This window comes from Diceros bicornis (genome assembly GCF_020826845.1).
Source record: "Diceros bicornis minor isolate mBicDic1 chromosome 35 unlocalized genomic scaffold, mDicBic1.mat.cur SUPER_35_unloc_2, whole genome shotgun sequence".
Taxonomy (NCBI): domain Eukaryota; kingdom Metazoa; phylum Chordata; class Mammalia; order Perissodactyla; family Rhinocerotidae; genus Diceros; species Diceros bicornis.
Window position 1 is genome coordinate 180,311 of NW_026690913.1, and position 576,716 is coordinate 757,026.

Consider the following 576,716-nt stretch of genomic DNA (forward strand, 5'->3'; position numbering starts at 1 on the left):
GATCAGCAACTTTAATTCTATCTTCAAATTTAATTCACCTTTGCCAAGTAAACTAATGTATTCCCAAGTTCAGGGATTAGGACATCTTTGTGGGCCGTGACTTTGCTACCACAAACAGTTTTTAAAGTAAAGTTAAACATACACATACCATATGACCCAGCAATTCCACTTCTATGTGCTTACCCACGAGAAGAAGACTTATGTTCACACAAAAACTTGTTTGCAAAGATTTATAACAGCTTTGTTCATAGTCAAAATGACAAAACTGAAAATAACTCAAATGTCCTTCAACTGGTAAATGGCTAAACCTTGGTACATTCATACAATGGATACTACACTCAGCAATAAAACAGAAGGAACTGCTGATACAGTCAACAACATGGATGAACACTCAAATAAATGTATTGCGCTAAATGAAAGAATACAGACTCGAAAGACCAAATACTGTAGGATTCCATTTATAGGATATTCTAGAAAAGACAAACCATAGGGAGGGACAACAGATCATTAGTCACCAGGGGTTAAGAGTAGGGGAAGAGTTGACTACAAAAGAGCAGCTCAAGGGAGTTCTGGGTGCTGGAACTGTTCTGTATCTCAATTTTGGTAGTTGCATAGCTCTATGCGTTTGTCAAAACAGTTGTACAAAGAGGAAAACAAATACTTCATTTCTCACCCATCAGATTGGCAAAAATTTAAAAATCTGACAATGCCAATCTGACAATTCCCAGGGCAAGGATGACTCAAACACTGGTGGAGGGAATGGAAATTGTTAAAACTTCAGAGGATGATTTGGCTGCAGCTCGTCAAGATGCAGATTCACATCAGCCTCTGGCCCAGCAATCCACTCACAAGAAGGTGTCCATTCTAGGGAGTCCACACGTGTGCTCGAGGAGACACACACAAAGATAGTCATTAAATGTGGTAGAGGAATGAATTAATTGTGGTTAGTAGTTATTTAAAAAAGAAAGGAAAGAAATGCATATGGGAAAGAATCAACCCTGCTGGCTACATATATGATTTGAGAAGGTAACTCATTGGTTTGTCTACTTAATAGTACGTAGCACAGAGAGCACTGTACTAGGGATCTGGAGACAAACATCTGAGCATTTAGTTCCAACTCTGCCACTAAAGTAACAGTCAGTCTATGGACGACTTAACTTGAGAAACCTCACTTTCCATTTCCTGGAAAATGAAGATGTTAGCCTCTACAACCACTAAAATTATTTCCAACTCAACAATTCTATGATTCAATAAATCAACAATAAAAAATTATAATCCCAAGTACCTATGTTGAGAAACTATTTTTCCCAGACACCCTGAAATCAGAAACTATCAGAGAAATAAGACATCTTAATATATTGATACATAAAATGGTCCAAATTTCTTGGAATGTCTATGACCAGCTTTTTTTTTTTTATTGATGTTTTAATGGTTTCTAACATTGTGAAATTTTGGGTTGTACATTTTTGTTTGTCCATCACCCCATATATGACTCCCTTCACCCCTTGTGCCCACCCCCCACCCCCACTGCCCGGGTAACCACAGTCCAGTTTTCTCTGTCCATGTGTTGGTTTATATTCCACATATGAGTGAGATCATACAGTGTTTGTCTTTCTCTTTCTGGCTTATTTCACTTAACATAATACGCTCCAGGCCCATCCATGTTGTTGCAAAGGGGACGATTTTGTCTTTTTTTATGGCTGAGTAGTATTCCATTGTATATATATACCACATTTTCTTAATCCAATCGTCAGTCGAGGGACACTTAGGTTGCTTCCACTTCTGGGCTATGGTGAATAATGCTGCAATGAACATAGGGGTGCATAAGCCTCTTGGGATTGTTGATTTCAGGTGCGTTGGATAGATTCCCAGTAGTGGGATGGCTGGATCATAGGGCATCTCTATTTTTAATTCTTTGAGGAATCTCCATACCGTTTTCCATAGAGGCTGCACCAATTTGCATTCCCACCAGCTGTGTATGAGGGTTCCTGTTTCTCCACATCCTCTCCAACATTTGTTGTTTTTTGTCTTGGTGATTATAGCCATTCTAACGGGCGTGAGGTGGTATCTTAGTGTTGTTTTGATTTGCATTTCCCTGATGATTAGTGATGTTGAGCATCTTTTCATGTGCCTATTGGCCATCTGTATATCTTCCTTGGAGAATTGTCTATGACCAGCTTTTTAATCAAGATCATAACTCAGAGTGTATAAGCAGCTAAACCCACCATATTGACTTGGGTCACCCTCAGGTAAAAATTATATATCCTCTCCCACTTTAACATTCCAAAACAAGTTCACCATACTAATGAGTCCATTTTGTCAAGTTCAGGTCTGTCTAGCCAAAAGTCATTCATCATGTGTATGGTAAGATTTACTTGATTTTTTGACAAAGATAAAATGATGAATGGCTTTTTGTATTTTTCCCTGTTTCATCTATAAAGATCTTACATTATAATTCAATAGCTTCGGCCTGCTGCAATAATTTAAAGAGCGTTTTGAAACTTGTAACATGCCATGTCCAACAGGATCTAGTAAAAAAATCAGTAGTTCAGAATCCAAAAATAGTTATTTAAAAATTTCATTACCACCAATACTTAAACTTCAAAAACACCAATAACCAACATGTCATTTCTTCCTACTGCAGAATTTAATAGGTTATTAACTTCTAGTATCATCCAAAAGCATAATTAGGATGCTATCATTAAAATGTATTTTTAATAAGAAATATTAAAACTAATGATTAAACTATTAAAGTAAATGATTAACTAAATATGAATACTAATGACAACTAACGTCAACTAACGACCTGTTGTCTTTCCCTATGGTTTATCTTTTCTAGAATATCATACAAATGAAATCCTACTGTATTTGGCCTTTTGACCTTTCACTTTCTCAGTTGAATCAAAATTTCAAAATTCTTATTCTATGGGCTTTCCAAATCTAAATTCTTACAATTCTAAAAGAGTATGGAGATAAAACACACACTGCATACTACTTCTAAAATCCTCCTCCTTATCCGATTTTAATTTTAGCACCAACTGCCAAGAAAATCTTTTCAACTGAAGCCAAAATTCCATACACATTATGTCAATCAACAATTGATCAGTCATCAATCTATGTTAACAGAAGGTGAGTTATTATTAGGAAGCTACATAATTTGCACCAAAGATTGTTTAAAGCTCCTTTAATTAAATACACTTTACAACAATTCAAAGTTTGCCTTGCAAATATAGAGTCAATTATCAGAAACTATTAATACGATTAGGCTTTTCTATAAAGGTGGTCCCAAGGAAGTAGGAACCGTTCATTTGTTTAAAGAACGTAATGAAGAGCCCAATAGCCTGAGCGGAGTCAGGCAGAGGAGCGCTGACCACAGTGCCTCTTGTGAAGGAAAGCGTTCACCCAGAGATGTCGCGACGTGGCCTAGACGGGATCCAGGATGGCGCGAACTCAGGGGCGTGCGCAGAGGGTAGGCGACTCCCTGCCGCCCCCTGCACCTCGGATGGGTGGGCAGGAGGCCCCGCCGAGGTGAGGCCCCGCTGAGCTGGGGCCCCGCCAAGGCACAGGGACAGGCTGGCCAAGCGGCGCTCTTTGCTCCTCCAAGGGACAGCGGTTGGGCTCCCCCGCCTGGAGCAGCCCGCCAGCAGCCCCGGCCCCCGAGCCCATCCGCCGCCCCGGACACCGCGCTCCCGCCATATGCGGCAGAGAACTCCACGCTGAGCCCGCTGCCCACCGCCTACCTCAGCGCCGCTCCTGCCCAGCGCTCCTCCACACTGCAGAAAGGAGAGATCCCCAGCACTGAAAATCTTGGAGGAAGGATCCAGAAACTGCTCGAGCCCCCTCCACAAACCCCAGTGGCCACCACTTCCGCATCAGGGACTCCGCCCCCAGTGCATGCGCCCTGGGGCTCTCCAGCTCGGCGGCCCCTCTGCCACTCTGAGCACCGGTCCTGCACTTGTGCGGGCCTCCGAGGATACAATGGGAACCCCTGGGGGGGCGCCGGGAGGGGTGTCGGGGATTGGGGACCAAGGTGTCCCTGAGATGGAGAGCAAGGGCGGGCTGGCGCTGTGCAGCCCTTGACTCTGCTTTCCCTGGATGACCGTCAGCTCCTGGAGAAGTTCTGCCTTTCCTTGCGGCGACTTCTCCTGTCCTGAGAAGTCCATCACACGATCTAACATCTGTTTATAAAAGAACGATGACATCCTTAACCCAATGTGTTGTGTCTCCAGAAGAATTCTCTGCTTCCCCAGAAGATGAGACAGGGAGCAGCTGGGACCGGGTTCTTACCAAGGAAGGAAGGATGCTGAGGGCACAGCTGACTCCCCTACACTGGCTCCTTCCCCTGATCCATGGCCCTGATAGGGCAACAGTGCTGGGGACTACTGCAAGAGACAACGCTCAAGTGTTTGCCCACAGTATTACATTTCTTATGGTTTAGTGGTTAAAACAGGGGGCTAGCTGTCAGTTTTTCAGATGATTTCATTTGCAGAAATGTCTTTGGACAAAGAAGTTTGTTTTCTTCTTCTCTGATTTTTAAAATCAATAACAGTAATTAAAATACTTATTTTCTTAATCTCATTGTCATGCAAAAAGAAAAAAGTCACTTAGATTTCACCAAATTGGCCACATTTTCATTAAAACTTTGGAAGTATTGCTGATTGAGTTAAAGAAAGCATTTGGGAAGAACAATTACCTTCATATAATATCTTCCCAGATAAATGTACAAACAGAGTTATGAGCCGTTTTGAGGGGCCTGGCAAATCCAGTTTGTGTTTTACAATGGATCTTCCAAAGTACAGATTAAATTAGTAATTTTCTGAGGAGTTTTTGAGTAAATGTTCATGTCGCCTTCATCAAATAGGTCTGTTGATTTAAATGAAGGTTGAGCTAAAGATAAAAGTTTTCGAGACTGAGACATATTAGGTAAATCACAGTAAAGACATATATTTCAGGGTGGCCAAATCGTGATCTCCCACAACGTGTTCAAACACTCTATAAGAACTAACCATTACCACCCACATACAAGATTATATAGGAATGGAAGAATTTTGGCTGACCTTTTATACAATGGTTCAGCCAAAGCAGATTTCAGACTCTACCACTTACAATGATTTAAGGATTTGAAGCAGTATTTTTAAATACAAATAATCTCAAAATTGGTAATATATAAAGTATATTACTTACAGTGTTAACTAACCAAAATAGTTAAATTTGTTATGTTTCCTCTGTGGGGAGAGAGAGAGAATTTCCCTCTGCCCTTTTCCTTAAGGTTCTTATGGCTGGCCAAATAATTAACAAGACAGGTTAGCAGGAGAAAATAATACCAAGTTTAATAACATGTATACATGGGAGAAACTCAGAAATGAGCAACTCGTCCCTCTGTCTAAGCTGGCCCCTTAAGTATTGCAGTTAAAGGCAAGGAAGGTGTTGGGGGTGGGTAGTGGTCTTGAACCTCAGAAGGCAAGACACAACTCACATGGAGATAGAAATGCAAATGTTTGCCTGATAACTCTTCTCAGGGTCATCTATAGAAATTGTGGTCAGGGAGAGATAAAGTTTTTGATAAAAGGGGCTTGGTGCCTTTCCTGTTGCAACCGCTATCCTACATTATCTTTACAGCCATCATGATAATAACTCCTTCTTGAAACAGATGCTTTGTTTTAAATTCTTTAGGCAGTTTGGGAGGGGAAACTCAAATATTCTTCCTGAGTTCTCTGAGTCCTTATTGTCTTCAGCTCGAAATAATCTGCATACCAGAGTGGTGCCCCCTGGGGTAGCTTGCCCTGAGCACCATCAGTTCCCTCCTCTGAAACTTCCCTAGAAGTTTCACAGTCCTTTTGAAAATTAAAGTAGTTTCATAGTCCAGAAGCTGAATTGGTAGATTGTTTCATCTCACTGAACACATTTCTTAGTCCTGATAATAGATCAGTTCAATTAAGTTCATTTTAGAAGGTGGTGATGCAGGTGGGCTCTCAAGGTTATGCCTATATTGTGGAAGCAAGCAATCAAGTATTTAATGGAAGCATTTCTATGTAAACAAAAGAAAAACAAGGTTAATGGTTGGAGCAAGTTGTAAAGCAGTTTCTGAGTATAAGGGACAGCCTGTTAAGATTTTTAGAAGTCAGCTTCAAAGCATCTTTGGCAGTTTAAAATGTCTCTGATGATGTCATCGAGTAATCTCTTAAATTTATATCAAGTCCATCAGCTTCAGTTTGTAAGGCTTCAGGAAAAAAGGCAGGTTCAGTTTTTAGTGATTCCAAATGAAAATGATGGAAAAAATGAAAAACGTTAGTTTGGACATCTGTAGCCAGATATTTTAGGAGACTAGAAGAAATCAGGATCCAGTCCAGTCAACAGATATAAAACAAAAACCTTAAAAGACAATTAACAAAACTAGGATCTAATATCCGCAAATGTACACTATAGTTTTTACTGAAATATAATTTTTCTAAGATCACCCTCATTTTTATCAAAGATAGACAAATTAAAACTGACTAGTTTGCAAAATAAGTCTACTTCCAATAGTGTTGGCCCAATTATTTGCATAAGTACAGCAAGAATAGCAATTGATCACATAGGCTCTTTTAAATCTGCTTTGCTGGAACTTTTTAAAGGAATCTCACATTGAACTTTGAAGGCCTCTCCAGGCCAGAAAAGCCAAGCCAAGGATTTTGTCATCAGACTTTGCCTGTAATACCTACAAATTTGGGTGAATTCCTCTCTTCCGAGGTTCCCCCAAAATATTTCGAGGTTTCTTGTGCTTGCCAGATAAGACATTCTTTACTTATCCTGGTAAGTGCTGCTTGGAACATAAGGTACCAGGCCAATATGTCCACGTGGCTTTATTCCATAAAGTCCAATCTTCATTCCTCAAAAGCTGTATGGTTATATCGCAAATATGATGTTCCAGTCACAGCCTTGGTAATATAACCAGTGTTTCCAATTGTGTCCTGTTATAAGGAGAACAGATTCTTATTGAACTTATGCAAATAACTATATTGCCATGAAAACAACAATACTCACTTACTAAGGGTTTCCATATTCCAGGGATCAGATAGAGAGAAAAAGAGAAATATTTCAATTTTACTTACAAAAATATCATTTACCAAATTGTTATAAGTCATAGCTAGCTCAGGAGAAAAGAGAAAAAGTTTTCCTTAACTCTGAAAAAGCAAAACATTAAAAATTCAGCAATACATCAAATGAAAAATCATAAAAATTATAATTATCCCTATCACTTCATTCATTCCTGTGTAATCCATTTTTGATCCCAATCTTTCTGTTAGCAGCTTCATGAAGTTATCAGTCTTTCCATCAGGTTTCTGTAATTTCTTACCAATTCAGTTTTATGATCAGAAAGTTTGTCAGAAACCTGTACTCCAGTGTAAATGTCAGAGTCTTTTCCATGAATTTTTCTGAAGTTGAAATATTTTGCAAAAGCATTAGAGCAAAGAAATAAGTCTGTAAACAACAAGACCTCAAAATGGCAATTGACAGAGAAATTTGGTTAATTTTGTGACATACAACACTTTAAAATAATAATAACCAGAATTATGACTGATAATCAAGACAGATCAGAATTTCAGTAATGTTATACAATTTTAAAACACCTATGTCAATAACATTTGCCCACATAATAGCACCTAAGCAGACTTATCATCACTTGTCTGACAATGTTTTCCATGTAATTTAACATAATGAATAAGCCTAATAAATTTAGTATCTTTCCCCTTATAGGAAGAGAGCAAATTTCTTTGAGAAGTTCCAGGGCCCTTTGAAAATTCTCAAAGAAAAAAAGTAAAAAAAAAGACTTTATTTAAGATATGAATTTTGAGGAGCTTGTCAAAAATAGAAAACGTTAAAGCAAAGAGAGCATTAACAGTCCAAAAACCTTAATAGAGAGACCTCAGTCTTTTGAACACAAGAAATTATTTTAACAGGTTTTTTCTTTCTGTCTTTTAGGTAGACTTACCCAAAGGTAAAGAAAAATCTTTTATAACCTCTTTATCAAGTTCAAGAAAATTATCCTTTTAAGAGAAATAAGACCAAATGATAATTTTGTACAAGCTTCCTTCTGATATTAAAACTCATTTACTTAATTAAATTCATTTCAATCCTAGCCAACTTGACCATACAAAAACTCCTTTTCCAGAATTCCTCTTCCACAAACCTATAACTTTCTTTTTACATTCAGAATTTGTCCCATGTCTTTCTTTTCCCTCCTAGTACTTGAAGACAAATTTATCTTTCTTAATCAATCAAATAAAATATTTCCATTCTTTGTTCCTTCTTTATACATCTTACTTTCCTTGTACACAGACATATTTTTTTTAATATTTAGTAGCTTCAATCACATATATTAATTAGAAATTTGAACTCTTAGAAACCCCAATTTGTAAGTAAAATCTACGTAAACCATTATAAACTTTCTTTTACATTAGTATATTGTGGCTTGGAAAATTTATAAACACTTCATAACTTCTAGAAATATGTTACTTTATAGTGCAATCTTTTAATAAAACACATGTTTACCAATAGACCCAAAACACCTTTTAATATTTCTGTAATGAAAAGACAAAAGTAGACAAATGTACATTTAGCAATCAATGTCTAATATCTTATCTTATTTGGAAATGATGATACTCAGTGAATTTTTATCACAAAATTTAGCAAAACTCTACAGTTTTAAGTCACCAAAAAGATTTTGGAAGCTGTAATCACCATAACACATAATTATTATTTAAAGTTCACCCAACATTCATCTTTTTCACAACTATAATTTACTTGTTCCCAATAATTATTGATTGCCTATAAAACTTCATAAGACATTAGATAAAATTAGCCATCATTTAAATTACTATTTTTGTTAACCAGTTCTGTAATAGAAATAACATCAGTTTTTTGTACAAAAGTTCATGTAAATTTCATCACCTCTTATACCATTAAACATAGTTATCATTAAAATTTTTATCAATAGGTCTTGGTCTTCTAATTTTGGACAAGGGAAGCATTCCCAGTCAGACATTTTAAAACATACTCAGGCAAAGTTGATGTAACCTCTTTATATAAAATTAGCTCAAACATTCCAACATGTATAATCTTATCAACACTTAGACTTTTACATGTTCTCAGTTCCATTGTAACCTGAGTCAAGGTCTTAAGACTATTTAAATTTTTCCCTTCCTTTTTCTGGCCTTTTTTTAGGTATCAATTAAAAAATTGTGTGAGAGGTCTGAAAACATTTTTTTCCCCCAATTTAGAAGTTTTCCCAATTCAAAGGATCTGTCGTCGGGCCATTGACGAGTAGAATCTTCATTTGTATATTTAGTCCAATAGTGACTCGATCCAATAAGCCTTTTAAGGAAAGACCCGGAGGTAACTTTCCATGCTTAGAATAAATCTTTACCATGGACGCAAGAGGCGTCCCTGGTGAGGGCGCAGATGATGTAGCCCCCATGATCCACAGAATTCACTCCCAAAGATATTCAGAAAAATTAAAGAACTTCATTGCACAGGTGGTAAGGATGGTGTAGTGAAAACGGTGTCTCCACTCTCCCACAATAGTGTGGGATGCCTCCAGTCACAGACCCGCTAATCTGTGACATCAGGCAGGCAATACTAGAATGGGATTTTTCCAGCACTAACAAGCAACGAAGGTTAAGACGACAAAAGCCCTTATGGACTGGGCCCTTTATGACAAACTCCCCTGAGAGCTTGGCACAGCTGGACAAAGAGACAGTTCAGAACCCCAGTCTACTCGACTGGCCAACAAGGAGCACCCCAGTAAATGCACCTTCCGTATGGTGGAGACCAAGGAGAATATTTTCACTGGTCACAAAGCCAAGTTGTCTCAGGACACAGAACAAGACAGAAGGAAAAACCTCATCCGATTTTTTTCTTATGTGCACAATGACAGCTTTAGCCACTCCTTAGGTCGCTTGGAGTCAGAATAATACCTGGGGGGGAGGTGCCACGTGGTTCGGGACTGTGTGCTTTACAGAGTACCTCGTCGTTGCATGGACATTTACTTGCAGTTGGCGGGGGACCTGTGTCATCTACCCCATTCCATGACCCAAATTATCCTGTCACGGGAGTCTTCTGACAGTGGCGAGCGCCCTAATGGCTCTTAACGCCTCGACCCATGCCCACCAAATTTGCGGCCTTTTTGGCTTCCAAGATGCCATTGGCAATGGCCTTCACTTCATGTGCATATTAACCCACAGCAAAGTTTGTCTTAATAGACGCCAGTCTGGTGAGACCTGCAAACTCACCAGTCTGTGGGGCCAGCCCGGACAGCAGGCTTATAGGGCCTATGCCTGCGTCCTACCCTATGGTATTTCCTTCTTATGACACATGATAAAAAGGACAAAGACAAAAGAGAAAAACAGAGACTATCTCTGGGAGGAAAAAGGATAAATATCAAAACCAAGAGTACTCTACCAAATTTACCAGAGTCACTAAAAGCAGAAGAAATTAGTTTCCCAAATATTTTCTCCTGCCAATCTAAATTTAGAAAGAGAACAAAATTCTCACCACTTCCTTCCACCGGACTCCACAGGTAGAGATTCCGGGAGACTGACGTGGTAAGAAGTCTTACATTTTGCCGGCTTTCGTCAGGCATTCCCATATCTCATCATCTGCAGTAATCCAGGGAGAAGGCACTTCTTCCAGCCAGAGAACGCAACTTGCCAGCCAGTGTAGCCCCACGTTGGGCGCAAAAACTGTTGAGAGAGTGAGAGAATCTCCCTCTGTCCTTTTCTTAATGTTCTCATGGCTGGCCAAATAATTAACAAGACAGGTTAGCAGGAGAAAATAATACCAAGTTTAATAACATGTATACATGAGAGAAACTCAGAAATGAGCAACTCGTCCCTCTGTCTAAGCTGCCAGCTTAAGTATTGTAGCTAAACAGGAGGATGGTGTTGGGGGTGGGTAGTGGTCTAGGACCACAGAGGGCAAGAAGACAACTCACATGGAGATAGAAATGCAAATGTTTGCCTGACAACTCTTCTCAGTGTCATCTATAGATAATGTGGTCAGGGAGAGATAGAGTTTTTGATAAAAGGGGCTTGGTGCCTTTCCTATTGTAACATCTATCTTACATTATCTTTACATCCATCATGATAATAACTCCTTCCTGAAACAGATCTTTTGTTTTAAATTCTTTAGGCAGTTTGGGAGGGGAAATTCAAATATTCTTCCTGAGTTCTCTGAGTCCTTATTTTCTTCAGCTCGAAATAATCCACACACCAGGGTGGTGTCTAATGGGGTAGCTTGCCCTGAGCACCATCACCTCCATTTATAAGGATGCACCCGTTATATAGATTCTGTACAAAATGGCAAAAATCACTTTTTCCTTTTCAAAATTTATTTGTTTTAACTTTTAATAGTAAGAACCTTAGTGTTGGGTAAACTGCTGCACAATTACTGGAAATGCTGTGAGTCTTTTTGAAAAGTGTAGAAGTCTAAAGATAATGAAAAGTACATTTCTTCAATGTCAAGTCCCTTGATGATCTGATAGGCCTCTGTCTAGTTGTACCCGGAAGAAATGGAAGATTGAACACCAGCACAGCACACAAGGAAACAGGCTGCCAACTTGAGGGATTCCCATAGACCACAGAGTGCCTGGCAGACTCTTGGAGATTAAATCTGGGCTTTGTCCATGGGTTGGCCCTGAGAGGAAGATTTTGCTTAAATGACCAGAGAATAGACAACATATTTTGTTGATAATAATTCTTACCATGTAAATTTCTTTATAAATCTCTAAATAAAATAAAGAAATATAATCCTCATAGAAATCAACTCTTACTGACAAGCCCCACAGCTTTCTTTAGAGAGCTCAACAGAAAATGTCTCCACTGACTGTGAATTGCTCTTCTCTGAAAGCCAGCCAGCACTTCACTGATAGCCCTGGATAAGGAAGGGCAGATACAATTCTTTGAAGATATTTAGCTGAATTCAGAACCAAAAATCCTACCTCCAGTTGGCTCCTCTGTGAGAATGGGTGGCCGGCCTTGTTTAACAGCCTGAGCTGTTGAGGTTTCAGATGAGATAAATTGCTCTGTTCCCCAGGGATGGAAAAGCTGGACTGTGACATCGATTCAGGGCTGAGACTTTGCAGATAAAGATAGGGTCATAGAGAGGAATAAAGATTTCAGCAAATTGGTTTGTTGTTCTCTACAGCGGAAAAAATTTAAGAAGCAGATAGTCTCTCACTCCAACTTCTCTTCCCTGTTCTCTATCTGTCATATCACTGTAAAAATTCTCTCTATGAAATTTCAGTCTTTTTTCTTTGTAGTGTGTTTATTATCATCTTTATGAATTCTTTGACTTCACCACCTTCTTGGCACCACAACGCTAGCCATTGAGATATTATTATAGATTCAGTTTTGCAATTTCATCCCCTTATCTCTATTTCCTCTGCCTTTTCGTAGTTTTAGTTCTTATTGTATCTTATGCTTGAAAACATTTGAAGCTTACAGTGTGTATCAGTTCCTTATTTTCTCAAATTTTTATTATCTTAGTGTCCTCAACTATCACTTTTTTTTAGAAAAGAAGTGAAATACATAACAGAACAATACACTCTAATACATTGACAACTTATAAAATTAAGTTCAACCTGAAATCCCTCCCCACGTAACAGAGACCATCTTTTATAATTCACAATGATTTAGTGTGGGCAGGGTCAGTTTATCAATGATTTTTGGATGTTTTAAATCACATGAGATATATACAGTGTAAGGTAAAATTGTTAATCTTGCAGAAGTTGTAGAATTTCCTGATGTTTAGGGGAGTTGGTGGTGGAGAACCTGAATCATATGAAAAGTAGTTGATTAATTAGCACCTGAGTTTGTTAATTTGGTAAGGATGATGATGAGACATACATGTTGAAAAGATAACTTTGCATATCAGAGTATTTTCAGAGGACACTGAGAAAATTCATAATATTCTCAAATACTACAAAAAATGACCATTTTTTAGTAAAGGTTGTCATACATGACGGCATCATATACTTCCGTCAGAAAATTTGCAATGAAGAAAATTAACACTTCAGTCATTTTAATTCTAACAATTTTTTCATGCTTACTAGTAGGTTAAAAAAACTTTTTAGAAATAAAGTGATAAGTGATGTACTTGCTTCATTTTTAAATTTTTTTAGTAAAAAACTTTTTCATATTTTAAAAAAATATTTATTTGTATTTATTTTATGCTGAATTTATTCCTGGGCCCAAAGATTTTTTTTTTAATTAACTAACACCAATTCTTTTCAAACTCTTTCAAAAAGTTGAAGAGGAGAGAATACCTCTAAAGTCATCCTATGGGATTAGCACTACCCTGATATCAAAGCCAAAAACACTAAGAGAAAAGAAAACTATAGGTGAATATATTTGATGAATATTGATATAAAGATCCTCCATAAAATAGTAATAAACTAAATTCATCAGCATATTAAAAGGATTATACAGCATTTTTAAGTGGGATTTATTCCTGGAATACAAGGATGTTTCAATATATGAAAATGAATTAATGTAATAAACCACATTAACAGAATGAAGGAAAAAAACACATGATCATCTCAATGGATGCAGAAAAAGCATTTAACAAAACTCAACATGCTTTCATGCTTAAACCACTAAAAAACCCCTCAGAGTAAAAGGAAACTAATTCAACATAATAAAAGCCATATATAGAAATACACAGAGAACCTCATATTCAAGGGTGAAAGACCGAAAGCTTTTTCCCTAAGATCAGGAACAAGGCAAGAAGGCCCATTTTCACCACTTCTATTCAACATGATATTAGAAGTTCTAGCCAAAGCAATTAGGCAATAAAAAGAAAGAAATAGCATCCAGATTGGAAAAGAAGAAGTAATATTATATTTGTTTACAAATATTATCTTATATGTTGAAACCCCTAAAACTTCCACCAAAAATTTGTTAGAACTAGTAAATTCTGCAGAGTAGTGGGACACAAAATCAACATGCAAAAACTAGTTGTTCTTCTATACATTAATAATAAGTAATCTGAAAAAGAAATTTAAAAACTTTAAATTTTTATTTACTATAGCATCAAAAAAGTAAAATACTTAAGAATCAACTTACTCAAAGAGGTAAAAATTCCAATGATGGTTTTGCAAAAATAGAAAAATCTATCCTAAAATTCATATGGACTCTGAAAGGACACTGAATAGCCAAAACAATCTAGAAAAAGAAGAACAAAGTTAGAGAACTCACACTTCCTGATTTCAAAACTTACTATAAAGTAATCAAAACAGTGTGGTACTGGCATAAATACACACACCATACTAATGAAATAGCACAGAGAGCCCAGAAATAAAACTTTGCCTATATGGTCCAATGATTTTTGACAAGGGTGCAAAGATCATTCATTGGAGAAAAGATCAGTTTTTCAACAAATGTTGTTGGGAAAACTGGATTCCCACATACAAAAGAATGAAGCTGGACCCTTACTTTACACCACATACAAAAATTAACTCAAAATCGATCAAAGATATAAATGTTAGAGTTGAAGCTATGAAATCCTTAGAAGAAAACACATGGTAAAAGCTGTGTATCATTGGGTCCAAATGCCATTGCAAAAATGATTTCTTTAATATGACACCAAAGACATCAGTAACAAAAAAATAACAAATTGGACTTCATCAAAACGAAAAAGTTTTCTGTATCACAAGATACTATCAACAGAGTAAAAAGGCAAACCACGGAATGGTTGAAAATATTTGTAAATCACAAATCTGATAAGGGATTAATATCTAGAATAAATAAAGAACTTCTACAAGTCAAGAATAAAAAAACAACTCAATTTAAAAATGCACAAAATACTTGAATAGACATTTCTCCAAAGAAGATATAAAATGAACAGGAAACACATGAAAAGATGCTCAATATCACTAAGTATCAGGAAAATGTGAAATAAAAGCACAATGAGCTACTTTTTCACACCCATTAACATAGTTACTATCACAAAATCAGAACATAAGAAGTGTTGGCAAGGATGTTGAGAAATTGGAACCCTTGTGCTCTGAGTGTGAGAATATAAAACTGTGGAAAACAGTATGGCAGTTCCTTCAAAAATTAAAAATAGAATTACTATATGATCTAGAAATTCCACTTATGGGTTCTGAAGTAATAAAAAAACATATTTATCGGCCTCTGCGTCCAGTTCTTGGCACAGAGCTCCTAAAACCTTTGTAAGTTCCCCAGTGATAAGAACATTAGGAGAATCTTTTGTTCTATTGAGGCAACTCTGGGTGGGCTCCTGGATGGCTCCTGAATGGGGGCTGGTCACCAGAAAGACCAAGCCCTGATTAGAAGCTTGGAACTTTTAGCCCTACCCCTTATCCTCCAGAGAGAGGAGAGTGGCTGGAAACTGAGTTAATAATTGATCATGCCTATGTGAGGGAGCCTCCATTAAAATCCCAATAGAAGGAGGTTCAGAGAGCGTCCAGGTTGGCAATGACAAGGACTGCTTGGAGAGTGGTGCACCTGGAGATGGCATGAAAGCTTTGTGTACTATCTCCATACCTTTCCCTATACACCACTTCCAACAGGTTCTTCTTGAATTATATCCTTTTATAATAAACTTGTATCAAGTAAATGTTTCTCTGAGTTTTGTGAGCCACTCTAGCAAATTAATCAAACCCAAGGAGGAGGTTGTGGGAACCTCTGGTTTATAGCCAGTAAGTCAGAAGTACAGGTAACAACCTGGGCTTGTAACTGGCATCTGAAGTAGAGGTGAGGTTGGGTGGGTGTGCAGACTTATAGGATGGAGCCATCAACCTGTGGAATCTGATGTATCTCTGGGTTGTCAGCATCAAATTGAGTTGAATTATCTGGCCACCAGCTGGCATTCCAAGAATTGTTTGTTGGAGGTGTGGGGAACCCTCCTACATGTGAAAAAGTGAATCTGAGAACACCATTTATGGGTATACACCCAAAAGAACTGAACGCAGAGGTATAAAGACATATATGTACACCCATGTTCTTAACAGCATTATTCAAAATAGCCAGAAGCTGGAATCAAGCCAGGTGTCCATCAATGGATGAACTGACCAAAAAATGTGGTGTATACACATAGTGGAATACTATTCACCCTTAAAAAGATAGGAATTTTGACACATGTTATGACATGATGAAACTTGAGGAATTTATGCTAAGTGAAATAAAGCCAGTCACAAAAGGAAAAATACTGTATGATTCCACTCATATAAGGTAGTTAGAGTAGTCAAATTTATAGGAATAGAAAGGAGAATGGTGGTTCCCAGGGGCAAGAGGGAGGGATAACAGGGAGTTGTTGCTTAATGGACACAAAGTTTCGGTGCAAGCTGAAAATAGTTCTGTGGATGGTTGGAGGTTATGGCTACACAATTATGTGAATGTATTGAATGTCGCTGAACTGTACACTTAAAAATGGTTAAAATTTTATGTTATGCATATTTTATGACCATTAAAAAAATAATTATTTTCAACAAATGAACAAACACTAGCTACATACAATAGCATGGATGAATATCACAACCATAATGCTGCATAAAAGAAATTATATTCAAAAGGCTATATATTTTATAATTCCATTTATATAAAATCCAAGAAAGAAAGAAAACCGAGGTCTGGCTTTTAGTAATTGTGGAGTAACTTGTTGAACTAACACTCTCACAGATAACAATGTTAAAATCTGCACAAAATATATATATTTATACAGACTCGTGTAGCTATATGTAATACACGTATAATAAATGTGTATTTCTGTGTATTTATAAATCACTTCCAAAAGCAAGCAGAACTGAGAGGGAGTCTTCCCTTAAATGACGGGAATTGCACCAGGAGATATTTGCAAGCTTGAGTCTTTTGCCTCAAAGCATTCCAAAATCTGTACATGGCCCAGACAGGGTAAAAACTACAGTCTTACTTGTAATGTTAGAGGCTGTATTTTGGGACTGGCAGAGTAGCTGGCAAGTTAGGGGAGAAATTCTGGAAGGGAGGGAGCCACAAAGAGGAATATCACAAAATATATATGTAAGTCTCTCTCCCACACACACCAAATTGGCAGATCTTTGAACAACACACATGCAGGGTAGGCCCCAGAAGGCCTAGTGTAAAAACAGCAGTTGGAAGATGAAAGAACTGACTGAGGATTTCAGCTATGCCCACTGTAAAGGAGATAGGATTGAAATTTCAGTCCAACCAAGTTGATTCTCTGCTAGAAAAGTAACAACACTTTTCAAAGGAATACAATAGAATCCGGAACCTCTATACTTATCTTTCATGATTTCCAGTACACAATTTAAAAGAATCATTAGATTTGAAGAAATAGGAAAATGTAATCCATATATGACCAAAAGCAGGCAGTAGAAACTCTCCCCAATGTGTTTCAATTAGCAGTCAAAAATACAAAAGCAGCTGTTATAAAGACGATCATGGTGGTAAAGAAAAATATTCCCATAATGAATGAACAGAAGTGGGAACTCAGCAGAGAAGTGGAAATTACACAAAAGAACCAAATAGGAAGATGAAATAAAATAAATAATTTTCAGTTTACCAGTAGATTAGAAACCGTAGAAAAAACATGAAGATACAGCAATAGAAATTATCCAGTCTGAAGAAAAGAATGTAAAAATCTTGAAGAAAAGTGAAGAGAGCCTTATGACCTGTGAGATGATTGAGTTCCAAGCAGAAAGGAGAGAGACAGAAAAATTAAATGAGGCAGAAATGCAAATCAATAAGTAATAGCATAAAACTTTCAAAATATGGTGGAAAATCTAAAATTTTAGATCCAAGAAAGTCAGCAAACCCACAAAATAAAGTATAAAATAAAAGCATACTTAGGTACATGATAGCCAAGCTACTAAAATCCAAAGATAAAAAGAAAATCTTGAAAGCAGTCATGGAAATACATATATACAGGGGAAGACATTACATACAGGGAGAAATAAGGTGAATGATGGATGATATATTATCAAAAACAAAAGAGACAACTCAACAACAATATGACATCTTTCAAGTGCAGAAAGAAAACCCAAAAGTCAACACAAGATTCTATATTTAGCAGTACTCACTTTCAAAAAGGAAGCAGAAGCCACAATAAGATACTGCACGCCTATTAGGTGGCTGAAATAAAAAATAAAATTGCAAATACCACATGCTGGTGAGGAGTAGGAGCAATTAGAACTGGCAATGCAACATGATAGTTGCATTCAGAAAAGAGTTGAGCAGGTTCTTATAAAGCTAAACATACACTTATTATATGACTCAGATATCCCACTCCTAGGTATTTACTGAAGAAAATTGAAAACTAATGTTTAAACAAAAATCTTTGTAGGAATCTTTATAGCCATTTTATTCATAATTGCCAAAAGCTGGAAATAAACTAAATGTCCTTCGTCAGGTGAATGGAGAAAGAACTGTGATGCATTGGTACATTAGAATACTACTTGGCAATAAAAAGGATAAACTCTTTTTTTGTGTGTGTGAGGAAGATAAGCCCTGAGCTAACATTCATTGCCAACCCTCCTCCTTTTTTTCCCCCAAAGCCCCAACAGATTGTTGTATGTCATAATTGCACACCCTTCTAGTTGCTGTATGTGGGACACGGCCTCAGCATGGCCAGAGAAGTGATGTGTCAGTGCGTGCCCTGGATCCGAACCTGGGCCGCCAATAGGGGAGCGCACGCACTCAACCGCTAAGCCACGGGGCTGGCCCCAGGATAAACTCTTGATTCACACAACAACATGGATGAATCTTGGCTGCATTTCTCTAAGTGAAGGAAGCCAGATTCAAAAGGCTATATAGTATATGATTCCATTTGTATGACTTTCTATAAAAGGCAGAATTACAGGGATGGAAAATGATCAGTGGTTGCCAAGGGATGGAGTAGGGGAATGGGTTGAATACAAAGGGATAGCATGAGAGAACTTTGGGGGTGAAAAAAACAGCTCTGTATGGTACTGTGGATATGGATGCATGACCATAAAGTCAAAACCCATAGAACTGTACACAGCAAAGAGTGAATTTTACTCTGCAAATTTTAAAAATCAATCAGGATGCTGGGGAACCCAGATGGAATGCAGTGACAAATGAATCTCACTGTATTACAAGCATGTGACATACCCATACAGAAGGGGTGGGGATGAAAGGTCCTGACCTAAGTTACTTTGGAAGACAGTGTTTGACGGGGTATTGTAAAACTAAAGTACTGTACACAAACACTGTACTCTAGGTGGTAAATTTGTTTTTCATAAGGGTATGGATTAGCAATTCTGAAACTAGTTGACACAGTAAATATATTTTAGCTAACTGGAGTTAATTTCTCATTTTTGGTGAAAGAAGTTACAAATAAACAAAAGGAGAATGCTAGAATAAACTCTGTGGTGCTGGATTGGAGTTGGAAGTATCAATATGAATCCATGTTTCTTTTAACATATCTATCCAAATAGACAGATAGATTGATATATAGATTGATAGATTGATAGACAGATGTGTCTACCTGAGTTTATATTCATACATACATTTCCAAGCTCTGCTGAGAGGCTCTAGAAACAGTGACACTCTAGTATTAATGAGCACACCTAGCTCCCAGATCTTGTTTTCTAAATATCATTCTCCAATAAAATAAACCAGATATTTCTTGGAGAAATGGCTAATTCTAGGGCTGGAGATGGAAAATACAAGATGAGCCTGGATCATCTTATAGTGTCAGAAAGTAGGAAAGTGCTTTCAAAAAAAAAAAAAAAAACACAGAAAATGATGGGATGTGTCAAAAGGAATCAATCTGACAGACTTCCCAATGACTCAAGCTGGAAAACTGTGAGCAACAAAATAAATAATGGTAGCATTGGATTATTACCCAGAGAATAAAATAAATATCCACGAGGCTATACTGATATAAAAAAGATTAAATAAGAAAGGAAGGGAAGGAAGAAAGAAAAAAGGGGAAACAAAAGAATGAGAGAATGACCGAAAGAAAGGAAGAAGGAAGGGGGGCGGGAATCTTCCTCACAGAATTCCAAATAATAAATGCTCTAGATAGCATGAAATAGAATATCGCCACTTTAACACTACAACACTACAGTAAAAATTACTGTTGGAAAGATTGACTGATGAATGCAAAAACTGTGGATGAAACTTAAAGAAGAAACAGTACATTTGCAGAGTCTCAAAGCATTTCCTTTCCAAACACTTAACTTATTTCTCTTATTTCTTTTTTTTATAATTTTATTTATTTATTTATTTTCCCCCCAAATCCCCAGTAGATAGTTGTATGTCATAGCTGCATATCCTTCTAGTTGCTGTATGTGGGACACGGCCTCAGCATGGCTGGAGAAGTGGTGCGTCGGTGCGCGCCAGGGATCCCAACCCTGGCCACGAGCAGCGGAGCGCATGCACTTAACTGCTAAGCCACGGGACCGGCCCCTCTTATTTCTTTAAAATACCTATGACTATCTAAAGCAAAAATTATAACACTGTATTGTAGGATTTATAACATGGGTAGATGTAAAATTTATGACAGTAATAGCACAAAGAACAGACAGAGGTAAATGGAACTGTTCTGTAGCAAGGCTTCCATATTTTACATTGATTAAACTGGTGAACTATTAACTCTAGGTAGGCTGTGATATCTTAAAGATGCATATTGTAATTTGGACCAACCCATAAAAATGCAAAGGTATGTCACTTAAATGCTAATAAAGGAAATAAACAGCATGCCAAAAAACGTTTTTACAAGACTGTTCACAGGAGATGACCTGCACGTCCCCAGGAGGAAGATGAACGCACTTTGGAGCATCCACAGAGCAGAACGCCCTCAGAACTGCCGAGGAGCAAATGCTGACACACATGCTGAGAGAGACTCATCAAACTCGTGCTGAGGGAGGCAAGCTGGACAGAAAACAACACACATAGGATGATTTCAGCCAAGATGAACCTTTGCTGAAAAAACTAGAACAGGGGTTGCATCGGGGGAAGGAAAAAATTGCCTGGGAAGGAACAGGAAGGAGTTTTCTGGGGGTGATGGAAATATCCTATTCTTAAAGGGATGAAAGTTATATGGGCATGTTTATTTGCCAAAACTGTACGGTTGAGATTTGTGCCTTTCAGTGTGCATACATCTTACTCACCACACACGCACAAAGGCTTAAAAGAATAATAAAGTGAGGTGGGAATGGCATGGAGTGTGGATGAAACAAAAATGGCAAATGATTAGTAGTTGTTGAAGCTGGGTGAAGGGCCTAACATGCTATTTTGTTTATTTTGTATATTGTTTAAATTGTTCAGTAATAAAACACTTGTATAAGAAGACAAACTTGACATACAGTGTTCGCTGGTAAGATATCAGTTACCTTTGGGGAGGAAATAGGGAGAAAGGGATTGTTGGGGACTGACTAAAGTTGGTGCTAGTTCTTGGTCACACAAGTGTGTTCACTTTGTAATAATTCTTTGAGATTTACGTGGATGACTTCTCCATATATTTCTGTACACGTGTTACACATCAATAAACATTTTAAATCCGGCATATTTGCACAAAGATACTAACTCAATATATCAGAATAACAGCAGTGTTTTGTTTTAAAGTGGAACACATTCACTCATGACACCATTAGATGCATTTTAATACTCCCAAGTATCTCTTAATGCCCTCATCCTTGCGTGGTCCCCTGGGTCTTTACATTTTAGCCTCAGTTTTGTAAGTGGCAGGGATTTGAGATTTTATGATGCCATCTTTCTCCAGCAAGGTCCACCCCCACCACGATGTTCACCAAGTCCTCGACACCTAGCACAGTGCCACGTTCACAGCATGCACTCAAGACCTGTGGGACTGGGTTGAATGAGGAAGAAAATGAGGAGCACATGATGTTCGTAACTTATGTCTAGGTGCCATATTGTGACTTAGGAAATTGGTAGAGTTTTTCGATAGATTTGCTATGCCTTCTAATTTTTCCTATTTAAAACAATGGGAAACAGGGTCTCAGAGTTCTTTCTCAGAGGAAGTCTGACATTTCAGGCACATATTACTGACAATTACTAATGGCATATGGCTTTCCCACCTCATCTTAGTGTTAAGTTTTTAATTCCTTACCTTGGATGGAAATGACATAACGTTGCTTCTTCCAAATCTTGTAGTAATACCGATGCTCCAGAAAGTCAGGCCACGGATATTCTGCTGTTGTGTGTTCTCCCTGCAAAAAAGTGGAGCTGTGTATCCACCAGTCTGAGAAGTGTGTGGTGCTGTAGTATTTGGAGTCAATCGGAAAGGCTAAATGGAAAAACAACTTCAGAGAATTATCACCATAAACCCCCACAGCAACAAATTGTTTTGCTTAATTATTTTGTGATTCTGAGGGTATATTTAAACAGGGATATTAAAACTAGTTCCCAAGGAGGCAGCCCTATAGTAGAGCAGAAATTGTATATTACCTTCCTGCACAAACTTGCCTAACATTGTGGGAGGTACCAATGGGAAGTTTCGGTGTTGTTGCCTATGTTAACGAGGCCAAGAGGTCTACACTGGGATAAGGAAGTCCAGTGAACCAGCCTGTGTGCAGCGTGGGAGTAGGGGCATGTATGTGTTCCCCTGAAGTGGCTTAGGGGTCACTTACCAGTGCACCTGAGTTTTCTGTCTGTATAATGCAGGAATTGGGGCTGTCCAATGTGATGTTTTCTCCTTTTCATGACATGGCTCAGGGCAGTCCTTCTAAGACTCCTGATCAGGTATGCGCCCTTCAGGCAGATTGGGTCCAAAGGGAGGATCTCTGCAACGACCCTGACCACGGGTCTAGAGCGAGGATCATGGCAGCCTGGAGGGATAGGGGGAATGGTAGGACAGGTGGCATTGAAAAGGCAAATTCCAGGATCCCAGGCACCCGATATTTCCATTTTAGATATTGAATTTACATTTCAAATATTGGCCAGGGGGCTTCCACCAGGGCTGCAAGTAACCTTAGCAATAGCCAAGCAGGTGAGCCCCACCCCTATCTGAGTTCCGACCTCAAGGGTTGCAGCCCAACCACACTGCGCATACTCTGGGGGTTGGGCAGGGCATGGAGAATGGGCATGGTATAGAGAAGAGGTGGGGAAGAGGGTGGGATAGAGAAGCAGAGGGGTGGGGCCCAGGGGCCGAAGGACAAGGCAAGAGTTGGGGCCACGAGCTGTGCATGCTAGGAGCTTTTCTCTCTTAACCGCTCCCAGCTGGCAACCTGTAGGGCTGCAGGACTAGAACGCCCAGGATGCTCTGGGCACAGGGCTGTGCCTGGCCCTGGGGGGAGGGGCAGGGCAGTGTGATGTTGGCTGAGGGCCAAACCCCCATTGACTCAGGACTCAGGTCCTGCACCCGCTCCACGTGGACTGATTCCCAGAGGGATGTGACGGGACGAGAGGGACCAAGGCGTTAGGAGGGTGTGGCAGCTACATGGGCAGCCGCGGGACTGCAGCGTGCAACTGCTTTTGTCCAAAATTGAAGCCCAGACTGGCGCCTCTTCCTCACCGCCTCCCTCCTTTGCTTGATTCCTCCTCCCCACTGTGTGCCTGTGGGTCTTTCCACAGCCTCCTACCTAGTCCACGGCCAGGTGCTTCTCTAAACTGCTTATGGGAACTGGTTTGACATCCCAGAAACTTTCCACATTGCCTGCTGCTCTCTGCCTTCTCCAGCCAAAGTGCCATCATTTCATCAGCTTTTGGGAGACATTCGCCCTTGTGGTCCCTCTTGGAAGCACAACTTTGGAGTTTTGCAAGGTGGTAACATTGACTGTTGCTTGCTTTTTTCACAGATGTGGAAGTTGAGTCATCTGTGAGGTTAATCACTGGTTTCCCCAGGATCCACTAAGAGCAGAGGAGAACAAATCAATTCCCAGGCAAGTATCTAGTAGGACGTTTTCACTAACCCATTCCAGTACAGAGGCTTCCGAAACAGCATCCTTAGGATGAGAATAGCTTAAGCATTTAGCCCTTTAGATTAAACACCTAATCTCAGCTCAGGCCTGAGTGGCCAGTCTCTCAAGGACATGAGTGATGACTCTGATCCTTCAGGAAGAGACCGGTGGTCCGGCTTTGGGAGAGACATATTAGTGGTAGACAGCACCTGGGCAGCATTTGAAACCCATCAGCTTTAACATCTCTGCTTTGGATTCCGGCAAGGTTCCAAGATAAACATGCCCAGGGATAGTCAGATGTACCGTATTCTTTAAAAATTGATTAGACTAGTGAAAGGAACAGAGCACAAAATATCCTGTTTATTTGCAAAAGATGAAATGCAAGCAAGACCTTCTTGTTAATTGTTTTATGCTCATTCTCTTGTCTGTACTGTACGCTTGAATGCAGAAAAAAAATTGGAATTGAAAAGTTATCTTTTCCTGAGATTGGTAAATTAACTTAAAAGTCTTATTGAAACCTGTGGAGGAATGGTTAGCAGCTTTCACGATTTATGTCCTCCCTAAAACTTTGGGTGTTGATCTACATGAAAAAAAGTCCTTGTTTATATTACACATCCCAATAGGTTACATTTCCGATTCCTGAATGTGGGATATTATCAAAACAACTGAATAAGCTGGTCATGGAAACTGGACCCTGTCACTATGTGAAGAATTTGCCTCGTTATGAATTAATGACATGAATTCTTTAACATTTTTGTAAAGAAAGAATGAGAAACTCTGCAGTGTCTCTGAATGTGGCAATACAGGCAATTCTCATTAGACCACATCCTCGGGTTCTTCTCTCGTGTTCAATAGACCCGGGTGATAGTCTGTGTGTTCAGGTGCAACGCCGCTCGCACAGCCCCAGTGTTCCATCCTACTCTGGCCTGTGACCTCTTCAGGGGGTTCTGATGACACTCCTCCACAAGGGTTGGAAGGAGACATTGTAACATGAGGATATTCATCATCTTGAAACAAAGATTAATGGAGAGGAAAGTTTTGGGGTCTGTGTGCTCCAATGCAACTGCTGTTGGGGTGTGGCTTCAGTGACCACTGTGCTCCCAGCAGTCCCCACAATGGCTGTCTCAGACGTTTGATCTCCTGGTGCAACCACAGCAGCTGTTGACAGAGCTGGGCGCTCGTGGTTCAGTGTCTTCCGTCAGATTTTGTGGCTCTGACCCTCCTATGTTCGCCCCCTTCCCATTCCTATCTGCTGAGTTGATTGCTTTGTAGTTGTTTCCTAGGAGCCACTGTGCATAACTGGATTTCACAGTCTCTTTAGGGACCCACCCTCATGACACGAGTCACTGTACAACAGTGACTTATCCTGGTGTAGCCCGTGTTCATTGTCTCCAGTGGAGCTGTGAAGAACCCTGCTTACTCGGAGCTCCTCTCATTCTCATGCTGCTGGGGCTGCTTACGAAGTTGAGCATCCCATCTTTGGTCTCATTAACATTATTCTTTTCATCTATTATTTTGAAGTCGGATATGGCTTTGTTAATAATGTGGACACTGTGTGTCACAGGAACTTTTATGTATCTTCCCCAACAGCTCTGTGAAGTAGGTCTGTGATCCCCATATTATAGGGGGAGACACTGAAGGTAAGAGAGATGCAGTAGCTTCCTTCACTTCACACAGTTTCCTGGTACATTTTGTGTCTCCATATGGAGCTCCGCCTCTCAGGTGTGTGCACTTAGCTGGTGTTCCACTTTATGCCTCTCTGCCAGCCGCCCCAAAGGCACACGCCCCATCCTGAGTCCATTGTCTGCTTGATGGCAGTCGCCCTGCACAAACAGGATTCGGGGAGGGAGTGGACTAGAGGGCGTGGTCCTCCGGCTTGGCCTGGCCAGGTTCTAGGTTCATTGCGAGAGCTGGAGCAGTGGAAGATACTGACTGTATCTGTGAGTGACTGACTGTCACTCACCTGGAAGTTTTGTTATGTAGAAATACTCCACTGACTTTTTGCAGGTGTCATGTCCTCTTTGTCTTCACTGCTCCTGTGGGCTTTCTCCTACAGTCCATGCTGTGCAGTAACAGAGAGAACAGAGACTGGTGAACATAATACTGTTGCCCTGCACCAAACAGTCACATCACTCATTTTTCTAATTATAAAACAAGTACACACTGTAAAAAAAGTCAAATTGCACTGATCTATGTAAAGTAAAGTGAAATATTCCCCTTTCATCCCCTTCCCTGAAAACTCACTCTCCGACTCAGAATGAACTATTGTTAAGAGGTTGTGGCTTATTCTTCTGGAAATTTCCGATGAATTTGTAAATACACAAAGTTTTTTTAAACATAAATTACATAACTACATCGTTTTTCAATTTGCTGTTTCCTAAACCATATATCATACACCTCTCTCCTTAGCAGTGTGCATCATTCTAACTTACCTTTTTAGAAGGTTTAGAGGTATTCCAAAGAATAGGCATATCATGATCTGTTTATATCTTCTTTGATATCAAAGGGTTTACATCCAGTTTCACTATTATACACAATGCTGCTATAAGATCCTTGTGTGGAATTTATTACACTGCTATTCAACTGCTCACTTTGCTTTGTTTCCTTTTATTCAGAGACTATGATATATTTTTAACACTTTTATGGTAATTATTTTGTAGGGAAATTCATTTTATCACTGAATAACGACATGTATGGGGAAGCTGGACTTCAAGGTCATCCATCTCAGTATTCTGGAGAAAAATCATGAAACTTAGAAGGTATTATGCTTGCTCCATCACATTCTAACAAGTCATGTTAACAATTTAAAGTTGAATCTTTGAATAGCCTCTACTCTCTCTGTTCAAATGAAGGATGACTTTTTCTTGTCTTGAAAACTTCTGACTCCAAGGGCTCTCAGTTGTGCTTCAGAGAGTGTAGGATACTGGCGTTGTATCTATTTCTCTTCAGCTGTAGGCTGTGTCTTCTAAAGATCACAGAATTGAACATGGTCCAATCGATATATATGATTTGGTTCAAAAATTCAAAGTAATGAACCCAAGATAGGAATCTATAACTTTGGTTCTTAATAAAGAATTTCCTTTGATATCCTTAAGCCCCTGTCATTACTAGTAAAAACTCACCTATGGGTAAAGAGATGTGGTTCTGCTGGCAATGTCTGGCTTGAACATCCATAGTTAAGCCTGCTACATCTGTAGGTAGATTAGACTTGACCTCTTGATGACCTCTGCCCTTGGTCTTTGACCTGGGAAAAATAAGAATTTAAAAAAGCTGCAGTTATTAGCACTCAATGTTAGAAATGCCCATTAAAGAGTGAGTTTGGTTTGGTAAACCAAAGGGAGTATAAGCATAACAAAGTCTTTAATATATATAAAATTTCAAAAAATTCTAATTTTTAAAAATATAGCTCTATTTTTGCCACAGTGCAAGCTGTGTATATATGAATGAAGTATCCCTCTGTCAATTTCTTAAGTTGTTTCTATTGATTTCATGGATTTGTCTTCTAACCCGCATTCCAAGTGCGAAAGGACATCTTGGTCCTTCAAAGAAAAGAAACCATTGAAATTTGATTTTCTTTTAGCTCGGCATCCCACAGGTTTGAGAAATAAATGATCATGTAATGATACAATGATTTTGAAATCTAATTGTTAATTAGGGGGGTGTAAGGGATGATTGAATGGTGGTTCATCCCCATGGTCAGGGGTATTGTACACATGGACGTGTAAACACGATTCAGGAAGCTGCTTCAGCTCCGTGACATCCCTTAGAACCACAGTGCAGGAGGATCTAGGTACACAGCCGTCTGCCTCGATCTCCTGGGTTACATGTAGATCCAGGGGTCTTGAGAGTGGCTTCAGAGCAGCTAACTTTTATCTATTTCTCCCCTTCTTTATCTCCAGTTTATCTCAAACAGTCCTGACTACCATATTTTAAAGTAAGACCAATTATAGTTATCTACATGAGTTTCTTGTTCATTATTGCAGAGTAATAATCAAGGATACCATTAAATATCATTTAATTGACCTTATTAAATTTGTTGTGCCTTATAATTGATTAGAACACTACGTTTAGTTCAGCGTTAGATATTCACCAAGTGCGTTAATCTGCTTACAACTGCTATGTGCCTCACTCCTCTTAGAAGTGTATCTTTGGTCCATCACAAGATTTTAATGACTCAAATCATTATAAATTAAGATAATGTACTGTCTTTTGGATGATAGGGAGGCATATGGGTCCATTTTGGAAATATGCCCATCTGTCTTTGCTCCCCATGGGAAGTTTCTGGTCACTAGGTCTCCAGGTGGCTTGCATAAGCCCTAGGTCTGTAATAGCTTGGTGCCTCTCCTTCTAATTGGGGTGGAAATAAAACAGATTAGAAAGACTTATTAAAGTTTTGGTTGCATGAAGTCTTCTATGAAGACCATCCATGCATATTGTTCTGGATAGCTCTCTGTTTCTAAGACTACTAGTTATTTTAAGGGCTTGTCAGGAACTGTGAAAGGTCTGATATTTTACCTTTCCTGCAAGCTAATAAGTTAGCCTACAATGGTTTAACAGATGCTGACAAAAGACACGAGACCCATGAGTCAGAGACAAAGGACTTAATGACACAACAATAACAGTGGCCAGAGTATCAGCATTTGCACCGGTTCACTAAGTCTCACTTCCTACAGGGTGAGACAAGTGGTCCAGGTGACATGCAGAGCGTTGCAAGATCTCAGAGCCTAAGGAACTCAAATCTTTGATAACGGGCAGGATGTCTGCTAACCTTTGCCCTGGGGGGGTGTTAGTTTTATTATACTGGGCAGTAAGCAAGCCTGCCCTTTGCTCCAGAGGAGACCACTATTTCTATCTTCCAAGGCTGACAGCTCTACACACATCCTTGAAAAAATAACCTGGTCTTACTGGCTTTCAAAGATAAGCTTGAATGAGACTTGATCATCATTCAGTTCTTCTGTTTCCTTTATTGAGATTGTGCAAATATGCTCTTTTCTCTGTAAAGTTCACTAACTTTATTCATACATAAGGGATGCTTTTGGTTTTATTTATTAAGTTGAAATTGTCTTATTAGAGTAAATGATGAAACTTTTATGGGTTGGATCTGAAAGTATGATTTCCAGGAAAAATGTGAAAGAAGATTTGTGCTCACAGAACTTTGCCACAAGGAGCTGATAGCAACTTAAATGATTTTAATTTGAATACTGTTTTATACAACTTTCTTCCATTTACTTCATCCTCTCTGCTTCCTGTAACTCTCATATGGGAATGGGGCACTTTCAGGGATTCACTGAACTCATTTACAATATTCAAATGGTTTTGTCTGTTGTGTTTTTTTTATTGAGGTAAAGTTGACATACAACATTATATCAGTTTCATGAGTACAACGTAATGATTCAATGTTTGAGTATATATTGAAATGATCACCACAATAAGTCCAGTTAACATCCGTCCATACATAGTTACAAATATTTTTCTCTTGTGATGAGGACATGGCATATTTTAAGGTGCAGAAGAATCAACGATGGTGTCATACTTTTCTATATACAGCTTGATGAATTTGGACATAAGTATACACCCTTGAGACTGTCATCACCATCAAGGCCACAAACATATCCATCACCTTCCAAAGTTTTCTCTCACCTCCTTTATTACTATCATTCTGTGGTAAGAACTCTTAGTATCTACTCTAGTAACACATGTGACGTATGCAATAGAGTTTTGTTAGCTGAAGGCACTACGCCATATCCTACATCTCCAGAACTTATTTATCTTGATAACTGAAACTTTGTATCATTTGATAATCAGCTCCCCATCTCCCCATCCCTCCAGGCCCTGGCAACCACCATTCTAACCTCTGCTTGTATGAGTTTCACAATTTTAGATTCCACATATAAGTATTTGCCTTTCTCTGTCTGCCTTATTTCACTTAGCATAGTATCTTCTAGGTCCCTCATGTTGTCAAAAATGGCAGGAATTCCTTCTTTATTCAAGGTTGACGAATATTTCATTTCTTTATCCATTCATCCATCAGTGACATTTAGGTTACTTCCATATCTCGCTATTGTGAATTAGCTGCAATGAACATTAGAGTACGGTATCTCTTTGAGACCCTGATTTCAATTCCTGTGGGTATATACCAGAAGTGGGATTGCTGGATCATATGCTAGTTTTCTTTTTTGGAGGAACCTCCATACTGTTTTCCATGATGGCTGTACTAGTTTACATTCCCACAAGGTTTCCTTTTCTCCACATCTTCACCAATATTTGTCATCTTTAGTTTTTTTGATAATCGCCATCTTAACAGGTGTGAAGTTATACCTCATTGTGGTTTTGATTTGCATTCCCTGATGATTAACGATGTGAAACACCTTTTCATACACCTATTGGTCACTTGTGTGTCTGCATTGGAAAAAGTCTATTGTGGTCTTTAGCCCATTTTTTAAATTGATTTGTCTTTTTGTTATTGAGCCAATAGAAAAAAAGGAGAACAAAATTTCCAGGCCTTATGGGTACTTCCCAGTTGAGGCAGACGGTTTTGTCTTTACGGTGGTACCAAAAGGTCATGTTTCGTGCTTTTTCTTCAGCTTGTCATAAGACCAGCACTAGCTGCGGCATGGCAGATAATCGGGATCTTCTGGGTTTGGAGGTTTACAAAATAAATGAGTGGTAAGGAATTTCTTATTTTTCCAAGGAAATTATTGTGACCATAGTCCATGGAATCCAGGATTAGTTAGGTGTAGGAGGAAATTAAGGTGAGGATTGGTGATCTGGCATTACTTCTGATCTTGAGGGACAGGTATCTACTGTATGAGTGTTTAAATAAAAATATTAGAGATCAGGAATTTGTGGTGGGTGAATATGTTTTCTGAATTATTTACTTTTGAACATAACCACTAGGATTATGTGAACATCTGGGATATTGGAGGAGGTCGTTAACAGGGGGTGGTTGATAATATCACTATTGATTTAACCTCTATGCACACCAAGTGGTCAATGGATTAAGCAAATGAGTAGACAGAAAACACAGAAATGGTAAGATTTGGGATTTAGTAAAGGACTGGGGACTGACTGTCCTGAGTGGGAGTGCCAGGACTTGTGCGGTTGAGAGTGACAAGGACAAGAAGAGAATAGAATCACACTCAAATAAGGAGGGGGTGTTAACAGGATGGAGGGGAAGAAATGATCTGGAGTAGCCTTGAATTTTGACCTTGAGCTTTCTGTTCTTGATGCAAATCTGCCTGATGACATCCCAGGACACAGGTCAGATCTATGCCCAGAGGATAGAGGGAGGGTGGAAGTACAAAACAGCCAGGATAATTGTCCTAAAAAGGCAGGCTTCTTTTATCATTTGACCCACTTTCATGATTAATTTTTGTAGGGTAAGAGGAAAAGAAGGATGATAATATGGATGATAGTCACGTCTTCGCAGAGGAAGCAGCATAACTGTGAAAACCAGTCCAAACCAAAGCCTGGTTTAAGCATCTCCATCCCTTTGAGGATGTCCAGTGACATATTCAAGAGGCCGGTGACTAGAATCCCATCACATCCTGACAATGACGGGTCTCTGGGAGGACTCCTTGGACCAGTCCCACCAAGTCTGCTGGCCCGAGAGACCGCAAGGACTGCAGGCCGGCAGCAGTGCAGGACAACCCGTAAGTCCTTTCAATCTTGCCAAAGCATTGCAAAAACTTGCACCTAGTCACACAGGTGAATCCCTGCCAGGTGTTCTCGCAGGTGGTCTGCATTCCAGGTCCCTTGCCCACTCCTGCTGGTCTTCAGAATTGGGAGAGATGATTCCAGGAGCTGATATGGGCATTCCACAGCTCGACTGCCAACAATTTCTGACGACTGAGGAAGGTATCAGGAAGGGGGAAAAGGCAGTGTAGAGCACAGGAGCGAGATAGAGGATAGCACTGATGGAGGACAGACTTGCTAGCTAGGCAGAGAAAGTGAGGGGCCAAGAAGGCCGTCCTGACAGCAGATGAAATGGAGCAGGCACCTCAGTGAGGTCTCATGGCTGCGTCCCTAATGTTTCCTTGCTTTGAGCTCTTGAACTTTTAAAATATTCCAATACTTTTCTTTTATTAAACTCTACTGCGTGACATAGAAAATATACATAGCGGTTTCTTTCTGAGTTGAGAGGTTGAGTTTTAGGTGAGGAGAGAAAGATCTTCCTTTTTCATGCTGTTTTCTCATTGTCCTTTACTATGTACAATATTTATTTGTACTTTAAAGTCAGCAGCCAGTTATCAACGTCATGGGATGATTCAGCTTTTCCCCTCACAGTCACAGTAAAACCTACATAAAGTGGATTATTCTTTTTGTGTAATATTCCAATAGATTCCTAAATATTATTTCAAAAGCACTTTTGTGTCTATGTTCTCATATTAGATATTTACTTCTAGGTCTCCATTTTTCTGTTCTCTGTTGCATGCTAATTCAGAGTTGCATCTAAGGAAATACCAGATTTCCCTCAGTTTTTTAGATCAATGTGTTTTGGATATGTGATTCATGAAAATGGACATGACAGTTGGGAGATCGTGCTACTATCGAAAGAGATCTTTTCAGCATCAGTAATGCTGAAAGCAACCACTGCTTGTTGGGATTTAATTGTCTATTTGAGGGATCAAGCTTTCACTCTTGGCACTTCTCTTTCTCTTTGGAGGGAAAGTACGGCCTTCCCAGTATTTCCATTACCAAATCACTTTCCTGGGTGGATGTGCCATGTCAGGAAGGGCTTGAGATGACGGGAACCAGGGTTCATCCTCAACTTCTGGCTGTCCTGAGAAGTCTTCCCTGGCAGAGTGCAGCCTGTGTGTCTGGGTGACATTTGCAGCCATCAGAAAGGAGGGGATAACTCACAAGTGCCAAGCGATTCATCTGTCCCTTGTCTTACAGGATGTTCCCAAGGGATGAGGTTCAAATTGCCACTTGGTAACCATTTGAAATCTTCTAGTCATGGGGTGGGTTCTCTGTGTGAGCTCAGAGCAGTGTCTGTTCACCACCAGATGGGAAGCATTTCAGTATTTTAATTGGTAAGTCTGTGTTAATGTACGTCCATGGACCATCAGTTCCGTGGCATTCCCTGCTGGAGCCCCCCACACCCCTGTCATGCCTTATCTTTCAAAGCTCCAAACAGTCTTCACACCCCAGGAGGTGGTGGTAATGTAACCACAACACAGGATTGGGGAAAAAAACACAACCACCCAGGGGTGACACTGTTTAAGGGCTCGGGCCCAATTGCCCCATTTGGACGAGTTGGTAACACCAACACTTAGTGTGTAAACTGGAGGATTGTCCAAGATCTTGGACCTAAGAATGACACACGCTCAGATGTCACCTTGGACAGCAAGGGACAGTGTGGGGTCACTCACTGGCCAGGATTATGGTCCCTTATACTGGCAAAGTAGAGCTCACCGGGCAACCTCTTGCCAAGCCAGAGAGGAGGCTTGGGACCTTCTAGGGAATTTCTGCCCTAAAAGGAATTGCTTAAGGAAGGCAGGGGTGCTGAAAATCCTAGTTGACACGGAGCCGTCATGTTTATGGAACGAGGCCCAGCAGTAGCCTTAAAAGCTGCATAACAAATCTTTCCTCCTTGATACAGAACAAGCAGGAAAAGGAATTCAGAGTCTTGGACAAGGATCACAGCAGGATTTAAATCCAGGTCAGGGGTGAACAGGGAGCCCCTAGAGGGGCCTCAGGAGCGAGGTCTTGCCTGCCTTTAGTCCATTTGCAAATGAGCTTCCTTGGGCCTTGTCCTCTCCACGTGCACGTTTTGATCTTTTTACTTTGTTTTCCCCACTTAGAGCTGATGCAATTCCAGAGATTGAACTAGAAAACTACAAGTTCCTAAAATTTAGTCAAAAGAAATCTCAACAAGAGAAGCAGAAAACATTCCCTGTTCCTCAAGAATGTAGAAAGGCAGCCCCTGCCTGTGGCACGACGTGGTCCTAGGTAGTGCTGTTTTAAAGACACCCACATTTCAGTGGTTGTTGCTCTGCCTGTGAAAGTACCTTCAACCTTAAAATCCCAAGAGAACGGGCGGGGGGCCATGTCTGCTCCTGGAGGAGCAGAATGATACTGAAATAAACTGGTCTTCGGAATTAGGGGGACTTGGGAGTGTCCCCACTAGCCAGGGAAGGGCTGGCCCTTCTCCATTCTCCCACATACAATAAGCTGATGACCCGGAAGAGTTCCTGATTTAAGGAGAAATGTGAGACTCAGTGTCTCACTTACATGCCTACGGAAAGCCACAGAACCACACCACAACTCCCAGGCTGTAAAGGGAAAAGGACTTTAATATAATATTCAAATATGGCATTTATTGTTTACAACAAATAAATTCTGTCCCTCACCAATGGGTGAATAGTTGCTGGCGTAAAGATGCCAGGGAGCTGAGGTGGGTGTGTCCCCTCTCTCTTGGGCTTCAGGGGTCGCAGGAAACAGCTTACAATGCTCCCCTTCCTGTCAGGTGGGAGGAGCTGGCCAGGTGCCTGGAAAACCTCCCAGCTGTGTCCCCGCTGCTGAGGATGGGGCTGTGATCGCCCACTGGTATGGGAGTTGGTGTTGGGGCCTGGGGACTGAGTAAAAGAGTCGGGTTATCTTGGCGGCCTGGAAGAATGATGGCCCCCCATCCTGTCCCCACTGCACTGGGTGCTCCAGACTCTGTGCTCAGTGCTGTCAGCCACCAGTACCCCATTTGTCCCTGCCACGCGAGTGAATAATTTAGTATCACCTATTTCACAGAGGGGTAAATGGAGTCTCAGGAAGCTGAAGAGAGTCACCCCAGTCACAGGACTGCTCAGTAGTGGAGCTGGGATACCAGTGCCAGCTGTTTGACTACCCAAGGCCATGCTTAGCCCGAAGCCTTACTGAACCCCTAAGAGTCAGTCACCCCGGCCCAGACACTCACTCACCCCTGAACTTGATGATGGCGGGTTCTTCTTGGCCTTGAGTATTCTGCTGGCCAACTAGGTCTGGGGGTCCAGCTGGCACGACAGGCTGTAGCTCCAGGACAGAGAGGCTTCTGTGAACCTACCAGAAACCACACCTCAGGTGTCCTCCCACTGCCTGCCCAGCAGCTTGAGTCTGAGTGTCCCAGAGGTCGCCATGCAATAAGGCCTGGGGCTGAGTGGGGGGCCACGGAGACAGGCTCTGTGGACTGGCCAACAGGGAGAGGTCACCCCTGCCCTCACCCAACTCCTGCCCGGCCTCACCTATCATTCTCATTGAGCAGCTCCATGTCTTGGAACCAGGCCCCAAATATCTCCTTGGGCTCTAGGTTGTAATTCTTTGTGGCCACCTGGAGCAGCAGGATCTCCCTCATGACTGGGTATTCCAGGGACCAGAGGGAAGGAGAGACTGCAGTTAGGGCCTGGGTGAGAGATGTTGCATGGGCCTTGTCGGGTGTCAGGGATGGGGCAGGGACAAGTCCAGGGAACCCTCCTTCCCTCCAGTTCCTACCAGGTTTTACCTGTTCTCAGAATGGTAATAAGCAGCGCCTCCTCTAGGAAGTTTTCCTTGATGCCATCCTCCCCTCAACCCACCTGCCAATTGGATAGGTCTCCCACTTCTCTGTTATCAAACTCTTCCACTCAATGTAAGATACAGGGGGTGGACACAGGGACTGTTCTGCCCAGAGGGTCTCTGAATTACTCCTCCTTCCCCTCCCCTGCAGGGGGTGCTGCAGCTGTTCACTTCAGTCCTCTTCTCAGGTTGATCTCATTCCCTTGGAAGGCAGAGAGCCAGAGTCCATCAGACAGAGCCCCCTAGCCTGACTAGCCCCCTAGGCCCACTCCTTCTCAAGTTGCACTACTGCCAGGTCCCCAGAGGGGGCCGGGCATGCAGAGAAAACAGGACTTGGACCTAGGCCTGGCTCTGGGCTCCAGAGAAGGAGCACATGGGGGAGAGGCTGAGGGACCTGGCAGCACAACCCTCTCTGATGACAGACTTGGAGGCTAAGGCCTCAGGCAGAGGGGACTGCTCAGCCACTTATGTGCTGCCTTGACTTGGAGGGACCCGAAGCCTCTCTCCCTCCACGGGCAGCATGGGAGGGAGAGGCTGAGTCCAGCTCAGATAAAACCTCACGCAGCTGTGCCGTCAGACAGCTCTCAGCTTCACCATCCTGGGGAACCGGAATGGGTGTCTCAGGTGGAGCCTCTGTTCACTCATCCATAAGATGGGCCTGATGACCCAGCTCCCAGAGGCAGCTGTGAGGCTCTCAGGAGAGATGTGAAAAGTGCTGAGAGCTCAGAGCTCAGTTCGGGGGCTCCCACATCCCAAGGCTCAGGATCCTGGTCCTCAATGCTTGTCCTCAGGTGCACCCACCTCGAGATTATCACCCATCAGCATGTGCAGCATCAGCAGGTGACCAAGGACAGTGCCAAGATAGGGGATGACACTCTGTGACATCAGAGTGTGGGTGGGATGAGCCCTTGCTCTCAAGTCGGCCCCCTGAAGACCCTCCCCTGAAAAGTCCTTACCCTCAGCCTCCTGGCCCACCCCAGGGTTCCCACGGGGAGCAGCCTAGGACCCTTAGCAGCCTCCCCTCAATTCCTCCTCCCTTCACATCCCAAGAACACCACACTCCTGCTCCTCACCTCCCAGGGCCGGCTTCTGGCAAATCACAGGGTATGCGGTCCCTGGCCCTCCGCACAACATCCCATCCTGCACCAGCTCTTCCAGGCCCTCCTCCTGGTCACTTCTACTGGGGGATTCAGGCACTGTGGCAGCAAGAGGAAGGGCCGTCCTCTCTTGATTTGAGGGCTCCAGCTGGGAGGGCAGAGCCCTTCCCCCACAGGCACACTCACCTGCTGCTGCTGCTTCTTCTGCACTCTCTGGGGCCTGATCTGCTGGGGGGCAAATGTGGAGGGCACCTCCTGCCAGGGTCAAGGAGAGTGTCAGCGGGCCATACTCCCCTCACCCCATTTCTCTCCAGCACCACTGGCCTCCGAACCTGGACATCTGACTCGAGTCAACTGGTACCAATGCTACTCCATCCTCCAAGGTGTTGTGATTCTAGAACAAGCCTAGCTCCAACTTTCACTCTGGGTGTGAGCTTGGGCTTTCGGTCTGGCCTCCCTGAGCCTGTTTCCTCATCTGGAATGTGTGAGAACTCCAGCTACCTCACAAGTACTCCTGAGGACTCAGTGTCACAAAACTGTCATCATTCTGCTCGCCCTCACCCCTCCAGGTGGAGCAGGCAGAAAGCTCCCACAGTCCTTTCCTCCCTCTTAACTCATCACCACCCTGTGAGGCCTGCATCACACAATCACCATCCCTCCCTTCCCTGATGAGGAGACAGAGGCCCAAACAGGGGCAGTGAGTTGCTTAGGGGCCCAGAGAGGACAGGCCACTTGCCCTTCCCAGCCATATGCCCTGTTCCCACATCCTCACCTAACCCCCAGCCCCACCACTGACAACATTCCTGTCCTCTGAGCTCTCAAAGCTTGGTCCTTGGCCGAGCAGTGGAGAGGACGGTGTGTCTTGGGAGTCTGGTTGAGTGGCTCCTGCCTGCCCCAGTCTCGTGGAGTGTCTGGCCCCCAGGCTGGGCCAGAGGCCATGTCAAAGCATTCTCCTTCCCAAGGAACCCCTCAGGAAATTCCCCTGCACTGAACTCTTTCTTTATCCACTCAGGAACTGAACCCCCAATGTGCCACCTCTGATCCACAGGGAAGGTGGTGACAGGACGCTTTGCTTCCTCATTTACGTGAAGCTCCTAAAGTCCTTTCAGCAGGATCCACTAAGAATCCATGAGTTGCCTAGACGCTTCTCATAAGCCCCTGGGGGCATATGTCATTGCCAACCAGGCACTCAGCTGAGACTGTTGTTGTTGGCTCAAGTGACTGCTCTAGGGGTCCGGGGTGGTCACCGAAAGCACACACATCTGTCTCTGGTCCAGCCGTTCAGGCCCAAGGATGAGCAGCCTGTTTGTCCACCTGGACCATGGGAATCCTCTGCCATGCATGTCCCTGGGACAGGCAGGGTGCCCTCCCCTTGGAGACATGGTGAAGACAGAAGGAGCAACAGGGGCCTGGCTTGCTGAGGACAGGTTTAGGCTGAGGGCTAAACCCACTGCAACAGCCTGGAAGAAGCTACATCCAGCAGGATGGACGTGCACGGAAGCCAGAGACCTGCTGATGGCACCAGCTCGGCAACTCCTCCTGGAACAGCCCAACCAACACCACTGTGTCCCATGACCAGGGCCTCCTGCCCAAAAATGGCACGTTGCTGCCCATGAGCTGAACAGATCCCTCTGCTTGTTAACCTGGACAAGATAGACGGGAATGTTTCAGAGAAAGTTCAAGTGAGAAACTATCAAAACCACAGCCTGCCCAGTACCTCTGCCCCTCTCTCCCCTCCTCTCTTTCCAGACCCACAGCCTCCATTCTATCTTGGTCATCAGTTTTCTGCTCAAGGACTCGTCTTGGCTATAGAGCTCCTTAAGTTTTTCAGAGCTTTACCCGAGGGGAGGGGAAAGAGGGAAGGATAAATTTAGGGATAATGTGAGGGGTCTAAGTTCAAATCCCTTTTCTTTGACAACCCCAGAGATTCAACTTGCCTGGAGGAGCGTTCTCACTGGGCTCCTCTGAGCGCTAAGGTCTCATGGGACTGGGAGGGGACTCTCCTGTTGGTCACTGGGGTCTCCACTCCCCAGCTCTACAGAGCAGCTCTGTTTTGGCCACTATGAGTTTCAACTGGCCATAGAGTTCTGTTGCTATAAACACTTGAAAATCTCCAATGTGGCTCAACTCAATAGCTGACATTTAGGGAAACCGAGTCCTGAAGCAGAACTGGTGCACTAAGGACACCAGGAGACTTAGAGACCAACTGCCCACTCCCAGGCCCTGTCCCCAGCATTTGCTGCCTCCCAGGAGTTCCTGGCTGACTGAGGCGCCAATGGCAGACATACAGGAGATCCTCCATCCATCCTGGTCCTCCTATGGCTAGAGGTCTACCCACAGGGAAACTTCCCCCCGTGTGTTTTTCAGGTGGCTTGTGGAGGTTTTCTGCAGAGCAGAGATGAGAGTGCGGGGCGAGGAGAAGTTCTTCCAGATCTCGCACTCCTGGGGAAGGGAAGAGAATGAGGTGTGAGGTTGGGCACTAGAGCCCCGCTTACTCTAGCTTCAGTCCCCTTCTATTTAAATCTCCACTCCTGGATGAGACAGATGCTCAGGGAGCCCCAGAAGGACATTTAGGACCCAGAAAGTAACAATCACAAGGAGGAAGAGTTTAGCTCAACCAAGGGAAGGAGCCAGGTAGGAAGTGAGCATCCTCCCACTGGGACCTGGAGTCAAGGTCAGCGGGCCCCTGGCAGGAAGGGCCTAGGGACTTGCAGGAGATTAGACCACACACTGCAATCCTGGGAGCTGATAAAGGTGGAGAGGCGGTTCCCAAGTCTCCAGAGAGGGGCTCTACTGGGCCTCCCATGGCACACCTGGGCCACCTGGACTCAGTGCTCTACCATCCTCGCCCTGTCCTGGGCTGTCATGCTCTGGTCCCCGAGGCAGGTGGTGATGACGAGGCTGGCCACCCTTCAGAACTGGTCAATGGTGGCCTGGATGGTGGGTGTCTAGTGCTCATTGCCAGGTTTGTTCGTCTTGCCCCAGGTGGATCCCAGGCACTGAGAGGGCACCACCTTCCAGAAGAGCTCCTGGGGAACAGAGGGAGTGTCATCCAGCCCTGCCACAGGCCACCTCTGTGTCCACAGCCACTAAAGACCCACACAGTTGTCACAGTTTAGAGCTGGAGCTCAGGGAGCTCAGGAAGCTCAGGATGTGGCCTGAGCCTTGTGAGAGTCCCTGGGTTTTCTTCTCTGTCCACCGAGGGTACCCAGCACAGGATGACCCAGGACCCAATCCCGGCAGGGAAGGGAGAGGGGCATTTGCACCCAGCCCGTCCTGGCTAACCCCAAGCTCCAGACGGTGGCTCAACTCAGCTCATGCCGAGGGAGCATCTTCCACCACCATGATCCGCCCTCTGGTCCCACTCCCCATTCTGATGCACATTCCCCCGTGGCAGCTACAACCACTTGCCTTGTCTGTCTCCCTTGTAGTGAAGCACACATCAGGTGTGAAGTCCTGAGACTGTTGAGCCTCCTGAGGAGCCGGCTGGGCCACCGTAGACCTGGCTGCACACAGTGAGTTCCCCTCCACCACTGATGGGCCAGCCCCTGCCCAGCTTTCCATCTCTTCTACCTCATCGAGCCGGCACAGCCACTCTGCGGAGCAGGTCCTGTTAGTGTCCACCTCTACGGTCTGCAGGTGGACAGCAAAGGCTTAGGGGTTCCAGAAGTTGCCCAGGTCATATGGTTGGTAAAGGGTGGAGCTGGGATTTGGGCCCAGATCATGGGAGTCTGGATCAGGTCTGGGGCAACGATGGCAGAGGGAAGACCTGCTCCACCCCGCCCTGAGGGCCCAGCTGTTCACCACATCCATCACGGTCAACTGCTCCACCACCAGCTTAGGAGAGAAGGCCGTGAGGTTGGGCTTCTTCTCACGCTCCTTAACAGCCACAGGTGGAGATGGACTTTCCACTAGAAATGATGGTCCAGGTGACTCCAGCTCAGCAGCTCTCACTCCTGCTGAAGCTGATGTCGGCCCTTGCTCCAGCTCCAACACTGCTGATGGAGGGGACGCTGGGCTCAGCGCTAGTAGTAGTGATGTGAACGGAGCTGTAGCCAGCTCTACCTCCACCACTGCCCACTGCTCTGCTTCTGCCACTGGCTGGAGCTCTGCAGCTGGCGCTACAGTGGGATAAAGAGAAAGATTCACCCACATAGCTGACTTTCCATGTGTCCTTCTAAACACAGGAAAGATCCCACTTCCCTTCCAGGAATATCCAGCCTGCAGTCCCCCTTACCCTCTGCCTCTGCCTCAGTGGCCTCCAGAAGCTCACACCGGGCAAGGGTAAGAGGGTCATGGCAGCTCAGCTCCGAACCAGGCAAGGTTACCTGCGTGTACATCCTCTTTAGTTTGAAAAAGAGACAGCCCCAGTCTGGTCACGCCCTAGTTCTGGTCCAACCTGGTCATCTCAAGGTCCTGAGTGTGGAGACCCTCTGCTCCTCCTCTCATCTCAGAACAGCACCGGATGGTGTTTGTGACCTCATGCACCTTCCCCTTGCCTAGTGAGTTGGTGAAATTGAAACAAGTGGGCAGCTCATCGATGACCTTCTGACTGGAGTTCTGCAAAGACTGCTCTGGAGCTAGGCCAGAAGGAATCAGGGGCTGCCTGCAGACTGCCACTGGGGTCATCCCCCAAGAGAAAGTCTGCTCCTCAGTTCAGGCACAGAGGGACATCCCTGCAAAGAACTGTGGTCAGGCAGGAAAAGAGATGAAACCTCTATGGCTCAGTAACATAAGAGTAGAGGAGCTCACCTTCTCATGCTGCCAGCCATGACCTGGGCTATGAACATGACAGGCCCACCATGCTTCCGACAACTAACAACCAGCTCCTGCCCAGGAATGGCCTGCCCCTCATACCCTGCCTTCTCCACTCCACACAAACACACACAGACACACACACACACAAGATGAGGGACAAGGGGTGTGGGGCTGATCAGGTGGGATCACAGTTGTGTCCCGGCCTGCACTAGCCTTTCCTGGGCTGCCCCGTGTTACCCTTCACTGCCTCCTGCCAGACGCCCAGAGGCGTCGGGGATGAGGGCTGAGCCAATGTCGGCAACGACCAAAAAGTTTCTCTTTCTGAGTATTTTTGAGCCTAGATCCTCCAAAAGTTGGGATACAACAACAAAATATTTTTTCCTGTTGACTGTCTCCAGTCAAGTGAGCTGGATGGGGGGCTGTGGGTGCCTGGTTACCAGAGTTCTAAGATCTGTTGAGGTCTATGACCAAGGAAGTGAGGTCATTTTTCAAGATTCTTTTACCTGGGCCCCTTCCCTCAATCAGACATGTCCAGAGCTGCCCCCTGTGCCCTGGCTGCTAACCCTCCTCCCCCATGTCATCTCCTGAACTGTACACAAGGAGCCTACACAGCCCTAGCCACAGCTCCCTGGAAACCTAAGTCGGGTCCTAGCTTTGAGGAGACAGAGATGAATGCAGACCTCCTTTTTCTTACCAGTTCTTCATCCTGAGAAAGTCCCTGTACCTCTCAGGTCCTCCTCAGTCTCTAAACCTGCACCATGGGGATCAGGCTAGAATCTACTTCCTAGGGATGTCACCCGGTGTATATGACATAATATCTATTACCCCTGTGGGCTGGTGTCACATGTACCTAAGACACAATCTTAGAGATGGAAGAATAACAAGAAGGAGTGACAGGCAGCACAGAATACCCCTCAAAACAGGCCTGGGTTCTAGCAATGTGCTATGGAACAGTCGCTTCCAACTTGGCCTCATTTTCAGGTCAGCATCATGAGGGGGTTGAAACTAATGGAAATTTAGATACTGCCATCCTGTGGCATAAAACCATTCAATTGTTTCCTGTTTATTGGAGAATGCGACCCAAGTGCCTCGTCTTGGCCTATGAGGTGGGCGATCTCCACAGTGGTACCCAGTAAGCCCCACCCATGGTATACCCATCCCAGTGGAACCACTAAGTAGTTAGTAACTGGCTTCTTAACATAATAACAGCCAAAGTGATGGGATGTCTTGTCTAAATTTTAACTAAAAATGTCTCTCACTTCCTCTTACTCCCTCTTTCATGTTCCATCTCTCTCTCTCTCTCTCTCTCACTTTGTCTAATCCCTGTAACTGAGGAATCAAATACCAGTGTTTTGGGGCTGCCCAATGTGGACGCCTATAGAGGAGAGAAGCACGAGATTGCCCAGGTCGACAGAAAGAAACTCAGGCTCTCAGTCCGAACTGAACCCTGAAAGCTGAGAGTGAACTTGGGGGCCAGCCCCCCCCAAGTTGAGCCTCAGTTGCAGGCCACACAGGGTGGTGATGAGGTAAGAGGGAGGAAAGGAATGTGGGAGCTTTCTGCCTGCTCCACCTGGAAGCATGAGGGCGAGAACAGTGTCATGTGACACTGAGTCCTCAGGAGAACCTGTGAGGTAGCTGGAGTTCTCATACCTTCCAGATGAGGAAACAGGCTCGGGGAGGCCTGGCCCAAAGCCCAAGCTCACACCCAGAGTGAAAGTTGGAGTTGGCCTTGTTCTAGACTCACAATATCTTGGAGGATGGAGTGCTATTGGTATCAGTTGCCTGGAGTCAGATGTCCAGGGTCAGAGGCCAGTGGTGCTGGAGAGATATGTGGTGAGAGTACTATGGCCTTACTTACACTCTCCTCGACCCTGACACGAGGGGCCTTCCACGTTTGGCCCCCAGCAGATCAGCCCCCAGAGAGTGCAGGAGAAGCAGCAGCAGCAGAAGGTGTGTGTGCCTGTGGGGGAGGGGCTCTGCTTTCCCTGCTGGAGGCCTCAAATCAAGAGAGGACGGCCCTTCCTCTTGCTGCCACAGTGCCTGAATCCCCCAGTAGAAGTGACCAGGAGGAGGGCCTGGAAGAGCTGGTGCAGGATGGGTTGTTGTGCGGAGGGCCAGGGACCGCATACCCTGTGATTTGCCAGAAGCCGGCCCTGGGAGGTGAGGAGCAGGAGTGTGGTGTTCTTGGGGTGTGAAGGGAGGAGGAATTGAGGGGAGGCTGCTAAGGGTCCTAGGCTGCTCCCCGTGGGAACCCTGGGGTGGGCCAGGAGGCTGAGGGTAAGGACTTTTCAGGGGAGGGTCTTCAGGGGGCCGACTTGAGAGCAAGGGCTCATCCCACCCACACTCTGATGTCACAGAGTGTCATCCCCTATCTTGGCACTTTCCTTGGTCACCTGCTGATGCTGCACCTGCTGATAGCTGATAATCTCGAGGTGGGTGCACCTGAGGACCAGGCAGGGAGAGCCAGGATCCTGAGGCATGGGCTGCGGGAGCCCCCGAACTGAGCTCTGACTCTCAGCACTTGGCACATCTCTCATGAGAGCCTCACAACCGCCCCTCGTAGCTGGGTCATCAGGCCCATCTTATGGATGAGTGAACAGAGGCTCCACCTGAGACACCCATTCCGGTTCCCCAGGATGGTGAAGCTCAGAGCTGTCTGACGGCACAGCTGCGTGAGGTTTTATCTGAGCTGGACTCAGCCTCTCCCTCCCATGCTGCCCGTGGAGGGAGAGAGGCTTCGGGTCCCTCCAAGTCAAGGCAGCACATAAGTGGCTGAGCAGTCCCCTCTGCCTGAGGCCTTAGCCTCCAAGTCTGTCATCAGAGAGGGTTGTGCTGCCAGGTCCCTCAGCCTCTCCCCCATGTGCTCCTTCTCTGGAGCCCAGAGCCAGGCCTAGGTCCAAGTCCTGTTTTCTCTGCATGCCCGGCCCCCTCTGGGGACCTGGCAGTAGTGCAACTTGAGAAGGAGTGGGCCTAGGGGGCTAGTCAGGCTAGGGGGCTCTGTCTGATGGACTCTTGCTGTCTGCCTTCCAGGGGAAGGAGATCAACCTGAGAAGAGGACTGAAGTGAACAGCTGCAGCACCCCCTGCAGGGGAGGGGAAGGAGGAGTAATTCAGAGACCCTCTGGGCAGAACAGTCCCTGACTCCACCCCCTGTATCTTACATTGAGTGGAAGAGTTTGATGAGAGAGAAGTGGGAGACCCATCCAATTGGCGGGTGGGTTGAGGGGAGGATGGCATCAAGGAAAATTTCCTGGAGTAGGAGCTGATTATTCCCATTCTACAAACAGGTAGAGCCTGGATGAAACTGGAGGGAAGGACAGTTCCCAGGACTGTTCCCCTGCCCAACTCCTCACCACCCACAAGGTCCATGCAGCATCCCCCACTCAGGCCCTATCTGCAGCCTCTCTTTCCCCCTGGTCCCCGGAATACCCAGTCATGAGGGAGATCCTGCTGCTCCAGGTGGCCATAAAGAATTACAACCTAGAGCCCAAGGAGATATTTGGGGCCTAGTTCCAGGACATGGAGCTGCTCAACGAGAATGATAGGTGAGGCCGGGCAGGAGTTGGGTGAGGGCAGGGGTGACCTCTCCCTGTTGGCCAGTCCACAGAGCCTGTCTCCGTGGCCCCCCACTCAGCCCCAGGCCTTATTGCATGGCGACCTCTGGGACACTCAGACTCAAGCTGCTGGGCAGGCAGTGGGAGGACACCTGAGGTGTGGTTTCTGGTAGGTTCACAGAAGCCTCTCTGTCCTGGAGCTACAGCCTGTCGTGCCAGCTGGACCCCCAGACCTAGTTGGCCAGCAGAATACTTAAGGATAAGAAGAACCCGCCATCATCAAGTTCAGGGGTGAGTGAGTGTCTGGGCTGTGGTGACTGACTCCTAGCGGTTCAGTAAAACTTTGAGCTAAACGTGCCCTTGGGGAGTCGGACAACTGGCACTGGGATCCCAGCTCCACTACTGAGCAGTCCTGTGACTGGGGTGACTCTCTTCAGCATCCTGAGACTCCGTTTCCTCCTCTGTGAAATAGGTGATACTAAATGATCTCTTGCATGGCAGGGACAAATGGGGTACTGGTGGCTGACAGCACTGAGCACAGAGTCTGGAGCACTCAGTGCAGTGGGGACAGGGTGGGGGCCATGATACTGAGGGAGGCCCCCCAGCATAACCCGACTCTTCTACTCAGTCCCCAGGCCCCAACACCAACCCCCGTACCAGTGGCCGATCACAGCCCCATCCTCAGCAGCGGGGACACAGCTGGGATGCTTGGGATGCACTGGGCCAGCTCCTCCCAACTGACGGGTAGGGGAGCATCATAAGCTGATCTCTGAGGTCCCCTTAAACCCAAGAAAGAGGGGACCACCCCACCCCAGCTCCCTGATGTCTCTACCCCAGCACCTATTCACACATCGTGGAGGGACAGTAGTTATTTGTTGTAAATTATAAATACCATATTTGAATATTATATTAAAGTCCTGTTCCCTTTAGAGCCTGGGAGTTGTGGTGTGGTTCTGTGGCTTTCCGTAGGCATGTAAGTGAGACACTGAATCTCACATCTCTCCTTGAATCATGAACTCTTCTGGGTCAACAGCTTATTTTATGTGGGAGAAGGGAGAAGGGCCAGCCCTTCCCTGGCTAGTGGGAACACTCCCAAGTCCCCCTAATTCCGAAGACCAGTTCATTTCAGTATCATTCTGCTCCTCCAGCAGCAGACATGGCCCCCCGCCCGTTCTCTTGGGATTTTAAGGTTGAAGGTACTTTCACAGGCAGAGCAACAACCACTGAAATGTGGGTGTCTTTAAAACAGCACTATCCAGGACCATGTCGTGCCACAGGCAGGGGCTGCCTTTCTACATTCTTGAGGAACAGGGAACGTTTTCTGCTTCTCTTGTTGAGATTTCTTTTGACTAAATTTTAGGATCTTGTAGTTTTCTAGTTCAATCTCTGGAATTGCATCAGCTCTAAGTGGGGAAAATAACGTAAAAAGATCAAAATGTGCACGTGGAGAGAACAAGGCCCAAGGAAGCTCATTTGCAAATGGACTAAAGGCAGGCAGGACCTAGCTCCTGAGGCCTCTCTAGGGGCTCCCTGTTCACCCCTGACCTGGATTTGAATCCTGCTGGGATCCTTGTCCAGGACTCTGAATTCCTTTTCCTGCTTGTTTTGTATCCAGGCGGAAAGATTTGTTATGCAGCTTTTAAGGCTACTGCTGGGCCTCGTTCCATAAACATGACTGCTCCCTGTGACCTAGGATTTTCAGCACCCTTGCCTTCTTTATGCAATTCCCTTTAGGGCAGAAATTCCCCAGAAGGCCCCAAGCCTCCTCTCTCGCTTGTCTTGATGGACCCCCGGTTACCTCTACTTTGCCAGTATAAGCGACCATAATCCTGGCCAGTGAGTGACCTCACACTGTTCCTTGCTGTCCAAGGTGACTTCGGAGCCCGTGTCATTCTGAGGTCCATGTTCTTGGACGCTGCCAAGAGACCTCACTGAGGTCTCACTGAGGTGCCTGCTCGATTTCATCTGCTGTCAGGACGGCTTTCTTAGACCCTCACTTTCTCTGCCTTGCTAGCAAGTCTGTCCGCCATCAGTGCCCGCCATCAGTGCTATCACCAGTCTCGCTCCTGTGCTCTTCACTGAAGTTTACTCCTTCCTGATACCTCCACAGTGGAGCTGTGGAATACACAGATCAGTTCCTGGCATCAACTCTGCCAAAACTGAAGACCAGCAGGAGTGGGCATGGGACCTGGAATGCAGACCACCTGCGAGCACACCTGGCAGGGATTCACCTATGTGACTAGGTGCAAGTTTTTGCAATGCTTTGGCAAGATTGAAAGTACTTACGAGTTGTCCTGCGCTGCTACAGGCCTGGAGTCCTTGCGGTCTTTCGGGCCAGCAGATCTGGTGGGGCTGGTCCAAGTTGTCCTCTCAGAGACCATTCATTTCAAGAATGGGATGGGATTCTAGTAACTGGCCTCTTGAATATGTCACTGGACATCCTCAAAAGAATGGAAATGCGTAAACCAGGCTTTGGTTTGGACTGGTTCCCACAGTTACGCTGCTTCTTCTGTGAAGACGTGACTTATCATCCTTCTTTTCCTCTTATCCTATAAAAACAAATCATGAAACTGGGTCAAATGATAAAGGAGGCCTGCCTTTTTAGGACAATTATCCTGGCTGTTTTGTACTTCCACCCTCCCTCTATCCTCTGGGGATAGATCTGACCTGTGTCCTGGGATGTTATCAGGCAGATTTGCATCAAGAACAGAAAGCTCAAGGTCAAAACTCAAGGCTCCTCCAGATCATTTCCCCCCTCCATCCTGTTAACACGCCCTCCTTGTTTGAGTGTGTTTCTATTCTCTTCTTTTCCTTGTCACTCTCAACTGCACAAGTCCTGACACTCTCTCTCAGGACAGTCAGTCCCCAGTCCTTTACTAAATCCCAAATCTTACCATTTCTGTGTTTTCTGTCTACTCATTTGCTTAATCCATTGACCATTGGTGTTCATAGAGATTAGATCAATAGTGACGTTGTCAACCACCCCCTCTTAGCAACTTACTCCCATATCCCAGATGTTCACATAATCCAAATGGTTATGTTCAAAAGTAAATAATTCACAAAACATATTCATCCACCACAAATTCCTGATCTCTAATATTTTTATTCAAACATTCATATAGTAGATACCTGTCCCTCAAGATCAGTAGTAATGCCAGATCAACGATCCTCAACTTAATTTCTTCCTGCACCTATCAATCCTGGATTCCATGGATTATGATCACAATAATTTCCTTGGAAAAATAAAAAATTCCTTACCACTCATTTATTTTGTAAATCTCCAAACCCAGAAGATCCCGATTATCTGCCATGCCGCAGCTACTGCTGGTCTTATGACAAGCTGAAGAAAAAGCACGAAACATGATCTTTTGGTACCACTGTAAATACAAAGCCATCTGCATCAACTGGGAAGCACACATAATATCTGGAAATTTTGTTCTCTTTTTTTGTTTGGCTCAAAAACAAAAGGACAAATCAATTTAAAAAATGGACAAGAGACCAGAGTATAATTTTTCCAGTGAAGACATACAGGTGGCCAGCAGGTGTATGAAAAGGTGTTCAGCATCACAAATCAGGGAATGCAAATCAAAACCACAATGAGCTATCATTTCACACCTGTTAAGACGGCGATTATCAAAAAAACTAAAGATGACAAATGTTGGTGAGGATGTGGAGAAAAAGAAACCTCGTAGGAATGTAAACTAGTACAGCCATTATGGAAAACAGTATGGAATTTCCTCCAAAAATGAAAACTAGCCTATGATCCAGCAATCCCACTTCTGGTAGACACCCACAGGAATTGAAATCAGGGTCTCAAAGAGATATCTGCCCTCTAATGTTCATTGCAGCAAATTCACAATAGCCAAGATATGGAAGTAACCTAAACGTCACTGATGGATGAATGGATAAAGAAATGGAATATTCGTCAACATTGAAAAAAGAAGGAATTGCTGCTATTTTCGACAACATGAATGCACCTAGAAGATATTGTGCTAAGTGAAATAAGGCAGACAGAGAAAGGCAAATATTCCCTTATTTGTGGAAGCTAAAACAGTTAAACTCACACAAGCAGAGTTTAGAATGGTGGTTGCCAGGGGCTGGGGAGTTGGAGAAATGGGGAGCTGATGTTCAAAGATACAAAGTTTCAGTTATCAAGATAAATAAGTTCTGGAAATCTAGGATACGGCATAGTGCCTACAGCTAAAAAGACTGTATTGCATACCTTACATTTGCTAATAAAGTAGATATTAAGAGTTCTTATCAGAGAATAAAAGTAATAAAGGAGGTGAGAGAAAACTTTGGGAGATGATGGATATGTTTGTGGCCTTGATGGTGGTGACAGTCTCAAGGGTGTATGCTTATGTCCAAATTCATCAAGCTGTATATGGAAAAGTATGACATCATCGTTGATTCTTCTGCACCTTGAAATATGCCATGTCCTCATCACAAGAGAAAAAATTTGTAACTCTATATGGGGACGGATGTTAATTGGACTTATTGTGGTGATCATTTCAACATATATACATTGAATCGTTATGTCGTACCGCTGAAACTAATTTAATGTTGTATGTCAACTTTATCTCAATTAAAAAAACACAACAGACAAAACCATTTGAATACTGTATATGAGTTCAGTGAATCCCTGAAACTGTCCCATTCCCATATGGGAATTACAGGAAGCAGAGAGGATGATGTAAGATGGAAGAAAGTTGTATAAAACAGTATTCAAATTAAAATCATTTAAGTTGCTATCAGCTCCTTGTGGCAAAGTTCTGTGAGCACCGATCTACTTTCACATTTTTCTGGGAAAAACATACTTTCACATCCAACCCATAATAGTGTCATCATTTTCTCTAATAAGAAAATTTCAACTTAATAAATACAACGAAAAGTTGCATTTCTTATGTACGAATAAAGTTAGTGAACTTTACAGAGAAAAGAGCATATTTGCACAATCTCAATAAAGGAAACAGAAGAACTGAATGATGATCAAATCTCATTCAAGCTTATCTTTGAAAGCCAGTAAAACCAGGCTGTCTTATCAAGGATGTGTATAGAGCTGTCAGCCTTGGAAGATAGAAATACTGGCCTCCTCTGGAGCAAAGGGCAGGCTTGATTACTGCCCAGTATAATAAAAATAACACCCTCCCAGGGCAAACGTTAGCAGACATCCTGCCCGTTATCAAAGATTTGAATTCCTTAGGCTCTGAGATCTTGCAACCCTCTGCATGTCACCTGGCCCACTGTGTATCACCCTGTAGGAAGTGAGATTTAGTGAACCGTGCAAATGCTGATACTCTGGCCACTGCTATTGTTGTGTCATTAAGTCCTTTGTCTCTGATGCATGGGACTCGTGACTTTTGCCAGCATCTTTAAGACCATTGTAGGCTAAATTATTGGTTTGCAGGTAAGGTAAAACATCAGACGTTTCACAGTTCCTGACAAGCTCTTAAAATAACTAGTAGTCTTAGGAACAGAGAGCTATCCAGAACAATATGCATGGATGGTCTTCATAGAAGACTTCATGCAACCAAAACTTTAATAATTCTCTCTGACCTCTTTTATTTCTACCCCAAGTGGAAGGAGAGACACCAAGCTATAACAGACCTACGGCTTGTGCAAGCCACCTGGAGACCTAGTGACCAGAAACATCCCATGGGAAGCAAAGACAGATGGGCATATTTCCAAAATGGACCCATGTGCCTCCTGGTCATCGAAAAGACAGTGCATTATCTTAATTTATTATGATTTGAGTCATTAAAATCTTGTGATGGGCCAAAGATACACTTCTAAGAGGAGTGAGGCACATGGCAGTTGTAAGCAGATTAACACACTTGGTGTATATCAAACTCTGAACTAACTTTAATGTTCTAATCAATTAAAAGGTACAACAAATTTAATTAGGTAGATTAAATGATATTTAATGGTATCGCTGATTATTACTCTGCAATAATGAACAAGAAGCTCATGTAAATAACTATAATTGGTCTTATTTAAAAGACGATAGTCAGGACTGTTTGAGATAAGCTGGAGAGAAGGAAGGGGAGAAATAGACAAAAGTTAGCTGCTCTGAAGCCACTGTCAAGACCTCTGGATCTACATGTAACCCAGGAGATCGAGGCAAAGGGCTGTGCCCCTAGATCCTCCTGCACTATGGTTCTCAGGGATGTCACGGGGCTGAGGCAGCTTCCTGAATCGTGTTTACATAGCCATGTGTACAATACCCCTGACCATGGGGATGAATCACTATTCAATCATCCCTTACACCCCTCTAATTAACAATTAGATTTCAGAATCATTGTATCATTACATGATCATTTATTCCTCAAACCTGTAGGATGCCGAGCTAAAAGAAAATCAAATATCAATGGCTTCTTTTCTTTGAAAGACCAAGATGTTCTTTCACACTTGGAACCCTGATTAGAGGGTAAATCCATCAAATCAATGGAAACAACTTAAGAAATGGACAGAGGGATATTTCATTCATATATATACATTTTGCATTGTTGCAAAAATAGAGTTACATTTAAAAAAGTAGAACTTTTTGAAATTTCATAGATATTAAAGACTTTGTTCTGCTTATACTCCCTTTGGTTTACCAAATCAAACTCACTCTTTAATGGGCATTTCTAGCATTCAGTGCTAGTAACAACAGTTTTTTGAAACTCTTGTTTTTCCCAGGTCAAGGAACAAGGGCAGAGGTCGTAGAAAGGTCAAGTCTAATCTACCTACAGATGTGGCAGGCTTAACTATGGATGTTCAAGACAGACATTGCCAGCAGAACCACATCTCTTCATCCATAGGTGAGTTTTTATTAGTAATCACGGAGACTTGAGGATATCAAAGGAAATTCTTCATTAAGAACCAAAGTTATAGATTCCTATCTTGGGTTCATTAGTTTGAATTTTTGACCAAAATCGTATATATCGATTGGACCATGTTCAATTCTATGATCTTTAGAAGATGCAGCCTACAGCTGAAGAGAAACAGATACAACACAAACATCTTATCCTCTCTGAAGCCCAACTGAGATCCCCTGGAGTCAGAAGTTTTCAAGACAAGAGAAAGTCATCCTTCTTCTGAATAAAGACTGTAGAGGCTATACAAACATTCATCTTTATTTATTTTGTTTTTTATTTTTGTTTAGTGAGGAGATTGGCCCTGAGCTAACATCTGCCAATCCTCCTCTTTTTGCTGAGGAAGATTGGACGTGGGCTGACATCCATGCCCATCTTCCTCCATTTTATATGGGATGCCGCCACAGCATGGCTTGACAAGCAGTGCATTGGTGAGTGCCCGGGATCCGAACCCGCGAACCTCGGGCCACCGCGAACCCTGGGCCGCCGCAGCGGAGCACGCGCACTTAACCGCTTGCGCCACCTGGCCAGCCCAATCATTCAACGTTAAATTGTTAACGTGACTTGTTAGAATGTGATGCAGCAAGCATAATACCTTCTAAGTCTCATGATTTTTCTCCAGAATACTGAGATGGATGACCTTGGAGTCCAGTTTCCCCATAAATGTCTTTATTCAGAGATAAAATTAATTTCCCTATAAAATAATTCCCATAAAATTGTTAAAAATATATCATAGTCTCTGACTAAAAGGGAACAAAGCAAGTTGAGCAGTTGAATAGCAGTGTAATAAATTCCATACAAGGATCTTACTGCAACATTATGTATAATAGTGAAACTGGAAATAACCCCATCTCTATCAAAGAAGAAATAAACAGATCGTGGTATTCCTGTTCTTTGGAGTAGCTCTAAAACTTCTAAACAGCTAAGTTAGAGTGACGTACACTGATAAGGAGAGACGTCTATGATATATGGTTTGGGAAACAGCAAGTTGCAAAACGATGTAGTTATGTAATTTATGTTAAAAAATCTTTATGTGTATTTATAAATTCATTGGAAATGTCCAGAAGAATAAGCTGCAACCTCTTAACAATAGTTCCTTCTGAGTAGGGGAGTGAGTTTGCAGGGAAGGGGATGGAAGGGGAAGGTTTCACTTTACTCTACGTAGATCTGTATAATTTGACTTTTTTTACAAAGTATGTAATTCTTTCATAATTGGAAAAATGAGTGATGTGACCGTTTGGTGCACGGCAACAGTATTATGTTCACCAGTCTCTGTACTGTATGTTACTGCACAGCACGGACTGTAGGAAAAAGCCCAGAGGAGCAATGAAGACAAAAAGACAAAACGCCTGCAAAAAGTCAGTGGAGTATTTCTACATAAGAAACCTTGCTGGTGAGTGATGGTCAGTATCTTCCACTGCTCCAGCTCTTGCAATAAACCTAGAATCTGCCCAGGGTAGGCCGGACGACCACGCCCTGCTAGTCCACTCCCCACCCAGGGCCTGTTTGTGCAGGGTGACTGCCAACTAGCAGACAATGGACTCAGGATGGGCCGTGTGCCTTTGGTGAGGCTGGCAGAGAGGAACAAAGTGGAACACCAGCTAAGTGCACACACCTGAGAGGCGGAGCTCCAGGTGGAGACTCAAAATGCACCAAGAAACTGTGTGAAGGAAGCTACTCGACCTCTCTGAGCCTCAGTGTCCCCCCTGTAAAATGGGGATCACAGGCTTACTTCACAGAGCTGTTGGGGAAGATACATAGAAGTGCCTGTGACAGCCAGTGTCACATTATTAACAAAGTCGTATCTGACTTCAGAATAATCGATGAAAAGAATAATGTGATGAGACCAAAGACGAGATGACCAGATTCGTAAGCAGTCTCAACAGCATGAGAATGAGAGGAGCTCCGAGTAAGCAAGGTTCTTCACAGCTCCAATTTAGAGGACGAACATGGGCTACACCAGGATAAGTGGCTGTTGTACAGTGACTCGTGTAGTGAGGGTGGGTCCCTAAAGACACTGTGAAATCCAGTTACACACAGTGGCTCCTAGGAAACAACTACAAAGCAATCAATGCAGCAGTTAGGAATGGGAAGAGGGTGAGCAGAGGAGGGTCAGAGTCACAAAATCTGATGGAAGACACTTCAACACGACGAGAGCCCAGCTCTGTCAACAGCTGCTGTGGTTGCACCAGGAGATCAAATGTCTGAGGCAGCCATTGTGGGGACTGCTGGGAGCACAGTGGTCACTGAAGCCACACCCCAACAGCAGTGCATCGGAGCACACAGACGCAGAGACTTTCCTCTCAATTAATCCTTGTTTCAAGATGAAGAATATCCTCACGTTACAATGTCTCCTTCCAACACTTGTGGACGACTGTCATCAGAACCCCCTGAAGAGGTCACAGGCCAGAGTAGGATGGAACACTGGGGGCTGTGGAGCTGCGCTGCACCTGACCACACGGACTATCACCTGGGCCTGTTGAACACGAGAGAAGAACCCGAGGATGTGGTCTAACGAGAATTCCCCCTCTTGCCACATTCAGAGACACTGCAGAGTTTCTCATCCTTTCTTTACAAAAATGTTAAAGAATTCATGTGTCATTAATTCATAAAGAGGCAAATTCTTGACAAGGTGACAGGGTCTAGTTTCCAAGATCAGGTTTTCCAGTTGTTTTGATAATATTCCACATTCGGGAATCGGAAATGTAACCTATTGGGCTGTGTAATATAAACAAGGACTTTTTTCGTTTAGATCAACGCCCAAACTTTTAAGGATGATATAAATCAGAAAAAATGCTAATCATTCCTCCACAGGTTTCAATAAGACTTTTAAGTTAATTTACCAATCTCAGGAAAAGAGAATATGGCAATTCAAGTTTTTTGTTTCTGCATTCAAGCGTACAGTACAGCCAAGAGAATGAGCAGAAAAAAATTAACAAGAAAGTCTTGCTTGCATTTTATCTTTTGCAAATGAGCAGGATATTTTATGTTCTGTTCTTTTCACTGATGTAATCAATTTTTAAAGCATATGGCACATCTGACTATCCCAAGGCGTGTTTATCTGGGAACCTTGCCTGAATCCAAAGCAGAGATGTTAAAGCAATGGGTTTCAAATGCTGCCCAGGTGCTGTCTACCATGAACATGCCTCTCCCAAAGCTGGACCACCGGTCTCTTCCTGAGGGATAAGAATCACCACCCATGTCCCTGAAAGACTGGCCTCTCAGGCCTGAGCTGAGATTAGGTGATCAATCTAAAGGGCAAAATACTTAAGCTATTCTCATCTTAAGGATGTTGTTTCAGAGGCCTCTGCACTGGAATGGGTTGGTGAAAACGTCCTACTAGATACTTGCCTGGGAATTGATTTGTTCTCCTCTGCTCTTAGTGGATCCTGGGGAAACCAGTGATTAACCTCACAGATGCCTCAACTTCCACATCTGCGAAAAAAGCAAGCAACAGCCAATGTTAGCACCCTGCAAACTCTTAAGTTATGCTTGCAAGAGGGGCCACAAGGGTGAATGTCTCCCAAAAGCTGATGAAATGATGACACTTTGGCTGGAGAAGGCAGAGGGTAGCAGGCAAACTGGAAAGTTTCTGGGATGTTAAACCAGTTCCCATAAGCACTTTCGAGAAGCACCTGGCCCTGGACTAGGTTGGAGGCTGTGGAAAGACCCACAGGCACGCAGGTGGGAGGAGGAATCAAGCAGCGGAGGGAGGCGGTGGGGAAGAGGCGCGAGTCCAGCTTCAATTTTGGACAAAAGCCGTTGCACGCTGCAGGCCTGTGGCTGCCCATGCAGCTGCCACACCCTCCTAACTCCCTGGTCCCTCTCGTCCCGTCACATCCTTCCGGGACTCAGTCCAGTTGGAGCGGGTGCAGGACTAGAGTCCCGAGTCAAAGATGATTTGGCCCTCAGGCAAGCCTTCACTGCCCTGCTCCTCCCCCCAGGGCTAGGCACCACCCCGTGCCCAGAGCATGTTGGGAGTTGTAGTCCTGCTCTCCTGCAAGCTCCCAGCTGGGAATGGTTGAGACAAAAGCACCCAGCATACACAGCTAGGGGACCCAACTCCCACCTGTCCCTCCACCCCTGGCACACGCCACTTTGCTTCTACACCCCACTTTCTACCCCGCCCCTTCTCTATACGATGCCATCTCTCCATGCCTTGCCCATCCCCCAGAGTATGTGCAGTGTGGTTGGGCTGCATCCTTTGAGGCCAGTACTCAGGTAGGTATGGGGCTCACCAGCCTGGCTATTGCTGAGGATGCTTGCAGCCCTGGTGGAAGCTCCCTGGCCAGTATTTGAAATGTAAATTCAATATCTAAAATGGAAATACCGGGTGCATGGGATCCTGGAATTTGCCTTTTCAAGGCCATCTGTCCTACCATCCCCTCCATCCATCCAGCCTGCCATGATCCTCCCTCTGGACCCCGTGATCAGGGTCGCTGCAGAGATCCTCCCCTTGGAACCCACCCACCTTAAGGGCCCATACCCATCATAAAAACTCAAAGCCATGCCACTTGCCAAATTGAGGCAAAAATGGAACGACCCAGGGGGGCCACTCAAGGGTGAGGGCATTACTAGATACTTGGGAGTATTAAAATCCATCTGATGATATCATGAGTGAACGTGTTCCACTTTAAAACAAAACACTGCTGTTATTCTGAGATATGGAGTTAGGATCTTTTTGCAAATATGCCGGATTTAAAATGTTTATTGATGTATAACATGCGTATAGAAATATACGCAGAAGTCATCCATGTAAACCTCAAAGAATTATTACAAAGTGAACAGACTTGTGTGACCAAGAACTAACACCAGCTTTACTCAGTCCCCAACAATCCCTTTCTCCCTCCTTCCTCCCCAAAGGTAACTGACGTCTTACCAGCGAACACTATATATCGAGTTTGTCTTCTTATACAAGTGTTTTATTGCAGAACAATTTAAACAATATACAAAATAAACAAAACAGCATAGTAGGCTCGTCACCCAGCTTCAACAATTACTAATCATCTGCCATTTTTCTTTCCTCCACACTCCATCCCATTCACACCTCACTTTATTATTCTTTTAGTCTTTTGTGTGTGTGTGGGGGGGGTAAGAAGTACGCACACTGAAAGGCACAAATCTCAACCTTACATTTTTGGAAAATAAACATGCCCATATAACTTTCACCCCTTTAAGAATAGGATATTTCCATCACCCCCAGAAAACCTCTTCCTGTCCTTCCTAGGCAATTTCTTCCTTCCCCCGAGGCAACCACTGTTCTGGTTTTTTCAGCATAGGTTCATCTTGGCTGAAATCATCCCACGTGTATTGTTTTCTGTCCAGCTTGCTTCCCTCGGCACGAGGTTGATGAGTCTCTCACAGCATGTGTGTGTCAGCGTTTGCTCCTCGCACAGCTGAGGGCGTTCTGCTCTGTGGATGCCCCTCAGTGGGCTCATCTTCCTCCTGGGGACGTGCAGGTCATCTCCTGTGATCATTCTTGTACAGACCCTTTTTGTATGCTGTTTAATTCCTTTATTAACATTTAAGTGACACAACTTTGCATTTTTTAGTGGTTGGTCCAGATTACAATATGCATCTTTAACATATCACAGCCTACCTAGACTTAATAGTTCACCAGTTTAATCAATGTAAAATATGGAAGACTTGCTACAGAACAGTTCCATTTACCTCTGTCTGTCCTTTGTGCTATTGTTGTCATAAATTTTACATCTTCCCATGTTATAAATCCCACAATACAGTGTTATAATTTTTGCTTTCGATAGTCATAAGTCTTTTAAAGTAATTAACATAAAAAAGTTATGTATTTTGAGGCAGATTATTTGAGGCTCTGCAAATGTATTTTTTTTTTAAGTTTCACCCACAGTTTTTGCATTCATCAGTCAGCCTTACCCACAATAATTATTACTGTGGTGTTTTAGTGGCGATTTTCTATTTCATGTTATCCAGCCACATTTATTATTTGGAATTCTGTGAGGAAGATTCCCTCCCTCCCTCTCCCTTCCTTCTTCCTTTCTTTCTCTTATTCTTTTTTATTCCTCTTTCTTTCTTCCCTTCTTATTTAATCTATTTTATGTCAGTATAGACTCATGGATATTTATTTTATTCTCTGTGTAATAGTTGAATGCTACCATTATTTATTATGTTGCTCACAGTTTTACAGCTTGAGCCATTGAGAAGTCTTTCAGATTGATTCCTTTTGACACATCTCATCATTTGCTGTGTTTTATTTAAAGCACTTTCTTACTTTCTGGCACTACAAGATGGTCCAGGCTCATATTGTATTTTCCATCTCCAGCCCTAGAATTAGCCATTTCTCCAAGAAAACCTGGTTCTTTTTATTGGAGAATGATATTTAGACACCAAAATCTGGGAGCTAAGTGTGCTCATTGATACTAAGGTGTCACTGCTTCTGGACCCTCTCAGCAGAGCCTGGAAATGTATGTATGAATATAAACTCAGGTATACACATCTATCTATTGATCTATCAATCTATCCATCTATCTGGATAGATATATTAGAAGTGACATGGATTCATACTTACACTTCCAACTCCTATCCAGCACCACAGAGTTTATTCTAGCATTCTCCTTTTGTTTATTTTTAACTTCTTTCACCAACAGTGAGAAACTTAACTCCAGTTAGCTACAATATATTTCCTAATGTGTCAATTAGTTTCAGAATTGTTAATCCATACCCTTATGAAAAACAAACTTACCACCTAGAGTACAGTGTTTCTGTACAGTACTTTAGTTTTACAGCATCCCATCAAAACACTGTCTTCCAATGTAACTTAGGTCAGGACCTTTCATCCCCACCCATTATGTGTGGCTATGTCACATGCTTGTAATACAGTGAGATTCATTTGTCACTGCATTTCATCTGAGTTCCCCAGCATCCTGATTGATTTTTAAAATTTGCAGAGTAAAATTCACTCTTTGTAGTGTACAGTTCTGTGGGTTTTGACAACTTTATGGTCATGTTTCCACCTCCACAGTAGCATACAGAGTTGTTTTTTTCACCCCCCAAAATTCTCTCATACTGTCCGTTTGTAGTCAACCCCTTCCCCCATTCCACCCCTTGGCAACCATTGATCATTTTTCATCTCTGTAATGCTGACTTTTCTAGAAAGTCATACAAATGAAACCACATACTGTACAGCCTTTTGAATCGAGTTTCCTTCACTTAAAGAAATGCAGCCAAGATTCATCCATGTTGTTGTGTGAATCAAGAGTTTATCCTTTTTATTGCCAAGTAGTATTCTAATGTCCCAATTCACCACAATTTCTTTCTCCATTCACCTGATGAAGGGCATTTAGTTTATTTCCAGCTTGTGGCAATTATGAATAACATGCTTATGAAGATTCACCCAAAGATTTTGTTTAAACATTAGTTTTCAATTTGCTTGAGTAAATCCCTAGGAGTGGGGTATCTGAGTCATATAAGTGTATGATTAACTTTATAAGAACCTGCTAAACCTTTATCCGAATGCAAGTATCATGTTGCATTCCCAGTTCTAGTTGCTCCTTGTCCTCACCAGGACTTGATATTTGCAATTTTATTTTTTATTTCAGCCACCTAATAGTTGTGTGGATTATTATTGTGGCTTCTGCCTCCTTTTTGAAAGTGAGATCTGCTAAATATAGAATCCTGTGTTGACTTTTGTGTTTTCTTTCTGCACTTGAAAGATGTCATTTTGTTGTTGATTTGTCTCTTTTGTTTTTGATAATATATCATCCATCATTGACATTATTTCTCCCTGTATGTAATGTCTTCCCCTGTATATATGTATTTCCCTGACTGCTTTCAAGATTTTGTTTTTATCTTTGGATTTTAGCAGCTTGACTATCATGTGCCCAGGTATGGTTTTATTTTGTATTTTATTTTCTGGGTTTGCTGACTTCCTTGGATCTAAAATTTTAGATTTTCCACCAAATTTTGGAAGTTTTATGCTATTACATATTGATTTGCCTTTCTGCTTCATTTAATTTTTCTGTCTCTCCCCTCTCTGCTGGGGACTCAATCATCTCACAGGTAAGGCTTTCTTCATTTTTCTTCAAAATTTTTACATTCTTTTGTTCAGACTGGATAATTTCTATTGCTCTATCTTCATGTTTCTTCTACTGTTTATTTTTATTTTTATTTATTTATTTATTTTTCGCCCCAAAGGCCCAGTAGATATTTCTATGTCATAGCTGCACATCCTTCTAGTTGCTGTATGTGGGACGCAGCCTCAGCATGGCCAGTGAAGCAGTGCATCGGTGCGCACCCGAGATCCGAACCCAGGGCCGCCAGCAGTGGAGCGCACACACTTAACCTCTAAGCCTCAGGGCCGGCCCTCTTCTACTGTTTCTAATATACATGTAAACTCAAAAGTATTTTTTTAATTTAATCTTCCTATTTGGTTCTTTTTTGTAATTTCCATTTCTCTGCTGAGTTTCCAGATATGTTCATTCATTATGAGAATATTTTTCATACCACCTTGATCATCTTTATAATAGCTGCTGTCTTATCCTTGTCAGCTAATTGCAACACCTTGGGAAGAGTTTCTACTCCCTGCTTTTGGTCATATATGGATTACATTTTCCCATCTCTTCAAATCTCATGATTTTTTAAACTATGCACTGGAGGGCCGGACCCATGGCTTAGCGGTTAAGTGCGCATGCTCTGCTACTGGCGGCCTGGGTTCAGATCCCGGGCTCGCACTGACGCACTGCTTCTCTGGTCATGCTGAGGCCACGCCCCACATACAGCAACTAGAAGGACGTGCAGCTATAACACACAACTATGTACTGGGGCTTTGGGGGAAAAATAAATTAAAAAAAATTAAACTGTGTACTGGAAACCATGAATGATAGTTATAGAGACTCTGGATTCTATTGTATTCCTTTGAAGAATGTTGTTATTTTTCTAGCAGGGAGTTAACTTGGCTGGACTGAAACTCCAATCTTCTCTCCTTTACAGTGAGCATAGCTGAAATCCTCATTCAGTTCTTTCATCTACCAATTGCTGTTTTTAAACTAAGTCCTCTGGGGTCTACCCTGCATGTGTATTGTTCAAAGATCTGCCAATTTGGTGTGTGTGTGGGGGAGACTTACATACATATTTTGAGATTTTCCTCTGTGTGTCTCCCTCCCTTCTAGAATTTCTCCCTTAACTTTCCAACTACTCTGTCAGCACCAAAATACATCCTCTAACATTACAAGTAAGACTGTAGTTTTTCCCCTGTCTGGGTCATGTACAGATTTTGGAATGCTTTGAGGCAAAAGACTCAAGCTTGCAAATATCTTCTGGTGCAATTCCCATCACTTAAGGGAAGACTCCCTCTCAGTTCTGCTTGCTTTCGGAAGATATTTATACATACACACATATACACATTTATTATATGTGTATTACATATAAATACATGATTCTATATAAATACATATAATATTTTATGCAGATTTTATCATTGTTATCTGTGAGAGTGTTAGTTCAAGAAGTCACTCCACGATTACTGGAAGTCAGACCTCGGTTTTGTTTCTTTTTTAGATTTTATATAAATGGAATTAAAAAATCTATAGCCTTTTGAATATAATTTCTTTTATGCAACATTTTGGTTGTGATATTCATCTATGCTATTGCATGTAGCTAGTGTTTGTTCATTTGTTGAAAATAATTAATTTTTTTAAATGGTCATACAATATGCATAACCTAAAATTGACCATTTTAACCATTTTTAATTGTACAGTTCAGTGACATGCAGTACATTCACATTATTGTGTAGCCATAACCTCCAACCATCCACAGAACTATTTTCACCTTTCACTGAAACTCTGTGCTCATTAAGCAACAACTCCATGTTATCCCTCCCTCTTGTCCTTGGGAAACAACATTCTCCTTTTTATTCCTATGAATTTGAGTACTCTAAGTACCTTATATGAGTGGAATCATACAGTATTTTTCCTTTTGTGGATGGCTTTATTTCACTTAGCATAAAGTCCTCAAGGTTCATCCTTGTCATAGCATGTGTCAGAATTTCTTCCTTTTTAAGGGTGAATGGTATTCCATTGTGTGTATACACCACATTTCTTTGTCATTTCATCTGTTGATGCACACCTGGTTTGCTTCCAGCTTCTGGCTATTTTGAATAATGCTGTTAAGAACACGGGTGTACATTTATGTCTTTATATATCTGCATTCAATCATTTCGGTTGTATGTTCATAAATGGTGTTCTGAGATTCATTTTTTCACACGTGGGAGGGTTCCCCACACCTCCAACAAGCAATTCTTGGAATGCCAGCTAGTCGTCAGATAATTCAACTCAATTTGATGTTGTCAACTCAGAGATACATCAGATTCCACAGGTTGATGGCTTAGTCCTATAAGTCTGCACACCCACCCAACCTCACCTCAACTTCAGATGCCAGTTACAAGCCCAGGCTGTTACCTGTACTTCTGACTGACTGGCTATAAACCAGAGGTTTCCACAACCTCCTCATTGGGTTTGATTAATTTGCTAGAGTGGCTCACACAACTCAGAGAAACATTTACTAGATCACCAGTTTATTATAAAAGGATATGACTCAAGAACAGCCTGATGGAAGTGGTGCATAGGGAAAGGTATGTGAGAAGGGGCACAGAGCTTTCATGCCATATCCAAGTACACCACTCTCCAAGCACTCCTTGTCATTGCCAACCTGGAAGCTCTCTGAACCTCCTTCTATTGGGATTTTAATGGAGGCTCTGTCACGTAGGCATGATTAATTATTAACTCAGTTTCCAGCCCCCCTCCCCTCTCTGCAAGATAAGGGGTTGGGCTAAAAATTCGAAGCTTCTAATCAGGGCTTGGTTTTCCTGATGACCAGCCCCCATCCAGGAGCCATCCAGAAGCCCACCCAGAGTTGCCTCAATAAAACAAAATCTTCTCCTAATGTTCTTATCAATTAGGAAATTACAAGGAGGTCGGCCCCATGGCTCAGCAGTTAAGTGCACACGCTCCGCTACTGGCAGCCCAGGTTCGGATGCCGGGCGCGCATCCACGCACCGCTTCTCTGGCCATGCTAAGCCACATCAGACATACAGCAACTAGAAGGATATGCAAGTATGACATACAACTATCTACTGTGGCTTTGGGGAGAAAAAAGGAGGAGGATTGGCAATAGATGTTAGCTCAGAGCCGGTCTTCCTCAGCAAAAAGAGGAAGATTATCACGGATGTTAGCTCAGGGCTGATCTTTCTAAAAAAAAGGAAATTACAAGGGTTTTAGGGTCTCTGTGTCAAGGATGGTGTCAAAGACAAATATTAGAATAAGAGTTGCTCCTAGTGTTCTTATCATTTAGGAAATTACAATGTTTTAGGAGCTTTGTGCCAGGAACTGGAGGCAGAGACTGATAAATATATTTTCTATTATTTCAGAACCCCTAAGTGGAATTGCTAGATCATATGGTGAATTTTATTTTTAATTTTTGAAGGAACTGCCATATTGTTTTTCAGTTTTATGTTCTCACCTTCATTGCACAAGCAGTCTAATTTCTCAACATCCTTGCCAACACTTGTTATTTTCTGATTTTGTGATAGTAACTATGCTAATGGGTGTGAACATGTATCTCATTGTGGTTTTATTTTGCATTTTCCTGATACTCAGTGATGTTGAACATCTTTTCGTGTGTTTACTGGCCATTTTATATCTTGTTTGGAGAAATGTCTATTCAAGTCCTTTGTGCATTTTTAAATTGTTTTTTTTATTGTTGAGTTGTAGGAGTTCTTTATATATGCTAGATATTAATCCCTTATCAGATATGTGATTTGCAAATATTTTCAACCATTCTGTGCATTGCCTTTTTACTCTGTTGCTAGTATCTTGTGATACAGAAAATGTTTCATTTTGATGAAGTCCAATTTGTTATTTTTTTTGTTGTTTATGTCTTTGGTGTCATAGTAAAGAAATCATTGTTGACAATGGCATTTGGACCCAATGACATGCAGCTTTTACCCTGTGTTTTCTTCTAAGTATTTTATAGCTTCAACTCTAACATTTATATCTTGGATCCATTTTGAGTTAATTTTTGAATATGGTGTAAGGTAAGTGTCCAACATCATTCTATTGCATGTGCGTATCCAGTTTTCCAGCACCATTTGTTGAAAAACTTATCCTTTTTCCAATGAATGATCTTTACACCCTTGTCAAAAATCATTTGACCATATATGCAAAGGTTTATTTTAGGGCTCTCTATAATGTTTCATTAGTATATTGTGTGTATTTATGCCAGTACTGCACTGTTTTGATTACTTTGTAGTAAGTCTTGAAATCAGGAAGTGTGTGTTCTCTAACTTTGTTCTTCTTTTTCTAGATTGTTATGGCTATTCAGGGTCCCTTGAGAGTCCATAGGAATTTTAGGATAGATTTTTCTATATTTGCAAAAAATTCATTGGAATTTTTACCTCCATGAGTAAGTTGAGTCTTAAGTATTTTACTCTTTTTGATGCTATTGTAAATAAAAATGTAAAGTTTTAAAATTTCTTTTTCAGATAACTTGTTATTAATGTATAGAAGAACAACTAATTTTTGCAGGTTAATTTTTTGTCCCACTACTCTGCATAATTTATTAGTTCTAAAAATTTTTTGTGGAATTTTTAGAGGTTTCAACATATAAGTTATTATGTGTAAACAAATATAATATTACTTCTTCCTTTCCAATTTGAATGCTATTTCTTTCTTTTTCTTGTCTAATTGCTTTGGCTAGAACTTCTAATACCATGTTGAATAGAAGTGGTGAAAGTGGGCCTTCTTGCCTTTCTCCTGGTCTTAGATAAAAAGATTTCACTCTTTCACCCTTGAATACGATGTTCTCTGTGGATTTCTGTATATGGCTTTTATTATGTTGAAGTAGCTTCCTTTTACTCTGAGGGTTTTTTAGTGTTTTTAACATGAAAGCATGTTTAGTTTTGTCAAACGCCTTTTCTGCATCCATTGAGATGATCACTTTTTTTCCCTCATTCTGTTAGTGTGGTTAATTACATTGATTCATTTTCATATATTGAAACATCCTTGTATTCCAGGAATAAATCCCACTTAAAAATGATGTATAATCCTTTTAATATGCTGTTGAATTTGCTTTGTTACTATTTTATTGAGGATTTCTGTATCAATATTCATGAAAGGTATTGACCTGTAGTCTTCCTTTCTCTTAGTGTCTTTGGCTTTGATATCAGCGTAGTACTAACCCCATAGGATGACTTTAGAAGTATTCTCTCTTCTTCAACTTTTTGAAAGAGTGTGAAAAGAGTTGGTGTTAGTTAATTAAAAAAAAGTCTTTGGGCCTAGGAATAAATTCAGCATAAAATAAATACAAATAAATATTTTTTTAAAATGTGAGAAAGTCTTTTCCTAAAAAAATTAAAAATTAAGCAAGTACATCATTTATCACTGTATTTCTAAAAATTGTTTGTAACCTAATAGTAAGCATGAACAAATTGTTAGAATTAAAATGACTCAAGTGTTAATTTTCTTCATTGCAAATTTTCTGACATAAGTATGTGATGCCATCATGTATGACATCTTTTATGAAAAAATGGTCATTTTTTGTAGTATTTGAGAGCATTACGAATTTTGTCAGTGGCCTCTGACAATACTCTGATATGCAAAGTTATCTTTTCAACATGTATGTCTTATCATCATCTTTAACAAATTAACAAACTCTGTCAGGTGCTAATTAATCAACTACTTTTCATATGATTCAGGTTCTCCGCCATCAACTTCTCTAACCATCAGTAAATTCTACAACTTCTGCAAGATTAACAATTTTACCATATTGTATTCATCTCGTGTGGTTTAAAACATCCAAAAATCATTGATAAACTCACCCTGCCCAAACAAAAGCATGGTGAATTATGAAAGATGGTCTCTGTTAAGTGGGGAGGGATTTCAGGTTAAACTTAATTTTATAATTGGTCAATTTATTACAGTGTACTGTTCTGTTATGTATTTCACTACTTTTTTTTTTAAAAAGTGATAGTTGAGGGCACTTAGATAAATAAAAAGTTGAGAAAATAAGGAACTGATACACACTGTAAGCTTCAAATATTTTCAAGCATAAGATGCAGTAAGAACTAAAACTAAGAAATGGCAGAGCCAATAGAGATAAGGTGATAAAATTTCAAAACTGAATCTATAATAACATCTCAATGGCTACTGTTTTGGTGCCAAGAAGATGGTGAAATCAAAGCATTCTTAAAGATGATAATAAACAGACTGCAAAGAAAAAAGACTGAAATTTTTGTGTGTGTGTGTATCAGGAAGATCAGCCCTGAGCTAACATCCGTGCTAATCCTCCTCTTTTTGCTGAGGAAGACTGGCTCTGAGCTAAGATCTATTGTCAATCTTCCTCCTTTTTTTCCTCAAAGCCTCAATAGATAGTTGTATGTTATATTTGTACACCCTTCTAGTTGCTGTATGTGGGATGCGGCCTCAGCATGGCCGGAGAAGCGGTGCATCCGTGTGCGCCCGGGATCCGAACCCGGGCCGCCAGTAGCAGACCTCACGCACTTAACCACTAAGCCACGGGGCTGGTCCAAGACTGAAATCTTTAAAGAGAGAATTTTTACAGCCATATTACAGATAGATAACAGGGAAGAGAGTTGGAGTGAGAGACTATCTGTTTCTTAAATTACTTACACTGTAGAGAACAAAAAACCAATTTGCTGAAATCTTTATTCCCCTCTATGACCCTATCTTTACCTGCAAAATATGAGCACTGAATCAATGTCACATTCTTCCTTTTCCATCTCTGTGTAACAGAGCAATTAAGCTCATCTGAAACCTCAACTGCCCAGCCTGTGAAATAAGGCCAGCCATCCATTCTCACAGAGGAGCCAACTGGGGGTAGGATTTTTGGTTCTGAATTCAGCTAAACATCTTCAAAGAATTGTATCTGGCCTTCTTTATCCAGGGCTATCAATGAAGGGCTCGTTGGCTTTAGAGAAGACCAATTCACAGTCAGCTCAGACATTTTCTGTTGAGCTCTCTAGAGAAGGCTGTGGGGCTTGTCACTAAGAGTTGATTTCTATACGGGTTATAATTTTATTTTATTCAGAGATTTATAAAGAAATTTACATGGTAAATATTACTTATTATCAAGAAAAAAGTGGTCTATTCTCTGATCACTTAAGCAAAATCCTCCTCTCAGGTCCCAGCCATGAACAAATCCCAGATTCAATCTCCAAGAGTCTGCCAGGCACTCTGTGGTCCATGGGAAGCCCTCAAGTTGGCAGCCTGTTCCTTTGTGTCCTGTGCTGGTACTTAATCTTCCATCTCTTCAGAGTACAAGTAGACAGAAGCTCAAAGGACTTGACATTGGAGAAATGTACTTTTCATTATCTTTAGACTTCTACACTTTTTCAAAAGACTCTCAGCATTTCCAGTAATTGTGCAGCAATTTACCCAACACTAAGGTTCTCACTATTAAAAATTAAAATAAATAAATTTTGAAAAGGAAAAAAGTGATCTTTGCAGCTTTGTACAGAATCTATACAATGGGTACATCCTTATAAAGTGAGGAAAGATAACAAATTTAACTATTTTGGTTAGTTAACACTGTAAGTAATATACTTTATATATTAGCATTTTTGAGATTATTTGTATTTAAAGATACTGCTTCAAACCCCTAAATCATTGTATGTAGTGGAGTCTACCATCTGCTTCGGCTGAACAATTATATACAGTAAGTCAGCCAAAATTCTTCCATTCCTTTATAATCTTATATGTGGGTGGCAATGGTTAGTTCTTATAGATTATTTGAACACGTGCATATCACAAAATACAAGTGACCATTAAAAATTAAAGTGTTCGCCTGATAGAAGATTATCTGATTCCCAGAAAAAGAAAACATTACTGTGACATTAAGGCTAAAACTGTCAAAAAGGAAGCCAAGATACAGTCAAGTAAAGCTTTTGCTGAAAAGTTAATTGGCTCATCTTTGAAACTTTATCAGGTATACTATGTAAGCAAGATATTTTCAGAGCCTAGAATATAGAAAGTGCTTATTGGTACGTTAACAATGTGATCATTTATTTTGTAAATGTTAATATTACAGATGGAATTCACTTTCTACTATATTCAGATTTTCAAGTTCTGCTAAATCTTAAGGCCACATTACAGGCAAGTTGGGAAACCTCTAGACATCTGAAAAATATTAATCCTACACAGAAGCATATGAATTCTCTATTCATCAGGTTCTAAATTCTAAAACATTCTAAGCTTTTGGAAGAAACCAATGGCATTCCAAATTGACTGTAAGGCTGCATGTGCGATACATGATCCTATAGGAAGAGAATTCCAGATTTTAAATAGAGGAGATTGTGCACAAAAATAAAGTACATTTTGAAGTCTCAAAGGGGATTTCAAGAAATAAGGGACTCTCAGAACATGTGGTAATTGGTAAATAACTTACCAAGGGCTCTCTAAAGGAGAACATATTGTGGACAAAAGAGCTTCACATGCAGAGAGCTAAAATGGCATCTCTGGAGTCCTCCTGATGAAACAGACACTGAATTACTTTTTCCTAAAATTTAAAATGTGTCTTATCCTCCAAACAAATTCCACCTCCTTGCCCTGTGGCTTACCTGGGCATGGTAACGTGTTGGAATCATTTTTCTATTCATTGGCTCCTAAACTTCATGGGCACCAGAGCACCTGGAGACCTTGTTGAAACCCAGATTGCCAGGCCCAACCCCAGAATTTCCAGTTCAGCAGGTCTGCAGCAGCACCTGACAATTTGCATTTCTTCCCAGATCCCAGGTGATGCTGATGCTGCTGGTCCAGGGACCCCACTTTGAAAACCACAGCCTAACTTACATCCTATATATGGTTACCAAATCCATTATTTCATCCCTTGGCTGCTACTTTTCCTTTATCACATCAGCACCTTAGCTCCGAATCTCCTCACCAAACACTGGGAATACTTAGAGAGTTTAACAGCTGGATCTTCTTTCTGGCTCAGTTCTCCCTCTTCCTCTCAAAACTACAGTCTCTTGCCAGGTAATTTTTCCTTAAACATCAGTTCATCATAGATCTTCTTTGCTCAAAAACTCATGGCTCTTAGGCTGAACACAAGACTTTTTAAATTCTCTACTTAGCTCATAAGGTCTGTAATAGCCCATAGAATGTGGACACCCTGTTCCTTACCCTGCCTGTTATAAAGGAGTATGTGAAGATTACATAAGATACAGTCAGTTCTCGTTATGCACATTGTGACATTCTATAAAGTCACTGTAAACACTGAATCAGTGAATATGACCCACTGCTCCTACAGGAAATGCAGGGTTAGGTTCCTGCAAACCTTAGTCACATTTTCTTCAACTGATCAATACATAACCTTTTTCTCTGTGTGTTTCTCTTTAAAGTCACTTTATTTAATATATATTGTTGATATATTAACATTGAACTTAGACTAACAGCACTGTACCTCGTGTCTGAAGGAAGCCTATCGAACACAAATACTTTCTCTGTAAAGACACGTCACAGCCTTTTGCCCTGAGGATCACCAGGCAGCATTGCAGCACTACACATGGGGGACATATTAAACAGCCGAGTCACCAACACAAGGCAGAAAAAGATAATAAATGAGGCACTAAATAGACTGCAAGAAGGACACTTGTTTACAGCATGGGCTGAAACAACAGGGCAGAGCGTCACCTTGTTCCCCTCAGCTGGGAACGTGCACTTCGAGTGAATCAAATTTTTCACCACTTTGTGCTTATCTGCAAATGGACGTGAAAGCCCTGTGAGTGTTGATTTGGGGGCTGCCAGTACATTTTAGCTAGTGGGCAAGTGTGCAGACACAGGATCCACAAATAATGAGGATCAACTATATTATGAAAACATCTTTTCAAAACCAGAGTATCGTTCAGATATAAGAGCAATAATGATAACACAACAGCTAACACGTTAATGCCTACTATGCGCCAGGAGCTCTTCTAAACACTTTACATAAGTTAATGCATGTAAATCTCACTAAAACCCTATGAGACAGGAGTTCTCAGAAGCCCCATTTTATAGATGAGGAAACTAAGGCACAGAGACTAAATACTTTGCACAGGTTCTCCAGTTAAATGCGAGATAACTGGGATTGGTGCCAAGGCAAACAGGTCCAAAGCCCACAGCCTCAACCACTATGGTAGGAACGTGAGTGAATTTTCTACAACTCCCCAAAATGCCCCTTCTGCTCCAGCCAGTGTGGTCTCCCACATACTTATTCACTCATCAAACATTTTCTGAGTGCCCTCAAGGTGTCAGGTACTGTGTTCAGACACTGGAGGGACAAATAGAATGTCGACGCAAATAATCCATAAAAAATCTATAAAACCAACTTGGGCTGAGTTTACTATCAGCCAATCTTTGACAACCATATAGCCCAGGAGAGTCCTTTCACAAAGAAATGGAGCACTCCAAAGAAGTGGGGTGTACAGCGTGGTTATATACCATCAAAGAGCATGTACCACATGTGATTGCAATGTCCCTTTTACAATAGCCACAACCTTGACCTGTCAGCACCTCCATTGATGGACACAGTGGGTATCAGGTCTGCTGTCTCCATGGGCGTGGCTGTTGTCTCGAGTTGGGTGGTCACAGGATGAGCGCAGCAATCAAATTCTAGCCTAGGGAGAAATGATTATATTTAAGGAAATGCCAATGTGGGGGAAGTTGCATTTATACCTTAAGGGCATTGTTTTTGTCTTTGGGACATGTTAATTGCTTAGGGCGGATATACAATGGATGAACAGAGGCTACAGGCCCTTTTTGGGGGAAAAAAAAAAAAACAATGTCAGGCCCAATCAGTTTTACACCAAATGGCTTCCTCATATGCTCCAATGTATGCTATTGCTGGCCATTTATTTATCAAGAAGAAGGATAGTTTCAGCTTTAAGGAGCTCACTGTCTATGAGACATGAATAAAACAACAGTTATGGAAAAGTAGATAAGTACAGGGTCCCAGAGTGGGGACATCAAAATGGATCTCTAGATGGAGACCTCTCAGGAAAATTCTCCAAGAGAAAGGAACGTTTGACATGAGTTTAGATTAAGAAATAGAAATTAAGTTGATTAAAAAACTGGGTAGGAGGACAGAAGAAGCACATATAAAAAGACAGATATAGAAGATGCTAAATCTTTCAGAAAATGGGTGGTATTTTTAAGGCTGGAACAAAGCAAACATGTAGGACAGAGTGGGTGATGAGGGTAAAGATGAGGACAGCAAGGGAAAGCCTGCGTGTCCAGCTCAGGAGTCTGAATGTTCTCTAGGCTACTCTGAACAGTCATTGAAGGAGTCGAAGCAGATATCAGATTTAAGCAAATTTGGATTCTAGAATGTAACACGGGAGGCATGGTGGAGGAAAGATTAGAAGAAATTAAGACTGGAAGTAAAGGGACCTGTTGGAAGACTAGGCAGTGATCCAGATAAGATAGGCCTTGGCTCAGGCGTGGGGTTTGCAGGTGGAGGAGGCAGGAGGTGGGAAGCAGTGCTGGGCTCCTGCAGGAGGAAACTGAGCTGCCTCTCAGTCACGGGAAGATGTGCCTGTCATGGCCTCCCCACCCCCATGCACAAATGCCATGTTTCTTTCCACTTCTGTACATTTCCTCTCTTCCCCCATCTGAAATCCTCACTCTTTCTTCCCTCCACCTGCCCAAAATTGGTCCCTTTGAGGACTTGATCTAGTCCATCTCTCCTAAGAAGCTGTCTTTAATTACAATTTCTCAATAACATTGTCATTTTTTTTAGGTTCTATAATTCAACATACACTAAATACCTTGGCAGAATCAAATTACATCTTGCAAACCATGTCATGTATGTGGAGGAGCTTGGAACCTTATAATTCTTTGTATTTCCTTCAATACTACCACAAATACCTTGCACATATAGGTCAATGGATGTCCAGTAAAATTGAGTAAAGTAGAAGCACTCTTTATAAGCTAAGAACTTTTATGAGCTCAGTTATTCCTTTAGATCAGCTGTTTAAATCATTTGTTTTTCTCCACAGGTCAACAGTGTTGCCCAGCACAAAAGAATTTTACACCTTCTCAAACTCAATAGAGCAAAGATGGAATTTCATTCCCCCTGCAAGCCTTACTGCCTCAGAGAAAAGGAAAAACAACATGTGACATCTAATTCTTTCTTCACATTCTGATCTCAAATTGCAACTGATTTCCAAATGTTAACTGGTTTTCATTGTTAAAACTGACAGAAAAAATTTCCCATTCTGGCTGTGTTTCTTTCTTATTTTGTGTGAGGAAGATCAGCCCTGAGGTAACTTTCGATGCCAATCCTCCTCTTTTTGCTGAGGAAGATTAGCCCTGGGCTAACAACTGTGCCCATCTTCCTCTACTTTATATGGGATGCCGCCACAACATGGCTTAACAAGCGGTGTGTCTGTGCGTGCCCGGGATCTGAACCTGTGACTCTGAGGCCACCGCACCGGAGTGCGTTCACTTAACCACTGCACCACGGGGCTGGCCCCTCTCTTTATTTCTAAAGTTGAAATGTCTAAATCTTTCACTGGGCTTGTTGGAGTTTCCATAAAATGAAAACGTACATTCCAGAAAAATCCTTAACTTTCCAGAATAATCCTTAATACATTATGGTAAACACTTTTGCAATATGTCACTGATTTTCAATGTCAGTGCCTCCACAAGGGTATCTTTGCATTATCTCCCCTCCCAGCCACGTGTCACTTTGCTCCTCCCCAGGCTCATGGGGTCAAAGTGTTTACTGAGCACTAGGAATGATCAGAGTCTGAGGGAGACCTCAAGGATGACTAAGCCGTATTTTCTGACACAAACCATCTCTTTCCATCTCTCCTTTAACCTCTATTTTTCTCACTCTGGTTTCTACTTTAGTTGTTTACTTGTCTTGTGAATTGTTGTTTTGTGGTTTATAATTACCATGTAAATTCATGTTACTTTTTGCCTTAGAGTTTAGAAAGAACTTACATTAAACAATGTTTTTTCCCAGCTCTTTGATGTGTCTAATAACTTCCAACACAATTCAAGGGGTTTCTTGTTTTTACGTCTCCATCATTATTCCTTCAGAATTATGTTCACCCCACACTTTTGATCTGACCAATGCTGCTTTACCCTTTGAATTTTCTATGCCAAGACTCACATGAGGAATCCCTCGAACACCATCAGCTAGGTGATCCCACATTCCTCACATCTGTTTTCTTGATTTCTTCCTAAATAAGCATGTTTCTGAAACTAATAATAAATTGTACCAAGTGGTCGTTGCATAAAAAGCACTATCACAGATACCTTAAAGAGAAGAAATGGAAAAGAATATTCAATTCCTCAGATAAGTTTACAATCAAATGAGGCATTGAGGGGACCTGGGGGCACTGATCAGAGCAAAATCCTAAGAGAACAGTTTTCAGTCCATTTCAAATGGCTATATGTTTGAAAGGCACCAGTAGATTGCAAAATGAAGTACCCGACCAATGTTGTATCCTCATTTTCCTTCCAGGGGGAGCACAACTTTCATGTGTAATGCAGGGCTGCTGCTTTATTGTTTTTTCCTTTCAAAACATTTTATTGCTTGTAAAACATAATAGGGTTAATAGTGATATATGAGTAACAATATAAACTTACAGTCAGCAAAAAGATTCTGTTTTAGTGTCATAATTTTATATAGTGTAACAAACAGTAATACTTTCATAATGTAATATCTTGATTGATCATAAATTTTTTCCTGGCTCATTTTTATGCTAATTCATTTATTAGATTACCAAATATATACTTTTATGATCTTTATTTTCAATCAATATAATTGAAGGGACATCAGTTGTTCTTGGTAAGTGAAAGGTCACAAAAAATTTTTGATAATTTATAAGTTTGAGAAGGATCTTTCTACTTTTTTAAAAGAGAAGTCATTTAATATTTGGGAAAGTTCTCAAAAATCTTCAAATTCTTTAATTTTACAGAAAAGAATACTATGTTCCAGAGAGCCTAAGTACATTGTCACACACTAACCAGAAACAGACCTGGGCCTAGAACTCAGGTCTGAGTCACCTGACTTCTACTGGACCACACTCAAGGGAGCACCCCCTCTTCTTACTGGTAATTTCTAATACTAAGGTATTTTCAAAAGCACAGTTGGGAGAAAGTGTAAATAAATAAAACAGATGATTTTATATAAAAAAGTAGCAATTGCTACTCACAATTTCTATTCCATATGAGTGTTTCCTTTCTTGCAGGTTTCTTTTTTTTTTAATAGTAAATCCATTTTGGTAACAAGAAAAAAGATGAAATTTGGCTTCTTTAGTAACAAAAAAAAAAGCTTCTGTTGAAATTAAAAAGACACTAACTAATGTTTCATCTACAGCAATTTAAGAATATTATTTGATTTTGGAAAAGCTCTGAGAGATTTTTTTAAAACTCATATCAATGTGACTATTAGTCCAGCCAGGCACATCTCCACATGACATCTCCTAGAGTGTCCAGTTTTCTGCTGGATCCAGCTGTTGTCAGGCCCAATGCTCTGTCTGGGTAGAGAATGATGCAGCTTCTGAAAAGCATGTGCTCAGTTCCACTTCAAGGCTGATTTTCTCTGCAAAGTGTAAGTGGAAGAAAACATCCCCTTCCACCTGACTGGATTCCCCTGTAGGCTTAGAGAAACAAGGTGGCCTAGTCAGATGGGCAGACAGGAAGATAAATGAGAGTGTGTCACAATTTTATGATACATAAGAGAGAAAAGGATTTGACATCCTACCAAGATTTTCTTACCTGTTGAACAGCATCTGAACATATTTTTCAGAGTTTCCAAAATAGCAGATTGAGATTCTAGGTTGGAAAGTAAGAAGATAGTCAATATATTAAAAAATAAATTTTCTCATTTCCTCAATCAGAAAACAAAACTAAATAAAATACATCTTTAACCATAAGTACCAAAAACATCCAGTTTATCTTCCAGTTATAATTCTTTGTTATGAGAATATGAATACTTTTCAATATATTTAATATGTACAGTCACTAACACTCATGCCATTAATTACTTTTGAAATTAGACTAGCCCTATGCCCTTATTGACAGACATCAATCATAATTACTTTTCTCAATTCTTAGTTTCTATTTTGTGTCAGAAAATACCTGCTGAGACATTCACTTTTTATATAATTCACTTAGCATAAGTCTGTAAAATGATGGACGACAACTCAGCCATCTTGAAGGATGGGGTCTCAAATGCTATATCTCACTATTGACAAATCACCTTCTGGTTTGAATGAGAGACAATGAGCACTGTCACAAGAGACACTCGGAAAAAAGGGATCTTGGTCCTTTTGTCTGTCCTTTGGGAGTCCGTGAGACTGCAAACTCTTCGTACTGGAAAACCTAAGTGAGGACCAAGTCCAGGAATCTTTTTAAAGCTAGGGGACACTCTCTTCTACGTGAAGCTTGCATCGAAGTTTATAAACATAAGAAAAAAAACAAAGAGCTTTCAGGGCCAGCTGGGTGGGGCAAGCGGTTAAGTGCGCGCGCTCTGCTGCAGCGGCCCAGGGTTCGCCGGTTCGGATCCTGGGCGCGCACCGACTCGCCGCTTGTCAGGCCATGGTGTGGTGACATCCCATATAAAGTGGAGGAAGATGTGCACGGATGTTAGCCCAGGGCCAGTCTTTCTCAGCAAAAAGAGGAGGAGTGATAGATGTTAGCTCAGGACCGATCTTCCTCACAAAAACAAACAAACAAACAAAAACCAAGAGCCTTCAGGAATATCCAGCGCTCCATGGATCGGAGTCTGAAAACCACTCATCTTTTCCGTCCTCCGCATGTTACAGATGAAACATAACACAAACAGTTGGTGACAACCTGAAGACTAGAGTTATTCTCCTGACTGTCACATTACTCCCATCCCCGACTGCTGTGCAGACCAGACGGCTGACAAGATACAGCAGTCACTCCTGCGGATAATTTAGACATTCCCAATTTAGCAGCATTTTAGTTGATGTACTTGACAAGACTATAGAAAACCAAAAGATATTTACTACTTAAATTATATAACGTATAGTTAAATGACATTGAAAGTTTTCATTTCACTTACAGCACAGTTTTGATGGGCCCAGGGGCCTTCTTTCATCTGCTCACCATCCCCGGCATCTCAAACCTTCTCTGCCTTTCCCCTCTTGCTCACTGTGCTCCAGCCACACTGGCTTCTTGCTGCCCAACAACATCCGAGTCACAGTTCCTCCACAGCATCTCTGCAGCCCTGGGATATCTGCATGTCCTCCTACTCTGTCCCTTCCCTCTGGGCCTTGCTCCAGCCTCCCTGTGCTCTCTAATTAAAGTAGGAACCCACTCACTCTCTAGCTCTCCCCATTGCCTATCACTTACATTCTTCTTGACACAGATTATCACACGATAGACTATGTAATTCACTTGTCTGCCTACTTAACCATTATCTCACTTAGCCAACAAAAACAAGTTCTGTGAAGACAGAGATTTTGTAGAAAATTTTTTCCTTAGTGTATCCCAAGCCTGGCATACAGTAGGTGTTTAAATATTTGTTGAGTAATTGTAAGAGGGAATGAAAGGAGTGATCAGAAGAATGATGACACCATGGAAGTAGGTGCCACCATGAAGAGTGGGCATCCTGGGAAGGGAAAGAGTGAGGAAAGATTTTATATCAGACAACACGGGTACCACTGTGCCTTTACTACTTCCTGCATATCAGCTTGTTGACTTAAATAATCCATAATCAATTTATAAATCAAAATTGGAGTGAGTTTCTTATGAGCCAACTTTTGAGGACCATGGCCTGTGGCCTTCCTTCCCTAAGGAAGGAAGGGCACCAAAGAAGTGGGGTGTGCAGAGAAGTTATATACCGTCAAAGAGCATGTATCACATGTGATTGCAATATCCCTTTTACAATAGCCACGAAATCAGCCCTGCCAGATTGCTCTGCCAGAACAGCTATTGATGGACACAGCAGGGGAGCAGATCTGCTGTCTTGATGGGCATGGCTGGTGTCATGTCTGTTGTCTGGAGCTGGGTGGTCACAGGATGACTGCAGCAATCAAATCCTAGCCTAGGGAGAAATGCTTATCCTTAAGGAAATGCCAATGAGGGGGAAGTTACATTCTTATCTTAATGGCATTTACTCTTCTCTTTGGGACATGACAAAGCAGATACACAGTGCAGGCGACAGACCCTTTTGGAAAAACAAATTCAGGCTGAATTAGCTTTACCCTAAATGGCTTCCTCATGTGTTCCATTATATCCTATTGCTTGCCATTTATTTATCAAGCTCAGTGTGTCTTTCAAACAGAAATTATCGAGAATAGCATGAAGTAGTCACTTACAAACAGATGTCACTGTGGCAACAGAATATGAACAAGTCGCCTTCAAAGATAACCATTCTCCCAAATACTGTATTTTAGTGACTTAATCAAAAAGAGATTCTTCTCTCTTATACTGACAAATCTCCACTCTGAACTTAGCATTAGAGGTAGTCAATTTTGAATAAAGACCTTTAACATCAAAGCCAGCCAATAGTTCTTGTTAAAGCAAATCCAAACTCGGGAACACTTTTGTTTTCAGTCACCTCCAATCCTCTCAAACTCAAGATAAGGTCTTGGTTTTGTGTAGATGGAGAAAAGCTTCTCTTCCTCTTTTTCTATTCAGGTAGTGCAGGGAAGAGCCCAAGGTGTCTCCTGGTGGAACACTAACAGTTCTTCACATTAGAAATGCATGCAATGTTTCCTAGCTTCTTTTCTATAGGCCGAGGTCTGATGAGCTGCCCCAAGGAGCAAACATCTGGGCTCCAGCAGTAAATAAGACTCTGTGCAGTTTACCACAACAATGAACTACAAAGATGTATCAGGAAATATTTTGAACACCTACAACTAAGCTCTCAGTTTCCCTCTGTCTAATTCCATGTCTACCTGAACTGAATTCACTCTTCATCCCCATCCCATTTGTGATAGTTTTTATTTCCTTGAATCAGCATGTTATAACATCTAATAGAAATTTATCAAAATACTCTCTTCAAAATAGCTAGCTGAGGGCCGGCCCCGTGGCTTAGCCGTTAAGTGCGCACGCTCCACTGCTGTTGGCCCGGGTTCGGATCCCGGGCGCGCACCGATGCACTGTTTCACTGGCCATGCTGGGGCCGCATCCCATGTGCAGCAACTGGAAGGATGTGCAGCTGTGACATACAACTATCTACTGGGGCTTTGGGGGGGAAAAATAAAAAATAGATAAAATCTTTAAAAAACATAGCTAGCTGAAGTATAGGCGTTGTAGAGGGTGAAGATTTTAAGATGAAAGTGATGCACAGAGTAACTGTATTACAAAATAAAAAGCAAATGAATGAGAACAATAAGAGACAGAAAAAAAATGATAGGGAGAAGAAATATAATAGAGAGTAAAAGTAAGGAAAAGAGCAAAAAGAAGAAAGAAGGTGTAGGAAAGAGAGAGAGTCAGGAGAAGCATGAGAAATGGCAGAAAGGGGCACGAGCAGAGGGCAGACACCAGGTTCAGATCGAATGACAAGTCAATTGGTTTCTGAGCAGGGCTCAGGTCTAGAGTCACTGAGCTGCATCTGAGAACTCCACTCAGTTCTAACATCCTGAGAAAGACCACGCCTCATCCAAACTCGGACGACACTGGTTACCAGCGCTCTCCTCTCCCAGGACCTGCTGGAGCTTTGAGAACTGCCTCTCTCAGCTCTGAGACTGACAGAGTCCCCATTAAATATTCATCAACTGGGACGGTTGTTTTGAAACAGTAACCCAGAGAGAGCTCTATCAGGGGTACATTTAAACCTGCCAACTCCTTCACTCATCCTTCCAAAGAGTTAAGAAACTAAACTGTTTAAAAAAAAAAAAAACCTACTGTTAAGCAAAGTAGCAGAAAACTTTCCTGGTAAACTTTAAATGTTCCATCTTTTTTGAAGTTACCTCACAAAATTCTGAGCATAGTCTAAAATTCTGGGCTCCCTACAGTTCCAAATATGTTTCAGAAATGATCTCTTTTTCATCACAAAGTAAGCCTATGCCTTATGAAGCAAAATAAACTTGGATGAGTTTTAACTTGTAGAGAGAGGGCAGCAAGAAAAAGAGTAGGATGTGCCTCTCTGTTATGAAGGATAATAAATAAAATCACACCAAAATATACAAAATATGCCTCTAAAATTGAATGAAGCAGACTCTAAAGAGTTTTACATTTTAAGTAAAAATGCACTTATATAAAATTATACATCAGTTTGACTAAAATATAATCAATTTTATAGAAGAAGAATTCATTAAGTTTCATTTAAATAGCATGACATGATTAGCTGCATAATAAATGGTAGATATTTTAATTCGGGTATACCATGTTCTTCCACCAATAAAGGTGGGCTTAAACCTGTAGTTTTCCTAAAAGGCACCAACCGTATGTTCCGCTTATTTGATTATTTAATAGTATGGATCTGCTCCTCATTGCCAATGAAGGGTGTCTACACACATGCTGTAGCTTGCATATGTAAGGGAAAATGCAGGATGAGTTTATAAAAAGAAAAATTGAAAATGAGCACTGTCTTTAGGAGACGTGGTCAATCTGTTCAAGAACATTTTCTCCCTTGGTCAAGTGAGAAGCTGAAAGAGAGAATGCTATCAGCCTCTTCCTTGGCCCCTTATAGAATTCTGCATTACCTCAATTAAACTTGTGCTAAAGTGTTTGTAATAAACTTGGAAATGAGTTGATGATACTGTATTTGCATTACATCACACAGACTTTCTTTCATTAGGCATGATTCAAAACACTTTTTTGGACATTAGAGGCCAGACAGGTTTTGCTTCTCTGACAGACTGTAGCTTTTAATCTCATGGACATGAAATGATAGAGAATTGTTCCCATTTCCCTTTCTACTTTAAACCAGAGTGATAAATTTCCAACTACCTTTCAAAACTGCAGGTACTTCTGAAACACATTTTAGTGTGCTGGTTTACCTTAGCTTCATTTCTTTGTTCTATCCTAAACTCCTTTCAGTTTGATCTATGTTCCTTTGTATTCCTTTTGTATACCTAGATATTTAAAATTTGCTCTAACCTATATTGGAGAAATGTTGAGTTACAAATCTTTCAGCCAGCATGTAAACTCAATTTTTAGGATTTCTACACAAAAAGTTTCTGCCATGTTTCTACCAGCTCTCCTTCCATATATTTTCCTCCAGGATTTCCTGCGACAAAGTTGCCTTTCTAAAAACCAGTTCTCTGTTCACTCTCTTAGCCTGTCACATTTTCATAGAAAAATAAAGGACTGGATTTTCCAAAGATGCAACATGAATGATCAAGTGCTGATTCACACCTAGATATCCTGCTCCTGTTCTCCATGAATTTTAAATCTAAAGTTAATTATCTCTTTCATTTTGTCTCAATCTATTGAGTAACCTTGGCACTGAGCCCCTAAATTGGTCCACAGTCTGCTTCAGCAGACACAAAACTCTCTCTCAAATGCTTGCATTCATGTGCTGAGTAGGTATTGTATTTATTTAGATCTTATTCAACAAGAGATCTTCATTGATTCACTCAAATACTTAAGTATATATTATGCGCCCAAAGGTCTTGAGATGTTGGGGGTCTGCAAGGAAGACAGATATGTATAAACAGATAAATTACGCTACAGAAATAATTTGATTGAAAGAGATATGAATAAAATGCCACGGGACTCCAGGAAAAAGAACCACCATAGGTTGACCTACAACTAAGATATATAGCAATGTACTGGGGCTTTGAGAAAAAAAAAAAAAACACCATGGGGGGTGGATAGGGTTTATACCATATAAGTAAAGGAAAATGAAGAGAGAGAAGATAAAGAGAAAACAAGATAAACGGAAAAGATTTCTTCTTATTAATGTTTCTGGCCAACAATTTTGGAACACACTGCTTGTTGATGTCCTTTCTAACCAGTCTTATCCTTCAGCCGGCTTCTATAGACTTCTCCGTCCAGACAATGCCAAGTATGTAGGGAGCCAGGAGGTGAGCAAAAGATTCACAAGAATCTGCAGCCCATCTGCAGCTCACTGGTGGGGAGGGGCACCGAGGCGTCACCTTGGCCTTTCTTTCCAAGTTCACATAAAGGAGGGTCCGTTCCTTCCTCAATATATGAAGGTGGAGATAAACCTCTTTCACAGAATGGATTATGGATAAATGAATGTGAGAGCCATGAAAAAGGCAGAGGAGATAGTACCATGAATCTGAAGTAACTGGACATGTGAATTAGTAACCAATATAAAGAAGAGCTGAAGACAAGAAAAAGGGCTAAAAACCAGTTCTCAATTTTCTAAGATGGAAATGCAAGTCTCCCTTCTTCAAAAAGAAAAGTCATTGAACCCTTTCCTTTAAAATAAAATTGAAAGAGGCCACATGTTGCAAATAATGGTTTTAACCATGATGTCAGTACACAATAATCTGTAGCAATCAGCTGTTAAGTGCACTACAAATTGTTCATTCCTTAACAATTATGTTATCAAAGTTTGCAATTGATATATATATTTTAGTAAATTGTAGACTGTGTGAAAATTTGTCACCATATTATTGACAATGTTACTCTTACAAATGAAAGCATGACTAGGAGCGAGAGGGTGGTGTGACCCCAGATTGCTAGAGTCACAGCAAGAAAAGTCAAGAAAGTGCCATCAGGTCATTTGGACAAAAGAATGCTATATGGCTCTTGGGTTTATAACAGATTAATTGGAGAAAAACAAGTTACTACAGTAAATTATTGTCTACTTACCTCAGTCACCCACTCCAAGAACACATATTTTAAAATGAAACAAGTTATTATATTTAAAATTACCGGTTCTGGCATTTTAAAAACTACATCAAATAATGATGTAAAAACTGGGTTAGGAACATCCTGGTATCAATTCCAACTACCATCTTTTACCAAAATAAAACTCTAATTATCACTAATTCATTTGCAATCTAGTCCTCCTCCAATATACAAAATCAACAACTTCAAATGTTTCATAACTTTTTTTAACTTTCCCTGAAATTTTAGAAGATAATATAAATATATCTCTTGGAAAAGTTGAGAAAGATAGAGACACAAGGAAAAGTAAAGATGAAAATATTACCCTAATAAATGATGTAAAACACAAGATATGAACAACTGTTAAAAGAATTCTCTATGAAATTGATAATTCTACTATCTGTACACCTGCTTATTACCTATCCGTAATTTGATACATAAACAAATAGAATAGTATATTTAATTGGATCAATTCTTTCAATTGTGTGCTTTCCTATTAAAACTACATCTGCTTTTATGTGCTGGCTTTATTTTCAGGTGGTATCACATTAGAATACCCTCATCTCTGAAGATTTTTGCAATAAGGAACTCTACCTTGGCCCTTGATCAACTGTACTCTGTGTTATGATAAAATCAGAGCCCTACAGGGAACAATGTTTCCTAAATCCTATGTCCCATGCATTGTGCATGTCAGGGAGTATATGCCACCAAGTAAACACTAAACAGTGTTTCAATAGCATGGGATATTAAAAGGAGTACATGCAGGGTTGGGTGTGGGACCCCAATCAGTGCCTCAGTGCAAAGAAGAAAGAGGTAAATGCATCCCTCCAGAGACTGGGATAAAAATAGGAGGCTATGAGTCCGAGGGCCCCTCTGCAGGCCATTAAGCAGGAACCTGGAATAAAACTGTTGACACCATGGATCATGGTTGGTTTTACAGGGAACTCACGAGGAAGTGAAGGACATGAAATAATGATAATTATAATAACAGCAGCAAGCACTTCTACTGAGCCAGGCACTACACTCTGAATGTTAATTCTGTGCTTGAAGATACATTAACACACATAATCCTCAAAATATCCTGACATAGTAGATGTTGGTCTTTTCACAATTATATAGATGAAGAGACTGGGTACAGTGGCTAGAAAACTCATCCAGGTTACACAGCTCATAAATGACAGAGCCTAGGCTCAATGCTGTTATGTTATGCTCTTTTACTACAACCCCAAGTTAAGTCTCTAACGACTATCTCCATTGGCAACTGCCAAGACCTTAGTAGTCCCTCCATGCAGGTAGGCATGGGCATGGCAGGGACCTGGCTGAGGGAGGCTAAAACACCCAAGGTGTGGCATAGCAGTTGCCAAGTGGTTTCCTCCTCTGACGGGGATGAGAACACACCCAAAAAAATAGGCATCAGGCACCAAGGCTCTTTCTTTCGGAACTGGTCCACCACGAAATGGGCCTGGAGCAGGAGGATGAGCGAATAGGCCAGCCTCTTTTGAAAAAAGCAGGCGATCTGCCCCAGCCTTCCTGTCGCCCTGGGCATGGCACACACGCCCTCAGGCAGGGGGCCTCATGCTTGCCTTCCATGGTGAATTTCTCGCCGGACCATGGCCTGGGCACTAGGAAGGCCAGGCCTTCCTGACTCCAGAGAGGAGGCAAGGACCTGTCGCAAGATGGACTAGCCCAGTATGGCTGTGGCTCCCAAGCCCTGGGGTGCCATATGCCAGTCACGGCTCTTCAGACTCCACAGAGCCTTTCCTACACCTGGCCTGGCTGCAGTCGCAAAGTGAAGGCATGGGGTGAGGCCACGGCTTTGTCTTTTCAGGAAGAAATGAGACCCGGGATGAAGCAGCTGGCCCAGGGAGAGCTTTGAGCTTGAAGCCCAGAATGCCTGTGACCATCAGGACGAGAACAATGTTTCCAAGGAAGGGAAGCGGCCTTCAAGCTGAGTGGGAGTGGGGGAGGGGAGGCAGACAACAGCTGAAGCCAAGTCCAGAAGGGTGGCGATGGAACAGCTGCAGCTGGGTGGCGCCAGCCTGTAAGAGCCTGGCTGGAGGGTGGGGCCTTCACTGAGGACCCCGAGGCAAGCCCTAGGCCCCATCGGTCGCGCATGCGCCCTTGGCCTGTGCGGGGGTGTGGGGGGTTGAACCCAAGCCCACAGGGCTCCCGGAGAGGTCAGAGAAAGAAGGGCCCATGGGAGAAGTAAGCGAGGTGGACAGGACACAGCACCTTACTCTCCTCAGGTCCCCGAGGGAGAGAGATAGAGAAAGACAGAGAGGGAGAGAGAGAGAGATCCCTGACCTCTGAGTCACTGCCTCCACTGAGTCGTGCCAACTCACACGCCATCCCACTTCCACTAGCCACCCCCACGCCCACCCCGGGGCCAGCCACACCACAGAGAGGCCGGTTCCTGGTCACCTCTGTGACGGCCCTTCCGGATCTGACCCCAGTGCAGGGGAAATGGTTCAAACAAGCCTTTACATGTCCCTTGGCATGACAATCATCTTCCTCCCCTCTCCCATCCCCCAGGCCCACCCAAGACATACACCTTTGTCATTAGCTCAGGAGAGGATGCAAGATGAGAATCTCTGCCCTGTGTGGAGAAACTCAGTTTCCCGGGTTTCTCCCATGGACACATGTTCTTCAGCTGGGTCTGATTTTCTCCAGCCAACCTGTTTTGTTAAGGATTTGGCCAGCCATCAGAACCCAAAGGGAAAGGGCGGAGAGTGATTCTTTCTCTGCACCTGACAACCACGAGCTGGGTCGGTCCCTCAGACCTGGCCAGGGGCAGCCCATGCCCCAGCGCCCTCTCCCAGGGCATCCAAGGGCAGGCTCGGCAACAGCCCCACGCCACTCGCCACTGCCACGACCATCGTCCTCCCTCGGGAGGCCTGGGCAGGACAGGGACCCGGGGGTGGGAGGCCTCCAGATCTCAGGTCTGGCACACCGCCGGAAAGGCTGCTTCCTCCTCTGACGAGGGCCCAGTACACGTCCCAGGAGACTTGGCAGCCATCCCCAGGGCTGTGTCATCCGGAACTCGTCCCCTTGGAAGGGGCCTGTCCCAGGTGCCAGGTTCGGCTGGTTGGCCAGCCTCCTTTGGAGAAAGCAGGCAAGCCGAGCCAGGATTGCAGTGGCCCTGCGCGTGACACCTGCGACCTCAGGCAGAGGGCCTCACACGTGGCCTCCATGGCAGATTTCTCCCTGGAGCCATGGCCTGGGCAGTATGAAGGCCAGGCCTTCCCAACTCCAGGGAGGAGGCTGGGACCTGTGGCCAGAAGGGCTTGCCCAGTTTGGCCCTGGCTCCCTAGCCCTGTGGTGCCATCTGCCTGTCTCGGCCCTTCTGACTCCACAGAGTCCTTCCTACACCTGACCTGGCTGCAGACGCAAAGTGCAGGCATGGGGTGAGGCCATGGCTTTGTATTTCCAGGAAGAAATGAGCCCCTGGACGAAGCAGCTGGCCCAGAAAGAGCCTTGAGCTTGAAGCCCAGTACGTCTGTGGCCATCAGGGCCAGAGCAATGCTTCCAAGGGAAGCGGCCTTCAAGCTGAGTGGGAGTGGGGGAGGGGAGGGAGACAACAGCCGAAGCCAAGTCCAGAAGGGCGGCGATGGAACAGTTTCAGCTGGATGGTGCCAGCTGGTCAGAGCTTGGCGGGAAGCCGGGTCCTTCACTGAGGACTCCCGAGGCCAGCCCTAGGCCCCTGCAGTCGCGCATGCACCCTTGGCCTGTGCGGGGGTGTGGGGGGTTGAACCCAAGCCCGCAGGGCTCCAGGAGCGGTCAGAGAAAGAAAGGCCAATGGGAGAGGTAGGCGAGGTGGGCAGGGCACAGCACCTTACTCTCCTCAGGTCCCTGAGGGGGAGAGAGAGAGACAGTGAGAGAGAGACAGAGAGAGAGAGACAGAGAGAGAGAGAGAGGGAGAGAGAGAGAAACTCCTGACTTCTGAGTCGCTGCCTCCACCGCTGGCTGGTGCCAACTCACACGCCATCCCACTTCCACCCACCACCCCCACGCCTGCCCTGGGGCCGGCCACACCATAGAGATGTCAGTTCCTAGTCACCTCCGTGCCGGCCCTTCCGGACCTGACCCCAGTGCAGGGGAAATGGTTCAAACAAGCCTTTACATGTCCCTTGGCATGACAGTCATCTTCCTCCCCTCTCCCTTCCCATAGGCCCACCCATGACATCCACCTTTGTCATTAGCTCAGGAGAGTATGCAAGAAGAGAATCTCTGCCAGTGTGTGGAGAGACTCAGTTTCCCGTGTTTCTCCCATGGACACACGTTCTTCAACTGTGTCTGATTTTCTCCAGACAACCTGTCTTGTTAAGGATTTGGCCAGCCCTAAGATCCTGCAGGGAAAGGGCGGAGGTGGATTCTCTCTCTGCCCCCGACTGCCCCAAGCTGGGTCGGTCCCTCAGACCTGGCCAGGGGCAGCCCATCTCCAGGCGCCCTCTCCTTTGTCATCCCGGGACAGGCTAGACGGCAGCCCCACCCCACTCGCCACTGCCACGACCATTGTCCTCCCTCGGGAGGCCTGGGCAGGACAGGGACCCGGGTGTGGGAGGCCGCCTGATGTCACCTCTGGCACACCAGTTGCCTGGCTGCTTCCTCCTCTGACGTGGCCCAGCACAACCCCCAGGAGACTTGACGGCCGTCCCCAGGGCTATGTCCTCAGGAACTTGTCCCCTTGGAAGTGGCCTGGCCCAGGTAGCATGTTCGGCTGGTTGTCCAGCTTCCTTTGGAGAAAGCCAGCGACCTGAGCCAGCCATCCTCTCGCCCTCTGCCTGGCACCTTTGCACTCAGACATAAGGCCTCACACGTGCCCTTCATCATGCTTTTCTCCCCAGAGCCATTTCCTGGGGTACTCTTAGTCTTACGTTACTGTTATGTTTGGTTTCCATTTACTGTCAGTTTTAGGGTTAGGTTTCGTTTTCGGGTTAGTGTTAGGTTTATATTTAGGTATATGTTTCTGGTTAGGGTTAGGTTTATGGTTTTGGTTAGGGATAGGGTTATGATTCGCTTTAATAGTATGTTTGAGTTTAGGTTATTGTTAGGGTTGAGGTTAGAGTTATGGTTGGTTGCCAGGTTTGGGTTAGATTTCAGGTTAGTGTTAGGGTTCAGTTAGCATAGCGTTATCATCTTGTTAGTGTAAGGGTTAGGGTTTCTGTTACTTTTGGTGTTAGGGTTATGGTTAGCCTTAGGGTTATGGTTCTGGTTAGGGTTAGGGTTTGGGTTTGGTACAGGTTTGTTTTACGTGTAGGGTTAGTGTTAGAGTTTAGGGTTACGCTTAGGGTTAGAGTCAATGGTCAGGTTCAGTTTAGCGTTGGGGTTAGTGTTAGGGTTTGAGTTAGATTTAGGGTTAGTGTTAGGTGTAGTGTTAGTCTTAGTTTTCGGGTTAATGTCAGGGTCAGGGCTTGGTTTTGATATCGATTTGGACTTAGGGTTGTGGTTGGGTAAGTCTTCGGGTTAGTGTTAGGGTTCGGGTTCGGGTTAGGGTTCTTGTTAGGGTTAGGATTCAGGTTAGCATTCGCGTTAGTGTTAGGCTTTGGGTTAGGCTGAGGTTAGGGTTAGTATTCGGATTAGGGTTATTATTAGGTTTCGGGTTCGAAAAAGGCTTAGCTTTAGCGTTAAGTTTCTTGTTAGGGTTAGGGTTAGGGCTAGGGTTAGGGTTAGGCTTTGGGTTGGGTTCGGGTTCGGGTTAGGGTTAGGTTTAAGTTTTGGTTTCCGATTAGGGTTATGGTTAGCGTTAGCGTTCGATTTAGGTCTAGGGTTAGGGTTAGGGTTAGGGTTAATGTTGGGTTTGGATTAGGGTTATGGTTAGCATTAGGGTTAGAATTATGTTTAGAGTTCAGGTTAAGGTTAGGGTTAGCAGTAGGGTTCGGGTTAGGGTAATGTTTAGTTTTAGTGTTAGGGCTAGTGTTCGAGTTAGGGTTAGGCTTAGGGTTCAGGTTCGTGTTCTGGTTAGGCTTAGGGTTAGAGTCGGGCTAAGATTAGGTTTAGGGTTAGGGTTACAGTTCGGGCTAGGATTGCTGATAGGGTTAGGGTTAATTTTCATGTTAAGTTTATGTTTAGGTTTAAGTTCAGGGTTGTTTTCGGGTTAGGGTTATGGCTAGGGTTCGAGTTCATTTTCCAGTTAGGGTTAGGGTTATGTTTTGCTTTGTTAGGACGGTTAGGATTAGGGTTACTGTTAGGGTTATGTTAAGGTTTAGGGTGAGTTTAGTGTTTGGATTAGGGTTATGGTTAGTGTTTGGTGTCGGTATCAGGTTAGGTTTATTGTTAGGGTTCGGGTTAGCGTTTGAGTTAGGGTTAGGGTTTGGGGTTTTAGGCTAGATTTCTGTTTAGGTTAGGGTTCCGATTCGTGTTCATGTTAGGTTTAGGATTAGGGTTATTGTGAGGTTTAGGCTTAGCTTTATTTTGAGGTTTGCCTTTGGATTAGGGTAAGGTTTAGGTTTCGGGTCGGGATAAGTTTAGGTTTAGGTTTAGTGTCGGATTAAGCTTCGGGTTAGGGTTAAATTTGGGGCCCGGTTTAGGGTTTGGGTTAGGGTTCGGCTTATGCTTAGGGCTAGGTTTAAGGTTAGGGTTGGGTTGGATTAGGTTTACTGTTAGGGTTCATGTTAGGATTAGAGTTATGTTTAGTCTTAGAGTTATTGTTAAGATTAGGGTTAGGGTTAGGTTTCAGGTGCGGGTTTGGGTTAGGCTTAGTGATAGGGTTTGGGTTAGGGTTAGGACTAGGGTTAGGGTTAGGGCCTGGGCTGGGTTATGTTTAGGGCTAGGGCTAGGATTAGTGTTATGGTTATTCTTAGAGTTAGATGATGTGGTTTGTGTTTCCGTTAAGGTTAGGTTTAGCAGTCGGGGTAGGATTAGGAATAGGGTTAGTGTTTGTGTTAGGACTGGTTTAGGGCTACAGCAAGGGCTAGGGATAAGGTTAGGGTTGGATTACATGTAGGGTTAGGGTGAGAGTTAGGAGTAGGTGTAGTGACAGGGTTAGTGTTATCACAAGAGTTATCGTTAGGGCTGGGCTTAGGGCTAAGTTTAGTTATTACATTTATGGTTAGGTTTCTTATTAGGTTTAACACTAGATTTATTTTTACGGTTTGGGACGGTGTGGGTTTTGATGTTAGAGCTAGGTGTATGATAAGGGTTAGGTCTGACGTTAGTGTCGTGTGTACCTTCGGGTGGGACAATGGAAAGTGTAGGAATAGGCATAGGGTTTTGGTTTGGGTTAAGACTAGAGTTAGAGTAAGGGTTATGCTAGCGTTAGGGTTACTGTTAGGGTTAGGGTTAGGACTAGGTTTTAAGTTAGGGTTAGAGTTGGCTTAGGGTTACAGTTACAGTGAGTGTTGGGGTAGGCATATGATTAGGGTTAGGGCTAGGGGGAGTTTTAGGGCTTGGGGTAGGTTTAGGGTTAGAGCTAAAGTTGGGTTAGGGTTCATGATACAAACCCCAACCCTAGCCCTAAAACTAATGTTAACATTAATCCGAACGTTAAGCCTAATTCTCATCATAGCCCTAAACCTAGCCCTAACCCTAACCATAGCCCCAGACATAACCTTATACCTAACCCTAACCCTAAATCTAAACCTACAATTACCCCTACACTAAACCTAGGCCTACCACTAACCCGATACCTGACACTTAGCGCAATACAACACGAACCCAAACACTAACAATAACAATAACAATAATTCAAGAATTAGCACTAAGCCTAAGCCTAGCCCTATCCCTAACGCCAACCCTAGTCCTAGACTTAACCTTAACCCTGGCACTAGCTCAAGCCCTAAACCTAACCCTAACTGTAACCCTAACCCTAACCCTTGCCCTAGATCTAGCCCTAACCCAAACTACAGCTGAAACTAATCCTAGCCCTAGCCCTAAAACCCAGACCTTACACTAGCCATAACCTTAACTCTATGTCTAAACCTAGTTCTTGCCCAAATCTTAACCCTAACCCTAACACTATGCTAACTCTAGTACACTAACTCTAAATACTAAGGCTAACACTATATTTAACTCTAATCCTAACAATAACCCTAACACTAATACAACCCTAGCCCTAACCCGAACCCTAACCATAACCCTTACCCTAAACCTAAATCTACTTCTAACCATAACCCTAACACTAACCTTGACCCAAGTCTTCAACTAACCCTATCCCTAAACCCAGCCCCAACCCTAACCCTAATCATTGTCCTCACCTGACCCCTAACACTATCCCTAGCCTTAACACTAACTCTAATGTTATCCATAATCCTAACACAAGCCCCAACCCTAGACCTAACTCTAACTGTAACCCTAACCCTAAAACTGGGCCTAAAACTTAGCCCAACCCCGAACACTAACACTAACGCAGCCCTATGCTTAGTCCTGAATCTGACACTAAACCCAACAGTAAAACTGAACCTAGCCCTAGTCTAAGCCCTAGACCAAGCCCTAGCCATAAACTTAACCCTAGACCTAACTCTAGCCCTGGCCCTAATGGTAACGCTAATGCAATTCCCACAGCTAACTGTATCACTACCCCTAACCTTAACTGTAACCCTACCTCTATCCCTAAAACACTCTTTACCCAGACCCTAAGACTTAAGGTAACACGAACCCTAACACTAACCCAACCCTAAACCCAAACCTAACCGTAACCCTAACCCTAACCTTAAGCCTAACAATAACCCAATCCCTAGTGATAACACTAACACTAATCTTAAGAATAATCATAACCCTAAACCTACCGCTACACCTAACCCTGACCCTATGCCTAACTGTAACCATAACCCTAAATCTTAGATAACCCCTACCCCTAAGTCTAACCCTAACCCTAACTCTAACGCTAACCCTAACCGTAACCCTATGCCTACCCCTAATACTACCCTAAACACTAACATTAACTCTTTAACCCAACCCCAACCCAACCCCAACACTAATCCTAGCATTAACCCTAACCCAAACCCTTGCCCTAAACCTAGCACTAACCCTAAGCCTAACCCTAGCCCTAACCCTAAAACCAGCCCTAGACCCAGCCTTAACCCTAACCCTAAACGTAAGACAAAGCCAAAAGCTAACCCTAATTGTACCCCAGACCTACCCCTAACCATAAACCTACCCTTAACCCTAACCGTGGCTCTAACCCTAATGCCAACTCTAACACTAGCCGTAAACATAAATCTAACCCTAACTTTAAAACTACCCCTAACCCAATCCCTACAACAACCACTGGCCTTAACCTGAAACTAACCCTAAACCTATCCCTACACCTACTCCTCCCTTAACCATAACCCTAACCGAAACCCTAGCCCCTCCATAACCATAGGCCAAACTCGAATGCAACCCTAACCCCAACCCTACCACTAACCATAAAACTAAACCTAACCCTAACCCAAACTTAACCTCAACTCCATCCCTAATGATAACACTATTCCTAAAACTAGCCATAATCCTAACCTTAGCCCTAGCCCTAACCCTAAACCTAGCCCTAGCCCTAAACTTACCCCTAACCCTAACACTAACACTAACCCTAACACTATCCCTACACGTACCACTCTGCTAAACCTAACCTTAAGCCAAGCCTAACACTAACCCTAACCCCAGTTCTAGCACTAACACAAACCTTAACCCTAGGCCTAACTCTACCCCTACACCTACACACCTCCCCTAATCCTAATCCAAACCCTACCCCAACCCTAAGCTTAAACCTAAACCTAACGCAAGCTTAACCCCAAACATAACCTTAACATTAACCACAAAACTAACATTAACTCTGTACCAAACCTAACCTTAACCATAAACCTTACCCTAACACTAATCCAAGTCCTGCACCTACACCTACTATTAACTCTAAACCTAACCATAATACAAACCAACTCCTAACCCCACCCCTACCCCTACCCCCACCCCTAAACCTAACGCGAACTCTAACCTAGCTCTACCCCTAACGCTACCCCTAACGTTAACCCTAACCCATTCATACCCCAACCTTAATCCTAGCCATAGCCCTAAACATAAAACCAACAACAGCCCTAGCCCTAAACCTGACCTAGCACTAACCTTAGTCCTAAACCTAACACTAAACCTAGCACTAACCATAGTCCTGCCCTAACCATTGCACTAACACTCCATCGCCACTCTGAGCCCTAACTCTCACCCTAAACCAACCCCAACCCAACCTCTACCCTAAACCTAACCCTAACCCTAACACTATCGCTCACAGTAACCATAACCCTAGCTGTAACCCTAACCCTAGCACTAACCTCATCTGTGACGTTAACGTTAAACATTGCCCTAGACCTAACACTAACCCAGCCCTACACATGAAATTAACCATAGTCCTAGTCCTAACCCTAAACTCAGGCCTAGCCCTAGCCATAAATCTAGACCTATCCTTAACCCTAGCCATGGCCGTAACCTTAACCCTAACATTAACACTATCCATAACCCTAGCACAAACACTAATGCTAACCCTGAACCAAACCAAACACTAAAAAGCCATCCCCATTCCCCACTATAAACCCATCCCCATACCCCTAACACTAACCCTACCCTTAACCCTAAACCTAGCCGTAACCGGGACCCTGCACTACACTTAACCCTAAAACAAATCCTTACCCTACCATAACTCCTAATCTTACCTTAATTCTAGCCCTAGCCATACCCTCACGCTAGTGCTAGACCTAACACTAACCCTAACACTAACCCTAACTCTAGGCCTAGCCCTAGCCCTACCTTTAAGCCTAACACTAGTCCTAACCATAACACAAACCCTAGCACTACCCTATGCCAAACTCTACCCTTACACCTGACTCTAACCCTAACCATATCCCTAACCCTAACCCTCAACTCTAGCCCTAACCCAACTGAAATCCTAGGCCTAAATCTAACCCTAAACTTAGCCCTAGCCCTAGCCATAGCTCGAACCCTCACACTAACCCTAGCTCTAACCCTAATGATAAATCTAGATCTAGTCCTAACACTAAGGTTAACCCTAACCCTGTCCATAGCCCTGGCTCTAACCGTAACCATAACACTAGCCCTATCACTAACCTTAACCCTAAAACTATCTCTATACCTAACCTTAAACCATCTCTAACCCCAACCCTACCCATTCCCCTAAGCCTAACATTAACCCTAACTCTAACTCAGCCCTAGGCTAACCTTGACCCTAACACTTATCCCAGTCTAAGCCACAGCCCTAACCTTAGTTTGATCACTAACACTAAACGTAACTCTATCCCTAACAAAAACCGAGCCCAAGCAATTGCCCTAGCCCTGCCCCTAAACTAAACTTATCTCTAACACTAACTCTACCACTAAAAGTAAACCTAACCCTAGCTCTAGGACTAACCTTAAACCTAAAACTTATCCTAACTCTAACTCTAGCTCTAGGCCTAACCCCAACCCTAGCCTAGAGGTGACCCTAATGCTAACATTAACCATCACCCAACACTAACCATAACCCAACACTAACCCTAACCCTAATGTTAACTCTGTCCTAATCATAGCCCTAACCCTAATGCCAACACTAGCCCATGTCCAAACCCTAACCCTAATCCTAGTCCTAATCTTACTTTTAACTATGATACTAGCCCTAAACCTGACACTAAACCTAAGCCTATACCTAACCCAAAACCTAACCCTAAATGTAACCTTAACCTACCAATAACCCTAGCTGTAGCCCTAAAATTGCCCCTACCCATAATGCTAACCATAACCCTAATCCTAACCCTACTCTTAATCTTACTTCTAATGCTAGGCCCAACCCTAGCCCTCAGAATAATCCTAGCCCTAAGCCTAACTCTAGCCCTAACGCTAACTCTCATGCTACCACCAGCCCTAACACTCATCGTAACGCTAACCCTAACCCAACCCTCACCCTACCCTTAAGCCTACCACTCCTCTAACTCTAACCCTAACCCAACTCTTACCACTACACTAGCCTTAATCCTAACCTAACCCTTACGCTACCTCTACCCCTACCCTCAACTGAAAACCTAAACAATCCCTAACCATAACTATAACATTAATCCTAACCCTAGCCTTTATCCTAAGCATAATCCTTGCCTTAACACTATCCCTAACTTAGTCGTAACCCTAATGATAGCCCTAGCTCTAGCTCTAGTCCTAACCCTAGCCCAAAACTAACCCTAACCCTACTGTAATCCGAACTCTAGCCCTAACCCTAAACCAAAGACCAGCCCTAGCCCTAACCCTAACTGTAGCACTAACTCTAGACTTAACCCTAACTGTAGCTATAAATCTAACCCAAACCCTAAGGTTAAACCTAAGGCTAATCCAAGGCCTAAACCTAGCCCTAACCCTAACCCTTGTCCTAACAGTAACCCTAACGCTAGACCTCCCCGTAAATCTAGCACTAAATCTAAACCTAACACACCCATAACCTTAACCATAACCATAGATCGAACCCTAACCCTAGCCCTAACTGTAACCCTATCCTAACCCTAGCTGTAACTCTAACCCTAAACGTAAACCTAAACATAGGTCTAGTACTAACCCTAAACCTAACCCTGACACTAAACCTAGACATAGACCTAGGGCTAACCCAAACACTAGACAGAGACCTGAGCCTAACCTGAGACCTACCACTAACCATAACCGTAACTGTAACCATAAACCTAACCATAACCCTAGCCATAGGCTTAACTTCTACCCTAGCCATAGACCTGACCCTAACCACAACCCTAACCCCAACTCTAACCCAACAGTAGCCCTAACCCTAATGTTAACCATGACCTAATCATTGCCCTAGCCCTAACCCCAACACAGGCCCTAGTCCTAACCCTAACCAAACCACGGACATAAATATAGCTCTAAACCTAACCCTAACCCTAACCCTAAACATAGCCTTAACCCTAACCCTCACCCTAACCCTATGCCTAAACCTAACCCATACTCTAACCCTAACAGTAACCCTAGACCTAGCCCTAGAACTAACACTAACACTAGCCTTAGCCCTAGACCTAGTTCTAACCTTAACCCTACCCCTAACCCTATGCCTAGCACTAGCCTTAACACTAACGCTAACCCTAACCCTAAGCCTAACTCTAGCCCTAACCCTAGTCCTAGCCCTAACCTTAATGCTAACACTAACAGTAGCCCTAAACCAAACCCTAACACTACCCCAACCACAACCCTAACTCTAACCCAACTCTAAACTTACCCCTAACTCTACCGCTACTCCTACCCGTCACCTTAATGCTTACCCTATTTTTTTTCCCCCAAAGCCACAGTAGATAGTTGTATGTTATAAGTGCACATTCTTCTAGTTGCTGCATGTGGGACGTGGCTTCAGCATGGCCGGAAATGCGGTGTGTCGGTGTGCACCCGGGATCCAAAGCTGGGTCGCCAACAGCGGATCCTGCACACTTAACTGCTAAGCCATGGGGCCAGCCCCACGCTTACCCTAAATACAAACCTAACCTTACACATAACCCTAAAGTTAACCCTCACCCTACCCATAACCCAAACGCTAACGCACGCAACATTAACCCTAACACTAACCTTAATCCTAGCCATAGCCATAAGCCTAAAGCCAGCCGCAGCCCTAGCCCTACCAGCAACCTAGCACTAACCCTAGCCCTAACACTAAACATAGCCATAAACCTAACCGAACTCTAACCCTAAACCTAACCTTAGCTCTAACCCTAGACCTAAACCTAAGCCTTTCCCAAAACCTAATCCTAATGCTAACCATACACCTGACCCTCACCCAAACACTAAACCTACCCCAAGCGTAACCCTAACCCTAGCCCTATCCCTAGCCCTAAGCCGAGCCCTAAGACTAACCAGAATTCTGTTCCTAACCCAACCCCAAGCCCTAACAATAACCCTATCCCCAACACCAACCAAAACCGCTAACCATATCCCAAACCTAAGCCTCAAACAACTCTAAGCCTAAACCTAGCCCTATGCCAAAGCCTCACCTTAAGTGTAACGCTAACCTTAACACTTGTCCTAGACCTAATTCTAACCCAGCCCTAGACAGGACCCTTACACTAGCCCTAACACTAACCTTAACCACAGACCTATCCTTAACCCTAAGTCTAACCCCAGTTCTAACCCGAGCCCTGGCCCTAACCCTAACACTAACACTAAACTTATTCCTAACCGTAGCCACAACACTAATGCTAATCCTAACCCTAACCATGACCCTAAACCGATCTCTCCCATTCCCAACAAATAACCCAATCTTTAACCCTAAACCTAACAGTACCCTTGCCACTAAGTCTAACACAAACCATGACCCTAAACCGAACCATGATCCTAGCCATAGCCTTAACCATAACGCTAGACCTAGACTTAACTCTAACCCTAACCCTAGCCCTAACCTGAACCATGGCACTAACCCTAATGCTCAATCTAGCCCTAGCCATAACACTAACACTAAACCGAACTGTAGCCCAAAACCAACACCTACCACTATGTGTAACCCTAACCCTAAACGGAGTATTAATCCTAATGCTAACCCAAATCCTATCCATAAACCTAACCCTAACCCTAGCCCTAGCGCTATCACTAACATAACCTTGAAGCTAACACTAATCCTAACCCTAATCTGTAACCTAACCCTAACCATAGCACAGACTTAACCCTAATCCTAACTTTAACCCTCAATCTAACCCTAAAACTGACCCTAACCCATAAGTCTAACCCTAAACCTCACCGAACCAGAAACCAAACACGAACCCAAACCCTTACCCGAACACAAACCTGAACACTAACTCTAACACTAAACTGAACCAGACCACTTACCCTAATCCTAACCCTAACTGTAACCCTAAATTTTAAACCTAAGCCTACATGTAAAACAAAACTGTACCAAGCCCAAACCCTAACCCTACCCAGAATCCTAACCCTAACGCTAACCCTAACCCTAACCCCAATGGTAACACTAACCCTAACAATAACCTGATCATACCCCGAAGCTAAACTAAACCCTAACTCTAACCTGAAATCTAGAGAGGTCAGGGATCTCGCTCTCTCTCCATCTCTCTGGCTCTCTCTGTGTCTCCCTTTGTCGAGGACCTGAGGGGGGTGGAGGCGCAACCTGCCCACCTCACCTACCTCTCCTGTGGGCCATTCTTTGTCTGGCCACTCCGGGAGCCTTGCAGCTTGAGTTCAACCACTCAGGCCAAGGGCGCATGCACAGCCGTCGGGCCTTAGGGGTCCACAGTGAAGGCCCCACACACCCATGAGGCTCAGACCAGGTGGGGCACTCTTTTGTGCCAGCCAGGTGAAGGGGAAGAAGGAACACCGCCCTCCTTGACTTTGTTTCAGCTGTTGTCTCCCTCCCATCCGACCACTTTCACTCAGCTCGCTGGATGCTTCCCTTCTTTAGAAGTGGTGGTCTGGCCTTGTTAGCGAAAGGTGGACTGGGGTGCGAGGTCAAGGCTCTGCCTGGCCCAGATGCTTCATGCGGGGCCTCATTTCTTCCTGGAAAAACAAAACCATGACCTCACCCCACGCCTGCACTTGTCGACTCCAGCCAGGTGGAGGAGAGGCTCTGTGAAGTCAGAAGAACTGAAACAGGAATATGGCAAAGCAGTGAGTGTGGCCCCAGCAGGCTGCAGGCCCAGGGAGCCGGGGCCACACTGGGAAAGCCCTTCTGGCAACAGGTCCCAGCCTCTTCTCTGGAGTCAGGAGGGCCTGGCCTTACTAGTGCCCAGGACATGGCTCTGGGGAGAAATCCACAATGAAGGGAACCAGCGAGGCCCTCTTCCTGAGGTTGCCAGTGCCAAGCCTAGGGCCACTGGAAGGATGGCTCGGCTCACCTGCTTTGTCCTAAATCAGCCGGCTGGCCGGCCGGCGCATACTTCTTGGCCAAGCCCCTTCCAAGGGGACATGTTCTGGAAGAAAGAGCCCTGGGGCCTGCTTCCAAGTTTTCTGGGGTGTGTGCTGGACACTGTCAGAGGTGGAAGCTGCCTTGCAACCAGTGTGTCAGACCTGGGATCTATCTGCCTCCCACACCCGGGTCCCTGAACTGCCCAGGCATCCCGAGGGAGGATGATGGACTTGACAGTGGTGAGAGGGTGGGGGCTGGCAGTTAGCCTTTCCTGGGACGCCCCGGGAGATGGCCTCTGGGTATGGGCTGTCCCTGGCCAAGTCTGAGGGAAGGACCCAGCTCAGGGCTCTCAGCGGCAGAGAGAGAACCCCCTTCCACCCTTTCCCTTAAATTTCTTTTGGCTGGCCAAATCATTAACAGGACAGGTTAGCTGGAGAAAATAACCTCAAGGTTAATAACATGTGTAGATGGGAGAAACAGGGGAAACTGAGTCTCTCAACACAATGGCAGAGTTCTCCTCTTCAATACTATCTTCAGATCAAGACAAAGGAGGATGTTGGGGGTGAGGTTATCAGATTTGAGAGGGGAAGAAGACCATTCTCATGGATAGGGACATGGAAACATTTGTCTGAAAGTTTTCCCTTGCTCTGGCATCAGGTGCCAAAGGGACAGCATGGAAGTGACAAGGAACCAACCTCTCTGTGGTGGGGCTGGCCCAGGGGCAGACATGGGGGTGGCGGGGGGAAGTGGGATGGTGTGTGAGTTGGCACCAGTGGTGGAGGCAGTGACTCATAGTTCAGAGATCTCTCTCTCTCTCTCTCTGTTTCTCTGTGTCTCTCTTTTTCTCCCTTAGGGACCTGAGGAGAGATGTGGACTCAACCTGCCCACCTTGCCTACCTCTCTCACGGGCCCATCTTTCTCTGGCTGCTCAGGGACCCCTGCGGGCTTGGGTTCAATGTGTCAGGCCAATGGCGCAGGAACGGCCACCAGGCGTCGGGGGTCCTCATTGAACGCTTCACCAGCCTGCTGGTCTCTGACCAACTGGGGCGCTCTCTCGCACCTGCCACGTGCAGGTGAAGAAGGAACGCTGCCCTTCTTGACTTGGTTTCAGCTGTTGTCTCCCTCCTATCCCCCCACACCCACTCAGCTCGCCAGCCACTTCCCTTCTTTGGAAGTGGTAGTCTGGCCCTGGCTGCCAAGGCGGACTGGGGTGCGAGGTCAAGGCTCTGCCTCAGCCAGCTTTTTCGTCCCAGGCCTCATTTCTTCCTGGAATGACCAAACCATGTAATCACCTCCCCCCCGCACTTTTCAATTCCAGCCAGGTAGTGGAAAGCATCTGTAGAGTCACAATTGCGGAGACAAGCATATGGCAATGCAGTGAGTTTGGCCCCAGCAGGACGGAGGCCTAAGGATCTGGGGCCACCCTTGGTGTGCCCTTCAGGCGACAGGTCCCAGCCTCCTCTCTGGAGTAGAGAAGCCCTGGCCGTCTAAGTGCCCAAGGTTAGGGTTAACCCTAACCTTAACCATAACCGAACCCCGAACCCAAACCCTATCCATAACTCAAACCCTAACCTTAACTCTAAACCTAACACTAACACTAACCCGCATGCTAATACTAAGCCTAAACTGAACCCTAACCCTAAATACAACACTAACTGAAAAAAACCCTAAATCTAAACTGAACCTGAAACCTAACCCTAACCCTAAACAGAACCCAAAACATAGCCTAAATCTAACACTGACCCGGCCTACCTGTAACCGCAAACTGAACCGACCTCTAGTGATAACCCTAACCTTTACCAGAACCCTCACCCTTAGCGTAAATAGAACAGTAACGCTAACCCGTGCCTGAATGCTAAGTCTAAACGGTACCGAAAACCTAACGGTAACCTTAACTAGAGCCTGAATGCCAGCTCTAAACTGAAACGGAAACCTAACCCAAACCATAAAGCTAACCCGAATACTAAGCCTGTCCCTAATACCTAACCCGAATGCAATCCTAACTGTTAACTGAAACTGAATCCTAACCCTAACCCTAACACTAACCAGAATAGTAATGCCTCGCCCTAAACAGAACCCTAATGCTAACTCTAACCCCAACAGTAACACTAACCTTAACCCTAACCTGATCATAACCCTAACCCTAAACTGAATCCGAACACTAACATAACATGTAGCTGAATCCTAACCCTAACCCTAACCAGAAACCTAACACCAACAATAAACCTAACCTTAATCTCAACCCTAACCCTAACCCTAACACTAACCATAACATTAACACGAATCATTAACCTATCCATAACCTGAGGCATAAACCTAACCATAACCTTAACCATAAACTTAATCCTAATGCTAAACCTAACCTGAACCCTAGTGCTAACGCTAACAAGAAGCCTAACCCTAACCCTAACCCTAACTGGATCCCGAACCCGAATCGAACCCTAACCCAAATCTGAACACTAACTATAACACTAAACCTAAACCTAAGGAAAACCATAAGCCTAACCAGAACCCTAACGTGAACTCAACCCTAGCCCTAACCTGAAACCAAACCCTGAATCTAACACTAAACATAACCTGAAACTGAAGCCTAACCTTAACACTCACCCTATCCCTAAACCTAACCTAAACCATAACCCTAATCCTAACCATTAATCTAACTTAACCCTAATCCCAACGTGAAAGCTAACCCTAATCCTAACAGTATACTTAACATGAACCCTAACCCTAACCCCAAACCTAACCCTAAAACTCTACCTACCAATAACCCTAACAAGAATGCTAACCCTAACCCACCTGAACCCTAACACTAAAGTTAACCCTAACTCAAACCCCAACCCGAACCCTAACCCTAACACTAACCCGCACCATAACCGTAACCGGTACCCTAAATCTAACCCAAACCCTAACCCAAAACCTAACCCTAAACCACATTTGAACCCAATTACTAACGCGAATCTGAACCCTAACCCTAACATAACTCTAAACTGAACCCTTAACCTAACCCTAAAACTAACCCTAAACCTAAAGCAAACACTAGCTCCAACCCAACTAAACCCTAACCCGAACATTAACCCTAAACCTAACCAGAACTCTAACCCTAAGCATAATCCTAACTCAAACCCTAACCTGAACCAAATGGTAACTGTAACCCAAAGCATGACGCCATCCTAACATTAAATGTAACCCAAACCCGAACCCGAACTCTAACCCTAACACTAACCCTAATCCTAACGCGAACCCTAACCCTAACCCTAACCCGAAGCCTAAACCTACCCTAACTCTAACCCTAACCCAAATCCCGAACCCGAACTGGAACCAGAACCCCAATCAGACCACTAACTATAATCATACACCTAACCATAACCCTAAGCCAAAACTGAAGCCTAACTCTTGCACTAACCCTAACCTTAAGAGTAACCCTGAACCTAACCCTAACCCTAACCCTAGCCTGAAAACTAACACTAACCCTAACCCGAACCCTAACCGTAACCCTTACCCGAACCCTAACCCTAACCCTAATCTAACCCTACCCTAAACCTAGCCATAAACCTTAGCCTAACCATAACCCAAACCATAGCAGTAACCCTATCACTAATCCGAATGGCAACCCTAACCCTAAAACTTCCTAGATCCCCAAAACGAAGCCTAACGCCAACCCTAGCCCAACAATAACCCTACCACTAATCATAAACCTAACCTTAAACCCTAAGACTAACTTTAAGCCTAAAGAAAACCGGTGCTGGCCCTGACCCAAACACTGACCAGACCCCTAACCCTAGCTTTAACCACAACCCCAACCCTAAACCCTAACCTTAACCCTAACCCAGACCCTAACCTGAACCCTAACACTAACACTAACCGGAACCCTAACCTTAAAACTAACTGTAACCCAAACAAAGCCTAAGCGTAACCCTAACAATAACCTTAACCATAACCCTGTCCTGAAACCTAACACTAATCCTAACCCTAACCCTAACCTGAACCCTAACCTGAACCCTAACCCTAAACCTAACCGGAACCCAACCATAACCATAAACCTAACCCTAAGAGTAACCATATCCCTAACCCTAACCCGAATCCGAACCCAACTCTAACACTAACCCTAGGCCTAACCCTAACACTAACTCCTACCAGAACACTAACCCTAGCCCTAAACTTAATCCGTACCCTAACCCTAATCCTAACCTGAAGCCTAACCCGAGCCTAACCCTAACCATAACCAATCCCTAACCTGAAATGGAATCCTCACACTAATCCAAACACTAACCCTAAAACTAAACTTAACCTTATATCTAACCCTAACCCAAACTGTAAGGCTTACCCTAACACGAAACCTAATCAAAACCCTAACCTGAAGTCGAATCATAAAACTAACCTTAACTCTTACTCTAACTCTTACTCTGACTCTAAACCTAACCTGTACCCTAACCCTAACACTAACCTTAACCCTAACCTTAATCTTCACCTGAAACCTAAACTTAACACTAAACATGAACCTAATCTGAACCCTAACCTGAACCCAAAACCAAACATAAATCGAACTCTAGCGTTAACACTAACCTGAACACTATCGCTATCCCTAACCCTAACCAGAAACTGAAAACTAACCATGACACAAACACTAACCCAAACGCTAACCCTAACCCTAACCCAACCAAAGCCTAAGAGTAAACCTAGCCCTAACACTAAGCCTAACCATAACTCGAACTCTAACAGCAACCCTAACCCTAACCATAACCATAACCCTAAATGTACCCTAACCCTAACCTAAACTTGAACCCTAATGCTATCTGTAACCCAACCCAACCCTAACCCTAACCCTAGCGCTAACCCGAAGCCTAACCCTAACCAAAACCCTAACACTAACCTCAATCCTAACCCAAACCCGAACCCTAACCCTAACCCAGTCCTAGCCCTAACCCTAACAATCTCTAACCCTAACCCAAACCAACCCTACCCCTAACCCTAGCACTAAACCGAAGCCTAATCCTAACCTCAACCCCAACCCTAATAGTAACCTGAAACCAAACTCTAACCCTAACCCTCACCCTAACCGTTAACTAAACTGAACTCAAAACCTAACCCTGACACGAAGCCGACCCGACAATAACCGAAACCCTAACACAATCCAGAACCCGAACCCTAACCCTAACCCTAATCCGAACACTAACCTCTCCCTAAATGTAACACTAACAATAACTGTAACCCTAATCCTAACCCTAAACATAACCCGAAACGTAACACTAACACTAACCCGAACAAGAACTTGAAACCTAAACCCAACCTGAACCCCAGATCTAACCCTATAGCTAACCATTATCCTAACACGAATATTAACCCTAACATTATCAGAAACCCTAACCTGAACCGTAACCCTAACCCTAACCCGACTCCTAGCTCGACACTAACCCTAACCCTAACATGATCTTGAAGCTGAACCCTAACCCTAACACTAACCTGAACACTAACTCTAACACTAAACCCAATCCTAACCCTAACCCCAACCCTTAAACTAACCTTAAACCTAACACTACACCGAACCATAACCCTAAATCCAGCCCTAATTCTAACCCTAACCCTAACCCGAATCCAACCCTAACCCTAACCCTAGCACTAACCCGAACACTAAAGCTAAGGCTAACCCTAAATCGAAACTGAAACCTAGCATAACATTAATCGGAACACTAAACATAACCCTATACATAACCCAACTCCAACCCTAAACTGAAGGCAACCGTAATCCTAACCCTAACGTGAACCCTAATGCTAAAGCTAACCCTAAACCAAACCTGAAACATAACCATAATCCTAATCCAAATACTAACACTAAAACTAAACTTAATGCTAACCCAAACCATAGCCCTTACCCTAACATGAATCCTAACCCTAACTCTAACCCGAAATCGAACCATAATACTAAACCTAAGCCTAAACTTAACATTAACCCTAAGCCTAACCCTAATCCTAATCTGAAACCTAACCCTAATGTTAACATTAACCAGAACCCGAACCCTAGCCGTAACGTGAACACTAATGCTAAATCTAATCCGAACCCGAACCTGACCCCTAACCATAACCCGAACCCTATCCCTAACACGAACACGAACCCAACCATAGCCCTAAACCTAACCCTAATCCTAACACGAACCCTAACCCTAACTCGTACCCTAAACCGATCCCTAACACTAACCCTTACCTGAAGACGGACCCGACCCTAACCCTAACCCTAACACTAACCCTAACACTAACACTAACTCTAACTCTAACACTAACCAGACCACTAAACCTAACCCTAACCCTAACCTGAACCCTAGCACGAACCTTAAACTAAAGCTAACCTGACCACTGACCTGAGGGCTAACTCTAACCCTAAACCTAAACCAAAAAAGTACACGAACCCTAACTCCAACCCTAACCAGAACCCTAACCCTAACCCTAACCCCAACCCTAACCCTAACACTAACCCTAAACTAAACCCTAACCGGAACCATAACCCTAACCATAACAATAACCCGAACGTTAACCCTAATGGGAAGGCAACGATAGCCTTAATTCTAAGCAAACAGTAACACTTACCCTAAGCCTAACCATAACTCAATCCCGAACCCTAACTCTAACCCTCGCCCAAAGCCTAACCCGACCGTAACACTAACCAGAATCCTAAGCCTAACCTTAACCCCAATCCTAAATATAACCCTAGCCATAAACCAGCCTGAACTGTAACCTGCACCCTGACCCTAACCCTAAGCGGAACCCAACCATAACCCTAACACTAACCCTAACCCTAATCTGAACCCGAAAGCTAACCCTAAACCTAAACCTGACCCTAACCCTAACCCTAGCCCTAACCCCAACCCTCACCCTAAACCTAAACCAAACCAGTACACAAACCCTAACCTGAACCCTAAGCCAAACCTTAACCCTAACCCGAACCCGAACCCGAACCCTAATCCTAACCCTAAACCTAACCCGATCCCTAACCCAAACTCTAACACGAACCTTAACCCGAAAGCTAGTAATGATTCACACTTGGATACAAAGACGTTTCTTTCTGTCAACTTACAAACCGAGAGAAGAAAGTGTGTTCTCTAAGGAATTTGAGAGTGTTCCTGTCTCTAGGAACTCCACGGCCTTGTTTCCAAACCTCCTTTCGGATGGTGATCATTAGCAGGTGGAAGGAAGGGAGATAGGGCATGAAGGTACTTCCAGGAATGGATGTTATGCATAGTTTAACTCAGCTGTAGTAGTGATTGCCCCTCAGATACCAAGATGTTTCTTACCATCTTCTCACAAAGCCAGGATAAGAAAGTGCCTTCTCTAAGGAATTTGACTGAGATTCTGTCTCAAGGCCCTACATGGTGCTGTGCACAACTTTCTTTGGGAAGGCCATCCTTAGGAGCTGGAAGGAAAGGAGATTGGGCATGAAGTTACTTCCAGGAATGGCTGGTATCCATCGTTTCACTCAGCTCTAGTAGTGATTGCCACAAAGATAGAAAGATGTTTGATAACATATACTTACTGTCCAGATTAAGAAAATGCCCGGTCTAAGGCAAGTGAGCGAGATTCTCTCTGAAGGCCCTATGTGGGCCTGTGTAAAACCTTTTTGGGAAGGCGATTTTTAGGATTGGGAAGGAAAAGAGATGGGGCATGAAGTTACTTCCAGGAATGGGTGCTGTACATAGTTTATCCGAGTTGTAGTAGTGATTGCCACTCAGATACAAAGATGTCTCTTACCATCTAAATACAAGCCAGGATAAGAAAGTGCTTTCTCTAAACCATGTGAGTGAGATTGTCTCTCAAGGCCCTTCATGGGCCTGTGTAAACCTGCTTTGGCAAGGCGATCCTTTTGCACTGGAAGGAAGGGAGATCTGGCAAGAAGTTTTTTCCAGGAATGGGTGTTATACATAGTTTAACTCAGCATCAGTAGTGATTGTCACTCAGATAGGAAGATGTTTCTTTCCATCTACTTACAAGCCGAGATAAGAAAGTGCCTTCCCTAAGACATGTGTGTGAAATCCTCTCTCAAGGCCCTCCATGGCCCTGTGCACAACCTGGTTTTGGATGGCGATCTTTAGGAGCTGGGAGAAAGGGAGATTGGGCACCAAGTTGTTTCCAGGAATGGGTCTTACACATAGTTTAACTCAGCTGTAGTAATGATTGCCACTCACAAACAAAGATGTTTCTAGCCATCTACTTCCAACCCAGGATAAGAAATTCCATTCTCTAAGGCATTTGAGAGTGATCCTGTGTCAAGGCACTACATGGCCCTGTTTCCATACCTGCTTTGGGAAAGTGATCCTTTGGACCTGGAAGGAGGGAGATTGGGCACATAGTAATTTCCAGGAATGGGAGTTATACTTAGTTTAGCTCAGCTGTAGTAATGCCTGCCACTCAGATACAAACATGCTTCTAGCCATCTACTTAGAATGTAGTATGAGAAAACACACTCTCAATGGCTTATGAGTGAGATGCTGTTGCAAGACAATACACAGTCCTGTTTCCAAACTTGCTTTGAGAAGGCAATCCTTAGGAGTTGGAAGGAAGGGAGATTGGTTACTAAGTCATTTCCAGGAATGGGTGTTATACTTAGTTTAGCTCAGCTGTAGCAATTCTTGCCACTCAGATACAAACATGTTCTTAACCATCTACTTAGAATCCGCTATCATTAAGTGTGGTCTCTATGGCTTGTGAGTGAGATTGTCTCAAGGCACTACATGGTCCTCGTTCCATACCTTCCCTAGGAAGGTGATCCTTATGTAACGGAAGGAAGGGATATTGGGCCTGAACTTCGTTCCAGGAACTGGCGTTATCCATAGTTCAACTCAGCTGTAGTAGTGATGCCACTCAGATAGAAAGATGTTTCTTACCATCTACTTACAAACCGGGATAAGAAAGATCCTTCTCTAAGACATGTGCGTGAGATTCTCTCTCAAGGCCCTACATTGCCCTATGCAAAACCTGTTTTGGGAAGGCAATCCTTGGGAGCTGGAAGGAAGAAAGATTGGGCATGAAGTTACTATCAGGAATGGTTGTAATACATAGTTCAATTCAGCTGTAGTAATGAATGCCTCTCAGATACCAAGCTGTTTCATACCATCTACATTCAAACCCGGAAAAGAAATTGTGTTCTCCAAGGCATTTGAGAGTGATCCTGCCTCAAGGCCCTACATGGCCCTGTTTACAAGCCTGCTTTTGGAAGGAGATCTGTAGCAGCAGGAAGGGAGATTGGGCATGAAGTCATGTCTAGAAACAGGTGCTATACATAGGTTAGCTCAGTTGTACTAACGATTACCACTCATATAGCTACTCGTTCCTAGACTGTTACTTACAAGATGGTTCAGAAAGTGCCTCATCAAAGGAGTATGAGATTCGTTCTCAGGGCACAAAATGGCATTATGCTCCAAAACGGGTTCAGGTTTTTCACCATTACAAGATGGAAAGAAGAGAGGTTAGCCACAAATTTATTTCCAGGAATGGGCGTTACACATACTTTTGCTAAGCTGTCGGAAGATTGCCACTCATATACAAACTTGCTCATGGACTTCTACTTAGAAGCCTGCATCAGAAATTTCCTTCTCAAAGGAATGTAAGATTAATTCTCAGGTCCAGAAATGGCATTATTTTCCAAATTATGTTCCTGGGTGAGCAAAGTGATCCTTACAACATGGGAGGAAGAGAGATTATGCACAAAGTTGTTTCAGGGATTAGGTGTTATACACGTTTTAAATCCGCTTTAATAATGATTGTCACTCATTTACAAACTTGTTCCTGCATATCTGCATATAGGTTGGGATCAGAAATTGCCTTCTCAAAGAAATGTGAGATTCGTTCTCAACGGCCGAATTGGCATTATTTACCAAACCTTGTTTTGGGTTGTGATCCTTACGTGATTGAAGGAAGCGAGATAAGGCACAAAGTTATTTCCTGGAATGGGTGTTATACAAAATAAAGCTCACCTCTAATAATTGAAACTAATAATTGAAACTCATATAGCAACGTTTTGCTAGACATCTACTTAGAGCCTTCTCAAAGGAATGTGAGTTTTGTTGTCCAGGTGCGAAATGACAGTATGTTCGAAATCTGGTTTAGGTTTCTGATCTTTATGAGATGGAAGGAAGAGAGATTAGGCACAAAGTTACTTCCAGGAATGGGTGTTATGTGAAGTTCACCTCAACTGTAGTAATGATTGCCAATCATATACAAACTTGTTCCAAGACATCTACGTAAAAGCCAGGATCAGAACATTCTTTCTGAAAGCAATGTGAGACTCCTTCTTAAGGACTGAAATGGCATTATGGTCCAAATCAGGTTTAGGTTTGTGATCCTTACGAGATGGAAAGAAGAGAGACTAAGCACAAAGTGATGTCCAGGAATGGGTGTTACACCAAGTTTGTCAGCTGTAGTAATGACAGTCACGCCTATATAAACTTGTTCCTAGATATCTACTTAAAAGCTGATATCAGAGAGTGTGTTCGCAAAAGAATGTGAGATTCCTTCTAAAGGCCTGAGAGGGCACTATGTTCCAAACCTGGTTGACGAAGGTGGTCCTTACGAGCCGGAATGAAGAGAGTTTGGGCATGAAGTTATTTCCAGGAATGGCTGTTAGTCACAGTTTAGCTCAGCTGTACTAATGATTGCCAAACAAAACTTGTTCCTACATTTCTACTTAGAAGCCGGGTTAAGAAGGTTCCTTCTGAAAGAAATATGAGGTTCCTTCTCTTTTTTCTTTGTGAGGAAGATCAGCCCTGAGCTAACGTCCATGCCAATCCTCCTCTATTTGCTGAGGAAGACTGGCCCAGACCTAACATCCGTCATAATCTTCCTTTACTTTATGTGGGATGCCACCACAGCACGGCCAGACAAACTATGTGTCGGTGTGTGCCCGGTATCCAAAAGCGGGCCACCAGCAACAGAGGGTGCACACTTAACCACTACACCATTGGGCTGGACTCTATGAGGTTCCTTCTCAAGGCCCGAAATACCGTGATATTCCAAAAATGGTTGAGCAAGCTGATCCTGATGAGATAAAGGAAGAGAGATTAGGCACAAAGTGATTTCCAGGAATGGCTGTTATACATACTTTAGCTCCTGTCGTCATGATTGCCACTCATATGCAAAATTGTTCACAGAACAAGTTCCCTACATACAGGTCGAGAACACAAAGGGCCTTCGCAAAGGAATGTGACTTTCCTTCTCAGGGCCCAAAATCGCAATATGTCCCAAACCTGGCTTAGGTTTGTGATCCTTACTGGATGGAAGGAAGAGAGATTGGGCACAATGACATTTTCATGAATGAGTTTTCTACATAGATTAACTCAGGTGTAGTAATGATTGCCACTCATATACAAACTTGTTCCTAGAAATCTACATAACCCCAGGATCAGAAAGCAACTTCTCAAAGGAATGTGATATTCCTTCTGAAGGTCTGAAACAGCAATATGTTCCAAACTTGGTCGAGGAAGGTGGTACTTACGAGCTGGAAGTAAGAGAGATTGAGCATGAAGTTTTTTTCCAGGAATTGATGTTATTCATAGAATAGCTCAGTTGTACTAACGATTGCCACTTATATAGAATCTTGTTCCTGGACATATACTTAGAAGCAGTGATCAGAAAGTGTCTTCTTAAAGGAATATGAGATTCTTTCTCAAGGCCGGAAATGGCAATATGTTACAAATGTAGTTGAGGAAGCTGGGCCTTATGATCTGGAAGGAAGAGAGACCGGCACAAAGTTATTTGCAGGAATAGGTGTTATTCATAGTTCATCTCAGTTGTAGTAATGATTCCACTCATATACAAACTTGTTTCTAGGGATCTACTTAGAAGCTGGGATCAGAAAGTTCCATCTCAAGGTAATGTGAGATTCCTTCTCAAGGCCCGACATGGTATTACATTCAAAACCTTGCTTAGAAATGTAATCCTTCAGAGCTGGAAGGAAGAGAGATGGGGTAGGAAGTTATTTTGAGGAATGGTTCTTATATATAGTTTAGCTCAGCTGTAGTAATGATTGCCACTCATTTAGAAACTCGTTACTAGACATTTACTTCCAAGCCGAGATCAGAAAGTGCTTTCTCAAAGGAGTGTGAGATTTGTTCTCAAGGGCCTGAAATGGCATTATGTTCCAAATCTGATTTAGGTTTCTGATCCTTACGAGATGGAAGGAAGAGAGAAGCACAGCTCTATTAGTGATTGCCACTCACATACAAACTTGAACCTAGATGTCTACATACATGCTGTGATCAGAAACTGCTGTCTCAAAGGAATGTGAGATTTCTTCTCAGGGTCTGAAATGGCAATATGTTCCCAACTTGCTTGAGGAAGGTCTTCATTACGAGCTGGAAGGAAGCTAGATTGGGCATGAAGTTATTTTCAGGATCGGGTGTTATTCAAAGAATAGTTCAGTTGTAGTAACGATTGCCACTTATATAGAATCTTGTCCTGGACATCTACTTAAAAGCAGGGATCAGAAAGTGCCTTCAAAGTAGTGTGAGATTCATTCTCAAGGCCTGAAATGGCATGATGCATGAAACTTGGTTTATATTTGTGATCCTTATGAGATTGAAGGAGGAGAGATGAGGCAAAAAGTATTACCTGGAATGGTTGTTATAGACAGTTGAGCTCAGATCTAGTAACGATTAACACTCATATACATACTTATTCCTAGACTTCAACATTCTGGACAGGATCAGAATGTGTCTTCTCAAAGGAATATGAGATTCCATCTCAAGGAGTGACATGGCAATATGTTCCAAACCTGGTTTAGCTTTGTGATCCTTATGAGTTGGAAGGAAGAGAGATGAGGCACAAAGTTATTTTCAGGAATGGGTATTATACACAGCTTAGCTCAGTTGTAGTAACGCCTGCCACTCATATACAAACTTGTTCCTAGACATCTACTTCCATTCTGGGATCAGAAATTGCCTTCTCAAAGGAATGTGAGAATCCTTCTCAGGGCCCAACAAGGCAATATGGTCCAAAACTGGCTTAGTTTAGTGATGCTTAGTGCTAGAAGGAAGAGAGTTTTTACATGAAGTTATTTCGTGGAATGGGTATTATAAATCATTTTACTCAGTTGTAGTACTGATTGATGCTCCAACTTGTTCCTAGACATCTACTTACAAGAAGTTATCAGTAAGTGTCTTCACAGAGGAATGTGAGATTTGCTCTCAACGACCAAAATAGCATGATGTTCTAAACCTGGTTTAGGAAGGTGATTCTCACTAGCTGAAATGAAGAGCGAGTGAGCACAAAGATACTTCCCGGGATGGGTATTTTATACAGGTGAGCACAGCTGTAGTGATGATTGCCACTCATATACAAAGTCGTTTCTAGACATTTGCTAACAAGCCTGGGTCAGAAAGTTCCCTCTCAAAGGAATATGAGATTCAGTCTCAAGGCCTGAAGCTGCATTCTGTTATATACCTGTTTTAGGTTTCTGATCTTTATGAAATGGAAGGAAGAGATAGTGGGCATGAAGTTATTTCCAACAATCGGTGTTATAAATAGTTCAGCTAAGTTCCAGTAATCTTTGAATCTCATTTACTAACTTGTCCCTAGAGCTCTACTTAGAACCCGGGATCAGAAATTGCCTTCTCAAAGGAATGTGATATTCCTTCTCAAGGCCTGAAATGGCAATATGTCCCCAACCTGGTTAAGGAAGGTGGACCTCATTTGCTGGAAGGAAGAGAGACAGGGGACGAAGTTATTTCCTTAGTTGTTACTGGCAAAAGTGCCTGAGCAGTGGTATTTTGTCTTTGCATTGAGAAGGCAGCCTCAGTGCAGGCAACGAACCAAAAGGAAGAAAAGGCACTTTCCATTATGATCCTCAAAAACTAAATGGAAATGTTTTTCTCCACAGAGTATGTTCATTAGATGGATACAATAGATATTCTATCCCAGCTACAGTGGAAAGTTTAAAAGCTCTCGGGGGTAGATGTTCCTTAAACGTACTTGTAAGCAGAGTTAATCAAGAACTTGCTGGCATTACATGGGAGAGAATTCTCTTTTTTTTTTGTGAGGAAGATAAGCCCTGAGGTAACATCCGATGCTGATCCTCTTTTTTGCTGAGGAAGATTGGCCCTGAGATAACATCTGTGCCCATCTTCCTCTACTTTATATGAGACGCCACCACAGCATGTCTTGGCAAACAGTGCATTGGTGCGTGCCCAGGGTTGGGAAACTGAAAACCCCAGGCCACCAAAGTGGAGTGTGCACACGAAACCGTTTGCACCACCAGGCAGGCCCCAGGGAGAAAATTCTTAAGTAAAAGTCATTAACAGCAATTTTGGGAGAGGCAATTTTCAGGATAGTCTTCTACAGATGCAAGCAAGAATTTTGCTCCAGACTGACCTTTCCTTTTACAGATGCTATAGATAATATCTCCCAAGTGTACTGAAATTTTAAAACCTCTCATATGAAGATGTTACTTACAATTATTGGGTACCTGTGTTAAACAAAAATGTTCGTCATGATATGCTAGTGAGACCCTGAATGTAGTTTGAACTGCAGTGTATTCAAATTCTCAAGATGATCCTAAACAGCTACAAGGAGGAGTTTCTCTGAAGAGTCAACTGTCATCGAATGGATGGTAAGGATCATCTGCATCACCTGTAGTGATAGCTCTCCTAGTAAGATGATCCTGAAAACTACTGGCAAACTTGGTTGCTTAGTGGTGTTTTGTCATTCCATTGGGAAGACAGCCTCAGTGCAGGCAATGAACCGCAAAGAGGAAAAGGTACTGAACCACATCATCCAAAAATCTACAAGGAAGAGTTTTTCTGCTCAGCGTACGTTCATGTACTGGATGTTATGGATATTGTGTCCCAGCTGCGGTGGAAAGTTTAAAAGCTCTCAGAGGCAGATCCTGCGGAAAGCTACTTGCAATCTGAGTTAAGCAAGGTCTTTCTTTCATTAAATAGGGAGAGAATTACTAAGTGAATGTTGTTAACTGCAAGGATGCAAAGGAAATTTTCAGGATAGTCCTATACTGATATTAGCAAGAAATTTTCTCTACAATGATCTTTCATTTTATAGATGCTATAGATACTCCCATCTGTACTGAAATTTTAAACCCTCTCATATGAAGGTATTCCTAACAGATATTTGCAACCTGTGTTAAACAATAGTGTTGATAATGATATGCTAGTGAAACCGTGAAGGTAGACTGAACCACAATGTTTTTAATGTCACTCATGAATATGATTCTAAACAGCGACACGTAAAGATATTCTTCACACGGTACTTTCGTTGAATGGATGTGATAGAGTTTCTTCCCCGGTTGTGGTGACAATTTTAACATCTCATAGGAATTTGTTCCTAGCAGCAACTGGCAAAATAGGTTTACAGTGGTGTTTTGTCTTTATGTTGTGGAAGAGACCTGAGTGCAGGCAATGAACTGCAGAGATGAAAAGGCACTTTGTAAGATGATCTTAAAAAGCTAAAAGGACGTATGTTCCTCCACAGAGTACTTACATGGAATGTATGGTGTAGATATTCTGTCCCAGCTGCAGTGGAAAGTTTAAAAGCTCGCAGAGGCAGATCTGCTGAAAGCTACTTGCCATCTGAGTTCAGCAAGATCTTTCTTGCCTTACCTGGGAGTGAATTCCTAAGTGCAGGTCGGGAACTGCAATGGTGGAAAAGGCAATTTTCAGGATACTCCTATACAGATACAACCAAGAGATTTCCTCCACACTGAACTCTCATTTCATGGATGTTATAGATACTCTCTCCAGCTGTACTGAAAATTTAAAACCTCTCATATGAAGATGTTGCTAACAGATATTGGCAACCTGTGTTAAGCAATAGTGTTCATCATGATATGTTAATGATACCCTAAATGCAGGCTGAATTGCAGTGCCTTTAAAGTCATTCGTGAACATAATCCTAAGCAAGTACAAGAAGAGGTTTTCTTCACGGTATATTTTCATTGAATGGATTTGGTAAAGCTTCTTTACGAGGTGTGTTGAAATGTTGAAACTCTCAAAGGAAGGTGTTCCTAACAGCTACTGGCAGAGTAGGTTTAGCAGTAGTGTTTTCTCTTTAAATCAGGGAGGAAACGTGAGTGCAGGCAATGAAATGCAAAGATGAAAATGCAATTGACAATATGATCTGAAGAAGCTAAAAGCAAGTGTTTTCCTCCACATGGTACTTACATGGAATGGATATTATAGATAAGTTCTCCCAGCTGCAGTGAAAAATTTAAAAGCTCTCAGAAGATCATTCTTAAAGGATCCTGCAAGCTGAGTTCGACAAACGCTTTCTTGCTTTACTTTGGAGAGAGAGCTGAGTGAAGGCCATTAAATGCAATGAGGGAAAAGGCAATTTGCATGATGAACGTACACAGTTACACGAACGAGATTTTCACCAAACTTGTCTTTCATGTTATGGATGTTATAGATACTCTCTCCCAGCACTACTGAAATTTAAAACCCCTAAGATGAAGATGTTGCTTTCAGATATTGGCCACCTGTCTTAAGCAATATAATTCATCATGAGATGCTAGTGGGAACCTGACTAGAGTTTGAACTGCAGTCCATTAAAAGTCTCTTCTGAAGATGACCCTTAACAGCCACAAGCTGGAGTTTCTGTGAAGTGTCAACTTTCTTTGAGTTGATCATAACAATAATCTGCACCACCTGTAGTGATCGTTCGAAAGCTCTCCTAAGAAGATTTTTTGATGGTTACTAGCAAAGGTGATTGAGCAGGAGTGTTTTGTATTTCCATTGGGAAGGGAGGCTCAGTGCAGACAATGAACGACAAAGAGGAAAAGGCACTTTAAAATATGATCCTAAAAAGCTAAAAGGAAGAATTTTTCTCCACAAGATACATTCCTGAAATGGATGTTATAGATATTCGCTCCCCGCTGCAGTGAAAAGTTTAAAAGCTCTCAGAGGGAGAGCCTCCTTAAAGATACTTCCAAGCTGAGTTCAGCAAATATTTTTTACCTGACTTGGGAGAAAGAGCACGGATGAAGGTTATTTATTGCAAGGTTGGAAAAGGCAATTTTCAGAATAGTCTTATACACATACACACAAAAGATTTTCTCTACACCTGAATTTCAGTTGATGGATGTTATAGATACCCTTTGCCAGCTGTACTGACATTTGAAAACCACTCATATGAAGATGTTACTTACAGATATTGGCCAACTGTGATAAGCAACATTGTTCATCATGATACGTTACTGAGAACCTGAAGGCAGACTGAACTGCAGTGTAGTCAAAGTCTCTTCTCAAGATCATCCCAAACAGCTACAAGCAGAGTTTCTCTGAAGAGTCCACTTTCCTGGAATGTAGGGTAATGACAATCTGCACCACATGTAGTGATAGTTTGAAAGCTCTCCTAGGAGTGTTTCAAAGAGTTACTGGTAAACGTCGTTGAGCAGTGGTATTTTGTCTTTCCTGTGGGAAGGAAGACTCAGTGCAGGACATGAACTACAAAGAGGAAAAGGCACTTTACTATGTGATCCAAAAAACTAAAAGGAAGACTTTTCCACCACACAGAATGTTCATGGAATGGATGTTATAGATATTCTCTCCCAGGTACAATGGAAAGTTTAAAAGCTCTCAGAAGAAGGTGCTCCTTAAAGATACTTGCAAGCAAGTTCAGCAAGAACTTTCTGGCATTACAAGGAGAGAATTCCTATGTGTAGGTTGTTAACAGCAATGATGTAAAAGGCAATTTTCAGGATAATCCTATACAGATATAAACAAGAGATTGTCTCCAAAGTGAAATTTCATTTTATGGATGTTATATATACTGTCTCCCAGCCGTACTGAAATTTTAAAACCTCTCCAATGAGGATGTCACTACCAGATATTCGTCACCTGTGTTAAGCAATAGTGTTCGTCATGACATGCTAGTGAGACCCTGAACGCAGATTGAACTGCAGTGTATTTGAAGTGACTTATGAAGATGACCCTAAACATTTATAAACAGAAGTTATCTTCACGGTGTACTTTAATTAAATGGATGTGATAGAGCTTTTTTCTGAGCTGTGGTGAAAAGTGTAAACTCTCATGGGAAGGTATTCCTAATCGCTACTGGCAGAGTAGGTTTAGCAGTGGTGTTTTTTCTTTACATCAGGGAGGAAGCCTGAGGTCAGGCAATGAAATTCAAAGATGAGAATGCAATTGACAATATGATCCAAAGAAGCTAAAAGCAAGTGTTTTCCTCCACAGAGTACTTACATGGAATGGATGTAATGAATAGGTTCTCCTAGCTGCAGTGAAAAGATTACAAGCTCTCAGAGGATGATCGTCCTTAAAGATTCCTGCAAGGCGAGTTAAGAAACACTTTCTTGCATTACATGGGATAGAGAGCCTGAGCGAAGGTCGTTAACTGCAGTGATCTAAAGGCAATATGCAGGCTGATCCCATAAAGAGACACGCCTCAGATTTTCTGCATATTTCACTTTCATCTTATGGATGTTATAGATACCCTCTCCCAGCTGTACCGAAATTTTAAAACATCTCAGATGAAGATGTTACTTACAGATATAGGCCACATGTGTTAAGCTATAATGTTTGTCATGATATGTTCATGAGAGCCTGAAAGTGGATTGAACTCTAGTGTATTAAATATCTCTCCTCAAGATGATCCTAAACAGCTACTATCAGGAGTTTTTCTGAAGATTCAACTTGAATGGAATGGATGTTAAATATAATCAGCAAAACCTTTAATAATACTTTGAAAGCTCTCATACAAACCTGTCCTTACAGCTACTGGCAAAATTGGTTGAGCAGTGGTGTTTTGTCTCTATATAGTGAAGGAAACATCATTGCAGGCAATGAACAGCAAAGAGGAAAAGGCAATTTAACATATGATCCTAATACCTAAAAGGAGGACTTTTTTTTGCACAGAGTATGTTCCCGGAATGGATGTTGGAGATATTCTCTCCCAGATGCAGTGAATTGTTTAATAGATCTCAGAGGAAAAACCTCCTCAGAGATACTTGCATACTGAGTTCAGCAAACATTTTCTTGCATGTCTTGGGAGAGAGAGCCTGAGTGAAAGTCGTTAACTGCAAAGAGGGAAAAGGCAATTTGCAAGAAGATTCTATATAGATGCAAGGATGAGATTTTCTCCACACTTGACTTTCATTTTATGGATGTTATAGATACTCTCCTCTAGCTGCAGTGAAACTGATAAACCTCTCATATGAAGATGTAACCTATGATATTGACCACTTGTGTTAATCAATAGTGTTCATCATAATATGCTTCTCAGACCGCGAATGCAGATTGAACTGCAGTAATTAAAAGACTCTTCTCAAGATGATCCTAAACACCTACAAGCAGGAGTTGCTCTGAACAGTCAACTTTTATTGAATGGATGGTAATTATCATCTGCACCACCTGTAGTGATAGTTGGAAAGCTGTCATAGGACGTTGTTCCTAACAGCTACTTTCAAACTTGTTTGAGCAGTGGTGAGTTGTCTTTCAGTTGGGAAGGGAGCCTCAGTGCAGGCAATGAGCGGCAAAGAGGAAAAGGCACTTGAACATATCCTAAAATGGTAACTTTAAGAGTTGCTCACCACAGAGTAGGTTCATGGAATGGATGTTAGAATAATACTTGCCCCACTGCAGTGGAAAGTTTAAAAGCCCTCAGAGGCAGATCCTCCTGTAAAGTACTTGGAAGCAGAGGTCAGCAAGAACGTTCTTGCTTTACATGGGGAAGAATTCCTGATTGAAGGTAGTTAACTGCAATGTTGATAAAGGCAATTATCAGGATAGTCGTATACAGATAGAAGCAAGAAATTTTATACATACTAGACTTTCGTTTTATGGATGTTATAGATACACTCTCCCAGTGTTACTGAAATTTTAAATCCTCTCATATGAAGATGTTACTATCAGATACTGGCAACCTGTGATAAGCAGTAATGGTCATCATGATATGCTAGTGAGACTCTGAATATAGATTGAACTGCAGTGTAGTTAAAGCCACTTAAGAACATGGTCATAAACGCTTACAAGAGGAGGTTTTCTTCATGGTGTCCTTTCATTGAATGGATGTGATACAGCTTCTTTCCGTGCTGTGGTGAAAAGTGGAAACTATCCTAAGAAGGTGTTCCCAACAGCCACTGGCAAAGTAGGTTTAGCAGAGGTGTTTTCTTTTATATCAGGAGGGAAGCCTGAGTGCATGCAATCAATTGCAAAGATGAAAGGCACTTTACAATATGATCCTAAAAAGCTAAAAGGAAGTGTTTTCCTCCACAGAGAACTTACATGGGATGGATGTTACAGATATTCTCTTGCAGCTGCAGTGCAAGTTTACAAGCTCTCAAAGGAGGATCCTGCTTAAAGCTCCTTGCAAGCTGAGTACAGCAATTAGTTTCTTGCCTTACATAGGAGAGAGAGCTTGAGTGACGGTCGTTAACTACAATGATGGAAAAGGCAATTTGCAGGAGGATCCTATAGACATACCAGCCAGAGATTTTCTGCACACTTGACTTTCATTTTATGAATGTTACAGATACTCTCTCCCAGCTGTAGAGATAAGTTTAAAAGCCCTCCAAGGTAGAGTTGACTTACAGCTACAGGGTTGTTGGGTTCAGAACGGGTGTTCTTTCATTATATTTGAGGGAAAGCCTGAGTGCAGGCCATGAAGATCAATGATTGAAAAGTTCACTCATCAAGATGATCTTCAACAACTAAAATGAGTTTTTTTCCACCGTGTATGGTATTTCAATGGATGTTATAGATACTTTCTCCCAGCAGTAGTGAAAAGCTTAAAAGCTCTCATGGGAAGATCTTACTTACAGCTAATGGCAACCTTTGCTCAGTAAGAACATTCTCTCCTATACTGTGAGAGAGAGCCTGAGTAAATGTTGTGAGCTGCAATGTTTGAAAAAGTACTTTCCAGTGCAAATGCTAAATAGGTACAAGCAAGAGTTTTTATCCACACTGTGTTTTTCATAAATGGATATTATAGATATTCTCTTCCTTGTGTAGTGAAAAATTTAAGCCCTCTCATAGGAAGATATTCCCAACAGCTACTGGCAAACTGAAATCAACGATCGCATTCTTTCGTTCCATGTAAGAGAAAGCCTGAATGAAAGACGCCAACTGCAACCTTTGAAAAGGGACTTTTCAAGACGATCATAAACAGATTTAAAAAAGGAGTTTTTCTTCACACTGTACTTTCATTGAATGGATGTTACAGATAATCTGTACCAGTTGTAGTGAAAAGTATAAAAAGTCTCATTAGAGTATGTTCCCTAGAGCTACTGGCAAGCTGAGTTCAGCAGAAATGCTCTTTCAATACATTAGATAGAAACCTGAGTGTAGACTATTAACAGGTTATGTGTGATATCAGTCGTGTGTCCTTTGTAAGATTACTCATATATTTATGTGTGAAATCACACCCATTGTTAAGAGTAACATCACATCAATAGTGACATCACTCCCACTGCTCTCTGAGATAAGTGACATGTAAATTGTGACATCACTCCCATTGTGTGAATGTGATATAATACCCAATGTTATGTGTGATGTGATACACTTGTTTATGGGTGACATCACAGCCCTTTGTGTGTGCCAACATCCTCATTGCGTGTCACATCCCATCAATTGTGAGTGACATCAACCTTAATTGTCATATGATATCAAACCATTATTATGTGCGGTGTTACTCCCAGTATTATGTATGACATCACACCACTTGATTGTGACATCACTTTGATAGTGTGTTTGACATCACTCCAACAGTGTGACATCGCTCACATTTTGTATGTGATATCATTCCAATCGTTATGTGTGATATCATTCCAATCGTTATGTGTGACATCACACCCATTTTGAGACATCACACACTTTGAGCAGGATAAAACTAGGTTAGCCTTTCACATCTCTCAAATTGTGTGATATCACTCCCGTTGTGTGAGGGCAGTCATATTGTTAACTTTGATATGACATCCAGAGTTTGTATGAAATCACTCCCAGGTTTCTGTGAAGTCTTTCATATTTTACTCTGACTTATATCCCTATCGTGTGTTTTATGTAACTCTCATTGTTATGTATGAATTCGCACTCATTTTCCTTAGAGATACCACTCCAAATGTCCATGACAGCACCAGGTGGGTGTGTGCTTTCACACACTTTGTGTGTCTGACCTCACTCAATGTCTGTATGACATCACACCAATGGTGTATGTGTGATAGTGCTCACATTTGTGTGTGAAAACACACACATTGATATGTCTGACACCATTCACATTTTTGTGACATAATTCACATTTTTATGTATGACATCACACCTATTGTGTGTGTGTGACAACATTCACATATGTTGACATCACTCCAATTGTGTGTGACATCATTCGAATTTACCATATGAAATGGCTATTGTTAAGTGTCATGTCACTCCCAATATTCTGTGTGATGTCACATTAATTCTCGAGGACATCGCTCTACTAGTGTTGTGACATCACTCCCATGGTGTTTCTGTGACTTCACTCATATATTTTGGGTGACATCTTTCTGTTATGTGTGATATTACGCCTGTTGTGTTGTATGACATCAGACCAATAGTGTGACATCACTCCCACATATGTGTGACATCAGTCACATGTCCTTTGTGATATTACTCACGTTTATGTGTGAACTCAGTCTCATTATGTGTGACATCACATCAATAGTGTGACATTACATCCGCTACGTGTGACATCAGTGACATGTTCCTAGTGACATAATTCACATTTTAAAGGGTGACATCACTCCCAATGTGTGCATGTGATATCACTCCCACTATTTTGCGTGGCGTGACCACATGCTTGGTGACATCACATCAATTGTTTGAGTGTGACAACATCCTCATTGTGTGTCACACCACAACATTTGTGTGTGACATTAACCTTAATCCCCGTATGATATATCAACCATTATTATGTGTGGTGTCACTCCCAGTATTATGTATGATATCACACCAATTGAGTGTGGCATCACTCTGATAGTGTTTGACATCCTTCCAATGGATTGTGACGTGGTTCACATTTTGTGTCTGACATCACTCCAATCGTTATGTGGGACATCACACCCATTTTGGGACATCACACAACATGAGTGTGCTAACAATAGGATAGACGGTCGCATCTCTCAAATTGTGTAATATCATGCCCATTGTGTATGATGGGAGTCATATTCTTAACTGTGATGTGACACCCACTGTTATGTATGACGTCACTTCCAGGTTTCCGTGAAATCGCTCACATTTTACTCTGACATATCGCACTGGTGTGTTTTGTGTAACTCTCATTGCTATGTGTGAATATTCACTCATTTTCCTTAGAGACACCACTCCCGTTGTCTGTGACATCCCAAGGTTGGTGTGAGCCTTCACACACATTGTGTGTCTGACATCACACCAATGGTGTACTTGTGACAGGGCTCACATTTGTGATTGAAAACATACCCAATGATATGTGTGACACCTTTTACCTTTTTTTGTGACATAATTCACATTTTTATGTATGACATCACACCTATTGTGTGTGACAACTTTCACATGTGTTGAAATCAAACCAATTGTGTGTGGGTTAGGGTTAGTGTTAGCATTAGGTTTAGAGTTTTGGTTAGGGTTAAGGTTAGGGATAGGGCTAGGGTTAGGGTTAGGGCTAGGGCTGGGTCTAAGGCTAGGGTTAGGTTTAGCATTAGGCTTATGGCTAGGGATAGGCTTAGGGTTATGGCTAGGGTTAGGTTTGCAGGTAGGGTTAGGTCTAGGGCTATGTTTAGGTTTAGGGCTAAGGCTAGGGTGAGGGCTAGGTTTAGGGTTATTGCCAGGGTTACGGATAGGTCTAGGGTGTGTGTTAGGGCTATGATTAGGGTTAGGTTTAGTGTTAAGTTTAGGGCTAGGTTTAGTGTTAGGTTTAGGGCTAGGGTTAGTGTTAGAGTTAGGGCTAGGGTGAGGGTGAGGTTTAGAGTTAGGATTACTGCTAGGGTTAGGCTTATGGCTTAGTTTATTGTTATGGTTAGGGTTAGTGTTAGGGTTAGGGTAAATGTTATGGCTGGGGTTATGTCCAGGGCTAGGATTAGGATTAGGTTTAGTGTTAGGTTTAGGGCTAGGGCTACTGTTAGCTCTAGACTTAGAGTTAGGGCTAGTCTCGGGCTAGTGTTAGGTCTAGAGCTAAGTCTAGGCCTAGTGTTCTGGCTAGGGTTAGCCTTAAGTTTACAGTTATGGTTAGGGCTTGGTCTAGGTCTAGGTCTAGGGCTAGCATTAGGGCTAGGGTTAGAGTTAGGTTGAGGGTTATGGTTAGGTTAAGTTTATGTTCAGGGTTAGTCCTAGTGTTGGTGTCAAGGTTAGGGTTCTTGGTAGTGTTCAGATTCAGGTTTGTGTTCGGGTAAGGGTTTGGGTTCGTGTTTGGGTTCTGGTTCTGTGAGGTTTAGGGTTAGGATTATGGCTTAGAGTCAGTTTTAGGGTTAGAGTGAGGGTTAAAGTCAGGATTAGGATTAAGTCTGTGCTATGGTTAGGGTTAGGTTACAGATTAGGGTTAGGATTAGTGTTAGCTTTAAGGTTATGTTAGTGATAGCGCTAGGGCTAGGCTTAGGGTTAGGTTTATGGATAGGATTTGGGTTAGCGTTAGGATTAATACTCCGTTTAGGGTTAGGGTTACACATAGTGGTAGGTGTTGGTTTTGGGCTACAGTTCGGTTTAGTGTTAGTGTTATGGCTAGGGCTAGATTGAGCATTAGGGTTAGTGCCATGGTACAGGTTAGGGCTAGGCTTAGGGTTAGAGTTAGGTCTAGGTCTAGAGTTATGGTTAGGGCTATGGCTAGGATCATGGTTCGGTTTAGGGTCATGGTTTGTGTTAGTCTTAGTGGCAGGGGTACTGTTAGGTTTAGGATTAACTGTTGGGCTATTGGTTGGGAATGGGAGAGATCGGTTTAGGGTCATGGTTAGGGTTAGGATTAGCATTAGTGTTGTGGCTACGGTTAGGGATAAGGTTAGGGTTTGGGCCAGGGTTCGGGTTAGGACTGGGGTTAGACTTAGGGCTAGGGATAGGTCTGTGGTTAGGGTTAGTGTTAGGGCTAGTGTAAGGGTCCGGTTTAGGGCTGGGTTAGAATTAGGTCTAGGACAAGTGTTAAGGTTAACATTACACTTAATGTTAGGATTTGGCATAGGCCTAGGTTTAGGCTTAGGGTTGTTTTAGGCTTAAGATTGGGATTTGGGTAGCGGTTTTGGTTGGGGTTGGGGATAGGGTTACTGTTAGGGCTTGGGGTTGGGTTAAGAACAGAGTTCTGGTTAGTCTTAGGGCTAGGCTTAGGGCTAGGGCTAGGGTTAGTGTTAGGGTTACGCTTGGGGTAGGTTTAGTGTTTGGATGATGGTCAGGTGTATGGTTAGCATTAGGATTAGGTTTTGGGAAAGGCTTAGGTTTAGGTCTAGGGTTTGAGCTAAGGTTAGGTTTAAGGTTAGAGTTCAGTTAGATTTATGGCTATGGTTAGTGTTAGAGCTAGGCTTAGTGCTAGGATGCTGGTTAGGGCTAGGGCTGCGGCTGGCTTTAGGCTTATGGCTATGGCTAGGATTAGGGTTAGTGTTAGGGTTAATGTTGTGTGCGTTAGAGTTTGGGTTATGGGTAGGGTCAGGGTTAACTTTAGGGTTATGTGTAAGGTTAGCTTTATATTTAGGGTAAGCATGGGGCAGGCCCCATGGCTTAGCAGTTAAGTGCGTGGGATCCGATGTTGGTGACCCAGCTTTGTATCCCAGGTGCACACCCACACCGCATTTCCAGCCATGCTGAGGCCGCGTCCCACATACAGCAACTAGAAGGATGTGCAGCTATAACATACAACTATCTACTGTGGCTTTGGGGGAAAAAAATAGGGTAAGCGTTAAGGTGAAGGGTAGGAGTAGTGGTAGAGTTAGGGGTAAGGTTAGAGTTGGGTTAGAGTTAGGGTTATGCTTGGGGTAGGGTTAGGGCTTGGGTTAGGGTTAATGTTAGTGTTAGCATTAAGGTTAAGGCTAGGGCTAGGGTTAGGACTATGGTTAGGGCTAGAGTTAGGCTTAGGGTTAGGGTTAGCATTAGTCTTAAGGCTAGTGTTAGGCATAGGGTTAAGGGTAGTGTTAAGTTTAGCACTAGGTCTAGGGATAAGGCTAGGGCTAGTGTTAGTTCTAGGGCTAGGTCTAGGGTTACTGTTAGGGTTACAGTATGGGTTAGGGCTAGGCTTAGGGTTAGGGCTAGAGTTAGGCTTAGGGTTAGGGTTAGCATTAGTCTTAAGGCTAGTGTTAGGCATAGGGTTAAGGGTAGTGTTAAGTTTAGCACTAGGTCTAGGGATAAGGCTAGGGCTAGTGTTAGTTCTAGGGCTAGGTCTAGGGTTACTGTTAGGGTTACAGTATGGGTTAGGGCTAGGCTTAGGGTTAGGGTTAAGGCTATGTTTAGGATTAGGCTTAGGTTTAGAGCTAGATTTATATCCGTGGTTAGGGTTAGGGTTAGGACTAGGGCTTGTGTTGGGGTTAGGTCTAGGGCTATGATTAGGTCATGGTTAGCATTAGGGTTAGGGCTACTGTTGGGTTAGAGTTATGGTTAGGGTCAGGTCTACAGCTAGGGTAGAAGTTAAGCTTATGGCTAGGGTTATGGTTAGTTTTATGGTTACAGTTACGGTTATGGTTACAGGTAGGTCTCGGGTTAGGCTCAGGTCTCTGTCTAGGGTTTGGCTTAGCCCTAGGTCTATGGCTAGGTTTAGGGTCAGGGTTAGGTTTAGGGTTAGTACTAGAGCTACGTTTAGGTTTACATTTAGGGGAAGGGTTAGAGTTACAGCTAGGTTTAGGGTAGGGTTAGAGTTAGGGCTAGGGTTAGGGTTCGATCTATGGTTATGGTTAAGGTTATGGTTAGATTTAGTGCTAGATTTATGGGGAGGTCTAGCGTTAGGGTTACTATTATGACAAGGGTTAGGGTTAGGACTAGGTTTAGGCCTTGGATTAGCCTTAGGTTTAAGCTTAGGGTTTGAGTTAAGTTTATAGCTACAGTTAGTGTTAGGTCTAGAGTTAGTGCTACAGTTAGGATTAGGGCTAGGGCTGGTCTTCGGTTTAGGGTTAGGGTTAGGGCTAGGGTTCGGATTACAGTAGGGTTAGGGTTAGTTTTGGGCTAGGGTTAGGACTAGAGCTAGAGCTAAGGCTATCATTAGGGTTACGACTAAGTTAGGGATAGTGTTAGGGCTAGGGCTATGCTTAGGATAAAGGCTAGGGTTAGGATTAATGTTATGGTTATGGTTAGGGATTGTTTAGGTTTTCAGTTAAGGGTAGGTGTAGGGGTAGGTGTAGGTTAAGGGTTAGGTTAGGTTTAGGGATAGTGTAGTGGTAAGAGTTGGGTTAGGGTTAGAGTTAGAGGAGTGGTAGGCTTAGGGGTAGGGTGAGGGTTGGGTTCGGGTTAACGTTACGATGAGTGTTAGGGCTGGTGGTAGCATGAGAGTTAGCGTTAGGGCTCGAGTTAGGCTTAGGGCTAGGATTATGCTGATGGCTAGGCTTCAGCCTAGCATTAGGAGTAGGGTTAAGAGTAGGGCTAGGATTAGGGTTATGGTTAGCATTATGGGTAGGGGCAATTTTAGGGCTACAGCTAGGGTTAATGGTAAGTTAGGGTTACATTTAGAGTTAGGGTTTGGGTTATGTATAGACTTAGGGTTAGTGTCAGGTTTAGGGCTAGTATCATCTTTAGGAGTAGGATTAGGACTAGGGTTAGGGTTAGGGTTTGGACTTGGGCTAGTGTTGGCATTAGGGTTAGGGCTTGGATTAGGGCAGAGTTAACATTAGGGTTAGGGTTAGTGTTGGGTTATGATTAGTGTTGGGTGATGGTTAGTGTTAACATTAGGGTCACCTCTAGGCTAGGGTTGGGGTTAGACCTAGAGCTAGAGTTAGAGTTAGGATAAGTTTTAGGTTTAGGGTTAGTCCTAGAGTTAGGGTTAGGTTTACTTTTAGTGGTAGAGTTATTGTTAGAGGTAAGTTTAGTTTAGGGGCAGGGCTAGGGCAATTGCTGGGGCTCGGTTTTTGTTAGAGACAGAGTTACCTTTAGTATTAGTGATCAAACTAAGGTTAGGGCTGTGGCTTAGACTAGGTTAAGTGTTAGGGTCAAGGTTAGCCTAGGGCTGAGTTAGAGTTAGGGTTAATGTTAGGCTTAGGGGAATGGGTAAGGTTGGGGTTAGACATGATTTAGGATTTGGTTTAGGGGTAGTTTTAGGGTTAGGGTTAGTGATAGGGCTAGTTATAGGGTTATGGTTAGAGCCAGGGCTATGGACAAGGTTAGGGTTAGCGTTAGTGCTAGGACTAGGTCTAGATTTATGATTAGGGTTAGGGTTAGGGTTAGAGGTAGGGTTAGTGTTAGGGTTCGAGTTATGGCTAGGGCTAGGGCTAAGTTAAGGTCACATCTAGGGCTAGGATTTGTGTTGGGTTAGGGTTAGCATTGAGGGTTAGGGTTAGGGATATGGTTAGGGTTAGAGTCAGGTGTAAGGGTAGAGTTTGGCATAGGGTAGTGTGAGGGTTTGTGTTAGGGTTAGGACTAGTGTTAGGCTAAAGGTAGGGCTAGGGCTAGGGCTAGAGTTAGGGTTAGTGTTAGGGTTAGTGTTAGGTCTAGCACTATGGTGAGGGTATGGCTAGGGCTAGAATTAAGGTAAGATTAGGAGTTATGGTAGGGTAAGGATTTGCTTTATGGTTAGGTGTAGTGCAGGGTCACGGTTAGGGCTAGGTTTAGGGTTAAGGGTAGGGTTAGTGATATGGGTATGGGGATAGGTTTATAGTGGGAAATGGGGATGGCTTTTTACTGTTTGGTTAGGTTCAGGGTTAGCATTAATGTTTTTGCTAGGGTTATGGATAGTGTTAATGTTAGGGTTAAGGTCAGGGCCTTGACTAGGGTTAAGGATAGGTCTAGATTTAGGGCTAGGGCTAGACCTGGGTTCATGGTTAGGACTAGGACTATGGTTAATTTCATGTGTAGGGCTGCGTTAGTGTTAGGTCTAGGGCAATGGTTAACGTTAACCTTACAGATGGGGTTAGTGCTAGGTTTAGGGTTACGGCTAGGGTTGTGGTTACTGTGAGCGATAGTGCTAGGGTTAGGGTTAGGTTTAGGGTAGAGGTTGGGTTGGGGTTGGTTTAGGGTGAGAGTTAGGGCTCAGGGTGGCGATGGAGTGTTAGTGCAATGGTTAGGGTAGGACTATAGTTAGTGCTAGGTTTAGTGTTAGGCTTAGGGCTAGGGTTAGTGCTAGGTCAGGTTAAGGGCTAGGGCTGTTGTTGGTTTTATGTTTAGGGCTATGGCTAGGATTAAAGTTGGGGTATGAATGGGTTAGGGTTAACGTTAGGGGTAGTGTTATGTGTAGAGCTGGGTTAGAGTTCGTGTTAGGTTTAGGGGTAAGGGTGGGGGGGGTTAGGGATCTGTTTGGATTAGGGTTAGGTCTAGAGTTAATAGTAGGTGTAGGTGCAGGACTTGGATTAGTGTTAGGGTAAGGTTTATGGTTAAGGTTAAGTTTGGTACAGAGTTAATGTTAGTTTTATGGTTAACGTTAGGGTTATGTTTGGGGTTAAGCTTGCATTAGGGTTAGGTTTAAGCTTAGGGTTTGGATTAGGATTAGGGGAGGTGTAGGTGTAGGGATAGATTTAGGCTTAGGGTTAGGGTTTGTGTTAGTGCTAGGACTGGGGTTAAGGTTAGTGTTAGGCTTGGCTTAAGGTTAGGTTTAACAGAGCGGTACGTGTAGGGATAGTTTTAGGGTTAATGTTAGCGTTAGGGTTAGGGGTAAGTTTAGGGCTAGGGCTAGGTTTAGGGTTAGGGCTGGGGCGAAGGTTAGGATTATGGCTAGTGTTAGGAATAGTGTTATTATTAGGGATGGAGTTGGGGTTAAGTTTGGGTTAGGGTTAGTTTTATGGTTAGTAGTAGGGTTGGGTTTAGGGTTGCATTCGAGTCTGGCCTATGGTTATGGAGGGGCTAGGGTTTTGATTAGGATTATTGTTTAGGGAAGGAGTAGGTGTAGGAATAGGTTTAGGGTTAGTGTTCGGGTTAAGGTCAGTGGTAGTTGTAGGGTTTGGGTTAGGGTTAGTTATAAGGTTAGGGTTAGATTTAGGTTTACGGCTAGTGATAGAGTTGGCATTAGGGTCTAGAGCCATGGTTAGGGTTAAGCGTAGGTTTATTGTTAGGGGTAGGTCTGGGGTACAATTAGGGTTAGGGTTTGGGTTTGTCTTAGGTTTAGGGTTAGGGTTAAGTCTGGGTATAGGGCTGGTTTTAGAGTTAGGGCTAGGGTTAGGGTTAGGGTTAGTGCTAGGTTTAGGGCAAGGGTTTGGTTTAGGGTTAATGCTAGGATTAATGTTGGGGTTAGTTTTGTGGTTGGGTTAAAGAGTTAATGTTAAGGTTCAGGGTAGTATTAGGGGTAGGCGTATGGTTAGTGTTAGGGTTAGCATTAGAGTTAGGGTTAGGGTTAGACTTAGGGGTAGGGGTTAGCTAAGATTTAGGGTTATGGTTACAGTTAGGCATAGGGTTAGGGTTAGGTGTAGGAGTAAGTTTAGGGTTATGATTATGCTTAAGATTAGTGTTAGTGTTATCACTAGGGATTGGGTTATTGTTAGGCTTAATGTTAGGGTTAGTGTTATGGTTAGGTTTGGGTTTAGGGTTGGGTTAGTGTTAGGGTTCGTGTTACCTTAAGTCTTAGGGTCTGGGTAAAGAGTGTTTTAGGGATAGAGGTAGGGTTACAGTTAAGGTTAGGGGTAGTGATACGGTTAGCTGTGGAAATTGCATTAAGTTTAACATTAGGGCCAGGGCTAGAGTTAGGTCTAGGGTTAAGTTTATGACTAGGGCTTGGTCTAGGGCTTAGACTAGGGATAGGTTCAGTTTTACTGTTAGGTTTAGTGTCAGATTTAGGACTAGGCATAGGGCTGCGTTAGTGTTAGTGTTCGGGGTTGGGCTACGTTTTCGGCCTAGTTTTAGGGTTAGGGTTACAGTTAAGGTTAGGTTTAGGGCTGGGGCTCGTTTTAGGATTATGGATAACATTAGGGTTAGTGTTAAGGCAAGGGATAGTGTTAGGGGTCAGGTGGGGACAAAGATTAGGGTTAGGGTTGTGACTGGGTTTACGGCTAGGGTTAGTTCAAGACTTGGGTCAAGGTTAGAGTTAGCGTTATGGTTAGAAGTAGATTTAGGTTTAGGGTAAGGGTTATGGTTAGGGTTAGGGTTAGTGCTAGGGTTAGGTTTATGGCTATGGCGAGGGTTAGGGCTAGGTTTAGTGTTAGTTTTAGGTTTATGGCTATGGTTAGGTTTAGAGCTAGGCATTTGTTTAGGGTTAGGCACAGCGGTAGGGTTACTAGGTTTAGGGTTACGTAAAAGGTACAGTTACAGTTAGCATAAGTTTTAAGATTAGAGGTAGGCATAAGGATAGGGGTGGGGTTGGATTAGGTTTATGGTTATGGTTAGGTTTTGGGTTAGGGTTAGTGTTCGTGTAATGGTTAAGGTTAGGGCTAAGGACAGGGCTAGATTTAGAGTTATGACTAGTGTTATGGTTAGTGTTAGAACTAGGGCTAGGGTTAAGGATTAGAACTTGGGCTAAGATTAGTGTTAGAGTTAACATTAGGGTTGGGTTATGCTTGGGGTTATGGATATTGTTAGAGGTAAGGGTAGGTGTTTGGCTAGGTTTAGGTTTAGGTGAGGGGTTGGTGTAGGGGTAGTGTTAGGGTTAGGGTTGCATTAGGGTTAGGATTAAAGATAAAGTTAAGCCTAGAGCTAGGGTGAGAATTAAGGTTCAGGTTAGGGTTAGGGTTAAAGTTAGAGTTAGGTTTGGTTAGGTTAGGGGTAGGGTTAGGGTTAATGTTGGGTTAAGTTTAGGGGTGGGTTAGTAGTAGGGGTAGGTGTTGGGTTAGTGTTTGGCTTAGGGTTAGGGTCAGGGTTAGGGTTAGGGTTATGGTGAGAGTTAGGGGTAGGTTTAGTGTTAGAGTTAGCATTAGGGCTAGAGTTCAGGTGAGGGCAAGGGTTAGGGTTAGGGCTGATAATAGGCCTAGATTTATGGATAGGTTTAGGACTAGGGTTAGGGTGGGTTATTATAAGGGTTTGTGTTAGGGTAGTTTTAGATCTACGGTTAAGGTTAGTGCTGCGTTAGAGTTATAGTTAAGCTTAGTGTTTGGTTTATGGCTAGGGTTAGGGTTAAGGCTAGTCTTATGTCTAGGCTTAGTGTTAGGGTTAGGACTAGGGCTAGTGTTGGGTTTAAGGCTATGGTTAAGGTTAGCCTTAGTGTTAGTACTAAGTTTAGGGATAGTGCTATTTTTAGAGTTAGCGTTAGGGCTAGGACTATGGAAAGGGCTAGGGTTATCATTAGGGCTAAACCTAGGTCTATAGTTATGGTTAGGTTTAGAATTTGGCCTAGAGCTAGGGTTAGGGTTAGGGATATGGTCACGTCTGGGGCTAAGTTTAGGGTCATGTCTGGGGCTTGGATTTGTGTTAGGGTTAGGGCTTGTGTGGAGTGCTATGGTTAGGTGTAGGCTTAAGTCTAGTGCTAGGGTTAGGGTTATGGTTAGTGCTAGCTTTAGGGTTAGTGTTATGTGTAGTGCTAGCATTTTGGTTAAGCCTAGTGTTAGACTTAGCAATTGGGTTAGGCTTAGGGCTGATATTAGGGTTAGGGTTAGGTTTAAGAGTAGGTTTAGTGTTCAGGCTACCATTATGTTTAGTGTTTAGGTTTGGCTTAGGGTTAGGAATAGGCTTAGGGTTAGGGCAAGAGTTTGTGTTAGGAGTCTGTCCAGGATTAGGGTTAGAGTTACGGTTGGGTTAGACTAAGTTTTAGTGTTAGGGTTAGGTTTAGTGCTATGACTAGAGTCTGGGGTAGTGGTAAGTGTTGGCTTAGGGCTAGGGTTAGGGTTTGGGCTAGGGTTTGTGTTAGGTTTAGGGTTAAGTTTAGGGATAAGGTTTGGGCTAGAGCCAGGTTTAGGATTAGGGCTAGCATTAGGTCTAGGTTAAGCGTTATTTTAAGGCTATGGGTAACATTAGAGTAGGACTAGGGTTAGGGTTATGGGTAGGGGTAGGCTAAGTGTTTGGGTTAAGAGTATGGGTAGGGATAAGGTCACAGTTAAGGTAAGGTTTAGGGTTAAAGTTGGGGTAATGTTAAGGGTGGGTAATGTCTAGTCTTAGTGTTATGGTTAATATTAGCGTTTGTGTTAGCATTAGGGTTCTGCATATGATTAGTGTTAGGGGTAGGGTTAGGCTTAGGCTTCGGATTGGATTAAGGTTAGGGTTAGAGTTTGGGTAGGGTTAGAGTTAGTTTATGGAGAGAAGGAGGGGTAGGGTTGGGGTTAAGGTTGCATTCGGTTTAGGGTTAGGATTAGGGTTCGGGTTCCGGTTAGGGTTAGGGTTAAGGTTAGGCTTAGGGTTTGGATTAGGGTTTGTGTACTAGTTTGGTTTAGGATTCCAAATGGCAATCTGTGCCAAATGTTTTTTAGGTATTATGTGATCCTTACTAGCTGAAAGGAAGGGAGATGGGGTATGAATTTATTTCCAGGAATGGGTGCTAGACATGATTTGGCTCAGCTCTACTCTGGATTCCCTGTCCTATACAAACCTGTTCCCAGGTTTAAGGATAGGGTTAGGGTTACGTTTTGGTTACGGTTAGAGTTAGTTTTATAGAGAGAAGGAGGGGTAGAGTTGGGGTTAGGGTTGCGTTAGGCTTGGATTTAAGACTAGGGATAAGGATAAGGTTTCGGTTAGAGTTACAGTGAGGGTTAGGGTTAGGGTTAGGGCTAGGGTTGTATTAGTGTTAGGGTTATTGTTAGGATTAAATTTAAGTTTAGTGTTAGCCTTAGTGTTTAGAGTTAGTGTACTAGAGTTAGCATAGTGTTAGGGTTAGGGTTAAGGTTTGGGCAAGGGCTAGGTTTAGACATAGAGTTAGAGTTATGGCTAGTGTAAGGTCTGGGTTTTAGGGCTAGGGCTAGGGCTAGGATTAGTTTCAGCTGTAGGTTGGGTTAGGGCTAGATCTAGGGCAAGGGTTAGGGTTAGGGTTACAGTTAGGGTTAGGGTTAGGGCTAGGGCTAGTGTCAGAGTTAGGGTTAAGTCTAGGACTAGGGTTAGTGTTAGGGGTAGGGCTAGGCTTAGGCTTAGTGCTAATTCTTGAATTATTGTTATTGTTAATGTTAGTGTTTGGGTTGGAGTTGTGTTGCGGTAAGGGTCAGGTATAGGGTTAGTGGTAACCGTAGGTTTAGTGTAGGGGTAATTGTAGGTTTAGATTTAGGGTTAAGGTTAGGGATAAAGGTTACGTCTAGAGCAATGGTTAGGGTTAGGGTTAGGGCTATGGTGAGAATTAGGCTTCATGTTCGGATTAATGTTAACATTAGTTTTAGGGCTAGGGTTGGGGTTTATATCATGAATCCTAACCCAACTTTAGCTCTAACCCTAAACCTACCCCAAGCCCTAAAACTCCCCCAGCCCTAACCAAATCATATGCACACTCACTGTAACTGTAACCCTAAGCCAACTCTAACCCTAACTTAAAACCTAGTCCTAGCCCTAGCCCTAACAGTAACCCTAACCCTAGCATAACCCTAACTCTAACCCTAGTCTTAACCCAAACCCAAACCCTACGCCTGTTCCTACACTTTCCATTGTCCCCACCCTAAGGCACACACAACATTAATGGCAGACCTAACCCTAATCATACCCCTAGCCCTAACCTCAAAACCCGCCCCGTACCAAACCATAAAAATGAATCTAGTTATAAACCTAAAGAGAATCCTAACCCTAAATGTAATAACTAAACTTAGCCCTAAGCCCAGCCCTAACGATAACTCTTGCCATAACACTAACACTATCACTACACATACTCCTAACTCTCACCATAACCCTACATGTAATCCAACCCTAATCCTATCCCTAGCCCTTGCTGTAGCCCTAAACCAGTCCTAACACAAACACTAGCTCTATTCCTAATCATATCCCTACTGTTAAACCTAACCTTAACTGAAACACAAACCACCTCATGTAACTCTAAGAATAACCATAACATTAATCCTAGCCCTAGCCCTAAACATAACCCAGCCCTAGCCCTAAGCCTAACACTAACCCTACCCAAACCCAACCCTAACCCTAACCCTAATCTGAACACTAACTCTAAGACTAAACATAACCCTAACCCTAACATGAACACTAACAGTAAACCTAACCCAACCCAACCCTAACCTTAAAGCTAGCCCTAAGCATAAGCCGAACCCTAACCCAAACCCTAAACCGGGCCCCAAATTTAACCCTAACCCGAAACCTAATCCGACACTAAACATAAACCTAATCTTATCCTGACCCGAAACCTAAACCTTACCCTAATCCGAAGGCAAACCTCAAAATAAAGCTAAGCCTAAACCTCACAATAACCCTAATCCTAACCCTAACATGAACACGAATCGGAACCCTAACCCTAAACAGAACCCTAGATCTAAACCGAACCAGAACCCAACCCTACCCCTAAAACTAACCCTAACCTTAAGGTGAACACTAACCCTAACCCGAACCTGAATCCAAACCCTAACACTAACTCAAACGCTAACCTGAACCCTAACAATAAACCTAACCTGATACCGACACCAAACACCAACCATAACCCTAAACCAAACACTAACCCTAACACTAAAACTAACGCTAACCCCAACCCTAACCCGAACCAAAACATAACCCTAATTTGAACTCTAAGCCAAAACCTAACCCTAACCCTAACAATAACCCTAACCCAAACCCTAACCGTAACCATAACGTTAAGTCTAACACGAAAAATAACCCTAACCGTAACCCGAATCTGAATCCTAAACCTAACCCTAACTCGAACCCAAACCCAACCTGAACCCAGCCCTATCCCTTATCCAAAACTAACCCGAACCCCAGCCCTAACCCTAAGCCTAAAGCTAACCCGAACTCTAACAATAACCTGAACCCCAAACTTAACCCAGACTCTAACCCGAACTTTAACCCTAACCCTAAAACTATCACAAACACAAAGCCTAATCCGACCCTAACACTAACACCATCGAGAACCCAAACCTTAACTCTAATCCTAATCCAAACACTAACCTCACCCTAAACCTTAACATAACTCTAACAGTAACCCTAATCCTAACCGTCCCAACAAAGCAAAACATAACCCTAACCCTAACCAGAAAATAAACTTGAACCCTAGCCATAATCCTAACCCAAAAATAACCCTGACCTTAAACCTAACCCTAAACTTAACATGAAAATTAACCCTAACCATATCAACAATCCTAGCCTGAACTGTAACCCTAACCCAAAACCTAATCTTAGCCCGACTCTAACCTTAACCCTAACCAGAACATGAACCTGAACCCTAAGCCTAACCCTGACTCGAACACTAGCCCTAAACATTACCCTAACCTGAACCCTATTGCTAAGCCTAACCATAACCTGAACTCTATACATATTTCTAACCCTAATGTTAACCCTAACCCTAATACAAACCCAACGCTAACCCTAAACCTAACCCTAATCCTAGACCTAAATCGAACCCTAACGCTAACCATAACCCTAATCAGAAACCAAAACGTAAACCTAACCCTAAACATAACCCAAACCCAACCCTAACCCTAACCCTAACCCTAGCCCTAACCCTAACCCTAACCCTAACAAGAAACCTAAAGGTAAAGCTCAGCATTTTTCGAACCCGAAACCTAATAATAACTCTAATCCGAATACTAACCCTAACCTCAGCATAACCCAAATCCTAACACTAACCCGAACGCTAACCTGAATCCTAACCCTAACAAGAACCCGAACCCAAACCCGAACCCTAACACTAAACCGAAGCCTAACCCAACCAGAACCCTAAGCCTAAACTGATATCAAAACCAAGCCCTGACCCTGACATTAATCTGAAAACTAACACTAACACTACACCTAACCCTAACCCTAAATCTAACTCGAACTCTAACACTAACCCCAACGCTAAACTGAACCTGACCACTGACCCTAACCCTAAGCCTAACCCTAAACTCTAAAACTAACCCTACACGTAAAACAAATCTGTACCAAACCCAAACCCTAACACTAACCAGAACCATAACCCTAATGCTAACCATAACCCTAACCCCAAAAGTAACAGAAACCCTAACACTTACACTAACCAGATGATAACTCTATGCTAACTGAACCCTAACACTAACCTGAAATCTAACCCAAACCTGGCAATCAACCATAACACTAACCTCAACCCTAACCCTAAGACTAACCTAAACTCAAACATACCATTAACGCGAATCATAACCCTATCCCTAGATAGGGATATGATATCCCTAGAACCATAAACCTAACCCTAACCAGAAACATATACCTAAATATAAACCTAACACAAACCTGAAAACTAAACCAAACCCTAAAACTGACAGTAACTGGAAACCAAACACAACACTAAAGTAACACTAAGAGTACCCCAGGAAATGGCTCTGGGGAGAAAAGCATGATGAAGGGCACGTGTGACGCCTTCTGTTTGAGTGCAGAGGTGCCAGGCAGAGGGCGACAGGATGGCTGGATCGGCTCACTTGCTTTCTCCAAAGGAGGCTGGACAACCAGCCAAACATCCTACCTGGGCCAGGCCACTTCCAGAAGGAACAAGGTCAAGAGGACATAGCCCTGGGGATGGCTGCCAAGTCTCCTGGGGTGTGTGCTGGGCCCCGTCAGAGGAGGAAGCAGCCTGGCAACGGGTGTGCCAGACGTGAGATCAGAAGGCCTCCCACACCCGGGTCCCTGTCCTGCCCAGGCCTCACGAGGGAGGACGATGGTCATGGCAATGGCGAGTGGGGTGGGGCTGCCGGCTAGCCTGCCCCGGGATGTCCCGAGAGAGGGCACCTGGGGATGGGCTGCCCCTGGAGAAGTCTGAGGGACCGACCCAGCTCGAGGCAGCCGGGGGCAGAGAGAGAATCCCACTCCACCCTTTCCCTTAAGTTTCTTATGGCTTGCCAAACCGTTAACAAGACAGGTTCGCAAGAGAAAATCATACCCAACTGAAGAATATGAGTGCATGGCAGAAACCTGGGAAAATAAGTCTCTCCACACAAAGGCAGAGATTCTCATCTTGCATCCTCTCCTGAGCTTATGAGAAAGGAGGATGTTGGGGGTGGGCATGTGGAAGTCAAGACTGGAAGAAGACAATTGTCATGCAGAGGGACATGTAATGTCTTGTCTGAACCATTTCCCCTGCACCGGGGTCAGGTCCAGAAGGGACAGCACGGAGGTGACCAGCAACCCGCCTCTCTGTGGTGGGGCTGGCCACGGGGCGGGCGTGGGGGTGGTAGGTGGAAGTGGGATGGCGTGTGAGTTGGTACCAGCGGTGGAGGCAGCAATTCAGAGGTCAGGGATCTCTCTTTCTATCTCTCTCACTCTCTCTGTGTCTCTCTCTCTCTTCTCTCCCTCGGAGACCTGAGGAGAGAAAGGTGGGGCGCCCTACCCACCTCGCCTACCTATCCCATGGTCCCTTCTTTCTCTGGCAGCTCTCGGAACCATGTGGGCTTGGGTTCAACCCCCTCAGGCCAAGGGTGCATGCTCGGCCACCCAGGACTAGGTCTGGCCTTGGGGGTCCTCAGTGAAGGCCCCATCCTCCCGCCAGGATCTGACCGGCTGGGGCATCCCTCGGCGACTACCAGCTGCAGCTGAAGGAACCCCACCCTTCTTGACTTGGCTTCAGCTTCTGTCTCCCTCACCTCCCACAATTCCTCACAGATCGCAGGCCTCAGCACTTCCTTGGAAGGGTGGGTCTGCCCAGAGTGGCCACAGTCAGACTGGGGTTCGAGCTCAAGGTTCTTCCTAGGCCAGTTGCTTTGTCCTGGGGCTCATTTTTTTCTGGAAAGACAAAGCCATGGCCTCACCCCATGCCTAGACTTGGCGACTGCAGCCAGGTGGAGGAAAGGCTTTATGGAGACAAAAGAGCTGAGACAGGCATATGGCAAAGCAGGAAGTGCGGTGCCAGCAACCCGTAGGCATTTGGGAGCCTATGCCACACTGGGCAAGCCCTTCCGGGGTCAGTTCCCAGCCTCCTCTCTGGCGTCGGGAAAGCCTGGCCTTCCTAGGGCCCAGGCCATGGTTCTGGGGAGAAATCTGTGATGGAGGGCACCCGTGAGGCCCTCTGCCTGAGGTCGCAGGTGTCACGCCCAGGGCAACTGCAAGCCTGGCTCTGCTTGCCAGCTTTATCAAAAGGAGTCTGGCCAAAAAGCCGAACCTGGCACCTGGGCCAAGCCCCTTCCGAGGGGACAAGTTACGGAGGACATAGCCCTGGGGACGTCTGCCAAGTCTCCTGGGGCGTGTGCTGGGCCCTGTCAGAGGAGGAAGCAGCCCAGCAAGCGGTGTGCCAGACCAGAGATCAGGCGGCCTCCCACACCAAGGTCTCTGTCCTCCCTAGGAATACCAAGGGAGGACGATGGTCTTGGCAGCGGCAAGAGGGGTGGGGTGGGCGCTGAGCCTGCACTTGGATGCCCCAGGAGAGGGCGCTGGGGGATGGGCTGCCCCTGGCCAGTTCTGAGGGACCCACGCAGATAGGGGTTGTTGGGGGCAGAGAGAGAATCCCCCTCCGCCATTTCCCTTCAGGTTCTCTTGGCTGGCCAAATCATTAACAAGACAGGTTCAATGGCGCAAATCAGACCCAGCTGAGGAACATATGTCCATGGGAGAAACCCGGGAAACAGTCTCTCCACAAAATGGCAGAGACTCTCATCTTGCATCCTCTCCTGAGCTAATGACAAAGGTGGATGTCGTGGGTGGACCTGTGGGATGAGAGAAGGGAGGGAGATGATTATCATGCAGAGGGACATGTAAAGGCTTGTCTGAACAGTTTCCCCTGCAATAGGGTCAGGTCTGGAAGAGAAGGCATGGAGGTGACCAGGAACCGGCCTCTCTGTGGTGGGGACGGCCCCGGGGCGGGCGTGGGGGTGGTGGGTGCAAGTGGGATGGTGTGTGAGTTGGCACCAGCCAGCAGAGGAGACAGCGACCCAGAGGTCATGGATCTCTCTCTCTCTCCCCCTCGGGGAGCTGAGGAGAGGAAGGTGGCGCGCCCTGCCCACCTCGCCTACCTCCCCCATGGGCCCTTCTTTGGCCGCTCTGGGAGCCCTGCGGGCTTGGGTTCAACCCCTCACACCCCCGCACAGGTCAAGTGTGCATGCACGACCGCCGGGGCCTAGGGCTGGCAGCGGGGGTCCTCAATGAAGGCCCCGGCTCCCGCCAGGCTCGGACCGGCAGGGGCAGACCTCTGGCGCCACCCTGCTGCAGCTGTTCCATCGCCGCCCTTCTGGACTTGGCTTCAGCTGTTGTCTCCCTCCCCTTCCCCACTCCCACTCAACTTGAAGGCCGCTTCCCTTCCTTGTAAGCATTGCTCTGGCCCTGATGGCCACAGGCATGCTGGGCTTCAAGCTTAAGGCTCTGCCTGGGCCAGCTGCTTCATCCAGCGGCTCATTTCTTCCTGGAAAGACAAAGCCATGGCCTCACCCCATGCCTGAACTTTGCGACTGCAGCCAGGCCAGGTGTAGGAAAGGTTCTGTGGAGTCAGAAGGGCCGAGACAGGCAGATGGCACCACAGGGCTAGGGAGCCAGGGCCAAACTGGGCAAGCCCTTCCGGCGACAGGTCCCAGCCTCCTCCCTGGAGTCGGGAAGGCCTGGCCTTCTTGGTGTCCAGGCCACGGCTCTGGGGAGAAATCTGCCATGGAGGGCACGTGTGAGGTCCTCTGCCTGAGGTCGCAGGTGTCACACCCAGGGCACTGTAAGTCTGGCTCGGCTTGCCTGCTTTCTCTCAAGGAGGCTGGCCAGCCAGCTGAACCTGGCACCTGGGCCAGGCCCCTTCCAAGGGGACGAGTTCTGGAGGAGATAGCCCTGGGGATGGCTGCCAAATCTCCTGGGGCGTGTGCTGGGCCCCTGTCAGAGGAGAATCAGCCTGGCAAGCGGTGTGCCAGACCTGACATCTGGCAGCCTCCCACACCTGGGTCCCTGTCCTTCCCAGGCCTCCCGAGGGAGGACGATGGTCGTCCAGTGGCGAGTGTGGTGGGGCTGGCGCCGAGCCTGTCCTTTGATTCTCCGGGAGAGGCACCGGGGGATGGACTGCCCCTGGCCACGTCTGAGGGACCGACCCAGCTCGGGGCTGCCAGGGGCCAACCACAGCATGTCCACAGCCCTCTCTGCAGATCGAAGCACCAGGCAAGCACCTGCCATGGCTGATCCCATTAGTCCCTACAAGATCACCATGAAATTTATCCTCCCCCCCAACATTTCAGAAGAGCAAACTGAGGCTCAGAGAGATGTGGGGATTTGCCCGAGGTACACAGCTGGCAGTGGGCAGAGTCACCACTGTGCTGAGGGGTGAGTGGCTACTCACCTAGTAAACAGCTGGTCCAGGACCCGGTGGGATGTGTCTGAGGCTGAGTAGTTGACCATGAAGGTGGTGAAGCTGGAGATGTTCCTACTCAGGAAAGCTGGTGCAATGGACTCTGTCAGCTTCTCCATCATGCCTGCCTGGAGGCCACGCATCCTGCAGGCCTCATTTAAATTCACAGTGGACTCATCCTCACACTGGGGGAGAGGAGGAGGAACATACAGTCAGTGACATCATGGTGAACTACCAGGAGGAATGACGTGTCTCTCTACCCTCCTGTGTAGCTTCTGGAGAGGAGTGGAGGTCCAGATTCCTTTGGGAGTGGGACTGTGGGGCACTGTAGCGAGAAAATTCTGGGACAGCGGGTCCCAGGGGAATCTCATATTTGAGTCTGGATTCTACTACTGCCTTGATCATCTCAGGGTCCTGGGTGTGAAGACCCCTCTGCACCCACACTCACCTCAGAGCAGCCCTGGTCATTGATGGACTGGTGCACCTGTGTCCACTCCAGGGAGATGGCGAACTGGAAACCATCCACCAGCTCCTCGACCATCTCCTGGGTGCAGCTCTGCAGCGACAGTGCCCAGCAGTCAAGCCAGGAGGGATCAGGGGCCTGCCTGGACTTTGCCACAGTGGGAAACCCCACCACAGATCAGGCACAGAGGGGAATCTGCATAGATTCCACCAGGGAAGGAATGCGAGAACACCTTGAGAGCCCGGCATTCACATGCAGATAGAGGAGCTTGGTCCCCAGCACTCACCTTCCTCTCCTGCAGCCAAGATCTTGAGCATGAACATGACACACTGCACGACTCCCACCATCTAGCTTCCTGCTCCTGCCCAGGCTGGGTCCTCCTCATCCCCAGCTTCCCTAACTCCGCCTCACACACAAACACACACAATGAGGGTCAAGTGGTGTGGGGCTGTTCTTGTGGGATCACAGTTCTGGCATGACCTAGAGTGGTCTGCCCTGGCCTACACTGTTACCTCATGGTTCCTCCTGCCAAAAGGCCACACACATTCGCGGTGAGGGCTGAGCCAATGTCTAAAGAGACTTAACACGCCGCTCTCTTCCTTGGCTTTCAGGGGGCCAGAGCCTCCGAAAGTCACGGGACAACACGAGAACATCCTGCTGTGTCGAGTGTCTCCACTCAAATGAACTGGACAGGAGGCTGTGATTACAATGTGGGTGCCTGGTAACCAGAGTTCTAAGTTCTGTTGGGTGCTGTCACCAAGGAAGTGAGGTCACTTCTTCAAGGTTTTTTTACTTAGCCCCTTCCTTCAATGAGACTCACCCAAAGCCCCTGCTAGGCTGTTGGCTGCTCTCCCTCCTTGCCCATGTCATCTCCATCACTGTACACAAATACCCATCACCACCCTCCCCACAGCTCCTTGGGAGTGGATCCAGGCCCCAGCTTTGAGGAGACAGAGCTGAGGTCAGACCTCTTTTTTCCTACCAGTTATGTGTCCTGGAAAAGCTGCTGTGTCTCTCAAGATCTCCCCAGTCTCCCAAGCTGCACAATGAGGATTGGGCTAAAAACAGCTTCCTAGGGACCTCATCACGTGTATATGTAATAATACGTACAACACCTGTGGGCTGGTGTCACATGTGTCTAATGCACACACTTAGAGATGGAGGAAGTACAAGGAGTAGGACATCACATAGAATACCAGTCAGAACTTCTCTAAGTCCCAGATGTGTGATCTTTGGTAAGTCACTGCTGCTCTGGGCCTCATTTTCAGGTCTGGATCCTGAAGGGGTTGAAATTAGAGGATATTCAGACATTGTGATCCACTGGCATTAACCCTTCCACGGTCCCCTGTTTTACTCAGAATCAGTCCCAAGAGGCTCATGTTGGCCTATGTGGTGGGAGCCTCCACAATGTTCCCAATGCTCCCTGCCTCCTGGAGTGCACATCCTTGTGTCACCACTAAGTGGTCAGTATCTGGCTTCTGAACAACAGAACACAGCCAAGGTGATGGGATGTCACTTCCAAGTTTTAATTACAAAACCTCTGTCACTTCCCTATTACTGGCTTACTTAGGTTCCCTACTTACCTCCCTCCTTCTGTTTCCATCTCTCTCTCTCTCTCTCTCTCTCTCTCTCTCTCTCTCTCTCTCTCTCACTCGCTCTTACTCTCGCTCTCACTCTCTATCAAATCACCAGAACTGGGAGAGCAAGTGCTGATGTTTTCAGTTGCACTATGTAGAGGCTCCATAGGAGAGAACTGAGGGAGTGTCCAGCCAACAGACAGACAGGAGCTCAGACTCTCAGTCCAAATGGACCCTGACAAAACCCATGTGAGTGATCTTGGGTGGGAATCCTCCCCCATTTGAGCCCTGTTGAGACCACAGCCTCTTCTTCACAGAGACTTTGAGACAGAGGCACCCAGCTAAGCCATGCTTGATGCTTGGCTAACAGAAATTGTGAGATGTTAAATATTTGTACTTTATAGGTGGCAGGATTTGGAGTAATGTTGTCACAGAGGAACAGAAAGTAACAGTCTACCATGTCCCAGGATCCAGCCTGATCACCCTCCTCTCTCCACTCCTCTCTCTTCTCAGGCTCCCTCCAGCCACACTGGCCACATTTCTGACCTTCCCTGGTCAAACTCGCTTCTTCCTGTGAGTCTCTGCACGAGGGAGCCTTCTCCTTGACACACTAACTATTCCCAGACATAGGCAGGGGTGCTTACACGTGTCATTCTGGTCACAGCAAAGGTCTGAAATGCCTCAGGGCAGCCTTTCAGAAGCTCCTAGCACAGTCTCTACCATCACAGATCTCACATCCAGAAGAGCATTACATGATTTCCTCCTCCTTCCTCCCATTGAGATAAAATGAGTGCATGAGGAAGGGCAGTCTGTTTTGGCTGAAGAAAAGGCAACTCCCTCTGGTTATAGCAGGCACACGACTATCTCTTCCAGGCCAAATTTTTCCCACCACGAGTCCATTGTTTAAGGAAATCATCATTCCCTCTCTTTCATGGGTCTGGTTTCCCCAAGAACACAGTGAACCATCCCCTCTCCCTGTGCTGCATCACCATAAACCCACAGCCAGAAGATAAGCACCAGGTTAAAACACCACCAGATCCTGAATTCAGTCACTGCTGAGTCCCTCCCATCAATGTTGTCATTCAATCGTGACTCCTGAGGACAGCTTTCCCCTGAGACCCACTCCCAGCCTGTCCTCAGCTTCTTATAGCAACACTGAGATTTCCTCAGAGTCCTCCCAACCTGGGCAAGAAACATTCTGAAATGTTCTCTTTATTAATTTTCAGGGACTGGGGACATAGGTAGATGTAATTTGAGTGTGTATGTGCAGTAGTTTCTACGCACGTATTCTGTTTTTCAGACAGATAAAATAGCGTGGCTACTCAATGCACCAAGAAAATGGATAACTGATCAAATTTTTTCATGATGTGAAGTCTTTAGAGAGTAAATGTCAGGGTTAAGAGCACAGACTATGGAGCTAACACCTCACGTCCAAATTCCATCTCAATCTCTTATTAGATATTTGTATTGACTGAGTTATTTACCTGATTGGTGCCTCAGTTTCTTCATCTCTCAGTTGGCAATAATGATCAGCATACCTATTTTGTAGGTTTATGGAGAGTATTAAAGGAGTTAATGTTTGAAAAATGCTTGGAACACCTAGTGTATTACCAGTGCTGTACCTATATATTAGAAATAAAATTTAGAAATTCTTCTGACACTGCCTGTGAGCCCCAGAGGGTGAGACTGTTGCCTGGATGTATGTAGAATGCACTCCATGACATACGATGAATAAATGAGTGAACAACATTGGCGAATGCATTACCAATGTCACCTATGTCACCCTACAGGCATTCCCAAGCCGAACCACACACAGACATTCCTGCTCTGTCCTGCATCACAGTTCTTGGAGGAATGACTGCAGTTTCTTGGACCCTGGGAACCGTGCCCACTAAAGGTTCTTTTCTGTCAGCAAGCACCAGTCTTTGTCCAATTGCTGCAGCTCACACGGTCTGCGCTCTGATCCTTGTCTTCACTCGAGGGAGAAGTGCCATCCCCAGAGCTGGGCACACGCAGAGCCTGAGCCTTAGAGAAAATGATTCCCTGGCCCTGGGGCAGGTAGAAGAGCGCAGGGACAGAGTGGGACTTGGAGAAAATCCTCCAGGTGTTGTCAGAAGGGATGGAGGCAGGGGATGTGTCAGCAAGGACTGGTCTGGTTGGTGGGCCTTGGTGGTTAAATAGTAGGGGGGCTGGGAAGTTTCATAGCTTCTAGCATAATACAATCAATATGACGGTCATGAAATCAGAATCAGCCTAATTAAGGCCAAATTAACCCAATGTCAGCTGTTCCCTGACTCTCTAATCCAGTAGTGACTTATAATAAGGGTATTCGTGTTCTATCATCTCCTTTTCATTGATTGGCTAGAGTAATTATTCTTTACATAGCCTGTCTATTTTTACATAGTAAAGAAAAAGTGAGTTTTAAAACAACCCTTCTTGGAAAAGTCTCCCTAACATATTGAATTAATAACAGAAGCCACGACAGGAAATTCACCACTTATTTTGAGCTTTAGTCTCTGGTTTTAGATCTTCCTAACTGGTAATTTACCTAGACTTCTGTCTTCTTTCTTGAGATTAGTCCACATAGGACTAAGTAAGAGTGCAACCTCATACCATGTGAGAAGTGGTGGGACTCTAGGAAGAGGTTTGTTTCATTCTATCAGTGTGCGTGTGTGCGTGTGTGTGTGTGTGTGTGTGTGTGTGTGTATGAGACTTTTTGCTGCATCTGGCAGTGTGGGCCAGTTTAGACTCCTTTTCTAGGGAAAAAATTTCCGTAATCACTTTCTCTGGACTTTCTTTTCACTGATGGCTTCACCAGCACTGTCCAATAGTAACATTAAACACTCTATATTATGGAATTTAAATATTTTTTAGTAGCCACATTTTAAAAAATGAAAACAAACAGGTGAAACTAATTTTAATAGTATATTTTAACCCACTATAACCAAGATATTATCAATGTGGGTGCAGTCTATACAAAACTTAATAATGAGAGAGTTTACATTTTTTTCCTGAGTTTCATAAATCTAGTGTGTACTTCCCACTTACAGTACAATATCCATTTGTAAGTTGAGTTTTTTCAGACATACATTCTCTGCACTGAGATTTAATGTTCACAGTTGTCAAATAAGAGTCACTAGGAGTGGGGTGGATGATAATTTCACTACTGATTTAAGCTCTAAGGGAGCTATGAACACCAACTGGTCAATGGGTTAATCAAATGAATAGTCATATAGTATAGAAGAATGGTATGATTTGGGATTTAGAAAAAGACTGGGGACCGTGTGTCCTGACAGGGAGCTCCAAGGATTTTGTTGTTGAGAGTGACAAGGACAAAAAGAGAATAAAGTCATACACATAAGTGTCTAACAACATGGGGGGGAAGAAATGACCTGCCGTAGTCCTGAGTTTTGACCTCGTGGTTTTTTTTCTTGACCCAAATCTCTTTGATGATGTCCCAGGACACAGGTCAGATTAATCCCCACAGGGAGAGAGGGAGAGTAGAAGTACAAGGCATCTGACATAATTGTCCTGGGAAGGCAGGCTTCATTTACAACTCTGATCCACTTTCACAATTTATTTTTATAGGGTAAGAGGAAAAGAAGTATGATGGTCCAATCATCACAGAGGAAGTGAAATGATTGTGGAAAGCAATCTAAACCAAAGCCTGGTTTGAGCATCTCCATCCCTTTGAGGATGTCCAGTTACATATTCAAGAGGCCAGTTACTAGAATCACATTCTATCCTGGCAATGATGTCAGATGCCAGCAAAGGGAGGAAACCTTGGAGCAGCCCCAACTCTGCTGGCAGAAGAGACTGCAAGGTCTCCAGGCCTGCAGAGTACAGGAGAACTGTTAAGTGCTTTGGACCTTGCCAAAGCCCTGCCCAACCTTGCACCTAGTAGCACAGGTGTATCCCTGTCAGGTGAGCTCGCAGGTGTTCTGAACTCCAGTCCCATGCCCACCCCTGCCTGGTCTTCAGATTCGGCATAGATGATCCCAGGAGCTGGTCTGTACATCCCACAGCTCCTTTGCAAACGTCTTCTGGTGACTGAGGAAGATATCAGGAAACAGGAAGGGAAAGTGAAGACGGCAAGAGACAGACTCGCGGTAGCACTGATGCAGACAGACTCGCTAGCCAGGCAGGGAGAGTGAGGGGCCAAGAAGGACATCCCGACAAACACGATGAAGAAAACAGAAGACGGCGCAGATGACATGGAGCTCACACTACTTTAATGCCTCTGCAAGGGTCCTGATGTCTTCTTGCTTTGAGCTCTTGAAACTTTAATATATACCAATAATCTTCTTTTCTTTGATTCCTTTGCATGACAGAGAAGATACAGACAGTGATCCTTCGGAGGTGAGAGATTGGGTTTCAGGTGAGGAGAGAAAGGAGATCTTTCCTTCTCATTTTGTTCTCTCATTTTCCTTTACTGAGTGTTATCTATTTGTATTTTAAGACCAAGAGTTATCACAATCAGGGGATTCCTTAGAGTTTTGCCCTCACAGTCACAGAGAAAACATACCTAGTCCAAATGGATTGTCCTTTTTGTGTAATATTGCAATAGATTCCAACATAATATATCACTAAAGAGCTGTTATATCTGTCTTCTCAAAAAAGACACCTACTTCTGGGTCTCTATTTTTCTGGTATTTGTTGCATGTTGAATCACAGTTGCATATAATGAAATATTGGATTGTCCCTTTTTTTAGATTTATATGTGTTGGAAATTTGATTCATGAAAATTGATATGCCATTGTGGTATGATGCTGTCAGGAGAACGACTGTTTTCAGCATCACAAGTCTCACAATAAGCCAGTGTGTTGGGATTTGTCTATTTGCCTGATCGAGTATGTTGCACTCTTCAAATCCTCTTTATCATTACTTACTTTTGTCCCACAGATTTATCAGTTTCTGAGAGCAATGTGTTAAACAATAATAGAGTATCTTAGTATTTATATCTTCCCTAAAAAATGAGTTATCTTTTAGCTAAATCTTCTCTCCTCTATTCTTCCATGTGGTAATCATCTGGAATTTTCATTCGAATGTGTTTTTAATTTCTTGTTTTAAAACTAATACTAAATTAGACAGACGTTTTTTTCCTTTCCTCATGACTCCTGTTATGTTTTCCTGGGTTCACATTTCTTCTTCCTGATGTACATTCTTTACAGGTTCTTTCACTGCAGGCCTGTGAGAGGTCAACTTTGAGTCTGTTTGTAAGTCAGAAAACGTCTTTCTTTCTTTGACACATAGTTTGAATAGGTGTTTAATTTAGCTTTGTAGTAATTTTTTTCCTTCTTTGTCAAGTTATTTAATATTTTTGAGCCTCCACATCTTTATCTTAAAATGGGAATAAATCTCTAAAATTGTGACTGTAACTGAGATAATACATGCAGAGCTTTCCAGTCATGTTGCTTAGAAGAAATTGGTCAATAACGATAACTATTATCAATCATTATAATGATATTATAATAATTAATATATAATAATATATTAATGTATAATAATAATTATACATTAATTTATAATTATAATGTACAGTATATAATGTATAATGTATGTGATGTATAATAATAATACATTAATATTATTAATCATTAGAATCTTCATAGTGTGCATTCTCGGAGAATCACTGCTTCAGATTGAGAATGTGAAGCTCACACACAAAAAGTCTGAGAGAGTGCCATGACTGTGACTTTAATTCTCAGCCCTTGGGTATCTTCAGCTGTGGTCATCTGCACAGTGTGTACAGATAATGTAATCTGTTCCCACAGACCCACTGCAGAACAACGCAGCCTGCCTCATGCCTGGAATGCTCTGGGCTGCTTTTTGGGGAGCCTCTGCTGTGAGGCTATTTGGACTCTGTACAGAGAAAGATGGAAAAAGGCTCTTTCTTTTCCCTCAGATTTCTCCCACCGAGTATTATTCACTTTTACATCCAGAGCAGATACTCTCTTCCCAGAGCCTTGGTGTTTCTCTGGGATTCAGACTTCCCAGACACCTAGTCATTTCAGCTCCCAAGGCCCAAGGTGACTGCAGAGTCATGTCTCACCCATTCCTCCCATCTTGGTCTGTTTCCCGTCATGGAGGACCCATGAGTGGGGAGAGGAGCCATTGAGGGAGATTGATCTGGAAGTCCTGGTGAATCTGAGCTTCAGAGAATGAAGAAGAAAAGGGGAACCTGAGACTGCCAGGCCTTCAGTGGGTGAGGAATATGGAGGAACCGAGAGGGGTGTGATGGCTGCACAGAGTGAAGGGGAGGGATGTTCCAAATTTTCCTAAGAAGGGAAACCTTGCACTGAAGTGGGGATTCGATTTTACATGATGGCAACGTCTGTGCTGGTTTCACCCATTCTTGTGTCCCTGAGGGATGAACTGGTGTGACACCACAGGACAGAAGTTGCAGTCACTTTCAGGACTTAAGGAATGTGAAACCTCTCAGCTTAGTCCCCTGTGAGCCAGTCAGGGGCCAAGTCTAGAAAGGCTCGGAGCCTGTGTCAGTCCAATGTGGTTTCGTTCTATTCCAGTCAAGCTCCTCTGGACCCCAGCTGGGAAAAAAGGACCTCAGATCTAGTCATATCTAGTTATCACAGCTTCTGTAGGTCGCCATGAGGCAGGTAATAGCCCAGGCATCGTCACTGGACCTCATAGTCGCCCTCCTTCTTCTGCTGGCAGACAGTGACTTGTGAGGTGAGGAGAGCACATCAGAATGGTCCAGTCAGCTTCCCAGTATGGGAGACTCCAGGGGAAGGAGATGCCAAAGCCACAGAGACCCGATGCCTCCTGTGTCTCCCTCTTCCTTTTTTCCACTTAATTTTCACCCTCAGTCTTTCTATTCCTTCCCTTTTCCCTCGTTCGGCTCTCTCTCCCTCTCTTTCCCCCACATGTTCTAGCTTAATTGAGGTATTAAAGACATACAGAAAACTGCATACATTCAAAGTGAACAATTTGATACATTTTGATTATAACTTATTGAACCATCACCACAATCAAGAAAAGGAACGATATCTTCCCCAAATTTCCTCATGCTCATTTTAATTCCTCCTTCCCTGCCATTTGCAAACACATTCTCATTCCCAGGTAATGAGTGATCTGGTATATATCTCTATAGATTTTCCTAAAATGTTTATAAATGGGATCATATACTATGTACTCATTTTTTACTGGCTTCTTTCACTCAGCATAATTATTTTGACATTTATGCTTGTTATTGCATGTACTATGAATTCATTCCTATCCCCAACCCTTCCCTGGCAGCACTGTGCACACACCCGAGCACTTCCCAGGTTGGTGTGAGAGCCAATAGTAATGCTGCATCCCCAAAAGTAGGAATGTGCCTTGGTGCAACTCTGGGAGGGGTTGGCGGGAGCCCTGGACCCGCACATGAATGCTTTCCTGGATGGTTGGAAAGCACACTGTGCCACTGCAGTCCCAATGATTGGCCAATGCTCAGAACCCATGAAGAAGCCCCAGCCACCAAGCACAGAGGCTGGCATGAGCATAAGGAAAGGCAGCAGCAGATATACACGCACATGCAAATGCTTTCCCAGGTGGCACAAATACCCATAGTAATGCTGCGGTCTCACAACTGTGTACGTGCCTCCATGTGGTGGCAGCTCTGAGCCCAGTGGGAATGCTTTCCCAGCGAGTGGAAACACCCACTGTACCCACACAACTTCCAGCATATGGGGTGGGATCAGAAACACAGCTCATGCTTCCCCCACAGCAGTAGCAGGTGGAATCTACGACCTGACACTACCACAAATACACAGGCAAAAGATTAGTTCATCAAACACCATAAGAAACTACAGTAACAATTCAGGGCAGAAGGAAATGACAAATCTCCAGAAACGAAACTTGAAGTCATAGAAATTTACAATCTAAATGACACAGTTCAAAATAACTGTCATAAAGAAACTCACAAAGTTACAAGAATGTTCAGATAGTTTGATGAACTCAGGAATAAAATTAATGAGGAAAAGGAATACTTCATCAAAGAGACTGAAGCTATTAAAAAAAAGCTGAAAATCTGGATATGAAGAACATAATTAAAAAGATAAAAAAGAATCTAGACTCCTTAAAAAATAGAGCTGATATCATGGATGAAAGAATTAGTGATTTAGAGGATAGAAATATAGAAATTCTTCCAGCGGATGAGGAGAGAGAACTCTGATTTTTAAAAAAGGAAGGAATTCTTGTAGAAATATACGACTCAACTATAAAAGCAACATAAGAATTATACGTACTCCAAAGGGATAAGAGAGGCAGAAAGGAGGAGAGAGCTTGTTCAAAGAAATAATAACTGAGAACTTCCCAAACCTGAGGAAGAACCAGACTTACAAATACATGAAGCCAAGAGAATAACTAATAACATCAACGCTAAAAGACCTTCTCCAAGGCATATAATAGTAAAATTGGCAAAAGCCAATGACAAAGAAAAAATATTAAGGGAAGCAAGACAGAAGAAAATAACCTACAAAGGAACACCTATCAGGCTTTCAGCATATTTCTTGGCAGAAACTTTACAGGCAAGGAAAGAATGGAATGATATATTAAAAATACTGAAAGACAAAAACTTTCAGCCAAGAATACTCTATCCAGTGAAACGATCCTTATGATACAATGGAGAAATAAAAGTTTTTCCAGATAAACAAAGGCTGAGGGAGTTCAATGCCACTAGATCTCCCATACAAGCAATGATCAAGAACGTCCTCATACCCGAAATAAAAAGAAGGCAAATGTCTACAAAGCTTTGAGCAAAGAGATAAATAGACAGACAAAATCAGAAAGCTACAGCTCTGTTTCATGACAGGGTAGCAAATAATTAATTATAACTTAAAAGAAGAAGGGAAGGAAAGCATCAAAAGTAACTGTAAACACTTCAACTTAGTCACAAACGCACAAAACAAAAATGAATAACTTGTGACAACAATAACTCAGAAGGAGAAGAGGAAAGGGATGGAACCTGCTTAGGCTAATGGAGATAAGTGGCTATCAGAAGATGGACTATCTCATCTATGAGATCTTCATACAAACCTCACAGTAACCAGCAAACAAAAAATCAGAGCAGAGCCATAGATCATAAAGAAAGAGAAAACCTCCATGAAAACCCCCAAAGTGAAATGGTAGTCAGAAACATAAAGGAAGAGAAACAATGAAAATATAGATTAGGTGGGATTAAGCCCTCAAGTATCAATAATCACTCTAAATCTAAATCGATTGAATTCTCCAATCAACAGACACAGAGTGGTGGGGTGGATTAGAAAACAAGACCCAACAATACGCTGCCTCCAGGAAACACATCTCAGCTCTAAAAACAAACAGGCTCAGAATGAAGAGATGGGAGAAAATACTCCAATCAAATGGCAAATAAAAGAAAGTAGGTGTTGCCATACTTATATCAGACAAAGCAGACTTCTAGATAAAAAAGACTATGAGAGACAAACAGGGGCAGTATATAATGATAAAGGGGACTTTCCACCAAGAGGACATAACACTTATAAAAACATATGCACCTAACACAGCAGCACAAAAGAATATAAAGCAACCCTTAATAGACCCAAAGGGAGAAATTAACAGCAACACAATAATAGCAGGAGACCTGAACACCCCACTTACATCCAGGGATAGATCATGCAGAGGAAGGCAACAAGTCAATAGTGGAATTAAATGAAACATATGATCAGATGAACTTAATCGATATACATAGAGCATACCCTCCCAAAACAGCAGAATACACATTCTTCTTAAGTGCACATGGAACATTCTCAAAGATAGACCATATGTTGTTAAACAAGGCAAGCCTGAATAAATTTAAGATTGAAATCATATCAAGCTTCTTTTCTGACCACAATGCTATGACACTTGAAATCAACTACAAGAAAAAAGATGGGGGAGTCACAAATATGTGGAGACTAAAGAACACACGACTGAAGAACCATTGGATCAACGAACAAATCAAAGGAGAAATAAAAAAATACCTGAAGACAAATGAAAATGAAAAGACAACAAAACAACTCTTATGGGATGCAGCAAAAGCAGTTCTAAGAAGGAAATTCATAGCAATACAAGCATACCTCAACAAACAAGAAAAATATCAAATAAGTAACCTTAAACTACACCTAATAGAACCAGAAAATGAAGAACAAATGAAGCCCAAAGTCAGCAGAATGAGGGAAATAATAAAAATTAGAGCAGAAATAAATGAAATAGAGACTAAAAAAACAGTAGAAAGGATCAATGAAACAAAGAGATGGTTCTTTGAGAAGACTGAAACAAAATTGACAGACTCTTAGCCAGACTCACTAAGAAAAAAAGAGAGAAGGCTCAAAGACATAAAATTAGAAATGAAAGAGGAGAAATTACAACAGATACCATAGAAATCCAAAGGACAATAAGAGAATACACTGAACAACTTATATGCCACCAAATTGGATAACCTAAAAGAAATAGATAAATTCTTAGATTCACACAACCTCCCAAAACTGAATCAAGAAGAAATAGAGAAAATGAACAGACAAATCACATGTAAAGAGAACGAAATAGTTATCAAAAACCTCCCAAATAACAAAAGTCCAGGACCAGATGTCTTCTCTGGAGAATTCTACCAAATATTCAAACAAAATATAATACCCATGTTTCTCAAACTATTCCAAACAGTTGAAGAAGATGGAACACGTCCTAATTCATTCTATGAGGCCAACATCACCATGACAGCAAAAGCAGGCAAGGATAGCACAAAGAAGGAATATTACAGGCCAATATCGCTGATGAACACAGATGCAAAAATCCTCAACTAAATATCAGCAAATTGAACACAGCAATATATTAAAAGGATCATATACCATGATCAAGTGGAATTTATACCAGGGATGCAGGGATGTTTCAACATCCACAAATGAATCAATGTGATACACCACATTAACAAAATGAGGAATAAAAATCACATGATCCTCTCCACAGATGCAGAGAAAGGATTTGACAAGATCCAACATCCATTTATGATAAAAACTCTCAATAAAATGGGTATAGAAGGAACGTACCTCAACACAATAAAGGCCCTATATCACAAACCCACAGTCAACATCATACTTAATGGTGAAAAACTTAAAGCCATTCCTCTGAGAACAGGAAGAAGACAAATGTGCCCACTCTCGCCACTCCCATTCAACAGTACTGGAGGTTTTGGCCAGAGCAATTAGGCTGGAAAAAGAAATAAAAGGAATCCAAATTGGAAAGGAAGAAATGAAATTCTTGCTGTTTGCAGATGACATGATTGTAAATATAGAAAACCCTAAACAATCCATCAGAAAACTATTAGAAATAATCAACAACTACAGCAAAGTTGCAGTGTACAAAATCAACTTACAAAAATCAGTTGCATTTCTATACTCTAATAATGAACTAACAACTAACAGAAAGAGAACTCAAGAATACAATCCCATTTACAATTGCAACAAAAAGAAAAAAGTGTCTAGGGATAAATTTAACCAAAGAGGTTAAAGACCTATACAATGAAAACTATAAGACATTATTGAAAGAAATCAGTGATGACCTGAAGTAATGGGAAGATATTCCATGCACATGGATTGGAAAAATAAACACAGTTAAAATGTCCATATTACCTAAAGTAATCTACAGATTCAATGCAATCCCAATCAGAATCCCAATGACATTCTTCATAGAAATAGAACACAGAATCCTAAAATGTATATGGAATAACAAAAGACCTTGAACAGGCAAAGCAATCCTGAGAAGAAAGAACAAAGCAGGAGGCATCACAATCCTAACTTGAAAATATATTACACAGCTATACTAATCAAAATGGCATGGTGCTGGCACAAAAGCAGACTCATAGATCAATGGAACAGAACTGAAAGCCCAGAAAGAAAACCACACATCTGTGGTCAGTTAATCTCTGACAAAGGAGCCAAGATCATACAATGGAGAAAGGAACGTCTCTTCAATAAATGCTGTTGGGAAAACTGGACAGCCACATGCAAAAGAATGAAAGTAGATAATTATCTTCCACCATACACAAAAATTAACTCAAAATGGATAAAAGACTTGACTCTAACACTTGAAACCATAAAACTCCTAGAAGAAAATATACGCAGTACAGTCTTTGACATCGGTCTTAGCAGCATCTTTTCCAATACGATGTCTACTCAGGCAAGGGAAAGAAAAGAAAAAATATACAAATGGGACTACATGAGACTAAAAGCTTCTGCAAGGCAAAGGAAACGATGAAATAAACTAAAAGACAGGGCCGGCCCCGTGGCTTAGTGGTTAAGTGCACGCGAACATCTACTGGCGGCCCAGGTTCGGATCCCGGACGCGCACAGACGTACCGCTTGTCCAGCCATGCTGAGGCCGTGTCCCACATACAGCAACTAGAAGGATGTGCAACTACGACATACAACTATAAACTGGGACTTTGGGGGGAAAAAAAAGGAGGAGGATTGGCAATAGATGTTAGCTTAGAGCCGGTCTTCCTCAGAAAAAAAGAGAAGGATTAGCACAGATGTTAGCTCAGGGCTGATCTTCCTCACACACACACACACAAAAAACGAAAAGACAACCCACCAACTGGGAGAAAATATTTGCAAATCATATATCTGGCAAGGGGTTAATCTCCAAAATATATAAACAACTCATACAACCCAACAACAAAAAAACAGATAATCCAGTCTAAAAATGGGCAGAGGATATGAACAGGCATTTTTCAAAAGAAGATATACAGAAGGCCAACAGACACATGAAAAGATGTATAACATCACTAACTGTTAGGAATATTCAAATCAAAACTACAATGAGAGATCACCTTACACCTGTCAGAATGGCTATAACTTCCAAGACAAAAAATAACAAATGTTGGAGAGGATAAGGAGAAAAGGGCACCCTCACACACTGCTGGTGGGAATGCAAACTGGTGCAGCCACCAGGGAAAACAGTATGGAGATTTCTCAAAAAATTAAAAATAGAAATATCATACCTTCCAGCTATCCCACTACTGGATATTTATCCAAAGAAACTGAAATCAACAATTCAAAGAGATTTATGCACCCCTGTGTTCACTGTGGCATTATTCACAATAGCCAAGACATGGAAGCAATCCAAGTGCCCTGCTACAGACGAACAGATAAAGAAGATGTGGTATGTATTATATACAATGGAATACTACTCAGCCAGAAAAAAAAAGACAAGATCGTCCTGTTTGCAACAACCTGGATGGACCTTGAGGGTATAATGATAAACGAAATAAGCCAGACAAAGACAAATAGCATTATTTCACTCATATGTAGAAGATAAACATATCCAGGGATAAAGAGAACAGATTAGTGGTTACCAGAGGGGAAGGGGGCTGGGTGTTGAGTGAAAGAGTTAAAGGGGCACATATGCATGGTGATGGATAAAAGTTAGACTACCGCTGGCAAGCACGATGCAGTCTATACAGAAATTCACAAATAATAATGAACACCCGAAATTACACAATGTTAAAACCCTTTATAATTTCAATAGAATAATTAAAATAGAAAAAAAATAATTCATTCCTCTTTATGGTTGCATAGTATCCCACTGTGGGGATATACCACACTTTGTGTATCCGTTCACCAGTAGATGGACATTTGGGTTGTTTTCCATTTTTATCTACTATAAATAGGTTGTTATCAACATGTGTGTACAAGTCTGTGTATAGACATATGTGTTTATTTCCCTTGGATGGATTCCTAGGAGAGGAATGGCTGGGTAGATGTATGTAATTTTTAAAGACGCATCCAAGCTATTTTTCACCAGCACTCGATGAGAGTTTCAGTGACTTGACATCTTCAACAACACTTGCTATAGTCAGTCTTTTTAATTTTAGCCACTCTTAAGTGTGGTGGAATCTCATGATGACTGTCACTTACATTTCTCCAATGACTCATGTGGTGAAGGAGAAGGCAAGCCAGGCACAGACTGGGAGAAAACATCTGCAAAACATATCCCTAGAAAAGGACGGGTATTTATAATATATAAAGAGCTCTTACAACCCAATAGTAAGAAGACAAGCAACACGTCATGTCTTACCAAGACAGAGCAGATCAGGCCTGTGATGAGCACCAGGAGTCCCGCCAAGCAGATGAGGATGAGGGCCCAGAAGAGGAGGTCTGGGGAGACATGTGGTGGGGTAAGCCACATCCTGTCATCACCCCAGGGCTCCTGGTGACCCCACTGTGCCTCAACCCTCCTTGACAAGGGTTGGCCAACTTTCCTCATCATCCAAGACCCTGTGCGCATGGTTCTCTTCGATGAGGCACAGCATGAAGATACTCGCCCCCTACCATGGGCTGGGACTTCCTGCAGGTTTACCAGGCTTCTCAGTCAAGGCATCATCTCTGTTGGGAGAATATTCTGGAAGTGAATGAAATGGAGAGTGCATGTGAGTGTGTTTCACTCTTTTTAATAAAACTTTTTAGACACAGAAAAATAAAGGGAACAGTCTCATAAACATCCATCATCTAGATTTAACAATGTATATTCCATCTAATTAAAACAATATTGCATCAATGTATAAATTATTAACATTTGCCACCCTTGATTCATCCCATGTTTTCAATGAAATATTAAAGTCAAGTAGACATCATGATGTTTCACCCCATTTTAGTTTCCATCTCTAAAAAGTGAGCATACTTTGCTACAAATACAAGACCATTATCACAGAACAAAAATGTAATAAACTAAAACAAATTCCTACCTCTGGGCACAGAGGACTGAATTTGGGCTGGACTTTCTTATGACAGCCGGGGGCAGAATGGGTCATCACAGTTGGCAAGCCTATGGGATCTCTCTAAATTTGTAAAATCCAACTCAAAAGTGTTCTTCCGTGCCTAGAAACACATCATCCCCTTCTCCTTTATCTATTTGCTTAATATTCATTTTCTAGGATTAACCTACAATGTAATTTCCTGCAGGAAGTCTTCTCTGATTTCCACCTGCAAGTATGAGTTTGTTCACATCAAATAATTGATAAGCTTCTATTCTCTATTCTTGTTATTCCCAGCTACAACATAAACTCCAGGAGGGTAGGACACACAGCACCCAGTGGGCAGGGGGGAGGGGTGAAGGTCCCCCTACTTGTACCTCTACCTAGACAACATCTTAGAGGTGTGCTGTCTGATATGGAGCAGCAACAAGTCTCTTTTTGAATTAAAATTAATTTTAGTTAAATAAAATAAAAATTCTAGTACCTCAGTAACATTAAAAATCAGTAACAATAAAGACCAGTCACAATACCATCCTTCGAGTACTCAACAGCCACATGCGGCTGTGCACTGGAGAGCACAGATATAGAACATTCCACCACTGCAGAAAGTTCTAGCGCATTGGTGATCATCTAGAGTGGGACTTGGCAAACTATAGCCTGTGGATCAGAAACTACATCCACCCCCAAACCTGTGAGTCTGCTTCACACACAGCTGGCGGCCCTCACTGACCATCTGATCCAGTTGCTGTCAGTGCAGAGATAAGGAAACAAAAGTCCAGAGAGGGGAGGTGACTAGCTTTAGGTCACAGAGCTGTCTAGGAGAAGGTGAGTGCCTCCTATATTACACTGGTTTCCTTTTCTCTCTCAATGGTGGGTAAAGACTAGGGGACTACGCCACCTCCTGCCAGCCTGAGAAAGTTCAATGCTCTCTAAGCCCCAGGCATCCAGAGTCCCCGGAAAGGCCTCACTTTCTTTCCCATTGACCAGGGAGCCTTATCATCCCCAAGGATACTCTTCCTGTCCAGGGTCAAGTTCTGCAGTTGGGTCCATTCTGGGTCAGGCGCAGGAATTCCTCATAGATGGCAACTCTGTCCAGTCTCTGTGTCAAGGTGGCAAGGTACACAGGGAGTCTGCTCCAGTGTGGTTACTGTGGGTGTCAGACCTCGAAGGGCACAAGGGATGAATAAGGGTGTCTAGAATTCTACCCTGATTCTAGATTCCCTGCGTCAGGGTCCTGTCCAAGAGAACTTTCTGCAATAATGTAAACATTTGTCTGCACTACCATATACACTCATTATTAGCCCCATGTTGTTATCAAGCACTTAAAATGTGGCTAGTGTATGTGAGTGAGGAACTGAATTTCTCACATAATTTCATTTAAAGTAATTAATTTATAAATAAATAACTACAGGGAGAACATTTTTGAAACTTTGGAGTAAGGACTTCTGGAAATGCATAAAAACAATGAGAACACTGGTAAAAATGGTCAAAATCAACTTTTCAGAAGTCTAGAAATTAATCAATGGCTTGTAAGAATCTGAGGAGGGTTTAGTGAAGAAACATGGTGGAATCTTGATAAAGGGAGCCAACTTGTGGCACTATAACTTGCACTGTCCCATCCTGCTCTCACAATATCCTCCATAACTTTGAAAACCGTCATTCTCAGAACTATAGTGGCTGAGACATCCAACAGCCCAGCAGCCATAATGGGTTTGGAGCTCTGAAAAGACCCATCCCCACCGAACTGTCACTAGCTGACCTGCCTGGCATCTCCCTGAAAAAGCCCCATGTTCAGGGCTTGTCGTTACTTGACTCAGAGCTTGCCCAGGGAGGAAAGTCCGTCCCCAGGGCACTTGCTAAAAACAATCAGGGCTAATTGTTTTCTATTGTAGTTGCCTGAGGGAGTGATACCAGCTGAGGCAGGCAAGAGGTGAGCCAAAATCTTAGAAGAAAAATTGGGAGAATGAGATGTCCACAGGGGCCATTGAAAAGCTCCAGTGTATTTGCGGGCATCTAGAAGGCCACAAGGGCTCAGGGCTGTGGCACGCCCAAGAAAGACTTGAGAACATCTTAATCTCTCACCTCTAGTTGAAGGGTTGGCTTAATATCTGAAAACTTGATTATGTAATACACCATATTAATAGAATAAGGGCCAATACCACGCAATCTCAACCACATATACAGAAAAGAATTTGACAAAATACAACGCCCTTCATGTCAAAAAAAGTAAACACTCAACAAATTAGGAATAGAAAAAAACTTTCCCAACCTACAAACAGCATCGATGAAAAACCCACGGCTAACACCATATTCAATGGTGAAAGACTGAAAATTTCCCCCTAAGACCAGGGACAAGACAATGATGTCTTCCCTTATCTCGTATGTTAATCACAGGTACTAGAGGTTCTAATGAGGGCAATTAGGCAAGAAAAAGCAATAAAAGAAACCCAGATTGGAAGAGAAGAGGTAAAACTATTTGTTTTGCAGATGAGAAGATATTGTATATAGAAAAACCTAAAAAATACACTCCTCCCCACACACAATATGTGAACCGTATCGCAATAGGTGTATAAAAAATTTAAATTGCCCCATGTGGTTAGCGGCTCCACTATTGGAGAGCACAGTTAGACTGCTGATATTTGTTGAAAGTCTCCAGAAGAGGAGGAGGAGCAGGGTGCTGGAGGTTGGTGGCACCAAATGTTAATGTTTTTCTCATCCCCCAAAAACCTATGGAAGGAGATGTTAGGATTAGCTGACAAGGATGTGGGGCAGAATGGACACGATTTAAGTGACTTCCAGATCAATGATATGTCACGGGAGCTCAGAGTCATCAGCCACCATCTCAGCCAATGCTTCCAATCTAGTCAACCTACATCTAGTAGGTGACCAGGCAGGAGTGGAATATGTCTCAAAGCTGGCTGCCTCTGTAGAGCTTGGTGACCTAGAACAAACACGAGGGAGAGTGGGTGAGATGAAGGTCTCCTGGGGACACAGGGGGCCACTGGAGCCAGTGAAAGATCACAGACCTTGGGGCAAGGGAGACCTGACTTCAAATCCTGGCTCTGCCCCTAGCTCACTGTGTGACCTTAGGCACAATACTCCCCTTTCTGAGCTTCAGTTTACCCCTGTGAGAAATGGGGAAGGCAGCTAGGACATCACCTCTGGACACTGAGAGAACCCAGACATGCAGGGAAAGTGAAGGGTTGAAACAATCACATAACAGATGTAAGTCAGATGGAGGAATGACGGTGCCCTCAGGGCAAGGAGAGACGGGAGAGGGAGACCCCACCTGGTCCTGGGTGTCTCTCAGCAGGGCGGTGTACTCCGAGGATGTGAGCTCCGAGTTGCTGAGGTTCCAGCTGATGATGCAGAAATGTAGCTGGTGCTCTCTCTTGATGGATAAACTCTGGGCTGCAGAGCCTGGAGCCACCGAGAGGAAGAGCAGACAGGTGGAGACACTCAGCTCCCAGCACAGAGGCATGGTGGCCCACGGGGTCAGGGTGGTGGGTGCAGACAGCGTCCACACAGGTGGCTGCCCCATCCTTCTCAGGCCTGGGGAGAGAGGGATGTGGGGACTCTAGAGAGAGGTCCTGAAACCTCTGGGGTTGGGGGCCAGAACAGGAAGGAGGAAACGGGAGGACAGTGTGGAGACAGAGAGGGGTGGTCACAAAAGTGGTCATTAGGGGCAAATGCTCAGGGGAGGGTCTCACTTGAGGGAGACCAGTCAGCAACTTGAGTAGAAGGGACCCAGGCTGCTCTTCTTGAACAATGATCCAGCTGGGGAGGAAGTAGGAGGAGGAGGAGCAGGAGGGACAGGGGTTGGAGGAGGGGCTGGGTGGGATTTAACCCACCAGGAGCTGCTGGGACCAGGGTCTCACCAGGCTCTGCAGGACCCTCTCAGTGAAGTTGAACGTGGCCTAATCGTTGCTCATGTCTGATGAATACCGGAGGGTGGAGATGGTGACGTTGACTGTGAGGGTCTTCAGGTTGTGCCCCAAAGCTGCAAGACGAGAGGGAGAGTGATGGCCATCTCTAAAAGCTGGCCTGAGACTAGACCAGAGTCCTGCACTCATTGTAATCTGTCGTCTTCTGTCCCAGTGGCACCATCACCCACCCGTGTGGTCACCCAAGTCAGAACCAGCATATCTGCTCAGCTCCTCCTCCCTCCCAGTAACACCCATTCACCTTGCACACTTGTCCTCACATACACTCTCTCTCTCCATTCCTGTCCTAGCTCAGGTCTTAACTTCCTTCACCCGGACCAACACCCCAGCAGGCTCACTGGATGCTCTGTCTAAAGGATGTTCTACATGGACTACTAGAAGAATCTTTCTGAAATGAATACCTCACTAGGGCCACCACTGCTCTAGTACCACCCATGGCTCCCTATGGCCTTCAGTGTTTAGTTCAACCTTCTTGACCTGGCACTCAAGGCTCTACTCAATCTGGCTCCTGCTCACCTTTCAGTCTCATTTTATCCATCTACTGCGGGTTAAACATTATGTTTCATGCAACCCAAATTCGTTTTAATTCTCCCCATACGGCATGTTGTTTCGGGCCGGAGCCTTTGCTCATGGAATCCTCTGTGCCAGGAAAACCCTTCGTCCTCCATGGCATTGTTGTGAGGATTAAATGAGTGAATACATGTCAGATGCCTAGAAAGTGCCTGGCACATGATAAGGCATCATGAAAAATTTAACTGTAATTATAACCAAATTAAATATTGTGATGGCCTATTAATTAAGTTGAACCATATGAAATTTCTAATATTCAACCATTTTGACCCATTATTATTGTTGAATAAATGACAAAAGTCTAGGCAGGTTTGTTAGAGTCAAAAAGGATTGGATAAATGAAAATATTATTAGAAAAAATAAGCTGAAATAGATTGCTTTGCAATTTACAAAGCAGTTTCTCATACTTTGTTTCATTTAATCTCTATAGAATGCTTTTCAGGGTATTATTACCACTGTCTCTGAAGGAGTAACTGACTTTCCCCAAATCACACCACATTAAATAACACAATTAGAGTGGAAACATCATTTCAAGTATAAATCCCATATGATATTTTTTTCCCTTCATAATATCATCGGTCCTCTCAAGAAAGTGATGAAATAATGCTGATTCATAAGAACTTATTCTTAAAGAGACATACTCTCAGATGATAAACACTATGTCTTTGAAACAGAGGTGTTGCGAGAAGAAAGTTGGGACCCACGCTTTCTGGGTTTTCAAGTCCATGATTAGACTTCTGGTAAACAGTCAAAGAAGGGAAAGGGTGAATAATAGTCCAGAATGAAAAAAGTTTGACGTATATGTAACTTTATTGATCACCTCAAGATTCTCTTTTTGTTTATGGTCTGTGTCACCCTACTAGAATATAAATGCTCTTAGGGTAGATCACTGCTATCGTGCAGCAAGTGGTAGGCGCTGAGTAAATATTTATTAAAGGAGTGAAAGTGGTCTTGAATACATCTGCTGTTTACTCACCAGAGAACAGCCTCATAGCAGGCAAATGGCATCATTAACAAAATTTTAAAAATCATATCCTTATTAGCTTGTAACCATGGATACAAGGCTCCCATTTATTTCATACTTTCTAAGTACTTAAGCATTCTGGTGTATTAGGGAGTGTTTCTACAGCCTTGCTGTAAAATAAAGCAAGACTTTTTGGCCCATTGATTGCTGTTTCCAGCAGGGCCCATCTCTATACTTACCTCTAAACAATTAACTATAGATTTGTTATCCCAATGAACAGCGATTTGGTATGGAACCTGTTTTATCAGTGTCATGCGAAAGTAGACATTTGATATGTCTTTAAGGGGTGATATGGATAATAATGTTGATGCAGAAGAAGACAAGTGAAAATTCTCTCTGGTCTTTGTCAAGTGCATCTGGGTGAAGGGTATCTTGTTGTCACTGGATTTCAGAACTCAAAAAGACTCGTCCAACTCTTCATGTTACTGGTGAAGAAACTGAGGTCTAAAGAGGTTGAGAGATTTGACCAAGACTAATTCCTGGGACTAGAGAAAGATCCTCTGATTCTCAGCTGGCCACATTGTCATAAGATCTCCAGCTCCAAACAGCCAAGAGAAGCAAGTCTGTTGATTTCCAGGCAGAAATGATTCCCCTTCATGTTTTTACTTTTTCTCCCTTAGATGTCTGCTCTGCCCTGACAAGGAATTTATCTGATGTTTACACTACACTTAAGAAGAGGAAAATGCTCCTGGCAAACACTTGTGATTCAGTGTGGCACTGGAGAGCACAGTCATGAAAAAATGAGAATCAACAGAATAAGAGGTAAATAATATTAGAGAAGAAGAGAAAATCTATTATTTTAGTGGGACATAACTTATAAAGTTTAGAACTGGTAAATAAGTGCAGTAATGTATAAGGAAGCTAGATTCCTATATGAACCATCAAAAATACTGTTACATGAGCAAGAATTAGTTTAAACATGTAAATAATTATTCCATTCATAAGAGCAATGAATGATTTAAGAAGAGTAGTTAAAATAATTGGAACTACACATTAGTTATATGAAGAAGATTATAAAGAGATACAAAGTGTGTAAAAGCTCTGATTAAATGGAGAGATATACTATACTTGTGATTGAAAACAGTCTTTCAAAGATATCAATTTTCCAAACATTATTCAGATTCCATATGCTTCAAATCAACTTTTAAAATGATGTAGTGTTTGTTTTATAGACTAAAAGATATCTATTTGTAAAATAAAACATTGGACCATCAACTAACATTATTCACAAGTAAATCATTCCAAATGGATTATAAGGGCTAAAATTAAAAGTAAAAATCCCCTGCGTATAACAGTGGTGGATGACAATATAGAAGAATATCCATAATCTTAAAATTAGTGAAGCTATTCTTAATATATATGCTTAAAGATGTTTGGTTGAAAAGAGAAAGGAGAAAGAGTAAGATGGAACATGATATGGTCTCTGATTTTCTTTCAGAGACTTAATCTAGAGAAAAATATTCCAGTCTATGATATTGGATAAAGAAATAGAAATCTGTGATAATTACACAAATAATGAGAGGACATATATAAATGGTAGAATTATGTATCAGTTAGCTTTTGCTGTATAACAAACCAACCTAAAATTTGGTGGCTTCAAATAAAAATAGTTTATTTTTTCTCAAGATTCTGTGGGCTAACTGGGCAGTTATTTTGATCTGGACCTATTGGTGGCTCAGCTGGGATTGGCTGGTCTAGGACGGCCTTACTCACATATCTGATTGTTGACTTGAAGTCACCTGGAGTAATGGAGATGTGCAGTCTATCTAGACTCATTCACATATTGATGGCCTCAGGCTTCCCAAGGGCAGACAGAGAAGGACAAGTACCAACAATGAGCAAGTGTTTTTCATGCCTTTGCTTATGTCATTTGCTAATGTCCCATTGGCCAAAGCAAGTTACAAGGCCAAGTCTACCCAGAGTCCACGTGGGATGCTACGACCAAAGAGACAGTGGGAGAAGACTAATGTGTGGCCATTTTCGCAATCTTTCACACATAATTTTAGAGGAGAATTAGTATGAATGTTTTTGTATTTGTTCATTTGAATGCCCGAGGAAAATTGTACAAAGCCAAAAGAAACGTAAAGCAAAAAATTAAGTGGAGATATAAGGTAAGTTTAGTTGGTACTTAAAGTGGATCTGCAAAAATGTGGTAGTTTATTTTTCAAGTGTAGGCAAGTTCTTGTGACCTATGAAAATAACTTACATTTCGATTATTTTCTCGCTGAATGTGTTTTATTCGTTAATACATTTGATGTGTTTCTCTCTGGCCTTAGGAAAACAACGTAGCACTTGGGAGCAAAGATGCAGCCTAATAGCCCCACACTGGAGGCCAAGATGGAGCAGACATCTACAGCCACCATGACCTTGCCCTTGGTGCTGTGGTAGACGGGGAGGAAGGTGACCCAGACACTGCAGAACACCAGCATGCTGAACGTCAGGAACTTGGCTTCATTAAAGGTGTCAGGCAGGTTCCGGGCCAGGAAAGCCACAGTGAAGCTGCCCAGGGCCAAGGAACCCAGGTATCCCAGGACACAGTAGAAACCAGTGACCGAGCCCTTGTTGCACACGATGAGGATGTGGCGGTGTTCAGAGTGTGCATCTGTGTCAATGAAGGGAGGAGAGGTTCCCAGCCAGATTCCACAGAGACTCAGCTGGATAAAGGAGCAGATGGGAATGATGAAGTTAGGTTCCTCTGACACCAACCACTGCCTCATCCTTCTCCCTGGTGCAGTGACCTTGAAGGCCACAGCCACAGTCATAGTTTTGGCCAAGACACTGGAAACAGCCACAGTAAATACAACTCCAAATGTGATTTGTTGAAGAATGCAGGTGGCTGTCTTGGGACGACCAATGAAGAGTAAGGAGCAGAGGAATCAGAGGGTGAGGGAGATGAGCAGGATGTAGCTGAGAGTCCGATTATTGGCCTTGACTATGGGAGTGTCTTGGTGCTTCACAAAGACCCCCAGGACCACAGCTGTGAGGACAGAAAAGCACAGAGCTGTGCAGGCCAGGGCCATGCCCAAGGGGTCCTCATAAGCCAGAAAGGTCACAGCTTTTTTGAGGCAGCAATCTCACCCTCTGTTGACATACTGATGATCTGGACACTTCACACACTGATCCATGTCTGGGGAGAGATGCAAAGTGTCCTGAGTCCAGGTTCAGTCATTCTCTCTCATTTGCATGCCCCCAAAGAAGGCATTGGGTAAGTTTAGCCAATTATCTTCCCTTGTTGCTCCAGGCATCAAATAACAGAATGCACTACAGAGAACCATTCCCAGTTAATACTGCCCATCTTATTTATGATTAAGTAAGCAAAGCTATTATCCTTCTCAGTATTTATCTTGCATATTCATGAAAGCACTTTTTTCTCAGCAGAAAACCAAATGTCCTCCCTGTCTCTCTGAGCTATACCCCTGTAAGCTATGGCCTAGGTTTACTCATTCAATGAGCAAGCAGTTATTGGAAAACCTCCATGAGCCAGATAATATGCTACATTCTAGGGAAACAGAGATGACCAAGTCATAGACCTCATTCCTCGGGAGTTTCAAAATGAGACCATTTCTACCATCTAAAATGATCTCCAAAACATTTCATCTTGATTTCACTTCCACCACTTCTGTTAAGATTTTAGTCACTTCTCTCCTATGTTACCACAAGATCTTTTTACTCTCGTTCCCTGCCCTTGTCCTGCATCACAAGTGACACTTTTACATGTAAGTGGGATCATGTTTATCCTCCATTAAAAAATCCGACAAACTCTTAGGAAGACCAAAAAGACTGTATAACCTTGGTCTTGTCTACCTCTACTACCTCTGCTCTGATTTTTAAGATTCCCAAATCTTCATGTGGTTCTGAAACTGTTCCGTGCCCACTCATCCCTGCAGGTATCAATACATGCTTTTTCCTTCTACAGGGGCATTGCTCCTTCCTCTTTATGTCCCTTTAAATTCCCTCACTTTTCACTTTTAGAACTACAATCTGCCTGATAACGTTTTCTGTGGATGGTGTGAGTTAGGGTTGGCGAGTCATTGTCTTCTCCATGAAGACAGCCAATTTACCCAACATGGTTTATTGAAAAGTCTTTCATTTTCCCATTCCTCCTCAGTGTTTCCTTGTAAATCAGACGTCTATACGCGAGTCCCTATATGAGCAGCTTGTATCTGAACTTACCATTTGGTTCCGTTGATTTACTTGTTTATCCTCTTGATGAACCTCCTCTATTGTGATGCTATAATACTTGATGTCAGGTACAGTAAGTCCTCCCACTCTATTCTTTGTCTTCAAGATTTTCTTAGCTAAGTTTTTCCTTTATCATTTCCATAAGAATTGTATCAATTGTAATTTCCACAGAACGGGTCAGCATTTTAGCTGCAATTTTGTGGAAGCTGTAGATTAATTTGGACAGTTTTGATATCTGTAGAATTTTGAGTCTGTTCAGTCACGAATTTGATTTATCCCTCCACTTCTTTCAGCTTCCTCCATTTTTCTAAATGCTGTTCTATAAATTTATGGACAAAAATCTTTGGAAAGTCTCATTAAAGTTATTTCTAGGTACTTCATACTTTAAGATGTTGTAAATGTCATTTTTTAAAATTTAAATTTTGAATGCTTATGACGGGTAGATGGAAGCAAAACTTTCTATATTAACCTTGTACTCAGCCACCAATAAACTCAGTTAATACCTTAATTTATATGGTTTTTACATTTATACTATAATATCATGTGAAGATAACATCAATTTTACTTCTTCCTTTGAAGTAAATTATTCCTTTTATTTCTTTTCCTGCCAATATTGTATCAGACAAGACCTCCAGTCTAACGGCTTATAGAGGCAATGATGTTGAACATTTTTCTCTTATCCTTGCTTTCAACAGTGCACCATGAAGTTCCATTCTGTGAATACTGTGTATGGGAGTAAGAGAGTTTCCTTCTGTTCCTGATTTGGTAAGTGTTGTTTCTGTAGTTGTTGTTTGTTTTAAAATATGAATAGGTGTTTAATTTTACTAGTTTTTCTTACAGTTATTGAGATTATTATTTCTCTTTTTTCAGAGATTAGTGTACTGAATTACATTGCGTGAACCGAATTTGGTCATGATATGTCCTTCTTATAAAATATGGCTAGATTTGGAACCTTGATTTGATTTGATTTTTTTTTAGTATAAATGAATTTAATCCAAGAAAGAGAGTGGCCTGTAATTTCCTTTCTTGCAATGATTTTGTTAGATTTTGGTAGCAATGTTAATCTCCTCTCTCAAAGTGAGTCAAAAAGTTTTCAGTTTTTCCTATTCTCTGGAAGAGTTTGAGTAGATGTATATTATTTTTTTCTTGAATATTTGGGCAGATTCATCAGCTTTGTACCAAATAAATAGCTTACAATAAAAGTTTGTAGAAATGTTTTAAAGGATGGTCTCAATTTCTGTAATAGGTATGGCAATATTCAGATTTTTCATTTTTTCTTGAGGCAGTTTGGTAACTTTTATTTGCCTAGAAATTTGTGAATTTCCTCTAAATTTTCATTGTATCAACATGATGTTATTTATGTTTTCTTCATGTTAAAATTTTTCCATATGATCTGAACAGATTACTCCCTTTTCAGCCTTGGTATTATTTTGTTGCAATTTTTCTCTTTTTTTGAACACTAGTACTAGGATTTTATTGAGCATATTTGTCATTTATTAGAATCTAATTTAGTTTTATTTATCCTTTTGATGTTTGTCTTTTATTTTGTTAACACTTCCTCTGATATTTATCATTTTGTGCTTTCTCTTTTCCTTGTGTTTACTTTTCTGCTCTTTTTATAGTTTGTGATGACTGCTTAGAACTTAGAAATTCAACCTTTCTTTATTTAAATATACACAATAATATATAAATATATATAATCTAGGATTATACATTTCTCTTTAAGGATAGATTTAACTCCACCCCATAAGATTTGATGAATAGTATTTTTAATTGGAAATACATTCTAATTTCCATCATAGTATACTCATTAATCATCGGTTGTTTACAAGTGTATTTATTAATCTCCAAGCATGTAGGAATTGAAGTTAGTGGATGTAGTGTTCTTTAGATGTGCATATGGAACATATACCCAAACTTACCACACGCCAAATGTGCACATGGAAGCTTTATCCAAATTGACGATATGCCAGACTATATCATCAATCTCAGTACATTTCAAAAAAATTGAAATTATACAAAAGATGTTGTGAAATTAAGCTTCACATCAATCACAAAAATAAAATTAGATAATGCCACCATTGAGGGGATTCCAGTATTGCACCATTTAATATCATAAATCTGAGTAATTCCAAGATGTTAATTATTGTATGAAAAATCTTCAGGGTTGGTTTTCCGTCCCTCTTCTACTTCATGACCCAACTCCCAAACCCACATTGTCTGTGTTCTACACATGTTGAACCTTTTCTCAGCTCCCTAGAATATTAAATGCAGGGCTAATTTGTCAGTTTCTGCCATTTCTAAGAATTCCACCAAGAATTTAATTCGCCTTCATTAGTCTGATATAATACTAATGCTACTGCCTCTATGAAGAAGTCCATGACACTTCCCTCCCCACAAACATATATACTATCACTTATTTCATCCCATGGGTCTCTGCGTACCTATATTGCAGCCCTATGTCACCACCTTGAATTCACATCACTGCATGTTGTCTCCCCTACTCACCTGTGAACTGGAGGAGATCAGAAAACAAGCTGTACCATAAGCTCATTGTACACCATGTAAATACTTACTTCTTAAATCAAACACAACCTTTCTGAGCTCCTGCTCTGTGCCAAGAACAGCACCAGACACTGGAAAAATAAAGATTTGTTCAATGTGATCTAAATGTAGCTTTAAAGAAGATGAAAATTAAGGACTTAGAATACCATGTGCTAGATTCCATGAGAGAGATTTAAGTTAGTTACTGTGGAGTGGTCGTAAAGGGTTTCCTTGAGATCATAATGCCTGTAATGATGCTAAAATGAGACAAGCAAGCTAGTTCAAGGTAGAGAGAGAGAGTATCATTTTGGGAGGAAATATTATTGGCTATAAAAGTTACATTACTAAATGGAGGAAGGCAACATTTTGACACTGCAGTCCTCATCAGAGCTTTTCCGTTTCTTTGGGAGAACCGTGCATACAAAAGAGAGGTGGAGAGCCAGCCCTGATAGCCTAGTGGTGAAAGTTCAGTGCTCACCACTTCGGTGGCGTATGTTGGTTTCCTGGTCATGGAACCACACCATCTCTCTGTGAATTGCCATGCTGTGGTGGTGGCTCACATAGAAGGACTAGAATGATTTATAACTAGGATATACAGCTATGTACTACAGTTTTGAGGACAATAATAAAAAAGCAAGATTGGCAACAGATGTTAGTTAGCTCAGGACAAATGTTTCCCTTCAAAAAAAAAATAGAAGTGGAGAATGTCGCTGCAAGGCATATACTCACCTATCTCATTGGAAGTCACATTCTCTGGGCTGGGAATGCAAGCAAAACAACAGGCAGCATTGCTCTCTTGAGGGCTCTTCCTGAGTCCCGGACTGCAACTCTCACTGCGTGCAGAGTGTGGAGTCTGGAGAAAATCAGATAACACTTGGTAACAGCTGTGACTTTTACCTAATTTTCAAGTAACTAGAGTGTTTTAGAGTATTGGGCCTTAACAAACTTAATCTTGAAATATCTAAATCCAATTCATTGGTTGGACGCCATGCTTATTGTATGATATAAAACACTGGTACACCTCAGAAATACTGAGGGTTTGTTTCCAGAGCACCGCAATAAATCAAATATTGCAATAAAGTGAGTCACACCAATTTTTTGATTTCCTAGTGCATAAAGAAGTTATGTTTACACTATACTGTAGTGTACTAAGTGTGCAATAACATTATCTCTAGAAAACATGTACATAACTTAATTTTTTTAAAACAATTATTCCTGAAAATTACTAACCACTTTCTGAACCTTCAACAACTTGCAATCTTTTGCTTATGAAGGTCTTGCTTCCATCTTGGATTGTTGGTAAATGAAAAAATTACTTCAGTTGGAAGTGAATTGTTAAATTCCCATATGTGGCCCTTTATGAAGCTCTGAGGGGACACAAAACTCCAACAAGATTTTGGTTATTCATGTGTGGTGTAAGTAATTGTGATTGGGTTCAAGCCATCTCAGTAATTCCCGTGTCCCACTCAATCACCTCCTCAGACAAAGACAATTCTTGACCACGTGGAGCATGTTGGGAATATTCTCCTACTTTCACCTTAAGTCCTAGACCTTCTGGAAAATTCCAAAAGTTGAGAATGGTTTACTCTGAATCTGATTTTCCTTCATCAGCCAAATTCACTGAGTCACCAGCAGGATTGTTAAATTCTATGTTCCTCAGAAAGGGGTGCAGCTAAAAGAGACACATCATCCTGTGGTGAAGTGGGCCCAGGTGTTAAAGAGAAAAACCCTGAATTGAGGACAGCCTTTCATTGTCTGTAATCCTTGCTTCATAATGTACCTTTATTACAAGTATCCAATGAAGTAAAGCAAATGAAATCATATGGAGAACTACAATATCATAATGTTTCTAAAATATCAGTTAGTTTCAAGAGAAAATGCCTAAAGACAAGAATATCAAGATGATCAGTGGTGATAGGATTCAGACAAATCTCGAGTACAAAGTCCAATCTAGCCACGCTCATACACTCTCTGAATTTTCCCAGACCATCAATCTGCAAAATGATGTTAGCAATACCTAAAGTTGTTTCAGAATTAAATGAGATCATTTATGTAAAGTATTCACTATGATGTTCAGCACCAGATAGGCACATAAAGGACAAGTTCTCTTCTTCTTGTCATTGAGGAGCTTCATGGGAGAAGACAGGATATTCCCTATTGAAACATTAGGCAGGCAAGATGTTGGGATCCTTTGTAACACAAAGCATTGATATTGACTCATAGCTCACTTCCTCGTTGCCACTAGAACCTTCTTGTAAATGACTTACTACCCAGGACTAGATATACCTCCTAGAGAGTGAAACAAGTATAGAAACTCTTGTGCTTTTCTTGGAGAAAGAATCCTAACTGCTTGGTTTGAGCACCTGTGGAAACATAAGAAAGTCACTTTTACGAGTGTACATTCTGTTAAGTCAAAGAGACTTTACCTGCCAGGGACAAAACACCAGACCTTCCACACTTCACATTGGCTGCATTTCTGCATGTTGAAGAAGCATCTTGTGAAGGTTCCAGGCCACAGCATACACAGCATTTTACATACTGTAACTCCATTCAGTCATGCTTGTGTCAAAAATCTGCCAAGGCAGCCATCCTAAGGAGGCATTAGGTGGACAATTCTCCAGTGTTTTACAGTAAGACTCAGAAATTGTGCAAGGAATAAAGGGAAACCACAACATAGTGAGGTAAATGTCTTCTGGATATTTGGAAGTGTTAACTCTCTGGATAAAATTTTCAAAGCCAGGGACCTCACTACGATGGTGTGAAAAAATGAGAGTCTCATGCAATGAGTCAAGGATGAAATCTCTCTCACTGTGGATAAAATCCCACTCTGATGTCGTGACCCAGACTTTCCATATCACTAAATACTCCCAAGTATAAAAGCTCAAGCTTATGAGAGAGTTGGCATCACCATAAATGATAACCACATTCCCTTCTGTTTCCTCTACTTGCAAATCCTATGGCCATGTCCTTGAGTAATATGACCTTTCAGTCACAGGAATCATTTCCACAAAGGTTGCACAGATTCCATTCCGGTCCATCTCTCCTCTCAAGTCTGAAAGAAACTCAACACCTTTCTTGTCTTCCCTGATGAGCAGCCCCACCAAGATCCAACTGAAATGAAGCAGCAAAGAGTCCATGCCAATGGCTAGAGATGTGTCCCTGGGGGCCATCTAATAGAGAGATGGAAACTGCTCATCATCATTCATGGTAAGATCAAAAGGACCATAGGTAAGCTAAAAGGAAAAGACAATTGGAAGCAATATGAGGAAGGGGATTGGCAAAAATCACACTCTCAGTCCTGAAGGCTGTTCAGCAACACCTGGAGTGGTAGAAGGGGACAATTGCTCATTTCATTTTCTAATCATTTTCCACTCCCTGAAAGCTTTCTATAAAATAAGATCAGTCAGACTTCCAGGAAACTGCTTTGTCTCCTTCTCCCTCAACCTTCTCTCTACTCCAAATAAAGGAAATGTCATACTTCATCAAGGTCCTGTACACGGACCCTTTGAGATCATATCCTTTGAGAGATGCACAAACCCAGTCTCCTCCTCTCTTCCTTTTTAAGCCCCTGAGAATGGCACCAAAGGAGACGTGGTTTCATCTCTCCCCATCCCACCCAGTCTTACCTGTGGAAATTTGTACAGTTCCAGCAGTGTTCCAATCTGGGCAGAAATTGCCCAGGTGGTTCCTGTAAGGACCGCTAGAGACTTACTCTCTCTCCTGCAGTCATAATTAGGGATGTCCTTGCCCAACTCTGAGAGCCAAATCAGGGAACTCTCCAATGTCTTCCTTTCACTGGGCAGGGCATTATAGAGATCAAATCCCAGAGACATGTTGGGCAAGATATAGGGTTCCTGTTGATTTCCTCAATGGCAAAAACCAAGGACAGAACATACTGGTAGTTCTTGTACTGAAACCTGCATAGAAGGATAAGGATCCTTAGGGAAAATACTCAAAATGATTTCCTTCAAACACAATACAATGACTTTATTAAAATGAATTTGCTATTGACTCGAATGTCTGTGGCAACAGATGGCACTCCTGAAGCCTTAGAATTTATAACTAAAGAAAATAACATGACTCCAGCTGTGGAACATCCTTACTGAATTCCACATTCATGAAAGAAACGGGTTAAATACACAGAAGAAAGTACAATGAATGGAAAAACAGATCACATTCAGAGTAGACTTGTAAATGGCTCTTTGGTTCAGGATCCAAAATGCTTGTTTATATGAGCACACCATTAAATCCTTTCTAGAAGAGCAACAATATCAGCATGATATTGGAGAAAGCCCTGGAGAGGAAGAATAATTGCAACTGAAAGATACATGACAAGCATAGACGCATGACGTGCATGATGAGAATGGTGCAACAGAAGGCTGTCAATCAAATTGCCTAACCTCTGTCCCCTCAAACCTGTGCGTCTGCCACCATCAAAACCAGGAAACTAAGGTGAACTTCAGAGATCCAATGAAGGAGGAATCATCAACAGGCAGGAACAATTGAAAGAATCAAGAAGGACTGAAAGGACTAGCAACACTTAGGAATCTAAGAGAGAGAGCATTGTAAAGTTTAAAAAGCTTCTCATCCATTTCTTATTTTAAAAATATAAAATTAAAATTAATCATTAACCTCTTTAACGGTACCTATTCCTGATAGCCCATATTGTCTTCATCTTTTCTACAAAATTTCTAAACACAAATAACACCTAAGCCAAAGAAAATTCTCTGCATTTCTATTGCCTGGGATTTGTAATAGCATCAAGAATAAAATAGAGCATTCACTTGTACTTATTTCAAGTGTTCTATTATTTGAGGATTGATTAGTACCCTAGTTCATGCTCACTGCTTGTTAATGCTCCCCGTGTCCCTGTGAAGAATAGGTGTTCTTCACTTGTTGGGTATAGGGTTCGATGTGTATCCATTAAATCCAACTTGCTAATTTGTTTTTCAAACACTCTATTATTAGATATATGTTATTCTTTGTCTCAGAGGAAAGTTGAAATTCTTCACTATGATGATATATTATGTCTAACTCTCCTCGTCCTCTGCCTCCTTCTCCTGTACTTCCTCCTCCTCCTCCGACTTTTTCTTCCTATCTTCTCCTTCTTCTCTTCCTTCTCCTCCTTCCTTTCCTAGTTGAGGCTATATTATCTTCACATGACATCGTGTGTAGTATAACGACTATATCTTCATGATAAGTTGAACTTATATACCATTGGGGATTAACCACTTAATTCCTAATGATGCTTTTTTCCTCATCTGTTTTATCTCATATTATTATAGCTACCCTGGGTTGATTTTTGATTGATATTTTCCTAGCATATCTTTATATCTTCTATTCTGTTTTGAATTTCTAGTTTTCCATGTTTTTTAGTTTTCACAAGTCTTGTAACCAAGATACAGCTAAATTTATCATTGTCGCATCAAATTTAACAATCTGTATTTAACTCGAGAATTTATTCCATTTACATTTGTTGTGATTATTTATATACTTCTTTTGCTCCCACTATCTATATGTTTTCCTTCTATTTTTTCCACAAGTTTTATTATGTTATTTCCCTTTAAAATTTATTGATTTATACTTGTTTTCCATATTCTATTGTATATCCTCTATTTGGGTGAGAGTTATATTCTCTACTTCTATTGTACCACCAGCCCACATTGCCTGAAGTGGATATAGTTTCTCATCTCCTGAGAAATTTATAGACCATTTAACTTTCAGTTTTACCCTCATGACTCACTTGTTTTTGTTGTACAGTACTTTATTTCTCCTTTTTCTTTACTCTCTCTCATCATCTCCATATCTAAATTATCTTTCATGTTTTTTAGTTCCTTGTCTTTCTATGCTGCATTCTATTTCCTTCAGAATTCAAATTTGGTTTTCTATTCTCTCTTCTGTTGTAGAACCCATCTATGAAGTTTTAAAACTCAACAGTTATGTATTTTTAATCTCTTAATGTTCTATAAGGACCTCTGCCAAATATGTCATATCATTTCTAGAGTCTCCTGTTTGATTTTGTTGTTCCATTTTTGTTGTTCCATTTTTTATACACAGTTATTTTATATCTTGAAGTTGGTAAGTCTAATAGTGAAGGTTTTAGTGTTTAAATCTATTGTTTTATTTTTAATTTTCTTATGTCTTATGACTCTTATCGACAATGGCATGTATTCCTTATTTGTTTGGAGAACTTTGATTATGAGCTCATATTTGTCTGATTTTAATGTGTACAGAATGTAAGGCTTTAGTTCAGATTCTTTCCTCCAGAGAAGAATGTCACTGGTTTCTGCTCACAGTCATGTGAGTTGACACCACGCTAAATGCCTTTTTTGTGTGACTCACAACTAATCTGTGAGTCCCAGATTCATTCCCTCAAGTCACTGGTGACTCAAAGACAAATCCTTTCATTAGAGGATCATACTGGCCTTTGACCACTGGGTGAATCCAAATTTGTCTAGTGCTTACAATTTCCTTCTTCTGTCCTTTGAGACTTGGCTTACATCATGTGAACTCAAGAATGCAATAACATTATATTTTATGGAAGATAGTGTTATGTGGAGGGAAACCCCTTTGAGGTATCTCGTCCTCCATACTCCTAGTATTTCATTCTTTTGGATACTTCTTTGCATTTCTTTCTTTTAATAAAAATTATTTCTTTAACTTGAAAAGAAAATAAATTTTAAACTCAAACGTGTGAGTTTGGGGGTATAGAAATAATTTACACGCTATTCAACAAAATAAGTTTAAGATATAGAAAACTTTACAGTAATGTATGTATGGATTAGGTACATTTAACTGAAACTAAGAACCTCTATTTAGAACATATTTAATCAAATTTTAGGGGAAGAATCATTGAGATGCACACTCCAGGAACATTCTGTTTCTGTGAGGTGCACACATAGTACACATATACCTGATCACCATGTGACAAGCCATGATATGGCCAACTTTAGTTCAACTTAGTTCAGGTGTGATATGATCAATTAAACTTGAAGAAGGGAGAGTGTCCAGAATGTCCAGAAGCCCCATGTGTTTCCAATGTTAGAGCATTAAATACTGAGAACAAGGAAGAATGGTGCAGGTGTTGTATAAGTAAATTGCAGGTGTTGTATCAGTAAATTGCAATGTCTAAAGAGCAGAGAACAGCATCCACATTAAACTTATTGCAGATTGTGTCACATTTCTCAAAATAAAGCACTCCTTTCAGAAGCAAAATGAAGAACGTTTTTGTGTCAGTTGGGGCCTCCAAATGCTGAGGTGGATTTAGGAGTACAAGAAGATTATTGTGGCATAACACCTGTGAAAAATCAAAGGATTGGGTAGGGACAGCCTGCACACTCAGATACGGATTTTACTGCCTCTGAAATGAAAAAAAATAAGGAATGTTAGGCAGAGGAGCTTTGAATCACAATGTGGAGATGCTAGTCTCCACCCAAGACCTACTGAATCAGAATGTTTGGGGTGGGGTACAGCAAACCTTCTGTGTTTTAACAAGCCTTCTAGATAATTCAGATCCATAATCAAGTTTGAGGTTGATGGGTTTCAAAAAAAAGCGCTGTACTAAAGAAGTGAACACTGAAAAATTAAAACAGTTGTCTCAGCACTTTGTGTTATTGTGATTTTTAAAAAATGCAGAACACAAACTACTTTAAAGAATGTGCATAAAATTTAAAACCATCTTCAACCAAGAGCTTAATCTATACTGGATTAGGAGAAAAGAGACACTGGATTTGGAGAAGAAGAAAAGAAGTAAAATACTAATTAATTTTTCATCTAACATTGAGGAGGCAGTGAGGCAAGACTTCAGATTCTGGGTTCTTCTTATTTCTCATATTAAAAATATTGTAAAATAAGGGCCAGGCTGGTGGCATAGTGGTTAAGTTTGCACGCTCTGCTTTGGTGGTCTAGGGTTCGTGGCTTCGGATCCCGGGTGCGGACCTCTGCACCACTCATCAAGCCGTGTTGTGGTGGTGTCCCATATAAAGTAGAGGAGGATGGTCATGGATGTTAGCCCAGGGCCAATTTTCCTCAGCAGAAAAAAAAAATCTAAAATAGAATTTGAAAAAGATGTATATATCCAACTTCGTGGAGAAAAGTTTACTAAGGAAAATTACTTTAAATGGAGCAAAACAAGGAAAAAAGAAAAAAAACAAAGTACAAAATTTTAAAATAGAACCACAGAGATAATGCTACATATAGCAGTTATACTATACTGAAGTTAATTAAATCACTTTTTCAATATTGTATTTTACTCTACATTCCACGAAGACATAGGAAACTAACACTGAACATAGATGCTGAAAGAAAGGAGATTGTCAGTGATATTCCATACACGTGCTCACAAAAGTAAAGCCACAACTAATATGAAACTTTTATACATGAATGTGTATAATGGTACACATATCTGAAGGCAAAATATTTAGGGACTAAAAGGTGGTTAGCAGGCAAAATGTATATGTTCAATTATAGTATCATATATTTAAAAAAAGATTTTAAAAATATGAAGTAAAGTGAACCTAACTACAACCAAAGTAAGAGTATTCAATTAACTTCTCAGTATTTGTCCAAAAAAAGTCAATATAGGAATCATATATATTGTTAATCTTGATTTATCATTAAATATGTTTGGAGCATACACACACACGTGCCCGCATATAAATATCAAACTTCCTACTCCAAAGCAAAGAAAGCATATTATTATAAAATCAGGTCTTATCCTTGTCCAGCAAGCAATTTCGACATAGCAATCAATTCCTGAAGCCTCCAGAAGAGAGATTGATGGCCAAGCACAGAAATTCTGACTCACTAGCTCATCAGAGGAACGGACAGATTTGAAATCCAGTTCCTTAACCAACTTGCACGCAAAAATGTTCATTAACTGCCAACATATCTTAAACAAATCAGACAATTTATAAGCCAGTAAAGACTCTCATGAATAACTGTTTGATCAAGCAGGAAATCAAACCAATGATTAGAAAGGAGTGGTGATGGTTTGTAATTGTTATTTGAGTGGTGAACACGATGTAATCTATGCAGAAATAGAAGCATAATGATATACACTTAAAATTTATACAATATTGTAAACCAATGTTACTGCAATAAACAAAAATTAAAAATAAATAAATAAATAAATGAAGGATTAGCAAGGAGCCCTAGAGAGTGAGGAGAGAGAAAGGAAGAAGATAAGAAAAAGGTCTGCTCTGTGAGAAAATATCTGAGCAAGGGAGGGGGAAAGAGAGGGGGAGGAAAGGGTGAGAGAGAATCACCCTCCGCCCTTTCCCTGCAGGTTCTTAGTGCTGGCCAAATCATGAACAAGACAGGTTGGCTGGAGAAAATCAGACACAGCTGAAGAACATGTGTCCATGGGAGATACCCGGGAAACTGAGTCAATCCACACAATAGCAGAGATTCTCATCTTGCATCCTCTCCTGAGCTAATGACAAAGGTGGATGTCGTGGGTGGGCCTGTGGCATGGGAGGGGGGATGAAGATGATTGTTATGCAGAGACACAGATAAAGGTTTGTCCAACCCGTTTCCCCTGCACTGGGGTCAGGTCTGGAAGGGAAGGCATGGAGGTGACCAGGAACCGACATCTCTGTGGTGGGGCTGGCCCCAGGGCGGGCGTGGGGCTGATGGCTGGAAGTGGGATGGCTTGTGAGTTGGCACCAGCCAGCGGTGGAGGCAGAGACTTAGAGGTCAGCGATCTCTCTCTCTCTCTCCCTCCCTCAGGGACCTGAGGAGAGTAAGGTGACACCACCTGCCCACCTCGCCTACCTCTCCCATGGGCCATTGTTTCTCTGGTCACTCCGGGAGCCCTGCGGGCTTGGGTTCAACCCCCCATACCCCTGCACAAGCCTAGTGCGCATGCGCGACCGCCAGGGCCTAGGGCTGGCCTCGGGGGTCCTCAGTGAAGGCCCCGCCCTCCCTCCAGGCCTGACTGGCTGGCGCCACCCAGCTGCAGCTGTTCCATTACCGCCCTTCTTGACTTGGTTTCAGCTGTTGTCTTCCTCCCCTCCCCCACTCCCACTCAGCTTGAAGGCCACTTCTCTGCCTTGGAAGCATTGCTTTGGCCCTGATTGCCACAGGCGTACTGGGCTTCAAGCTCAAGGCTCTGCCTGGGCCAGCTGCTACGTCCAGGGGCTCATTTCTTCCTGGAAAGACAAAGCCATGGCCTCAACCCACACTTGCACTTTGGGTCTGCAGCCAGGCCAGGTGTAGGAAAGGCCCTGTGGAGTCAGAAGTGCTGAGACAGGCAGATGGCCCTGCAGGGCATGGGGGCCAGGGCCTAACTGGGAAAGCCCTTCCGGCCACAGGTTCCAGCCTCCTCCCTGGAGTCAGGAAGGCCTGGTCTTCCTAATGGAAGCCAGGCCATGGCTCCGGGGAGAAATCCGCCATGGAGGGCACGCAGGAGGCCCTCTGCCTGAGGTCGCAGGTGTCTCGCCAGGGGCACTGCAAGCCTGGCTAGGCTTGCCTGCTTTCTCCAAAGGAGGCTGGCCCACCAGCCGAACCTGGCACCTGGGGCAGGCCCCTTCCAAGGAGACGAGTTCTGGAGGATATAGCCCTGGGGACGGCTGCCAAGTCTCCTGGCGCGTGTGCTGGGCCCCCGTCAGAGGAGGAAGCAGGCTGGCAAGTGGTGTGGCAGACTTGAGATCTGGAGGCCTCCCACACCTGGGTCCCTGTCCTGCCCAGGCCTCCCGAAGGAGGACGATGGTCGCGGCAGTAGTTAGTGGGGTGGGGCTGGTGCCGAGCCTGCCCTTGCATGCCCCGGGAGAGGATGCCGGGGGATGGGCTGCCCCTGGCCAGGTCTCAGGGACCCACCCATCTCAGAGCTGACAGGGGCAGAGAGAGAATCCCCCCCACCCTTTCCCTTCAGGTTCTGATGGCTGGCCAAATCCTTAACAAGACAGGTTTTCTGGAGAAAATCAGACCCAGCTGAAGAACATGTGTCCATGGGGGAAACCCGGGAAATTGAGTCTCCCCACACAATAGCAGAGATTTTCATCTTGCATCCTCTCCTGAGCTAATGACAAAGGTGGATGTCGTGGGTGGGCCTGTGGAATGGGAGAGGGGAGGAAGTCTATTGTCATGCAGAGGGACATGTAAAAGCTTTTCTGAACCGTTTCCCCAGCACTGGGGTCAGGTCCAGAAGGGAAGGCACGGAGGTTACCAGGAACCGGCCTCTCTGTGGTGTGGCTGGACCTGGGGTGGGCGTGGGGGTGGGGGGTGGAAGTGGGATGGCATGTGAGTTGGCACCAGCCAGCGGTGGAGGCAGCGACTCAGAGGTCAGGGATCGCTGTCTCTCTCTCCTTCTCTCTCTCTCTGTCTCTCTCTATCTCTGTCTCTGTCTCTGTCTCTCTCTGTCTCTCTCTCTCTCCCCCTCTACCTCGGGGAGCTGAGGCATGGACCGCCTCTGACATCCTGCTCTGAGCCTCCCAGACCACCACCCTAACAGCCTGGTGACGTCTCCCGGCCCCTCTGAACAGGGCCTGCTCCAGGTCGCTGCCCTGCAGATATGTCTCACCGTGGTCCTCGTGGGTGCCATCCAGATTGGTCTGTATATTCTCAGTAGAGCCAGGGAGAGGGCCTTGGACAGGCTGTGGGGACCCCAAGTCCTCTGTTAGAAAGTGACTTGGCCAAGCACTCAGGGGACCTAAGAGGGCCCCAGCTTCTGCCTCAGAGATGGGGCGCTGTTCTCCTTGACACCTCCTGGAACAGGCAGTTTCTCCTCTCCTGGTTCTGTCCTCTTCTCTCTCCTTGTCTCAGCTCACGCCCTCCAGCTGCATGTCCTGGGTGACAGAGATCTGGACACAGGCCGGGGCTGGGCTGGCGTTCCCTGGGGAACACTTCTGGTGAAAGGGAGCTGTGAGTGTGCGTGCATGTGTGTGTGTGCATGTGCGCACATGTATGTCACTTATAAGCATGCCTAAGCCAGCAGTGGCACACAACACACACACGTGCTCATTCTGAGGGTGGGCCCAGTCCCCCTCACGATGCCCAGCGTTTCCCACCGCCTTGACTGTGTCCGCCAGCTTCAGACAAGTGCAGTCAACCTTCAAGAAGGAGAGAGCACTTGGGTCCCATAGCTGTTCTCGAGGGGACCAGGATGCAGACAGTTGGAGCAGAGGCTCTGCACGCATGTTCCGGGAGCGCCCGAGTGTGACCAGTCTGGCTGCTCCCCACTCAGGAGCCACATGGCTGGACCAAGTTCTTGAGTGGCTCCAGTCACGGCATCGCATCTGTATGGGGGGCAAGCACCCCCACGAAGCTCGTGTCCTGGTCCTGAGTCCCGACTGTGGCATGGCCAGCAGAGCCAGCAGCATCCCCCTCATGTCCTCCCACCGTGTCACCCTGTCAGCTCACCAGGACCATCAGACAACCCCATGGGGTCTACAGGGTCACAGTACTGTCAACCCTTTGTTGGAGATGGGGAAGCTGACCCTCTGAGGTCGGGGATGGCGGAGGTGGCTCTGCATCTAAGCTTCCCGTGGGCCCCATGTGTTCATCTCAAGCTGGACCCTGATGGCTGCCCCGCACCAAAAACGGAGAGGAATCCCCACTTCCGGGAGGTGGTCAGAAGGGGAGGTGGTGCAGGTGAAGCATGGCAGGAGCATGCGCTCAATGCACGGTGGCTGCTGGTACAAGATTTACTGTCTTAACAACAGTGTGTCTGGGTTCTGGGGCCCTGCCACCCCATCCACAGGAACTGAGTGTGCAGGTGAGAGCTCCAGTCCTTAGACCATCACCTGAACACCGAGCCCCCCAGGACCATGACCTGCACCCGCTTTCCTGTCCTGGCAATGTCCCTGGCTGGGCTCCCCGTCAATTCCCTGCTTACCCCCGCCCTCCCATGCTGGAGCTCTCCACCTCCTCTCAGCTCCAAACCCAAGACCACAGCCCTTCCCCCGGCACTCGGTGGGGAAATACTGCTGCCAGGATCATTCTGGCTCGCGTCTGCCCCTCTCTGGAGACGCACTGGGCGTGCCAGGGGCCGAGGCTGGATGGGAGCTTGTTAATGCTGAGTGAAATGCAGTTGGATCACAACGCTCCTGGCACAACACTCCTCGGTGCCCCAGCTCCTGCTGCCTGCAGAGTGAGGACCACCCTCCTTCCGTGGCACAAGGGGGCCCCCCAACTTCCCTCAGGTGTAACCTCCTCTGTCTTGACCCTCACCCATCTCCCTCTCACCTGGCGTCTGTTAGCACGACTATCTCTGCTGAGCTGTGAGGCAAAGACAAGACTGCTCAGTGGTGTGTCCTTGGATCCTGGGCCCACTCTGACCAGTGGGCATGGTGTCAGGCTGACACTGAATGACTGGCGGGTTGGTGGGGATGAGGGGGGAGAAAAGGAGGTTGGCTTTATTTTTGCCTAAGGACATAGAAAGAAGGAGGGGAGTTGGCTTCTGGGCAGGAACAGACAGCTGTGCTGAGATGGGGACTCTGAAAACAGAATAGGCTTTAGCTGTCCTCTCCTCTTCCCTCCTGTGGTAGCCGACCCCAACCCTCGTCTAGTGCACCCGTGGCTATTCAAGGGTTCCGTTCACTATGCTGCACTCATGTCCTCTGGAAGATGGTAATCTGTTCCTCAAGTCCCCTGCAGTGAAGCTATCTCAACCTTTGAAACAGATGAAACGTACGTTTTTTCCAACTGGGGCTCAAAAGATGTGAAGTTCGTGCAAAGGCAGTTCTAAAAGTGGACGGGTAATTGCTGGTTCTGCTTCCTGTAATGATTTTGTAAGATCACGCCACACTGCCTCCCCCACAGAGAACAACTAGAAAATCTGTACATAATGCAACCAGGAGCTGCTTGACGGCATTGGGGAGTGAACAGTAGCAGACAGATTCCGGGGGAGTAGTTTGAAGTGAATTCCTGTGGCTTCCAGTCTGGGGCCATGTGCAGTCAGAGCAGGGCATGGGAGGCAGTGGCTCTGGGAAAAGCACAGTCTTCACAGCCCAAAAACGAGAACAATGAAACTGGGGGGCTGTGGTTGTTACCGAACCAAGTGGGCTTGTTACCAAACCAAGTAGGCTCACCTCCTGGTGAGTTAAATAAGACTATACTAGTGGAAGTTGTCTCACAAAGTAAACTGTATTTGCAGCAAATAAGAGGCTATGAAGAATCATTTCCAAAGTCATGGCGTCCCAGAACTAAGGGAAGCAGGAACTTTTATTTCAGTTGAGGAATAATATTCAAAAGGGAGTGGTGGGTATTCACTTCCACAGGCTCAGTTCGAGAACATGCTTCCACATAATGAGGCCTAAGCTCCTCCTGGAGAGATCTTTGCATTAAAAATAAAGCAAAGGTCATGGGCATAGCTCTTGTGGTGTGGCTTGGTCAGTTTCAAGATGGCTGGTGGTTACATCTCCTTAACCTACAAAAGGAAAAGAAACAGCTTGGAAAAACAGTTAGTTGCTTCCAAACCCACCTTTGAGTTTCTCCAGGCACCTAGTCCCAGACATGGTCACTGAAGAGGGAGGGGGATTGCAGGAGGGGAAGAAATGTGCAGGGGAAACTTCAGACTCTGCCCCCACCTTTCTGACGGACTGAACCACACATGCGCAAGCCACCCGCTAACAACAGAAGATCTGAACTGAGGCTGGAGCTGTAGCTAGGAGCCAGTTTGCGGTTCAAGACCAGCTGAGATCACTACCTGCTGAACCAAGAGACACAGTCATTGGTGGAAAATAACAGAATCCAAGATTTCCACCACACCACAATCATAATGTCCAGGACACAGTGCAAAATCACCCAACATCCAAAAGTCAAGTAAATGGGACACATTATTAAGAGAAAAGAGTATCAACTGAGATAGATCCCAAGATGACCCAGGTGTTGGAACTGGCAGATAAGGATTTTTCTTCATGTGCCATGAAGCTCGGTTATTAGGTGCATAAACAATCTGTATTATGTCTTCTTGATAATGGACCCTTTTGGATTTCACAACGACCTCCTTTATTCCTGGTCATATTCACTGCGCCTGAAATCTGCTTTATCTAGTATTAGTATAGCTTCTCCAGCTTTCTTTCAACTAGTGTTAGCATGGCATGTTTTTTCAATCTCTTTATTTTTAATTTATTTGTGTTTTTATATTTAAAGTGGGTTTGGGGTAGGCAGCATATAGTTGAGTTTGCTTTCTTATTCAATCTGACAAATTATGCCTTTTAAATGGAGTTTTTAGACCACTGTCATCTAATGTTACTGCTGATAATAGTTAGATTTGAATCTATCCTGCAATTTGTTTCTTATTTGATCAATCTGTTTTTTGTTTCCTTTTTCCTCTTAGACTGCTTTTTTTTGGATAATTTAAGTATTTTTTATGATTCCATTTAATCATCTTTTTTGGCTTATTCTGGATAAGTCTTTGCTGTGTGTGTGCGTGTGTGTGCACGCCTTAGGGTTTACAATACACATCTTTAACTTATCACAGTTTATCGTCAAATAATATCAGACCACTTCATGACGCCTGAACGACATCAAAACCTTGCTTTCCCACCCCCACTGCAGCCTCCGTGTCCATGTTGTCACACGTTTTATTCGACGTCTTACATACCCCACAGAAAGTGCTCTCTATCCCTTTCTTCACATAAGGTTTCCATATTGTGTCATTTTCCTTCAGCATCTCTCAACGCTGATCCGCTGGTGACCGTGAATTATCTCAGCTCTTGTGTGTCTGAGAAAGTTGATATTTTATCTTATTTGTACTCTTTGCTGCCAGGCATAGAATCATAAATTAGCAGCTTTTTCTCTCAATACTCTGAAGACCTTGCTCCACTCTGCTCTGGCCTCAGTTCCAGTAAGAGATCTGCCTTCATCTTAACCTTTGTTCCTCTGCACTCAGCAGGTCTTTTTATCTCCTGTCTGATTTCATGATTATCTTGTTATCACACTATTTAAGCAATTTAATTATGATGTGCCGTCTTCATACTTCTTAGACTTGGGGTTCATTAAGTGTCTTGGATATGTGGGTTTATAGTTTTTTTTTAAATAAAATATGGAAAATTTTCAGTCATTATTTCCTCAAATTGATTTTTCTGTTTTCTTCTCTTTCTCTTTCTGATTACACATATTTTAGGTCATTTGAAGTTGTCCTGCAGTTAACTTTCTGCTCATTTTCTTTGGTCTATTTTCTCTCTGTATTTTATTTTGAATGGTTTCTATTATATGTCTTCAAGTTCATTAATCTTTTGACTAATTTGCTCTTAATCTGATCTAGTAAGTTTTTCATTACAGATGTTTAGTTACAGACATGTCATCTCTAAAAGTTTTTGGGTCTTTTTCATATCTTCCATATTTCTACTTAACATCATCAGCCTTTTCTTTTTTTTACTGAAGTATTGACATACAATATTATGATAGTTTCAGGTGCACAACATAGTGATTTGACATTTATATACATTATAAAGTGATCACCATGATAAATCTAGTTCCATCTGTCACCATACAAAGTTATGACAATATTGTTGACTATGTTCCCCATCATGTAATTCCATCCCCATGACTTATTCATTTTATGACTGGAAGTTTGTACCTCTTATCCCCTCACCTATTTCACCCACTCCCGACCCCCTACATTGTCAGTCTTGTCTCTAACTTCTTGAACATGTGGAATATGATGACAGTAATAGCATCTCATCTTTGTCTATGAATTACGTCATCTGTGCTATTTGTGATCAGTATCAATTGACAGATTTGTCTCCTCATTACATGATGTGTTTTCCTGCTTTTTTGCATACCAGGTAATTTTTGGTTGGCTGGTAGACGTTGAGTATTTTTCCTTGTTGGAACCTGGATAGTTTGTACTCCTAAAAATATTCTTGAGCTGTTTCCTGGGACAGAGTTGTGTTACTTTGAAACAATTTGAAACATTCAGGCTGATTCTAAGCTTTGTTAGGTGGGATCTGAGTAAACTTTAGTCCAAGGCTGACTGTGTTCCACCACTGAGGCCACTCTGAATACTGGACACAATCTCCTGTGAGTTATGGGGCTTTCCTAAGCCATGTGTGGACTTGTTGAACCCAAACCCTTCCTGTCTGTGTGAGCTCCAAGAATTATTTCCTCTAATTTTTTGGTGTTTGATTCTGTAGTGTTGGGTAGTTTCCTCACATGGGTGCACTGGTCAGTACTCAGTGGAAGATGCAGTGGGCCCACTGAGAATCTGTGACGTTCTCTCTTGCTGCAGTTCTCTCTTCTTGGGTGGTCTTCTGTATGTGCTCTAGTCACCTCAGCCTCCCAGGACACCCAGTGCCATCTCTTCAACTCAGGGAGAGCTCAGGGGTCCACCTGGGTTCTCCTTCCCTGTGCTGGAGCCTGGAATTCTCTCTCCAGGCAGCAGGACCATCACAGGGCCCACCTTGTCAGTTCCAGGTCTCTCAGGGATCACTGAACTCTGCTGCCTGAGACCCACTGTGTGAAAACTACTGTTTGATATATGTTCCCCAAGATTTTCAGTTGTTGTGGGAAGAAGGGTAAATTTGTTCCCTGTTATTTCACCTTGGCTGAAAGCATAAGTATTAAACAAAGATTTTAAAGTGATTGTCATAACTATCCTCCGTGAAGGTAAACAAATATGCTTGCAGCAAATGAAAGAGTAGGAAATCTCAGCAGAAAAATTTTAAAAAGAAAATTTTAGAATTGGAAAATACAATATTAGAAATAACAAATTCTTTACATGGAATTTAAGTAGAGCAATAGAAATTAACATGGAAAATAGAATGAAAAAAGGGTGGAAAAATAACAAAGCCTCAGTCACTCTTAGGGAAGATCAAACTTTAACATACATGTGGTCGGCTTCAAAGAAGGAATGGGGAGAGAGAAAGTGCAGACAAAAATACTTGAAGAAATAGTGGCTGGAATTATCCAAGTGATGGAAGATAGACATTTGCAAATATGATGCTCAACTAACACCAAGCAGAATGAAGACAGTCCCACATAGACACACATCAGATCAAGCAGCTGGATACCAAGGCTGAAAAGCAAATGTTGGAAGCAACAGAGAAAAATGACACTTCACACAGAGGGGAGTAATGATTTGATTAATAGCTGACTTCTCATCAGAAACTATGGGGACCAGAAGAGAATGAGAAAAGAGATTTAAAGTGTTGAGAGAGAGAAAAAAAGACCTGTCAATCCAGAATCGTATATCCAGCAAAGATATCCTTCGAAAATCACTGTTGAAAGACAACATTTTCAGATTTAGAAAAACTAAAAGAAATTATTACCAGCAAATCTCTACAATAGAAGATGTTAAAGGAAATTCTTTAGGAGAAGGGAAATTATACCAGAAAAGGAATCTCAGATCCTCAGAATGGAATAAGTAGCTTCAGAAATGGTAATTATCTAGGTAAATGTCAAAGGCTACTCATTTTTTCTGCTTTCTCCTTCTAACTTTTGTATAATACACACAACTTAAAGTAAAAACTGTAATATTATGGGGAGGGTAGAAGGATGAATAGGTGAGCATAGAGGGATTTTAGGGCAGTGAAACTATTCTGTATGACACAATAATGGTGGATACATGTCATTAGACATCTGTCCAAACCCACAGAATGCACAACAGCGAGAGTGAACCTGGTGTAAACTGTGGACTTTGGGTGATGATGACATGTCAGTGCAGGTTGGTCATCTGTAACAAATACACCATCCGATGGGCAATGTTGATACTAGGGGGGCTGTGCATATGGGAGCAGGGCATATATGTACCAAACACTCAATTTTGTTGTGAAACAAAAACTGCTCTAAAAAAATAAAGTCTTTAAAATATGATAATATTTTCTTCTGAGGTTCATAAGATATGTAGATGCAGTACATACAGTTACTACAGCATAAAGGATGGGCGGGGTGGCCCAATATGGTTGCAATATTTCCATATTTTACCTGAAGGACTAAAATGTTCATTGTAAGCGGAACAGGAAAAGTTAGAGATGGAGATTGTGAACCCTGGATAAATGACTGAAAAAAAAATAGCCAATAGGGCAAAAAATAAAACAATGTAATCTACCACATCACCAGATTAAAGAAGAAAATCATGCGACATGCAGAAAATGCATTTGAAGAAATTCTACATCCATTTATAAAAGTCCAGGAAAGTAGAAGTAAAGGGAACTTCTCTAACTTGATACAAGGCATCCATGAGAACCTGCAGTTATCACAGACAGTAAGACTAAAGGCTTCCCCTGTAAGTCAGGATCAAGGCAGAGACATCCACTCTCATTGTCTCCAGTCAACACAACACTGGATTCTTAGTTGGTGTGAAATAGCAAGACAATCAAATAAAAGGCATACAGATTGGAAAGGAAGAAGTAAAACTGTCTTTTTTCACAGATGACATGACTGTCTGCGTAAAAAATCCTTAAGAATATAACAAAAAAAAAGGCTACTGGAATTCATAAATGAGTGTAACAAGGTCATAGGATACAAAGTCAACATACGAAAATCATTTGTATTTCTATACGGTGGCAATAAATGATTGGAAATTGACATGTTTTTTCTTTTGCTTGAGGAAGATGGTCCCTGAGCTCACACCTGTGCCAATCTTCTTCTACTTTGTATGGGATGCTGCCACAGCATGGCTCGATGAGCAGTGTGTGGATCCATGCCCAGGATCCGAACCCGAGAACCCAGGGCAGTGGAAGTGAAGTATGCGAACTTAACAACGCGCCACCAGGCCGGACCCCAGAAATTGACATTTTTAAAGTGCAACTTACAATAGCAACAAAAATCATAACATATTTAGGAATAAATCCTATAATATGTCTGTAGAATCTCTATGCTGAAAACTACAAAACACTGATGGAAGAAGTAAAAGAAAACTTCAATAAGCAGGGAAATGATCTTAGTCTATTCGGGCTGCTATAACAAAACCCACAGACTGGATAGCTTATAAACAACAGACATGTATTTCCCACAGTTCTGGAGGCTGTGAGTCCAAGATCAAGGAGCCAGCATGGTCACATTCTGGTGACAGCCCACTTCCTGGTTCATAGCCGGTGCCATTTTGCTGTGTCCTCACACGGTGGAGGGGACAAGGGCTCTCTCTGGAGCCTCTTTTGTTATAAAGGCACTAATCTTGTTCATGAGGGCTCGACCCACATGACACAAGCACCTCCGAGAGGCCCCACCTTCTAACACTCTCAACCTTGGGGGTTAGGATTTCAAAATGTGAATTTTGGGAGGACATAAGCATTCAGACCCCAGCAGAAATATACTGTGTTTGTGGATTGGAAGACTCGGTATTTTAAATATTAATTCGCCTTAAGTTGATCTATACCAATTACAATTCCAGCGTATTTTTGGTAGAAACTATGAAGTTGATTCTACACTTTATTTGAGTAGGCAAAGTAATTAGAATAGCCAAAACAATTTTGAAAAAGAAGAACAAAGTTGGAGGCCTTAAACTACCTGCTTTCCAGGCATATTATAACATTACGATAATCAATAGTGTGCTGGTGAACGAATAAACACACAGATCAGTGGAACAGAAGAGAGAATCCAGAAACAGAACCACACGTGTATGAACAATTGATATTTAACAAAGTTGCAAAAATAACTTAATGGAGAAAGAATGGTATTTTCAAAAAGTAGCACTGGAAAAATTGAATATTCATATGCAAAAATATCCACCATAACATATAACACAAAACAAAACAAAACCCCAAAATCCTTGGACCCATGTCTCATGCCACATACAAAAATTAACTCAAAGTGAATCATAGCAGTAAGTGTAAAATCTAAAACTATAAATTTTCTAGGAGAAAATATTCATAACCTTGGATTAGGCAAAGATTTCTCAGGTGTGAAACCAAAAGCACACCCATAACAAATTTTGTTTAGTTAAACTTTATCAAAACTAAGAACTTCTTCTCTTCAAAAGACACTGTTGAGAGAAGGAAAACAAGTCAAAAACTGGGAGAAACCATTTCTGCAACACATATCTGTGAAGGCTTTTTATTCAGTGCATATGAAGAACTCTTAAATCTGAATAACAAAACAAACAACCTCGTAAAAAATTGGCAAAAGATTTGAAGAGGCACTTCAGCAAAAATGATACACAAATGGAATGAAAGTACAGGAAAAAATGCTCAACATCATCAGTCATCAGAGAAATTCAAGTTAAAATCATAATGAGATACATGTGTGCACCTTTCAGAATGGCTTAAAAAATTAGCAACAATATCAAGTACTGGCAAGGATGCAGAGCAACCAGAATGCTCGTACACTCCTGCTGGGAAAGCAGAATGTTTCAGCCATATTGGAAAACCTTTTGAGAGTTGCTTGTAAAGTTAAAGAAATGTTGACCATGTAATCTTTCTGATCCAGTAATCTTATTCTTGCATATATGTCAAAGAGAATCAAAAAGTTACGTTCCCACAAAAATCTGTATGTTGATGTTTATAGCAGACTTATTCACAATTTCCAAAAACTGGAAACAACCCAAACAGACAATCTGTAGATATAAATGGTCTTCAGCTAGTAAATAAGTGGCACATCCATCCAATGGAATATTATTCAGTAATGAAAAGGAATAAGCATTTTATATGTGAGACGAAATGGATGAATATCAAATACAATCTGCTAAGTAAAGAAGGTAAATCTCAAGAAGTTGTTACACAGTGTGTGATCCCACCCCTGTGAGATTCAGGAAGAAGCAGAACTACTGATAGGGAGCAGATCAGTGTTGGCTAGTGGGGAGGAGGGGCTGTCACAAGGGGCAGACGGGGAATTTTGGGAGCAGCAGAGCTGTTTTCTGTCTTGATTTCTGTGGTGGTTTATGAATGTATGTGTTCATAACAAATAGTACTGTAAAATAAAAAAACTTGACTTTTATGGCATGTGAATCATGCCTCCATTACTTCCTTTGAAAAAACCAGTAGGAAAGTTTTAAAAAGACAAATAAAGGGGAAAACACTGGAGGAAACGAATAGAAAAAAGAAATAAAATTACAGACCCAAAACTATGTCAATAGCTATTTATTTTTAATTTTATATATTTTTAATAAAAATTATATATTTTAAAGTATCTAATGCTGACTTGATGTACATATACTTAGTGAAATAATTACTGCAGTCAAGCTAATTGACACTTCATCTCCTTACACAGTTACCATTTTTTTGTGATGAGAGCACCCAGCTACTCTTTTAGCGGATCTCAAGTATTCAGCACAGTAGTATTAACTGTGGTCATCGTGCTGTACGTTAGATCTCTGGACTTATTCAACCCATGTCACTGCATCTTTGTACCCCTGACCACCATCTCCCCCCCTCAACCCCAGCCCCTGGTAACCGTTCTAATCTCTGCTTCTATGAGTTCCATGTGTCTTTTTGTTTTTTTAGATTCCACGTATAAGTGAGATTATATCATATTTGTCTTTCTCTGTCTGGCTTGTTTCGTTTAGCATAATGTCCTCCAGGCTCGTCCATGTTGTCACAAATGGCAGGATTTCCTTCTTTCTCATGATTGAATAATATTCTGTTGTGTATATGTACCACATCTTCTTTATCCATTCATCTGTCAACGGACACTTGGGTTGTTTCCGTATCTCGGCTACTGTGATTAATGCTGCAGTGAACATGGGGGTGCAGATATCTCTTTGAAATACTGATTGCATTTCCTTTGGATATATCCCAGGGGTGGGATTGTTGGATCACGTGGTAGTTCTACTGTTAATTTTTTCCCTTACGTTCTTTTATTTATCATATATGTGCAGATCTGTTTTATGTACAATGATTGGTTCTATCAATCATACCAAGGTGTTCTATTGATACTATTGCTAATTTTTTGAGGAACCTGCATACTGGTTTCCACAGTGGCCACACCAATTTACATTTCCACCAATGGTGCACAAGGGTTCCCTTTTCTCCACATCCTCAACAAGACATGTTATTTTTTGTTTTTTTTGATCATGGCCATTCTAACAGGTGTGAGGTGACATCTGATTGTGGTTTTGATTTGCATTTCCCTGATGACTAGTGATGTTGAGCACCTTTTCATGTATCTGTTGGCCATTCGTATGTCTTCTTTTGAGAAATGTTTATTCATATCCTTTGCTCATTTTTCAGCTGAGTTACTTGTTTCTTGCTATTGAGTTGTATGAGTTCTTTATATATTTTGGATATTAATCCCTCATCAGATTACAGTTTGCAAATATTTTCTCCCATTCTGTAGGTTGTCTCTTCACTCTGTTGATGATTTCCTTTGCTGTGCAGAAGCTTTTTAGTTTGAATGCATCCCATTAGTCTACTTTTACTTTTTTTGCCACTGCTTTTGGGGTCATGTCCAAAAAAAGCATTGCCCAGACCAACTCAAGTTTTTCTCCTATATTTTCTTCTAATAGTTTTATGGTCTCAGGTCTTAAATTTAAGTCTTTAATCCATTTTGAGTTAATTTTTACCTACGGAGTGAGGTAAGGGTTCAGTTCTTCCATGTGTGGAAAACCAGTTTTCCCAACACTATTTGTTAAAGAGACTATCCTTTCCCCATTGTGTATTCTTGACAACTTTGTCAAAGATCAATTTACCATAAATGCATGGAGTTATTTCTGGGTTGTCTCTTCTGTTCCATTGATCTATGTGTCTGTTTTAATGCCAGTGCCATGCTGTTTTGATTACTATGGCTTTGTAGTATATATATATATATATACTACATATATAAATATATATATATATATAAATATATATATATATACATATAGTGTATATATATATATATATATATATATATATATATATATATTTTGATGAGGAAGATTAGCCCTAAGCTAACATCTGTTCCCATATTCCTCTATTTTTGGTATGTGGTTCACCACCACAGCATGGCTTGATGAGCAGTGTGTAGGTCTGCGCCCAGGATCTGAACCTGTGTACCCTGGGCCTCCGAAGTGGAGCAGGCGAACTTAACCACTATGCTACCGGGCCAGCCCCCATAGCTTTGTAGTATATTTTGAAGTCAGGAAGTGTGATGCTTCCAACTTTGTTCTTTTTGTTCAAGGCTGTTGCTGAACAACCTGTGCTGGAAACTCCTATCCCACCATCTTGTTTGCTCATCATTTTACACATTAGTGGACTGAAAAGTTCAGTTAAAGGCCGAGATTCTTGGGATGGATATAAAAATAAGACCCAAATGTATACTATCTACAAAAATTGCACTTTAAATATAAAGGCACAGACAGTATGAAATGAAATAAAAATAAAAATCACAACAATTGGAAATGCAGTAGAGTTGCCTCTTTATGCCTCTTTATGCAGATAAAATCACACATGAGGAAAAATCCGAAGAAACCCACAAACAGTTAGTACAGGTGCTGGAACAACTGGACACCCACATGTAAAAGCGTGAAGCTGGACCCTTACCTCACACCATCCACAAAATGAGTTCAAAATGGATCCAAGGCCTACATAAAAGAGCCAATATTATAAAACTCATAGAAGAAAACATAGGAGTAAATCTTTGTGACTTGAATTTGGCAATGATTTCTTAGATATAACACCAAAAGCACAAGCAACAAAAGAAAAATTAGACAAATTGGACTTCTTCAAAATGAAAAACTTTTGTGCATAAAAGGAGAATATTAAGAAGAAAAAAAAGATAATCCACAATCCAAAATGGAAGAAAATATTTGCAAATCCCACATGTGATAAAGGTCTATTGGCCACCAGGCTAGCTCCCTCTGCCTGGCACGATGCCCTGAGTGATAGAGGTCTCGACCCCACAGCACCTGGACGCTGGTCATCTTCTGCATTGTCAAGGAGTGAGTGCTGGACTGTTCTGACTTATTCAGAAACAGTGATGGAGCCAAGATTCCTTTCACAATCACCCTAGAAGTCAACGGCTTCAGTCTGCTCCTGAAGAACACACGGTGTGTGCGAGTCTGAGAACCAAAAGAATTGTCTTCACTTTTCTGAAAAGTGTGTCTTATTATTTCACATTAGTGACCATTTTCAAACTGGCTCCCAGTGGTGTCCTCTCACTTTATTTCTCTGAAAGTGTCCGTGGCGCCTTGGCTGTTCTCTGTTCTCAACCCCCACGGTGTGACAAGGCTGATGACATCCGATTCCTGGGATCCTGACCTAGGTGGAGATTAACTCAGCCTCAGCCTGTGATGGGAAGTGATGGTCCCAGCTCTTCCTCCTCTCCCTCCCCTGTTCTCATCCTCCTGCTCTGCACAGTCTCAGAGTCGCCTGACTTCACCACTGACAAGCCCTGCAGAGCCCAGAGATGTCTCTTTGAAGAAAAGAAAATCTCTGGAGAAATCAGAGGGATAAATAAGGAATGCAGCCAATTCCTGCCTTGTCCTTCTACCAGACTAATCCTGCTGATGGCCAAGAGGATGAACAATGAGAGAGAGTGGTTTCTCTCATTAGAATTTTAAAATCTTCCAAGTAATGGATCGTTTTGGAGCATCCTGTGTTTTCCTGCTTGTCCCAATAATATGTTATTACTAAACTTGAATAATTTTAATGGGGGAAATTCTTTATCTCATAAAAATGCTGAGCAGGGGATCCATTTAAAAAAATGTTATCAAGGTAACTCCAGGGGTTTACAAGGAACAAGGAGCCTGCACCCTTGTGTTCCAGACATCAGCTGAGACATTCTTGCCAGGATCCAGGGCCCTTGGAGGGAGGGGTGGCCATGACCCTCCTCCAGCAGGGCGGGCCTTCTCAGGTGCGTCCCCCCACATAGGCGCACACACCACAGGATCCTAGGTTGGCCAGTGGCAGGCAGCCGGCTAGGGATATGGGGACAAGCGAAAACTGCTCACTCAGACTGGGACACCCCTGGGCTAAACTCAGGAGCAAGGTGTGATCCAGGCCTGTAGACCCACAAACCTCACCATGAGTTCTTTCCATCTGGATACGGCAGTGGAAAGGAGAAGGTGCTGAGCGGGGAAAAGCATTGCGCTGAAAAGAGCTCCTGCCTCTGCCACCCGCCTGGAGTTTGGTCTCCAACAAGCGTGGGTTTTCTCACCTTTAGAGAAACGAGGGGTGGAAGCCATCGAGTTTCCTAGAGTGCTTGAGGGGCCTCATTTTCAGAGCTGCTCAGCTCCCTTCCCTGCCCTCAGTGCGTCCACGGGACCCAAGCCCATGGTCACTCCCTTCCGATCTTTCCCTTTGGAAGCTTCAGATGTGCCCACTCAGGCACCTAGTGGTTTGGGGTCATGAGCTGACGCAATTTTAATGAGTTTCCATCATTTCCAAAGGGAAAAATGGGAGGGAGGTGGCTTGTTACTGAGACAGATAGCAGCGCACCTGGAAGGACAGGACACTCATTTCCATTTACCTCGTCTGATGACCCTCCAGTTCCATCAGTGGTTGAGTGAACGCGGCCTGTTCTTCCCAATCACGGTGCAAGTGTGTAATTTCTCCCAGTGGAATTTGATTTTAATGAGAGGCTAGCTCATAAGAGAGAGTCATTATTTAGATAGCATGCACGCGTCAGGTTAATTTTAAATCAGCTTTTAGGTCAATCTGTCTTAATTATTCCATTAACTGTTTTCGACTAGCAATTTCAATAATTGTTTTAGCATAATACTTGGCAGTGTAATTGCTTTTTGGATTCTGTTCATTGTGATGTCAGAGTCAGATCCTGGGCTCCCTCCTTGTGCCCGAGTTGTGTGTGTGTGTGTGTGTGTGTGTGTGTGTGCATGCACAAGCATGTGGGGGGTGCTTCCACTGATTATTAATGAATGCATTTTCACGAGGCTTGTTGATATCAGGGAGCCCTGTCTTTATTTTTAAAAAATTGTTAAATAAAATTTTAATGTTAGAATAGTTTTAGATTTACAGAAAATTGTGATGATAATACAGACTTCCCATGTACTTCACACCCAATTTTTCCTGTGATTAGCACCTTACATTAGTATGGCCCCTTTGTCACCATTAAAAAACAGTAGAAAAGATCAATGAAACAAAGAGCTGGTTCTTTAAGAAGATAAACAAAATTGACAAACCTTTAGCCAGACTTACTAAGGAAAAAGGAGACAAGGCTCAAATAAATAAAATTAGAAATGAAAGAGGAGAAATTACAATGGACACCACAAAATTACAAAGGATTATAAGAATACTATGAAAAACCATATGCCAACAAATTGGACATCTAGAACAAATGGATAAATTCTTAGACTCATACAACCATCTAAAACTGAATCAAGAAACAATAGAGAATCTGAACAAACCAATCACATGTGAAGAGATTGAAACAGTAATCAAAAACCTCCCAAAAAATAAAAGTCCAGGACCAGATGGCTTCTCTGGAGAATTTTACCAAACATTCAAGGAAGATTTAAAACCTATCCTTCTCAAACTATTCCAAAAAATAGAGGAAGATGGAATACTTCCTAACTCATTCTATGAGGCCAACATCACTCTGATACCAAAGCCAGGCAAGGACAATACAAAGAAGGAAAATTACAGGCCAATATCATTGAGGAACACAGATGCAAAAATCCTCAACAAAACATTGGCAAACAGAATCCAGCAATACATTAAAAAGATCATACACCATGATTAAGTGGGATTTATACCAGGGGCACAGGGATGGTTCAACATCCGCAAATCAATCAACGTGATACACCACGTTAACAAAATGAGGAATAAAAACTATATGATCATCTCAATAGATGCAGAGAAGGCTTTTGACAAGATCCAACATCCTTTATGATAAAAAGTCTCAACAAAATGGGTATAGGAGGAAAGAATCCCAACATAATAAAGGCCATATATGACAAACCCACAGCCAACATCATACTCAATGAGGAAAAAATGAAAGCCATCCTTCTGAGAACAGGGACAAGACAAGGGTGCCCACTATCACCACTCTTATTCAACACAGTACTGGAGGTTCTGGCCAGAGCAATTAGACAAGAAAAAGGAATAAAAGGAATCCAAATAGATAATGAAGAAGTGAAACTCTCGCTGTTTGCAGATGACATGATTTTATATATAGAAAACCCTAAAGAATCCATCAGAAAACTATTAGAAATAATCAACAATGACAGCAAAGTTGCAGGGTACAAAATCAGCTTACAAAAATCAGTTGCATTTCTATACTCTAATAATGAACTGACAGAAAGAGAACTCAGGAATACAATCTCATTTACAATCGCAACAAAAAGAATAAAATATCTAGGAATAAAATTAACCAAGGAGGTGAAAGACCTATACAATGAAAACTATAAGACATTGTTGAAAGAAATCAATGATGACATAAAGAAATGGAAAGATATCCCATACACATGGATTGGAAGAATAAACATGGTTAAAATGTCCATACTAGCTAAAGCCATCTACAGATTCAATGTAATTCCAATCAGAATTCCAATGACATTCTTCACAGAAATAGAACAAAGAATACTAAAATTCATTGGGGCAACAAAAACCCCAAATAGCTAAAGCAATCCTGAGAAAAAAGAACAAAGCAGGAGGCATCACAATCCCTAACTTCAAAATATACAGCAAAGGTATAATAATCAAAACAGCATTGTACTGGTACAAAAACAGACGTACAGATTAATGGAACAGAATTGAATGTCCAGAAAAAAACCCACACATATATGGACAGCTAATCTTCAACAAAGGAGCTAAGAACATAGAATGGAGAAAGGAAAGTCTCTGCAACAAATGGTGCTGGGAAAATTGGACAGCCACATGCAAAAGAATGAAAGTAGACCATTATCTTTTGCCATACACAAAAATTAACTCAAAATGGATCAAACACTTAAAAGTAAGACCTGAAACTATAAAACTCCTAGAAGAAAATATAGGCTGAACACTCTTTGAGATAGGTTTTGGAGGGATCTTTTCAAATTCCATGTCTACTCAGACAAGGGAAACAAAAGAAAAAATAAACAAGTGGGACTTCATTAGACTAAAGGGCTTCTGCAAGACAAAGGAAATGAGGATAAAAATGAAAAGACAACTGAGTGATGTCAGCATCATGGTGGAGTGATCTTCCCCCATTGAACTCTCCCCCTCTAAGACACAACAAAAAGGGCATTCATATTCCAACAGAAGCTATTCACACAACACAGGCGACATCTGAGGCATTCAGGCAACCATACACCCGAGGACAGAGGTGCTGGAATCCCCAGAGGAATTGGAAGGAGGTTAGAGGAGCTCCTTTCCTTCCCCAAGGACTGCGTCCCAGAGACTGAGACCACACAGCTCTCAGAGGAGGGGCAGGGGCGGCTCACTGCGTGAAAACCCGGAGCTCTCCAAGACCCCTCATGGCCTGAGGGGATCCCCCTACGGAGGGAGCTGGACTGTTGTGAGAATAGTTTCAACCAGCTAGCCCCTCAGGAGAGCAGAGAGTGACAGCGAGGTGAGAAACCTCTGAGATAGGGGAGGAGAAAGTAAGTGCCCCTCCCCCACCTGGCCCACCTGACTGGCGCTTCAGCACAGTGGTGCTTCAGCTCAGCCCCATCCCCAGAATCAGCAGCCCCCAGGAGCCCAGGCCCCACCAGCAGGGGCAGTGTGACCATGCCCCACCTCCACAGGCAGTGGTCCCCAGGTGCCCGGGCCCAACCACCAGCAAGGCGAGCCTGTGCCCCCGCACCAGAGGCAGTGGCAACTCAGGCCCCACCAGGCCACAGCCCCAGCTGCTCTGGCTGGACCAAGCCACAGCCCCAGCTTTCCTGGCTTCCTCATGTCACGGCCCCAGCTCCTTCAGCTGGACCGCCCCCCATTCCCTGGCTCCAGTGGCTTTGGCTTGGCCTGTGCGCAGGCTCCAGCTGACTTGGCACCAGCAACTTCAGCCCACAGCACTCCAGTTCCAGCTTCTTTGGCCCAGTGGCACCCCAGCTTCTCCTTCTTCAGCTCAGTGCACTCCAGGTCCAGCTTCTTCGGCCCAGTGGCACTCCAGCCCCTGCTTCTTTGGCCGAGCGGCACTTCAGCTGCAGCTGCTTCAACCCACTTGCACCCAAGCCCCAGCTGCTTCAGCCTAGCTGCACTCCAGTCTCAGCTGTTCCCACACTCCAGCTCCAGCTGTTCCCACACTTACCCCCCCAGCAGCCTCCACTCAGCCATGCCTCAGATCAGCCAGGGGTGACGAGAGTGCCTGCAGATTGAGGCAGGCCAGAATACATGGCCCCTGACTCCCAACCAGCAGCAGCAAGAGGAAACTGCGACCATATATTTTCACTATGAGGAAACGTAAGCCAACACTGACAGGCACCATGCAAAAATATAATAAATCTCCAGACCAAAAGGAAAATGACAAGCACCCAGAAGTCAACCCAGAAAGCACAGAAACGTATCATCTTTTTTTTATAATTTTATTTATTTATTTTCCCCCAAAGCCCCAGTAGATAGTTGTATGTTATAGCTGCACATCCTTCTAGTTGCTGTATGTGGGACCCAGCCTCAGCATGGCCAGAGAAGTGGTGCGTCGGTGCATGCCTGGGATCCGAACCCGGGCAGCCAGCAGCAGAGCGCATGCACTTAACCGCCAAGCCACGGGGCCGGCCCTAGAAATGTATAATCTTAATGGCAGAGAATTCAAAATAGCCATCATAAAAAAGCTTAATGAAATACAAGAAAACACAGACAATTCAATGAAATCAGGAGTTTCTTCACAAAGGAGATTGAAACCATAAAAAAAAATCCAATCAGAAATATTAGAGATGAAAAATACAATAGAGGAGATAAAGACACATTTGGAAACCTTAAGCATCAGAGCCGACAATATAGAGGAAAGAATTAGCAATATTGAGGACAGCAATGCAGAAATGCTCCAGATGGAGGAGGAAAGAGATTTAAGACTAAAAAGAAATGAAGAAACTCTCCGAGAAATATCCAACTCTAGGAAATCCAACATAAGGATTATAGGTATTCCAAGGGAGAAGAGAGGGAAAAAGGAGCAGAGAGCTTGTTCAAAGAAATAATATCTGAGAACTTCCCAAACCTGGGGAAGGAGCTGGAAATACCAGTGAATGAAATCAATAGATCTCCTAAATATATCAACAGAAAAATACCCTCTCCAAGGCATATAGCAGTAAAGGTGGCAAAAGTCAATGACAAAGAAAAAATATTAAGGGCAGCCTGACCAAAATAAATAAATAAATAAATAACATACAAAGGATTTCCTATCAGGATCTCAGCTGATTTCTTGACAGAAACTTTACAGACTAGGAGAGAGTGGAACGATATATTCAAAATTCTGAAGGACAAGAACTTTCAGCCAAGAATACTCTATCCATCAAAAATATCCTTCAGATATGATGGAGAAATAATAACTATCCCAGATAAACAAAAGCTAAGGGAGTTCATTGCCACAAGACCCCCACTACAAGAAGTGTTCAAGAAGGCCCGCATACCTGAGGAAAAAAAGAGAAAGGGGATTCAAAGTTTTGAACAAGGAGGAAAATAGGTCAATAAAACCAGAAAAATTGCAGTCCTCTATCAAAATATATTAGCAAACACTTCAATATAAAACCAAAGATCAGGGGCTGGCCCAGTGGCGCAAGTGGTTAAATACACGTGCTCCACTGCAGTGACTCGGGGCTTGCCAGTTCGGATCCCGGGCACACACCCACATACCGCTTGTCAGGCCATGTGGCCTGTGGCAGGCGTCCCATGTAAAGTGGAGGAAGATGGGCATAGATGTTAGCCCAGGGCCAGTCTTCCTCAACAAAAAAAGAAAAAAAAAAGAGGAAGATTGACAGATGCTAGCTCAGGGCCTATCTTCCTCACACACACACAAAAAAGATCAAGCACCAAGCATAAATATAACCTCATCATGTTAAACACAAACTCACAACACAAGAAGGAATAAGATATGACAGCAATAACTTAGAAGGGGAAGAGGAAAGGGATCGAATCAACTTAGTCTAAGGGAATAAGAGTCCATCAAAAAATGGACTATCACATACAAGATATTTTTATACGAACCTATGGTAACTACTGATCAAATAATCAGAACAGAATCACACATGATAAAGAAAGAGAAAACTAAGGGAACTCCCATACAGAACTACCAAACTAAATTGGTAGTCTGAAACACATGGGACAAGAAACAAAAGAAATGCAAAAGAACCAGAAAAAGAGCGATAAAATAACAACAAGCCCCCATATATCAATAAGTACCCTAAATGTAAATGGACTGAACTCTCCAATCAATAGACACAGAGTGGTGGGATGGATTAAAAAACAAGACCTAATAATATGCTGCCTCCAGGAAACACATCTCAGCTCTAAAGACAAACATAGGCTCAGAGTGAAAGGATGGAAGACAATACTCCAAGCTAATGGCAAACAAAAGAAAGCAGATGATGCCATACTCATATCAGATGAAGTTGACTTCATGATAAAACAGGTAATGAGAGACAAAGAGGGGCAATATATAATGATAAAAGGGACACTCCACCAAGAAGACGTATCACTTTTAAATATATATGCACCCAATACAGGAACACCAAGGTACATAAAGCAACTATTGACAAACCTAAAAGGAGATATTAACAACAACACAATAGTAGCAGGGGATCTTAACACCCCACTCTCATCAATGGACAGATAACCCAGACAGAAAATAAATAAGGAAATAATGGACATAAACAAAAGCTAAATGAGATGGACTTAATAGACATATACAGAGCACTCCATCCAAACACAGCAGATTACACATTCTTCTCAAGCACACATGGAACATTCTCATGAATAGACTATATGTTGGGAAACAAGGCATGCTTATATAAATTTAAGAAGATTGAAATCATAACAAGCATCTTTTCAGACCATAATGCCATGAAGTTAGAAATCAACTACAAGGAAAAAACTGGGAAAGTGACAAAGCTGTGGAGACTCAACAACATGCTACTAAACCACCAATGGATCATTGATGAAATTAAAGGAGAAATCAAAGCATAGCTGGAGACAAATGAAAATGAAAATACACCGTACCAACTCATATGGGATGCAGCAAAAGCAGTCCTGAGAGGGAAACTCAAAGCAATACAGGCCCACATTAACAAACAAGGAAAAGCCCAAATAAGCAACCTCAAACTATGCCTAACAGAATTAGAAAAATAAGAAGAAACAAAGCCTAAAGTCAGCAAAAGGAGGGAAATATTAAAAATCAGAACATAAATAAATGAAAATGAAATTTAAAAAACAGTAGAAAGGATCAATGAAACAAAGAGCTGGTTCTTTGAGAAGATAAACAAAATTGACAAACCCTTAGCCAGACTCACCAAGAAATAAAGAAAGAAGGCTCAAATAAATAAAATTAGAAATGAAAAAGGAGAAATTACAACAGATACCACAGAAATACAAAAGATTATAACAGAATACTATGAAAAACTATATGCCAACAAATTGGACAATCTAGAAGAAATGGATAAATTCCTAGACTCATACAACCTTCCAAAACTGAATCAAGAAGAAATAGAGAACCTGAATAGACCAATCACAAGTAAAGAGATTGAAACAGTAATCAAAAACCTCCCAAAAAATAAAAGTCCAGGACCAGATGGCTTCTCTAGAGAATTTTACCAAACATTCAAGGAAGACTCGATACTTATCCTTCTCAAACTATTCCAAAAAATAGAGGAAGATGGAATACTTCCCAACACATTCTACGAGGCCAACATCACCCTGATACCAAAGCCAGGCAAGGACAATACAAAGAAGGAAAATTACAGGCCAACATCGCTGATGAACACAGATGCAAAAATCCTCAACAAAACATTGGCAAACCGAATCCAGCAATACATTAAAAAGATCATACACCGTGATCAAGTGGGATTTATACCAGGGACACAGGGATGGTTCAACATCCACAAATCAATCAATGTGATACACCACATTAACAAAATGAGGAATAAAAACTATATGATCATTTCAATAGATGCAGAGAAGGCTTTTGACAAGATCCAACATGGACTTATGATAAAAACTCTCAACAAAATGGGTATAGAAGGAAAGTACCTTAACATAATAAAGGCCATATATGACAAACCCACAGCCAACATCATACTCAATGGGGAAAAAATGAAACCCATCCTTCTGAGAACAGGGACAAGACAAGGGTGCCCACTATCACCACTCTTATTCAACACAGTACTGGAGGTTCTGGCCAGAGCAATTAGACAAGAAAAAGGAATAAAAGGAATCCAAGTAGACAATGAAGAAGTGAAACTCTCACTGTTTGCAGATGATGCGATCTTATATATAGAAAACCCTGAAGAATCCATTGGAAAACTATTAGAAATAATGAACAACTACAGCCAAGTGGCAGGGTATAAAATCAACTTACAGAACTCGGTTGCATTTCTATATACCAACAACGAACTAACAGAAAGAGAACTCAAGAAGACAATCCCATTTACAATTGCAACAAAAAGAATAAAATATCTACGAGTAAATTTAACCAAGGAAGTGAAAGACCTATACAAGGAAAACTATAAGACATTACTGAGTGAAATCAATGATGACATAAAGAAATGGAAAAAGATTCCATGCACTTGGATTGGAAGAATAAACATTGTTAAATGTCCATACTACCTAAAGTCATCTACATATTCAATGCAATCTCAATCAGAATCCCAAGGACATTCTTCACAGAAATAGAACAAAGAATACTAGCATTCATATGGGGCAAAAAAGACCCTGTATAGCTAAAGCAATCCTGAAAAAGAAGAACAAGGTTGGAGGCATCACAATCCTTGACTTCAAAACATACTACAAAGTGATAGTAATTAAAACAGCATGGTACTGGTACAAAAACAGACACACAGATCAATGGAACAGAATTGAAAGTCCCGAAATAAAAACCTCATATCTACAGGCAGCTAATCTTTGACAAAGGAGCTAAGGATATACAGTGGAGAAAGGAAATTCTCTTCAATAAATGGTGCTGGGAAAACTGGACAGCCACATGCAAAAGAATGAAAGTAGACTATCTTCTTTTGCCATACACAAAAATTAACTCAAAATGGATCAAAGACCTGAAGGTGAGACCTGAAACTATAAAACTCATGGAGGAAAATATAGGTAGTACACTACTCGTCATCAGCCATAAAGGGATCTTTTTGAATTTCATGACTACTCAGACAAAAGAAACAAAAGAAAAAATAGAAAAGTGGGACTTCATCAGATTAAAGAGCTTCTACAAGGCAAATGAAACCAGGATCAAAATGAATAGGGAACCCACCAGCTGGGAAAAAATACTTGCAAACCATAAATCTGACAAGGGATTAATCTCCATAATATATAAAGAACTCACACAACTGAATAACAAAAAAACAAACAACCCAATCAAAAAATGGGCACAGGAAATGAACAGACACTTCACCAAAGAAGATATACAGATGACCAACAGGCACATGAAAGGATGCTCAACATCACTAATCATCAGGGAAATGCAAATTAAAACCACACCAAGGTATCATCTTATACCTGTTAGAATGGCTATAATCACCAAGACAAAAAGCAACAAATGTTGGAGGGGCTGTGGAGAAATGGGAACCCTAATCCACTGCTGGTGGGAATGCAAACTGGTGCAGCCTCTATGGAAAACAGTATGGAGATTCCTCAAAAAATTATAAACAGGGCTGGCCCCGTGGTGTAGCAGTTAAGTGTGCTCACTCGGCCACTGGCGGCCCAGGTCTGGATCCCGGGCATGCACTGACACACTGTTTGTCAGGCCATGCTGTGGTGGCGTCCCACATAAAGTGGAGAAAGATAGGCATGGAGGTAAGCTCAGGGCTGATCTTCCTCACACACACAAAAAATTAAAAACAGGAATACCTTATGATCCAGCTATCCCACTATTGAGTATCTACCCAACAAACCTCAAATCAACAATCCAAAGAGGCTTATGCACCCCTATGTTCATCGCAGCATTATTCACTATAGCTAAGAAGTGGAAGCAACCCAAGTGTCCGTCGACAGATGACTGGATAAAGAAGATGTGGTATATATATATGCAATGGAATACTACTCAGCCATAAAAAAAGACAAAATCGTCCCATTTGCAACAACATGGATGGGCCTGGAGGGTATTATGTTAAGTGAAATAAGCCAGACAGAGAAAGACAAACACTGTATGACTTCACTCATATGTGGAATATCAACTAATACATGGACAGAGAGAACAGTTTGGTGGTTACCAGGGGGAAGGGAGTTGGGGGGTGGGTACAAGGGGTGAAGGGGCACATTTATATGGTGACCGACAAATAATAATGTACAACTGGAATCTCACAATGTTATAAACCATTATGACCTCAATAAAAATTTTTTTAAAAATGATAGAGTAACTAATCAATATATTATTGCAAAAGACTGTCATAAAAAAAGCCTTTTTCTGGAGATTCAAAGCATTATAAAAAGAAACAAATTACAATGGAACAACTTTTAGAGTTTATATTTATAGAAAACAATTTTAGGACAAAAGTTAAAAAAATCAACAAAATAATAGTAAATTACATAACAGTAAATTATATGCTACCATATTATAGGAATTATGCAAATTGCATAGCAGTAATTCTTAAATTTCGATGTTATCGGATGCCTTACCAAAAGTATTATGTTATTGGAAGTGATATTTAGATTAATACTTTACATACATTACTTTCCTCTAAAAGATATTTAAAGTTGAAGGTACTTCATGGGGTAACATTTTAAAGAATTGCTTATCTTTCCAGATACACCTCACTACTTACGAGATCCGGGTACCATATTGGTGTTATTTACTTGGTTGGAATTCCAAAGTGTCTGAACAAGAGTGTGCACTAGTGTTGGTAAGATGGCACCCCTACAACATCTCCTGGCTCTGGAGTGTTCTGGGTAAGGGACAGGTGCCTTAAGGCCTCATGCTGACCAGAGGCAGCGATGGCAGTGTGGCAATGGCAAGGGTGGTGGCAGTCGTGGTGGGGGTGTGTTACATGAATCAGAGAGGGAGATGCAGAAACCTCCAGGGGTCTGAAGTCTGTCAGGGGACTTGTTTGTTCAAATATCAAGAGGTCCAAAGAAATCAGTTAGATAAACCAGAAAGAAAAGACAGTCTAGAAGTAGAAAGTGGGAAGAATGAGGAATTGGCCCGGTAGTATCTTCCTTGTTCTGTTGCTTAGAAGCTGAGCACTGAACCTGGGGTCTTTTGCCAACCCAAGTGGCTGCAGGCAAGGAAGGCTGGGAGGCCTTGCCACAGATCGCCCCTGATTCTCCCGGGGCAGAGTGGAGCCAGGAGCCAGTTTGCAGATTCCCTTCACAGGTGAACACCTGTGGGGACCAGTCAGCCCCGCTGAGGCTGTTCTGAGAAGTGTTCATGCTGTCACACAGGCTGCCCTTGCACTATGGGGCTGGGGCAAAGTGCAAATAGAGACCACGTACCATATAGCTAAATGTTCAAATATATATATACATATAAATCAAGCAACGAATGGTTGAATAACAAATGTCACTCCTTTTTCTCTGGATAAACTAACCCTTCACACTGACCAGGAAGGCCAGATGCAAATGTAATTCTTAGGCTCCTTGGAGTCTTGCACCAGGAGAGGAGGGGAGCCGACCCGGCTAGCTCTTTGCCCCTTCTCTTCTCACTCTCAGCTCTTTCTGACACTGTGAAGGCCCCACCTCTGCGTTCAAATCTGTCCACATTCCTCAAAACTGCCATCTCCTGGGCACACGCAAGCCTAGAGAAACGCACTCCTTAGTGGCAAGATGCCACGCCTCACGATGGCAGACCCGGGGAAGAGAGGCCCTCACAGGCCTACTCTGGGAACGGGGCTGAGGCTGTTTGGGCGTGGAATTCTGGACTTCTTGGTAGCTGGGGCATGGATTAGAAGAGGGGTCAAGCAAACTGACTCATGGGCCAAATATGCGCCCTCCACCTGTTTTTATAAATAAAATTTTATTTGAATATAGCCATGATCATTCATATACACATTATCTATGGCAGCTTTCTTGTTACAGTAGCAGAGCTGAGTAGTTGTGACAGAGATCATATAGCCTGGAAAGCCTAAAATATTTACTCTCTGGACCAAGTGGGAGTGGGCAGGTTCCAATGGGCTTGCCTCCTTGGCTCCAGGCTTGAGAGATGTGGCTAGAGGAAGGCCAGAGTGGAGTTCCCTAAAGGGTGGAGACCTCAACCTGAATCTGACCTTAAGGAAACATCACACAAATCCAAACTGAAGAAAATTCTGCTAAAACAATAGGCCTGTGCTCTTCAAAATGCCCATGTCATGAAAGATAAAAAAGGGTTAAGGAACTATTCTCGATTAAGGAAGAGTAAAGGGACATGACAACTAAAAGCAGTGAGATGACTACAAGACTGGATCCGGGGGCAGGGAAAAAATATGCTATAAAAAAAACAATATTGGGACAACTGGAAAATTTTTCACAGGTCTGTTAACTAGGTAATAGCACTGTATTCATTTTAATTCCCAATTTGAGAATTATGCTGTGATAATGTAAGTAGATGTCTTGTTTTTTAGGAAATACACAATAAAATAATAAGGATAAAGGGATATGATGGCTGCAACTTACTCTCAAATAATGATAATAAAAATGCATACATGTAGAGAGAGAAAATAAAAATAAAGCAAATGTGGAAAAATGTTAACAGTGAATCTCTGTGAAGTCTTTCTAGGAGGTCTTTGTATTCTTGCAACTTTTCTATAAGTTCAAAATTATTTCCAAGTAAAAAGTGGAAAAATAAAATATAGGGACAAGGCATTCTGTCTCCCCTCCTCACCCACTGCACCCCTCCTCCCACCATTGTGCTCACTATCATTCAACAAACTATAACAAATAACAAATGAAAAGGACATGAGTATAGCTATGGAAAGGAAAAAGAAAAAAAAGTCATTTTCGGCAGTGGATGTAATGACCTCTGCAAGGCCCGCAGTGGTCTTCTTAGGCTTTGCTGACTCACAAGACGACCCAGGCCTCCTCGGCGCAGCTAGAAGGCTACAGGGCAGGAGCCGCAGCAATCACAGAGCAGCCTCAGGTGTTCTTTGCCGCGAGGTCCTTGCTGCACTTCATTCAGTAGGTGCAAGGAGTCGAGATCCACGCTGGGGCCTTTACGAGAGGTGCTTTGATGTAAAGCCCCATGCCTCACAGAGACGATCTCACAGTTCCACAGGCGTAGCTTCCAGGGTCTGTGCACGGGTCGTGCCTAGTTACAAGAGTTTCACACGCAGGAAGCTCAAAACAATCATTTCCCCATCAGGTAGTTAGAGGTTCGCCAGTCCAGATGCAATTTACTAATGATCATTTTTACTGTAAGCAATGTTGCCTAGCTAAATAGTTGACACATACTTTCAGGGAGATAACCTAAGGTTAGAGTCTCATGCGGAAGTGTTTGTTAACCCTTTGCCCATAGTCCACCTCCACGACTTTGGCCGACATTTTCAACATAGAAAAGGACAAGTTAGCACATTTTGTGATCACGAGGATTTGTATTAACCAGTGGGGTAAGGATGTCCCCTCCACGTCCTATGCAACTGGAATAACCTTTGGCCATCTGTCTTTATAATGCCTAAAATACCCCCTTTATTCTGGGAATTCTAGGCATTTTATATCAAATGATATTACACCATAGTTTTCAGCAAATCAAATATACTACAATGAAATTTATTTAACCTTTTTAGAAAAAGTGCAGTTTTTCCCTATACACTAAGTGCAAATCAAGAGTTTTATCCAGTCTAATAGTACAGCTTAGGCCTTTACAATAACCGATGATTGCTTTAAAAATCTGCGTCGCTTTTGAAAATGTTTGCATTCCCATAAATTTTCACTCGATGGCAGCAGAGGACACTGCTCAGGCTCCAGTGCAGCCTTAAATTGACTCAAACATTCTCGGTCCAAAGTTGTTGTCAGACTCCAGGATGCTGTTTAGGTGGCCTGGGGTTACCCTTTGCCACACATGGAGAGCTTTCTTTAACCTTGTATTGGTGACCCCAAACCATATTAAACTGCTGTCATTGTAGCTCTGCCTGGAGCTGCTGGCCACCGCACAGCCCTTTGTCTGCTTGGGTGCTCTCAAACCTCTCTCCATGTAGATTCAAGTTTGAGTGGAATTGCAGTCAACTTGGCAGTTCCACCTGCTTTATCAGGTGGCAGCCCATCACAAGCATGGGGTCTTCAGGTTCATTCTTTTGTCTTCGCAGCCCCCCTCCAACCCTCCGAGCGAGACATTAACCTATCCCGGTAGCTCAGCTGCAGTGGGTTTCGGCCCAGGTCCCCTTCATAAACAGTGAGCAGTGTCTCCTCTTGGTATGAATCTGGTTTTACTCCAGCCCGCTTCTGCCCTAATCTCTTGTCATATGCCACAGAGTTTTCAACTTCAGAGAACAGGCAGATGGACTCCCCCTCTCAGACATTTAATGCCTTGTCAGCTTTCCTTCCCCACCCCTCTATCTCACAGTACATTGGTCAAACTGCATCGAGGGTCCGAAAGTCTAGCCCACTGCTCCACCACTCTGCAATGCCCATGGGGGTGGGTCTTCTTAGATTTAACTAATTCAGATTCACAAGACCACTGCGGGCCACATACCATCCTGGCCTATTCAAGGCCATAGGGCAGGAACCACACATGCTAGCAAGGCAGTGTAGATATTCCTAGCAGTGGGAATCTTTACTGCAGTCCACTCAGCAGACGGCTCAGGTGCAGGAAGACAAGAGCTACACCAGGCAGTCACTCTGATTTAAAAACCTCATGCCCCCAACCCTCGCGAAAATATCTTTGGTGACAACTCCATAGGCATGGTTTCCAGGGTCCCCACAAGGGACTTGCGGGTTAGAAAAGGAACCTAAGGCCATGGTGACTCCCAGTCCAGACAAAAGTTACAAACCAGGAATCATTTTTATTATAAGCAAAGTTGCCTAGTCACATAATCTACACGTACCATCTTTCTGTTTTCAGGAAAACATAGTTAGGAAACTAATCAGAAGTCAGATTCTCATATAAAGAAGAAAAGATTTTAATACATTACTCACAACCTAGAAATTAAAAGAATCGAATGGAAAACTCCTAAAATGAATGAAGGAGTTCAGCAAGGTGGCCAGATGGGGGGAAAAGAGCCTTTTTATATACCAGCAATGATTAGAGAAGTAATGGGACAAATATTTCTCCTATAATAGGAACAGAAACCATAATGACTTAATATACATCATATACATAATATACCAAAACGTGTTCTAGCCCTACATAAAGAATAATTTAAAACTTGATTGAAAATTCCTGAATAAATGAACCATGTTGATTGGATGGAAAGAGTCAATACTGGAGAGATGTAAGTGCTCTTCAAATAAACTACAAATATCGCATAATCTCAATAAAAATCCCAGTAGATTTTTTCTAAAGAATTTGAAAAACTGATCCTAAAGTTTAGCTTGGAAGCATACAGGTGCAAGAAAATTTTGGAAGAAAAGACTTGAACTTATTTTGTAGATATCAAACCTACTAGAAAGTTATAGTGATCAAAAGTGCAGCTTTGGCTTAGAAATATGTGTACATATCAGCAGAGCTGAATAATTATGTTCAGAAAAAAACACTTCAGTTTTCTTTTATGTTGACATAACATCTATACATAAAACACATAAATCTTAGGTGCAGAGCAGTGAATTTTTACATGTGTATACATCTGCTTAGCCACCACACAGATCAAGGTATAGATCATTTCTGGTATCCCAATAGGTTTGCTTGTGCTCCCTCCCAGTCATTATCACTCCCCCCATCAAAAGTAACCATGGGTTGGTTTTGCCTGTTTATGAACTTTATACAAATAGAATCATACAGATGTAACCTTTTGTGGTTGGCTTATTTTGATCAACACTGTATTTGTGATATTCATCCAAGTGCGTGCATGCAGCAGTAGTTGTTCTTTTTCCTTGTTGTAGTATTCCATTCCATACAATAGTATTCTATTATATGAATATAACATAATATAGTTATCCATTCTAATGCTGATGGACATTTGAGTTGTTTCCAGTTTTTGATCATTATGAATAAAACTGCTATGAACATTCTCATTCATGTCTTTTGGTAGACATAAGCACTCATTTACATTGGGTATATACCTAGAAATGGCACTGCTAGGTCATAGGATGAACATGTAAGTATAGCTGTAGCAAATACGGCCAGTTTTCTAAAGTGGTTGCACCACAGTGGGGGTTGAGAGTCTTGGTTTGTAGTGGTATCTCAATTTTGGTTTTACTTTGCATGTCCTTGATGACTAATGATACTGAATGACTTCTCATCATGCCTTGCCCTTTGGCTATCCTCTTTTGTAAAGGTCACTGCAAGCCTTCTGCCCCTCCTCTCCTCTAAAAAATTGATTCAGATGTTTTCTTATCAATTTATAGGAGTCCTTTGTCAGATACATTTCGCAAATATCTTCTCCTGGCCTGTCATTTACCTTTTACTTTCTTAACGGTGTCTTGATGAATACAAGTTCTACTAATTTAATTAATGTATAAGTTAATCTTATTTAATTTATAAATTAAATTGAATTAATTTGTTAACCTTTTATAGCTACTGTTATTTGTGTCTCATTTAAGAAATCTTTGCCTGCCCTTACAATTAACATTGTCTTATGTTTTCTTTAATAGTATTATTGTCTCATTTTCCACATTCAGGTCCATGAAGGTTCTGAAATTAATTTTTGTGTATTGTGTGAGACAGGGGTCAAGGTTCATGCTTTCTCGTATGACTATCCAATTGACCCAGCCTCATTTATTGGAAAGACCATCCATTCCCCCACTGAATTGTACTGGAGGTTCTAGCTAGTACAATTAAGGTAAGAAAAAGAAATAAAATGTCCAGATCGAAAAGGAAGAAGAAAATGGTCTTTATTCACTGATGACATGATTGTCTACAAATAAAATCCTATAGATTGTATAAAAAGCTACTCAAACTAATGAGCGAGTTTAGCAAGTTTTCAGGATATAAGATCAATATACAAAAATCAATTGTATTTCTATATATTAGCAATAAACCATTAAAAATTTATAAGTAATACTATTTGCAATAGCATAAAAAGTATGAAATAATTAGAGTTAAATCTGACAAAAGATGTGCAAGGCCTGTACACTGAAAACTACAAAACACTTCTGAGAGAAATTACATAATACATAAGTAAATGCAGATACATACCATTTTCACAGATCAGAAGACTCAATATTTTTAAGGTGTCAATTTTCCCTATGTTTATCTATAGATTCATTGCAATCTCAATCAAAATCTGTGCAATTTTTTTTGTTAAAACTGGCAAACTGATTCTAAAATTCATTTTGAAATGCAAAGGGTATAGGATAGCCAAGCCAACTTCGAGAAAAAAGAACAAAATTGAAAGATTTAAATGACCTGATTTCAAGACTTATTATAAAGCTATGGTAATCAAGACCATGTGATATCAATGCTAATACAGATAAATAAATCAATGAACAGAATAGAGATTCCATAAATAAACTCACATTTATATGATCAATTGATTTTCAAAAACGTGGCAAAGGCAATTTGGTAGAGAAAAACTAGTCTTTTCAACAAATGGTTGAAACAACTGGGTATCTACATGCAAAGAAATTAACTTCTACCCATATCTCACACTATATATGAAAATTAATACAGCATAGATCGCAGACATAAATTTAAAATTTAGAACTATAAAACTTCTTGAGAAAAAGTGGACAGAATCTTTGGGGCCTTGGGTTAGGAAAAAATTTCTTAGATATGGAACCAATAGCACAATCTATAAATAAAAATTAATAAATTAAACTTTATCAAAATTTAAAAAGTTTGCTTTTGAAGTATTTAAAAAGTCTGCTTCTGAAACATGCTTTTAATCCACACACTGGAAGAAAATATTGAGTCACATAACTGGAAAGACATATCCCGATAATGTAAAGAACTTTCAAAACTGAATAGTAAGAAAATGAAGAACCATGTTGATAGCTTTGTTTGTAAAAAAAAAAAAAAACCAGAAACTGGAAACAACCTAAAAGTCCAACAATGTGTGAATGGATAAACAAACTGTGGTATATCCATGTAACGTACTACTACTCAGTGATAAAAAGGAAATGAACTATTGATACACTCAGCAACACTGCTGAATCTCAAAATAATTAAGCCTGACTCTCCTCCTCCCAAAAAAGCACACAGTAAACATTCATAATACAATTCTATAAAATGCAAACTAATCTTAAGTGACAGAAAGAAGATCTATGGTTATCTGAGGAGTGGTCATGGCAGTCTGTGACTGGGAGGAGGAATTGCAAATGGGCAGAAGGAAACTTTTGGGGGTGGTGGCTACGTTCACTCTTGATTGTGGTGACGATTTCAGGGGCATATACATACATACATAAAAATCAAGTTGTACACTTTAAATATGTACAGGCTTTTTGTAAGTCACCTCAATAAAGCCATTTAAGACAAAAGGTATGGAGGAACACAGAGGCCACATACGGTGTTTTAAATGGCCCAGGTTTTGCCATGAGACAAAGCTGGACTGAGAAGTCACTTAGACTCCTTTGTAGAGATAATACCGCCCTCGCAGGGCTTAAGAAACAGCGAAAACTCAGGTAAAGCCCACGGCACTTGGCTAGGTACTCAACTTGGGCGCGCCACTCGAGGTGGAAGGGCGGAGGCAGGCAGCCTGCAATCAACTTCAAGCTGGAGTGCATTTTGGGTCTGTGACTTGAAGCAAGTTCCTTCACTTCTTGGTTTCACTGTCTTAGCTGCAGAGGTGATTAAACGACACGATACACCTAACCAGCCAGGAGCCAGGGACACAGGCGAGGAGGCGTCACGGAGTTCTCCAAAGGAGCAGGGAGAGGTAGTCTGACCTCGCGGGGGAGACTCCGGCTGGTTGCTGGCACCGGACGCAGGCGGGCGGAGGGGCGGCAGGAGTGACCAGAGTTGGGCGCCGTGATGGCTGGAAAGCTCAGAGGATCGGAACAGGAGGGGCGGCAAACACCCGGTCGACCCACGTCAGCACCGACCACCATGGGGGCACCACCTCCCACCCTGCCCTGCGCCCTTGGGCGCAGGCGCAGTGAGGTGGGCGGGGGGGGGGAAGAGCCCCGGCCCCTAGCCCCGCCCCTCCCTAAGCCACGCCCCTCTCCCCGCCTCCTGGTCGGGGCCGCCCGGGGGAGGCGAAGCGGCAGGGCTGCGAGCTACTGTGCAGCGGCAGGTGAGTGCGGGGAGGCGGTCGCAGGGGCCCCAGGTTATTTGCACCGGCTTGTTTGCAGGAAGGGAAAGCGGGGCGTTGCTGGTGCTGAGTGGGACGGGGTCTCTCCGCTCACTTAGGACCGAGCGCCCAAGTCCCGTCGGGAGTGGGACAACGACTCAGGAGGTGTTTCCTGCATCCTTGCGCCGGCGTCAGGGGTACTTGCAAAACCAATGCAGCCCCTGGGTGGTTTGCTTCTTCCCGGGTGGAGAGTTTTCCGTTTAAATATAGTTCTTGCTTCCCGAGCTTGTGAAAGATTACCTATTTTAAAGTTAAAACAAAGTCCCCAGTCCCATCTAGAGATGACATCTTAGGGGCACCTCCATTAGAATGCCACAGTAAAGGTATGTTATTGTATTTTTTCTTGAAGCAAAACAAAATAAAATACATTCTTATCAAAGTATTGTTCTACTACTCAGTTTCATTTCTGAAGACCCCTGTAAAATGTAATATATGAATGCCAATATAGTGTGTGAGCACATGAGGGAACAGGCACAGAGAAGCAAAGTCGCCTCCCAAAGATTTCACACCTATTACGGGCAGATTCAAGGTCGGGAACTCAACATTCCGGCTTCAGAACTCTGCGCTTCTTGCCTGTTCAATATTGCCTCCAGGCTACGTTCTTGTCAAACTGTGGTTAGACATTTATTTACTTCAATTACTTTTTTTTTTTATAAAGAATAAAATGGCTGGATCCTGGATACTAATTTGCCTCACTAATAGATGAGGCAAAAGTCACCCAGGGTCACCTGATGTGTTCCATTCATACCTGAATTTAAGACATATGTTAGGAAATTATTTTACTTGCGATCACGTTATGAAAAACTTACTTACTATTGAAAACACTCATCTATTTCATTTTTGTCTTAAGGTAGTCAAATCTGTGTGTGAGAATACTTGCAGTTTTATAGTAGCTTTTGTCCATTCCTTAGAATTACAGTGGCTCCCTTAAAGAGGAGACCCATCTTCACTGAGAGCTGGCCCACAGTCATCTCCAGGGCTGCATGGTGGCTGCCAGCCAGCTAAGTAGACTCATAAGTGGCCGTGACTGTCAGACTCTCTTGATGCTTGGCAGGTTGCTGAATTTTATTTCCCCACCATAGCAATATCAAACACTATAGGAACAAGAATAAAAACTCTCTATAGATTACACACCAAAACACAAACTTTGCTTACAAAATAGTACTACAGCTTTTCTTCTGTGTAGGCAAAGACTTTTAGGTGGACTTGAGAGGTTCTCTCTGTGTTTAATTTCAGAGGGGTGTGTTTCACATGTTGTCAGGAACAGATGCACAGTTTTATGGATGAGTTGTCTCTTTCCCTCTTGTCTAGCGGTTTTATGGTTTGATAGTTGCCATCACGTGTTGTCCTCCGCCTCCAGCCCAGAACCAGATCTTATGATATTTTGATGCTCTGTTCTGTGATCATATTTGGGAATCTCAGACCCAGTTTAGTTCAGATTCTGTGTTCTTCGCCTCCCCAAGCCCATGGCTTCCTGTGAGGTCAGGGCACCTAGCCCCAGTTGGCAGCTGTCTTTTTCAGCTTCTTTTTAAGAAGAAGGGCCTCGAGCCTCAAGTTTGGCTTGAGACTATTGTCTTGCAGAGAGTAAGACTCCTTTACCCCATAGGAATTGAGTTATGGCTGCCAGTGCTGGGCTCCATGCCTAGGTCCCAGTAGGCGTGGGGCTGCCCTCCTGCCACCACTGCGTACATATGTACCTGGTGCACTGAGACCATTTGTTAATTCTTGAGCCCAACTGTGGCTTATTGGCTTTTCTCTTTTTATATTTTATCATTCATTGTCAGCTCCCAGAGGACAGGAACTGTTAGTTTTGTTCACCAGTGTAACTCTAGCATGCAGAGTGGAACCTGACACATAGTAGATATCCAGTAAATATTCATTGGATAAATAAATATTCCTTGCAGTTTTGTAGGACAGGAATTCAGACAGAAGGCAGTGAGGAAGATTCATTTATGCTCCGTGATGTCTGAGACCTCAGCTGGGGCAGGCTGGGCATCTCTCTCTATCGTGTGGTCTCAGGACCTCCCTACCTGTGTCTCCAGCACGGCGGCCTTAGGACAGTTGGAATTTTTACATGGCGGCTGAGGGCTCCAAGAGCAACTGTTTCAAGACACAAGAAATGGAAGCTGCTTGTCTCTTAAGGGCTGGGCCTGGAAGCTGGCACAGCATCACGCTTGAAGTATTCTGTTGGTCAAAGCAGTTATAGAACCTGCCCAAATTTAATGGGAGGCGACATAGACCCCACCTCTAATGGGAGGAGTGTCAATTTATGGTCATCTTTAATCTGCCACCTTGAATATTAGAAAAACATTTGTGTTAGAAGGCATCTCAGAGGTAATATCTTCTCACCTGCCATGCTCTGGACATTTATTTTATAAATAGCAGCCCCAACAAAGGCAGTTCAATTTTTGCTGAGACATTTTCAATGACATGAAAGTAAGCCTTTGCTGGGATGTTAGACCAGCCTCTGACGTTAACTTTGAGATAAAGTGAGTCATAAAAATGGAGAGTTGATTTGATCACTGGGAGTCCTCATTTTTAAGCTAATCTTTTTGAAGTTTGTAATACAAAACTCCAAGTAAAGCAACAGTTATAGTGCTACCCAGGGAAAGTGGGAATCTCTGGGATGCTGAAATCTGAACCATGCAGGATGTTAATGTGTCGGGCATAAGTCCTCTAAGTTGCATTTAAAGTGGAGAAAACCAGTTGAGAGGCAACGGCCGTAATTAAAGAGGGGTGCTACAGTCCTGACGTTAGAACAAGGCAGCCAGTCAGCCCGATGGATGTTGTTGAGGCTAAATGGGAAAGACTTTTGTGTCTCATCTGGTGTGGCTGATGAGGGGTGGGGAGAACTGGTGCCTCCAGGGTTTGAGTCTTGGTGGCTGGAGTTGGACTCCTTTCACTGAGGCATTAAAGGAGGAGGATGAACATTTGTCACTGAACTGAGATGATTATGAAATCCAGGCTATATTCTTGAACCTGACACATAAAAGCACAGTTCATCAGACAGAAGATGAGACTGCCAGGCCTCTACTTGGGGACCAGACTACTTCGGACAAGAAATCCGTTGGGCATGCTCACAGACTAGACTAGGTAGCTGTTGCCGTGTTGTTCTGCCAGGAGTTTAGATAGTCTTTCACAGGTAGTGTAAATCTATTGAAGAAGTTTTTAGTGACAGAATGACATAATAAATTAGGAATTTTAAGAAGATCTCTTTATTGACATTGTAGGGAGTCAATTAGGAAAGGGTAAGTCCAGCTATAAGTCTATTTCATTAGTCCAGGGGTGTGAACTAAGCCCAGGTCATTAGTAATGGAAATGAGGTGACAGATTTGAGAGTTCTCTAGGAGAAGGATTCCAAAGGGTTTGGCGATAGAGGGAGAGACAGTGGCAGGAAGAGGGAGAAAGAAGTCTAGGATGAATTGGGCTTGAAGAATACTAAATAGGTGGTGATGTGTTAACTAAGATAAATGGTAAGAGGAAGAGGTTTGGAAGGAAAAATGATGAGTTTTATTCCTTATCCTAATCAGAGTATAATTTGCATATAGTGAAATGCATGGATCTTAAGTGTACAATTCAATCAATTTTGGCAAATGCATATACCCTTGTAACTCACAGTCCTATCAAAATATAGAGCATGTCCATCAGCCCCAGAAAGTTCCTCTGTACCCGTTCCCAGTCAGTTCCCCCTCCAAAAGCAACCATTACTCTGATTTCTATCCCTATAGATTACTTTTGTCTGTTAGAATTTCTGAATGGAAGTATGTACTAATGGCAGCGTGTACTAGTCTGTGTCGGGCTTTCCTCATTCAGCGTAATACTGCTGAGATTAATCTATATTGTTGTGTGTATTAATAATTCAATCCATTTTATTGCAAAGTAGTTTTCTGTTATATGACCATACCACAGTTTATCTCTTCTATTGATGGACGCCTGAGCTGTTTTCAATTTTGGTACTATTGTGAATGAAACTCCTACAAACATTCTTGTACAAGGCTTTTTGTGGATGTAAATTTTTGTTGCTCTTGGATGTATACCTAGGAGAGGAATTGCTGGGTTTCAGTTAAGAAACTGCTTAACAGTTTTTTAAAGTGATTGTACCATTTTACACACCAAAATATGAGAGTTCCAGTTGTTTCTGATCTTCATCAACACTTGGTGTTGTCAGTCTTTTTCATTTTAACCATCCTAATGGGTGTGTGGAAGTATCTCATGGGGTTAATTTGCATTTTATTGATGACTTATGATGTTGAGAACTTTTTCATGTGCTCATTGGCCATTTCTTCTTTGTTCACTGTCTACTCAAGTTTTTTGTCCTTTTAAAAAAGTTGGATTGTCTGTTTATTATTGAGTTGTAGAAGTTCTTTATATATTCTTGACACAAGTCTTTTGTCAGATACATGTGTTGAGAATATTTTCCCCAATCTGTAGCTTGCCTATTCATTTTCTTGATGAGTAAGGGTTGAATCCTGGATCCTAGGAAAGAGCTTGCAAATGGATCAATTCTCCCTTATTCAACTTATCTTCCAGTCCTCTTGATCAAGCACCCTAGACTCCAGTCTCACACACGCTATCCTGACTTATGCTGGTCCATGCTGGGTAGGTTTTGTAGGTCCTTGGGGCACAGTCCGTTTGCTCCCTTGTGAGTCTCAATGTGTCAGCATCTGGGTTATGTTGTGACTTAATCCTAATTTTGAGATTAAATCACAGTTGTAGGGATTAAAGTCCTGGTGGCCAGGAAGGGCAGATCCTGAATATCCACACCCCACTGAGATGGAGGTGGGTGGGTGAACATTGTCTTGTGGGGAAGCAGCCTCTGCATCATCTCCAAGCAAGTGGGAGACAGGAGGTTAGTGCATAATGGAAAGGAATGGGCTACCTCTGGAGGCTCAGAGGGTTCAGGGGAATCTGGGGATTCAGGATCTTCAGGGACATCAATCTAGATAACTCCATCCATCTTTTCCCCAACCGGGCCCTGACCTTGGTACAACAGACCTACATTTGTTGGGAATTTATCCATCTTTGGAGTTTGGCTGTTCTGACCATTAAGTCTTGGGCCTGGTCCCCAGTTTCTATGCCTTCCCACAGAGGAGATGAGAGCCTGTTTGTATACTGCCAAGGTGGCTATGGTGGTTTTAAGATATGTCCACAAATTCTTTGATATTCTTCCCTTCAAAAGGTGGAGGCTAATTCCCCTCTCCTTGAGTGTGGGCAAACCTTGACTACTCACTCCTAACAAATAGAAGAAAGTGAAAGTGATGTTGTACATTTCAGAAACTGGGTCAGAAAAGGCACTGAGGTGTCTTCCTTGCTCTCTCTTGGATTTCTTGCTCAGGAGGAAGTCAGCTGACATGTCATGAGGAAACTCAGGCAACAGATGGAGAAATCCTTGAGGTGAAGAACCGAGGCCTCGTGCCAACAGCCACATGAGTGATTTTAGAAGCAGATCCTTCAGCCTCAATCAAGTCTTCAGATGACTGTAGCCTCAGCTGATATCTTTTATTGTTGTTGTTGTGTGTGTTGATTGTGGAGTGTTGGTTAGAAGTAAGCTCGTTTTACTAATAGAGGCTATTCTCACTTTAAAGAACATTTTTTTGATGCACAGATAAAAGGAGGGCATGTTGGGAGAATAAAAAAATAGTAGATTAAAGATAGACTTTGAAATACTAGACACCAGAGATGTTCTGGAATGGTAAACTCAAAGATGATGGTACATTGTACAATAAAACAGGGGTCAGCAAACCATGTCCTTTGTGTTGACAACCTGTTTTTCTTTTAAATAAACTCCAGATGTTACAATATTATTACGGTGGTAGAGTTTTTATTTTATAACTTTTTTGAGATATATGTCACATACCATACGATTCACCCACTTAAAGTACACAGTGCAGTAATTTTTAGTATATTTACAGTTTTACAACCATCACTACAGTCTTATTTTAGAACATTTTCAACACCGCAAAATGAAACCCCGAGCACATTAGCATCTCTCCCCATTCCTGCTCCATCACTTGACCCAGCCCCAAGCAAGCACTGTTCCTTCTCTAAGGATTTACTATTCTAGACCTCTACTCATTGAGTTCTGCAGATCTTCCAAGTGTTGACACGTTTCATTATACGAAAACAAAACAAAACAAAACAAAATACCATACAGTGCTTAACACTACCCCCGACCTATCAGAAAAGTCTTACATAGTCGAAAGCTGTCAAGCTCTTTGTATCAAGTGTAAGTTTTCCATAATTTTGACTGAGAGCTTGAATTTTGTCATTGTCAACAAACACCGTCAGTTGTTTTCCTTGAAGTGATAGGCTCTTGGAGGTAATTTTTGAGAAAATGTGTGCCAAATACCCAAAACTGCATAACCTCAGTTTGTCAGTCGTTCTTTTAAGTAAAAATGTCATTCTATCAAGAGTGGCTAGGTCAGCTCAGATTGTCACACAAATGCTTCTCCTCAAGACAGCCATTGTCCTTCAGTGTGTAACACAAGTGCTTCCCGCCTACTTCCCATTTCATCACATACTATGTATTATATCAAAATATTAAAAAGAGGTATATTCAAGGTCAAGATTTAATAAAGTTAATAACATATGGGCCGGCCCCATGGCATAGCGGTTAAGTGCGCGTGCTCCACTGCAGGCGGCCTGGGTTCGGATCCTGGGCGCGCACTGAGGCACCACTTCTCCAGCCATGCTGAGGCCATGTCCCACATACAGCAACTAGAAGGATGTGCAACTATGACATACAACTATCTACTGGGGCTTTGGGGAAAAAATAAATAAATAAATAAAATTAAAAAAAATAATATTTACTGCTCCATCAAGAACGTTCTTTAGGGGCCGGCCCCAGCCTCAAGCAGTTAAGTGCGTGCGCTCCGCTGTGGCGGCTCGGGGTTCGCCAGTTTGGATCCTGGCATGCACCAATGCACTGCTTGTCGAGCCATGCTGTGGCAACATCCCATATAAAGTAGAGGAAGATGGTCACGGATGTTAGCCCAGGGCTGATCTTCCTCACACAAAAAAAATAATGTTCTTTAGTAAAACTGGCTTTTTTTTTTCCAGCGTGAGGTCATGCCTGTGAAGACTATGATGACTCTAATATAGTTTGGTGCCACCACCTTGATTTGTGCTGAGGCGTCATCTCTCTTCAGTCATATCTGCTCCCCTCCACCTGGGGGCAGATGACCTCTGTCCCAGCTTCCAGTGGGACAGATAAGTTTTGCCTCTTTCTGAACTTCATATAAATGGAATCATAGAGCATATACTTTTTCGTGCCCGGCTTCTTTCACACAGCATTATGTTTGTGAGATTCATACGTGTGTATGGCTACAGTTTATTCTCATTGCTATTTATATTTTCCTTGTAGAAATACTTGTCCCTTCTGTTGTAGATAGATATTTGGGTTATGCCCATGTTTTTGTTTTTGACTCGTGTGAGTAGTGCTGCTCTAAGTACTGTACCTGTCTTTGATGAACATATGTGCATGTTTCTCTTGGTATTTACCTAGGAGTAGAATTGCTAGGTTGTAAAGTATGTGTATTTCAGCTTAGCAACTGCTGCTGGTTGGTTTTCTATGATGTTAGGTTTTTGAAATCATGAAATTAGATTGGACAAAAAACTGTGATTTATATATAACAAAATAAAAGATGGGAAAATGTGTACTAGATTGGAGAGGCAGTTTGGGGCCACACTCTTCGGAGCCTGAATGTCATGTGAAGGCAGAGTGGGCCGGGTGGTACAGTGAAGATGGGGCTAGGTTGAATCCACACTTTACATTCTGTGTTACCTTGGCCAAGTTACTTAACCTTCTTCAACATTAGTTTCCTCATCAGTAAAACAGGGATAGTACCCACCTAAAAGTGTTGTTTAGAAGATGAAATAAATAATGTATGAAAACTGCTTAGAAGAGGGCCTGGTACCTAAGACATCCCCCAAAGTATTAGTTTCTTTCCTCCCAAAGGATTTTATTTGGAAATATTAGGAGATATTGATAATATTTGAGGAGGAAGATACATCATTAACTGTTATATCCTTTAAAGTGTTTAATAAACTAAAGGTAAGTCTGAGACTGAAGTGTTGGAGTTGCAATCCCCTAATTTTCTGCTGATGGGTATATTTTATGCCTGGCACAGAATGGGAGTGAGTGCATTTTGAGCTTCATTCTCAAGATATTGTTCTACGGAATGCACAGACCTGCCCATAGATCTACAGGGCTTTGAAGAGTAGAAATAACTTATTGTCATCACATAGCAAAAGCATTTCGGCATTCTTCTTTCTGTAACATCTGCCCCAGAGGATGAAGCCCAAAAAGAGAGGCCAAGGATGCAAATAACTGGTCTTTGTCTCAGCTGTAAAGAGATGACCATTGCTGTCACAGCCAAAGAAAGGCAAGGCCAAAGGAGCTGAAGTCCCAAAGTCTTAGGACCTAATAGCATGAGCAGTGACGTCAGATATAAGGAGAAGGTAAGGAACAGCATCAGATGAACCTGACTAGAACAAAGGGAGGTGGCCTGGAGATGCTGGTGTTTTGTCTGGATGTAGGGGAGGAGGGAGCAGAGTGGAGGGCACCTCCTGCTTTCCCAGTGGACACAGGCTGAGTAAAGACTTGTCTTCTTCAGTCTCATCATAAATGTGTCAGCCTGTGATTTAGTTATCTGTGGTCTCTTCCAATTAAACAAGATAACGTGCAGCCATGACCATCCTGGAGATGCTCATCCAGAAACTGTTGTTGGAGGATAACTGTTCACAAAGCTTATGTAAAAAAAAAATGAGAGCTCCCTATAGGGAGGCTGACTGGATTAGTGACAGCTTCCTCTCATCCTTCAGTCTCACACCATGCCAGAATAATCTTCCTAAAGTAGCACATTGATCATGGGAAGCCCTACATCGAATGCTTAAGTGGCTCTCATTGCCTATAAAATCAGTCAGACTTCTCACCCTGGCATTCATGGTCCTCGCTGAGCTGACCTCATTCTGTTGTGAGCCTTCTTTCTGATGACTCAGTAAACCATACTTTCTTCTTTAGCAAAACTAGTTTACTTGAGCTTTTATGACTTTTTAATTCTTTGCGCTTTTATAAATCCTACTCATTCTTCAGGGGCCAATTCAAATTTATTTTCTGTCTTCCCTGAAGTTTTTTCTTTCCAGTCCAGCTTCCAGTATTTTCCTTCCTGTGAATTTCTGTAGCAAATAATTTGTTCATATTTAATTTGGCAACTAATCTTGTGCCATCTTGTGATGATATTTTATGGTGGACTGTTGTTTACACCTTTTTCTCTTTGCTTACATTTTCATTGTTTTATTTTTTTCTCCAACCAATTCATGAGCTCCTTAAGCCAGAGTCCCTGTTATCAAGTTACTTTTTAAAAGAATGAGGTTACTTTTTATGTCTCACTATATCAAGCTAGTGATTTACAAGTATTAGGCCCTTAATGAGAGTTTCTGTGTGTGTGTGTGTGATTATATGTGTCTTTTGACAGTAAAAATGAAGATAAATAAAACTATATGCCAGGAAACATCAAGGATATCTTACAAAACCAAAGATTTTCATAAGAAAAACAGAACTGAATTTTCCTGGAGCCAGACATGATGAGATGTTGCACAGAACTGAGGATGCCACGTCTACTGTGCAGAGACTGGATTGTTGGAGGCAAGTGTGGAAGCAGAGAGATGAGTGAAGAGGCTGTTTCACTCATCCAGAGGAGAGAGAATTGTAGCATATGCCACTGTGTTAGCAGCGGAACTGCAGAGAATTTGATAGACTTGATGTGTAATTTTTGACAATACAATTGATAGAACTTGTTGATAGATTAAATGTTTGGGGAGAGGTAAAATCAAGGAGATGAGAGAAAAATCAGGGATGACTTTTGGAGGTGGTCAACGTTGTAGAAAGAAAAGTAGGAAAGTGTCGGGTCATGAAAGTTGAATATAGCCGGGAAATCAGCTAAGATGAAGAGAAGAGCATCTATTGGATTTAACAACGTGGGTCCCAGTGGCGATCTTAGCAGAATCTTTTGGGTGTGTTGTAGGAACAGAATACACATCACTGTGTGTTGAATAGTGAATGAAGACTGGGAGGGGAAGAAGTGGAGACATGGTGATGAGAGTCTTTGGAGAAGCTTGTCAGTGAAGGAGAGCAGAGAGAGAGCCATCACTGAAGGAGGCCAGAAGGTCAAGGAAGCAGGAGATAAGACAGGCTTACTAAGCAAGTCGGTATTCTGTGTCAAGGACCCCTTGTGGGCAGTGTCAGCAGAAACATGTGGACTGATGATGAGTAATGATGGTTTCTCCACCTTTGTCCTCCATGCAGATACATACCATGGCTCCACAGAAGACCCCAGTTGAGGACATGGTCCCAGGCCAGGGTGGACTCAGCCTCTGAATTGAAGGAGATTATTTCTGACACCTAGAGAATGGGGGATCCTAATAGACTTTAAGGTCCCAAAGAAAAAAGACAATGGCATGGTTTGCCACCTGAGCGTGTGCACTGAAATTTGAAACCATTATACTTCTGTGGTGTTCCCAGTGGTATTCTTCTGTTATTTCTGCTATCTGGACTCCTCCCCAACTTACATCACCCCTTCTCCACTTTCTGTCATTCAAGAGTCAGCTCAGTGGCCCCAACTTCTGGGGTGAGAGTACCCCTCCATGCTCTGATGGCACCTGGGTGCCCACTTCCATCTGACTTACTGTGTTGGGTTGGGATGGCACCCACCTGTCTCCCGCTGTGCATTCTCTTCCTCTCTATGCCCCATCACGAGCCTGAAACCTGGAAGCAGAGCAGCTGAAACACAGTTGACATCTGGCAGTTAGGAAGGAGCCCAAAACCCCCGAGTCATATTTGAGCTTCACCATTTCTTGACTGTGTGGCCTCAAGCACATTATTTAACTTCTCTGTGTTTTGTTCTTTATCTGTAAAATGGGGGATACTAAAAGCACTTACCTCATAACACTGTTGTGAGGATTAAATGAAATAATACCTATAAAACAGTAACAGTACCAGGCATATAGTAAGCGCTCAATAAATGTTGCTATCATTATTAAGACATGGTAGATATTGATGCATTTTTTATTGAAAGAATAAGTGAGTAAAGGGAAGAATAAAATCTGATGTAAAAGGAACCAGAACATGTGTCAGCCTGTTTTTCAATGCCTCTTCTGCCAGACCGACTTGAGTACATCTCTGGTGAATTGCATAAGTTCTCTGAGCCAATTTTCAGGCCATGTACAAGGAGGAGTGAGGACAGACAAGCAGTGGTTTCCTGAGGGTGCCTGGAACCTGACAGAGCCGTCTGGCCAGTCTGATCAATGAGGATCAAAGGAAGGCTGCCTCTCCATGAGAAGGACAGTATTACTCATGACCCCTCCCTGCTTTCTCACTCCTGGTACCTCCCAAATTAAGTATCTATGTACAAGACCTTGTCTCCAGCTCTTCCTTTATTGATAAAGCTGACACACAGATTGATAAAGGAGGAATATGTAAATATGATTGTGTTAATCGGCATTCTCCAGAGAAACAGAACCACTAGGAGACATAGGAGTGCCATGACCTTCCTTCTGCAAGCTGGAGACTCAGGAAGGCTGGAGGTGTAGTTCCAGTCTGAGTCCACAGGCCTGAGAATCAGGAACAACAATGGTATAAGTTCCAGTTCAAGGGCGGGAGAAGACTGATGTCCCAGCTCAAACCTTCAGGCAGAGAGAGAGAGAGAGAGAGAGGCAGAGAGAAAGAGAATTCAACTTTCCTCGGCATTTTTGTTCTATTCAGGCCCTCAGTAGGTTGGATGAGGCCCACACACAACAGAGAGGGCAATCTGCTTTACTCAGCCCACCAATTCAACTGCTAATGTCTTCCAGAAACACTTTTACAGACACCCTCAGAAATAACGTTTAGCCAGTGATCTGGGCACCTCATGGCCTGGTCAAGTTGACCTATTTAACAGCCTAACTAATGATCATAATTATTAATATAGTTATGGGATATTTACGTATTTATGAAATGTGTATACCACTTTCAACTGTTCTTTGATAAGCAGGACTGTCTTCTGATATGAGTTTATGACCTTTCTGATTTCTTGGTTTTAAATACTGTTCTTTTACAAACTGGCAATGATGATAGATAGTAGTCTCTTAGAAAATCTTGACTTGTCAGAATTAAAAAATCCATAACCCTACTTGGGTCTCTTGTATTTCTAAAACATTTAACTTTGAAGGGATATCCAAAAGACAGAACTCTTGGTTTGAGATTTGGGGGCCAAAGGGTATGGTGATGAACCCTGCGATGGGAAGCAGAGCCACGAGGTGGTGATGCTGGCCCGTCAATTTTGTGGCTCTTGTTCGTGGAGAAACAGGCTAAAACAGCTTCAAAGCTGGTTTTGGCCAATGAAGAGGTAGATTTAGAGTGACAACTTGGATTTTCCGTTTTATTTTCAAGACCTGGTTGGTTTTATATCTTGGCTGTATCCTGGCAAATACTTGCACTTTTGTCCCAAGGTTTGCATGGCAAAGATGGTCCTACAGCAAAATATCAGCTCCCCTAATGTGTGAAAAATGTCTGCTCATGTTAGCCAAGCTCAGTTGTCCCCCACCTATGCTGACATTTTCCTGTGGACATTCTGATTTCTTAGTTACTTTGGGGTAGCTGAAATTCTCTAGTAGGAAAGAATGAACTTAATTAGTCTTATGTATTTTAATTTTTCATTATACAAATAATATATGAAGCAGTACCTTTGTAAAACATTAATTAATTAAAAGTTATATATGGATGAAGCTAAAGGCTCCTTTAACCACAGCCCCCCATATGTCTGTTGCTGTAGAAAAAATATTCTTTTCTTTTTGTTTTGTGTGTTTAAAGAAAATGGTATAATATGCACCTCATTCTGCAGCCTCCTCTTTTCACCCAAAACTATATGGGAGATACTTCTGTAACAATTTGCTTGGATCTACTCCATTCTTTGTCACTCTGACACGTTACTATGAATAAACTACATCTTGTTGAACCATTCTTCTTTTTGTGCACGTTTGGGTTGTCCCCATTTTTTGCTATTACAATATTATGAAGAATATTCTTCATAATATTCATAATATTTTCTTCATAATATTTTCTTCATAATAATTTCTTTTTGCATCTGTGTGAAGGTATCTCCTGGGCAGATACTAATAAACAGAACTGCTGAGTCATAGAAAATGCTCATTTGAAAAATTCAACAGGTATTTTCAATTTGTTCTCCAAAAGTTGTGCTTCAGTACTGTATGAGTGGATTCATTTTTCCACGTAACCAACACCTGAAACAAACTTTGTAAATGTTTGTCAATCTGATATCTAAGGCATGTCTCTTTGTTGATTTATTTTGTATTTCTGTCATCTCTGGGAAGGTTGAACACTTCTTGGTTACTGGCATTTCATATTTCCTCCACTGAGAATTGTTTGGCTGTTCGTATCCTTTGCCACACTTCCACTAGATGGTTTGTCTCTCATTAGTTTACAGGTGTTCTTCATATAGTCTGCAGAGAAACCCTTGATTACATGTTGGAGTGTTTTCTTCTGTTTTTTTACTTAATTTACGGTGCCTTTGGTCTTACAAAGTTGTATTTTGCTGTAGTTAGTTTTATGAATCTTATCGACTAGAGTTCTGCTTTCTGAGTCTCGTTTAGCAAGACTGTCTATTATCCAAGATATAAAGATGTTCTATAATCTTTTAAAAACAATCTAATACTTTTAATATTCATTACACTTTTATTGTTTATTATATTCAGATTTGGAGTTGATTTTTAAGGAGTGGTATGAGACCAAATAGAATATTTATTAATATTTTGTCAAATGAATATGTGATTGTCCCAAAATAATTTATTGGCTATTACCAGACTTTATTAACATACATAGTGAATAGTTATGTCAAGTGCTGGTAGATCAAGTAAATCACAGACTGACAAATAACTGTAGGATTTAGCAATGTGGTGGTCACTTGTGACCTTGGAAAAAAGAGTTGTAGTGGAGTGGTGGGGGTTCATTGAAATGGGTTCAAGAGAGAATGAGAGAAATCAGAGATGGTGAGTACACACAGCCATTCCTGAGGTCAATCAGTTGTTCTTTTAAACCAATCAGAAGATGTTTTTGACATTTTTAACAAATGGCTCAAAACAATGAAACTCTTATGTAGATTTTAAAGCAGATTAGAAAGCTTTCCATGTTTAAGTTCTGAAGTATGAGTTTCATACACTCATTGTTTTTGGCAACAGAACAGAGTCAATCCTCCTTATTCAGTAATTTGATATTCGTGAATTCACCTAGTCACTAAAATTTACAGGTGAATCCAAACCCAACACACACTGTGTTTTCCCTGGTAATTCCTGGACGGGTGCAAAGTGGCAGAAAGTTGGAGTTGCCTGAGGCGCACATTCCCAGCTGAGGTAGAACAAGGTGACACTCTTGTTTCAGCTCTCAGGTCAACAAGTGTCCTTTTCCTAGTCTATTAAATGGTACCTTTTTCACCTTTTTTGCTTCTTGCTGCTGTTTTTCCTCTTTGCAATGATCCGCAAACATAGTGCTGAAGTGTTGTGTAGTGTCTCTATGCACAAGAAGCCTGTGATGGGCCATATGTAGAAAACACTTGTGTTAGATGAGCTTCCTTCAGGCATGGGTTATGGATAGTGATATTGGCTGGGAGTTCAAATAATGTGTCTACAGTCTGTACTAAATATGGTCTTTTCAAAAGAGACAAACATAAAACAAGGCTATGCGTTGATAGGTTCCCAAACATGTCACGACCAAAGGCTGCAGAAACCAAACCTTGTCCTTCCCCTAGGAGCACTGGTTCAGTCTGGCTCATGCAGTGTTTGCTAAAAATTGATAGAATGTAACTCTTCCAAATAGGGAGGATCAATGGTAACATGATGGAGATATTTTGAAACTTCTCTTTTAAAAATGATGTCTAAAAAGCAGGTACTTTCTCAACTAATGGTTGACTTGTCATCTTTACTTTGAAAGGACAGAGTTTTTAACAGCATCTGCTCAGAAGCATATCTTTGATAGACACATAAAAAAATCTCAGCAAATTGGGGACAACTGTCTTTTTGCAAAAGAAAATGAGTATAGAACACATCTATTAACTTCAAGACAGTAGTTACCTTTGGGGAGGAAAGAGAGAGGAAGAAGAATGGTGCCTTCTACTGTTTATGTAATATTTCTTAAAAAACAACATCAATAAGGTGTGCTCTGTTAAATCTGAGCAAAGAATAAATGGTTTCTATTATTCTATTCTCCTTCTAAGTATATTTAAAATAAATATGTAACTAGAACTGAGATGAAATAACACTAATGTAATATATGTTATTTGCTAGAGTGCTCCCACCATTTGATGGACAGCTCATGATTGGTTGGTGATGTCACTGACCCCATCCAAAGGTCACGAAATGCTGTTTACCAGCTGTGGAGCTAGAGAAGTCTCGGTCACCAGCAGCAGAGCCAGAGTTACCTCAACCTACAAAGTTAGAGCCACATAGCACCAGATCCTACTCCAGCTGTGGACTAGTGACAGCTCTGGCACCAGCTCTAGAGCTCAGTTGCGGCCAGCTCCAGAACTAGAGCTCCCTCCAGCTCCCACAATTGACCAGCTCCAGAGCAGCAGCCATTTCCATCACTGGCTCCTGCACCAAATCTGTCAAGAATGCAGAGCTAGAGTCAGTCTCAGCACTGGAGCCAATTCTAGAGGCAGGTCTAGCACCATCGCCTGAGACAGACTCAGCTCCAGCCCCAGATCAAGTCCAGCTCCTGGGACAGTTGCACAGCCAGAGCTGGTGGTATCTCCAGCATCAGCCACAGCAGTGGCTCCAGCACTAGGGCAGCTGCAGCACCACCCTCATCGCCAGCAACTAAGGCCCGGCCGGCTCCAGCCCCACCCCAGAGCTGTCCTTCACCTTGCCTGTGAGGGCAGGATGTCTTTTCTCTTTTCTATGTTTTATGATTTCTTATGTTTTATGTGTTCCAATTTAGATTCAATAAAGTTTAGCGTTTTCATCACTTAAAGTTGTACAATTCAGGGCCGGCCATTAACTACATCCTCTATGTTGTGTACCGTCACTGTTATCTAGTTCCAGATCATTGCATCACCACACCAGAACCCCTGTACCCATGAAGCAGCCATGCCCCCATATCCACTCCCCCACCCCCTGACAAGCACTGATCTGCTTCCTGTCTCTGTGCATTTCCCTGTCACTGGTGTGGCTCTCCTGAGCACAGCCAACCCTCCTTTGGCCCCTCCCCCCCATGCTGAAGACCCCTGAGGATGCCAATGTGTTCAGTTCCATGAACCCAATGCCTAGTATGACTTTGACCTGGAGAAGCCCACCGTCACCAAGGGGGTGAGGTCAGGCATGGAGCCAGCTCAACCCTGCTTCACATGAAGAAGAGGGACTCGATATTGCCAAGGGCACCTTCTCCTCAGTCCCTAGTGCTGTTCAGTCACAGGGCCACCCTTCCCAGGGTCTGGCTAGCTGGGGAGATGAGCATGTACAGACTAGAGTGACAAAAACCAAGTGGCCATCTTTTCTGTCCAACCCGCTGGCCCAGGCTACACAGGAGCAGTTTCACCCTGAAACTCTCGTGCTGCAGGCCTGATGCCCGCCAGTCAGCAGGCTGTCCTGGCCTCCCGTGGACCACTGGCAGCCTTAGGTGCCTTCTGCCCTCTAGGGTCCAAAGGACTAGCTGACTTTTACCAAGGAGTGCTGCCCATGGGCATGAAGCCCTGCATGCCACTGAGGCACTGCACTCTGTGAACCTCCCTCACACCTTCCCAGGTGTGGGTCACTTGCATCTGTGACTTCAGGTGTCCCAGAGTCCCCACTCACCCAGTGGGCGTGACCTCTGCAAATGTAGCCCTTCCATCCAGCCTCCAAGCCTCCAGGCCCCAACACAGGCTTCAGGACCAGGGACAGCTCCCAATTTAAGTGCTGGGACACCTCAGGTGGGGCCAGGACCTCAGTGGAAGGGACATTGTCCAATGCTCAGCGAGCACTTGGCTGGTTCCTCCAGCTCCAAGGTGGAGGAGAGCAGCATGAGTTTTGACCCAGAGTCCCCTGATTGCAAGGAAAAGAAGGTGGCTGCCCTACCCATTCTCCCTGACAGCCCATTCCCAGTCCCTTCTTGCCCAGGACCAGTGTTACCCATCGACACCTACAAAGCGGCCAAGAAGCCCAACAGCTGGATGCCGGCCTAGGGTGTCCTGCCGAGTCCAGAGACTCTGCTGATCATGCCATCCCCCACAGTTATGGAAATCAACCGCCCCCTTGTCCCCGATGGTCTCTGGTTTCATCTTGGCCTCCAGCAGCATCTCTTCCTCCTCAGCCTCCACCACACCCGTGGCAGCTTTGGTCATACACAAGCGTTGTGTCTCAGGCTCTTCAACCATAGCTTCTCGTTGGCCCTCTGCATCCAGCCAGTGGATGATGCTGCATCATCCCTGTCCACCTGGAATAAACAACAGCAACATGGACAGGAGCGTCTTCTTTAGCCCACTGGTGGGACATGCCCTTGGTCCCATCACTCAGAGCTCTCTGAGCAGATATGTCTTGAATGGCTACTTTGACAAGAAGCCCTCTCTGGGCCCTCCAGGCAACATCCCCAGCCCGGGCAGGAGGTAGGCGACCGCCACAGTGCCCACTGTACATGGGAGGAAATGGAGGCAGCCTTCTCATCCTGTTGGTTCTTGGGGATCTGGGCTTGAGTGGAGATGGATAAGGTGCCCACCAAGCTCCCTCCAAATCTAGGTTCTAACTGCCTGAGGCTCTGATGAGACTGCTCGTTCAAGTCCACCCAACCTGTAGTGAGTCCCAACTCCTTGCCTGAGTCACGGCCCTGTGTGATCTGCTCCAGACACCGTCCCCAGAGTGCACCTCTCACCGCACCCCACCCTCCAAAAAACCTTCCTCCCCAAGGACCCTGCCTAGCCCCTACCCCCTTCAGAGCTCCTAGCCTACAGTGCCCCTCCCCCGAGCCCCCATCCAGGATGGACTCACCTCTGTGCTGGGCTCACAGGCAAACTCCTCAGGCTCCTGTGCTAGCAGAGCCTTTAGGGTCAGATTGACCTGGGGTCAAACCCACAGCTGGGTCACCTCACAGCTCTGTGACAGGCAAGGTCATGTGGTGTCTTCTCGGAGCCTCGGTTTCCTCCATGAAAAATGGGGTCAGTGACTCTGACCTCAGGAGGGTGTGTTGGGATTCAAGCAGGGAGAAGAAGGTGCCCAAAGTGCTTGGACTCAGGAGGTCGCCTGGCTTGGGGAGCCCCAACGCAAGACAAGGCCTCGATGGTCAATGCTGAGCTCAATGGTGGTGAAAATCAAAGATTTCTAGTCCCCTGTTCACGTCTGGACTTGGTAACTTAGAGCAGAGTGACCTTGAACGCTGGGACCACTGCTCATCTGTAAAATGGGGTGCAATCACTCAGCACCCAGGGGGCTCCCTAATAACAGGAATTCCCTCCAATAGTTGCCCAGCTGGGCTCCCTTCAGCTCCTCCTACACCTGCCAGGTCTGCAGGCAGGGACTGGCTGGACCTCATGTGGTCAGGAGGGGGTGTAGAGGAGGAGGGAAAAGGGTGGCCTGACATCTCCCTGCCCAGGGTCTGTGTCCACCCCTGTCTTCGTGTCCGCAGGACCAGCCATGTACGGAGCCGGACCCTGGGATGCAGTGTGTGGACCAGGACAGTGAGGTCGGTGTATATTCAGTGGCTCTCACGTTCCCAGATGTCCAACCTACTCAACTGTGCACCGTGTGGCCCACCTGGCTTGTGTGGCATGTTCCTGGTACATAGGGGATGTGAGGGTCACCGAGCAGTTGGCTGGGGAGGGGACAGACGAAAGCAGCCATGCCAGGGGACCGTTGTGTTACACGTGTGTGCTGCGGGCTGTGTCACCCAGAAGTGCTGTCTGCAGGGCCACTCTGTGTGTCTGACCATGGACAGGAGGCCTGGTTTCCCCACAGGAGAGAGGCCTATGAGACGGTGAGGGTATCCCTGCCACACTCACGCAGGCAGAGATCCCGGGCCATGTCCATGCTCATTGGAGCTGATGTTGCTCCATGTCCAACCCTCACAGGACAGTTGAGAAACTGAGGCCAGGTGGAGCAGAGCCAGGCCCTGGGCCCACAAGTTGGACAGAGTCCAGAGAAGAAGAGAGCATTCCAAGCTCTTAGGCCAGCCTCAACACTTCCAAGGGGTTAGCTTTGGGAATGAGAGCTCCTAAGGTCCTGAGGGACCCCTGCCAACGTCCCCCATGTAGGGCTCTTTCCTCTACGCATCCCCACGTGGACACACTCACACACACAAGCATACACACACTCTGACTGTCCAACCCTGTGTCAGAAGGTAGGTGCACACTGGGGAGGTGGCAGGAGGAAGGAAGAAAGAGGTTGGAGGCAGCTCTGCCATGGGGCAGGGGCATCCGGTCCCCTAGCAACATGCGCAGGCCCATAGCATGAAGGGGAGAGGTGCCAGACTGGTGGGCAGGGGGTCCCCAAGGTGCACAAGGGGATGCAGGGGTTGGGGCCATCCCTAGAGCAGCCTGCAGAGAACCAGGTCTGGCGTCCTGTGTCCACCACTCTGGGCACCGGGAACTAGGATGTGACAACCTAGGGGGGAGGGGCTACAGGAGAGAAGGCCTGATCTTAGGCCTCTGGGGTGCATAGATGGGGTGACTCTCAGGGTCCCACAGGCTTGTAGAAGAGTCTATTGACCTTCGTTCTCCATCCATGACCCACTGTTCTCTGAGTCCTTGTAAAATGCATTCCATTCCCTCGAGGCCTTGCTGAGCAGAGGGCAGCCTGAGAGCTTGGGGACTGGGGCCGCGGGCAGTGCAGAACATGGCAGAGCACTGGTCGACTTGTCTGGGCACCAGGGACAAGGCCATCCTTGTTGGAGCCTCAGGCTCCTCCTTTGGAAGTGAGGTGGAGTCATTGCCCTGGCTGGGGTGAGGAGGCCTTGTGAGTCAATGGGACACGCCAGGGCCAGTGTAAGGAAAGCAGGGAGCAAGAGAGGCTTCTGAGGTCCCTCATGTCCCTCCTGGAGCCCGCAGGTCCTGCTCCTTTGCGCCTTCGGCCCTGGTGGAACCACTGCCTTGAGGACCCCAAACAAAGAAAGGTGTGTGTTTTGCTTTCTGCTTTCCTGCCTGGGGCTGCAAGGCTAGGGCTGACCACCAGAGGTGTCCTGTGTCCACTCGTGCTCAATGGAGCAAATGGAGCAGGGAAGGGTCGCCCAGGGCTCGTTCTGGGTGTTCCCCTGTCCAAAGCAACCTTTAATTACTGGTATTCACGTCCACAATGGGAGCTTCTCAGAGGCGGGAGGGTTCTGAGATCCTCTCATGATTCTGTCAGCTACTGTGGCACCAGCACTCACTCTGAGCAAGGCCCATGTTAGTCCTGAGGGCAGTGCTGAAAGCACCCACATGGTCCCTGTCCTCCAGGAGCTCACAGCCTGGAGGTGGAAGGGACAAAATCATGAACAAATCCATGTGAAAAAGAAGAGCAGGTGCTACAGGGCAATGAAGCAGGGTGCTGGAGGAGGGAGGGCCTGGAGCCCCTAGGTGGGTGTAAAGGGCCCCCCTGGGGACATTTGTGCCCTGAGCAGAAGGACAAGAGGAACCAGCCCTGCATCTGTCTGTAAACAGCATGCTGAGGGCAAGCTCACAGGCACAGAGACTTGGAGGCAGAAGAGACTTTGACGAGAGAGGAGGTGAGAAAAGAGCCAGTGTGGCTAGAGTGAGCTGGGGAGGAGAGAAGTGAGGGAGAGAGGATGGCAGGGCCAGACCCAGGCCTGGAAGGAGGTACTAGCTGTCTATGCTGGGTGACAGCATTAGCCTCACTTAGCACTTACAATACCTATCATTGAGCATCTGACAGTGTCTCTACCACAGTCCAGGCTCAGGTCAGCTGGGAGGCTCCCCGTCAAGGTCTAGAAGGAGGCTGAGGCTGTGTTCTCAACTGAAGCTCGATAGAGGCAAGAGCCATCTCGGAGATCATTCACAAGTATCGGAGCAGTGGTAGGATTCAGTTTGGATGGGAGGTTTCAGGCCTTTTCTGTCTGTGGGCCGGGACCCTCTGCCAGTTCTTTGCACTTGGGGGTGTCATAGGGACGGAAGCTCATAATATCTGATCTGGCTTCTCCTGAATAGTGGATCAGAGAGAGAGAAAGAGAGCGAGAAAGAGAGACAGAGACACACAGAGATAGAAAGATGGGGAGGAGAGACGAAGAGAGGAGACACAAACAGAGACAATGAGATAGAGAGGAGAGACAAAGAGAGAGACAGAGGGACAGGGAGAGACCAAGAGAGATACAGACAGCCAGAGACACAGAGACAGAGAGAGACAAAGATAGGGAGAGAGATAGAGACAGAGAGATAGAATGAACACAGGAAAGACAGAAGCAGGCAGAAGTCACAGACTTTTCATTAAACCAACCGTAGAAGTGACATCTGATCACTCGGCCCTATTCTGTTAGTTAGAAGCCAGCCGCAAAGTCCATTCTCACTGAGGAGCGGGGGATTACATAGGATGTGTGCCTAGGAAGTGGGAACGCTGGGAGCCATTGTGGGGGCTGCCCACCACATAGGCTGAGATGACCGCCACTCAGGCACTTGGACCTGAGTCTAAACATAACAGGAGGCCCTGGAGGGTTGCGAACCAGAAGGAGATGATGTTTGAACGTCATTTCATTTCGACCCTCCCTAGGGACACTGGGGAACAGGCAAGAGGGGAAGTGCCTCTCCCAGGCGCCCAGCAGACCCCAGCCTCTTTGCGTTGTATTCTCTGCCACAGCCAGCCATTTCTGTCATCCTTGCACTGCAAAGTCTGTGCAGGAGCTACGTGTGGGAGCAGCCCACGTTTTCACAGGCTCTGAAGGGATCTCTAGGTCTATACACCTGATGACATCCCTAGGAAGTAGATGCTAGAATGACCCCCACTACACAGAGAGGGACATGAACACAGGAGAGACCCTGAGAGGGGAGGCCCTGAGAGGCGCAGGGTTGTCCAGGGTGACATCACTGGCAAGAAGCAGGATCGGGACTGAATTCAACTCTGTGTCCTCAAAGCTGGGGCCCCGGTTGCGTCCAGACCTCCCCAGAGGCTGTGGGGTGGACTGTGTTGGTGTGACTGTGTCTGGACAGGGTATGGAGATAGAGAGTGAGCAGTCAGCAGCCAGGGGTGCCCTTAGGAAGGTCTTGTGTGAGGAGGAAGCTTAGGTAAGGGGATCCCAGGAAGTGACCTCACAGAGCCCAACAGAACTTGGAACCCTGGTAACTAGGCACCCACATCCTAAACACAGCCCCCAAGTGAGCTCACTTGTCTAGCACTTGTCTAGAAGGAGCAACATGTTTAGTTGCTGCTTCCCTATGACCAGGGGCCGGACCCCCAGGAAAGCCCCCAAAGACCGATGCAGATGCTGGTGCCCCTCTCACGGCCGACGGGTCTGGCCATTTACCCGGAGGGATGGAAAGGTAACATTGGGAGGCCCAGAGAAGGCCATTCCAAACCAGGCTACCACTGTGGTCCCATCAGGGCAGCCCTACATCCACTCCCCATGTGTTCTGGAAGGGCGGGTTCATGTGGGTGGACCACAGTGAGCAGGAGCAGTCGGTGAGGTGTTAGAAGCCTGGGGGGGGGGTCGGTCAGGTTCAAAGCCAAGGTCAAGGCCGGCTGGGTGGGACGTGGAGTGCGGGGGTGGCGCCCTTCTGCTTGAGGTTTATCCCAAGCCCCTGAGGTGTATGTCTTTCCTCAGGGGTGGAATACTGTGCAGACACAGGTGTGTGCCTGATCTGGGAGAATTAGTTCCAGAGGGCAGAAGCAGCAGCAAGGACAGCTGGGCAGGGCTCTGATGTCTCTGGGACGGAGCCAGTCACTGTCTTTGCAGAGCTCCAGACAGGAGATCAGCGTGGAGCTGGTGGAAGGGGATATTCCATCCATCTCCCTGATGGAGGCGCCGGTGTCCCACAGGACTGGATCAGCAGCTACCGGGAGAGGGTCTGCAGTGGCAGTGATAAAACCCTCAGAGCCACCAGAGGACCCAGCTTCGAACCCGGGAGAACAATCATATCCACCATGTCCTGCAGCAGACCAGGAGGCAGCTGAGTGCCCAGCCTCTAAGAAGGGTGCGCCATCCCCTGCACAGGCTCCTGTAGGATACCAGGAGGCAGAAGAGGCCCAAACCTCTGTGAAGGGAGAGCCATCCCCTGCACAGCCTATTGCAGGAGACGAGGAGGCAGCTGAGATCCCTGCCTCCGTGCAGGGAGCACCATCCCCTGCACAGGCTCCTGCAGGAGACAGGGAGGCAGCTGTGGCCCAAGCCTCCGTGCAGGGACAGACATCTCCTGCACAGCCTCCTGCAGGAGAACGAGAGGCAGCTGAGGCCCCAGCCTCCGTGCAGGCAGAGCCATTCCCTGCACAGGCTCATGCAGGAGAACAGGAGGCAGCTGAGGCCCCAGCCTCTGTGCAGGGAGAGCCATCCCCTGCACAGGCTCCTGCAGGAGACAGGGAGGCAGCTGAGGCCCCAGCCTCTGTGCAGGGAGAGCCATCCCCTGCACAGGCTCCTGCAGGAGACAGGGAGGCAGCTGAGGCCAAATTCTGTGGCCTGGGAGATCTGGCTTACGCACCTCCCTCATTAGCACCTCCAATCCCACCTGTTCCACCTGCTCCGTTACCACACATTTCCTTCCCCACCCTGCTTATTGTATTTGTTTCTTTCTTGGTTCCTTTCATTGCTCTGTTTTTATTGTTTATATCTTGAATATTTAAAATAAATTTAACTTTCATCTTTTAACAATTTATTGTTTTTCATTTTAAATTGTACACTTCATGAGCATCAAGTACATTCACAATGCTGTGCATCCATCACCGTTGTCTGGGTTCAGAATATTTCATTCTCCAAAAGGAAACCCTGTTCTAAAAGCAGTCACTCCCCTTTTCTCGCTCAGGCCCTGGCAACCTCTAATCAGTTTTCTGTCACTAACCCTAACCCTAACCCTAACCCTAACCCTAACCCTAATCTGTTCTGGATGTTTCCTGTAAGTGAAATCATGCCGTAGGTGGCCATTGTGTCTGCCCACTCATTTTCACACGGCCTGATAGATTTTCCTTTTCTGTTTTTATTTGAAATAGAATTTCTCTAAATTGATAGGAAAATCCCAGATGGAGTCTAGACTTGATGTATCAAAGAAAGTCCTTTTGGTACATATGTGCATAATCTTGGGGTACAGACTGCTGTTCTAAGTGGGACATCAGAGCCAGAAGCCACACACGAAACGCGTTGCTCTTCATGCCGCCAAAACAAAAACAAGAAAAGGGTTGAAAGCTGGATAGACAAACCATAAACCGGAATGTATCCTCATAACACAAGGCCAGGGAAAGGTTACGCCTCTTTGTGGTCCAAAAAAACGCTCGAAAGTCAGAGTTTTAAAAAGAGATAAAGAGCAAAAAATTTCAATGCCAACGAGAGGCACTACACAGGGGCAGCATGTGTCAGAGATGCTCGAGCTCCCCGAGGAGGAGAGGCGCACATGGAGACACTGTGGAGAGGGCACTGGGCCCCATCAGATGGGCTGGGTTCCAGTGTGGTGACGACAAGCCCTGGTGACAATGTGAGGAAGCAGAGGCCCCAGTAGACTCCTAGAGACAAGTGTGAAAGGACACTCCTCTCTGGGGACCAGCCTGCAGGAACCATCGCAGTCCCCAGGGGCACGCCTGTGCTGGCGGTGCTGATCCCAGGACTTCATCCCACAGAAATTCCTGCCCAACTTTTCAAAGATGTATTATCTAGACTATTCATCACAGCACTCGTTGCAATAGCAAGCAATTGGAAGGAACGCTACTGTCCATGGCGAGGCGATGGGATCCATCCGTCCCATCTGTAAGACCACGTATATGTCATATCAGCCGGGAGACACGTATCTACGAAAATGAATCTGTGTGTGAGAGAGAGACAGAGATAGACAGACAGAAAGAGAGAGACAGAGCCAGAGAGATACGTACCAAATTGTCCATGGGGTTCACCTCTGGGGATGGGAATTGACACTCGCTTCTCTTCTCCTTTAGGGGCCTGCGTGAATTTTCAACTTGATAGAATGTGCCTCTATTCCTCTTATAATTCTAACAAGATTAAAATCACATGGTTAATGTTATCCATTTGTCACTCATCTTTGGACTGAAGTACATTATTTAGTTTATCTTTGTAAAGGTTTTCATTACAAAGACAGTGTACGTTAATTACAGTAAAAGAATGAATTCTAGGGGAATTAAGTGGAAAATGAGGAGTGCCCTTAACAGACAGTGTTCACCGTTTCAGTCCTTTGCCTTTGTATGCACGTGTGTGTGCACGTGTGTGCATGTGCCCATTCAGCTGTGTGCATCTGTATGCACATGGGTATGTCTATGTGCAAGCGTGTGTGGGTGTGCACTTGCAGCTATCGTGTGGGAAGGACTGCAGGGAGTGTGTTCTTCTGGAACCTGATTTCCCCAGGGCTGGACCCTGACCAGTCAATCCTCTTTCTCCTCTGCGTCGGCCTCAGAATTTCCTAAGAGCCTCTGCTGGGCAACACGGATCATTTCTGGTTTATCACTCCCGTCATCGTGCTGAAAGGAACACCTGCATCCATAAATCTCTACTTCTTTAGGACCGATCCCTAGAGGTGGAGATTCTGGTTCATAATGTAAACGTGATGTTAAGGTGTTGGTCACAGTCTCTGACACCCAAGGTCTCCTTCTGCCCTGTGATCTTGTTTGGGAACGGGGAGTCCAGAAACCCTGAAGCAGAGACCTGAGGGAGGGAGGGAGAAGGAGGAACAGCTAGGATGCAGGGGATGAAGGTACCTGGGGTGACCTGCCCAGCTGGAAGGCCCCGCTCCTGTTCCTTCTGGCCCTACCACTCCCCTCACTCCTGGCCCCGCCCCTACCACACCTGACTCCGCTTTGGCCTTGCTCCTGCCCCTCCTGCTCCCTAACTCACCTGAGCTGAGCAGCCTGGCCTGCCATCCAGGACAGATGATGATGAGAGTCTGGACACTCCTGCCTGCTCCCTCTCCCTCCAAGCAGAGAGCCCCATCCTCAGTAGGGAAAGGACATCTAGGGCAGTGCAGTGAGTCACAGGGACCTCCTTGAACATGCTCCCTCCAGGGGGAGTTCTCAGTTGCAACAGCAGGACCCACTTGAGCTCGTGTGAACAGAAGTGACTTTGACAAGACACAGTGGAGGTGTCATAGAAGGTGCCAGAAGGTCAGAGCATGGGGCTGGAGGCTTTGGAGAAGGTCATTGTGCACAAAGCACACCTCAGGGTCTTCCAGGAGTGATGGCTGCCTCAGACACTGTGCCAGCCCCCAGCCCACATATCCAGCACATTCCGCCTCTGTGATGGAGGAGCCCTGTTCAGTGGGGATGAGGGAGAGAGCCCTGGTGACCTCGGAGAGGCACTGCCATTGGATCCTCAGTTTCCTCACCTGTGAAGTGGGGTGGCAGCTGACCTTTCATGGTGGTGTCAGACAAGTTCGCTGAGGTTGCACCTGGAGTGCCCTGCACCATCTCAGAGCTCGACAGCTACTAGCTCTAATGAAGAGGAATCACGGGAGGAGAGATGGGGCTGGGTCCTCGATCCCCACCTGGCTGGCTGACTGCCGTGGGACGAGATGGGGTGGAGAAAGGCATTCCAGAGGAATAGCGGAGTCAGAGCGAGTAGGGCATGCCTGGTGGGAGATCAGAGTGGGCAGAGGTGAAGACCCCAGGGGGCTCTCAGTGGGGTGACATCAGCAGGAACAGCTCACGGTGATGAGCACTTACCAGGGCCTCTGTTCTCCTCTTGAGCTATCTCCTTGTATCCTCCCCACAACTCCTTGGGGGAGGCGCAATTATTGTCTTCATTTCACTGATGAGGAAACTGAGGCTCAAAGAGACTTGCCCCCTCTGTGCCCTGCAGAGTGGCAGAGCCGGGATTTGAACCCAGTGCCATTTAGACCCCGTGGGGCCTGCCTGAGAAGGGCTCCCGCATGCTGAGGGAGGGACCTCTTTTCTCTACAGTTCTGAGAACTTTTGGTCCTGATGCCCAGAGAGACCTCACTCTGCGGGGGGATAGGTTGGTCCTTGGTACTGGGACAACCCATAGCGCCCACGGCTGGCCATTCCCCGGCCACCATACCCAGCCCCAGGCAGACGGAGTGACCCTGTCCTTTTAGTTCAGTGATGGCTGGAGGCCAGAAGGGTGCAGGCCCCAGGGAGGCCAGGACCCCTGAACCCGAGGAGGCCGCAGTGCAAGACAGTGGTTTGGAATGATCCAAAGTCAGAGAAACAGGGGTCCTAGTCCCTGCTCAGCCTCTTTTTAGCTGATGATGCAGGTGAGGGTCTCAGCCTGAGTGTCCCCATCTGTACAATGAGGAAATAACTTGGCTTCCTGATGGGCTGTTGGGAGACTTCCCTGAGGAATTGCTTGAGCATCTCTAGCCTGGTGCCCGGAGCGTGTTAAGAGCCCCCTGCCAGGAAGTCACAGTGGTCCCCCAGGGCGCATGGTCTGAGAAGTCCCTCCTCAGGTTCCCTTTGTGCTGCCCTGCTCCCAGGAACATTCAGCATTGTTGAGGAGGAGCTGAAGAAGATCCAGGACCACACTGTGTTGCAGGTGACGGAGGCTCAACGCTGGAAGGACAGCTGGACATGTGCCATGCCACCGTCCAGGGCTTGTGTTGTGACCCTCTGTGAGCCCGCCACAGATAAATGTTCCTCCTGTGTGGATCCAGCTTCTGTGATTTACTCACTTATTGCTTCATTCACCCAGTCATTCCTTCACTCATTCCCTCACTCACTCACTCCTGCACTCATGTACTCATTCATGCATTCGTTCATTGTTTCACTCACTCATTCACCCAATACGTTCTGGTCCCTGCCATGGGCCGAGCACTGTAACTTCACCAGTGAGTATGACCCGACGTTGTCCCTGCCCACCTGGAGCTCACATCCACTGTGTGACCTGAAAGAGGGCTGTCCCTCGGGTTAGCAGGGGTGATGAGCACCAGGAATCCACTTCTGAAAGTAGAGGCCACCCATGCAAAGAGAAGAACGGAGAAAACCCATGCTTGGCACTTCATCGACAAAAAAAATAATTAAAAGTTAAGAAAAATAAAGATATCCTATATTTAACAAAATGTGGGTTCTAATCATAAGTGTGCACTCATTCCTACAACCAATGAGAAGTAATCCAGAGTGGACTGGGTATTTGTAACACATTCTTCCCGCCAATAATAGCATTTCAGTAAACATGTTCCAGGGCCTCAAGATTTTCCTAAGGCCTCTGTGATCCTCCAACACTTAAATCTTTCTCCTTGGAAACCTCTGTCCTGTCATCCTTCTTGTTGAATGGCTCTTCCACTGTTCGGGGGCATACCCTGCACGGCCACACTCGTCAGTGACTCTCCACGTTGTTTGGACAGGCTGCCCGCGTTCCTCTCTCAGCCTCACGAGCTCCTGTTTCTTTGGCAAGGTTGGTGTTTTCACTGGGTGATCACCTGGTATACTTGTTTGCATCTTCCCATGCTGTGTCTCCTCTGACGACTCCAGGAGGCAGGCCTTTTGTCCCCATCTTACAGGTGAGGAAGCTCTAGTCCAGAAAGCTGGACGACCTGCTCAAAGTCACAGCCAGCGTGGAGCCTTGGCAGGGTGTGGGACCCCAAAGCAGACAAGGATGTAGGGCAAGTGGTTTGTTTGCAGGTGATGGAGGAGGCCCGAGGGAGGCCATGGGGAAGGGATCCTGGAAGAGGAGAGCCAGTGCGGGGCCTAACGAGGGAACACTGAGGTGAGTATCCATCCTAGTCCTGTTGGGAGACGAGATCCCACCCGGACTGGCTCTGTCCTCGTGTGTGGAGGGTTTACCCTGGGTCATGAATGCTTCTGTGCTACAGGCTGGCACAGGCTTGCAGGAGAGGAAGCTCCCGGTGCAAGAGAGATCCCTCAGGCAGAGAGTGGATGCAGGTGCTCCAGGGGCACACTGTGGGCCTTCTGGGGACTGGCTCCCAGAGACTGCAGGGACTCAAGTGGGCTGAGGGAACTGAAGGGCAGCAGCAGCAATGTCTGCAGCGCGGGTCTGCACACATGTCCCACACTTATGCCCACAGAAAGGCTGCTCTGCATGACATTTCTCCTCACAGATGCGTAGTTGGCCCAAACCGCCCCTCCACTCCACACTCCCAATTCCCTTCCACTTGTCTCAGGTTACTAGAAATTCAGAATATTTTAGTTGGTGTTGGAGCCCAGAGACTTTTGTTTGTCCTGTCCATGTTCTAACATTGCTGGCTTTTTAAAGATCTCAGGGCTTTAGTTCCAAAACAGCAAGATGATGAGGACCCCAGAGAGTTTTCTGGAAGCAAAACTTTATGCTTTGCAATACTGCCATCCCACTAGCTCTTCTCAAAATCCCTCCAGGACACAGACTCACAATCTTGGATCCTCAGATTGCTGAAAGGATGCGCCTTTAGAAAGTGATGGGGGTGGGGCAGCAGGACACACCAAATGGTTGAGTGAGGAATTTAGCCAATCCTCTTCCTGGAAAGCCATGATCACACCAGACGCGCTGTCAGAAAACAAACTCTGGGAAGAGACCAAAGACATACAACCAACTGAGGAGCATTTGAAGCTGAGGGAAGAACAGTGAGAGTCGTGGTGTTTTTGCCCAGGGCAGGTCCCGTCCCCACCCCTTCAGTGTGACGGCCCTGTGAGGGGAGCAAGCCTGAATGGGCATGGCTTCACTGTCTGAGGTTGCCCGCTTGATGTCGCCATGCGTGGGCAAAGCCCGGCCCCTAAACATTTCTGGAAACAGTAGCCATCTCAGTGGCAAGCTGACGTGGAAGGTCAACTTTGTAGCCGCCTGAGGTTGGATCTAGAACAGAGCAGCGAATCAACCAGGAAGGTGAGACGGACAACCACACAATGAGACAGACACTGCGGCCTTGATGGGCTGCACATAACCCCAGGGGTTCTGAAAGTTTGTGTGCTTGTGCAGGCCTGTGCCCAATCAGGTGAGACCAGGAAGGTGGGCATTGTGGGGATGCTTAGAGACCTGCCACCAGCCTAGGCCCTGCCCCCAGGTGTTGCTGCCTCCCAGGAAGTCCAAGTTGACTGAGGGGACAATGCCCAGCCCTGTGGAAGGTCCCTATCCACTCTGGGGCTCCCATGGAGAGAGGCCTTCCCACCTGGAAACTTCTCCCCAGGTCTTCTTCAGAGGCTGAAACGAGGTGCTCTCAGAGAAGAGAAGATGGTGAGCAGTGAGGAGAGGCTCCTGAGGAGTTGGCCCTCCTGGGGAAGGAAGCAAATGAGCTGGGAGGGTGGAGTGATCCCTGCTTGCTCTGGCCTCAGCCCCTTCAGTGTACATCTCCCTCCTGGAGGGGACAGGAGCCCAGGGAACCCAGGAGAGTACACCCGGGCCGCGATGAGCAACATTCCCAAGGAGGAGGATCTGAGATCAACGCAGGATGAGCCCAGGTAGGAAGGGAGACTTTCGCCACCAAGACACTCGAGTCAAGGTCAGCGTGCCCCTGCAGGGATGATCTCCCTGCCTGTTCTACATGTCCCTTGGACCACTGACTGCTTAGGGACTGGCTTCTGACCAGCAGACCCAGCACAAGTGACAGGATGACCCTTCCCAGATTCCATCACTGAGGCTGTCATTCTCTCTCACTCGCTCTCTTGTGTTCCCTCTTCCCTCTCCCCTTGTTCCCCTCTCTCAGTCTGTCTAACCCCTGGACATGGGGACATACATGGACGTCCTGAGCTCCCCTATGCAGAGGCCCACGCAGAAGAAAACCAAGGGAGTGCCCTGGCCAACAGACAGAAAGGAGCCCGGATCTCAGTGAAGCTGATCCTGACCGAGCCCACAGGAGTAAGCTTGACAGCACATCTCACCCTGGTCCAGCCTCAGTGGAGGCCACAGCCCCAACCTGGAAGTCGTCATGAGCAGAGGCTCCAGCTCAGTTGTGCAGCATTCCTGGTCCACAGAGATGGAGAGAGAGTGAATATTTGCGGTTTAAAGATGCAGGGTGGGGAGCAGTGTTGTGAGAGAGGAGGAGACACCTCACACCATCTGCCAGTTCCCGGGTCTGGCCTGCCCTTCTCCCTCCTCACCCCTCCAGGCTCTCTGCAGCCACAGTGCCCACCTCTGTAACCTCCTCTGGCCAAACTCACTTCTGCATGGGTGGCTCCACACCAGCAGTGTCTTCTCCCTGGCACGCTGATCACAGGTCAGTGCAGCGCTGGGTCCTCATGTCATTCTGGTCACAGCAAATGTCACCTCAGTCAGGCCTTTCAGACCCTCCTACTCAGTGAGACCCCAGCCCTCCCTGCAGGACACTATTTTCATTCAGTTCATGCTCTTCTCTTTCACGTGTCTCTGATTTTGTGCTTTTGTCCATCTGCCTCCAGACTGAGCTCCTGGTGGGCAGGGACCACTGGGTAGATTTCAGCACCACCCTTGGGCCCACCAGGGCTCCCGGCCCAGGGTGATGGCTTGGCACATAGCTGTCGAATGAACAAATAGGGGCATCTTGGATCCCTCCTTCCTGCTTTTGCTCCACTCAGTAGGTGAAGAGAAACACTACTCATAGGAAGTGCAAGTGGGTCCTGAGGCAGGCGGAGGGTCAGCATGACTTCTGCATGAATCCTCCTTTCTCCAATTGCTCCAGCAAAGCTCAGTGGGCACCACTGACACAGGAGGCTGCCACCTGATGGCCAGCACGGGAACTGCAGCCTCAGGCAGGGACAGCACAGCACCAGGCAGGCATATATTTCTTGTGGAGAAATGCCTATCCAAATGCATTGCCCATTTTTCATTGTGCTATTTGTATTTTATTGTTGAGAGGGGAGACTGTATTATATATTCTCAACAGTAGACCCTTATCAGACATGTAAAGATCTGTAAACATATTCTCACCTTCTCTGAGTCATCTTTTCACTTTCTTGATCGTGTCTTTCAACGCACTCAAGTTCTACTTTTGATGAAGTTGAATTGATCTGTTTTCCCTTTGGTTGCTTATGTGTTGGGTGCCATAATTACAAAAACATTGCCTAATCCAGGACCATGTTTTCTTCCAAGAGTTTTATAGTTTTAGGTCTTACATTTACATCTTTGATGGTAAGAAGATGTAACATTTTTGTATATGGTGTGAGGTAGGGGTCCACCTTTATGCTTTCACATGTGGATATCCACCTGTCCCAGCACTACTTTTTGAAAAGATTATTCCCTCCTCATTGTCTTGGCATCTCAAATAATTCTAGAATCTGTGGTTGTACCAGGTGGTGTGACTTACAGTTCCTTAGAATTTTTCTTTATATGAAGGTTGCTTTTCTCTGGCCTTGTGGACTTTCACCCACTGCATATGTAGACTGATCATTAGTGAAATAATCATATCAGGTATTTGGACTAGTTTTTTCTTTGCTTGCGGTGGGTATGTAAGTCCACACCCTGTTACTCCCTGATGGCTGGGTGGACCACATTGCACCATTGTTCTGGCCTGGATTATCACTGTATCCTTCTAACTGGTTTCTCTGCCTCTATATTTGACCTGCAATCTATCCTCAATGCACCAATTGGAGTGACTCTTTAAAACCAGATGTCACACCCTGACATTGTGAAATCTCTCAAGGGGATCTCCATTTCTCTCAGGGGGAAAGTTCATGTCCTTATGATGGACCTCAAGCCCAATACAGTTGGTCCCACGCTCTCTCTGACATCATCTTTGGCCAGTTATCCCCTGTACCATTTGCTCCAGTCCCTCTGCCCTCCATTATGCTCCTGGTACATGCCAGGCACTCTCCCACCTGTAGACTTGCACCCTATGTTCCTTCCACTTGGAATCCTCTTCCACATGATGATTTCATGCCTCATCTTCTTCACCATCTTTAATTCTGTGTTCAAATGTCATCTTGGTGAGGCTGTATTGACCATGTCATTTAAAATATAAACTATCCTCTTGTCCTGACACTCCCTATCCAACTTGTTCCCCTTTCATTTTTCCCCTTAGCACTAACACTCTATAAAATAATATATAATGATAAGAATCAGTGTTCAATCAGGACACGGAAACCAACCAATAGATTGAGCAGGGACAGTTTATATAATGAACAATTAACCATTAACCTTTAAAGGGAACTATAGAGAATAGCCCAGAATTACAGTAGTTAAGAAAGAAACAATTTTGGGAGAGGACCCCCTCGCCAAGGCTGCCTTCAGGCCTTGTTGGAGAAGGAATGATTGCAACAGAGGGATGGTGGAGAAGATTGTCGTGATTCCCAAGACCAGTAGCAGTCCCTGGTCAGGGATGAGCTCAGCAGGTAGGGAACAGCAGGCTGAGACTGGCAAACAGGAAAGCCCTGTCCCCTCCCAGGGGCAGGTAGGCTGAGGCTGGGATGCCTACTGGATTCACTGGGATTCCACTTGCAGTGGTAACACTCATTCTCCTTATTAAACCATCCAAGGGGATGCACTGAATCCACTGTGGATGACCCACTGTGGGTGAGTCCCTGTAGACACCCCTGAATTATGCCACTGCTGGTTGTACTGCAGGAGAAAGAAAAAGAAAAGAATGGAAGCACCATGGAATTAGGATGGAAGGCTCTTTGTTCTAAACCTTCTCTGACAAAGCTTAACCCCTGCCAGGTGCAAAAGAGAAATGTCTACTGGGTGCAGCTCCATTATTGCAGAACAGACAATAGAGGCCAACACTCTGATGTTGTTACACAGGGGCAATCCATTGATAACTGGCACCATAATTCCCTTATTATTTTGTTTATGTATTCCATGCTTTTACTTCCAACTTGCCTCTATTGCTTTATTTGAAGTAAGATTTTGAAGACAGCGTATGGTTGTATCAAGCTTTCTAAAAAAAGGTATTTTGACCCCCCAAAATGCCATTATTAGATCAAAACAACAGAAGAATGAAAAGTACAAAGTAGCTATACTATCAGTATATGCCTTAAGTAAATAGTTTACTGTCAAATTCCTCTTATATAAGAAAGCACCATGCAGTTTCATTTTAATGATGTTAGCCTCAATAATCTAGTATAATAATAAACTCCTTTGTAATGAGTAACTATATAAAATGAAGTTACAATAATTTACAATTTACGTCTGTGACATGACCCAACTACTCTCTACAAGCACCACTGAAATCTTGATTGATGCTTGGCTACCTTGTTCTACTAGAACTAACGGGAATATTTCACTGCCAACAAATTCTGTTTACCTGCTGTGTAGTTTATAAGGGTTGAATTCTTCTCTTCTTGAAAATCACCATTTTCATCTCTCCATATGGATACCTGTTTATCGGCAGATAGCTTTGCAGCCAGTATAGTTTTTTTCAGGAGAGTCTTATACAAGAAGTCATAAAAAATGAGTATAAATAACTTACAATTCTGCAATTTTTATTTTCTTTTTTTTTTCCCTGCTTGGAAAGATTTGCCCTGAGCTAACATCTGCTGCCCATCTGCCTCTCTTTTTTCTTTCTTCCCAAAGCTCCAGTACATAGTTCTATATTCTACATGTAAGTCCTTTTAGTTCTTCTACATGAGCCACCGCCACAGCATAGTCAATGAGAGACAAGTGGTGTGGCTCGTGCCTGGGAACTGAACCTGGGACGCTGAAGCGGAGCGTGCCAAACTTTAACTGCTAGGCCATCAGGGTTTGCTCCAGGAAATTTTTCTGGAAAAAAATTGTAATCGAGATGTATGATTTATTTCTAAAAATTTCATAACATACTTTAAAACATGAAATGCTCAACATGTTTAAAAGCACTTTACTACTCAGTTTACCTTAACAAAGATATAGCAAACATTTTGAGAAATATACTTTCAACAGGAAAGTCCAATTGTATCTTTATGCTTTTGTAGATCACTCCCAATAACGTGGCTTAAAAAATATAACTGTAAGATTCTCTCAAGAAAATGTATTTCATTTCTATAAAAATCGTTCTTTACAGCGTCTCAATGTTTGTTTCCTACCGAGCTTCTCAATGTTCTTTAGGCTTAACAATATAGTAGAATCAAGCTCCTATAATCTAGCTTTTAATCCCACAATCCGGAAAGCTCTATCTAAGGTCATCAATGACATCTTAAATCACCGAATAATATTATTCCCATTTTATAAGTGCGAATACTAGGTTTTAAAGAAGTCAAGTTCATGCCCAATATTGTTTAGCTAGTAAGAGGCAGAGCCTAGATATGACTGACTCCTGCTGTCTGATTCTAAAATCTATAAGCATAACCTCTAGGTATACAGCCAAACATAACACTCTGTATTCTTGCAACAGAATAAATGCATTTGCTTTTTCCTTAATGTCTGTAACACGGTTCTTAACTATTCCAATACAGTGGTTTCTCCCTTTCTGTAACTGAGAGTGTTCTTCAAAGTACCTTCCTTCCTCTCTGCTCTTCTCTATACATTCCCTACACTCCCAGTGCTTGAATTCATTTAACAAGCATTTATATTATTGAGTCCATACAATTCCAGACCCCATGGAAAAACAATGAAAAAAAAAACCAGTCCCTGGCCTTGAAGGATTTACAGACTATTAGGGGAGAAAGCCCTATAAGCAAGTCCAATACTATTTTCAAAAAAAAAAAAACAAGTTTGAGTCTGCACAAACACAGAAGACTATCTATGCCACACAGCACAGGTTTTCAAGCCTTTTCTGAGGAGGACTACAGTTTTTTAAGAAATAGCGTTTCAAATTTCCAAAAGAGCGCGCAAGACCTAGAACTTCCCTGATCCACTGTCCCATTCCCACTACAAGCCATGTTTTTTCTAAGACTCTTAAGAACATCGTTTGAAAACCACTATATTCTAACATCTTAATAGTTTTGCCTTTCATTCCTAGGTCTTTAATCTACCTGGAATGGATTTTTGTGTATGGAGTAAAGTAGGGTTTCAATTTGAATTTTTTCCATACTGATATCTAATAGTCCCAGGACCACTTAAAGATACGCTCCTCCTTTGCCCTCTGCTCTGTAAGAGCACTTCTACTGAAAGGAATCAAGTTTCTGGATACACGTGGAACTGGATTTATTTTCTCTACTGTTTTCCACTAGTCTAACACTGTGCTAATAGCAAAGTGCTTTAGTTACTATAGCTTTATATATAATAAATCAGGATATCTCATAGATCAAGTCTTTTCACCTTGACCTGCTCCTTAAAAAATATCTCGGCTATTCTTAGTCTTTTGTATTTCCATATGTATTTTAGAAAACACACGTAATTTTGAGCTCTGTAATTTCCTGGCAAACTGGTAAAATACCCACAAAACCAATCTAGATCTGTGGTTCTCGACCGGGGCAATTTTAACACCCCCACCTCCCACCCCAGGGACATTCAGCAACTTCTGGAAACATTTTTGGTTGTCACAAAATGGGGGGTAGGCACTACTGGCCACTAGTGGGTTGAGGCCTGGGAGATGCTGCTAAGCATCCCACAGTGCACAGGACAGCTGCCACAACAAAGAATTATCCCATTCAAATTTTAATAGTGCCACTTTTGAGAAACCCTGTCCCAAATAAATCAAGGGGCAAATTTGCATGGGCCCATTAAAAGCCAGGGAACGTCTACCAAAAACAATAGTTTAGTTTTAGAAAAACTGAACTGCCATGTGCCAAATGAGATTTACCCCAATTCATTAAAAAAAATCATATTATTTGCATATACCAAAAGGCTTATCTTCCTGTTCTCTATAGCAGGGACATTTGCAGGAAGCTTATTGGAGGGGTTAAGTCTTTAAAATACAAAGTTATAAAGAAACAAGACATAGCCAGAAGATATTAAAAAAAAAAAACCTCATAGAAATCAGTAAGAAACAACCCAATAGAAATACGGGCAATCTGAATAGACAATTCACTAAAAGGAATATTCAAATGACGAATAAACATATATAAAAATTCTCAACCTCATTAGTCACCAGAGAAATACCAATTCAAACTCACGAGAACACCATCCATGCACCAGAATGCCTAAAATTTTAGAAGACTGGACATATCAAGTGTTAACAAGAATGCTGAACAACGTAATTCCCACATACTACTGGATGTAGTGAAGGGGTTGTATAAACTGGTTCAACCACTTTGGAAAATGTTGGCAGTCTCTACTATAGCTGAACATATCCATACACTATGACTAGCAATGCCATTCCTAGGGATATATCCAACAGAAAATACTTACCTATTTGCAAAAGAATGAACAAGAATATTCATAAAAGCATTAAAAGCCTAATGGAGAAACCATCCAAATGCCTAATAACTGCAGAACGGATTAATAAACTGTGATATGTTCATAGAAGGAAATAATATACCACAACAAGAACTACTACTATATGCAACAACACAAATGAATCCCCAAAATACAATGTTAAGCAAAAGTACGCAGAATCAAGAGTACAGATATCACTCCATTTCTATAAAGAGGCAAAACTCATCAATGGTGACAGAAAGGAGGAGAGCAAATATCTGTGCAGAGAAAGGACAGTGACTAGAAAAGAGCATGAGAAGGGGCTGTAGGGTGTTGGGAATGTCCTATTTTTATCTAGGTGGTAGATACACGAGTGTGTTTACTTTGTGAAAACTCATCAAGCTATACACTTAGGATTTGTATGCTTTTCTGTATTTAGCTTATATCTTATTAAAGAATTTGCTTAAAAATATAAAGAATACAATCCTGATTTACCACATCTGATGCTTCAAGAGATTATTCTAAACATGTTAAAATGCAAGTTGTGTATATATTGACAACTGATTTTTTACCAAGGCACAAAGACAATGCAGTGGATAAAGCATAGCCGTTTCAATAAATGGTGCTGAACAATGAGATATCCATAGGCAAAATAAATGAACTTGGATCCATACCTCACACCATATACCAAAAATAACTCGAAATGGATTTTAGACTTAACGGTAAAACCTAAAACTATATTTGACAGAAAAACACTTGTATTCAAAATATATAAAGAACTCTCAAAACTTAACAATAAGAAAAAAAATAGGCAAAAGATTCGAATAGACATTTTATCAGAGAATATATACAGATGGCTAATAAGCACAGGAGAAGATGATCAACATCATAAGTTATCAGGGAAATGCTGATTAAAACCACAATGAGATACAACACTACATGCATATTAGAATGGCAGACAAGACTGACCATACCAAGTGTAAGCAAAGATGTAGAGAAATGGAAACTCTTGGACACTGCTGGTGGGAATGTAAAATGGTATAATGTATAAACACTTTGGGAAACAGTTTGGAAGTTTCTTAAAGAGTTCAACATAAGTGATCCACTCACTCCACTCTTAGGTATTTGCCCATAAAAAGGAAAGCACATGTCCATAACAAAGACTTACATACAAATGTTCATAGCAGCTTTATTTGTAATAGCCCAAAACTAGAAACAACTCACATATACATCAACACCTGACTGGATAAACAATTTGTAGTATATCCACAGAACAGAACATTACTCCGCAACACAAAGGAACAAACTATTGATACACACAATATGGGTGAATTTCAAAAGAATTATGTTAAGTGACAGAAGCTACACAAAATCAGTGTACAAATTGTCTGATTCCATTTATATAAACTCTCAAAAATGCAAACTAATCTATAGTGATAGAAAGCAAATCAGTGGTTGTTTGGGGAGAGTAAGTCACAGAGGGGTGGGAAGGAGGGATAACAAAGGTGTATGAGAAAACTTTTGAAGGTAATGGATATGTTCACTATCTTGACACTGACTGAAAGTTTCATGGAGGTACACCTTATGGTGGAGGTCATAACTTATCAAAGCATACCATTTAAATAAATGCAGTTTGTTTTCTCAAGTATATTTCAATAAACCTTTTCTAAAAATAATACAGGTTGCATATAAATATTGTAAACCAGAGTTCTTATAATTAGCTCAAAATCAACTCCATTCATTCACACAACAAATATTTATCTAGCACCTACTATATGCCAAGCACTCTGCTAGGTTCCACGGTTACAATGCTGAGCAAACTGACATGTTTCCTGACCTCATGGAGAACACAGTCTGCTAGGGGAAGTAGAGATTAATAAAAGATGCACACAGACACATGGATAATAAAAACTTCACAGACAAGTGCTGTCAAGGAGACAAACACAGTGAGATGACACAAAATAACAGGGAAACCAAATCTGATCTAACGGAAAGGTCAGTATGGCTCCCTCAAGGAAGCGACATTTAAGCAACACCTAATGGAAGAGGAGGATAACAAGTTGAAGATGTAACTTTCCTCAGAAGAGACACTAACATAAGCAAAGGCTCTGAGGCAGAAGAAAGCATGTTCCTTTGAAGGAATGGAAAGAAAGTCAAAAGGCCTAAGGGTCAAAACAGTGTGGACAACACTATTGGTCACCTCTCCAGTAACTATTCCATCTCCTCTTCCTCACTCCTAAGAGAATCACACTTGGGTTCCTGCAGCCACCCTCCTCCACACATAGTCATGTGCTTTAGAGGAAGATGACTCCATTCTTGATTTTAGGAAGTGGATACTGTTGAGACTTAAGTCAGTCATGGCCACCTCTTTTCTCCCTGCCAGTGATTAGTTAAAGAATGGCATGAGTGAAAGCAGGAAAAGAAGTTATTGCATGCTCTAAACAAGAGATGGTAGTTTGGACCAGGGAGTTGTCAATGGAGATAGAGATTTGCACGGAGAAATAAGGTAGAGCAATGTGTACAGGATGTCTCCTAGGTTTCTGGCTTAGACAAATAACGATCAATCTTTTCCATATAGTCAAAGCCAGAGAAATATTTTTTTAAAATGAATAGTCTTACGTTATTCTTAATATATTTCTCCTAAATAAACCTAATTAGAACTAGTCAAGGATCATGCCTAAAGCATATCTCATCCTCATGCAGGATACTGGCTTCAGAAGTTCATGCAAAGTTATCCAGAATGAATGAGGCTAACTAGATTTTGTCTAACAATACAAGTCAATGTTTTCTAAAATTCTAACCTATAATTAACAATCCTGCCTACAAATAACATCAATTTCTGAATGTCATTTATTTTGCCATGCCTGCTTCAAAAAATGATTTAAGCTAGCAAAATGTGCAAATCAATTAAAAGCCAAGCCAATAATAAAGTAGTCCAAGGATTTCTGACCACTCTTGTGTTATCTAAAATTAATTCCAGAGAAATTAGCTGGAGGTACCTAATCAATTATGCTCATCAAATTTATCAAATTAGGTCTCATAACAACAGTAATGAAGGTTCCTATTACACATACCAACAGACCCAGGCAAAAATATAACCTACCTTGACAAGTTGATGAAGTGCCATTTCTTTCAGAACGTGGTGTACTTGGACTGTTGAAGTGACGTGAAGTTCCTCGGTCCTCGCCATCGTTTGTAAAATTCTTTGAGTGGCACGTACAACGACATGACAACGGTACTTCAGCTTTTTTGCTTAAGCTTTCATCCGCTAGCTTCCCTAACAGTGAAAGAACCTCTATTTATAATATTTCTAATTCAAAAAAACATTAATCATCCTCTGCAGCTACAGTGAGCAACCACTCGAATTTGCCCAGGATTGGGAGGTTTCCCAGGCTGTAAGATTTTCAGTGCTAAACCTGGGAAAGTACCTGGCAAATCTGGACCAGTTGGTCACTCTATCTGTAGCATCAAATTAGGACAGGAGAGAAACACTTATGATGTCAGAGACATTTATAGAGAAGTTATCATCAATTTGCATAACTTACAAAAAGATAATAGTCAAAGATTAATAATGTAACAAAGGCACAACCACTTGAGTATTCGTTTATATTGAGACTTATTAAAATATCAAGCAGGGAGGATTAAAAGAAAGACCAAAAGTATATTCTTAGTTACTGCTATTTCTTTAAATGAATCATTCTGGATAAAAAGTACTTTATTATATTTTTTTCAAGTCCCAATAATCAACCTGAATATATCAACCAAATACTTACCACGAAGAAGAGACTGTTGCCACGCTAAAGCAGCACAAAGTAAGACTAAGCTTTTCCCACCTTCTGTAGGGCTCTCCAACAAACAATGCTGCTTCCTTTTTAATCCTCGGGCAATCTATTGACACAAAAACAATAAAAAAAAAATCAGTAAACAATTTACTTCATTAGGGTCTGTCTCCATCACAAGTACAAACACAACAAGAAGTAAGGTTGTACTTGAGGGAACATAGCAATAGCAAAAGGGAGAATTAGTATTTATTTCAATCTAGACCTTATTCCTTTATCTTTCTCTCTAAAATTATGTTGGACTTAAAAGCATATAGGCATAAAACAAATGAACAAAGCAATTTATGCCTTAATGATGCAAGCACCGTCATTTCTGTAAAACTAGAGTACACTAATATCTTGGATGAAAACTTAATGGAGGATACTGCTAGGGGGAGTGTAAATCGCTACAACCACTTTGGACAGAAATTAACAATTTCTAGCAAAGTTGAAGATACCCAACACCAGGAAGTCCAGTCCTATGTATATATCCAAAACCTTTCTCACAGGAACATAAGGAAACATGCATAAGAAAGTTCATAGCAGGATTGTTTAGAATTGCAAAAGAATGTAAACAACTTAAATGTCTGTCAAAAGGAAAATGGATAAAAATTATTCTGGTATATTCATACAATGGAATACTACACAGCAATTAAAATAGATTAACAATCAATAAGGCTACTTCTTAAAAATAATGTTAAGCAACTCCAAACACTTCTGAACAAATATAGGTACAGTATCATATCATTGTACAAAGTTTAAAAACAGGTAAAGTAATGCTCTATATTGTTTATGGATACATACATATGTAACAAAAGTATAACAACACGTCCAGGAAAGAAAAAGAATAAATTCAGCATACTAGTAATGTTACTTGCAAACAAGATATAAAGTAAATATGGCAAAATATTAAGATTGAACAACTCTGGAATGTTGGCTTACTCATTTGTCTATTAATTTTCTATATGATTGAAACATCTCAAAAAGTATGGTGAAAAATATAGTATTCTGTGTAAAAGACAGTAAATACTTTGTAGAAGGTAGTAATTCCGTAAAGTAAATAGAAGTGCCAAATGAGCTGAGAATAGTTTTCAGAATATTCTCCTTTGCCTCCTAACCATATACTGATTATAACGATCAGGATTATTTTTCGAAAGGTTACATGTTCTTCCATGAACCCAGCAAATATTTTCAATCCATTTACTATCTGAGAAAATGAATGTAGTCACAGATTCAGTATACGTTATGAATTATCAGCATCTTTATCTTAATGAAGACTTAACTGCTGAAAGATACTTGCAGAATTCATTATAGCAAGCTATGATGGACAAGCTTTACAAGGAAAGTTCATCTTCACCCCACCAACTGTACATTCAGACCACACTAAAGAGTCCTGCTTTCCTGTTTACTTAGATTCCTAACTGCAGCAGAAATGAAAATCAAGACTGAAACAATGCCATTCAAAGAAAACCAGATACCCAACTAGAGTAGGACAGAAGTCTAGAAATAAAAAGGAGATTCCTAAATGTATAAACAAAACAAGTGCAAGTAAAAGAATTTCCTAGTCTTAAGCATCACAGTGGTTGAGAACATGTCTCGGAATCTGACAAATCCGGATTTGTATCCCTACTCTGCCAAAGCTGTGGACCAGGAGGTAGAAGTCCGAGTTCTAGATCAGGTTCCCACAACTCAGATGTGTTTCCTTGATCATGTCTTCACTTCTCTAGACTAAGATCCTTATCTGTAATAATCCCTAATTGAAAAACTGTTGTAAGGGAGAAAATGCCTTGGCACACAGTAGGTGCTTGATAATTCTGATTTAAAGGTCAGTAGGGTATAATGAAAAGAAGATGGGCTTTGGAGTAAAGCAAGCTTAAGTGTGAGTCCCACTGTGTGAATCACTGAACCTCAGTCTGTTTCTTCATCTGTGCAATGGAGATAAGATTATCCACCTGATCGAGTTTTGACGACAATTAACCAGGCATTGAGTTAAGAATTAAGTAAGTTAATGGATAGAACGTGCCTAAACTCCAGTATTTGACACAGAGGAGGTGATCTACTTTAATCCCCACCTCTTCTAAACCACCTATGCTTAATCTAGGATCCAGAGACGGAAGTCGGAGACTGTGATCTCTTGCTATTGCGTGCAGAAATCTTGGTACATGACTGCGTTTCTCTGAACAGAAAGTCCGTGGATTTCTCATTCCCAGAACTATATCCTAATAAAATAACTGAAAACAGAGGGGAGACTGATATGCACTGTTATCAACTGAGGACTTCCTTGCAATAGTGAAAAAATGGCAAATTCGACCTGGGGATGGAGGGATGGTTAAAAGAGCAATTCAACAGCTTATGAAGCCAATTATACCCTGACCCCTAGCCTATGTGTTCCAAAACAAGCTAAGAACCACTATTCTAAGGTATTTCCAAGTTCTAATATTCTGTGATTCTATCTGTGCAACTCTTGAGAAGAGATTTGGTGGACTCTAACCCCTTCACCCCAGCCAATAACGCAATGCTGGCTAGTTCCTCAGATACAGACTAGAAATCCATCCCGTCTGCAATCGCCACAATCCCCCAGGGGATAAAGGACAAGCTGCTGTCATGAGACAGCGGGGGGCCGAGGGGGCCCAGGGCCTCTCCCTGGGGGTCGGGGACAAGCTCCCTCCGGCCTCCGCGTGCTCAGACCCCCAAGGCCCGGGGACGCGGTCACGCCGACGGCCCGCATGGCGGCCAGGCGAGAGCAGAAGGCTCCCTTCGGGCAGGCTGCATGCTGCCCCACTAGAGACAGGCTGGCCTGTTCTGAGGAAAACTGAGGCAGCGCTGCCAGGGCTCCGAGTCCCGGGAGAAAAGGAAATGGTATCTGCGAGCACACACGGCGGAGCCTGGCAGAGAGGAGAGGCCCCAAACCTCTCGCCTCCTCACCGGGCTGCCACTCCCTGGCCCAGCGCTGACTCCGGCGCCTCACCCGCTCCCTCCTCCGCTCTCTCCAGGCCTCGCGCCAGCGCTCTTGTGGACGAATTCCCGCCTCAAGCCCCCTCGACTCCCAGCACCCAATCACCCGCCAGAGCAGAAACCAAGCAACCAATCCTGGCACGAGGTTAAGGGGCGAGAACCCTGGCCCCCGAGGGAAGCTTCCCCAATAAAAACTGACGCAAAGTATTTGGTGGCCCGGAGGCGAACGCTTCAAGAGCGAAGGACGCGAGCAGACCGCAGGATTTAAAGGAAAATCTTCTCCGTTTTGAGATTTTGAAACTGGCGACTTAACCCGTGCATCCGTTTCCTTGGAAACTCGCAGTCTTATTCTTCAGGTGTGTAGACCAACCGAAAGGAAACCCTTTGAAGCCTGGCCGGGCTCTTCCCAGAGCGTCTGTCAGTGCCGCTCAGCTCACGTTTCCGAACTTCAAGGCGGCCCGGGTGTGGCACAGACGGAGGCGGGAACTGCCAGATGCCTGAGCCCTGCCAGGCGAGAAGGCTGGTTGACGACTGGCCTCAGAATCTCAGGATGTTCCAGGCTTCCCCAGATAGCGACTTCAACCAGAGCAACGCTCTAGAGCGCTCCCGCCCCGGTCTCTTCTGCTCCATCAAGGCTCATCTGCCTTCTGTCCCTCCTAAAACCTCATTGTTCTTCTTTGCCACGAAGTACACTTCAGCTTCCTCGAAGGTAGGGAGTTAATCGTGATCTCTCCAAATTGTGATTTTGTCAATTTCTGAATAGCTTAAGCTTGGCTCCAGTTCTAGTGTCTCAAAAAAGCAAAACCTGAGACAGTTTCTCAAGTTTGAGCAACTAGTTTGGGGAGAGGTTTGCTGCAAGGGGAGCAGCGGGAGGAGAGTGGATTTGTTTGCCTCCCTTTCAGTTTTACTGCATCTTCCCCAATTGCAAAATGTAGAGTGCTAAAGATAAATTCTACCTTTTAATTTAGTAATCTCAGGAACAAAAATTTATCCTCAAAGAGTAATCAAAAGAAAGAAAAAGTAAAAATACCTCAGTTGATAACAGTGCCTACTGCAATCCTGAAAAAAGTCATCAACCTCCCTGTCTAGTAATAGCACCTTATACGGTTATGATATATCAGTTTGATCATTATGAAGCTAATAAAATAATTATCAAAACTAAACAACTTGCCAAAAAAAATTCATATAAAGTTAAATGAAAGAAAGCAGACCCCCTACTGGGTATTATGAATTCCACTCTGTGAAAATATATATGCATAAGCAAAGATAGAGGGAAAGTATAAAAAATGTAACTTACTGTTAAAACAGTGGAATGAAGGATAATTTATCAATACTTAAAAATATCTTCAAATTTTTATTCTGCTTTTATAATTTTTTTAAATATCAAATCGTTTAAGTAACTGCTCCAGGGAAACTACTACGATTTTCCTCCGCTCAATTCCTAAGGCTCTCAACCGACTCTAGCCTTGTATGGCCATTTGACGTGTGGGGCGTTAACAGAAATGGATACACGTAGGCTCTGGATCCAGACAGTCCTGGATTCCAGTCCCTTGAACTGTTCCTTTCAGGTGAACAGTAGTGAAAGAAAACACAAAATACTACAAGTTCATTTGATAAAGAATATGAATGTTTATAAACCGATATTCAAAATAGCTGCACACATCTGTTTTCACTTGAATAAAAAAATCACATTGTGACAAATTTTGTAAACTTAACTTAAAATACATGAATATTAACATTTACTAATATAGTTACAGATTTTGTTTACATCATCAAAGAATGTGATGAAAAACAGCATGTTATTATTTAAACACAGCAGGTTTTGACCAGTCTTTGAAAACTGATCCAAGAATGTGTGCTGCATTTAGTTAGAAACCATTTATTTCAACCTTTTCTGAACTCCTAGAGGTTTCCTACTCACATAAAATATTCCAAAGCCTCAATTTAAAATAAAACAAAACAAAACAACACAGGACCGCTGTATTTAACTTTAGAAGACTACAAAACTGCCTTGTTTAAAAATATGAAAATTCTTACAGTATTTTTTGTGTATGATTTTATTTTTCACATCGAAATTACTTGATTGAACATTAAGCATCTGATATCTCAGGGAAGGCCAGCCCAGTATCCTGTTTTTCAGAGCTGACCAGGTGTTTCTGATGCAATCTATGGACCAGCAGAGACCCATTTGACTAAAGAAGAAATAATTAATCAAGTGTTCTCTAGACATTGCTGCATAATGGAATCAACTGGGGAATCTTAAAAAAATATACTAATGCCTGACTCCCAACCGCAGACATTCTGATTTAATTGGCATGGGTTACAATTGGGGATCAAGAGTTTTAACAGCTCTCCAGGTGATTTTAATGTGCAGCAAAATTTGGAGCCACCACAATGATGCAAGACACCACAGTGATCTAAATCACAATTAACCACAAATGACAGATGCCTATAGAGGAAAACTCACTTTAAAGAAGTTTCTCAAGTTGGAAATACTTTATAGTTTCTCTCTGTTTCTTAAGATCAAATTTATGCTTTTTCTGAAAGTTATAATGACTCTTTAACTAGTAGTCTTCAGAGGGGATTTATATTGTTAAACACTCAACAACTTTTTTCAACCATTAAGTTTAGGTTATTGTATATAATCACTGCTATACACTTATCTATTACGTGTAACAATACACTGAAATTACCTTCTAGGCATCACAGTATTAAGAACCATCCATAGTTTATTGACTGTTTGAAGCATTCTCCACAGAACCCCTGAATTCAATAGCTGGTTCATATTGGATGTTAATACTTCTGCATATGGTATAAGTTCACTGGCAGAGAGTAGAGTCAAGCGTTCTAGAATCTGTATCGTTTCCATATGTCTTACTGGGACAGCTGAAAATGCTAAAGGGGAAACTTAGCAGTCATAATCTAAATTCTTTACAGCTTACCAAATAAGAAGTAACATTGCTCTATCAGACTACAGGCCAAACAAATCAAGAAAACAGTGTTGCTCTAAACGTAAAACTTTCAATCCTAGCCATAGTTTTGGCCATACTTAAAATAAGGACCTTAAGAAAAATTCATTTAGGTGTAGTTATTTCACAAAGAACAAAACATATCTCATTTAAGAAATCACATTAGTGACCCAAAGACAAGGTTCATTTCCTTGGTGATTCAGAAAAATTTTAAAAATGGATTGAAATATGAAAATATACCCAAGTATTGCCTTTGGTAGTCACATTCATTTGAAAGATTGGAATTTGTTGATACCTATAAGGGTGGCCCCGTTTATAGGTTATAACCACTCAGCAGATTTCTGTTATTCAATAATATCAATACTGTGCTCTTCAATAGAACAGACGCTAACCACATCTGGCTGTTGAGCACTTGAAATGTAGCTAGTCCAAAATGAGATGTGCAGTAAGTATAAAATATATACTGGATTCCTAAGAGTTAGTATGGAACAACGGTAAAATATCTCATTAATCATTTTTTATATTGAGCACCTGATGTAATAATATATTAGATATATTGGGTTAAAAGAAATAATTATTAAAATTAATTTTGCCTTTCTTTTTACATGAATGTGGCTATAGAACGTTTCAAATTATATGTTAAAATTATATGTGTGTCTTGCGTCTTATTTCTATTTGACAGTGGTGATCTAGAACACTATCCAGTAACCACAAGTCCGTTGCTCTATTCCATGGCCCTTATTTCTGACTTCTTTCTATCGACCTTTCACACAACCTGTTCAGTGATATAACGTAGGACCTATGAGGTAACAGATACAAGCATATCAGAAATAAATGGTTAAAACTCCTTAAACTCAAAGAGAATTATTAAAATTATATTCACGAAAACATTATTATACCCCCAGGGAAATTCTGCATGATTTTAAGATTTCAATGAGCCTAACATCTCTTTGCACTACTAAAGGGGAAAAAGGAGTATCAATCTACTATACCTTCTTGGAGTTGTTTAGGAGAGTGGTTTTTGGCATTATTAGTCAGGAGCATTTCTCTTAACAGGGCGTCAGTCCCTGTGATTTTTTCTTCACAGATCCAATCTTTCACAATGCATAGATGCGAGTAGTTAGTTACAAGGAGACATAGTAAAGCAGAATGCGACCCTTAAAAATGTACAGAAAGTCAACTGGATTCTTCATTCTTAAACACAAAACTCATCTCTCTCCTCTCTCCCCCTCCCTTCTCCCTTTCACTATCAGCAATCCAAAGGAAGTTGTACTTCTTGTGCATGCATACTAGAGTTTGAGAACTTCTGTTAGGCAGTTCAGCCAGGGAATATGCTTAGATAAAGATCCCCAAGTGATCTGATACAGGGAAGTTGGAAACTACTACTTTTATCAAAAGTTCTCAAGCTTTCTTCCACTCTATCCCAACATAAAAATCTTTCATCAGGAAAAGTTGTTTGACATAGCCATAGTTCAAGAGTTGAGAGGGGGAGGAAAGAAAAAGAGGAGAAAAGAATGTCCATTTGGGGGAGATCATATATGATTTTAAAAAGGACTCACTCAGAAATTCTGATGACGAGTGGTGTAGTGGTTTGCATGCTCTGCTGCAGTGGCCCCAGGTTTGCAGGTTCGGATCCCGGGTACAGACCCACACACCACTCGTCAAGCCATGCTGTGTCAGCATTCCACATACAAAATAGAGGAAGATGGGCACAGATGTTAGCTCAGGGCCAATTTTCCTCAAGCAAAAAAAAAGAGAGGAAGGTTGGCAAAGGATGTTAGCTCATGGCCGGTCTTCCTCACCAAAAAAATAAAAAATAAAAGAAATTCTGATAGGCTTCTATAGGAGAACATGTCTTCTCCTCCAACCCAGTTGATAATATTGCTATACATGGGTAAAATTCAAGTTGCTCACTTTAAATACCTAAAAGTTCTCAGGCACTTTATGTATATTTTCTCATTTCACCCTAACATTCCTACAAGGTAAGCAATATTGTCTCCGTTCTACTGTAAGAAAGCAGGCTGAAAGACATTTATTAATATCCCAAAGTCACACAGCTAATTATGTCAACCAGTTGAAGCAGTACTGGTGATACCCACAAGAGGATGCATTTGTCTTCCTTCAAGAAGGTTTAAGGAAGCTCCAAAGGAATGGGAAAGCTTCCTTTTTGTAAATCAAATGCTTGTTTCTAACCTTTTGCTTATACCATGGTTTGACTATTCGTGACTATTATTGTGTAATATCAATAATGAGAAAGTAAATGATGATATTGTAAAAATGCCTATTTAGATATATGAGATACCACTATGCTAAGTGCTTGGCACATAAATACTTAATAAATATTTTTGTTACTATACTACTAGTATCATTATCAGAGTTGTAAGTGTAGTAGTAATAATATTAGTAGCAACAATGGTACTTTAGAGACAATCATCAACTTCTCATGCAACTTAAATCGTACCAGTGCTTAGTCCCAGTAGGGATGGTATCTGCTTCCTGTCTCATAGAAACCGCTTAAAATTGATGTTTCTGTTTAAAAAGACACTGTAACAATCAAAAGTGGTATAATTTTAAAGTTCAAAAGTCTCAATGTACAAGTATGTGTACAGTGAAGACTCTCCCAGGGCCGGCACCACAGCATAGTGGTTAAGTGCGTGCGCTCCGCTGCTGGCGGCTTGGGTTTGGATCCCGGATGCACACTGAGGCACCACTTCTGGGGCCGTGCTGTGGCAGCGTCCCACACAAAGTGGAGGAAGATGGGCATGGATGTTAGCTCAGGGCCAGTCTTCCTCAGCAAAAAGAGGAGGATTGGCATGGATGTTAGCTCACGGCTGATCATCCTCACAAAAAAACAAAACAAAACAAACTTCCAAAAACAGTCATACAAGTGACTGCTTAGAATAGTACAAATCAATCTACATTTCATAATCTCTTCAATAAAACAGTTCCCAAATGCTGCCAAATACAACATAATTTCTTTGGAATTAGATTATGCAAAGATACGAGTAAATAAATGAAGACACCTGGCTGAAATGACCAAAGAAGCTTCATGTTCCTCCTTGAAACCAACCATAACACAGAAAGAAAAAGAAAATTCCAACTTCAAGGAAACAAAACCACACTCAAACGTCATTAAAAAAAGAAAATATTATTAAAAAAATTAAATTTCAAAAATATCACTATTTCTATGAGTTTTACACTAAAACTATTATAGTAATTCTATGCTGTGGAATATTATAAAGCAATTAGAAACAATAAGGTAGATCCACATGTACTCACATGAAAAGATTTTCAAGAAATATATTAAATCTCCAGACCAAAAGGAAAACGACAAGCACCCAGAAATCAACCTTGAAAGCACAGAAATGTATAACCTTAATGACAGAAAATTCAAAATAGCTATCATAAAAAAGCTCAATGAAATATAAGAAAACAGACAATTCAATGAAATCAGGAATTTTTTCACAAAAGAGATTGAAACTATAAAGAAAAATCCATCAGAAATCTTAGAGCGGTTAGTTAGTCTTCACTAAGTGCTTTAAGACATTTGATCAGTTTTAGAACAAGTAGCAGGGATCTTCCTATCGCACACCTCCTCTTTTCCCAGAGTGTGTGTGGCATGAGTGTGGAGGCTGCACGTGCAAGCCGGTCATGGGCAATGTCACTTCAGCACTGGTTTCTGGGCAGAACTGCAAGATTTAGGGTGGAGTTATTTCCTTCTTTCCTCCTTGTCTTCTGGGGTGCCTCCCTTTCCCCACAGTCCCCCAGGTGGGCTCAAGCACCGAGGATGGCAGCTATGATGATGGGTGACCCGAGTTCACTTTTGGTTGGAGAGGCCTACAAAAGGCCAGCAGCAGCCTTTTGTAGGCCACATTTCACATGTGGTGCCTCAGAGAGTCTTTGGAGCCGCAGCAGCACAGAACATCTGATTTCGCTTGTTTTAGTCTCAGAGAAACTGATACATGTTGTTTTGCATGTAGTAGCATCAAAGGGAATTTGTCCTGCAGTTCTGAGTGTGCCCTGCCCTGCCTGGCTCTCGACTCTTCATTTTTCTTGCCACATCTGCGTCTGTGGGTGCCATCCACCTGTCTTTCTCAGCACCTGAAGCTCAACTTGAAGCGCACACTGGCCTTGCCTCCCTGGAGTCTTCAAGGGCGCCCTGCTCTATGATCACGTACTTTGGGGCATTAGCTCTAAGCAGCCTGTCCATGGTGGCTATCTGGCTGGTGGCTCACCCTGCCTGGATGCCAACCTGGTTTCCACCCTTCTCATTGAGCGAGGAGTGGACACCCACCCCAGCCTGCAGAGACTCCTGCCTGGGCTCTGCCAGTGAGCCTGGGGACCACCACTGTGAGTTTTGCAGGAGGAAGAGAGGAAGAAGTCCAAGCTCATACCCAACTATGTCTGGCCGTGAGTCCCTTACAACCTCTTCAGATACTTAACCTGGTCATTTACTGGGAAAGTAACAGGTTTAAAACATGATTCCAGGCCGATGCCCACACCAGGGAGCAGAAGAACAGAGTCTGTCCCCATTAGTCCTGTTACCAGAGGGGCAGGAGCTGGGCAGGGAGCAGGACAGAAGGAAAGACCAGTGCTGCTGCAGCTGCTGTACTTGTCCCTCACCCACACGTACCAGGTTTCCAAATGAGCCTGTGGGGCCAGCACGAGCCACAGAGGAAAGGCAAGAGAGAAGCAAAATCCTTCTTGACTCTTCTTTTGGGTGCCCACTGGGCTCAGTGGAGGTCCAAATGCTTACCCCATTTCTAAGGAAGTGCTTTTGTGGGTCTTCAGACCACCCCCCAGCTGATGGTCTCTGTCCTCAAGCCCCGGACAGAGGTGATGGTGCTCTGAGCTGACAGCTTGTGACAGTCCTTCAGGCCTGGCCTCTGAGGTTCACTCTCATCGTAGGCAGAGTCCCCCTGAAGACAGCTCAGCCTGGGCCTCCTCCCAGCATTCACCCCTGGTGCTTGGGAAGCATGCACAGCCTCACACAGCTCCCTGTGGCCCTGAGGACCTGGGAGTTGGCCAGTCTCTGCCTTTAGAGCCTTGGGACAGGTGTCGGGTACCAGTCTCTGTGAACTTTGAGCCCCAGGGATGCTCCACATGCCTCAGCTCAACCTCGCCCAGGGAAGACAGAGGCAGAATGCAGAGACACTGACAACTCACTCAAAACACAATCTCTCTTTTGGACTTCTGAACCCATAGGCAAGGTGGGACCCCACAGCAGAGGAACCTCTCCTGGAAGGAGGAAACACACTACTATGGTCTGGTAGCTTGACAACACAAGAGTTATCTGGAGGGGAGAAAAACGTGGAAAGATCAGATGAGAGTGACTAAAAGTTGGTGTCTAATGCACAGCTCATACACGTTTACAAAATTAACATGTCAGAACAAAAATAGCCTTCGTTCTCACAGCTCCTCACCTCCTTCTGGGATTTACTTGCTGCTGTGGCATCCAGGTGACCATCAAGAGCCCAAACGCAGCCCTGCAGGCTGTAGACATCAGACTGGAAAACCTTGCACCCTGGCATGGGAGGGCCACCGGGGGAAGATTTGAGCCCCTGGAGCCATTTAAAATTTAGGAGAAACCAGCCATGAAGACTTGGACACCATCCTCAAGGGCAGTTCCTTGCCTTGGTCTGTGTGGATGTACGGTGAAGGAGGGTGCTCCTAGGCCCCAGTGGGTGTCAGAGTCCCTGGCCCACACCACGTTTTGTCCAGCCCATCCCCAACACCTCCACTCGGCCTGATGGAAGAGGAGACCAGCAACCAGTGGGGTGCTTACCTGCTCCCCAAACCTGCTGGTCCAAGTTGCATTGCAGGGATTCCAAAAGAGCAGAGGATGTTTTGGGGGGCAAAATAACATGTTCCATCTGTCATTCATTGCTCCTGACTAGACACAGTTCGTCTTTACAACTGAGACCAAATGGATGGTGAAGGAGTCCTGAGAGGAGAGGGGATGTTGGAGATGCATGACAGCTATTGCTGGGTTAGCCGGTGTCAGCAACACCAGAGCACCCTTCCTGTGACCCCATTCACTCCCATTCAGCTCTGGGCTCTCTGAAGTCCCAGGGAGCAGGGGCCAAGGCTGGGGCCTTAGGAGTCAGACGGGCCCGACCAGCTATGTGACCATGGGCCAAGTGCCTCCTGGATAGGGGGACTCAGGGAGACATAGTATGTGCCGATGCTCACTTATTATTATTCTTCTGATTGCTGTTGTCGTTCCCCACCCCAGACGAGACGCTGGGCTGGATTCAGTGCACCTGCATCTATGGAGTGTCTGCCTGTGGCAGGTGCCAGAGAGGCAATGATGAAAAGGATGCTAAGGAATACTTTAGACCCATTGCAGGCACCACTCAGGAGGCGTGGGAAAGTAGAGAGTGGAGTTCTCAGGAATGGATTGAGTCTTTAGAATATTTGTCCCCAAATGTCCTTAAATAAGATAGACTTTTGGTGCTAACGTGCCGCATAATTAAAACAACATGACAAAATAAACCTATAGGAATTGTGCTCACGGGTTTCCATATCTGAGGGTCTCATCTTTGCAGGGCCTTGATCGAGTGCCGGGCCTGAGAAATACCAGACTTGCTGCCAGTGGCTGAGGACCCAGATGCCAAGATGTGGGGCTCTGAGCCTGCTGGCTGGACAGGACACACTGCTAGCACTGGCTGTCTATGGGCATCCGATCCTTTCTTGACCTACTTGGTGTCAACGCCCATACTCTCTAGTTTTGGGGTGGGACTTTTTCTAGCAGTGACAACTTGGCCCTCAGCTTCAAAAAGTATGAACCAAAGCATATGCTTGCCTTTTGAAATGCTGGGGCCGAAGGCTCTGTGGCCGCCCCATTTGGCCGCACTCTTCATTCCCACACTGGAACATTCACGCTATGTCTGCAAGAACAAGCTACTCCCTACACATGCAATACAGCAAAGCCTTTTTTCCAGGAACACACATGACATCCAGAGAGCTCATCATGGAGACTGGGACCCCAATGGGTTTGACCATGTAGAGTTCATCTTTCCTGCAGACACAACATTTCTATTTCTCCCTTTCTACTCCTGGCGCCTTTTTTGGGTTTCTTACTCAGTTGAGTCCTTTGGGAAGTGGTTGCTGAGCTGTGTAGGAGAGCGAGAGGGGTGTGGGGGCTGATGCCTGATATGAAGGAGAAGGAAGCCCAAAGAGGCAGGAGACCCTCCCAGGAGCCTCACTGGCCCAGCAGGGAGGTGGGAGCCATGGCTGCCCCTGGAGGAGCCTACAGAGTGGAAAGGCCAGCCCAGCGCCCTTCTCCCCAAATCTCCCCATGTGCTCCCTCCTGGGGCACTGCCACTGGTGGCCTTCAGCCAGCTGCTGGTCTTGCAGCTCAGTGGCGAGCTCTCTTGTGAAGAGGCTCTGAGCGGTGCTCTGTGAGGACAACACAGCCCATCTGCCGTGTCATGTGTGCAGGTAAATGCCCCTGCTCACCTTTGGGGAGCAGATTCTCCGGGTCCAGGAAATGTCCCTCCTGAGGGGACACTCAGAAGAGGGAGGTCAGTGGTCAAACCACAGCCCAGACCTGCTGCAGCTGGTCCTGGGGCCAGTCTGACTGTCACTGCCTCCTCTCAGCTGTCCCTTCTCAATGTTACTCACCCTGAGACCCCCTCATTTCAGTCGTTCTCCAGGTGGGTGATGCCAGACTTCCTCCTGCTCACACGCTGGTCAAGAGGGCGGTGCATGTCCACTCATGGTCACTATGCCTAAGAGCAACTGGTCTGCACATATGAGCTGCCTGCCCACTGAAGTCTAGTTACGAAAGTGTTGGGAAGAACCATCTGGAGCAAGAGTCACACTGGTCTCCTCCCAGAGGAACTCAGTTTGAGTCTGCCCAGCACTTCAAAGGCCCTGCCATCCAACTCAGCAGAAGGAAATGACCCACAGCCAAGAAGCTGGCCCTGTGGGGGCTCACTGACCTCAACCCTAACCTTGCTGGGGTCAGCCTTGAGGGGTCCCAGCCATAGGTGGGGTTTGCAAAGGCCACTAGACCAGCTAAGGTCACTGATCATTGAACTTTTGCTCCACATCAAGTTCAGAAACCCCACTCAACTCCTCCACCTCCCCTTCTGAGAGGCGCAGCCCCTGGCAACACCTCCTCCATCCACTGTCTTAATCCAGAATGCTTTCATCATCCTATAAAGCTTCCTCATGCTTATTAGCGGTCACTTCTCACTCCTCCCTCCCTTCCCCACCCCCTGACAAACACTAATCTACTCCCTATCTCTATGGATTTGCTGACTCGGGACATTTCTTATAAACGGAATCCTACAATATGAAAATACCTAGCATGATGTTGTGAAGGTTCATCCATGTTATAAGTGTGTGTCAGAACTTCATTCCTCTTTATGGCTGAATGATATTCCATTGCATGGAGAGACCACCTTTGGTTATCCATCCTTCCGTTGGTAGACAGTTGGGTTGTTCCCACCTTTTGGCTATTGTGAATAATGCTGCAATGAACATGTTCATTCATGGACTTGTCTGAGTCCCTGCCGCAATTCTTTGGATTACACAAGTTTTGTAGGCTCTCAATGCACCTTCCAGGAGTTTTCTATTTCCCTTCACAAGCTGTACATTTCATTGTCCTACTGTCTGGCAGACCCAGTCCAAGGACACTGGAAAGCTAGTTTTGCCATTGATCTCAAAGTGCAAGGGTCACAGGGGTGAATTTTTTCTTTATGAGCATCTGGACCAATGAGGGTAATTAACTACAAATACCAGAGGAAACTCTAGCTAATTTAAGCAGAAATAAACTACAAGGAGATGATCCTGTAGTTCACAGAATTCACAAATATCTGGACAATCGCCCTGGAGAATGTGCTGGAAGCAGGGGGACGTGGGACACCCCAGCCCTACTCTAGGAAGAGCCCAGTAAGTAGGCCACCCTGGGCCTTCAGACATGGGGCTGAGACCACAGGTATCATTCATTGGGATCTGCTCTGTGTTAACACAGCTCCCTGACAACACCTTGATTTCAGACACCTGGTCTCAGAACCGTGAGAGAATGTTTCTGTTATTTTAAACCACCAACATTGTGGTGATTTGTTACAACAGTCCTATGAAACTTACACACACACACACACACACACACACACACACACTCACACAGGCTAATCTCATGCCCAGGGGCAGTGCTCTCCACATCAGGCTGAATCACAACCCACTGAAACGCCCACTTGAAGACTGGAGAACAACTCCTGCCCATGGTCCTGCAGGGGCTGGGCCAGGTATCTTCACATAGACACACCTCCTGTACCTTTTCTGTGCAGACCAGCCCTGCCTCCTTGTCTGCTGGACAACGGGACGCCTTCTTGACTCAGCTGAAGTGGTGCTGCTCAAATCACCAATTTCAACAGACCACTGTTGTTTTTCTAATTCACGCAGGTTCCCTCTGGAGGCTCTGGGGAGGATCCTTTTTCTCACCTTTTCCAGCCTCTAGGGGTCACTGCATCCCTTAGCTCCTGGGCTCCTCCTTCAACTTCAAGGCCAGCAGTGTCCAGCAGAGTCCTCCTCACATCACATCACTCTGACTCTGCCTCCGTCCTCACGTCTTCTCTCCTCTGACCCTCCTGCCTCCCTCTTCCACTTGTAAGAAATATGATTACTCTGGGCCCACCTGGACAATCGAGGATGGCTCCATCTCAAGGTGAGCTGACCAGCCCCCTTAATCCATGTGGACTTTCATGTCTCTTTGCCTTGAAACCTAACATATTCACAGGTTCTGGCCCTTGACTGGACGGGAAGTGCATTGCATGCAGTGTTGTTAGAGAATCAGTGAGGATCCATCTCTCTGACATGAACAATTCCAAGGGCCTCTGCGTGGGGCAGTGCACACAGAATGCAAAATTCCTTCCTGCCCACAGCAGTCGTGGACGGAGTCATTGGTGTGTGAGGAGCCATGAAAGGGGGACACAACAGGATGGCTGACCCTCCTCAGGAGCAGCTGGAAGACATCTTAAAAAAGAGAGCCCTGAGCTTTGTGGTTACCATATGAGTGATGCATCCCAGCAGGGGAACAGCATGGTTGGGGCTGGAGGGTTCACAGAACGTTATGGGGCCTGGTGAAGGTGGATTTACCCACCCCTTGGAGCAAGAACTTGGTAGCAGTGGGAATGTTCTGGAGCCTTCCCCCTGCCAGGCACTGGCACACACACATACATATGCACTCATGCACAGACACATATACAGCACAATATGCACACACAGAGACACACACAACTCTGCACATGCACACACTCAGAAGACACACATGCACACATGCGTCTACGCACATACACACGGATATGTGTGGGCACAAAAGACATATATGCACGTGTACACATGCATACAAATAGAAAGACACATGCACAGAGAGACATGTGTAGACAGGCATACCCACATGCACACAAACACACAGATGCACCCACACATGCACAGGAGCAAGATGATGCCATTTGCATTTGGTAGAAAGTTCTGGGAGCAGAATGGAGGAGGAACGAGGGGCAGGGAAAGCAGAGACCACTCAGGGTGTGTCAGTCAGTGCAGTCACCCAAGTACTCACAAATCTGGAACGAGGGAAGGGCAGCAGTAATAGAGGGAGGAGGTGGATTAGGGGCGTGTGTGGGGTCAGCAGACCTGGTGGTATGGGTAGCAGACATGAAGGTCAATGTGGTCTCCCAGGATCACTGGGGGCACTGATGGGAATACAGAACACAGGAGCCAGGGTACATTTGAGGGAAAGGAGATCAATTCAGCCTGCAAGGGGTGAGGGGGCTGCAATGGAAGCCATGGGCATCCTGGTGGGGGCATTTAGAGCAGGCTGGATGGACAGTTTGCTTGTAGTTCAAGAGGTCTGGTAGGAAAGGACGGGGTGGCGACATCAGCTCCAAGGCTGGAGCTGGAGCCTGGACTAGGACCAGCTCTCTCAGGGGAGCATGGAGTGACGGGGGCTGGTCCACAATCCCTGGGGCTGGGGCAGCAAGGACCATGGGAGTAGGGAGGTACATACAAGGAAGCCATTGCTTTATCTTGCTAGCTCTTAATGCAGAGGTGTACTGCTTCCCATTCTGATAACATTCTCCCTTCCAGATAAGCTTTCTCAGAAGAAATCAAACCCAAGAGTAATGATGGCTAATTATGCAAAATTAAGAACATAAATTCACAGGATCCCCCCCCCAAAATGATTTAATCACCACCTACATGGCAAAATGAGGGGCCTTTATGAAGATGAGGGAGGGGCAGGATCCTGTCTCCAGGTCTGCCAAGGGCGAGACAAGTGAGCAGGGAGCAGGTGTAGGGTCCCCCACCCAGCCCTGCAGCTGTCCCTTGTGACTGCTGGACTGAGTCTGCTCTTCGTGCTGTGAGCTGAGGGACCCAGTTTATTCCTACCCACACTGTGGAGGTCATTTGAGAGTTTCTGGGAGGGCTGGGCAGTGGGCATGTGTGTGTCCCAGGTCAGCCACCTGCACTGGGTTAGGGTCTCAGTCCTGTTGTTCAGAACCCCAGGTGGACTTGGGCCAGAATTTGCTCTCTTCTGTCTTTGATGGTGTCTCCTAGGCAGAGCGGGACATCTTCCTGCCCAGCAGGGGAGAGGGGAACTCAGTGAGGCCTTGGGCAGATTTCCATCCACAATGGGTCCCTGCTAACCCCTTACTCCTGGTGAAGTTAGAGCCAAGTCAGGTAGCCTTTCTAAGACATAGTTTCCTCAGAGGCCAAAGTCATGTTTTGGAAGAAACTTTGCGTATTATAAGCCCATCTATAAATGTGAGGACTGTTGTCCCTATTATGTGTTTATATTTTGCTAGACTACTGTGCTGGGGTTGCCATTATAAATCAAACACATTGTTACAAAACGTGTTATCAACTTCAAAAATCCATGGTGCTGTTGGAACCATATTTGAGGTCTGCAAATATCTAGGTGCCACCCAGTCCCTAGTCACTACCCTCCCACAGGGACCATCACATCCTCACCTCCTTGGGACCCCTCTGTGCCTCTTGTTGGTACTTATGTGACCTGGACATCCCTGACACTCAGGCCTGGGCTCTAGGCATCCCCAACTGTACAGTACAAGGTTCCTGCCCCCTGTCTGCCCACTTGCCTCCCTATGCCCACTGTCCCTCTCTCGGAGCTGGTCAACATGCCGGCCTCAGTCTTGTCCACCCGGGCCTGAGGACCCAAGTTCCCGTCTCTTTGCCTTTTCCTTCTTAAATGCCAGTGTCTAGGTCCTCCCTCTCCCCTACCCCTGAAAAGACTGGTCTCATTCAGTCCTGAGAGTTGTCCTCAGCCTCTCAAGGAAAGTGAGTCCCAGAAGACCCAGGAGTGAGGTGGGAGCTGGTGCTGGGAAACCAGATCCTGGTGGTTGGTCACACCCAAAACCTGGGGAATATCATGCATGTGTGCTCATCATCAGAATGAAACTGTACTTTATTTCAGGGGAAACGGTTTGGCAATAGTAATGGTTAGAGGACCTGAGGCCTTCAACAGTGTCAGGACAAAGGAAAGTCTGGACATATAATCATTATAATTTTCATCCCATGTTCCTGAATTAAATGAATGGTCGGATGGATGCTGGATGGATGGATGATGAATGGATGGATGAAAGGGTAGTTGATGCAAGGATAGTGAGTGGATGAGTGAATGGATGGATGGATGGGTGGGTGGATGTGTGGTTTACAGTTGGGTGGATGGATGAGGGATAGATGAATGGATGGATGAATGGTGGATGGATGGATCGTGGGTGGATGCATGATGGATGGATGGATAGATGGATCGATGGATACCTATGAGGCCAGGATTAATAAAGCACACATGGACACCTCTAAGGTAATGGGGTCTAGATCCACTTGACCATCACTGTGAGCTCCATGCACATTTGCTCCATCCTCTCCTCTTGCTTGCTCACACCTTCCTTGATCTGGATTGGGGGCATGTCCAGTTCTGAGAGGGATCCAATTCCTTTTGGAGTTCTCCTTTCAAAGGGCCCATTACCTGCCCCTCCCCTTCAGGATCTTAGGGCCATGGCAGCTCCTATGGAAATCTTACAGGACGTTTCCTATCAGTGTCAGCTTCCTCTGCTGATCAGATGGGAGGGTGAACCCAAGTGTGGGGACAGATGGCTGTTTGCCTCCCACAGCTCCCTCAAACATTTGATCTCTCTTTCCCTATTTCATCCAACGTCACAGTCCATATTCCTTGAGCTATGCACATCTGCTCCGATGTTAGTCATTTTAGAGACATCTGGGCTCAGTTCTTTCAGTCTTTTACATTTTTCTCCCTAAAGCCCTTATTACAGACATCTCTTTATTCCAGCTTTGAGGAAAATGGTATAGAAAGCCCTGGGCTAGACCAGTAACCTCGAGGAAAAGTGGCATCAGCCGTGCTGCCATTCAGCTTCACAATGAACTTCAAGGTCATTTGGTTTTCAAGATGCTCATCATGCGTGTGTTCTTCCCTCCCCTCCCACTTCCAAGCTCCCCAATCCTGAGCCTGGGGTCCTGGAAACAGGCCTCACCCCCCACCTGTGCTCTGGAGCCAGGTCGCAGCCTGCCAAGTTGATCCAACATCCTCTACATTATTAATGTGCTGGTTCTTCTAGCAGACTCAACACAACAAAGATGGTGGTGATGGTAACGAACGTAACGGTGAGTCACCATCGTGTTCCGAGAACTAATTCTGGGGTGGTTCTCTGAAAAATACTTTACCCACCTTACCTCATTCACATCTTGCAAAAGCCCTGTGCTGCGTGTGCTTAAGGGAGTCTTTGTACTTCTCATGTGAGCTAGGAATTCAATAGATTGATAGGTATTGGTGATCTCTGAGCCTGGAATATAAGCTTTGGACTGGCTTCTGTTGAGACAAGCAACAGAGGTCTCTTGTCTCCAGGACAGGTGGGCAAATGGGAAAGGGGCAGACAGTACCACTGTCATCCTGCTGTAGCCGGTGGGGCCCAGGTAGGCTCACCTGTCGGCTCAGCACTGTAAGTGGGATGGGCGGGGTCGATGGTCAGGATATTCCCCACAGTAGGCTGACAGCCTCTTCAGGATCCTGTCGGGCGCTGTCAGCAAGATGAGCTTTATGAGATCTTAGAATAGGCCTGAGGGGGCAATTCTGAAAGTCTGTTAATGAGAGGCCAAAATTCTCATTCTTCCGGGGCAAGAGGAGTTAGTCAGGAGGTTGAATGTTCGATTGATCATTCTGTCCGCCCACCACACTTGCTGGGTGTTGTTTTATAACATCCTGGTCTCTGAAGACACAAAGAGAAATCAGATGGAGTCTTCAGCCTAACCTTCACCGTCTCCTTGAGCAGCAGATGGACAAGCTTGTCCCAAGAGGGATGACAGTCCTGCCACCTGCAGCCCGCAGCCTCATCATGTTTGAGATGGGAGGACTTCACCAAGGAGTGTGTTCCTGGCTGAGATTGGGGGAGGAGGTGTTTGCAAGATTCATTGGACAATCTCCTGACCGTTCATTCTATGTGGCCACATTGGTACTTCCTGGGGACATTGGTGGGGGAGGTCATGGGGGCCCGTGATCTCAGAAGATCATGGCAGTGGAGGCTGATGAGAGGTGATGGAAGGGGCTACAGGATTGACCCTATCGTTTAATTTTGTTTGAGTAAAGATGGTGCAGAACCCCAGGCCAGGCAGGGGCTGGGCAAAATGGATAGGCCAGTGGCGCTTCCCTGGGTTGGGGGAGGCGAGATGGGCATTGAGTGAAGAATGAGGAGGGTGCCTTTTGGTTTCAACAGTCGGGGCTCACCCCCTGGAGACCTTGGGATGATTCCATCACCAGAACAGGGCTCCAAGGTGGCTTCTGTTGTCCAGGAAGCACAGCGGATGCAAAGTATTTAAAGTGCACTTTGTGGAATCATCACCTCGAAATTCAAAACCTGTAAGTGGCCACTGGCTCAGCTGCATGGAGGGCCTGGGCTTCCAGGGGGCAGCATTTCTGCAGGAATGTGCCAGGTGACCAGCTAGACTGTGAATTTGGATAAGGACTCATGTGATAGAGGCCCCCTCGCCTGTCCCTTGAAAACCTCAGATCATCGCCTAGGGAGACAGTTTTCCCTCTACTGCTCAGAGCCATCAGTCATCCCGGCTGGTCCCCACACACAGCTTGTGTTCTTTCCACACCATATCCACGAACCGACTTTCTCCAGTTTCCCAGAGCCCAGACACACTCTGCTGAGCACCCCTCCACCTGTGAGCCTTTCTCACTGAAACTGGCCCCATTCCCAGGGACAGGACACCTGTGCTTCCCCTACCTCACAGGGTCATCACCCTCAGGGGACACGACACCATGCTGATACAGTTCCATCATCTTCTCTTATTCCACCCAGAGACCCAGTAAAGAAATTTGGGGTTCAGGTCAGCTGTTTCTAAGCTCCCTGCAGCATATGGGAGTACTTGTCCAAACAAGCCTCAGGGAGCCTTGGCTGATGGCAGTGATCTTAGGCCAACAGAGAGACCTGGGGTGGACAGCATCCCTGCCAGCCACCAGACACGTCTACTCTGTACTGCTGGGGATCTGAGCTTGCATCCCTCCTGACCTCGCAGCTCCCTGCACTGGGGCCTCCCCGACTCTGTTCTCCCTCCTTCAAGCATTAAGACCCTCCCCAACTGCATGAACCCCAACAAGTCCAACATGGCCCTAACCCATGTGGCTTCCAGGGTGGAGACCCAGCATCAACACCTGGTTCATCCTGGAGAGGGACCATGGCATTGCTTACTTCCAAGACAAGATGAATAACCAGGACATACAGATGATGAAGCTCTTCAGTGGGGGTCTCCACAGGGCAGGAGGGGCCTTAGAGGCAGTGGTGTGGCCACACAGAGTGGGCTGCCTACCTGGGCCAGCACATCTAGCAACTGCACTGAGCCTGTGGGCCAAACTGCACCCTGTGCACTGATGGAGGAGTGTGTGTCTGTGTGTTCACCTGTGTGTGCACTTCGAGGTGTGGGTGTAAGGCCGCACTGTCTGTCTCTCCACCACCACTGTGAATAAACCCCTTTTGGTCACCCTGCATCCACCCAGATGATCTTTCTGACATCCTGGAACCTCAGGCCCTGTCCTCCGCCCACCTTCACTCAACTCCCACCACCCACTGCCCTGGCATCACTCTGCGCATTTAACCATCTCCACCATGACTGACACCCCCATTTATGGCCAGCCCACTCTAGCCAGTACCCACCAGTGTCTCTCCAGCCCACCCACTGGGGGTTCCCTCCCCTGATGAATCCTCAGGCCACTGGGTCTCCGTCTGCCAACCTTGCTCCACGTTCACTTTCCTTCCCCTACGTCACGTCCTTCCTTCCTCTGCACACACTGAGCTCCAGGACAGCCCCACGCTCCTGTCCTGCAGCTATGTCTTGTTCCTTCCATGGTCCTGGCCAGGTGAAATCCACCTTGGGACCCAGCTCTGCACCTTCTCTGCACCTGCTCCAGCTGTGAGAGGGGCAGTGCTGGTGCAGAGCGAGGGCTGGTCCCACCGTCACATCATGACGGCAGACCATAAGTCCCCTCGGTGCTGCCCACACCCCTCCCAGTGTCCCTGGGTCACCTCACTCCGCCCCGCTCTAAGTGCATTTCACATGTCCCTTCTCTCCTCACCGTCCACCCCTGCTTCCCTGTGCAGGACAAACCTTTACTGCAAACAAGGCTCAGTGCATGGATTGTGCACACTGCAGTGTGCGTGGCTCGGTGGGGCAGGTTGTGGGCATGATGTACACACATGTTGCCACTGGGAGAGGGCTGAGGTGCAGCTTCTGGGACTCAGACTCCCCCAGGGAGAGGTCAGGCCCAGGCGGCAGGGAGGGGCAGGCACCCTGGAAGGGACAAGGGCCACACCAAGGGACGTCCCCTCTCCAGGATGAACATCTCAGGGCGCTTCAGGTTCTAATGGTCCAGGCTGGGAAGATGGGACTCCACTCAGGAGGGGCTGGTGGCTGATTCAGCTGAGGGGGAAGAGAGTGTAAGGTCACTGGCTCCTGGAGGCCGGACACTGACAGCTTGAGCCTCCTCCTCTTGGTGTGGTACCCCTGCAAACCATCAAATGCAGGGATGTCCCTCATGGAGGGGCTTTAGCAGGGTGGACAGAGCACCCCTGAGCCCATTGAGTTCCACACCATCCCATCCACAGAGGGCAAGTCTCTGCTCTCGTCAGCCAAGGGGCCCCCTTTCCTGTGGAGTCTTCAGATAAGGGGACCACCCCAGGGGCCTCAGCCACTCAGGTGGCTCCTTCTTTCAGGTGGCTCCTGTCCCAAATAGAAAAAAGTACAATGAAGAAAATAGACAGGACCCATAATCCCACCACTATATCCACCTCCCCTAACTGCCAGGACTGGTCCTTTGGGTTTGAGTGTGGATCAAACTGGGAAATTCGTTTTTGGCTTTTCATGGCATTTCCATCACCCTTCCGACTCTCCAATGTCCTCGCTGGAAGGACTAATCAGCTAGAGATCACCTGGTTAGTTAACCTCCTGTATTTATAGAGGGGCAGGAACCGAGATGGGGAAGGAAGGAAGAGCCCCAGGCCTTTGACCCTTCCTCCTGCACCTCAGCATCAGCTCTTCTCTGTCCCCTCACCCTCACCTGGAGAATGTGTCTTGACTGGATCCCCATCCTGCTCCTCCCTCCGCCACAAGCCATTGTCCACCAGCTCCCCAGCCCAAAGACTTAAGGATGGCAAGAACAACTACAAGAGCCATTATTTATGGAATTCTTGCGCTCTGCCAACAAGGAGTTAATTATCTCACCGAGTAAGAGAGAGGTTCCAAAAGTAACCCGTTTTACAAATGAAGAAACTGAAGCCCAGAGAGTTAATCTCTTGGCCAGGGTCTCTGAGGTAGGAAGAGGTTACATCCAGGATATGAATGTAGACCCATAAGTCTGGAGTCTCGCAATAACACGTAGGCTTTGGGACTAATCAGTAAAAAAGTTTATAATCATGAGTTTGAATTTGCAAGTTGGAGCATAGCATACATACCAGCAAGTACAGAAATCATACTTGCATCGATCCGTGAATTATCCAAAGGGAACACAACCGCTAACCAGTACCCAAAAAAAAACAGAACATGACTAGCCCTCCAACGGCCCTCTTATGTGCCCCTCCCAGGTCACTGATCTCTGTCCCCCAAGAGGAACCAATATTCTTACTTCTGAATTTGTTTTTCTTGTCTTTGAACTTTATTTAAATGGAATCATACAGAGTGTCTTCTTTGGTGTCTGGCTTCTTTCATTTTGTTTGTAAGATTCATCAATATTCTTTTTTTTTTTAAAGATTTTTATTTATTTATTTTTCCCCCCAAAGCCCCAGTAGATAGTTGTATGTCACAGCTGCACATCCTTCTAGTTGCTGTATGTGGGGCTCTGCCTCAGGATGGACGGAGAAGCGGTGCCTCGTTGCGCGCCCGGGATCCGAACCCGGGCCACCAACATCGGAGCGCGAGCACTTAACCACCAAGCCACGGGGCCGGCCCATATTCTTGAATGTAGCTGTAGTTAGTTTTTATTTCTGTATAGTATTCCACTATAAAACATATAACCCATTTTATTTATCCATTCCACTACTCATGCGGGATGAGTTGTCTACAATTTGATGATATGTCAAAAAATGCTGCTCTGGACAACTTGTACATCTTTTGGTAAACATATGAACATATCTGTGTTGGATATATACCTAAGCGTGGAATTGTTGGGTTATAGAGTATGTGTACGTCCACCTTTAGGAGATACTATCTAAGAGATTCAAAGTGGATTAAACAGTTTGCACTCCCAGCTGTGTATAAAAGTTCCAGTTGCTCCACATCTCCACCAACGCTTGGTGCCGTCAGAGGTTTGATTTTAACCATGGTGGTGTATGTGTAGTGGTAGCTCATTGTGGTTTTAATTTGCATTTTCCTCCTGAGTAATAACGTGGAGCCCTTTTCCATTTCATTGTTCCCATTTGGTTATCGTTTTTTTTGAAGTGCCTTGTAAAATCGGCCCTTTTTTTCTGGTGGATTGTCTGTAATATTTTTATAAATTTAGGCGAGTTAGTTAAATATCCTATATGAGAGTTTGTGTCAGATAAATACATGGCAAGTGTTTATCCCTTTTGTACCTGCCCTTTTTCCTATCTTAAAAGTTTCTTTTCACTGACAGTTCTCATTTTTAATAATTTCCTGTTTATCTTTTTGTTCCTTATGTTTACTATTCTTTGTGTTCTGCGAAATCTTTGCGTGCCCCAAGATCTTGAGACTGTTTTCCTAAGGTATCTACTAGAGAAGTTATTGTAAAAACCCCCGTGTAGATTTCAAATTCACCTGGAATTGATTTTTGTTGGTACAGCCGGTATGGAAAACAGTGTTTCTCAAAGATTAAAGATCAGAGTTTCTCAGAAGATTACCAATGGAACTCGCATGTGATGAAGCAATCCCACTACAGGGTATAGTTCCGAAGGAAATGAAATCAGTATCTTCAAGTGATATCTGTCCTCCCATGTTCACTGCAGCATTTGTCACAATGTTACCGAACCAAAATGAGTTCCCTATTTGGTGAGTTGAAATCAAAGCATTTACTAGAAGTAGTTCTCACACAAAGTACAACAGATTTGCAGCAAATAAGGGGACCATAGGGAATCACTTCCAAAGCTGTGGCCCTCTCAGCAAGGGAAAACAAGTGTCTTTTATTTTTGGTAGGGAATAATTATTCAAAAGGAAAGTTTCGTCATCACGTATAGAGGTGGGTACAAGCTATCCCAGGAGTAGTTTGAAAACATGCATTCCCCTACCTTTCATGTTATGCTAATAAGGCTTAAGCTCCTCCTGGTGTGGAGATCTTAACATTAAAATGAAGCAAAAGTAACTTTGGACACTTCTTGGCCCATCTGTGCAGGCGTTGCTTTTGCAGTGGGTTTTGGACTGGTTCAGGGTGGTTGGTGATTGCGTCTCTTAATGTAACTGAGAAACAACTTTGAGAAAGAGTTAAGGGGCCGGCCTGGTGGCATAGTGGTTGGGTTTGGGCGCACCGCTTCAACAGCCTGGGGTTCACAGGTTCGGATCCCTGGCGCCGACCTATGCACCACTCATCAAGCCATGCCGTGGCAGGCGTCCCACATATCAAACGGAGGAAGATGGGCACAGATGTTAGCTCTGGGCCAATCTTCCTCAGCATAAAGAGGAAGATTGGCAACAGATGCTAGGTCAGGGCTAAACTTCCTCACCAAAACAACAAAAAAGAAACAGTGAACTGCTTTCGAAACTGCCTTTGAATTACTCGGGGCAGTTAGTTGGTGACAACAATAGCCAAGATATGGACACAACCTAAGTGTCTGCTGATGGATCAATGGATTAAGAAACATTACATGTATCTACAATTAAATATTATCCAGCTTTAAATATGAGAGATATCCTGTCTTTTTTGACAACACGGTTGATCTTGGAGGATATTATGCTAAGCGAAATAAGTCAGACATAGAAAGACAATCACTGCATGATCTCATTTACATGTGGAATCTGAAAACGTCAAACTCATGGAAACAGAGAGTGGAATGTGGCTACCAGGGATGGAGGTTGGTGGTTGAGAGGGGAATGGGAGATGTTGGTCAAAAGGTACAAACTTTCATTATAACATGAGGATGTTCTCAAGATCTAATACAGAACGAGGTGAACAGAGTTAATAATGATGCATTTTATACTCAAAAGAATTGATCTTAAGAGTTCTTAGCATTAAAAAGAGGGGGAGTTATTACAGGAGGTGACGGAACTGTTTGTTAGCTTGATTGTGGTATTCATGTCACAATGTCTACATACATCAAATCATCACATTGTACACCTTCAATATATACAACTTTTCTTTGTTAATCATACCTCAATACAGCTGGAAAAATGTTTGTGCTGACTTCAGAAAATGCTTACGAATTAATGTGAATGAGGAAAACAAGAAGTGAAAGCACAAATGCAGCAGGGCCTAGGAGAAAATTTGCCAAATGTTACCCATGGGTGATACTGGCCTAGAGCAAGTTGACTCGAGGGAAGCCGTGTTGCAACTTAGAGTAACGTCTGACTAGCTCACTCAAGGTCTGTGTGTTTTACCTTGCACATAGCCTAGGAGATAAACTGCTCTCGGAAATAATCCTGGCTGACACACATACCACCCAAGAGTGATAGATGATAACTTTATTCTTTTGAGTTTCTTAGGAACATGACGACCTCCTCAGGAAGAACATCTATGCCAGCATCCATCATCGATGACAACTGAAAGACCTGGTGTGATGTCTCCAGTCTCTGATGCCAGATGGTCAATGTTCCTGAGCCCCCTCACAGCCCACTAGTCCCTATAGAACTGCCACAGATTATGTACTTGTTTAAGATGGTCTCTGGGACATGAGTCCATCATCTTCCAATTTTGCTAGCTAATCGAGTAAATCCCTTTCCTGACCACCGACTCATCATGTGATTGATTGGCTTCAAGGTTGCAGCAAGCAGAAGGAGCCTTTGCTCGATTACACGGGCAGGGATTAGCAGTGATTATTAATTTCTTCTTTACACCTTTCTCACTTTCTCATATTTTTTAGAAGCACATTCACTTCACCAGGAGAAAACCAGAAGCAATTGTGAGTCACAACAAAAGGTGGAGAGATGAGAGTGTGCACCCCTATCCCTCCTGGCCCCAGGAGGGCTGCAGGGAGAACAGTGGGCAGTGCAGGCAGCCCTGACCCTGCTTGTCCCAGGGTCTCCTTCCCCAGAGCCTTTCAGGTGTCCACCAGGCCCCACCAGTGTGGCTGCGGAGCTCCTGCTGCAGGTGGCCCCCATCAGGGTGAAGCCTAGATGAGTGGTGGCCTCTGAGTGACCAGCAGGACCTGCTTTGTGATCTTGGTCACAGGTGGGCAGGACCGAGGAAGGTTGGTAGCTCAGTTGGAGAGGGGTGGTGAGAGGCTCGATAGGGGCTAGAGCAAAGGAGTGCAGGGACGTGGGAGGGAGTCCCAGCAAAGGAACCAAGGGTTGGCCAAGGGGCACGGCTATGTCTGAGAGATGCTGAGGAGCACAGGGGGGTCATTGGGGCTCAGGGAAGCTGCCCAGGGCTGACAGTGACAAGAGTCTCCCTCAAGGTCACACAAGGCCCCTGACCCTGTGGCCTTCAACCCAGCTCCAAGGCCAAGGGGATCCTTTCTTAGAGAATGTGAAAGGACCAGAGCACTCTGGGGCTCTAAGTGTTTCAAAGTCTTTATTAATATGCTCCAAGTGCAGAGTGCCCATACCCTCAGGGACCAGCCACCTGTGCTGATTAGGAGCACCTCCTTTATCCCCAGTGACCTAGCGAGGCCAGAGCTAGAATGTCCTTCCCCTGTCTTCCCAGGGGTTCTCACCTCGGAACCCTGGGTGTGGGTTGGAGTGGCGACAATTCTTCAGTCTGTGGCATGTTCTGCCCCCTTAAATGACAGTGGTGTCCCCCGTTCGCTGGCACAGCCCAAAAAGCCTCCACACATTTCCCAAAACCCGGGAGACACCGTGACGCCCAGGGCAGAGTGAGAACTTGGCCAAGCTCAGCAGGTAGAAACTCCAGGAACACTTTTCCTGACCCTCAGTTCCACACCAGTTGTATTTGCTAGCTGAAGGAGGGCATTGGTGACACTTTTTGCACCTTCAATTCCCCATATGACATGGGGACAATGCTGCTCTCAGGGTGGGTATTCTGTGCCGTTGAATGAGATCAGTGCACATGGAGCAGGCAGTGCAGCGGTAGTTGTCAAGGTGAGTAGAATCAACACAGGGAGGGCAGATATGGAGACACGACTGCACCTGCTCCTCCAACTCTCCTAAGGATAAAATGTAAAATTCATGCCTTCCCACTCATCTAAAATACCAGCGCCAACCTTGAGCCCCTATCCTGTCCTCCCCACAGTTCTGTGAACTCTACTCTGGGCCATTCATGGCACCAGGAAGTTCTGGGACTCAGGGCCAAGGTTTTCCCTGAGATTTCTCATCTGGATGGTGGTTCAGGAGGTCCCTGCTCCCTTCTGCTCTGTGCTTGATGCAGGACACCTGGGGCAGCCCTGAGCTGGACCATCAGTGATCTGAGGCTGTTCTTCATTCTGCTGGGCTGACAAGGAGACCTGCATCTGGCAAGCTCAGCCATCTGTGCAGGGGTGGAAATCCCCGTCAGCAAAATGCCAGGGCTGCCAGTGCCATTCTCTGCTTGACGCCTCAGCTCTCCTGGGCACCGCCATCTTGCATGAACTTTGCCCTCACTCCCTAGTGGAAGAGCCCACGGCCACGGTTCCTACTGGCTGAAGGCAAAGGCACCGAGGGCAGCCAATAGGTAAGGGAGGCCTGAGGAGTGAGTCCTGTTGGTGTTGAGCATCTCTGGGCCCTGGCTGGACAGACAGGTGCACGAGAGGGCAATGGTGTTCCTGGGCCAGGCTGCTGAGAGGCGGAGTGAGTCAGTGACTGGAGCCCCCACCTGGGCTCCCGGGTGTGTCTTTGCATCTGTGCCTCTCCCTGGTGAGGAAAGCTCACACCCTCTGCACCACCCTCATACCTCACCCCTCCCTGCCATATCCCTGTACATTCCAGAGTGGTGAGAGCTCAAGGAGGGGAGAGTGAGGGACGGGGGAGCCCTGGCCACCCCTTGTCCCTCACCCCCAATTAGAAACATGTGCTCTGGCTCAACCCTCAGTATGGCCTCCACTGGTTCCCAAGAAACCCCTTTCTCCATCAGCCCCCAGCCCTAATCCATCAGAGAGATGTGCAGTGCCACCTGTGCACACCCTTCCTCCACGGGGGTCTCCAATGTCCCCCAGCAGGTGCTGCCCATGCCACTGCCCTCAGCCCAGGGCACACATCTGAGCTGGAGAGGCATGCAGACCTCTCCTCTCCAAGATTCAGGGGGTCCAGAGCCCCCCAAGAATCAGCATTCTCCCCCTCCCACCAACTCCAGGCCACAAGCCCCTTGAGGGGAAGGAGGGATCCAGGTGACCCAGAGCTGCCCACTCTGGCCTCTCCCACCAGGCAGCATGGCCTCGGGGACCAGTGTAGTGTTTAAGAGAAGATGAATGGTCTTGTATTCCTTGTCCCCTCTGAGGGGACAGAGGAGGCCATGGAGGTCAGGAGAGAAGGCTCTGGGGAGATAGGAAAGGCCAGACTCCCACCCCAAGCCAAGGCCCCATTTGCCTGATAATCAAAGACGAACCGGCCCACCCACCTGGCAGCATTTCCCTAGAAGAACTTTAGGAGTCCCACGGCCACCCTGGGCCGCCTTTCTGAACCTCTGGATCTGGATGTGGGGACAACTAGGGCCCTTGCCGGCCCCAGCTAAGAGAGGGGCCTTGGGGAGCACTCACATGAGAGCAGAGCACTCCAGCCACGTGACTGAGGAAGTTTTGATGCCAATCTCTGAGTGGACACTGGACAGGGGTAGGAAGAAAATACCCCCAATATATCTGTGCCTACTGTATGCCAGGGCAGGGAGCAGACAGTCAATGCTGTCACATTCGTGGAAGAATGAAGTTGGTGTTGCTTCATGAGCAGAGCCTGCAGGAGGATGACGGAGTCTCCCAGCAGTGGTAAGAAATGAGTTTTGGCCTTTCAGGTTCCTGGATACTGTGCTGAGGGAGGGGCAGCAGCCCTCCATTCACAGAGGCCTCCTGGGAAGGGAGAAACCAGGGTGGTGGATGATGGTCAGCCCAGCAGAGGGCAGGCTTGGGAAGAGTGGCGGGGCTGTCCTGAGGGGAGTGGAGCCTTGCTAAAGGAGAGACCCCTTCCCACCTCTCAGACCTATCCAGCTCTTTTCTTTCTTTCATTTTCAAATTAGAGGCAGCAAAAGGACAAGCTTAACTGTCTCTCATCCCCTTTCCATACCTTCAGCTTTGATGTCCAACCGTCCCATGACGCCTGTTCTCTCGGGAAGGTAAAGGCAGGAGCTGGTGGCTGAGGCAGCCTCTGTCCTTGAGGCTGGCGGCACCAGGAGCGACCGGAGTGGAGGTAGGAGCCTGCGGCCCGGCCTCTGGCGTCTGTGGGCAGCCTGGTGGTGAGGGAGTTTGTGGCTCTTGCTTCAAGGTGGTGGGAGGCTGTGAGAGTCAGGAGTGCAGGGTGGTCCCTGCCCTGGGGGCAGGACAGTGTTCAGTGGATGGCCACACGTGTGTTCATATACACACATGTATGTGTGAGCATGTACCATGTCATCCACATTAGTGTGTGTGCAAGCCCATGTGTGTAGAGCCCAAATCCTAGCTGAGGGACTGACCCATCCAGTATTTTGAGGCCTCGGTAGCATTCTTACCCGGGGGCCACATGTGGAGTTGATGGTGGTGTGGCAGGCCTTGCATGCAGGACTGCCCTAGCCCACTTGACTGTGTAATTCTGCTCTGTGGTGGGGGCAGAGGTGTCCCCAGTAGGGGCTCTGCTGTGCTCTGTGAGGCCTGGCAGTCCATGCAGCCCAAAGGGGTTAGGCCGACTGAGCCGGCTCTTCAGAAGCATGCAGTCCTCAGGATACTGTTCACAGGGAGAGGTTTTGGGTGCTGGTGCCCTCTCGCCTACTGGGGCTTGTCTCTGAAGAGGGTCCAGCAAAGTTGGAGAAGGGGTGGGAAGGGGGTTTGAAAAAGAGGCCAAGTCGATGTCCCAAGTCACAGGCCAAGCCCAGTGCATCTCCCTGTCCCCTGCCTCAGTTTATCTTTTCAGGAAATGGTCCAGGGAAGAACTGAGCAGGGTGGGCTCCATGCTGGGGGCGGGGAGTAAGAAACAAAATCCCACGCCCCCCTCTTGCTCTATGCCAAGATCATTTCCGTTATCCTGAGATGGGGTGAGTGGATGTTGGGGGTAGAGTGGGATTCTGGGGGGCCTTGCCCTGCCCAGGACCTCGTCTTCGTGGGTCTGGCCCACACCTGGCCTGCCCCAGGTCACCAGCTGTAGCAGTGGCACTTACATCTGTCCCAAGATCTGGAGAGGGGAGAACCGGGCAGCCTTACACCCTGGTGAGGACCCTCACGCTTTCTTTCTTTCTTGAAGAAACACGAAACCCTCAAGATTCATGTACTGTGTGATGGAGAGAAACAAATACCAAATGTTCCCCCAAAAAGACAATGTATTTTGTACTTTGTAAAGTGTTAATTAAAACGGAGAAAAATATCATGTTGGCTGAGGGCATCTGATTTTGTGCTGCTCCAGGGCCACATCTCATCTCTTTCCTTCTCCATTCCATGGTCGAGGAACATGGCCAGGGGCTGGGAGGAAGGCAGAACAACCTTCCCGTTCACACCCAGCGTCTGAGAGAGGACACATCCCCAGAGCGAGAGGGGCTGTATTAGTTACCTGATGCAGGGTAACGAGTTGCCCCAAACACAATGGATTAAAATGATTGTTTACGTGTCACCGTTCCTGTAGGTTAGGAATTCGAGAGCAGTTTGAGAAGTTGTGTCAGGGTCCCTCAGGAGGCTGTGATCATCTGAAGTCCTGGCTGGGACTGCAGGATCTACTTCCCAGATGGTTTATTCACAGGGCTGGCAAGTTAGGCTCAGCTGTTGGCAGGGAGCCTGTTCCTCTCCACATTGGTCTCCCCATGGGGCTGCTTGAGTGACCTCACAATACAGTGCCCGGCTTCCCCCAGAGCAAGGGATTCAAGGGCCAGTATAGGAGCTGTAAAACATTACTCCCAATGGGGAAAGATTTGAAATGACAAAGCTGGCGTGCCAGGAGCTGTTTGCAGAGGCCCGTTTGGAGGAATGTTTTACATGCATTTAAAAGAAAGCAGGATATTTAATATTTAGAGTGCCTTACCGCAGCCACCAAAGTGAAAAATAATGGTTTTCATACCGGGGAGGATGCAATTAGACCAAAAGGCTCATTTCAGAGTTAAAGGGTTCTTTCTTAAATTGTAGTTTATCTTACTGTTTACTAAGTCAGTTCTTCCAAACAAAGCTATTGATATTTTTGAACACAAAACATATGTGCTTGGTACAACTTGTCTTATGAAAACTAAGTCTCCCGTCTCTTGTCCCAGAGGCACCACCGGTTCTGGTTCTCATGTACCCTCCAGAGAAAGACTGCGGATAGAGCGTGTGTGTGCGCATGCAACCGTGTGCACACACAGGCCTAAGTATTTCCTTTGCAGGCTGGATTTTAATAATGTCTTTTGAAATTGTGAAAAGCATTTTTAAAAAACACTTGTAAAAATCAAAAGAAATATATAATTTAAATACAATAAGGATTTATCTTTCAAAAACCCACTGCAGAGTGTTTCGAGGCACTTTGGTGTTTCAGGGGCTGTTTCCATTGGGCTTTCCCACTGCCGCTGGCTCTCCTGGTTCCCTGTGACCTCGGCAGGTCCAAACACACAGAAACTGTCTACACCATTAGCTTCGTTGCTATAATTTATCCTTTTTTTTCCTGCGAAAAGTCTGTCTGCAGGCTCCGAACTCCTGTCACTTCAGCGAGTGTGTGAGGACACCCTGAATGCAGTGACCACGGGCCACTCCGACGTGTCCTCTGGCTGTCCTGACTTCTTACACTCAGCCTCTGTACTTCTGCATGTATTGGGGTCTGTAGAGGAGGGCAGTGCAGAGCCCGAGTGGCAGGTGTGGCCTGAGAAGGTGGACGGACTCTCGTCACACGGTGGCCACCACAGTTTCCCTCAGTGGCTAGCCGTTCCCAGGGGCCTGGGTCTCGGTCTTCTGTTCCCTGACCACATGCCTGGCGTACAGGCTGCCACTCAATGATGATTTCTGGCGGGGACGGGGCCCCGCTTGCTGGCAGGCAGACCCTGACATCAGTGAATCCAAAACACTTGGCCTGCCATTTTCGTCAGGTCCGCCCCTGACTCACTCAGGAGAGTCCTGTCCTGATCATGCTTGTTTCTTGAATATGTGGTTGTCTCACATTTTCACGAGGTCAGGAAACACCTACTGTGCACTCACTGTGTTCATGTGACACAGTCAGACGTTGAGCACCACACGGCAGGAAGAGTGCTCTGACTTGGCACAGCAGGTGACAGTCTCGCTGAGCACCTGGCACAGGGTAGACACTCGGGCTGCATTTCTGAAGATCCACACTGTTCTCTCTCACATTATGCTCAGGTCCCAACACCTCCTGGCAAGCAGCAGAGTTACTCACACCTTCTGAGGGCCGTTGTCCCCGCAGGGGCTGCATGGGAGCTGCTCAGGTGCCTCGGCCTAACCATGCTGCCTGACCTTCCCAGAGACCACTTCAGATGGCCTTGGGGGTGGCCCCCAGGACTGGGGTGGCTCTGTGAGGCCTCCATTCTCCTGGGGCCAGCCCTGCCCTGTGATTGAGCCCCAGGAATGTATCCCCTCCCCCAAGGAGCCCACACTTGCCTTCTCTCTCCCAGGGTGCATCACCCAGCTACCCTCAGGCGCTCATGCTGTGGCGACCAAGAAGCCCAGCCTTTCTTCCACACAAACCTTGATATTTCACACGGAACAGCCCAGATTGAGCTTGAGCTGGAGACAGTGCTTGGAGTCCCTCTCGTTGTGATTTTCTTGGGGCCACACTGAGGGCATGCTGAGCAGTCAAGTTTAAAAGGAAAAATCCCGAGAGTGTGGTCACCTCCTCGAACCAGGAGTCCATTGTCTTGCTAGGGAGGCAAACAAGTGGGATGTAGCTGGTGTGGGGGCTGCTCATGAGGAGCGGAGAGACTTGGTCTTGCTGTCGCTCTGGTAGGGTGGTGCCAGCTGTTGCCAGAGAAGAGCATAGGAATCTGTGCCCAACAGAAAAATGGCCCGTGTGAGTCCACCCTCAGAGACGGAAACTGAACAGGCTCAGGCTCATGACCGGAAGCTGTTCCACAGCTAAGTCATCCACCCTCATTACAGCGGGAGAACACTGAAGATGAAGCAAAGGCCTGATTGGGTCCCTGTTCCTGTCTGACTGTACGCCAGGAGTTGCCATGTGCAGGGGATGCAGTGGTGAGAAGGACGCATTCATTCCAGCTGGTGCATCGGGTGGCAGGCTGCATCTAATGAGTCTGGCCTCAAACTAGGAAATCAAGACGACGTCGCCTGCCCCCAGAGCAGCCGAAGGAGGCCTTGTTCATGAGGGGATTCCTTTGGGCAGATTCTACGCCTCACCCTGGGCCTCACAACCGTGCCTGTATGATAGAATCATCTGGGAGGTTACTGATTGATTGTTTTGATGTACCGTATTCAACAGTTGGTGGACATTTGGGTGGTTCCAATTTTTGGCAATTATGAATAATGCCAGAACTTCATGTATGAGTTTTACGTTGGCCCAGCGTTTTATTTTTTTGGATCATGCACATACAAGTGTCTGTATGAACGTCTTCTCAGTTTTCTCGAGTGTATACCTAAGGAGTGGGATCACTGGGGCCTTCATTTAATTTTTTAAGTTTGGACACTTTTACCACGTAATTCATGACACGCTCAGTGATCTTGAGTCCAAAACACCGAGTATTAATTGCCCTGAAGACAACACGGGCTGTTCCCTACAGGCTCCTCAGAGGCTCTGCCTGCTCTCTGAGGTTCTCCCTGGACATCAGGACCCTCCCGGTGCCCCATGCTCATCAAGGTGGCAGATGGGCCTGGGTCTCGCTGATGCTGCACAGCTTCCCGCTGGGTCAGCTCAGGTCCAGAGCTCCTGGAAAAACAGCTCAAATGAGGTGCTCCCCCATCAACATTTGTGACGTGGGAGCTCCGGGTTCTTGCCTCCGTCCTCCTCCTCGTTCTCTGTGCTGCCTCTGCCATGTTGATAGGGACTTCCTTTAACCCTCAAGAGTGTCAGAATAACTCACATTCTTTCTTGGCCATCCTTCACGCCCAGCATCCATTCCTGTTGCTTTTTCTATGACATCGATATTTTTAAAACATTGACATGTGGGTCACATAACTTAAGACCATTTTAAAATGTACAGTTCAGTGGTTTTAGTGTATTGTCTATGTGGTACAACTACCCCCACCATCTCATCTCACACATTCCCTTTGGAGAGCTCGTTTTCACCATCATGAGCCCCCCCGCCCCCCCAGTGGAATGTCACATGATAAAGCCAGGGGGGCCATGTGACCACAGATGCTGCTCTTTCCTCCTGTGGCCCAGTTCCTTACGTTACCTTTTGAGAGAGGATGGGGGAAGATTTAAACCGTTATTTTATCCAAGAGAAACTGAATCAGACTCTTGGGGGTGGAGTCCTGGCATGGGTAACCCCCCTGGGGATCCGAATGTGAGCTGCGGTGAGAACCTGCCAAGAAGCAGCCAGAGCTGGTCCAGGAGGAATTATGCCCTGGTTGGGGGCGGGGAGGCAAAGTCATGATTCTGAGGGTTGGCTGGACATCTGCTGGTTCCCTGCATGCGCCACTGCCCCCACCACCCCAACTCTGCACACAGAAGACACTTGAACCAGCCAGGGACCCCTCCTGAGAACTGAGGCCAGGACCCTGGCAGTACCCTTTCCCTCCTCCTATCAGCCCTCTTCATAACGCAGACCCCCACTCAGATGCTAAGTTTTGTCCCCTGCGTGGAAGTCCTCAGTGGCTCCCCATGGCCTGTAGGAGGGTGAGGCCCCTGGCGGACCTGAGCACCCACCTTGCATTTCAGCCTCAACCCTTACCTGCCCCATCCATTCCTCCCTCCCCCGCCACACTCCTCCATTCCAGCCAAGGTTCCCTCTCACCCTCTGCGCCTTTGCTCCTCCCTCTGCTGGGTCCCCATCTTACCAAGCTCAACCCTAATGTCCTGGCTTCTTGGTCTGCCCCCTACTGCTGGACAGTGGTCATTCCCTACCCCTGGGCACAGCACACCCTTGTGGTCTAGCCTGGCCCTGCACTCCCTGGAATAGCTCCTTTCCCTGTCTTCTCACTTCCTAGAGAGACTCAGGTGCAGGGGCCACAGCAGGTTCCTCGGGGTCCCCAGCACCTGGCACAAGGTCCAGCACCGCCTGAGTGACAGCGACTGTGAGTGAGTGGTGGGAAAGGGAGGTCGGGCTCTGGAGGCCTTTGTAACTTTTGAGAGTTTGGGGGACATCAAGAGTCACTGTGGATGTCCTAGCTCCAATGGGGTCTCTGAATGAAGGAGGGGGGCGTAGTCTGAGTAACCCAGAAGGGAAAGCATTCACAGCATCCAGAACTTTCTTGGGCTCAGGGTGGTGAGAGAGCTTCAGCCCCATTGTCACTCCCTTCAGACACCAGGTCTGCTTGTCCTGCGGGCGGGAGTGAGGCGGGTGGGGATGGAGGTTGGTGGGGTTCAGTGCAGGCTCAGGTCTTCAGCCCTGCCCTGGTCACACCGGCCCTCTGTGGAAAATGTCAGAGAGGGGCAGTGAAGGGTGTCCAAGGTCCAAGACCTCTGTCCTGCCTGGGCATCCCCAGTGCCTACTTGCCAAAAGGGCAGGAACCAAATGCCAGAGCCCTTGTAGGAGGGACGCTGGGCATGGAGCCCTCCCTCGTGCCCCCAGGGTATCTTGTCGAGAGGCATCACCTCCTGGGCTTCTAGCACCAGGGACCTCCCTGGGGGTGTGACATCCACAGTAGGGCTCCAGACTTGGGCCAGAGGCCCTGTGGCCCAGAATCCAGCCCCTGATCCTCTGCCTGCCACCAGCAAGGCCCTGTCCTGCCCGCAGGCCCCCTGACCCCCAGGCCCACCTAAGCCAGATGTTTGGGAGGATGGATGGGCATAGCAGTCGGTCTCCAAGATGGCCCCAGTGATCTTGCCCTCTTGGTTTCACACCGTTTTGTGTTCTCCTCCTGTGTCAAATCAGAGCGGGGCTGTATCCTCACAGAGTACGGTGGAGGCAGAGGCATGTGAATTCTGAGGCTCGGGGCCAAAAAACCATTTTGGCTCCTATACTGGCCCTTGAATCCCTTGCTCTGGGGGAAGCCGGGCACCGTATTGTGAGGTCACTCAAGCAGCCCCATGGGGAGACTCATGTGGACAGGAACAGGCTCCCTGCCAACAGCTGAGCCCAACTTGCCAGCCCTGTGAATAAACCATCTGGGAAGTAGATCCTGCAGTCCCAGCCAGGACTTGAGATGATCGCAGCCTCCTGAGGGACCCTGACACAACTGCTCAAACTGCTCTCGAATTCCTAACCTACAGGAACGGTGACATGTAAACAATCATTTTAATCCATTGTGTTTGGGGCAACTCGTTACCCTGCATCAGGTAACTAATACAGCCCCTCTCGCTCTGGGGATGTGCCCTCTCTCAGATGCTGGGTGTGGACGGGAAGGTTGTTCTGCCTTCCTCCCAGCCCCTGGCCATGTTCCTCGACCATGGAATGGAGAAGGAAAGAGATGAGATGTGGCCCTGGAGCAGCACAAAATCAGACGTCCTCAGCCAACATGATATTTTTCTCCGTTTTAATTAACACTTTACAAAGTACAAAATACATTGTCTTTTTGGGGGAACATTTGGTATTTGTTTCTCTCCATCACACAGTACATGAATCTTGAGGGTTTCGTGTTTCTTCAAGAAAGAAAGAAAGCATGAGAGTCCCCACCAGGGTGTAAGGCTGCCCGGTTCTCCCCTCTCCAGACCTTGGGACAGATGTAAGTGCCACTGCTACAGCTGGTGACCTGGGGCAGGCCAGGTGAGGGCCAGACCCCCGAAGACGAGGTCCTGGGCAGGGCAAGGCCCCCCAGAGTCCCACTGTACCCCCAACTTCCCCTCACCCCATCTCAGGGTAACGGAAATGATCTTGGCATAGAGCAAGAGGGGGGCGTGGGATTTTGTTTCTTACTCCCCGACCCCAGCACGGAGCCCACCATGCTCAGTTCTTCCCTGGACCATTTCCTGAAAAGATAAACTGAGGCAGGGGACAGGGAGATGCACTGGGCTTGGCCTGTGACTTGGGACATCGACTTGGCCTCTTTTTCAAACCCCCTTCCCACTCCTGCTCCAACTTTGCTGGACCCTCTTCAGGGACGAGCCGCAGTAGGGGAGGGGGCACCAGCACCCAAAACCTCTCCCTGTGAACAGTATCCTGAGGACTGCATGCTTCTGAAGAGCCGGCTCAGTCGGCCTAGCCCCTTTGGGCTGCATGGACTGCCAGGCCTCACAGAGCACAGCAGAGCCCCTACTGGGGACACCTCTGCCCCCACCACAGAGCAGAATTACACAGTCAAGTGGGCTGGGGCAGTCCTGCATGCAAGGCCTGCCACACCACCATCAACTCCACATGTGGCATCCGGGTAAGAATGCTACCGAGTCCTCAAAATACTGGATGGGTCAGTCCCTCAGCTAGGATTTGGGCTCTACATATGTGTGCTCACACACACACTAATGTGGATGACATGGTACATGCTCACACATACATGTGTGTATATGAACACACGTGTGGCCATCCACTGAACACTGTCCTGCCCCCAGGGCAGGGACCACCCTGCACTCCTGACTCTCACAGCCTCCCACCACCTTGAAGCAAGAGCCACAAACTCCCTCACCACCAGGCTGCCCACAGATGCCAGGGGCCGGGCCGTAGGCTCCTACCTCCACTCTGGTCGCTCCTGGTGTCACCGGCCTCAAGGACAGAGGCTGCCTCAGCCACCAGTTCCTGCCTTTACCTTCCCGAGAGAGCAGGCATCATGGGAGGGCTGAACATCAAAGCTGAAGGTATGGAAAGGGGATGAGAGACAGTTAAGCTTGTCCTTTTGCTGCCTCTAATTTGAAAATGAAAGAAAGAAAAGAGCTGGATAGGTCTGAGAGGTGGGAAGGGGTCTCTCCTTTAGCAAGGCTCCACTCCCCTCAGGACAGCCCCGCCACTCTTCCCAAGCCTGCCCTCTGCTGGGCCGACCACCGTCCACCACCCTGGTTTCTCCCCTCCCAGGAGGCCTCTGTGAATGGAGGGCTGCTGCCCCTCCCTCAGCACAGTATCCAGGAACCTGAAAGGCCAAAGCTCATTTCTTTCCACTGCTGGGAGACTCCGTCATCCTCCCGCAGGCTCCGCTCACGAAGCGACACCAACTTCATTCCTCCACGAATGTGACAGCATTGACTGTCTGCTCCCTGCCCTGGCATACAGTAGGCACAGATATATTGGGAGTATTTTCTTCCTACCCCTGCCCAGTGTCCACTCAGAGATTGGCATCAAAAATTCCTCAGTCATGGGGCTGGAGTGCTCTGCTCTCATGTTAGTTCTCCCCAAGGCCCCTCTCTTAGCTGGGGCCGGCAAGGGCCCTAGTTATCCCCACATCCAGATCCAGAGGTTCAGAAAGGCGGCCCAGGGTGGCCGTGGGACTCCTAAAGTTCTTCCAGGGAAATGCTGCCAGGTGGGTGGGCCGGTTCGTCTTTGATTATCAGGCAAATGGGGCCTTGGCTTGGGGTGGGATCCTGGCCCTTCCTATCTCCCCAGAGCCTTCTCTCCTGACCTCCATGGCCTCCTCTGTCCCCTCAGAGGGGACAAGGAACACAAGACCATTCATCTTCTTCTGGACACTACACTGGTCCCCGAGGCCATGCTGCCTGGTGGGAGAGGCCAGAGTGGGCAGCTCTGGGTCACCTGGATCCCTCCTTCCCCTCAAGGGGCTTGTGGCCTGGAGTTGGTGGGAGGGGGAGAATTCTGATTCTTGGGGGCCTCTGGACCCCCTGAATCTTGGAGAGGAGAGGTCTGCATGCCTCTCCAGCTCAGATGTGTGCCCTGGGCTGAGGGCAGTGGCATGGGCAGCACCTACTGGGGGCTTTGGAGACCTCCGTGGAGGAAGGAGGTGCAGAGGTGGCACTGCACATCTTTCTGATGGATTAGGGTTGGGGGCGGAGGGAGAAAGGGGTTTCTTGGGACCCAGTGGAGGCCATGTTGAGGGTTGAGCCAGAGCACATGTTTCTAATTAGGGGTGAGGGACAAGGGGTTGTCAGGGCTCCCCCGTCCCTCACTCTCCCCTCCTTGAGCTCTCACCACTCTGGAATGTACAGGGATGTGGCAGGGAGGGGTGAGGTATGAGGGTGGTGCAGAGGGTGTGAGCTTTCCTCACCAGGGAGAGGCACAGATGCAAAGACACACCCGGGAGCCCAGGTGGGGGCTCCAGTCACTGACTCACTCCGCCTCTCAGCAGCCTGGCCCAGGAACACCATTGCCCTCTCGTGCACCTGTCTGTCCAGCCAGGGCCCAGAGATGCTCAACACCAACAGGACTCACTCCTCAGGCCTCCCTTACCTATTGGCTGCCCTCGGTGCCTTTGCCTTCAGCCAGTAGGAACCGTGGCCATGGGCTCTTCCACTAGGGAGTGAGGGCAAAGTTCATGCAAGATGGCGGTGCCCAGGAGAGCTGAGGCGTCAAGCAGAGAATGGCACTGGCAGCCCTGGCATTTTGCTGACGGGGATTTCCACCCCTGCGCAGATGGCTGAGCTTGCCAGATGCAGGTCTCCTTGTCAGCCCAGCAGAATGAAGGAGAACAGCCTCAGATCACTGATGGTCCAGCTCAGGGCTGCCCCAGGTGTCCTGCATCAAGCACAGAGCAGAAGGGAGCAGAGACCTCCCTAACCACCACCCAGATGTGAAATCTCAGGGAAAACCTTGGCCCTGAGTCCCAGAACTCCCTGGTCCCATGAATGGCCCAGAGTAGAGTTCACAGGGCTGTGGGGAGGACAGGATAAGGGCTCAAGGTGGGCGCTGGTATTTTAGATGAGTGGGAAGGCATGAATTTTACCACATTTTATCCTTAGGTGAGTTGGAGGAGCAGGTGCAGTCGTGTCTCCATATCTGCCCTCCCTGTGTTGATTCTACTCACCTTGACAACTACCGCTGCACTGCCTGCTGCACGTGCACTGATCTCATTCAACGGCACAGAATCCTCACCCTGGGAGCAGCATTGTCCCCATGTCATATGGGGAGTTGGAGGTGCAAAAAGTGTCACCAATGCCCTCCTTCAGCTAGCAAGTACACCTGGTGTGGAACTGAGGGTCAGGAAAAGTGTTCCTGGAGTTTCTACCTGCTGAGCTTGGCCAGGTTCTCACCCTGCCCTGGGAGGCGCAGTGTCTCCCGGGTTTTGGGAAATGTGTGGAGGCTCTTTGGGCTGTTCCGGTAAACGGGGGAGAGCACTGCCATTTAAGGGGGCAGAACATGCCACAGACTGAAGAATTGTCACCACCCCCACCCACACCCAGGGTGCCAAGGTGAGAACCCCTGGGAAGACTGGGGAAGGACATTCTAGCTCTGGCCTCGTTTGGTCACTGGGGATAAAGAAGGTGCTCCTAATCAGCACAGGTGGCTGGTCCCTGATGGCATGGGCGCTCTGCACTTGGAGCATATTAATAAAGACTTTGAAACACTTAGAGCCCCAGAGTGCTCTGGTCCTTTCACATTCTCTAAGAAAGGATCCCCTTGGCCTTGGAGCTGGGTTGAAGGCCACAGGGTCAGGGGCCTTGTGTGACCTTGAGGGAGACTCTTGTCACTGTCAGCCCTGGGCAGCTTCCCTGAGCCCCAGTGACCCCCCTGTGCTCCTCAGCATCTCTCAGACATAGCCCCACCCCTTGGCCAACCCTTGGTTCCTTTGCTGGGACTCCCTCCCAGGCCCCTGCTCTACTTTGCCCCAGCCCCTGTCCAGCCTCCCACCACCCCTCTCCAACTGAGCTACCAACCCTCTCGGTCCTGCCCACCTGTGACCAAGATCACAAAGCAGGTCTTGCTGGTCACTCAGAGGCCACCACTCAGCTAGACTTCACCCTAATGGGGGCCACCTGCAGCAGGAGCTCCGCAGCCACACTGGTGGGGCCTGGTGGACACCTGAAAGGCTCTGGGGAAGGAGACCCTGGGACAAGCAGGTTCAGGGCTGCCTGCACTGCCCACTGTTCTCCCTGCAGCCCTCCTGGGGCCAGGAGGGATAGGGGTGCACACTGTCATCTCTCCACCTTTTGTTGTGACTCACAATTGCTGCTGGTTTTCTCCTGGTGAAGTGAATGTGCTTTTAAAAAACGTGAGAAATTGAGAAAGGTGTAAAGAAGAAATTAATAATCGCTGCTAATCCCTGCCCGTGTAACCGAGCAAAGGCTCCTTCTGCTTGCTGCAACCTTGAAGCCAATCAATCACAAGATGAGTCGATGGTGAGGAAAGGGATTTACTCGATTAGCTAGCACAATCGGAAGATGATGGACTCATGTCCCAGAGACCATCTTAAACATAATCTGTGGCAGTTCTATAGGGACTAGTGGGCTGTGAGGGGGCTCAGGAACATTGACCATCTGGCATCAGAGACTGGAGACATCACACCAGGTCTTTCAGTTGTCATCGATGATGGATGCCGGCATAGATGTTCTTCCTGAGGAGGTCGTCATGTTCCTAAGAAACTCAAAAGAATAAAGTTATCATCTATCACTCTTGGGAGGTACGTGTGTCAGCCAGGATTATTTCCGAGAGCTGTTTATCTCCTAGGCTATGTGCAAGGTAAAACACACAGAGCTTGAGTGAGCTAGTCAGACGTTACTCTAAGTTGCAACACGGCTTCCCTCGAGTCAACTTGCTCTAGGCCAGTATCACCCATGGGTAACATTTGGCAAATTTTCTCCTAGGCCCTGCTGCATTTGTGCTTTCACTTCTTGTTTTCCTCATTCACATTAATTCGTAAGCATTTTCTGAAGTCTGCACAAACATTTTTCCAGCTGTATTGAGGTAAGATTAACAAAGAAAAGTTGTATATATTGAAGGTCTACAATGTGATGATTTCATGTATGTACACATTGTGAAATGAATACCACAATCAAGCTAACAAACAGTTCCGTCACCTCCTGTAATAACTCCCCCTTTTTTTAATGCTAGAACTCTTAAGATCAATTCTCTTGAGTATAAAATGCATTATTATTAACTCTGTTCACCTCGTTCTATATTAGATCTTGAGAACATCCTCATGTTGTAATGAAAGTTTGTACCTTTTGACCAACATCTCCCATTCCCCTTGCACCCACCAACCTCCATCCCTGGTGGCCACATTCCACTCTCTGTTTCCACGAGTTTGACATTTTTAGATTCCACATGTAAATGAGATCATGCAGTGATTGTCTTTCTGTGTCTGACTTATTTCGCTTAGCATAATGTCCTCCAAGTTCAACCGTGTTGCCAGAAAAGACAGGATTTCTCTCATATTTAAAGCTAATTAATATTTAATTGTAGATACATGTAATGTTTCTTAATCCATTGATCCATCAGCAGACACTTAGGTTGTGTCCATATCTTGGCTATTGTTGTCACCAACTAACTGCCCCGAGTAATTCAAAGGCAGTTTCGAAAGCAGTTCACTGTTTCTTTTTTGTTGTTTTGGTGAGGAAGATTAGCCCTGACCTAGCATCTGTTGCTAATCTTCCTCTTTATGGTGAGGAAGATTGGCCCAGAGCTAACATCTGTGCCCATCTTCCTCCGTTTGATATGTGGGACGCCTGCCACGGCATGGCTTGATGAGTGGTGCATAGGTCGGCGCCAGAGATCCGAACCTGCGAACCCCAGGCTGTTGAAGCGGTGCGCCCAAACCCAACCACTATGCCACCAGGCCGGCCCCTTAACTCTTTCTCAAAGTTGTTTCTAAGTTACATTAAGAGACGCAATCACCAACCACCCTGAACCAGTCCAAACCCCACTGCAAAAGCAACGTCTGCACAGATGGGCCAAGAAGTGTCCAAAGTTACTTTTGCTTCATTTTAGTGTTAAGATCTCCACCCCAGGAGGAGCTTAATCCTTATTAGCATAACATGAAATATACGAGAAAGCATGTTTTCAAACAACGCCTGGGATAGCTTGTACCCACCTCTATACGTGATGATGAAACTTTCCTTTTGAATATTTATTCCCTACCAAAATTAAAAGGCACTTGCTTTCCCTTGCTGAGAGAGCCACAGCTTTGGAAGTGATTCCCTATGGTCCCCTTATTTGCGGCAAATGAATTGCACTTTGTGTGAGAACTACTTCTGGTAAAGGCTTTGATTTCAACTCACCAAATAGGGAACTCATTTTGGTTCGGTAACATTGTGACAAGTGCTGCAGTGAACATGGGAGGGCAGATATCACTTGAAGATACTGATTTCATTTCCTTCGGAACTATACCCTGTAGTGGGATTGCTGCATCACATGAGAGTTCCATTGGTAATCTTCTGAGAAAACTCTGATCTTTAATCTTTGAGAAACACTGTTTTCCATACAGGCTGTACCAACAAAAATCAATTCCAGGTGAATTTTAAATCTAAACGGGGGTTTTTACAATAACTTCTCTAGTAGGTACCTTAGGAAAACAGTCTCAACATCTTGGGGCATGCAAAGATTTCGCAGAACACAAAGAATAGTAAACATAAGGAACAAAAAGATAAACAGGAAATTATTAAAAATGAGAACTGTCAGTGAAAAGAAACTTTTAAGAGAGGAAAAAGGGCAGGCACAAAGGGGATAAACACTTGCCATTTATTTATCTGACACAAGACTCTTATCTAGGATATTTAACTAACTTGCATAAATTTATAAAAATATTACAGACAATCCACCAGAAAAAAAGGGCCGATTTTACAAGGCACTTCAAAAAAACGATAACCAAATGGGAACAATGAAATGGAAAAGGGCTCCACGTAATTACTCAGGAGGAAAATGCAAATTAAGACCACAATGAGCTCCCACTACACATACACCAACACGGTTCAAATCAAACCTCTTACGGCACCAAGCGTTGGTGGAGATGCGGAGCAACTGGAACTTTTATACACAGCTGGGAGTGCAAACTGTTTAATCCACTTTGAAACTCTTTGGTAGTATCTCCTAAAGGTGGACGTACACATACTCTATAACCCAACAATTCCACGCTTAGGTATATACCCAACACAGATATGTTCATATGTTTACCAAAAGATGTACAAGTTGTCCAGAGCAGCATTTTTTGACATATCATCAAATTGTAGACAACTCATCCCGCATCAGTAGTGGAATGGATAAATAAAATGGGTTATATGTTTTATAGTGGAATACTATACAGAAATAAAAACTAAATACAGCCACATTCAAGAATATTGATGAATCTTACAAGCAAAATGAAAGAAGCCAGACACCAAAGAAGACACTCTGTATGATTCCATTTAAATAAAGTTCAAAGACAAGAAAAACAAATTCAGAAGTTAGAATATTGGTTCCCCTTGGGGGAGAGAGGTCAGTGACCTGAGAGGGGCACATAAGAGGGCCGTTGGAGGGCTAGTCATGTTCTATTTTTTGTGGGTACTGGTTAGCGGTTGTGTTCCCTTTGGATAATTCACAGATCAATGCAAGTATGATTTCTGTACTTGCTGGTATGTATGCTATGCTCCAACTTGCAAATCCAATCTCATGATTATAAACTTTTTTACTGATTAGTCCCAAAGTATACGTGTTAGTGAGAGACTCCAGACTTATGGGTCTACATTCATATCCTGGATGGAACATCTTCCTACCTCAGAGACCCTGGCCATGAGATTAACTCTCTGGGCTTCAGTTTCTTCATTTGTAAAATGGGTTACTTTTGGAACCTCTCTCTTACTCAGTGAGACAATTAACTCCTTGCTGGCACAGGGCAAGAACTCCATAACTAATGGCTCTTGTAGTTGTTCTTGCCATCTTTAAGTCTTTGGGCTGGGGAGCTGGTGGACGATGGCCTGTGGCGGAGGAGGATCCTCCGCCAGGAGCAGGATCGGGATCCAGTCAAGACACATGCTCCAGGTGAGGGTGAGGGGACAGACCAGAGCTGATGCTGAGGTGCAGGAGGAAGGGTCAAAGGCCTGGGGCTCCTCCTTCCTTCCCCATCTCGGTTCCTGTCCCTCTATAAATACAGGAGGTTAACTAACCGGGTGATCTCTAGCTGGTTAGTCCTTCCATCGAGGACATTGGAGAGTCGGAAGGGTGATGGAAATGCCATGAAAAGGCAAAAACGAATTTTCCAGTTTGATCCACACTCAAACCCAAAGGACCAGTCCTGGCAGTTAGGGGAGGTGGATATAGTGGTGGGATTATGGGTCCTGTCTATTTTCTTCATTGTACTTTTTTCTATTTGGGACAGGAGCCACCTGAGCCAAGGAGCCGCATGAGTGGCTGAGGCCCCTGGGGTGGTCCCCTTATCTGAAGACTCCACATGAAAGGGTACCCTTGGACCGGGAAAGCAGAGAATTGCCCTCTGTGGATGAGATGGTGTGGAACTCCCTGGGCTCAGGGGTGCTCTGTCCACCCTGCTAAAGCCCCTCCATGAGGGACATCCCTGCATTTGATGGCTTGCAGGGGGACCACACCAAGAGGAGGGGGCTCAAGCTGTCAGTGCCCGGCCTCCAGGAGCCAGTGACCTTACACTCGATTCCCCCTCACCTGAATCAGCCCCCAGCCCCTCCTGAGTGGAGTCCCATCTTCCCAGCCTGGCCCATTAGAACCTGAAGCCCCCTGAGATGTTCATCCTGGAGAGGGGACAGTCCCTTGGTGTGGCCCTTGTCACTTCCAAGGTGTCTGCCTCTCCCAGCCACCGGGGTCTGACCTCTCCCTAGGGGAGTCTGAGTCTCATAAGCTGCACCTCAGCCCTCTCCCAGCTGGCAACATGTGTGCACACCATACCCACATCCTGCTCCACCGAGCCGTGCACACTGCAGTGTGCACAATCCGTGCACTCAGCCTTGTTTGCAGTAAAGGTTTGTCCTGCACAGGGAAGCAGGGGTGGATGGTGAGGAGAGAAGGGACATGTGAAATGCACCTAGAGCGGGGAAGAGTGAGGTGACCTGAGGACACTGGGAGGGGTGCGGGCAGGACCAAGGGGCCTTGTGGTCTGCCTTCATAATGTGACGGTGGGACCAGCCCTCGCTCTGCACCAGCCTCTGCCCCTCTCACAGCTGGGGCAGGTGCAGAGAAGGTGCAGAGCTGGGTCCCAGGGTGGATTTCACTTGGCCAGGACCATGGAAGGAACGGGACAGAGCTGCAGGACAGGAGCGTGGGGCTGTCCTGGAGCTCATTGTGTGCAGAGGAAGGAACGACGTGACATAGGGGAAGGAAAGCGAACGTGGAGCAAGGTTGGCAGACTGAGACCCAGTGGGCTGAGGACTCATCAGGGTAGGGAACCTTCAGTGGGTGGGCTGGAGAGACACTGGCGGGTACTGGCTAGAGTGAACTGGCCATAAATGGGGGTGTCGGTCATGGTGGAGATGGTTAAATGCGCAGAGTGATGCCAGGGCAGTGGGTGGTGGGGGTTGAGTGAAGGTGGGCGGAGGACAGGGCCTGAGGTTCCAGGATGCCAGAAAGATCATCTGGGTGGATGCAGGGTGACCAAAAGGGGTCGATTCACAGTGGTGGTGGAGAGACAGACAGTGCGGCCTTACACCCACACCTCGAAGTGCACACACAGGTGAACACACAGACAAACACTCCCCCATCAGTGCACAGGGTGCAGTTTGGCCCCCAGGCTCAGTGCAGCTGCTAGATGTGCTGGCCCAGGTAGGCAGCCCACTCTGTGTGGCCACACGACTGCCTCTAAGGCCCCTCCTGCCCTGTGGAGACCCCCACTGAAGAGCTTCATCATCTGTATGTCCTGGTTATTCATCTTGTCTTGGAAGTAAGCGATGCCATGGTCCCTCTCCAGGATGAACCAGCTGTTGATGATGGGTCTCCACGTTGGAAGCGACATGGGTTAGGGCCATGTTGGACTTGTTGGGGGTTCATGCAGTTGGGGAGGGTCTTAATGCCTGAAGGGGGGAGAACAAGGTGGGGCAGGCCCCAGTGCAGGGAGCTGCGAGATCAGGAGGGATGCAGGCTCAGATCCCCAGCAGTACAGAGTAGACGTGTCTGGTGGCTGGCAGGGATGCTGTCCACTCCACGTCTCTCTGCTGGCCTCGGATCACTGCCATCAGCCAAGGCTCCCTGAGGCTTGTTTGGACAAGTACTCCCATATGCTGCAGGGAGCTTAGGAGCAGCTGACCTGAGCTCCAAATTTCTTTACTGGGTCTCTGGGTGGAATAAGCGAAGATGATGGAACTGTATCAGCATGGTGTCGTGTCCCCTGAGGGTGATGACCCTGTGAGGTAGGGGAAGCACAGGTGTCCTGTCCCTGGGGATGGGGCCAGTTTCAGTGAGAAAGGCTCACAGGTGGAGGGCTGCCCAGCAAAGAGTGTGTCTGGGCTCTGGGAAACTGGAGAAAGTCGGTTCGTGGATATGGTGTGGAAAGAACACGAGCTGTGTGTGGGGACCAGCCGAGATGACTGATGGCTCTGAGCAGTAGAGGGAAAACTGTCTCCCTAGGTGATGATCTGAGGTTTTCAAGGGACAGGCGAGGGGGGCTCTATCACATGAGTCCTCATCCAAACTCACAGTCCAGCTGGTCACCTGGCACATTCTTGCAGAAATGCTGCCCCCTGGAAGCCCAGGCCCTCCATGCAGCTGAGCCAGTGGCCACTTACAGATTTTGAATTTCGAGGTGATGATTCCACAAAGGGCACTTTAAACACTTTGCATCCGCTGTGCTTCCTGGACAACAGAAGCCACCTTGGAGCCCTGTTCTGGTGATAGAAGCATCCCAAGGTCTCCAGGGGGTGAGCCCCGACTGTTGAAACCAAAAGGCACCCTCCTCATTCTTCACTCAACCCCCATCCCGCCTCCCCCAACCCAAGGAAGTGCCACTAGCCTATCCATTTGGCCCAACCCCTGCCTGGCCTGGGGTTATGCACCATCTTTACTCAAACAAAATTAAAGGATAGGGTCAATCCTGTAGCCCCTTCCATCACCTCTCATCAGCCTCCACTGCCATGATCTTCTGAACTCACGGACCCCCACGACCTCCCCCACCAATGTCCCCAGGAAGTACCAATGTGGCCCCATAGAATGAACGGTCAGGAGATTGTCCAATGAATCTTACAAACTCCTCCTCCCCCAATCTCAGCCAGGAACACACTCCTTGGTGAAGTCCTCCCATCTCAAGCATGATGAGGCTGCGGGCTGCAGGTGGCAGGACTGTCATCCCTCTTGGGACAAGCTGGTCCATCTGCTGCTCAAGGAGATGGTGAAGGTTGGGCTGAAGACTCCATCTGATTTCTCTTTGTGTTTCCAGAGACCAGGATGTTATAAAACAACACACAGGAAGTGTGGTGGGCAGAGAGAATGATCTACGGAACATTCAACCTCCCGACTAACTCCTCTTGCCTAGGAAGGATGGGAATTTTGGCCTCTCATTAACAGACGTTCAGAATTGCCCCCTCAGGCCTATTCTAAGGACTCATAAAACTCATCTTGCTGACAGCGCCCAACAGGATCCTGAAGAGGCTGTCAGCCTACTGTGGGGAATATCCCGACCATTGCCCCCGCCCATCCCACTTACAGTGCTGAGCCGACATGTGAGCCTACCTGGTCCCCACCGGCTACAGCAGGATGACAGTGGTACTGTCTGCCCCTTGCCCATTTGCCCACCTGTCCTGGAGACAAGAGACCTCTGTTGTTTGTCTCAACAGAAGCCAGTCCAAAGCTTATATTCCAGGCTCAGAGATCACCAATACCTATCAATCTATTGAATTCCTAGCTCACATGAGAAGTACAAAGACTCCCCTTCCTCAAGCACCCGCAGCACAGGGCTTTTGCAAGATGTGAATGAGGTAAGTTGGGTAAAGTATTTTTCAGAGAACCATCCTAGAATTAGTTCTCAGTACACGATGGTGACTCACCGTTACGTTCGTTACCATCACCATCATCTTTGTTGTGTTGAGTCTGCTAGAAAGACCAGCACATTAATAATGTAGAGGATGTTGGATCAACTTGGCAGGCTGCGACCTGGCCCCAGAGCACAGGTGGGGGGTGAGGCCTGTTTCCAGGACCCCAGGCTCAGGATTGGGGAGCTTGGAAGTGGGAGGGGAAGGAAGAACACACGCATGATGAGCATCTTGAAAACCAAATGACCTTGAAGTTCATTGTGAAGCTGAATGGCAGCACGGCTGATGCCACTTTTCCTCGAGGTTACTGGTCTAGCCCAGGGCTTTCTATACCATTTTCCTCAAAGCTGGAATAAAGGGATGTCTGTAATAAGGGCTTTAGGGAGAAAAATGTAAAAGACTGAAAGAACTGAGCCCAGATGTCTCTAAAATCACTAACATCGGAGCAGATGTGCATAGCTCAAGGAATATGGACTGTGAAGTTGGATGAAATAGGGAAAGAGAGATCAAATGGTTGAGGGAGTTGTGGGAGGCAAACAGCCATGTGTCCCCACACTTGGGTTCACCCTCCCATCTGATCAGCAGAGGAAGCTGACACTGATAGGAAACGTCCTGTAAGATTTCCATAGGAGCTGCCATGGCCCTAAGATCCTGAAGGGGAGGGGCAGGTAATGGGCCCTTTGAGAGGAGAACTCCAAAAGGAATTGGATCCCTCTCAGAACTGGACATGCCCCCAATCCAGATCAAGTAAGGTGTGAGCAAGCAAGAGGAGAGGATGGAGCAATTGTGCATGGAGCTCACAGTGATGGTCAAGTGGATCTAGACCCCATTACCTTAGAGGTGTCCATGTGTGCTTTATTAATCCTGGCCTCATAGGTATCCATCGATCCATCTATCCATCCATCCATCATGCATCCACCCACGATCCATCCATCCAACATTCATTCATCCATTCATCTATCCCTCATCCATCCATCCAACTCTAAACCACACATCCACCCATCCATCCATCCATCCATTCACCCACCCACTCACTATCCTTGCATCAACTACCCTTTCATCCATCCATTCATCACCCAGCCAGCCAGCATCCATCCGACAATTCATTTAATTGAGGAACATGGGATGAACATTATGATGATTATATGTCCAGACTTTCTTTTGTCCTGACACCATTGAAGGCCTCAGGTCCTCTAACCATTACTATTGCCAAACCGTTTGCCCTGAAATCAAGTACAGTTTCATTCTGATAATGAGTACACATTGCATGATATTCCCCAGGTTTTGGGTGTGACCTACCACCAGGATCTGGTTTCCCAGAACCAGCTGTCACCTCACTCCTGGGTCTGCTGGGACTCACTTTCCTTGAGAGGCTGAGGACAACTTTCAGGACTGAATGAGACCAGTCTTTTCAGGGGTAGGGGAGAGGGAGGACCTAGACACGGGCATCTAAGAAGGCAAAGGCAAAGAGAGGGAAACTTGGGTCCTCAGGCCTGGGTGGACAAGACTGAGGCCGGCAAGTTGACCAGCTCCCAGAGAGGGACAGTGGGCATAGGGAGGCAAGTGGGCAGACAGGGGGCAGGAACCTTGTACTGTACAGTTGGGGATGCCTGGAGCCCAGGCCTGAGTGTCAGGGATGTCCAGGTCACATAAGTACCAACAAGAGGCACAGAGGGGTCCCAAGGAGGTGAGGATGTGACGGTCCCTGTGGGAGGATAGTGACTAGGGACTGGGTGGCACCTAGATATTTGCAGACCTCAAACATTGTTCCAACAGCACCATGGATTTTTGAAGTTGATAACACGTTTTGTAACAATGTGTTTTATTTTTAATGGCAACCCCAGCGCAGTAGTCTTGCAAAATATAAACACATAATAGGGACAACAGTCCTCACATTTATAGATGGGCTTAAAATATGCAAAGTTTCTTCCAAAACATGACTTTGGCCTCTGAGGAAACTATGTCTTAGAAAGGCTACCTGACTTGGCTCTAACTTCACCAGGAGTAAGGGGTTAGCAAGGACCCATTGTGGATGGAAATCTGCCCAAGGCCTCACTGAGTTCCCCTCTCCCCTGCTGGGCAGGAAGATGTCCCGCTCTGCCTAGGAGACACCATCAAAGACAGAAGAGAGCAAATTCTGGCCCAAGTCCACCTGGGGTTCTGAACAACAGGACTGAGACCCTAACCCAGTGCAGGTGGCTGACCTGGGACACACACATGCCCACTGCCCAGCCCTCCCAGAGACTCTCAAATGACCTCCACAGTGTGGGTAGGAATAAACTGGGTCCCTCAGCTCACAGCAGGAAGAGCAGACTCAGTCCAGCAGTCACAAAGGACAGCTGCAGGGCTGGGTGGGGGACCCTACACCTCCTCCCTGCTTACCTGTCTGGCCCTGGGCTGACCTGGAGACAGGATCCTGCCCCTCCCTCATCTTCATAAAGGCCCCTCATTTTGCCATGTAGATGGTGATTAAATCATTTGGGGGGGGGGATCCTGTGAATTTATGTTCTTAATTCTGCATAATTAGCCATCATTACTCTTGGGTTTGATTTCTTCTGAGAAAGCTTATCTGGAAGGGAGAATGTTATCAGAATGGGAAGCAGTACACCTCTGCATTAAGTGCTAGCAAGATAAAGCAATGGCTTCCTCGTATGTACTCCCTACTCCCATGGTCTTTGCTGCCCCAGCCCCAGGGATCCTGGACCAGTCCCCGTCACTCCAAGCTCCCCTGAGAGAGCTGCTCCTAGTCCAGGATCCAGCTCCAGCCTTGGAGCTGATGTCGCCACCCTGCCCTTTCCTACCAGACCTCTTGAACTACAAGCAAAGTGTCCAGCCTGCTCTAAATGTCCCCACCAGTATGCCCATGGCTCCCATTGCAGCCCCCTCACCCCTTGCAGGCTGAATTGATCTCCTTTCCCTCAAATGTACCCAGGCTCCTGTGTTCTGTATTCCCATCAGTGCCCCCAGTGACCCTGGGAGACCACATTGACCTTCATCTCTGCTACCCATACCACCAGGTCTGCTGGCCGCACACACGACTCTAATCCACCTCCTCCCTCTATTACTGCTGCCCTTCCCCCGTTCCAGTATTATGAGTACTGGGGTGACTGCACTGACTGACACACCCTGAGTGGTCTCTGCTTTCCCTGCCCCTCGTTCCTCCTCCATTCTGCTCCCAGAACTTTCTACCAAATGCAAATGGCATCATCTTGCTCCTGTGCATGTGTGGGTGCATTTGTGTGTTTGTGTGCATGTGGGTATGCCTGTGTACACATGACTCTCTGTGCATATATTTCTTTCTATTTATATGCAGCATGTGTACAAGTGCATATATGTCTTTTGTGCCCACACATATCCATGTGTATGTGCGTAGACGCATGTGTGCATGTGTGTCTTCTGAGTGTGTGCATGTGCAGAGTTGTGTATGTGTCTCTGTGTGTGCATATTGTGCTGCATATGTGTCTGTGTGTGAGTGCATGTGTAGGTGTGTGTGTCAGGGCATGGCAGGGGGAAGGCTCCAGAACACTCCCACTGCTACCAAGTTCTTGTTCCAAGGGGTGAGTGAATCCAACTTTACCAGACCCCATAACCTTCTGTGAACCCTCCAGCCCCAACCATGCTGCACCCCTACTGGGGTGCATCATGCATATGGTAACCACAAAGCTCAGGGCTCTCTTTTTTGAGACGTCTTCCAGCTGCTGCTGAGGAGGGTCAGCCATCCAGTTGTTGCCCCCTTTCATGGCTCCTCACACACCAATGACTCCATCCATGACTGCTGTAGGCAGGAAGGTATATTTGCATTCTGTGTGCACTGCCCCACCCAGAGGCCCTTGGAATTGTTTATGTCAGAGAGACGGATCCTCACTGATTCTCTTACAACACTGCATGCAATGCCCTTCCCATCCAGTCAAGGGCCTGAACCTGTGAATATGTTAGGTTTCAAGGGAAAGAGACATGAAAGTGCTCATGGATTAAGGGGCTGGTCAGCTCACCTTGAGATGGGAGCCATCCTCGATTGTCCAGGTGGGCCCAGAGTAATCATATTTCTTACAAGTGGAAGAGGGAGGCAGGAGGGTCAGAGGAGAGAAGACGTGAGGACGGAGGCAGAGTCAGAGTGATGTGATGTGAGGAGGACTCTGCTGGACACTGCTGGCCTTGAAGTTGAAGGAGGAGCCCAGGAGCTAAGGGATGCAGTGACCTCTAGAGGCTGGAAAAGGTGAGAAAATGGATCCTCCCCAGAGCCTCCAGAGGGAACCTGCGTGAATTAGAAAAACAACAGTGGTCTGTTGAAATTGGTGATTTGAGCAACACCACTTCAGCTGAGTCAAGAAGGCGTCCCGTTGTCCAGTAGACAAGGAGGCAGGGCTGGTCTGCACAGAAAAGGTATAGGAGGTGTGTCTATGTGAAGATACCTGGCCCAGCCCCTGCAGGACCATGTGCAGGAGTTGTTCTCCAGTCTTCAAGTGGGCGTTTCAATGGGTTGTGATTCAGCCTGATGTGGAGAACACTGCCTCTGTGCTTGAGATTGGCCTGTGTGTGTGTGTGTGTGTGTGTGTAAGTTTCTTAGGACTGTTGTAACAAATCACCACAATGTTGGTGGTTTAAAATAACAGAAACATTCTCTCACGGTTCTGAGACCAAGTGTCTGAAATCAAGGTGTTGTCAGGGAGCTGTGTTAACACAGCGCAGATCCCAATGAATGATACCTGTGGCCTCAGCCCCATGTCTGAAGGCCCAAGGTGGCCTACTGACTGGGCTCTTCCTAGGGTGGGGCTGGGGTGTCCCACTGCCCCCTGCTTCCTGCACATTCTCCAGGCTGATTGTCCAGATATTTGTGAATTCTGTGAACTATAGGATCATCTCCTTGTAGTTTATTTCTGCTTAAATTAGCTAGAGTTTCTTCTGGTATTTGTAGTCAATTACCCTCATTGGTCCAGATGCTCATAAAGAAAAAATTCACCCCTGTGACCCTTGCACTTTGAGATCAATGGCAAAACTAGCTTTCCAGTGTCCTTGGACTGGGTCTGCCAGACAGTAAGACAATGAAACGTACAGCTTGTGAAGGGAAATAGAAAACTCCTGGAAGGTGCATTGAGAGCCTACAAAACTTGTGTGATCCAAAGAATTGCGACAGGGACTCAGACAAGTCCATGAATGAGCATGTTCATTGCAGCATTATTCACAATAGCCAAAGGATGGGAACAACCTAACTGTCTACCAAAGGAAGAATGGATAACCAAAGGTGGTCTCTCCATGCAATGGAATATCATTCAGCCATAAAGAGGAATGAAGTTCTGACACACACTTATAACATGGATGAACCTTCACAACATCATGCTAGGTATTTTCATATTGTAGGATTCCGTTTATAAGAAATGTCCCGAGTCAGCAAATCCATAGAGATAGGGAGTAGATTAGTGTTTGTCAGAGGGTGGGGAAGGGAGGGAGGAGTGAGAAGTGACCGCTAATAGGCATTAGGAAGCTTTATAGGGTGATGAAAGTATTCTGGATTAAGACAGTGGATGGAGGAGGTGTGGCCGGGGGCTGCTCCTCTCAGAAGGGGCAGTGGAGGAGTTGAGTGCAGTTTCTGAACTTGATGTGGAGCAAAAGTGCAGTGATCAGCGACCTTAGCTGGCCTAGTGGCCTTTGCAAACCCCACCTATGGCTGGGACCCCTCAAGGCTGACCCCAGCAAGGTTAGGGTTGAGGTCAGTGAGCCCCCACAGGGCCAGCTTCTTGGCTGTGGGTCATTTCCTTCTGCTGAGTTGGATGGCAGGGCCTTTGAAGTGCTGGGCAGACTCAAACTGAGTTCCTCTGGGAGGAGACCAGCGTGACTCCTGCTCCAGATGGTTCTTCCCAACACTTTCGTAACTAGACTTCAGTGGGCAAGCAGCTCATATGTGCAGACCAGTTGCTCCTAGGCATAGTGACCATGAGTGGACATGCACTGCACTCTTGACCAGCGTGTGAGCAGGAGGAAGTCTGGCATCACCCACCCGGGGAACGACTGAGATGAGGGGGTCTCAGGGGGTGAGTAGCATTGAGAAGGGACAGCTGAGGGGAGGCAGTGACAGTCAGACTGGCCCCAGGACCAGCTGCAGCAGGTCGGGGCTGTGGTTTGATCACTGACCTCCCTCTTCTGAGTGTCCCCTCAGGAGGGACATTTCCTGGACCCGGAGAATCTGCTCCCCAAAGGTGAGCAGGGGCATTTACCTGCACACATGACATGGCAGATGGGCTGTGTTGTCCTCACAGAGCACCGCTCAGAGCCTCTTCACAAGAGAGCTCGCCACTGAGCTGCAAGACCAGCAGCTGGCTGAAGGCCACCGGTGGCAGTGCCCCAGGAGGGAGCACATGGGGAGATTTGGGGAGGAGTGCTGGGCTGCCCTTTCCACTCTGTAGGCTCCTCCAGGGGCAGCCATGGCTCCCACCTCCCTGCTGGGCCAGTGAGGCTCCTGGGAGGGTCTCCTGCCTCTTTGGGCTTCCTTCTCCTTCATATCAGGCCTCAGCCCCCACACCCCTCTCGCTCTCCTACACAGCTCAGCAGCCACTTCCCAAGGGACTCAACTGAGTAAGAAACCAAAAAAAGGTAACAGAGGTAGAAAGGGAGAAATAGAAATGTTATGTCTGCAGGAAAGATGAACTCTACATGGTCAAACCCCTTGGGGTCCCAGTGTCTCCATGATGAGCTCTCTGGATGTCATGTGTGTTCCTGGAAAAAAGGCTTTGCTGTATTGCATGTGTAGGGAGTAGCTTGTTCTTGCAGACATAGCGTGAATGTTCCAGTGTGGGAATGAAGAGTGCGGCCAAATGGGGCGGCCACAGAGCCTTCGGCCCCAGCATTTCAAAAGGCAAGCATATGCTTTGGTTCATACTTTTTGAAGCTGAGGGCCAAGTTGTCACTGCTAGAAAAAGTCTCACCCCAAAACTAGAGAGTATGGGTGTTGACACCAAGTAGGTCAAGAAAGGATCGGATGCCCATAGACAGCCAGTGCTAGCAGTGTGTCCTGTCCAGCCAGCAGGCTCAGAGCCCCACATCTTGGCATCTGGGTCCTCAGCCACTGGCAGCAAGTCTGGTATTTCTCAGACCCGACACTCGATCAAGGCCCTGCAAAGATGAGACCCTCAGATATGGAAACCCGTGAACACAATTCCTATAGGGTTATTTTGTCATGTTGTTTTAATAATGCGGCACTTTAGCACCAAAAGTCTGTCTTATTTAAGGACATTTGGGGACAAATATTCTAAAGACTCAATCCATTCCTGAGAACTCCACCCTCTACTTTCCCACGCCTCCTGAGTGGTGCCTGCGATGGGTCTAAAGTATTCCTTAGCATCCTTTTCATCATTGCCCCTCTGGCACCTGCCACAGGCAGACACTCCATAGACGCAGGTGCACTGAATCCAGCCCAGCGTCTCGTCTGGGGTGGGGAAAGACAACAGCAATCAGAAGAATAATAATAAGTGAGCATCGGCACATACTATGTCTCCCTGAGTCCCCCTATCCAGGAGGCACTTGGCCCATGGTCACATAGCTGGTCGGGCCCGTCTGACTCCTAAGGCCCCAGCCTTGGCCCCTGCTTCCTGGGACTTCAGAGAGCCCAGAGCTGAATGGGAGTGAATGGGGTCACAGGAAGGGTGCTCTGGTGTTGCTGACACCGGCTAACCCAGCAATAGCTGTCATGCATCTCCAACATCCCCTCTCCTCTCAGGACTCCTTCACCATCCATTTGGTCTCAGTTGTAAAGACGAACTGTGTCTAGTCAGGAGCAATGAATGACAGATGGAACATGTTATTTTGCCCCCCAAAACATCCTCTGCTCTTTTGGAATCCCTGCAGTGCAACTTGGACCAGCAGGTTTGGGGAGCAGGTAAGCACCCCACTGGTTGCTGGTCTCCTCTTCCATCAGGCCGAGTGGAGGTGTTGGGGACGGGCTGGACAAAACGTGGTGTGGGCCAGGGACTCTGACACCCACTGGGGCCTAGGAGCACCCTCCTTCACCGTACATCCACACAGACCAAGGCAAGGAACTGCCCTTGAGGATGGTGTCCAGGTCTTCATGGCTGATTTCTCCTAAATTTTAAATGGCTCCAGGGGCTCAAATCTTCCCCGTGGCCCTTCCATGCCAGGGTGCAGGGTTTTCCAGTCTCATGTCTGCAGCCTGCAGGGCTGCGTTGGGCTCTGGATGGTCACCTGGATGCCACAGCAGCAAGTAAATCCCAGAAGGAGGTGAGGAGCTGTGAGAACCAAGGCTATTTTTGTTCTAACATGTTAATTTTGTAAACGTGTATGAGCTGTGCATTAGACACCAACTTTTAGTCACTCTCATCTGATCTTTCCACGTTTTTCTCCCCTCCAGATAACTCTTGTGTTGTCAAGCTACCAGACCATAGTAGTGTGTTTCCTCCTTCCAGGAGAGGTTCCTCGGCTGTGGGGTTCCACCTTGCCTATGGGTTCAGAAGACCAAAAGAGAGATTGTGTTTTGAGTGAGTTGTCAGTGTCTCTGCATTCTGCTTTTGTCTTCCCCGGGCGAGGTTGAGCTGAGGCATGTGGAGCATCCCTGGGGCTCAAAGTTCACAGAGACTGGTACCTGACACCTGTCCCAAGGCTCTAAAGGCAGAGACTGGCCAACTCCCAGGTCCTCAGGGCCACAGGGAGCTGTGTGAGGCTGTGCATGCTTCCCAAGCACCAGGCGTGAATGCTGGGAGGAGGCCCAGGCTGAGCTGTCTTCAGGGGGTCTCTGCCTACGATGAGAGTGGACCTCAGAGGCCAGGCCTGAAGGGCTGTCACAAGCTGTCAGCTCAGAGCACCATCACCTCTGTCCGGGGCTTGAGGACAGAGACCATCAGCTGGGGGGTGGTCTGAAGACCCACAAAAGCACTTCCTTAGAAATGGGGTAAGCATTTGGACCTCCACTGAGCCCAGTGGGCACCCAAAAGAAGAGTCAAGAAGGATTTTGCTTCTCTCTAACCTTTCCTCTGTGGCCTGTGCTGGCCCCACAGGCTCATTTGGAAACCTGGTACGTGTGGGTGAGGGACAAGTACAGCAGCTGCAGCAGCACTGGTCTTTCCTTCTGTCCTGCTCCCTGCCCAGCTCCTGCCCCTCTGGTAACAGGACTAATGGGGACAGACTCTGTTCTTCTGCTCCCTGGTGTGGGCATAGGCGTGGAATCATGTTTTAAACCTGTCACTTTCCCAGTAAATGACCAGGTTAAGTATCTGAAGAGGTTGGAAGGGACTAACGGCCAGACATAGTTGGGTATGAGCTTGGACTTCTTCCTCTCTTCCTCCTGCAAAACTCACAGTGGTGGTCCCCAGGCTCACTGGCAGAGCCCAGGCAGGAGTCTCTGCAGGCTGGGGTGGGTGTCCACTACTCGCTCAAGGAGAAGGGTGGAAACCAGGTTGGCATCCAGGCAGGGTGAGCCACCAGCCAGATAGCCACCATGGACAGGCTGCTTAGAGCTAATGCCCCAAAGTACGTGATCATAGAGCAGGGCGCCCTTGAAGACTCCAGGGAGGCAAGGCCAGTGTGCGCTTCTCGTTGAGCTTCAGGTGCTGAGAAAGGCAGGTGGATGGCACCCACAGACGCAGATGTGGCAAGAAAAGTGAAGAGTCGAGAGCTGGGCAGGGCAGGGCACACTCAGAACTGCAGGACAAATTCCCTTTGATGCTACTACATGCAAAACAACATGTATCAGTTTCTCTGAGACTAAAACAAGCGAAATCAGACGTTCTGTGCTGCTGCGGCTCCAAAGACTCTCTGAGGCACCGCATGTGAAATGTGGCCTACAAAAGGTTGCTGCTGGCCTTTTGTAGGCCTCTCCAACCAAAAGTGAACTCGGGTCACCCATCATCATAGCTGCCATCCTCGGTGCTTGAGCCCACCTGGGGGACTGTGGGGAGAGGGAGGCACCCCAGAAGACAAGGAGGAAAGAAGGAAATAACTCCACCCTAAATCTTGCAGTTCTGCCCAGAAACCAGTGCTGAAGTGACATTGCCCATGACCGGCTTGCACGTGCAGCCTCCACACTCATGCCACACACACTCTGGGAAAAGAGGGGGTGTGCGATAGGAAGATCCCTGCTACTTGTTTTAAAACTGATCAAATGTCTTAAAGCACTTAGTGAAGACTAACTAACTGCTCTAAGATTTCTGATGGATTTTTCTCTATAGTTTCAATCTCTTTTGTGAAAAAATTCCTGATTTCATTGAATTGTCTGTTTTCTTGTATTTCATTGAGCTTTTTTATGATAGCTATTTTGAATTCTCTGTCATTAAGGTTATACATTTCTGTGCTTTCAGGATTGATTTCTGGGTGCTTATCGTTTTCCTTTTGGTCTGGAGATTTAATATATTTCTTGGAAATCTTTTCATGTCAGTACATGTGGATCTACCTTATTGTTTCTAATTGCTCTATAATATTCCACAGCATAGAATTACTATAATAGTTTTAGAGTAAAACTGCCATAGAAATAGTGATATTTTTGAAATTTAATTTTTTTTAATAATACATATATTTTAATAACATTTGAGTGTGGGTTTTTTTGTTTGTTTCCTTGAAGTTGGAATTTTCTTTTTCTTTCTTTGTTATGGTTGGTTTCTAGGAGGAACATGAACCTTCTTTGGTCATCTTCAGCCAGGTGTCTTCATTTATTTACTCGTATCTTTGCATAATCTAATTCCAAAGAAATTATGTTGTATTTGGCAGCATTTGGGAACTGTATTATTGACGAGATTATGAAATGTAGATTGATTTGTACTATTGTAAGCTGTCACTTGTATGACTGTTTTTGGAAAGTTTGTTTTGTTTTGTTTTTTTGTGAGGATGATCAGCCGTGAGCTAACATCCATGCCAATCCTCCTCTTTTTGCTGAGGAAGACTGGCCCTGAGCTAACATCCATGCCCATCTTCCTCCACTTTATGTGGGACGCTACCACAGCACGGCCTGAGAAGTGGTGCCTCAGTGTGCATCCGGGATCCGAACCCAGGCCGCCAGCAGCGGAGCGCACGCCCTTAACCACTATGCTGCGGTGCCGGCCCTCGGATAGTCTTCACTGTAAACATACTTGTGCATTGAGACTTTTGAACTTTAAAATTATATCACTTTTGATTGTTACAGTGTCTTTTCAAACAGAAACATCAATTTTAAGCAGTTTCTATGAGAAAGGAAGCAGATACACTCCCTACTGGGACTAAGCACTGGTACGATTTGATTTAAGTTGCATGAGAAGTTGATGATTGTATCTAAAGTACAATTGTTGCTACTAATATTATTACTACTACACTTACAACTCTGATCATGATACTGGTAGTATAGTAACAAAAATATTTATTAAGTATTTATGTGCCTAGTAATTAGCATAGTGGTATCTCATATATCTAAATAGGCATTTTTACAATATCATCATTTACTTTCTCATTATTGATATTACACAATAATAGTCACAAATCGTCAAACCATGGTATAAGCAAAAGGTTAGAAACAAGCATTTGATTTACAAAAAGGAAGGTTTCCCATTCCTTTGGAGCTTCCTTAACCCCTCTTGAAGTAAGACAAATGCATCCTCCTGTAGGTATCACCAGTACTGCTTCGACTGGCTGACATAATTAGCTGTGTGACTTTGGGATATTAATAAATGTCTTTCAGCCTGTTTCCTTACAATAGAATGGAGACAATATTGCTTAACTTGTAGGAATGTTAGGGTGAAATGAGAAAATATACATAAAGTGCCTGAGAACTTTTAGGTATTTAAAGTGAGTAAGTTGAATTTTACCCATGTATAGCAATGATTGTCAACTGGGTTGGAGGAGAGGACATGTTCTCCTATAGAAGCCTATCAGAATTTCTTTTATTTTTTTATTTTTTTGGTGAGGAAGACCGGCCATGAGCTAACATCCTTTGCCAACCTTCCTCTCTTTTTTTTTTTTTTGCTTGAGGAAAATTGGCCCTGAGCTAACATCTGTGCCCATCTTCCTCTATTTTGTATGTGGAATGCTGCCACAGCATGGCTTGATGAGTGGTGTGTGGGTCTGTGCCCGGGATCCGAACCTGCAAACCTGGGGCCACTGCAGCAGAGCATGCAAACCACTACACCACTCGTCATCAGAATTTCTGAGTGAGTCCTTTTTAAAATCATATATGATCTCCCCCAAATGGACATTCTTTTCTCCTCTTTTTCTTTCCTCCCCCTCTCAACTCTTGAACTATGGCTATGTCAAACAATTTTTCCTGATGAAAGACTTTTATGGTGGGATAGAGTGGAAGAAAGCTTGATAACTTTTGATAAAAGTAGTAGTTTCCAACTTCCCTGTATCAGATCACTTGGGGATCTTTATCTAAGCAGATTCCCTGGCTGAACTGCCTAACAGAAGTTCTCAAACTCTAGTATGCATGCACAAGAAGTACAACTTCCTTTGGATTGCTGATAGTGAAAGGGAGAAGGGAGGGGGAGAGAGGAGAGAGATGAGTTTTGTGTTTAAGAATGAAGAATCCAGTTGACTTTCTGTACATTTTTAAGGGTCGCATTCTGCTTTACTATGTCTCCTTGTAACTAACTACTCGCATTTATGCATTGTGAAAGATTGGATCTGTGAAGAAAAGATCACTTAATCAGGGACTGACGCCCTGTTAAGAGAAATGCTCCTGACTAATAATGCCAAAAACCACTCTCCTAAACAACTCCAAGAAGGTATAGTAGATTGATACTCCTTTTTCCCCTTTAGTAGTGCAAAGAGATGTTAGGCTCATTGAAATCTTAAAATCATGCAGAATTTCCCTGGGGATATAATAGTGTTTTCATGAATATAATTTTAATAATTCTCTTTGAGTTTAAGGAGTTTTAACCATTTATTTCTGATATGCTTGTATCTGTTACCTCATAGGTCCTACGTTATATCACTGAACAGGTTGTGTGAAAGATCGATAGAAAGAAGTCAGAAATAAGTGCCATGGAATAGAGCAACGGACTTGCTGTTGCTGGATAGTGTTCTAGATCACCACTGTCAAATAGAAATAAGACGCAAGACACATATAATTTTAACATATAATTTGAAACTTTCTATAGCCACATTCAAGTAAAAATAAAGGCAAAATTAATTTTAATAATTATTTTATTTAACCCATTATATCTAATATATTATTTCTTCAGGTGCTCGATATAAAAAACGATTAATGAGATATTTTACTGTTGTTCCATACTAACTCTTAGGAATCCAGTGTATATTTTATACTTACTGCACATCTCATTTTGGACTAGTTACATTTCAAGTGCTCAACAGCCAGATGTGGTTAGTGTCTGTGCTATCGAAGAGCACAGGATTATTATTGAATAACAGCAATCTGCTGAGTGCTTGTAACCTATAAAGGGTCAACAAATTCCAATCTTTCAAATGAATGTGACTACCAAAGGCAATACTTGGGTATATTTTCATATTTCAATCCATTTTTAAAATCTTTCTGAATCACCAATGAAATGAACCTTGTCTTTGGGTCACTAATGCGATTTCTTAAATGAGATATGTTTTGTTCTTTGTGAAATAACTACACCTAAATGAATTTTTCTTAATGTCCTTATTTTAAGTATGGCCAAAACTATGGCTAGGATTGAAAGTTTTCCGTTTAGAGCAACATTGTTTTCTTGATTTTTTTGGCCTGTAGTCTGATAGAACAATGTTACTTCTGATTTGGTAAGCTGTATAGAATTTAGATTATGACTGCTAAGTTTCCCCTTTAGCATTTTCAGCTGTCCCAGTAAGACATATGGAAACGATACAGATTCTAGAACGTTTGACTCTACTCTCTGCCAGTGAACTTATACCATATGCAGAAGTATTAACATCCAATATGAACCAGCTATTGAATCCAAGGGTTCTGTGGAGAATGCTTCAAACAGTCAATAAACTATGGATGGTTCCTAATACTGTGATGCCTAGAAGGTAATTTCAGTGTATTGTTACACGTAATAGATAAGTGTATAGCAGTGATTATATACAATAACCTAAACTTAATGGTTGAAAAAAGTTGTTGAGTGTTTAACAATATAAATCCCCTCTGAAGACTACTAATTAAAGAGTCATTATAACTTTCAGAAAAAGCATAAATTTGATCTTAAGAAACAGAGAGAAACTATAAAGTATTTCCAACTTGAGAAACTTCTTTAAAAGTGAGTTCTCCTCTATAGGCATCTGTCATTTGTGGCTAGTTGTGATTTAGATCACTGTTGTGTCTTGCATCATTGTGGTGGCTCCAAATTTTGCTGCACATTAAAATCACCTGGAGAGCTGTTAAAACTCTTGATCCCCAATTGTAACCCATGCCAATTAAATCAGAATGTCTGCGGTTGGGAGTCAGGCATTAGTATATTTTTTTAAGATTCCCCAGTTGATTCCATTATGCAGCAATGTCTAGAGAACACTTGATTAATTATTTCTTCTTTAGTCAAATGGGTCTCTGCTGGTCCATAGATTGCATCAGAAACACCTGGTCAGCTCTGAAAAACAGGATACTGGGCTGGCCTTCCCTGAGATATCAGATGCTTAATGTTCAATCAAGTAATTTTGATGTGAAAAATAAAAGCATATACTTAAAAAATACTGTAAGAATTTTCATATTTTTAAACAAGGAAGTTTTGTAGTCTTCTAAGATTAAATACAGCGGTCCTGTGTTCTTTTGTTTTGTTTTATTTTAAACTGAGGCTTTGGAATATTTGATGTGAGTAGGAAACCTCTAGGAGTTCAAAAAAGGTTGAAATAAATGGTTTCTAAGTAAATGCAGCGCACATTCTTGGATCAGTTTTCAAAGGCTGGTCAAAACCTGCTGTGTTTAAATAACAACATGCTGTTTTTCATCACATTCGTTGATGATGTAAACAAAATGTGTAACTATATTAGTAAATGTTAATATTCATGTATTTTAAGTTAAGGTTACAAAATTTGTCACAATGTGATGTTAAAAAACATCACATTCAAGTGAAAACAGATGTGTGCAGCTATTTTGAATATTGGTTTGTAAACATTCATATTCTTTATCAAATGAACTTGTAGTTTTTTGTATTTTCTTTCACTACTGTTCACCTGAAAGGAACAGTTCAAGGGACTGGAATCCAGGACTGTCTGGCTCCAGAGCCTACGTGTATCCATTTCTGTTAACGCCACACACATCAAATGGCCATACAAGGCTAGAGTCGGTTAAGAGCCTTAGGAATTGAGCGGAGGAAAATCAAAAATCATAGTAGTTTCCCTGGAGCAGTTACTTAAACGATTTGATATTTAAAAAAATTGTAAAAGCAGAATAAAAATTTGAAGATATTTTTAAGTATTGATAAATTATCCTTCATTCCACTGTTTTAACAGTAAGTTACATTTTTTATACTTTCCCTCCATCTTTGCTTATGCATATATATTTTCACATAATGGAATTCCTAATACCCTGTAGGGAGTTTGCTTTCTTTCATTTAACTTTATATGAAATGTTTTTTGCAAGTTGTTTACTTTTGATAATTATTTTATTGGCTTCCTAATGATCAAACTGATGTATCATAACCGTATAGGGTGCTATTACTAGACCGGGAGGTTGATGACTTTTTTCAGGATTACAATAGGCAATGTTATCAATTTAGGTGTTTTTACATTTTCTTTCTTTTGGATTACTCTTTTAGGATAAATTTTTGAGCCTGAGATTACTAAATTAAAAGGTAGAATTTATTTTTAGCACTGTACATTTTGCAATTGGGGAAGATGCAGTAAAACTGAAAGGGAAGCAAACAAATCCACTCTCCTCCCGCTGCTCCCCCTGCAGCAAACCTCTCCCCAAACTAGTTGCTCAAACTTCAGAAACTGTCTCACGTTTTACTTTTTTGAGACACTAGTATCGGAGCCAAGCTTAGGCTATTCAGAAATTGACAAAATCACAATTTGGAGAGATCACGATTAACTCCCTAACTTTGAGGAAACTGAAGTGTACTTCGTGGCAGAGAAGAACAATGCGGTTTTAGGAGGGACAGAAGGCGGATGAGCCTTGATGGAGCAGAAGTGACCGGGGCGGGAGCGCTGTAGAGCGTTGCTCTGGTTGAACTCGCTATCCGGGGAAGCCTGGAACATCCTGAGGTTCTGCGGCCAGTCGTCAACCAGCCTTCTCGCCTGGCCGGGCTCAGGCGTCTGGCAGTTCCCGCCTCCGTCTGTGCGACACCTGGGCCGCCGTGAAGTTCGGAAACATGAGCTGAGCGGCACTGACGGGCGCTCTGGGAAGAACCCGGCGAGGCTTCAAAGGGTTTCCTTTCGCTTGGTCTACAGACCTGAAGAATGAGACTGCGAGTTTCCAAGGAAACGGATGCATGGGTTAAGTCGCCGGTTTCAAAATCTCAAAATGGAGAAGACTTTTCCTTTAAACTCTGCGATCTGCTCGCGTCCCTGGCTCTTCAAGCTTTCGCCTCCGGGCCACGAAATACTTTACGTTGGTTTTTATTGTGGAGGCTTCCCTCGCAGGCCAGGGTTCTCGCCCCCTAACCTCAGGCTGGGATTGGTTGCTTGGTTTCTGCTCTGGCGGGTGATTGGGTGCTGGGAGTCGAGGGGGCGGGAGGCGGGAATTCGTTCGGGAGAGCGCGGGCGGGGGGCCTGGAGACAGCTGAGGAGGGAGCGGGTGAGGCGCCAGAGTCAGCACTCGGCCAGGGAGTGGCAGCCCAGTAAGGAGGCTAGAGGTTTGGGGCCTCTCCTCTCTGCCAGGCTCTGCAGTGTGTGCTCGCAGATACCATTTCCTTTTCTCCCGGGACTCGGAGCCCAGGCAGCGCTGCCTCGGTTTTCCTCAGAACAGGCCAGCCTGTCTCTCGTGGGGCGGCACGCAGCATGCACGAAGGGAGCCTTCTGCTCTTGCCTGGCCGCCATGCGGGCCGTCGGGGTGACCGTGTCCCCGGGCCTCGGGGGTCTGAGCACGTGGAGGCTGGAGGGAGCCTGTCCCAAACCCCGAGGAGAGGGCCCAGGCCCCCTCGGGTCCTGCTGACCCATGGCGGAGGAGGCGACGGCGGGAGGCGGATCAGGGCTCTTCCTTTATCCCCTGGGGGATTGCAGCGACTGCGGGCGGGATGGATTTCTAGGCTGTATCTGAGGAACTAGCCAGCGTTGCCTTACTGGCTGGAGTGAAGGGGTTAGAGTCCACCAAATCTCTACTCAAGAGTTGCACAGATAGAATCACAGAATATTAGAACTGGGAAATACCTTAGAATAGTGGTTCTTAGCTTGTTTTGGAACACATAGGCTAGGGGTCAGGGTATAATTGGCTTCATAAGCTGTTGAATTGCTCTTTTAACCATCCCTCCATCCCCAGGTCGAATTTGCCGTTTTTTCACTATTGCAAGGAAGTCCTCAGTTGATAACAGTGCATATCAGTCTCCCCTCTGTTTTCAGTTATTTTATTAGGATATAGTTCTGGGAATGAGAAATCCACGGACTTTCTGTTCAGAGAAACGCAGTCATGTACCAAGATTTCTGCACGCAATAGCAAGAGATCACAGTCTCCGACTTCCGTCTCTGGATCCTAGATTAAGCATAGGTGGTTTAGAAGAGGTGGGAATTAAAGTAGATCACCTCCTCTGTGTCAAATACTGGAGTTTAGGCACGTTCTATCCATTAACTTACTTAATTCTTAACTCAATGCCTGGTTAATTGTCGTCAAAACTCGATCAGGTGGATAATCTTATCTCCATTGCACAGATGAAGAAACAGACTGAGGTTCAGTGATTCACACAGTGGGACTCACACTTAAGCTTGCTTTACTCCAAAGCCCATCTTCTTTTCATTATACCCTTCTGACCTTTAAATCAGAATTATCAAGCACCTACTGTGTGCCAAGGCATTTTCTCCCTTACAACAGTTTTTCAATTAGGGATTAATACAGATAAGGATCTTAGTCTAGAGAAGTGAAGACATGATCAAGGAAACACATCTGAGTTGTGGGAACCTGATCTAGATCTCGTACTTCTACCTCCTGGTCCACAGCTTTGGCAGAGTAGGGATACAAATCCGGATTTGTCAGATTCCGAGACATGTTCTCAACCACTGTGATGCTTAAGACTAGGAAATTCTTTTACTTGCATTTGTTTTGTTTATACATTTAGGAATCCCCTTTTTATTTCTAGACTTCTGTCCTAGTCTAGTTGGGTATCTGGTTTTCTTTGAATGGCATTGTTTCAGTCTTGATTTTCGTTTCTGCTGCAGTTAGGAATCTAAGTAAACAGGAAAGCATGACTTTTCAATATGGTCTGAATGTACAGTTGGTGGGGTGAAGATGAACTTTCCTTGTAAAGCTTGTCCATCATAGCTTGCTATAATGAATTCTGCAAGTATTTTTCAGCAGTTAAGTCTTCATTAAGATAAAGATGCTGATAATTCATGTTGTATACTGAATCTGTGACTACATTCATTTTCTCAGATAGTAAATGGATTGAAAATATTTGCTGGGTTCATGGAAGAACATGTAACCATTCGAAAAATAATCCTGATCCCCATAAACTGTATATGGTTAGGAGGCAAAGGAGAATATTCTGAAAACTATTCTCAGCTCATTTGGCACTTCTATTTACTTTACGGAATTACTACATTCTACAAAGTATTTACTGTCTTTTACACAGAATACTATATTTCTCACCATATTTTTTGAGATGTTTCAATCATATAGACAATCAATAGACAAATCAGTAAGCAAACTTTCCAAAGTTGTTCAATCTTTATATTTTGCCATATTTACTTTATACCTTGTTTGCAAGTAACATTACTAGTATGCTGAATTTATTGTTTTTCTTTCCTAGAGGTGTTATACTTTTGTTACGTATGTATGTATCCGTAAACAATATAGAGCATTACTTTACCTGTTTTTAAACTTTGTACAATGATATGATACTGTACCTATATTAGTTCAGAAGTGTTTTTAGTTGCTTACATTATTTTTAAGTAGCCTTATTGATTGTTAATCTATTTTAATTGCTGTGTAGTATTCCATTGTATGAATATACCAGAATTTTTTTAACCATTTTCCTTTTGACAGACATTTAAGTTGTTTACATTCTTTTGCAATTCTATACAATGCTGCTATGAACTTTCTTATGCATGTTTCCTTATGTTCCTGTGGGAAAGGTTTTGGATATATACATAGGACTGGACTTCCAGGTGTTGGGTATCTTCAACTTTGCTAGAAATTGTTAATTTCTGTCCAAAGTGGTTGTAGCGATTTACACTCCCCCTAGCAGAATCCTCCATTAAGTTTTCATCCAAGATATTAGTGTACTCTAGTTTTACAGAAATGACGGTGCTTGCATCATTAAGGCACAAATTGCTTTGTTCATTTCTTTTATGCCTACATGCTTTTAAGTCCAACATAATTTTAGGGAGAATGATAAAGGAATAAGGTCTAGATTGAACTAAATACTAATTCTCCCTTCTGCTATTGCTATGTTCCCTCAAGTACAACCTTACTTCTTGTTGTGTTTGTACTTGTGATGGAGGCAGACCCTAATGAAGTAAATTGTTTGCTGATTTTTTTTATTGTTTTTGTGTCAATAGATTGTCCAAGGATTAAAAAGTAAGCAGCATTGTTTGTTGGAGAGCCCTACAGAAAGTGGGAAAAGCTTAGTCTTACTTTGTGCTGCTTTAACGTGGCAACAGTCTCTTCTTCGTGGTAAGTATTTGGTTGATATATTCAGGTTGATTATTGGGACTTGAAAAAAATATAATAAAGTATTTTTTATCCAGAATGATTCATTTAAAGAAATAGCAGTAACTAAGAATATACTTTTGGTCTTTCTTTTAATCCTCCCTGCTTGATATTTTAATGTCTCAATATAAACGAATACTCAAGTGGTTGTGTCTTTATTACATTATTAATCTTTGACTATTATCTTTTTGTAAGTTATGCAAATTGATGATAACTTCTCTATAAATGTCTCTGACATCATAAGTGTTTCTCTCCTGTCCTAATTTCATGCTACAGATAGGGTGACCAACTTGTCCAGATTTGCCAGGTACTTTCCCAGGTTTAGCACTGAAAATCTTACAGCCTGGGAAACCTCCCAATCCTGGGCAAATTCGAGTGGTTGCTCACTGTAGCTGCAGAAGATCATTAATGTTTGTTTAACTAGAAATATTATAAATAGAGGTTCTTTCACTTTTAGGGAAGCCAGCGGATGAAAGCTTAAGCGAAAAAGCTGAAGTACCCTTGTCACCTCATTGTACGTGCCACTCAAAGAATTTTACAAAGGATGGCGAGGACCGAGGAACTTCACGTCATTTCAACAGTCCAAATACACCACGTTCTGAAAGAAATGGCACTTCGTCAACTTGTCAAAGCAGGTTATATTTTTGCCTGGGTCTGTTGGTATGTGTAATAGGAACCTTCATTACTGTTGTTATGAGACCTAATTTGATAAATTTGATGAGCATAATTGGTTAGGTACCTCCATCTAATTTCTCTGGAATTATTTTTAGATAACACAAGAGTGGTCAGAAATCCTTGGACTACTTTATTATTGGCTTGGTTTTTAATTGATTTGCACATTTTGCTAGCTTAAATCATTTTTTGAAGCAAGCAAGGAAAAATAAATGATATTCAGAAATTGCTGTTATTTGTAGGCAGGATTGTTAATTATAGGTTAGAGTTTTAGAAAACATTGATTTGTATTGTAAGACAAAATCTACTTAGCCTCATTCATTCTTGATAAGTTTGCATGAACTTCTGAAGCCAGTATCCTGCATGAGGATGAGATATGTTTTAGGTATGATCCTTGACTAGTTCTAATTAGGTTTATTTAAGAGAAATATATTGAGTAACATAAGACTATTCATTTTTAAAAAATATTTCTCTGGCTTTGACTATATGGAAAAGATTGATCGTTATTTGTCTAAGCCAGAAACTTAGGAGACATCCTGTGCACGTTGCTCTACCTTATTTCTCCGTGCAAATCTCTATCTCCATTGACAACTCCCTGGTCCAAACTACCATCTCTTGTTTAGAGCATGCAATAACTTCTTTTCCTGCTTTCCCTCATGCCATTCTTTAACTAATCACTGGCAGTGAGAAAAGAGATGGCCATGACTGACTTAAGTCTCAACAGTATCCACTTCCTAAAATCAAGAATGGAGTCATCTTCCTCTAAAGCACATGACTATGTGTGGAGCAGGGTGGCTGCAGGAACCCAAGTGTGATTCTGTTAGGAGTGAGGAAGAGGAGATGGTATAGTTACTGGAGAGGTGACCAATAGTGTTTTCTACACTATTTTGACCCTTAGCCCTTTTGACTTTCTTTCCATTCCTTCAAAGGAACATGCTTTCTTCTGCCTCAGAGACTTTGCTTGTGTTAGTGTCTCTTCTGAGGAAAGTTACATCTTCAACTTGTTATCCTCTTCTTCCATTAGGTGTTGCTTAAATGTCGCTTCCTTGAGGGAGCCATACTGACCTTTCCGTTAGATCAGATTTGGTTTCCCTGTTATTTTGTGTCATCTCACTGTGTTTGTCTCCTTGACAGCACTTGTCTGTGAAGTTTTTATTATCCATGTGTCTGTGTGCATCTTTTATTAATCTCTGCTTCCCCTAGCAGACTGTGTTCTCCATGAGGTCAGGAACCATGTCAGTTTGCTCACCATTGTAACCCTGGAACCTAGCAGAGTGCTTGACATATAGTAGGTGCTAGATAAATATTTGTTGAGTGAATCAATGGAGTTGATTTTGAGCTAATTATAAGAACTCTGGTTTACAATATTTTATACAACCTGTATGATTTTTAGAAAAGCTTTATTGAAATATACTTGAGAAAACAAACTGCATTTATTTAAATGGTATGCTTTGATAAGTTATGACCTCCACCATAAGGTGTACCTCCATGAAACTTTCAGTCAGCGTCAAGATAGTGAACATATCCATCACCTTCAAAAGTTTTCTCATACACCTTTGTTATCCCTCCTTCCCACCCCTCTGTGACTTACTCTCCCCAAAGAACCACTGATTTGCTTTCTATCACTATAGATTAGTTTGCATTTTCGAGAGTTTATATAAATGGAATCAGACAATTTGTACACTGATTTTGTCTAGCTTCTGTCACTTAACATAATTCTTTTGAAATTCACCCATGTTGTGTGTATCAACAGTTTGTTACTTTGTGTTGCTGAGTAATGTTCTGTTCTGTGGATATACTACAAATTGTTTATCCAGTCAGGTGTTGATGTATATGTGAGTTTCTAGTTTTGGGCTATTACAAATAAAGCTGCTATGAACATTTGTATGTAAGTCTTTGTTATGGACATGTGCTTTCCTTTTTATGGGCAAATACCTAAGAGTGGAGTGAGTGGATCACTTATGTTGAACTCTTTAAGAAACTTCCAAACTGTTTCCCAAACTGTTTATACGTTATACCATTTTACATTCCCACCAGCAGTGTCCAAATGTTCCCATTTCTCTATATCTTTGCTTACACTTGGTATGGCCAGTCTTGTCAGCCATTCTAATAGGCATGTAGTGTTGTATTTCATTGTGGTTTTAATCAACATTTCCCTGATAACTTATGATGTTGAGCGTCTTTTCGTGTGCTTATTAGCCATCTGTATATCTTCTCTGATAAAATGTCTGTTCGAATCTTTTGCCTTTTTTTTCTTACTGTTAAGTTTTGAGAGTTCTTTATATATTTTGCATACAAGTGTTTTTCTATCAAATATAGTTTTAGGTTTTACTGTTAAGTCTAAAATCCATTTCGAGTTATTTTTGGTATATGGTGTGAGGTATGGATCCAAGTTCATTTATTTTGCCTATGGATATCTCATTGTTCAGCACCATTTATTGAAACGGCTATGCTTTATCCACTGCATTGCCTTTGTGCCTTGGTAAAAAATCAGTTGTCAATATATACACAACTTGCATTTTAACATCATTGTGAGTTAGGGCTGTTTAGAATAATCTCTTGAAGCATCAGATGCGTTAAATCAGGGTTGTATTCTTTATATTTTTAAACAAATTCTTTAATAAGATATAAGCTAAATACAGAAAAGCTTACAAATCCTAAGTGTATAGCTTGATGAATTTTCACAAAGTAAACACACTCGTGTATCTACCACCTAGATAAAAATAGGACATTCCCAACACCTTACAGCCCCTTCTCATGCTCTTTTCTAGTCACTATCCTTTCTCTGCACAGGTATTTGTTCTCCTAACTTCTGTCACCATTGATGAGTTTTGCTCTTTATAGAAATGGAGTGATATCGGTACTCTTGAGTCTGCGTACTTTTGCTTAACACTGTATTTTGGGGATTCATTTGTGTTGTTTCATATAGTAGTAGTTCTTGTTGTGGTATATTATTTCCTTCTATGAACATATCACAGTTTATTAATCCATTCTGCAGTTATTAGACATTTGGATGGTTTCTCCTTTAGGCTTTTAATGCTTTTATGAACATTCTTGTTCATGCTTTTGCAAATAGGTAAGTATTTTCTGTTGGATATATCCCTAGGACTGGCATTGCTGGTCATAGTGTATGGATATGTTCAGCTATAGTAGAGACTGCCAACATTTTCCAAAGTGGTCGAACAAGTTTATGCAACCCCTTCACTACATCCAGTAGTATATGGGAATTACGTTGTTCAGCATTCTTGTTAACACTGGATATGTACAGTCTTCTAAAATTTTAGCCATTCTGGTGCATTAACGGTGTTCTCATGAGTTTGAATTGGTATTTCTCTGGTGACTAATGAGGTTGAGAATCTTTATATATGTTTATTGGTCATTTGAATATTCCTTTTAGTGAATTGTCTATTCAGATTGCCCGTATTTCTATTGGGTTGTTTCTTACTGATTTCTATGAGTTTTTTTTTTTTTAATATCTTCTGGCTATGTCTTGTTTCTTTATAACTTTGTATTTTAAAGACTTAACCCCTCCAATAAGCTTCCTGCAAACGTCCCTGCTATAGAGAACAGGAAGATAAGCCTTTTTGTATATGCAAATAATATGATTTTTTTTTTAATGAACTGGGGTATATCTCATTTGGCACATGGCAGTTCAGTTTTTCTAAAATTAAATTATTGTTTTTGATAGACGTTCCTGGCCTTTAATGGGCCCATGCAAATTTGCCCCTTGATTTATTTGGGACAGGGTTTCTCAAAAGTGGCACTATTAAAATTTGAATGGGATAATTCTTTGTTGTGGCAGCTGTCCTGTGCACTGTAGGATGCTTAGCAGCATCTCCCAGGCCTCAACCCACTAGAGGTTAGTAGTACCTACCCCCCACTTTGTGACAACCAAAAATGTTTCCAGAAGTTTCTGAATGTCCCTGGGGTGGGAGGTGGGCGTGTTAGAATTGCCCCGGTCTAGAACCTCTGATCTAGATTTGTTTTGTGGGTATTTTACCAGTTTGCCAGGAAATTACAGAGCTCAAAATTATGTATGTTTTCTAAAATACATATGGAAATACGAAGGACTAAGGATAGCCAAGATATTTTTTAAGCAGCAGGTCAAGGTGAGAAGACTTGATCTATGAGATATCCTGATTTATTATATATAAAGCTATAGTAACTAAAGCACTTTGGTATTAGCACGGTGTTAGACCAGTGGAAAACAGTAGAGAACCCAAATCCAGTTCCACGTGTATCCAGAAACTTGATTTCTTTTAATAGAAGTGCTCTTACAGAGCAGAGGGCAAAGGAGGGGCGTTTCTTTAAGTGGTCCTGGGACTATTAGATATCAGAATGGAAAAAATTCAAATTGGAACCCTACTTTACTCCGTACACAAAAAGCCATTCCAAGTAGATTAAAGACCTTGGCATGAAAGGCAAAACTATTAAGATGTTAGAATATAGTGGTTTTCAAACGATTTTCTTAAGAGTCTTAGAAAAAACATGGCTTGTAGTGGGAAGGGGACAGTGGATCAGGGAAGTTCTAGGTCTTGCGTGCTCTTTTGGAAATTTTAAACGCTATTTCTTAAAAAACTGTAGTCCTCCTCAGAAAAGGCTTGAAAACCCGTGCTGTGTGGCATAGATAGCCTTCTGTGTTTGTGCAGACTCAAACTTGTTTTTTCTTTGAAAATAGTATTGGACTTGCTTATAGGGCTTTCTCCCCTAATAGTCTGTAAATCCTTCAAGGCCAGGGACTGGTTTTTTTACATTGTTTTTCCATGGGGTCTGGAATTGTATGGACTCAATAATATAAATGCTTGTTAAATGAATTCAAGCACTGGGAGTGGAGGGAATGTATAGAGAAGAGCAGAGAGGAAGGAAGGTACTTTGAAGAACACTCTCATTTACAGAAAGGGAGAAACCACTGTATTGGAATAGTTAAGAACCGTGTTACGGACATTAAGGGAAAGCAAATGCATTTTTTCTGTTGCAAGAATACAGAGTGTTATGTTTGGCTGTATATCTAGAGGTTATACTTATGGATTTTAGAATCAGACAGCAGGAGTCAGTCATATCTAGGCTCTGCCTCTTACTAGCTAAACAATATTGGGCATGAACTTGACTTCTTTAAAACCTAGTATTCGCACTTATAAAATGGGAATAATATTATTAGGTGATTTAAGAGGTCATTGATGACCTTGAGATAGAGCTTTCCGGATTGTGGAATTAAAAGCTAGATTATAGGAGCTTGATTCTACTATATTGTTAAGCCTAAAGAACATTGAGAAGCTTAGTAGGAAACAAACATTGAGACACTGTAAAGAATGACTTTTATAGAGATGAAATACATTTTCTTGAGAGAATCTTAGAGTTATATTTTTTAAGCCACATTATTGGCAGTGGTCTACAAAAACATAAAGCTACAATTGGACTTTCCTGTTGAAAGTATATTTCTCAAAATGTTTGCTATATCTTTGTTAAGGTAAACTGAGTGGTAAAGTGCTTTTAAACATGTTGAGTATTTCATGTTTTAAAGTATGTTATGAAATTTTTAGAAATAAATCATACATCTTGATTCCAATATTTTTCTAGAAAAATTTCCTGGAGCAACCCCTGATGGCCTAGCGGTTAAAGTTTGGCACGCTCCGCTTAGGCGTCCCAGGTTCAGTTCCCAGGCGCGAACCACACCACTCATCTCTCATTGACTATGCTGTGGTGGTGGCTCATGTAGAAAAACTAGAAGGATTTACACGTAGAATATAGAACTATGTACTCGGGCTTTGGAAGGGAGAAAGAAGAGAGGCAGATTGGCAACAGATGTTAGCTCAGGGCAAATCTTTCCAAGCAGGGAAAAAAAAGAAAAAGAAAAATTGCTTAAGTGTAAGTTATTTATACACATTTTTTATGACTTCTTATATAAGACTCTCCTGAAAAAAACTATACTGGCTGCAAAGCTATCTGCCGATAAACAGGCATCCATATGGAGAGATGAAAATGGTGATTTTCAAGTAGAGAAGAATTCAACCCTTATAAACTACACAGCAGGTAAACAGAATTTGTTGGCAGTGAAATATTCCCGTTAGTTCTAGTAGAACAAGGTAGCCAAGCATCAATCAAGATTTCAGTGGTGCTTGTAGAGTGTAGATGGGTCATGTCACAGACGTAAATTGTAAATTATTGTAACTTCATTTTATATAGTTACTCATTACAAAGGAGTTTATTATTATACTAGATTATTGAGGCTAACATCATTAAAATGAAACTGCATTGTGCTTTTTTATATAAGAGGAATTTGACAGAAAAGTGTTTACTTAAGGCATATACTGATAGTATAGCTACTTTTTACTTTTAATTCTTCTGTTGTTTTGATCTAATAATGGCATTTTGGGGGGTCAAAATACCTTTTTTTAGAAACCTTGATACAACCATATGCTGTCTTCAAAATCTTACTTCAAATAAAGCAATAGAGGCAAGTTGGAAGTAAAAGCATGGAATACATAAACAAAATAATAAGGGAATTATGGTGCCAGTTATCAACGGATTGCCCCTGTGTAACAACATCAGAGTGTTGGCCTCTATTGTCTGTTCTGCAATAATGGAGCTGCACCCAGTAGACATTTCTCTTTTGCACCTGGCAGGGGCTAAGCTTTGTCAGAGAAGGTTTAGGACAAAGGGCCTTCCTTCCTAATTCCAGGGTGCTTCCATTCTTTTCTTTTTCTTTCTCCTGCAGTACAACCAGCAGTGGCATAATTCAGGGGTGTCTACAGGGACTCACCCACAGTGGGTGATCCACAGTGGATTCAGTGGATCCCCTTGCATGGCTTAATAAGGAGAGTGAGTGACATCCCTGCAAGTGGAATCCCAGTGAATCCAGTTGGCATCCCAGCCTCAGCCTACCTGCCCCTGGGAGGGGACAGGGCTTTCCTGTTTGCCAGTCTCAGCCTGCTGTTCCCTACCTGCTGAGCTCTGCCCTGACCAGGCACCGGTACTGGCCTTGGGAAACATGACAACATTCTCTACCATCCCTCTGCTGCAATCATTCCTTCTCTAACAAGGCCTGAAGGCAGCCTGGTGAGGGGGTCCTCTCCCAAAATTGTTTCTTTCTTAACTACTCTACTGTAATTCTGGGCTATTCTATATAGTTCCCTTTAAAGGTTAATGGTTAATTGTTCATTATATAAACTGTCCCTGCTCAATCTATTGGTTGGTTTCCCTGTCCTGATTGAACACTGATTCTTATCATTATATATTATTTTATAGAGTGTTAGTGCTAAGGGGAAAAATGAAAGGGGAACAAGTTGGATAGGGAGTGTCAGGACAAGAGGATAGTTTATATTTTAAATGACATGGTCAATACAGCCTCACCAAGATGACATTTGAACACAGAATTAAAGATAGTGAAGAAGATGAGGCATGAAATCATCATGTGGAAGAGGATTCCAAGTGGAAGGAACATAGAGTGCAAGTCTACAGGTGGGAGAGTGCCTGGCATGTACCAGGAGCATAATGGAGGGCAGAGGTACAGGTGATGACTGGCCAAAGATGATGTCAGAGGGAGTGTGTGACCAACTGTATGGGGCTTGAGGTCCATCATAAGGACTTGAACTTTCCCCCTGAGAGAAATGGGGAGCCCCTGGAGAGATTTCACAATGTCAGGGTGTGACATCTGGTTTTAAAGGGTCACTCCAATTGGTGCATTGGGGATAGATTGTGGGTCAAATATAGAGGCAGAGAAACCAGTTATAAGGATACAGCGATAATCCAGGTCAGAACAATGGTGCAATGTGGTCCACCCAGCCATCAGGGAGTAACAGGGTGTGGACTTACATACCCACCGCAAGCAAAGAAAAAACTAGTCAAAATACGTGATATGATTATTTCGCTTATGATCAGTCTACATATGCAGTGGGTGAAAGTCCACCAGGCCAGAGAAAAGCAACCTTGGTGTAAAGAAAAATTCTAAGGCACTGTAAGTCACACCACCTGCAACAATCACAGATTCTAGAATTATTTGAGATACCAAGACAATGAGGAGGGAATAATCTTTTCAAAAAGTAGTGCTGGGACAGGTGGATATCCCCATGTGAAAGAATAAAGGTGAACCCCTACCTCACACCATATACAAAAATGTTACATCTTCTTACCATCAAAGATGTAAATGTAAGACCTAAAACTATAAAACTCTTGGAAGAAAACATGGCCCTGGATTAGGCAATGTTTTTGTAATTATGGCACCCAACACATAAGCAACCAAAGGGAAAACAGATCAATTCAACTTCATCAAAAGTAAAACTTGAGTGCATTGAAAGACACGATCAAAAAAGTGAAAAGACGACTCACAAAAGGGGAGAATATGTTTACAGATCTTTACATATCTGATAAGGGTCTACTATTGAGAATATATAATACGTTCTCATCTCTCAACAATAAAATACAAATAGCACAATGAAAAATGGGCAATGCATTTGGATAGGTATTTCTTCACAAGAAATATATGCCTGCCTGGTGCTGTGCTGTCCCTGCCTGAGGCTGCAGTTCCTGTGCTGGCCATAAGGTGGCAGCCTCCTGTGTCAGTGGTGCCCACTGAGCTTTGCTGGAGCAATTGGGGAAAGGAGGATTCATGCAGAAGTCATGCTGACCCTCCGCCTGCCTCAGGACCCACTTGCACTTCCTAATACTAGTGTTCCTCTTCACCATCGGAGTGGAGCAAAAGCAGGAAGGAGGGATCCAAGATGCTCCTATTTGTTCATTCAGCAGCTACGTGCCAAGCACTCACCCTGGGCCAGGAGCCCTGGTGGGCCCAAGGGTGGTGCTGAAATGTACCCAGTGGTCCCTGCCCACCAGGAACTCAGTCTGGAGGCAGATGCACAAAAGCACAAAATCAGAGACACGTGAAAGAGAAGAGCATGAACTGGAATGAAAATAAAGAGTGTCCTGCAGGGAGGGCTGGGGTCTCACTGGGTAAGAGGGTCTGAAAGGCCTGACTGAAGTGACATTTGCTGTGACTAGAATGACATGAGGACGCAGCGCTGCACTCACCTGTGATCAGCGTGCCAGGGAGAAGGCACTGCTGGTGTGGAGACACCCAGGCAGAAATGAGTTTGGCCAGAGGAGGTTAGAGAGTTGGGCACTGTGGCTGCAGAGAGCCTGGAGGGGAGAGGAGGGAGAAGGGTAGGCCAGACCCGGGAACTGGGAGATGGTGTGAGGTGTCTCCTCTTCTCTGACAACTCTGCTCCCCACCCTGCATCTTTAAACCGCAAATATTCGCTCTGTCTCCATCTCTGTGGACCAGGAATCCTGCACAACTGAGCTGGAGCCTCTGCTCATCATGTCTTCCAGGTTGGGGCTGTGGCCTCCACTGAGTCTGAACCAGGATGAGATGTGCTGTCAAGCTAACTCCTGTGGGCTCGGTCAGGATCAGCTTCACTGAGAGCCCGGCTCCTTTCTGTCTGTTGGCCAGGGCACTCCCTTGGTTTCTTCTGTGTGGGCCTCTGCATAAGGGAGTTCAGGACATCCATGTATGTCCCAAGGTCCAGGGGTCAGACAGACTGAAAGAGGGGAGCAATGGGAGAGGGTAGAGGGAACACAAGAGAGTGAGTGAGAGAGAATGACAGCCTCGGTGGTGGAAACTGGGAAGGTTCGTCCTGTCACTTGTGCTGGGTCTGCTGGTCAGAGCCAATCCCTAAGCTATCATTGGTCCACAGGGATGTATAAAACAGGCAGGGATATCATCCTTGCAGGGGCAAGCTGACCTTGAGTCGATTGTCCTGGTGGTGAAAGTCTCCCTTCCAACCTGGGCTCATCCTATTTTGAGCTCAGATCCTCCTACTTGGGAGTGTTGCTCTTCGGGGCCCGGGTGTGCTCTCCTGGGATCCATGGGCTCCTGTCCCCTCCAGGAGGGAGATGTACACTGAGGGGGCTGAGGCCAGAGCAAGCAGGGACCACTCCACCCTCCCAGCTCCTTTGCTTCCTTCCCCAGGAGGGCTGAATCCTCAGGAGCCTCTCCTCACTGCTCACCATCTTCTCTGCTTTGAGAGCACCTCGTTTCAGCCTCTGAAGAAGACCTGGGGAGAAGTTTTCAGGTGGGAAGGCCTCTCTCCATGGGAGCCCCAGAGTGGACAGGGATGTTTGAAAGGGCTGGGCATTGTCCCCTCAGTCAACTTGGACTTCCTGGGAGGCAGCAACCGCTGGGGGCAGGGCCTAGGCTGGTGGCAAGTCTCTAAGCATTCCCACAATGCCCGTCTTCCTGGTCTCTCCTGATTGGGAACAGGCCTGCACAAGTACAAAACCTTTCAGACCCCCTGGGGTTATGTGCAGCCCATCAAGGCCGCTGTGTCTGTCTCACTGTGTGGTTGTCCCATGAGCATACAGATGCACACAGCTGAATGGGCACATTCACACACGTGCACACACACGTGCATACAAACGCAAAGGACTGAACCGGTGAACACTGCCTGTTAAGGGCACTCCTCAGTTTCCACTTAATTCCCTTAGAATTCATTCTTTTACTCTAATAAACGTTCATTGTCTTTGTAATAAAAACCTTTGCAAAGAAAAACTAAATAATGTACTTCAGTCCAAAGATGAGTGATAAATGGATAACATTAACCATGTGATTTTAATCTTGCTAGAATTATAAGAGGAATAGAGGCACATTCTATCAAGTTGAAACATCACGCAGGCCCCTAAAGGAGAACAGAAGCGAGTGGCAATTCCCATCCCCAGAGGTGAACCCCATGGACTATTTGGTGCGTATCTCTCTGGCTCTGTCTCTCTCTTTCTGTCTGTCTGTCTCTGTGTCTCCCTCACACACAGATTCATTTTCGTAGATGTGTGTCTCCCGGTTGATATCACATATACGTGGTCTTACAGATGGGACAGAGGGATCCCATCGCCTCGCCATGGACAGTAGCGTTCCTTCTAATTGCTTGCTATTGCAACCAGTGCTGTGATGAATAGTCTGGAAAATACATCTTTGAAAATTTGGGCAGGAATTTCTGTGGGGTGAAGTCCTGGGATCAGCACCGCCAGCATAGGCTTACCCCTGGGGACTGCGATGTGTCCTGCAGGCTGGTCTCCAGAGAGGAGTGTCCTTTCACACTTGTCTCTAGGGGTCTACTGGGGCCTCTGCTTCCTCACATTGTCAGCAGGGCTGGTCGTCACCACACTGGAACCCAGCCCATCTGATGGGGCCCAGTGCCCTCTCCCCAGTGTCTCCATTGCGCGTCTCCTCCTCGGGGAGCTCGAGCATCTCTGACACATGCTGCCCCTGTGTATCACGTCTCGTTGGCGTTCAATGTGTTTGCTCTTTATCTCTTTTTAAAACTCTGACTTTCGAGCATTTTTTTGGACCCCAAGGATGCGTAACCTTTCCCTGGCCTTCTGTTATGAGGAATACTTTCCGGTTTGTGGTTTGTCTTTACAGCTTTCTACCCTTTCTTGTTTTTGTTTTGGCCGCAAGAAGAGCAACGCGTTTCGTGTATGGCTTCTGGCTCTGGTGTCCCACTTAGAACAGCAGTCTGTACCCCAAGATTATACACATATTTACCAAAAGGGCTTACTTTGATACATCAAATCTAGACTCCATCTGGGATTTTCCTATCAAATTAGAGAAATTCTATTTCAAATAAAAACAGAAAAGGAAAACCTATCAGGCCGTGTGAAAATAAATGGGCAGAAAACACATGGCCACCTGTGGCATGATTTCACTTATAGGAAACATCCTGAACAGATTAAAAAAAAAAAAAGTGACAGAAAACAAATTAGGGCTTGCCAGGGCCTGAGGGAGAAAGTGGGAGTGAGTGCTTTTAGAACAGGGTGTTCTTTTGGAGAATGAAATATTCTAAACCCATACAGCGGTGATGGCTGCACAGCATGGTGAATGTACTTAATGCTCATGAAGTGTACAATTTAAAATGAAAAACATTAAAGTGTTAAAAGACGAAAGTGAAATTTATTTTAAATAATCAAGATATAAACAATAAAAAAAAATCAATGAAAGAAACCAAGAAATAGAGAAACACAATTAGGAGGGTGGGGAAGGAAATTTGTGGTAAGGGAATAGGTGGACCAGGTGGGACTGGAGGTGCTAATGAGGGAGGGTCCTGAGCCAGCTCTCCCAGGCCACAAAGATTGGCCTCAGCTGCCTCCTTGTCTCCTGCAGGCGCCTGTGCAAGGGATGGCTCTGCCTGCACTGAGGCTGGGCCCTCAGCTGCCTCCTGTTCTCCTGCAGGAGCCTGTGCAGTGGATGGCTCTCCCTGCAAGGAGGCTGGGGCCTCAGCTGCCTCTTGTTCTCCTGCAGGGGCCTGTGCTGGGCATGGCTCTCCCTGCACAGAAGCTGGGTCCTCAGCTACCTCCTGTTCTCCTGCAGGAGGCTGTGCAGGGGATGGCTCTCCCTGCACAGAGGCTGGGGCCTCAGCTGCCTCCTGGTCTCCTGCAGGAGCCTGTGCAGGGGATGGCTCTCCCTGCACGGAGGCTGAGGCCTCAGCTGCCTCCTGTTCTCCTGCAGGAGCCTGTGCAGGGGATGGTTCTCCCTGCACGGAGGCTGGGGCCTCAGAAGCCTCCTGGTCTGCTGCAGGACATGGTGGATATGATTGTTCTCCCGGGTTCGAAGCTGGGTCCTCTGGTGGCTCTGAAGGTTTTATCACTGTCACTGCAGAACTTCTCCAGGTAGCTACTGATCCAGTCCTGTGCAACACCGGGGCCTCCATCGGGGAGATGGATGGAATATCACCTTCCACCAGCTCCACGCTGATCTCCTGTCTGGAGCTCTGCAAAGACAGTACTGGTTCTGTCCCAGAGACATCAGAGCCCTGCCCAGCTGTCCTTGCTGCTGCTTCTGCCCTCTGGAACTAATTCTCCCAGATCAGGCACACACCTGTGTCTGCACAGTATTCCACCCCTGAGGAAAGACCTACACCTCAGGGGCTTGGGATAAACCTCAGGCAGAAGGGCGCCACCCCCGCACTCCACGTCCCACCCAGCCGGCCTTGACCTGGGCTTTCAACCTGACTGACCCCTCCAGGCTTCTAACACCTCACCGACTGCTCCTGCTCATGTTAGTCCACCCACATGAACCCGCCCTTCCAGGCACACATGGGGAGGGGATGTAGGGCTGCCCAGATGGGACCACAGTGGTAGCCTGGTTTGGAATGGCCTTCTCTGGGCCTCCCGGTGTTATCTTCCCATCCCTCCGGGTAAACGGCCAGAGCCGTCGGCCGTGAGAGGGGCACCAGCATCTGCATCGGTCTTTGGGGGCTTTCCTGGGGCTCCGGCCCCTGGTCATTGGGAAGCAACAACTAAACATGTTGCTCCTTTTAGACAAGTGCTAGAGAAGTGAGCTCGCTTGGGGGCTGTGTTTAGGATGTGGGTGCCTAGTTACCAGGGTTCCAAGTTCTGTTGGGCTCTGTGAGGTCACTTCCTGGGATCCCCTTACCTAAGCTTCCTCCTCACACAAGACCTTCCTAAGGGCACCCCGGGCTGCTGACTGCTCACTCTCCAACTCCATACCCTGTCCAGACACAGTCAAACCAACACAGTCCACCCCACAGCCTCTGGGGAGGTCTGGACGCAACCGGGGCCCCAGCTTTGAGGACACAGAGTTGAATTCAGTCCCGATCCTGCTTCTTGCCAGTGATGTCACCCTGGACAACGTTGCGCCTCTCAGGGCCTCCCCTCTCAGGGTCTCTCCTGTGTTCATGTCCCTCTCTGTGTAGTGGGGGTCATTCTAGCATCTACTTCCTAGGGATGTCATCAGGTGTATAGACCTAGAGATCCCTTCAGAGTCTGTGAATCCTGTGGGCTGCTCCCACACGTAGCTCCTGCACAGACTTGGCAGTGCAAGGATTACAGAAAGGGCTGGTTGTGGCAGAGAATTCAACACAAAGACGCTTGGGTCTGCAGGGCGCCTGGGAGAGGCACTTCCCCTCTTGCTTGTTTCCCAGTGTCCCTAAGGAGGGTTGAAATGAAATGAGGTTCAGACATCATCTCCTTCTGGCTCGCAACCCTCCAGGGCCTCCTGTTATGTTTAGACTCAGGTCCAAGTGACCGAGTGGCGGTCATCTCAGCCTATGTGGTGGGCAGCCCTCACAATGGCTCCCAGCGTTCCCGCTTCCTAGGCACACATCCTATGGAATCCCCGCTCCTCAATGAGAATGGACTTTGCGGCTGGCTTCTAACCAATAGAATAGGGCCGAGTGATGGGACGTCACTTCCATGGTTGGCTTAACGAAAAGTCTGTGACTTCTGCCTGGTTCTGTCTCTCCTGTGTTCATTCTCTCTCTCTGTCTCTGTCTCTTTCTCTGTCTCTGTCTCCCTGTCTCTGTGTCTCTGGCTGTCTGTATCTCTCTTGGTCTCTCCCTATCTCTCTGTCTCTCTCTTTGTCTCTCCTCTCTGTCTCCTTGTCTCTGTCTGTGTCTCCTCTCTTTGTCTCCCCTACCCATCTTTCTATCTCTGTGTGTCTCTGTCTCTCTTTCTCTCTCTCTTTCTGTCTCTCTGATCCACTATTCAGGAGAAGCCAGATCAGATATTATGAGCTTCCTTCCCTATGGCACCCCCTAATGGAAAGAACTGGCAGAGGGTCCCAGCCTACAGACAGAAAAGGCCTGAAAACCCCCATCCAAACTGAATCCTACCACTGCCCCGATACTTGTGAATGATCTCTAAGATGGATCCTGCCTCTATCGAGCTTCAGTTGAGAACACAGCCCAAGCCTCCTGCTAGACGTTGATGGGGAGCCTCCCAGCTGACCTAAACCTGGACCCTGGTAGAAACACTGTCAGATGCTGAATGATAGGTCTCGTAAGTGCTAATTGAGGCTAATGCTGTCACCCAGCATAGACAGCTAGTACCTCCTTCCAAGCCTGGGTCTGGCCCTGCCATCCTCTCTCCCTCACTTCTCTCCTCCCCAGCTCACTCTAGCCACACTGGCTCTTTTCTCACCTCCTCTCTCGTCAAATTCTCTTCTGCCTCCAAGTCTCTGTGCCTCTGAGCTTCCCCCCGGCACACTGTTTGCAGACAGATCCAGGGCTGGTTCCTCTTGTCCTTCTGCTCAGGGCACAAATGTCCCCAGGGTGCCCTTTACACCCACCTAGGGGTTCCAGGCCCTCCCTCCTCCAGCACCCTGCTTCATTGCCCTGTAGCATCTGCTCTTCTTTTTCGCATGGGTTTGCTCATGATTTTGTCCCTTCCACCTCCAGGCTGTGAGCTCCTGGAGGACAGGGACCATGTGGGTGCTTTCAGCACTGCCCTCAGGACTAACATGGGCCCTGCTCAGGGTGAGTGCTGGGGCCACAGTAGCTGACAGAATCATGAGAGAATCTCAGAGTCCCCTCCCGCCTCTTAGCAGCTCCCATTGTGGACATGGATGCCAGTAATCAAAGGTGCCTGTTGCTTTGGACAGGGGAACACCTAGAACGAGCCCTGGGAGTCCCTTCCCTGCTCCACTTGCTCCATTGAGCACGAGTGGACACAGGACACCCCTGGTGGTCAGCCCCAGCCTTGCAGCCCCAGGTAGGAAAGCAGAAAGCAAAACACACCTTTCTTTGTTTGGGGTCCTCAAGGTAGTGGTTCCACCAGGGCCGAGGGCGCAAAGGAGCAGGACCTGTGGGCTCCAGGAGGGACATGAGGGACCTCAGAAGCCTCTCTTGCTCCCCGCTTTCCTTACACTGGCCCTGGCATGTCCCGTTGACTCACAAGGCCTCCTCACCCCAGCCAGGGCAATGACTCCACCTCACTTCCAAAGGAGGACCCCGAGGCTCCGACACGGATGGCCTTGTCCCTGGTCCCCAGACAAGTTGATCAGTGCTCTGTTATGTTCTGCACTGCCCAGGGCCCCAGTCCCCAAGCTCTCAGGCTGCCCTCTGCTCAACAAGACCTCGAGGGAATGGAATGCATTTTACAAGGACTCAAAGAACAGTGGGTCATGGATGGAGAACAAAGGTCAATAGACTCTTCTACAAGCCTGTGGGACCCTGAGAGTCACCCCATCTATGCACCCCAATTTACAGAGGCCTAAGATCAGGCCTTCTCTCCTGTAGCTCCTCCCCCCTAGGGGGTCACATCCTAGTTCCCAGTGGCCAGAGTGGTGGACACAGGACGCCAGACCTGGTTCTCTGCAGGCTGCTCTAGGGATGGCCCCAACACCTGCATCCCCCTGTGCACCTTGGGGACTCCCTGCCCACCAGTCTGGCATCTCTCCCCTTCATGCTATGGTCCTGCACATGTTGCTAGGGGACCGGATGCCCCTGCCCCATGGCAGAGCTGCCTCCAACCTCTTTCTTCCTTCCTCCTGTCACCTCCCCAGTGTGCACTTCCCTTCTGACACAGGGCTGGGCAGTCAGAGTGTGTGTGTATGCCTGTGTGTGTGAGTGTGTCCACGTGGGGATGCGTAGAGGAAAGAGCCTTACATGGGGGTGGTTGGCAGGGGTCCGCCGGGATCTTAGGGGCTCTCATTCCCAAAGCAAACAACTTGGAAGTGTTGAGGCTGGCCTAAGAGCTTGGAATGCTCTCTTGTCCTCTGGACTCTGCCCACCTCATGGGCCCAGGGCCTGTCCATGCCTCTCCTGACCTCAGTTTCCCAACTGTCCTTTGAGGGTTGGACACGGAGCAACATCAGCCCCGATGAGCGTGGACATGGCACGGGATCCCTGTCCACATATGTGTCGCAGGGATACCCTCACGGTCTCACAGGCCTCTCTCCTGTGGAGCAACCAGGCCTCCTGTCCATGGTCAGGCACACAGAGGGACCCTGCAGACAGCACTTCTGGGTGACACAGCCCGCAGTACACACGTGTAACACCACGGTCCCCTGACATGGCTGCTTTCATCTGTCCCCTCCCCCAGCCAACTGCTCGGTGACTATCACATCCCCTACATCCCGGGAACACGCCACACAAACCAGGTGGGCCACACGGTGCGCAGTTGGGTAGGTTGGACATCTTGGGACTTGAGGGTCACTGAATATACACCGACCTCACTGTCCTGGTCCACATCCCAGGATCCAGCTCCATGCATGGCTGATCCTGCGGACACGAAGACAGTGGTGGACACAGACCCCGGGCAGGGAGAATGCCAGGTCGCCATTTTCCCTCCTTTACACGACTTCCCTGCCACATGAGGTCCAGCAAGTCCCTGCCTGCAGCCCTGGCGGGTGTAGGAGGAGCTGAAGGGAGCCCAGCTGGGCAACTAGTGGAGGGAGTTACTGTTATTAGGGAGCCCCCTGGGTGCTGAGTGATTGCACCCCATTTTACAGATGACCAGTGGTCCCAGCATTCAAGGTCACTCTGCTCTAAGTGACCAAGTCCAGACGTGACCAGGGGACTAGAAATCCTTGATTTTCACCAGCATTGAGCCCAGCATGGACCATCTAGCCCTTGTCGTGCATTGGGGCTCCCCCAGCCAGGCGACCTCCTGAGTCCAAGCACTTTGGGCACCTTCTTCTCCCTGCTTGAATCCCAACACAGTCTCCTGAGGTCAGCGTCACTGATCCCATTTTTCATGGAGGAAACTGAGGCTCTGAGAAGACACCACATGACCTTGCCTGTCACAGGGCTGTGAGATGACGCAGCTGTGTGTTTGACCCCAGGTCAATGTGACCCTAAAGTCTCTGCTAGCACAGGAGCCTGAGCAGGTGGCCTGTGAGCTCAGCACAGAGGTGAGTCCATCTTGGATGGGGGCTCGCGGGAGGGGCACTGCAGGCTAGGAGCTCTGAATGGGGCAGGGGTTTGGCAGGGTCCTTGGGGAGGAAGGCTCTAGGGAGGTTGCGGTGCCGTGAGGGGTGCACTCTGGGGACGGTGTCTGGACCAGATCACACAGGGCCGTGACTCAGGCAAGGAGTCGGGCCTCACTACAGGTTGGTTGGATGTGAACAAGCAGTCTCATCAGAGCCTCTGGCGGTTAGATCCTAGATTTGGAGGGAGCTGGGTGTGGACACCTTATCCAACTCCACTCAAGCCCAGATCCCCAAGAACCAAGAGGATGAGAAGGCTGCCTCCTCCCAGGGCTGGGCATCCTGCATGGAGGGCCCAGAGAGGGCTTCTTGTCAAAGTGGCCATTTAGGACAAGTCTCTGCTCAGAGAGCTCTGAGTGATGGGACCAAGGGCGTGTCCCACCAGTGGGCTAAACAAGATGCTCCTGTCCACGTTGTTGTTGTTTATTCCAGGTGGACTGGGATGATGCAGCATGGCCCACCGTGTGGATGGAGAGCGCCAGCGAGGAGTTATGGTTGAAGAGCCTGAGACACAATGCTTGTGTGTGACCAAAGCTGCCACGGGTGTGGTGGAGGCTGAGGAGGAAGAGGTGCTGCTGGAAGCCAAGATGAAACCAGAGACCATCGGGGACTAGGGGGCGGTTGATTCCCATAACTGTGGGTGATGGCATGATCAGCAGATTTTCTGGACCCGGCAGGACACCCCAGGCCGGCATCCAGCTCCTGGACTTCTTGGCCCTTTTGTGGGTGTGGATGTGAAACACTGGTCCCAGGCAAGAAGGGACTGGGAAGGGGCTGTCAGGGAGAATGGGTAGGGCAGTCACCTTCTTTTCCTTGAAATCAGGGGACTCTGGGTCAAAACTCATGTTACTATCCTCACCTTGGAGCTGGAGGAACCAGCCAAGTGCTCGCTGAGCATTGGACAATGTCCCTGCCACTGAGGTCCTGGCCCCATCTGAGGTGTCCCAGCACTTGGTGTGGGAGCTGTCTCTGGTCCTGAAGCCTGTGTTGGGGCCTGGAGGCTTGGACCCTGGATGGAAGGGCTGCATTTGCAGAGGTCACGCCCACTGGGTGAGTGGGGACTCTGGGACACCTGAAGTCACAGATGCAAGTGACCCACACCTGGGAAGGTGTGAGGGAGGTGCACAGAGGGCAGTGCCTCAGTGGCAGGCAGGGCTTCATGCCCATGGGCAGCACTTCTTGGCAAAGGTCAGCTAGTCCTTTGGACCCTAGAGGGCAGAAGGCACCTAAGGCTGCCAGTGGTCCACGGCAAGCCAGGACAGCCTGCTGACTGGCAGGAATCAGGCCTGCAGCAGGAGAGGTTCAGGGTGAAACTGCTCCTGGGTAGCCTGGGCCAGCGGGTTGGACAAAAAAGATGGCCACCTGGTTTTTGTCACTCTAGTCTGTACGTGCTCGTCTCCCCAGATAGCCAGACCCTGGGGAGGGTGGCCCTGTGGCTGAACAGCACTAGGGACTGAGGAGAAGGTGCCCTTGGCAATATCGAGTCCCTCTTCTTCATGTGAAGCAGGGTTGAGCTGGCTCCATGCCTGACCTCACCCCCTTGGTGACGGTGGGCTTCTTCAAGCCAAAGTCATACTAGGCTTCGGGTTCATGACACTGAACACATTGGCATCCTCCGGGGTCTTGAGCATGGGGGGAGGGGTCAGAGGAGGATTGGCTGTGCTCAGGACAGCCATACCAGGGACAGGGAAATGCACAGAGACAGGAAGCAGATCAGTGCTTGTCAGGGGGTGGGGGAGTGGATATGGGGGCATGGCTGCTTCATGGGTACAGGGGTTCTGGTGGGGTGAAGCACTGATCTGGAACTAGATAATGGTGACGGTACACAGCATAGGAGATGTAGTTAATGGCCGGCCCTGAATTGTACAACTTTAAGTGATGAAAACATTAAACTTTATTGAATCTAAATTTGAACATATAAAACATAAAAAATCATAAAACATAGAAAAGGGAAAAGACATCCTGCCCTTACAGGCAAGGTGAAGGACAACTCTAGGGTAGAGCTGGAGCCGGCCGGTCCTTAGTTCCTGGCGATGAGGGCGGTGCTGCAGCTGCTCTATGCTGGAGCCACTACTGTGGCTGACGCTGGAGATCCCACCAGCTCTGGTTGTGCAACTGGCCCAGGAGCTGGACCTGATGTGGGGCTGGAGCTCGTTCTGTCTAAGGCCATGGTGACTTACCTGCTTCTAGAATTGGCTCCAGTACTGAGACTGACTCTAGTTCTGCATTGTTGACAGATTTGGTGCAGGAGCTAGTGATGGAAATGGCTGCTGCTCTGTAGCTGGTCAAGTGTGGGAGCTGGAGGGAGCTCTAGTTCTGGAGCTGGCCGCAACTGAGCTCTAGAGCTGGTGCCAGAGCTGTCTCTAGTCCACAGCTAGAGCAGGATCTGGTGCTATGTGGATCTAACTTTGTAGTTTCAGGTAACTCTGGCTCTGCTGCTGGTGACTTAGCCTTCTCTAGCTCCACAGTTGGTAAACAACATGTCCTGACCTTTAGATGGGGTCAGTGACATCACCAACCCATCCTGATGTGTCCATCAGATGGTGGGAGCACTCCAGCAAATAGGATCTATTAGATTAGTGTTATTTCATCTCAGTTCCAGTTACATATTTATTTTAAATATACTTAGAAGGAGAATAGGATAACAGACACCATTTACTCTTTGCTGAGATTTAACAGAGCACACCTTATTGATGTCGTTTTTTAAGAAATATTACACAGTGGAAGACACCATTCTCCTTCCTCTCTCTTTCCTGCCCAGAGGTAACTACCATCTTGACGTTAAGATATGTATTCCGTACACATGGTCTTTTGCAAAAAGACAATCATCCCAAATTTGCTGAGGTTTTTGTTATAAGTGGCCATCAAAGATATGAGTCCTAGTGGATACTGTTAAAAACTCTGTCCTTTCAAATTAAAGACAACAGTTCAACAGTTAGTTGAGAAGCTACCTGCTTTGTAGATATGGTTTTTAAAAGAGAGTTTTGAAAATCTCTCCATTATGTTACCATTGACCTTCCTTATTTGGAAGAGTTATGTTCTGTCAATTCTTCGCTGACATTGCATGAGCAAGAACGAACCAGTGCTCCCAGGGGAAAGACAAGGTGAGGTTTCTGCAGCCTCTGGTCATGACATGTTTGGGAACCTCTCAATTCACAACCTTGTCTTATGTGTGTCTCTTGAAAGACACCTTATTTCATATAGATTGTTGATTCATTAGTTGAACTCTCGTCCAACAGCACTATCTATAACTCATGCCTGAAGGAAGCTCATCTAACGCAAGCATTTTCTACGAAAGGCCCATCACAGGCTCCTTGTGCTTACAAACACTACACAACACTTCAGCACTACGTTTGAGGGCCATTCGAAAGAGCAAAAGCACCAAGGAGAAGCACAAAAGGTGACAAACGTAGCATTCCATAGATTAGAAAAAGGACATTTGTTGACGTGAGAATTAAAACAAGAGTTTTAATACTGTAATAGCAAAAACTGGAAATAACCCAAATGTGCACCAAAAGAAGAACGGTCAAAGGAGATGTCGTTTACTCATACTAACATGTAACAGTGAAAAAGAATGACATAGGTCCAAGCAAATTGTTACAAAAGTATCTCCAATGTAGTTTTGAGTGAAAAGAGGAGGTTGCAGAACCAGGTCCATGCCTCACAGGAACAGGTCTGCCTGAGGTTTGATCTCCAAGCAGCTCTATCAAGCCTAATGCCAACTGCTGTGAAAAAGGAAACAAAAATTCTGTTTCTGGAATGTGCTATTTGCCTAAAGAAAATCTTGCAAGCATGTGGCTGGTAGGTTCATCTAAAAGGACAGAGAGCTGAGACTTTGCTGAGCTTACAGAATAGGATTTACGAGTTCTTTCATTCCCTGATTCCTAAGGAATATTTTTAAGTAAATGTCTGCTTGTGTGACAACATTTCACGTGAGACTCCCTTGCATTATAACACGGTAATGAGGTTGTGGGGCTTAGCTAACCATTACCAAGGCAAAGTTTTGCTGGCTCTCCTCTCTACCAAAAGCAACCTAAAAGTTGGGCAGGACTATTTTGGGTTAGCTGGTGGTATTTGGGCTGGTTTGCAGCACCCACACCCAAGAAGTCTCTCACCTCTGGGCCTCTGTACTTGAGGTAGCCTCTGCCTAGAACCTCTACTCAGGATGTCTAAATGGCTTACTCTTCATTTCTTCATGCCTTGGCTCAAATGTCCTCTGAGAGGTGGACACCAAGACAGGATTAAACAGGCAAGGATTTTATGAGGGGAAATGCTTCTGTAACAGAAAATGGGGTGGGGGAGCCTGGCAAAGTGGGAGAGCCATCAGGCCATGATGCAAGTCTGACTCTAAATGAGGGGGAGATAGAGGGAAGGATGGGTCCAAGTGTCCTACACTGTTGTATAGTCTAAGGAAGGCTTAGGAATGCCACTGGGGAGTCCTTGAGCACAAGCAAATCAGCAGAGGACTCCATGCCTCCCAGGAACACGTCTGCCTGAGTGTCTATCCCTGCCTCACTCACTGATTCGGAGCAGTCCAAGGGAAGCACGACCTCAGTGCAAACAGAGGATAGATCTCATAGCCCAGCAGACTACTGACTTCATAGCTTTGGTTAATTACGTTCGCTGCAGGTGGAGGCCTTCGAGGAGCAGTCTCCTGGATACCATATCTTATCAGTCAGTTTTCCCTGATCACTCTCTGCAAAACAGCCCCACAGAACAGTAAAACATCCACCACATTTCACCAGGAAACACTAATTTTTCTATTGCTTCATCTAGTTAGCTGCTAAATGCACCCATTAAGTCGTTAAATGTTATTTTCAATTATTTTATCTATTATTTCTTAGATAGTCTTTTAGGTTATTTTTCAAATCTGTTTGATCCTTTTTTATAGTTTCCTATACTGTGAAGATCTTTTCAAACTTCTCTTCTTTCAAATACGCTAAGTATTGTAATTTAATAATGCGAGCCTGCTAGCTCTAATATTTGAAGTTTTTGCAGGTCATTTCTTCTTTCTAGTATTTTTGTTTTGGTTTATTTTTTTACTCTTGCTCGTGGTCAGCTATTCTTTTTCCTTGGCGCGTTATTTGTGGGAATTCTTTGAGGTCTAGAATTAGTGGGCCTCCTTCCAGAGAGCATTGACCTTTGCCTCAGCAAACCACCTTGGGACACTTTCTCTTTATTTGTTTATTTTTTTGTGAGGAAGATCAGCCCTGAGCTAACATCTGTTGCCAATCCTCCCATTTTTGCTGAGGAGGATTGGCCCTGGGCTAACATCCATGCCCATCTTCCTCTACTTTATATGGGACACCACGACAGCATGGTTTGATAAGCAGTGCCTTGATCTGCGCCCGGGATCCAAACCTGCGAACCCCAGGCCACCAGAGCGGAGCATGCAGACTTAACCACTATACCACCAGGCCCGCCCCAGGACACTTCCACTTTAAATGAAACTTACATCCCAAGGTATTTGGGGCAGCTGGCTGATGTGATTTGTCCTATAAAGCAGCATCGGCAAGCTTGTGGTTGTAGTGTCTGACAGGGTTTTTTCCCTTTTCTCTGTTAAATGAAAAGGCAACTTTCCTTGTAGCACTTGGGGATGGCCGGTTTCCTCCTGGCTCACACACACTTAGAAGTTACAGTTCTTCCAGCTCTATGGTTGCTACCAAAGAATTCCCTCTTCTAGCCAACCTAGAACAGCGTTTCCTCCTCACTCTTCTCCCCTTTCCTTAGTATAGATTGAAAACTGAAAATCAGATTCTCCAGGCAAAACCCCATAGGTTAAAATTAATTTCTTTGTTTATTACAACATTCTGGGTTCCAAGTTTCATTAAATTTTTGTCTGATAATGCTTTAATAACCTGTAAGCTTCTAAGTGTTTTTAAGATGATTGAAAGAAACATACATATTCATAATTTTAACTTTTCAGCAGAAAGGTGTCAAGTCCCTAAGCAACAGCAATGACTACAGCTGTTAGGTCAGCTTGCTACTGTTCCATAGAATGGATTGGGAAGGAGACAACAAGCCTGAATGGATTTAGACAGCTTATTATCTATACCATAGCAAGCAACATTAGCTTCTCATCCACATTGGTTACTCTTGCTCTCCCAAGTCCCACGGGGTAATGCAGAGGCAGGCCAAGGCGAGGACCACATATATAAGTAGGACCTTTGTCACAGCTAAGGAATCTCAAAATTAGGAAACTCAATGTTTTAAAGATTCTAAAACTTGCCTAACCTTTCCCCACAGAGAATCATTATCTGTATATTCCTGGTCAGAAAAAAAAAAAAAAAAAGAATCTGCTGATGTGGAGAAATACATGTCTCTTGCTTCCGGAGGTATCTGCATTTCAAACACAATTGACAAAACCTGTCAATGCCCTTGGTTCAGAAGACATGCAGATAAAACAATTATCTCACAACAAAACGTTAAGTCCCAATATCTAGCCAACCATATCAATGAGATTAGAAAACATCTCTCTCCAATGTCATATATGCTAAATACAAAAAAAATATGCAATAATATATGTGCCTTAAAACAAAATAAAATAAGAAACACTTGTATCCACCATCAGCCCAGAATTCTGAAGGAAAGAACATATGTTCTGCTAAAAAAGAGAGCAACCTCTTTGAATTCAGTAAGAATTATTTCAATCATTCATAAGGTTAAATATCATTTATTGAGTCCCTACATTGTGCAGAATCTGGTGATAAAACAATTAGAAAAGGATTTATTAAATAATCAAATAAATATATAAATGAGCATTTAATTAAACAAAGGGAAGAAATGTGGTTCTTCAAAAGTACAATAAAACATAAATAAAACCTGCCCTAGACTGGAGAATTGAGATTATCAAAGAGGACTGCTCTGGGGAAGTGATGCTTCTGTTGAGAGCTTTAGGATAGGTAGGAAATAAATGGCTTCAGTTTGTCACTTATTTTTCTGGAAATACACAACTTAGCACAACATTTTTAAATGGAAGTTTCGAAGTGGAAATGATGACAGTTCTATTAACATATCCTCACTTTTTGGAAGTTAATATTTTGATAACTTAGAATATCATCCCGTGATGCCATTGGTCCGGGGCTCTTCACATTCACTAATCTTTCTGATTATTTTCCCTGGATAATTCTCACACACGCAGCGAGGTCAACTTGTATTGAGTGGCCTCTCCTCTTCAGACCATTGGAATAACATCCATACCTAGCATTTGATGCTATGATCTATTCTGCAAGGCTCAATCTTATTTGATTTATTCTAATTTAATTAATAATTTCATAGAAAAATAACAGTGCACTGTGTTGATTTAATCAATAAAATAACTTATGTATGGTTTACAATTAGAAAGCAAAGTGAGCGCTGCCCCAGTGGCATAGTGGTTAAGTTCACGTGTTCTGCTTCCGCAAGCCGGGGTTCGTGGGTTCAGATCCCGAGTGTGGACCTACACATCACTCATCAAGCCATGTTGTGCGAGCATCCCATATGCAAAATAGAGGAAGATTGGCACAGATGTTAGCTCAGGGCCAATCTTCCTCACCAAAAAGAAACCGAAACAGCAGAGTGAAATAATAATCCAATACCAAAGACAAATGCCACGCAATATCTAAAAGGAAAAATACAAATACCACAGAGTTTGAAAAATCTTTATTCATGCCTTGAAAGCAAATCTTGTGGGTGTATATGTGTGTGTATTCCAAAACAAACGTTATTTAATAATTGTATTTTTCTTTTGTTAGTTTCTTTAAAAAAAATCTACTTGGCTGACTCATGCGGGTTACATTGAGCCAAAAAATGACTCAAAATGTTAAAAATATATAGTCCAAATTATTTAAAGATTCCTGTGAAGAGAAAAATAATGGAAGGTCTTTTAGTGTACCCCAAAATAATTAATTCACATATACAGAGATAACCGAAAATATTCACGTATTTTTTTAAAATTTTTTAAACTTTTAATCATTACCTGTTTTAACCCTTATGAGGTATATGTCCTGATATCTGTTTGATTTGGAAATGCTGCTTTGGGGCCTCTGTGGAGACAATTTGAGTCTAACAGAGTAAGACAATCATTTGAATTGCTGTCTGGAGTAATGGCTCCATCCAAGATTTTTTTCCTTTTTCTACCCAATAAAAATCTGGGTGTATTCTATAATTTTTAGTGTCTTAAGGGCCATGGCATGTCATGAATCAGTAGAGACACTTGGCAGATTTTATGAGTATCACCCTGCACCTGTTCTGGTGGCCATCCTTGCTCCTTTATAATCCAAAGAGGAAAAGAGAACCAGGGAGCAGTTGTGCACATTTGTTCTTGTTAACCTAATGTCAAAACAAGTAGGCAGTTAAATTAATAGCTATGCAAAGGAATGAAGAGTGAGTAGAGGAATCCATCTCTGTCTCATAATTTAATGTCATATGGAAAGGACATCCTGATGTTTGTCTCACCTTATCACACTTCAACCAGTTTTTTATTTATATTCACATTTTATACTTTGCTATGTACTTGCAAGGCTCAGAGTGGCTTTCAGAAATACAATACCAAATGAATTTAAAATAGTTGAAAATTTGAGGTAAAGAAAAATACAGTTGTACGAGTAGGATTGAGAAAAAAATGTTTAGTATGAGATTTCAAAGAGAGGACTCTGTATTATGTAGTAAACAATATCAACAAGTCAAAATGACTACAATAATGACCATCAGAGAGAAGTTTCTTCTAATATCTCTTAGTATAAGATGCTGACAACTCACCAAACAATTCAGTAACAGGCAGTTGGGTGGGAGACCGATGTGAGCCAGACACACACAACTGTCTGAGGCTCTTGACAGGTACTTAGAATGTCTAGAAAAATGGGTGGATCAGCTATACTTAAGCAAATAGAGTTGTTTTCAAAGTGACTTTTATAGCTATTGAGCAGCTCTCAGATCCAGATTTTACTCCCTGGTAAGTATCTGAAAGACAACTATATATCCTATTATGTCAACTTCCATGTGCATTAACAATCTGAGAAGATAGATATTTTCTTGGAGAAAGCGAGAAGTTTAACAAGTATACTTTACTTCCAGAGTACCCTTAGAAAATGTATTTTTCTACTTTAGAACTGACAAATAAAATCATCAATATAAGTCACTTCTACCCATTCTGTTGGCCAAAGCAAGTCACATGGCTGAACTTAAAGTCAAAGAGTAGGTAATATGGTGACTCTGTGAAGATGAGAGCAAGAGAATATATATGTTTTAGCAATAGGCTAATCAAATACAGTTAAATATACAAACATATTGCAACAGTTTTTCGTTAACATATGTTTAAGATGTTCATCAATAGAGAATACATTCTATAAAATGAAGTGTTTTCATATAATGAGAAAACTATATAGCCATTAAAAAACTATTATTTCTGCAGGTTCTGATAACAAGCACAATACAAACATATCTTAAACAGAATAAAAGAGAAGTGTGCACAGTGTTGTGAGATAAGGGTTATAGCAACAGATCTTCAATCCACTTATATCCTGTACCTGGGGAGGGATTTTGGTGGGTAACACTCCTAGAAAAGAAGAAGGCATATAATCCAGCCCAGTCTCCTTATAAATACGCTGTGTTTTTTGCTAGCAGTAGATTTCTTTTCTTCAGTATACTTTTAACAGAATGTACCTGGTTTTCAAGAATTGCTATGCTAAGCAAACTTGTAATCTATAAATTTATTGAGCATGGCTCCCTGGAAAATGTCACAAAAGCAGTATAACTGTATGAGCATGTGTTAGTTTTCTAGGACTGCTATAACAAAACTCTACAGACTGGGTGGCTTAAACAACTGAAATTTATTTTTTCACAGTGCTGGAGGCTGGAAGTCCATGAACACAGTGCCAGCAAATTTGGTTCCTGGTGAGAGCTCTCTTCCTGGGTTGTAGTTGACTGCCTTCTTGCTGGGTCCTCCCATGATCTTTCTTTAGTGTGTGCACACAGAGAAAGAGCGAGTTCTCTGGTGTCTCTCTCATAAGGACACTAACCCTATTGGATCAAGGCCCCACCGTTACAACCTCATTTAACCTTAATTATTTCCTCAGAGGCCCCATCTCCAATTATAGCTATACTAGGGGGTTAGGGCTTCAACATATGAATTTGGAGGGGACATCTGGTTCATAACAGAGCATAAAATTAAGATATTTCCTGATTTAAAATGTTCTTCCTTTCTAAGGAAAGCATCTATATACTTCATCTGTTAACTGGAGTCAGAGGGCATCCAGTGAGAGAATAAAGAGTTGAGCAGTCATTCTGGGGGACTTGAACATCTTCTTGCTTCACCCGTGCCTCTTGACTATTGGATAATTATTAATAAAGCATGGCCTGAGTAAGACCTTCACTTTGTGTACATTTGACTTAACAATCTGATCCTGTGTGTTATATCCAGTGTGTATAGTGTTTTAGCAATTATGGAGAATTTTTAAATAAAACAGTAAATCAAATGATGAATAAGCACATAAATTACTTATCATATTTAGTCAGCCATTTAAAGATATTCAAATTTACTAATGAGTAAATTCTAACATCAAAATTCAACTCCTCAGAGAATGCTTGTGCATAGTTAAAGGGCCTATAAGAGTTAATTTTATTAACCTTAAATCAACAAAATTAAATTTAGAGCTTAAAAATATAGGCTAGTACATAAAAAAATTTAAAAAGAAATAAAAATTAAAACAGACAAAAAAATAAAAAATAGACTAAGTGATAAAGATAAAGAAAGGATCATAATAGTACCAATAATCTTTGTTTTTAATTAGATTACATAACGAATAGCAATGTGTAAGCAAAAAAAAAAAGTAACAGGGTTTGAATTGTGTTTGTTATATTTATTCTCACCTACTGTGATATAATGACAAGTGCTAGTCTCATAACTAAGTGTTAATGAATAAATCATAATTCTCACTGTGGGATGCATTTCTTGACACATACTAATTCCCATGAAAAATATAAAAAAAGGTAAAATCTTTTCAAAACTGAAAGCTAGAACTTCTAATTAAAAGTTCTTCAATATGTTCTATAATGTGGAGGGCTCCAATAACCTCTGTACATAGGTTAGAAGGATGCAAAGTTCTTGTTGGTGGAAAGTTCTTGTCTTTGCCACAGGTGGTGTACATATAGATCAGCAGATCAAACTGAGAACAGAAGCTTATCTTTTAAACTGTCAAAATAGAATCACACCCCTCCGCTTATTTCTGATCATTTAAGCATATGAACCTTGCTCAGTGGTACAATAAGGATGTTTTTCCCTACATTTAAATATTCACTGAAGAATTCAGTCCTGGGACATTTGTAATCCAGTCCCGGGAAAGTCTTACTGGACCACGTTAGCATACATTAATTATTATTTTGTCATTATACTCCAAGTTCTATATAAAAATAAATAAACACATAAAACATTTTTATTCAGCTCCTTAGAGAGTATTCGTCTTTTTGAAATATTTTCTCAAAGCATTATTCACTGTAACTCAATATACCTAATATAAATCCCATTTTCTGAATTGCTGACTTGAGAGTTCTTTCCACACCTGCTTGCTCCCATCCACATCCTTGGTTTAAATACAAGCTTTTTGAATCAATAGATAAATCAACCAAAACTGTATAACTTTTTGCCTAGATCCCAAAACTAATGAATCGTGCAATTAATTAGCTCACCGTATAGGCCCGTTAAGTGATCTAGAGTCCACTTTTGGGTACTTTTTAAAAAAATTTTATTAAAGTTGGGTTGTGTAAGTGCTATGTGAAATCATTTTGTAAGTGAGAACAAAATCAAGGTATAGACATAATTTTTCTCTGTTTTACATTTGGGTACAAAACATAATTTGCTCTAATACCCAAGGAGACTATTTGACTTGAGGGATGTGACTTAGAAACCCAACTATGCTCTGTGAATATCAAGGGTAACAAGAAGGGGGCTGTTGGGGAAGGGTGTTAGTCCATAGCAAGTCTCTATTATTCCTAACAATCCAAAGTAAGCCTATGATTTATTTATCAAAACAAATGAGTTTATATGCAAAGACATCTTTAAATCACATTAAATTATTACACAACCAAATTCAAAGAGTATTTTCTATTCCCAGTTAGTGTCAAAAAGCAGCTCTACTAGCCCTGATAGTCTAGTGGTTAAAGTTCGGCACTCTCACCACTTTGGAGGCCTGGGTTTGCTTCCCAGTGGCAGAACCACACCGCCCATCCATCAGTTGCCATGCTGTGTTGGCAGCTCACACAGAAGCACCAGAAGCATTTACAACTAGGATATGTCACCATGCACTGGGGCTTTGAGGAGGAAAGAAAAAAAAAAGAGGAAGATTGGCAACAGATGTTAGCTCAGGGCAAATCTTTCCCTGCAAAAAAAAAAAAAGCTCTAGTCCCAGCCCAAGCCCCTCCTAGAAATTTTGAAGGTGCCACTGAAGAGTGCCCCCACCACCTGCTTCTCTCTGTGACAGTGGTGAAATAATGTAATCTCAGCTCCTTCACCTCTAACTTGAGAACAACAATATCCAGTTCCCTGGCATAGCTGTTACTTTCTCCTTGAACCCTTACTTCCTGGATCTAAAAATACTGAGTAGCACATTGCTACCAATAACCTTCAATTTTAGAAGGCAATTAAGTGAGTTTTTCTAAGTAAAAATTGTTGCTAATTCATTGAAATTATAATTCCACCTGTTTAAAAATATAAATTGGATGATTATGTGATAAATCGTCAATGAAGGAGGATCTTACATTTTAATGCCAGCCTATGGAATCTGGGTACCACTGGGACTGAGGCACCTAAGATAAAATTTATTCTGAAGTAGGGAAAGTTCTAGAAGCAACACCATACAAAACAAAAGGAAGAGCTATTATCACTTTTCATTACTTTTAGGTGTTTTTTTTTTTTTTTTTTTTTTTGGTGAGGAAGACCAGCCCTGAGCTAACAGCTGTCAGCAATCCTCCTCTTTTTGCTGAGCAAGACCAGGCCTGGGCTAACTTCCATGCCCATCTTCCTCTACTTTATATATGGGATGCCTGCCACAGCATGGCTTGATAAGTGAGGCGTAGGTCCGCGCCCAGGATCTGAACCTGGAAACCCTGGGCCTCTGAAGCAGAGCATGAGAACCTAACCACTATGCCAGTGGGCCAGCCCCACTTTGTGGGTTTTTAAAAAACATTTTTGATATCTCTTTTTGATATTTAATGTGAAGATTATTAGTTATGAATTCTCAGTAAAAGAAAATATTTGCACAAAATGTTTGAGAAGCCCTTCTCCCTTGATTTTAATGCCCCAAATCATCCAGTCTGCATAATGAAGAATTGTTTCGCCACAGAGCAGAGAAGGGAAAAAAGACAGCAGGAATCAGGAGAAGTAGAGCAATGTGAATGGAGTAAAGATAAACAATGCTTTGAAGAAATGTTTTGGATTTGAAAAAGAGAAATATTAATTTATATAGTGGATTTCAATTCATTTCTTATATAAGTAAAGTGTTTTTAAAAAGAGATACTATTCAGTTAGGTGATTTCATTTCACTTTATCTATTTTCTAAAATCCTAATAAAATACTAAAACAAAAGAAAAAAGCATCACGTGTCAGCATTACATGTGGACTTAATACAAATATTTCTTATCAATATATTCCTAATTAACAAAACTTATTTTTAGCTAATGTTATTTGAGCATCATTAAATTAAATATATACATTAAATATTTAAAGAATTTACCCTTTGAGATTTAAATAATGTATACAGTAACATTTACCTCATATGTACCTCATCTCAGTATATATTTATATTTCAAAGGGGAAAGTTGAGAAATAGGAATTAAGGAATTATTACAAGTGAAAAAAACATGAGAGGGAAGAAGATCTTTAAAGGATCATTTACAGGCTTAGGAGTTCACTAAATTGAAAGCGCCTATGACCCTGACAAAGCGGTACTGAAATTCCAGTTGAAATAAACCATTTAAATTCATAAAATGATTTTTATTACCCTCTGAGAAAAGAAAAATCCAGTGGAGTCATCAATCGATTTGTTACATTTTTTTGTGCGTGGCGTTTGAGAAAGCGTCGTCAAAATCATTTTTCTGAGTTTATTATTTCAACAGCAAGGAATGCTTCCACAAGGCTTTTGTTATTAAATAACGTGCATATAGTGTGATAATTTATGTCTAGTTCATTAAGCGGGTGTTCTGGGCAACATAATATAGGGGAAATGACAAATATGACACACTGTTTTCCATTAACCCCTCTGGCACTGACAGGCTGAAGCTCCCTTCTGAAGACTAATCCATTTTGCTGAATGCTTAGCATTTTCAGATCCTAGCTCTGGGTGCCAGAAAGGTTTCATGTTTGAAGTGGAAGAAAAGTATGTGGGCATTTTGGGCACCTAGTCAGCTATCCCTTATGAAAATCAATTGATAAAATCCCCAGTCATCAAAAGGAGAAAGCCTTTGTACACACAGTGCACACCAAACCAGGATGCTTCATACTCTGTCACTGGAGCAGATGCTATAAATCCCTTCTCATCAAATAGAAGGAAAGCTTTTTTTTTTCTTTTTTAATATGACCACTATTGTCACCCTTTAGAAGGCTCCCTAACCCCATTTATATTTATTTCAAAGACTATTACGTAGGAAATGTCGGGGGGGGGAGAAAGATATTGAATATAATTATTCACAATATCTAAACCAATGGTCACAGGACCACAAAACGCCTCCCCTCCATGGTCAAATTTAGCTCACAAACTTCCTTTATCATTTTGGACTTGAATGGATTTGCACGTTGTACTTTAGCTCCAGTTTGCCACGATTCCCACCAAGCCTGCTATTCCTAACCTGTTTTCCACATTTACTTGATCTGCTTAATCCCCACAGGCATTGGAATCCCATCTAAACATTCATCTCCCCAAGTAAGGCTCTACTAACTTTTTCCTTTGGTTTTATTTTTTCTAGGATTCAACAGAATTTACTATTGTTCACGGTTAGGACCACTCTGCTCTCAGATGACCTAGATTCAAATCTGAATCAGCTTCTTTCTATGTAGGCTACTTACTTAACCTCCCCAAACCTCACATTTTTCATTTGTAAAGTGGCAATTGTAATAATACTACAGTAACATTTATCGCATATGTACCAGATCTGTCTAACCACCAGTGCAGACTCCTGGGTATGCACAGAGACCCACACTCAGAAGGGCTACATGATGGGTAAGTACTCTATTGTCTCTGACTTTAAATTCTTAAAAATATTCCAACAAAGAGCCTAGCATTTCATTTTGCACTAGGCCTTGTAAATTTTATAGCCAGTTGTGCTAATCACAGAGAACTCTTCACCACTTAGTTTAGAGCTTTCTCCACATTACATCTTAAAATTGATTAATATGATGTCAAAATAAATGGACTTACAATGATATGGAAAGATCCACATCCCATTTGACCCATTATTTTCTTTTTATTGCTTCCCTTTTCTCAGCTGTATTTTTTCTTATGTATATATATTGACTCAAAATTATTGACACTTTTATTCTATAACTTTTGGAAAGATTTAACAAACCCTCAAAACCCAACTCCTTTGGGTTGCCAGATTTAATAAATAAAGATACAAGATGTACAGTTATATTTAAATTTCAGATAAACAATAAATAAATTTTTTAAAAGACATCTCATGTAACATTTGAGAAACACTTACATGAAAAAAATTTAATTTGCATTAGAATCAATAAAGAAAAAGAATGGCTTTGCATTACATTTAATCAATAATGTCAGCAAAATTCTAGAATAATTCTCCAGATTTCAAAGAAAAGAAAACAGATGGAAATGAAGAATTGTATGAATATGTATGGAGGTCAAAAAAAAAGAGACAAAATCATATGAATGTGCATCCTTGAAAAGATTGGGCTATTCATTATGCTCTATAAAATATTTAAATAAATTATAAAATAATTTTCTTCTAAAAATAGAGGGTGTACTATTAGTCTCCGGGGTACACATCTCTGGTCAAGCTACTATCTCCCCATGTTTTAAGCAGAAGAAACAGCATAAGCTCTTAGCCTGTAGAGGGGTCTGAGGGTTTCCACTCCTACCATAGATGGATCTCTCAGATGTTCTCTCAAAACCGATTTCCTGATGATATCTTCTAACCTGCCATCTTGCCTTTCTTCAGGAGCAAGGTATATGTTTACTGTTTATCTCCATTACTCCATTAAATAAGAAATGTCATATGCTCTTACTTCTTTAAGAATCTAAAATTTGTTGACATTTCTCCAAGCTCTATATGACTGATGTATCGAGAAAGTGATAGAAATCAAGGCTCCACATTTCGGCTTCACCTGGTTGTGAACGGCTCTGATTCCACAGAGCTGGGGGAGACAGCCAAGATGAAATGACAGGCTTCCTATCTTCCAATCTGGATCTACAAAAGTAAAATTAAGCTGCTAATTGCTGAAATTATTCAAAGTATTCAGCCAAATATCCCCAAATAATCTGAATTTATTTATGAAAATGTTTTCCTATCTACACTGGTTAGTAATCTTTCTAAAAATAATATTGTATTACCTTCATTTCTAGGGATGTTACACAAGTAATTCAAACATGAGATGGTTCTTCCAGCCCCACTCCCCCAGAATGAAAAATCAGTTATCTCAAGTCCATGTTACAATTTTTTTAAGTAGATGGTCATTATATTAATTATCAAAACCGTGAAAAATAGAAAAAAAAATCAAGTGTGGAACATAACATTAATTTCAAAGTGCTTCTTTTTTCCTCCAAAAAATCTGACGTCTGAAGAGAGCATGCTGGTGGAAGTTTAGCTAGATTTATCTACTCGGAAAAGTAACCATAAAAATCCACACAAGAAAGTGGTAACAATATTGGAAGTCAGTTTTAAGCGGGACTGGGTAGCATAAACAACAGAAATGGATGTTTCCACAGCTCTAGAGGCTGGGAAGCACAAGATCAGTGCCAGCATCTGATGAAGGCTCTCTTCCTGGCTTCTAGATGACCACCTTCTAATTGTGCGCTCACACGGCGGAGACAGAGAGAGAGCCAGCGCTCTGGTGTCTCTTCTTATTATGGCACTAATCCCATCACGAGGCTCTCGCCCTCACAGTCTCATCCAAACCTAATCGTCTCCCAAAGGCCTCCACCTTCAGACACAATCACACTGAGGGTTAGGACTTCAACACACAAACTTTGAAGGGACACAGTTCGTTCCGTAGCAGTGGACTTGACATTGTGAAACAGAAACTGCTTGAAAAAGATGGGAAGGCTCCTTGCACATTCTCACCATATAGTCGCTAATTTAAAGATGTATGAACCCACGAGAAAACAGAGCAGCTCGCTTTCTAAATCCCTCAAAAGCTGTTTGTGGTTATGACAAACACAATTTCTTTGACATTTATTCCACCAAGTCAAGCCATCCTTCTGCTTTCCCTAGTAATTTTCACCATCAACATTTTCTATGTAAAATCATCAAATCCAGAAAACACTTGCCCAGATATTGAAAAAAACTCTCAGTAAGCTAACACATATTGAGTGGTATATTCTAGGAGGCAGACCACACAGTGGTTAAAAGCCTACTTTCCAGAACCAGCCTGCCTAGGTGTGGAGCCCAGATCCACCACTTACAGCTGGGAGAAAGTAGTATCCGCTTGCCCTCCTGTAAAATAGAAAGGAATTGTAGTAATAGCAGTACTTATAGGGTTGTGAGGATTTAATGACGTAAAGTGTCTGAAGCGCTTAGACAATGCCTAATACATGGTAAATAAATCTACTGGTTTATATCGGTATTATCTGCAAAGACTGTTAAAAATACATATGTCCGGGTCCCATCCAGAGCTAGTAAACACCAGTTAGGAATATATGTTAGTAAAACTAATGTGCTGGTGGCTAGTCCTGTTAGGGAACCACCTACGTATTCTCCAAACAGGAAGCTTATTCAGGTGCTTAGTGAGACAGATAATACCTGTAGCAGCGTTTGCTGTAATTATAGGTTTTTATTTACTGTGTAAGATTGGATGGAATGAGTATACATTAACCTGCAATAAAGTGCATCTGAGAAGAGTATTTGACTACTGTCTCATTGGGCAGAGAGCAGAATCTGTCCCCAAAAAACAAATCAAACCAAAATTAAAGTTCACAATATAAGCAAATATAGCCTTATTCAAACTGAGCCCAGGGAAATAAATGCAGCTTGAGAAAGAATATGGGAAAACAAGAGAAAAGAAAGAGCCCTTGAAATACTTAAAAGGAGGCGAGAGGAAACTTTTGAAATGAGCAGAAATCCTCAAAAAAAAAAGGACATGGAAAGAGTTAAATAAAATATTGCACATCTAAATAAAAAGACTCTATGTAATTGTCAAAAACAATACCAGATTAGTATATGTATTAATGAAAATGTAAAATAAAATTGGACAAAGTAATCTTTTATATAAGATTGTAATATTTCATTATCATACATATACTAATTATTATGGAAAACCAGAATATAAAGATAAATAATCTCTTATTATAGCTGTATTCAGAGAGAAGAAATTGAAGTTAAGATACTTTATGCTTATATTTATGTACATGTATGTATTCATATATGTATGTATATACTTACAATATCTTCTTGGCATCCTCATTTGATCTCTTTATTGTCACCCTTACTTACCACTCACGTTTTCTCCACTTTATGACAAAAGATTATTTTAAAAATATAAATCTGATTATAATACCCTGATGTTTAAAACACACTCCAATATCTTCTCGTGTCCCTGAGGACCAAGTATTAAATCCTTAATATGTGTGGAAAGACCATCTATACTCGAGTTTTGTCTAATTTCCTGCTTCCTCCTTCTCTAACTACTCTAGTCACACTTACTCTACTTGCTTAAGTCTCTCAGACGTGGCATAATTTTTCTTTCCTTCAAGACTAGAGAACTCTCCTCCAGGATCTTACCTATCCCTCCGTCTTTTCCCTAGGTAACGTACTCATTCTTCAGCTCTGCAGTATTTTGAACCAAATGTTTCTCAGATTAGAGCATTGATAATAGTGCAAATAATGCTTGCAAGACTTAAGAAGAGGTAGCAGAATTTAAATTGGCTTTTGCTAGAAACCCAAAATAATAGGTTAGGCAACACATTTTATGAGATTAAATGATGAGTAAAACGTAATCCAGACCCCCAGGCAAGGAGAGAAAGGTAAATGGACTAAACATTTATAGAGTATTCAATATGCTCTATATGCTTTACAGACAAAATCCCATATAATTACCAAACAATCCACAAAATACGTATTTACCCTATTTTACGAACGAAGAAAGTAAAGATTAAAGAGATGACGAAAGATTCCTGATATCAAACTGGATTCCAATCTAGAACTGTCTAAATCCAAGACACACACGTTTTCCACCATCCCTTCCACCACAGCTCAGCAGCTTACAGCCCACAAATAACTCTAACACAAAGCACAGCGTGATTGGCGTGGCAATAAAGGTGTTGTGGTAACGCTCTGAAAAAAAGCGTCTTTCAGTAGAACTTTATCTGATTGCTACAAACAGTGTTAGAGAATCATAGGCGAGGATTCGGGAACCCTTCCTGAGGGAGGGAGTATTTGAGTCGGACCTCACTTACCAGGATTTTGAAATGATTCATAAAACACTTAGAAATGAATCATAAGTAGAAAAACCAGAAAGAATCATATTAGAAATATAGGCCACCAGAGGTGCTATTTTCACACTTTGCTAGGGTTCACACATCCTACCCAGTCCTCCTATCCAACCTCCCGATTGTCACAGATAGCTTGGCAGAGGAGGTAACTCTGGCAACTTTTCAGGGAAGGCAGTTAATCAAATTCTTACAGCCTTAGACAACAAGATCCTGAGAAGTTCCCTTGGGTAGATGCAGTGTAGACTATCTGTCTTTCATATCTACCAAGGAGAGAAAGCTGCGCTTAAATGAGATGGTAGCAATGAATGATAAGGTTTAGGTATATGACAACTCAGGACCTTTCCCTGATAGGATAGGCTGCCACGCACTGAGGTAGATTGAAAAGAGAAGTTGAGGATATTTTCATTTGTTATTGTGAATTAAAATTTTACAAATTCTGGTATCAAGAGTATGCCTAAATCCCCCTTTTTTGTAGATTTTTTTAAATGGAATCACCAACAAACATCCTTATAGAAAGATTCTAAAGATAGATATAGAATAACAAGCATATGGGAGCAGATCATGAACACAAAATATGTTATGCTTCCGGGAATATTTTCTCAGTCATGTTCTGGGATAAAAGTATTTGTAAATTCTGCTCTATAAAATTATACAGAAAAGTCACATTTCTTTAGCTTCTTGTTTGAATGATAAATGCAAGTTCTACTTGAGAATTTCTTCAGAGAAATAACTATCCATAATTGTATCAGAGACTTATTTTAAATAAACAGACAGACTTAAATCTTTCACATATGGTTAATTCTAACAAATTATGTTTTTCCCATATTTACAAGTAAAAAACATAGCATATATTTTAGTTGCCTAATTACTATATATCTTTATTAACTATTTTATTTTATTAAGTTGGAAAAAATAGCTATGAATATACTTTGCAATTTAAATCCCCAAAATTAGTAGAAACAGAAGCATGGGACATTCACATCCTTTAGATTCCACAAGCAGGAACAGAAGGGCTATCAGTAAAGTAGCAATATGATAAAATCAGTGAATCTTTCTAAAAGAGAGTCGCATTCCTTGTTCTGTCAAACCTTTTATTAAATCAAAACTGAAGTCATTTCGAGCGACTGAAATTTACAAATGTGTCTTTCTACAAATAGATTATCTAATTGTCTGGATAAGTGAATAATGCAGACTCTTCTGTTCCTCTCTACTCAGAGCACCTGCACGGGCTGCTCTTTTTGCAGAGAAGGTTCTTCTCCCAGGTGGCCCTGTGGTTGGCTCCTCTTCATCACTAGCCATTGGTTCAAAGTTCACTTCCTCAGAGAAGTACCACCCTATATAGAATACTGACCCAACACACACACACACACACACACACACACACACACACACACACCTATAATGCTCTACTGCATTAGCATATTTTATTAAGTCAGGGTTCTCCAAGTGTAGTACAAGGACTTCTGGGGGACCACCAGAGTTTTTCAAGAGGACTGAAATTTAAGACTATTTTCATAATAATGCTAAGGCATTATTTGCCCTTTAAATTCTCATTCTCTCATCATTGTAAGTATGAATTTCATTGATATGGTTTCAGATTCCACATTGCAACTAACCCTTAAGTTATATGCTTCATTTTAAGTTATAAGAAACACTTGTTCTATATACTCAGGATATGCTGTCTACATGCCCTAAAAAACTTTAAATGCTACATGTACACACATATATGTAACATATATAATGTATATATCTTAAATGTTACACATATATATGTAATTACTGTGGGTGTATACACACACACTAACATTTAAGGTGCTTTAGAGCATGCACATAGCATATCAGGAACTTTGAATTGATTCAGATAATAGTACCGTTACTATTCCGTTATATACACTATTCCAGATAACATACCATTACTAATAGTTCCATTACGTAGAACCATATGAAATTGCCAATATTGGACTATGTTTGATCTACAAAAATTGCAATTTATTATGACCCAACAGTAAGAAAAAACCTTATATGAGGAAAAAGTTAATAGGAAAAGTTTACCTTTTCATATAAATAAGCATATTCATTATAATCGAAAGTACTATCCAGGTCTTCTTTTCCCCAAGAATTTAACCTTGCACAGGTAGTACAAAAAAACATCTGCCATAAGACCCTAAAAAGAATGTTGCAGTCTTTTCAGTCAGCGGGGACAGGTGTACCAAGAAGAGCAGGCTAGTTAGTTCCATCAGCTCCGGAAAAGGATTGATCCCAAAGGCAATGAAAGGGGGACTTGACCATCTGCAGTTCCCAAGAAGAAAAATAAATCAGCTTCCGGTGTCTGCTGCAGCTCTGGATATGATCAGAATGTCCCCTAATTCTTTATAGCATGGAACAATGACATATAAGATATTGTTGCTAACTGGCACCAACTGTTCTACTTGGCAGTCAGTCAAGGGAAAGAAGGTGGTTTTCTCTCCCTAAATGTCTTCAATCATGCTTTTATTTTAGAAAATAAACAAGGGAGGGTAAGTACTAGTTATATATTACATAGCATAATATAAATATTGTTAGATAAATGGTAAAGTGTTGCTTTGAAAATAGCATATCCTATTTTTGGATCATTTCAACGTGTGTGGTGATGTGGGAAATGCCCTATTTCTAATATTTCTCTCCAGGGGAAGAAGTTCACTGTCTATAGCAACACTGGCCTGTCTCAATTCCCTCCCTCACTTTTCACCTAATTATGAGTTTGAAAGGAGAGTTGTATGTGAGTAGAACAGAGACTGCTTCTGGCCTTCTTGGAGTTGAGCTATTTCAGGAAACACATGTCCCAATCTGTTCCTCCATGCCACCAATTTTAAAGGAGCCTCCCAGAGTGGCCACAGAGAAGCCTGCCCAGTCCAGCCCTGTTGTGTGGCTAAGGCTACTACTTCTCAGGTTCAGTGTTGCCCATAAATATAAACTTTTATAAAAATAAAGGTGATATTTTGGCCTCCATGAGCTAACCTTTTGATCTTCTTTCTCAATTGGATCAAGATCTCCGCAGAGAAGATTGTTATTAGGTGTCAAGAGCCTCAACATTTGGCATAATCAACTTCACTGAAAATAAACACACATTTACAAATCAATTCTCTGAGCACTATCATCTCTCTCACCTCTACAAGCTTGGAATTAAAGAGGTTGCTGGCCATTGCCTTACACGGCAGCTCAGAGAGCCTGGGAAAAAAGAGAATTGCGGAACCATTGGCTTGAAGATGTTACATAGTGACTTGTTTCCTTTTCTGCTTTCTAATGGATCAACTCAGGACGTATCTTCTGCCACTTGAGGCAAAAAGCCAAATAAACAAAAAACTCACAAAGCTATCCTGCCTTTTAACACTCTGTGAATTCTGATGGATTAATACAAATGAGGTTGGCAAAACCTGTGTCTACACTGGCGGGTACCGCCAAGCTATGGTGAAACAACGAACTGCAGCCAGTAAAAGCTGCAGCCAAGACTAGAGTTACAAGAACTTCCCTTACTTCATTTTGCTATTGTGAGAAGACAGTTATGAAGAAGAATTTTGCTCAAATTAAATAGCACTCTATTTTTACATAAGATAGATGATCATAACAGTTGATGACACTTTTTAAGGGAAATGCTGCTGGAAAAATTATCAGGTGAAGCAGGCCTAAACAGCTGCCTCTGTTGGACTGGGTCTTCGCAGCTGCACAGAGCCCAGGATAAACGACAAGCAATTCTTCTCACTCAGTCCTCTATTACTTCCAAATCTTCAGACTCATATTTCATACTTCAACATCACATCATTTTTCTTATTGAGCTGCCAGGGGAAAAAAAAGATAATTTCACTAAAGATGATAAAATAAAGTGGACAGACTCTTTGTCATAGGTATGAATGAGAGGAAAAAGTCATCTAATTTTAACCCTGAGTTACAGAAGTATTTTCAAGTTTTTTACCTGGGTCAGCATGGAACCTCTGGGGCAGATAGTAATAGAACTAGAGTTTCATAACCAACAAATGAATTGAGAGGTCACATTAACACAGTAATCAAAGCAGTAATGTCATATTACAAAAATAGTCCTGCTGTATCCAGAGTTCCAGATTTCCCAAAATTAAGCAATAAAACGAACTAGAGTCAAGCGAACCTGCCTACAAATCAGGAGATAACCCTGTCACAACATAAACTCTTGGAGCTCAAACACCATCATCTGTAAAATAAAGCTGTGAGAATTGCTGAATTTTAAGGTTTCTTTTAACTGTAAGATTTTCTGTGTCTATTATCTTTGTTTATTGTAAGAGAAACAGATGGATAACAGGTACTTCTGCTGAGGGAAATGGGAAAGAAAACAAAAAGTCAGTACTAATGATAGCTAAACATTTTATGGAGGAAGGAAATCTAGTTATTCTGCTTTTCGTTCTGTGCTATTTCTTTTAAGTAATTATACTATCAGTTCCTGATTCTAAAATCTTAATTTTCATTGCTTGCGTTTAAATGTGCCAATTACAGATGCATTTTTTAAATCATATTTATTATTTTTTTCGTATTAGAAAAGTGCTACATATTCATTGCAATGAATACAAATACAAAAATTCACAAAACGAAAATGAAAATTATCTATAATCCTATCACCCAGACATAACCATAGTTGACATTTTCTATATCGGTGTGTGTGTGTGAAATGTGAAATAAGTTCCCAGATATTGGTTTATCAAGTGGTACTGAAGTGCTTTGAGAATGGGTCCCTGTTTAGAAATATTCAACTACATATCCTCAGTGGGCAAATTGAAATTGGCACCATGAGAATAAAGAAATCACTTCCAAACAAGTAATTATTGAGGTCCAAGAATCCGTACTGGGGAAACTGGGATAACGAGGGAAGAAGAAAATAAGCTCCTATGCTACAATTTGCTGAGCAGAATGGACTAAGAAATTGAGTGCCCCAATTGAGAGAGTTCCACTTATTAATTACCCTGCTACATGGCATGCCTTTTTAATTGGAATAACCAGCAAGGCAGAGACTTAGTTCAGAGCATTCAAATGACTCCTAATAGTAGTTAACTGGCATGCCCATCTCATTTAAATGGAACACCTGGCATTATATCTCAGCCTCCTTCCCAGGAGTTGGCTCTACGATATTTACTCACAAAACTTCTGCAGGGCAAGGCTTTTATGGTTCCCTCACTGCTACCCCGTGGGGAGTGCTAAGAAAGTTTCACCAGGGCTTAGTTTCCTTCATAGCACCTTTATCAAGTAATTGCACATTTGACACTGAAAATCCAGAGTGGTAGACTGAGGTTAGTGACACACTTAGAGCTTTACTAAAGAGTATAGTCTTCAAGAGTATATCTTCAATTTTATGAAGTACCTATTCTGCAGCCTTACAATTATAAATCTGATGTCACATTCAGCTATTATGGTAAAATTTCATTGATAAGAATGACAAGGAGACACAAAATGTCAACCTCAAATCAGTTTAGTTCAAATTATCCAGTTAAATTTAAACTGCTAGAAAACAGATTCTCTACTACACCTGCCTCTTTAAACAAATAACCATTAAGACTATTGTTCTGGTGGTGATAAATAGTGTAGAAATTTCATTCAGTTCAAATCTTACAAGCTAAAATTAAAAAAAAAATCAATCTCAATACCATGACCTGAAAAGTACTCAGTATTTTTACAATTGAATACAAAACATATGAAAGCCTACTGCTGTCTAACAACCATTGAAATATACGCAGCACTTGATCATTTTTTAATATCCCACAAACAGTTTCTTGGCAAGATGGGGAACTAACGCAGACAGTTGGCTCTCTCTCCTAAACCCAACTCTGGTGAACTGACAGAATCAACAAGGAAATTGTTGGATGTGAGAAACTAACAGTCAACTTTTAAGAAATTTTATATTTATGTCCCTTTGTTGGAGGAAAATGGCAATCCAGAATGGAAAGACCAAAGGAGAGCTTCTAATCATGTTCTTTCCCTCCTCCACATTGCACAGGACTGCACATTGCTCCATGCACTAACGCTGTGAGCCACAGACAGGGATGACAGGGTGATATCAGGGTAGCTGTCATAGGTTGGGTTTTTCTGAGGCAGATGCTGAGATAGGGCTTGAGGGACAATGCATTTATTATAGACCAATACCTATGAAAGGAGAGAGACTAAAGCAGGCCTGGACAAAGGGAGAAGTCAAACTATGATGCTGGCCTAACACAGCTTTGGCCTAACAAGCAGAGAGTTTGGGAGCAAGAACTACCATCACAGGTGTCCTGTATCAAGCCGAAACAGTCAGGTATTTGTACCCCTGCCTCACTCAGTCACCAGATGTGGATTTCCCTGGAAAGGGCATGACCTTGTTGAGTCAGCTTTCTGCTTCTGATGAAGACCGTGAAGGAGTTGACACATGGCTGGGCAGTAAGTCCTCTCTTGAAATGGGGTCTGGGTGGTACATCTCCTGTCTACTACAGTGGTCTAGTGGCCAGTAAGGATGATGAGTGGATAACAGTATCTGTCTGCACCCACAGACCCACAGTCCCTTAGCTCTTCTTGTTTCATCCTCATCCTTTATACTCTCAGGATTAAATTACCGTAGTTAAGAAAGATATGGAAAGGGAAAGTATAGATGAATTTTACTAATGAATATAGAAGCAATAATTATAAATAAAATATTAAAAAATTAAATATACATATATTTCACTTGTATATGAAATGTAAGTGCTGGAACTATGTGTACGCAATGACTGAATGACTTCTCCAGCATTTCTCCCATATGCATATCTAGGCTCCACAGTCATGAGAAATTCATGTGGCAGCCATATTTGTTGTGGGGGGATTCCTCAAAGAATTAAGTTAACAGCAAGGCTTAAAAACATAAACCAATAAACAGAAACCTAAACGTGGATGACTTTAGTAGAGGCTTGGTAACAGACTTACTGTTAATAGTTTATCATGGCTTTGAATGTCTATGACATGTAGCTCTTTGCAGTTCTGTTGTGCATGTGATTTGAAAAAAACATGCACGGCAGGCAGGTAAGTGAGATAAGCTGATCGCCAGAAACCACTGCTCCATGAGGCTGTAGTAGTGGTCGTAGTGTTTGGAATTGTATTTATTTATTCATACAGAAAATCCTCGCAAACTTCGTTTACGTAAAATGTAACATGGTTTAGAAGTGAAAACCTACTGAGAGTGGATATAGAAGTGAAAAATATTTGATAAGGCCAAAGAGATTCTAAGCCATAAAACAGTAGTCCTGTGGACAAATTATATGTTGTCTTCGTGCTCACACACTGGGGTTATTGAGAAGCCCTCTAGATATGTTCCTCTGTGTCAAAATCTATTCCATTTCTGGCCTACTTGACAAGGAAGGCCATAGGTTTTGAGGCACAGGTTTTTGAGAATAGATTTCTTCAGCCATTCACCAGCTGTATGACCTCGTTCAAACTACGTAGGTTTCTTCAGTTTCAACTTCCTTGTTTGTAAAATAGTTTAGAATATATTTAGAATTGTATGATTATTAAATGAAGTTATAATAATGCTACTCACTTATCCGTATCCACATCACTCCCTCCTCTTCGCCAATCGCTTGCAAAATTGGATTCTTCACTTGATTATACCACAATTATAAATTTATGTATTCTAGTGAAATTATAAAAAAATGTGTCCAGGGCTATATAACAACTCTTACTCTATTTATTTATCTAAATAGATATTTATTTGATGTGTATTATTTCAATGTCTTCCTAGATACGAATTAGCCTATTCTAGACAAATTTTTTCAAGCTCTTAGATTATTACCACATAATGGAAGAAGAGGAAGAGAAAGATAAGAGTCTTAGGGATAATCAGTAGTATATCAAGTTAGAAAAAATATCTAAAATCCACATCTAAATCCAGTAGAGCTAAAATTATATTTCAAAAGTCTAACAAATGGGAGCTTTTTGAAGTATTATTGAGAAAATTAGTATTTTTAATAACTCAGCTTCATGAAATGCATGATGTTTACATTCTGTTATAATTTTGGATTAGGAGAGCGGCATCAAATAATTCATTGTAATAATCTGAAATTCACTTCCATGTGTAAAATAGGCCTAAAGACAGAATACTGAATCCAGTTTTATTTAAAGAACGAGGAAAATTTATTCAGATATATGTAAGTCTAGGCACCGAGTGCAAAATTACTATAGTCTGTATGGGATAAAAAGCTATAAAATTTTCCTTTTTCCATTAAAGATTAATTTGGAATGTTAATGACTAATACTAAATCTAAATAAAAATTTTCTTTGCACTTATATGTCAGTATATTTCTTCTTTACTTTTGAGTAAGCTGTTACCTGGAGTTATTGCAAAATAAATTACAAATAGACCCCCAGTACTAAAATAATGAGATAGTAATCCAACTTTCTAGATAAATATATAATGCCATTTTCCAATAACAGAAGAGAGCTAAACAGCAATGGACTTGGATATCTTTAGCGATATATGGCACTCAAATCCATTATTAATTTTGTGCCTTACCCAGCACATAGGGGTGTAGCTAAGATTAGAGCTCACTGGATAATTTAAAATTCATAAAGTTTCTTGAGCTTCTCAGAGTAAGGTGCTATATAAATATTAAATAGCAGTAATCATAATGACGAAATTATTATTCCAATCTTCATCTTGCACATGCTGTAAGTAATTCTCAACCACTTTATCACTTGGCTATATGCACATACACACAGTCAGGGAGGTTTTTGGGAGTATGAAATTCCCTTTGAAATCAATGAGAGTTCAGCAATCAATTCAACTCAGCAGGAGGCTTGGGGGTGTGGAAGAAAGAAAAATTGCACCATAACACTGAACAGAATCAAAGCAAATAGAAAACACAGTTCAATGGTTTCAAAGTTAAGAAAAATGAGGTAAGGCTGCTATTTTTAATTAAAAGAAATAAAATTCTAAATATTATTTTATAGGAAAAAAATAAGAGCAAAGAGAATAAATTAAAATTGTAAAGAAAAAATAAAAAAGCCATGCACTTTCTTGTATAAGAAATGAAAACTCTCCATTCTTTTAAATAAGATCTAAATATGTTCATTTGTATTTCTTGCAAGTTCCTAAACCTTATTTTGGATTTGAAAATATCTCTTTTGTATCATAATTTAAAATCCTCTTTGTGCCTGCTAAAATTGGTTGCTGTAATTGTCCTGAAGAGAAGGTAATAGATTGTATTAAAAAAGACAGCCTTCTGCATTACTGAAGACTACATCAGCACCTGTGGCCAAGAAAATTATAAAAATGGATGCCTTCCAAAAAGATGTGATAAAGTGCATTTCCTTATAATTAGAATAGTGGAAACTACAAATATGGTCATTTTTAATATTGAAAACATGGTACAAGTTTCAGGGAAAGGTATCTTTATGAACTGCTATTTATATAGCTTAAAAGCTGTCTCTTCCCTAAATTTCTTCTCAGACTCACACTTAGCCCAGAGATGGAAACCATATTTACGGAAACAATCTTCAGATTCTTTAAGATAAGAGGGCACAAACCAACACCTACAAGTTTGTAGTTTACTCAGCCAGCCTGTAACCATGGAAACAGATGGCCCATTTACACAGAGCCAGCCCTTGCGAATTCACCCCTGCCTCCCCGTCTTGAAAACTGCTAACAATGTAATCTGATTACTTTGTCTAAGAATGTGTTACCATTCAAACAACAACCAATCAAGAAAGTATATTAAAAAGTTCTTGCTACATTAGTGTATAAAAAGGCTTAAAACACGTCTCACACAAAAGTTTAACATAATCTTTTCCACTGAATCTTCTTTTATTGGAGAAAGACACAGATGCTACATCAATAAGGCTCTTGATTCTGTGCCATCTGCCCACATTGTTCCCCACTTATTGTATCCCACACTTTATTGTTCTGTGCATCCTCAAACCTGCAAACTCTGTCATGCACGTGTTCTTTATAATATTGACTTCACATCCTGTTCAGCCTCCGTGGAAATGTGTAGAGAACAATGACTATTGACAATTCTTTGAGAGATGAGATATATCATGAGTCTTTGGTCTTAAACAATGACAATTACCTATTTTTATTTGATATTATTAATATAAATAACCATAAGCATCATATTTGCTACTTTAGTATATCTTACAGCCTAAAATGAAAATCTCACGTATATTATTAATGTTGACTCTAACAGCCCTGTCAGAAACACATCCTCATTACTGTCTGCACAGAGAAAGTTCAAGAGACTTCAAGTATCTTGTCCAAGGTAAAAGTAAATGAATAAAGAAAATAAATACAAGTAAAGTTTTTTATGGCAGACTCAGGATTCAAACTTTGATTTTTTGACCCTAAGTCTGTCTTGCACTCTGTACCTACAATTATTCAATTCCCAGGTAACATCCTAAGATAAACTGAACTTTTTTAGTTAACCATATTTACTGAAAAACAAAGTTTCTCTGTACATCTAACTGTCATCATACATCATTTATTCTTCTTATATGGCCCGTGGTGACTATAAATATTTTTATTGTGGCATAGTCTATGTAATCAAAGATTAAAAGATTATGCTAAAAAATATTATCAAACTAATAACTTTCCTTTTGTTATTACAAGTCTCGTATTGTGATAAAATATAGATTTAAAAAAAAAACCCTTGACACTTTCTGCCCATGATAACGAAGGCATAGTTGACATACTGGAAAAAATGATTCCTTAATATTTCTACAACACTATAAATTGAGTGCTTTTATTTTCACTATCTTAAAGGTTACAAAACATAGAAAGATAAATGAAGAATAATGTACTTGTTTCAGTTTTTATTGGAGGAGATTAAAAATTAAATTGTATCCTATTCATATTTTGTTGTTTATAATGAAGATAGAGTTCAGGAAAGTATTGCCTGTGGCATTTAAACAAATACAGTAAAATAAAATCCCTTTAGTATACCCTCTACTACTATAAATTTCTATATGCAGTGAATCAAAATTCTTTATTATCTTCGCATATTTCTTATAAAATTTATCACATTTTATGTTTCTCATCTGTTTCTATGTAACTCCTGAAAGGTAGAGACTATAAGTTATTCAGGATGTATACACAATTTCAACAAAGGACATGGCACTTACTTGACATTCAGTGGAAAAATTTATGAATAATGTAACTGAGTAATATATCATAGGTGTTAGCCAGGGCCAAAGACACCCATGAAGTTGGGATTACTCTGAAGTCTGTAATAGATTATATACACACATATATTATATGTATATAGATTATATATGCATATACATGCACATATATATGTTTAACATGAGGAAAGACATCTTTTCCCTTGATATCATTTAAATAAATTCATTTTTTTGGAATAGCATTTTTCAGACTTTTTTCTATAAAAGTGAAAGTTTAGAAATTCAAAGCATTTCAGAAATCTTAAGGTATAGCATTGCAAGTTACTTATAACTCTGATTTATATCGAGCCAGTGGTAAACTGATCCCACACGTGAAATGAGTCAAACTCTTTCAAAACATTAAAGGTGTACTGAAGGAAAGGGAAACTAGTAAACAGTTCATGCTGCTCTACGAGATTTAATATTTCACAGGGGAAATTTCTTCCTCCAAGAGAGCGGCTTACTTGTCAAGGCTCGCTGTGTTATCAGATCTATTTGGATTGGACCTAAGCCTAGAAACATGGGTTAAGAACTTACGTTTACAGAAACTGCATCATACGCCTCCTGTATAACCAGACCCCTTTACAGAGGCTCTCAAAAAAAAAGAAAAAAAAAAACCTACTCTTACTGCCAACGATGTAAAACCAAAATAGATGTTTACAAACATATTAAATCATTTGAAGCATTTTAATTAATTAAAAAGAAATCAGAACATTTTTATGATTATTTATGTTTTAATATCATATTAGTTTTCTACCGCTGTGTAACAAAGTACCACAAACACAGCACTTTAAAAACCATTTCTACTACCAGAGGGGAAGGGGGGAGGGAGGAGGGTGAAAGGGATAATTCGGTACATGTGTGTGGTGATGGGTTGTAATTAGTATTTTGGTGGTGAACATGATGTAATCTATGCAGAAATAGAAGTATAATGATGTACACCTGAAATTTTTACAATGTTATAAACCAATGTTACTGCAATAAACAAAAAATTAAGAAAAAAAAAAAACATTCCTTATTTCCCTGTTGTCTAAGTTAGAAGTGTAGGTGGGCTTCACTGGGTTTACTGCTTTCGCTCTCACAAGGCTGAAATCAAGCTGTCAGCTGGGGTAGCTCTTCTCTACAAACTCGGGGAAGAATCCACTGCAAGGATCATTTAGGTTGTTGGTGGATCTAGTTCCACGTGGCTGTAGGACTGAGATCGCAGTGTCCTTGGTGGCTGTCAACCAGGTGGCTCTCAGCTTTTAGAGAGTGCACCTCGGTCCTTGGATTTGCTCGTCCCTCTTCAAAGCCAGCAATGGAGCAATGACTCTTTCTCTATGCTTTGACTCTCTCTCTTGCAAGTGGGAAAACTTCTCTGCTTTTAAAGGGCTTGTGTGATTAAATTAGGACCGACAGAAAAATTTACCTTTTCCCATATAACGTGACATAATCATGGAAGTAACACCATAGAGTGAAGGTCATGGGAGCCATTTAAAAATTAGGCTTACCACAAATATGTATTAAAATCTTAGTAGTTAAAAGAGCGAGCAATTAAAAAAATTACTATACTAATGTTGAATCTAGAGAATAATAGATTTAGTTTAAAAATGAAACCCAATGAAGGCTGAAAGCTATTAATAACAATTTTAATTGTGTAAAATTTCAACATAACGACGACATACATAAAACAGAAATAGTAATGGTTTTATATTAAAAGTATTTAGGCTATCAATCTGTATACCTAATAACCTAATAAGTAAACCATCTAAATTTTAATTTATAAGATAAAAAATAATATGGATAAAAAGAAAGGTAAAAATGGTTTCATCACATGAATTTTAAAAATTCTTTGAAAGTGTCAATTATATTTAACAGTAATCATGTTACAATAAATTAGCATTGAGGTATAATTTAAATGTTAGAAAATCTGATTATATTTTAACTTCCTTCAAAAGGTGTTGGAGTCAGTCTTTTTCACCCATTTGCCTCTTAGCATCCTCAAAATAAATCAATAAAATTAAAAAGTACATGAAAAGAAAACTTCATCTTTAATTTAATTATGCAATAGACACTATCTGCAATTAAAATAGTATTATTATCTATAAAACAGAATGGAGTATGGCCCAAATCAAGGAAAACACCAGTTATTATGTATATCAGCCAAGATGTCTAACGAGATGCATTATTCTCATGTATTATGACCTACAAATAATTCACGTAATCCTTTAAAACTCCAACAACATTTCCCTGAAGCCATGTGGCAAACACTACTGACAAGCCAATGGCAAAGTCAAAGATTCCCATCGAATCTTAAAGATTTCCTTAGGAAACATGGAGCAAAAAGTGATAAAACTCAAACATGCGATCCTTTTCCTTTTCTGTGACTCTGTCTTCAACCAACAGAAATGGCAAGAACTTGAAGAGTAAAAAAGAGAGGAGAAGGCACAGTCACCGTGTAGCTGTGGACCAGCGTCAGTTCAGCAGAGATAATTAAACACAAGATCGATAGCTCAAAATGCTGTGGTTGTACTACAGTCAAGAGAAACCTCTGCTAGACGCTCTTCCTCCAAATTTTTTTGATTATTCATGTCATTCAAGTCTCTGCTGACATATAACCCGCTCAAGACTGCCTTGCCTGACCAACTTATCAAAAAATACCCCTCACAAACACATATACATACCTAATACCTTTTATTACCTTAACTGCTGTTTTCACATAGCATTAATTATTCCTAAAATCATGTTTACTATCTTTTCTTCTAGAATATAAGTTCCAATAGAGGAAGAAGGAATTTTTTCTACATTTTTTTACTGCTTTATCCCTAGCATTTAGAATAATGCCTAGTATATATTGGGCATTCACTATATACTTAATGAGTGAATGAATGACAAATATTAAAACAATTTTAAATACATACTTGAAAGAGAAATGTCAAATTCATGATAGTTTCTTCTGGGGAAAGATTAGATAGATAGATAGATAGATAGATAGATAGATAGATAGATAGATAGACAGACTGATTGATAGACAGATAGATGACAGATAGGCAATTACAGATAAAGAGAGAAAGAGAGAGAGAGAAGCCTAGAAACAGAGTGAGACAGAGAGACAGACATAGTGAATATGTTCTCACAGGCTATGCTTTGCCTTTTTACTTTCTTATGGGAGGGGTCCAAAGAGGACTATAACTTTGGGGCAAGCTTATATTTCTTTATCAAAAATTTGAGGCTAGGGGCCAGCCCAGTGGCGCAAGCGCTTAAGTGCGCCAGCTATGCTGCAGTGGCCCAGGGTTCGCCAGTTCGGATCCCGGGTATGCACCGACGCACCACTTGTCAAGCCATGCTGTGGCGGCTTCCCGTATAAAGTGGAGAAAGATAGGCATGGATGTTAGCCCAGGGCCAGTCTTCCTCAGCAAAATGAGGAGGATTGGCAGATGTTAGCTCAGGGCCGATCTTCCTCACAAAAAAAAAAGAAAAAAAAATTGAGGCTAGGGGGCCTGTCCGGTGGCATAGTGGTTAAGTTCGCTCGCTCCAATTTAGTGGCCCCGGGTTTGCAGGTTTAGATCCCAGGTGTGGACCTACACACCGCTTATCAAGCCATGCTGTGGTGGCGTCCCATATAAAGTAGAGGAAGATGGACACGGATGTTAGCCCAGGGCCAGTCTTCCTCAGCAAAAAGAGGAGGATTGGCGTGGATGTTACCTCAGGGCTGATCTTCCTCACAAATAAAAATAAACATAAATAGACAATACAATTCAAAAAGGGGCAGAGTATTTACATAAACATTTCTCAAAAGAAGATACACAAATGATCAACAACCACATGAAAAGATGTTTAACACCATTATTCACTCAGAAAATGCAAATCAAACCAAAATGAAATACTACTTCACGCCCACTATAAATGGCTATAATTTAAACACCAGACAACGACAAGTGTTGACAGGGATGTGGAGATGCAGGAGCTCTCATATGTTGCTGATGGGAATGTAAAATGCTGCAGCTGATTTGTAAAACAGTTTGGAAGGTTTCCTTCCTTCCTTTAAGGAAAGAAGTTTCCTTCCTTAAAATGTTAAGCATACGCGTTTGACAAAATGTTACCTTATAACCTAGCAATTACATTTCTAGCAAAACAAAAAAATGAAATTATACATCCATACAGAAACTTGTACATAAACGTTCATAGCAGCCTTCAAAGTAGCATAAAACGTGGAAACAATCCAAATGTCTATCAACTTAATGAATAAACAAATGCATGGAATATTATCTGGGAATGAAAGGGAATGAAGTGATGATATGTACTACAATGTGGAAGAAACTCAAAGGCACGCTAAGTGAAAGAAGCCAGACACAAAAAAGCACATACCGTGTGATTCCATTTATATGAAATGTCCAAAATAGGCAATACCAGCGAGACAGAAATTAGAGTAATGTTTGCCCAGCAGAAGGTAGTGGTGGGGGGAAAAAAAAAGGAAACTAACTGGAGGGGTATAAAGCTTCTGTTTTGAAAGGCAAAAAGGTTCTCAAGTTAGGTTGATTAATTGGCAACGATTGCATAACTATGTGAATGAATTACCAAATAAACATGGAATTGTATACTTTAAATGACTGAATTTAAATGGGTTAATTGTATTGTATATGAATTATATCTCCATGAAGCAGTTGAAAAATATGAGTAAGATCAACTTATGTATTTATTAGAAGGAAAAAGGGATGTCAGACTGAATCAAGAAACAATATCTATTTTTTATGCAGTAATTAAATTAAAACTGCATCTTGAAGAAAATAGCTCGGAAATGTCGCAAGTAGCAGGTTACACAAATACACATCAGAGAAAAACAAAAAGAAGAGTTCATGATATCAATACCATATAAAGTTGAACTCAATGCAGAAAGCACTAAGAAAACAAGGAGTTCTCTCTCATATGAAATGTTTCAAATCTATAAAAAATCATGTAGTATAATATGAGGAAGAGCTATGTGCCCTCCACCTAACGTTTGCAAATTTTAACTTTATGCCATATTTGCTTCAACTTTTTTAATTTCTTTCATTGTTCTGTATGAAACTCCATGTGTTGTCCCTCATCCTATCTGCCTCCTTCCTTTAATTTTGTTTTTTTACTTAATTATTTTATGGAGGTCATATTGGCTTATAACACTGTATAATTTCAGGTGTACATTATTATGTATCGGTTTCTGTCTAGACTGCAGCGTGCTCACCACCAATAGTCTAATTTGTATCCCTCACCGTACATGTGTGCCCCTTTACTCCTTTCATCCTCCCCTCCTCTTTCCCTCTGGTAACCACTGATCTGTTCTCCTTATCTGTGTGTTTGTTTATCTTCCACATGAGGGAAATCATACGGTGTCGTGCCCTGTCTAGCTTATTTCACTTAGCACAACACCTTTAAGGTCCACCCGCGTTGTTGCAAATGGCACAATTTTCTCTTTTTTATGGCTGAGTAGTATTCCTTTGTGTGTGTGTGTGTGTGTGTGTGTATATATATATAGCAAATCTTCTTTATCCACTCATTCATGGATGGGCACTTGAGTTGCTTCCATGTCTTGGCTATTATGAATAATGCTGCAATGAACATAGGGATGTACACACAGATCTCTTTGAATTGTTTGTTTCATGTTCTTTGGATAAATACCCAGAAGTGAGCTAGCAGGATTCCACTAGTATTTCTATTTTTAATTTTTTGATAAATCTCCATACTGTTTTCCACAGCGGCTACACCAGTTTGCATTCCCACCAGCAGTGTATGAGGGTTCCCATTTCTCCACATCCTCTCCAACACTCGTTATTTCTTGTCTTGGTAATTATAGCCATTCTGACAGGTGTGAGGTAGTATCTCATTGGAGTTTTGATTTACATTTCCTTAATAATTGGTGATGTTGAACATCTTTTCATGTGTCTGTTGGCCAACCATATATCTTCTTTGGAAAAATGTCTGTTCATATTCTTTGCCCATTTTTTGATTGGACTGTTTTTTTGTTGTTGAGTTGTGTAAGTTCTTTATATATTTTGGAAATTAACCCTTTGTTGGATATATGATTTGCAGACATTTTCTCCCAGTTGGTGGGTTGTCTTTCATTTTTTTCATGGTTTCCTTTGCCTTGCAAAAGTTTTTTAGTCTGATGTAGTCCGATTTGTTTATTTTTTCTTTTGTTTCCCTTGCCTGAGTAGACATGGTATTTGAAAAAATACCACTAAGGCCAATATCAAAGAGTGGACTGCCTATATTTTCTTCTAGGAGTTTTATTGTTTCAGGTCTTACATTCAAGTCTTTAATCCATTTTCAGTTAATTTTTGTGTATGGTGTAAGATAATGGTCTACCTTCTTTCTTTTGCTTTTCTACATACTTTCTCTCTAGAGAAAACCTCATGCAAGGTCATATTGCAACAGTGTTCATAGCCATATTGTTCATAAAAAGAAAAAATAGTAAACAATATAAATTTCTATCAATGTGTATGTTGAGGAATATTCTTGCAACTCAGTATGTTATGGAAATTACAAATGAATGAAATGGGGCTGGCCCCGTTCATTAACCATTAAGCCGTAGTGGTTAAGTGCCCACGCTCCGCTGCTGGCAGCCCAGGTTCGATCTCGGGTGTGCACTGATGCACCACTTGTCAGGCCATGCTGTGGCAGAGTCCCATATAAAGTAGAGGAAGATGAGCACAGATGTTAGCCCAGGGCCAGTCTTCCTCAGCAAAAAGAGGAGGATTGGCATGGATGTTAGCTCAGGGCTGATCTTCCTCACACACACACACAAAAAAATGAATGACGTAAGGCTACATTTATCCTCTTAAAAAAATATATATATATTATTAAATGAAAAGAAAAACCAAGTTAGGATGTTATTTATGAAATGTTCATATATATAATGTTTGAAAATCCATAAATATGTAATAAAGTATTAAAAACAAGTTAAGGAATAATAAAAAATGAAGTTGTGTGATACCTTTTGATACTCAGAATACTTAAATTTTAATGAAGTCAATGCATCAGTTGGTTCCTTTACGGATTGAGCTTTTTTGCCTTCTTGAAATTATCCTTGCCAACCACCAGATAGTAAATATGACAGCCAATATTTTCTTCTGAAAGTTTTTAAAGGTTTGCTTTTTGCGTTAAGGTTTTTTAATCCTAGCTAGAATTGATCTTTGTGCCTGGTGTAATTAAAATCTAAATTAATTTTTTTCTATAAGCTTAGTCAATTGTCCCAGAACCATTTGCTGTATTCTTTCTCCACTGATGTGCATGCTCCATCTGTCATGGATCAGGGCTCCATATACTCATAGCCTGTTTTGGAGCTCTCTATTTTGTTACATGGCTCTATTTTTATTTATCTCTACCCTAATACTACTCTGTCTTTATTCTCCTAGATTTATAGTAAGTTTATATAGGATAAGGAAAGTTTCTCCAACTTTTTCAAAAATGTCTTGGCTCTTCTTGGCACTTAGATCTTATGTATAAATATCAAGATTAGCTTCTGAAAGTTTTGTGAATCTTATGATCCCTAAAATGGCATATCCTTCGTTTATTCAGATTTTCTTTTATACCTTTAAATATCTTTCTATAATTTTCTCCATATACACATTGCCATTTTTTGTTAAGTTTATTCCTAGATGCTTATTCATACCTTACTTGGGAATATGTAAATCTTTTTATCAAAATACCAGGCAAACAGTACATACTCAAAAACTGTTAACTGCTATTATTAATGTGTTTTTTATTATATTCTCTATTAGTTTTTCTTGTTGTATAGGGATGCTTTTGAGCCTTTGCATGTTGATTTTTTATGTAAGAAAACTTGCTTCACTTTCTTATTAGTTCCAATGCTCTTTCTGGGGATTTTCTTGGATTTGCTTCTGGTTTAACATATTTTATCACTTTATGGATATACTCTTCAATTTCTAGTTTCCTAAGAGATATATCTTCAGTAAATGTTAAATCATTCAAATGTTTTTCCTGTATATTTTTCTTTAATGTACAGTCACAAGTCACTTAACAATGGGATGCATTCTGAGAAATGTGTCCTCAGGCAATTTCATCGTTGTGTGAACATCATAGAGTGTCCTCACACAAACCTAGATGGTACAGCCTACTACACACCTAGACCATATGGTACTATTATAATGGGACTACCATTGTATATGTGGTCCATCATGGACCGAAACGTCATTATGCCACACGTGACTGTACTAGTATTATTCCATCTCTAGTTGGGTTTCCCACGATGCAGATTCTGAGATAGAAATTAACATGTAGGAAGATGATCAGGAATCAAGACTTGGGATCATCATCTATGGAAGGAAAGGGAAAGAGGCAGGATGGGGCAGAGCGAGAAGTTAGTCTGTAATGAAATCTCAAGGGAAACATCAGCCAACACTACAAGAGGCTCCACAGCTGAGGTGGGATGGTATGTCAGACTTTTCTTAAATTGGCGGGAGGGGGCCATGGCCTTAACTTCCTTCGTGGACCAGTCATTTAATGCAAATTGTTTAGGAAAAGGAGCTTAACCTCGGACAAGGTGACTCTCTTCATCCACTCATTTCTTGGAAATGACCAGTAGCTGAGGGCTATCTGCTAGGAAATAGCATTCCCAGGCATAGGAAAATAGTCCTCAAGTCCAAAAAGAGTATCTAGTGGTACATCACACTATCAACTAAATATACACTGCGATAATAGATTTTGTGGTGTTGAACTTCCTTGGATTACCGGAATAAACCATATTTGATCATAATATGATTTTTTAAACGTATACACTGATAAATTCAGTTTGCCAATATTTTATACTTTTTTATAAGCACTGCTGAGTTTTATTTGCTAATATTTTATTTCATATCTTTAGTCTTATGTTCATTAGTGATATTGGTCTATTTTTTTATTAATTTATTCATGGAATATTTATTGAGGGATTACTATGTAACATACACTGTTGGAGTGTTTAGGATATAATTTTTGAGAGCATAATTTTTTATTCTCTTTTCATAGAAGCTAGGTATTAATTCGATTTGTTCAACAGCCACAACATACTTAAAGTCTCTATCAAAATATTATAGAAAATTGTTTTTATCCAGGAAAAATTATTTTTTCTTTTTTTTTTTTTTGTGAGGAAGATCAGCCCTGAGCTAACATCTGCTGCCAATCTTCCTCTTTTTGCTGAGGAATATTAGCCCTGAGCTAACACCCATGCCCATTTTCTTCTATTTTGTATGTGGGACGCTGCCACACCATGGCTTGAGGAGCAGTGCATAGGTCCGCACTCCGGATCCAAATCAGTGAACCCCAACCCGCTGAAGGGGAGCACATAAACTTACCCACTACACCACTGGGCAGGCCCCTTGTTTTGTCTTCTTAGCATGATATTAAATGCACTTTAAAATTTTATTCTCAGGTTCACATTTGGTGGAAGATTTCTGTTGTTATTACTAATACCGCACATGCTCTCCCTCTCCCTCTTCCCCACTCTCTTTCTCCCTGTGCATCACCCCACTTTGGCTCTTTTAAAGATGCCTGTAGCTGGCCCTATCTGTCAAGAATATGGGTCTACTCCCAGTGTGTTAAGGGACATGGCAGAGTCAGTCAAGGTACTTTGACTGGGCTCTCGGAAATCAATTTACAAACTTGGAGGCAGTTTTCTCCGGCCACATCTTGTGAGCAGGTGCCACATCTTAATCTCTATTTTCAACCAATGAAATATTTTATTTGAAAATCATTTCTAATGCACTTTACTGATAGGAGCTAAACTTCTGGCTTCCACTGCGCATCTACTAACCCAGAGGCCAGCAGGCCCACAAAATCAGCTCTTCACCATGGTGCACATTCTGCTCCGTGGAGATACGTGCCTTATATTTGAGCATAGCTATAACTCTGTATTTGTTTTTATTATGTTATCTTCCATTAACATTTAAATTTAAGCACTAACTCACTTTACCACCTTGTCCTAAAATATCTGGGAGGCATGTTAAAAGATAAATAGGGGCCGGCCTGGTTGCATAGTGGTTAAGTTCATGCGCTCTACTTCTGCAGCCTGGGGTTTGCCAGTTTGGATCCCGGGTTTGTTGTGTTTGGACCTACACGACACTCGCCATGTTGTGGTGGCATCCCACATACAAAATTTGGGGAAGATTGGCACAGATGTTAGCTCAGGGCCAATCTTCCTCACCAAAAAGTAAAAATGATAAATAATGTAGTACTGCCTTGATCTTCAGTGAAACAAATAATAGTATCTATATTATTTATATAGATTATTATCTGTATTATTATCTAATATATTATCTATATACTTATATAGATTATATATAATATTCTATATTATATATCTATAATAGTATCTATATAATAGTATCTATAAGCAGACATAAAATTATTTAGATAGAGAAAGGAAGAATACATAGGAATCTAATAAATCAAATAGTAGGTGGATCTAACAGCTATTTCTCCCTCTCTGCAGTTTGGGAATGCAACTCCTTTTCATAAACACATGGAACAATTAGATAAATGTTTTAGGCACTGTTAAATCGTACCTTATTTAAGCCTCAAAACAACCCTATGATGTACATGCCATTATTCTATCATTTTAGAGATAAAGAAACCAAAACACAGAGAAGTTAAGTAATATCTTTAAAAGACACACAATTGGTAAGTGGTAAAGCAAGGATTCAAACCTAGGTATCTAACTTCAGAACCAAACTCTTCATTATGAGACACATGAGGAAAAGCAGCTGGAGATGCCCAATCAGCAAATCACCATGTTCTACAAATGAAGACATAAGAGTTATATTACTGATGATAATTACACTGTTGGAACAAATCAGGTTACTCAAGCTGGCGGATAGCAAGAGAAGGAACTGAAGTCAGTATTTGGAGAACAGCAAGTTTAAGTAGAGGTTAGAGACCAAGAAGCCAGCGCAGGAGATAAAGAATCAACCCAGAAGTAGGAGGAGACCAAGAGATGTGTCTTCCAATAATCCAAGGTATTCTGCATATAATACAAAATTTTTTTTAAATTTTTTGTTTATTGCAGTAACATTGGTTTATAACATTGTATAAATTTCAGGTGTACATCTTTATACTTCTATTGCTGCATAGATTACATCATGTTCACCACCCAAATACTAATTACAACCCATCACCACACACTTGTGCTGAATTATCCCTTTCGCCCTCCTCCCTCCCCCCTTCCCCTCTGGTAACCACCAATCCAATCTCTGTCTCTGTGTGTTTGTTTATTGTTGTTATTATCTACTACTTAATGAAGGAAATCATACGGTATTTGACCTTCTCCCTCTGACTTATTTCACTTTGCATTATACCCTCAATGTCCATCTATGTTGTCACAAATGGCTGGATTTCATCGTTTCTTATGGCTGAGTAGTATTCCATTGTGTTTGTTTTGGGTTAGGGTTATATGTTATGTCTAAAATTCTCTGTTAGACTAAACAGAGATAATTTCCATAATAAAATTCTACAAAAATAAAGTGCGAATCGAATAGACCACATGATTCTAGCAAAGTTTAGAAAGTAGTATTTTTCCAGTATCATTTAGAATTAATTAAATTGGCTCAGATTTCACTTCACAAAAAAATTCAAATGAGTTAAATATCTTGAGATGAAAAGTACATTCATAGAAAAAAGACCTTATCCTAATTTTCCTGGTACGTCATGACCCATACATTCAGCTTTTAGTAAATTATAATATATTAGAACAAGATTTAATCACAACCTTTACTGATCTGGATCAGCATTTAGTTTAGATTCTTAGAGTGATACTGTTTATATTATTTGAAAAAACATATTCGAATTAGATTCTCAAACACTATTTGTGCTAATTCTTTTTAATACACTGATTGTAGACAGAGATACAGAGCTTTCTCAGCCTCACCCTCACATAGCACAGTATGACTTTCCTGCAGAGCACTCATAAGCATTTATGATTAAACCACTACATTTGGTGATGAATTGATAGATCCTTGGCTTCCACATTAATCAGTCAACTCCAGGAGAGCAAGGTCTGCCTCCGTTTTCACTCACCTTTGTAATCCTAGGCATATCACAATGTCTGCATCATAGGAAGAACTCAATCACTATTTTTGAATAAATAAATCATTATGGATAGAGAACTTTCAATGTTGTATTTCAAAGCTGCTTGGGGAAAAATGCGGCTGCTGTTGAACGATGCATCTTTTTCTCCCTCTTGCCATAGTTAACTTAGACGACGCCCAAAATAAAATTCAAAAAAACAAATATCAGACATACTTTTATGAAGGAAAATTCCTAAGATGTCTACAGAATGCTAAAACAACTAAGTGAAAATCAAAAAGTGCATTTATCTGGTTACTCAAATAATCAATCTAATTTTTAGCAATTGACTTGAGTAAATCATTCAAACAGCTGAACTAATCATTTTGACATATCATCTCAGCCTTGAAAAGGAATCTTCAATAGAACTTCTGAACTTACTGCTGATTCCCAAGTAAAGTTAGTGATTTATACACAGAAATAAATTAAACATCTTCTTTGATTCCCTTGCAAACCTGCTGGTTCTCCTCTTCCCCGGCTCAGTTAAAAACTTCCTCCTCTTTCCAGTCATTCAAGCTGGAATCCAAAAATATTCTCCTTCATTCCCCACATATAATTAGTTACCAAATCCTCTCAGTCACACCTTTCCAAAGTCTCTCTCCTGTGTCAATTTATTCTTATTCCCACTACCCTAGTTCACACCATCATCTCTTCTCACCTAGACAATTCAATAGCTTGCCCCTATTCCTAATTCTAGAGAAAAGGTTACTTGGGTTAAAAATTCAGAAATCTGGGTTCTATCATTTCCTGTGCTATCAATTGATATGAGCCTCTTTTATCATGTATTAAATACGGGGATTGTGTTCTCTGAAAATTCCCCTAAAGTCATGTAATTTTTCCCCAGCTAAATCCTCCCTTCACATTTCCTCCAATTACATTCTCAGAACATAGATCAAACATCAACTTCCTACTGAAATCCTTCCACAGGGACTCAATGTTGATAGAAAACGGTTCAAATTACTTAGAATGGAATTCAACTCTACCCAGCATCTGAACCCAACTCACTTTCCCGTCGTTTTCTGCCACATTTACCTTCTAAATTGATGCAATCCAGAAATTCCTGATTTGTTGGTTTCCTAAATTTGCCCTATACATTCTTACTTCCATATGTTAACCCCTCTGAGAAATCCTCCTGGATAATACCATCTGTCAGTATCTTTCCCATCCTTCAAGAGCCATGCCAAATGCCATTTCCTCCAGCATTCCTGATTCCTGGCCACACTTAGACTCTCCCTCCCCTTTGTATCCATCAAGATTTGTTTAGACATTTATTTACTTCTCTTCTCATTTTGTTTAGTCTTATCAACCAAATTTTTAGTTTAGACAAGATCTAATTATTTCCTATTTCTCACAACACTTACTGCTTTACAATGAAAATAATCAATGGAAAAATACTTATAAATATTTCAACTCCTAATCTATTTCCCTCCTCCTCCTTTTTCTCTATTTTTTCATTCCCTATTACCTCTAATTTTAAATTAAAAAATACTTTTTCTTTCTAAAATGAAAGTTATTTGTGTAGTGCTTGCTTAAATATATTATTTCCTCAGTATACTGTGCATGCAAAAAAAGTGCTAAAATCACATAGGCTAAGATCATTGATGAATTTTTAATGAATTAGTGAGATTCTTTTGTGTTATTGTAAATTATAATAATAGCTCAATAGTTTTCACAGATATATATTTGCGAAAATCTACTCTTTGATTTTTTTTGGTGAGGAAGTTTTGCCCTGAGCTAACATCCATGCCAATACTCCTCTATTTTGGATGTGGGTCACCACCACAGCATGGCTGATGAGTGGAGCAGGTCCACAACCGGGATCCAAACCCATGAACTCATGAACCTGGACCACTTAAGCAGAGCATGCGGAACTTGAGCCACTCGGCCACAGGGCAGGCCCCGCCAAAATCTTCTCTTGATGAATACTTGGATAGTTTCTAGTTGAGAGACATTATGAACAACGCTGTTATGTGCCTTCTTGTATATATATTTTGCAGCATTCATTTCTCTTTGGGAAATATCTAGGAGTAGAACTGCTGGATGATAAGGCAAGTTGGTGCTAAACTTTAGTAAATACCGTCAGATAGTTTTATAAAGTGGTTATACCAATTTATAGTCCTTTCATGTAAACAGCATATATTGAAATTTTATTACCTTTACTCAAGCTGAAACTTTTTTCTTGTCAATACAATGGTTTAAGCATTTACATTTTTAACAGAATTTTTAATGTTTGACATATATAGTTTTGTTATGCATGCACACATACATATTTATCTGCTGTAATTATACATTCCACATTATGGTGGTGTTAATTTTATTACTGGTTACTTTTAAGAAGTTTTAAAAACATCATTGAGGCCACGTGTATTAACACAACTTAGATTAACCTGAAGACCACCTATGTCAACATGATTTAGTCATTTGTTCCAAAAAAACGTGGTCTATGAATGATAAGGCTGAAACCACTATACAACTTCACTATTTCATTCAGGAAATTCTCATGATCAATTTATCAGACATAATCTGCTCCCTTGGGTAACATTTTGTTTATCAGTCAAGACTCAGTTCAAGACCCCCATTTTGTTGTGTCCACCAAACTTAAACTAATCCGTCATGAATTCAGCCCTGTCTCCATCAGATACCCACTTGGAAAGACCTGCCTTAAATCATTTGATCCTAGGTTCAAAGTCTATAAAACCCCACTTTAGTTTTCCCTTTTTGAGACAGTAAGAAGACTTTGTGGTAGTCTCCCTTACTAGAGGGAAATAATAAATTTCTAAATTTATTAGAACGTTCTAATAAATTTAACTTCATAACAAATCTAGAGATAGTTTGGAACATTGAATAGCATTAGACTCAAAATAAAGTGCCTCTTTTTTATAATAAGCAGTTTAACACCCCTTAATTCTCCCCTGCCCATTCCCACATTACAACATTTACTAACGTAACACGATTTACACCAAGGTTATTGCGATTAATTTTACACCTCATAAATTCTCTTGAACAATGATTTAGGCTTAATTTGTACTAGTTGTCACATTTTTATACCTGACTTCTCCAATTATGAGCAATTAATTTGGAATTATTTTATAATTAGTTGGAATATTACTAAAATATATACTGAAAACTTTTAAACACTTTTCAAAGTAATCTGTAAGTGCATCTTTTGTATATTTGAATACTTGTTCTATTTCTAAGGAAATTTATTTGGATAAAAATTATCTCAAGTCTCCATAAACATCCTCCCATAACATCTCATATTTAGAGTTACAGAGAATTTGGAGGCTAGACTACTTCTTTTACAGATAATCTGTTTTCCTTTTTCTTTGTTTCCTCTGTGTTGTAGATTTTCTTTTTCCTCATGTGCCTAGTGGACTTTTTTCTAAAATAGAGGTTTCTTTTTTAAAAAGTTTTTCCTGAAGTGGTAGTTTTCCTGGAGGCTGTTTCATTTGGTATATGTTGGTAATTATTTTTCTGAAGAAACATGTCTCCAACAATAATTTAATGTCTTCAACAATAATTTAATCTAATTATCTTGTTTTTTTCTCCTGCTGAAACACCTATAATTCCATTGTCTGTCATTCCTTTTTATTTTTCTTTCCCTGCTATGAATCAAAGTGTCTCAAGTCGATCTTCCATATCATTAAATTGATTCTCTTCTTCCAGAATCCTGTTTGTTAATTTTTCTGATGAAAATTTAATTCAGACATTGCATATTTTGTTTCCTTGATTACTTCTTTATGTTTTCCTTCTCTGTTTTAATCTTATCCCATTCAGTCTTGATGGTTTTCTATATCAAGGATGTCAAAGTGTTTTCTGAAGTAATTTTATGGTTTCTGTAATAATCGCTCATTTTCAGAGGTACGGTCTTTTTCTGAGTCTTCATTTGATATTTTCGCTCCTTTGATCTGCAGCGCTTTTACCCTTCTCATCATTAAACTTTGTAGGAGTTATCCAGAGTTGGTGCTTACCAAGGGATTTGGTGTTGGGTTGCTTTGGCACAGCTTACTGTTTGGGTGCTAGCTAAATCCTCGTTGTGGAGTCAGGGCTGGAGAGCAGGTTGATATACACAAGTCCCAGTCTATTACACAATTTCCAGCAAATGTTCTGCTTAAAGCAGGGCTTCTTTATGTTTTTGTGCCATGGAAAGATTTGCCAGAACACTGAACCACAGAGAAACCTTAAAAAGGCAAACAGAATTCCAAGAAAGAAATTATGCTGAAACACAGATAGCAATCTACTTTAAAATAAAATATACATTATATACCAATATATATGTGCTTCTTTATTAATCATTAATATCAAGATCTAGTGAAAGGTCTCATAACTACCATAAATCCAAAGTATCAATGAGCATAAAAGATATTTTGAGACACCTAAAGTTACTTAAATATGTTATCAAACTATTAATGATCTCTCTTGGGGAGAAAGTCACGAATCCTGCTAGTATAACTGTGGTTTATTGCCTACATTTGTACTTGAAAGGAATGCTACATTTCAGTTACAGACTAATGAAAATAAAGATTTCTTTTTTCCCATCCAATTTCATGGAGCCCCTGAATTTGGACCCCAGGTTAGGACACTTGCTCTAGTGTTATTCTATTGGATGTAAGTGGAATAACCTATTTCCTTGCCTGACATCTTAAAACTCTAAATTAAAGAATTCCATGAATAAATATGAGACATAGAAATACAGTTTTCAAGACATCTCCAGTTTTGCCCTTATCCATCATAGCTTAGTTGGGGGGATTTGGGGTCCTAGAAGTCATAAGAGGAAAAGGATCGCAGTCTGCTGTTTTTAAAATGCCACACCTTCAAAGAAGATGAATAGCGCTCGGTTTTCTGCTTGATACTGATCCTGTGTCTCCAAGAACAGTTAGAAGATAATGGTTAAAGAACAGAATACACTTCTACTGTGCATCAGGTGATGCGGCTGCTGCCGGATTTCTTGAAGTGTATCATATTTTAGTTACCTATCAAAGAATTCTACCATCAGATCCCTCAGTCTTTTTTCTGCGTAACAATCTTGAAGTTTTTGGAGGTAATAACTACATGACAGTTGCTATCCAGATGCCAAATTAAAATACAGGTATATAACACTATTTTAATTTTACACAGATAGCATAAACATAACTAAAACATAATTTTCAAGATATAGCTTGGTCTTTTGGAACACCATTCCAAATCTATGTTATAATATTGCTTCACAGGATAAATTAAATAATTTCCATGAATAAAATGGATCAGAACTATCCTTGAGTATAGAATCCCAGGAACAACTTTTCTCCTGAGAGGTTCAACTTTGTGTTTGTTGGGTTTACCTTAGGTCAAAATACACATTTGTGAACTTGAATTTTCTTTTAAGACATACACATGCACACACACACACACACACACAAACTATAAGTATTGTACTAAACTAATCCACACATTTAAAAATTCTACTTTATGAATAAGTTCTTTTAGTTATACATATTGGATAGATAGATGGATGGATGGATAGATAGATAGATAGACAGACAGATAGAAAATCAATATAGTTATACTTTTGAGTCTTTCTTTTCTTCTCATTCTTGTTCCTATGACATTACTGAATAAGCAGTTAGCGTTGTGGAGGGAAGCCCCTAAAGTATTTTTTTTAAAATTGTGACCTTAAAATTGTGTGTTCTAAACTGCTGCATGGTCATCATCAACTAAAGCATTCTTCTCAGTTTCTGCCTCACTATAACGACACTCTAGGCTTGCTGATCTCTGGCCCAGCTTCACACAGAACCACAGAGAGCACAGGGCTAGTAACAAGTAACCATGACCACCAAACTCCATACATGTTTGCACAAAAAGGAGGAGGTTATATCGCTGTGGACTTTCATCTAAATGAAATTTTCTGATTGTTTTATGAATTCAGATTCTCTGGAGAAACAAAGCATTTCTCAAGTCAAGAGGTTATCCGTCAAATGCAGGAACTGTGCTCTCAGGGAAAATGATGGAATTCCATAAGACAAATATTTTCAAGATTTTACAAAAACGAAATACAGAAAGATATCCCAGTTGAAAATACTACTTGGCAAGGAGCAAAGAAAGGGATCTGTATTTGCTATTGAGCTGGAGAAGACAATCTTTAGAAAAGGACAGCCATCTGAGAATGAAGGAAACTTTAAACTCCATTAACAGATGGACTCATTAATATGACTTTGCTGCTCCTTTTCAAAAGGAACTAGTGACTAAACAAAACCCACAGAGGGAATCTTTGGGTGTGGAATTTATAAATAAAATATTGCCTTGATCTTTGTGTACACAATAAATGTATCAAAACAGTATCTGCAAAATTTAACCAAATATATTCAGCTGAATATAAAAAAAACATTTTGGGATGCAAAGATATTTCCTCCAAATTATTTTCTTAGAAGAGTTATGAAAGATAGTCAAAGCTAAGAAGGGTAGCTATTTTGAAATATTATTGGTAATTTGTAGATTCTCACATATTTCTATATCTAGACTTTCTTGTTAATTCAATTTTTTTAAACACCTAAAGAAAAATAAGGTGCTATATCTCTTTCCTCTCAAAATTTTTGCACAAAATTTCCATCTCCTTTTGATTCTTTTGGGCATGTTTGGTCTATGATAAATTCCCCCATTGACACCTTTTGGTTGTTATAATCATTTTGACAAAGAAGGTGCTATAGTAAAATTGCCTCTCAGTCCTCATACTGAAAAATATCTCAGATTAAAAATTTGAGACATGTAATTGACAATAGTGCAACAGCCAGGAGTAGAAATAAAGGGATCCATGCAAGGCCTGCAAGAGACCAGAATGTCTCAATTATGATAACACCAAAAACCAACCACCACAGAGCTTATAAACTTACAACTTTCCCAAGTAAATTCTCTTAGAAATTATAAGTAAATTCTCTTAGACAGGTTTGGCTGTGAGATAAGGCTAACTGGCTCTGATTATTACATTTGATCCCTTGGTATGTACTTTGAAAACCATATAATTTTTACCAATAACGCAGGTACCAGGAGATTCTTTTGTTATGCAAAGCCAACTGTGAGTAAATCGGCAGAGCACGTCAAACTTAACCAACAGGCCACCGGGGCTGGCCCTCATCCTTAAGGATGTTAAAGTGTAGTTGGCTTATCCCCATACAAAGGTGAAGAGTACATGAGACTACGCAAGTGGGACAGAGGAAATATCACGTAGGAATTCAGAACAAGAGATCAGTGTAGGACAGAAAAAAACAGAGAACACTTGAAGAAGGAGGTGAGACTTGAAATGTGTTTTAATGGATAGGAAAGATTTCAAGAGGAAAAACATATTTCTCATCTTAATATTCAAATTAAGATGGGATTTTAAAGTGTGGTTACTAAATAGTAATGTATTTAAAAGAGCACATAAATTCAAAATGAGCAGTAGTGAATTTGAATTATCTCTATGCTTGTGATATTTTACAGATGATCTAGGAGATTTGAGATTTCATTGAAAAGGAAACAGATGTTAAAACAATTATTTTTGTTAAGTTAGATGTTTTAAAAAATGCTAGCATAACAGTTGACTATTTTAATATTTGGTGCCCAGATTTCTTTTCTAAAGCAAGACAATGAGAAAAAGAATGTAAACATGCTAGGAAAAGTGTAATTATATGTTGCACTTTTTTGCTAATGCTGTGAATCTTAAATTAAAAGGCCAGTTACACTATTAATGCTGCTTTTAGTTTTAACCACCAAAAGTGCAGAGCTGTTAATTTAACCATCTTTGTTACCTTACAATTCTTTCTATAAATCAAAGAAATCTAAATTAGACACCATTGTCTTTGCAAAATAACATGGTAGCAATAGATTTCACAGCAATTTTCACTGAATTCTTATTGAATTTCAGAATATTTTATCCCATTTTAGCTAATTCTTAAGAAGACTTCAGGAAATAATCACTTCCTTTAGTATACATAATGCTTTCTGAAATTTGCTTCATAGGAAAATAGATTAAAAATTAGTAATTAATAAGTCACAATTGCCCCTTAAGGTTAGTCATCATTATTTTTATTCATTCTTGCAAAGTTGTAAACTCTATTTGACTGAATTAACAGTTCCCAATATCACATTTATCAGCTCCAGGAATTAACAGAATATTGGCACTGAGGATGAAGAACTGGTGTAATTGTTTTGGTAACCCACCATCTTTACAATCTGGATGTAGATGAAAACATAGTTTTGGATTTGGATATGGGTAGGAATACTTATTGACACCTGCATCATTTTCAGCTGTATTTTTGAATTTAGTTTCAGAACAATGTATCTGACATAACTTATAACTTGGGACAATCACTGGTGTCTCTCTGAGCCTCCTTTTCTTCATCTGCAACATGTGCTCTACTGCTAAGAACAGGTGTGGGGCAAACAGGATAACACATGCAGAAGGGCTCTGAGGTAGGAGCTTCACTGTAGAAATTGTGAAAATTAATAAAGGAAAACCTCACTTAAAACAGAGTCAGGAAGCCCCTTAGGGGAGGTCTACAGGACACAACTTCCCTGAAGCTTACTTTACAATTTGGACAGGAAGAGCAACTACTACTCCAGCAGGAGGAAGAAAGATTTTCTCCTTGCCCAGCAACAGCCCAGCCAATGAGAAGCTTCACAGCTCAGCCAACGAGAAGCCATCTCCACCCCAAACTCTTACTTTCCTCCAATGAATTTTTGTTCAAAACAGCCCCTCCCAACCCCCTCTTCTTCTCTATAAAAGCAAGCTCCCCTCCCTTATTCTCTAGATTTGCCTGTGGTCTGCCATAGTTTGCATTTAACAAATTGCAATTCCTCTGTCTACTCTCGAATAAACTCATTTTGCTGGTAGGATAACTGGCTATTTTATTTTAAAGTTCACAAAATAATATACCTGCCATTTCTTGTTTCCTCCATTTCCATTATACTCTCTTATATCTGGCAAATTCCTCCACCTTTGCTTAATTGGTGAAGAACCTTAAATCTACAGTTTCCGTAATTCTAAACTGGTTCCCACACCTCACACACATTATTCCCGTTCTTTGGGTATCATGCTGCTAGGGGCTGGAAGAGTGGTACAAATACCACCAGGTAACCCTTTTTTGAACCACATGCACTTTGTGTTCTGAGTTATGTGCATATAGAAATGTACATGTACATACTTATATTAAAATATGGCAATAAACTAAACCATTAAATATTGAATCAATATTTAAATTAAAATATGGCAAATAAGGATGGGCAACTGATCTACATGCTAAAAAAATCTTTCTGAAATGCTTCTATTCACAATATTGGTTTATATTCATTGATAAGCTGTCCTTATGCTTAAATTAATCTGAATTTGCCTACTTATATTGTGTTGATTTACAAATCATCTCAAGTTTAGGAGCTCAAATTTCAATAACTATAAGTAACCCAAGATTATGGTAATAAATAAAATAATCTAAAGAAATCACAAGAATCTTTTAAAGATGCTCTACTACCATCATGCAAGAAATTATTTTAATTATGAAAACTTTAAAAAAAAATTATTTCTACTTCTAACCATGACAGAACGTGCCTTGGTCCTTGACTTGCCGTCTCACCATAAAAAGCAAGAATACTGGGAAGCATGAAACAACTCTTTTCAGATATCGGGAAAACACACAATGCAGGGCTGTGATCCTCAGGAAGAAAACAAAAGAAGAAAACACTAAAATCTCTCCCTTTTACTGACGGCATTTGCTCTCCAAACCCAGAGCAGGGACGGAGAAATAAGCAAAGATGGGAGTTCAAGGAGACTGAGGCGTCTGAATTTTAGCACTTGTACTGAGAAGCTTGGAAACAGTCAATGTCTCAAGGGAAAAACTGGAATATTTGATTCACTTCTCGTGCCTCCCTTCTTTCTGGGATCTTGATGTTCCTCAAATCCAGGTGCTTTGGCAGAACCAAATTCTAATTTTTGTCTCTCCAGATCTGAAAAATTGTTTAAAGCTCTCCTGACTCCCCTGCCTTTTAGGAGCTTCTCAACCTGCTTTGTCTCTCCTCTCCCACCAAGAATGAGCAAATGTCCTATGGGGCATATGGGGTAAAATGAGAAAGCAACCTGCAGAATGTCGAGGCCCGACTCAATTGGTTTCCCTACACATTGGAAATTTGGCTTCTCACTATGGCCTTAATTTTCATTTTCCTACTAATATATAATAATTCTAAACAATGATGTTTGTCTCCCAAATACATTAGTAAAACTTGGCAAGAAAAACAAGGAGATGGCAGAATATTCTCAAATTTTAAAACCTGAAGGTCTGGACCAAAAAAGAGGAATATCAGGTTGGGGTCGAGATAACAGATACGGCAAGAGTAATGACTAACTCCAAAGCTAGCTTCACTGAAGAGAAGGCATTTTAAAGATTGAAGAAAAATCTTGTCAGAAGATCCCAGAAAAGTTCTAATTTTCATTACCAGTTAATAAAGTTATTGATACAGAAGTGTACAGAACAGAACATGGCTCTTGTTTATTTTCCTTGCACTTTTTGGCCTGGGATATGGGTTTTAAATAGACATTGTCTGTACCACCTTCATTAAAATAAACAAAATATTTGTAAAAACCATGAAAGAAGAAAGGAAGGAAGGGAAGGGAAGGGGAGGGGAGGGGAGGGGAGGGAAGGAGGGAGGGAGGGAGGGAGGAAGGAAGGAAGGAAGGAAGGAAGGAAGGAAGGAAGGAAGGAAGGAAGGAACTCTGTGCCTTTATTGGCCAAGCAGGCCACCTGAGGTAGATGAAGTGGGAGGTGTGGGTGGCCCCGGTGCCTGGCTGGCCATGGTTCCCGGGCCTGTAGGTGATGAGAACGCACCTAGGTAGTGGCCAGTCATCTCTCGCTAGGATTCTACCTGGCTGAAGGTCTTGCCATTGTAGACGCCCACCATATCCAGCAGGACGACCATGTCTCCAGGTGCATCTTCAGCACCTCAGGCCTCTCCCCGGCAGCGCCTCCTTCCTGGGCTCGCGCAGGCGCGTCAGCGGAAGAGCCGCCTCCACGGCAGGGCGGGTTTAGTGGCTGCGGCTGCACCCGCTGCTCCAGCTGCTCCTAGAATGTGTCCCCCGGCTGGGCGAGAGCCGCCCCGCGGTAGGTGCATTTGCAGAAGGTCCGCTTCTTCTTCGGCTCTACTTCCACCATCTTGTCGGTTCTACTTTTCAGAATGTTGGTTTTCCTGTACATAAAGGAAAAGGTACGAACATATTCTCTCTCTAAATATTTTTAATTTTAACAAAGAAATTTTTATTATTTTTAGTTTCGAAAAGACAGCTACAATCAAAGAAACTCTAAACTGGTTCTGTCCAATAGAAATATAACAAGCCACATATGTGATTTTCACCTTTTTGTAGCCAAATTTTAAACCGTAGAAATGAAACAGATGAAATTAGTTTCAATAATATATTTTTATTTAACCCAATGTATCCAAAATATTATCATTTACACGTTTAATCAATATAAAAATTATTAATGATATACCTGTCATATTCACTACAACACAATAATGTTGATGCAGTGGTTAAGGTGAAATGTAGTCCCACTAAAGCAATAAAGATTTATGAAAGAAAAAATGTTTTAGGTGCTTCAGTTTTTAAGTTAAAATTAAATAAAATTTAGAATTCACTTCCTCCATAGCTCTACCCATATTTAAGTGCTCAACAGCTTCGTGTGCTTAGTGGCTGCCATCCTAGACAGCACAGTTCTAACCTCACTTGTTGATGGAAATTAGTGATTTTAAACGGAGGCTGCAGATCGCTGCCAGAGATGTGTTGATCAAAGAAATATCTCCCTCAAAAGAGAGGCAGTGTTGAGAACGACAAGATGAATTAGTCAGTTATAGCTCTGACTTTAATTTTCAAAAGAATAAATAAGCTAATTAAAATCATTATGAACAATGCTGTTGATCTTAAAATCAATTCTCTTGTCTTCCTGCCAAATAACAGTATTTCAAAATCTTTCAATCTAAAATCCTATTTTCTTACTGAAAAACATTTACCGTTTAAGCATTTTTACTTTCATATTCTCACTGTACAAATTATTGCATTTCATCAAGACCCCAGAGCATGAGCCATTTCGTATACTGTGTCATCAGCCTCCTAGTGACTGCACTTTTGTCCCTTGTTGAACCTGTGGTCCATCACTTTCAAATACTCTCCACCCGCAACCCACAACTGCTTTGTTTTCTTGTCCTCCCACTACACTGGATCTGTACATCACTATCAGGAAATCACTCCAAACATTTGCTCTCCTGCTTTGATATGCAGACCATTAAGCACTGCTGGGAAAAATCATACCTCTGTACCAAATAAGTTTTCTCTGTTCAAGTTCACTCAACAATCCTTCTATTTGTTCTCGTCTGTCAACTCCATCAGCCCTTCTACGTGGCAGAGTCTCCAACTCTTAGACATTTTTCTCTATTTCTCCATTTTGTCCCCATGCTCATGCGCACCTCCATGCCCGTCTTTGATAGAGAAAATGTATCTTTTTAAGTTACAGCAAAGACAAAAGCCAAGTAGCAGAAATTCACTCAACCTCTACCTCCACCCACAAATGAACTGATCTTCATATACCACTTTCCCTCCTTCTTTCATATCTCACTGAAAGAAGGGCCAAGTTATCTGTTCAGTTTACTTTGAACTTAATAGAACTTTGAACCTCCTCAGAGACCTTTTTCCTCAGTATCTTTCTTTCTTTTATTTTTTTACCTTCAGTGTATAATTATCTCTTCTGTGTTAAAAAGAAAACCTCCCAGCATTTTTTTTTATTTTCCTATGTATATTATCCTATCTTTTTCCTTTCTTCACATTTGTCCCCGAGAAAAACATTGTCTTCTCACATTGTGTGACTTTCTTTATCTCCCGTTGATTCCTAATTACATTTACTCCTGGCTTCTTTCCCCACAGTCCACAGAATCTGGTCTCAGTGAGGTCAAGGTTATTGTCTCTAGTGCCAGATTCAGTAGACGTGTCTAAGTACTTTCTTCACCTGATCTCCCTCTGTGCCATCTGATTAATTCCCCTTTCTTCTCTTGGCCTTCTTAATGCTGCTCTTTGCTAGATTTTTCCCAAATGTTCTGGTCACTTCTTTTCAGTCTTTGTTATCACAGCTTTTTCTGATTGCATATTAAGAAGTTACGAATTTTAGTAATATAAATTTCTAAATAACATTCTCAATATTATAATATGAAAAGTGAAAGTGGTGGTTTTCTTCTGAAAATCATTCAGCCTATTGACTTGATGAAAAGACAATTCACCAAGCCAGGTGAACTGATTTGCTTTACGCGGGAGCCTATACTCTTGAAAATAAAGCCTCTATTCTTCAAATGTGTCCTGAGAGAAAGTTATGTAAAAACCTTAATAGCAATATAATCAGACTGTTACCACACAATTGCACCATAAAGAATACCAGTCATGGATATAATCATGGAAAATTGCCAGACAATTGCAACATTAAAATGCATCAATCATAGACACAATCACACAAATGACTACAATCAGTAGTAAAATTTAAAGCAATTACAACTTTTAACGGAATTATTATGTGGGAAAATTATTTAAATAACAATACTGTGTTTCTAACTTTTACATAAATTCAAGAGAATGTCTCTGATACATGAATGCCTCCCCAGTAGAAGGGCACTTCTGCGCTAACCTCCAATTTCTTTCAAATGTCCTGGCCACTTAATTGTTAATGTATCTGAATGTCAAGTCTCAATTCCAAAGAAAGAGAGCTCCTAAAATGTAAGAAATAAGGTACACTCATATTAGAAAATTGTAATTGTGTCCTACAGGAGAAAAAACTGATTTCTAAATATTATAAGGAGATGACATCAAAATGGTAAGCTGTTTAAATAATTTTTCAAATGTGACTTTCTAGCTGTTGCCAAGACATGAGAAATTAGTAACACTGTGTATATAAAGCAAAAATGTAACTTAAGAGAAAAGCAAATGCCCAGAAGCTCATAAAACAAAAGCATGCAGTCACCCTATCTACTCATGTTTAAGATGATGTCTTAAATCATTTTCTTTTTAAATTTTTTTTTGTTTTTTGCTTTTTATCTTCTTTATTCCTATTCACAGAGGTCATAACAAACTTAGATATATTTAATTCAAGCCTCCCTATTTTTGACTAAAATGAAAATTCTGTTCAGTTGAAATTAACCAGTGCAAAATTGCCACAGGCACGTTCCAGCCAGAGAGTGCCTGGGTGTCAGAGCCCTCTGCCTGTCTAAAAGTCCCACATCACACTCCAGTGTTTTCTCCAGGCAGGCAGCCCATCCTTTGATGAGTTGATTCATGCTTCCGATCTTCCTGCCTCTGGCCTTGACCTGAGTACTGTGGCTAAATACACTAACAATACTTAAATCTTCAAAACTAGAGAAAGTTAAGAAGGCATGAAGGGCGGTATCAACTTAGAGACAATAGAGCCCACAGAACACTATTGCAGAACACAAGTTGGCCCAAACTTGTCAAAAACTCTCTCTCAAACACAAAGCCTAGAAAATAGCCAATTATTTATTTATTTATCACATATATTATTTAAAATGTAAATATCTATGAACGTTTTAAATAAATTTTTTTTCATCATCTAGCAAAGAATCCAAAATGCCTTACTGATGCAGTAACTTTCCCTAAAAATATCTGAGTTCTTCACCCAAGAAGAAAGGAAAGGTGTATGTGAATATGGCAGGGCAGGAAAAGCTATAACAAAACTGTTATGTTGTTATAAGCTTAAGACCCCTGGGACGGAGGATCGCCAGAAAGTAGAATAAATGACCAGAAGGAATGGTTCCAAAGACAAGACACAGCTTAGGTCAAGATAATTCACATCAATCTTGCATCAAGCAATAAGCTAAAAATGTGTATTTTTGCCTCTTTCGCATGCATCCTTCTCCAATTGAACCCATATTCCCACAGCCCAAATAAAAGCTATTACTCTTATTGTAAATTCAGCTACATCATTGCTAAATGGACTTTCTTGATCTACCTTGAGAAAGTACTGTTATGTAAGAAATAAGCAGGTAGGTAATATATAGCATATAAACAAATTAGTTGCAAATGACTAAATTACTAGGAAACTCTTGTTTTAAATTCTACACTGTCAGAAAGAAATTCCTTTAGCTATGATTATTATTTCAAAAAAAATTAAAATAAACTGAGACATTTTGCTTTGAAAAATTAAATATAAAGCCTTGTACACTGAAAACTGACACATTAAAAAAACCTAATGTCTGAAACTTGGAAACATGAATGCTTCAGAGGCCTTCAAATGAAAAAGGCAATTTAACTCACTTTCCTCTTTGCCTGAATATTGGTGCAATATTATTTAATGCCACTAAACCAGCTTGTCAGTTTTTTCATGTTACTTTCCATTGGCAAATGTATAATGTGTCCAGTCTTTTATGGAGCTCTGCTTATATGCCAGGCACTTTACCAAATGCTTCGCATATGTTATCTCATTTAATCCCTCCAACAACCCCTTTATTATGCAACTTTTTCCCTATTTTACAGATTAGGAAATTGAAGCTCGGAAAGATGAGTACAACTAATTGCAGGAAAGGTAGAATAAAATCTAAATCTGTCTGACTCCAAAGCCAGAATGCTCAACCTGTGCAATAAATGTCCTCCCTAAATGACTAAGGTAGATCAACTTGCATCTAGAGAAAAAATAATTCAACTTCCAAAAGTACATTGCAATATAATTCAATACAGGAATTTCTAGTAATTTGAAAGAGTTAATAAGCTAAGGTAACCCAAATTGAGCAATATTTTACGAAGTTACTAGCCAGTTCTCTTCAAAAACCCCAAGGTTGTAAAGTACAAAGAAATTCTGAGGAACAATTACACATTAAATAAAACTAAAGAAATATGACAACTAAATATAAGGAGTTATCCTGGAGTGGACTCTGGACTGGGGAGGGGGGCGGTGTAAAAAGTAGCTACAAATAACATTATTAGGACAGAAATTTAAGTGTGGAGTATGGATTAGACAGTAGTATTATATCAATGTTAAGATTTCTGATTTTTATAACTGTACTGTAGTATATAGGAGGTTTTTGTGCTAATGTTGCAGCTCTAAGTTTGAAATTATCTCAAATGGTAGCAAAATAAAAAGTGGCTGATAGATAAAAGCAAACAATTAAAATAAGTCAAATAGGAAGAAAACAACCAGATTGATAACACTTCATAATTTTTATATTCTGACAAATATATATACTAGGGTGAATAAGGAAGAAAATGAGTAAATACATTGCCTTAAATTTTTCATTATTTGAGGGAATAATACTGCGTATTCCCTGTAGAATTCCTCCAGGGGCGTTATAGTTGATTAGTATTAGTTTTTTTTTAATTGGAAAGAGTCTTTCAGAGTCTTGCGTGAGAAGATTTGGCTACTACTTTAAGAGTTTATTATGCTCATGCTCAAGTAATCTTGAATTACAACATAAATCCCTTGAAAGAATATTGATAGTCACATAACTACTATATAAACTCATTGCCACAGTATTTTAAATATTCTCCCTTGATAGTCTTAGTCTCCATATAATATAGAACAATGCTGATATTTTAACAAGAATGGAAAGAATACTGATTGCTACTACCTTTGAATGATACGTCACTTCCAGCAAAGGCTCAAGATGAGAAAAGGAAAGAAAGCTGAAACTAAAGACTATTTTCCAAAACTATACAAACATAAAAATGTAAAGATATACCTCAGTTTGTTGCTAGTAAAGTACAGCTAAGTGCATTCAGTATCATTTTTTTTAAGGTTTGAGGTAAATATAAATTTTTTTTCAGTAAAAAAAAGTCATATGAATGTTGGTAATATATTTTAAACATCTCTATTTAGGAAACTCAGAAAACAATTAGACTGTATAATCATATCTGAGTTTAGTAAAGGGTCTGAGTGTAGTAGAGGGTACTTTATAAAAGTACACATACTAGACTATGTGCTCTAAAATTATCTTTTAAAACAAAGTTTTGACTGGATTTTGACTATTTTATATCTTTCAAAAAGAGATATAGGAAGCAAATATGTCAAAATGTCTGATAGATCTGGGTACAGGGAATAGATATCTCACTATTTTCGGTAAGTTGGTTTTCCTTCAAAATTAATTTTTTTTAAACTTAATAGTTTGTTAGAAGAGTTTTATTGGAAAATGAGGTGGTATTAGGAGAAAATGACTATTTATTCCCAAATCTTTGTTTTAATTTTCTACAAAACACTGGTGTTTGTAAAATCAGGAATCCTAGGTTTAGTCAGGATCTTCAGTCATCTGTGTAATATTTTTAACCTCTCTAGGCTTCCTCATCTATAAAATTATGATATCTTAGAATCCTTTAAACTCTGAAATTGATTCTCAGACATACTATAGAAACAATAGCAAGAGAATATTGTTAAAGCCAGGATTGTTGGATTTAGAAATCTTCCAAAACTAACTTAAGTAAAAATAAAATGGAGACAGGAGAGGCAAGAAGTTTCGGCAACTCTAAGTGAACTGTAACCAGGACCTGAAAAGCAAAGACGGCTAAACCCTTGCCTCTCTCAGGAGCTCTCTCGCTCTCATTTAGACTACATACTTTCCTCTCTTCTTCTCTGTGCATGTCTCCTTCATTTTTGTCTTTCTCTGAAGACTGGCTTGCTCTTCTTTTCCATGCACGTGACCACATATGATGAGGTCACCAAAACCTCACTGTTATATGACTTCATTGACTGAATAGCCAACTAGGGATTTTGGATCTCAAATTCAAATTCCCAGGAGAGAGACATTTTGTCTGACTATCTGTTGCCATGCAACTGTGATCTCTTGGGTCACGGCCCAGTCCTCAGGGCTGTGGAGGCACATTTGTTCTAGCACAGATCCAACAATCAGTGAGATTTTGGGAATCAGAAAGTTTCTGCAAGGTAGGAACAAAAAGAGTGTGATAAGGTATGACAGTTAATAATGAGGATTATGAAGAAAAATAAAAGGCCAACCTGAGAGTGAAAATCACCCTAATAACAAAAGCCATTGTAAGAAGAACTTTAAGAAAGGTGGTTTGATATGTCGACTATGTAAGAGGTTCGATCCATAAGGCAATAACCTATATAACAGCAGTGAGTTCTTCTGATTTCATAGGGTTTTACCACCACCTAAGAATTCCACTGTGTGCATTAGAGAAGAAAGCATTGAAATACCTATCAGGACAAATAATAGCCCAAATACTTCAATCCAACAATCCTTCATTTTCAGCCTTCCAAAGATCTGTGGGATGCTTTCTAGGTTAAGATGCCAAGCATTAACCCATTCTTGAAATTCTTCACTTTATGTAAAGAGATCCACAAGAAGGAGTATAAAGATACGAGTTACAAATGGAGGTCATATGCTTTCATGATGTAGAAGAATAGATAAAAGAGTTCTCCCAATAGGATGATGAAGAGAAAAGTATGGGGGTAAAGGGGCAGATATGTATGGTGACGGATGGCAAGCAGACTTTTGGTGGTGAACACGATGCAGTCTATACAGAAGTAGAAATATAATGATGTATATCTGAAATTTATATAATGCTATAAACCAATATGACCTTAATTTTTTAAAAAAGAGAAAAGTATGAAGGGAATAACAAATTGTTCAGTGAGAAAGGGTATAAAAAATGTACAGGACTGGTCCAGAATCTTGGGAAAGCTGTCTACTCAGCTGTCGTCTCCTTCAATTCCTGGAAATCTTACTTTCAGGTCACCAGTTGGTGTGCAGGTCCAGTCAGGGTTTAGTGGTGTCTTTAGACGTAACTTATGAATCCAAGGGTCTATACCTTGGAGTCTAGTGACACAAGGGCTAGTTAACAGTAGCTGATAAGTTTCCTTCCAGTGAGCTTGGAGGGAGTCTTTCTAAAGGTGTCTTTTCCAGTGTCTACAGGAAAGTTCTGGGCTGCAGATTATGATGTCTGGTGTTTTAGTCTCCCGGGAGTGCACTGTGGAAAGACTGTTCTACCAAAGTGTGATTATTCTCTATGGATTTGATTAGGCCTTTGCCAAATTGACGTATATCCCCTTTTATCAGCTGTGGATCAAAGGAAGTAGGGGCTAGGTGCATTGAGCATCCCATTATAAGGAGAACAGATTCTTATTGAACTTATGCAAATACGTATATTGTCATGAAACTAAGAATATTTAATAAGAATTTCAGAATTCTAGAGGGATCAGGTATGGAGAAAAAGATAAACGCTTCAACCTTCGCTGCAAAGATACACTTTACCAAATTGCTGTAAGTTATAGCTTGCTTAAAAGAGAGGAGAAAAGAGGGTCCTTTAAATCTGGAAAACAAAATATCAAAGCAATCAGTTTCCCATTAGAATTTTAGAAATTCCCACCCAGTTCAGTGTTATGATTTGATAACCCAAAGTTATCAAAGACCTGTACTCTAAAGTACTTGTCAAAGTCTTTTCTATGAATCTCTTTGAAGATGAAGCACTTTTGCAGCCACAGTTCTTTGGCAAAGCCCATCAGAGTAAAGCAAAAACTGTCTATAAATGACAAAAGACTCTAAAATGCCCATTATTAAAGATCTGATGAGCAGTCATTATAATGCAATTGACAAAGGAATTTGGTTATTTTGGGGACATGCAATATTTTAAGATAATAGTTGGAGTTTGATGATGTTATATTAGGACACATCCGATTTCCAGGAATTTCGTGTCATTTCTGGAGCACTAACAATATGTACCTACATAGATATGATGTAAAGAAGGCTTAGTATTACTTCTTATTTGATACTTCCCATGTAATTTAACATATCAAATAAACCTAATTAGGTTAATATCTCTCAGGTCAAAAAGACTGTATTTAGAATTTGATTCAGGGATGTTGGTTAAAAATATCAAAAGGTTTTAAAACATTTAATCCAAAAGATTCACAGATTTTTATGAAACAATATTTAATTATCCATTTAACCAAAGCAACAAAAAGATTTTAAGGGAAAATGCAGAAGGTTACATAGTTTTAAGCAAAACCCAGTTCTTTTTTTTTTTTTTTTTTTTTTGTGAGGAGATCAGCTCTATGCTAACATCTGCCAATCCTCCTCTTTTTTGCTAAGGAAGACTGGCCCTGGGCTAACATCCGTGCCCATCTTCCTCCACTTTATATGGGCCGCCGCCGCAGCATCGTTTGCCAAGCAGTGTGTCAGTGCGCGCGGGGGATCCGAACCGGTGAACCCCGGGGCCCCACAGCGGAGCGTGTGCACTTAACCGCTTGCGCCACCAGGCCGGACCCAAAACCCAGTTCTTTTAATATTGAGAAAATTCAGCTTGTCTAAGTAATCGAAGACCTAATAAAGACAAAACAGAGAATCTTTGTTTTCTAGGCAAATTACGTTAAAGATAAAGAAACTTTCTTTAGAATTTCTTTTTTTTTTTTGTGAGGAGGAGCAGCCCTGAGCTAACATCTGATGCCAATCCTCCCCTTTTTTCTCGAGGAAGATTGGCCCTGAGCTAACATACATGGCCATCTTCCTCTACGTTATATGGGACGCCGCCACAGCATGGCTTGACAAGCGGTGCGTCAGTGCGCGCCCGGGATCCGAACCTGCGAACCCTGGGCCGCCACAGCGGAGCGCCCGCACTTAATCGCTTGTGCCACCGGGCCGGCCCGTTCTTTATAATTTCTTATTAAGAGCAGATCAATAATCTGAGAAGACTTTGTCCTTTTAATAAAGGACTTTGTTCTTTGTACTTTTAATTAATGTCCGAATTTTAATTTTACACCAGTGTACTTTTGATATTAAAATTTATTTTTCAATAAATTCACTTTAATCTTAGCCAGCTTGACCACACATTAAAATTTCTTTTTAAAGATTCCTTTTTCACAGTCTTCTACAATTTTTTATGTCTTGTTTTGTCCTTTTTTTTTTGTTTGTTTTGGAACAATCATTTTATTTTAGAACAAAATTACTTTTTCCTTCAACAAAATTCCATCTTCATTCTTCATATCGTCTTTCACTGAAAATACATAGCCTACTTTTCTTGCTTACTTTTCATTTACAGTCATTCTCTCAATTTCAAAAACTTATAAAGTGTATCTAGAAAAGAAATGAAGCAAAGCAGTTGTTACAGAATAATTACAGATTTTACCTTGGAGGGTGGCATAATTGCCTATGCATTACATTAAATGAATATAAACTCCTTCCACATAGTACAAAGTAAGCCATATGCTTTTTGGATATTATAGAACGAGATTCACTTGGGTCTATAGGTTCATCCTGACATTGCTCTGCTACACTGTTCATGATAGAACAGGCGGATAGAACAAGATCCCCACATTGTTGCTGAAGACGGCTGCTGTAAGTTGAGTAGGCAGAATAAAGATTTGAAAGATGGAACAACAGCGTCTAAACTGATGGCAGGGCTATAAATATCTGGGAAGCCGTCACCAGAATTCCCAGCATTGTAAGTAGTTATAAGAACTGGGGGAAGTTCTTTTGAACAAAGATTGTTGCCTGGCTGTAAATCTGAAAAAACAGGCAACAGCGTATGAGCCTGTCAGAGAATGATTACAGCCTGGCCTTGAGGAGTTATCCTTGTGTGCCTACAGGACAGGAAGGGTGGTGGTTCTTGCATTGGCCTCTCCATCTGGCTGCACAGACCTTTCTGTTGCTCAATTTACTGTAGTATAAGAGCAATGGTTTTCAAACATGTTGAATCATTCCACAGCAAGAAATCTAGTGTATATCATAGTCCAGCATTTGCCTATATATATAAAACCATATAAGTATCTGAAATAAAAGTTTAACAAACTGATATGTATTTCCTATGCTTAATATATGCCATATGTGCCTTCTATTTTGCATTTTATGAAATTATTTTCTTTTATTTATATATAATAAATAAATTTATAATAAATTTATCTATGAATTATAAATAAAGTTGAAGATATGTATTATCCATTTATCTATATTGATAAATGTAGATACCATGTACATGTTCTGTTTAAATAAACATTAATCATAATTTCTCAATGGTCTGTGACAATAGTTTGAAAAATAAAAAGTTACAGTGAATCCTTCCATAGTAGGAAAAAGCTCTCAAGAGAATCCCATTGCTTCTCATCTTTCAGAGGCTCCTGCTGCTTTGCCTGCACTCTCTCAGCGTCAGTGCACACAGTTTGCACAGAGTTAATTTATGTTTATCACTCTAAGTGTTCTGACATTTTCTCTTTGGTTCACCTTATATTCTCAGCTCTTCTTCCAACTTTTTTAACTCTTTGCTTTCCAGTGAAAACTAGGAAGCATGAAATTGTGAGCTATCAGATATTATAAGCTCATCTATTAGCATCCTGTAGTAGATTAGCAAACCCATAAACAAATTTCATAATTTCTAGAAGCATATTTCTCTTTACAGCAAACTTTTCAATGTGGCACAAAACATGTCTATTGGTGGACCCAAATATTGTTTGTTTCCCTGTATGTTTAGCAGTCAATGTCTCAGTGACTATCCTATCTGGAAATGATTTAGATATTTAATGGATATCCATTATTTAGTTTAGCTTAGTGTAAGCTTTTATCTTATTTACATTTATTTAAACACTTGTTTTTAACAATTATGTTTGGATTAGACATTAAAGAGTTAACCATCATCTTAAGTTATTTTTCTTGTTGACAAATTCTGTAACAGAATTATTTGACTAGTAAACAATTATTTGATTAGTAAACCCAGATAGAAAAACTTGTATGCTTGTATTTCATTCAGTATTGATAACTCTAAAGACATGCCTGATCTCAGACAAGGTGAACTTGAAAGACGTTTGGGTTAGTTTCTATATTTCTGAGAATTTTAGGAATACTTAATATATATAAATGTTTAATTTTGGCAATACCATCCAGAGGTAGAAAAATACCATACATATGTGTGTGTATATATACATATATATGTATGTATATATGTATATATACACACACATATGTATATACATACAGAGAGACACAAAGATCTTTAAAATTTTTAGCCATGTCTCAGGTACAAAACCCAAAAGAATAGTTGAATCTAAATTGTGTTTCTGGCAGATGGACTAAGTAAAGTTTACCTGCTCAGAAGGCCAAAGACTTTTACTAAAGATTTTTTTTATTTGCATGCTGTGAGGACCCTTTTATAGCTGTTTTTGAAGTCATTTTTTCTTTTAGAAGCTTCTGCATAGGAATCAAAGAATGCATTCCATTGTCTCTGAGAGGTTTGGAATCCTCTCTTTTAAGGGTGCCCCTTAAGGTGGACTTATCCAAAAGAAAGTTTCTCCAGAATGGCTGTTACAATCCCAAATTATCCAAAAGTTCACCCATTTCCAGAAAGGCACAAGATCCTGGTCCATAGACCAGGTGGAACCTATCTTGCCTTTGGATTCCCTAAAACTTCTTTACTACGATAGGCCTTCTTGTTCAACAGTGCCTAAAACACTGGAATCACGTTTCCCCGCCTTTTGAACAGGATGGGGCACTTCCCAGGACACTTCAACATACCAATCAAAATAAGCTTCCCGTTCCACTTGCTTAGTTTTAGATCTCTTATTTTCTAACTGTGCATGCAAATAAACTAATTTATATATTTCAAAAGAGCCCCATTGGGGCCAAGCAAGTTTTAAATCATCCTTGGTATACCAGTGCCATTTCTCTAAAAATTGATATGCAGAGGGCCCATAATTTTTTAACATAAATCCAGCAGGGATCCCCAAAGAGCTGAATCCCTGTAGCAATAGACTGCATACTTCCTGCTACAAGTATGGACTCACCAAAAGAGGAAGTAAATTCTCTTAAACTAGTTCCAAAAGACACCCAGATAAAAGCCAGAACCTCAACCAAGGTGGAGGTTTAGAACTGAGAGGACTCACCTGGCCTGAGGCTGTCAGGGAGATGACAGAGCACAGGAGGCTCACACAGGGGTCTTGCTCCAAACCAACAGCAGCCCCAGAAATAGGTGGAAAGTCGCTTCACATCCCATATCTCTAACACCAAATATGCCAACTTATTAAAAAAAACTGTAAAATAGAAGAGTAGCATTTATTTGGGGTCTTAGAATTGCAATTCAAGGAACACAGTTCCAGCAGCAGCTGGAAAGTCCAGACTTTTTATTAGCAAGAAAGAGAGCCCAGAACAGTTCCCTCCATTGTTTGTTAAGGAGGGTAAATTTCTGCTACAGTTTATTGGCTTACTCAAGGGCATATGGTTGCTACCAGAAAAAGTATGTTTTTGGACAGTCCTTCAGAAAGTTCTGTCTCAGCAAATAACTCCCTTTTTGGCAAGTCAGCATGGTCAGCACAGTTTCATATTTTTAACAAGGTGAAGTCCAGGGTACAAAATGGAGTCACCACTGACAATTCATTTCATAGGTGCAAGGCTAAAGAAACTTCTCTTGAGTCTGATCATAGAAGGCCGTATAGACAATTCATTATAATCAGTTTGTTATCTCCTTAGGCGAGTCCTAAATATGGCATGAAGTTTGGGCCTATCTATTGAAGACGTGGTATACCCCTTTCTGTTCTGTTCTCTACCTAAAGAATACTGTAGTAACAAGTTCTATAGATAGTTACATTTAAATTAATAATGTTACTTGCTCTGACTAAGACAATTTGTTAAGCATACAAGACCATTACATGGGTTCAGAACCCATCTATACCATTCACTAACTGTGTTATAGTGGTGAAGTTATTTAAACTCCATAAGCCACAGTTTCCTCACCTGTACAAAGTATTAATACTAGCAGTTATTTAATAGGGAGCTATGCAGAGCAATTTAGCCCAGTGCCGGACACATAGTATGTATTCAAAAGTTGATTTCTTGAAAAATAATTTGTATAATGGCCAAAATAGTGTTTACGTAAATAAGGTTCAGTATAATAGATCACCAATACTTCTAAAATAATTTAGATTAGAATGTGTAAATCATTGTATAATTTGATATTTCCCACAATAAATTTATCATGGAAATAGTGGTCATATTTAGCTTTCTGCATTTTTTTACATAAACGAGGAAATAAGTTCATTTTCCTTTCTTCTTAATGGAATGTTGTACCTTACATTTTCTTATGTTGTTTTGTGTTATTGTGTTCTTTTTTTTTATTGAGGTATAATTGACATATAACACTTATATTAGTTTCAGGTGTACAACACAGTGGTTTGATATTTGTATATATTGCAAAATGATCACCACAATAAGTCTAGTTAACAACCATTATTATACATAGTTACAAATTTTTTTTCTTGTAGTGCGGACTTGTAAGTTCTTTATTAGCAACTTTCAAATATGCAATACAGTATTATTAAGTACAGTCAACATGCTGCATATTACTCCATCTGGCCCAGTCATCAAGGCTAAGGAGGCACGATTTCTAACGGACAAGTTCTCCCAAAAGAGGAAGAGAAGTGGGGAGAAAATAATGCTCAATTCCTTTGCCTCTTCATATGATCCCTAATAAGAATACAGTTAAATAATTTTTAATACTTTCTTGGGCACTATGTTTCGTAAGGGGAGAATTTGGTACCAGCTTTGTAAGTCTGTAGAACCAGAAGGATCAGCATTAACTGGTAATTGATATTGCCTGTCCACAAATGTAAGATCTCAAATTTTAGGAGTTCAATCTTTAGAAATAATTAGAGAGCTAAGTTCTCTGTGCTGTGACTTTCTTCCCAAAGACGTCCTACAGTTACTCTAATCTAGAGAGAAAAATCATTAAGAACTCTACTGAATGTTCTAAGATTATTATCTTTCAGATACTTGTTCTAAGATGATCCTATAATTTTAATTTACTCTAAGATATTTTCAAGATTATTATCCTTCATATTCTTAGGATATTCTTATTATTTTATCTCCCATTAAATACACTTATGTTTTAGTGGAATTTGTTATGTTTATTATCTGTGTCAGACACAATTGGTGGTTTAATCAACAATCGTCTCATACCCCTTTTGTGTTTTTTAAAAGAACACAGAGTTTAAATACCTGGTGGTCCAGGACAAGAAAATATTTATTTATCTAAAAATAAATCTTGGTAAACTTATATATAATTTTATGAAATCTGGACAAGGAGACATGAAGGAAAAATACCAGGTTTGTGGCAGTGGGGGAAGTTAAGGTTCTGAGAAAGTTTACCTTACTCCCTCAAGAAAACGACATTCTTCTGGCCTTTGCTATTTCTTACAGAAGAACATTCTTGTCCAAGTGATTTAGACCATAAGACGGCAAATGTGAAAACAAAATTCAATATGACAACGTGAAGGGTAAAGTAACCTGTGCCTTTGAGAACAATAAGTCACGGAATTAACCCAACTTCGCCTTTTTGTAATGAGAGATAATAAATCCAACCTATATTTAAGCCAGTGTTAAGTTGTGTCCTCTGTTATTTGAAACTCATCATTCTATCAATTTTATCCAAGTAGCATATTCTCTTAAGTATTTTAAACAGTTTTTGCTTATCTTTTTCTTTCCTTGTATAATTTTTATTTTACTCCTTTCATTTTGTATCACTACTTCTGAGGGAGAAGAGCACATAGGGAAGCAGGAGGCACACATTTGAGACTTCATGGTGAAGGGCAAGATGTAAAAGAAAAAGAAAATTTATTTTTCCAAAGGAAGAAAAAAAGACATGATAAAAAGAGAAGACAAATCAAAGCCTCTTTCCCTGAAAAGAGTAGTATCCATTAAATAAACTGCACTTCAAAATATTAACAGAAGAGAGAACTCTTGAACAGAGAAACCTAATTAGCCATCTGAAAGTCTTGTATGTAGACATTTGTTATTGCCAATCCAGAATAATTTTTTTCAAATACTGAATCAACTAAAAATTGCAGAGTACTTCCATATGGACCTAATATAAAAAGAAAACAAGAAAAGGAGAATCAAAACATCTCAACTGATAAAAATTCTCTCTAATAAAAGAGCTAACAAGGAAATTAATTAATTAACTAAATAATTAAAGTAAAACCTTTAACACAACACTCCAAACTGAATTAAACAAGCTTAAGTAAAAACTGGCATTAAAAAACTTTGAATTATAAATTCCAAAATTTAGAACAGAAATGGACATCTAAGTTCATTCACTCTGAAAATAAGTTTTCAATATTAAGATAAATATTAACATGTGTTAATATTAGCTACATTACAGAGTGTCCAAGAGAGAAAAGCTTAAACGTCAAAGTTAATAAGGAAGATTTAGGAAAGGCATTCTAACAACTAAGACAAACCAAAATTGAAATAATGAAAGAAACAAAATGTTCAGAGAGAAATTGATCAATATAGGCAAAGAAGATAAAAGACAGGCATAGTTGGAGATGTTAAAGACTAAAATAAAATAATTGAAAATATTTTAAACCATAATTCAAAAAAATTCAGAAACAAAGAAGTCCCGAAGCTATGTAATTGAAGAGATCACCATATACTGAAAAAAATATGCCCTTTAATGTTTAGCTTCAATATCTTTCTTTAAGCATAAAGAAAATTATCCTTGGAATATTCGCGCAAAAAGACAAAGTCACATATCAATGAAAGAAAATCTGATGACATCAAAATTCTAGACAAGGACGTTGAAACCAAGACAAAGGTGGGACCTTTGTTCCAATAACTCAAGGAAAGAAAGTGTGAGCTACGGGTGTTACATCAGCAAAACTGTTTTTCAAGTGTCAAGTCTATAGAAACTGTTTAATCCTGTAAGAACTCCAGGAATACTGTATGAGTCCTTCCTGCAAAATCAATTACAGGACAAGCTTACCCCACTCAAGACGTGATTGAAGAAACGTGAGCAAAAGGACTGATTTTCAGCACTGAATATATTTAACTGTAGGTCTAAGATTAAAACAGAGGTGGTAACAATGGTTGAAGAACAAGGGTGAGAACAAGGATAAAACAGCAATTGAAACAGAAGGATTTAAAATATTATGAGAAGACTGTGCAAAACTTTATGCAGATAAATGCCAAAACTTAGATGAAATAGATAATATCTCAGAAAAATATAATTTATCAAATTTGATTATAATAGAGACAAAAAGTTTAAACAGATGATTTGCATATGACAAAGAGAGAAAGAGAGAGAATGGAAAGGCAGAAAGACAGAAAGAGACACAGAAAGAGTGAGAGAGTTATTAAAGAACTACCCAATAAAAAAGCATCACATCCAGATGATTCCACAGAGAATTCTATCAAAACTTCAAAGATTAGATAATTCCAATGCTGTATAAATTGTTACAGAACGTAGAAAATTAAGGAACCCTTTAAAATATTTTTAGAAAGCAAGAATAGCATTGATTCCTAAACTGAAAAAATTTAGCACATACCAATTTTGTTTCTTAACATCAATCTAAAAATCTTAAATAAAACATTAGCAAACAAAATCTAATACTACATTAAGAAAAGATATAGCATCATTAATTGAAGTTTATTTAATAAATCTAAAGATAGAAATTCATTTGTAAAACTCACTATATTGATAGATATAAAAGAAAAATACATAATTATCTCCATAGATGCTAAAAAGCCCGTGATAAAATCCAACACCCATTTCTGATTAAAATTTATTCAATAATATAGAAATATACACACATACATATAACATTATATACTCAGCCCTAAAGCCAGCATCTTAATGTGGAAGAAAAAGAGATATACCCATCAAGTTCAAGAATAAAGCATGAATACTTTCTATCTCCACTATTATTTAACAATAAATTAGAGGTATTGCCCATGAAATTAGATTAGAAGAAACAATTAGAGGCACGAGAATTGGAAAAGAAAAAGAAACCCCAAATGAATCAGTGATCTAAATACACAAATTAAATCTATGCAACTACCAGGGAAAAATACATGGTATTCCTTTATAAACTGGGTGAAAAAAAGTCTACCTATAACTCAAAATCCTGATGCAATGAAAGGAAATATTGAAAAAAAATTCTGTATGACATCCCCCCCAAAAAAACATGGAAATAAAATTGATACATAGAAAGGAAATTATTTGTATATATCACAGGTAAAAAGTGATCATTCTAAGTATTTAAAGAACATTTTAAATTACAGGGGAAAATACCAAAACCAAATAAAAATAAAGGCAAAAGATATAAATGGCTTACAAAAAGAGACACAAGAGACATACAAATGACTTTTAAACATATGAAAAGACATTTAACTTCACTCATGATAAGAGAATTTCATATTTATCTCACCTATAATAAGATTCCATATATTCTTTATCAGATTTATAAAACACAAAAGTTTGAGAACACTTTGTTTGAAGGCTTTGGAAACAAGTACTTCCATATATTGCTGATATAAATACAACATAGATTCAGCTCTCTGGGAAGAATTTGGCAGTATCTAACAAAACTTCAAATTTAGGAATTTACTGTTAAGATACACTTACAAAAATACAATTAAAAAATGTAGCCCATATACAGGAGATTGACTGAATAAATGACTGTTCACCACAAAATGAAGTTCTATGCAGTTTTAAACCAAAATATGAAGAAAATTTCTATGAACTCATATGCAGTGATTTTCAGGACAAGCTCTTTAGTGAAAAAAAAAATTAAGTTCAATAAAGTACCTATAATGCACTCCTTTTTTGGATAAGAAAGAATGAGAAGGAATATTTAGTATATATTGCTTTAATTTTGAAAAAATAAGTACAGGAAGTGAAAACCTGAAGCCAATGAAATGACTACCTGCAGGGGGGTGAGTGGCAATGGCTTGGAAATGGATAGAAAAAAAGGCGGGTCCCTTGGAGAAATATTGATTCCGGGGCTAAGGCAAGGAAAGTACAAGGTAAGACTAGAAAGTCTTCTTGTTACAGAAAGTAAGGAATTTCTTTTAAAAATTATAGGTACATATCAAAAGGATCCTGGAGCATGCATGAATAGGCTCCCACTGGCCAAATGGGGAATGGCTTGGCTATCAATCTGAATAAGAACATAACACACTGCAATAAGAAAGGAACCTAATATGTATATTGCTATTAAATAATAGTAATTACAAAGTGAGGAAAAGGAAAAGCTCTACTTTATGGACAAATATCAACTAACATGTTGAAAAAATTATGGAAATTAAAATTTATTCTTTTTCACCTATCATAGTAACGACAGAAAGAATCAATGGAAGCTAATAATTAGTGGATTTATGAACACAATATTATGTCCTCATAAACTTTCCCCCACAGATTACTTACTAAAAAGAACTTGTGCAGTGAGTAAATCTGAGAGATGACACCTTGGAGAAATGATCAAGCCATATTTCACCAATAATGGAAGAAACTGACATCATGTTCTGTACAGAGGACGCAAAAATCACCTGTGTAGTATGCCTGGCAAAAATGTTTAACTCCAGTCAAATCATGAGAAAAACCTTAAATGAATCCAATTGAGGTGCATTCTTCCAATTTGGAACCATATGAACTTTTTCTGTTTTGAGAATCTTACTCTGTCAAGATGATTCTCCCTTGCTTCAACTAGTTGTAATAAATTTAGCTTTGATTTACTAACAATTAACAAAGCTTTGCTTTATTAGCCAACTAAAGAGAATAACAACTGAATGCAATGCGTTATTCTTCATGTACTCTGGATCAAAAAACATCTGTTAAGAATTCTGTTTGGACGATTGGAGGAATTTAAATATAGACTATATATTAAATAATTGTATTTTTAAATGTTATATTTTCTGATTGTGATAATTTGATTACAGTAATGTAGAAGAGTATCCTTGTTTTTAGAAGGTACATGCTGAAGTATTTGAGAAAGAAAAAGCAAATGTGGTAAAATGATGTCCTTTGATGAATTCTTACAACTCATATAGATTTTAATTTTTCAAAATAAAAAAATTGGAAAAAATAATGCAGAAAACTAGATAGTGATACTAATAGAATTGTACTTTAAAATTTTAGTTTTTAAAGTTCTTCAAAAATTAGAAGATTTCTAACATTTGAGTTTCTTTTGTTCTTTGGTTTTTACACTTTATTTCTATATTAATTGATAAATTTATATAGATTTCTTATTTTCCAAAACTGATTTTAAAAGTTTGGCATCTCAACTGAAAAGTGATTTTTAAGTAGTCTTGGAAAAAGCTCCATGGTTATTTTTGAGTTCTTTAAAAAAAAAATCATGTTAAAAATATTGAGATTTTGCTAGCTCACTAACAATTCAACCAAAATACTTTCAGTTTAGCATATGTTAAAACATTTATGAGAAATGGTCATTGACCAAAATGTAAAAATATCACTTTTAACCATCAGCAAGTCTCCTTCTTTTGCTTACTTCATATGACTCACTTAATGGATAAATTGCTCATGCCCTTTGTTTCCTGCTGATTAGAAGTTGCTACTAGCACGACGTATATGAGAAAAATAGCAAATGTTTCTCAGAAACCCACAGAGCAATGTTTTTCCAACTTTGCAGAACATTGCCAAAAATATCTATCTGAACCACAGGCACCTGGAATGGATATCAGAACATATCACAAAGTTTTAAATCAACATAATCTCATTTTTCACTTCATTATAGAAACTGCCCACTTGCAAGGTGGTCAGTTGAGGAGCATAGCTACCAAGACCATCTAAGCAAAAAGAATATCCAGTCAGGTTTGTGAATTTTTGTGCTAAGAAAGTTTATGTAAAAATATAGAGATTGGTTTCTATTCTGCAGAGGCAATGATCGAGGCAGTGTGAAGACAAAAAAGTTTTGGAGCTTTCTTTATGATCAAAAAAAGAATTCACAGTTACTGCTTGGCATACAGGAAACTTGACCTGGGATACTGTAAAAAGCCAGCTGAAAAGAGAAGCAACCAACGGAAATACCAGAGTCATTATTGAAAAGTAGATTGTAAGAGGCGTAAGGACAGAAGAGTTAACAAACCAAATTGAAAAATTGTGCCTATTTCCTTTGAGTATTTCAAAATTAATACTTTATGAACTTTATGACCTATTTAGATAAACCCAAAGAAGGATTCAGTAGATGATGGCATGTAGTTTGCCAAAATATTCTGCAAATTTAGTTTTGTCTCATGTCTGTGTGCTTCACAATTACTCTTGTCTCTGCCATGAAAACATGCTTCCTCTAACATCTACTCCTCCTTTAACACTCAGGTTATGAACCTGGTATAGAAATCTTCTCTGAGTAGTCTTGACTGCCCATCTAAAAAATCCTATATCACATAGCGCATTCCTCTTTCACAGTGTCCTGGAAGTATTGATCTACTTGTTTGTTTTGTCCAACACTGCCTTCAATAAAGGGGTTTGTGTTACTCAGTTAAATCCTCAGCACATTATCTAAGGCCCCAATAAATCTCGGTTAAGGAACGTGTAAATGAATGAGTGGACAAATGCCTCTCTATGCTGCCATACACCTGTGCCAAAAGGGCCTCTAGTGCCGATGTCACCAGTAAACACTCTAGGATCTAAGACATGTAAAAGGTGGCTTCACTCTGCTCAAGGTCCTCTGCACAAGTAAGGAACGTCGTTCTCTCTTTCTTTCTTCACATTTCTCTTGTGTGGATCCCAGAATATTGGTGAGTTACGGTACCAACGCCTAACAGACTTCTTAAGGAAGTAGCTATTTGAAATACATGTTTTAGTTTCCACTCCTCTGTACTCTGGCACAAGAACCTGGGATAAAGAGAAGGGGGAAGGAAAACCATTAGGGCTAAAGGTTAACATGATCAACACAGGCCCCAGATGGCCAATCTTCTTTAACCTCAGCCTATCCTCAGATTTATTTTTCTGACTCTTTTTTTCTTAAAATGAACTTTTCTTTAGAAGGCTCCTTGTATCTCATGCAAATATGCTCCTCCAATCATGACCACACATAAATGACCTTGTGTGACTATTGTTTAGGTTCATATTCATATTCTACTACCAGAAGTGGTATTACTAAATACTGTGTTTACGTTCACAATTGACAAAGCACTATCATTATAAGATTTACGTTTATATTTCTCCTTTCATAATGAAAGAATCTCTAAAAAATGGGTTAGAAAGGTTTTACCAATAGAGAACATGATATTTACAAAGCTTTAAATGACATTCATACATTCACTTATTCATTCAACTATTCATTCAACAAATGAGTATTGACCATCAACTTTTGACCCTGTTAGGTTTTTAGAAGAGACTCACACTTTGACCAATGAAGTGGCTTAGAATAGCGGAGCCATGTATTGACCAGCAAATAGTACCCTAGGGAAAGTCACACTGTATAGCAAAAGCTTACTAACTGTGAAGTAGCTAAAGGTCCCCTGCCAAGGGCGCACCTTGGTCCCACTTCGTTCTTGGAAATCAACAATTCTTTTGTGACTATGGTCCCTACTCCATTAGTATAGATGTCACCTCCAATCCAGCCAGAAAAGGATTGAGTTAAACCATTTTTTTGGGTGTGATTCTTACAGTAGATTCAACTTCAGTAAAAATTCTTATGATGTATGGAAAATGGCATGGCTTCTTCTGTGTTCAAAACAGGATGTAACTGTATGAATCATTTACTACAGGAATAATTTTCAAACTTAGCATAAAATCCTTTCTCCAAATGAAACATTATTCATGAAGCCCAGATTCCAGACTTGGTTCAACACTTCCAACCCCTAAAATTCTACACCCCATGGAAGTCAGACTCTCCTCACGGATTTATACAAACTCCTGTGGTGACATTTTCATGGAGTCCTCTACCTCAGTGCCCCTTTCCAAGAGAACTGCTTCTAAATACATTGTCAAACATCTCTCAGCCATCTTAGCAATTTAAATTGTAAGGAAAATTCATCAATAAGCTCTACTTACTGTATGGGAGAGAGCCAGATGACGGTCTTACATCAGAGAAACACCATAATTTCCAATGGAAGAGTAGGCATCGCCATTTGGTCACTCCACCACAAGGAAGATTTATTGACCCTCCTTCACTCAATCTCAGCTTCTCTTCTGCCTCTCTCTCTCTCTCTCTCCTTCCTTATCTTCTCATCCACTCTTACCAGATTTCTTTATAGCCCCAAAGTATTTTGTTCTTTATTTTATAGAACAATTAAGCACACCCCTTCTCTTACTGCTGAATGTGCCTAAACAAATTTACTAAAATGTTCTGTTAATTACTAATTTGATTCTAATTAAAAGTAGCTGTGATTAAAAATAGCAATTTGCCCCTGTCTCCTATCGTGTACGAAAGCTCAGTGTATAAGCAGAAAAATAAAGGAGTTATTCTAGTTGAACTGGGAGTGAGCCCTGAGAACTCCACCTTCTCATCTCCAACCTCTCTCCACCCAGTGTCAAAATGATTTTCACAGAACTTCTGGGAACATGTATTTGAAAATAACTTCCTAAGAGGCTATTCCATCAGGAATAAACAAACAAAAAATAATCAAAAGTTAGAAAAGAGAGTACCAAATTAAAGATGCCTTTTTCTATGCATTATATTAAATGTTTATAAATTCTAATTACATATATTTCAAGTTGAGCATATTGTATTTTTTTAATGATTCCTAGGAATCCATTCTCAGTACCACAAGGTATTTCTATTTTTTGTTTGTTTGTTTGCTTATTCATTGACTCGGGCACTTATTTTTCTTTGTAAAGTGAACTTGGACGTTTAAACCATTTTATGATATTCATCTCTACCTCTACTAAACAGTAAAAAACTAATATTTGTTGAATGCTTATAATGTGCTAACCATATTATCTCCATTTTAGCAAGGAAAAAAAAGTTATTGTACTAATTTATTTTCCTATCAACAGCGTAAGAGTTCTAGTTGCTTCACATTATTTTCAACTCTTGGTATATGTATTTTTTTCTTTATCCTAAAAGATAGCTGAGCTGCCTAGATTTACAGTGATATTCTCCCAGCATTTTGAACATACTATCATATTCTGGCTTCTTTTAATGCTGCCAGTTTAATTGTTGTCCTTTTGTAAACACTGCATTTTTCGTCTGGCCACCTTTCAGATCTTCTGTCTCTATTTTATATTCTGCTGTTTCACTTCTACTTGAATTCGTAGGTGTGATTTTTCTGCCTCCAATGTTTCCTAAATCAGAGGATTCATGTCTTTCATTGACTCTGTGAAATTCTCAGATGTTATCTTTTGAGCAGCCACTTTCGTTTTCTATATTCAGCTAAGGAACCCCTATCGACTAAATGTTGAATTTCTCAGTCTATCTGACCGATGTCTTAGGTTTTCAACATCTTTATCTTTGAATTTCTCTTTCTGTGTAATATCTTCAATATATAATACCAGTTAATCTTCTTCTTCTAAAATTACTATGTGTAATTTTAAAGAAAATATGTTTATTAATTGCTCAAGATCTGTTCTTTTTTAAGACTATCTTTTAGTCATAATATCCTGCTCACTTCCTATTTTTTGTAAATTATTTTCTTATGATTTTTTTAATAGCTTTTCTCCAACATTTCTATTATGCAGCAAGTTCAGGATACTTGTACTACTCTTTTGGTATCCACTGATTCTTGCTCATATTGGATTGTTTCTTTATGTTGTTTCTTGTAATTTTGGACTGAACTAATCTTCAGTGGGGCTTTATCCTAAAAGATAGCTGAGCTGCCTAGATTTACAGTGATATTCTCCCAGCATTTGGAACATACTATCATATTCTAGCTTCTTTTAATGCTGCTTGCACAGAGCCTCGAAGTCAATCAGGGGTGAGGACTTGGGACTTTCCTCAAGTCCCAGGTGTCTCCTGAACACGTGTATAGCCCTATGCATGTGTGTGACATTTTAGCCCCTGTGGCAATCTCATTCCTCAGCTTTTCCTTTCAAGCTTTTTGGTTAGTCTATTGTTTGCCCCAACTGTTATTGCCTCAGGAAGCCAAGATTTTAAAACAGTGGACAAATGCTTTCCAAGATGAAGCTTTAGCACGGGGATAATTTGAATCAGGTCAAATAAAGACAGGTTTTTGCATGAGGGCTGCCAGGGAACCATAAGATTGGTCCAATAACAATCTTGGTAACGAGTCTTTGAGAGAGAGCTCCAGCCGCAATCTGCTCCCTCTTACGTTAGGAATGCAGGCTGTTATTGTTCAAAGCCTCCAAAGCTGAGGAGTGGAAAATGGTAAGTTAAAATGCCACAAACCTTGCTGTTTTTGCTGAGATTCAGTGGGATTTTTTGTTTGTTTGTTTTAAGGTTTTTTTCACTGACTAGTCTCAAAGTTGCTACAAATGCTAAATTAATTTATAGAGCTTTAATAAAGTTTATTGTGAACATTTTTGCCAGTTTCTCATTGCTTTTATGGAGGGAGAACTTTGACAGGTCTTATTCTGACATTTTTGTTGACACCTCAACCTTGACAGTTTTGCATGCTAGTCAGATATTTTGTAGAGTGTCCCTCAAGTGTGATTTGCCTGATTTTTTTCTCATGATTAGACTGAAGTTATGATTTTTGGCAGAAATACCACAGAGGTAAAGTGCCCTTCCCATTACATCATATCAAGGGAACATACTATCAGAGTGGTTTATCGCATAGGTGTTAACCTGGATGAAGTAGTGTTTGTGTTTTTCCACTGTAAGGTTAATTTTCCCCTCCTCTTTCCATGCTGTACTCTGGAAGGAAGTCACTATGCACAGCCCACACTTAAGAAGTGAGAGTTAGTCTCCATGTCCTTGAGTGTAGAGTTGCTTCATAAATTATTTGGAATTCTGCATGACAAATTTGTCTATTCTCTCCCTAATTATTTATGTATTCAATCATTTATTTATATCAGTATGTACTTACAGAAATTTATTTTATATTTTAGGTTTAAACCCCATACTATTTTATTTATTTTGTTGCTCAAATTGTTCCAGCTTTGGCCACTCTTTCGGTTGGCTTCAGTCTCCCTTTGAAAAAAAATTTTTTTTGAAGAAATGATATAGTGGAATTTGCTCATACTCAAATTTGATTTTATAACTGTGTATAGAAATTTACATACTTCAAATGCAAAACTGGATTTTTCTATGCTCATGTACATATTTAAAAAATGGACTTAGCCATGAAGAAAACATTAAATTTTTCTGACCATATTGTCTGATTATAATCCAAAAAAATTGGAACTAAATAATAAAAGAGTGATTAAAAAATCTTAATCACTTGGAAATCAAGAAACATATTTTTAGAAAACCCTTGAATTATAGGAGAAATATAAAAGAAATCCCAAACAAAATAAAATGACCCAGAACAGCTGAACTCTTCAAAATCTAAAGCTTTAAATGTCTTAACTTTTAAAGAAGGAAGACAAGACTATTAAAGGAACAAATGAGATGTCCACAGGGGCTAAAATGTCACACACATGCATAGGGCTATACATGTGTTCAGGAGACACCTGGGACTTGAGGAAAGTCCCAAGTCCTCACCCCTGATTGACTTTGAGGCTCTGTGCAAGCAGCAACTGCAGTGGAGGCAGAGTTGTAAATCACCTGGCTGAGTGTCAAGGACACGCCCCAACATGCACACAGAGCTGCTGGGCAAATACCCACAGACTTAAGGGTTTTAGACATTTAAGCCAATTTCTGTCTAATCATTAGCTGATCGCTAAGCTAAATAAGTAGTGACTTCAGTGTCCACACATGACAAAGATACAGACTTAAAGAATTATTTCAGAAAAGTCACTAAACAGACAATAAAATCTATAACAAGCAGCAAGAGCAAACCCTGGGTGGTGGAGAGAATCTGATTTTCAGAGTTGTCAGACATATTATTTGAAATGTCTAGTTTTCAAGAAAAAAATATTATGAGACAATACAAAAGAAGACATGGTCCATACACAGGAATCCAATGGAAATTGTCCCTCAGGAAGCCTAGACCTTGGACTTACTAGATTAAGACTTTAAGTCAGCTATTCTAAATATGTTCAAAGAGCTACAGAAAACCAAGTCCAAAGAACAAAAGGAATCAGGAGAACAATGTGTCACCAAATAGAGAATATCAATAAGAAGATAGAAATTATAAAAAGCAACCAAATGGAAAAGCTGGAGTTAGAAGTATAATAACTGAAATGACAAATTCACTAGATGGGCTCAATATAAGATGTAATGCAAATGTAAGCAGGCAGAAGAAAGAGTCAGTGACATCGAACATAGGCCAACTGAGATTATTCAGTCTGAGGAACAGAAGGAAGGAGGGGAGATCAGAAGCTCTACAAGTGTTGTCTCTGCCTCCACATGGCAGTGCACACAGCAGCTGTGGGGGTGCACGTGGGGACCAGAAGATTGAAGCTGGAATGCTGTGACCACTGAAGAGGGTGGCGGGGGGCGGAGGGATGGGTGTACCCATATCTCTGACTCACAAACTACACATATGCAGAGGACTCAAAGTGGCTCAGTTGAAGACAAAAGATCTGAACTATGACTAGGGCCACTGCTTAAGAGACGAGTTTGAAGTTTAAGCCTAGGCAAGGACATTATCTGCTAAAACACTCTAAGAGAAAAATACCAGGCTTTGTGGTTTTTTCCTTTTTGGGTGCTATATGTTATAACATTCCTATAAATATACTTAAGCTTCGTTTTGGGATGCATTTAAGTTACTTGGAAACAATTTGATGCTTTTGGGTTGTGCTTTAAGCTTTGCTAGGAGGGAACAGAGTAACGCCTAGTCTAGGGTAAAATTTTCTTCACTACTGAGGAAAAACTTTTCAGTATTCTACCAGTCCTTATAATTATGAGGATTTTCCACTCCAGACGGTGTGAGCAGGCACTGCTCTGGCCCCCCATTATCCTGGAAGACTTTCCCCTCTAATCCTTTTGATAGTTTCCTCACATGCACGTGCTGAAGAATACTCTCGTAGATCTCTGCAATTCTCTCTCCTTGCAGTGCTCTCCTCTTCAATGCTCTGCCCTGCTGATTCTAGCTGCCTTAGCCCCCTGGGTCCCAGCTCCTTCTCCTCAATTTAGGGAGAATGCTGTGCTCCCCCTGGGTTCCCCTCCCTGTGCTGCTGCCTGGAAACTCTCTGCAGGTCATAGCCGGGGCAATTTTAGGGCTCACTTCATTTGTTTCTCATCTCTCAGGGGTCACTGTCCTTCATTACTCGATGTCCAATGTCTTGAGAAACTTTCTTTAATGTATTTTCCAATTTGTTAGTTGTTTCAGGCAGGAAGGCTAATCTGTTCCCTGTTACTGCATACTCTGGGCCCCCTCAGTAGTCACATCCCCCCAGTTCTGGGTTCTGCATCTGGGATGCTCCAGGGTCTGAGAAGGTGCAAAACAAAAGGCTTTTTGAAGAAATTGACAAGCAGATTTAAAAGTTTATATGAAAAGGCAATGGACTTAGAATACCTAAAACGTTTTTGGAAAAGAGGAGTCAATTTGGAAGACTTACACTACCTGATTGCAAAACTTAGTATAAATCTATAACAATCAAGATTGGCTTGGGCCGGCCCCATGGCTTAGCGGTTAAGTGCGCACGCTCCGCTGCTGGTGGCCCGGGTTCGGATCCTGGGCGTGTACCGACGCACCGCTTCTCTGGCCATGCTGAGGCTGTGTCCCACATACAGCAACTAGAAGGATGTGCAGCTATGACATACAACTATCTACTGGGGCTTTGGGGTAAAAAATAAATAAATAAATAAAAATTATAAAAAAAAAAAAGATTGGCTTAAGGATAGTCACATAGACCAACGGAACAGATTAGAGTCCATAAATAGACCCACACTTATATGGGCAATTGAGTGCCAAGGCAAGCCAATGGAGAAAGGACAGTCTTTTTAACAAAGGGTGCTGGAATACTTATATATTCCGATATATGCAAAAAAATGAACTTATACCCTTACCTAACACTATGCAAAAAAGTTAATTCCAAGTGGATCACAGGTCTAAATGTAAAAACTAAAATTATAAAATTTCTGGAAGAAAACATTGAAGAAAATCTTTGTGACTTTTGGTTACACTAGGATTTCTTAAACAAGATACAAAAAGCATAAAATATAAATAAAAAAATGATAAAATGGACTTCATTCAGATTATAAGCTTCTGGGTTTTAAGAGACAAAGTTAAGAAAATAAAAATGCAAACCATAGACTGGAAATTTTTTTGCAAAGCATACATCAGGCAAAGGACTTGTATCTAGAATAGATAAAGAACTCTTATAGCTCAAGATTAAGTCAAACATCCCAATAAAAGTGAAGGTCTTTCTAAAACAAGGACCAAATTTATGACTATATATTTTACAAATGAAGATATATGAGTAGCCAATAAGCGTATGAACAGATTTTCAACATCGCTGATCATCAGAGAAATGCCAATTAAAAACCACAATGACATGCCTACCAGAGTGGCTGAATTGAAAAATACTGAGTACAAGCATTGGTGAGGATATAGAACAATTGTAAGTCTTGTTCGTTGCTGGCTGAAATGCAAAATGGTACAGTCACTTTGGAAAACAGTCGGGTAGTATCTCTAACTGTATGACATACACTTACCATGTGACCCAGAAGTTCCACTCCTAGATATTCACTCAAGTGAAAGAAAAACATATCCACAGAGACATGTATGCAAATATTTATAGCAGGACAATCTACAATAGGCAAAAACTGGTGAATGGATAAAGAAATTGTGGTTTATCTATACTATGGAATTCTACACTACAATAAGAAGTAACAAGATTAATACATTCAACATCATGGATGAATCTCAAAAACATTATGCTGACTGAAAGAAGTCAAGCACGAAAGTCTATACTGGATGATTCTATTTATACAACAGTATAGAAAAATTCAAAACTAGAGTAACAGAGCGCAGATCAGTGTTTGCTGGGGACTGGCACTGGGGGTGTGAGGGAGTGTAAGAAAACACTTTATGGTGATGGAACTGTTCTATATCTTGACTGTGATTACTTTATCATATATAATTACCACAATTTCTCAAATTGTACACTTAAGCGCATTTTTTAAATAGAAATAATACCTTAGCTTTTAAAAAATCAAAAAAGAAAACAGTAGGTTCCTCATGACTTAAATACTCTAGTGTAAGAAAAAAACCCACAATCAATACTCTTGCAAGAAAATCTTACAACTTAGGGGTCAGGGATAACGTCTTAACTAAGATCAGAAACTTAAATGCTATAAAAGAAATGATAATAACCTTTGTGTGGCTATAGAAACAATTAAAATCAACGGACAAAATACATGAGGACAAAATAGTGTAATGCAAATGGCAGACAAGGGGTAAGTTGTCCATGTTATTCAAAGTACTTCTCCAAACTGACAAGAGAAAAGCACTGTTGAATAATTGACTAAGGAAAAGTCATAGAAGAGCAAATGTAAATGGTCACAGATATATGAAAAGATGCTTAAATGCACTGGTAGCCAGGAGGATGCAAATTTAAGAAGTGATGAGATAGCAGTTTACATTGATTAGAAAGAGCTACACACTTAATACTCCCGGGGAATTAAAGGAAATAATATCTCATATTCCTGGTGGAAATGTGCAGTGTTATAGTTTTTGGCAGAAGTAATCTAACAGCATTTATTAAAAATAAAAACACATATATCATTTAACCTCACCGGGCTTCTCCCAAGAATGCCAATAGAAATAAAAGCAGACGTATTAATGGACTTGGGCACTCAAGTGTTTACTGCAGCATTGTTTCTAATGGCACAAAACTAGATCAAAGTGGATGCCGGTCAAGAGGAGACTGGTTGAATGAATTCTACTGCGTGCAGACTACGTTCTATTGAGCAATCGGTAAAATGAGGGAATTAGAGCTATAGAAGGTGACTACATTCCACCAGTTATTGTTGAGTAAGAAATGCAAGAGGCAGAAAAGGGGGTATAATTATCCACTTTCTTTTTTTGGAAAACAAAGGCTAAAATCCCACTTTACATACATACATACATTTCTATGTATATGCATATGGATATATCTGTATAATGTTACGAGCATGAATGAAAAATATGGAAGAATACATAACAGATTGTTAAATCTTTCTACCAAGGTGACCCATGTTGTGCGTGTTGATATACGTGTAGACAGGGATAAAGCCAAGCAACCAACAAACCCAATGACAAGGTCTGCATTTGGAAAGCATATATATGACCAGATGTGTATTTTTGTGTGTGTGTGTGAGGAAGACTAGCCCTGGGCTAACATCCATGCCCATCTTCCTCTACTTTATGTGGGATGCCGCCACAGCATGGCTTGACAAGCCGTGTGTCGGTGCGCGCCCGGGATCCGAACCTATGAACCCTGGGCCGCCGAAGCAAAGCATGCACACTTAACCACTGTGCCACCTGGCCGGCCCCCAGATGTGTATTTTACTAGTTAGGATAGGTTAGGTTATTCTTCAGTGGTAAACAGTTTGACATCCCAATGTATTAATATGAACAAAACGGTTACTTCTTTCTCACACAAAGGGTGAGGGAGGGTCTGGGAGACTCTCCAGAGCAATTATCTCAACAGGTTGGCTTAGCCTTCCGGGCCATTTAGATCTCATGGAATCTTCCTATCAACCTGTGTTTTCATGATTGCTGCAGCAGGGGAAGAAAGAACGTGGGAGATTGGTGCACTAGCAATTTGATGCATGTCATGTTCCTCTTTTTTTTCCCCACTCAAGGCACATAGCCGTACATAAGTTCATGGAATTAGGGAAATTTATTCCTCCTGTGCTCCTCTGGAAAGGGAGGAGGAATGGAAATATTGGTGAGCAGTAATAATGTCTACTGTATATAGATTTATGAAATTATTTATTTATATAAAGAAACTAAGCTTTAAAATGGCTTTGAAATGGTTTATACTTTATGCACAAGCAATTTACAAAATACAAGAAATGGCCAATAAAAATGAAATTTTGTATATTTTACCACATTGGCTATAAAAGTTGATAAGGCCCAGTATGATGGAAGTGACATTCTCACAGACTCCTGGTGTGAGAATAAATTTGTACATTCCTGAAATATAGTCACGCTGAAGATATCAAAATGTAATTTTTGAATTATCTTTTGGCTCAGTAATATGACTTACAAGAATTCACCCTTGAAAACAATCAGATAGGTGCACATGCAAAGAAATGTTCACTGCAGCATTATTTACAATAATAAAAGAGAAAACAGTCTAAAAGTACATCTATAAGGGATGAGTTAATTAGCATATGGTAAATGCATATAATATGAGAACCACTAAAAGAGATGAGGTGGATTTAATTTGTTTTATGATAAAAAATATTCAAGGAATATGTTTTGGTTTTCTGTTGCTATATCACAAATAACCCCAGAACTTTGGAGTTTGAAACAACTATTTTAATTTAGGAAGATGTCTCTGGCTTCAGTGTAGAGAATGCATTGAAGGGGGTTAGGTCTGGGCGAGGGAGCCCGTTTTGGTGGCTGCTGCAGTGAGCAGGTGAGACAAGCTAAGGCACATCTAACATCATGTTGTATTTATAGTTTCGTACTTAAGTTTTTTCACTTAATATTCCCTAATTAGTATTTTCCCATTTCATTAAAAATTATTGGTAATAATTTTTAAAACACAACTATTTTACTCTGTTGCTGATTTTGTAGATCAGGAATCAGGAAGGGCTCAGCTGGGTGGTTTGTCTTTGACCCACGTGTAAATCACCTGGATCAGCTGGGATGGAAGAATCCACTTCCAAGATGGCTTCTTCATTCACATGTCTGGTGCTTTGGGGAACTTTAATTTCTTCACCTCTCAACATGGAATTTCATCTTCCAGGCCTTCTTGGGCTTCCTCACAGCATGGTGCTCTCAGAATAGTCCTACTTCTTACATGGTGGTCAGCTTCCAAGAAGTAGAGAGTGGAAGTTGCCAGGCCAGTTAAGGGCTATGCACAGAATTAGTTTTATGCCACATTATGGCAGCCATATCCTATCTATTGAAGCTATCCAACGGCCTGCTCAGATTCCAGGAGGTGGAGAAATAACAATTCTTGTTGAGAGAATGCCAAGGACACTTGCAGAAGAGCGTGCAGGATGGGAATATTGTTGTGGCTGTCTTTGGAAAATGCAGTCTGCGTGGTATCATATGATGCAACTTAGGTAAATATTGATGTTTCTTTATGTTTAAAAATCTAGAAAAAAATATAGAGATAACACAATGTTTCCATTGGGCATAGCCATTTTGAGTAGACACTGCTTTCTACTTTAGATTCTTCAGTGTTTCATTTTTTCTTTTACAGTAAACACAAATTACTTTTATAATCAGCAAAATTTTTTAAAATCCTAATTTTGATATGAAAAAGAAATAGGTTGTTTAAAGTTGTTTGCTCACAGAATTCGCAGTACTCAAAGGATGCATTTAAATGGATGACATTTTTTTCCCCTATGGAAAATTTCAGGAGGAAATTCTACGTTTAAGTTTCCATATTTGCAGATAGAGTAGGAGTGATAGCTTCTTGGCAAAATTGAATTTAAATAACGGATTTAAATAATAGAAGCTATTATTCAGGATGAGCTTAATGCAGCCCTCACCCAGATGAAAGATTCAGGCAATGAAATGGATCACATAAAAGCCTTACAGTTGCCTCATGCAAATTATGTTGTATTAAAAACTTAAGCAAAACATTAAAAATGTAACAGACCAAAAACTTCAAGGGCTGAAGAGTTAAGTGTCCTTTTCAGCAGTCAGAAAAATGATCTCAGCCCTTAATGGGCATCTGTCTGGTTCCTGCTCTCCATTATCAGCATCATCACTCCTGTAGCTGGGAGTTATCAGAATAACAACAAATGTGTATATTCAAAGATTTTTCATTGCCTTCATGTAGTCTGGGCTAGCAAGCCACCAAAGGTTTAGGACAAGAGAGTTTATGATGGATATGGGATGGTTTTTAGTGAGAAAGACTCAAATCTGGGAAGTCAACGTCAGAACTGATGGTGTGAACAAGGCAAGATTATCAATGTGGAGAACAACAGTCTGAATTGAGAGAAAGGAAGTGGGTGAGAGACATTTTGAGGGAAGAACTGATATATTTCTACCATCTAGGTGTGGATAATGAAGGAGTGGGGTAAAATAAAGCTAAATTATAGAGCTTTTGTGACTTTGAGAACGATCTTTCCATTGGCTGAAGACTTTGGGAAGATATAATAGATTTTGAGAATATCATGGAAAATGGTGGGCTTGGTTTTAGAATTTCTAAATTTATGTGAGAAAAAAGCAACCTAGTGAGCTCAATGGCTATAAGCAGATCATCTGTTTGTTTTTAATTATTTTTATAGATGATGATGATGATGATTTAGCCACGGTGACTCTCAGATCAGATTTATTCTAGCTCTAAAGGTTTATGGTCCTATGACACATCAACTATACAATCGGGGGAGGAGTGTACAGGACTGGTTGAGACATGAGGACAGATGAGTTCTTTTTGGGAGAACATGATGGAGAAAGAGGAGCTGGAGAACATGCTGGAGAACATGCTGGAGAAAGTGAACCAGAGTTGAAACTTCAGCAATGAATGTAGTGAAGAATGGAGGGGAGACATAGATGGAATAGTGGTAAAAGTAGATGCCGCTTATATTCAGAAGGATTTATAGAAAGAGGATAGAAGTGTTGGGCAATTTTATGCAACATTTAGAAATTCTAGAAGGGATTCTTCCAAGAGTGTTACTCCCAATACTATTCTGTATAGGAACCTAGGGATTGGAGACTAAATCATCATGGCAACCGGAACACCAGGTATTTGTATTTCATATTATCAAACCTTTGACTCTGGAGGCAATTGCGTGGGCCTATGAATACAGGATGATTTTCATTTATCCAAATAAGTAGCTGTTTGTACTCAAACCTCACAGAGTATGCTGAGTCCAAATTTGAGCCCCAATCTCTGCCCATCAAAAACATTATTTTGGTTCGTTGGTCTATATTTTTGTTGCTTATTATGTCAATTGTATCTGGAGAGGTACCTAGGATGTCTTAGAAATATGGGAAATTAATCTTAAAACTATAGACAGCACGCAAGCTTATGTTGGGAAAGGCGCATGCATTGGCTGTCTGTGTAGGAAAAGGGAGAGTGAGAGGCAGAGCACTGCTACAGAACCCAGTAATTCAAAACAAGAAGTGTCTCTGAAGGACTAAGGATGGATTTGAGAAGAGAAGATAGCTAGGGCATTCAGTAGATACCCTAACACACGGATGCAGGAAGGGAAGGCTCATCACTATTTTCACAAACATTTTAACACCATTGCATGGAATTTGAGGAGGAGAGAGCAGAAAAAGAAGGAGAGTGAACGCGTGACCACAGGAGGAGGAAGGCAGGGCGTTCAGGGTGTGTTGAGCATGAGCTCAGCTCATGGAAAGATCCGCTTGTACACAACTGTGTTAATGAAAGGGTAAGATGAAAAACATGCTGATGAAGAGAAGGGACTATTGCTACTGACATGCCGCTAGAGGGAGGCTTGATTTGGCTCAAAACTTAGTGATAATGGCTTTTTCTCCCCTACAACCCATTTCCAAAAATTAGCAAATAAGTATAATTTTTAGTTTTGTATCCCAAGTCTCTCCCTCTCTCTCAGAAGCCAGGGAATGATTACAGCATTCCGGTGAGTGTGTTCAGACTCTATTACGAGGCTCTGAGACTGTTCCTGGGACTGTTGACTTCCTAAGATTACCCCTTGCATTCAGCCATGCCAATTCTGAAGCCAAATTTTTCTTTGAGCTCTAGATCTGGATTCACAGCTTGTGACCTGGGAATTGCATTTGTCCAAAAGGAAACACTTTCTCTGACTCTCTGACAGACTCTTGAATTTGGAAACAGGGCTGTCCCACTGGATGTCACCAACCCTGAGTCAAGAGGCCACTTTCGCGATCCAGGTGGTGTGATTTGTCTCACCATCTCCTTTGAATTGGCCGAGCTGCCCATGTTACAGTGAATCCAGTAATGAAATTATGACTGAGTACTTCTGTTAGGATTGACTGAGAACAACCATCACCTCCATGAGTCTGTTTATAACACTGAACCTCAGAATCCATGAATAAGCTTGGCATCCCATCTCAGGGCCACCCTCAAATTAAATGGTTTAACTGACAAGCTTCCTGCAGCCTCTGGGAACATTTATTTATGCTGGTACCCCCAGGGCTCCAGAGAGCCAGACTCATCGTCCAAACACCAAGACCCCGGATTGTGGTCTTTCTCTATTGACTCAGACACGTCAGAGATCTTCATCATAGAAATAATATTGACAATTGATGTAAATTACAGTTATGTAAAATCCATTTATAGTAATAAATTGTCACACTAATGTAAAATATACCATTTTATTCAATTTGCCACATTCTAATTCACCAATTTATTTAATTTTCAAATCATCCTATGAAATTATTTTCTGTATTTTAAAGATAAGAATATTAAAACTCATAGTTTATGTAACTTAACCAGAGCCATGTAACCGCCAACACCAGGTCTTCTAACTCAAGTTTAGTGCTGTGTTTACATAACACCACTTATCTCCACCAACTGAAGAATGGTGTAATTTAAAAGATTACAAAAGCACAATAATTAAAAGTTAAATTTATGATACTAGCAGAAGAACAGACAAACCAATGGAATAGTATAGAGAGCTGAGGAATACAGCTGGCTCTTGCAGCACAGTAAAATTTTGAAATAAAGTTGTCTTAGTATAATCATCCCCAAATAAGTTCTCATATGTCCTTAATGCGTGTGTTGGTTACTAGGAATTCACACAAAAGCAGCCCATCTCTAAAATGCACACGTGTACCCATGCACAATACATACATAAATGCAGCCACAGCTCTGATGACAAAATAAATGGAAGATGGTGAAGGGAGTGCATACTCTCCCCAGAACTTCCTAAATGTGCCATTTCTCATCCTAGAAACATTACACTTCTGGAAGGTTGATTAAGAACCTGACTTTGGAGCCAGACAGACTGGGTTTGAATCCCAGCACTTTATGATCTCTGTGTTACTTACAACCATTAAGTTAATCTCCCTGTGTTTAATGGCTTGAAGTGTGGAACAAATCATCATACCACTTCCTAGTGATTTTTAAGGATTAAATGAGCACATACGTAGAACAGTGCTTGCACACAGTAAAGCCTTGTGGTAAATATTAGCAATCATTATGCTCTGGCCAGGTGAAACTTGAATTTTTTCAAAGGAAATTTGGGGTTGAGATAATAGGAGAAATTAAAGGTGTAGACCCTGGTGTTAGCTAGAACTAAGTCCTAACTGCAAATCTTACTCACTTTAAGCACATCGATGACTCTTTCTGAGCCTAATTTTCTCTGATATAAAGAATAAAGATATTAATAATCTTATTTTTTGTAAAATTTGTAACATAAAATGTATGCAGCACAGAGGCTGTCAAATGTCGTTGTGTGTTAGTTATTTCTGTTTCTTCTACCTCTTATATTAGTATGTTACATTTGTAACAATTAATGAACCAATATTGACACATTTTCATGGACTAAAGTTCACCTTTTTGTTGTTGTTCTTGAGGAAGATTGGCCCCTAGCGAACATCTGTTGTCAATCTCCCTCTCTTGCTGAGGAAGCTCGTCCTTGGGTTAACATCCGTGCCCATCTTCCTCTATTTTGTATGCAGGATGCTGCTACAGCATGGCTTGATAAGCAGCGTGTACATCCACGCCCAGAATCCGAACCTGCAAACCCCGGGCCACCGAGGCAGAGTGTACAAACTTAACCACGAAAACACTGGGCCAGCCCCTAAAGTCCATCTTTTATTCAAATTTCCTTAGTTTTCCTCTAATATCTTTTTCTGTTTCCAGATCCCATCCAGGACACCACATGATGTCTAGTTGTCAGATCCCCTCTCGGCTCGGAATTTCCCAGGCACTCCTTGATTTTGATGACTTTGACAGTTTTGAGACATACTGAGCAGGTGTTTTGTAGAATGACCTTCTATTGGAATCTGTCTTGGTGTTTTTCTCATGGTTGGACACAGATTACTGTTTTTTGAGAGGAAGATCTCAGAGGCAAAACGCTATTTCCATTGCATTATATCAGAATTACATACTCTCAGCATGACTTTTTAGTATTGATGTTGACCTTGATCACCTGGCTGAGGTCCTGTTTGTCAGATTTCTCTGCTGTAACGCTACTAATTTTTATGACTTACCATAATGTACTGTTTGGAAGGAAATAACCATGTGTAGTCCCTCCTTAAGGAGAGAGGAATTATTTCCATCTCATTTGGAATTCTTCTGCAGGGAGATTTAGCTGTTGTCTCACATTTATTTTCTTATTCAATCATTTATTTACATCAGTATGCAATCATGAATATATGTATGTTATGCTTTTGATTATAATCCATTAGTACTTTATTTTTTTGCTCAAATTGCTTTAGCTTTAACCATTGGAGGCTCTTTCAGTTGTCTCCTGTATCTGTTTAAGGTATCCCTATCAATAGGGGCTGAGAGGTATTGGTCCATAATTTCCTTTTCTTGTAATGTCTTAATCTGGTTTTGGTATTAGTGTAATGCTAACCACATAGATTAAGTTAAAAAGTGATCCTTCTGCTCTTATTTTTCTGGAAGAGAGTATAGAGATTTCGTAATGTTTCTTTCCTAAAGGATTGGTAGAATTCACCTGTAAAACCATCTGGATTTGATACTTTTTTTGCTGGAAAGTTATTAATTATTGATTCCATTTTTGAAATGGATATAGGCATATTCAGATCATTTTTCCTTGGGCGAGTTTTGATAGTTTGTGTCTTTCAAGGTATTGGTGCATTTCATCAAAGTTATAGACTCAGCATGTGTAGAATTGCTGATAGTATTCCTGTACCATCCTTTTAATGTCCATGAGATCAGCTGTGATGACTGCTCTTTGATATCTGATGCTGGTCATTTGTGTCACTGCTCTTTTTATCTTGGTTAGCCTGGCTAGCATTGTGTCAATTTCACGAATCATTTCACAGAATCAGCTTTTGGTTTCATTGTTTTTTTCTATGGTTTTTATGTTCACCATTTTGCTGATTTCTGCTTCGATTTTTAAAATTTTCTTTCCTCTTTTTGCTTTATGTTTCAATTGCTCATCTTTCTCTAGTTTTCTAAGGTGGAAGATTTGGATTATTGATTTTTTTAGATTATTGATTGATTGATTTATATTATTGATGTTAGGCCTTTCTTTTTTTCTAAAACATACAGTCAATACTATAAATTTTCCTTAGAGCACTGCATTTGCTGAATCCCCCAAAATCTTATAAGGAGTATTTTCATCTTCATTGTTCAAAATTTGCCTTAATTTGTCTTGAGACTTTTTGTTTAACATATGTGTTTTTAGTAGTATGTTGTTTAATCTCTAAATATTTTGGGATTTCCCAGCTATTTTTCTGTTACTGATTTCTAGTTTAGTTTCATGTAGTCTGAGCACATACTTTGTATGATTTCTATTCTTTCAAATTTGTTAAACTGTTTTATGTCTCAGAATGTGGTCTCTTTTGGTAACTTTTCCACATGAGCTTGAGAAGAATGCATATTCTGCTGTTGTTGGATGAAGTATTTAATAAATGTCAATTAGATCAAGTTGAATGATGGTGCTGGTTAAGTCAACTACGTCTCTGCTAATAGTCTGCCTGCTTGATCTATGAATGACTGAAAGTGGAACATTTAAATCTCTAAGACAACAATGGATTTGTCCATTTCTCCTTGCAGTTTGATCAGTTTTTGCCTCACATATTTTGATTCTCGTTTATTAGGTGCATGCATGTAATGGGTTGTTATGTCTTCTTTTGGAAGTTTCTGTTGACATATCCTCAAGTTCACTGATTCTTTTCTCAGCTTTGTCCAGTATACTGATGAGTCCATCAAAGGCATTATGCATTTCTGTTATACTGTTTTTGATTTATAGAATCTCTCTTTGGGCCGGTCCCGTGGCTTAGCAGTTAACTGCGCACACTCCGCTGCTGGCGGCCTGGGTTCGGATCCCGGGCGTGCACAGATGCACCGCTTCTCTGGCCATGCTGAGGCCACGTCCCACATATAGTAACTAGAAGGATGTGCAACTACGACATACAACTATCTACTGGGGCTTTGGGGGAAAAATAAATAAATAAATAAATAAAATCTTTAAAAAGAAAAAAAGAAAAATTTCTCTTTGAATCTTTCTTAGAGTCTCCACTTCGCTGCTTAGAATATCTATCACTTCCTGCTTGTTGTCACATTTTCATTAGAGCTCTTAGCATATTAGTCATACTTATTTTAAATTTGCTGTCAGATAATTCTAAAATCTGTGTTACATTTGAATGTGGTTACAATGCTTAATTTTTCTCTTTAGATGATTTTTTCTTGCCTTTTCACATGCCTTATAATTGTTTGTTTTTGTTTGTTTTTGTTCTTCAATGTTGAACATGACTTCAACATGACTGATAATAGAAACTAAGGTAAATAGGACTTTAATGTGAGATTTTATGTTAATCTGGCTAGGAGTTGGGCTGTGTTTAATGTTTTCTACAGTTGTAGAGGTAGATCTTTCCATTTCTTCTAGTTTTTATGTTTTTGTCTCCATTGTATACTGTAGGCTTCCCTAACTACTCCTCCTCATTGGGAGTCTGAGATTTGCAGCTCTTTCAACTATAATTCACTGTTATTATGCTGGAGCCCTGCGAGTGTGGTAGTAAGCTATGGGAGAGGGCAAGTGTGGTATTATCTTACAAGCTTTAGAAGACTTCTATTCCTGGTCTGTGATGTTCTCAAGTATTTATTTGTCTCCCCTCTTCCTTAGGTGAGACAGGAAAGCTAGAATGGGCTGGAGTTGGGCAATTGTCCTTCTCCAGCTCTGAAAAGACTCTGGCAAAGTCCTTACCCCAGAGAGTAGGCTTTGTTATGTAGAGGATCTGAATGCTTCTCACTATTGTTACTTTTCCTATCCCCCTGACAGAGCCAAGAGGGGTCTTTCTTGAGGAGCTCTTTTCTAAATCTTCACCATGAGAAGCTGGTTTGCTTCCTGGAAGTAAGCCCAGGAAAGCTCTGGGGACTCCCTAAGCCTGCAGTCACCTGGATGCTCTCTTTCATGCTGGTCCATATTCAGCCTCAAACAGTTCATCAAAATTTCAGTTAAATGTTGCTACTGTTGATGGCCCTGCTACTTCTGCTGCAGATAAATTGATCTCAGCTGTGAGTCTCTGTGTTCACCTGTCTTCACAGACTCAGATGGCAGTGTGCTCTGTGACTTTAATTCTCTGTTAGTACAAGAAAAGTCATTGATTTTCAGCTTGTTCAGTGTTTTTCTTGTAAGGATGGGAGTGACAACTTCCAGGTTCTTTACATATTTGAAATGGCATTTTATCTTTTTTGTTTTAAAGGAAAAGTATCACTTTTAAAAATTCTGAAATCTCCCATTCAGTATCTTGGAGCTCTGTCCAGTGGCCTGTCATCATAAAAAACTATTAGTCCATTGCCAAATCAGGTCAAATTCCTTTCTTGTTGTTTTGTAAGCTTTTTTTCAGTTTTATGAAAATCATTTTATTGAAATAGATAAATTTATACTAAATTGTGAGTAAAAGTGATGAGATATTTGAGCATGAATTTCCTCAAAAGGTTGAAATATAATTCAAATGGTCAACTGACTTCACTTAGTCTTATGAGATATTCATATCTAATGGAAGATACAATATATGTTTAAGGGGATGAAACTGCTTCTTATTCACACAGAAAACAACTCAGGTCAGAATTGGTTTTGGACAAATGGATTCTACATAATGTAAAATATGGAAGCATATAGTATAAAAGTGAAAGGCAATTTTGAGTTTATCAATACTCCCAATATTAATAGTAATGTAATAATAATACACTGTATGTGCTTCCTCTAGTCTGGTTACTGCGCTGGCTTCTTTCTATGCTTTATATTACTTAATGCTCAAACTTCTTGACTTATAAATTCTTATTTGCCTCATAGTTGAAGAAAGCATTGTATTTTAATTAGTTTATTGCAAATTTAGAGAAAAATTTCAATGAGATCTGTGACCATTTGTACTCCAAAAAATCCTTCAACAATCAAGTTTTTAAAAAAACGGATTTGGCCATTAATACCAAAACATGAATTTCTCACTTCACTAACAAAGTGAGGATTTCTTAAAGATGTGGAGAATATATATATGTGTGTGTGTGTGTGTGTGTGTGTGTGTGTACTAAATGTGCTAGTGAACTCAGATGCAAAAATCCAGAGTAATCTCAGGTCTAACTGAAGATTCAAGAACCAGGAAGAGGAGTACTGTAGTGTTTTCTGCCACTGTAAGAAAGCCAAAGCCTCCTTAATTTTGTCATGTGTTGTAGAACACTCAAGGATCTCTTCAGGGCTCAGTCTAGTTAAGCATTTACAGGAATTTTGACCATTTTGAATGTGTAGGAAAGTGTTTAAATTCTTCTTGAGTTGAATTGAGTCCCTGGAGTAAGAGACATGCCTGAAAATCTCCTAATAGGTGCTCTGTTTACAGGAAGAGGACCTGAGCTTGAGCAAGACCACCATGGACCATGGTCAAACCCGTCTCAGCCCTCGACCTCTCTGAGCAGCCTCGCTGCCCATGGTGAGGCAAAGACAATTGCTAAGTACAAAATCCACATGGGCAACACTCATTATCTGTTTTGTTTGTAGGACAAAAATCAGGCATGAAACAGACACTCTGTAACATTTGCTGCAAGAACCAAACGGTGGAAGTCAGAGGGTGGAGTAAAAAGAAGAGCAGTGGAAAGAATGGGAAGATGCCCCACTTCTGTCAGAGATGTCTAAGCATAACAAAATGAAATTTCACACCCCCTTCTAATTTTAGGAAAATGGAAATTAGTACTATATCTATTGAATTGAATCAAGAAATGTGTGTGATATACAATATCTGATATAATTTACTTGGTATGTTTTGAATGAAAGTAAGATGAATGGAATTGTTTTCTCAATAAATACAAATCATTGGCAAGTCTCAAAGTGATGTCATTGTGCTCCTAACTTTGTCCTTTTTAAAAATTTCTGTTTTCTGGTTCATGTCACACATGTTTGATAGTGGTGGAGCCTCTAATAGCAGCTATTTTTGTGTTTATCCTAATCCTAGCCCTCTCACTGCCTCTCACTGTTATCACTAGAGGTCTACAGGAAGTTTACATTTAGTGTTGTTACATCCCAGGATACCAAACTCAACACATTGTCTTTCTCACTCCACACTCCCCACCCTACTTAATATTATCCACTCCAATGGTCTCAGTTATGACCTATATCTCATTCTCCCAAGTCTATATCTCTATTGTAATCCTCTCCCAGAATGTCAGAATGCACCACTAGGCTCTAGTATCCTCTACATAAAATTGGTTAATAATATTATTCATTTCTGAGAGTTCTTGTGAAGATTAAATGAGTTACTATATATAAATTACTGGGAAATCACCTAGGACATAGTTAATAACAACAGCTCACAATTTGGATGCTCCAGAGGCACCTTGCTCTCAATATATCCCAAGTTAAATTCATCATTATCCTCCAGTGGTTGCATACCTAGTGAATTATGCATCTCAGTTGATCATATTCCCATCCATAGTATGACCCAGACTTCACACTTATGAGTTATCATTGACTACTTGCCTGCTCTCCATAGCCAATAAAGGACCAAGTTTTGGTAATTTTGTATTCCTTGTACTTCTTGAATTCATCTCTATATCTTTATCCCCACTACTACGTGGGATTCATTGTAGTGTGCTGGACTACCCAACAGCCTTCTGTGTCTCCCCAACCGAATCTCATCTCTCTCAAATTGTATTTCTGTAGACACAGTGTCATAATCTGTCAAAACTACAAGTCTGACCCACATATTCTCCTTCATACTTTTTGGCAATGTCCCACAATCTTCAAGATAAAGTAACAGCTCATGACATGGCATGAAAGGCCCTTCACGACCTGGTCCTTCCCAAACCCTTGACCCTCAACTCCATCACATCTCATTGCCACACTTAAGACTCCTCGATCCAATCTGCTCACGGGTCTTTAACATTTGATGCTTGGTACTTATTCTCAAATGTATCTTTACTCCCTCTCTCTCCTCTATCTGTAATATACCTCTCACCTCTTTCTAAGCCTTGCTAAATTCTTACCACTCTCTATCCCCTTATAACACCTGTTCATTACAGACTCAAAGATGGAGGCATGTATTGCGTCCAGCTAAGCAGATCATGAAAACAGGATAGTTTAGTATAGAATAGCAGACATCTTTGCTCTTAGAAGTAAATTTTTTCTAACTCTCCCTTCTACTTGGAATGTGTCTTTGAACCACATACTGAGATTCTTTGCCTTTTAGCCTCCTCCAACATACTTCTCCCCAATCTTTAAAATTCTATTTTCCCTCATGCAGAGCATTTTAGCCGCCACTTTATTTGCTACAGCGCCAGAAAATACTTTCAAAGCCTCATGGTTTTACCCAAAGGCAATAATCCTGGAATAATTCTTAAAAAAATCAGTTATTTTCCTTTAAATATATTCGTAAATCACTCCCTTGTCTTTTCCAGGACATAGGAAAATATATTTTATTATTTAATTTCTCAGGATAATGAGATTCACTAAATTGTCTAAGGAAGATCACAGATAGAGCTAACACATCACATAGCATCTCTTCCCAAGATTCAGGTGGAAGGGATATGGTAAAACAGGTGAATACAGTGGCGAAGCCGCTTCAGACATGAGACCCTTGATGTGGGACTAGAACATGATCATATATCATACGGACATTTTACAAAAATAAAACAAAATCAAGTTAAATGACATCAAAAGCAACACAAAACAAAAATCTAAGAGGAGAAAGCCAGAGGGGCCCAGAAAGAAAAACAGAGCTCAGTGGAAAAATATCGAATTGTAGATAAGAGTCTCATTTTTGATTCTCATTATAGATTCCAGTCTCATTTTTGGATGAAACTTCTGGGAGGTGGGTTTGATCCATCTCTTTGGAACTGGAGTCATGTGCAGAGCCTTTTTTTTTTTAATAGTCTATTCTAAGGGTCATCAATTTTCAATGAACTTTTGCAAATATTTCATATCTAAAGCACAGAGTCATTATTCAGGGTTGAAGTTTGGGAATATTTTTGAGTATGTCTGTGTAATTTTTTTCTTTTCATAATCCTAGTAAACTAACTAGAAAAGGACTTTTTCCATTTTATTTAGAGGTGTGTGTGTGTGTGTGTGTGTGTGTTTACAGAAGAGACAGAGAGAGAGAGAACATTCCACTAAGAAGTTTTTGAAAATATACCAGAGTTTGGGATCTTCTATCAAAATCTTTCTGTCTATCACTTAACGTCTTCAAAAGTGTCAAAGATGAGATAGAAAATGTATCTTCACATTCACTTTTTTCTAAGCATAGTAGAAATACTAAACTTCTATGATAATTCTTTAAAGCAAGATTCAGTTGGAATATGTGTACTGCACTTTCTGAAACGTTTGGTAGCACATTAGTTATACTATCTTGTAGGTTATAATAACTTTCCTCGTTTTAGCACTAATATTCTGATGTTTATTCTAGTCAAGTACAAGCTCAGCAATCATTTAAAATATTTTTTCAAAGAGAAATGATGAATTCATCATAGGTATACATACCAAGAGAAACAACATCAATTCAACCAATACATGATGAAAGTCTGCTGTGAACAAAGCCCCAAGCATTCTTTAACACAAACGCAATTTAGCTATACAATGGGAATATTGCTTTGGACAAAAGTGCTGTCTTTTGTGTCACCAACCACTGATGGTTGGTTCTTCATCAACCATCACGTTCTGCATGCTGTTTAATGTAGAACTGGAGTCTTGAAGGATGAGTTAGAACTCGACAGACAAAAATATCCCTTTGTGTAAAGACACGGATATAGGAAGGCATGATTCACAGATAGATTTGCTCTGCTTCATCTACATTCTGTCACCCAATAAGTCTTTGTAGAGAAGTCAACCAAGATTGTGGGAGGGAGGGGAATGTCATCTCTGATCTCAGAACAGAGTAAAGCTAATTGTCCACACGTGATGGAACCGTAACCCTGACCTTATCACCATGGTGACAACAAATTGAGTTAGCCAGCCACAGCTGTTTTGGTAAATACTGACACACTCATAGTCATCTATGATTATTTAGAGTCTATTTTAATAGCAACCACACAGTCTATGTTATCATCCACCAACCTCACAGTGTCTAGGGTTAGTAACATTGTACAGACCAGGAGACTCAAATGCATTCCTTCTTGATCAGTATCCAGAATACTAAATATAAAGCAGATGGTTAAAAGCATTGACTATATTCATAAAAGGTCAAATTTATTATATAAAATATTTAATGTTAGTATATATTCTTACTCATATTCTTTATTGATATTTTAATATGATGTATGCTTATAATACTTGATAATGGAAGTAACAAAGAACATCAAAGAAAAATAAGTACAAAAAGATCTCTTTATCTATGAGAATATTCTTGAGTGGTGGATACTAGAAGAAATTGATGAACTGATTTAGAATAAAGGGACCCTTCATGGGTGGTCTGAGGGCAGTGGAAGCCTCCTGGGGACAGAGCCCAGGTCTTGCAGTCATGGCAGCAGGAGGAAGAAGCCCCTCAAAGAACATCAGACTCTTCAAGGTCGAGGTGAATTCAGTCAAGCTATTAGCAATGGTGGAGTTGTTGGAGTGGATTGGAGTCTGGAAGAGATCCAAATGAAACAATAATTTGCTTCTTCTGAAAAGTATCCCTGGTCCAACCCCAACATTCTGGGAAAGAAAAGAAAAAAGCAGTGAAGAGAGGCTGAAAAACAGAATCTGCACAGTTTTGCTTCTTCTCGTGGAGCCAAGGATTGGAGGCCCTGATACAGTCAAATCCAGCCTCCTTCTGAACCAAACATGTACACAATCAAGGCAGACGGGTCCCTCCGCTGTGGACCAGTGGAGGCGAGCTCACTCCTGTCAAAGCAAGGCAGTGGTCCTAGTTCATCATGACTTTGGATGAAATATGATCACTTCCTCAATTTATCCAGCAGACACAGGAAGAAGCTCACATTCTCTGGAAACAAACAAACAAGCCCTATTAAAACATGATACTATTCCATATTCCAGTGCCTTTCCATACAGCATCTCCTATACCATCAAAAATCATGACGCATACAAAGTAATGAGAGGCTTACAAGCAAGAGAGAGAAATTGATGTAATGGTTTGCTGGTTCCAGAACTGGAGCTAACAAACAAGACTTTGAAAACAACCGTTATAAATATATTTGAGGCTTTATAGGAAAGAGTGAGTGAACAGATAAGGAAAGAGAGCAGAGAAAGGCATATTAGAAAAAGGAACCAAATGGAAATTCTAAATCACAAAATTACAATATTTGAATTAAAAATATACATTGGGCGGGCTCAACCACAGAATGAAGAATGCTGAAGAAAGATGAGCAAATTTGAAAAGAGATCTAGATGGAAACTATCTAAAGTGAAGCTCAGAAGACCCCTGTGGCAATATTGAGAGGTCTAACATCCAAGAACTCAGAGCATCAGGAGAGGGAGAGAGAAAGGAGCAGAAAGTCATTCCAAGAAAAAGGGAAAAATTTTCACAAATGTGATGAAAAACAAGCTATACATGCAAGACACTCAGCAAACCCAGTGGGATATATACAAAGAACCCCACACCTGTGCATAACACCAGCTGTGAAAGATAAAAGATAAAAAAGATATCCTAAAAACAGCCAGAGGAGAAAACACCTACATACAAAGCACCAATAGTACGAGTGACGATGTAAGGACTTCTTGAATGTGTTGAAAGAAAAGGCAGAAAGTCAGTTACCTTAGAATCCACTACTAGAGAAATCAGTCTTCAAAAATGAAAGGGAAGAAAAAGCCGATTAACAGAATCTATTACCAAAGAAATTAATCCTCAAGAATAAAGAGACATGAAACATTCTCAAATAATGTAAGCTGAGATCATTTGTTGCCAGCAGACTTGCACTGTAAAAAATGGTAAAAATATTTCTTCAGGCTGAAGAGCAATTGTCATAGGTAGCAACCTGGATCTTTAGAAAGAATTCCAGGACTGGTAAATGTGGACATACGTAGAAAACATTATTTTTTATATTTTTTTTAATTTTTAAAAAGTAAATTAACTTTATGATAAAAAACTGCAACATTGTATTGTGGGGTTTATTTCATATGTGCTATTGAAATACATGGAAACCCTGGTAAACATCTTATGTTGTACCTACATTTTGAAATATTAACTCAAGATTGGCTGCGACAAATTAAGATACTCACTGTAGTTCTAGAGCAACGCCTAGGAAGTAATTCAAGCAGAATTAGTTAAAAATACAGTAGAGGAAATAAAATGGGATGTTTATAAATACTCAATTAAACCAAAAGAAAGCAGGAAATGAAGATCAAATAAAAAAGATCTGAGCTTGGGGATGGCCCGTGGCTTAGAGGTTAAGTGCGTGCTCCGATACTGGCGGCCCAGGCTCAGACCCAGGCTCGCACCCACGCACTGCTTGTCGGGCCATGCTGAGGCCGCGTCCCACATACAGCAACTAGAAGGATGTGTAACTATGACATACAACTCTCTACTGGGGCTTTGGGGAGAAAAAGGGAAATAAAGGAGGAGGATTGGCAATTAGCTCAGGACTGGTCTTTCTCAGCAAAAAAAAGAGGAGGATTGGCATGGATGTTAGCTCAGGGATGATCCTCCTCACACACACAAAAAAGATCTGAGGTTAATGGAAAAGCAATACCAAGAAGGTAGACTTACACCAAGCTAAATTAATAATTATAATACAAATGAATTGGCCAAACATTCAAATTAAAAGATGGAGATGGTCAGATGGATTAAAATAAGCAAGACTCGTAGTCATGAGACCATTCCTAGAAAATAACTTACTTTGATCATAACATCTTTTAATATTTTTGCACTTTAAATCTCCATTAATAATTTTTCTGTGTCTTTTTCTCAAGAGTGACATGAATGTTAGACAGAATGTGGGTATCTGGAGACTGGTGCTGTGAGAGCTGGAGTGATTGATTAGCAATGCAGAGAACTCAGCATCTCTGGAGTCACTTCACGGAGCTCATCGGTAACAAGTTCCTCCACGGTGTGACCACCTTCATTTTTACAGTTTCACTTGGCAGATCTTCCCTGAGGAAAGTCTACACCTGCCCCACTCGTTATCTTCATCTTCTCAGAAATGAGAGCTGAGTGGGCAAGTACACGTCCAGTGGATCTCTTAGCCTGTGCTACAGTTTTCCATTTTGTCCATTTTTTGCACTGGGATCAAAAACTGTATTCCCACTTTCCCACTTGGTGAATTTTTATTTTATTTTCATCCCAGGGAGTTGACATAACCAAGTATGGAGGCTGAACTACTACTGACCAAGGTTCTTTCCTGTCTTCATTTAATGGGGGGTCTTCATTACAGACCCTGCTAGATTATCCTGTACAGTAGAAGTTTCTAACATTTCATTAATACTTTGTGGAGGGATTAGGGAAGAGAGAGTGCTCTGAACCGAATGTTTGTGTTCCCCTCAAGTTCATATGCTGAAGTCGTAATCCCCAACATGATGACATTTGGAGATGGGGCCTTTGGGAGGTGATTAGGGTTAGATAAGGTCATGAGGGTGGAGCCTCATGAGGGGATTAACGCCCTTATAAGAAGAGAATGTGAGGACACAGCAAAAACATGGCTGTCTGCAAACTAGGAAGCAGCTCTCACCAGACACCAAATCTGCAGGTGGCTTGACCTTGGATTCCAGCCTCCAGCACTGTGAGCAATGCACGTCTGCTGTTTAAGCTGCCCGGTCTATGGTGTCTGCTGTAGCAGCCTGAGCTAACACAGAGAGCAAGACCATTCTTCTAAATTTGATTCATTTAACATGACTTATTGACCATTTCTGACTTACAAAGTAACTTATGCTCATTTTAGAATTTGAAAACCCATAGAATAAAACAAAAATCACCATCATATCATGACATTGGTATAATTCCCAACAATATTTTGGACAATATAAATTGAGATTTGGTATAATTCCCAAAAATATTTTATATAAATATAAAATTATACATACAGAATTACATCACACTGCATATATAGCTACATGTACTTTTTTTTTTTTTGGTGAGGAAGATTGGCCCTGAGCTAATGTCTGTTGCTAATCTTCCTCTTTTTGCTTGAGGAAGATTGTCCCTGAGCTAACATCTGTGCCCGTCTTCCTCTATTTTGTATGTGGGATGCCACCACAGCATGGTTTGATGAGCAGTATTTAGGTTTCAACCTGGGGTCCAAACCCGAGAACCCTGGGCCACCGATGTGGAGTGCTTGAACTTAATGCCACCAAGTTGGCCCCGTATATGTACTTTTTATGCAAAGTATGTCATTACCACTTAATTTATTTACCACTTAATTTACTTAATTTACCACTTAATGTTCACTCAAAACACAATTTATAAGACTTTTATGTGGATATATGATAATTTGATTATATTCTTCTCTCTTGGAGACTTTGTCACTGTACCTAATTCTAACCCTATTATTTAATATAATAATCATTATATTTAAAATATTGAATATCTCTCTGACATTTATTACTCATAATTTTGATATTTTTATTTTATATTATATTGCGTATGTAAAATGCATATATGTACAATTGTAAAAATAAAAATATTATTTAGAATTTTATTTAAAAAATAAAATTTATAAATATTGTTTAAAATATATTTATTTAAAAATAAGAATATCCATATACCCACTACACAGCTTAAGACACAGAATATTTTCTATACATATGAGACTCTCAATGTTCATCTTTCCAAATGCATCCACTTTCCTCCACACTCTCCTCCACCAGGGGAGAAGTTATCCTAAATTTTATATTCGTCATTCTCTCTTTTTTAATGATGTTGCATATGTACATATGTTGTTGCATAAGAATTTGCTCCTCAGCTTTCCTAGTTTTGACCAACAAATAAATGGAGCTGTGCTGTCTCTTTCTTTCCAGAACTGTTTTTCACATATTTGGCTTTTGAGAATCATTTACGATGATAGGTAAATCTACAGTTTAGAAACTTTCACTGACGTTCAATATTCCATTTTAGAACTATCCTTTCTTACTAGCTCACCTGTTGACGGGCATTTGGGGTTTTCCCACTTCTGCTCTTATGGACACTCGTGCTTCGCACGTTGTTGCAGTGCCTCCTGGGTACAAGGACGAGAATTCTCCAAAGGTAGTGCTTTTCAAACTGAAGTTTGACCCGTTAGTAAATCATTAGATCAATGTGCTCAATGATGAAAATATCCTTTTAAAAAAAAATGAAATTCAATAAAGGGAAGAAAAAAGAAAAATATCAGATTGCATTGCACAAAGTAAGAGCCAAAAGCATTTTGTGAAACTTTTATATTGGAGCTCTGTGTCCTGGATTATGATATTAAATGTATTTCTAACTGTGCCTCATAATAAAAAAAGGTTGAAAGCTGCAATTTGAGAGTACATCCTTTAGAGTGGGATCTCTGGCATCACCAAATAGTAACACAGATGCTCAGTTCTGTTAGGTAGCACAAGGTGCTGTGCTGTGTAATTGCATCAACTGCACCATCAGAAGTGGTGTGAGAGCCTGCTTTGTCTAGATCCTCTGCAACTATTTCAACGTTACAACCATAAAGCACTGTAATGACAATAACTGTTTCACTGGCTTCGAGGAATTTGCTTGAGTTGAGCTCACCTCTCTGGGTCTCAGTCTCTTCATCTTCAATGAGCAAAGTCGGCCGTATCAGAATCTCTCAAGTCCCCAGATAAAACATTTTGAGTATAAAGTACTTCTGCAAGAATTGTTTCAGTTATTCCCCTAGGGGAACGGTGAAATGTGAGCTACTTGAGAGAAGGCATTCTGTTGTTTCACGGTGTGCCCTGCAGCTTGGGAGACAGCAGCTGGTGCATAGGAGGAATTCAAGTCACATGAGTGGAATGAGTGATCCTGTGCTTTTCACTTGGCACATGTTTACTCTATGAATATAAGGTGTTACCCCAGCAAGGAGAATGGTCCAGGCGAGCCCATCCTTATCCTTGATCTGACTAAGTGGTAAAGGTTTATAAAATGTGCCATTTGTGTATGTTGAACACTTACTGAATGCAGCATCTTCACAAGGCATAAGCACCTTGTAGTTTCTCGTGACCATTTGAACAGTTTGGGGGACTTATACAATACAGATTTTCCATCAACTGCTGGATTGCTTTGGATTCCACCATGAAAACTTGGCCTGGATATAGAAGAGTGGCTAAATTTAGAAACACATTTACAAATGCACTTTTCCAAAGAATCTTGACTTGGGGAGTGGGAGAGCACTATCAACCAGCTCAAGCATTTGGCTGGATCAAATTGTGTGTATTCCCTTGGAGTCTTTCCTAAAGAAGGTAGTGTGCAGGGTGTCCCCCTACTGCCACAAGTGACCCTTCAGTCTCTGGTTTCTGCAGTGAGAAGCTTGCTCTTGGCTCTTAACAAAGAGCTTTGCATCATAATGTGATCATTTGAAATGATCCACTCAAATATACTCTAAAAGTACAAAGTCGTCCACCTCTTTTAAAAAACACTACAGCCTTGAGCTAACTATTTGAAAACATGCTTTATTTGTGTCAAACTCGTGTTTATTATGCATTTTCCCATGTCATCATAAAGGCACCACCAACAGGACTGAAGAGAGCATTCCACAGCGAGGGCAAAGCCTGTTGTGAGGTAAACTCTGCTGGAAGAAAGGAGATGGTCATGTTCCATTCTCGAGCCAGTTTTTGTCCAGATGGCAATTTTTTCTCACTGTGATCCAAAATGACAAGTCCAATTCTTTTCCCCAACTCTTGAGTTTTTCCAGGGAAAGAATGTGGTTTTGCCCTACTTTTAGCAAATTAATGTTTCTGTGCTTTTGCTTTGCTAATGCATCTGAAAACATATGGACGCTTTTGGCAAAAAATTTTAAAAAAGCCATTTCTGATTCATTTGGCTAAAGCATGAACTTTTCCAAATAGAGGAAAAACTCTTTTATGAAATATATTCTTCTACCATAGATTCCATTAGACCATGGAGCAACCTTCTCTCTGATGCACAATAATGCCCAATGTTTTCTCCTGACCCCTGTCTTCTAATGTGTTCATTTGAGAGATCTTCACCTGTGTCACTACCTGGGTGGAATCTCGGACTTTTCCCAAGAGGGGCCCTGCTCCCTTTCATAGTGAGAGCACGGTGAGGAGCTCCCCAAAAGAAAGCATATGGGAGATAGTGCTCAGGAGCTGGACCAAGAAGGGGTCTGTTGCCATGAGGGCTGTTGAAGATCAAGGGATGGCAGGAGTGAGTAGGAAGAAGAGCTGAGATTGGATTCTAACCAAAACAGAGTTGTGTCAGACTGCATGTCTCTAGAGAGGTATCACTAGGGGGTTACCGATGGGCGTGTAATGGGAATCGAGTGACCATTGGTGTATGGCCACAGAAACAGGACCTTCGTGTTCTATGTCTGCTGAAGCCGAGCAGGCCCCAGTGGAATCCAAGGAGAAGAGTGTGATGGCTTGAGTGGAATTGCTAAGGCATATCAGAAGTGAAGTAAGGCGTATTAATCCTAAAAGGAACTTAGAGAGAGTGAATCCACAATACAGTTCAGTCTCAGGGTTAGAGATGCAGGCCCCTCAACGGTGCAGACCACTGAAATCTCCATCCATAACCTGTCCTGGGCCCTTCACGCCTCTGTGTCTGGGTAATTTTAATCCACTTCCCCAATATCCATCAACGTAGATTTCTATAGACAGTTACTCTGTGTTCTTGTTGATGGAATTCTGAGAAGTAAAGAGCAGCAGACCAAATTGGTGTGGAAACTCAGAGACAGCTCAAACGACTGTTAAAAACAGATAGAGAGAATCCTCCAAAGGCTCTCTAAAATCAGACATCAGCTGTAAACTGATTAGCAATTTTGCAGGATTGCCCTTCACAATCAGAAGTAGAGTGCTTGGGGGCCGGCCCCGTGGCTTGGCAGTTGAGTGCGTGCGCTCCGCTACTGCCGGCCCGGGTTCGGATCCCGGGCGCGCACCGACACGCTGCCTCTCCAGCCATGCTGAGGCCGTGTCCCACGTGCAGCAACTGGAAGGATGTGCAACTGGGACATACGGCTATCTACTGGGGCTTTGGCGAGAAAAGGGAGGAGGACTGGCTATAGATGTTAGCTCAGAGCCGGTCTTCCTCAGCAAAAAAGGAGGAGGATTAGCATGGATGTTAGCTCAGGGCTGATCTTCCTCACACACACAAAAAAAGAAGCAGAGTGCTTAGAATTAGGTGGCTCTAGGCCAAGCTGGCAGTACCCCATTTCCCATAGTGTGACAAGCTCACACAGGCAACTCAGATACTTCAGAGTAACTTGATGCACAGGTGCAGTGCTGTGTGCTTGACATGTGTGACCCTTCAGTCACACTGTGCGCATCCCTCTGGCTGGGAATGTCAGTTACCAGAGAGCAGGCTTAGGTCTAGCTAATCACCAACACACACGGAGTCAGAAAATGGCACTCGGTCCTCTCTGCACTTCCCCTTTCATCAGGTGGCATCCTCGGGAGGCTGGACTTCCAGACCTTCTCTTCTCCTCTCCTCCACCACCCAGGTCATCCCTGCTCCCTGTCCCCTCCCAGCTCCAGGGCCAGTTATGGAAGTCCAACACATGGTGAGGAAACACGGACCAGATGAGTTTCCTCAGAGAAGATCCCTCTGACAGTGCTCACCTCTGCTCCTGGTTCCAGCAAGGACCCTCCCCCGGGTTCGAACTCAGACGGCACTGGTTGGACCTCTCCCCAGAGCAGAGTGCTTCTCAGCCCTTAATTCTATCAGCTGACAAAAATTCTAACAAGTCTACTACAAAATAAAGATAGCCGTTAGTCCTTAAGCTTGAGGCTACCCAGGACATCTCAGAATTCACAACAAAGCCATCCTCTGGTCTGTGGAGGTGATTACCTCCCAGACACGCCGGGACCATGAAGTGTGAAGCTGATTCCGTCACTGTGGTTGCCAGCCACTCGGTGTTGGAGCTGGTCCTCAGTTCAGCTGTTCTGGGTAATGTACACCATCTGCTTTTTGGTGGAAGAGACCAGTGGGCAACCGGGCTCTCTGAATGACATCCAGATTGGGAGTAGACCTGGGAGCATGAAGTGCCTGAGCCACTGGTGGCCCTGCATCTTCAGCTATGAGCAAGGAGCTATGGAGGCTTAGGGAGGAGTGTAAGCCTGCTGTGCGAAGAAGGGGGTGCCAAGTGGAAGGGGCAGCCCAGCGTGGGGTGCCAGGGCCCAGGCCAGGTGAGGGGGTATCTGTAGGGAGGGGGCAGCAAAGTGCAGAGAGTGAACATCCCCATGGAAGGGGCTTGGCTTGGATGGATAGAACCCCAGCAGGGTGAGGAGGGCATCCATATGTCCACATGTGGGGATGGCTCAATGCTGTGTCAGAATCACAGTGGGGTGAGGACAGTGGTCCCAGGAGGGGCCAGCTAGTTTGGGGTGAAAGAGGGCAAGTGTGTGAGGAGGGTGTCCAGGCCAGCTGGGGTGGCCTGGCACAGAGTGCTGGGGAACAGGCAGGCTGAGGATGGCAAGGAGACAGCCTATGCAGGGCTGTGGAGACCACCACCTGACTCCCCTGAGGAAAGGCTTGCTGCCCAACTGCAGGGAAGGAGGGGAGCCAAGGCCTTCGGCTGCAGCTCCCTCCACCTCTTCTCTGGCTCCAGAGCCAGGCTGATGTGAGGGAATACTCTTCCTGAGGCAGCCACAGCCAGTGACTTGGCCACCCCAGGGTGTAGAGAGCAGGCACAGTGGTTCACCCGAGATAAGGTTGTCAGGTAAATATCTGCTCCAGAGCTCTCTGTGCGTGCACTGAGGTTCTACCAGGCCTACATGGCAACCTCTCCCACTACACATTCCTGCTTCCTCCTCCTTTCTCTCACAGATATGGCTTTCTAATAAACACGTGGACTCTGAAGTCCCAGCCACAGCATAGTCCATGGGGGTGGTCCGTGGGAGGGTCCGACCTGAGGTGGGTGAGGACATACAACGAACTGGGTGCCTGGTGTGTGTGCCACCACACAGTAGGAGATGGGCCTCCACACCAAGCTGTTGCCCGGACCAGTGTGACAAGAGAGAGTGGGGCAGTGGTCCCTCAGGGGATGTGGGGCTTCAGGAGGCGAGGAGTGTGTCCTCCTGGAGGTCGAAGTTAAGTGACAGTGGGACTGAACACATCAGGGAGTGCACACATCAGAAAAATTACAAATTTACACATAGGAGAAGTTACAAATATGGAAATATGGAAAAGGAGGAAGCAAGAATGAACCCTGGGTGCTGGATTATGATGATAAGTATCCATGTGGACTCAGAGATTTCAGTGTGTGAAGAAGTACATAGAAGTATGTATGTACCAATCTCTAATTGATACAACAATAGACAGAAAATAAACACTGATAGAGAAGACCTGCTCAACATTATCAACCCACTTAGCCTAATGAAAACACTCCACACTAAAACAGCACAATGTGGCGTCTTTCCACTTGCACAAGGAACATTTACCAAGATAGACCATGTTCTGGGCAAAAGATAAGTCTCAATATGAGAATATTCAAATCATACAAGTTTGCTCTCTGAGGGAAAAAAATATATATTAACTGAGTTATTAATAGCAGAAAATTCATAGTAGAAAGGTATGTTAAAAATCCCCAAATATTTGAAAAGGAGTTAATATTTCTAAATAACCCATGTGTCAAAGAATGAATCAAGCAAGAAATAAGGGATGCTTGTAACAGAATGACAGCAGGACATGTCCAAACCAGCCAGATGCAGTGATGGACAGATGGGGCAGTTACAGCAGTAAGTGCCCACACTAGAATAAAAGAAAGCTCTCCATCAATGACCTCAGCTTCCAGGTTAGGAATCTAGAAACCGAAGAGCAAATGAAACGAAAGTAAGCTGAAGAAGGCAAATGCCATTGATCGGAGTGGAAATCAGTGAAATTCTGAAAAACAGAAAAATGAGAGAAAGATGAGTGAAACAAAAAGCTGATGCATTGAGAAGTTCAATAAAATTGATAAGCCTCCTCCTAGGCTGATCAGGAAAAAAGAGAGAGAGAAGACACAACCTACCAATATTGGGAGTGACAGAGGAGCAAGCACTACAGATCTCACAGATATTAAATATATAATGAGAGACTATTATAGCCAATTTTATGCCAATACATTCAGCAATTCAATGAAATTAAAAAAATAAACCCATGAAAGAGTCCTACTACCAAAGCTCACTCAGGAAGAAATAGATAACCTATTAAAGAAAATAAATTTGTACTAAAATTCTTCCTACAAAGAAAATTTCAGGCCCAGATGGTTTCACTGGTGAATTCTACCAAACATTTAGGGAACAATACCAATTTTACACAGATTCTTCCAGAAACTTAAGAGGTGCCAATACACCCCAGTTCACTCTACAGGGCCAAGATTGCTCTGATACCAAAACCAGTACAAGAAAAGAACTTGCAGACCAACACTCTTCATCTAAATAATGCAAAAGATCTGAATCCAATTTAAAAATACATAAAAAGAGTAATATAATCATAATAAAGTGAGGTTTAGCCCAGGAATACAAAGTTATTTTAACATCAATTAATGCAAATCACCTTAGTAATAAAAAAATATATATACATGTGATTATCTCAATAGATGCAGAGAAAGCATTTGAAAATATCTAACATTCATTCTAATAAACACTGTCAACAAACAAGGAATAGAAGAGAATGTTCTCAACTTGATAAAGAACATCTACATAAAACATACAGCTGACATAATTCCTAAAGATGAAAGACTGAACACTTTCCCCAGGCTCAGAAAAATGGCAAGGACCTCCACTCTCATCACTTCTATTCAACATTGCACTGAAAGTTCTAGCTAGTACATTAAGGTAAGAAAAGAAATGCATGTCATCCAGACTGAAAATGAAAAAGTAAAATTGACTTTATTTGAAAACAAGATGATTACCTATGTAGAAAATCCTATGAAAACACAGAAATGTTATTAGAATAAGTAAGTGAGTATAAAAAGGTTGAAGGATACAAGATAAATATATAAAAAATCAGGTATAACCCAAATGCTAGCAATTGACAATCAGAAATTGGAATTGAACATATGGTATAATTTATAATAGCATCATCAGTGCAAAACACTTAGGGATAAATCTGTGAACAGATGTGCAAGACTTGTACATATAAAATTATAAAACATTGCTGAGAGAAATTAAAGAAGAATTATTAAATGGAAAGTCACACTATGGTCATGGTGCTGAAGACTCAATGTTGTTGAATTCTTCCCAAATTAATCTATAGAGTCAATGAAATTTCAGTCAAAATCCCAGGAGGCTTTTTTTTTTTGTAAGAACTGAAAACCTTATTTTAAACTTTATTTGGAAATACAAAGTACATAAATTACCCAAACAACTTTAAAGGACAACAAAATTGCAAAATTCACACTGCTTAATTTCAAAGCTTACTATAAAGACACAGTAAACAAAACAGTGTGATGCTGACACAGGGTTATACAAACAGAATAGGCAGTCCAGAAATGGACTCACATATCTGTGGTCTATTGATTTTAAGAAAGATGCAAAGATAATTCAGGGGAGGAAAAAAATAGCCTGTAAACAAATGGTGCCAGAAAAATGGGATATCCTATGCAAAAATTAAATTTAATCTATATCTCACACAATGTAAAAAAAAGAAAACTCAAAATAGATTATAGATAATGTGAAATACAAAGCTATAAAAATCTAGTAAAAATCATTGGAGAAAATCTTTGTGACCTTGAGTTAGGCAAAGATATTTAAAATTTGACAGCAAAAGCTTGATGCATAAAAGAAATGCAATTGATAAATTGGACAAAATCAAGAAGAAGAATATATGTCTGTCAAAAGACTCTAATATTGACACATTGAACATGTAAGCCATGAACTGGGAGAAAACATTTGCAAATCACATATCTGAGAAAAGTCTTATACTTTAAATATATAAGGACTCCCAAAACACAATAATAAGAAAACTAACTACCAATCAAAAATAGGCAGAAGATTTTAACAGTCATGTCACCAAAGAAAATACATAGATGGAAAATAAACACATGAAAGATGCTCCATGTCATTAGCCATTAAGGAATTGTACATTATAACAACAGTGAGGTGCTGCTACATGTCTATGAGACAGCTCACATTAAAAAGACTGCCCCTGCTAAGTGTTGGTGAGGACATGGGGGAAGGACACTCACGTGTGGATAGTGAACTCAAACCCATTTGTATCCAGGACTGTGGCCTTCAGCATGATGACCAGGACTCCATCTAAAGACTGAGAGTGGGACATTACCTGTCAAACACCGACAAACCCAAGAGCTGGAGTCTCTCCATAAAGCCACACGGGTGTAAAGAGAGAGGCCCCTTCTCTGCGGTGTCCCCTGAGCTCCAGGGGAGGCCCCTCCTTTGAGGAACAGCACCGCTTTTATTAAGAAAGAAAAGCATCCATTCTTCTTTTTCAAAATGACTTCTCAGCTACATGCCCAAAAGCGTCACATTGCAACAACTGGGAGCGAGGAAATTGCCTAAATTATGGGATTTTAAAAGCCTTAAAACAGTTGGTTTTAGGGAGGTGAAGAGGCAAAGGAGAGTAGTCTATTAAAAGCTACAGGAGAGGGCTGGAGTCTGCTTCCGCAGCATCCCTATGCCAGTGAGAGAGATTGAATTACGATTTATGGTTCATCTGAATGAGATGGAAACCATATGTGCTTAAAATTTCTTGTAGAAATTGCAGGTAAGTGATTTAAAAATCTCCTCTTCTTAAACTGTCCTTGTCTCAAAGAGAAGAGCGCCTGGGATCTACTTCAAGTGGCACGTATGGTGGGTCTACAGCGAGCCAGGCCCCAGACTAGGAATTTACCATATGAATTCATCATTATCGCAAGCCGGGAAGTTCTACATTTTTGCTGTATTTCATAAATGAGGAATCGGAGGGTCAGAGAACTACAGTGACTTGTCCAAGATTCAAGAGTGAATCCGAAGATTAAACCAACACTTTGCCGTGTGTGTCAGAACTTTCTCCACTCTGCTTTGTTTCTATATCCAGACTGAGTGAAAGAGGTGTGGAAAACGCATTAACCCATTTGGAGGGGAATTTGATACATTCTAATTTGTTCAGAGGGCAAGGAAAAGACTGGAATTGCAGGGTAGGGAGGAAGAACCAGAAAACTCACAGCCTCAACTTAGTTCCTTCCTTCTGACTTTCTCTTCTTTTTCTCTTAGTCCTTTTCTGGAAAGTTTGTTTCCTTCCTCACAGGGATGTAATTCTCATGCCGTGCATGGATTTGAATATTTTAATTTGTTTCCTAAAATAAAATTTGGTTCACATATATGTACTTAATGAATATTATCATGTAACCTCTTCAAAATGCTCTGTGGCCAGAGTTTATGCGCTATTATGCATGATCAGAAGTTGATTTTTCTAATAAACATCTTCTATTTTTCTCATCATGAAATGTAGTATAAAGTAGTGTTTCTTCATCCCAATTTTATTTCTCCTTTTAAGGCAAGGCATTTTAACTTCCAACAGTTGAGCTTTTCAAAGTGATTTCTTTAAGGATTCTTTTCAAATCTTGTGTGTTACTCTTTCTGATAATAGTAACTCAAAACTTTTCTTATACAGTATTTCAAAGGTTTCATGAATTCAGTTAGAGACATGTTTAGGGAAAATGCAGAGTTTTGAAAGATTATACAATAAGTGAGAGAAGCCAGATACAAAAAAAAGACCATACATTGTGAGATTACCTGTATGTGAAATGTCCAGAACAGACAAATCCACAGAGACACAAAGTAGATTAGTGGCTGCCTAGGGCAGGGGGGAGGGATGTGGAGTGGATTAGAGAGTGATTACTAATGTTTCTTTTAGAATAAAAATGTTCCAAAATTATATTGTGGTTATGGTTGCACAACACTGAGAAGAACTAAAAAGTATTGACTTGTACGGTGTATGCGTTATATCTCAATAATATCATTAAAATATTCAGTGACAAAAAAACAGATTAGCCCTTATAATTTTAGTATTTTGGGATCTACTGGAATTTCTTGAATGAAATCTAATGAGTAAAATCTATTTAATACATTTCCATGGAAATTTGAGTTTTAGATGAGTTTGAGTTAATTTTCTGAAGTTTTTTCCATTTTTACCAAATGTTTCAAAAGCTATGAATTCTTGTTCTTAAACTTATTGTGTGACCTTGAGCAAATTATACAACCTTCACTAGCAAAATAAAGATAATACCACCACCACTCCCCCATCATACATATGTGCCAATGCACACACACTCACACAACCAACACATATTTCTTCCTGGGAAGACTTTTCAGAAAGACAGAAAAAAGAAAAATACTGTTTTTGCATACAACACGCAACGAATGTATGAGACATGTACACACATGTATGCTATAAGAACTAATTAACAATAAAAGAAAACAACAAACAATGTATATTGTAGCTTCTTGAGACTCTTCAGGCCTTAAAGTCTCCCCAGGGATGGTTAGAGTACTCAGGACTTCGCATCGCTCATCCTCTATAAAGGTGGGATCCTGGAAGAGCCAAGATAATAACGGAAAAAAGACAAATATAGGGAGATCCAATGCATGCCATTAAAATCGCCTGAATTAATGTTTCTGCGAGGATTAAGTGTTTATCAACTCCATGCAAGACCACAAGTTTGTTGATCAAGCAAAGTTAAGTTTATTAGATTTATTGCAGAAAAAAAAGATGGAATATCACTTGGTAGAGTCTTAGCTGACTGTGTCAGAATAGAAAGAAAGTGCAGGTTTAAGTGATGCTTTCAAGGCGAAAATTGATTGGGATTGGGTAGTTGGTAATTGATCATTTAGGACAGGTGGCACAATGAAACAAGAGTTTTGGCTGCGTCTTCATATGAACACTGCTGTCTGACAAATGAACTTTTTGCCCAGATTAGGAATATATTGTCCTGATGGAGAGACTTTTGCTCAGATGAGCAAATTGTTTCCCTTGGTGAATTGGTTTACAAGAATTTCTTGAAACAACCATTAAAGTCACATCTAAAATGTCCCTTGATTGAGCACAATTACTGGGAAAACCAAATGATGTGTTAGAAGGCACTGTTACCAAGAGAGTCTGTATGGCACCCAGAGGAAGTAAGAACAAACCTCAGAGTTGTTTTGATTGTGTGAATCAGGCAAATTATGAGAATATTAAAATCAGAAATTAGACTCATAACAAGAAGGACTAGGGATGAAAAGGTATATCACAAACAGGAACATTATAGGCATCGTAGTTGAGAGGGAATAAGTGTCTGTTAACACACAGAACCTTACACAAGCAAAAGGTAGTGAAAATTCCCAGAAAAATAGAGACTAAAACCATGCAGATCCGGCCATCTGGAAAATAGTCAATGGGTCTTGGTTTGAAACTACCCAATTCTTACAATTTTATTCTTCATCTGAAGTTCTTGGGATAAGTTGTCTTCTCCCAAAAATCATCAGATCTGGTACATCCCCGGCAACATTTGCTGTAAAATTTCCTGATGGGAAGGTGGTCCAGGTGATTCAGGATAAAATCTTGTGGCCTTTCATCTGGGAGACATAACTCCAGAGGTCTCTCCTCTGGAGTTTAATTGCTCTGCTAGAGGTCATAAGCAGTAACCCTTCCAACATGGTTCCAAGGCCTGTTCTTTTCTTCTCATCCCTTCAAAAAGACAAAATCTTCAGGTTCTAGGTCTAGTAGAAGCTCCGTTGGAGCATATGGAGAAAAGGCAGCTTGTACTCACTGGCTATGAGACTGAGGCTAATGTACGAACCTTGCAAAGTAATTTACTCTGTCTGTGTGAAGTGAGATGAAGTTGAGAATTGTGGGGATAGCACCTTACGTAGCAGTGAAAGCTCTGACACTTTCACCTGCGGAGAGTTTCTCACACCAGAGGGTGTGGACTCACGGTCATGAGTGCAAACAGTCTTCATCCAGGAAACCTAAGATTTCCAGGTATTTTGGATGGTTTGAACTCTACAGCGCCACTGGATATCTCTATCCAAGGAGGGTGATGAGGTGTCCTAGTGAGTGACAGGTTTTATTAAGAGCTCTTTAATGACAATGCTGGCAACAGTGGGGAGACAGATTTGTTCTCTACATTGGGAACCAACTTAATAACATTTATTTATATATCATGTTTTCCTACCGTCCAAGCCATAGATCTCTGACAAGTAAAAGTTCCAATCAGTTCTGAGGAAAATCAAACAATGACCAGTACATAGTAGAAACTTATATGGCTTAATTGTGTGAAAGCCAAGAAAGAACCCTGAGCCTCAGGATCCGGTGCATTGCCCACTTTCTCAGTTATACTAGTAACATACTGTTTATGAGAAGACACGCTCCAGCATTATGTTCTGCAATTTTAGTAAAATTTCTTCACCCATATTGATGATTAGAGTGGCCAGTCTATCTTTGCTGTAATAGGTCATTTCATGTAAAAATTTTTGCAACCTTTCATGTGAGATCCTCTGGCACCACCAAGTGGCTGACCTAACTGCCCCTCAAGCTGTCCTCGTGTAATTTACTACCGGATTCTTCCAACTGTGGAGCCAAATTTTTGAGTTGTGTTATCATTTGTGATACAATTAGATTCATTTGTCACAATCTGCATTTTTGTCTTGGCATTTGGCATACCCTCAAATCCTGATTGATTTTTTTTTTTTTTACTTTGAATGCAGTAAATTTTACTCTGGGTTTTCTATGGCTTGTGGCATTTCAATAGCATTTGACAAATATGTAGAGTCAAAGATCCATCATCCAGTACCATACAGACCAATTCCATCCCTCTAAGCATCTCCCTGTGTGGCTTGTTTGTAATCAACCCCTTCCCAAACCCTGGGAAACCAGTGATGGCTTTTCCATCCCTGTGTTTTTGCCTTTTTCAGGATGTCATAAAAATGGAAAAATATAATATGTAGCCTTTGGGGTCTGGCTTTTTCACTTAACCAAAACAAGTTCAATTCATCCATGTTCCTTGAGAGTGAATTGCTCACTTCTTTTTACTGTGAGTTGTGTTCCACTGTGTAAAGAGACCACGGTTTGTTTATCCATTCTCTGTTGAAGGACAACTGGGCTGTTTCCAATTTGAGGTGTTACAAATAAATTTGATAAAAAACATTTACAAATAGCTTTTTGTAGGAACATACATTTTCCATTCATTTAGGTAAAAATCTAAGAGAGGGATTTCTGGGCCTTATGGCAAGTGTATGTTTATCATTATAAGAAACAGCCCAATTGTCATCCAAGGTGGTCTTACTATTCTTGCATTCCTGACAGCAAAGAATGAGAGTTCTTGTGGCTCTACATCCATACCAGCATTTGGTATTGTCACTTTAAAAAAAAACAAATTAATTTTGGCAATATGTATTGTTGAGAGTGTGTGTGTGTGTGTGTGTGTGTGTGTGTGTGTTCTGGATCCAGGTCCCTTACTAAATATATAATTTGCAAATAGTTTCTCCAAGTCTGTTGCTTGTCTTTTCATTATGTTCACAGAGTCTTTTGCAAAGTAAAAGTTTGTTTTAACTTTAATGAAGTCAAATTTAGCAAATATTTACTTTGTGGGTCCTACTTTTGGTATTGTATCTATAAACCCATCATCCAAATTAAGGTCACGTAGATTTTCTTTGGTGTTTTCTTCTATAAGTTTTATAGTTTTGTACTTTACATTTAGGTTTATAATTGATTATGAATTAATGTTTGTATATGGGGCAAGGTATGGATCGATGTTCTTTTTACTTTTGCATGTGAATATCCAAGAATTCCAACACCATTAATTGAAAAGACTGTCTTATTCAACTGAAGTGCCTGTGCACCTCTGCCAAAAGTTGCTTGTCAGTACATGCATGAGTCTATTTCTGGACTCTCTCTTGTTGCATAGATCTATTTTCCTATCACAGCACCAATATCACTCTGTATTGATTACTGTAGCTACACAGTAAGTCTTGAAATTGGGTCGAGGGAGTCCTACAACTTTGTTCCTTTACTTGTTTTCCAGAATTATTGTGGTTATTATAGTTTCTCTGTCTTTCTAAGTGAATTTTAGATTCACTTTGTTATCTAAAGAACAGACTTGCTGGAATTTGATTGCGATTACACTGATCAAATCGGGGGGAATTGGGAGGATAAGCATCTCAAAGTACTGAGTCTCCCAGTCCATGAAATAGCATTTTTCTCCATTTAATTAGATTCTTTTTCTTTCTTTCCTCAATGTTTTGTAGTTTTTGGCATACAGATGCTTGACTTATTTTGTTATATTTATATCTAAGTATTCCATTTGTTTTGGTGATATTGTAAGTGGTACTTTTAAAATTCAAATTCTAAATGTTCATCATTGTACATAGAAATATGTTTAATTTTCATATAAGTTGTTTAATTTATGCGCACAGAGATGTTTATAATATTACTGATTTTAGATGTTTCTTATTTTCTAACACAAGCATTTAATACTCTTAAGTTTCTCTCTAAGCTCTGCTTTAGGTACAGTCTGTGAATTTTCACATGTTGTGCTTTCATTTACCCTAAATTATTCTCAACTTAGTGGGGGACTTCTTTTTTGATTCATGAGTTATTTAGCAGTGTGTTGTTTAGTTTCCATATACTCAGGGATTTTCCAAATACGTTTTTGTTTTTTATTTCCAGTTAACTTTGTTAAGCTCTGAGAAGATATTTTGTATATTTTCTATTATTTCACCATTTTTAGGGTTAGCTTTATGGCCCAGAATATCATCTCTCTCAGTGAATATTTCAAGCTGAGAAAAATGGATTTTGTTGCTGTTGGGTGAGGTCGTCTATAAATATCAGTAATGTCAAGTTGGCTAATAGTGTTTATAGAAAAGCCATAGGAGAAAAGATTAATGAGCTTCTGTTTGGCAAAATTTTCCTAAAGCAGACATAAACAAACACAAATTACAGATGAAACAATCAAAATTATGAACTTTTACCCTTCAAAAGACATCATTAATAATTATATCACAGACTAAGAGAAAATATTCGTAAAACAAATATTTGACAAAGGGGTTTTGTTCTGAATACATAAGTAACTTACAATGCAAAGGTAAGAAAACAAATAATCCAGTACCAATACAGACAAAGATTTTAAGGGACACTTCAGTAACAACAAAAAGATGCAGAACTGGCAAATGAGCAAGTAGAATGATCCTCAGCAGCATTCGTTATTAGAAAAAAAGCAGATTAAGAACACAAAGAGATCCCACTACTTGTCTGTTTGAATGCCTAATGTTTAAATGGCTGACATATCCAGTGTTGCAAGGATAGATAGCAACGTGAACTCATACATTCCTGGTGGGAATGTAAAACCATTTTGGAAAACAGTCTGGCAAATTCATAAAATATTAAACATACATCTACCATAGGGCTCACTCATTCTACTCCTAGAATTAATATATTTGAACACAAATTTTTGGGTACGAATACTCAAATCACCTTTTATTTGTAATAGCCAAAACTTGGAAATTCTCTAAATGCTCATCAACAGGTGATGAACAAACAAACTGTGCTGTGCTCATGAAACGGAATCCTACCCAGCCATGTAAAGGGACAAGCTACTGACACGTGCGTTGGATGGATGAATGTGAAGTTATGTGGAGTAAAGGAAGCCAAAGTAGGAAAGAGTATACACTTTAATACTCCATGTACATGAAAGTCTAGAAAGTGTAAAAAATTTTACAGCAACCGAACTCTGATCAATGATTGCCTAGAACAGGGATGCTGGAGGAGTGGGCCCTAGGACAGGAGGAACCCTTTGGGTGATGGCACCTAGGGCATCTTGATTGGGATGATGTAGTCATGAGTGTGTACATGTATCAAATAGCATTTTAAATATGTGCAATACCTTGAACAAAATTATACCTCCTTAAAGCTGTAAGGACATAAGGTGAAATAAAGACATTGCAAGTTAAACAAAAGCTGATAAATGTTCTGCCATTGAACTACTTTAGAAAGAAATAGTAAAGCAAGTTCTTCAACATGGAAAAAAACTCAAAATGATCCTAGAGGTTAGCACAGATATTCAGGAAGGAATGAAGAATGACAGAAAGTGTAAATGTAAAAGAATATTAACTGTCTAAACCAATAACTATAATAATGTGGCATGAGTTTTCTAAGGTATGTAGAAGTAAAATCTTACATTACAACATTAGTATAGTAAATGGAGTTAATTGTTGGAAACTTCTTGCATTTTCAGGGAAATATTAAAAGTGATAATTTAAATATTAATTGCTCAAGGATACATGTTATAATCTCTATGGTAACTGCTAAAATAATAATAATAGAATATTAACTAAAAAGTAATAAAAGAGAAAAATTGATTGATGAAAATTATTGATTTATCTGAAATAAAACAAGAAAGATGGAACAAACAAACAAAAACAGATGAGAAAGAATCAAATAGTAAGATGGTAGACAAATACAACTATACCAGTGACAATAGTAAACATGGAAAACTGGGGGCCGGCCCCGTGGCTTAGCGGTTAAGTGCTCGAGCTCCACTACTGGCGGCCCGGGTTTGGATCTGGGGAGAAAAGGAGAAAAAAAAAGGAGGAGGATTGGCAATAGATGTTAGCTCAGGGCCAGTCTTCCTCAGCAAAAAGAGGAGGATTGGCATGGATGTTAGCTCAGGGCTGATCTTCCTCACCAAAAAAAAAAAAAAAAATCCCCAATATTAAAAAGAAAAGAAAAACTGAACGAGCCAATTAAAAGATAAGGATTGTATGTATCAAAAAAAAAAATGTACCAAACAATATGGCTGTAAAAGAGGAGCCATGGAAATGTTCTCCAAAGGTGGCTGGGGTAGCCCTACCACATGTGAGAGTGGACTGACAAAGACAAAAATATTACTCCACTCAAGACAGAGGGGACATTTCATAAGGAAAACAGGAAGACACAAAACTCATCATCTTATGTGCACTGAATAATATCATTAAATATGTATAAGAAAAAACTGACATCACTAAAGGGAGAAGGGGAATATATACAAGCATAGTTGGAGAGATTAACACATTTCTGTCACAAGCTGATAGAATAAATAGACCAAAAAAAATAAAAGGTGTGAAAATCAATTTGAATGCCACAATTAAATTTTTTTAATTGGTATATTATTGGTATTATTGGTATATATATTGGTATGTTGGGCGCCTGGTGCGCCCGGGAACACCGTGTAGCAAACATCCACAGGCCTGGAAGTGGAAGCCGGCCATCACTTTATTATTCACACAGCAGACAAGTATTTCTGCTCGTGGGCTTATATTGTTGAAATATTTTATTGACCACATTTTGTGTCACTCATGCTTTTCAGATCTCAGAGGATGCTTGGAGTAGTCTTGATGTTAATGGGACATTTTCGTTCTCAATTCAGGAATTATAGCGCATACTTTTCCCTATATTGTATTTTGCATTATTGGCTTTAATATTGCTACATCATACAGTCATCTGTTAAACTTACTTAGTGTAGAAACTGATGACATATTAGGCTGCCCTTCACTATAATTCTGACCTCAAGGATGCTGATCTTAGATCAGTTTAGAGCGGAGTTTACCTGGTAACTGTTTCCTCTTCTGTTACCAGGCCTCCTAGAGAGAATCTACCAATCTAACTGATGTTTTTCCAATAGCAAATGCTCCAGCAGTTCCCTTTTGTGTGTGTATGTGTATTCATGGATGTGTGTATATACATTCACAGTGTATTACATCCATTGAACTATCCAGACTTGTAAATCTAAGCACTCACTTTGAGTCTCAAATTCACAGGATGACTTACTCAATTAACTGTTAACAGTGAACTGTTTCACTTTTGGAGAAAATATATATCCACACATACATATATCATCTTAATGGTAAAAAAGAATAACAAGCAGATGGAAAAACAAACCAGCACACTCAGACAAACAGACGAGGAACAGAAAGAACACAGAGGTTAGACAGGACCCCGGCAAAGCACACAGTGTATTTGTTGATCCAATACATATATTCATTAAATATTTGGATTATGACATATTCCAATGTCATAATGACCTTTTTCCAACACTGTCTCTCTTCACCTTCAGGATAGAACACATATTAACTTATAAAACACGTCTTGATAAAAACAAAATTAACTAAATCATGTAAAGTATATTCTCCAACTGCATGGAATCAAATTAGATAACAACAGCAGAAAGAAATTCAGGAAATACACATCTAAACATTTCTTCAAAGAAGAAATCTCAAGGAAAATTAGAAAATAATTTGAACTCAATGAAAACAAAAATACAACATTACAACATTTACAAATGCAGCTCAAGTAATGCCTGGATGGAAATCTACAGCTTGAAACAAGTACATTAGAAAGAGATCTCAACTAAATCATCTAAGTTTTTACTGTAAGAATCTAGAAAAGAAGTGTAAAGTAAGCCCAAGGAAAGCAAAATGTGTAAAACAATAAAAATTAGAGAATACATCAGTGAAATAGAAAACAGAAAAACAACAGAGAAAAATCAGTGAAGCCAAAAGTGGGTTCTATGAAGAGAACCACCAAACTGACAAACCTTTAGCTAGACTAACCAAGAAAAAAATAGAGAAGACAAAAATTACCAAAATCAGGAATGAAAAAGGAAACATCACTACCAACCTAACAGAAATCAAAAGAATGGTAAGGACTGACTACGAACAACTTTATGCCAATAGGTCAGATATTTAGATAAAATGAACAAATTCCTAAGAGGCAAATTACCAAAAGTGATTAAAAAACTGGGAAGTCTGAATATGTCTGTGATGAATAAAGAAAATGAATTAATGATGAAAAATGTTTTCACCCACAAAGAAAAGCTTGGGCACAGATGGCTTCACTGGTGAATTTCACTAGTGATCTAAAAAAGAAATAATACCAACGCTTCACAAAACTCTTCCAGAAAGTAGAGGAGGAAGGAACATTTCCCAACTCATTCTATGACACTAGTATTACCCTGATACCAAAACCACACACAAACAGCACAAGAAAGGAAAACTACAGACCAATATCTCTCATAAATACAAATGCAAAAATCCTCAATAAAATACTAGGAAAATGACTCCAGCAACATATAAAAGAGTTGTACACCATGACCAAGTGGAATTTAGCCTAAGACTGCAAGTTTGGTTTAACATCAAAATTTCAATTAATGTAATAAGCCATATTAATAAAGGTCAAAAAGTACATGATTATCTCAATAGATGCAGAAAAAAACACTTGACAAAATCCAACACCCATTCATGGTTTAAATCCTCAACAAACTAGGAAAAGGAGGCAACTTTCTTAATGTGATACAGCATATCTATGATAAACCCACAGTTAACATCATATTTAATGGTGAAAAGCTGAATGCTGTCTCTCGAGGATCTTACCAGCGATACTCAGTCTTACTATTTATATATTTGACCAATAAGACCATGAAGAAGAAGGAGGAGGAGGAAGGGAAGGAGGAGAAGAAGAATGGGAAGAGCGAGGGAGAGGGAGGAAGGGGAAGGGGAGGAAGAAGGAGAAGGGGGAGGGGGAAGAGAAGGAAACAATTGCATTTCTATATACTAGTGAACAATCCAAAAATGAAATTCAAAAAATAATTTTATTCACATTAGTATCAAAAGGAATAAAATACGTAGAAATAAACTTACCCAAAAGTGGAAGACTTTTACACTAGAAACTACAAAATATTGCTGAAATTAATAGAGATCTCATTAAATAGAGATACATTCCATGTTCATAGATTGGAAAAATCAATATACTTAGACAAAAATTATCAAATTGATTCATAGATTCAATTCAATACCTGTAAAAATCCCAGCAGGATTTTTGTAACAATTCACAAGCTGATCCTAAACTTTACATGAAAATGCAAAGACCCAAAATAGTCAAAACTATTTTGAAAAAGAAATTTGGAGGAATTTCACTTCCCATTTTTAAAACTTACTCTAATGCTTCAGTAAATCAAGAGAATGAGTTACTGGGATAAGGATCTCCATATAGAGCAATGGAACACAATTGGCAGTCCACAAATAAACACTAATGCTTATAGTCAATTGATTTTTAGCAAAGGTGCCAACAAAATTCAATTGTTGAAATGGCAAACTTTTCAACAAGTGGTGCAGGGACAATTGGATAAACACATGAAAAAGATGAACTGAGAGCACACCTGAAAATTATCTCAGAACGTATCATTGAACTCAATGTAACAGCTGAAGCCATAAAAATTTTAAAAGAAAACAGGAGAAAAATTTGAAATGGTTATGCAAATATTTCTTAGATACAACACCAAATGCACAGTCGATAAAAGAAAAAAGAACGATAAACTGGAGTTCATCAAAAAGCAAAACTTTTGTACTTCAAAAGACACTACTAACGAAATAAAAAGCCATGGACTAGGCAAAAACATTTGCAAATCTTATTTTTTACAGAGGATTGTATTGAAAATATATAAAGAACAAATCAACAAGAACACTGACTATCCAATTAAAAATTGGGCAAAGATATAAATAGACATTTTACCAAAAGAGATCAAAGAATAAAAAGGATATGAAAAGATGTTCAAAATCATTAGTCACCAAGGAAATAGTAATGAAAACTACATTGAGATACCACTGCACATTCATTAGAACGGCTATAACCAAAAAGATCAACAATAGCAAACGTTGGTGAGACATGGGATCCCTCTACATTGTCAGCTGGAATGTATAATGGTCTAGCCATCTTGGAAAACAGTTTCTTAAAAAGTTAAATATAAAGTTATCTTTTGACCCAGTGGTTCAACTCCAAGCCGACTACTCAAAAGACAGAAAAACATGTGTCCACAGAAAACTTGCACACAAATGCTCATAGTGGCTTTATCCGTAATAACCACAACGTGGAAACAACTCACATGTTCATCCACTTGTGAATGCGTAAACAATTGGTGATATATCCATACAATGGAATACTGTGCAGTAATAAAAACAAATAAACAACATGCTGCAACATGGTTGAACCTTAAAAGCTTTGTACTAAGTTAATGGAGCTGAATGTAATAGACAGTGTGTCGTATCCTATTTATATGAAATGTCCAGAAAAGGAAAATTTTATAGAGACATAAAGTAGACTGGTGGTGGCCCAGGGCTTTAGGTGGAAATGGGGGTTGACTCTAAGTAGGTACAAGAGATCTTTTGGGGGGATTGGATCGTGGTAATGGTTGTACAACTGTGTACATTTATAAAAATCTTCGAATTGTACACTTAAAAGAGGTGAATTTTATGTAACGTAATTAGACCTCAAAAATCTGTTCAAACAAAAAGCCCAGGTGAAGATTTATGGAAAGAGCCCATTATCTGAATCCCAGGCAACAGAACGTTTGTTTGTCCTTTCTCTCCCTCTTTCTGCCACACCAGCCATCGCCACGGATGATATTCATACAAGAAATAGAATTAAAGTAACACGGGAAACGGGGTTGACTTTCTAGAAAGACAGCTCAGCAGATGTAAGGTGCCTGGAGCAGCGGGACCACACAGAGACACGCGGGCAGGGAGGCCCTGCCGCGCTGCTGCTCCAATGCGCCTGATAAGTGGCTGTGGGTTCCTTCTGCTTTTCTTGGCACGTGTAGGAATGAAATGGGACAACACTGGTTGTTAAACACTTAAGACTCAAAGACACAAACAGATTGAAAGTAAAAGGATGGAAAAGATACGCCATGCAAACAGTGCCCATAAGGGAGACAGAGCAGCTAATTAACATCAGAAGTAATAGACGGTAGAGATTTCACCTTCTAGCTTCCCTAGATGGAAAACATCAAACAAGAATGTTGTTTTCTGAAGACATATCATCCCTGAGATCAATCCAGGCTCATAAAAAGCATTTGATAAACTGAGATAAGAATCCAAACATTAGTGCAGCTTTAAAAGGGGCTGAGGTTGTATTTGTTTACTCCTGGCAATTTTAAGACACTTTGACGTGGGTGTACTAAAAGTTATGCATGCTAATTTTATTTAAAGTTTTACGAAGCCGCGTGATCGTATCATACTGCCCCATCCCCATTAAATATGCCATACTTTATAGTTTTCTGAAATTTATTTTTAAATGCAATGTTTATTCTTCCCCATAAATAACCATACTAAATGGCCTTAGAAAAGTTAATTTTCAAGTGCTAAGCAATAACGTCATGAAAGAGAGCCTCTGGGTAGACCTATGGAAGATCCAGCCTTTCCGAGTGTCAGCATAACACGGAACTGGGACAGAGCCATCAGCCCATTTTACAAAATCATCGCCAAGGCACTTTGTAAGAGCAGCAATATCCTGGTTAAATGCAATTAGTCTGGTCTTGGGTGGCTGGAGGCCTGGGAGCCATCCTGCCCTCCAGGGACAGCAAAGAACCACCACAGCGTCCCTGCATGCCTGGCAGCTCCCAGACCCCGTGCCCTCAGTGTCCCAGGGCAAGGGCAAACAGGGAGGTGTCGTGGAGCTTTTTGCTAACAGCCTCCAACATTGAAAATACTATGAAAACAAAGAACAAAGACAGCTCAACACTTCACTGGAGCATTCTGGCCTTAAATGTAACAACACTGGCAGTTTGCTGGCTGATCCCACAGGGCGGGGAGGAGAAAAGAGTTTGTTTTGAGTCTGTTTTCCTTGATGCGGACCAGTGATTTTAAATTATTTAAACAAGATAAGTATCTCTTAAAGTGTTTTCAGTAGTGCAGTTAAATGTCATCATGCCTTTCCTTATGCAGCAGGGAAAACATGGTTTATGCTCAGAGAGAGGAGCTCCAGGCCGGTCCTCAACTCAATTGTACTGTGTTCATTTTCAAGATCAGGAAAATGCTCACAACAGCACCTATCTACCAGGAAATCTCAGCAACCAGGGTGCTCTCACCCATTTCTTCCCTTCTGTGTGACCACCAGCTGTGTGTCGATGATTCGCTGGGCTATGCACATCCTCACCCAAGGGCCCTGCCCGCCTCTCCCCATCACCTTTTATAGCTCCCTAGTCCTCTGCTCTCTGCAGGACAAGGACCCATGGTGTGAGTTCTCCTTTCCCACACCTTTTTGCCCAGGACATGCCCCTGGCAGGCATTGCATCCATAATCTCCTCCCTATGCTTGCCCTTCCTCCAAATTCCAGCTCCCGTCTGTCTCCCATCTTCCATACAGTGACCCCTGTGCTCGCTCCCTGACCCCTAACTAGTGGGATGTCCTGGTTCTCAGGAACTGTCTGTCCCAGGGAGGTGGCCCCGTGATGTGGCTGTCAGCAGGGACACAGGGCCACGGCTTCCTGGCTGCCCAGCCCAGCTCTTCTGGATCAGCCTGGTCAGTTAGTTAACCCCTCCAGACCTCTGTAAAAGGGAGAATAATAAAGCCTAGCTCCTGCGCTCGACTTGAGGGTGAAATCAGTTAATAGAGTGCTTAGAATAGTGCCCACCATGCAGCAAGCGCTTTATAGGGAGACTCCAGTAGTAGCCATAATAGTAGTAGGAGTGAGGATGATAGTGGTAGTAGTAATAGTAGAGGTGGTGGTGGTAGTGGTAGTAATAGCAGTAGCAGTAATAATAATAGTAGCTATAGTGGTAGTAGTAGCAGTAATGGTAGTAGTAGAGGTGGTAGGAGTAACAGTAGTAGTAGTGGTAGTGGTTAACAGTAGTAGTAGCACCAGCAGCAGTATTAGTGGTGGTGGTAGTAAAGGCAGCAGTAGTAATGATAATGATAGTAGTGGTGGTGGTAGTAGTAATAGTAGTAGTAGTGGTAGTGGTAACAGTAGTAGTAGCAGCAACAGCAGTGTTAGTGGTGGTGATGGTAACAGCAGCAGTAGTAATGATTATGGTAGTAGTGGTGGTGGTAGCAGTAGTAACAGTAGTAGTAGTGGTAGTGGTAACAGAAGCAGTAGCAGCAGAAGCAGTGTTAGTGGTGGTGGTAGTAATGGCAGCAGTAGTAATGATAACAGCAGTAGTGGTAGTGGTAGTAGTAATAGTAGTAGTAATGGCAATGGTAATAGTAGTAGTAGCAGCAGCAGCACTATTAGTGGTGGTGGTAGTAAAGGCAGCAGTAGTAATGATAATGATAGTAGTGGTGGTGGTAGTAGTAATAGTAGTAGTAGTGGTAGTGGTAACAGTAGTAGTAGCAGCAGCAGCAGTGTTAGTGGTGGTGATGGTAACGGCAGCAGTTAGTAATGATATTGATAGTAGCGGTGGTGGTAGTAGTAATAGTAGTAGTAGTGGTAGTGGTAACAGTAGTAGTAGCAGCAACAGCAGTGTTAGTGGTGGTGATGGTAACAGCAGCAGTAGTAATGGTTATGGTAGTAGTGGTGGTGGTAGTAGTAACAGTAGTAGTAGTGGTAGTGGTAACAGAAGCAGTAGAAGCAGCAGCAGTGTTAGTGGTGGTGGTGGTAACGGCAGCAGTAGTAATGGTTATGGTAGTAGTGGTGGTGGTATTAGTAGTAATAGTAGTAGTAGTGGTGGTGATGGTGTTATTAATGGCAGTAGGACTAACAAGATATTTTCAGCTGCAGGTAACAGAAACAATGACCCAAACATGCTTAAATCAGAAAGAAATTCCCAACTCATGGGACAAGCAGGCAGCGTCGTTCTCGCTCTGGTTCTTCTCCCGTTGGAGGTGGCTGCCAGCAGCACCTGGGGCACCTGTGCCCTTGTCTGTTACACACACGAGAGGGGGAGAGAGAGCACGTGTCCCGTGACCACTCCACTAGTTGGCTGGGCTGCTGGAACAAAGCTCCACAGAGCACGAGTCTAAACAACCAGCGTTTATTCTCTCACAGTCCGGAGGCTGGGAGTCCGGGATCCAGGTGTCGGTGTTCTCCTGAGGCCTCTCTCCTGCTGTGTAGACGGCTGTCTTCTCCCTGTGCCCTCACATGTCGTCCCTCTGTGCACGTCTGTGTCCTCATCTCCTCTTCTTGTGGGGACACCAGTCCTATAGGATTAGGGTGCACTCTAATGACCTCATTTTACCTTAGTTATCTCTGTAAGGCCCCATCTTCAAATACAGTCCCATTCTGAGAGACTGGGAGTTCAGACTCCAACCTACGAATTTTGGGAGACACACTTTAGCCCATAACACCTCCTCATCATCAGCCACTGAGAAGGGAATGGGATCCCTAAATAACCAGCTTCCTCTGAGATGGGTGGGATTGAGGGGAGTAGATACTGTAACAAAACCATGGTCATCTTAGGAGGGACAAGGGGATAATGAGGAATATGCGACCAAAAATATTTATTTCCCAAGTTTACATTATTCTATCCTTGATGTATTAATTCTGGCACCTAAAAACCGGGTGTCTGCATCATGGAGTGCGGGCCTAGCCATCACTCACTGTGGGCAGAGACTGACGTCGAGGGTGCCACTTGCAGAATTTTTCATCCCGTCTCCTCTCCCTGGGGTCCTGTGGGAGCTCTGCATGATACGCAGATCCCAGGATCCTGAATCTTCCCTGCTGGAGCTGGGTGCCTGCATTTCCTTAGCCGCTCTGTCTAGTTCTGAGGCTTCCAACACGCCCGCTCTAACCCAAGACCTACAGTGTTGGGGACTGTTTGCTGCTGCCTTACACGCAGCTTGTCTTAACTTTGCAGAAACTGCCAAGATTTCCAGACCCTGGAGGAATCACAGGTCAGCAAGCACATTTCAGCTAGCCAAGTGAGGGAGGGGTGAGAGGGGGGTCCAGAGGGCTCTGGATCAACCAAGGATATCCAAATAGATGGACAGGAGAAGACAGGAAATGAAATTGGAGAAAACAGAAAAAGTGATTTGTGGCCTTCCTTTTAAATTATACTGCAAACTCTTACACATCCATCCTTATAAAACCTGTGCAAGATTCTTGGAGAAAAGATATTTGACAAGTTAATTACAGATTTAAAGTAACTAGTGCTTCACAGAGACATAGTCGAGTATTGCCAGATCAAGGAGTAGAAATCACGTTCTCTGCTGCTCTCCTCTGATGCAGCGTACTCGGTATAACTGGGAAACATAAGAAAGACAAAGAAGAACCTTAAAGAAGACGCTGGAAGATCAGAGAGGGATGAGAACACTCAGGGAAGTGCAGGAGAGAGCTTCAGGCTTTCTGATCTATGTCTTCTCTGCAGGTGTGTGCAGTGACCTCAACACAAAGGACACATACGCTGTCTGCAGATGGCAGTGCCCAGGTGAGGCCAGCTGGTCTGGGGCAGCCTGCAGCACACCGCGGACAGCTGAGTGGGAGGTCGTTCTCTGCCCGTGGGACCCGGCTCGGGCTTCGAGCCCAGCAGGGCGACTGGATCTTTCCCAGTCTCTGTGGCTGACAAGAAACCCACAGCTGCGCTGGTGAAGCAGGACCTCACCTGGTCTCTGTCAGCCTGTCCACTTTCTCCTGTCCTGGGCTTTAACGCAGCTGCCAAGGGGTCATTCCAGCCCAATGTGTGACATGGCACAAGGCTGTGTGGGTCAGCTGGAGACACAAAGTTGACAGGTGAGTTGCTGGAACCCGTATTAAATGGCAGCATCCTTCGCAGATGGCCTTCAGTGTGTGGGCAGTTTCCCCTGAGCCTGTGCAGGCGGCAATGACCCCGCTGGCATCCGCATCGTGCTGTGTTACTTCTCTGAACTCCGCACTTGCGTCTTCTATTTTGTAAAGACAGATAAGAGGGAAGAGAAACAGCTGAAAATTCACGCCGAGTCCAGGCCTCTCTTACCCCCCGTGCTAATCTGGGCTGGAACACTTCACACCTTCGGAGAGGGCTTTGTTCCTAACAACTGCTGGGTTTCTTTGCTCTCCACCAAAAGCAGTTCTCACCGGCTTAATTGTTGCTTTGTTATGTTCTATTCCTTGTTAAAATTTAGTGTGAGATGAATGTGAAAAATTTATAAATTACAAATTTTTTAAAAGGAGAGGAGACAATTATTTTGTCAATTTGACCTGGAGATCCCGCTATAACATTCTGCTGCAAATCCTCCCAGCATTCTCTTCATCTTTTCTGTCCTTCTCTCTTCGTTTCTGTTTCCCTCCCTCCATTTCTCTCTTTTTCTTTGCTTGTATTTCTCTCCTTCTCAATCTTTCTATACATGTATATTTACATTTTCCTATAAAGTGGAATATCACTCTACCTTAGGCTGTGTAACTTGCTTGGATTCACTTTTCAAAATGCTGTAAATCTCTCTTCTGTCTCTATGCATTACTTAAGACACCAACATTGTGGAATCTTTACATTTTAGCAAGTCTTTTTGTAACCACACACACTATATTGGAACATTCTGGAGGACAAATATTTATTTAGCTATTTGCCTTTTTTCTTTAAGTTAAATTCATGAGAGAATGAATTATTGACTAAGAGCATTCAATTCTAAAATGTTTAATATTTATTGCCAGCTGTCCTCTAGGAAAGTTGTAAGAATGGAGCAACGTATATGACTCATCAACATTGACAATAATCTTTACAAAATCTTGGCAGCTTGATAGACAACAAAAACATTTTAATTGCTTTCCCTTTCTTGCTAGTAACGGGTAATTTTTCCTTAACTTTATTGACTGTGTATATTTCTTTTTGTTTGAATTGCCTATTCACGTCCTTCGCTCTTTTTAAAAATTGGAGTGACTATCTTATTCATATTGTTTGATAAACTATTTTGTTCATTAAGAATATTGATTTTATTATATATGTTTGAAATACTTACACTCAATTTATCTTTTAGTTTTAATTTGATTTATCGAGGGATATTTTCCTTTCCATATTACAAAAGTTCTCTTTATTTTGTTTTATTTGACGTTGTCTTTTATTTTTTCAACTTTGGTGCCATGCTTTATCTGTTTCACCCACTCCTAAATTAACGTTTTTGTGGATATTTTCTTCTGTTAGTTTTACATTTTCATTTTAATTGATTTTAAAAGTATTGTATAGACACAAGGTAATATAGATATAGTACATGTAGAACATAAAGTAAACATACCATAAACACCAGTGTACACCCCACTCAGCTGAATAAGAAGAACATTGACATCGACTTTGGAATGGACCATATGCTTCTCCTCCACATCCACCTCCTCTCTTCCCCCCCCCCCGCCCCCAGCAGATGTGCCTACTGGCCTAAATTTGTATTTATCACTTACTTGCTTTTTCTTTATATTTTTGCCATATATATGTTTAGCATAAATAATATATTATCTGGTGTATTATGTTTTTAGATTTTACGTACGTGGAGCCACACTGCATCACTGTGTTGGAATCATTCTTTAGCAACTTGCTTTTGACTAAACATCATATCCCTGAGATTCTTCCATGCTATCTTTCATTGATGTTTACTGCTTTGGAGTATTTTGTTATGTTAATATACAGCAATTTATATGCCCATTCTTTGGATGCACATTTTTGTTGTTTCCACGCTTTGATTTGCAAAAAGTATTTCCACAATATTGTACATGTACACTCACACACTTTTGTGCAATAGTTTCTCTGGGTTCCAGACCTTCAAGCGCAATTGCTGCATCAGAGTTTGTGCATGTCTGTAAGGTTACTAGATAAAGCTGCATTGTGTTCTAGAGCAGTTGCTCTCATTTATACTCCCACCCAGGCTGTGCAAGTATTTCTACTGCTCCACATCCTTTTTAACTCTCAGTATTGTGACACATTGTAAGTTGTTGCCAATTTGATGGATCTGAAATGGTATCTCATTGTGGTTTTAATTTTCCTCTCCATGACTATAAGTTATACACATTTTCATATGTTTATTGGACAATCCTGTCTCATCTTCTTTAAATTCATATTGAAATTTTATGCACATTTTGTATTGGCTTGTCTTGCTTTTCATAGGAATAATTTATAAATTATGGATTCCAATCTATGTCTGTAACATGTGTGGCAAATATTTGATCCTATTTTGTGCCTCGTTAATTTACCCCTTTTCCGGTGTCTTTTAGTGAACAGAAGTTACTAATTTCACTGTAATTGAGTATATCAATCTTTTCTCAATGGTTTTTACGTCTTGTTTAATAAACCATTCTGTCTCCTGAGGCCATAAATATGAATTCCAAATTATCTTCTAATAGTGTGTTTTGTCTTTCACTTTTATTGTCCTAACTATTGTTCATGGTGCAAGGGATGGATTCAATTTCACTTTATTTTCCCCAAGGATGGCCAGTTGTTTCCGCACTATTTATGGAAGTCTATGCTTTCCCCTGCTGACTGCAAAGTTAATTCTGTCTTGAATGACACTTCCATAATTCCATGAGTCTGTTTCTGGATATTTTATTCTTTTACGTGAGTAAATGTTTCTTTCCTTATAACAACACTATGCTGGAATACTTTTCTTCACAAAAGTTCTGCACATCTTTGTTGTATTTATTCCCAGGTACTATATTGCTTCTGTGTTTTTTTTAAAACATTACTTTTAGTGACCCTTCATTAATGGCATATGGTGTATAACATTGCACTTGTTGTTCTCTTCTGATTTTCTGTTAAAAAGCATACCAATGGCTTATGAATTATGAGTTTATAGATTCTTTTGGGTTTTATATGTAGACAGTTATGTCATTCTTAATTACAATACCTTAAAATTTTGTTTTCCAATCCTTATATACACACTTAAACACACACTCACACACACACACACACATCTCTGCTGCTTAGGTCACCATAGCAACAAGTGTGGTGCTTAAGTTTTTCAGGAACTGAAAGTCGACTTCTTATCCAATTCTGGCTGGGTAAGACCCCGACTCATCAACTGGGCCTGTGTGGATGGCAGATAGGTGATCCTTTGATTTCATAGAACTGAAAACTCCACCCACACATCACGGTAACACCGCCATTTTATGAACACGTGTCCTATGAAAAGCCAAGAAGCTTGACTGTGCTTTCACGGATCAGCAATTACCTCACTCCTCCTCTCCTCCAATCGTCTATTCCCTTACTTCAGGCCACCCCACCCCTTTATCCCATAAGTATCTCTAATCCCCATTTTTTGGGGAGGTGGATTTGAGATTGGTTTGCCCATCTCCTTGCTCAGCTGCCTTGTGATTAAACCCTTTCTCTGCAAACTCATCATCTCAGTGATTGGTATAATCGTGTGGCAGGCAAAACAAACCTGGTTTGGTAACAATGTCATGACTGAAGCTATAATTTGTCTGTGCTTATATTATTTTCTTACAGTTAATGTCACAGTAAACAACATGAAAAAGACTTATGAAGAAACAGAATTCCAGTCAGCTAGGCTAAGAGAGACAAATGAATAGAATGAGAGGGAGGCAATCATCCAAAATTTGGCAAAGGAATGATTATATCAAGACATAATATTTGTCAAAAAGTTTAATAAACTTTAAAACATTTTGCAAATAAAGTCTGTAAGGGAATCATCAAGTTAGAGAGCATGTGCATAGAAAAGAATGCTAATTTCATGGATATACAATTAATTCCAACAAATTATTTTTAAATTAGTTAAAGCTTCAACCATGTCAGTAACAATGTCTTGAACAATTTACTTCAAGTATTATTTCCTCCAATGTGTATATTATAAATTTTGTGGATATTATTATTTGCAGAGCTCCATCTGATTATCCAGTCTTTTAAAGATCCTACAATATTAGTATGCCTTGCCCCCCAAAAAGAGGGTGAAGATCTTGCTATGAAATGGGTGGTGGGTTGGAATGAAAAGCCCAATCTTCCATATTTGACTGGAATTGGATCACAGTATATCATATCCCATGAAAGCAACTAAAGTCTTGCTCAAGTTTTGTGATATTGTAACTTATAGTAAGATATATATATATAGTCTTCATCCCTGTCCCTGGAACAGAGTTCTTAAACCCTTGGAATTTTCTGCCAAGAGAGTTATTAAAGTGTCTTTTGTTATGTTAATGAGGTGACTTTTGGAAAGCCCCAAAGGATGGGAGCTGCTTGCTGGTGGAGCCAACCATGTCATTAGAGGGTTGTAACTTTCAGTCCTACCCATGACCTCCAGAGAGCAGGGAGAGGGGCTGGAGATTGAGTTCAATCACCAATAGCCAAGGATTTAATTAATCATGGCTATGTAATAAAGCCTCCATTAACGTTCAAAAGGATGGGTTCAGAGAGCTTCTAGGTTGGTGAACCCGTGGGGATTAGGGGAGAATTGTGCCCAGATAGAGCATAGAAGCTCCACATCATGTCCCCATACCTTGCCCTATGCATCTTTTCCATCTGCCTGTTCCTGAGTATATCCTTTTATAATAAACCAGTAATCTAATAAGTTAAATGTTTCTCTGACATCTATGAGCTTCTCTAGAAAATTAGTCAAACGGAAGGAGGGGCTTGTGGGAACCTCCTATCTATAGCCAGTTGTTCAGAAGTACAGGTGACAACCTGGGCTTGAGATTGGCGTCTGAAGGGAGAGGTTGTCTGGTGGGACTGAGCCCTTAATCTGTGGGATCTGACACTATGTCCAGGTAAACAGTGTCATACTGAGTTGAATTGTAGGACGTCCAGCTGGTGTTGGAGAATTGCTTGATGGTGTGGGGAAAACCTCCATACATTGGAATTGACTGGAGATTTGTTAAGATTAAATCATTAATTAGTTTGAAATGGACTCAAAATATAACAAGAAAAGGAATGAAGAACAGAGTAATAATTTCTACTAGTCACTGAATGTTCACAATATGGTAGGTACTTTCACACATGCCATCTCCTCAAATCCTCACAATAAATGAGATGTATATATTGCCATCCTATCTTTCTCTTTTATTTTAAAATCAATTTTATTGAGGTAGACTTTACATACAGGAAAATGCACTCATTTTATGTATAGAATTTGATGTATTTTGACAAATATATGCATATTATGTAAACACCATTAGAATGAAAATAGACAAAATTTTCATCACCTCAAAAATTTCCCCTGTGCCTCCTCAGTCAATCCTCACTCCACAATCTTGCCCTCAGGAAACCATTGATGCAATGTCTATCACCATAGATTAGAAATGACCTTCTTGGAGTTTCATGTAAATAGAATCATATGGTGTCTACTCTTTTGTGTCTCGCTTCTTTTGATCATCATTATGATTTGGAAATTCATCTATGTTGTTCCTGTATCAAAAGGCCTTTAAGAAAAATTTTTTAAGTAGTATTCCAATGTATGGATATACCATAACTTGTTTATCCATTCAACTGTTGGTGGGCATTGCACTGTTTCCAGTTTTAGCTCTTATAAATAAAGCTTCTATAGACATTTGTATACAAATCTTTGTATGGACACTTTTTATTTCTATTGAATAAAGGTCTAGGAAAATAATTGCTGAATCATATTTTAGGGGTACTTTTAACTTTATAAGAACCTTCCAAGCTGATTTCCAGAGGTTGTAGTAACTTAGATTCCTACCAGAAATAAATGAGAATTCCAGTTGCTTATTATAATCTCACCAACACTTAGTATTATTGTCTTTTTTTTGGTGAGGAAAATTAGCTCTGAGCTAACATCCGTTGCCAATCCTCCTCTTTGCGGAGGAACATTGGTCCTGGGCTAACATCTGTGCCCATCTTCCTCTACTTTATATTGGATGCTGCCACAGCATGGCTTGACAATGGTGTGTCAGTCTGCACCTGGGATCCAAACCTATGAACCCCAGGCTACCATAGTGGAGCGAGTGAACTTAACCGCTACTCCACCGTGCCATGCCCTCTCTTGTCAGTCTTTTTAATACTATCCATTATAGTTGGTGATAGTTGATACGAAGTGGCATCTCATTGTGCTTTTATATTTGATTTTTCTGATAAATAATGATGTTGAGTACTGTTTCATGTGCATATTTCCTATTTATATATCTTCTCACGTGAAGTTTTGTTTAAATATTTTCCCTTTTTATGTTGGTTTGTCTTCTTATTCTTGAGTTGTATGACGTCTTTATCTATATTGGATAAAGTCTTTTATATTGATGTAGTAAAAGACAGAAGCAAGATAGTTTAAAGACTCAAGCAGCTTAAAATTGTTTTAAAGGAGGGAAAGATAATTAATATTATTTCAGAATAGACAATAGAAACAATGAAGCAATATATTTCCAAATCACTTTGTGGTTATCTGAGACAGTGGTGTAATGGGAAAAAACACTGGGGCAGGAAACTAAGAATGTAGAATCTAAATTCAAGACAAAGCAATGAGGTATGGTGGGGGTTTTGGGGAAGATGAGAAAGATTTAGAAATAGAGTAACTTAGAATGGAATCCTTGCCACCAGTTTTTGCTTGGGCAAATAACTTTTCTGCATCTCAATGTCTTCCTTTGTAAGATAGGGAGAGTGTCTTTTGGGGGTTAGTATAAGAAATAATGTATGCAAAACACCCAGCATTTAGTGGTCTTTGATAAGTGGTAGCCAAGACTACTCTGACTGTGCCATTAAACTATCTGTGGAAATCGAACAATTTATGATAAAGGTCCTTGCCACTCTAAAATTTCACCATTCTACGGCTGGGATTTATTGAGATGCATAAAGAGTAGGTCAATAAATGATGTTTAGTCACGTGAGCTAAAATTTTCCTGAGGCAACTGACTCAATGCAAGAGAATGACTTGAGGAAGCTCATACTCAAAATCCAGTTCTATTCACCATATTCTTAAATTTCTAAGAGACTTAAGTAACATAATTATACATTCATCTAAATTTTATGCATGCAAAAAGGAGAATGAATCAAATTATGTTTTTCATTAAAAAAAAATAAAAAGAGAGACCTAAAATATGTTTCGCCCAGAAATGTCCATCTTGTTGCTATTAAGCCTATTTTCCCTGGTGCTTCTTCTGCAAGGCATTTGCAACCTTTGCTCTTTCTGACTTCTTATTGTGAATTTACTGATGGTTCTGAGGCATGCCTTGTGCTTTTCACATTAATGACTGTTAAACCACCAGAGGGAAATGTAAACTACAGTTTTCCTTACAGGGAAATAATAAACCCTAAAACAAAACCAAACAAAACCCAAAATAACCTGGAAGAAACTCATTTTAGGTGATCAATTTTACTGAACAAAAAGATGAAGCATAGAAAGTCACTGTTTAGGTAAGACCAAAAATTCATAATTCAATGTTAGCATTTGAACTCACACACATCTTCATTATTTAAAGTCAATTCCATACTGAAAGGTGATACGGAAAGTAATGCTGAAGTCTTTGAAACAGAAGATCCCACACCTCTACCACAACCCCAAAATGCTCTTAGTCATGATTCTTAGGTAAAAGAGTCATTTTGAGCTTCTGTAATGTTACCTTTAAGTTTATTCTCTTCTTCTCCCAGTCTTCAGGGACCTCAGATTAACTTTATTATTTTTAAGAGGATGATATTGCTTAGAAATTTGCACAAGTCTTACCTAATCAAATTATCAAATGCTGCAATACTGATTGGAAGTAAGGCTATCCAGTATGAAACTATTGTTTTGGTGGGGAACCTTTTTATTTATTGAGGTAATATCAGTTTATAACATTTTATAAATTTCAGGTGTACTTCATTATATTTCAATTTCTGTGTAGTTAACATCATGTTCACCACCCAAAGACTAATCAACATCCATCATTGTACACATTGTTTACACCAAAACTATTTTTTTTAAGGGGTAAGATTTTTTTGTCATCAAATTACTCACAATGTAGTTGGGAGAGATAGTACAGAAACATAGGGGATGTTATAGGGCAGTAAAACTTTTCAATGTAAGTCCAAGACGATGCATAATTAAGTGTCAAATGGATCACTTACACCAAAGTTCTGTAAAATAACTGAGACTGAAAAGGCAGCTCAGAAAAAGGAAAATATTAAGTAAACCAAGGAAACTTCTCTGGGTTTCAGATTGTAATCCAGGACTACCCTACACAGTCCCTTATGGTATTCTGGCATTGTATGAAAAACATAACTAAGTTGGCTATTTCAATCCAAGATGGAAAAATTCCAAAAATATGCAAAGCACTAATGTGTCAGCCTTATTTGATTCAAAGGTTTTCACAAAAACTGTCAATAGATACACAGATATTTTCTACAACTTTTCAAATCTATATAGAGCTAGTTGAATGGATGTCTCAGAAGAAGGCTGTGAGTTCTTGGTTTGCTCCAAACTTAATCATTCACATAGTTTAGATCACCTACTTTTTTCATCTGTTTTTTATTTTGTAGGAAACAACAAACACTTCACTGAGAAAAACGAGTAGGACGATGGTCCAGCTGTAAAGCATTTAGTGCACTAAGACTTTCACTGTTCAAGCCACAGAATTTGAAGTTTTTTCCTGCTAAGCCTAATCAATAGTGTGGTTTCATTTCGTTTTAATTGCTCTGATTTTCATTAAGTCCTCTAAGTTCTGGGTGTGTAAGCTTTTAGCATGGTGGCTGAGAAATTCCATAGAATGTTGAGGTTGCTCATGATGCTCCCATCCTAATTCACTTCATAATAACTCAAAAATGTCATTTAACAAAAGGAATAATCAGAACCAGCTGTATAAAATTGTGTGCTTTAATCATCTCATTCAACATTCTGTTGTATGAGAAAAAAATATGTGTGTATATTAGAATCTTTTCACACTATTTCATCATGCAATCATTAATAATATATTGCACCCAAATCAATAAAGAAATAATTTTTCTTTGAAGATTACAGCATAATGTAAAAGTAAAATTTATATAATACTAAATTCTCAGCAGTTTTCCTATAATATATTGAGTATTGTTTTAAATGATACTCAATGTTTTAAACAATACTAAAAATTTTTTAATCCTAATGGATTAGTAATCTAGATTACTAATCTCTAGACTAGTAATCACAAAATATCATTGAGACAGACTGGCTTCTGGAATTCCAGAGTGAAGACTCAGTCAACTTGATTTCCCTCTAAAATAATTAAAATACTGGCAAAACAAGTAAAATAGCCATTTTGGAATTCTGGCAATTAATCAAAGCAATGGAATGAGCTGAAAATGGTGTATGCAAGAGAACTTTATGAGCTTTGGTAGAACAGTAAGGTTGGTGACACTTTACCTTGGGGCTATTCCCATCTTCCCTTCCTCCCCAGCTCATTGGTGTGGTAGCCAAAAGACAGCAGCTTTGCCGACAATGGAGAGATTTGACTAATTTTGAAATTCCATTAAAAACAATATCCCCAGAACACAGTCAGTATTTTGTATGAACTTTCAACTCCCTGGGAAATTTGTTTTCAGTGTGGTGGCTATTGGATTTGACTCAGAGATCAACTGTGGGTGCTGGTGGCAGAGAATCTAAGCCCAGGACATTACCAAAACAATAGCAAACTGCTGGCAATATCTCAGTGGCCCAAGGATATGAGCTTAGTTGAGGCAAACTGAGAGCTTGGGAGAAAGTTAAAGGAAATCCTGGAGAACTGGATGAACACAGGGAAATTTAAAATGCTCCCATAAATTCCTGGCTATCTAAAAGGCTGTGCATGTCTGCAAGACTGTGTGCATGCCCAGGAAAGACCTGGAAAGGAGACAGCAGAAATCACCACCTCTCGCTGACCTTGAGGCCCTGTGAAAGTAGGAAGTGAAAACTAAGGCTATCTCATGAACTACCTGACATCTGAAAGCCAGCCTTTTCACATTGATACCCCGAGACATACAGGACGCCATATAAGGAAACTTCTGACAACCACTGGTTCACTACTAAATTATATTGACCCAGGTGTGACCCCTAGGAAGCAGTGTTTAAAAATAAAATCAGGAACTTTAAAACTACGATGACAAAGAATTCAGTTGCTGTAGGGAATAGAGAATCTACAGAAGTAGTTGAAGAAAGTCAGTAAACAAAAAAGCAGTAACAAGAAAAACAACAAACAAAAATAAACACCAACAAAAACAGCAACAGCAACAAATCTTAGTGGGAGAGCAGGTAGAAAACTCTGATACCAGAATTATTACAATATATTATCTGGTAAACTTTTGGTAAAAAGTTATGAGATATGTAAAAAACAAGAAAGTATGCCACATACAGGAAAAAAAGCAGCCAACAGAAAGTGTTCCTGAGAGGGCCCAGATTTTAGACTAAGTGGGCAAAGACCTTAATCAGTTATAAATATGTCCAAGGAACTGAGAGAAACTATGTCTAAAGAATTAAAGGAAAGCATTACAATGATATCTCTCCAAAAAGAGAATATTAATAAATATATAGAACCCATAAGGAAGAACCAAATAGAAGCTATGTAGTGAGTTGAAAAGTATAATAGCTGAAATTAAAAATCATTAAAAAATTTTAACAATACATTAGAGTTGGTTGAAGAAATAAACAGACAACTTGAAGACAAGTTAATAAAAAATTATCCAGTCTCAGGAGCAAAAAGAAAATAGAATGAAGAAAAATTAATGGAAACTCAGAGACCTATAAAACAACATCAAGTATACCAACATATGCATCATGGAACTAGCATAAGAAGAGAAAATGAAGAGGCATAAAAAACATGTGAAGGGACAATGGCTGAAATTTTCCCAAATTAGATCAAAAATATTGACATACACATTGAAGGAGCTCAACAAATCCCGAGTAGAATCAACTCAAAAAGATTCACAACTTCATCATAGTAACATTTACAAAAGTCGAAGACAGAAAATGTTTTTTCAGCTTTATTGAGGTATTTTTAACAAATATAAATTGTATATATTTAAATTGTACAATGTGATCATTTAATATAATAAAATTTTGTAGATTGTGAAATCATTACCAGAATCAAGTTAGTTAACATATTCATCACCTCATGTAGTTACCTTTTGTGTGCATGTGTGAGTGGTGAGAATACTTAAGATCTACTCTGTTATCAATTTCAAATATAAAATACAGTATTAACTATAGTCACCATGCTGTACATTAGATTCCCAGAATTTATTGGTCTTGACAAAGAGAAAATCTTGAAGCAGCAAGAGAAAAATGACACATTATGTTCAAGGGATCCTCAACAAGACTGACAGCAGACTTCAGCTGCAATTGAAATCAATTCCTTCAATTGCAATCCTTAGGGCAACCACTAAGAAACAACTCAAAAAATAGTAAAAGAAACAAGGGATTAAAAGAGTACACTGCAAATCTATGTTTAAAACAAAGGAAGACAAGAACAAAGGAATAGAGGAATAAAAAAATGTATAAGACTTATAGAAAATAAATAGCAAAATGACAAATATAAATACACCTAATCCTTAAATTCATTAAATGTAAGTAAATTAAACACCCTATCTAAAGGCAGAGATTGGCAAAATGAATTTTTTAAATGCTCCAACTCTATGCTGTCTACAAGAGACACACTTCACAATCAAGACACAAATAGATTGAAATTAAAATGATGGGAAAATATACCATATAAAAGAAAACCAAGAGAGAATTGGAGTGGCTATGTTAACATCAGAAAAATTAGACTTTAACATAAGACTTGTTACTAGACACAAGAGGACATTTTATAATAAGAAGAAAGTCAATTCACCAAGACTATATAATAATTATAAACATATATGCACCTAACAATATAACAATAAAAGACATGAAGCAGAAACTGACTTAACTGAAAGGAGAAATAGACAATTCAACATTAATAATGGAGCCTTCAATATCTCATTTTCAATAACGGGTAGAAAAATTAGGCAGGAGATCAAGAAAGAAGGAAGACTTGAGAAACATTATAAACCAACTAGACCTAAGAGACATCTACAGAACACTCCAACCAACAATAGCAGAATACACATTATTCTCAAGTGAATATGGAACATACTTTAGATAAACCATATTCTAGGCTTTACAGCAATATATCTAAAGGGATGAAATGACACAAAGTCTGTTCTCTGACCAAAATAAATTTAAATAGGAAATCACCAACACAACAAATATGAGAAATTCACAAATATGTGTAATCAATGGGTCAAAGAAGAAGTCACAAGAGGTGTTAGAAAATACTTGGAAATGAATAAAAATGAAAACACAACATACCAAAACTTATGGGATGCAGATACTGTGCTTACAGGAAAATTTAGCACTGTAGATATCTATGTTGAAAAAGACTAATCTCAAATCAATAAATTACATTTCCACCTTGAGATTCTAGGAAAAAAGAGCAAATTAAACTTAAAGCAAGGAGAAAGAAAGACCTAATAAAGAATAGAAATAAAATGAAGAAAATAATAAACAGAAAGACAACACAGAAAATAAACCAAATCAAAAGTTTATTCTTTCCAAATATAAACAAAATTAACTAATCTTTAGCTAGGCTGACCAAGAAAAATTAGAGAAGTACAAAATTACTAAAATAGGAAATAAAGAAAGGAATAACACTACTAATCTTACATTTAAAAAAAAAAAAAGATGCTAAGGGAATACTATGAAAAATTTATACCAAAATTTAGATAGCTTAGATGAGATTGATAAATTCTAAAAGAAAGCAAAAAATACTGAAACTTACTCAAAGAGGTAGATAATAAGCTAGATAAATACCAACTGAAGAGACTGAATTCATAATCAAAAAACTTCCCACAAAGGAAATCACAGACACAATGACTTCATTGGCAAATTCTACCACAGGTTTAAAAAAGAATTAACATCAATCTTTCACAAAATACACAAAAAAAAATATGAGAGGAGGAGATTCTTAACAAGAAAAGAGATTGAAGTAGTAATTTTAAATCTTCCAATCAAGAAAAGTCTAGGTCAAATTAGACTGTAAGAGGATTCTACTGAACATTTAAAAAATAACTGATAACCAACACATTTCTGAAGGAGAAGAATAAAGAGAGGGAACTGACAAGACCCAACTTTAAGATTTACCATAAAGTTACAGTAACAAAGACAGTGTGGTATTAGTAAAAGAATAGACAAATATAGATCAATGGAATCTATATTCCTCAAACAATCGAGAGCCCCAAAATAGACCCACATAAGTATAGTCAACTGATCTTTGACAAAGGAGCAAAGGCAATGCAATGGAGTAAATAGACTTTTCAGTAAATGGTGCTTGAACAACTGGACATCCACAAAAAAACGAATCTAGACACAAATTATATCTTTCACAAAAAATAACTCAAAGTGGATCACAGATCTAAATGTCAAATGCAAAACCATAAAAATCCTAGAAGATAACATAAGAGACAACCTAGATGACTTTGGGAATGTGATGACTTTTTAGATACATGGCCAAAGGCATGATGCATTAAATAAATAATTGATAAGCTAGACTTCTAAAATTAAAAACTTCTGCTCTGTGAAAGACAATGTCAAGAGAATGAGAAGACAAGCCACAAGTTGGGAGAAAATATTTGAAAAAGACACATCTGATGAAGAAATGATATTCAAAGTATGAAAAGAACTCTTGAAACTCAACAATAAGAAGACAACCAAATAAAAAAATGAGCCAAAGATCTTAATAGACATCTCACCAAAGAAGATATACAGATGGCAAATAAACATATGAACAGATATTCCACATCCTATGTATCAGGGAAATGCAAATTAAAACAACAATGAGATACCACTACATATCAATCAGAATGGCCAAAATCTGGAACACTGACAACACCAAATGCTGCTGAGGATGTGGAGCAACAGGAACTCATTTGTTGGTGGTGGGAATTCAAAATGGCATAGCCACTTTGGAAGACATTTTGGCAGTTTCTAACAAAACTACCCATACTCTTACCATAGGATCTAGCCATTGCATTTCTTGGTATTTACCCAAAAGAGTTGAAAACTTAAGTCCACACAAAAAAACCTGCACATGTAGGTTTACAGCAACTTTATTCATAATTGCCAAAACTTGGAAACAACCAAGATGTCCTTCAGTAGGTGAATGGATAAATAAACTTTGGTCCCTCCAGACGGTGGAATATCATTCAGCACTAAAAAGAAATGAGCCATCTAGCCATGAAAAGACATGGATGGATCTTAAATGCGTATTACTAAGTGAAAGAAGCCAATCTGAAAAGGCTATATACTGTAAGTTCCAAATATATAACATTCTGGAAAAGGGAAAACTACAGAGATAGTAAAAAGATCAGCGTTGGCCAGGGCTTGAGAGGTGGAGAAATGAATAAACAGAGCACAGAGGATTTTTAGGGCAGTGAAAGTACTGTGTATTATACTATAACAACAGAAACATGTCATTATACATTTGTCCAAACCCATAGAATGTACAGCACCAAGAGGGAACCCCAATGTAAACTATGGGCTTTGGATGATTATGATGTGTCAATGCAGGTTCATTGATTATAACAAATGTACCGTCTCATGAGGAATATTGATAAGGGGGAAGGGCTCTACAGATGTGGGGCAAGGGGTATTTGGGAAATCTCTGTACCTTCCTCTTAATTTTGCTGTGAATCTAAAACTCTTTAAAAAAATAAAAACTAAAAAAAAAGAAAAAGATATCAATTTCTCACAAACTCTTTCAAGAAGTAGGAGAGGAGGGAACACTTTCCAATTCATGCTGTGAGGCCAGCATCATCCCAACATAAAAACCAGAGAAAGAACTTGATGAGTAAAGAAAATTACAGACCAATAACCTTTATAAATATAGTTGTCAACATCCACAATGAAATACTAGCAGATTTATTCCAGCAACATATAAAATGGATTATAAAGCACAACCTAGTTGGATTTATCTCGGGACTATAAGATTTTTCCAACATATTAAAATTACTCAGTGTAGCACACCATGTTAATAGAATAAAGGAAACACTTCTAAGGATCACCTCAATTAACATAGGAAAAGCATTGGATAAAACTCAGTGTGCTTTCATGATAAAAACCCTCAACAAATTAGGAACAGAAGAGAAATTTCTCAACCTGATAAAGGTTCTCTAGGAGAAACTTGCAGCTAACATCTTGCTGAGAAAACTAGACATAAAAGGGAACTTCCTTAACACAAAAAAGAGCAATTATTAAAAACCAGTGAAAGACAGAAGGCTTTTGCCCTAAAGTCAGGAACAAGACGAGAATGTCTGCTCTCACCACTTCTATTCAACTTTGTACCCAAGTTTGCAGCCAGGACAGTTAGGCAGGTAAATGAAATAAAAGGCACCCAGGTTACAAAGGAAGAAGAACAATTCTGTATATTCACAGATGACATGATCTTATATATAGAATATCCTAAGGAATCCACAAAAAAACTGCTAGAGCTAATCAATGAGTTTCACAAGCTCACAGAATATAAGATCAGTTTACAAGAATCAGTTCTATTTCCACACACTAGCACTGAACAACCTGAAAATGAAATTAAGAAAACAATTCCATTTGAAATAGCATTACAAAGAATATATTTAATAAAAGAAGTGTAAGACTTGTAAAGTGAAGATGTCATTGAAAAAAATTAAAGAAGACTTACATAAATAGAAAGACATCTTATGCTTGAAGACAACATTATTAAGATGGGAATATTCCTCAAATTGATCTACAGATTTGATGCAAACATGATCAAAATTTCAAATGCCTTTTTTCACCCCCAGAACTTTGTAATCTGTTCCTAAAGTCCACATGGAAATGCAAGGGATCCAGAATAGCCAAAAATAATTTTGAAAAATAAAAAAGTTGGAGTATTAATATTTCCCAATTTTGTAACCTACTGAAAATCTACAGTAGTCGAGATAGTGTAGTAGTAGCATAAATACAGACATATAGATAAATGGAATATAACTGAGAGTCCAGTAACAAATTCTCACATTTCTGATGAATTGGTTTCTAACAAGGGTACCAAGAAAATTCAATGGGCAAAGAATCATCTTTGTAACAAATTGTGCTTGGACAACTGAATCACAACATGCAAAAGAATAAATTGAGACTCCTACCTCACACCACCCTAAAATAACTCAAAATGGATCATAGATCTAAGTGTAAACCTAAGGCTACAGAACCGACAGGAGAAAACATGTGAGTAAATCTTCATGACCTTGAGTTACACAATAGTTTCTTAGATTTAGCATCAGAAGCACAAGCGAGAAAAGAAACGATATATAAATTGGATTTCATCAAAATTAAAAAAGTTTGTGCTTCAAGGGACTCCATCAAGAAGGTTAAAAGACAATCCTATTCCACAGAATGGGACAAGATATTCGCAAATCATACTGACAAGATACATGCATTTGAGACATGTAACGAACTCTCAAAACTCCAAAAAAGAAAAAACAATAGAAAAAGAATCCAATTTTAGAAATGGGCAAATAATTTGAATAGACATTTCTCCAAAGAAAAGATACATATGGCCAACAAGCACACAAAAAGATGTCCTGCATCATTAGTCGTTAGCGAAATACAAATCAAAACCACAATGAGGTATCCCTCCACACCCACTAGGACAGCTGAAATAAAAAAGGCAGACAATAACACGCGTCTGCGAGGATGTGGAGAGTGTGGAACCCTCACTCGCTGCTGATGAGAATGTAAAGCATCACAGCCACTTGGGAAAACAGTGGAGCAGTTCCTCAAAATGCTAAACACAAAGTTACCATATGATTCAGCAATTCCACTCCTAAGTGCATACCCGAGAGAACTGAACACGTACGTTCACACCAAATCTTGGACACGAGTGTTCCTAACAGAATTATTCATAATACCCAGAAAGCGAAAACAACTCAAATGTCCATCAACTGATGAATGGATGATTAAAATGCGATATGCCCGTACAATGGAATATGATTCATCAATAATGAGAAGGTGCTGACATGTGCTACCACATGGGTAAACCTTGAAAAAGTATGTTAAGTGAAAGAAGCCAGTCACAAAAGATCACAGATGGTGTGAATTTATATATGTGGAATTTCCAGAATAGAAAAGTCACAGAGACATAGATTATGGGCTACCCGGGAGTGGGGTGAGGTGAGGATACAGCAATGGGGAGTGAATGCTAATGTGTGTAGGGTTTCTTGTTGGGGTGTTGAAAATGTTCCATAATTAGATTGTGGTGATGACTGAACACATCTGTGAATGAGGTAAAAAACACTGAACTGAACACTTGAAATGGGTGGATTTTGTGGTATGTGAAATATATCTTAGTGAAGTTCTAAAAAAATGTGAGAAAAATATTTAGTTGATTTTTTGTTAAGTTATTCCGAACAACACGTTTTTCCTAACACACTGAGATGTTGGAAAGAATAATGTCAAATAATCCTATCAGCCAAACAACATATGTAAACATCAAACAAAACTGAATAAGATATTTTATTTCCCTGTAAATAATAGAATATGTAAGTGGTGACAGAAGGTCACTTAAAAGTTAGTTTAGATATGAGCCATTAAAATTAAAGTTAGGGATTTGCTTAGAGTTATTAACTGATTAGTTAAGAAATCTTTGTAATATCTTCCAAATATCCTGTGATAAAAAGGAGTGTTATAAGAAATACGTTTTTGCTAAATCTACCCTAAAGATAGATATGAATAAATCCACCAATAGGACTTGGTGGATCAATTAATTCTAAAAATTAGGTTTGGGGCTGAAATGCCTCTATCTTCCCCCGCAGCTTGGATCCTTACGGATGCACACAATTCACCTCTGTTTAGCTTCGAGCTCACCTCGCCTTCTCTATTTCTTTCTCTTTTCCTATTATCACCATAAACACAATCAACCATGTCAGAAACCTCTGTCTCCTCCTCTCCCTCGTTCTGCCGTGCAGTCTGTCCAGGAGTCTCGTCTACTCTGCTTCTGCTGCAACCGCTTCATTTCAACCTCTCATTTGATAATTCCGTAACTCCTTTCTCTGCCTCTGGTCTCTCTCCCCTCCAGTGCATATTTATGCTTTAGCCAGAGTTAATTTTCTAAGACAGAGGCCTCAGTGTGCTATTACCTGCTTCAATAACTTTAATGGCTCCAAGTTTCCAATAAAATAAACCACAAAATCTGCATACCAACCCATAACAACAGGCGGTAACCACGGCTGCAGACTCAGATGCCTGGTTTCAGCCCTGTCTCTCTGGGGGCACTCCCGCCAGGATCTTGGGAGAGTTTCCACAGCTCCCTGCCTCTCCCTCCTCCTTTATGCAGCTGGTATAGTAACACCTGAGTGAAGGTTCAAATAAGGTAATGCAAAGTGTCGAACAGACTACCAACAGATCGTCTAAAGCATTAATATGATCATAGTATTTACAGGCTTTCATGGGTGTACCTATTTTCATTCTCATGAATTTCACGTCAGGAAGTGTGTGCTTCATCCACAGGTGAGAACCGATGTTTCTTTTACAGTGCCAGTTTTCAGTACTCAAATTGGGAAAAAGGTGATTAATTGATTAGAGAATATGATTGGCATTCAATATTGATCCAATTTTGTTTGGGCGATTTGTGGTTTAGGCCTGTTGTCCCAAAGTAATGTTCCCTTTTCCATTCTTGAAAGTGCCCTGGTTTGGGCAAAAAGAAAAATATGTAATCGCTCTGGGTAAAAACACAACTGTGGTAGAGAGCTATCAACAATAAGGTCAGAATTCACAGAGTGGCTTTATTTGGGGGACTGGTCATCTGACATCGTCTGGTTCTTCTCTTCTTTCGTTTACCGCTGGAGTCTGTGAATTCTTCCACAGGAAATTTTCAAGGTCAAGGTCAAAAATAGCAGAGGAGTCCCAGGCACCTGAACTTCTGGGTTAAAGGGCAAGAGACATTTTTAGAGGGTTTTTTGGGCCATTTTTATCAACAAAATTTTCATTTCGGGGTGCACAAATGCAGCTTCAAGCTACTTAAAACATTAAAATATTTATTGTTAAAATACCTGGAAGTAAAATTGCTTTGTTATTGCCTATCATATATCCTCTAAAGCTAGCCTCTTTTATCTCATTGAAGCTACCATTTTGATAAATTAAGCTTTGTTAGAAACTCAGCTATCCCTTTATAGCAGAACCAATCTTTTCAACCGCTTGCTTTTTTGTCAGAAAACCATGCATTTTATTCCTCATGGTTGAAATAAAATTCTGCATTTTCTCCAATTGTCAAGATCCCAGCCCAGGACAGACGCCACCTCCTCCAGGAAGCCTTTTCTAACCCAGCCTGTCCCTTCTGTGCTGTGTCATCTTCTTGGTCATTCTCTATTGTGCTCTTGTAGCCATTCATTCTTTCTTTCAAAAATGTTTATTAAGTTCTACTATTTGGGTGTGTTTAGTGCTGCTCCCATCTGTTATGCTACTCAATTTTCCAGCACACTGACTGATTACTAGTAGATGAACCACGTATGTTGATTGAATAAATTGACTGTTGGTGGGAGGCGAGAGGAAAGAAAGACTATGATTTGTGATACCAAGAAGTCTGTAACCTAATTGAGGAGTTCAGATCTGGAGTCTAGGACTGACTATTGAAAATGCAAAGCCATTTTCTGTAAGTGCAAAATGTGGGTCTAAGCCTGACGGCCTAGTGGTTAAAGTCTGGCACACTCCGCTTCGGCGGCTCAGGTTCAGTTCCCGGGCGCGGAACCACACCACTCATCTGTCAGTAGCCATGCTGTGGCAGTGGCTCACATAGAAGAACTAGAAGAACTTACAACTAGAGTATACAACTATATACTGGGGCTTTGGGCAGGAAAAAAAGAAGAGAGAGGAAGATTGGCATAGCATGCTAGCTCAGGGGGAATCTTTACCAGCAAAGAAAATAAGTTAAAATATGTAATAAAGGCAGAAGGCCTGGATGTCAAGAGGAGAAGAGGCTCTCAGGGCACACTTCATTGGAAGATGAAATGGAGAAAGGAACAGAGTGGACAGCAGGCTGAGCATGTGGGAAAGCGGTACCCTGAGTACGTCCACGCTGACATGCCCTGTCCATGCTGCGTCCTCACTGAGATGTCTGAGGGGCTGGCAGGGTAAAATCCAAATCTGTAAGACACCAGGATGTGTGGGATGTACAGGAGGGCTTGGGGGCAGGAGAGGTGAGAGGCGGGCAGAATAATTAGAAATCTCTTAGAACAGTCTAATCTTTGAGGATTGGTTGAAGTTTGCTTTAGGTGATTCGTAAAAGCATAAATTCAAGTGTGTGGATCTACACTTACAGCATAAAATTATTAATAAATGCTATGCATTGAAAACTGTAAAAAATCAATGAATTTTAGTTAGCACCTGTTTTAGTACACCAAATCCAAAGATGAAGTCATCAATTGTATGTTTACTGTTGTAAGTCATGTTCATAAAATGGGTTAGCTAGGCAAAGTGGTAATAACATACTGCCTGAGGAAATTAAATTTAGGAATATTTTATAGAAATATTTCAGAGCAGAGTGCAAATACACATACACATTCTTAGAATCTATCTCTATGTCTATCTATATATCCATCTATGTATCATTGATGGATCTATCTATCCACCCACTTACCTATTCATTCATCCACCTAACATCTATCTATCTCTATATTCAGAACATCATCTCTCATATACGGCCTAAGAACGCTAAAAGAAAGGTCACTTATTTTGAAAAAGCCCCTCAGCCCTCTGAACCTCAGCTCAATTGCATTCATGTTAAGTCACTTGCTGTCACTTGGTGACAAACTGGAGCGCCTTTTCCAAAGGGCGAGTAAGAACTCAGGTGTCATGGGGTCCCAAGGGTGTCACCTGTGTTCACCAGCTGTATGCCTTGGAGAAGCTCGTTGGTTTACAGCCAATTTCACCTGCAGGAAAGCCACAATGTCAAGACAAGTCAAAGGATGATTGCTGGGTTGTGCTTCAAGATAATCTAGTGGAGGATGGGCCAGTGGGTGGGGGTATTAGAGGAAACAAAACTGTCCTCATATCGATAATTGTTACAACCCCGTGCTGGGTACACGGGGGCTCACTGGACTGTTGCCTCCACTTGTACATGTGTTTGGAATTTTTTATAATAATAAGTTTAGACGATGGTGGCAGGGAGAGAGGGAGGTGGGAGACAGAAAGAGAGGGAGAGAGAGAAAGACAGAGAGACAGAGAGAGACAGAGAAGGCAAACTCTGCCAGACTCCTGCAGGCAAAGTGGTAACTTGCACACCTTCACAGAAGGTTAGAGCAGCAGAGAAACATTTATTTTCCAGATTTCATAACAAACGAAGTGTGCATTGTAATTGAGTATGGCTAAAAGTGCTGTTGTGTATGACCCGATATCCTTCTTTGGAGAAGTACAGCGATTTTCACAGGCCATATCTCAGAGCACTTCCACCAGGATGCTGACGCCGTCTGCGCTCTAACAATGATCTGCTGGCTCCGAGATTTACGGAGGCGCCTGCACTGTTACCCGCCCACGGGGTCTCCCTTCTGCGGGTTTGCTCACTCGCCAAACAGCAAACTCAATCACAGTCACGCCTTCGGGGCATTTTCTTTCCACACTATGTCTGCTTTGTTTGTACTTTTTCCCAAATTTGAAACCAAACACTCCACAAATGACATTTCAATATTTGTAGTTTATCCAAAAGCCATCCTCCCCTGTTTCTTCAGCCAAGAATGATGAAAATTAATACCAATGTTAAAAGTTTTAGCATTACACATAAGTGTAAACTCATACAGTCTTATTTAAAATACCACCCTCTTAAAAGAATAATGCCTTCTAGACAGTGCACGTGGCTAATACGTTCAGCCATTTAGGTCACATCATTAATGTGACCAGGCTCCTGCTCACAGAGCTCCATTGGTTTAGCTCCAATCCGTATTTACAGGTAACCACGCCAAAAACAGTACCTGTCTTATTCTGCTTGAGCCGCCACGACTATACCACCGACCAGGCGGCTTTGACAACAGAATTGACTTCCCCCGGTGCTGGACGCTGGAGGTCTGAGATCCGGGTGTGGGCAGGGCGGGCTTCTCCTGGGGCCTCTCTCCTTGGCTGCAGATGGTCATCTTCCTGGGTCCTCACACGGTCGTCCCTCTGTGTGCACATCTCTGGGGTCCACGTGTCCAAACTTCCTTTTCTTATAAAAACACAGTTCAGATTGGATTAGGGCCCACTCTAATGGCTCCATTTTAATTTAATCTCCTCATTAAAGGCCCTGTCTCTAATCTGGTCATGTTCTGTGGTACTGGGGGCTAGGACTCCAACATATCACTTCTATGAGGACACACTCCAGGCCGTGACAGTAACTAAGACGTTTGTGAGAAAAGGCCCTGAGGAAGGGCGCGGCTGACTCGACACACGCGGCTTCCGCCAGCTGAGAAGCTCTCAAAGGCCAGACCCTACACTGAACATTAACTCACTGCTGTCTAATCATTAAACTATTTTTCTGAGTAAAAGCATAACAAATGCTCTTTATAGAAAACCAAACACAAGTGAAGAAGAAAATAAAGATGACTCATAAATTCCACTACAGTACTCTGATATAATTCCTATTAATATTTGGTGAATTTCCTTCCTTTAGTTCAATACTATAAATGAGGCTGTACTGCATGACCGTTTTGTATCTAGACATTTTTACTTAATTTCATATTCATAAAAATGTTCCTACAATATTAAAATTTCTTTGTAAACATCAGCTTTAATATTTGCACACTTCCATAACATGAATATGGTATAATTTATATATTATTCTGCTAATGTTGGGCATTTATGTTCTTTAAAAATAGCTTCTATTATAATAATGTTATAATATACACCTTGGTGCACACGTATTTTTCTTCTTTTATCACTATTTCATTTGGATAGCTTCCTAGATGCGGGATTATTAGATCAAACAATATGACTATTTTAAAGGAAATTGGTGCATATTGTCAGATTATTTTCCAGAAAGAGTATATCAATTAAGTTTTCCACTAAAGAAATGGGGAAGTACCTGTCTTGCCAAATGTACGCCAGCTATGAGGAATATAACTTTTTAATTATTTGCGAACTTCATAGGTGAAAACAGTATTAGATTACAATTTTCTGCACATTTTAACATAAATTTATATGTTTTAGCCATTTGAGTTGTTTATTCATGTCCTTTTCTGTGAATGTTTTATTCATGTTGGTGTCAACTTTTAATGCAATCCTACCACTTTTATTGGTTGTTATATATTATTTAAGTATTACCAAGAATCATTTCCAGTTATTGTTTGCAACTTAATTTGTTCTTTATAGTTTAAATATATAATTTCTTTGTTTACAAAATTGAATCCATCATATTTCTCTTACTATTTCTTGAGTTTGTGCTTGGGAAGTTCTAGTACATCTTGATTTAAGATTATTATTCTCCCACACATGTGTCCAGTTCTTAAAAGGTTTTTCCTTTTGATCTTGGTCTGGAATTTATTTTGAAGAGTGGTATTAAATAAATAGTTAATTCTATTTTTGTATAAATAGCCATTTTTTCTCAGCAGGATTTCTTGAGTAATCCTTTCCTGGCTTTTCCAAGTGAAATATAATCATTCCTTTATATATGAGAAACATCTCTGAATATATGAAGAGCTATTCATCTTTCTGTTTATTTGTGTTCTGAATTGTATATGTCTCAAAGTTATTATCATAACTATTATCACAGTTTTGGAAATCTGAGAGACTTGAAGCCAATTTAGATCTATCAACAAGATCATCACTAAGCCCGGGTCACTTCTTGATTATCAGCTTAGTTATTCCACACACCCACTTTCACGGTAATTCTGTGTGTTTTCTTCCTAGTGTGGGCAATTATTTTCACTAGTCATATGACCATAAAGTAAACCTTTCTTCCCCTCCACTTCCTCCACTTCATGGAAATATGGATGAAAGCACTGCCAACGGGCCCAGGCAAAGCACAGACCTCCCAACACCACTGGTCCATCAGATATTTATCGAGTGCCTGCTGTGGGAAGGCAGTGTTTTAGACATGGAGGATCCAGCAGTGAACAAAACAGACCAAAATTTCTGTTCCGTGGACCTTAAAAGAAAGAAGTAAGTAAAACTCGCACAGTGCGGGAGGGAGAAAGACAGAGGTGGAGCTGGCCAACGGCTCAGGAGGGCTGAGTGGGCAAATTTCTCCCGACGTCGTTTTCCGAGACATCAGGATGACAGTTTGAAATAAATGGGCTGTGGTGAATGAGTGTTTATGCAATGGAAATGCAAATGATACAAATCAGGGCTCTTTTTTTCTTTTTTCTTTTTTTTTGAGAGGGAGAGCTGATTCACAGGTGGGCACTGTCGGTGATAAGTAACAAAGAGAAATTGAAGCAGGGAAGGGAGATAAGGTGTGCTGAGGATGGGGCCTGGCATTTCAGTTTTAAATATGGGGCCCAGAAGCCTTCCTGAGGATGTGACGTTGGAGTGACGTCCCACAAGGAATGAGGGAATAAGCCGTGCAGACATCTGCGGGGAGAGGACCCAATAGAGGAAGGACATGTGCAAAAGCCCGGGAGAGGAGAGAGTCTGGCACGTTAAAAGGGGGGAATTGTGGCTGAAACAGAGGAATGGGGGACAGTGGTGGAAAACAAGTCAGAGAGGATGCCTTCAAGGTCATCAGATGACCTTGGGTTTCCACCTGCATGAGGGTGGAAGCTAGTGGAACGTACTGGTTAGTTAGCACCCAAGATGGCACCCTGTGGTCCCACATCCTTGTATTTATTCCCTTTTGTAGGTCCTGCCCTATGGAATTAGGGCTGGCTTGGGCCACCAAAGCAGCAGCATGTGCAAAAGACTTGCAGTTTCCATCACCCAGGTCTTCTGGATCACTCTCTGCAGGAAGCCAGCCACCACATCAGGAAGACACTCAAGCAGCCCCCTGGAGACGTGCCTGTGGAGAGGAACCAGCTAGCATGTGAATGACCCACCTTGGAAGTCCATCTGCAAACCCCAACCCAGCCTTTGATGACTGCAACCCCAGAGAGACCCTGAGCCTGGACCACCTGAGCATGCTGCTTCCACTCTCCTCACCTCCAGAAGAGGAGAGAGATCATGAATTATTACTCTTGATTTAAGTCACTAAGTTTGGGGTGATTTGATATGCAGCACTACGTAATTAATACAGACAGCATTCAGGGGCGGTGCAGCCAAGTAATCTGTGATATTAGAGTGCAGCTGACATCTGGGAGTGGAGGAAGTAGAGCCCCAGTGAGAAATCCACAGGACAGAATCAGAGCAGCAAGGACAGGCAGGAAACCAACAGGGGTGAGTGTGAGCTGTGACGACTCCTCCGTCTCCAAAACTTGTTGAGGTGTTGAGGATGGCACTGTAGGAGTCATCACTCAGTCTGTGAACCATTCACACGGTTCTGAGAGATTCCCTTCAGAGGTCACACATGCAGTTGGCCACAAGGACGGTAAGTGACAGTGATTCACTGGGAAGCAGCTTCTTTTCTCCCACACTGTCAATGATTTGAATATTGTACAGAGGTTTTGGGAGGAAATGATGTGCGTCATGGAAGCCCCTCACAAAGCTAGTTAGGTGTAGGGTTTGAATGTGTCTCGTTTTTCCTAGTAACCATTCTTATCTTTTAAAACAAGCTTTCCACAGAATGCTCATAACTTAGTAAAAGCACAGAGGAGTGTTGGTTCCAACAGAAGCAGGTGGATTCGTAAAGCATGCACAAATTTAAGAATGGAAACAGGTTTTGGAATAAAGCATAACTCACTGTGATTTATTAGTTGTTCCATGAAATAAAATGGGGCATAAACTCTCTTATTACTCACCATACCAATTATACAACGCACACGAGCGCATTTCACAGTAACGGGCACTAAGATTAATATACGTCAATTCATTATGATGGGGGAGTGATCGATGCCTTTGGGCCATCTCCTGACTGCAGCACCAACATGGAGCCGCAGACACACAGATCCCCCCCTAACAGGACATTTTCCACACTAAGGACATGGATTTAGGAAAAGGCATTTCTTGTCGTGAGGTTAATATCACATGATCCCTCAATTTTCATTTTTGAAAACATTATTTTAAGAGAAAACTGATAAGAGGCTCTTAGACTCTAGTAAGAGATCAAGTGTGGGCAGCCTCCTCGTTGAACCTACACAAATCCCTGACTTTAACCAGGTGGAGTTAGAGTTGCCCACTGGGACAACTAGAACCATTGAGTGATGAATTACGGCTTCTAGATCCACCTGAGCAGCGGTGGCTGAGGCAGCAGATAAAGACCCAGAACCTGGGCTGTCTGCTTGGGTCAGTGGTTCTCAAACTTGGAGGCCAGTAAAATGATGGACATTTTATAAAAACACAGCTGCTCAGTTCCTGGCCCCCACCCCGATCAAATGAACCAGAACCCCCAAGGGATAAGAAGCAGGCCTGTGTACTTTTATTTTGTGGTGAGGAAGACTGGCCCTGAGCTAACATCTGTGCCAATCTTCCTCTATTTTGTATATGGGATGCCACCACAGCATGGCTTGACAAGCGGTGTGTACTTCCGAGCCTGGGATCCGAACCCACGAACCCCAGACGGCCGAAGCAGAGCACGCAAACTTAACCACTATGCCACCAGATCAGCCCCAGGCACATGTACTTTTAAGACTTCACTGAGTCTGATGCACCCTAAAGGTTAAGAATCACAGGCTCAAATGATTCCAGCTCTTGATGGAAATCTTTGAGTTGTACGGATATGGGCCATTTAATTTTGGAAGGAAAAGTATATTCCTAGATCTCAGAGTAAACCTGTTAGCCCAATTCATCTTTCTGTTAGGGTGTTCATGTGCCAGAGGCACTCCCTAACAGGGCAGCATCATAGAGGCACGCCACCAGTCCAAAAAGCCACAGATCAGGGATCCTTAATAGTTCCCTGTCCTCACAAACAGCACTGTGAGTAGCGTCCAGATTCATGGGAAGCTGAGAAATGGTTCCCCCATGAAAGGAAGACAGAGGTGGCTGTCCTTGCCAACCTTGTACACAAAGTGACAAAAATCTGAAAAACAGACATGCAGAAACAGCTGGGAGAATTTAAACTTAAACAATGTCTACAACCATGTTCTGTGTGTTAATTTGCTGATTTTTCTGATCTGCTCTCTAGAGATATCTACTTTATGACATCACCAACGGAAGAAAAAGTTTATTAAAATCAAATGTCCAGGTACTTGAGGAAAGAACAAAAGCTTTGGGGTTGACCAATCTGCAATGGATCCCTTTTGTCCTCGAGCTGGTTATTGAAGCACAAGTGAAGACAATGGTACCTTTCTTTTAGGATTGCTGAGAGGATTAAATTAGATAATACATGTGACATTCCTGGCACATAGTAGTTGGCCAATAAATGTGTGTTTTTCTTTCTCTCTGGGACAATTTTTCAATACGGAAAATAATGAACTGTGCCAACTTACATAAAAGCGATTTCTAATATCTAAGCAGCTCAAGAATTTGCTAGAACATAAGGTTCTCAAGAACAAGGACTAGGTCCCCTTTGTCTGCGTGTTCCTGACAGCCCCCGCTGAGGACAGTCCATGGTGATGGACTAAGGATGCACACACTTATCGATCTGAACTGGACCTGTGTTGTTACATATCGGCATCTGGCATGTCCTACTTTTCCGTAAGACTAACTCAGAAGGGAACAGTTTGGTTATATGCATCCCTAACAGCCTCGGGATTCACACCAGACAATAAGAATTTGGGAAACTTCCACTGCATTTGTTAAGCTGGAAACACCTGGACAGGTCCATCTCTGAATGCCATCCTTACTGCAGATCGCAAGGCGCACGCGAGGATGGAGCGCAGCATCGCAGGACTTTTAGGAGCTCGGTGGAAGTTCTGGGGATTAAGCACAGGAAAACTCGCAGGTTTTGAAAGAGGCTTCTGAAATCGAATATCTGTGGTTTCAGCCAGACTACCAGAAGCTGGATACCGTAAGAAGCGGAGTCCCAAGTTACCTTGGGCTCTGGTCTCTGTTGTGTGAGAGAACTGCCTGCTTCTCAAGCAGCCCGGGAAAAAAGTCGGCTTTTGTGGGACTGCTCCCTTGAGATGCCTAGACATGGGTTGTACATGCGTATGTGATATGTATTATTATAAGTAATGTCAACTGTTATGAGATTGATATTGTATCAATTGATTAATCAATATGCTGTATTATTATTCATATAATATTAATCCATAATATAATTAATTATGTAATTAATAGATGTATATAATACATTAATATATAGTATAGTATAGTAGTGTATTGTACACACTATATTAATATACAATACAGTATATTAGTGTGTTTTATAATTATTATAATATATTAATATAATTAATATGCTATATTAATAATTAATTAATATCACATTAATATATTAAACACGATTTTGCTTCATGGCTTCCATATTGTAAATCTCTTTATTTGGAACCATTGTGCCTCTTAGCGACATTCAACTCTTGTCCTTGACTAGATGGGAAACAACCACATGTTACCATTTTAACCAATAATTTCAATAAATAAATAACCTGTTATTGCCAGAGAAATAATAGTTTTGGTGTACCTTTGCTACAAGGGACACTGTCTCCAGTGAACTAACCATGAGAAAGATCCATTTAGAAAGATAGGAAACCATCTAGAATTCATCCTCATATACAACAAACATCAATTTTCATCACATTCCTACAGTCACTTTGTAAAAATAGCTTAGTAAACAGAAAATGTCGTGAGACAGCAGTGCTCACAGGACAGTAATGGTGATTTTTTTATAAACCAATGTCATCATTTTTTGAATGTGTGGTTATGAATATACTGGAAGCAACGTTGGTCTTAGAAGCACGTGGGTTTTGTCCTCACCTGTGCCTCCCCCCACCCCCCCCACCCCCGCCCCCTGTCCTCCCACACATGAGCTCCTCCTCTCAGACCTTTAGGAGTGCCAAACTGTCCCTGAAAGAGCCTACAGGTGTGTCCGCCGGGTTCTTACTTTCTGCTTGCACCTTCCCCTGAGAAGTCCCGCTGTTGTGCCAGCCAGCATCACCTAATACGAGAAAGAACATGGGCGTGTCAGGTAGGTCGTCGACTCTCATTGTCATAGCTGATGGTGGTCCTGCTAACTCGCCCAAGCGGTGATGAGATTCTTGCAAAGTGGGGTTGGAGTCCTGTCCCCAACCCTGTGCTGCCCCATCACCCAAGCCCTGAAGGGGCTGCCAGAGCCCAGAGTCTCACAGAGTCTCTCCCATAAATAACAATCCCTTGATTATTTGAATTAAACATGGGAACTGAATACCATTATCTACCCTCTTTTCCAGCAGACACTAAAATTGCAGTGACTGATAAAGGAAAATTTATTAATCTGTAAGAACAAAGCTAAGACCTGGAGAGGCCCTCTTGCTGACTTCCGGCTCCTTCTACTTCTGGTCACGTGGACGCCTGAATCCCCTGCCCCTTGGGAGGCACAACACACATCTAATTGCCAGCACACATGGGGGCAAATTCTCTCTCCCTCTGCCACTTAACGCCCTGCCATTCTTCTTGTGGTGGTACCCCACTTTCAGCACCAATTTCTCCAGCAGTCAAGACAATACAGGGTAGGCTGTGGTAGCAAATGTTTATTCCTCTCAGATTTCAGGCTGACAAGGGCTAGCCCACCAAATGGCATCCAAATTGGTGTAGGAGGATGGTGGATTTCCAGAAAGAAGGCTCCAATGAGAAAAACAGAATTAATATATTATTTGATGTGTCCAAGACCTTGAGGAGAGATTATTGAAGAATCTACTGGAACATTTGGATGGATTGGTTACAAGAAAAAGCAGAGAAAATAAAAAATGAAGAAATCATGTTTTCTTCACATATTAGTATTGTGTGGACAAGTTTGTGGCCCCATCATATCCATTTTTATTCATATGCTTTGCAGAATATGTATGTCTCCTAAATGATATATCTAAAATAATTTGTTAAATTTATATAACACCAGTTTAAATGCAATTTTTCAACTTAGTCTCTCCCAGCAAGGGTTAATCTAATCTTCTACTATGCTGTTTGACTACATCTCTATAACACTATCCAATACATTATGCATTTTTATGTTATCTATGACAACAGTCTTTCTAGATGGTAGAGATTGGGTTTATCTGTATATACTAGTTGGCACCCAGCAAAGTATCTTCTACAGAGAAAGTACTCAATAAATGTTTATTAAGTTTAACTTAAATTTGGTAATTCTGTCTAGACAGAATACTTGCTGTAGAAATATTTATTTCCATGTTAGAAAGGGCATTTATTTATATCTGCTGTGCCTTTTGTTCATCTTTCAACCAACCATCTGAGATCGTGGATGCTCCATCAGAAATGTGGACAGATGTGAGCACAGTTTGTTTGGAGAAGGCATCCACAGAGCACCGCAGAGCAGAGAGCTATGTCAGGGTTTTGGTTTGGAAATGCAGACCATTCCAGGAAATACTAAAGGTAGCAGGAAGACCCAGTTACAATGGTGTTGGAATTAATTTTAGGAAAAGTTGGTATAAAGGCACGTGAGTCATGAAATCTTAGAATCAGTGTCAGAAATATAGTCTACCTCTCAGGACGCCATTGTCTCACTTCCCACCATTCTCTCCCAACGTGTGTTTTCTCAATGTGTTCTAATCTCATCGTGTGATTAATCTACGCTTGTCTCATCTCCAGGAACCCTGAGATCAAGGAGAGTTGATTGGTCTGACCATTGAGTTTCTGATTCTTCGCACACTGCCTGGCACATAACAACTACTTTATCAGAGATTTACTGATACAAATTAGCATATGATATCTTTGTCAACATGTTTGTATCCACCTTTCCTGGAAGTCCTAATTCATTTTCCAAATGGAAATTTACTTATGAGTTTTTACTGTGAAGCAGTGTAGAAATGTAGAGGTTGAATTTCAGAAACTCCAGAACCCTAAAAGTTGTCATGCGGTTGTGCTAGAAAAAAAAAAAATGACTTTTTCCAGTTATATCCATATCATAAATCAAAAGATGCTATTAGTCTTGTTCTGGGAAGTCTGGTACTAATACCAGAGACTAATAGTTTTCTAATTCTAAAACTGGCCATGACCATATCATCACACTCCTTTCTCCGCCTCCTTCAAAACACTGTTGGTTTCTCCAGCATCAGCCTCAAGTACCACCCTAGGCCCCTCCTACACTCCATCTGTGGAAGTGGATTACTGAATTTGCTCAGCACAACAAAGGATTTGGATCTGAAGTCTGGGCATATAACTCATACCAGTTGGCTCCCCTTGTCTTCTATTATTAATAGGAAGTGAATATTTTCAACCTCAACTTGCACATCACTTCATAACATACTGCTTCCTGGATGTAGATAAAGAATAAATCTTCAAAAATGCAGGACAAAATAAATAGTCCTCTATTTTGATCCATATAAGAATCAGTCACTAGGAACTGGCACTGTTCCTAAAACCTGCTTTACTTTTTTCTCTTCTCCAGGGAGAATTGGTGTATAAACTCAAAACCTATCTTAAAATTTATCTACAAATGAAGCTGAAGTGGAAAATTGAGACATTTAGTCAATTATGTATTCCAAAACACTTCCAACTGATATATCAAGGCAAAGCATAGTTTGTGTATGTGTAATTATTGCAATTTGTCATGGTCCGGGAGGATTCCTACCTTTCAATCCTTTTAACCCTTTGAGTTGAATGGATTTAATTCATCTCTATAACCGTAGGCCTGGTTTCACCCAGGAGGACATGAAGACCTTCATGAAGCAGGGTTAAATTGAGCTATTTGTGGCCCCTCCAAGCTCTTAATAATGTCCAAGTGCCTGGGTTCTTGGCAGGTGCTCTCCATTTTCTGGGCTTCTTGACCCATTTCTTAGTCTCTAAGGCTCTGCTTACTCTGATATCTTGGATGATATTCATATCCTTGTAACCTTTACTCATACGCATTCCAGATATGAATCTACGAGCCCAAGTGTGGGGGTGCATTCTGATAAATTACTCACTGTACAGTTCTCCCTTGTAATTTCTATCTCCCATGACCGACCTCCACTCAGACAGCTCGACCTGAAAAGTCCTTTTCCTGAAGCAAGAATTATTGAAACAGCATAAAGAGGAAATTTGTTGTCTTGACATTTGAATTTCAAAAGCTGAGTCCACAAAGTAGGACTTAGAGGAAAAAGAGAAAAGTCAGACCAGTTTTTTTCTGTAACTTGACTTGCTAAAGTTTCCTGAGAATGGGGGAAAGGAGGAAAACCTAGAATAAATAGAATTAACTGCAGACCTGTTTCCCTAAAAAGGGACCTGTGTCCGGCCAGCTCAGCCTGTCACGTCTGGCCATATTCTGCTGGAGGAGCCGGAGTCCTGGACTGATTGGATTCTGGAGACAGAAGCCCCAAGCTCCCACTCCCAATGGACGGCCAAGAGTAGGAGCAGAAGTAGCGTCTGTGAGGAGGACAGGCTGGATCGAGCCTCCCAGTCTTCACAGGGGCCCAGCACAGGAGCGGCCGTGTGCCTGAGAGCACAGAAGACACGCGGTGGAGAACGGCCTCCCTGTACTGCTCCCTCGAGGGTCAGCGACTGCTGTCAGTTCCACGTCGGTGATATCATCTTCTTTTTTTGTGCTGTGCGTAGATACATCCAAATCACACTGTGCTAATTAAACTGAAGATGTTTCAAGTTTACAAATCCCAGTGCCTGCCTTCCTCCCAAACCCAGAAGTTAAGTTGGAGCCTAGGATGGAAGTGCATGCCAATGAATTTACAAAAATGAGCGCAATAAGAGAGCAACGTAAAGTCACATGTTTGTGTGCCAGCCACTGCCCTCGGCACTGGGGACGCAAGAGTGAACCAAACGGATGAAGTTCCTGCTCCTGTGGAGCCGCCGTGCCAGTGGAAGCGGTAACGCCCCAAATAAGACAAGTCAATGTTGGCCACTATGTTGAAGGAAAAAATGCACTGTCCCTCTCAGACAACAAATTCTCTTCCCCAACATAAACTCTTCAAGAAGAGTCTTAAAGAGCAGAATTAATTCCGTGGATTACACCGAGATTAATGATAAAGACCTTTCAGAGCAGTTCCCATGTGGTTGTTCACTGGTGCCATGTGCAGGACGAGGCCCACCCGTACCAGTCAGTCCCTCCAGCCATTTATGCCCAGGAAACAAACCTGTTGGTGCCTTCTCACAGCACATTCTGGCCTCTGGGATTTGGCCGTGTGTTGAACAGTTAGTATATATTATTTTAGAAAGAGTTCCAGCCTGTCATTATTTATATACTTAATACTGTTTGATTCTTAAACCACAGCCCAAATATTGTCTTTTAAAATCTCTGTAAATATCAAGATGTATCCCACAAAAAGTGCCCTGTGTTCTCCCTAAAAACAGTTGCATTGAGAAGTACCTGCCTTGTTTTTTAGAAAAACACTTAAATCATTCCTTGAGGTCCAGCCATCAATGCATTTAGATAGAAAATGCTTTCGGAAGAAACAGTCCTTGTTAAAATGTTTTTTTAAAAAATATGGTGCCTTCGCTAGGTATTTAGAAATTCCTCCTGTGGTGAAGGTATACGAGCCCTTCCAAAAACCATCCTGGGTTAAAATGATTAATTATCCCTAATAGACTCTTTTAGAGCCGTGTTTATTCTGCCATGCACAACACAGCAAGAGCCCAGAAATCGCTTCCAAATCCCAGCTTCTTCCAAGAAAATGGAGGAGAAACTGTGGCTGGCACCCAGGCTGATACTTTCCAGGTCTCTCCCTGTCATCTGTTTGCACGAGAGAGCTCAGACCATCAACACTCCCAATGTCTATACAACTGTCTGTCTGTACTTCACTTGCTTCTGCCACTACGTACATCTCAGAGAGAGAAGCCATATTCAGACCAGAGCATCATTCCTGTTGGATGGCAAGTACCCATTGCAACGCCAGGGTACCTGGGGTCAAAGATTTGCAGTGCCCAGCTAGTCAGCAGGTGTCCCTGCCAGCGGGGAGCAGAGACGATGCTCTGTTTGGTAACCACTGCCTGGGGTTGGCTGGTTGCTGGTTTGCACAGACTTTGGCTTGGCAGCTGCTGTCCTGCTACCTAAATCCTTCAATTCAACCTCAGCTTTCGTTTTTTCTCTGGGCTTGGATGAAACTATCTTTCTCCGGGTAATTCAAGACCCTGGAGGTGTATGTGTGGTGTTATTTTTCTCACTCTTTCACTGCATTCAATTTTCTGGGAAAGGCTCATAAACCAAGATCACAACTAACCCACACAGAAACTTTAAGTCTTTAATTTTACTTTCTGGAGATCCTTTCATTTATCTCACTTTGTTCTAAAACCGCAGGCCTGTGTAGGATGAGCTCTCAGGAGAATGATGCTGTGAGACATATAAGCCTTTCCAGGTGAAAACCGAAGTCATTAAATGCAGAAACTTCTAGAAGTCTATCACTGTGGCCATAATCTTTAATAATGAGGAAAAGAGAAACTTCACCTGGTCTAGTATTTTATTTTTAAGAAGGAGAAATATAAATTTAGGAAAAGAGAAATTTAAGCAGAATTATAAATTTGTTGAGGAAAACAAAAAAGTAAAAAAAAAAGTCTCGTTAAATGAAAAATAAAGTATTAGCTACTGCTAGGTTGGTACCAGTCTACCAAATTTCCATAACTGTATTGTGTTTTATCAGTTTTCCTAGTTAATTTACGAAGACTCGAATCTGATCATAAAAAGGGGTCAAGCAAACTTGAATCTGATCAAACAAAGAAGTTTGTTGAAAGGCTTAAGAGTCTTCTCAGGTGACACTGAGTTACAGATCCAAAGCCACATCACACAGCAGAAGCTTCTTCCTACAGTGTCCCAAGGTAAGGTTCATGCCCTCACCAATGTTGTCTCGAAGTACCCCACCTTGGAGCGTCTCTGGTCCTCTGCTTGGTGGGAAACGTTAATCCTGCCTTCCTGGGCTGTCAACCATCTCTGTTCCTCCCATGATAATTTAAATTCCTTATGCAAATAGTATGTTCTGTAATTCCAAAGTTTTTAGGATAGATGTGGAAAGTACACCCTCTAAATGACATTCATAATAAAAATCAACTAAAGCAGTATATCAGGGCTCAGCCAGGCATGGATACCTTTCAAAGTCTTCTATATGATTCTAATGTGCAGCTAGTGTTAAGGAACATGTGTCTTGGGTCTGATTCCATAGCACGTGACAGCGGAAGTTAGGGCATGTGTACATGTACGTGTGTTTGGAGTCAGACCAGAATTCAGACCCTACTTTGTTACTTGTCGTGTGGCTCCTAGCGAATCATGTAAACTATCTGACACTGAAAATTGAGTAAAAAGCAAATATAAAGATTTTCCTCACTGGATCATTGTGAGTGGTAAAAAAAAAAAAAAAGAAAAGAAAAAATTCACAGATGTAAAGTGCCTAGAGCTGTGAATGACAAACGTTAGAGGCTGCAACCTGCTCTGAGAGCCTCGTCTTCCTTCCTGACCCATGACTCCTGGTCAGAATGTTCTTGCCATCCAGGCTGGTATAAATAATATTTTTTAAAAAATAGTCCTCTGAATAATCATTCTGATTAAACATCTACCTTCTCAGAAAAATTTTGTTTGTAAGGTTGTAAGTTTGTGTTTCTTCCACCCATTCATTTACTTATGCAATTAATATTTATTGAATGTAAACATTTTCTAGATACTTATAGTGAAGGATAAAGTGGGAATAGACAATGAATAACTAAACAAATTTGTAAGTGAAATAATAGCACATTGAAAAAATGTGTAATTAAAAAAATAAACATGGGCCTGAAAGAAAGAATGTAAGAAGAGTCTGCCATAGGTTGAGGAGTGAAGTCCTCATCGAAAAGATAGAACATCTTCACCTAAACTGAGACCTGAAAGCTAAGATGGCATATAAATTGCTGCATTAAAAAATCACCCAATGCGGCCGGCCTGGTGGCTCAGCGGTTGGGTTCACACATTCCACTTCAGTGGCCTGGGGTTCACCAGTTTGGATCCTGGGCGTGGACCCATTCACTGCCCATCAAGGCATGCTGAGGCAGCATCCCATATAGAGGAGCTACAACTCTACAGCTATGATATACAACTATGTACTGAGGCTTTGGGGAGAAAAAAGAGGAAGATTGGCAACAGATGTTAGCATGGGGCCAATCTTCCTCAAAACAAAAATCACCCCAAAACATAGTGGCTTAAAAAAACAACGCTGATGATCTCACAGCTTCTGCGGTCAGGAATCCCAGTGTGGCTGAGTGGGGCCCTCTGGTTTGGGGTCTCTCACAAAGCTTTAATCAAAACACTGGCTGGGCGGTGGTCGCATCTGAAGGCACCACTGGGGAGGAATCTGATTCTCAGCTCACTTGTGTCTTTGTTCCAGGACTACTGGCCTGAAGCTGCCATGAATTCCTTGCCTGTGGGCCTCTCCCTTTGACAGGTCCCAACAAAGCTGCTGGTTTCATCAGAGGGAGCAAGTGAGAAGAACTATGAACAGCAAGACAGAAGTCACGGATTTGTGTGACCGGATCCCAGAAGTGGCACTCCATCACTTTCATCATCTTCTGTCCACGAGCCGTGAGGCACTAGGTTCACCCACACTCGAGGGAGGGGTGGCAGGCACAGGGGCATGGAGACCAGGAAGCTGGGATCACTTGAAAGCTGCATACAACTACATGGCACCCATGAAATGAAGAGCAGAGGTGGGGGAGGAGCATTCTGAAGCCCTGGCAGGGAAGCATGACAAGTCAGCTTTGAGCATTCAAAGGGTAAAACCTCGCTGGTGGTTGTTTTGGTGATGATGGTTATAGGAAATAGGGGAAATGGCAGAGAACAACTGACTCTGAAGACAAGATCCTTAGCAGAAACCTATTTTCTCCCTTACAATTCCATCTTTTTCTATTTTGGAGAACTGTTTTTGACACATCAGTTCATTACTCTTAAAAGCACCTACTATAAAGCTATAAACCAAGACATGCTAAATATAGTTGATATTTACTTAGCACTTCATAAATTCTTCATCATTTCATAATTGTTGATTAACTTTGCATTTTTAGAGTTTAAAGAATCATAAAAAGATGTATTTTTATTTGCAGACCCATTAATATTAGTTAGACATTCTGTTTAAACTCCACTTTTTTTCCCTTTAGTGTATGGTTCTATAACATTTAACCCTTTAATAGATGCATGTAACCATCACTGTAATCAGGATACAAAATACAAACTTCACCTTTTAAGTGTTGCTTTAGTCATGGATACACTCAGCTGTAATAAATGTACACAACTATAAAACATGGCTCTTATAAAAGCTTCCACATAAAATGCATTCACCACATTTGAGATAAAACAAGAAAATAGAACTTATGCAATGGATGTATGCTTTAATAATGAAAATTAGATAATCTACAACATTAACTTTTGAAGGCACATTTTCTGGTCTAAAATCATTTAGTGAGCTCTAAATTTTAAAGATATGGAATATTTCAAATAAACGGTGTTAAGTGGTTGACAATAAATATAAGTCAATGCATATCATGAGAGTTTATTTATTGTATTCTTTCTTTTTCTACAAATAGAGAAAATTTTTCTGAATTTGGTCGAGAGAAAAAATCATGTGCTCATTTGAATGAGATGGAGATAGGAAAAAAAAAAAGCTATCCACAGATTAAAAGCAATGAATCAGAAAGGAAACTGTGGGACGCTGAGCAGAGGCTGAAGGTGGCAACGATGTGGCAGCCTGAGGCGTGAGAGAGGACATGCCAGGTGAGTCTATTTGTTTTATTCCCCTGTTTTGTGACATAATGAGTAGGAGTGGGCTTTGGAATCGTGGAATTCCAGTTTTGAAGCTGGGATGCCCCAGCTATTGGCTTTGTGGACCTAGTAAGGTTGTCTGCTCTCTCTGATGTCCTCAATAATTTTTTTGCTACTGTAACAGCTCCTTCAAAACTTTGTTGTGAGTATAAAATGTGGTTGCAGAAGCCAAGGACCTGCATAGACCTAGCACAGAATGCAGGTTCCATTTCACTGGTGGAGGAAAAGGCTGAGGCGCTCCAGTGTCCTCTGAATGCCGACACAATCCTGCCCACAGTGGCCTCTGACCCCATCTGCGACCGCTCTTCCCCTCTGCCACCTCCCTACAGCCACACTGGCTGACTCTTTACTGTTTCTTAAACTGCTGCCTCAGGGATGCTCTTTCTGCTCTGAGAGCTCTTGCCCCAGATATCCACATGGTTTGCTGTCCTGTGTCCTTCAGATCTCTGCTCAAATGTCACTTGCGTGGACAGAATGTCCTCGGTGGTGCTCCACTGTCCCACAGACCCTGTGTCCTCCACCTGGCTTTCTTTTTCTCATGGCACATGGCTCGAGGCTCGTGGGCTGGGCATGGCTTAATTCATATAGTCACGTGTGTGTGTGTAGTTTCCAGAATGTGAGTAGAGTGGAAACTCCACAAGGTCTCTGCTTTTTCCACAGTATATTTTCCATGAACTTGGCCCGAGCTGTAAATTTCTCCCCAGCCATTATAATAGTTATTTTCACATTCTTGCATATAGGACTCAGGAAGAGCACCAGATATGAGTTGAAAGGGTGGAAAACCTGGGGTGTAGAGAAGTTTTTGCACAGACGCAGTCTCCAATGCACTCCAGTTGCTGGTATTCGATCTGACCTGGGAAGTAGAGTTGAGCCTTGGGGAAATAGTTCATCCAGGTGGGGCTGCAGGACCAGGTGAGAGGATGTTGTCCCAGGCCCACAGGCCCAGACAGGTCGCTGAAGCGTATCCCTGAACAACCGCTGCTTACGGCAGGTTGGCACCATTCCTCAGAAGCAGGATGTAAAGAGAGTGAAAGGAAGAAAATGTAAAAGAAGATGCATCATCCTTGATACCCCCAAGCCAGGTCTGTATCTCATCTAAGCTTGATTCCGGGAGAGCCTCATTACTCTTTATTTTTATTTTGACAGAAGCATTTCGTGTGGGAAAATCATATTTTAGATTCACCTCAGCTGAACTTATATTCGTTGAGCACCCAGCATCTCACAGCCTTTCAAATAGTCACATAGGATCCATTTGCCTGCAGAGAAGGCAGACGTGCCTGTTACAGTGAGATCCTGTGTTAACTATCACGTAAGCAACCACAGAAATTACTCAAGGGCTCGGTTAGATCCTGTTGTCATCATTACCTACCCATAAAAAGACTCCCAGAAACCAAACACAGAGTTCAAAAACGTCATTTCAGCTCATGTTGAGTCTACAGAGCATTTTTATATTCTTTAAGATAAAGAAACAGTAATTTAAACTACAATATTTTTGCTGATGTAGATTTTAATCTTGATACCATTATGTTGCAGATGTTTTAGTCTGCACAAAATGCCCTGTCATTTCCCATGAACACTGAAGATGGGTCAAGTTTGTTTGCAAACTGGCTGCTGGCTCATGGACAAAAATGAGCCAGCTGTAACACTTCCATCACGTAATCCTAAATGTGAAAAACTGTGTCCCTCACCATAAGAAGAAATCAAGTGCTGTGGGTGCTCTCTAAGTCTTTCAGCAGCGGTTTTCTTCCCAATCTTAAGTAAAGCATGAATCACACGTTGACGACTTCACAGTTGTGACAGGTTGGTAAGTCAACGTTCTTGTGTCTAGTCTGCAAATGGAAACATCATACAAATATTAATGCTTAGAAAATAAAGAACTAAGTTCTTTAAAATGACATTAAAGGGTCTTCAGAATCTGACCTGAATTTACTTTCATGACAGTGTCTCTAACCCCTCCCTTGAGTCTTATCAGAATATTCACCGTTTCCACACAGGCCATAAGCAGCATCTTTGCCTCCATCTATGCTGAGATAGGTTCTGCCACCTACCACAGTCCATCACTGAAATCCCACCCATTTCAAATAAACCCTAATCATTGTCCTCTGGCCCCATTCTCTACCTATGTTTCCATATGACTCTGCTTATGCAATTATCATGATGTTCATCACACTAGCTTAAACTGGCTTGCATACTGAAACTCCTGGTGAACCGTAAGCTTCATGAAAATAGGTGTCACATCACAGCCAATTCTTTTTAAATTGACTAAGCCTATTCATGAACCTCCTCCTTGTGTGTCAGGCACTGTGGATGGTACTAAATGTACAACAGTAAAGGGCAGGGTCTCTGGTTTCAGGAAGCCCACATTTTAATAAATATAAGATAGATAGGAAAACAAATACTATAAAGCTGTGATAACATTATGCATATGAGGCATAAAAAATAATCAGCCTCCATTTTCCTAAGGAAGTGAACCCTGAGCTAATATCAAAGTGAACCCTTCTTAAATATCAAAGAGGAATTTTTCAAGCTGAGATATGCCAGAAGGTTGTTGCAGGTGAAGAAAACTTGTGTAACTACATTAAAGCAAAAGTGTACATGCTGAGGCTAGACGAGATGATTAAAGTACAAGAGATACAAATGCTGCATGAGTGACAGATGTAAACTAGGTTGGAAAGGACTTAAGTTTTATTCTGAAAAACCTTGGGAACTTTGTAGAGTTTTAAGTGGGTTAAATATTTTTTGTAGCCATGGGGAGGATGGATTTCAGTAGGACAAGACTACAGACAGAGATCACTCAGGAGGTTGTTGAAAGGACTCAAGAGAGAAGGAATCGGTGTCTGAGCTGCAGTGGGGCATCCAAGAGGAAGATATGGAAGCACACTTGGAGACATATATGAGAAACATAGCAAATACTTGTTGAACAAGTGCACGAGTGAACGAAGGCGAGGATTCTACCTCCAGGATGGCAGCACCAGGAGCTCCATGAACACATTCCTGAGCAAAACAATCATAACTGGTGAAATTATTTTAAAAACTACAATTTAAAGTCTTTGGAAATGTCCCCAAAGATACACAGCAAATGCAAGAACATTTGCTTAAGGAAACCTGCTAGATCTCAGTAGGAACAGTGAGAGTGCTTGATACACGAGCCACAGCTCACCATCCCATCTCAGCATGACAGAAACTCCACTCTGCATGTATGTGGCCAGAAAGACAGGGCTCCCAGTCAAGGGCTACAGATCTCCTGGGGGGAGGAGGCCACATACACCAACATACAGAAGGAGAGAAAAGGAAGGAAATACATGAAGAAATAATGTTTGAAAACTTCCCATATTTGATAAAAAATATTAATCTAAATATCCAAGTAGCTCAACAAACTCCAAACAGAATAAATGCAATGCAAAGAGACCCACACTGAGACACATCATAATAAAAAGATGAAGGTCAAGATGAAATGTTGAAAGTAGAAAGAGAAAAATGACTCAGTCTGTACAAGGGACCCCAGATAAGATTAACAGCTGACTTCTCATGAGAAACTGTGGAGTTCAAAAGCCAGTCAGATGATATATTCAAAGAGCTGAAAGAAAGAAAAAAAAAATTGTCAACCAAGAATCTTATATCCAGCAAAATCGTCTTTCAAAATGGAAAGTAAAATTAAAATATTCATTCACAGATAAACAAAAACCAAGAGAATTGTTGCTGGCAGACCCACTTGATAAGAAATGTTGTTTAATCTGAATGCAAGTAATGCCTGGTAGTAACTCAATAAACACAAAGAAACAAGAACCAGTAAAGGGACTTTTGTAAATATAAAAGATAATATAAATGCATATTTCTTCTTTATTCTCTTATCTGATTTAAATTTCAATTGCATGAAACAGCATGTAAATGATTTTATTGTTGGTCCTATAGCATATAGAAATGTAATATATTTGACAATAATAGCACCAAGGAGGTGGGTGGGATCAAAGTTGTAAATAAGGAGGAAGGAAATGACACCAGATGCTAACTTGTATCCAAGGGAATAAATGAAGAGAACCAGAACTGTTAAATTACAAGGTTAATGTAACAAACCCTGCAAATATACATTTGCTCTCCTCTCTTCTCCCAGCTTCTATAAATGATATAAAATTGCATAAAGTAATAATTATAACAATATATTGTTGGGTTTGTAATATACATAAATGTCATACGTATAACAATGATAGCTTGAGAGGGAAAAAGGAGCTAGAGCTACAAAGGAATAACATTTTTATATCTCACTGGTATTAAATTAGTATAGATCTCAAGTAGATTCTGATAAGTTAAGACATATGTGGTGAACTCCAGAGCCACCACTATGAAAATTAGTCAAGAAATATAGTGAAAAATCATTAAAGAAATTAAAATGTTACAAGAGAACAGTTTAACTTGATGCAAATGAAAGTAGTAATGGAGGAACAAAAATACTATAGACATATATAAAACAAAAGTAAAGTATCAGACATAAACCCAACTCTATCAATAATAACATTAAATGTGAGTGAATTAAATAATCCAATCAAAAAGCAAAGATTGTCAGACTAGATAAAGAAAACAAGACCCACTCTATGCTGTCTACAGGAGACATACTTTGATTTCACAGATAGAAATAGGTTGAATTAAAAGAATGGAAAAAAGATAAATCATTCAAAAACAACCTTAAGAAAGCTGGAATGGTATACTAACAATGGTATACTAGACAAACTAGACTTCAAAACAAAAAAAAGTTACTAGGGATAAAAGGGACATTTTGTAATGATCAAAGAGTTAATCTAGGGGCCGGCCCGGTGGCGCAAGCGGTTAAGTGCACGCGCTCTGCTGCGGCGGCCCAGGGTTCACTGGTTCGGATCCCGGGCGCGCACCGACGCACTGCTTGGCAAGCCATGCTGTGGCGGCGTCCCATATAAAGTGGAGAAAGATGGGCACAGATGTTAGCCCAGGGCCATCTTCCTCAGCAAAAAAAGAGGAGGATTGGCGGATGTTAGCACAGGGCTGATCTCCTCACAAAAAAAAAAAAAAAAGTTAATCTATCACTAAACAATAACAATAATAAACATATGTACCTACAGTAGATAAATTACTGACCTGCTAAAAATAACCATACCATAATTTCCACAACATGGAAATGTTTTACATTACACAGCCATGGAGATTTTGCAGGTGTGATTTAGTTAGGGATCTTGAGATAGAGAATATCTTGGATTACCCAATGCAATCACAAGGGTCTTTGTGAGTGAGAAGCAGGAGATTTGGAGTCAGACAGTGAGAGACTGAAAGATGTCATGCCACTGGCTTTGAAGATGGAGGTTGATGCCATGAGAGAAGGAATGCAGGAAGCGTCTATAAACTAGAAAATGTAATGAAACTGATTCTCCCCTAGAGTCTGCAGAAAAAACACAACCCTGCCAGCAACTGGATGTTAGGACTTTTGGTCTCAATAACTAAGATAATATATTTGCATTGTTTTAAAACTCTGAGTTTCTGGTAATGTGTTACAGCAGCAATAGGAAACTAATATAGATTTTGATACCAGAAGTGGAGAACTACTGTAAGAAATACTGGCTTTGAAATTGGGAAGCGGGCAGAGGAAGGAAAAATTTTATAGAACATCATAGAAAAGGGCTAGATTGCTTGAGGAGACGATTAATAGAACTACAGAAGTTAAAGACTCTACTGGTAAGGACTCAGAAGGCAGTGAGTAGCATGGGAGAGGAAGCATATATCACCTTAGAGAATAACTAAATCACCATAAACTGATTGTAGGTGGAAATATGCACATTAGAAATGATCCTGACGAGGGCTCAGAAGGAAGTGAGGAGAATGGTAGCAGAAAACTGTACAGCACTAGAGAATAACTAAATCTTCATAAACAGACTGTAGAAGAAATGTGGACATTCAAAGCATAGCTGGTGAGGGCTCAGGGGGAAATGGGGAACACGTTATTGGAAACTGGAAGAAAGGAAAACCTTGTAATACAGTGGCAGAGAGCTGAGCTGAATTGTGTCCTACAGTTACATGGGAAGCAGACTTGTAGGTGATGAACTTGAGTATTCACCTTAGGAGATTTCCAAAAAAAGCATGGAAGATGCAGCTGGTTTTCTCTTGCTACTTAGAGTAAAATGTGCAAAAACAAACAAACAAACAAAAAAGATAGATCACTATTTGGCAAAAAGGAACCAGGATTTAATGATTTGGGAAATTTTCAACCCATTCAGATTGCAAAAGACTCTAAAATTTGCAGATTCACAATTAGGAAAGTGTGCTATGGAGAGAATGTCAAGGGTGTGGCTGAACAACGCTCCAATATAGGCCTAAAGCAAGGTTAACACGAAGGAAGCCATATTGTAACTTAGAATAACCTCTAACCAACCCTCCCAGCTGTATATGGTTTAACATACACATAGCCTAGGTGATAAATAGCTACTCTCCAGGAAATATACACACTCTGCAGATTATAATCCTGGCTGATGCATTGTGATACATGACAACTTTGTTCTGTTGAGCTTCTTAGGAATATGGTGACCTCCTCAGAGAAGAACATCTATGCTGCCATCCACCATGATGACAACTGAAAAACCTGGTGTGGCGCCTCTGGTCGCTGATGCCAGACGGTCAACATACCTGAGCCCCTCCTTCATAGCCCACTAGCCCTATATAATGGCTTGAACTGGGTGCTTGTTTAAGATGGTCTTTGGGACATGAGTCCACCATCTTCCAATTTTGCTGGCTAATCTAATAAATCCCTTTCTCGACCACCGACTTATCTTGCAATTGATTGACGTTAGTTTTGTGGTGAGCAGAATGACCCCTTGCTTGGTTACACTTCTGCTAGTGCCTCAAAAGGATGAAAATGTCAGAGTATTCAATTTCACAGACAGGTCTTTGAAGCGATGAAGTGTGTGACTCATGGATCTCGTCATCCATCTCAGCAGAAACTGAAGATAGAGATGGGGTTATCAGGAAAGTTCTGTACAGGAAGGTCTGTATAAAAAAGTGCATTTATGTAACATTCACAGGAGACACACAAGGTCCTCAAAGATGTTACACCTGTGAAAAACTGAGGGCTTGGACTAAAAAGAACAGAGAGAAGATGAATAAAAGAAGGCTCTCAGACTTCCAACATCCACAATCAGAAAAGAGGCTGATAAAACTACTCAGCTGAAACACATGAAGGCAGCCTTTAGGAACTAGAAAAGGCAACAAAATAAATTTTGCTTCAGGACCTCCAGAGGAAACGCAGCCCTGCTGACACTTTAATTTTATGACTTTTGATTTGCAAAACTGTAAGATAGTAAATTAACACTGTTTTAAGGCATTAAGTGTTTGGTAATTTGTAGCAGCAATATAGGAAGCTAATACAGCGTCTACAATGTTGCTCCAAAACACACAAAGCAAAAATTGACAAAACTGAAGGTAGAACTAGACAATTCAACAGTAATAATTGGAAACTTCAATACTTCACTTTAAATATGAACAGAACTACAAGACAGAAGGTTAGTAAGGCAGTAGAAATTTTGAACCACACTATAAACCAACAAGATCTAACAGACATCTAAAAAACACTTGACCCAGCAACAGCAGAGTAGACATTCTTCTCAAGTGCACATGGAACATACTCTAGAAGAGACCATATGCTAGGCCATACAACAAGTGTGATGTTGTGATATAATAAGAAATGTATATTTGGTCTTTGTCCTTGGTTCCTGGCACAGAGCTTCTAAAATCTTTGTAATTTCCAAACTGGTAACAGTAACAGGAGCATATTTTGTTATAATATTCCGTTTTTATCCCCAGCTCCTGGTTAGCTCCAGACTGATAAAAGTGAAAGCAGCACCTTTTGTTATTCATACAAAGCCCCTTTCCAGCACCTCTGAGTTTCTGTTAATGAGGTGACTTCTGGAAAACCCTAAGGATGGGGGCCTGGTTGCCAGGGAAACTAATTATGTGATTAAAGAGTTGGGACTTTCAGGTCCACCCTCAACCTCTGGGGAGGGGAGAGGAGCTGGAGATTGAGTGAATCACCAATGTCCAATGATGTAATGAATTATGGGTATATAATGGAGCCTCAACAAAAACCCTAAATGAAGACATTCAGAGAGCTCCTGGATTGCTAACACATAGAAGTTCTGAGAGGGTGATTTGCCTGCCATGGAAGCTCCATGCCCCTTCCCTCCTTTTCCCTATGCAACTCTTGATCTGGCTACATTCTCAGTAAAAATCCTGTATCATAAACTGGTAAATATAAGTAAGTATTTCCCTGAGTTCTGTGAGCTGTTTCAGCAAATTATTGACCCCAAGAAGGGAGTTGTGGAATCCCCAATTTATAGCCAGTCAGTCAGAAGTACAGGTGACAACCTGGAACTTGTGATTGGCATCTGAAGTCAAGGCAACTGAGCCCTTAACCTATGGAGTCTGTATCAACTCCATGCAGTTACTGTCAAAATTGAGTTAACTTGTAGTACAACCAGTTAGTGTCCTCCAAGAATTGGAGAATTGCTTGGTGTAAAACCCCACACACCTTTGGCTTCAGAAGTGTTGTTGTGAGTAGAGAGAAACAGGAAATTTTCCTTTTTTGTTTTTGGTGTGGATGATTGGCCCTGACCTAACATTTGTTGCCAATCTTCCTCTTTTTGCTTGAGGAAGATTATTGCTGACTAACATCTGTGCTAATCTTCCTCTATTTTGTATATGGGACACCGCCACAGTATGGCTTAATGAGCAGTGTGTAGGTCTGCGCCCAGGATGCAAACCCCAGGTGGCCAAAGCAGAGCACGCAAATTAGGCCACCGAGCTGGACCGAAGAAGTTTTCCTTTTAACAAGCCTCAATAAGCTTAAAAGGATTGAAGTTATAGAAAGTGTCATCTCCAACAAAAATGGAATTATACTAGAAATCAATCACAAAAGAAAATTTGGAAATTCACAAATATGTGAAAATTAAACAACCTACTCCTAACTGAGCAATGGATCAAAGAAAAAAATCACAGGGGAAATTTAAAATATTTTGAAATAAGTAAAAATGAAGACACAACCTAAAACAACTTATGAGACTCAGCAAAAGCAGTGCACATAGGGAAATTCATAGCTACTCTTAAAAAAGAAAAAGGAGGGGCTGGCCCCGTGGCATAGTGGTTAAGTGTGTGTGCTCTACTGCTGGCGGCCTGGGTTCGGATACTGGGCGTGCACTGATGCACCGCTTGTCAGGCCGTGCTGTGGCGGCATCCCATATAAAGTGGGGGAAGATAGGCACAGATGTTAGCCCAGTGCCAGTCTTCCTCAGCAAAAAGAGGAGGATTGGCATGGATGTTTAGCTCAGGGCTAATCTTCCTTACAGAAAAAAAAGAAAAAAGATCTCAAATCAGTAACCTAACCTTCCAACTGGACAAAGTAGACCAAACTAAACCTAAAACATGCAGAGGGAGGAAGTAACAAGTATTAGGATGGAAATAAATGAAATAGAGAATAGAAAAACAATAGAGAAAAATCAGTGAATCCAAAGGTTTGTTCTTCGAAAATATCAGGAAAATCAAGAAACCTGTAGCTAGACTGACCAAGAAAAGAAAAGCCTTAAATTGCTAAAATCATGAATGAAAATGGAAACGGATCTAGAAAACTTACAAGAATACAAACGATAACAAGAGGATACTATGTACATGTGATATAAGCTAATTAGACCACTCAGATGAAATGACCAAATACCTATAAAGACACAAACTACAAAAACTTATTCAAGAAGAAATAGAAAATTTGAATAATCCTATAACAAGCAAAAAGATTAAATTAGTAATAAAAAAAACTACCTACAAAGAAAAACTCAGGCCTAGATGACATCTACCAAACATTTAAAGAAGAATTAATACCAATTCTTCACAAACTCTTCCAAAAAATAAAAGAGAGAGGACTACTACTCAACTTCTTCCTAAGACTAGTATTATCCTAACATCAAAACCAGGCAAAGACATCACAAAAAAGAAAACCACAGATCAATATTTCTTATGAATATAGATGCAAAAGTTCACAGAAAAAAGTACTAGAAAACTGAATCAGGCAACGTATAAGAAAAATTATATGCCACAACCAAGTGGGATCAATTCTAGGAATGCAAGATTAGTTCAACATCTGAAAATTAATTAATGTCATACATCATACCAATAAAATAGAATAAAAAATAAAAACCACGTTATCATTGCAATAGATGCAGAAAAAGCATTGGACAAAATCCAACATTCTTTCATGATTAAAAAAAAAAAAAACTCAGAAAACTGGGAATAGAAAGAAATGACCTCAGCGTCATAAAAGGCATCCAGGAAAACCCCAGAGCTGACAGCTTCCTTGATGGTGAAAGTGGATGCTTACCCTCTAGGACCAGGAGCAAGACATGGGCGTCTGCTACATCACTCCCATTTTTGTACTAGAGATTACAGCCAGGGTGATCAAACAACACTTTTAGTGGTTTCCTAGGCCTGCAGAGATGGCAGGGGGTGGGGAAGGGAGATGATAGCTAAAGAGTATGGGGTTTCTTTTTGTAGTGAGGAAAATGTTCTAAAATTGACTGTGGTGATGGTCACACAATTCTTTGAGTGTACTAAAAACAATTGAGTCACACACTTTAAATGGGTGAATTGTATGAATTATATCTCAATAAAACTGTTTAAAAGTGCATATGAATCCTCATAGATTTAAATGATAACCTAGCCAAAGCTAAGTCATTTAATGCTATTCATTTAATTCTATTCCCATAAAGGATGTAGATCAAAACACTAAAATAAACAGATGGTTAGATGCACCCCTTGCTAATTACCTCTTAATATGGCAGGCTTCTGTTTCCCTCGCGTTCTGATCTTACATAGTGAGAGGGCACATGTGTGCCTGCTGGGGGTGTGTGGTGGAGGGTACAAGATGATTGGGGATTCGTGTTCCACAGCAAGCCACAGAACAACTGGCCCTGTGGGATGGTGGCAGGCCCAGACACTGGGGCTTGTTTCCTAGGTGTTAGTATTTGTTACAACTTTCAATAAGGTATCTTCTTGTTTTAAGAGCTACTGTCTTCTCACTTAAAGAGGTTTCACAGAAGGACAAAGTGTACAAATGGACACTCTTGCTGTCTGTATGGATTCCACACTCACCAGAATAGGCTGGCTTGGAAAACAGGCCGATGCAGGTTCCTCCATGGCTGCAGAGTTGTCCTGCTGACCCAACTCCTGATGTGCAGACAGCCCGTGGGATGCTAGAAAATGCAGTGACTTCTGCCTCTGATTCCCCTTTTATGGAGGAAGGAAGTGGATAAATCAATCAGTGGATAATCCAGAGGAGACATCCTGTCTCTTATCAATGGGATTTGAGAGATTCCTAAAGCTTTATACCTAAACACAAAAATGTCGGGTAATTGACACTGTTAGATACTGTTGATAGATGAAAAAATTTACTACAATTGTGTGGGGAAGTGGTATTTGCAGTTTCTATTTCCTTTTTCTTCCACTATGGATACCTTCTGTAAAAATAGGAATGGAAGTTTATATGTACAAAAATGTCCATACAACTTATGTTTTAATAGGAAAAATAGAGACTGTGTAAACGTTTAACAATAAAAGAATGTCCAAAATATTTATTAACACGTCTCTAGAATATATCACACGTCTCATGTAATTACTCTTTCCCTTCCCTTTAACCTAAATAATTAATGTTCCTTTACTCTCTTTACTTCACTGATGTTGATTTAACTCTTTTATTATTCTATTATTTCCTCTATAAACTTATTACTTGAAATCATATAGAAGTCTTTGTTTAATTGCACTAATGGTTAAATCCTGAATCCTTAATACAGTCTAATACAAATAATTACTTTTACCACCTCCCCCAAATGCTAATACCTTCAACAGTTTCAATTCTATTTTTAAGCTTCCTGACATTTGTATTACTGTTTTTATGAATTTTATACTACATATATTTTAAACTCCATGAGAGATTTCTAGAATTACTTCACAAAATAAAATTCATTTATATTTATTTATAAATTATAAATTATCCTTTCTTTTCCTCTTCAGTCCTTTCTGCATTCCTGGTTTTCAACCTGGGATTATATTCCTTTTGGTGTGATAACTCACTCCAGTATTTTATCTAATTCAAGGCTACTAACAATGAAAAGTTTCACTGTAAGTTTTTCTAGAACTTCTTTATTTGGGGCACTATTGCTGCTGGGTGTAGAATTCTGGTTTGACGTGAGATTTCATTTAGCATTTTAAAAATGCGGCTCTGTTGATGTCTATCTTATTTTCTTTATGGTTAGAAATCACCAATTGGCCTTTTTCTTGCTTATTTGGCCTCTATAATCCCTAAAATCCTTTACATTAACTTTGGCTTTTAGGCCATAGTTTAGTTCATTAATATTTCATGTGTAGTCACTCTGCTTAGGGAATGTTGAATTAATTGAATCTGTGGATTGATGTCTTTCATCAACTTGGAACATGCTTGTGTATTTTCACTTCTGATATCAATTCCTCTCCACATTCTCACTACTCCCCTTTTAATCACATCCCATGTGTATGCTAATTCTACCCTGAATTTTCCAATGTCATTGACCCTGTGGTTTTCTTGGAAGATTTGCTCTTGAACAGTCTTCCGTTTTAGTAAACCAGCCTTTTGCTTGAATCAAATCCTTCTTAATTACTTAATTTTTTAATTTCATTTCTAACATAAACACAATATACAGCTTTAATTTTTTAAAAAAGAGCTAGCAGAGCAGTTTGACAATAAGGAGAAAATGATTTCCTTTTGATACAATAAAGCTAAAATAGGTAGGAGAAAATTATAAATTGGATCATATTAAGTTATATGAGGAGCCAGTATTCATTGAAATTCAACAGTAAGACCGAGGGAGCATAAAACCTGAGTATCTTGTTCTTTGTACTGATGTGGACTTCCTTTTGAAACGATAATATTTAGATTTCTTGGGTTAAATAAAAATGTTATAAAATCCAGTTTCATCTGTTTGTATTTACTTTCTTTAACATGTGTTCTGGAAAATTTAAATGACATAGGTCATGTTGTGATATCTCTGTAGGTCTTTGTTGGATAGAGGCATGATGTGATGGTTAATTTTAGGTGTCAACTTGACGAGACTCAGGAGTGCCCAGATAGACTGTGAAGCATTATTTCTGGGTGTGCTTGTGAGGATGTTTCTGGAAGAGATTAGCATTTGACTCCATAGTCTACATAAACAAACCCACCATCACTAGTGTGGGGGGGCATCATCTGATCTGTTGAGGGCTCAATAGAACAAAAAGCAAAGAAAGGCTGAATCCACTGTCTCTTCCTGACTTGGGATGTCCTTCTTTTCCTGCAGTTGGACATCAGAGGTCCTGGTTGTCAGGCCTTCGGACTTTGACTGAATTATATCACTGGTTTTTCTTGTTCTCCAGCTTGCAGATGGCAGATTGTGGGACTTCTCAACCTCCATAACCTTGCGAGCCAATTCCTACAATAAATCTCCACTTCTATATGTTTATATATATTCTACGGTTCTATTTCTCTAGAGAATCCTGACTAATACACATGGATAACAAAGTGCGTATTAAGTGAACATGGAGGAACTTTCCCAAGGCATAGGAGGCTCCCCCAAGCCCCAGGAGGAAGCAACTCATCCCATCCAGGCAGCAGGCATGAGCATGTTCACACACACACACACACACACACACACACACACAAACCCGAGTAATTTGAAAATGTGCTCAAGCTCAAATTCTCACTCTCTGCCTTATTGTTCATCACAGCAGTGATTTCTACATGGCACGTTATACATCTTTTGCCATTTATTATCTATTTCCTCCCACTAAGACTAAATCACGCAGGCACAGTCAGTCTGTTTAGTTATTTTGTAGATCACAGGTTTTATACCAGAGCTTTGCATGTAGTAAATGCTCTAAAAATAGAATGACCAAATAGTTTTCCCTCCAAACTGGAACATATCAGGGAATGAAAAGGGTAGTGCTAATAATTATGATAAGACAACAGAAGAAATATGTGGTGAAGACAGAAATAGAGGTTTTAAAATTAAGATGAACTAATCACTTTTGCATTTTAAACAGATCATTGTGACTAGAATCTCATGATTAGATTACGAGGAGAAAGGATTTGGAATCTTAAGCTACTCTTGTTAATTTATTGCAGTGTACCACTCTAAATGTGGTATCTTTGCACAAGAGTAGTTAAGTCGAGGGGCCAGCCCCGTGGCTTAGCGGTTAGGTGCTGGCACTCTGCTGCTGGTGGCTGGGGTTCGGATCCTGGGTGCACACCAATGTACCGCTCTTCTGGCCATGCTGAGGCCGTGTCCCACATACAGCAACTAGAAGGTTGTGCAACTATGACATACAACTATCTGCTGGGGCTTTGAGGAAAAAAACGAGGAGGAGTGGCAATAGATGTCAGCTCAGAGCCGGTCTTCCTCAGCAAAAAGAGGAGGATTAGCATGGATGATAGCTCAGGGATGATCTTTTTCGGAAAAAATAAAAAAACAGTAGTTACGTGGATGGATTTAAAATATTTCATGAAGAAATGTTTTAGTGTTTGAATTTTACATGTATATAAATATAAAATATATATTGTACACATAACATATGTGAGCCCTTTTTGTGTACAAAGCCATATGTGAACACTATAGTGGGAAAGGTTGGAAAATCCATATTAATCTTGTCTTTATGGAATATCTAATTTAGTGAGAAAGAATTAAATCCTGAAAGAAATAGATAACAATGCACATATAACTAAAATAGAAACAAAATCAACAAAGAGGTAAAATGGGGTTTTGTAATTTAGGTTACTAGAGTAGGAGACATCCCTGTGTGGAAATGATATTTTGTATGAGATCTGAAAGGTGATTAGAAATAAATTAGAAGTGGATAACCTATAGGTAGCTTCAGAAGGGTGCATGGATGGTTCATTGATTGGTGAGTTTGGGGTGGCAGGCTGTGCAGAGTGACACCCAGGGATAGACAGCTTATTACCACAAATAAGTGAGTTTGGGGACACTGAGAGAGAAGCAAATTATTTGAGGATGTGATTTGTTGAAGTTGGGACCTGGTCATTGTGAGTTGAGTCATCACTGATGTGGTGAGTGGGCAGGTAGATAAATGGGTCTGGGGGTCAGAGTTAGGTCTCTGTTGATTATTTGGACATGTTTGGCTCATTAGTGGTATTTGAAGCCAGGGAAATGTATGGGGTTGCCCAAAAAGGAGGGTGCAGATGGGGAACAGGTGTCAGAGCAGGGCTCACTTCCGGGAATCATCCATCATTGTGGGGTGGTCATAAAGGTAAGCAAGGATGTTGCTCAGGAAGTTTAGACAGGCAAGAACAGGACAGTGTAGGGTGGTGGATCCCAAGGACAAATCAGCTTTTAAAAGGACATTGCTGTCCTCAATGTCACCTGCTACTGCAGAGCATGTCAGACAAATCATGAAAAGTCCCCAGCTGATTAGAAAGAGACACGGCTTGTGAGGTTAGCAAGAGAAGCATCCACAGAATGGGGATGGGATTGGGTGGGCACTGTGGAAACAGAGGCATTGGGATATATGTGAACTTTTCGCAATGTATGTCTGGCAGGAAGAGGAAAGTAGGGGCGTGGAGGGTGAGGACTATTAGGAATTCTGGATGAGAGATTCGTTTGTAGATGGTAGAGATTTGTGCATATTTGAAACTTGAGGGATGATTCCAGTAGGGAAGTTATGGAAAGCACAACAAATATTGAGGGCATGATGTCATTGAAATGGAAGGATAAGATAAAAATCAGAGTGGTTTCAGCCAAAAAATCAATTTCTTTGGATATAACAACAGAAAGGGTGTGATAAATGAATTCCTTATGAGGAATATTTGTAGATCTGATGACTAGAGAGTGAAATAGTTCTTGTCTGGCGGTTTACAATTTATCTGTGAAATATGGAAGATGTCGGAATATAGAGATTTATGGAACTCAAGAAATGGAAAGAATTGAGCAGGGTATTCAGGAAACATTAGAGCATGCATATAAGTCCATTGGTTGCTGTTGATTCTCTGTTGGGATCCACAGGTTTCTGGTGCATTCTCTCTTCAGTGCAAGTGTCAACATGGCATGGCAGGTATTTGAAATCATCTTAAGTGTGCAGGGTGGATATGATGGCAATAAGGAATCTTGGAGTATGGTCAGTGGATGACTGAAATGATGCACTGTGAATCTGAGGTTACTAGAAAGGAGTATGAGAAGAAAAAAAAGAGTGGCTTGTGAAGATATTCCTACTGGAGTAATCTAGTTTATTGAAGAATGATTATTTGGAGTGGATTTATTTGTGTAAAAACTGGAAATGTGGACATTTGTGGTGGGAATATGGTGTTTGTGAATTACTGATTTGTGAGCAGGAGAATTTTGGGTGAAGATAGGATCGGGGTGTGGAAGTGAATGACTAATAATGGAATAGTGAATAATTTCATTAGAGATGAGGCCGTAAAGGAGCTGTGGAGTCCTTGGAAGTCATGTGTCCCAATAACAGTTGGCTGTGGAGCACCGACATGTGTGTATTTGACCATGACAGAGAGAGGAGGAGAGGAACGTCCTGAAGCAAGATGGCGGAGGGAAGTTGGTCTGGATTTGACACTGGATAATGACCTGGCTATTTCTGTCCTTGTCTCACCTCAGCTTGATGGTGTCACTGAATCCTGTTCTCCACATGTGGTCCCTGTACCAGCAGGATCAACATCACCTCTTAGAAATGGAAATTCTCCATTCCTTCCCTAGACCTACTTGGGTTGAGGTCCAGCACTCTGAGTTTTAAAAACCCTCCAATGATTGTGATGCACAGTGTGAATTGAGATGCATGTGTCCAGGGAGAGAAGGAGTGTGGAATATCTATGTGAGCTGAGAATGATCTCCATGGATGGTAATCTTCATCCTCCATTTTGTTCAAATTTCAGATTTTATTTTGTTTTGAAAGAGAAAGCTCAAAAAACATGCCCCGACTTCATAGTGGAAACAGTAAGACCGTGAAACTAAACCCAATCAGAAAACTGAAGTTCTACGCACCCTGAATCCTAAGTAGCTGCATATTCCAGAGGCCAGTTACTGGACTAACTGCCCATCCTGGCGGTGAGGTCAGGTGCCATCAGTGGGAGGAGACCTTGGAGAAGCCCCAGCAAGTCTGTGGATACAGTCGACTGCAGGGACTCCAGGCCTGCAGCAGTGAAGGAGAACTCTTACGTTCTTTGGAGTCGCAAATACCTTCTAAACAGTCGCACAGACTGGCCCATGTGAATCTCTGGACCATGCTGGGGCCAGGCATCTGTACACCAGCGCTGAGCCCACCCGGGCCACTGTCCATATTGGGCAGAGATGAGTCCAGGGATGGGTCTGGGTCGCTCACAGCCCCTCTGCAGGCAACAGGCATCTTCTAGAGATATCAGTGGACAGTACAGAAAGTGAAGAAAAGCATGGGAGAGACTGACTGTGGCCTCGAGGACAGATGAGTTTGCCGGGGAGGCAGAGAGAGCAAGGAGCCAAGAAAGGCATCCTGAAAACACAGTGAGGAAGGCAACATCAGTTCTAAAGAAAAGGAGAGTGGTGCCGATGAGAAATTCCCCATGAGACAGGCTTGACTCTCACAGAATCTCTTTGTAACGTCCATGATCTTGACCTTTCATGGTAAACCTCAATTTTTATTTACCATGAGTTTTCTCCTTTTTATATTAAAATTGATAGGAGAAGTGAAGCTGAGGAATTAGTGTTTTGAAGTTACATTTGTATTTTCTAGAACTTACACTCAATGAAGAGATGATACCTACTTGAACAAGATTTGTCTGTTAATTTATATTAAATCCGCTTCCATAAATTTTATTGTGATTTTGCTTTTTTTTTTTTTTTTTTTGCTGAGGAAGATTCATCGTGAGCTAACATCTGTTGCCAATCTTCCTCTACTTTGTGTGTGGGTCACCGTCACGGCATGGCTGCTAATGAGTATTGTAGGTCCGTGCCTGGTAACTGAACCTGGGCCACCAAAGCAGAACATGCCAAACTTAACCACCTGGCCAGGGGCCAGCACTATGATTGTGCATCTAATTATAACAAAATCCATCAATCTTCTCTTCATTGTCACATGGTAATTCAGACATAGGTGATTTCAATATCATGAATTAAGTATCTCTTATCTGTTACCTGGCAAACTTGTGTAGCTTTGATTTTGGAATATTAAAAATGAGCATACCCCCTGGGGGCATTATTCTCCACTTAAGAGAAGCTTGCAGCAGGCTCATTGCCTTCCTTCCCACACTAGATCCAGAGTCGTGGAAATGTGTTCGCCTTGCACACAACACAGAGCACATGGGAATTACTCAACAAACACGTGATAAGTGAATAACTGGTGGGATCATCAGGTCATTCACAGAAGCCAGACTGAGAGAGAGCTTCCTTAGGTCAGGAAGGAGAAGCATTGCTTTATATTTGTGATGTTTTAATTTGTAACATTGTAATATGAAAAACAACTATACTACATTTATCAAAATTGTGCTCTGAATGTTTTCAAAAATCTCTGAATCTTGGAATAGAGAAAAATCAATCTCTGTGAACCTGTTACTTGCTTCAAAGATTGTCAACTCTTATACCATCTGGCTTTGTTTATCCTCACACCAAGTCCCCAAGAATTAACCAGAAGAGATGGCTGAGAGCACATCATTTCAGCTGTAAATATTTCCGTTTCTCTTACAGATGAGGGATTTTGGAACACAAACACAATAATATTATCACACACAAAAATAAAAATGTCATTCGGATAATCAACTGTCCAGTCAGTATCCCAAGTCTCCCAGTTTTGTCAAGGTTATTTCCTGGTTTTACATTTTATTTGAGTCAGGATCTTCATGAAACCCTTCTTTTGCAATTGGTTGATCTGTTTCTGAAGTCACTTTTAATCTCTTAGTAGTTCATGCATCTTGGGATTTGGGTGGGATATGAGTGTGTGTGTTTGTGTGTCTACACCGATGCGTGAACTCTTTCTTTCCTGGATGGCAGTGTCCTGAAAGGAAGGACCTGGGCTGTGGGAACCAGGATTTCTACTCTGCTTCAGGCTGAACTGAAAAGGCATCCGTGGGTGACACTTGCAGCCTTCAGAAAGGAGGGGGAAGAAGTACCAAGGAATTCAAGACAATGGCCCTTGTCTGACAGGGTGTTTCCAGGGCATGATGTTCAAAATGCCAGGTGCTAAGACTTTAGCTCCACATCGTTGGGTGGATTCTCAGCATGAGCTCTGAGCTGTGTCTGTTCACCACCCACGTGGGGAGCATTTCAGTATTTTAATTGGTAAGGTTGTGTCTGTTGTGTCTGTGGTGTCTGAGATTGGTGGCATTCCCCTGCTGGACCCACTTCTATACCTGCCCCTCTCCTGCCTCATCTTTCAAAACTCCCAACAGGAAAGTTTCACATCCCTGTAACACAAATCCACATATCCTCAGCACAGACTGGGGAAAAGAACACAGCAGTCCCAGGGACTAAGTGCTCTATTCGCACAGGCCCAGCTGCCACTTTGGGACAAGTCAGTAACAACACGACTGAGTATGTAAACGAGTGATTGTCTAAGACCATGGACCTCAGAACCACATGGGCCCAGATGTCACCCAGGGCAGCAAGGGATGGTGTGGGTCATTCAGTGGACAGGATTAAGGTCTATTGTCCTGGCAAGCCAGAGCTCACCACTGATCCATCAGGCCCAGCCAGGGAGGAATGGCCACGATGTACCTGACAGAGAGGCTGGGGGCCTTCTAGGGAATTTCTGCCCAAAAAGAATCATACAAGGATGTGCGGGGATGCTGGAAATCCTAGTTCACAAGGAGCAGTGAGGTTTACGGAACAAAGTCCTGTTGTAGCTTTGAAAGCTGCATCATGAATCTTTCCCTCTGGATATGAAACAAGCGGGAAAAGGACTTTCTAGGGCATGGGCCAGGATCCCAGGTTTCCAGTCTAGGCGAAGGGTGAACAGGGAGGACTAGAGGCAGCCTGATGGGGATGTCCTGTTGGCCCTTAGTCCATCTGCACATGGTGTTCCTTTGGCCTTGTCTGTTCCACATGCAAACTTTTATCTTTTTACATTTTTCCTCATTTAGTGTTGATGCAAATCCAGAGACTGGTTAGAAAACGGCAATTTCCAATATCTGATCAAAGAAACATCAACAAGAGAAGCAAAAAACATTCCTTCTTCCTGGAAAGCTGTAGAAAGACAGCCGCTGTCCTGGGGAAGGACATGGTCCTGGTAAGTGCTATTTGAAAGACACCCACATTTCAGTGGTTGTTGCTCTGCCTGGGAAAGTCCCTCCAACCTCTACATCCAGGGAGATCTGAGGGGCTGTCTCTGCTCCTGGCCCAGGTGAACCACACTGAAATGCACCTGTCCTCTGAGGAAGGGGGACTTAAGGGTTTCATTCAGTAGCCAGGGAGGAGGCTGGCCCTCCTCCATTCTCCCACATACAATAAGCTGTGACCATACACAAGTTCTTCATTCAAGGAGGAAAGTGAGATTCTGTGTCTCATTTACATGAGCATAAGAAGTGAAAGAACCACACCACAACACCCAGGCTGTGAAAGAAACAGGATATAATGTAAGAGTCAAATCTACCATTTACTATTAAAGAAATAATATCACTCCTCCCCAATGGGTTAACAGTGGCTGGCGTGGAGATATCAGGGAGTTGGAGGGGGTGGTGCCCTCCCTCTCGGGATTTAGGGGAAACCAGGGAAAGTCTTAGGATGTCCTCGTTCACTCAAGGTGGGAAGAGCTGGCCCGGTGCACCCCGAGGGCGCCAGTGTCCCTGCTGGTCAGGAGGAGCTGCACTTGTGGTCTCCAGAGTGTGATGGCTCATCGCCAAGGGCATGGTGGCTGAAGAGAAGAAACAGACTATTTTGGGGATCCTTCCTGAGATTCATGGCACAACTCCCTGTTCCCCTGCACTCTGATCCAAACCCTGTACCGAGTGCTCAGTCCATCAACAGCACCTCGTTTGTCCCTGATGCAGGAGGCATCATTTAGCATCACCCATTTCAGAGGATGCAACTGAATCCCAGAGAGGAGAGGGGAGCGGCCTGTCCCAGGCCTGCTCAGCAGTGGAGCTGGGATCCAGTCCCATGCTTAGCCCGAAGCTGTACTGAGCCCCTGGATTCAGTCGCTGTTGGTCCCAACACTCACTCGGCCCTGAACTGGAGGATGTCCGGTTCCTCTTTCTCCTGAAGAGCCGCATTTTGCTCGCCTTCTGGTGTGCGGGCTCCAGCTGGCAGGAGACCCAGTAGCTACAGGACAGAGTGGACCTGTGAGCTACCAGGAGCCACACCTCAGGTGCCCCTCCCAGAGCCTGCCAGCAGCTGAGTCCTGGTGCCCCATGGCTCACCACGCTACGAGTTCTGTGGCTGATCAGCGAGCCAGGCCACAGGCTCTGGAGCTGGCCATCAGAGAGAGTCTGCCCTGCCCTCACCCAAATCCTGTCCCCCTCACCTCTCATGGACACTGATGGGCTCCATGGCCTGAAACCAGGCCCCAAATCGCTCGTCGGGCTCCAGGTCATATGCATTTGCAGCCTGCTGGAGCAGCTGGATCCTCTGGATGAGTTTGAGTTTCTGGGAGGAAGGACAGGATGCAGACAGGGCTTGGGTGGGCAACGCTGCCAGGGACTTGTGCGGAGTGAGGATCTGGTCTGGGGTCTGTGCTCACTCGGGAACCCTCCTTACTTCCCACTCCATTCAGGACTTGCCTGTCCTCACAGTTGGCTTGAATTAGTTCCTCATCCAGGAAGGTGTCCTTGATGCCAGCCCCTCCCGCACCCGCCAACGTGATGGGATGCCCAGCTTTGTGGATCTGACTCTCCCAATAAATGTAAGACCCAAGGGATGAGGAAGAGAAAGTCTTGCCAGGGGAGGTCTCTGATTTCCCATCCCCACCCTCCCCATAGCTGCTCACGTCACACCATTTCTGAAAGTTGACCCGATTTCCCTGGAAGGGAGACAGCCAATGTCCATCAGAAACAGCCCCCTAAGCCCAGAACCAACCCCCATCCCACCCCTTCTCAGGCTGCAGGAATGTCAGGGCCCAGCAGAGGGCAGACCTTCCACAAAGAGAACTTGACACTGGGCCAGGCTCTGGGCTCCAGAGCAGGAGGGACAGGGGAGCTGAGGCCAGAGACCTTATGTAGCACACCCTCTCTGATGACAGACGGGGAGACTGAGGCCTCAGGGAGGAAGGGACAGCTGGAACACAGAAGTGCTTCCTCACTTGCAGGGGCTGATGGCACTCCCCCAGGGGCAGGACCCGAGGGGGAGGCTGAATCCATCTCAGACACAGCCTCCTGCAGCTCTGCAGGCAGGCAGCTATGAGCTTCACCAGCCCAGGTAGACTGGTGGGGGGCTTATGCGGAGCGTCTATTCACGCATTGCTAAGATGGGCCTGACTCCCCAGCTCCCAGGGGTGGCCATGGGGCTGTCATGAGAGGAGGTTTGCCAGGTACTGACAGCTCAGGTCCCAGTGCAGGGCTCTCGCCTCCCAAACCTCAGGATCCTGCTCTCTGGCCCCACCTCCAGGCTCACTCACTTCCAGATCATCCTCCATCCCAATGTCCAGCAGCTTCAGGTGATAGAGGAACATGCCCAGGAAGGGGACGACACCCTGTGAAATCAGGGTGGGAGTGGTGAGATGAGTCTCACCTCTCAGGTGCCCCCATGGACCCTCCCCCAAATCCCTTCACCCCAGCCTCCTGCCCACCACAGACTCCCACAGAGAACAGCCTAGGACCCTCAGCGGCCTCCCCCCAGTTGCCCCCTCCAGGACCACCCAACTTCCCCAGTCACTTCCCAGGGGCGGCTTTTGGCAAATCCCAGGGTATGTGGTCCCTGCCGCTCCCCTCCCTAACCCATCCTGGGCCCAGCCCTTCCAGGCCTCCTCCTGGTCACTTCCAGGGCAGGCCTTTCAGGCTCTTGGGCTCCTGGAGCTGGGCTGGAGGAGGAGGGACCCCTCTCTTAGGGAGGCCTCCAGCCGTGAGGTGAGTGACCCCTCCTCTGACACCTAGACCCTCCCCCTCAGGCCACCTCACCTGCTGCTGTCTCTCCTGGGCTCCCTGGGGGTCCATCTGCAGGGTGGCCCTCACAGATGACACCTCCTGCAGGGTCAAGGACAGGCTCAGGGAGGCCATGTTCCCTTCCCCATGTCTCCCAGGCCCCTGATCTTGGACCCTGGACATCTGGTGTCTATGGCTGCTCCCATTCCAGGGTGCCCTGATTCTAGATCACTCCCAGCTCCAACACTCCCTTCTCTGTGCCCTCAGGCCTGCCCAGGCCCCTAAGCCTCTCTCCTCATCAGGAAAGTGTGGGGAGGACTCCCCATGCATCCCAGGGTCCCCTGAGGACTCAGTATCATCTGACTGTCACCAGTGCTGTCCCCTCCCATCTCGAGGAGGAGGAGCACAAAGCTCTTGCACATTCCTCTCCCCCTTGTACCTCATCACCCCTGTGAGGCCTGCACCACAGATCATCTCCCTCCATTTCCCAGATGAGGAGACCGAGGCCCACAGAGGGGCAGTGACTTGCTCAGGGGCCCACAGAGGAGACCGCTCCCCCTCCCAGCCAGAGGCCCTGGCCCCCGGCCTTCACTCCTCCTCCAGACACACCTCGGACCAATGTCCTGTCCTCTGGACTCTCGGGGTGTGTTGAGGCCCTCGGTCAACCTGAGCCATGGATGGAGAGGCACAAGGTGTCTTGGGGTCCCATGCAAGTGGCTGCTGTGTTTTCCAGCCCCCTGGGATTCTCTGACACCAGGCTGGACCTGAGGCCATGCCAAAGTCCTCAGCTCCCTAGGATCCCCTCAGGATGGTCCCTGCACAGAACTCCTCCTTCACTCACTCAGGAAGGGAACCCCCGTGTGCCACATCTGAGTGACAGTGTAGGAGTTGACCACGGCACTGTGTAATGGTGACATTTGCATACTTTTTCACTTGGAAACTTCTAATGTCCCTTCTCTTTTCTCAAATCTCATGTTTGAAGTCTGTGGTCTGAGCCTTTGCACAATCCTTAGGCACCTCCTGCCAGGGCCTCGATGGAGGCCATTAAGTATCTGTCAGGAAGGTCCATTAAGAATCTGTAGCTTCCTCGATAATTCTCATTGCCATCTGGGGCGTATCCTTGTCGACAAGGCACCGGGGGAGACTCACTGGTTTGTCAGCAGTGACCACTATCGGGCTAGAGTGCACAGTTCCAGAGAGCACACAGTTCTGTCCCAGATCCACCATTTGGCCCAAGACTGGGCAGCCCCTGTGTCCACAAGGCCTGTGTGACCTCACAGTGTCCATCCCTGGGACAGGCAGAGTGCCCTCCCCTGCAAGGTGCAGTGAAGACAGAAGGAGCAGCAGGGGCCTGGCTTCCTGAGGACAGACTGGGCTGCTTTAGGAAGAAAGGAACCCCCACCCACTCCATCCACCCGCCAGCCTGGAGGATGATGAGGGCCAGCTGATGGGTCCGCATGGAAGCCAGACACCTGCTCATTCTGCCAGCTCCTCACCTCTTGGAACAGTCCAGGCGACACCACTGTATCCCGTGACCAAGGCCTCCTGCCCCAAACAGTCCCCACCTGCCCCTGCAGCTCACACCCCCCGCTTCCTGTCCAGCTGGACAAGACAGACCGTTATTTCTCGGGGAACCTTAAGTGAAAAACTTACCAAAGCACATCCTGCCTGGTCCCTCCCCACCTCACCTCCCGTCCTTCCAGTTCTCCAGCCTCCACTCACCTCCTTGAGAAGCTTCCTGCTCTCCTGGTGGCATGTTTCGATGATGTTTTTCAGTATTTGCCAGTTCTTCCTGAGGAGGGAAAAAAGGAAAGAAACACTGTGGAGTGGTTTGAGGGTAAATCCCTTTTGTTTGAAAACCCAGAAGATCCAGACAGCCTGGATGAGCATTTTCACTGTGTCGTCTGAGCCCTGAGGTGTCTGGGACTGGGAAGGGGGCTCTCCTGTTGTCACCTGGGGCCTCCATTCTCTTATTTTCTCAGCAGATGTGTTTTAAACAGTCTTAATTTCACGTGGACAGAGAGTTCTGTTGCTGCAAACACTTGAAAATCTTCAATTTGGTTCAAGCCATGATCTGTCACTTAGGGAAACTGATTCCTGAAGCAGAACCACTGGCCTAAGTTTTCAGAAAGACTTCAAGCCTGCCCACCAGGTCAGACCTTATCCCCAGGCTTTGCTGTCTCCCAGGAGGTCCCAACTGACTGAAGGGCAATGCCAGCCCTGTGGGGGGTGTCTGGTCCACCCAGGTGGTGCTCGCACGGAGAGAGGCCTACCCACCTGGACACCTGTCTCAACGTCTCTTTTAAACGTTGAATGGAGGGGCCCTCCAGAGCCCAGAGGATCGCGTGGAGAGCAGAAAGGTTCCTCAGGCCTTGGCATTCCTGGGGAAGGGAAGAGAATGAGCTGTGAGGGGGAGCTGGAGCCCTGCTTCCTCTGGCTTCTGTCGCCTCATTGACGTCTCCTGTCCTGGATGAGACAGCAGCTCAGGGAACCCAGGAAGGGCACAGCTGGAACCTGATGAGGAATACTTCCAGGTAGGAGGATTTCAGCTCAAGCCAAGAAAGGAGCCCAGGAAGGGGTGAACTTCCCACCACTGGGACCAGGAGTCAGGTCATCGAGGCCTGGCAGGAGGGGCCTAAGGATTGTGCAAAGGCTCAGACCACGGACTTCAAACATGAGAGCTGATAAAGGAGAAGGGGCAGTTCCCCCGACTCCAGAGAGGGGCTCCCAGGGCCTCCCACATCTTACCTTGGCCACCTGGATCCAGAGCTCCACCACCCTGGCCCTGTCCTGGGCCGTCATGCTCGGGTCCCCAATGCAGGTGGTGATGATACATTCGACCACTCTGTTAAAGTGGGTCATGGTGGCATGGATGGTCGGTGCCAGGTGCTCATTGCCCCTGTTGTCACACTGGGACCAGATGGAGTCCAGGAAGTCGTCGGGCCTCACTGTCTTGAAGAGCTCCTGGGGAGGACAGGGATTGTCACCCAGCCCTGCCACAGCCCAGCTCAACATCCGCAGCCCCCAGTCCCAGGCCAGGTCAGTGGTGAGAGCTGGAGCTCAGGAATCTGAGAATGCGACCTGAGGCTTGTGGGAGTCCCTGGGTGTTGCCTGTGTCCCCTGAGGGCACCCAGCACAGGATGACCCAGGAACCCATACTGTGGCGCAGGGAAGTGGCATTTGCTCGTCGCCCAGTCTCACTTCCTCCAAGCACCAGAACTCAGCTCCTGCATGACCATCTCTAGGGGCATCTTCCACCCATTCTGACCATCCTGGGGTCTGACTCCTCTTTCAGATGCACATTCCCCCAAGGCAGCAACAACCATGGGCTTTGTTTGTCTGCCTTGTAGTCATGTACACATTAAGTGCCTAATTAGTGTTGAGGCTGTTGAGGCCTCCTGGGCAAATGAGTGAACTACCCAAGGACGAGACAGCACTTCAGTGTGCTCCCCTCCCCCACCAAAGCGCAGACTCTGCCCAACTTCCTCTCTGCTCCACCTCACCCATCTGCACAGCCACTCTGCATGGCAGCTGCTCTCAAAGTCCATCCCTACTGTCCACATGAGGACAGCAAAGGCTTGGGAGTTAAGAAGGCTGCTCAGGTCACATGAGGGTAAGTGGGGAAGCAAGAGGTTGGACCGAGATCATGGGATTCTGGATCAGGAAATGGCAGGTCTGGGGCAGCTGATGGCACAGGGAAGGCTGGCCCCACCTGCCCTGAGAGCCCCACTGCTCACCACATCCATCAGTGTCAACTGCTCTGCCACCAGCCGGGGAGGGAACTCCAAGAAGTCAGGCTTCTCCTCCCTCAGCAGGTTCTTGATGGTCACGTCCCAGGGGCAGGTGGGCTCTGGGACTGGATCTGGCTCTGCTGTTATCTCTCCAGGTGGAGGGAGGATTCTCCCTGGAGCCAATGGTCCAGCTGGCTCCAGCTCAGGAGCTGGCACTGGGGCTGGAGCTGATGTTGGTGGTGGCTCTGGCCCTGGAGGGACTGATGGAGGTGACACTAACTCCAGCTCTAGCACAGGTGGTGGAACTAGAGCTGGAGCTGGATCTAGCCAGGGAGCTGGCCCTTGCTCTGGTGCTGGAGCTGGAGGGAGCTCTGGAGATGGTACTGCAGCAGGAGAAAGAAACAGTGTCACTCAAGTAGCTGACTTCCCCTGTGCCTGTCAAAGCCAGGAAAGACCCCACTGCCTTGAAGTGAACCAAGCCTCCGAACACTCTGCAAATTGTCATCCCAGACTGCAGTCCCCTCACCTTCCAGCTCTGCCTCAATGGGCCGTGGATGCTCCAGCTGGACCTGGAGAAGGTAGGCGTGGCCCTGCAGCCCCGTGCCAGGCAAGCTGAGATGCAGAGAGGCCAGCTTCATGCTGAAGCAGGGATAGTGCAGGAGCTCCCAGAAATCCTGCCCTGGGTCCAGGCAGGTTCCCACCAGAGAAGAGATGGCACTGGGGGAGGCAATTGGGCAACAGAGTCAGAGGCCTGGCCTTTCCCTCCACACTTCTCACCCAAGACACCCTGGCTTGGGACTGGACCCTATGCCTGTCCCTCTCCATCCAGGTGAGAGCCACATGGCAGCCACTTAATATGCTCTCATTCTTGGCTTTCCGGAGGCCAGAGCCTCGGAAAGTCACGGGACAACACGAGAACATCCTGCTGTGTCGAGTGTCTCCACTCAAATGAACTGGACAGGAGGCTGTGGTTACAGTGTGGGTGCCTGGTAACCAGAGTTCTAAGTTCTGTTGGGGGCTGTCACCAAGGAAGTGAGGTCACTTCTTGAAGGTTCTATTACTTGGCCCCTTCCTTCAATCAGACCCACCCAATCCCCCGCTAGGCTGTTGGCTACTCTCCCTCCTTGCCCATGTCATCTCCATCACTGTACACAATTATCCATCACCACCCTCCCCACAGCTCCTTGGGAGTGGAACCAGTGGCCAGCTTTGAGGAGACAGAGCTGAAGTCACACCTCTTTTATCCTACCAGTTCTGTGTCCTGGAAAAGCCACTGTGCCTCTCAAGATCTCCCCAGTCTCCCAACCTGCACAATGGGGATGGTGCTAAAAACAGCTTTCTAGGAACATCGTCAGGTGTATATGAGATAATACCTACAACACCTGTGGGCTGGTGTCACATGTGTCTAATGCAGGCCCTCCCATCTATGTCAGTTCCATCTGTGCAGCTTCCACAAACCCCCACTCCATACTTTTTGTCACACATCATTGGCCTGAATTTGGTCTGGTCACTCTTATCTGCAAGAAGGTTAGGAATTTTATCTTTTAGTTTGTTGAATTGCCACCCAAAATAAAACTGATTCTCTGTTCCGAATATTAAGGGAGAAGGTGAACAGTGGAAACTACTCGTGCTCTCTCCCTACACTAACCTTCAAGTTGAAGGGGAGGAAATGAACTTTTCAGATGAATCAAGCATGTATTTACCTACCACAAGCTCTCTTTTCTTGTTGTTTATTCATCCACAGAGAACAAGAAGTCTTGCTTCCAAACCAGAATATATGAGACGTCCACTGCCCTCTGTTCCTAGCAGAATGACCAGAACCAATTTGTTGGCTTTTATTTGCCTGGCCCTTGTAAGTAGATCTGAGAACATTCTTTCTATGTCCTTCATAGAGTGGGTCTGGGAGGGTCTGAGGTTGTAGAGAATTGTAGGCAAATAGCAGGCTCCTGAAAAACTGAGTCAAATTTGAATCTCTGTAATTCAAAGCAGAGTGATATCAGCATCATGGTGGAATAAGATACCTCCTGTTTTTCTACTCCTGCACTAACAATGCTTTGGCATCCATCCATAGACAAAAGTGCCTTTGTGGGAGAAGTGGGATCCAGCACCATATGCCAAGGGACACAGAGGGAGTCTCACCCAGCCATGCATCTGGTAATAGGCAGACAGACCTCGGTCCCAGCTCTGGACCCTGCAGTGGCCCGTGAACCAGCTCAAGCTCCTTTCAGCTGCTGCATGGAAACCCCTGAAAACACTGTCTTATATCATGACACACAGAGGAGAGGGCCTTTGTGGAAGTCCAGGTTTCAAGAAGAGAAGTTCCAGCCCTCTGTTGGAGCACAAAAATATGAGTGTGGATGGGTTGAAGAGTTTGGAGGCATTGGCAGCTAGGTACTCTTAGAGGGCTTTAAAGGATGTGGATCCTGTAACTGCACTGAGCACTCCATCAAGAAGTCTCCCATGACTTGTGGGGTATGCCTCACCCATGCATCTCCCCAGCTGGCCCTTAGGCACCCCCAGTGCTCTGCGTGCCTCACATACACACGCCTCCACCCTAGGGCTTCTTCCCTGTGTATGCTCCCAACAGTGGTGGTTAGAGTGAATTTTGGAGGACAGCTAGTGAGCACGTGCAGAAACTTGGTCCAAATCCGCAGGCCAGAGAGAGACCACAAACTTGAGGTTTGTGGACTACAAAAGGCAGGCTGTCAGCGCCCAGCCTATTACATCACGGCATCAAGAGAATGCATACAAGCTGGAGAATTCTGCCATTAATGAACAAATTAAAAATGCTGGGATTATACTGGTATAACACATTAAAATACAAATGTATTATTGAAACATATATTAAGTTTAAACAAATGACATTTCAAATGTTGGAAAAATTAAGTTTGAGAAACCTTGTAGGTGGTCAGTAAACATCTGTCCCTCCCTCCGTCTCCAGAGCAGCCGTATGTATATGTATAGATACACACACACACAGATAAATATTCCCCCTATAAGTTCTATATATAGAGAGAAGCATATGTGCGTGTGTGTCCACAAACACTCATACATATATATAATGCATATATCTATGTATATCACATACATGTATGTATACATGATAGAATACTCACATGCACATGTGTATATCTCTACAATTTCACCTTCAATAAGGTAAATTTCCGGTTTGTATTGACTCTAAATAACTCTGCATTTTAACTTGTTAGGTCTGTTTCGGTTTGTTTTCCCCCAACTTTCTGGTTAGTCCTCTGGACACTTCTCAATTGGATAACTGTTATGGTTTTCATTCGTTGTTGTGCTTTCATTTTCTCTTTTTAATAAACATATTTGTTGAAATATGACATACAATCAGAATAGAGCACAAACCCAAGTGTAAAGACTGATAAGTTATCAAAAAGTGTACACATGTGTTAACACCACCCAGGCCAACAAACAGAACATGACCAGTTCTGTTTATAGTAGATTATACATGATGTATATAATAGATAATAACCGCAGTTACCCAGATTATTATTTCTCCTTTTTCAGGAAGTAGCACACTGAATGGCAATGCTTAAAGCAAATTTGGTCATGATGTGGCCTGCTTCAAATATGTAGCTGGATTTGGAAGGTTAATTTTTTTTAGGAATACATGAGTTTAGTTCCAGAAAAAAAGAGGCTTGTAAATTTCCTTTCCTGTAATGACCTTGTAAGATTTTTGTAGCAAAGTTAAGCTATTCTCATAAAATAAATCAAAAAGTTTTTCCATTTTTCCTGTTCTGTGGAAGAGCTAGAGTCAATGTGTATTATTTCTCTCCTGAATGTTTGGTGGAATTTGCCAGCAGCGGTGTTGGCCACGATGAAATGTGGGAATGTTTTAAACTATGGATTCAGTTTCTTCTTTAGATATGGGACTATTCAGATTTCTCATTTCTTCTTGAGACAGTTTTGGTAACTTTCATTTTCCTGGCAATTTGTCAATTTCATCTAAATGTTCAAATGTACTGACATGTTATTTATAATGACACGTGTGTTGTCAGGGAAGGTCTGGGGTGAGTCTCCTGGGGGCAGAAGTCAAGCTCAACTCATGTGTCCCCGCAGCTTCAGGCACCTGGATGCTGGAGGGAGAGCTTGTTCTCATTGCAGGACGAAAGGCTGAATGCTTTTCTTTTCGCCCTCTGCTCTCCATTCACACCAGCTCAGGAGACCTTGTTCCTGGCCAAGTTGGCGTGCAGGCAACGACCCATGTAAATTCTTCCAGGCCTGGTGGATATTTGGAATTTTTTTCTCAAATGTTCTCTTGAAACCACATGGCCACATTTGTATAATATTCTCTCTTTATTTTCTATTTGAGTCAGTTTTGGTAATCACATTTTCAATTTTTAAACTGTACAAGGCTGTGTCTCTTAGACTCCTAAGTGTTTTCAGTTTTAACTCCTTCAAACTTCTCCCAGATGTTCCTGCCTTACGGTGATTCCTTCTTCATGGGAGCTCTGAAGCTCTTCCTAGCTGCCTTGTTGTTGACAGTGGCAAATACACGAGTTTCATGGGGCAGAAGTTTAGGCAGTTTGATTGCCAGCCTTCTGCTGCACCATTCTCAACCCACAGATGCTGTGCTTCTCTGCTTGTCCCAGAGCTTTCAGTTGTAATTACTCTTCCTCCCCAGGGCTATCTCCAATCTCATGTTGATATTATTGCTGTTCTCTGAAGCATTTGATGATGTGTTCAAATGAACAAGCATTTTGGATCCTGAACCAAAGAACCATTTACAAAACGCACTCTGAATGTGATCTGCTTTTCCATTCATTAAACTTTTCTCATAAACTTCATCACTTTTCTCCATGTGTGTGGAATTCAGTAAGGATGTTCCAGAGCCCAGGTGATGTTACTTGATTTAGCTATAAATTCTAAGACTTCAGGAGAGCTGTTGCCACAGATGGAATGAGTTGGCTTGGCATTCTTCCTTAATTAAGTGATTACATTGGATTTGAAGATAATTGTGGTTTGAGTCTTTTCCCTAAGGAGCCCCATCCGTCTCAGCAGGTTTCAGTACAAGAACTATAAGTATGTTGTGGCCTTGGTTTTTGCCATTGAGGAAATCAACAGAAACCACCATTTTTTACCCAACATATCTTTGGGAGTTGATCTCTATAATGTCCTGCACTATGAACAGAGGACACTGGAGAGTTCACTCACTTGGCTCTCAGGGCGGGGCAACGACATCCCAAATTACACCTGTAGGAGAGAGAGCAAGTCTCTAGCAGCCCTTACTGGAACAACATGTGCAATTTCTGCCCAGATTGGAACACTGCTGGAACTGTACAAATTTCCACAGGTAAGGCTGTGTGGGATGGGGAGACATGAAACCATGTCTACTTTGATGCCATTCTCAGGTGCCTGAAAAGGAAGAAAGGAGGAGACTGTGTTTATGCATCTCTCACAGGATGTAATCTCCAAGGACGAGTGTATAGAGTCTTAGTGAGGTATGCACATTTCCTTTATTTGGTATCCATAAACTCTATGATTTCATCCATGTCCATTGATAACAAGGTTCCAGGGACCATCTGCTCTTGGCTAGATTGGGTCCCAAGCCTGAGTCAACAAGCCATTTGCATGAACAACCTCTGCAGTGATGCAAATGAACTGCATCAGAGGAGGCGATGTCAGGTGTAAGGTGAAGGTGACAGACAGGGCCCATGCCACTCAGGGCTCAGACAAGAACAATCCACCATCAATGCCTCCAAAGTGCAAGATAGGGAGGGACAGACTCACACACCCAGGGCCCAGGGCAGCCACAGAACATTCTGTGTGTGACCCATGCATGGCTGCACACCAATCATGAGTGCAGAAACACCACAAATCCATGAGTCCCTGCCTGGGGAATCAATAGTCATGCTGAATTTATAAGATTCCAAATCAGTAACTCAAGATCAATGCAGAAATCAAGTTGCATTTTGATTTTCTAAAAATTGACCTCCTTTCCTTTTCCTCAGTTCTTTTAACCATGTTAATTCCGGAATCAATATGTTGTGATGATCCACTTCTGCACCCTCAACATTGGTTTCCTCCATTATTAATGCTGTTGTGAGAAATTCCTCCCTTTCCTCACCCTAAAGCAGAGGATACTAGCTGGAAGGAGCCCCTGTATTCCCCATCACCCCAAACATCTATGACTAAGACAAAGGTCACACTTACACACCTCTATGGCCCTGGAGCAAAGGGGATTTTAGGGCAGTGAAACCATAGTTCTATATGATTCTGTAATGGCGGATACATATTACTATGCATTTGTCAAAACCCGTAGAATGTGCAACACAAAGAGTGACCCTAATTCCAACTATGGACTTTCATTAATTATAAGGTATCTGGACTGGTTCAGGAATTATAACAAATGTACCACAATAAAGTTAATAATTTGTAGTTAATAATGTTACAGTAATAATGTTATATAAGTTATATAGATTACTAATGAGATGTTAATAATAGGGAAACTATGTTGGGGGGGATTAGGGTATATATAGGAACTCTCTATAATTTCCACTTAATTTTTCTGTAAACCTAAAATGATAAACCTATAACTGTAAAACGTTATAAGAAATAAAATCTATTTTTTTAAACCATATTTTCCTATCTGGTAGACTCTAGCTGCATGTCACCAGTGAGCATTTAAAATGGAGCTAGTCCAAATTGAGATGTGCTGTAAGTGTAAAATACACAATGGGTTTCAAAGCTTTTATATAAAAATGTGAATGTATAATACCTCAATGATAATTATATATTAACTACATGTTGAGATGATAATTCTTTGGAGATGTTGGGTTAAATAAAATATATTAAGATAAAAAAATGAAAGGCTTACATGGCTACTGACTTGGGAATTGCAAGATGCACAACTACACACACACACAAGACTCTGGCTGAGGCAGAGTCTTCTAGGTTTTGCAACCACCTCATAAACTTATTGTCTCCCACACTCAAACCCACCTCTCCTGACTTGGAACAAGGCTATTGCTATGGGTTGAATTGTGTCTCCCAAAAGATATGTTGATGTTCTAATCCCTGGAAGTTGTGAATGTGACCTTATTTGGAAAGAGGGTCTTTGCAGATGTGATCAAGTTAAGATGAGGTCATTAGTGTGGACTCTAATCCAATATGACTGGTTGGAGAGGAAACAGCATTTCATGACAGAGGCAGAGATTGGACTGTTGCAGCTGCAGCCAATGAACACCAATGATTAGCGGCCACCACCGCAAGCTGGGGGAGTCAAGGAAGCGCCTGCTGATACTTTGATATCAGATTTCTAGGCCTCAGAACTGGGAGAGATTGAATTTCTTTTGTTTTAAGTCACCCACTTTGTGCTATTTTGTTACAGCAGCCCTGGAAAGTCATACAAGTATAAATGGCAGAGCTCATGTCACACAGGAAACATAAAACAGAGGCAGACAAAAGGGGGATTTATTCTCTTCCTTCCAGGTTGGAGTGGTTTCCAGAAAAACTGGTTCTGTAGCAGAGGTCCCTGGTGTCACTGTGGTTTTTCTGGGGCCACAGGAGCTGGTGAAGATGTTGGGCTGTTTGAGGAGACAGAGATAGTGGTATGCGGAGCTCTAACTATTACGCTGGAAATTGTGGAGATATTTGTGATTCAAGAGTCCTTAACTGGGGAAAAGGCCGTCACAAGGTTATTGGAATCAGGTCCGACTTGCCCTTCCCCACTGTTGTCTGAGAAAAATGGGACCTTGTCCAATTCATGATGAACCAAAGAAGAACTTCCATGTAAGCTGATTTATAATATTGAAAATTTTCCCAACTCTTAAGTGTCTGTTAATAGGATGCTGGTTAAAGCTATTATCATAAATTCAAATTAAGTACTCTAGACATTAAAAATCAAATCGGAGTCTATTTTTTGAGCAAAAACTAAGTTTAGCTATTATAGGATACCAACGTTGTGAAATGAAATTTTTATGTTTATCTACATAAGAGGAAAATTGGCTGGAAGACAAAGCACCAAAATATTCATAGGGAATATCTTTGAAAGATGAACTTACAGTTGACTCAGTTTTCATTTTTTTTTCTCTTTGCTTACCTCATTTTCTGCTAAAATGATCATGCCATTTTGGTAATAAGGAAAATTGTGTATTGTTTTACATGACTAGACCATCATCGCTGAAGATTCTATGAAACAGGTGGGAGAAATAAGAGATCAAGTGTGTCTCTGACTTTTGTCAGGAAACAGCGCTCAAATCTCTGGCTACAAGAGGAGTGCTGCTTTTCTGGGGTAAGGGCTTAAACAGCTTATTCCCTCTCCAAGGAGAAAATGATCTAACGTGCAGTTCAAGCCTGCAGATAAACTGCTGAACCTAAAAGACAGTTGTCTTCAGATCACTGTTATCATCTCATCTTCTTTTAGTCTGCTAAGCTGCAGCATCGCCTTATCCATCCTGTGTCATCCATGCGCCCCTGTTGTTGATGGTGGTGGTGGTTGTGTGTGTGTGTATGTGTTTGTGTCGAGGTAAAGGTGAGGGGAGGGAAAAGGTCAAGGAAATAATAATGGCAAAGATGGCATCATAAAATTGAGACTTCACAAGTACTAGCCACCAGACTTAATCTTACATGCACCTTAAAATCCTGTGTCATTAAAATGTGACATTGGTGACAATCCCAACTAAATAAGAATACACCTCTAATTGTTGACTCTGTTTCACTCTTGAGTTTCTGTCCAACTTTCGTGTTTCGCTTTTTTTTTGGCAATACTTTATTTTCTAAAGAATGAAACTCCTAGGAAACAGTCCCTTAATAAACATCGAATCTGATTCCCAAGGGCCAATTATCCACTCTTATAATGGTCTCTCCACGATCAAAAATGTGAAAGGCCGTTGGCTAGAGTGGAAATCTTGGAGTTATGCCAGTGGCACACTGTATTTCCCTAATTGAACTTCTGCACCTGGTTTGGCGGAAACTAAGAGACAGTACTGAACTCTGCAATGTGCAGGATGGCAAAAAAGGTGAACCCCAGGCCGACTCCAAGACCCAGAAGGCATTTGTGGATGCCAGCTATTAACCTAAATTATCTTTGTTCTCTCTCAGGACTCTACTGCTTTCTTGCTTTCATTGAGATTCAAAAGTGTTCAACCCAAGGTTTGTTGATGGTGAAGGAAGTGGTTAGTATCTCTTGCAGTTCTACAGCACTGGGTTTTCAACACAGTCCCTGTGTGTGATTTTATATTATCCTACAACCATTTGGAGGTAAGAAAGACAAACATTGTCCTCAACCTGTTTCCGATGGAGAAAGTGTGGCATAGAGATGGTAAGTGAGCTTCTTAAGTAATGAAGAGAATATCACACAGAGAATGGAGGCCAATGCTATTTGATCTACAGGTAGACAATCGTGAGTTTGAACCTCTGCTCCCATGGATACCAAGAGATGACCTGGGGAAAATATAGAACCTCTCTAGGTTGCTTCTTCCTCAACTTGATATGGGAATGATAATATTTACATGCTATGGCTATTTTGAGGAAATGCAATAAAATAAATAGAACATCTGAATGTCATTTTGTGGGATGCCTTATGTGTGATAAATGCTTAGTAGTGATAGGCGTTATTTTAATCAAAGCTTCATTTAACTAGATTCTTAATGGCAAAATGAGAGAAGGCACATTGCTTCACTCCTTTATTAATAAATAACTTTATTACAAAATAATACAAAATGGCATTTTGTCCATTGTTTCCATTATGTAAAAATCATGACCCTTCAAATGCTTCTGATACTCACTCTTTATAACCAGAAGAGAGGAATCTCACTGTTTCCTCACTTCCTGCGGCCATAGAGGGGCAGCTACAATAGGTAACATTTTTGCAATATTTTGCAGAATATATATGGCTCTTTTGTCTACTTGAATATACTTCTTTTTTTCCCTAAAAATAACACCTTAATCAAATGAGCATGTATAGGTTTTCATTGGAAAGTAAATCTACGGTATTTGCATTTGAGTATTCCATTACTCGCTAAAATGGAAGCTGATTTAGATTCAGAAAGGATATGGATTTATAGCTGTTAAGGAAGATAACAGGGTGCAAAATATTTGTACATAATTTCAAAATTACATGGAATCTAAAGACCAGAATTATCCATCAGTAGTTTCTCCTGGGAAAACCTAAAATGAGACCCCATTACAACTGCTGTTGTGTGTCCACAATCATGCGCGTGCACATTGAAACATGGTGCTGTAATAGCCTCCATGAAGGTTTTTCCCTAGTATGCCAGACTCTATCCGTCCTGCAGTCTACCAGCTGGGAGACCAGGGGCAAGTGACTTCACTTCTTTGAACCTCATTTTCCTGGTCACTAAAATGGCTTTAAGAGTTACTGTATGAAGAGGCCTGCTTCAATGATTAAGTAAGATAACTCCAGTAAACTGCCTATTTCAGTACTCGCCAGAATAAGTGCACAATAAGTGTTGTTTCTATTTCCTCCGACTCAAACACTGATCATAATGTTGGAAATAAGATGACTTCTCTATTGCACACCAGCAATGAAGAACACTTCTTCAGAGGCCTGCAGAAGCAACGCATTAGTGAGTTCAGGACTCAGGGCTTACATAGGGGCTCAATGGATTCAGATCATTTCATCCTTTCCCCAGGTGGTTGGTCAAAGTGAAATGTCAGAAATCATGCAAAATGGTATTCAAAGTGTTGTTTCTTCTTCAGTTGAAGATGGTATGTCTTTTATTTCTTTTCAAAAATACTATTTGGAAGAAAAAGTGAAAATGAGGTGAATTTTCTTGTCTTTCTCAGTAATAAAGTCCAAGGACAAATTGTATAGGTGTGACGAGGGAGGAAAAAAGGAAGAAGACCAGAAAAATAAAAAGGAAAATAAAAGGAAGAGAAAAGAATTAAAAGATATTATATGGAGTGATTTTATTTAAATGAGTACATAATCTCCCAGGTGAACAATTTAGATGCATGTTTTGGCACACATTTTTAAAAATTTTTATTTACTTTATCATATGTTAGAGGATGAATCTCTTTCTTTATAATTTTATCTCATTTGGATTAAATACAAAAGTTTCAATATCACAACTAATGAAATTAAAAGTAATTTAAAAATTAAATCTTATACAAATAAATCTGCCCCCTGAATCATAGCCATCTGCTTCCAGAGATGATGGAGAAAGGGTGTGAGATAGGACAATGGATAAGAAGATATGAAAGGGACTTGGATCTTGGGAAAAGGAGAGGAGATGGAGGGGATTAGAGAGAAAGCTTCATGAGGAGAGAGAAAATGAGTCATAGGTTTGGTGAGGTGATAAAGAAGGAAGAACTAGAAATAGAACTGGTGTTGAAAACAATCTGAGGTGTAAGAAGTCCAATATGAAGCTGCGAATTTTGGCTGATGGAAAACCACGGCTTTAAATAGTGACAGGGTGACTCATGACACCTCACTGAGTTGATGTAAAAGAATGAAATAAAGGTCAAGAAATTCTAAATCAAGTCTTATTAAAAATTCTTAGGGTTTTCATCAGAGAACTCTTTTGTTCTAGAAGCAGCTGAGATGCAGAGGTTCTCAAGCCTGAGCATCATCGTCATCCCCTGGGGAGCTTGTTCATAAAGATTCCTAGCCCAGGACCCAGACTTAGATTCAGTAGGGCTTGGGTGGAGCCAGGAAATTTGCATTTTTAACAAGCTCCCGGGTGATGCTGATGCTGCTGGTCCAGAGACCACACCTTGAGTAGGACAGTTCAAGAGGATTGCTCCAATGTTTTCCAAAAGAGTTTGAGTCCCTGCTGAAAGAAAAATTTTTTTTTCTAGTAACATAAGCTGGCAACACCAATCATGTTCATTGATCATCCATTGAACAAATGTTTACAAAGTGAGTACCATTTGCCGAGTGTCACACTCAGCACATAAAAGGATTCAAGTAACCAAGACTCAAGTTGACTTGAGGCAGACCAGGGTCTAAACAGAGTTCCTATCCTCTCCTCCACTCTAACGGTTGTTGTGACTGTGAAAATGTCTCCACTACTTGTCCCCCAAATGCAACGTGCAATAACATCACAAAGGGTTATGAATCTACCACTGACACAGGATTTATATCATGTCCTGGAAGGGAGAATTTTACAAATGGCACAGAAGATTGCAACGGTAAGTCCAAATAGAGTAACAGCCTTCAAAAATCAGAACAGAGTTAGTTGCAGCAAAATTGAACCAGTTCCTTAGAATATGACGTGAAATTCTAGAGAAAACCTACTGAAGTGAGCAAAGATGCCAGGAAGAAATCAGGTCATAGAACCGAAATGTGACACCAGGCCTACAATTGATTTTTCTCTTTTATTGGTTGCTTTAAAAAAATAACAGTGAATGTTGAAAGTAGTCCACACCTTAGAGTCTTAACTCATTCTGCAATAACAGCCTAATAGACCAGGGTTTTCAATCAAAGCCCAAGGCCATCCATAGTTGGAAACGTTACTAAGCAGATAGAGAAGCCTGTGCACATTATCAAATTAAAACCCAGGAAACAAATGGGAATCGTAACAGCATAACAGTTGATTTTTCCCATTTATCCAGTCCCTGTCCTAAATGTTGACATTGTATGAACAGGTTAATCTTCTATTCCCATTTTGATTATCTCTATGATACTGGAGAATTATTGCCTCTGTGCACAGCAGGCTGTTACTGCTAAGAATTCTCCCAAAGAACATACACTCGGATAATTTTTAAGCTCTTAATATCTTAGGAAAATCTCTTATCTCTTCAGTGCAGCTGTCCTTATCAGTGGCTCCCAAACCTGTATGCTGAATGAAATCACCCAGCGTTTTTCTGAAAACATCAGATTCTGAGTCCCAACTTCTCTGAAATTCGTTTTACTGGGTCTGAGATTTACTTTGGGATTTATATTTTCAAAAATTATCTCTAAATATTTCTGATGCTGTCAGTCCACAGAAACGTCTTGGGCACCACTGCCAATGGATAGGTGGAGCGTATACATTCAGCTGGTTTGATTATGAACTGTTTGCTCCATTCCACAGATGAGGATGAATGCCACTGACTGACCACCCCAAAATTATTGGACCTATCCAATTGGAAGCTACCTTCGTACCCCTCAACCTGGTTTGGCTCCAAGTAAGGGAAAGTCAAACTTCACACATGAAGAGGAAGAACTCACGGGTAAGTATTGATAAATCCCAGTGCCTGCGGACCACCAGGAATGCATATGACGTCCAAAGTGTTAGGTTTATTAATGTGCTGCAGCAAAGTGCACCTCCCATTGGGAAGCTTCGGTGTCTCAGTAAGAAGATGCTAGAAGGGGCTTATTGAAGTGTCTGGCCTTATGCCACGTGGCTTTGAGGAAAGCTAAGGAAGCAAGGGTTTCTTCTGTAAATGGTCCTGTCAGGAAATGAGTGCAAGTTGATAACTGGATATTTTCACTTTCAGGTAGGAGAAGAGACTAATGAAGTTGGGTAAGAGTTGTCTTTGCTTCAGAAGCAGAAGCATCCGTGTCAGCCAGGAGAGTGGAATGTTTGGGAATTTGTCAGGAATGCAAATTTTCAGGCCCCAGCCCAGACCGACTGAATTGAAATCTGTGGGGCTGGGACCCAGCAGCGTGTTTGAACAAGCCCTCCAGGCAGTGCTGATGCACACCAGAGTTTGAGAACCACTGCCTTAGCCCAACCTACAACAGTAGTCAAAAAAGGTGGCAGGGGACACGCCATAAAAATCATGTCAAGAATTCTTGCCCATCAATGCTGGTGATAGGTTACACTGTTTTATATAATAAAACAGGGACCGTGGCTAGTATAGGGAATAGTCTATAGAGATGGTATAAGGAGTTTGAGAGAAATATTCAGGAACATTTGAAGGTAAACATTCTTCATTAATGTTACTCTGTTTCCCTGGGTCTCCAAAACATTTTTTTTTTTTTTTTAGAAAACTTGATCCTGTCTCACGTTTAGATACTTGATGCTACAGGAATGTGAGAAGAAAAATGGGGAGACGTTTTTTCATCTTGTAAGGTCAAATAGTTCCTGACCTTGAGGAAGTAACTCTCTCCAGCTTCTCTTCTATTTTTCATTCTTAGAAATCAACCCTAATTCTTCTCAACTTGGCAAAAATAAATTTTCCAGAGACTGTGAAGTCCAGGTGAGTTTCATAGCGTCATCATCTTGTGGACTGGGCATGAGAAGGGGCAGACATAGAATATACTTAAGACTCTCGCAACATTTTTCAATATGTGGTGTGGTAGATATTTTTCCAAATACAAACCATATGTACGAGCCCTATTTATTCGTTAGATACCAGCTAATTTAAAATGCTACTTTTCAAAATGCAATGTGATAACTAAAACATAGTGAGGTGTGTATAGAAATTCTGTGTACTATTTTGCAATTTTTTTGTGAATTGGGTGGAGAAGTGACCATTAGCCCTATTGCAGCCCTGGAGCTGGGCATCCCACACACATGAATTTAGTTCTTACACTCTCTGCTCTCTCTTCGTTTCACCTATTTTCTTATTTCCCTAACAGGAACAACATTTTTAATTAATGCAGCTTTATATCTTTTAATAACTCATAGGTCATGGCATTAAAAAATTTCCTTTTTTTCTGAATCTCAGTTGAGCATGCCTTTCTTTAATACTAAATGTGTTGAATGTCAGAAAATATCCCTCAAGTGGTCAATTCAGATACTAAATCTCTTATAACCGATTTTGATTTTTACATATTGACTTGTCCTGAGAAAACTACTGGCAAATTGTACTAACCATCTATAAATGCATAATTAGCTTTAAGTCAACATCATGGTCACATGAACTATCAGCCATTCAAAGTCTTGGCTGCCCAAGTTAAATACACATATTTCTATGAAGCCCAGATCTCTGTGGTATAAAGAAAATGTCCAAATCGCCATTCTAGTGTGTGTTTTACTAGCTGAATTTCACAAATTATCAGAATAACAATAAATGGATTTGCTCTGACTTAGTGAGGCTCTCAAATAGGTGTGGAAATGGGAATGAAACACTCTCTTTAAAGGTTTGAAATCCTTTCTAATATTTTAATATCTTTTCATGCTCGGTGATTCTCAAACTTGACCATACATTAGAAACACTTGGAAGGCTGTACAAAATGTACGTATACCTGGGTCTCTGATGAATCAGAATCTCTGAGGTTAGAGCCCTATTGTCTATATAGTTTAACTTGTCAAATGATTCTAATATACAAGGGTGGTTGAGAACCATCACAAATGGCTCCCAGGGTTTCCTCTCAATCATCTGGCTGGCAGGCCAGATCACTGGAATCCTAGTTCATTTTTGAAGGAGAAGGGAGCACATACAGAATAAGTATCCAAATCACTAGGAGAACGGGAGGTTCGGAGAGATTTTAATAGTTAAAACTATTTCCAAAAGAGGGCCTGTGAGTCTGCACTGAGGATACTATGCTTCTCTCTCCTTCCACCCACCCCCTAAAAGTTCCTCAGTCTAGAAGCCCACAGACGTATATGTATTTGGCTTAATTCAGTAGGTAAACAGGTGAAAACAGATGTTCTTTTCTGGCCCAATACATGAAGTCTCTGATATTTCACCAGATTCTTTTACCATATTGATTAACTCTATTCATTTTACTATTTTTTAATATAGTTGTTGTTTTACTCAATTGGTTAACAATGGATATTTACGGTAAGAGAATAGCAGACAGCAGAAGAGGGAGACCGTGAACAAGAAAAGCAACACATACAGGAAAAATAATGACAGAAAGGACAGAATGTGGGACAGGAAGGCAGAGCTGTATTCATCCATAGTTTTTCGAGAAGCGACCCGATAACAGGAGAACAGTTACTTCCTACTAGGTTTGAACAATTGCATTGATTTCCCAAGCATTCTGTTGCAATGCACCTATCATCTCGATATGTAGGAAGACAAGCATCCCCAAGGAAGGTGTTTCTTTAGTTCCAAATCTCTAGAGAAAGGTCTTGGGCACAGAATATTCAGTTTCAGGCATCTCTTTCCATTTTCCTTAGTGACATTTTCTATATTTTATGGCAGGGAATAGCTAATTCTTTTGATCTCCTCGCAAACGTTACTGCCTATGGAACTGCCGGAAACAAAGAAGAAACGGCTGTGATGCTAACTCTGCGTCTTCAGGGTGTTCAATCAGCAGCATACGGTGCAGCTCAGAAACAAACCACAGAGCGGAAACGGAGGGTAGAGACACAGTTTATGGGTAAGCCCTCACCAGTCACTCTTCCTCACAAGGCATCTGCTTGGATGAATGTGTTTCAAAATGGGTTATCTCTGCAAAAAAAATTCATGGACCACAATGAAAATAAGACCCTTTCAGAACCTACACAGGCCAGGAGTCATGAAGTTTCCACAGAGTGTTATTGAATAACGTAACTTGTGTCCTAGAATAATGAAATCATGGGTGGAAAGATTGCGACTGGTCACTCTCAGTCTAGCCACATATTCAACATTCTTTTTGGGTATTTTCCAGGTTTGTATTTCAATAGGCACTTTGCTTTCAGCTGCTAAGCTGGAGGACTTATAACTTATCTAGTGCATGGTTTCTTGACTTTGGCAATATTGATATTTGGGGCTGGTTCATTCTTTGTTGTGGGGACTGCCTTGTCTATTATAAAATGATTAGCAGCAAACCTGGTATCCAGATGCCAGAACCTCACCCTGACATCATGACAAACCAAAATATCACCAGATATTACCAAATGTCCCCTGGCGGGTACAAATCACCCCTGGTTCAGAACCACTGATGTGGAGAAATAAGATGTAAGTACATGAAATAGTAAGCATACATGGCAGACATAATCAGTGTAAAATGACAATATTTCCCAGAGATTGGAAATCTTACTTTCAGGCAGGGTTGCCAAAGAAACGCTTCAAAGAGGTAAGAATCAAGGATTTGGTCAAGAAGGGAGAAGAGAAGAAAATACCATAAAAAATAAACTGACCCATCATGCAGTGATTGATGGAAGGATATCTGCATAAATAAGTGATGAAAGCAATATAGCAAAATGTTAGCAATTGTAGAATGTGGGTGGTGGGTATTTGGGTGTTCCATGTGCAATCTGCTTGACCATTTGTGATAAATTGTTGGGAACATATTTTTTTAAATAAGGCAAAATACCAGTGAAAGAAAGCAAATTGTAAAAGTTACTGCCCTCAAGGCATGATGACACGTGACTGTAAGATAAGTGCACAAATAACAACTCCTTGACTGCAAGTCTAAAGCATTCTAGAACTAGGACTATACCACTGTACCATATTTCCAAGGGGAAGCACATAGTTCAAGAGCTTTCACCAACTTTAACCAATTTGGTCCTCATGACAGTCCTGTAGAGTGAGCAAGGAAGGTGCTGCATTTTATGGATGAGGGAATGGATTCAAAGAGGTTGAGATTTAATCACTATGTGATATATGAATAAAAAGGCAAATTATGATTATTAATAATTCAATCCATTTTATTGCAAAGTAGTTTTCTGTTATATGACCATACCACAGTTTATCTCTTCTATTGATGGACGCCTGAGCTGTTTTCAATTTTGGCACTATTGTGAATGAAACTCCTACAAGCATTCTTGGACAAGGCTTTTTGTGGACCTAAATTTTTGTTGCTCTTGGATGTATACCTAGGAGTGGAATTGCTGGGTTTCAGTTAAGAAACTGCCTAACAGTTTTTCAAAGTGATTGTACCATTTTACACACCAAAATATGAGAGTTCCAGTTGTTTCTCATCTTCACCAACACTTGGTGTTGTCGGTCTTTTTCATTTTAACCATCCTAATGGGTGTGTGGAAGTATCTCATGGGGTTAATTTGCATTTTACTGATGACTTATGATGTTGAGAACTTTTTCATGTGTTCACTGGCCATTTCTTCTTTGTTCACTGTCTACTCAAGTTTTTTGTCCTTTTAAAAAAGTTGGATTGTCTGTTTATTATTGAGTTGTAGAAGTTCTTTATATATTCTTGACACAAGTCTTTTGTCAGATACATGTGTTGAGAATATTTTCCCCAATCTGTAGCTTGCCTATTCATTTTCTTGATGAGTAAGTGTTGAATCCTGGATCCTAGGAAAGAGCTTGCAAATGGATCGACTCTCCCTTATTCAACTTATGTTCCAGTCCTCTTGATCAAGCACCCTAGACTCCAGTCCCACACACGCTCTCCTGACTTATACTGGTCCATGCTGGGTAGGTTTTGTAGCTCCCTGGGGCATAGTCCCTTTGCTCCCTTGTCAGCCTCAATGTGTCAGCAGCTGGGTTATGTTGTGACTTAATCCTAATTTTGAGATTAAATCACAGTTGTAGGGATTAAAGTCCTGGTGGCCAGGAAGGGCAGATCCTGAATATCCACACCCCACTGAGATGGAGGTGGGTGGGTGAACATTGTCTTGTGTGGAAGCAGCCTCTGCATCATCTCCAAGCAAGTGGGAGACAGGAGGTTAGTGCATAATGGAAAGGAGTGGGCTACCTTTGGAGGCTCAGAGGGTTCAGGGGAATCTGGGGATTCAGGATCTTCAGGGACATCAATCTAGATAACTCCATCCATCTTTTTCCCAACCGGGCCCTGACCTTGGTACAGCAGACCTACCTTTGTTGGGAATTTATCCTTCTTTGGAGTTTGGCTGTTCTGACCATTGAGTCTTGGGCCTGGTCCCCAGTTTCTCTGCCTTCCCACAGAGGAGATGAGAGCCTGTTTGTATACTGCCAAGGTGGCTATGGTGGTTTTAAGATATGTCCACAAATTCTTTGATATTCTTCCCTTCAAAAGGTGGAGCCTAATTCCCCTCTCCTTGAGTGTGGGCAAAACTTGACTACTCACTCCTAACAAATAGAAGAAAGTGAAAGTGATGTTGTACATTTCAGAAACTGGGTCAGAAAAGGCACTGAGGTGTCTTCCTTGCTCTCTCTTGGATTTCTTGCTCAGGAGGAAGTCAGCTGACATGTCATGAGGAAACTCAGGCAACAGATGGAGAAATCCTTGAGGTGAAGAACCGAGGCCTCGTGCCAACAGCCACATGAGTGATTTTAGAAGCAGATCCTTCAGCCTCAATCAAGTCTTCAGATGACTGTAGCCTCAGCCGATATCTTTTATTGTTGTTGTTGTGTGTGTTGATTGTGGAGTGTTGGTTAGAAGTAAGCTTGTTTTACTAATAGAGGCAATTCTTACTTTAAAGAACATTTTTTTGCTGCACAGATAAAAGGAGGGCATGTTGGGAGAATAAAAAAATAGTAGATTAAAGATAGACTTTGAAATACTGGACACCAGAGATGTTTTAGAATGATAAACTCAAAGATGATGGTACATTGTACAATAAAACAGGGGTCAGCAAACCATGGCCTTTGGGTTGACAACCTGTTTTTTTTAAAATAAACTCCAGATGTTACAATGTTATTACGGTGGTAGAGCTTTTATTTTATAAATTTTTTGAGATATATGTCACATACCATAAGATTCACCCACTTAAAGTACACAGTGCAGTAGTTTTTAGTATATTTACAGTTTTATAACCATCACTACAGTCTAATTTTAGAACATTTTCAACACCGCAAAATGAAACCCCGAGCACATTAGCATCTCTCCCCATTCCTGCTCCATCACTTGACCCAGCCCCAAGCAACCACTGTTCCGTCTCTAAGGATTTACTATTCTAGACCTCTGCTCATTGAGTTCTGCAGATCTTCCAAGTGTTGACACATTTCATTATACGAAAACAAAACAAAACAAAATACCATACAGTGCTTAACACTACCCCCGACCTATCAGAAAAGTCTTACATAGTGAAAAGCTGTCAAGCTCTTTGTATCAAGTGTAAGTTTTCCATAATTTTGGCTGAGAGCTTGAATTTTGTCATTGTCAACAAATACTGTCAGTTGTTTTCCTTGAAGTGATAGGCTCTTGGAGGTAATTTTTGAGAAAATATGTGCCAAATACCCAAAACTGACTAACCTCAGTTTGTCAGTCGTTCTTTTAAGTAAAAATGACGTTCTATCAAGAGTGGCTAGGTCAGCTCAGATTGTCACACAAGTGCTTCTCCTCAAGACAGCCATTGTCCTTCAGTGTGTAACAGAAGTGCTTCCCGCCTACTTCCCATTTCATCACATACTACGTATTATATCAAAATATTAAAAAGAGGTATATTCAAGGTCAAGATTTAATAAAGTTAATAACATATGGGCCGGCCCCATAGCATAGCGGTTAAGTGCGCGTGCTCCGCTGCTGGCGGCCCGGGTTCAGATCCCGGGCGCGCACTGAGGCACCGCTTCTCCGGCCATGCTGAGGCCGCGTCCCACATACAGCAACTAGAAGGATGTGCAACTATGACATACAACTATCTACTGGGGCTTTGGGGGAAAAATAAATAAATAAATAAAATTTAAAAAAAAATAATATTACTGCTCCATCAAGAACGTTCTTTAGGGGCCGGCCCCGGGCGCAAGCGGTTAAGTGAGCGCGCTCCACTGCAGTGGCCCGGGGTTCGCCAGTTTGGATCCTGGCACGCACCGATGCACTGCTTGTTGAGCCATGTTGTGGCAGCATCCCATATAAAGCAGAGGAAGATGGGCACGGATGTTAGCCCGGGGCTGATCTTCCTCACAACAAAAAAAGAATGTTCTTTAGTAAAACTGGCTTTTTTTTTTTTTTCTTCCAGCGTGAGGTCATGCCTGTGAAGACTACGATGACTCTAATATAGTTTGGTGCAACCACCTTGATTTGTGCTGAGGCGTCATCTCTCTTCAGTCATATCTGCTCCCCTCCACCTGGGGGCAGATGACCTCTGTCCCAGCTTCCAGTGGGACAGATAAGTTTTGCCTGTTTCTGAACTTCATATAAATGGAATCATAGAGCATATACTTTTTCGTGCCCAGCTTCTTTCACACAGCATTATGTTTGTGAGATTCATACGTGTGTATGGCTACGGTTTGTTCTCATTGCTATTTGTATTTTCCTTGTAGAAATATCTGTCCCTTTTGTTGTAGATAGATATTTGGGTTATGCCCATGTTTTTGTTTTTGACTCGTGTGAGTAGTGCTGCTCTGAGTACTGTACCTGTCTTTGATGAACATATGTGCATGTTTCTCTTGGTATTTACCTAGGAGTAGAATTGCTAGGTTGTAAAGTATGTGTATTTCAGCTTAGCAACTGCTGCTGGTTGGTTTTCTATGATGTTATGTTTTTGAAATCATGAAATTAGATTGGACAAACAACTGTGATTTATATATAACAAAATAAAAGATGGGAAAATGTGTACTAGGTTGGAGAGGCAGTTTGGGGCCACACTCTTCGGAGCCTGAATGCCATGTGAAGGCAGAGTGGGCCAGGTGGTACAGTGAAGATGGGGCTAGGTTGAATCCACTCCTTACATTCTGTGTTACCTTGGCCAAATTACTTAACCTTCTTCAACATTAGTTTCCTCCTCAGTAAAACGGGGATAGTACCCACCTAAAAGTGTTGTTTAGAAGATGAAATAAATAATGTATGGAAACTGCTTAGAAGAGGGCCTGGTACTTAAGACATCCCCCAAAGTATTAGTTTCTTTCCTCCCAAAGGATTTTATTTGGAAATATTAGGAGATATTGATAATATTTGAGCAGGAAGATACATCATTAACTGTTATATCCTTTAAAGTGTTTAATAAACTAAAGGTAAGTCTGAGACTGAAGTGTTGGAGTTGCAATCCCCTAGTTTTCTGCTGGCGGGTATATTTTATGCCTGGCACAGAATGGGAGTGAGTGCATTTTGAGCTTCATTCTCAAGATATTGTTCTACGGAATGCACAGACCTGCCCATAGATCTACAGGGCTTTGAAGAGTAGAAATAACTTATTGTCATCACATAGCAAAATCATTTTGGCGTTCTTCTTTCTGTAGCATCTGCCCCAGAGGATGAAACCCTAAAAGGTAAAGAGGAGAGACCAAGATGCAAATAATTGGTCTTTGTCTCAGCTGTAAAGAGATGACCATTGCTGTCATAGCCAAAGAAAGGCAAGGCCAAAGGAGCTGAAGTCCCAAAGTCTTAGGACCTAATAGCATGAGCAGTGACGTCAGATATAAGGAGAAGGTAAGGAACAGCATCAGATGAACCTGACTGGAACAAAGGGAGGTGGCCTGGAGATGCTGGTGTTTTGTCTGGATGTAAGGGAGGAGGGAGCAGAGTGGAGGGCACCTCCTGCTTTCCCAGTGGACACAGGCTGAGTAAAGACTTGTCTTCTTCAGTCTCATCATAAATGTGTCAGCCTGTGATTTAGTTATCTGTGGTCTCTTCCAATTAAACAAGATAACGTGCAGCCATGACCATCCTGGAGATGCTCATCCAGAAACTGTTGTTGGAGGATAACTGTTCACAAAGCTTATGTAAAAAAAAATGAGAGCTCCCTATAGGGAGGCTGAGTGGATTAGTGACAGCTTCCTCTCATCCTTCAGTCTCACACCATGCCAGAATAATCTTCCTAAAGTACCACATTGATCATGGGAAGCCCTACATCGAATGCTTAAGTGGCTCTCATTGCCTATAAAATCAGTCAGACTTCTCACCCTGGCATTCGTGGTCCTCGCTGAGCTGACCTCATTCTGTTGTGAGCCTTCTTTCTGATGACCCAGTAAACCATACTTTCTTCTTTAGCAAAACTAGTTTACTTGAGCTTTTATGACTTTTTAATTCTTTGTGCTTTTATAAATCCTACTCATTCTTCAGGGGCCAATTCAAATTTATTTTCTGTCTTCCCTGAAGTTTTTTCTTTCCAGTCCAGCTTCCAGTATTTTCCTTCCTGTGAATTTCTGTAGCAAATAATTTGTTCGTATTTAATTTGGCAACTAATCTTGTGCCATCTTGTGATGATATTTTATGGTGGACTGTTGTTTACACCTTTTTCTCTTTGCTTACATTTTCATTGTTTTATTTTTTTCTCCAACCAATTCATGAGCTCCTTAAGCCAGAGTCCCTGTTATCAAGTTACTTTTTAAAAGAATGAGGTTACTTTTTATGTCTCACTATATCAAGCTAATGATTTACAAGTAATAGGCCCTTAATGAGAGTTTCTGTGTGTGTGTGTGATTATATGTGTCTTTTGACAGTAAAAATGAAGATAAATAAAACTATATGCCAGAAAACATCAAGGATATCTTACAAAACCAAAGATTTTCCATAAGAAAAACAGAACTGAATTTTCCTGGAGCCAGACATGATGAGATGTTGCACAGAACTGAGGATGCCACGTCTACTGTGCAGAGACTGGATTGTTGGAGGCAAGTGTGGAAGCAGAGAGATGAGTGAAGAGGCTGTTTCACTCATCCAGGGGAGAGAGAATTGTAGCATATGCCACTGTGTTAGCAGCGGAACTGCAGAGAAGTTGATAGACTTGATGTGTAATTTTTGACAATACAATTGATAGAACTTGTTGATAGATTAAATGTTTGGGGAGAGGTAAAATCAAGGAGATGAGAGAAAAATCAGGGATGACTTTTGGAGGTGGTCAACGTTGTAGAAAGAAAAGTAGGAAAGTGTCGGGTCATGAAAGTTGAATATAGCCAGGAAATCAGCTAAGATGAAGAGAAGAGCATCTATTGGATTTAGCAACGTGGAGCCCAGTGGCGATCTTAGCAGAACATTTTGGGTGTGTTGTAGGAACAGAATACACATCACTGTGTGTTGAATAGTGAATGAAGACTGGGAGGGGAAGAAGTGTAGACATGGTGATGAGAGTCTTTGGAGAAGCTTGTCAGTGAAGAAGAGCAGAGAGAGAGCCATCACTGAAGGAAGCCAGAAGGTCAAGGAAGCAGGAGATAAGACAGGCTTACTAAGCAAGTCGGTATTCTGTGTCAAGGACCCCTTGTGGGCAGTGTCAGCAGAAACATGTGGACTGATGATGAGTAACGATGGTTTCTCCACCTTTGTCCTCCATGCAGATACATACCATGGCTCCACAGAAGCCCTCAGTTGAGGACACTGTCCCAGGGCCAGGGTGGACTCAGCCTCTGAATTGAAGGAGATTATTTCTGACACCTAGAGAATGGGGGATCCTAATAGACTTTAAGGTCCCAAAGAAAAAAGACAATGGCATGGTTTGCCACCTGAGCGTGTGCACTGAAATTTGAAACCATTACACTTCTGTGGTGTTCCCAGTGGTATTCTTCTGTTATTTCTGCTGCCTGGACTCCTCCCCAACTTACATCGCCCCGTCTCCACTTTCTGTCATTCAAGAGTCAGCTCAGTGGCCCCAATTTCTGGGGTGAGAGTACCCCTCCATGCTCCGATGGCACCTGGGTGCCCACTTCCATCCGACTTACTGTGTTGGGTTGGGATGGCACCCACCTGTCTCCCGCTGTGCATTCTCTTTCTCTCTATGCCCCATCACGAGCCTGAAACCTGGAAGCAGAGCAGCTGAAACACAGTTGACATCTGGCAGTTAGGAAGGAGCCCAAACCCCCGAGTCATATTTGAGCGCCACCATTTCTTGACTGTGTGGCCTCAAGCACATTATTTAACTTCTCTGTGTTTTGTTCTTCATCTGTAAAATGGGGGATACTTAAAGCACTTACCTCATAACACTGTTGTAAGGATTAAATGAAATAATACCTATAAAGCAGTAACAGTACCAGGCATATAGTAAGCGCTCAATAAATGTTGCTATCATTATTAAGGCATGGTAGATATTGATGCATTTTTTATTGAAAGAATAAGTGAGTAAAGGGAAGAATAAAATCTGATGTGAAAGGAACCAGAACATGTGTCAGCCTGTTTTTCAATGCCTCTTCTGCCAGGCCAACTTGAGTATATCTCTGGTGAATTGCATAAGTTCTCTGAGCCAATTTTCAGGCCATGTACAAGGAGGAGTGAGGACAGACAAGCAGTGGTTTCCTGGGGGTGCCTGGAACCTGACAGAGCCGTCTGGCCAGTCTGATAAATGAGGATCAAAGGAAGGCTGCCTCTCCATGAGAAGGACAGTATTACTCATGACCTCTGCCTGCTCTCTCACTCCTGGTACCTCCCAAATTAAGTATCTATGTACAAGACCTTGTCTCCAGCTCTGCCTTTATTGATAAAGCTGAGACACAGATTGATAAAGGAGAAATATGTAAATATGATTGTGTTAATCAGCGTTCTCCAGAGAAACAGAACCACTAGGAGACATAGGAGTGCCATGATCTTCCGTCTGCAAGCTGGAGACTCAGGAAGGCTGGCGGTGTAGTTCCAGTCTGAGTCCACAGGCCTGAGAATCAGGAACAACAATGGTATAAGTTCCAGTTCAAGGGCGGGAGAAGACTGATGTCCCAGCTCAAACCTTCAGGCAGAGAGAGAGAGAGAGAGACAGAAAATTCAACTTTCTTTGGCATTTTTGTTCTATTCAGGCCCTCAGTGGGTTGGATGAGGCCCACACACAACAGGGAGGGCAATCTGCTTTACTCAGCCCACTAGTTCAACTGCTCATCTCTTCCAGAAACACTTTTACAGACACCCTCAGAAATAACTTTTAGCCAGTGATCTGGGCACCTCACGACCTGGTCAAGTTGACCTATTTAACAGCCTAACTAATGATCACAATTATTAATATAGTTATGGGATATTTATGTATTTATGAAATGTGTATACCACTTTCAACTGTTCTTTGATAAGCAGGACTGTCTTCTGATATGAGTTTATGGCCTTTCTGATTTCTTGGTTTTAAATAGCTGTTCTTTTACAAACTGGCAATGATGATAGATAGTAGTCTCTTAAAAAATCTTGACTTGTCAAAATTAAAAAATCCATAACCCTACTTGGGTCTCTTGTATTTCTAAAACATTTAACTTTGAAGGGATATCCAAAAGACAGAACTCTTGGTTTGAGATTTGGGGGCCAAAGGGTATGGTGATGGACCCTGCGATGAGAAGCAGAGCCATGAGGTGGTGATGCTGGCCCGTCAATTTTGTGGCTCTTGTTCGTGGAGAAACAGGTTAAAATAGCTTCAAAGTTGGTTTTGGCCAATGAAGAGGTAGATTTAGAGTGACAACTGGGCTTTTCCGTTTTATTTTCAAGACCTGGTTGGTTTTATATCTTGGCTGTATTCTGGCAAATACTTGCACTTTTGTCCCAAGGTTTGCATGGCAAAGATGGTCCTACAGCAAAATATCAGCTCCCCTAATGTATGAAAAATGTCTGCTCATGTTAGCCAAGCTCAATTGTCCCCCACCTATGCTGACATTTTCCTGTGGACGTTCTGATTTCTTAGTTACTTTGGGGTAGCTGAAATTCTCTAGTAGGAAAGAATGAACTTAATTAGTCTTATGTATTTTAATTTTTCATTATACAAATAATATGTGAAGCAGTACCTTTGTAAAACATTAATTAATTAAAAGTTATATATGGATCAAGCTAAAGGCTCCTTTAACCACAGCCCCACATATATCTGTCGCTGTAGAAAAAATATTCTTTTCTTTTTGTTTTGTGTGTTTAAAAACAATGGTATAATATGCACCTCATTCTGCAGCCTCCTCTTTTCACCCAAAACTATATGGGAGATACTTCTGTAACAATTTGCTTGGATCTACTCCATTCTTTGTCACTCTGACACATTACTATGAATAAACTACGTCTTGTTGAACCATTCTTCTTTTGGTGCACGTTTGGGTTGTCCCATTTTTTGCTATTACAATATTATGAAGAATATTCTTATGCATGTTTCTTTTTGCATCTGTGTGAAGGTATCTCCTGGGCAGATACTAATAAACAGAACTGCTGAGTCATAGAAAATGCTCATTTGAGAAATTCAACAGGTATTTTCAATTTGTTCTCCAAAAGTTGTGCTTCAGTACTGTATGAGTGGATTCATTTTTCCATGTAACCAACACCTGAAACAAACTTTGTAAATGTTTGTCAATCTGATATCTAAGGCATGTCTCTTGATTTATTTTGTATTTCTGTCATCTCTGGGAAGGTTGAACACTTCTTGGTTACTGGCATTTCATATTTCCTCCACTGAGAATTGTTTGCTGTTCGTATCCTTTGCCACACTTCCACTGGATGGTTTGTCTCTCATTAGTTTACAGGAGTTCTTCATATAGTCTGCAGAGAAACCCTTGATTACATGTTGGAGTGTTTTCTTCTGTTTTTTTTACTTAATTTATGGTGCCTTTGGTCTTACAAAGTTGTATTTTGCTGTAGTTAGTTTTATGAATCTTGTCGACTAGAGTTCTGCTTTCTGAGTCTCGTTTAGCAAGACTGTCTATTATCCAAGATATAAAGATGTTCTATAATCTTTTTAAAACAATCTAATACTTTTAATATTCATTCAACTTTTATTGTTTATTATATTCAGATTTGGAGTTGATTTTTAAGGAGTGGTGTGAGACCAAATAGAATATTTATTAATATTTTGTCAAATGAATATCTGATTCTCCCAAAATAATTTATTGGCTATTACCAGACTTTATTAACATACATAGTGAATAGTTATGTCAAGTGCTGGTAGATCAAGTAAATCACAGACTGACAAATGACTGTAGGACTTAGCAATGTGGTGGTCACTTGTGACCGTGGAAAAAAGAGTTGTAGTGGGGTGGTGGGGGTTCATTGGAATGGGTTCAAGAGAGAATGAGAGAAATCAGAGATGGTGAGTACACACAGCCATTCCTGAGGTCAATCAGTTGTTCTTTTAAACCAATCAGAAGATGTTTTTGACATTTTTAACAAATGGTTCAAAACCATGAAACTCTTCATGTAGATTTTAAAGCAGATTAGAAAGCCTTCCATGTTGAAGTTCTGAAGTATGAGTTTCACACACTCATTGTTTTTGGCAACAGAACAGAGTCAATCCTCCTTATTCAGTAATTTGATATTCGTGACTTCACCTAGTCACTAACATTTACAGGTGAATCCAACCCCAACACACACTGTGTTTTCCCTGGTAATTCCTGGACGGCTGCAGAGTGGCAGAAAGTGGGAGTTGCCTGAGGCGCACGTTCCCAGCTGAGGTAGAACAAGGTGACACTCTTGTTTCAGCTCTCAGGGCAACAAGTGTCCTTTTCCTGGTCTATGAAATGGTACGTTTTTCACCTTTTTTGCTTCTTGCTGCTGTTTTTCCTCTTTGTAATGATCCGCAAACATAGTGCTGAAGTGCTGTGTAGTGTTCCTAAGCACAGGAAGCCTGTGATGGGCCATATGTAGAAAACACTTGCGTTAGATGAGCTTCCTCCAGGCATGGGTTATGGATAGTGATATTGGCTGGGGGTTCAAATAATGTGTCTACAGTCCATACTAAATAAGGTCTTTTCAAAAGAGACAAACATAAAACAAGGCTATGCGTTGATAGGTTCCCAAACATGTCACGACCAAAGACTGCAGAAACCTAACCTTGTCCTTCCCCTAGGAGCCCTGGTTCAGTCTGGCTCATGCAGTGTTTGCTAAAAATTAATAGAATGTAACTCTTCCAAATAGGGAGGATCAATGGTAACATGATGGAGATATTTTCAAACCTCTCTTTTAAAAATGATGTCTAAAAAGCAGGTAGTTTCTCAACTAATGGTTGACTTGTCATCTTTACTTTGAAAGGACAGAGTTTTTAACAGCATCTGCTCAGAAGCATATCTTTGATAGACACATAAAAAAATCTCAGCAAATTGGGGACAACTGTTTTTTGCAAGAGAAAATGTGTATAGAATACATATATTAACTTCAAGCCAGTAGTTACCTTTGGGGAGGAAAGAGAGAGGAAGGAGAATGGTGTCTTCCACTGTGTAATATTTCTTAAAAAACGACATCAATAAGGTGTGCTCTGTTAAATCTCAGCAAAGAGTAAATGGTTTCTGTTATCCTATTCTCCTTCTAAGTATATTTAAAATAAATATGTAACTGGAACTGAGATGAAATAACACTAATGTAATAGATGCTATTTGCTGGAGTGCTCCCACCATCTGATGGACAGCTCATGATGGGTTAGTGATGTCACTGACACCATCTAAAGGTCAGGACACGTTGTTTACCAGCTGTGGAGCTAGAGAAGGCTCGGTCACCAGCAGCAGAGCCAGAGTTACCTCGACTTACAAAGTTAGAGCCACATAGAAGCAGATCCTGCTCCAGCTGTGGACTAGTGAGAGCTCTGGCAGCAGCTCCAGAGCTCAGGTGCAGCCAGCTCCAGAACTAGAGCTCCTCCAGCTCCCACACTCGACCAGCTCCAGAGCACCAGCCATTCCCATCACTAGCTCCCGCACCACGTCTGTCAATAAGACAGAGCTAGAGTCAGTCTCAGGACCGGAGCCAATTCTAGAAGCAGGTCAGGCACCATCGCCTGAGACAGACCCAGCTCTAGCCCCAGCTCAGGTCCAGCTCCTGAGCCAGTTGCACAGCCAGAGCTGGTGGGATCTCCAGCATCAGCCACAGCAGTGGCTCCGGCACTAGGGCAGCTGCAGCACCACCCACATCGCCAGCAACTAAGGCCCGGCCGGCTCCAGCCCCCACCCAGAGATGTCTTTCCCTTTTCTATGTTTTATGATTTCTTATGTTTTATGTGTTCCAATTTAGATTCAATAAAGTTTAATGTTTTCATCACTTAAAGTTGTACAATTCAGGGCCGGCCATTAACTACATCCTCTATGCTGTGTACCGTCACCGTTATCTAGTTCCAGATCATTGCTTCACCCCACCAGAACCCCTGTACCCATGAAGCAGCCATGCCCCCATATCCACTCCCCCACCCCCTGACAAGCACTGATCTGCTTCCTGTCTCTGTGCATTTCCCTGTCCCTGGTGTGGCTGTCCTGAGCACAGCCAACCCTCCTTTGGCCCCTCTCCCCCATGCTGAAGACCCCTGAGAATGCCAATGTGTTCAGTGCCATGAACCCGATGCCTAGTATGACTTTCACCTGAGGAAGCCCACCGTCACCAAGGGGGTGAGGTCAGGCATGGAGCCAGCTCAACCCTGCTTCACATGAAGAAGAGGGACTCCATATTGCCAAGGGCACCTTCTCCTCAGTCCCTAGTGCTGTTTAGCCACAGGGCCACCCTCCCCAGGGTCTGGCTAGCTGGGGAGATGAGCACGTACAGACTAGAGTGACAAAAACCAGGTGGCCATCTTTTCTGTCCAACCAGCTGGCCCAGGTTACCCAGGAGCAGTTTCACCCTGAACCTCTCGTGCTGCAGGCCTGATGCCTGCCAGTCAGCAGGCTGTCCTGGCCTCCCGTGGACCACTGGGAGCCTTAGGCGCCTTCTGCCCTCTAGGGTCCAAAGGACTAGCTGACCTTTGCCAAGGAGTGCTGCCCATGGGCATGAAGCCCTGCCTGCCACTGAGGCACTGCCCTCTGTGCACCTCCCTCACACCTTCCCAGGTGCGGGTCACTTGCATCTGTGACTTCAGGTGTCCCAGAGTCCCCACTCACCCAGGGGGCGTGACCTCTGCAAATGCAGCCCTTCCGTCCAGCCTCCAAGCCAACAGGCCCCAACACAGGCTTCAGGACCAGGCACAGCTCCCACTCCAAGTGCTGGGACACCTCAGGTGGGGCCAGGACCTCAGTGGAAGGGACATTGTCCAATGCTCAGCGAGCACTTGGCTGGTTCCTCCAGCTCCAAGGTGGAGGAGAGCAACATGAGTTTTGACCCAGAGTCCCCTGACGGCAAGGAAAAGAAGGTGGCTGCCCTCCCCATTCTCTCTGACAGCCCACTCCCAGTCCCTTCTTGCCCGGGACCAGTGTTCCCCAGTGACACCTACAAAGGGGCCAAGAAGCCCAGGAGCTGCATGCCGGCCTGGGGTGTGCTGCCGGGTCCAGAGACTCTGCTGATCATGCCACCCCCCCACAGTTATGGAAATCAACCGCTCCCTGGTCCCCGATGGTCTCTGGTTTCATCTTGGCCTCCAGCAGCACTTCCTCCTCCTCAGCCTCCACCACACCCATGGCAGCTTTGGTCACACCAAGCGTCGTGTCTCAGGCTCTTCAACCATAGCTCCTCGCTGGCCCTCTCCATCCACACGGTGGGCGATGCTGCATCATCCCTGTCCACCTGGAGTAAACAACAGCAACGTGGACAGGAGCGTCTTGTTTAGCCCACTGGTGGGACGTGCCCTTGGTCCCGTCACTCAGAGCTCTCTGAGCACAGACCTGTCCTGAATGGCTACTTTGACAAGAAGCCCTCTCTGGGCCCTCCAGGCAGCAGGCCCAGCCCAGGCAGGAGGTAGGCGACCGCCACAGTGCCCACTGTACATGGGAGGAAATGGAGGCAGCCTTCTCATCCTGTTGGTTCTTGGGGATCTGGGCTTGAGTGGAGGTGGATAAGGTGCCCACCGAGCTCCCTCCAAATCTAGGATCTAACCACCTGAGGCTCTGATGAGACTGCTCGTTCAAGTCCAACCAACCTGTAGTGAAGCCCGACTCCTTGCCTGAGTCACGGCCTTGTGTGATCTGGTCCAGACACCGTCCCCAGAGTGCACCCCTCACCGCACCCCACCCTCCCTAAAGCCTTCCTCCCCAAGGACCCTGCCAAGCCCCTGCCCCCTTCAGAGCTCCTAGCCTGCAGTGCCCCTCCCCCGAGCCCCCATCCAGGATGGACTCACCTCTGTGCTGGGCTCACAGGCCACCTCCTCAGGCTCCTGTGCTAGCAGAGCCTTTAGGGTCAGATTGACCTGGGGTCAAACCCACAGCTGGGTCACCTCACAGCCCTGTGACAGGCAAGGTCATGTGGTGTCTTCTCGGAGCCTCAGTTTCCTCCATGAAAAATGGGATCAGTGACTCTGACCTCAGGAGAGTGTGTTGGGATTCAAGCAGGGAGACGAAGCTGCCCAAAGTGCTTGGACTCAGGAGGTCGCCTGGCTGGGGGAGCCCCAATGCAGGACAAGGCCTCGATGGTCAATGCTGGGCTCAATGCTGGTGAAAATCAAGGATTTCTAGTCCCCTGTTCACGTCTGGACTTGGTCACTTAGAGCAGAGTGACCTTGAATGCTGGGACCACTGGTCATCTGTAAAATGGGGTGCAATCACTCAGCACCCAGTGGGCTCCCTAATAACAGTAACTCCCTCCAATATTTGCCCAGCTGGGCTCCCTTCAGCTCCTCCTACACCCGCCAGGGCTGCAGGCAGGGACTGGCTGGACCTCATGTGACAGGGTGGGGGTGTAGAGGAGGAGGGAAAAGGGCAGCCTGGCCTTCTCCCTGCCCAGGGTCTGTGTCCACCACTGTCTTCGTGTCCGCAGGACCAGCCATGCATGGAGCTGGACCCTGGGATGGAGTCTGTGGACCAGGACAGTGAGGTTGGTGTATATTCAGTGACCCTCACGTCCCCAGATGTCCAACCTACACAACTGTGCACCGTGTGGCCCACCTGGCTTCTGTGGCGTGTTCCTGTGACGTAGGGGATGTGAGGGTCACCGAGCAGTTGGCTGGGGAGGGGACAGACGAAAGCAGCCATGTCAAGGGACCGTTGTGTTACACGTGTGTGCTGCGAGCTGTGTCACCCAGAAGTGCTGTCTGCAGGGCCCCTCTGTGTGCCTGACCATGGACAGGAGGCCTGGTTGCCGCACAGGAGAGAGGCCTGTGAGACCGTGAGGGTATCCCTGCCACACTCATGTGGGCGGAGATCCCGGGCCATGTCCATGCTCATCGGGGCTGATGCTGCTCCGTGTCCAACCCTCACAGGACAGTTGGGAAACTGAGGCCAGGAGAAGCAGGGACAGGCCCTGGGGTCACAAGGTGGGCAGAGTCCAGAGGGGAAGAGAGCATTCCAAGCTCTTAGGCCAGCCTCAGCACTTCCAAGGGGTTTGCTTTGGGAATGAGAGCCCCTAATACCCTGGGGGACCCCTGCCAACGCCCTCCCATGTAGGGCCCTTTGCTATACGCATCCCCACGTGGACACACTCACACACACAAGCATACACACACACTCTGAATGCCCAGCCCGGTCTCAGAAGGGAAGTGCTCACTGGGGAGGTGACAGGAGGAAGGAAGAAAGAGGTTGGAGGCAGCTCTGCCATGGGGCATGGGCATCCGGTCCCCTAACAACATGCCCAGGCCCATAGCATGAAGGGGAGAGATGCCAGACTGGTGGGCAGGGGGTCCCCAAGGTACACAGGGGGATGCAGGGGTTGGGGCCACCCCTAGAGCAGCCTGTAGAGAACCAGGTCTGGTGTCCTGTGGCCACCACTCTGGGCACCGGGAACTAGGATGTGACCCCCTAGGGGGGAGGGGATACAGCAGAGAAGGCTAGATCTTACGCCTCTGTAAATTGGGGTGCATAGATGGGGTGACTCTAAGGGTCCCACAGGCTTGTAGAAGAGTCTATTGACCTTCGTTCTCCATCCATGACCCACTGTTCTCTGAGTCCTTGTAAAATGCATTCCATTCCCTCGAGGTCTTGCTGAGCAGAAGGCAGCCTGAGAGCTTGGGGACTGGGGGCCCGGGCAGTGCAGAACATGGCAGAGCACTGGTCGACTTGTCTGGGGACCAGGGGCAAGGCCATCCTTGTCAGAGCCTCGGGGGCCTCCTTTGGAAGTGAGGTGGAGTCATTGCCCTGGCTGGGGCGAGGAGGCCTTGTGAGTCAACGGGACACGCCAGGGCCAGTGGAGGGAAAGCGGGGAGCAAGAGAGGCTTCTGAGGTCCCTCACGTCCCTCCTGGAGCCCACAGGTCCTGCTCCTTTGCGTCCTGGGCCCTGGTGGAACCACTGCCTTGAGGACCCCAAACAAAGAAAGGTGTGTGTTTCGCTTTCTGCTTTCCTGCCTGGGGCTGCAAGGCTGGGGCTGACCACCAGGGGTGTCCTGTGTCCACTCATGCTCAATGCAGCAAGTGGAGCAGGGAAGGGACGCCCAGGGCTCGTTCTGGGTGTTCCCCTGTCCAAAGCAACAGGCACCTTTGATTACTGGCATCCACGTCCACAATGGGAGCTGCTCAGAGGCGGGAGGGGACCCTGAGATCCTTTCATGATTCTTTCAGCTACTGTGGCCCCAGCACTCACCCTGAGCAGGGCCCATGTTAGTCCTGAGGGCAGTGCTGAAAGCACCCACATGGTCTCTGTCCTCCAGGAGCTCACAGCCTGGAGGTGGAAAGGACAAAATCATGAACAAATCCATGTGAAAAAGAAGAGAAGGTACTACAGAGCAATGAAGCAGGGTGCTGGAGGAGGGAGGGCCTGGAGCCCCTAGGTGGGTGTAAAGGGCCTCCCTGGGGACATTTGTGCCCTGAGCAGAAGGACAAGAGGAGTCAGCCCTGCATCTGTCTGCAAACAGCGTGCTGGGGGGAAGCTCAAAGGCACAGAGACTTGGAGGCAGAAGAGGATTTGACGAGAGAGGAGGTGAGAAAAGAGCCAGTGTGGCTAGAGTGAGCTGGGGAGGAGAGAAGTGAGGGAGAGAGGATGGCAGGGCCAGACCCAGGCCTGGAAGGAGGTACTAGCTGTCTATGCTGGGTGACAGCATTAGCCTCACTTAGCACTTACGAGACCTATCATTGAGCATCTGACAGTGTCTCTACCAGGGTCCAGGCTCAGGTCAGCTGGGAGGCTCCCCGTCAAGGTCTAGCAGGAGGCTGGGGCTGTGTTCTCAACTGAAGCTCGATAGAGGCAGGAGCCATCTCGGAGATCATTCACAAGTATCGGGGCAGTGGTAGGATTCAGTTTGGATGGGGGGTTTCAGGCCTTTTCTGTCTGTGGGCCGGGACCCTCTGCCAGTTCTTTGCATTAGGGGGTGTCATAGGGAAGGAAGCTCATAATATCTGATATGGCTTCTCCTGAATAGTGGATCAGAGAGACAGAAAGAGGGAGAGAAAGAGAGACAGTGACACACAGAGATAGAAAGATGGGGAGAGGGGCAAAGAGAGTAGACACAGACAGAGACAGGGAGACAAAGAGAGAGACAGAGAGACAGGGAGAGACCAAGAGAGATACAGACAGCCAGAGACACAGAGACAGAGAGAGACAAAGACAGAGAGAGAGAGACAGAGACAGAGAGATAGAATGAACACAGGAGAGACAGAACCACACAAAGTCACAGACTTTTCATTAAGCTGACCGTGGAAGTGACATCCCATCACTCGGCCCTATTCTATTGGTTAGAAGCCAGCCGCAAAGTCCATTCTCACAGAGGAGCGGGGATTACATAGGATGTGTGCCTAGGAAGTGGGAACGCTGGGAGCCGTTGTTGGGGCTGCCCACCACATAGGCTGAGATGACCACCACTCAGGCACTTGGACCTGAGTCTAAACATAACAGGAGGCCCTGGAGGGTTGCGAGCCAGAAGGAGATGATGTCTGAACGTCATTTCATTTCAACCCTCCCTAGGAACACTGGGAAACAGGCAAGAGGGGAAGTGCCTCTCCCAGACGCCCAGCAGACCCAAGCCTCTTTGCGTTGTATTCTCTGCCACAGCCAGCCCTTTCTGTAATCCTTGCACTGCCAAGTCTGTGCAGGAGCTACGTGTGGGAGCAGCCCACGGGATTCACAGCCTCTGAAGGGATCTCTAGGTCTATACACCTGATGACATCCCTAGGAAGTAGATGCTAGAATGACCCCCACTACACAGAGAGGGACATGAACACAGGAGAGACCCTGAGAGGGGAGGCCCTGAGAGGCGCAGGGTTGTCCAGGGTGACATCACTGGCAAGAAGCAGGAGCGGGACTGAATTCAACTCTGTGTCCTCAAAGCTGGGGCCCTGGTTGCGTCCAGACCTCCCCAGAGGCTGTGGGGTGGACTGTGTCGGTGTGACTGTGTCTGGACAGGGTATGGAGATGGAGAGTGAGCAGTCAGCAGCCCGGGGGGCCCTTAGGAAGGTCTTGTGTGAGGAGGAAGCTTAGGTAAGGGGATCCCAGGAAGTGACCTCACAGAGCCCAATAGAACTTGGAACCCTGGTAACTAGGCACCCACATCCTAAACACAGCCCCCAAGCGAGCTCACTTCTCTAGCACTTGTCTAGAAGGAGCAACATGTTTAGTTGCTGCTTCCCAATGACCAGGGGCCGGAGCCCCAGGAAAGCCCCCAAAGACCGATGCAGATGCTGGTGCCCCTCTCACGGCCGACGGCTCTGGTCCTTTACCCGGAGGGACGGAAAGGTAACACCGGGAGGCCCAGGGAAGGCCATTCCAAACCAGGCTACCACTGTGGTCCCATCTGGGCAGCCCTACATCCCCTCCCCATGTGTGCCTGGAAGGGCGGGTTCATGTGGGTAGACCACCGTGAGCAGGAGCAGTCGGTGAGGTGTTAGAAGCCTTGGGGGGTCGGTCAGGTTCAAAGCCCAGGTCAAGGCCGGCTGGGTGGGATGTGGAGTGCGGGGTGGTGCCCTTCTGCCTGAGGTTTATCCCAAGCCCCTGAGGTGTAGGTCTTTCCTCAGGGGTGGAATAATGTGCAGACACAGGTGTGTGCCTGATCTGGGAGAATTAGGACCAGAGGGCAGAAGCAGCAGCAAGGACAGCTGGGCAGGGCTCTGATGCCTCTGGGACGGAGCCAGTCACTGTCTTTGCAGAGCTCCACGAAGAAAATCAGCGTGGAGCTGGCGGAAGGGGATATTCCATCCATCTCCCCGATGGAGGCGCCGGTGTCCCACAGGCCTGGACCAGCAGCTACTGGGAGACGGTCTGCAGTGACAGTGATAAAACCCTCAGAGCCACCAGAAGACCCAGCTTCAATCCCGGGAGAACCATCATACCCACCATGTCCTGCAGCAGCGCAGGAGGCAGCTGAGGCCCCAGCATCCGTGCAGGGAGCGCCATCCCCTGCACAGTCTCCTGTAGCAGACCAGGAGGCAGAAGAGGCCCAAACCTCTGTGCAGGGAGGGCCATCCCCTGCACAGCCTCCTGCAGGAGACGAGGAGGCAGCTGAGATCCCTGCCTCCGTGCTGGGACAGACATCTCCTGCACAGACTCCTGCAGGACTCCAAGAGGCAGCTGAGGCCTCAGCCTCTGTGCAGGGAGAGCCATCCCCTGCACAGTCTCCTGCAGGAGAACAGGAGGCAGCTGAGGCCCCAGCCTCTGTGCAGGGAGAGCCATCCCCTGCACAGCCTCCAGCAGGAGAACAGGAGGCAGCTGAGGGCCCAGCCTCTGTGCAGGGAGAGCCATCCCCTGCACAGGCTCCTGTAGGAGAACAGGAGGCAGCTGAGGGCCCAGCCTCCGTGCAGGGAGAGCCATCCCCTGCACTCTCTCTGGCAGGAGAACAGGAGGCAGCTGAGGGCCCAGCCTCTGTGCAGGGAGAGCCATCCCCTGCACAGGCTCCTGTAAGAGAACAGGAGGCAGCTGAGGCCCCAACCTCCGTGCAGGGAGAGCCATCCCTTGCACAGTCTCCTGCAGGAGAACAGGAGGCAGCTGAGGCCCCAACCTCCGTGCAGGGAGAGCCATCCCCTGCACAGGCTCCTGTAGGAGAACAGGAGGCAGCTGAGGCCCCAGCCTCTGTGCAGGGAGAGCCATCCCTTGCACAGTCTCCTGCAGGAGACAGGGAGGCAGGTGAGGCCCCAGCCTCTGTGCAGGGAGAGCCATCCTCTGCACAGGCTCCTGCAGGAGAACAGGAGGCAGCTGAGGGCCCAGCCTCCGTCCAGGGAGAGCCATCCCCTGCACAGTCTCCTGCAGGAGACCAGGAGGCAGCTGAGGCCCCAGCCTCTGTGCAGGGAGAGCCATCCCCTGCACAGTCTCCTGCAGGAGACAGGGAGGCAGCTGAGGCCCCAGCCTCTGTGCAGGGAGAGCCATCCCCTGCACAGCCTCCAGCAGGAGAACAGGAGGCAGCTGAGGGCCCAGCCTCTGTGCAGGGAGAGCCATCCCCTGCACAGCCTCCAGCAGGAGAACAGGAGGCAGCTGAGGGCCCAGCCTCTGTGCAGGGAGAGCCAAGCCCTGCACAGGCTCAGGGAGGAGAACGAGAGGCAGCTGAGGCCCCAGCCTCTGTGCAGGGAAAGCCATCCCTTGCACAGGCGCCTGCAGGAAACAGGGAGGCAGCTGAGGCCAATCTCTGCGGCCTGGGAGAGCTGGCTCGGGAACCTCCCTCATTAGCACCTCCAGTCCCACCTGTTCCACCTACTCCCTTACCACAAATATCCTTCCCCATCCTCCTAATTGTGTTTCTCTATTTCTTGGTTTCTTTCATTGATTTTTTTTTATTGTTTATATCTTGATTATTTAAAATAAATTTCACTTTCATCTTTTAACAGTTTAATGTTTTTCATTTTAAATTGTACACTTCATGAGCATTAAGTACATTCACAATGCTGTGCAGCCATCACCACTGTATGGGTTTAGAATATTTCATTCTCCAAAAGAACACCCTGTTCTAAAAGCACTCATTCCCACTTTCTCCCTCAGGCCCTGGCAACCCCTAATCTGTTTTCTGTCACTGTTTTTTTTTTTTTTAATCTGTTCTGCATGTTTCTTATAAGTGAAATCATGCCGTAGGTGGCCATGTGTGTCTGCCCATTTCTTTTCAAACGGCCTGATAGGTTTTCCTTTTCTGTTTTTATTTGAAATAGAATTTCTCTAATTTGATAGGAAAATCCCAGATGGAGTCTAGATTTGATGTATCAAAGAAA